General features: G+C 34.6%; 1 protein-coding gene, 2 long non-coding RNA genes, 1 other non-coding gene and 1 pseudogene across 39 annotated transcripts; 2 read left to right on the top strand and 3 right to left on the bottom strand.

The window, feature by feature from the left end:
- The first annotated feature begins 58,386 nt into the window (after positions 1-58,386).
- Positions 58,387-59,306, top strand: LOC144321344 (developmental pluripotency-associated protein 4 pseudogene; annotated as a pseudogene).
- A 36,284-nt stretch (positions 59,307-95,590) lies between these two features.
- Positions 95,591-357,248, bottom strand: LOC144320379 (uncharacterized). Of its 32 annotated transcripts, none has more exons than XR_013385901.1 (6): positions 355,081-355,278; positions 353,499-353,542; positions 352,724-352,773; positions 151,447-151,504; positions 126,752-126,844; positions 95,591-98,060 (listed from the first exon to the last, which is right to left on the bottom strand). It is a non-coding gene; the product is annotated as an uncharacterized LOC144320379 (long non-coding RNA). The 32 variants fall into 32 exon arrangements; XR_013385893.1 differs by lacking the exons at positions 95,591-98,060; positions 126,752-126,844; positions 151,447-151,504 and adding exons at positions 288,646-289,380; positions 296,551-296,640; positions 309,734-309,768; XR_013385896.1 differs by lacking the exons at positions 95,591-98,060; positions 126,752-126,844; positions 151,447-151,504; positions 353,499-353,542 and adding exons at positions 288,646-289,380; positions 289,490-289,701; positions 296,551-296,640; positions 309,734-309,768.
- On the top strand, positions 355,473-504,297 carry NOVA1 (NOVA alternative splicing regulator 1). 5 transcript variants are annotated; one of them, XM_077908823.1, is made up of 6 exons: positions 363,566-363,660; positions 365,299-365,378; positions 403,327-403,428; positions 468,710-468,876; positions 478,861-478,932; positions 501,222-504,297. In XM_077908823.1, the coding sequence occupies exons 4-6, from the start codon at positions 468,796-468,798 to the stop codon at positions 502,224-502,226; spliced, it is 1,158 nt and encodes a 385-aa protein (XP_077764949.1). In that variant the 5' UTR covers positions 363,566-363,660; positions 365,299-365,378; positions 403,327-403,428; positions 468,710-468,795; the 3' UTR covers positions 502,227-504,297. The 5 variants fall into 5 exon arrangements, with proteins under 5 accessions (XP_077764945.1, XP_077764944.1, XP_077764947.1 ...); XM_077908818.1 differs by lacking the exons at positions 363,566-363,660; positions 365,299-365,378; positions 403,327-403,428 and adding exons at positions 355,475-356,410; positions 358,246-358,389; XM_077908820.1 differs by lacking the exons at positions 363,566-363,660; positions 365,299-365,378; positions 403,327-403,428 and adding exons at positions 356,886-357,187; positions 358,246-358,389.
- Positions 430,629-430,732, bottom strand: LOC144321515 (U6 spliceosomal RNA). Its single transcript, XR_013387157.1, has one exon. It is a non-coding gene; the product is annotated as a U6 spliceosomal RNA (small nuclear RNA).
- A 59,282-nt stretch (positions 504,298-563,579) lies between the features above and the next one.
- LOC144320028 (uncharacterized) lies at positions 563,580-569,227 on the bottom strand. The gene is made up of 5 exons (XR_013385622.1): positions 569,096-569,227; positions 568,888-568,987; positions 568,519-568,551; positions 566,328-566,477; positions 563,580-563,822 (listed from the first exon to the last, which is right to left on the bottom strand). It is a non-coding gene; the product is annotated as an uncharacterized LOC144320028 (long non-coding RNA).
- Between the last annotated feature and the right edge of the window lie 7,489 nt (positions 569,228-576,716).

Raw genomic sequence — 576,716 nt, 5'->3', positions numbered from 1 at the left:
TATCAAAACATATTAAAACATATGTAATGCATGGGGTACCTGGGTGGCTTAGTCAGTTGAGCGTCAACTCTTGATTTCAGCTCAGGTCATGATCCCAGGGTCCTGAGATTAAGCCCTGCATCTGGCTCCAGGCTCAAGAGGGAGTCTGCTTGAGTTCTCCCTTTCTCTCTCCCTTTGCCCCTCCCCCTGCTTGTACACACACTCACTCCCTCTAAAATAAATAAATAAATCCAAATATATACAAAAAAATGTATATCTGTATGTAAAATGTAAATTCCCTCCCACATCTGCCTCTGTGCTCTATCTACAAAGGTACTCTCCCCTACGAGGGTCATGTATTTCCCAATTCCATGTGAATTTCATCTCCAAATGTTATGTCCATATGTAAAAGCTCTGATCTACCTCCTCTCAAAAGCTAACCACTAGGATAATTTTTAAGGTTTTTTTATGCTTACACAACTTATATATAACATTACTTTTAATTTTCTTCATTTGTACACAAAAAACACTATATAGTACAAACTTAAAACTTTATTTCTCTTGACATAATAACACATATTGGCAATCTTTCCATTGGGCTATGAACAGATCATCCTAATTATTTTCATGTTATTATTTGCCTTAATGAAACATAATTCATTGAACCACATCCTATTAATGAACATTTTCTTCAATTATTTGCTATTACAGGCCAAACTATATGAAATTGCTAACATTCAAACGTTTTGATCCATATAAAATGTGGATTTCATATAGCCCAAACGAACATAAACACTACTGGAATAAATTGCCTTGCATATCTGCAGAGTTAAATAGAATTCTAGTACAAATTTCCAAAAGTGGAAGTATTAGGAAAAAGGTATATAATTCCAATATATTTTTTATAATTTAAATACGTTTTTCAACTTACCCACCATAATATTTATACAACCTGATACTTTCAACAGCTGTTTATAAGTGCCTATTCTTCTATAGTTGCTCCATCAGAGTATTACTAAACTTTGGGAAATGTGTCAGTGTAGAGATTGCAATTTACTTTCCTCTTATCCTACTTCAGTCTCCGTCTCTGTCTTTTGCTGTCTTGCTGTCTATCTCTTCTGTTTAACAGTCATTTTCTTCATGCCTTTCAGAATTGGAGTCAAAGTCCCAAAGTTCTTTGCACCTCAAATTTATAAGTGAATCACTTTGTTTTCTTCTAGCATTTTTAGCATTTATCCCTTATATTTAAATATTTTAACTATTTGAAATATATCCTATTGCACACTGAGATATTGGACAAAATTCTTGTTCTTCAGATGTCTTCCCAGTTGTCCTAATCCCACTTACTAAATAGTTTATCTTTCCTCCAGTTAGTTTAAGACACCACATTTAACATATATTTAATCCACACATATATTTTTGTTTATTTCTGAAATATCTAGTCTTTTTCTTTGATATGTTTCTCTTTTGTACTATTGTCATACCATTTAAATTTTCAATGAATTGTATGTTAGTATCTACTAATTTTTTCTCATGCTCCTCCTTTTCAGAATTTTCCAAGTTATCATTTTTTATCTGCATTTTTAATTAAAATAATCAACATACAGGTTTTGACTAAGAATACAAATACATGCTTCAAATATAAAAATCAAACAAGGGGTGCCTGTGTGACTCATTTCATTATGCATCCAATTCTTGATTTCAGCGAGGGTCAGGACCTCAGAGTTGTGAATGGCAATCTCTGGCTAGGCTTAGAGATTCTCTCTTTCTCTCTCTCTCCCTCTGACAATCTCTAAATAAACAAATAAATAAATAAATAGTTGACCATGTTGTTCAAATAAATAAATAAAAATAAAAGTCTAACAAAATGCATGCATTGCTGCCTCCACTCTGCCTAATTACTTCCCTTATCTTCCCTTATTGTGAAATAACTACTGCAAGCAGGTTTTTGGCATCCTTTTAGAAAATACTTATCCACATACAGTAAATTGAATATAATTTCTTCCCTCCATCTTATACATGGCAGTATGCTATACACCCTGCTCTATGCCTTTGGTAAGCACTCTGTATACAAATAGAATACCATGGAAGTCAAAAGTATATTTATCAATTTAACCCTCATTACAAACCTCTGAATTATATAATAATGAAGAAACTCAGGCAAGAAGAGGTTAAGTAGAATGACCCAAAGTCACACAATTTTAAGTGAGAAAACTGGGATTCGAATCCAGTCAGCCTGACAATTTTCATCATTGATCATTTTAAATGTTTCCAGCCATTGTTTCTTTTGTGCTTTCCTTATATCCTTGTGAAATCGTTCTCCCATTTAAGCCCTACTTAAAACAGTATAACTCTTTTGTACTGAAATTCTAGTCGATAACCTCTTGTTTCTGAGTATTAATTTAACTCTTTAAAGAAACACAGGGACTGTCATGCATTTGCAACTTGAATAATGTTTGTGTCATGTTGGTGGAGTTGGTTGGAGAATGGGGTAGGAGAGAGAAGTAGGGATGATGGCTAGCTGGGTAATCACTGTGCAATGTGGAGAAGTGCAAATGAGGTGGTAAAGAAAGACTCAATTTATTCGGTGTTAGCTACAGCACAGAAACTGGGACTGATGCATGACAACATCTTGTATACATAAACCTTCCAGATCCATCTCCAGGGGATACTTGAAGTAGACTTTTTTCCTTTTTCTTTTTGGCTGTTCCTATTCTAAATCTTTCTATATTTGGTTAATCTTCCATTTTAGGATTCCTGGTGGGAGGTATAACCCACCTCTTACCGAAAAATCTGAAAGTGGTAGATTATTATATTCCCAGTCTCTCTTATGCCTAAGGAGTGTGTCCTCCAATCAGATGAGTCTGCACCAGACTTTAGATGTGAGCTAGGGTATCTGCTCTGCCCCCATGCTCTTTGCACATGTCTCTGGGCAATAAGAACAGATGGTGGTAAAAGTGACATCCAATTCTTTTATCCTATGTGTTCAGGGGTAAGCTGCAATGAATAATGTTCACCACTGGTGGCATAATGTTCTCATAGGGCCGGGCCTACTTTGTTATTTTTGCCTTTGTTCCTGATCCTGTCATCTCAGAATTGGTTTTCTAGCCTTACAACAACACTTTGAGTAACACAAAGGGAATGTAATAAATTCCTTTTCTGCCTAAATCTGATAGAATGTAATTCTGGGGTGTGCAATAAGCATCTGACTGACACAACGTTCTCTACGTTGGAAAGAGAAGTAAACATCCCCACTCATTTATTTACTAAACTAAGTAAGTGCCTACCTTGACCCTGATGACAAGCTAGTTTCCAAGGCTACAAAGATATCAAACCATAATCGCTGCCCTATCACAGAAACTCATAGTACATCTACCATCAAGTATGAGATACCATAAACCCCACTTATCAGTTTTTCATGATATCCGATATTCTCACCACTCTAACAGATTTTTTTTCTAACAGAGATTTTTAAGGTGTTATACATCTAAGTGACTGTAGTTGCTAGTATTGCTCTGGAAATTATACCAATTATTTTTTGCATTTAAATCCTATTGATAGTGATTACTTTGGTGGATCCATCATTACCTTGGAAACTAAAATTGAGAAAATCTGAGTGTATTTTAATTGGAGATGAATTATCCACAACACTTACCTCCCCAAACTGTTCACATTTCTCCTCAGTGTTTGTCTTGTCTGTGTACATCTGAGGCAAGGGATCCTATTTGCTGCATATTTTCATAAATCCCATGGAACAGTGTGGGCAGCAGTGTATTTTCTGCTCTTCCTTTCCCCACTCTTGCAAATTTTACTTTGGTTGAGTAGTTCCACCTTTGCTGAGCAAGTTGGAGCCACTGTGATTTTATTGAGAACCTATTCCTCACCTTTTCTAAAAATGCTGACAGCATTCTTCTGTACAACCCCTTAGACTCCCATTCACCTTGAAAAGTGTTATAACTTAGAAGTAATAGTATTTTGGTGAAAGTATATCCAAATGACAAAAGTGTAGGGAAGAGCTTTAAAGAAGACATATCACATTATCGCAAAACATGTTGCTGTTGTCGTCCCTTCCAGCAGCCCAATCAGCAACTGCCAAAGAAACCTTGTGTTGTATCTGTGTTATATAGAACTCTTTCCCGTAGGAGTAATAGAAAATGTATTGAGCTATTTTGTATTCTAAGAATATTTAGTGTCATGTGGAACCCAAAGACAGGGATATAGCTAAGCCTTAAAAATGAACTGAAATCAGGCATGGGAGTGCTCTAGAGAAAACAAAAAGGACCCTCACCGCATTATCTCCAATCCTCTCCACAGATATGTTGATTCTTCCACTGGCTTGGGCAGGTTTTTCTAACTCCTAAGCTACCCGGAATAAAATGTTCATTGACAACAGCTTCCAAGTCTCCACTTCTTGCTCAAAAGAGAATCAGAAAGAGATGGAATATATTGTTTTGTATTCTATATTCTCAAAGAAAAAAATCTGGTAAGTGCAATATGAACATATTGACTACCATTGGAAAATCATTTAATTTTGTCTTGGTGCAGGTTCATGCTGACCACTGTCACCTCTATAGCTCTTCATTACATGGTGTTCTCCCACACTGACCATCACTGTTTGGATATTATGGTGTTGCTTCTGAGAAACTTTCTGAAGACTGACACCCTCTGGGCTGAATGAAGTACCCCTCCAACTGTTTCCCACAGTACCCTGTGCATCTTTGTTTTATTGTATGATATGGATGAAGAAGGTCAGAGGAAGTTCCCAGAGCAGAATTGTGGAAGGAACAGAGAAAGAGTGGCCAGATAGATGAATACATCTGGTGAACACCATACTGTACAATGACGTATTTAAACAATGTTTCTTGTTTTATTTTGTTTTGTCTTTTCTCTCTGCAAAGGAGACTAATGAATCAAATGAATCAAAATGCTTCCAACACTAGAATAAGAAAAAATATATTCTGAAGGTAAATTTTTTTAGTACACACACACACACACACACACACACACACACACGCACTCTTACCATAAACACACAGATCCCCGAAGTATAAATTTAGCAATTGCTCTTAGAATGTGACTTTAGAAAAAATAAGGATATCATTGGGTTGCGAGTTATGTAAGTGCTTTAACATAAATGCTGCTGCTGAAACAAAGAAATCTCAATGGCTAGATTTTTTACCAACTGCAAAAAGTCTTATCTGTTACCATACGGTTTTAGTGCTTTGAGACCAAAACAAAATTTAGATTACCTTAAATTCTCTCCTACTGATCCGCATTCACATTTGTAAAAACAGATCCAGTGAGGCTACTCAATTAGCAAATTTCATTATGTTTTACTATTAAAATCTCTTAGTTCTTTGTACCCTTGAAAAAATGTTGGTAATATTATGAGAGTACAGACAGTAAATATATAATAAATAAGTAATTACAATTGATTATGTTAAGTGTTACTTTAGAGCTAAGTGCAAAGTATCAGATATCTTGATGAATAATCTTCTCTCTATACCTTAACCCAACACTCAATAATTTAACATGTCTACCTAAGCCTTTCTACTTATCTTAAAAATTGTACCAGTTTTTTTCTTTTCAAAGATCTTATTTACTTACTTGAGAGAGAGAGAGTGAGGAAGAGACATGAGCAGAAGTATGTGGCAGAGGGAGAGGGAGATGCAGACTTCCTGCTGAGCAGGGAGCCAGATGTGGGTCTTGACCCTAGGACCCTAAGATCATGATCTAAGCTCAAGGCAGGCACTTAACCAACTGAGCCACCCAGGCGCCAGGCACCATCTTAATATTTCTTAAAAATGCTCCCTCCCCACCTTAATTTGTTCTTACCTAGACCTGCATAAACTTTTAAAGCTTCTTCTGCCCCCTAACCTCATCCCACAACCTGTTTCCCACATACATACCAAGAGATATCTGGGATGACCATGTTACTCCTTCCATTAAGTCTAGCAATGACTCTGCACCCCATTTGCAACAAAATATGAACTTCTTAACACAATGTATGACACTTTTGTGAACTGGCTCCTACTTGCCTCTCCAATTTCCTTCTTATCACATTCTGACACTGAATGTGATAAGTATACCAGTTCTTTTTCTGAACAGTCTGTATTCTTAGATGTCTTTGCATATCAAATCTTCCCTGGTATAATGCTATAAATGCTATAAATACCCTTCCCTCACAGACTGTCGTGACCACTGCAAATCTTCATTATCTGATGATCTTCTACATTGACAATTCAGGTATCATAGTTCGTCTTTGGGAATACTTCCCAAACTTTCCATCACCCTAAGATGAGTGAAGGTCTGTCATGGTATCCTAGGCTTCTTTGTTTCATTGTATTTATTGTATTTAATATGCTCCACTGTCATGGGTTCTTAAAAAAGCCTCTTTCACAAGAGGCTGTTGTTATCATATAACACAATGCTCTGCTTTACCATTTTTAGACAGTTTTAGAATTTAGAAATACATAAATATGTAAAGGGAACTGCCCTATCATTAGCCCATGTCCTTACTTAAGACTGTACAATAAGAGTTCCTAAGAAATATTGGGAGACAGCTTCTGCTCTTCTCTTCTACTCTCCAACCTTCCAAATCCATCACTTACTCAGTCCTCCCTGATCACTTCAAACGGAGGAGCGATGAGATAATCTAATGTGAAGCATTAGGAAGAGGGTCTGTAAGCATGCATAATTTATGCCTACCTGGAATTAATATGTCATTTCCTCTGCCCCCAGTTTATGAACAGTGAGAGAGGCCCTGCCCCTTGAAGAGATGGGGTTGAGTGGCTGGGTTCCTGTGCAATGAAGAGGTAAGTGAAGTCAGTTCAGAGCTAAACCTGATCTAGCTTTAAATCTAAGTGATAGGCCACATTCAGACTTTACTGGTCATAATGATAGCAGTTTAGTCTCTGACTCAATAGGTTTAGAATTGGGAGGGAATACAGATGTGAATAATTAGTCCTGTCAGAGACCTTCAAGTAATATGAAGGTTAACACTTAAAACTGCACTGAAACCAACCTTTAAGGGAAATTTTTCAGTAGGAAAATGTAACCAGAAAACCATGGATAATAATAAAGTTGTTTAAAAATTTGTCTTCAATAGCTATAGATTTGTAATTTGCTTTTAAAAATAACTGAACTCCCTCCTAACAGAAGCATGGATTTGAAAATTTACAACTCTTGAGATGCTGTTGGAAGAAATTAAAGAGATCTTATTATTCACTATGGTCAATTCTTAACTTCTAAAGCTTTGATTTAAAGAGTTAATTTATCTTTGCTGAGGAAAATTATCAATACAAAATCTAAAATTAATTGAATGTTGAGTTAGAGGAGACTTGAGTAAAGTATTTTAAAATAACCATTCCCTTGAACAGTGAACTCTGTGTGACCTTCACTAGAGCCATATGATGTTAAAAAAATTAAGTGAGTAGAAAATTAAAAGGAAAATGTTCTACCATTTTTCTTCGGTCTCACTGACACCATTGCCCTCTATTTATCTACAACCAAGAGGCACTTAGTACTTTCAATAAATATGAAGTAAAATCATTTTCGGGCTAACAGTAGAGTAGCATAATCAAAGGGATTCTAACTGCTAGATAAATATGAGGCAGCTCTCTGCTGTGGAAAGAGAAGTCAGTTGAGAGAGAGGGGATCTGAATTCTAGATAACCTAGGCTAAGTTACTTATGTACCTAAGCTTCTATTTCTTCACATATAAAATGGGGATGATGATAACACAACAATTTCATGGGGTTATATAAGAATTTGAATGAGAATTATATAAGGTTCATATATGTAAAATGCTTACAGCAGCATCTAGCATATAATTAGTAAATTAGTAATAATAGCAAACAAATACAAAGTACTTGATACTTCCAGGCACTGTCCAAGTGTTCTACATACATTAGTTCATTTAATCCTCATAACTCTATGGGGTATGCATTAAATATTAGTTGATATTATTGCTTACATTACTAGAATTTCTAAAATGTTTATATGTCTCTTGTGCCCCATTTACACATTAGTCTTTTGCACTGCCATCCCCATTTATTTTGAAGGCACCTCAAGGGCCAGAGTCATGTTTTTCATTACATTCCACAGTTCCCAGGATCTCACTGTTTAATAACACAGCAGTTGAAACAGCCAACGAAGGAAAGAATGTGGTAGGGCAAAGGCATACCTTAGAAATCTAAAGACAAACTATGGCTGTCGTTCTGCACAAGAAATGACAGTTCTTTGTGGCTCCAATACTCATCATTGTTCCTGGTATCTGATAGTTATGATATAGAAGGTGACCATATGAATGAATGAGGGGCACTAACAAGTGTTATATGTAGATTCTTTTAGCCACAGACTTGAAGCGAAAACAAAACAATTGAGAACTCCGTATATAACACAGAGCATACTTATTACCTAGGGCTAGATTGTGGCTAGCAGAAACAAAGCCACTGGGATCTGGAATACATATGCTCTCCAATATGGAGGGAGAAAGAATAGATTTGTACATGCACTATTTATTCTTGGACAGGTTCATAGAGAGCCCAAAGAGAACTATCTGTAGGGCTACCTACATAACAACATATCTGAAAATATTGTTTTCAGAGACCCAGTAAACTAATTTCTTTCCCTCATTCCTGTCCTCAAGGAGCTCACAGCTTGTGGGAACAAATGGAACATTACAACATAACGCTGCAGCTCATAGAGAAAAGGAACCTGATGAAGAATAGGGTCAAGAATGACTTAATAGGGAGAACAAGTCTGAGCTAAATCTGGAAGGTAGAGAAGACAACAGTCAAGTGAAAACAGAAGGAACTACATTCCCAAGCAGAAAGAGAAGCTTGTTACTTCAGCTGATTCATTATGAACGGAGAAGTTGGGGATTAGACAAGGTTGGAATGAGAAACAGGAAGGTGACACAGGGGTAGATGATGAAGGACCTATTATGTCACACTTAGGATTTTAGCTTCAGTTCCAAAAGTAATAGGACTGATTGAGGTATTTAAGCAGAGACATAACCTAATCAGGTTATATAAAATAAAATCTGTGTGGACTATTTGAGAGTTCAGGATACAATACATTAAATAAAATGATGAGAGCTTTTACAATTTAATCTTCACCATTCATGAATTTGAGGCTCACTAGTTTTTAAACAATACGTCTAAAAAATCCAAGTTTGTATTTGTGAACATGGGTAAATAATGCTCCAGGAATGGCCATTACATTAATGGTGTAAGTGCTATTCTTACAGTAATGAGATAAATGGAGATAAATCATACGAATGAATGAAGGACACCCAGTATGGAAGCCTCCAAACCTGCAAGTGGAGAGGATGAATACAAGGGAGTGACTGTGAACAGACAAAGAGCTGCTTTCAACACTTGTTTAAAAATAACATGAATTTATTTAATTGCTTTGTTCAGAATGATGCATGTTCCTTTAGAGATCGTCTCCAACTAAAGGTTAATACCTAAGAGAGGATCCAAGAAGTTGCTTTCAAAATTGATAATTAGAAATGATGCAGTGCATTGGATGGTAGAGAAAATGCTTAGATGACGTAGAAAAATATTAACAATATTATTTAGTGGAAAGAAATTGTACGTGATACTTTGTACAAATAAAGTATGATAGTGAAAGAAAAATCTGGATGGACTAGTAGCAGTACTTTAGATAACTAGGACTATAGGTGCTTTGGGTTCTTTTTTGCCTACCTTCATTTTTACAATATTTTACAATAGATGGGTAGGCAAAAATGAAATTAGACAAGAAAATTTGTAACAGAGAGCTAGTCTATGAAATCAAAGAGCTATAAAAAAAGAGAGGATATGTTTCTATCAACAAAAATTAAAAGCATGATGTCCATATGCTTTAATAAATTTTGTGAATTTTAAAATATTTCCCTTTTTAAAAATGCACCAGTATCTTATATTAAAAGACAATGTATTAAAAAAAATAAAAGACAATGTATTGTCAGCCCAATTTTGTTTTTTTATTATTTTTACTGCTTAATGACTTACTGTTTTGGAGTAAATGCTCTCATAATCCTTGTTATGATATCTTTCAATGATCTTCAACTCGGAGTGTTAACGAACTTAAAAAAACAAATGTAATAAATGCAAAGAGAAAAGAAGATAGCCACAAAAATACAAATTAGCTCAAAGAATGTACAATAAGCAAATCTAGAAGTATTTTTAATTCAAATTTTTGAAAAGCTTATTTTATCGATAATTTGGTTTAATTTGAGTACTTTAAACGCACAGAGTAAAGCTCCAAAATGTGTTCTAACTACATCTTTTGATATGAGAACTATATAAGCATGAGCTAAGTGTACTTTGCATATATTCAGGTAATGTTTCTGAGCATATTACACCTACATATGCTATGCAAAATGTTGCAGAAGATTAAATTATCCTAGCCACATTTGGGAAGCGGCAGTATGTCTGTCATTGCATGTAAACATATGCAGATTTATGCAAAAGATTCTCAAATATGTGTACCTAAAGTCCCAAACTCCCCACAGACATGCAAAGCCAGAAGTTTTTGTTTATTTTCAAATTATTGGAAAACCTATAAATGGGACTAAAGAAATAGATATGCTTATGTTGTATGTTCAAACTTGGTGCATGTGTGTGTGTGTGTGTGTGTGTGTTTTCCTTCATTTCTTTGTTAAGTCATTTGGCCAAGATTTTAAATTCATCTGCAGTAATCTTTACGGTAGACTTAATGCAAGCACAAAATTTCCATTTGCTTCAAAAAGTCCTCCCAGAGTTAGGGGAGAGAGTTCATGCACCATTTTACATAATGAATCCGATTTTTCCAGCACCTAAGATCCTTCCTGATAGTGCTTGTTTGTTAGCCTTTCAAGAGGGTGCATTAACTCTTTCAGATCATTGCAATCAAGTATGAAATATTGCTAAAGTGCTTTGCCAGGCTGAAGCTGGTTTTCAGAATGGGTCATTTATCATAGCACAATGAATCAACCCATTTTGGTAAGTCAGGAAGAAATCACAACAGTGGCTCTGACGTTGTTAGGAATAATGCAGTATCATAATGAGAAATAAAAAATAATATGAATATTTTCTAAAGGAGTCATACTAAATTTTAAATAGTAGTTTCTGTAAAGCTTCTATACATTGAATTCTCATTTATGTTAAGTAATAGATTCCACCAAGAGAGTTTTTTTTTTTAAATCTATGTAGTATTTGAAGATGGACTCCAAATGCTTAACCCCTTTTCCAATTAAGAGTTAGATTATATGTTTCTTCCTTTTGAACCTGGGCTCTGTGATTGCTTGACTAGTAAACTAAGAAGGAAGTAATACTGTTTCTGAGTCTGAACCCCTGCCTCAGTAAGCTGGCAACATCCATTTCCTGAGTCTGGTTGGGTTACTTACTTTTGGGACCCAGTCATCGTGATGCCCAGAGTGAGACAGGTGGCCTATAGAGAGAAGTGCTTGACCCTTAGTCCCAGCTTAGCTCTTTGCCAACAAACAAGTGCCCCTTTACCAGATATCTGGGTTAGCCCTATTGGAAGTGGATTGCTCAGCCTTGTGGAACATTACCTCACTAAACCTTGCCAAAAATTGCAAGTCCAGAAATCAAACAAATTATTACAGATTTAAATCATAAGGTTTTGAGGTTGTCATGCCACAGTAGAAAACCAGAACAGGAGATTTCTGTTGTACCTTCCCTTTGTGTATGTTTGTGTGTGTGTATGAGTGTGTGTGAACATGCACATGCAGGTGCATGTTAAATACTTTTATATTTGCTCAGATTGTGGCTTTTTGGGGTAATGCATGCCTCTCAAGAGTTGCTTCCTACTTAAGGAAACTGAGACTTACTGTTTTCATGTCTAGTAAGGGTTCTAAACTACACAGAAACATATAAGTAGATTTTAGTATAAAGATACAAGGGGCAAGAAAGAAAGTGTGTTCAAGAATGTATACTTTAGAGTTACTGTAATATTTACCTGACTTGAAGGCACTTCTCTTGATTAATAAAACCACATTAACTTTACCAAGAGTTTTCCTATTTTCTTTTTTTCCAATTAAATGATAGAATAAGAAACTGTGATTCGGGTCACAATATTAAACCAACTTTTGTTTGATTATATAGATAGGTTTGGTAAATATATTACAAGTACACATGGGAGGAGGAGCCCCTCAATGTTGTTTTTCACTTGTGTTGAACTTTCCTTTCCTTTAAGGACATGCAATCAAATTCAAATTAGATTTCTCCTCCTGTAAAGTATCTCCCTATCAGTCTTAATAGGATGTTGAGCATCAACAGCAACTCAAGTTTGCAACCACCTGACAAGATTCTAGGTGGATGTTTGTGCAGCGTGATTCAGGGCTACCTTCAAAAACACTTTCCTGGGAGCTTAGCCCAGATGCCTGCAATTTCCCACCTGGAAAGAAGGGACAAATTAAACCGTTATGTCATTAAATCCTTAATGTGAATTGGTTTCTTTTATCAGTTCCCATTATATGTAACAGCTAGCTCCAAGTTTGTTTGGATAACAAGGAAGAAAGCAACATAGAGCTACTGTCCTCAGAAAATCAGGTGTTCAACTGAGGATGAGGTAGAGTTATTGAAGTTGAATTTCATAGTTTTGCCTGTCTGACCTTGTTACTGTAAAGCTGAGTCAAAGAAAATACATACACATGTTCAACAGGATTATTATATTTTAGTCTTTGTGGGTAGTAATATTTTACACTCAGGGAAGTGCATGCAGATTTTTATCCCCTGGAGGACACTTAGCACCATACTGCTTCAGTGTCCTGGCCTCTAAGAGTGAATAAGCATCTCTATGCTGACTTACTATCAGACAGTGACTTAAGCAAGGGAAATCAGGTTATGACTCCTAAGGATCCTTAAAACTCTCATTACTATTTAAAAGTGAAGTTTGCATGGTTATATGATCAGACTCTTAAGACAAAGACTGTTTTTCTGCTCCAACAGTTGCTTTATCAGCCACTGGCCTGTGCTGCTTTAAAAACACACACTGTTGGTGGCCATTGTCCTGCTCCAATTTGAATCAGTGTCAGCATAATTTTGCAATCCCTTATGATCAATGTTCTACAGTTTTTATAGGCATCTCTCCTCTGCATAAATATTTCCTGATCTGCCTCCCTGCTCTGCCCTGGAGGTCTATAACCATTTCCTAAAATGGCTTTAAAAAAGAAAAGTATTTCTTTCACCTCTATTAAGATGTCTCTGTGGCAGTAGATAGAAGGCAGAAGCTGTTTCTGTCATCATTATTTCCTTCAATCTGTTATGCACATATACAAGTCCCTACTCCATAGAGTTTCTCCTGTTTACTAATAGCATCTTAATAATGCAGGGTGAAATGGACTTATATTTGCCAAAGTAAAGAGGTATAAAACCAGGTTTTCTAATTAAATGATGATGTGTCAAGTACTTGCCACTTTGTCCTTTCATTGGGGTTGTGTTCTCTACTTTCCAGTGTATGTACATATATTCATATATTTTTATTTATTTTTGACATAATAATCACCTAGCATTCATTTTCCTTGTAATTTCTTTCTTCTACCAGTTAATTCTACTGCTGTTCTGAGTAAATGTCCATTCAAGATTTTTGAAAGAACTTCAAAAAAGCTGCCTCCAATGAGCAAACCAATTGAAAGTAGAAGTATTCTTTTTAAGTAAAACTATTTTACAGAATTTTAAGTGTTTTAGAATATGTCACATATCATCAACAACAAAAAAATCAAGCTGCTTAGCCTTAATTCTGCCAGTAGTATCTTTAGTCCTTTATATACATTCTTTTACTTGCTAACTACAACAGTATTATACAATAGTTATTGATTTTCTATTTTATAGATGAGGAAACTGAAATTCAGCAAAATTGAGAAACCTGTCCAAGTTCAAACAGCTGATAAGTTTCAGATGTGCAATTTCAATCTTGATCTTTCATCACCACCTGATGTTTTTCAATAATGTCATACAAATGGCTAAAATGAAACATTAAAGAAGAAACAAACATTGAAGAATTTAAAGTTAGGAATTAAAAGTATTAAATGCATGAGTAAAACCTTCTAAGCTTTAGTACAATGGCAAATGATTGAGGTAAGATCCTAGGACTGGGAAAGTATGATGACTTTTACTAAAACAGATATGCTAGGAGAAGGAACAATCAAGTAAGGAAATGAGTAGCACAATGTCAGGCTGTGGACTGCTCCGTGATAATGCTAAAATTGTTGCAGACTAGACAGTGATCTTGTACTACTTTCTTCCAAATGTTTTCAAATCCGTGAATTTTGGCATCTTTTTCCCAGAAAGTATCATACCTTAAAAAAAAGTTGTAATTGAATGGAAAAATAGCTTTTTCTTGAAATTGGAAATGTAGAGCCCATTAAACAGAATCTCATATCTTTTCAAAAAGAGGAATTTTTATGATATATTTTAGGAGGTTTCAATCTTTCACATTTTAGTCTTAAAATAGGTATTTCAAACTCAATTATATTCCTACCAAGGCTGATAATTTCTTTTCTTTTTTTGATAATTTATGTAAGTTTTTTTTTTTGAAGTGTAGGGTAAAAGGTAAATAAGATCACATTAAAAACTAACCAAGAATAAAATGAAACACTGTGTACTTAAAAGTGAGAAAAGCATCACAACTGAATATGTAACATTCACCTGGTTTGCTAAGGAATATTGCATCTAATACTGGCCTTCAATCGGAAGTAGGCTTTGAAGAAGCTCAGATAGTTTTTAAGAGTTTTGGGAACTAGATGGGCCTTTAAATAGAAGCTAGAGGAAACAATTTTATTAGGTCATTTTTCTAAAGAATGAGTTAATAATGGTTGTCAAGAAGAAAGAACTCATGTCTTATGGTTTACAGTTGTTTCCCTATTCCAGTGAATAATAATAAAACAAAGAATGAGTTTGCAGAGGAGAAGAAAGAGTTCCTGGATATGAACATGAACATCCAAACCCTTAGAGTGTAAGATACTGTAGTTCCTTTAAAAACCTCGCAGTCTCTGGTATGCTGCATAATAAACATGGAGAAGCATTAAATATTTAAACAACGCCTCCAAGATGTAAATTGAACACCAATTAAAAATAAATTTATTATTAAAAAAATAAATATTAAATCAACTTTGTATTGTTAGTGTAAAAAAATAAAAATAAAATAAAATGAATGAATAAGAACAGAGTAATGCTGCATCAGTACAAATACTTTTTTCAGATCTGTATGCCAGTAGCCCTATGAAAAGATGAAACTTAGATCATTTCCTAAGTAAATAGTTCCATTTGAAACATCTTTAACCTCAAAAGGTCCCTACAAGTGATCATTCTTCTTTTCAAAGTGTCTAAGTAATTATTTGTTTGCTGCTTTAATTCTGATAAATGAGTTAGACCTATCCTGGATTGATTTTCTACTTATAACTTCCTTACAGTTCTTCATACCTTCAGAAGGTTGCAATGAAACTTTATATCCTCCCTTCATATAATTTCCCAATCCTACACATCACTCTGAACTCTCTTTGTAATAAAATTTCCTAGAATGGAATATCCTTGAACCTAGGCTGCCCCCATGTCAAAATGGCACCAACATTAGTATACATTGAACAATGAAATTGTTCATTATCAAAAATGGTCCTTGAGCCTCTTACTATGTTTCAGATCCTGATAATCAAAATAGAATGACGCTACCACCTCCTTTTGCCACCCCTTCAGTTTAATTTCTGGACTCCTTCAGGTATTTTGTCTGAGTAACAATCCATTTGACTTTATTGTCTTCATAACACTTGCTCTACAAAAGCCCTTCATCACAAATGTATACTTCTCAGGGAGCTAATCACCCAGAACTGAAATGACCTTCATAAGGTTGCACAACTTCTTGCTGGACAAATGCATAATGTGATACCTTTCTGTATTCATTCTACCTATCTTTCAGATAGTAGCTCTCTTCTACTGGTTTTACTTCCTTACACAGGGTTTACTATCCATGATGGAAGCAGGGAGTTACAAAAACAGCAAGCTGCTACAACTGCCTTTACATCAAGCTATTTCGCAAAATCATCAGAAGAATGAGTTCAATGAGTTGTACTGTCCTCTAGTCAAGGGGTTTTCTTATATGAGAAACAAAAAGGTGGAATCAAGAGGAGGTGAAGTACTATGGTTTCCTTATACTAATGACAAGAGCATTTATAAGAGTCAAGGCAAGTCTAAAGGTCCAGGAAGCACCCTGGATTGTAAGCTCAAGGCAATATATTTTACTTATAACCAAGGCCATTCCCTTATGCTGTGCAAAACCTCTCATCATTTTTTTCCCAAAAGGTTATTCCAAGGTGAAGCTATTATGATCTCTTGGCACTCGACATTTTACTACAATTTACTTCATTTGAAAGAAGGATTTTCATCCTAATATCATGGTCATAAGGTTGGGGTTTACAGACAGACAAACTCTGAATTAGACCTGCCCAGGTCACTTTAGTTTTGTCTCAACTGAGCCCTCAGCCTCACTTGATCAAACACCAGTTGTGTTCTTGCTTCACATTGTTCTTGAGTTGTAAGAATCTAATTACTCTGACCTTCTTCTTCTCCTCCTCCTCCTCCTCCTCCTCCTCCTCCTCCTCCTCCTCCTTCTTCTTCTTCTTCTTCTTCTTCTTCTTCTTCTTCTTCTTCTTCTTCTTCTTTCTTCTTCTTTTTACAATTTCAGATTCATTATAAGATCTTACCAGCATAGGTTTTCCTACATCCATTAATAGAATACATCTAATTTAGACTAATATAACATTTATTTTATATAGTTATGACTTGCCCAAATATGACCTCTTCTACTCTGCATCACATTAATTTCCTTCTCATCAATACTAACCAATACCTGATCATGTGCCAAGCATTATACATGACCAAGGATATTCAGAACTAAAAGAAGATAGTTTTACCATCAAAAATTCTAGAAAAGATGGATAATAAATACATTTAAAAAGGTATAAGTAATTATAAATTTCAAGTTTGAATTGTTATAAAGGGAATTGAGGAAGTGGCTTTTAAAATAAGATTTGAAGTATGAAAGAAATAAGCTATAAAATACGCTGATGCCAGCTTACATAGAATCTTGTTGGTCCATAGTAAGAGAAAATAAAAATAAATATTACATTTATAAAATAATAATACTAAAATTAAGTATAATTAGACAGCATGAAGTACACTGAAAATTAAAAATATAACACTGAGATTTTAAAAAAGTATAGCATGAAAGATAAAGTCATGGATAAGTCCCAAAAATCAGAACAAAAAGATAGGTATTAAAATCAAAGAGAATAGATTTTTTAAAAAAATTCAAAAGGCTATTCAAGATTTCCACTATATTAGTAAGAGAAATGAAATAAAACAAGACAAAAACAGGTGGAAGAAAATTATCAAATAAATAATAACAATAATTCCTATAAATGATAGATATGCACCTCTACATATAAAGAGCTGACAGAGGGTCTTGTGTAACAAAACAAAACAAAACAAATCTACATTAATGAATACCATCTTAAAATTTTTCATGTTAAGGATAAAGAAAAGTTTTAAAAACCCATCTGAGAATAAAAAAGGCTCCATACAAAGGGATAAGAATTACAGAAATTCTCTAGAGCAACAGCCAGAAAACCATGGACTTACACCATCACAATGAACCAAGAAACAGGGAATAAATTTCAGCAGAAGAGAGGAAGAAAAGGAAATCTTCAAAAGCCATGAAGTCCACAAAGACAAGTATCTCTAGAAAGCAAACAGCCCAGGCTGGCACAAGACAATGAAAGATGGCCTTCAGGAGAAAATGGAAATGATAAAATCTTTAGTGGAATAGAAGTTTTGGAAAATAATACTGTTGATAGATTGATAATGAATAAAATATGTACATATAAAACTAAGTAAGTGGAAAATGAGGCAAATACTAATCAAGGAAAATATATGAATGACAAAATATACATTTTATACAACTTTGCTTAGCAGTGCATAATATTTATATTGTCACATCATATAAAGACTCACAATTAATTTAACCAGAAAATTTGACTGAAATAAAAATATTAAGGGATGTGAGTGGGATTTTGAAATGGTGGTATGAAAGACAGTGAAATCCTGATCTTCCATAAGAGGAAATCAATAAATAATAATTAAAATAGATGCATCAAGAAGTAGCATTATATGCATATGATTTTGTACGGTAGAGAAAAATTAACCAAAAACAAGGCTAAAAGGGTAAAGTCAGAACCCCTGGGGAACTTAAGGGTGGGACAAAGAATAATACATAAGTGCTATTTATTTTAACATAAACTTTTAGTACAATTTAACTTTCTAAGAAAAGTAAAATTGACCATTGATAAGGTGTTAATGTGACAAAAATAAACAAAGTATGTATATTATAACATAACCCTTTAAAACAAAAAATGTAAGGAGAAAAATTCCTATAAATCCTATAATGTAAAAATAATGACTATTTCTTCCCACAAAATATTTTCACACGTGTTTGAATATATTTAGTAGTATACTTAATATGGAAAAGATTTATACATGCCAATTACCTCTCACCCAATTTACTGTTTATAAAGAGGACAATAAATAGTGCTATGATATTTAATATAGGTATATAATGTCACTAATTTAAAAACTATGAACTCAAGCTACTTAAATTTTGTTGAGAGTGCAAATATTTATGTATATATACATGTATATTCAAAGTATATAGGTATGGTAAGTGAAGGAGAGATGTCCCTGTTCTAAGATTTATTTATTTATTTATTTATTTATTTATTTATTTATTTATGAGAGAATGGGAGTGGGGGAAGGGGCAGAGGGAGAGAATCTTCAAGCAGATTCCTCACTGAGCTCGGCGTCTGATCCCTTTATCCTTGAAATCATGACTTGAATTGAAACCAAGAGTGGACTGGTTACCTATTGAGCCACCCTTACCCTGAGATGGCACTGTTCTAGGTTGAGTAAGTGTCCATTCTACTGCAGTTGCAGTGTTTCTGACAGAGGGACAAGCAAGTTTAAAAATCAATGAGGTGGGAGAACACCAAAACATCTGAGAAACAATCATGAGGCTGATTAAGTGGAGCAAAGACTGAGAGGAGGAAGAGTTGATAGTGAAGCTAGATGAGTAAGTTTTATTGTGTCATACCGGAAAGTGGCACTTTTTCTGATTGACTTGGGACACTATCACAATTTCGAGGAGGGGAATGACAGGGTCAGATTTACACTTCACCAGGTTCAATCTGATGGTTTGATTGGGTCAGTATTCCAAATCAGAGGTAATAAGAGTTCCATCCTAGAGTATTAAAGGTAGAAAGGTAAGAAGTGGTCAGATTCTGGATATATTAATGAATAGGAGAGTTGTCAGGATTTTCTGTCATTGAAGGTCAGTATCTTTTACCTTTCTCTTATCTTGAGATCATCAGATTTTTTTAAATGATCAAAAATACAGTTTAAAACCAAAATTCAATGTTCCAGATATTTTCACACCTTTCCCTGCAGTCATTAAGGTTTTACGTGATCAGTCTTATGTCCTAGTTGTTGGTTCTACCCTTTGCTCCCAAAGACGTACAGAGCACAACAATGAAAAAAAAAAACAAAAAACTGTTTGACAGCATAAAACCGTGAAGGCATTAACTCACACCTAATAGCCATGGAAGCTGAATGACACAGAAGATTTGGCAGGGATCCTCAGAGGATTGCAAATTGATATGAACACAAGTTTCTGATTAGGAACATCATGCTACCTAGTTTTATGCACAATTATCTGCACTTCCCAGGGTTAAAGACTTTGAAAACAAATTATGGTTAAAACCTGGAGGCCTGCATTGATATAAAACTTCGATTTAAAAAACGGGAAGGTATTTCCCTATATCTATGCCTGCCCACCGTCCACCCACTGAATTACAGTAAGCAATTGGATCTCCCAGGGATAAGTAATAAAAGCATCTGTTTTTGAAGGATCCTGGGTAGGTTGTGTCAAGTCACACGAGACAAACAAGGCATGAGCAGATTTTCAGTTATGCTTTTCTGTGGCTTCCCATAGCAATTAGCAAGCACAGTGAACAACTAAGATGGGAAACAGTGTTCTTGGATTAGAATAAAGACAAAGCTCTTCAGATTTCAAAACCATTCCATGTGCATGTTCTATGTATCTTAATTTTTAGATGAAGAGAGGTGGAGACTGAATAACTATCCCACAGTACATGAATCTATGTCACTACATGAATCATATTGGTCTAGTTATTGCAACTCTATATGTTTTCTTTTTTTTTTCTTCTATAAAATAGAGAAATTAATGGTATCTACCTCAGAGTTGAGCTGTGAGGAAGAAATGAGTAAAAATGTGTAAAAAACTCAATAGAGTTCCTGGGAGTACAGTCACTGAGTAACTGTTAATATTCTGATTAAGAAGTTCACTACACTGAACTGACAATAAGAAGCCTTCTTTATGTTCACTTCAGTTTGATTCTGCACACAGTCTCCTTCTGTTGAGGAAAAGCAATGTTTTAAAGTCAGAAAATTAGGCAATACATGGCAAAGGGCTTGGTAGCCGATGTGCACCCTGGAGGTGCTGAGGTTGGTTGTATTATCAACAATACTGTTCACATTATCCCTCCTGAGTTTCTGCAGCATAGTAAAGGTAATAATGTGTAACTGATGGAATTTCAAATAAAGCATTATTAAAATATTTGTTCAGTGACCTTTTTCCTCTTTACCTTTTTTCTTTTGTGGTTCTTAACATTCTGGCACAATCTCCATCCATTTTAGACATTTCTTTCAGTTCTACTCACAATGTCCCTTTAATTGGCTCAAGATGTCTATTCTATTATCTTTTCGGAATTGAGAAAAAATATGTGATGGTACTTGTTAAGAAGTTTATATCCTAAGTTAGGAGATCCAGGTCTGAAGAAAGACACAATTGTGAGTAGATCGCTTATTAAAAAGGGAATTAAACATCAGTCAGCGTCTCATGGTGTATGAATTATAATAAGTACTTTGGAAGACCTTTTGTGTTCCACAACCGAGCAGGGTGCCAGATGGTAAAATCCTTCCTTGGTACTAAAGGATGCTTTTGCCTATGTGGGGTGCTAAATCTGTCAGTGGTATTTTATTCCTGACAATGGAGAATGCTGAGATAGTCTATAAACCTATTTACATATTTACGATATTCTCAAGATATAATTCACAGATTGGAAATTTTTAGATGAAAACAGCAGAGGAGGGCAGAAACAAGAAAGCATAATTTTTCAGGAAAAAAATGCTTAAAAGAACAAGAAAAAATATCTTCTCATGATCCATGGATTAGGGATGACTCAGAACATCCTCACAAGAACAGTCTGTTTCCACAGGGCATAAAATTCAAGGTAGCTCAGAAAACTGAAATCTTGCTTTGTCAGGATCTATGTCATTGGTAGGGATAAGTGGGTACCTGTTAAGTTTACCAGGCATATGAATATTCCAGAGTCTAGGTTTGTGATGTAGAGAATCAGACTCATTAAAAGCCTTCTAGGCAAATACTTCCTTTTGATTACCATTAGATTTATAAAATTAAGAATAACAGTTCTAGAAGTTTCAATTTCCTATAGAGGACAGATACACAAAAATAATGAAATATACCTTAATTCCAAGTTGATATCGCCTGTGAATTTATCTTTTTCTGAACAAAGGGGTTAAATAGCACATAATGCTTAGTACTTCATGACCAAAGGAAGGCAGGCAATGAAAAGGAAAATATATTTCAAAACAAACAGACTAAAGGAAAGTAAGGGACTCATAAGTTGTACATTTTATTTTATTTTATTTTTTTTTAAGTTGTACATTTTAAAAAAATGTGTTAACTGGATGAAAATCCACAAAACCTAAGACTCAGTAAAGAATTTGTATGTTTTTTTTTAAAGATTGTATTTATTCATGAGAGACACACATACAGAGAGAGAGAGAGAGAGAGAGAGAGGCACAGGCACAGGCAGGGGGAGAAGCAGGCTCCATGCAGGGAGGCGGATGTGGGACTTGATCCCAAGTCTCCAGGATCAGGTCCTGGGCTGAAGGTGGCGCTAAACTGCTGAGCCACCCAAACTGCCCAAGAATTTGTATGTTTTATAAAAAGAGGAAAGGTCTTCTAGATCCAACAATACCTCACATTAAGTTGTTATTGCAACCCCTTCCACTACAAATACTTGGAAATTCAGCATAAAATAAAGCAACAATGACAAATGAGTACTGAATATTAAACCAAGCTTAAAAGGGAAAAAATCAAATCAGCAGGTGCTAGAATGAAAAGGGATCACAAATCCAAAAATAAAAGTACAAGTTGATATTAAGGCTTATATGAATGCCTATATTTACCTTTTATAAGAGTCAAAAAATTTTATTTGAATTGTGCAATTTTGAAAACTTGAAACAACAGTAAAAGTGACTCAGCTCCTTTCTGTGTTGATCAGCAAACAATTGTAGTCAGAAAACTGTAAAACAATGTAGATGACTGGGTCATCTGATTTCATTACTTGGTGAATGGATTACTAATAGATACAGAGTTGCCTGATATTTAACAAAACACTCAATAACATATGGCCTGATGATGGGTCTAAAAAATAATTTTTTTGTCTAATGATAGATGTAAACAAGATTTTGAAATACTTGTAAGAGTTGTAATGTGGTATGAAAAAATCTGTGATATCAAGGTGCCTGTGTGGCTCAGTCAATTAGCCACTTGACTCTTAATTTCACCACAGATCATGATTTCAAGGTCCTGAGATTGAGCCCCACATGACATGTCAGGCTCAGCTGGGAGTCTACTTCTCTTTCTCTGTCTCCCTCTCCCCACCCCCACTTGATGCACAAGAATGTTCTCTCTCTCTAAAATAAATATATCTTTAAAAAAAATTTTTTTTTAAATCTGTGATACCTAATGATGATGTCACAGCTCCTTCTAATACTATTGCAATTTATTGCCTAGATTCATGATCAGAGGAAACAGTACATTTTAGTTACAGATTGAACAAAATGAAAATTTAATTTTTCCAATTAAATTCCAGGCCCTTAAAATTTATCCATGGGCCTGATGGTTAAGAACATCTGCTTTATGTCTATTGCCTCATCTAATCTTTATAGGACCCCTACAAAGTAAGCATTATTATTATTTAACTGATGATGAAACTGAAGGATAGTTTGAATCTATTGATTCATATCACACAATGGGGAAATCATGAAGCTAGGTTTCTAACAGAGGCAAACTGACTTGGCATATTTGGTTGTTGTTTTTTTTTTTTTTCCTTTTTGAACTAAATTTCTCTGTGTTGTTATGTATTTATGCATTAGGTAGTTCTCTATCTAACCAATTGTTCTTTCTATTGATTTAGGGGCCACAGATATAATACTTCCATTGCAATTTTATAATATGCAATTTTATAATATTTTGTAGGGTAATTTCTTTCTAAATATCCTACACATATTTTTCCCTCTTTTTTAAAGATTTTATTTATTTATTTATTTATTTATTTATTTATTTATTTATTAATGAGAGACACAGAGAGAGAGAGAGAGCACGAGAGGCAGAAACACAGGCAGAGGGAGAAGCAGGCTCCGTGCAGGGAGCCCGACGTGGGCCTCGATTCTGGGTCTCCGGGATCACACCTGAGGCTGAAGGTGACGCTAAACCGCTGAGCCACCCGGGCTGCCCCTACACATATATTTCAATATTGAAATTTGATTTTTAATGACTATCCATGCTCTTATTATTTCAAGAGTAATATGATTAGCCATGATCTCTCCTGAGAACACTGAACATTTATATATACCTAACTTTTGGACCTCTCACTTTGGTATCTCAGGGGTCTTTTAAAGTCAATATTCCTTAAAATGGAACTCATATTCCTTCTAAATCTGCTTTCTCTCCAAAATTCCACATGTCAATTTATAGTTCTACCAACAATCCAGACACCTAGTCAGAAAACCCTGGGCTTTACTGTTATAATTATTTTTAGTAGTTCTCAGCCTTATTCCTAACCTATATCCCTGATCTATGTTCTGCTGGACAAGTTTACCTATTAATTACTTACTGAATCTGGAACACCACTTTTATTTCTGCTCACTCAGTCCTTCATCCTCTTTAGGCTAAAACAATCAAATCCATTTTGTATTCTAGGCCTCTCAAACCCATCCCCCACACTACCAATAGACTGATTTATCTACGGCATATAGCTGATGCCATCCATCTCTCTAAAAACCTCCGAAGTCTCCTGTTTATCTAAGAATCTAAATTTTTATACATATATACAACAATCTGCATAGCCTTGCCCCACATGATTCTCTCATTTCATTTCCTCTTGTGTGCTTTGCACTTAAGCAACAATTGCCTTAAAAGCACTGAACAGATTATGGTAATCCACGATTCCATCACTTGTACAAACTCTTCCCTCAAGTCATCCTTTCTTCTTGTAATCAACACCTTGTCTTTTAAGCCTAACTCACTTGTCACCTACTCCAGAAATTGCAACATTTCTCCCTTATTAGTTTAAGTAGAACTCATCTATTTTTCACAACATCCTACAACAAAGCATTGACATTTTGATTATTATAAAAAATTTGCTTTATATTCCTCTCTCTTTTTACTCCTTTCTTCACAACAATTAAGATTCCATAAAAGCAGTTTCATTCTTCTTTGTATCAACATAGCTTGATAATCACCTGATATGAAATAGAGCTCCATAAATGATGGTTGAAATGAAATGGAAAAAAAAAAAAGCAGCTGACATAGGTTGTCTTAAGTAGATAGAGATACGCCTTCAGGAAATATTAAAAGATATTTAGATATTCTGATGCATGTTCTATCTCTTCAACATCCTCCTCCTGGCTGTTATTGAAAGGATTCATATATTAGACAGAGGTTCCAGCTCAAGTAGTCTCCTTAACTCTAATAATCCATGCTTCCAATTACACTGTGACTCCCTTAGAACCTAATTTTCAGTTTCTAGGATTTAGGCATTAATAGAATCCCAATTAGTCAATAATAATCTGTGTGTGAAGATACGGAAAACAACATACTATTAATTTGTCTGTCACTTTATTTCTTGGAATCTGATATTTGATCTCCAAAACTATTGCCTATTTCCTGTTCCTCATACAACTTTTACTATCATTAAAGGTGGTGTGCAATTTACACCAAAGGGGACAGGATACAATACAGAATTAATTGATTTGCACTATTCATTATACATGACAGGGGATATAACTGATTTTTGAAATGCACAAACATATTTGAAAATACATTTATGAGACATATAGTTTGATTGTGGATTCTATATTATCTAGACTTCAAAACTCAGCTATCATCATTCATTGATCCTTTATTGGATTTTTTTACTGGAAAGTGCCATATATTTTCTCTTTAGTGCCCTTCTTCTCTGATTAGACTTTTTAAACACTTACCAAAGAAACTTGTGATTAATGACAGTTAGAACTTATTGGACTTGAAGGACAAATACTTGCTTCACCAGTTAAGAGAATGAGCTAATCAAAATGAAGAAGTGCAGGGCAAGGGAGAACAGGGAGAGAAACGAACGCAGTGAATCTATATGGATTCGCTTGAAGTGATGAGCTGAACTGTTAACTTTTCATTTACTGCATCACAAACTTGACTCAACCTTTGTCTGTATTAAGAATAATGGAGCAGTTCTTATAAAAGAAAAGTATAAAATTTCTCAAAATAAGCCTCCCCTCTTTCGTTTTTATAGCTATGGGTTGGTATTATTCCAGCTTCTTCACAGTAAATATTTCATAGTATCTTCCACAGAGTGGAAAAACTTAGCCACTTCCACAGTTACAAATCCTACTATAACAAACCAAACTGGCTTTCTCTTCAGAGACTGTACTTCATACTTCACTACAAAATTGAGACTGAACTTTTTATTTGCTGAGAAGATACCACAATTTTCTTTTATATGGTGTGATCTCATTCTTTGCCTTTCCAGTGACCTTAAGGAGTAGATGCCTCAAATATTTCAATGCCAGATTGTTTGTGAACTAGAGACGAATCAGTCTTGAAAAGGAGGCAGAAATCCTTTTTGGTGGAAGTGTGCCAGGTAACAATTCAGAGTTCGCTGTGTTGATATTTGCTATGTGTTTCATAAAAAAAATTGCACTATTGATAGACAGGCATCTAGCAATATAATGTATGTGTTCTTCCTTTAAAATTAATCTTTACAAAATAAAGGAGAAGAAGGTTAGAAAAACAAGGATGAAATTTCATGTTGTCTGAACATTTATATACACGTATAATGGTACTAATTTGGGGGGAATACTGTGTGTCTCCTACATGATATGGAAAAAAAATCAATAAAAAAAACTATACCTACACTAACTTTTATAATTTGCGTGAAGATGTGATATATTAGGACAGAAAACAAAATGGGTTTACTGTACTTGAAAATGTATAGAACCTAAGAGCTTACTTTCCTTTTGCTACTTTTGGTTCTCCAGAGAATATGCATTTGGTTCTCTTTCTTCAAAATATTCTGCTCTAGACGTGCTAGTCTATATAGCAAACCACCACATGGAGTGGAATGACAATTAAAAGGTGAAACAACATGGAAAATATGAAGTAATTTGGCCATTTTTATTTTTTATTGCCTCTTTTTACTTTTAATAAAGTTAAAGTTAGTTAACATACAATGTTATATTAGTTTCAGGTGTACAATTTAGTGATTAAACACTTATGTACATCACCCTGTCCTCATCATGATAAGTGCACTCCCTAATCCCAATGACCTGTTTAACCCATCCCCCGCCATTCACCTCTCCTCTGATGACCATTAGCTTATTCTCTGTAAGACTGTGTTTCTTGATTTACTTCTGTCTTATTTTTTTCCCTTTGCTTGTTTCTTTCTTAAATTGCACACATGAATTAAATCTATAGTATTTGTCTTTTGCCCTTGACTTATTTCACTTAGTATTATACTGTCTAGCTCCATCCATGTCATTGCAAATGGCAAGATTTCATTATTTTTTATGGCAGAGTAATATTCCACTGTATATCTATAGGGCTTCTTCTTTATCGATTCATCTATTGATGGCAACTTGGCCTGCTTCTTTATCTTGGTTATGGTAAATAATGCTGCAAAAAACATAGGTGTGCATGTCTCTCTCCTTGAATTAGTGCTCATGTATTCTTTGAGTAAATCCCAAGTAGTGTGATTACTGGATTATTGGATAGTTCTATTTTCAATTTTTTGAAGAACCTCCATGCTGTTTTCCATAGCTGCACTAGTTTGTATTCCCACCAAAAGTGAAAGAGGGTTCCTTTTTCTCCACATCCATGCCAACACCTGTTGTTTCTTGTGCTGTTGATTTTAGCCATTCTGACAGGTGTGAGATAATAGCTCATTGTAGTTTTGAATTGTATTTCCCTGATGATGAGTGATATTGAGCATCTTTTCATGTGTCTGTTGGCTACTCTCTGTCTTTTTTGGAGAAATATCTGTTCATGTATTCTGTTCATATTAATTGGATTATTCATTTTTTGGGTTAGTATCCAAAATATATAAAGTACTTATAAAGTGTTTATACTTAATGTTATATTTATATGTTTTATAGTTAATGTTATATAAATATGTTATATTTGTGTTTTCATTTTCATTTGTTTCCATGTACTTTATTTCTTTTATTTCCTGGTTGACCTAATCATTGTTTAATAGCATGTTATTTCACTTCCATACATTTGTGGTCCTATCATATTTTTTTCTTGTAATTCACTTCTAGTACCATAGCATGGCCCAAAAATCTACATTTCAATCTCTCTGAATTTGGTAAGGTTTGTTTTGTGGACAATATGTGATCTGTTTTGGGGAATGTTCCAAGTGCACTTGAAAAGAATGTGTATTCTCTTGTTTTAGAAGGGAATTTTCTGAATATACCCTTTACATCCATCTGGTCTAGTGTGTCACTCAAAGCCATTGTTTCCTTGTTTTTTAGATTATCTGTCCATTGATGTAAGTGGGGTATTAAAGTCCCCTATTATTATTGTATTATAATTGATTCGTTCCTTTATGCTTGTTATCGTTATATGTATTTGGGTGCTCTGATATTGGGTGCATAAATATTTATAATTGTTAAAACTTCTTGTTGTGTTGTGCACTGAATGATTATATAGTGTCCTTCTTTGTCTCTCATTACAGTTTTTGCTTTAAAATCTATTTTGTTTGGGACCCCTGGATGGTTCAGTGGTTGAGCATCTGCCTTCAGCTCAAGGCATTATCCCAGGGTCCAGTATTTGAGTCCTACATTGGGCTCCCTGCAGGGAGCCTGTTTCTCTCTCTGCCTATGTCTTTGCCTCTCTCTGTGTGTCTCTCATGAATAAATAAATAAAATCCTAAAAAACAAATCAAATAAAATCTATTTTGCACCATATAAGTATTGCTACTGTGGCTATCTTTTGACACCTTTGTGCATGATAGATGTTTCTCCACCCTCTTTCTTTTATGAGGTACAAACTCAGGACCCTGAGATCAAGATCTAAGCTGAGATCAAGAGTCAGATGCTTAAGTGACTGAGCCCCCAGGTGCCCTGCCTTCATCCTCTCTTTCAATCTGCAGGTCACGTTCGGTCTAATATGGGTCTCTGGTAGGCTGCATATAGATCGGTTTTGTTTGTTGTTGGTGGTGTGTTTTTTGTTTCTTGGGGTTTTTCTATTTTTTTATTCAGTCATCCTATGTCTTTTTATTGGAATATTTAGTACATTTATAGTCAACATAATTATGTTAGGTATGTATTTATTGCCATTTTATTAACTCATTTGTGATTATTTCTAAAGATTTTCCTTGATCGTTTCTTGTCTTTCTTTCACTTTTACTGATTTTCTTAAGTGACATAACTGGATTTTTTTTCTCTATTTTTTCCATATTTATTAGTGGTTTTTGATACATGTTTACCATTAGGTTTATATATAACCTCTTCTGCATAAAAAAGTATAAATTAAGTTGAAGGTCATTTAAGTTCGACCCTATTCTTCTGTCCTTTCTTCTCCACATTTTAGGTATATGTTATTACATTTTATATCCTTTCTTATGATTTTTACACAGAACTATTAATTTTTACTGCATTTGTGTTTCCTACCTCAACACTGTCACCTTTAGCCTCTCTTTTCCATTCAAAGAGTTTCCTTTAATATTTCTTGCAAGACTGGTTTAGTGATCGTGAATGCCCTTAGTTTTTGTGTGTCTAGTTGTGTGAAAGTAGTTGTGTCTTCTGTTCTTGAAAGTAGTGACTTTATTAAGAAGAGGTCCTGGAGTGCCCCATTGCAGTGTCCCCTGCTCATTAGAACTTGGCACTTCAGGGGAGTATCCTATGTGTGCTACTTATGTCCTGCTGTTGTGTCTGACACACATTTCCTTTCACTGCAGTCATATGCACTGACTCTGCCTATCGATGGCTGTGCTTGCTCTCTGTAGTGTTAGTGGGACCAAGACAGGCCAGCTTTGAGGGGTATGCCCACTGGGAAACTTGGAGCTGGACAGTGGTGTTAACAAAATTTGTACTGGACCACTTAGCTATCATATCACTCTCCTTCCCAGTTCCCTCAGTGCTGAGTCAGCTGACTTTTAAAGTTCCAGACTCCAAGTCTCACTTGTTATGCAAACTCACAAGCTTCAGCTCCTCTGTTTTTCAAAGCCAAAAAACGATGGGGATTGTTCCCCAATGTGAACCCCTTAGGGCTGATTTCTTGGCCATCTCCACATGCACAGCTCCCTCCTTCCTGCAGGCAGCCTCTCTCTGCTTTTCTGACTTCTAAACTTTCAGATACAGCCTCTTCTCTATATGTAGTTGTGTAATTTGTTCTGTCAGTCTTCAGATCACTATCTGGTTTACTGACTTGGATGCAGAGATCTAGTTGTAAAAGTGAGACAGGGTAAACTCAGGGTCGTCCTACTCTGTCATCTTCCTCTGCTCCTAACAGAGTATCTTTTTTATTGTCTTAAATACCCTTTTCTTCCTTTAATAATCTTTCTGAAAGAAAGTGCCTGTTGTTCCGTTTAAAAGTCTACAGGGGGCGATGGAGAGAGATATTATATCCTTCTGCTAGTTACTAAAGGGCTTCAGTGGAGTAATGGGAACAATGTTCCCCAAATTGATTCTTGGACATCAGATGTCTATTTGATTTGGCAAATTCAATGGCTAGTACTTTTCCTTCAGCCAATTTTCTGGAAGCCCTTCCCTTTCATACTCCCTCTTCTCTTCTCATACACATAAGCTCTCTATGGAATCATAGTACTTTCAAACATTTTTTAGAATGTACATTTTGTTCTGTTATTAACGGAGGTTTGTTTTTATTCTAATGTACAAACATTTCATAATTTTCCTTTTTTAAACAAATCTTTCATGTTTCTGGAAGCTATTCTGTAATGCATCTCAGAGGATAAGTGCAGTTTTTAAAAATCGCTTTGACATATTATCATTATTAGGTTTATTAATATGACTTAACTTTCTTATTAGTAAGAATTCAAGCTCCCTGTCTCTTCATTTAAATTGTGTAATGTGTTTTTAACCCATTTGTTCCTATAGTCAATTCATCTATTGTACAACCCTGAAATCTAGAAGTTTAAAAAAAGGTATATCAGAAACTCAGGGAAATTCCTCTGTAAAGCTAATTCTAAACCTTCTTTGAAAATACACTAGAAATAAAATAACAAAACATTGGGGTGCCTGGGTGGCTCAGTTGGTTGAGCGTCTGCCTTTGACTCAGTTTGTGATCCTAGGGCCTGGGATTGAATCCCACATTGGGCTCCCAGTTCAGTGGAGAGCCTGTTTCTCCTTCTCACTCCTCTCCATCCTGCTTGTGCTCTCTCTCTCCCTCTCAAATTAATCATAAAATCTTTAAAAAAAGAATAAAACATTTTTGGAAAAGAAGAATGAGGTGAGAAGAATGCCACTAACTAATTTTAGGACTTAAAATAATGCTACAGTAATCAAGACATTGACAAAAAATAGACACACAATTCAATGGAACAAAAAGAGTCAAGAACTAGAGCTAACAAATATGATCAGTTGATTTCTGACAAAGGTGCAAAAACAATTCAATGGAGAATTGAGAGTTTTGTCAATAAATGATGTTGGAAAACTGAACAACCATATGCAAAAAAAAAAAAATGAACCTCAATCTAACACTCTCTCCATTTACAAGAAGTAGTTTAAATTGGATTGTTAATCTAAAAATAAAATGAATGCTACAAGCCTTTTAGAAGACAACATAGGAGAAAAATCTTCATTATCTGCAGCTGAGTAAAAAGCTCTTAGACATGACACACAAACATATTCCATAAAAGAAAAAAACCCGATACTTTGGAATTCACCAAAATTAAAAACTTTTGTTTCATATAAGGCATTATTAAGAAAATTAAAAAGACAAACCTACTGACCAGGAGACTATATTTGCAATGCACATATAGGACCAAAAAAATATCTACAATGTATTATACAGACATTACATACATACATATATTAAGAATTGTCTATGACATAATCAAAACTCTCTACAACATAATAAAACAACCCAATTGTAAAATGGGCAAAGACTTGAACAAACGTCACTAAAGATGATGAGCTGGTGAAAAATGAGCACAGGAAAAGATGTTTTACATCAAAACATCCACTCAAAAGTATCGCATATTAAATCTATACATTGGCAAGAAGAGCTAAAATAAAAAATACCAACAATATCAAATGTTGATGAGGATGAGGAGAATGGGGAGGATTAGAACTTTCATAAAATGCTCATAGGAATGGTGTGAGTTCTTTGAGAAACAGTTCACAAGTTTCTCATAAAGTTCTACATACAGCATAGGACAAAGCAATCATAGTTATTCTAGATAAATGAAATCATATTCACACAAAAAGCCCCTTTACTGTATGTTAACCTAATAATAAAATTTTTAAATGAATCTGTTTAAAAATAAGAATGAATATCTATTTTTTTTTTGTTTTATTAATACAAAGAGGAGGGGAAGAGAAAGAAGTTAATTCCATAGAGTTCATTAAGTATATATTTTGAGGATAACAACTTTTTCTGCTTTTTCTTGGAATTAAAAGGAAGCATATGTGTGGTTAAATTTCAGGAAGTATTTTCAACACTTTTAGAGAAAGAAGAAGAGTTGATGAGAATATGATTGAAAGTCCTCTCTATATATCTAAAATATATGATAATTTTCACTAGCATCAGCATATTCAAATGGTCAAGAATTATGAAAATATTCATTATTTCACATGGTCATCAAAAAAAGAAACAATACTAGGGTTAAGATAAGGACAAATCAGGCAACAACAATGGTTCTTCAAAAAAAAAATAAAGTGTGCTTTCCTCCTGTGAGTTTTGTTTATGCTTTTTTGGAAATGTTAGTTTTTTAAAACTTCGACTTTTTTTATAAAGGTAATTAATTCATTCTTCAGTACTGAAGGATAAAGGTGCAGATATAATTATACTTAGGGTAAAGATGTCATAAATAAAACTTCCATAAAATAGGTATTGTATTTGATGGCTATGTTATGTTAAAACCTACTTTAAAGCATGTCTGGATGATCTTTCAAACCCTGATATTATAAAACCACCAGTGAAACATGGCCAGCACTCAAACTGAGCAAACCTAGTCTGCAAATTTGTTTATTCATTTTTATCAAAATTACAGAAAAATATTAAAATTGACAGCCAAAACAGTGCAAATTCATTTTTCTTCCCATTTTTACACTGGCATATCATATTCAGTTAATGTGGAATAGACAAGATGTCCTCGTTAACAAAAAATATGATAAATTGAACAATAAACTACTCAATAAATCAGTGTAAAGAGCAATAGATGTTCATGAATGACTTCTGAAAACATACTGGTTTTGCATATGTTACTAGTTTTCAAAAACTCAAGTATTAAAAACTGGATTAAAAATATATTTTACTTGATTTTATCTACCTCTGACAATTTTCTTAGTATCATTTATGAGGTAATTGATCAGCATAATCTTATGCTTTGTTTGTTTTTCCTAGCTTGAACTAACACTTAGATGTTTTTTTGTTATGAGAGCACCAACTGTTGCCTTGACCTTCACATGTCCTTTAGGACCTAGTATAGAGTATAATTCTTTAACTCACTTAATGGTTTTTTTTTAAGATTTTATTTATTTATTCATGAGAGACACACAGAGAGAGGCAGAAACAGGCAGAAGGAGAGACAGGCTTCCTACCAGGAGCTTGATGCGGGACTCCATCCCTGGACCCTGGGATCATGACCTGAGCCAAGGGCTGAGCCACCAAGGCTCCCCCTTACTTATTGTTTATTTTATTTTATTTTATTTTATTTTATTTTATTTTATTTTATTTTATTATTTTATTTTATTTTTATTTCATGTGATTGGCAATAATTTTAATGTGTAAGAGCTATTACTGTGAACATGGTTTTCCATTGCATAAAAATACAAAACTTTTCTATGTACTACTTTACTACTTTGTTTATGGTTATTGGATCTGAAAAGAGGAGTTTGGCTTTTTTACTGATTTTGTAGTTCACTATAACAAGAGCATTACAAGACAAAGTTAATTGACTTATAACATTGAAGAATGAGCTTTAAATTAACAATTGTGGGATATACATAAATTCAACTTTATGGATAACTCTGTAGACCATACCTTTCCCAAAAGTCTGAAAACAAAAAACACAGTTTCCATAGGCCATATTGCTGCAACCATCAACTATGGAAAAATTGGTATATCCTTTCATCTCCCTCTAATAATATTTCTTGTTCATGCTGTAAAAGAGAGAATGGCATCGACCTTATGAGGGTTAATATGAAAGTTATTGCCTAGAGGTATTCTCTCTTAAATGTCACCCAGCACAGTATTGCCCCTTTAATTCATCAGACTCCAAGCTCAGGGTCATAAAATAAGCACAACAAAGTGCCTTTTTGGCCTCCAATTGTCAACAGTCTCCCGCACAACCATCTATCCCCATAGGTAATAGATTTCTTGTCTTTTTCCTGTTTCTTTTGGCTCTTGACTCTATAAATTATTTCCTGTTAACAGCTTTGTCCCACACTTTGGAAATGATGTTTCCTATGTCTTCTGTGGCCTTGACTTTTGGCTTCCCTCCTTGACCACAGGAATGATATATACCCCATTAATTACATTGCCCCTAGTTTCTCTGAATAGTCATCTCAAATGCTGTAGCCTGAACCATGAAGTCTATACTGTCTTAGCCAAGCTGTGCCATCAGCTTCATCATTTGGCTTACTCTGAATATATTGTACTACTTTTAGAATATAAAAAATGTTTTCATTTATATTATCCTTATTCATAGTAACAACTTTAGAAACTCAGAGTAGATATAGTTGTTCCCCAAATAAAAGGGAAGAAAACTGAGGCTTAGAAAAGTAAAGTACATTGACTAAAGACTTAGCTGTAATTTGCTGAAGGGTTTAGAGCTTCTAGCTAGGCCTGCTGATTCCTGTTTCAATCCTCTTTTCACAAATCCATATTACATCTAATTTATCTCCTGGGAGAATGAAACCATAAACAATAACTGTTACTTCTTAAAGTTTCTAGTTGTTTTTTTTAAACTTCCAAATTCCAAAATTTCTAACAGTGGTCATATGAACTTTCTCTTTTTTGAGCATAAATATTTAATAGCTATAAACATGCCCTTTTATGCCCTGCTCTCTACCAAAGAGATATATGACTAGGCCTACACAAAATATCAGGTAGTATTTTCTAACGGGAAAATTTAATACACTCAGCCTGTTTTTTCTCTTCCATTCTTATTAATTTTGCATGAAATATGCCAATAAATTAACTCTTAGGATCCACTGGTTACAGGATATGCTGATGCATATGTTTTCTTAGCTTTACAGCAAAAAAAAAATAGTTTAGTGCAGAAAAAGGCAAGGAAAGGAGAAAATGAAATGGGAAGCAAAATTAAGATCAATGCCTAGCTTTCAAGGGCATTTATATATAAACCCCTTTTCATATAAATGTACTTGACAAATATTTTGATACTATTCATTTTTATTTAATCTGTATATGTGCTTATTAACCATCTATGAGGATATGAGATACAATTTATCATTCATTAATGTTCCAAAGCCTATGATCTTTAGTTAAGAAATATAAACTTAACCACATATTGCCAAAGTGGCTTTGCTATTTGAATATTAGTCATGCTGTTCATAGAAAGAGCAAATACATTTTAAATACTGCATAAATGCTTGCTATTGTAATGATTGCTAATATTATGGAATGAGGTCAATAACATTGAGAGAAGAATACCTTAGCTTACATTATGCATAGTGGTTATAACAATGTGTACATGCTGCTCATGCTATTTAAAGCCTAAAGTTTTCTAATTTCTCTATGTAATTTCAACAATTAAAATCCTATTAAAAGTATTCTTGAATGTTATTTCTTTCTTGAATATTATTTTTGTTTTGAGTTCTTGTCTACCAATTAATTTTTATTTTAATTTTTTTAAATAAGAGAAATAATGATCTCATAAAATGTGAGTCATTCTTTTGGTTCCTTCACTGAGTGGATGCCATGAATATCATTCCCTTTGTTTTTTGTTTTTTGTTTTTCCTTTTTCTTTGATTATTTTATTAAAATTTTAATAGATTTTCTTAAGAGATCAAATCTTTTTTTAAATTTAGCCTTTTTAGGGTACAGTCAACAAAACTCAAAGACAACCTACAGAATGGGAGAAGATATTTGCAAATGACATATCAGATAAAGGGCTAGTTTCCAAGATCTATAAAGAACTTATTAAACTCAACAGCAAAGAAACAAACAATCCAATCATGAAATGGGCAAAAGACATGAAGAGAAATCTCACAGAGGAAGACATAGACATGGCCAACATGCATATGAGAAAATGCTCTGCATCACTTGCCATCAGGGAAATACAAATCAAAACCACAATGAGATACCACCTCACACCAGTGAGAATGGGGAAAATTAACAAGGCAGGAAACAACAAATGTTGGAGAGGATGCGGAGAAAAGGGAACCCTCTTACACTGTTGGTGGGACTGTGAACTGGTGCAGCCACTCTGGAAAACTGTGTGGAGGTTCCTCAAAGACTTAAAAATAGACCTGCCCTACGACCCAGCAATTGCACTGTTGGGGATCTACCCCAAAGATACAGATGCAGTGAAATGCCGGGACACCTGCACCCCGATGTTTATAGCAGCAATGGCCACGATAGCCAAACTGTGGAAGGAGCCTCGGTGTCCATCGAAAGATGAATGGATCAAGAAGATGTGGTTTATGTATACAATGCAATATTACTCAGCTATTAGAAATGACAAATACCCACCATTTGCTTCAACGTGGATGGAACTGGAGGGTATTATGCTGAGTGAAGTAAGTCAGTCGGTGAAGGACAAACATTATATGTTCTCATTCATTTGGGGAATATAAATAATAGTGAAAGGGAATATAAGGGAAGGGAGAAGAAATGTGTGGGAAATATCAGAAAGGGAGACAGAACGTAAAGACTCCTAACTCTGGGAAACGAACTAGGGGTGGTGGAAGGGGAGAAGGGTGGGGGGTGGGAGTGAATGAGTGACAGGCACTGGGGGTTATTCTGTATGTTAGTAAATTGAACACCAATAAAAAATAAATTAAAATAAATAAATAAATAAATTTAACCTTTTTACTCCAAATTTACATTCAATGCCATAAGAAATTTTGTCTGTGTTCTAGTAAACTCTCTCATGTCTTTTTAGTTCTTATATAGAGATATAAAGAATTATACTTGAGCCATTGTTCATTGACTTTTTCTTGTCTTTTATTTAATAAAGGTATCATGGGACCTTTGGATGTTAGTCTTAGAATATCGCCAAAATAAGAGACAACTCCCTATTCTTGGACAAGCCTACTTTCGATTTTTTTTCTATTAAGCTTGAAGTTTTGAGACACCGTAAGACAGGGACAAATTATTTTTAAAGAACTGTCTCCTTTACTCTCTACACTAAATAAATACCAATCCATATTCAGATAATATCCCTACACTTTCCATATCTCTGATGGTAAGAGTTCTTCTTTCAAACATCTTACTTAGTTCAGCATCTTTTTTTTTTTTTTCCTTGGAGGAACCTCTTCGGTCCCATCCCTTAAGTTACCATTTTACTTTTTTTATATAGAAAAAGACTGACCGGCGCAACGGTTTAGCGCCGCCTACAGCCCAGGGCGTGATCCTGGAGATCCTGGATCTAGACCCACGTTGTCGGGCTCCCTGCATGGAGCCTGCTTCTCCCTCTGCCTGTGTCTCTGCCTCTCTCTCTCTCTCTGCATCTCTATAAATAAATAAATAAATAAATAAATAAATAAATAAATGAATGAATGAAAGAAAGAAAGAAAGAAAGAAAGAAAGAAAGAAAGAAAGAAAGAGAAAAAGACTGACCTAAGTATTCTGCAAAATAGTTCATGCTATTTCTCTCTGTTACAAAATTATTTTTTGGGCAGCCCTGGGTGGCTCAGCGGTTTAGCGCCGCCTTCAGCCCAGGGTGTGATCCTGGAGACAGAGGATCGAGTCCCGCATGGGGCTCCCTGCATGGAGCCTGCTTCTCCCTCTGCCTGTGTCTCTGCCTCTCTCTCTCTCTCTCTCTCTCTCTCTCTCTGTGTCTCTCATGAATAAATAAATAAAATCTTTAAAAAATTATTATTTTTTAAGAACAGATAGAGCCTTGTCAAAAGTGCCGCATCAATAGTATAAGTAGATGGCAGGAGTGTTGGCATGTATTTCCAAAGACCCCAGTTGCAAGTAAAAGTCTCAGACAAGGAACAAGAGTCAGAACAGGGCCAGTTACACCAAAGACATCACATAAATACTTCTGAATAAAGAAAGGATAAAAAGATGAGGAAATGAATAACTAAGATGGACTTGCAAGCCATATTCTAATATTAGTGCACGATGTTCTTGATTGCCGATTGGTTCGTTAGATCTTAGAAGATATAAAAAAATCCTAAAATGCATCAGTTTCCATATTCAGCTAAGCGATAATAATTGTGTTAACAACCCCTTGCTCTAACTCCTATACCTGGGAAACCTTATCCTTGGCAAAAAGTAATATTGAAAGTTAGAACAATTTTTTCGAGATCACTACAATCCTTATTTATTAACCAGGACTTCCAGAGAATAACTGTCCGGTCTCCCACCTTGGAATGATATTGATAAACTAAGGAGTCAAAACATCAGTCTGCTCCTACAATTTTTTTCAGAATTAAACTGATAGAGATAGGTCATGAAAAAACAACGTTCACATGACACCATATGTTCACAAACAAGCAAACTTAGATTTGCAGACTTACACAAAACTCAAACTCAACATTTCTTAGTCCACCTTTTTAATTTCATAAGTAAATAAAGAAATGGGAAAAAACCTGATTAGGTGATCCCATACTGCCACCTATTCTTATGTCTAAACCAGTGATATACAACCAACTCCTTACAATATTTCATTTAAATGTGGGGATTGACTGGTATCCTAAACTAATTTCTCAAATATGTGCAGGCCTTTCTTGGACAATCCTGAGGCTAATTGCTTAGCTTCTTAGGATGTGCAAACTATATAATATTGCTCTTGCCCAAATTATGCAAAAACTATATCTTTTTATTCTTTCATCTTATAGATGTTTTATTTTTTTTAAGATTTATTTATTTATTTGAGAGAGAGACAGAAAGCACCCATACAAGTGGGGAGAGGTGCAGAGGGAGAGGAGGAGAGAGAATCTCCAGCAGACTTCCCACTGAGCCTGGAGCCAGATGCAGAGCTCAATTTCAGGACTCTGAGATCATGACATCAGCCAAAATTAAGAGTCGTTCATTCAACGAACTGAACCACTCAGGCATCTCAAGTTACTTCCTTTCTTTGGGTTACTCAGTTTTTTGCATAATTTCTCATTTAGACTTTTATTGTTGTTTTGTCACTATTACTATTTTAGTCACTTTTTAAATTTATATGAAATAAATTTTGCTTTTTTTGATGTACAGTCCTATAAATTTTGTAAATGCTTACAGTCATAAAACCATGACCATAATTAAGATGCAAAACAATGTCTTCACCCTAAAAAAATTCCTCTTGCTGCTCTTTATAGTCAACCCTTCCTACAACCTTAGCTCATGGCAAACTTTTCCAGAATGCCATATAGATAAAATCATACTGTATATTACTTTTTCTATTTAGTTTCTGCCATTTAGTATATGCATTTGAGATTCATCCATGTTGTTGTATCATTAGTTTGTTTCTTTTTATTGCTAGTAATATTCCATTGTGCAGATATATCACAATCTATTCACCAGTTGAGAACACCTAGGTTTTCCCTATATTTAACAGTAATAAATTAGACCATTATAAATACTTGCACACAGGTTTTTATGTGTGATCAGAAGTTTTCATTTCTCTGATAAATATCTGGGAGTAAAATTACGGAGTCATATGATAAGCCTATGTTTAACTTTATAAGAATCTTCCAAACTGTTTCTCTAAAATGGCTACATCATTTTTATTCCCATCAGCAATGTATGAGAGTTCTAGTTGCTCTGTATCTTTGCAAGCCCTTGGTATCATTTTAGCAGTCCTAACGAGTGTATAAAGGTATCTCCTGGTTTCAATTTGCATCTCCCCAATGACTATTGACTTTGAGTATTGTATTAATGTGCTTATTTGTCATTCATGTAGTGTCATGAAAAAGCCCAAGTGCCTACCTGAGAGAAAAATTTTCATCTTTTTAGATAACTGCCAGAAAAATGTTCTATGTAATTTTTATGTCTCAAGTTAAGCCAACAGAGCCAGTCACTTGTCAGAAATAAGATTTAACGTAGAAGAAAAAGAATTATAAACTGGGTCTATTTTTTGAAAAGTAAAGTATACTAATCTCCTCATTCAAATGCAATAAATGTATCTAAGTAGCCATTATTTAATGCTTTTCAATACATAAATATATGTATCAGTACATATATAAATGCTATTTTAATGGGTTAACCCTCCAAAATTTAAACTTAAAGCACTACAATTATTATCCTTCTGGATGTATTTTCTGCAAAAATAGTATTTCTGTCATTCATTCAAATATAATAATACATGGTAGGTGTAAAGAGAATGTTGATTCAGGTGTTCCAAGAAATTTGAAATTTTAGAGCTGCTAGAGAATTGAGTCATCTAATCAATTGCATTTATTTTAAAGACAAGCTCTCAGGTAACTAAAAATGTAAGTGATTTATTGAAGTTTGAAAAATCAAATACTTAGGGACAAATCCAAAAGGAGAACAAGATCCCTTCCCTCCTTTCCCATCAGTCCTCAATATTCCTACCCCAATGCAATAGAGTAAAAAGGAGTGAGGGTACTGCATGATAAAAAGACTCTAGCTTAGAGTAAATAATGTTTTCTTAGCACCAGATATTTTAAAAGGGTATTGTGGAACTAAAGGGCTCCAGGCTGGGAGAGAAAACAAGAGTAAGTATCACTATAATTAGGAAAATGTGTGTAAGAAGGGAAAGAGAGACAGAATTAACTTCCTTGCAGTTTGCTTAGGAACTATTTTCCCTGAAATGTATTCATTTATTTGTATATTCACACCCATTCTAGTTTTAACTCACTAAAGTCATGATACTCATGTGAAGAAAAATTCTTTTTTTTTTTAAATTTTTTATTTATTTATGATAGGCACACAGTGAGAGAGAGAGAGGCAGAGACACAGGCAGAGGGAGAAGCAGGCTCCATGCACCGGGAGCCCGAGGTAGGATTCGATCCCGGGTATCCAGGATCGAGCCCTGGGCCAAAGGCAGGCGCTAAACCGCTGCGCCACCCAGGGATCCCCGTGAAGAAAAATTCTAAACAGTAAAAACTTAACATACAAGGAAATGTACTCCTCTCTCATCTGTCCTCTTTGCAGAAGCAAAATGGGAAATTTTATATTTTAATAATTTTCTTTATTATCAATTTGAATGATATAACTCTATTTCTTAATTTTTCATAATTGGGCAGTTATATAAGGATGTTGTGCTACAATGAATGACACAATGCAGTTACAATACATTCTGCCTCTCATCCCTCCCTTTTGGGGTATATATTGGTATATATATTTATATCATAAAACGCAGCGGTTCTGAACAAGGCAATTTTGTTCCCCAGGGAACATTTGGCATGTCCAGAAATATTTTTGGTTGCAACAATTGGGAGTTCCTACTGGCGTCTAATAGGTAGAGATGGGATACTGTTAAACATCCTACATAGAACAGCCCTTCACCACAAAGAACCATCCTTTCTCAAAGAATCAATAGTGCTGCTATTGACAATACTTGCTTTAGAATTTGCATATATGATTTAGATAATGTCCTTAAAATAATCTTGAAAGCAATCTTTGATTTAAATGACTCCTTGCTATGAAAAATGAAATAATTAGAACTTATTGTTTATTTGTATTATTAGTTTTACATTGTTATGATTTATAAAATTTTCATTCTTCATTGTTATGATTATAATTATGTTATGTGCTTTATTTGTCAAATAATTTTATTATTTTTTTAAGATTTTATTTATTTATTCATGAGAGACACAGAAAGAGAGAGAGGCAGAGACACAGGCAGAGGGAGAAGCAGGTTCCATGCAGGGAGCCTGATGTGGGACTCGATCCTGGGTCTCTAGGATCAGGCCCTGGGCTGAAAGTGGCGCTAAACCACTGAGTCTCCCGGGCTGCCCAATAATTTTAAGAATTCTGAACCATTAAATAAGATTTGATATTATTTGTATCGGTATTCACAATAATGATACTGATTTAGATAAAGACCAATAATAGATGTTAAAACTACTGGGTTAAAAGTCAGGGGAAACAACAGATTTATATAACCTCAAAATATTCCTCCACATATTATTTATTCATTTAGGGGAAAATTCACCTTTACAAAGGACAGCATTGTGTTTAGCACCTTAACTAAGCAATTAAACTTAACATGTGGTAGGACAAACTCATATGCCTCCTAATACAATGCAATGTAAAATAGATCATATTGACTAATCATGAGAAAACAACCAAACAATTCAGATTGGGGAATTCAACATGACAACCAGACTAGGCTCTTTAAAAAGATTAATATTATAAAAAACCAAATACAGAAACATAAGAAAGTAGGGATTCTGATCTAGATTAAAGGAGACCAAAGAGACATAATTCCCAGATGTAGTAGGTGGCCTTTGAATGGTTCTATATCAAAGCTACAAAAGACATTTTGGACATCATTTCAGTAGGTAGAATATGGTTATTACACCAAGGTTATTATTTCTTGGCTATGAAACAGGCTAAATTTCTTGATTTGGGTGGTTATGTAAAGAGATTGTCCATCATATGTCAGTAACTTATTTGTATATGGTTCAGCAGGGATTGGGAGAGGGAGGATTTGTGAAATGCCTATGTAGAAAGAGCAAATTAGAGCAACTGGGACAAAGTATTAACAATTGGTGAACTGAGATAAAGAGGGCATATGGCTTATTTATCAGTCTCTCTATTGTAAGTACAAAACTTGTCAAAATAAATTTTTTTAAAATAGCAATTGTGTTTATCCTCTGATCAAAGGTTGAGAAACAAATCTCAAATTTTTTTTAAATAGTGGATTTTGCACAGTTATATAATAGTAAATACTTAAAAATTAGGTATCCCAGGGAGGATAAAAGCCCTTATTTGAAACATTTGTTCCATTCTGTGGTGTTAATGTTCTTACCATAGTCAATTTCTAGCACTGAACACAGAATTGGGAAGAAGTGCCTGGTGCTACACCATTATATAGTTTTTCTACCAAGTAGATAGATGTAAATAATTTCAAAAGCATAAATAATAGTAAAATGTAGCAAAATAATTAGGAAGTCATGAATTTTGAGTATTTATTGCCTCTTTTTAATATAACTTACTTAAGTGTAGTTTATATTACAAAATTAGTTACTGGCTTCATATAAAAATTTTCTTACAAAATTTCTAGAAAATTAACAATTGGTTCTCAAGAGGCTATAGAAGCCAACTCCAGCACACCACTGGTCCTTTATCTTGGGAAGATTCCCAGAGGGATAAATGGAGCCTGAGAATGCAAACAGTTGAAGTAATACTACTCTGCATCTTGATTAGCTACTATGAAAATAAAAGAGCCATAAAAGAAATATGGTTCTCTTTACCCTTTCAGAAGTAAAATTCTGCAAGAAGTATTAAATGATTTATGTGTCAAACACAATTCTAAATGTTGGAGTTACAGCAATGAACAAGATAAATGACTCCTTTTTTTCTCATGGACTCCATTTTTGTGGTCTTATGACTCACTCCTTTCAATTTGTTGACTTAGAATTTAGAGCCTCTCCTTGGTTCCCTTGGACAAAATCATGTTTATTCTTGGGACATAGCTTATCTATTCTGATTTCTAAAAAAAAAAAAAAAAAAAAAAAAACTATTCAGTATCCCTTTTTTTTTTCTGGGAACTCTCAAATTTTCCAGTCTTCTCACTATTCCTTTCCTTGTTTCTCCTTACTAATTTGCTTTTGTAATTATGTTTTTCATCATTCAAAAAAGGTTCTAAGAGAAAAGAGCAGCAAGTGGATTTTTAATCCATCATCTCAAACCAGAAGATATTATCTGATAATTTCTAAAGAAACTGTCTAAGTAGATTATCCAAGTAGAATGATTCAGAAAAGTTCATTTCTTTCAGAAAGTACGGAGGCAGCCTATAAAATCGCTTCAGTGGCCTTACAACTCAACCTATGTATTTCTTAAATGACTGAAGATAAAAGAAATAGTAGCATCAGATTGAAAGGAAAATTGGGATCTGATGGAGTATAATTATCCCGTAAGTTCTAATTGTCCAAAATACTTATATATTTTTGTTGCTATCCCAGAAGTTCTAATTGTCCAAAATACTTACATATTTTTGTTGCATACTGGGTTCTGATGTATTAAAATTTCTAATTATGGGGATGCCTAAGTAGCTCAGTGGTTGAGTGCCTGCTTTTAGCTCAGGTCATGCTCCCAGAGTCCTGGGATTGAGTCCCACATCAGGCTTCCTGCATGGAGCCTGCTTCTCTCTCTGCCTATGTCTCTGCCTCTCTCTCTGTGTGTCTCTCATGAATAAATAAATAAATAAAATCTTTAAAAATAAAATAAAATTTCTAACTATGTACTGAAAATGCCAATAAATAGTAAGTTATAGTACAGTATAAAAATATAGCACATAAATGTTGTCCCCGATATAAGCCAGTCAAGAATTTTAGCCAGCTTAACCTTTATATAAAATTAATACTCTTTTATATTCATGTTTTTAACATTACATGTTGTATATTTATAGCTTTCAAACATTTTTAAACTAGGTAAATTTTTATTTCCTGGGAAAAAGAAACTCTACATGCTAAAATTTAATTTTAACTTAAAAACTATTTCATTAACACTAAAAGTTTAAGGATTTATTGATTTCACTATTCATTTCAGAATTTTGATGCATTAAATCTGCTATTACAATAAAAAGGCAGGATAGTGCTTAATTCTTTTTAGTAAAGTTAAAATTCTTGATTATACCTAAATTGGGGTAGAAATTCAACTGAGATCCATCAAAGCACAAATTTTGTTTAGTTAAAAAGCTTACATATTGACAATAAAACACTAAAAATGTTCTTTTACATCTCATTCTAAATAGAACAAAATGACTTTTGTAATCCACTGATCAAGAAAAACTGGATAAATTACTTCTTTGTATAATATTATTTTACATTTTCTTTCCACCTTTTAATCTTTTTACTGCTCACTACTAATTTTAAATCACTGTTTAGAATCATAGCAAGGATTTTAGCCTTATTTCTTATATGTTTTATCCACAATGATGAAGAAGTTATCAGATCAAGATCTCAAAATGTAAATTAATATCCTAGTAGAAAAGGTTTGTGTTTACATTTAGGCTATAAATAGTATAAATGGCTTCAAAGGCTCTTTCTAGGCTTTTTTTTTTTTTTTTTTTTTTTTTTTTTTTTTTTTTGAGAAAGCCACTTACACAAATAAAATCAGGAAACAAACAAAAATATTCTAACTACTTATAGATAACACATATCTTTAAAGTACTTTGACTCTATACTGTCAACATAGATATACTCCATAACCAGTTCACTTCTCTAGTTGCTTCATTTTTATTATTATTTTTATACAATTAGTTCTTGTCATCTTGTTCTTTCTGAGTAAAGCTGCTATATAGAGACACCTGCTGGGAAATAAATGAACAGAAGAAAATTCAAACCTGAGCTCTAGAAACAAAAAAAGCTTCCCTCTTATATAACTTAAGTATGATTTCTTCAAATAATGTATTTCGTTTCAAAGTACATTTGCCTCTAAAATATATTCAAAGTCCACCAACACCTGGAGTTTTGCTATGCATATAAAAATCTATACCTTACCATAAAGCTTCCAGAGCCCAGAGTAGATATCTGCTATGTACACTAGGTATATGATACAGGAAAATTCTAATATATATTTCAATCAAGTTATTTATTAGGTATTCATATGTATTATTAAAGAAATTTTAATTGGAATTATTTTTCAAAGTGACAAGGACTTGTTTAATTTGTAATACTTTTACATCTCAATTTTTGTTTTTAACATTTGCTAAATCAAGGCAAAATTTTATCCTTTAAAAGTTTAATATAAATACTCTGAATTAATGAAATTGGTCCCCAGAAATCTGTTTATATAAACTTTTGTTGTCAATTTCAATTCCCAATTGTAATCCAGCAAATTAAAAATATCAGAAATTATATGCAAAAAGTACAATGTTTACTAACAAACCATGAAATAGGTGTTTCAAATGTGTTCCAATCTCAAGGTCAAGCTTAACTCCTTCAAACTACACTGATACAGCTACCATAAGATGATAAGACATAATGATGATACAAGCATATCTGAGTGGTTTTAACAATTTCACCTATGTGCTCTGCTGAATATCAAACTATAGGCAAGATTATAGCCAGGTCTTGGAGTGCAGCCACTATGGCAGTTCTCAAGTGATATTCACCATAATTCAGCTGAACATGGACCAGTCATGTGTGGAGAATGGATGACAGCAAGATTTCCAAGCACCTGCTCTATGCTCCCAACAAGATAGGGGGAATACATTATATGGTGACAAACTGGAATCTGGCCTCCAACCATGTGGCAAAGATGCTGACAACTGCTCAGGAACCAATCAAAGATGTCATGACTCAAGATGGGATGAGCATTTTATAATTTCAGAGAAGAGAACACACCTTGAGAAATAACAGTTCAACTTGCTATTAAATGACCTTAAAATCCCACATTGTTCTATTCAGATCAAATATTCAAAACCATTCCAGGATGTTCAGCAGCCTCTTGAAAGACAAAATAGTATACAGTATAAGAACATAAATTCTGAAATCAGTCAAATTCAGTCTCCAGCACTAAGTAGCCAATGCAATATTTAAATAGTATTTTCCTTATTAGTACAAAGAACATATTAATGGTATTATTGTGATGATTCATATTAAGTGAGATAATACATATAAAGAGTTTCCTAGGATATTTGGCATATAGCAAGCATGCAACTAACATTAACATTTTAATGTTGATCATCAGCTATAGGGGAGATTTCATTAAATCATTGTGCACATCATTTCTTCTAATTTTGCAGGATTATAATGACACTATTATTGATATTCTTTTGAGAATTTTGCAGCCAGAATCATCAACGTTGGTTTTGAGAACATTAGCAAATCAATTGGCAAATCAAATTGAAGGATGTATCTCAAAAGATGCAGGTTTTAGGCAAATCGAATTGTAAAGACCATAGATTTTATGTGTTGTTTCCAATCATCTTAGATGAAATTCAAAATTGTTGAACCAAAACTTATAAACATACTAGCAAAAAGAAAAGCCTATGTTAACAATATTTACTTAGATATGGCTTTTGCAATGCCGTCAATATTTGTATGGTTTCTCTCAGACCCACTCCGTGGCTAACCCACAAGATACTTAGAATAATATTACATAAATAGTTATGGAAACCCAAGACAATATATTGAAAGAACTTTTAGTTGGTGTTGTAAAATTAGTTGGAGACATTTCACAGTGTGAATCACAACATTGTTGTGGGATCTGAGACTGGAAAATTAAGCTAATAATCTAAAATGGCTGAGTCAAAGAGACAGTTGACAACTGCAAACTAGAGACACGGTATAACACTGACAGTATTTATGGTCTATATTTTTATAAGGAAACAAACCCAGTTTTGCAGGGCTTTGGTTTTTGGTTTTTGTTTTTGTTTTGCATGTGAATGGAATATATGCTACTGAGTATAGAGAGAACAAGAGCTTGGAAAATTTAGGCTGTTTTACTTTGTATAATATTGACCTTCTTGTTTCCCTTGATGTTCTTCCCAGAAATAAATGAAAAAATACATAACATACATATCATCCAACCACCAAGAAACTAATTTAAACCCTTCACTATATAATATCAATTAACATGTTTGATATGATCTTTTCTTGAAGCATAATATTAATAGGTGCAACCTTAAGGTAGATGGATGATTGATAGATGATAGATAGATAGATAGATAGATAGATAGGTAGATAAAGATACAGAAAAAAATGAATTGATACAAGTTTGCCATTAGGTTTTCTTTTGGTTATGTGGGAAAATGAAAAATGGGGAAAAAATAATTGTAATGAAAAACTAGAAGAAACATGAACCAGAATTGAAGATTAAGAAAAATGAATAGGAAGACACCAGCTTGGGAAAAACTTCATAAAAATATTACATTTGGCTATTTTTCATTAGAAGTAGAGAACAAATTATAAAATAATAATGTAGTGTTCTGCTTATATTACTTTAACTAAGCAACTTTTCCTGCATGCACCATGCAACCTAGACCCAGATACAAGCAAGACTGAACTCATTATTGTCCCCTGAAGACAGTATGAATGTAAATCAGCTAAAATATAAGGCTCGGGATAACTTTTGGGTTGGTAATAAAATTCTTGGTGCTTAAATTACTCTCTTCTAATGCATATTTTACAAGTCTCAGAGGAAATCTCTGAAACTCTTAGATTTTCCCCCTTTCCTCATTACTGTATTTGATATACTTTCTAACTCTGTAAGATGAATTTAATACTTTGTAAAGCACTGAAAGTACCTATCTGAGAGAATCTGAAGGTCCTACAGACCGTTTTCTACTTACAACAGTCTATTTTGGATTGCTGAATGCGAAAATTGAGGATAAGTGTATCCAAAGTCATATGGGCTTAACATCAGAAAGAGTTCAGTCTTCTAAAGTATAATGTGGTGATGGTTTTTCTACATAGTCCCTTGGTCTAATGAATTATAAGTGATTCTTTACTGTCAGCAGGATAAATACTTTAAAAGAGATTTTTTTTAATGGCAAGTATGTGTTCATTCTGATTTATTTACACTCTGATCCTTGCTCTCAAACATGTTATGAGTTACTGATGATGATCTATGATCACGAAAAAGCACTTAGTTTACTGGCCTATACTAGGGATGAGTATACAACTTTATTCCATTGTCATAATTCTTAAAAAAACAAATAGCTTATCAAACCAACCAGAAGTACCAGAAACATTCCATGGGGATACAGAGATGTCAGGAAAATTATCAAATCTTCTGGATTCTGCTCTAGAATCCTATTTTCCTTTAGGAGAATATTAATGAATTCTGCTTATAATGGCTATGATTATATCCCATTAATTTCTATAATGAAAGAGAAATGTCCATATCTTTGAGTGATAACAGAATCTAAATAAGGTACACTTTAAATCCTTTCATGCTAAAAAATATGCAGCTATCAAAAATATAGATAAAATAAATTAGAGAAGAAAACAGCTGATTTTTGCTTTTGGAATGGGAGGAGATGATTATTTCCCCTTCTTTCTTTTAAGATACTTTTGCTGGATATAGAAAACTACATTTATAATTATTTTTTGTCAGAACATTGAAGAAACTATTTCACTGCCTTCTAGATTTCATTATTGTTGAGACATTAGCTGCTGCTCCTTTAAAGCTAATTACCTTTGTGATTCCCCTCCTCCCCACCCAGTTGTTTTGTTCTTGTAGTTTCACAACAATGTATCTAGGTGTGAACTTCTTTTTATTTCCCTTGCTTGAGATCCTATGGACTAGATCTATTCTTCAGTGACTTTCATCAGTCCTGGGACAGTTCCAGGCAATATGTAATCAAATATTGTTTACTGCCACATTTTCACTGCCCTCTCTTTCTGTATAACTAACTTTCACTCTATCTTCCATGTTTCTTATGCTTTCTCATATTTTTTTCAGAACTTTGCATTTATGTACTTTTTAATTACTTCTGATTTGTCTTCCAATTCACTAATTCTCTCTTCATCTGTGTCTAATCTGCCCTTAAATGTGTACATTCAGTTTTAAATTCCTACTGTTGTATTTTCGGGTCATGTTTTACAGTTTTATTTTTCTATAAATATTTTCAACCCTGTTTTTTTAAATATCTTTAAATATACCAACTATTGTTAGCTTATAATCTGTGTCTGATTGTTTCAGAATTTGAAGATTTATTAGCCTGATTCTGCTCTTTTTGTTTCTGTTTATTTCACTTATTTCAAACTCATTGTACCTTGTTCACATGTATGTTTGTTTTTCTCCTATGATTTTATCATCTTCCCCAAGAATTTATTCATGCAAATTATTTAAGACTGAAGACAAACTATATTCCTCTAGAGATGATTCATGTTTTTGCCACAGAATTGGGAGTACCATGAGTCTTGGAACATTTTAAACCGAATTTTTGGTTTGAGAATTCTTAGTACATTCAGAGAACATTGTGTATCTGAGTACATTCAGATAATACTAATTTTGACTGCATATTTGTAAATTACTAGGCTTGTGGTTACAATTTCTATGGCATATTATTTTACTTCTCTGTAAGGAAGAGGCAGGTTTCTTTTGTTTTATTCTTGCCCTGAGAGTATAGCCTTTTAGAGCTCTGGGTTCATAGATAAAGTCTTGCCTAATAGACTTTTCCTGGCCCTAAGCTTTGATCCCTTTCATTTTTGTCTTAAAAGGCAATCACATGCCAACCTCAGCTTCATTAGATTTACCAAATCTCCATTGGTCCTCTTCCCTTAGTTGTAGCTTTCTTTTAGATTACTGTCTTATAATTTCTGACATTCTTTCAGTACCTCAGTGATTTCAAAAAAATATCTAATTATTTTACCCAATATTTTGCACTTGATAGGAAAGGTGTTCTAAATCACCTAGCCTATTAAGTATGGATATGGAGCCCTGTTTTTCTTTCTGTTCTACTGCTGTTTAGGATCAAAACATTTCAATTAAGTAATCTGCAAACAAATTAAAATTGCACCGTCAAGTTTCATGAGATATTCAGAGGTAGAATAGTAAAACAACATTAGGAATAGTGATAACTTTTATAGAGAAAGATGAGAAAATAAGCAGATATAATTTTTATGTTTTAATTTTGACATAGGAAAAATATTGACCTACATTGTGTGGAAATAATTTAGACTAAACAACACAAATGATTTAAGCTTGAGGTAACAAAGAGTGGTGTTAGGGAATCTATTTTACTAAGGCATTTACACAAGAGATATAACCCCAACAAAAGCAATAGCTATTATTTACTGAGTGGACTTTGGAAGCCAAATTAAATGGATTATTTTACAATTTCTGTACAATCATGTCCCATTCATAGATGGCAAGATAGATATAAAAACATTAAATAATTATTCAGGCCCACAACTAATGAATAACAGAACTAAGATTCAAATCCAAGATATTTCATTCTAAAGCCCACTGAATTCTTATCCAAGACACAATGTGATAATTAAGATGTGACCACATTCTCCATAACAATATATCAGATAACCTTTCAAAGTCTTTCCTAGCCCCATGAAAATACATACAGATGCAGAAGTACACTTCAAAATGTTTTAATAAGTTGTATTTGAAAAAAACATAAATACTTATACTCTACCTTGCTTTTATTATCTTCACAGTATCAGATTCACCTATTCTTATTAGTGAGATAGCAATATGGAAGTTTCACTTATTATAACTCATCTATTCTTAACTTGGTTGCCATTAGACCAGAGTCTTACTCTTTTAGTTATTGGATGTTAGTTTGCCAGGAAAACAAACAAACAAACAAACAAACAAAAAACCAGAAAAAGAAAAAGAAAAAAAGAATCAAAGTCAAGACCTATATATGAAATTATTTAATCTGTCCGCACAAATACTAAATGAATTATCTCTAATTAATGTTATAACAAAGGAGATAAAGTATTAATCATTACCCTATTTTGTTAAAAGCCCATTCCAGATATATCTATAATCTCCCAAACAGAACAAAATTCAATCCACTTATTTTCTACTATAAGCTGTTTTTGTCTCTCTCTCTTTTTTGAGCTCAACTCAATCCAATGAGATTATGGGCTAAGCAATATCTCAGCATTCCTGGTGACAGCAGTTAACCTGGAAACTAATAACAATCTCATGCAGCTAGACTTTTAGCTGCAGTCTGAATATAAGGACCAGCCTGAATATTTTCAAATAGAATTAGTTTGATTATTTGAATGCAGAATATGTTAATAATACTGAATATAGCCTATGAAATGATTGACGTATGACATTACCATTGCAAGAGGCTTGATTGATATACTTAAGATATCTCAGTTAGGTAACTTATATCATGAATAATATTATTTCAAAAATGTGTAAAGAAATATGAAGAAAATGAAAGGCAGGCAGAGATAGGGAGGGAGGAGATAGTTTATCTATTATAGAGCAACCTAAACTCATTGGAAGATAAGTTAAGTAAATATAATTTTCAATTTCCAATCTGGGAGCAGTTTAGCAGAAATAATTCCTCAAATTCGTCAAACATGTAAAACAAACAAAAAATCCAAGGATTTGAAAAGAAAATTCTATTGGACCATGCTTTATAGATTGATAATTAAATCTTATATTCTAAACACTATACTGTTCAATCATTTGTGACCCAAACAAAATTTACCAGTCTTTGCCCTAGAGCTCAATGGGGGTTATGATCTGTTTTATTTAGAAATGGCTTGTTTTTTCTATTATTAACATGGAAAACATAAGTGTTTTTTCTCCATAAAACCATATATCGGTTTGTTATAGGCCACAGAAAAGAGAAAACAGTAGTGTATATTAATCTTCCATATCAGCTATAAATGAAACAACAATAGGCATGGGAATTTTATCCCTACTGTACCCACAAGCTTAAATGAACCAAATAAGCTGCTTTAAGACACCGTGGCCTATACAAATTTAAGATTAAATTTAATCGGCCTATACGATTTAAGATTCAAATTATTGAAAGAGTTTACCAAACTTATATTCCTTGTTTTCAGAATACTTGACACATAGTTCTTCAAACCTATCCAAGCCATTATTAAATGACATAAAAGGTGTTTATTGCTTCAAAAGGCAGCCTACCGGAATATTGCTTTTTTTCCCCTCTGAGCTACAGTCCTTTAAATGGCACTTTCTATAAATGCTAGATCTTTTCTAATAAGAAGCAATACTGTGATCTCAGAGAAGCCTCGCATATTGTGACAAATCTTTGAGCCTCTGGGCTGTTTACCTAACGCTCAACGTAGACTTTGCTTCACTGTATCTGTGTTTTCCTCTGTATAGCTCATCTTTGTTCACAAAATAAGTGAAAAATATATATTCTCTTTATTTATATAAAAACAGCTAAAAAAGAGATATAACCAACCCTATCAACACTATTAGAAAGCTACAGTCAAGGTTACTTTGACTAAATTTAGCCCATGAGGTTTTACTGAACACCCACAGAGATAAATTTGTCCTGGGCCACCATAACCAATAGCTTTTCTTTCTTTTTTCCTTTTTCTTTTCTTTTTTTTTTTACAACCAATAGCTTTTCTACAGAAGAACTTCTTTCCTTTTTTCCCCTAAGAGCTCACAAAGTTTAAATGAAAATATAAGAAAAATACAATAATTTAACAGGTATGACAGCATATTAATGCAATAAGCATTTATGACACCTCAATTAAGAGAAAGCATTGTGTTATGTACCATGAAGGAAAACAAGGAAGTAAAATACTCCCACTACATCTGTTGTAAGGAAATTTCTAGTTTCTTCACCACTATTTATTTCCTTGGTCCACTGGGCAGTTCTTGGTCTCCTTCTTAACCCAGGCATAGATACTTTGGCATTCCACTTTAAATATATACTCACACTAGCTAGCTCCCTCTGTCCCTCTCCATTCCATTTCTTCTCTTTCCAAATCTCCACAGCTGCTGTTCTCAATCTTTATCTTAATTTCCAAGTCCACAATCTTATGGCAACTTTCTCTTAGAAACATAGTATATCTCCAAATTTACCAAAAAACCTCAGAGGCTAGCCAAAGCAGTCTTTCTTCTTCCTTACAATTCATTCAAAATCTCTTTTACAGGGACCATTTTCAACTCTTTCAGTTTTATGTGTTGCCACATTGGTCAATGTGTTAGATCCATGTCCTTCAGTCTGTCCATATCAATTACTCCCATTTAATCTATTTCTCCTCGCTTCTTCAGATATTTCCTTTCTATGAAAAAACCCCACAAAAGTATACAAATGGTAAGCGCTTGTTCTTTTGTTCCATGTTTACATGCATTTTCAGTTCTTTCTTTTCTAATGAAGAGCAGCATTTATTTCTCCAACTCTCTTCATCACAAAATTAACACTTGCATCCAGCTGGATATCCACAGCTCTCTCAAGATGCAGAGCTGTTTTTCACCTTTCTCATACAGTTTCCTCTATATTACCTCCTACATAAATGCATATTGATCTTTTGAGGTCAGCCCAAATATCATCTGCTTGGAGAAATCATTTGGGGCTTCCTTCCCATTCCATCCTCAAAAGAATTAGTCACTTTTTCATTTGTAATTCTACAATGTGTTTTTCAGTATGTTGTGTTCATTTCTTAGTATTACTTGTAAAAATATCTTCCTTTCACTAAATTATGAAAATTTTGTGGGCAGAAACACAATATCTATCCTCCTCCTACCTCAATCATCTCTATCCTAATGCCTGACATATAACGGGTGCTCACTGTATATTTATGGCAAGTAGCCTATTACCTAATATATTTATGGAAAATTCCATTGAATATTATAGGAATTTAGAGAAAGATCACTCCACTGTGATATAAGAAAGCTGAAATGTACTTGAGAGAGAACTCCAAACAGATAGAGCAGGGAATATCTTGTATCATGCAGAAAGAGTAGACTGAACAAAAGGTCAAACCTGAAAAGGCATAATGCTTACTAAAGGAACAATGAACATCTAATCTGGCTGGACTTTAGTAATAGAAAATAAGATAAGATTTGAAAAATAGAATGAAAGGTGAAAAACTTTGCATCAGACAGAAATAGTTTTGAATGTAACCAACAACAACAACAAAAAGCCTAAAAAAGAGAGAGAGATAGAAACTTATTTCTATCACATATAAGTGAAGTCCAAACATAAGAATTCAAGAGTTATCAGTCATTCACACTCTGTGCTTCACCACCATTAATACATGCCTTCTACCTTCTGGTCCAGGTGGCATTTTTAACTCCAACCATTATACATTTCAGTAAGCACAAAGGAATAAGGAATGAAAAGGGTACACTTTTTGTCTCTGAAGACACATCCTGGAAATTTCAAATAACTGGTCAGAATTTACTGCCAGGGCTATACCCAACTGCAAATGAGACCAAAAAAAAAAAAAAATCTTATTTCTTATTAGTAAACATGTTTCTCCCCTATTCCCAAATAGGACTCTTTCTCTCCTTACCCAATATTTTATTATACATATATATTTAAATATTTATTTATTTATTTGAGAGAGAGAGACAGAGAGAGAGAGAGAGCACAATGAGGAGGGGCAGAGGGAGACAGAATCTTAAGCAAACTCCATGCTTAGTGCAGAGCCCAAAATGGGGCTTGATCTCACAACCCTGAGATCATAACCTGAGCCGAAACTAGAAGTCAGATGCCCAAAGGGACTGTGCTACCCAAGTGCATCTCTTTACTGAAGATTTTAAACGATAAGTTGAAGCATTCGCATTTTTAATAATGAGAACAATGGTGAGAGCAAACTCAGAAAATACAGATACTTTCATAAACTGACATTTTTGGGAACTGAATAAACCTGTCAGTTTGTGTCCTTAATGTTTCAGAGAGAACTTAAGCACAGTTTCTATTTACTTAGCAATTGTTTATCATTTATTTTTTCCTGTAAATATTAAAGTGCTCATTATATTCAGCTAAAAGAAACAAAAGAAATTTGACAAATATTGTTCTTATCTCTGCAATTATTTAACATTCTACAAAACTTTTTGCCCAGTTCCATGTGAATGGTCATTTCAGTAAATGACAGTGGAATACAGACATTTAAACACAAAGAAAGGCTGACTCCCGGGATTCCTGGGTGGCTCAGTGATTTAGCGCTTGCCTTCGGCCGAAGGCGTGATCCTAGAGTCCGGGGATCGAGTCCCACATTGGGCTCCCTGCATAGAGCTTGCTTCTCCCTCTGCCTGTGTTCTGCCTCTGTCTGTGTGTGTGTATGTGTGTGTGTGTGTGTGTGATGAATAAATAAATAAAATCTTAAAAAAAAATAAAGGCTGACTCCCTACTTCTGTTTGTGGATTGATTTGGCTTTGTTGAATGTAAATAAGCAAAATAATTTCTTTCAAAATAGCTTCCAGGGATCATCCTTCATTAATCTCTCCAAGGCTTTTCTTGACTACATCATAAACCCAGCAGCAGGAGGTACTAACACAAAGCTCACATACCTCCCAAGTTCACCAGGGAGTACATCATCCCATTCCTCCTCATGTACAGATCCCAAGCTAGGAAATATTCTGGTTATGATACTGTTTCTTTAATTTTTAAGTACTAACTTTTAGTACTAAATGAGAGAATAAGAAACAGCTCTTTAAATATTATGCATTTATAGATTTTAGAGAATTGAAGATAATAAAATAATTACAGGAAAATGATAATAAGAATTAGTTACTATAGGATATAGAATTGCATTTTTGATAGTCATATTATCTTCATATATAATTCTAATCATCAGTAAATGCAGTTATATCATGACCAAAATGAAATAAGAAATCATATTGACAACAACATTTTTTTATTAAAAAGGGGGGAGTGCTTAATTAATTTCAGATATATTTTTCTAAGTATAGTGGATGAAGACACGTTAATTCTCATAGACATTATCCCTAGATGTAAAGTACTTTAGGTAGAAGAAAGGAATAACAAGATTTCTAGAAGTGCATTTTGGAGCTTATGCTTTTTCATGGACTCCAGTCCAGAGAATTAATGAACTATTTGGTGTATGAGATTTCCAGAATAGGAGAAAAGTTGTCAAGTAGAGCCTCTTGGGTACTAGAAACTGGGCAAGAAAGAGTACCTATCACTGTGCCCTCCAACTCTAGAGCAGAGGAGAGAATTCTAGCATCTCTCAAGTGTTAGTGAACAGAGCCAAGGAAATGGTCACATACCCTGCCTATGGACACACACACTGAATTAAAAAGGTCTCTTCCCATTCAAAGATGAGTAAGGAGAAAAAACAATGACTAGAAATGTACAGAAAAAACTATTGCAGAACAGAAGAAAGAAAAGACTGTAAGAAGCTAAGGAAGAGCATAGTACAGTACTCCTTTAACTGTAATAACCAAAAGAAAAAGATGTGCATGTTATAATATATATATATATATATAACAATTCAATTCAGTAGTCTACACAGACAAAGCCAACTATTTCAATATCTTCAGGGACCAGTATAGTTTCATCAAAATTTCAAAGGGTCAATAGAGGGTAGGAAGACCTGGAAAATGGCCAATACAGACTATGTCTAAAGAGACGACACTCACCAGCACCATCTAAATGTTGTATAGGCTTATTGATATTAGATTTCTCATTTTGGAAATCTAGGGATTTTTTTAAAAGATTTACTTAATTATTTGAGAGAAGAATGATACAGAGAAAGAGAATGTGGGTGGGAGAAGTCAAAGGGAGAGAGAATCCTCAAGCAAACTCTCTGCTGAGCATAGAGCATAGAACTCCATCCCAGGACTCTGATATCATGACCTGAGCAGATATCAAGAGTTGGATGCTTAACCAATTGAGCCACCCAGGTACACCTGGAAATCTGGGGATTTAAAAAAAAATGTCTTTCTTTCTTTCCTCCTTCCCTGCCTCCCTTCCTTCCTTCTTTTTCATTCCTATCATGTGGATTACCAACAAAACAAATGAATGACAACAGAGAAAGAAAATGTTATGTAGCCAAACAAAACACAAGTATAGTCTGCATACAGAAGACAGATTGTTTTTTTCTGAGCTCTTCTTAACAGTATATAATAAAAAAAGAAACAAGAGCAGACAGTCCAGAAGATAACAAGAAATGAAGGAAATACACTATAAGTGAGCTGAGAAAACAATTTTCAATAATAAAATTAAAATTTGCAATGGGAGAATTAAAAGTCATAGCTAACATTTTAGGAAGATAAGTCGCAATTGTCAGTAATGATTTGAGAAACTCTTAGATACTAAAAGAAAGAGTGGAAATAAACACAAATGGTAAGAGAAAAAAAATAGGGAAAATAGAGGGAGCAGCACATACACAGCTGGCCCAAGAATATCAGTGTACTGTAATAGTCAATAATACAATAAAATAAAAAAATTCCCTGATCTTAAAATACTGAGAGGGGTACTGAGATATATATATATATATATATATATATATATATATATATATATATATATCTGCAGATCAGTCTAGGAAATCTAATACAGAAATCAATGAACTTCCAAAAGATAAAATAATTTTAAAAGGAGAAAAAATAATCAAGGAAGCTATCATTTAAATGCTTCAAAATAAAAAAACATAAATTTGTAGACAGAAAAGATTCATTGAATGAATACCTCAAACCATGGGTAAAAATAAACTCATGATAAAGATATCTCCATGATATTTCAAAACTTAAAAGCAAAGAGTTAATCCAAAAAGCTTTAAAGAGAAACAGGAAATAGGAAATAAAAATAGGCTTCTGCAAAAGATTAAGAGAATGATGCTATCAGCCTTTCAACAGTATCTCTGCCTTCTAGCTTTGTAGAGCAATTGATTTCCAACCTAGAATTCTTGACCTAAACAAATTATCAGTGAGTAGTGAAATACAGTATGAGAAATGCAAGAGCTTAAATATATTACCTCCAATGCATGGTTACTTAGGAAACCACTGGAGAATGTTCTCCACAAAAATAAAGGAATAGATTTCAGGAGTAAGACTTTTTGTCAACCTTGACTTCTCTTTGGATATGGAGAAAGCAAAAGGCCAAAAGGGCTCCACGAAGTGGGGGGAAGACTATCTGGCTGGCCAATCCCAACCTGTATCAGAAGAAGCCAAAGAGAAACAGCAGGGGTATGGTGAACCAAAGTTACCAGGAACCTCAGCAAGTGGGACCAAATGGAAGTGATCTATGAAAGAAGGCAAAGCTTCCTGTTCAGAAAAGATGGCACAAAAGAGTACAAGAGTAAGAATTTGGAAGAAAATCCCAGTTCCTCCATTACCTTCGAAACTGCCACCAGCCAACTTGCTTCACCGAGACATCCTGCGGGCTTGGTGCCAAGAACTCAAGCTGAGCACCAAAGGCCAGAAATTAGATGTATATAAGCGAATCTGCTAATATGCTTACCCAGATCAAAAGAAGAACATTCCTGTCACCGCAGAAGAGGCCAAGATTCTCACCCAGACACAAAGAAGGTTAATGATGGACAAGGGGGAAATGTCTCTGGAAAGTCTTGGAACAAAGATACCTTCTGATGGAACCTACCCTCCTGAAGTGGCTGCCCCCCCTCCCCACCCCAAGGGGTCTGATGCTCTCCTGGAGGGGGGGTCAATACTGTTGTTGTGACTACTTCGGCCCCAGATTCCATGTTTGCCTCCTGGTCCAGAATTGCAGCCAGGGCTGGGAAGATGGAGACAGTGGCATCGCCACAGGAGGCCCACGGTGCCAAGTGGTGTGTGGTCCATGGGAGAAGTATGCATGCAGACACAGAAGGTTGGGTTCACCTGCAATTTCATGCAGGACAAGCCTGGGTGCCTGAAAAGTGGGGGAGAGTATGCACCCTCTTCTTGCTCCCCGCTTGTAACTTTCCACCCCCACAGCTGGAGGACAATATGCTGTGCCCCAAATGTGTTCGCAAGAATAACGTGTTAATGAAAAGCCTCCAATGAGCTTTCGATAGCAGGATAAGGGACACAGCTGTCATTATAATCAATGGTACAAAGAGAACTACAATCAACTCCGTGGTGACACTGATGGCCGGACTGTGGGCTGCTCACACCATCCATGCTTCCTGCTTATAGGGGCACAGGCCAGTGCATTGCAGATGTTACCCTCCAACCTCCATGGGGCCTGTGGCTTCGTGGGTTGAGAGGCAGGAGCTCTTAGATTTTAAATTGGAAGAGCATTTCAGAAATTACCATTCATTCTACTTAATAAGAAGAAAAAGTCATTCATACTACCAAAAGTTTGCCCTTCTGAAATAGAAGTGACCTTAACTTCTTTTAAAGTGGGAACCTGAGCCTCGCCTGGCAGAGGGTTTGGGGATGGGGGGTGGAGTGGAAAGTACAGGTGTGCTTCCACGCTGGATTTCTCTGCAATTCCAACTTCTCCAGAGACGGCTACACCTTCTTAGGTTCGTGACTTCAGGCTGTTGAGTATTTTAAACCAAAGGGAAAGCTGTTATTCTTTCCCACTCCCGAAAACATACTCTTAATATAGAAAACATTTTTTGATGTTTTCTTAATAACCTGAGACCTCTATGGTATGTCTCTGGGATAATAATATGGAACACTTTGCGGGTATTATTTCTACTTGTAACTATCTTGTGTGTTTTACTGCTTAAAAATATTTAAGGGTACTTCTGAATCATAAATTCATAATGTATTAGATTTTAAATTGTATATAAAATCATCTATTGTACTTAGGAGGCCATATGCATTGTGGGCAAATTCTTAATATTCTTAACTCAGGATTAAGCTAAAAATCATGATTTTCTTTGGCATGATTCTTTTTTAAACCACTCAAATGTAGTATGAGTAACATTTTTTAAAAAGCTATACATTTAATGTATATAATTTGATGAGTTTGATTCATTTAGAATTTTTTGTGTCCTTCCTAAATTTATAGTCCTGCGGTTCTTAGAAAATATTTTTTTTTTCACTTGTGTTCTTATGGCAGATTCTAACATTGTTTTATTGTTGTGGATTTGGAGATTATGAAAACTTTTTCCCCCTCTAATGTACTGGAAGGAGTAGTAGAGTTAGAAAGTTTATAACCATTAGGATATGGACAGATTTGGGCAAGAATCCTCAATAAATGTTAAAAATGTTAAATGTTAAAAAAATAATAATAAAATAAAGGAATAAATCAAAAAAGAGAAAGAAATATTACACAGGAAACAGCAACCTGTTAGCTTTATCAAATGAAACCTTCAAGATCATGCTTGCGCAGTGCATCTTAAAGTAGATCAACCAGATTAGAGCACATCAAAATTTACAGCAATATTTCCATATAGTCAAAATTGACAGAATTCCTTATATTTTTTAATGCATTAAGAAAATATTTACACAACTTGAGGAGAGATTAGAGACAAATCCATGATAAGTCCATTGAAAAAAAACTAAATAAGTAAGCATATAAGCAAAAAAGACAATTTGTACTCCAGGAAGATGAAAAAAGTCCTGAATTAAAGGAAAACTAATTATAGCACTTTACATAGCTCTAAACAGAGTTTATGAAATCATAATAAACAATATTGAAGTAACTAGAAGATGGGAGTTGTATGTGTTTTGGTTATAATGAGGGATGAAAAAAGTACATCAACATCTTCCATAGTAAATAGATAATCTCTAAACCTAAGATATCCAGGCTATCAGCACATTATTTAGGGATGTAAGTGGTTTCTGTCAAAGAAAGAGATAAAAAAACTAAAATTAAAACTGGCCTATTGGGGTGCCTGGCTGACTCAGTTGGTGGAGCACATAACTCTTGACCTTAGGGTTGTGAATTAGAGCCCCATGTGTGGCACAGAGTTTACTTAAAATAAAATAAAAATTTTTAATCGGCCTATTAAAATGGGCACATACAGGTAATGTACTGTTTCACAATAAAAATATAGAGAATATATCTAAAAACTGAAGGATAATTAGACTCAAGATTTTCTTTGAAACATTCTGACAGAATGCAATATAATTCTACTCCAAGAAATGTTTAGTGCAAAAGGATAGGATCCAAGCATTTTTATGCCCAATCCAGTAATCCTTTTTTTTTATGAGTTAAGGAAACTTTTAGAGACATGCTCATGTAGGCAAGGACTCATAAAATAAATCACATATTTTTCCCTTGCAAAAACTAAGAGTATTTTTGTCAGCCAACTAAGAGATAAATCAAAAGAAAAAATTCCTCTTCTGGGTAAGATGGACTAACATAGACAAGATTTACCCTCTACAAAAAACCACCAAAGAATTGGACAAAATAAATGAAACAGTGGTTTGCAAGACACTGTATATTAGGCAACAAAAGGCACTAATAACGAAAGACAGAAAACAAATGTGATGTGCCCTTTGATTTGCAAAGCTTGCTGCCTTGAAAGACTTTTAAGAGAGTACTCAGGAAGGGGAAACCAGGTAGAGCCTAGCATGCTTCCTGAGTTGAAGAAACATAACTAAAGAGTCCAGGGAAACCAAGGCAGATATAATTCACAGAGAAGATTGCTAGAAAAGATTCTTCTGCATACAGAATGATGGAGATCTGCACTGGCTAGGTACTCTTCAAATGTTTAGCAGATCAGTGGATGTCTGGGAGGAAACAGTATGAGGCTAGAGAAAGAACCACCCAAAAGAATTAGAAATAACAGTACCCAGTGCCCACTCAGTCACAGCAATGATGTTTGTCTCCACTACCCAATTTTGAAAACGTTATAAATCAGAGGTCATTGGATAGACTATCCAGAAGAGTCCTGACACCGTAGAGGGGAATAATTAACATTAGAATAAACACTGGTTTGGTCTTGCCCACCAAAATTTTTTTTTTTTTTTTTACGATAGTCACACAGAGAGAGAGAGAGGCAGAGACACAGGCAGAGGGAGAAGCAGGCTCCATGCACCGGGAGCCCGACGTAGGACTCGATCCCGGGTCTCCAGGATCGCACCCTGGGCCAAAGGCAGGCGCCAAACCGCTGCGCCACCCAGGGATCCCTTGCCCAACAAATCTTAAAACCAAAACTCAAAAGTATAATATTATTTACAAGTACCTTAACTGTACTCAAGAATCTTAATTACAAAACAAAAATATCCAGCATTCTAAAGTTAAACATCAGAATATCTGGCATCCAGTCAAGAATAACCAGGCATGCTAAATGACAAGAAACTACATCACAAGGAGATAAAATAGCCAATAAAAACAGACCCAAAACTAAAAAAAAAAAAAAAAAAAAAAAAAAAAACAGACCCAAAACTAATACAAAAGTTAGAGGTAGCAGATGAAGACATTAAAATAGCCTATTGTAACTGCATTCTATGATCTAATAGTTAAGGTGAAGTATGGGAAATGGAATAAAATATAAAAATAAAACATCTAGAGATGAACAATTGGTATTAAAAATAAAGTGCCATAGATAAACATTACACAAAAAGGGATTGTGAACTTGAAGACATAGTAATAGACACTATTATCAATAATTATATATGATAATAAATATACTATTAATTATTTATAAATGTATTATTTATTAATATAAATATATTTTAAAAATATAACAATATATGGCAAATTTAATATATGTGATAAATAATACATATTTGAACAAAAAATAACCAAAATCTTTCCAAATTAAAATGAAACAAAAATGCAAACACAACATATCAAAATTAATTAAGAAGAGAGAAATACTAACACATGGATGAACCTTGAAAACATAATTCTAAGTAGAATAAACCAATCACTAAAGTGCATATTGTATGAGGTTTCTAGGATAGCCAAAGACATGGAGACAAAAAATAGAATGGTGACTGCCAGGTGTTGGAAGAAAGGGGGAAGGAAATTTACTGTTTATTGGTAACAGAATTTCAGTTGAAGAAGGTAAAAATATTCTAGAAAAAAATTCTGATGATGGTTGCACAACAATGTGAATGTACTTCTTGTTAAAAAACTATACACCTAAAAATGGTTAAAAATGTTAATTTTATATCATGTATGTTTTACCAGAATAAAAAAGAAGGAAATCTTAAAAGCAGAGAAATGAACAGAAGAACCAAGATATAGATGGCAGCAGATTTCTCACTAAAACAATCTAATCAAGAATACAGAGTGACACCTCAAAATACTGAAACAATTCTATACTCAACAATAAAAAATTCAAAATAAATTGAAAAAATATTTTTCAGCCATATGAAAGGCAAACTAATTTGTCTCAAAGAGACTCACATGACAAGAAAGACCTTCAAGTGAAGGAAAATAACAGATTAAAAAGAAGGATCTACATAGAAGAATGAAGAGCTCTGAAAATGGCAACTGCAAGGTAAATATAGAAGAATTTTATTACTTAAATATCTTTAAAACATCGCTGATTCCTAAAACATTATCATGTGGCATGGATCTCATAAAATAGGTCAAGCACAATGTATGACAGTATCATAGTGACCAGAAGGGGCAGAAATAGAAGTTTATTCTTGTAGGACTCTTATACGACCTAGGAAGTGATACAGTATTGGAAGCTATTCTGTGATAAGCTTAAAGATATGTTCTCTAAACCCTAAAGCAATCACTAAAGTAACAAAAAGTCATATTTAATAAGCCAACAAAGAAGACAAAATAAAATCATAAAAAGTTCTCAACCAAAAAGAAGGGAAAGAAGAAACAAAGTAAATAAGTGATACAAGTATAAAATTAGCAAGATCATAGACTTAAGCCCAACTGTATGAATTATCAAATAAATAAATACAAATGAGCTAAATATCCAATAGAAGGCAAAGAGTGTCAGAATGGCTAAAAAAGTGTAAACTCAACTCTATATTGACTACCAAAAACCCATAAAACATACGAAGAGACAAATAGGTTAAAAAGTTAAAGGTTATACATGACATACTTTGTATATTAGCTTTCTAGGGCTGTCATAATAAAGTGCTACAGACTGAATGGCTTACACAAGACAAATGTATTTTCTCACAGTTCTGTAGGTTAGCAGTCCAAGATTCAGGTGTTGTTAGAGTTGGTTTCTTTTGAGATTTTTCTCCTTACCTTATAGATGGCCATCTTCTCCCTTGTATCTTTACATGGTCTTACTTCTGTACCCGTTTGTGTCCAAATTTCCTCTTCTTACATGAACACCAGTCATACTGAATTGGAGTCCACCTTAATTACCTCATTTTAATTTAATTACTTCTTGAAACACCCTGTCTCCAAATTAAGTCATGTTCTGAGTTATTGGGATTTGGAATTTTAGCATATGAATTTGAGAGAAGGTGTTGAATGTAAAATATTAATTTATAATTCAGCCCATAACACCTAGCTATTACTAATGAAAAAAGCCAGAGTAGCTATATTAATAGCAAACTCAGTAAGTTTCAGAGCTAAGAATGTTATCAGATATAAAAAGGAGCATTTCATAATAAAAAGGAGATAACTGCTAAGATGACAAAAGAATTATAAACTTATGTATCTAATAACAAAATCTCAAAAGCATGAAGCAAAACCTGATAAACTATAAGGAGGAATAGACACACCCAAAATTATAACTGGACATTTCTACACCTCTCTCTCAAGAGTTGATAAAACAAAGAGACTTAAAATCAGTAAGAATACAGAAGACTTGAATAGCACTATGAACCAAAGTGAACTAATTGACAATTATAAAACACAACACAACAGTAGCAAAACACAGTATCTATTCAAGTGTGTATCAAACAAATGTAAAACTAGATCATATCTGGGGCAAAAACAAGTCTCAGCTTAAAGAGATTGAAGTAACAAAAGTCTCTGGCAAATCCATAGCTAAATAGCCCACTTTTATATAACCTATGTGTCAAAGAGGAACTCTAAAGTAAATAAATGTACTCAAATGAATAAAAATAAAAATTGAGCATATAAAATCTCTGCAATGGCATAAATCAGTACTTGAGAAGAAATTTTATAGCAATTAATGTCTATATTTAAATAGAAGAAATAGCTCAAATAGATGACCTCAACTAGAAAAATAAAGGCAAATAAAACCAAAGAATTTAAAAGTATTTGGCATGTTTTAAAATATGTGGTTTATAATAGTGAACTGGATCATTGTTAAAAACTAATATACTACTCAGTGGAAGAAATTATTTCTTCCTAGGATACTTTTTCCGTGTTATTATCTATCTAGGACCTGGAGGTATTGTGCCAATTATGCCTAAATTACTTTATACAGAATTACCATTTTCATATTAAAATATATAGATAAAATGACTAAAGAAATATACCAACGTATATATGCATGCTATCACTGGGAATTGGAATTCTAAGTGATCAGTGTTTTACTTTGCACCTTTCTTTATTTTACATATATTCCTAAGTGAACATGCATTGCTTTATAATAAGAAATCTATTTTTAATAGGGTCATATAATTTTGTAAATTCCATATAATCATCATTATATAACACTTTTAGGAAAATTGCCAAGACATTAACTAATATCTCTAAGAGTTGAAAATATGGAAGATAATTTTCTTCTTTAAACTTTTCTAAATTTTCCACACTTTTTATAATGAGTTATATAAATGTTTAAATAAATAATTTTCTTTAGAAAACTCTAAAAGATATGTATTAAAATCAAACAAGAATAAAATTTTGCTAAAGAAATTAATCTATAGAATCAATTTTAGAATCATAATACATTTAAAATTTTCTCTTAGGAGGACTAAATATTAGTTTAGCAAGAACTTATGCCTTTACTTTAAACATCCAATTATTGATAGTACCTAACTCCTTGATTCCAAAAACAAAAAGTAGTAGATAATAACTCACATAAAATTCTCTAATGGTATTGAATGGCTAGACTAAAAACCAAAAGCTTAGTTAAATATTTTAACTAATATTTAAATATTAATATTTAATATTAATATAAAATTTAATATATATATTTTTGATAGAAAGAAGTAGCATGATTTTATTGAAATGTTTTAGTACAGGGGTGGATGATCTTAAAATCGTATATTCTAAACCAATACAAGCACTACAAATGATACATTCCTGAATCTAAGGGACATCTAGACAAAGGCAAGTTCTAGTATGAATTATCTGCAGGTTGATTAACATCATTTAAGTTGGAGGACGAGCAGCTTTGGTATGCGTGTGCTTCTCTGGCTCCCCTTTTCGGCTAGATATCCGTGAGTCCAGCCCCATTCGGCAGAGATGGACAGAACCCATACACTGGGTGGTTTCCCTGAATGCTTGCATACCAGGGGCAAGGGATACGCAAGTTCTGCGATCGGGCCGCTCCTGAGGCCACCCCCACATCATCTTTCTGGAGCTGAAACCATCAAATCGTTGAGGTCTACATCGCCCCCGTGTATGGCCTAGTCGAATTAGTGAATATAGCAGAACTATATGAAAACTGGGTGTTATTCTGTATGTTAGTAAATTGAACACCAATAAAAAATAAATTAAAAAAAAAAAAAAAAAAGAAAACAAAAAGTGAGGCCAAAAGAGAGAAAAAGTCAGTTAATTCGATAATGACAATGCAGATTTTTATCTGAGGATTATTTTAAAACTAGCTCTGTATCTTAGACTCAATCTGAAGACGAAATGATCACGTTTAAATCACCTCTGGTCAGTCATGTCAACATGTCTACGCTTATATGCCAAGGCCGTCTACCTGCGTGTGTCTGGAACTACATTTTCATCTGTCTTTGCATAGAAATTCCAAGAAATAGATATCACTCATTTATCAGAACTAAAAATTACATACATCTAAGGAGGCTCTTTACATTATCAAGTCAACTCTTCCTAGGTAGAGCCAATCGGTATCACATGGCTGACTCTACCAGGCTAGAGTGCCATTGTTTTTCTCAAAAACCGTTTTAAGGTACAGCAAAATGCCGGTCTCTGCAATGACCAACACGATGCTTGCTAAACTTCAACCTCTGCTGGACTGAAGTTTGAAATCTTAAAAATTGCTGTTCCAGTGACTTAAAGATTTGGTTTTGCCACCTGCAAAACTTAGATCAGGCAATTTCCTCTCTTCAAATTTTAAGATTCAGCAGAAGGGAGGGAGTATTAGTCCCAGCCTTCGTCTACGCAGGCAAATTCTCTTCTTTCCGGGCTGAAGAATTTAGTTGGTTGTGCACTAGTGCGCATCTACCAAGATTAATAATTTAATAATATTTAAGATTTTATTTCATTATTTTAGAGGAAGAGATAAAGAGAGAGTGAACATGCACTTGCATGGGGGGAGGGGCAGAGAGAGGGGGAGAAAATCTCACCCCGACTCTGGGTTGAACATTGAGCAAGTCATGGAACTCAATCTTAGGACCCCAATATGAGGCCCTGAGCCAAAACCAAGAGTCGGAGGCTTAACAGTTGAGCCACACAGGTGCCCAAAAAAGCTTAGTTTAATCTAACACATTATCATAGCTTCAGAATAAGGGGGTAAATGCAGGGATTTTTTTTCTATAAAAACAAAACCTCTTCTATTGCTATGCAGTATTGAATTTTTTTTTTAAAAATTGCCTTTTCTTTCACCTTTACTTTGATTTAAATATTCTGTTAATAAAAATACAGAACAGTATCAATTTATAAATTAATATTATTAATATAATCAATACTTTATACAGAAGATTAAAAAACACAACTTAAAATTATTAAAGAGACAAAAAGAATTTATTTGGAAAGATGCTAGAAGCCAGAATTATTCAACATGGCAACAGAATTGCAGAATATTGACTAAAAATTCCCAAATACATATATATGTTGCTATACATATGCATACACATAAACATGTATACACACACATATAAAATATGTAACTATAATGACTAGTTCTTCCTTATACCTATGGAAAAATTGAACCATAGACATCTGGCATAAGCCCAAGTAGTTTTAGTTCTTGACAGTGAAAAGTGTTTTCAACGCTGGCCTCACCTTTTCATGTCTGTTGGCCATCTATATGTATTCTTTGGAGAAATGTCTGTTTATGCTTTCTGCCCATTTTTAGTTGGATTATTTGTATTTGGGGTATTGAGTTTTATAAGTTCTCCTTTGGATACTACCCTCTATTGGATATGTCATTTACAAATATCTTCTCTCATTCTATAGGTTGTCTTTTAGATTTGTTGGTTTCCAGCACTGTGCATAAGCTTTCTGTTTTGATGTAGTCCAATAGTTTATTTTTGCTTTTGTTTGCTTGACCTGTTCTACTGGGGTTTTTTTGTTTGTTTGTTTTACTTTGCTCTTTTAGTTTCTCTTTCACTTATTTCTTCTCTAATCTATATTCTTTTTTCTTCTACTGGATTTAGGGTTTTGCTTGTTCTCTTTCTAGCACCTTTAGGACTAAGGTTAAATTGTTTATTTGGAATTTTTATTGTGTCTTGAGGTAGGTCGTATTGCTATAAATTCCCCTCTCTGAACTGCTTTTCCTGCATCTCAGAGGTTTTAACTACAATGTTTTCATTTCATTTGTTTCCATGTATTTTTTTATTTCTTCTTTTATTTATTACTTGGCCCATTTATTGTTTAGTAGCATGTTATTTAACTTCTATGTATTTGTAGTCTTCCCAGACTTTTTCTGGTGGTTGATTTCTAATTTCTTAGCACTGGGGACAGAAAAGATACATGGGATAGTTTGGATCTTTTTTTAATTTGTTGATACTTGTTTTGTAGCCTAATATGTGATCTATTCTGAAGAATGTGCCATGAAAAGAATGTGTATTCTCCTGATTCTGTTTTAGAATGAAATGTTCTGAATATACCTGTTAAATTCATCTGGTACAGTGTGCCACTCGAAGCCATGTCTCCTTGTTGATTTTTTGTTTAAATGATCTGTCCATTGATTTAAATGGGTTGTTAATGCCCCTTACTATTAATGTATCACTATAAATTACTTCCTTTATGCTTGTTTTTAACTGCTTTAAATATCTGGGTGCTCCCAAATGGGTGCATAAATATTTACAACTGTTCAATCATCTTGTTATACTGCCCCTTAATGATTAAATATGACCTTCTTCGTCTCTTGTTATAGTTTTTTCTTTTAAAGTCTATTTTGTCCAATACAAGTATTGCTACCCTGACTTTCTTTCTATATCTATTTGCATGATAAATGCTTTTCCATCCCCTCACTTTCTTTTTTTTTTTTTTTCCTCACTTTCAATCTGCATGTGTCTTTAGGTCTGAAATGAGTCTCCTGTAGGCAGCCTACAGATGGCTCTTGGTTTTTTTATCCATTCCATCGCCCAAGGTCTTTAGATTGGAGCATTTTGCCCATTATATTCAAAGTAATTATTGACATTAATTAATTAATTAATTACTGCCATTTTGTTATTTGTTTCATGGTTGTTTTTGAAGTTTTTCTACATTCCTTTCTTCTCTTGCTCTATCCGCTCACGATTAATTGGTTTTCTTTAGTAATATGCTTGTATTCCTTTCTCTTTATTTTTGTATGTGTATTACTGGTTTTTCATTTGTGGCTACTATTGTTTATATATAATATCTTCTATTTATAGCAGACTCTATTAAGTTGATGATCGCTTAAGTTTGAGACCATTCTTTACTCTTCTCTTTGCCATGTTTTAGGTATATGGTATTATACTTTACATCCTTTTATTCTGTGAATCCTTTGACTGATTTTTATAGACATACTTAATGTTATTGCTTTTGTGCTTCCTACTTTTCTTACTCCTGTTTATGATCTTTCCTTTCCACTCAGAGTCCTTTTTAACATTTCCTGCTTAGTGTTGATGAATTCTTTTCACATTTTTTCATCTGGGAAACTATCTCTCCTTCTATTCTGATTGATAGCCTTGCTTAATAGAGTATTCTTGGTTGCAGGTTTTGTTGTTGTTTTCTTTCAGTACTATGAATATATCACACCACTCTCTTCTGGCCTATAAAGTACTGAAAAATCAGCTAATAAACTTATGGGGTTTCTCTTGTATGTAATAATTGATTTTTTTCTCTCTTGCTGCTTTTAAAATTCTCCCTATATCACCACTTTTGGCCATCTTAATTATTATGTGTTTTTGGTTCACCTTTCTGGGGTGATTTTGTTTGGGGTTCTCTGTGCCTCCTGGATTAGGATTTCTGTTTCCTCCCCAAGATTCAGGAAGTTTTCACCTATTATTTCTTCAAATACATTTTCTGCCCCCTTTTCTTTATCTCCTTCTGAGATCCCTGTAATGCAAATGTGTAAACTTGATTGTGTCACTGAGTTCCCTAAGTCTATTCTCATTCTATTCTCATTTTTCATGTTTTTGTTTCTCTCCCTTGCTAAGCTTGATTACTTTCCATTACTCTGTCCCCAAGGTCACGGATTCATTCTTCTGCTTCTTATAGTCTATTATTTATTATATCTAGTGTATTTTTAATTTCATGTGTTGTATTCTTTTTTTTTTTAATTTATTTATTTATTTATTATAGTCACACACAGAGAGAAAGAGAGGCAGAGACACAGGCAGAGGGAGAAGCAGGCTCCATGCACCGGGAGCCCGACGTGGGATTCGATCCCGGGTCTCCAGGATTGCACCCTGGGCCAAAGGCAGGCGCTAAACCACTGCGCCACCCAGGGATCCCCATGTGTTGTATTCTTAATGTCGGATTGACTGCATCTTATCTCATTGTTAAGGGTCTCACTGACATCCTCCATTCTTTTCTTAAATCCAGTGAATATCTTTATGATCATTACTTTAAACTCTCTATCAGGCATATTACTTATTTTCATTTTGCTACGATTTTGTTGTGTTCTTTCATTTGGGACATTTTCCTCTGTCTCCTCATTTTGTCTAGCCCTCTGTGTCTGTTTCTTTGTATTAGGAAAGACAGCTTTGTCTCTTGCACTTGAAACTAATGACCTTATGAAGAGATCCTGTAGTGCACTGCCACGTGGTGTCACCTACTCATCAGATCCTGGAATTTCAAGAATGTCTCCCGTGTGTGATGTGTTTGCCCTACTAGCATGTCTCACCAGCTTTTTCCCTCAGTCTGGTTGATTACAATGCCTATCATATGCAGTATTTGGACCCTGTGTTAGTGGGCCTGTCTTTGAATGCGTTGAGTTGAATCAGACCAGGTGTTTGCCAGAGATGCCGTACTACCAAACTGCAGAGTGCTTTCTCTATGTTGTCCCCTAAGAAACTAGAAACTAAGAAACTCTAAGAAACTCTAGTTCATGGGCAGGGCCTGCAGTCAGACCAGTTGTCTGCTTCTAGCCCACTGCTGGGACATCCCTCTGACTGGTGCATATGACATCTTTCCTTCTCTCTAGGACAGAAGTCAGTTTGGAATAGTGCTGGCCAATGTAGGGGCTGCTTGCACACTGCTAGGCCTAAGGCACTGCTCTATATGGCCTCTGGCCAAAAGTGTATTGGAGAGGGTGGATTTGCCAAAGCACAGCTCAAGGGGACAGTGCAGTCCTCTGGTGATGCTAGCAAGCTTTTTGTGCTGCTATTCCTCCATGGGAGGGGACTCTCAGCACAGGAACTGAGTCAGGCTGTCTAGAGGGGTGGATTGGAGGAAGTACCTGTGAGGTGGGGTTGGGAGAAGGTTGGTAGTGCTAGCAAGTTAGGTAGTCCTGCAGGTGGCCCTGTGTTTATACTGGGGTAGGGGAGGTAAATGGTGCCTGCTGGTTCATTTGTTCCTGAAGAAGTTCTCCAGCAATTTGTGCTCCTCAGGCATGCACTCTGAGATTAGTAAATAACTCTCCCTCTTATATGCCCCAGGTGCCTGTCAAACTGCTGCTCCAATGCTGTATCTCCATGGGCTGTTTATTGTACTGTTTCTGTAAGAGGGGACTCGGGTCCTCTCCTTCATCATTTCTCCTAGAACCAAGCCCACTGATTTTTTGAAATTTAAAGTTTTAAGTTTTAAGTCCTGCTGGTTGTAGGAACCCATAAAATTTGGTTCCCCTGGTGTAAAAAAACAAATGTTATAAAGATTTGTTTTTCCCCTGTGGGCTCCTGGTGTGGGGGTCTGTTTCTCTCCTGGTTCCATACATGTGGCATCCCTTCTTCCCAAGGACAGTCCAACAAGTCTGTTTAGTTCCCAACCATGTCTCCCAACCACGTCTCTGCTAATCCTGACTCTTCAATGAGGTCTCTTCTCTAACTTTAGTTGCAGAGTTTACTCTGCCAGTCTTTGGGTTGTTTTCTGGGTTGTTTATACTGATGTGTTATCTAGTTGTATCTATAGGACCAGGGGAACGTAGGGTCTTCCTACTCCACCATCTTCCCCAGAAGTCTGAGCTTTTCATTTCGCTTATTTCATTTTTCATTTCTAAAATTTCCATTTGGTACTTCTTTTCTGTATCTTTTTTTTTCTCTTTTTTTTAATGATTTATTTATTTATTTATGATAGAGAGAGAGAGAAAGGCAGAGACACAGGAGGAGGGAGAAACAGGCTCCACGCCAGAAGCCCGACCCGGGACTCGATCCCGGGACCCCAGGATCATGCCCCGGGCCAAAGGCAGGCGCCAAACTGCTGAGCCACCCAGGGATCCCCTGTACCTTTTCTTTCAATGTTGAAACTTCTTATTTCTTTGTTTAGGCTTTCTATTTTTTCATTTATGTCTAGAGTTTTCAATTGCTCCTTAATGCATTTTTTTAAATTTTTATTTATTTATGATAGTCACACAGAGAGAGAGAGAGGCAGAGACACAGGCAGAGGGAGAAGCAGGCTCCATGCACCGGGAGCCCGACGTGGGACTCGATTCCGGGCCTCCAGGATCGCGCCCCGGGCCAAAGGCAGGCGCCAAACCGCTGCGCCACCCAGGGATCCCTCCTTAATGCATTTTTATCATTGGCTTCTTTAAAATCTTTGTCAGGTAATTCTAACATCTCTAACTTCTCAGCATTGGTGTCTATTGATTACCTTTTTTTCATCCAGTCTGAGATGTTCCTGATTCTTGCTACAATTCTAATTTTTTTTTTTTAATAAAGCCTAAACATTTTAGTGTTCTGAGACTCTCTTAGTTAAACCTTACAAACTGATTTTCTTGTATACCACTTTCATTGGCAAAGTCAGGGAGGCATCTGACTAGGGCCAGGTAGAGTTTGAAGTCCAATTTTTCCACTCCACTTCATTGACACCTGAAGGAACAGTGTTCCTCTTTACTGGTAGAAAAGATTGTATTTCCAGCCCCCCGAGTCATCTCCATTGACTCCATGGTGGAGATGGCCCTGTTAGTGCTGGGTGATGGTATAAGTTTAACTCACTATTAGACCTCCTCTGATCCTACCTGAGTGAGGTCACCTTTATAGTGTAGGATGTTGTGTATATCCAGGTTCATCATCTCAACTCTCTATTGATACTATGGGGGAGTCTCATTACTTGCCATCAGGAATGAATAACCCATATCCCTCTTGACCTTTACTGACACGACCTAGGTGGGCTGTTTCTTTAAAAGCTCATGAAAAAAGAGGTCTAGGCTCCCACCTGGCCTTTGTTAGCATGGGGTTGGGGAGGATGAGACCATAGTTTTTCCATGGGTTTAACTGGAGTAGAGCAGATATTATCTAAAACTTTGTCTTTCTAGGCTGTCTGTTTCATGGGCCTTTGGCTAGATGAACAAGCTTTTGTTGGGGCTTTTTTTTTTTTTTTTTTTTTTTGTCAGCTCTTTCTGTTCCAGGTCTGGGAATATATGAGGCAAAAGAAAACAGAGAACTCATGCTGGATCTCAAGTTCCCTAGCCAGTCTTCCTTCTTCTCACCACCCTCAGTATCTTACAGTTCTGTTTGTTTGTTTGGTTTTTAACATATAATGTTCAACATTTTCAGTTTTACTTATGGGAGTAATAGTAAGAACTATTGAAGAATTCCATCTTCTTTTTTTTAAAAGATTTTATGTATTTATTCATGAGAGACACAGAGAGAGAGAGAGAGAGAGGGGCAGAGACACAGGCAGAGGGAGAAGCAGGCTCCATGCAAGGAGCCCGATACAGGACTCAATTCTGGGACTCCAGGATCACACCCTGGGCTGAGGCAGCGCTAAGCCGTTGAGCCCCTGGGCTGGCCATATTCCATCTTCCAAAGCAGATTTTTTTTTTTTATATTTCACTATATTTCACTATATACCTTTTCATCATCTAATTTCTATTTAAGAACTTTTCGGTTGTGTCTTTTACTTATTCTCTTTTGTTGACTAATAAGAAGATGGCTGATGACAATGTTAAAATTAATAGTAAATATTAATACTCAATACATTCCAGTGCAACCCATGTCTTACACCCTGAGAATATGCTATAATAAAAATATTTACTAAAGCTTATAGAGGTCTGGTGCCACTAGTTGATTTTATTCAGGTAAACTGTAAAAGCTGGATCCACACTGAGTTTCTGGAGTGAAGAGTTAATATGATACTGAAATTCCTTAGTATTTTTACAAATCAATATTCGATTACATATACAAATATGTGAAGGTTCATTATGTATTCTCTCTGTATTTGTGTGATAGAGAATTTCCATAATAAAAAGAAAAAATTCTGTCAACAGAAAATGAACATAGATGTTTCTTTGACTAATAACCCTGTAAATCCAATACCAGAGAAGCTTAATGTCTAGAAAAAATTTCAGTGAACTCTGTCACAACATCAGGCAACAATCCAACTTTTTGTTATTATAATTTCTCTTCATTGCCTCTCATATTTTATGTATTTAAAATGTATTCTACTCATGGTTTACTCTTAATGTGTTTGCTATTGGAAAATAGAATAAAAAACAGAAAATATCCTACTTAAATGATATAAAACTCTCTACAACATAAATTTAACTGAGGGTGCATGAGAATAGTTTTTCCCTCCTGTTTTTCTATCAACTTCTTTTTTATTCATTACAATATAGTGTTGAAACTTTTTTCCAGAACTGAGAACATTGACTTAAAAGTATATATAGCTGCCCTTGTCTCAAAGTTTATAAATAATAGATTATTTGTTTTTTCCTGTAATATTGTTAGGTTTTAAGGTCTTTAGTTATCAAGAGATAGCATTGTGGAATTGTGTTCTAGCATTTGTGGAATGCTCACTATCTTCTAGGTTCAAAGCTTTATAAACATATCAACTCATTTAATCAGAATATTATCTTTATTTCAAAAATGATGGAAGAGATTTAAAGAAGTTATATAACTTGTCTGACATAAGAAAGCTAATCTGTGAACAAGCTGGGAAATTGTCAGGCAATTTCCATCTAGGCACTCAATAAAAATAATGAAAAAATGAATCAAGCCTGCTAACTCAAAAGTTACATGCTGTCCTTCAATCTCTGTGAGAGCTGAATCACAAGATATGTTGATAGTATCAATGGAACCATAATACAATGAATAGAAATTATAAATACACAATGAAATACACAAACTCCTAGACTGGATATCTTACCTAGTATTCTCCATCCACTCCAATTCTACACCAAGGTATATCTGCACCAATGTATGGCTCTTCCTCTTTTCCAACTTCTTCAAGGAAAAAGATTTTTCTTAATGCAGTGCCAGAAATGAACAGCAGGAAGACATTTTAGAACCACATTTTCCATCTCCGCAGATCAGTTCAGTGTCACTTAACACATGTTCTCTGATAGAATTTTAAAAGTGACTTTTAAAAATTATCTTTAACACAATCCTTTTTAAGTTATAAATGTGAGGCCTAAAGAGACTTTGATTATGAGCTTAAGGTTAGTATGTAGCCAAAACTATAGCAATAGATTTTTTAATCTCAAGGAGGTAATCTTTGCACAATGCTGTAACACCTTTACAAATAAAAAATCTGGGAAAGTGAACTTTTAGAGGTCAAAAATTCTGTACATTCAGAGCTTCCTTGTCTTTGAGTAAGATAAACAACATTTGCAATTATGTAATCATCTTTTTTCTTTTTAATATAGATACCACGTAGCTTGGAGCTAGATAACTTTAATAATAATAGCTAACATAAATTGAGACCCTTACTCTGATATAGAGAGCGAGTTATGTGATGATTCAGAAAACAGTTGTTTTCAAAAATAAATTGAATATTCTTATTATTTACTACTTATCCAAAAGTTTGAGCAGTTGGGATAATAAATGTGTAATGCCTTTCATTTTGCACTAGCATGCATATAGAACACTATGTGACTACAAGGAAATTGTTAATTGTTAATGTTAGAGGTAACTTTCAGAGTTTGAGTGAAGTTAAGAAAAGCTATCTAACTTAGGACCTTTTTGGTGACACTTAATCTGGCATAGTATGACACTAAAACTTCCCAGAAACCATGACCCTGCTCCAACTAATGAAGTTTAAACTATGTGATTTTTTGCCTGAAGAGGCAGCAGAACAAATAACAATTATGTATTTTATCAGTCATAATAAGATTTCAACATTCTCCATCAAATTCTTGAATACAGATCAAAAAGACTCTCAAGATTTACTATAATATGAGCATGTTTAACTTACAGTTGACATATGATAAGCTTTCATTTGACTTATATAAATGACTCATCAAGCAACAACTACTTCTTAAATAACAAGTGATTTAGATATATGAGCATTGAAATAAAATATAAAATTTCAATATATAACTTAAGAGTAAATATGTATTTTATAGTTTATATCAGAAAAAAGTAAGGAATTTTATTTCTCTATGGCCCAATTATTCCTACCTTATAAACCTGAAGGAATTATATTCCAAATAATCTTCAAAATACAAATAACAAAAACTTCTATTTGGCAATTTTATGTACTCTTCTGAGCTTTATGTGTTTTTTTTTTTGTTGTTTTTTTTTTTTTGATTTTATTTAACTATTCACGAGAGACACAGACAGAAGTGGAGACAAGCAGGCTCCATCCATGCAGGGAGCCAAATGTGGGACTCAATCCCAGAACTCCAGGATCATGCCCTGGGCTGAAGGGAGGCACTCAACCACTGAGCCACCCAGGCATCCCTCTTCTGAGCTTTAAAAAATAGTACACTCTAATCAATATGTGTGATTAAATTCCACCGTATTTGCTTCTCTGATAAAAGAAGCATAGTAAGAAATGCGGTCCTTCAGAATCATACTATCTACTTGAAGAATTACACTAATAATACAAAATAACTAAAATCTGTGCCTCAGAGTTCTAGTGAAAAAGGTATTCAAAGGAGGAAGAGACACTAAGAGAACCAAAATAGGAAAGGGATGCCTTCCCAGAGGAGGAAAACTTGAAAAGTGCTTCTGGGCAATGAGATAATTTATTTTTTATTTATGATAGGCACACAGTGAGAGAGAGGCAGAGACATAGGCAGAGGGAGAAGCAGGCTCCATGCACCGGGAGCCCGACGTGGGATTCAATCCCGGGTCCCCAGGATCGCGCCCTGGGCCAAAGGCAGGCGCCAAACTGCTGCGCCACCCAGGGATCCCTGGGCAATGAGATAATATGGCCACATGAGAGACTGGGCTTCTGCTCTGGGTTTAGATACAGCTGTGGATTTTTTTTTAAGGTTTATTTATTTGTTTATTAGAGACAGAGAGAGAGAGAGAGAGAGACAGGCAGAGGGAGAACTCCAGGATCACTGCCTGGGCTTAAGGTGGCGCTAAACTGCTAAACCACCGGGGTTGCCCAACAGCTGTGGATTTGAGAAGTTTTGAGAGAGGCAATCTGATTACAGAACAATGTTTACTGTTGTAGAGTAGGTATATATGAACACAGATAAGTAGAGTTCTGGCTATTAGGGTATTTAATTTTATAAAAACAAAATAAAACCAAAAGCCATCTTTTACATGTGTAAAATAATATGTGAAAAAGCACAAATGCAGATACTACAAGAGGTAAAATAGAATGAAGCATATTCACATGTACATGTTCAAGTTTGCCAACAGAAAATGAGAAATATGCAATCTCAGAAAACAAAATTTAGAACTTCAGTTTTCACAGATGTATTTGAAAACTTGAATGAAAATGGAGCAGTCTTTGATTATGAAGTCATTTTATGTTTAAATTAAATACATGTTTATTTTTATTTAATTGGGGAGGGACAGTTAATAATTATAGAACTGTTATTTTAATTATAATCTTGAGATTTTGATGTTTTAAAATTGAAGCAAATATTGACCTATAAAGTCTCCCTCAAAATAAAATAATTTTGTTAGTTAAGTATTTGACCTTTTAAGGAGCTCAAAATTTGGAGGTAGGGATGGATGAATAGATACACAGAGAATGAGAAAGGAGAAAGGGGGATTAAGGGAGGAGTGCGAAAGGAGGTGAGAAGGCAGGGAGGGAAGGAGAGAGAAAGGAAAAGGAAAGGAGAAGGAAAATTGTCTTCTTATAAGTTACTATTCAGAAATCTTTCAGTTCCTACAGAATAAAATAAATGCTAAAGAACCACAATTTTATTTCTAAAGGTATGCCATTTATACCACCCCTCAAACATGGGTGACAGTAAATCAGCAAGAATAAAATTGTTCAATATTATGCCTGGTATTCTATATTGCGAACAAAAACTGTTACATGAAGTATCAAGCAGTCTTGTCACAGCCAGGCACATCTTAATAAGATAGTGTTGCCAACTAATTAATAGGAAAAATGAAGGACAAATGTCTTCCTGAGGACATTGTGATGCTCTTGATTGGTTAAGAAGAAATATTTAACTATATGCACTAAATGTTCCAATAAAATCTACCCAGATTGTGAGTTCTGCCTGATTTGAACCAATGATTACTCAAATAAACTCTTAAAATTTTAATGTACTTTAGTTTATCTTTTAACAACACTGAGCCTTTTGTTTGGAACTTGACTAGAATTACAACCCCAGAGGTACCTTTACTTTGCAAGGAGCAGAGCTCATTTAAAAATTTTCAGCACTGGGGCACCTGGGTGGCTTAGTCAATTAAGCATCGAACTCTAGATTTCAGCTCAGGTCATGATCTCAGGGTTGTGAGATCAAGCCCTGCCTCTGGCTCTGTGCTCAGTGGGGATTCTGATTGAGATTCTCTCTCTCTCTCTCTCTCTCTCACCGCCTTTGTTCACCCACTCAAAATACATAAAAAGTAAATCTTAAAAAAAATTTTTGTCAACACCTTCCACATCTTGGAAAGCAACCTCTTGTCACTCTATGGCCACATGAGGTTATTCCACCAAATGTAGATATGCATTAGGGTCATGTTAATTTCCTAAAGCAGGATATAGATTAGCATTTTCAATCTGGTATCTGATGACATATATATATATGTCATCAGATATCTATATATATATATAGACCAGACAGTTGGATTATACTCCAAGAAGCTCTCAGAAAAAGAGAATGTTGCATTGCATGCTGAGAAAGGGAAAAAGCAGGGTTGCCAGCCTTAACCAACATATGACTAGTGAGATTTCTGCAGAAACTTGTCAGGAGTATAAAGTGTACTTGAACTAGCAGATAGGACAGGCTTTTAATATTTTTCTCTCTCCAGTAAACAGAAAGCTTAGGTTAGTGAAGGTGCAGACTTCTTAGATAAAATCTCTTTTGTACTTAGTCCTATAGTATTCGTAATCCTGAATTTGACCTGTTCTCTAGAGTTATTCAAAGAACATGGACTTTAGGGTAAACTAATGTCATTCATTTTATAAATCAGCATAACACTAACCAATCTTATTTTTACCATGTTTAGTCTGGCTGATTTCAGTAAACTGAAAGCAAATTGAAACTAGTATGCTCTGCTACAGTTTGTTTTCTTCTAAAATATTTAACAGCAGCAACATCATCACCACTAGCAGCAGCACTATTTTAATTTCTCAAGCCAGTTTTATCTTGGAAAAGCCAGGAAAAGAGAACCACTTTCCTAAATTGATGGTATACATATGGTATTTAGATATATATACATTCAGTATGCTTCTCCCTAAAGCATTTAATAAAAATGAAATTGAAATTGACTACAGATACTAATTTATGAAATACCAAATATGTAGTATTTGATTCATTTATAAGATGCATATACTCTTCTCAAGTTTGTAAAAGCAAAATGAAATCTGTGAGACCCTAGTTTAAATTTAGACTCTGCTACCTACTTACTCACACAAGTAGTTGGGCAAATTCCTTTAATCTCTCTAAACTTCAGTTTGTTCCTGTATGAAAAGTCAGAATGTCACTCTACATCATGAGGTTGTTTGGAAAAGCAAATAAAATAAGGTTTATGAAATGAGCTCAAACAATACTTGGCGCATAGTGCTCAATAAATTTTCCTTACTTTGTTTTATATCACAATAACTAATGAACATACTTCATAGACTACTTGAATGTGTGTGTCTCTTTCCATTTCTGAACATTTATTTTACTGAATCACTCTCTGAGTCTCAGGTTCTAAAGAGACACAAAGTCTAGGTCTTAAGATAAAATTGTTATAGCTGTCCTTTCATCATTTAACAATGCCTAGTTAGTTTAACAACTCTCAACTTTAAGAATCCTAAAATAACATTGATGGAGGAGAAGCTTAAAGAATGCCTACAAGAGTAACAAAACACTTGTGAAACATATTATTGGCTTGACAGGTGACCACAGAAGAATACTGAAGATGAAGAAAAAAAAAGAAGAATACTGAAGATTATACGAATGGAGATAGATAATATAGTTAGCATCTTCAAAAATGGAAAAGATGAAGATTCTGCTTGAAATATTTCCTAGAAAATACTACAAGGAACTTAGTAAAATAAATACTTAGATTAAAAAAAAAAAGAAAAGAAAAGGAAGAGGTGAGTCCTAATAATCCAGTTTCAAGGAGAGCAAATATTAACAAGCTACCTTTATTTTTAAGTCTTTATTGCAGATTGAAAAACTCTCTCAAGATAATCGTATGAGAAAGATCGATAAAAATTAGTTGGCTGCTGGTACAACTAGCTATGTTCTTAACTATTGAAAAAAAAATCCAGATATTTTACTAAATTGATCCATACCAATCTGAGAAATACCTATACATATATTAAAAGAAACTGCCTTGGGGCACCTGGGTGGCTCAGTGGTTGAGCATCTGCCTTTGGCTCAGGTTGTGATCTTGGGATCCTGGGATCGAGTCCTGCATCAGGCTTCCCACATTGACCCTGCATCTCCCTCTGCCTCTGTCTCTGCCTCTCTCTCCGTGTCTCTCATGAATAAAAAAACAAAATCTTTAAAAAACTTTAAAATTAAAAAAAAAAAAAAAAAGAGAGAGAGAGACTGGCCTTGCTTCTCTCCTTACGAATATTTTGGCCCTCAGGGCACCTGAGTGGCTCAGTTGGTTAAGTGTCTGACTCTTGGTTTCTGCTCAGGTCTTGATCTCAGTGTCCTGAGATGGAGCCCTCTGTCGGGCTCACGCTGAGTACTAAGTCCACTTGAGAGTCTCTTCCTTTCACTCTCCCTTCCCCTCTGCCTCTTTCCCACCCCATGATTCCTCACCCCTCTCCCTACTCACACATGTGCTCTCTCTCTCTCTCAAATAAATAAATAAAATCTTTAAAAAAACCAGTTTGACCCTCAGTTTGAACATAAGATAGGAAGTAATAATAGTAATAATGATGGCATTTATTAAACCCCATGTATGTGCAAAACATTTTGCAAAACATCCTTTCTATATCATCCCCTGTACTCCTGGAAACCACCCTATGAAGTAGTACTATCTACATCTTCCTTTCTTATAGATAAAAATCTTAGGCTTTTAAAACAAAAATAAAATCCCAGTAACAATAATAATAAACAGAATGGAAGAAAACTTTGGAAGATGATGGATATGTCTATGACCTTGATAGTAATGATGGTTTGACATATATTTATCACCAAACTCATCAAGTTGTATACATTAAACATGTACAGCTTTTCATATGTTAACCATACCTTAATAAAGTGATTTTTAAGAGAATGACTACTTGATTCTGATGCTATAACAATTATATCTGGAAAATAGTTCAAAATTTATCCTGTGCTTGTTGTTGTTGTTGTTGTTGTTAAACATTTTAATGGTTATATTAAGTTTGGAGGTAATAAACAGAACTTTTACCATAAAAAAGAAAACAGACTCATAGAGGTCCAGTAACTAACTCTAAGTATGGACAATGGGTTATGCAGTGGTGCCAGGCTTAGAACCAAGGCTCATCTTACCCACAAGCCACTTAAGTCTATAGACTTAAGGCCACTTCTCAGTAATGTATACCAATCACACTTACAGATGTCAAATCAGGAGGAGAGAAAAATACCTTGCATATCAGATCATGATAAAAAAATATCTTGATAGGCTCTTATGGGAAGCTGGAGCCGGACTTTGTAAAGAAACAGTAAGTGTTCCATCTTTCATCTATCCTCCAAACCCCAATGGTAAACTGAAGGAGAGAAGAGAGGTGAATTAGTGGCAAGGGCTCAGTGTGTCTGTGTGTGTGTGTGTGTGGGGGGGGGGGTTGTCACACCCTATTTAACAGAATTATCCAAAACCAAGTATCTGCTTTTGAAGAGTAAGAGTCCCCTGGTTCTGAAAGCATTCAAACCTAGGCTAGATGACACTTAGAAAGGTTCTATGACTAGGACTGAAGCACCAAACAGATATATAGATTGAACATTTAAGAATCTTTTCAACCCTGATATTCTGTTCTTATGATATGCTCAGATGTTCAAATAAAAAGAATCTAATGTGGCTGGGAGAGACAGAGGAGCATATATATTTCTAGTCTCTTTAGCTTGTAGTAAATATTTGGAAAATCCATCAAAAGAGCAAAATTATATCTCGACTGACAAGCCTTACCCAGTGCACACCCCAGGCAATGCTCTTATGTCACTGAGAAACAAACTGGTCCACCCAGAAGACAGCCTCACTAATCTTGATGCCTAAAAGCTGGAAGCCTCACTGGAGAAGTGAACAGTCAAACGGGGCTTGTCACTGCTGATTATTTGAATATTGAGAGACACTGCTCTTTATACGAAAAGAAAAAGAGGAAAGAAAAGAAAGGAGAAGGATATTTGCCTGTCGAGATGAGTAAGATCCACAGCTGAGCACTATAGCTGGAGGGTTAAGGGAAGGTGCCATCACTGGCCATGGTCACTTTTAGCTGGAGTTTGAACAAGTCTATAGCATAAAAGCAGGCATAGGAAGCACCTTTATTTTCCCTGAAGGGATTGCTGGCTAAAGGAATACTGTCAGTGGCCTTCCGGGGTCCCTCCCCTCAACATATGTGGACTCTGGTCACAAGCAGCCAGCCTGGGCTTCTGTCCAGTCAGGGGCATATGGTGAGAGGTCACAGTGGCTGAAAGGGCTGAGACAGAAGATTTGATTTCAGAGCCAGGGGGAGAAAGGCCATCAAATGCAGGTGCACAGAAATTAGGAGATCAGAAGAGCTCCTGGCATTTGGGCTGCTTTTACTGTGTTTTCACACTCCCTTGTTCAGTGACTTGTCAACACACCTAAAATTGGGGGTTTGATAAGACAAGAGCAGCACAGACTGAAATATGTCTAAATGAGAATTAGGAATTTTGCCGAGTGTAAGAACCGTTTTACACAGAATAGTTTATGAAGAGTGAGACACCAAGGAAAAACGCTGCCAAGAACTGACTGTGCAGTGGGGCTTCTCCATCAGGACCTGCTCTCCCAGCAGCCTGACGTCACTCTGCGGTGGTTAGGGTGGGCCTGGGTGGACCGTGGCTGGGGGGGTGGTGCGGAGCAGCGGGGGGACAGGAATGAGATGATGCAGGTATGTGAAAACAGGAGTACATCGTTTACACACAGTTTCCCATCCAGTCAGGAATTGTAGTTCAGATGAACACTGCAGCTTTCTTGCAGTACAGAATTCAGGCTATGAAATACGTTTTATATCAGAAAGTAATATGCTGCAACTTTGACCCAATTCATCACCCACCGAAGTCCATTAAGAAACAAATGAAATTGTCTAAATAAAGAGAATTGACTAATTGAGGTTAGGATTTCCAGAACAGAGAGTGCTGAGACTCCAATTAAAGGAGCCTCCCAACCCCACACATGGAGCAAAGGAACTGAAATAGAGAGGACATGAATTCCTTCTGTTCTGTACCACCTTCTGACAAGTCAAACAGCTGTCCAAATGAACAAACATATGCACATCCCAAAACACAAACATTAAACTTAAAGGTATCTGAAGTATTATATGAGCTTGAGAGACAGAGAGACTAGGGAAACTGGGGTCCAGGCTTTGGGACTGACCTTGAATGCCAAACAAAAAAGTCTCGGCTTTTTGGATTTGAAAACCTACAGACATGAAAAGGTTCTGTGAAACACTTGTCAGGAGACATGGCCTCAATATTTTGTTGCCCACAATCTGGTGTTCAAAAAGCAGTACTGGTTGCTTTTTTATTTGTCTACCTTGCAACCCAATATATTCAATTCAACCCTAGGATAATCTACCTTTTCCCTTTTGTTTCAATGGTTAAACAGCTAAATAAAACAATTGTTCTCTGCTACTAACTTAAAAATTATAGTAAGGAACAGAAGCCAAAATAACACTGTTAATGAAAACCCACCCATCTTTTAAGTCATCAGATGGCACAGAAGAACCTCTGGTTTATTAGGAAATGTCACCTGCCAGCAGCTAACATTTGGACCAAGTCTTCTATCACTGTCCTGGCCAAACTATGACAAAGCGGAGAAATTGCTAAAGCAAAAACAAGGACAATAAAAACAAAGGTTTTCTAAATTACTGTTGCCCGTGTCATTAAATTTCATATTGTGCATGGAATATAAATACATCACTTTGTTCTGCATGACAAGCAGAAGTGAGCATTCATACATTACTCAGCCACTTAATTAAGTGCCTGGGATATTTGCAGTTAGCAGAAACTAATAAGGGAATCACATTTAAATTCAAATCACTCCTCAGGGTAGCTGTCTGCAACATAAGCAAAGCTTACTGGGTAGATGTTCCACTAAATGCTCAGCTAAAAGCTTAGATTCACTGTATTTGTGAATAAAGAATAATTCTACTTGTGATTACAGGTGAGAGTAAAATAAACAATTCTGTTAGGGATTTTTGAGTGATGTTTTATTCCCCCTGTTTTAAATACTCATTTTGTCTATTACTTTGTCTACTAGAACAAAGGTATGATTTAGGGCTTTGCCAGTGTAGAGTGGAGGTTCCATAAAAACAAATGACTATGCTGACCCTTTCCATGGCAGCCTTTCAACAGACCTGACAATAACAGTCCCTGCACCACAGACAGTAAACAACAAAATTATAAAGTCCCCATTCAGAGAAAGCAAGCAGGAAGCAAAGTGATGGAGGGTCACAGAAGGCCAAGAAAGGGGAGCAGAGGGAGGAGAAAATTCACATTTTTATGACAGGGAGCCAAGAACCCAGTATTCCAAACTCTGAGAGATTGCTTCTCCCCTAGCCACTGCCCAAGAGTAGGTTTATTTTTAGTCATTCCTCTTTATAAATTTTAACTTTTCTAGACTAAAACAGTCCCATATGGTTTCAAATCTGCCCTTGATTCCAAACAGCCTCCACACTGAGCTTCTTCAAAATTTCAAAGCCATCTGGACGCCAGTGGTACAAATGACCTCTCACAATTCTTCCTCACACAAAGTGTGTTTTGCAGTTTTGGAAACTGGACCCTCAGGCCCTAACTAAGCACTTCCTAAGGGCAGAGGTAGAGGTATACAGAAGACCCTATCACTTGGACAGAAATAATCTCTCACCTAAGGTACTTAAGGAAAAGTGAGTGGAACAGCTTTGATTCAGATTGTACACCCTTGTTCTTCTACTCACAGAAATTACATAATTTCACCTGCAATCATGCATCATTTTGCTACAGAAAGCATACATTCCCTAAATTCCAGATTGCATTCCCAAGTAGAAATAAATCAAAGTAAATTTGAATATTTTAACATTGCATCGGGAATGAACATAATATTTTTGGTTAGATGGAAATTTGGCATCTTCTGCAAGTCATAAAATCTTTGAAGCATGAATTCTGATCATCACAATAGGTACTGTCACACAGCATCACCTCAGATATTGTCAAGGTACCATCTGGCATTAGTTACACAGCAGTGAATAAAAAGGTGTAGGTCTAACACTCAATTCTTAAAAGTATAGAGATCAGTATTTACACCAGCATTAAGAATCACCACAAGACATATGCAGGGTATACATGAAAAAAAATTTTTGAGGATTTATATGGGAAATCATTAATGCAGTTATATCTAGAAAGAAGACATGGAGACTTAGCTTTTTTTTTTTTTTTTGAGACTTAGCTTTTAATTATATATCCTTTTCACAGTTTGAACTATTTGCCATGTATATGTAATAATCCTGGTAGGGGAAGAGGAATTCGATTAAAGAACAAAATTTATGCCCCTAGCTTCTCAAATTTTTCCCCAACCACACTTGTCAAATAACTCAGCTTGAAAGCACCTTAAATATGTATATGCATCTACTGAAATCCACCCTACTATTATGAGTAATGGGCTTAAAGTCTATAACCATTTTCTCCCCTCAATCTGCCAAATGAAGTGCCTCAGGAATCATGTCCTATTAGATGCCCCACTTTCTTGATGGAATTTGAGAATGATCTTTTATCTCTTCTTTGAGTCATGAATCAAATTATTGAAGACTCTTAAATATTTAGAACAGATTTTAAGAAGTTGCAGAGTCAAATACAGTAGGCTGACTGTTATTACAAATAATGCCAAAAGTATGAATAGATACACACAAGTTTATTTATCCCCAATGCCACAGACCAGTGTGAGGCTTTTTAGGGACTCTTATTATATAAAGTGAAGGTCCAGGTTCATTCCGTTGTCTAACTCAGGCATATTATTTTCGGGCCTTGGTGCCCTCCACATTTAGCCAGCAGACAAGTAAAAAGAATACATGAGAATAGCATGAGAATATTTTATATGAGCCAAGCATGGAACTGGTATTCATCACTTCTAACCACATTGCATTGGCATTATTCAGACACTTGAGACCAATAACCTACAAGTGAAATATGATTTAAGTGTTTAGGGAAAAAAATGGTGAACATCGTAGTAGATTGGATCATTCTTCTCACATTTTCACTCTCTCCATGTATCTATACCTTTCATCATATGACTTTGTGGTGGAGTCACATAGAGAGTGAGCACTATATATTTCCCCATCTTATTAATAGTGGCTTTGGCTGGGGGCGCCTGAGTAGCTCAGTTGGTTAAGCATCTGCCTTTGGCTCAGGTCATGATCCAGGGGTCCTGGGATCAATCTCCACGTCGGGCTCCCTGCTCAGTGGGGGAGTTTGCTTCTCCCTCTCCCTCTGCCATGCCGCCCCACCGGACTCATGCTTTCTACCTCATGTGCTATCTCAAAAAAATAAGTAAAATCTTAAAAAAGATATTGGCTTCAGTCATATGACTCGCTTTGGTCAAAGGAAAAATTAACAGATGTGACGAATGCAAAAATTTTAATGTAGTTAGAGATTTTTGGCTTGCCTTTGTACTCCTTCCTTAACCTTGAAAAGAGCATGCCCTGAAGAGGATAAGAGAGATGTGAAATAGACCAAAACCGAGCAGTTATGAGTCTGGAAGCAAGCCCAGCCAACCCATAGCCTGAATCAGAGCAACTCATTTTAGCCCAACCAAGATCAACTTGCAAACCTGTGAGTGTAAGGGTAAGCTTGTTGTTATATGCTACTGAGTTGGGACAGGTGGGGCTGTGGTGCTGTTTGTTATATATCATTATTAAAGTAGCAGCTAACTGATACAGATACATAGCAGTCTCTGCAACAGTTGATGTAATTATAATTTAAAAATATCTCACTGAACATAATTCTCAGGAGTATTTGCCTGTATTGTTACATTACACATTGCTTTACTTTGATAACTATTAACAGAATTGTGAAATCTAGTACAATTAGGTATAAGAAAATGAGTTAACACTAAAAATGATAATCTGGATAACACATTATTATTTCACCATATTTTCCAAGGAATATCTTGAATAATTATTTATGGGGTTTTTTGTTTGTTTTATTGAGGTATAATTTATATATAAAATCTGCACATATTTAATGCACACAATTTGATGAGTTTGGATACATAGATAAATCCTAAATGTCACAGAATGCTCATTTGTTTTCTTTTTTTTAAAGATTTTATTTTATTTATTTACTCATGAGAGACACAGAGAAAGAGAGAGAGGCAGAGACACAGGCAGAGAGTGAAGCAGGCCCCATGCAGGGAGCCCAACGTGGGACTCGATCCTGGGACTCCAGAACCACGCCCTGGGCCAAAGGCAGGCACTTAACCGCTGAGCCACCCAGGGATCCCAGAATGCTCATTTGTAAGAGATTAATTCTCTCAAAGTCATTTGCAAAAGAGTGAGAAAGACAATATCTATCTCAACCACAATAACTACAGATGACCATCCAGAGACAGATTTTTTTTTTTTTTTTTTTGTCTGTGAATTATCTAGGTTTCTTCTCTGTGTGCCTGCTTTGGAACACTTATTTCACAGCTTGTTAGAACTTTCAACAAAAGATGATCAGAAGCAGAAAAGACTTTGTTATACCAATCATGAACTAAATAATATCAGGTATTTAAAGTATATTGCCTCATTAAACCCTCAAAATGTTCCTATGCAGTATTTATCTTTTTTCCCCATTTATAGATGAAGAATATGAACCTTTTAGTTTTTATTAATTTTTCCAGTGTTATATACTACTAATATATGAAAGAGGTGGAGGGCCAAGCTTAAAACTGAGGAAGTCTTTCCCCAGTGTCCATGTTTCCTCCACTACACCAGACTTTCTTTACAATTCATGTAAGTTCAGTAACTTAAGTGAGCTCAAATTAAGTTTAGGGATGAGCAGGAAAAATGAATTACCTACACATACAGATAGTTGTGATTTAGCTTTATTCTTTTAATTATACAATAAAATTTCATAACAATGCTTAACCTACATAAGAGAAAATAATTTGCTAGCCTATGAGTCTAACTAAACAAAGAGGAGATTAATTTATGGAATAAGAACCAATGGAGGGATCCCTGGGTGGTGCAGCAGTTTAGCGCCTGCCTTTGGCCCAGGGCGCGATCCTGGAGACCCGGGATCGAATCCCACGTCGGGCTCCCGGTGCATGGAGCCTGCTTCTCCCTCTGCCTATGTCTCTGCCTCTCTCTCTCTCTCTCTCTCTCTGTGTGACTATCATAAATAAATAAAAAATTAAAAAAAAAAAGAACCAATGGATTTCAAACCCTGAATTCTTTTTTTTTTTTTTTTTTTAAGATTTTTATTTGTTTATTTACGAGAGACACAGAGAGAGAGGCAGAGACACAGGCAGAGGGAGAAGCAGGCTCCTCGTGGAGAGCCCGATTGAGACTCAATCCCAGGACGCCTGGATCACGACCTGAGCCAAAGGCAGATGCTCAACCACTGAGCCACCCAGGTGTTCCTCAAACCCTGAATTCACTACACTTTGTTATAACTGAGTGTAAGAAGATACTGAAAGACTTTCCTCAGTTCTTCTCCTAAAACTTTACATACGAGAGACTAACTTCATATATGGTATTATGATGAAGAAAATGGCTTCAAATTTTAGAAGCTTTTAAGCTTCCTAAGTGAAAGTTGTATGCTTAGCCAATATAACATAGAAGTCAATTTCAAGAGACTTTCAGTACCTGAAATATCTGATCAAAAAAGCATTATCATTTCTCTTAAACTTTGATTCATTCACTTTAATATAATCAGACCAGAACAAAATAATGCAACTCACAATGAGTATTGTCTAAATTCTTGTACAAATCAACTAAATTTTTAAGTCAACACAGAATGGTGAGTTCCCACAAGGATTGAAGAGTAAGAGTGCAGTAACGACTGCAATGGGAACAACGTTCAACACTTCATGAGCTCACTGGAATTCATGACACCTGCTCCACCTATTGAGTCAGCCTGTGGTGGGTGGGTATTGGAAAGGGAAAAGTGGGTGACAAATGCAATTTCCAAGGACCAAAATAGGCTCTAGCACATTTAGCTCATAAGATTCTTCTACTTAACTCTTCTGAGGAAAATTTGGAATAAAAAATGTTTACATACAAGATTTTTATAAAAGAGTACTTGTATGAGTTAGGATGTAATCCTTGTTTCTATTGCAACATAACTTCGAAATCTAGAGATATTTTGATTTCTCAATCCAATTTCAATTGTAAACAGATTAACTTTTCTCCTAAGATGAGCTTCCAACTGTTTAGTAAAGAATCATCAAAAAAAAAAAAAAAAAGAATTATCAACCCGGTGACAAATCAACTTTATTTTTTAGATATTTTCTTTATTTATTCATGAGCGACACAGAGAGAGCAAGGGGGGCAGAGACACAGGTAGAGGGAGAAGCAGGCTCCACTAGGGAGCCTGACATGGGACTCAATCCCTGGTCTCCAGGATCACACGCTGGGTTGCAGGCAGTGCTAAATCGCTGTGCCACCAGGGCTGCCCAGGCAAATCAACTTTAAATGTCCCTTAAATCAGCCCATAATTGGAGGTAAGCTCTTTCTTGCCCAAAGTGCAAACATGTGTCATCTCTTACTAATTTTCTTGTTGAAATTCTAACAGTAGGCAAGTTCTTAACATCCTTTCTCATTCAATTATAAATCTGCGGATAAGAATTATTGTAAGAATAAAATCTTGCCATTTGTAACAACACAGATGGACCTAGAGGGTATGATGCTAAATGAAGTAAGTCAGAGAAAGACAAATATCTTACAATTTCACTTTTACGTGGAATTAAAGAAACAAAACAAATAAACAAATAAAAGAAGAGACAGACAAAAAACAAAAAACAAACAAACAAAAAACCAGACTCTTAAATATAGAGAACAAATCAGTGGTTGCCAGAGGGGAGGAGAGTGAAGGAGGTGAAGAGTACACTTGCCTTGATAAGCACTGAGAAATGTATAGAACTGTGGGATCATTATATTGTACACCTGAAACTAATATAATGCTGTATGTTACAGTTGATTTTTAAAAATTATTAAAATCAATATCAGATATGTTCATTCTCAAAATGTTAATTCCTGCATTTGTGTACTTTTCTTAAGGACGACTCAAAACAGAATGAAACCCAATTTTGCCCTTGCTTTGAACATTTTTTTCAATGACTTCTTTGAGATCTTGAGATCTTTGCCTCTTTATGATAATGTTGAATGTGGGCAGCTCAGGTGGCTCAGCGGTTTAGCGCTGCCTTCAGCCCAGGGCATGATCCTAGAGACCTGGGATTGAGTCCCGCATTGGGCTCCCTGCATGGAGCCTGCTTCTGGCTCTGTCTCTCTCTCTCCCTCTCCCTCTCTCCCTCCCCGTGTCTCTCATGAATAAATAAAATCTTTAAAAAAATGATAATGTTGAAGGCATGCGTTTACATTACAGTACAATTTTAAGGCTAACCTTGACTATTTTCCCTCAATTCCCATGTTCTATTGACTATATTCAATTTCCATTGTGTACTAAGTTGAATACATCATAAATACACAACTAAACCTCCGTTTCTTTAATAAATGTTGTTTTCATTATATATATTATAAAGGCAATTGACTTAAATTAAGTAATTCACAAATAATCAAGTTTAATTTCTCTCAAGTTTGTCACTGAGAACACTCTAGTAGCTAAAATTCTCTAGAAGTATTAATTCATGTCATTGTATGTTTATAAAATTAGTTTACATTTCATGACTAGTAAAAATTTATTATTTTGTATAATTATACAATTGATAATTGTTGTAAAAATGTGTAAAATAAAAACAAATGAAAAATCTATAAGAATCTGCCAACCAACACCTAAAAGTAATTATCTTTAAATCAAATAAGTTAATAAATGTATATGAATAATTTATATTTACATATGTATAAAATGTATCTGTGAAACTGGGATTATCCATTACATTCTTTTTTAAAAACTTTCCAATGTGTGTTCTCATTACTTTTTACCCCTAGTGATTTGAAAGATATATTTTTATTGTAATCTATTATGCTTATATTTAGTTCACATTATTTTGTCTAGTTATCAGTGATATTAAAAAATAATTTATTAACCTGCCAAGCATAGCACCCAATATTTACTATGCCAATCCTCATAAACCTCTCCCATTGACTATCACTCTTTTCCCATGTTTAAAAAAAAATGTGAAATGTTAGTACTTTGTAATTACTTTTATGGAATCATCTTTTCTCAAGCTTGGAAATTTTCTTGAAAACTACATAAATTTATAAGACAGATCTTTATTTAATTGGCTTTAATCCCTTGTAGGAGCAACTTATTCCTTCATCAAGTCACGATTTTTATTCCTTTAATGTGAATGTATTATTTAGGATGAGGATGTAAGAAATCTGAGAATATTTTTCTGTTGTCTTCACACAGAGATAATTTTTAGATTTGAGGAAAATCTCTGGATACTAATCCAAATCTTTTATATGAGAAATGTGAGACCAATGTGATTATCTTTTCCTTTTAGTCCCATTCACCTATTTTGCCTGCCCTGAAACCCACTCGCCTCTCTGGCAACCAACAGTTTGTTTCTTGTATTTATGAGTGTTTCTGTTTTGTTTGTTCTATTTTGTTTCTGTTTTATTTATTTGTTCATTTGTTTTGGTTTGTAGATACCACATATAAGTGAAATCATATGATATTCATCTTTCTCTGACTTATGTCACTTAGCATAATTAAGAACACAACTTTTTAAAAAATTTCTAAATGTTATTCTATTTCTTGAGTAAGTATTTTGTGGGAAAAAAATTGTTATGATTTTTCAGAGGGGTTCTCATTCCAGTGGGAAACTGAGATGCAGAAAGTTAAAATGGGTGTTCCCATGGCCACAGACCTCAAAGCCTTAGAAGGAATTTTATTATTAAGGCTGACCACAGTTCCAATCAATGTACTATTAACCCATCTTTCCTTGGGATGATCTTTTCCATCACTTGTCTCTCTCATTTAAGATTATATAAACTCTGGTTTCAGATAGATAGATATAGATATAGAAATAGATAGATAATAGTATTTAAATATGAATGATTATGATGATGACATGTAGCAGAAATGATGACTTTAGAACACTATTAAGTAACATTCAATCCAGAAAAGAAACTTCCAAACAGTAAATGATACTGACATTGCTACTGTTGCATATGTTTACTTCACTTGAAAGGATAACTAAGTTTTTTTTTCAAATATCCAGTAAAAGAAAATAATTGAGTTAATTTGATAGCTGCTATAAAATAAATAATGAAAAAATACAATCTAGAATAGTGAATCTGAACTTTCAGGAGATAAGAAGTATCTGAGCCATTCACAGAATGGAAGATACAGTGTATATTTATAAAATTAATATATAAAAGTGATTTCAAAATGTGTTCCTAGATCATAAGTGTCCCTTCAATTATTCAGAATAAATATAATAAAAAGTCTTTGGCAGCCAAACTTGTAACAATTCTTTCTGAATGGAGATTTAATTTGTAAAAGCAAAGATTAGTTAACCATTGCCTAAGTGAATAAATGCCACTAACTCAAGCCTTCCATGTAATTTGCATTGCATTAACAGTCCTCATTTTTTTAATCAACAACTCTTTAGTAAAAACTCATTGTGAACACAACATTAGCATTACTCTCCTTATTACAGATGTTATAAATTGTATTTTCTCAGGAGTAGGTGGGAGTTGGTAGCTGGACCAAGGGCAAGAGTGAACAAGAAATGAATCCTACAGCATCTCTGGGTTTCATTTAAATCAGCTGGTGATATTGGAATTCCATCTGCATTGTTATTTGTTTGAAACTACTGGTTTGTCCAACCTCCTGGTTAGAGGAAATCACATATTTTTTCCCAGAATTATGAAGATCTATGAGAGTCCTAGTATAGAAACAGACATTTTCCTGTCAAGATATGTCTACTATCTGTCTCTGGTATTACTGCCTAAATATTAGGAAATAAAAGTCTAAATTTGGAAATCCTAACTTTATGTATTTATTTTACTTACAGTGTTATGCTCAAAATCTATCTTAATGGCTTATGTCTCATGCTTTACAAAGTATTCATTGTCACTTCATTGTGAAACTGGCATTGGGTTGATACATAGAAATCTTGTGAAGTTCAAACACATACTTCTATAATGAGACTACAACCAATTCTGACCTGCTCCTACTATTCACTTTTTGCAATGTCTCTCTATAGTGGTCATTTTTTTAACTCGAGTACTATACTTAATGTTAATGTTAAGCCCCTTTAACTTACTTTTGGCCATCAAACAGCACACAGGTAAGGAGTTAAAAAATATTTTTGAAATTAAGCTTAAATAAAATAGTTCAATGTAAAAGCTGAATAAGACACTATTATACTGCGAGTGAAATAGTTTTTAACCCTACGCTTGAATGACAGCTTAAGCTGAGAAACAAGAACTATAATGTTTAAGTGAATTCGCATGCTTATGTGAATAGACATAATGTTTATGTAAATAAATAGGAGGAACCTTTAGAGCTACTGAATACCTAGAAAATCTCTCAGAACTCTCCTCCTTCCAGTGGTAGCTCCAGCACTGAGTTATTTCTTTCAGGGGGTTCTTTTAGTAAGCATTAGTCTATCTGCCGATAAAGAGAGACAATCCTCCAGACTTCAAGATTTTCTTGCATTGTGTACATTTGTGGAATAGTAAATAGCATTAGGTAAACCTAGAACTATATTAGTCGCATTGATAAAATCTGTGTTGGCGAGGCAGAAAGCTCATACGAGATGGAACTTAAAGGTGTGTGGCTTCTCCAAGGAACAATGGGGGAGAGACAATTCATATTGGAGGGTAACAGAAGAGGGAACTGAATCCCAAAACACTACTGTCCCATCCATACTTTTTCCAGGGATGTCAGCAATATCTCAGTGATGAAAGCTCAGAACATAACACTATAATAATTGATATAGATGATTTCATAGGAGGCGCTCAAGATTTCCACCTCTTTCTTTTTGTTTTATTTATAAATTTCATGCTTAATACAACCTTTTTAAGTATCCTTGGTTTAAATTGGATTCTGCTACCCAGATGCTAAAACTCACCTCTTTGGGGGAATTCTTATTCTAAATGAAATTAGTGATGACTAGAGATCTGTATCACCAATCCAACACAGATTTTTGGCATAAATCTTTGTCCGAGGGCTTATTGGCACAAAGCTATTCCTATTGAATGATGAAGAGTTTAAGAGTGTATGTAGAATATCCACTGGGAATTGTTCCAAGACCTAGATCTAGAATACTATAGACCAAAATAAATGGAGTATTATTAGATTACTAAATGACCTAATTTTTTCTATCTTCATTCCTCAATGGAATTTAATGAAATCATTGTAAGCAACCATAACAAAGTAGGAAAGAGGCCAGGAAACCACATATTATCTGTCCATTGCTTTTTATTATTTTCTTTTATTTTTTCTGAACCCCTTTGCTTTATATTATTCAATCTTTATATAATTCAAGCTTTATATAATTCTGTCAGTATCAAATATAATTCTGTCAGCAACAAATTTACTTTTGTTCGCATCCATTGACAACTCTGACAGTAAAATAGCCTCCGCTTGTCCCTTCTGCCACCACAAAATCATTCTACAAATCATTCTTGACTTTCTCCCTCTTCATCACCTTCACTCTTCATACCTCCATTACTGAGTTTACCACTTGTACATATGTGAAAGCTACAGAGACCCTGAAGACATAGGGATGCAGTTTTGGTAAAAAACAGTTTACAATGGTCAATGTTCTTTGTTTTGTTCAATAGGTAAAAACTATAAATAATCTGAAAACCATGCAGTAGAATAAATTAATGCTTATATAAAATATGCTTGCAGATTCTAGTACCTGTCTTTCAAAAATTTACGGTGCAACATTTAGCTAACCTAAAAGCCTCTGTGTATTTTTTATGCACCATTAACAAAATAAGATCAGTAATCATAATAAGTGTGTCTACAGAACAACTAGTGAAAATTTCTCCAAAGGAATACTTGCATTTTGTAAGCAAAAAGATCAATCTAAAAAAATAGATTGGCTATTTAGACAATAGTCCAATTATCTGAGTTATCTTTGGTCAGAGTATAACTCTTTTAAAGTAAAAAGGATTTTGCTTGGAAATATACACCTGCTTTTATTTAAGTCTTATATTTTTATGCCATATATTTTAACTAAGTTAGTAAAAATAATTAATGCATTCAACCAAAATGGATGTTCTCAATTCATTTGTGAAAAAAGGTAAGAAACATATTCTTATACCCATTCTCCATAATGGATTCTACATTATAGAATCTTTTTAAAATTGGTCATCAACAAATGAGTAGGTATATCATGGTTATATAACATTAATCCATAGTGACACAACTGCTATATTTTCTAGGGAAGTCTGGATAGAAAACATTAATTCTATACCAAAGTTCACTTAACAAGAAAACTTTTTTTTTTAATTTTTATTTATTTATGATAGTCACACAGAGAGAGAGAGAGAGAGAGGCAGGGACATAGGCAGAGGGAGAAGCAGGCTCCATGCACCCGGAGCCCGACGTGGGATTCGATCCCGGGTCTCCAGGATCGCGCCTTGGGCCAAAGGCAGGCGCTAAACCGCTGCGCCACCCAGGGATCCCAACAAGAAAACTTTTGATAAGAATCTAACATTATGAGAAAAAAAGTAAATAAATACAGAAATTCAAAATAGTTTAAATCCCGCCAATGTTATATATAATGTGTAAAATGTATTCTCAAGCATTGAAGTGAAAATTTGCTTCTCTTTAGCTCTTCTCATGGACTGAGAATACAACAGCCTGAAGAAATAAATAAATAAATAAAAGTATGATTTGAACAATAAACATTATAGATTATTTGATATTTCCATCCTTACATTGTATGCTTCTAGGCTCCTTTCTAACCTTGTATTTCCAACGAGAATCGAATTTTCCCAAAGCAATAGTAACAGTTGAGGGCAATATTAAACAAATAAAGAAATTCATTTGAATTAGGAAGGAGCTATTTCCAGTTGGCAGTTCACTCAGCTCTATAGCTGTATTTGCACCCAGTACAGCCATCAACTATCACAGCCATTCTGTTCCCTAAAGATATAACAGAGAGCTCTCTGTTTCTGAGCAGAGACTTCCAAGAAAGCTTACAGGTTTCTCAGAGCTCTTTCAAAGAGGTTGAGTAAGGAAATACAGGTAAGTACAGAGCAGGACAAGGAACAGCAAGAGAGACTATGTGCTCCTAGCACAGAGCTGTGCTTTTAGTAGATATTTGAAAAAATGCTAAATTAGGTAATAAAAACCATTCATATTTCTTATATATTCTATAATCAGTCACTAGTTTAAGAGTTTTTCATGTGTCTTTCTCCTTAACAATCCTCAAGACTTTCAGAATGAATTTAACATAGACATACGTACAAGTATATCATACAAATCTGCACTTGAATTGAGTTCATTAGCATTTGGAGAATGGTAATAGTATTACTTATAACTACCAGTTTCAATTTATAGTATAACTAATATTGCAAAGTGCATTCATACCAGTAATACGCACAATCACAAATACTCTTTTTTGAATTTTGAACTTTTTTTGGAAAATCATGTTGGTCAAGTTCCTTTTCCCGCATATTCCACAAACTACTCCAAATTTTTCAAGGAAGTCCATGGAACACAACAAAGGCACCAAACACCACCCTCCTAGATCAGAGTCCAACGACTAGGGGAATAAACCTTTTAGTGAAAAAAGTGAATATAAAACTCCTTGCAATTTCTCTAGTTACCCCTATCAGCTGTGACAAAAGAAGGGAAAAGAAGGTCTGCAACATTCATAGTCTTCTGCTTGAAATTTCTCTTGGGTTTGAAGAACCTAAAGAAATAAAAAGGATGTAATGTTTATTGAGTATCTACTATAGACAGAGCATACTTCATAGCTTATAAATTACATAGTCATTGCATTAGTCCTGTGAGGAAGGTGGTATTAACCTCATTTTACTGGTGATGAGACTATTCCTCAAATAGGGTAGGTTAACCTGTTCAGGATGACACCATCAGTAAAGAGGAGGGCTGACTCAGTGGCAGCTCTTGCCAATGAAGTACCCTGGCTCAGAAGCAAGCAGCAGCTGCTTGAGCTTATTCTGGCTTCTAGGAGTTATGGAAAGAGAAGCCTAGGTTCCTCTTCAGAACTCTAAGTAAAACTTTGAAGAATTTTTTCTTCTTACCTAATGCAAGACTATCAACCAAGAAGAGAGAACAAGATGAGGACCTTTCTTGAAAGAGAAAAGCCAGAGCGGTGCCTGGGTGGCTCAGTCTGTTGGGCAACCAGTTCTTGATTTTGGCTCGTCATGATCTCAGGATTATGGGATCCAGCCTGCATCTAGCTCTGTGTTTCAGTGGGGAGTCTGCTTCTTTCCCTCTCTCTCTGACCCCCCTTCACATATGTGTGCTCTCACTCTCAAAAAAATAAATATTTAAAAAGAAAGGAAAAGGAAAGAAAAAGAAAGAAAGAAAGAAAGAAAGAAAGAAAGAAAGAAAGAAAGAAAGAAAGAAAGAAAGAAAGAAAGAGAGAAGAGCCAGAGAAGGAGGAAAAGCTGGGAGTACCTAACCCTCAGGACATCTGCCTTGGGAAATATTAACAAACAAACAAACAAAAAGGATAGCATTGATGTAGAAAGATGTTAGGGTTCAGACCCGACAGCCAAGAAAGAATTATTGAGATGTCTTTGGTGCCAAAAGGCGGTTTTATTAATGCACAGGGACAGGATCTGTGGGCAGAAAGAGCTGCCCTGGGATCATGAGGAGTGGCCCATTACATACTTTCAAGTTAGGGATAGGGTAAGACTCCAAGCAATTTTGGAAGCAAGGTTTCCAGGACCTTCAGGGGGCTAGTTATTGTTAGGAAAAGGCCATTTATTACTGTCTAATAAAACCTTAGTCATGAGACCCTTCCAATGTATTTCAATGGGTGCTTTGCTTAAGGGATGATGGCCAACATGTATCTTGGCGGGGGGTGAGGGGATGAGTAGACATAAATGAAGCTTCTAAAGGAATTTTTATATGTTAAAGTCGACTTACAGGATCCTGGGGGTCGGGCTAAGATTGTTCTTTGCCCTTAGCAAAGTATTAACATCAAGGCAGCTGAGTTCCTGGAGGAATGTCACTCTGCCTGTTTTAAGGACTTGTCAGTGGGGCTGCAGGTAGCAAGGAAATTTAATTTTTCCTTTGCCTTTGTTTCCCACATCAGCATGAAGACTCCTTTCTTTTCTAAAGGACTATATCAATCAAAGCAAAAATGTGCCCCAAAGCTCTAAGGCCTCAAAAGGAGAATCAAGATAAGCCAGTTTCCCCACTGTTCATATTTATCAACTGAGTGATAATTTAGTGATTAAAATATCTAGAACACTAAAATAAGAATTATTTAAGTGGCTTTAGAAATCAAAGCATTTAGGTTGAAGTATGCTGAAAATGCCATTTTTGTAGATCAAAAATGGTTGAACAATGTCAATTCCATATGGTTAAATTTAATTTATTATTCAGTTGTTAATGCTAATCCAAACATAAAAGACCCAAATAATAAGTATTCAAATTTACTAATACCCTGGATCATTTGAAAATACAGTTTTGAACCCCTCAAATCTCTCTGATAAGCCAATTTGCAGGTGGATCATTCCGTAAGGGCAGTAGCCCAGAGCTCTGAAATAGTATTCAGGAAACAGTCCTTTGCCATGACAGCAATTTGACACACTGCAAAGCAAAACACATGTGACCAAAGTTCTACTTCTCCCATGCCATGGGCGGTTTTTCAGGCTAAGCTAGCTGATTTGTGCTTAACTATTCTCACAGCTGTGGCAAAGCTTTAGTTAGGGCCTCAGTATAATTTATATTCAGCCAATAATTGTGTGAAAGAACAGATTTAATTTTTAAAGGGCAGGCCTTCGAGGTTTTAGCATAACTAAGCCTGAATTAACATGTTTGCAACGAGGGCTGAGGCAAGCTGCTCACTACACTGGCCAAGTCCAGTATACAAGCAACCCCCTTAGGTTTTCTACCGCGTGCTTGATAGGCCTGTTCTCCATGGCAAGGACAGAATATATCCTGTAGGCTCCCTATGCAGCAAGAGGCTGAAAGAGCATTTAAACTTGATCCTCACAGCCAACGGGGAAATTCAAAGCTTTCCAATTTCAGGAGAAGAGTTGGAATGAAATTCAGCTGATATCACTATCATGCTTAGAAGAACGAAGAGGCACACAAGCCCAAGAGGAGATAGTCACAACAAACAAGAACTCCGAATCTCTAAAGTGGAAATCTACTGCCAAGTCCTCATCATCTAACAGTATAGTGTTGTGTACTCCTGGGAAAACCCAGGTTCTCCACAGATGGGCACTTATAGAATGTTTTCCCTTCAGAATACACTGGCAACTGAAACTAACTTTCTTTCTTTCTTTCTTTCTTTCTTTCTTTCTTTCTTTCTTTCTTTCTTTCTTTCTTTCTTCTTTCTTCTTTCTTTCTTTCTTTCTTTCTTTCTTTCTTTCTTTCTTTCTTTCTTTCTTTCTTTCTTTCTTCTTTCCTTTCTTTCTTTCTTTCTTTCTTTCTTTCTTTCTTCTATCTTTCTTTTTTTTTTTTTTTGGTTTCCTTCATTCTCTAAAATTTAAAGAGCACACATACCGTGCTAGACAGTATCCTGGATATTAGGTCCAGATTCAGATATTAGAAAACTAAACAGAGAAGAAACCTAAGAAATATTTAAGAAGAACCACATCACCATGGGAATGCAAGCAGATGCTGGGTGGACACTATGCCCAATATAGAAAAATTCCAGTAAGGGTAACAAACCTCAAGTGTACAGAGTCCAGGCAATTAAGACACCATCTAAGTAATTTTTAAAATGGTGCTTTTAAGAGTTTTGCTTTCTTCTTACAGAGATACACATTTTGAAGTTTTCCTACATCTTACTTCCTCTACCTAAACTCTTATATTCTTTCCCTCAATCTTACTTAAGGACAGAACCCGTGAAAACACTTCTTTTAAGGGATAGGTACTCATATACAACCTTAAATGCAATCTGTCATCTTTTTACCTGTAGTTTCTTTATAATGGCCCTATGTTTTTTTACATATACCATTATGAATTAGGAAACTAAAGCATAAATTGGTGAATTGGTGAATAAAGTTAATGTGAAGAGACTTCAGTATTGTACCTCAGAAATCCCCAAAATACATTTCTTTTCTCCAATATGACTGAAACCATGTACATATTAATCTACTAGAGATAAATGGTTTCAAAGAAAGGGAGGGTGTACAGCAAAACACAGGGGAAGGGGGATCCCTGGGTGGCTCAGCGGTTTAGCACCTGCCTTTGGCCCAGGGCGTGATCCTGGAGTCCCAGGATCGAGTCCCACATCAGGCTCTCTGCATGGAGCCTGCTTCTCCCTCTGCCTGTGTCTCTGCCTCTCCGTGTGTGTGTGTGTCTTTCATGAATAAATAAATTAATAAAATCTTTTTTAAAAAACACACACATGGGAAATAACCTGATGCCCCCTAGTTTCAGCCCTGTGACCTTTGAAAATTATATTATCAGATTTCCCACAGAGAGACTAAACTGAAACCTGACCATGTTACAAAATTAAACTATATACAATTTAAAAAAATAAACTTTTTCTTCCCTAAAATATAGTTAATACCAAGTTTCCCTACATTCACTTCTTCATGCAGTGCACTTTTTGAGTATCTTAGACATTGTGGTGTACATATGAAATTTTTCCAGTCTAGTATCTTTTTGTCAATCTTTTGCTAAATCACTCAAATCATCCTTTAGGAAGCAGGAGAAGACCGTATTTTTTTTTATTCTCAATATTTCCTCCTACTTATATTCTTAACTGTGGCAGTTTTTCCAATAGTGAGCAGAGTATAGTTTCCCACCTCACTGATGCAGCATAGGCTGTTATTTCCTTTGGTCAGAAGAATGATAGCAGATAAGACACAGAGGCTTCAAAGACACTTGTATCAGTGTCTTTGATGTTCTTCAGCCATTGCCATGGAAAACAGATGTCCCTTTGCCGTGCACAAGTCCCAAAAAATAAGAAGTGGGTGGAGCAGAGCTAGAACAACATCTGTCCTGGAGCCAAGTCCAGATAAGCCCAGCCAAGATCAGCCAAACATCAGCCAACACACTGAGACATGAACAAAAATAATTCTTTGTCATTATATGACAAGGAGAGTCTGTGGTTGTTTGTTATGTAGTATCACTGCTACTGTATCTAATACATACAAAAACCAAGCTTTCCCTTTGTGAGTCCTTGTGAGACGTTTCATAAAGATGCTTTTCTTATGCTGGGTAAGAGATGTGGACGCATGACCAAAGCTAGGTCAATCTGATTTCTTCTCCAGAGAATTTCAATCAGCCTGAGTGACAACATTGAAAAGAGTTGGAGCTGTTTCATTCTGTGAGTTCTGAAGAAACTATACAATAATTCTTAAAACCTACATGCCTAAAACTGCTGTAGTTCTTGGTTTTTCAAAACCTACTTCTTCAGGTTTTTCCTTTATTCTAGTTAAGTTAGTACCTATTCATTAAATTCATACGTTTATACTTAAGTTAGCAGTTAATTCACTGTTGCTGATAATTGAAAAACCTTAACTTTTACAAAGACTCTGTTTTTTTAATACTTAAATAAATTCATTAGATAGTAACAAAGCTAGCACTTTTTGTATTTTCCAAGACTGACAAGAATTCATGAGGAGGGAGCTGCCTATTATAATGAGAACTTCTCCAGAAGAACTAAAAAAGAAAGAAAGAAAAGAGAAGGAAGGAAGGAAGGAAGGAAGGAAGGAAGGAAGGAAGGAAGGAAGGAAGGAAAAGAAAGAAAGAAAGAAAGAAAGAAAGAAAGAAAGAAAGAAAGAAAGAAAGAAAGAAAGAAAGAAAGAAAGAAAGAAAGAAAGAAAGAAGAAAGAAAGAAAGAAAGAAAGAAAGAAAGAAAGAAAGAAGAAAGAAAGAAAGAAAGAAAGAAAGAAAGAAAGAAAGAAAGAAAGAAAAAGAAAGGGAAAGAAAGAAAGAGAAAGAAAGAAAGAAAGAAAGAAAGAAAGAAAGAAAGAAAGAAAGAAGAAAGAAAGAAAGACAAAGAAAGACAGAAAGAAGGAAAGAAAGAAAGAAAAGAAATGCCTCAACATCAGATAACTGACATATATTTTTGATTTGACATAAGAGAATGAAAAAGGCCTGGCATTGACTTTTTTGTCCTAGGACATCAACAAAACTGTTTTTATCGAAGAAACATTTCAGAGATGTTATTCTATTTCATTATTATAGCTTTATCCTATGAAATCAAGGTATTCTCTTGAAATCACAAGTGGCATGCCAAAAATAAATTCAGTCAAAATGATGAGAAATTTACTTCAAATAACTTACAAAAAATGCTATTTATTTTAAATAGCAGAACGACTTCTGTTTCCAGCAATATGATGATCTAAGTAATTTGCAAACCCACCTGATCCCAAGTAGCTAGAAATGTTGGATTAAATTTTAAAGCATACTTTTAACTACCTGGCCAATATTTAAATGATCCTTATGAGAAATTTGGAGGAACTGAAATTGAAAAAGGAACTAAAAACAGGAGATACATGAATGATCACTTGGCTGGAGTGTGGTGGGAAGCAGTTCACTCCTTTCCTTAACAAATAAAGGATTGTGGATTTCAATGCTCAGGTGGGGATAACACTCTATGTTTGAAAAAGAGAAGGAATTATCACCAATATTCCCTCATAAAGCTGAGAGTGTGCTTTCAGTAAAAGATGGGAGATATATGTATACTAACATATACGACTTTGGATGGACTATCCAAACTATGGACTTTGGATGAATAAAGAGCCCTCTCTAAGAATTTAAAATAGGCCAGAGCCTAACATGGATCTGAGATTGTAAATCAAACTATCAAACTGTATGGTCCCACAAATCTTAAGCTACAAAATTAATATAAAAGCATCAGTTTGATTAGCATACCTTTGGCACAAGGCATAAGCCAATGCAAACACCCACAAACTGTTAATATTAACAATAAATAGCAAACAGAGCTTTAATTATAAAGAGATTAAAAATAGCTAAGGAAACTAAGAACAAAATAGCCAATGATTATGAACATTTAATAAAAGGGTTACACATCTAGAAAAATATGTTTCTCTTTAAAAAAAAAAAAAAGATTTTATTTATTTGAGAAGAGAGATAGTGAGAAAGAGAGGACAAACAGTGGGAGGGTCTCAGGGAGAGGAAGAAGCAGATTTCCCACTGAGCAGGAGCATGATGCCAGCCTCAGTCCCAGGACCACAGGATCATGACCTGAGCCGAAAGCAGATGCTTAGCTGACTGAGCCACCCAGGTGCCCCAAAAATATGTTTCTTGCAAACATGGCTCAGTAAAAGATTTACAACCATTAAAATAATCCAGTCAGTCTACAAGTGTTTCTAATCCTTAGTACTACTGATTTAATTATTTGCTGCCAGAAGCTGCCCTGTGCATTGCAGAATATTTAGCAACATAGTTGGCCTCTATAAACTAGATGCCTGTAGCACCCTCAGAGTTATGACAATTATGTCTCCAGACATCACCTTAATGTCCCCTTGGGGGAAAATGGCTTCCCAATTAAGAATCACTGAAACTACTAGTCTACACTGATACACACACGCACATGCACACACACACACACACACACACAAAATGTTATTGCCTAAGACAATTTATATATGCTTTCTATAACCACATATTAACAAATAAGCTCTCTCTTAAAAAGTTTGTCCCTGAGGCTCAAATAAGAAAGAATTCACTTGATACAATGGTCATTACATGAATACAATAATCACATGAGGGCAAAATGAGAAAGAGTATAGACAGATATTTCTTAAGAAAAATGAAATGATTCTTAAGATTCAGAAAACTTATTTCAATGTACAAAAAAAGTACATCACAACTGAATTAAAAGTACCTAGGAATTAAAAGATAGGTGTTATATAGAATAGTATTTTAATTTACTGTACAGATACAACTACTGGTATATAAAACAACATGGATATATCTCATAGACATAATATTGAGTATAAGAAGTCATAAATCAATAAATATGGTATCATATCATTTATAAGCATTCCAGAAACAGCCAAAACTAGCATACAATGTTAGAAGTGAGAATATCCCCCCCCCCAAAAAAAAGAAGTGAGAATATCAGTTATTCTAGGCAGATACGAGTAGTGAGAAGCAAAAGAGAAAGGGCATGAGGGGGACTACTGGAGTGTTATACTTCTTGATTTGGGGGCTAATTACACAGATGTTTTAACTCTGTGAAAGTTATAGGCTGTATACCTATGATTTATTTGCTTTTCTGTATGTAACTTATGGTACAATAAACTTGATTTTAAAATATAACATATAACCTGAATTTTTAAAATTGGGAATATGGGACACCTGGGTAGCTCAGAGGTTGAATCCCTACCTTTGGCCCAGGGCCATGATCATGGAGGCCCCGGGACTGAGTCCCACATCGGGCTCCCTCCATGGAGTCTGCTTTTCTCTCTGCTTATGTCTCTGCCTCTCTCTGTGTATCTCTCATGAAAAAATAAATAACATCTTTAAAAATTAATAAAAAAATAAAATTGGTAATAAGTTGGAATCACTCAATCTGATAAGAGGCATCTATAACTAACCTGCAAGCGACATCCAAGTTTATCTGAAACACTTATAAGGTGACCAAATTGATCAAAGTGTTGTGTATAGTTGCAGTATTTTCATTATCATTGCTATACAGTGTTCTACTGTGTAATTATAGTTCCATATACTTATCAATCCTGCTGTTAAATGAATACTTGTGTACTTTATAGATTTTTTATCATTATTAATGATGGCACAAACTACATAGCATATTTTAAGGGAATTATATATATGCATTTTTTTTCAGGGTGTATTCATAGGAGGAATAGCTGAACCATAATATGCGGACATATTAAACTTTAGTAGATATAGCCAGTTTTTTAAATTAATACACTACATTTTCATTAGCAGAGTATGAGACTTCCAGTTGCTTCAGTTCTTCTCCAGTACTTGATAGTTTTTAACAATTTTCCCCATTGTGATAGGTGGGAGTTTTAATTTGCATTCCCCAGGTAAACACTGCAGTTGAAAATTTAATCTTCATTTGGACATTCTCTTTTATATAATATTTCTTCAACCTTTTCCCCCTTTCTTCAAGTGCAGCTTTTGTCTTTTTTCCTATTGTAGTTTTTAAAAACTACTCTGAATAGATATGTCATATACCCTATTACTAATAATTCCTCCCATTATTTGGGTGCTTTTTAACTCTCCTCGTGGGTTTTTAGTCAATAGCAGTTCTTAATTATAACATTTTATAATGTATCAATTTTTTAATAGCTAATGCTTTTTGTGTCTTTCTGAAGAAACCCTTGTGTACAGTGGGACCACAAAAGAGTTCTATATTTTCCTCTAAATGCTTTATTGTTTTGCTGATTGCATTTATATCAGCAGTATATCAGTAATTAATTTTTGTATCTGGTGTGAGGTAAAGATATACTGAGCTGTATTTTTTCCGATATAGGTACCAACTGGCACAGCATCACTTACTGAAAGGACTAAAAAGACTATTACATAATCAATAAACCTGAAAATTAATCTTGTCATAAATCAGGTGATTGTACAAGTACAGGTCTGATTCTAGGCACTCTACCATCTCATCATATATTTTTTCCTATCATTTGCCTATAATATACTTTTAAAACTAAGCTTTATTTTTTTTAAAGATTTTATTTATTTATTCATGAGAGACGCAGATAGAGAGGCAGAGACACAGGCAAAGGGAGAAGCATGCTCCATTCAGGGAGACCGATGTGGGACTCGATCCCCAGACCCCAGGATCACATCCTGGGAGGAAGGCAGGTGCTCAACCACTGAACCACCCAGGCTTCCCAAAATTATAGCTTTAAAATGTCTTTATATATGTCTTTATATCTCCTTGTGTAAGTCCTACTATTTTATTATTCTTTTTCAAGTTTTCAATGATTACTTTTTCTACTTGCATTTGTGTGTAAATTTTAGTATCAATTTCTTCAAATACAGGAATTATATTGAATCTATATGAATTTATGGTATAATTAAAAATCTTTACAATAATGAATCTTCCAATTACATGAACATGGTATACATCCTTTATTTACCTAGGCCTTAAAATTTTCAACATATCATTCTTGCATATTTTTGTTATATTACTTCTTAGGTATCTAATGGTTTTGTTACAGTCATTACTACTTATTTCCTATTTGTTGTTATAATATAGAAAGAAATACAATCCATTTTTGTTACATTGACTTCTATTGAGCAAACCTGATAAATTCATTTGTCATTTATAACAGTTCGATTATAGAGTATTTAGGAATTTCTCTATACACAATCACATCATCTTTAAATAAGTTTATTTATCAATATTTAGAAGAGGTGAATATCCTAAAATTTCCATCTATCAATCTCTTTGTCACACTTTTGAATCAAGTTATTAATGGTCTCAATTTGGTTCTACTCTCTGAGTTTGTACAGAATGGATGTTATTTCTTTCCTTAAATATATAAAGGAAAGTCATTTAGTCCTAAAAATGTGAGATTTTTAAATAACATATACTATTTCTTCATAGGTATCAGACTATACAAATGTGTTTTTATTTCTTCTAGAAATCTATAAGTAATGGTCAAATTTGTACAGTTATTCATAATATTTTCTTATTTTCTTTCTGATGTCAACAAGAATTGGGGTTATGTCCTCTTTAATTCTTGATATTGGTAATTTTTGTTTTACTCTTTTTTCATAATTAGTCTTTATAGGCTGGTATTCCTTTATTTTTTTTTAATTTTTATTTATTTATGATAGTCACAGAGAGAGTGAGAGAGGCAGAGACACAGGCAGAGGGAGAAGCAGGCTCCATGCACCGGGAGCCCGACGTGGGATTCGATCCCGGGTCTCCATGATCGTGCCCAGGGCCAAAGGCAGGCGCTAAACCGCTGCGCCACCCAGGGATCCTTGGTATTCCTTTAAAAGCAGTGCATCCTTTGTTTTATGCTTCTCTTTTTTTAACTTTGTTTCTTCACAGTTTCACTCTGATATTTACTTATAGTATATTTATAGTATCATCTATTCAACATTGAAGGAGAAGTCCTGGTAAACTTGTAACAAAGAAAAACAAATGTTAAGTAAAAGGACTATAAATGAACCAGAGCATTGCCATTATATACAGAAGAAAAAAAAAAAAAAAAAGAATTTCCTACATAAAAAAAATGAAAAAGGATATAAAGGCAAAATGTTAGAACTAATGAGAAAGCTGTTCATTTTTCTTATAATTCATTAGCTCATAAAAATTTCTTATATAGAATTCTCATAAACTAGTAACAAGTAATAGGAAAATAAAATTTTAAAAGAGAAGCTATTTGACATTGAATTTTGGTAATGACTAAATATTATTGGAATAGATCTTCTACCAAAATTATAAGAGCTATATAATATGCAAGACATAACTTTTCAAAAGCACTAAAGAGTCCCTAAAAGAAGGAACTGAAGGAGCGATTATCACTGACAGAAGATAGGCATGACAGGAGGTCAACATTTATCCTGGATTTTTTCCTGAGGATATATTCCAATTCACTCAGATGGTAGAAAACATCACCTTTACAGAAAGCAGTGATCTCTCTGGGATAAGTAACAGGTTGGAGTCTGAGACAATCAAGCCGACTACAGTTTGAGGAGCAACTTCCCAGAGAAGATCGAACCACAGAAAAGTGAACTCCAAAACCTGACATCAAATTCTTCCAGGTTCAGTGGCTGCCTATCAAACTGTGCACTCATATGCTAAGGGACATCACAAGAAACCCAGCAAAAAACAGCAGGTCATTAAGAGAGAAAAAGAGAGGGAAAAAGTCTACCATCTCCACACTTAATATTTATTTATTTATTAAAGAAAAAAACAACGACAAATACCCACCATTTGCTTCGATGTGGATGGAACTGGAGGGTATTATGCTGAGTGAAATAAGTCAATCAGAGAAGGTCAAACATTATATGGTCTCATGCATTTGGGGAATATAAAAAATAGTGAAAGGGAATAAAGGGGAAAGGAGAGAAAATGAATGGGAAATATCAGTGAGGGTGACAGAACAAGAGAGACTCCTAACTCTGGGAAACAAGGGGTAGTGGAAAGGGAGGTGGGCGGGGGTTGGGGTGACTGGGTGACAGGCACTGAGCGGGGCACTTGACGGGATGAGCACTGGGTGTTATACTATATGTTGGCAAATTGAACTCCAATTAAAAATAATAATAATAATAATAAAGAAAGAAAAAAACACATTTATTTCAGATGCCAGCCAATGCAAATGTTGTTAAGATCTGACAAAGCTTCATGATGAATATAACATTTTTTATTACATTATTCTTTATACTTTTGTAATTGTTGGAAAATATTTATAACATTTGGATTCAGGAGTCCTGTTAAAGTTGTAAAGTCAACAATGCTTTTACCTCAACAAGGATTCAAATGCCAGGCTTACTCAGGTTGGTTAATAGTGTATGTTCCTGTATAAGTGAAAGTAAATTCTTGTGTATAAAGATTCTCCAGTTTAAGTACTGTTGGGTCTTCCTGTGTATTGTAAAACCTATCCACAATTCATCACATTGAAGGGTGTAGCTTTCACGTAGTTCAAGGAAGGCACATCTGACGAAGATGAACAAAAACTCATTCAATAAAACTTAAGGACAATGATTGTGACTCAGAGCTTTGACAAAAATGATATATGTTTTAAGAGGACAGAGCCGCCCCGTGCACAGATAGATTTTTTTTTTTTTAGCATTTTCATTGGTATTTCCTCAAGTATTCACTTGATTACTTAAAAAAAAATAATAGTAGATTCAAATTTACACAAAAAAACTCTCTAGAATACAGGTTGACACCAATTAAATTTGAAGAAAGTCTAACATCTACATAATCTGTCCATGCAGAATAATGTCTAAGTATCTGGTTCTAGGTAAAATATAGCTAAAGATCATATACTTTGTGTGCAACACTGTCTGTAAGAGGATCCTGGTGCATAGCAATTAAAAATCACATGGTACTTTGAAATGGATGGAAAAATTATAGCATGTAGTCAAAAATGGCAACTGGAAAAGGAAGTAATATCAGCACACTAATCAAATGCCTTTATGTATTCAAACTTGAATAAAGCAAATATTGATCACATTAGTTTCAATAATAACTCTTGAAATTGAGAGCTGATACAAAACGTGCACATACAGATACATGGAATAGAAACAGAGTTGATGTTCAGTTCTGTGCTAATGGAGCAGTAATAAATAAACCCTCAAGTCTCAGATAATCCAATTTCATTAATACACTAATGATGATGTGTTTTTTGCAGTCAATACACATTTTAATGATATTTTAGCAGTCATATTCCATGACAACAAACACATCAATTAATCATGTCATTTTCCTACTGAAAAGCCTTCAATAATTCCATTTCAACTTTCTAGTAAATGAGTTTCAAGGTTTGTAGCACATCATTCAAGGTTTCTAGTGGTCCTGCCTAATGTGACTTTTAAATAAGCTCTCCCATTCTCCTCTGGATGTTCTTTTTGCTACAGGAATCAAACGATTCGAATCAAAATTGTTCACAGGCCCCCTATACTCTCCTAACACTTCTAACATTCATGAATGCACTGAAAGCTGAGGGTGCTCTTTTCTCTCATCACCATCTTTTAATTATCTTCCACGTCTCAGTCTCTCCCATTCCAAACTATAGTACAACACTACTGTCAGATTAGGCTGACATTTAATCATGTCATTCTTATTCAAAAATCTGAAAATGGCCATCTCAAAAAAAAAGTTTTCTTTTTTTTTTTTTTTTTTTTAGATTTCACATAAAAGTGAGATCATCTGATATTTATCCTCATCTTTTATAACAAATCCATGATATCTGGTCCACGAAGACTTTATGTTCTGCAAATGGATTTGTTTTTCTACCTCAGAAATTCACAAAATCCAAGTACTGAAAAATGATAAATATTTATTGTAGGTTTATTAAATGGATTAATTTTAAGTAAGCCCTACAGAAATGAATTTATCAAGTTTATCTTAAAATTAGAATTAAATATAATTTCATTATCTCTTTCCACTCAATGGATGACAGAAAAGCAAAATCTCTATACTTATGTTACCTTGAAAAATTAAAAGTTAATTTTAATCCAATTATTAATTTTCTAACTTCTTTAAACACTTTGAAAATTAATTTTTAATACATCATTAATCAATAATATATTAGTAAAAGAGCATGTGTTTTGTAATCCTTGGAACATAAGTATAGAATATTAATTCTGCCTTTTGAGAAGATCTTGTTGAATTTTAGGACTGTCTTATGTTTTTGGTTGACCTTGACTTTTTAAAAATGCTTTGAAAAAGCATATCTATCTGAATTGCTCCTATTGGAATCCATAGAAAGTAATAGACCAAACTATTTCAGTTTGATTTTAGAAAATGGGTAAGTTTTAAAGGTCTCATCATGTACATCTGGCAGCATTGTTGCTACATACACTGTACCTTTTTTGTGTAAATTTGCTTTTTGTTTAAGGAATGGAAAAGAGAGAAACTCCATGCATCTTGTTGCTCTGTGAATTCTCCACCTTGCAAGTGTCTAAGAAGCTGCCAGAACCTTTTATTTGTTTTGCAATCTTTAAGCTCTTTAAAAGGACCTTGACATTCTGCTTACCTTCTTCATTTCAGTTACCTATTAGACATCAGACTTTAATGATTTTCTAACTATAACTGCAAAATTACTTTGCTCATTTTTTCTGATGTCACAGCCTTTATCACACAATTCTTCCCTTTCCTTATTTGCTCTAGGGTGACATTGAGGGCACAGACATGAAAATCCTTTTTTGTTTTCTATCCAATTCCCTGGACACACAGGGCTCCTTCCAGCATCCTTCTGTTCCTTCAAATTTACAAAGCTGCCCCCTGACTATAATTCATCTCCCCACTCCCCAAGAAAAAGGCATTTGGTGAACTGATTTTCTCTCTTACACACAGTGAATACAAAGCACCTCATTATATCTCATTGTGGCCTAGTAAACTGCAGAGATGTGATGGCCACTGAGGAGCCTCTGCACTTTGCAGTCCTGATTTCTTCACCCCTTTACTCGCACTACTCTAAGGAAAATAATCTCTAGGCTGAAGGAATCTTAAAGGCATCTCAAATTGAACTCCCTCTCCCCCACCATTCCTCACCACTATAACCTACCTTGTCAGTGTCATCCTACTCTCATCCAACAACCCCTCCCTGAAATCACTTTCATACAAATCTCTTACTCATCCATCGGACCTTTAAAAGAAACCGTTTGAATTTAGTAAGCTCTTTTCATATATTTCTCATCCTCTCTGGGAAAGGATTTTATTGATCCATGAATGTCATGACATTTCCAAGATGATGGCAGTTATAGAATTTTTAACATGGGCAAGACTTGGTTTGGGACAAGATATATGACAAATAGGGAACTGGTGATGATACACATTATACACTACAAAATATTAGGGTAAAGAGAACACACATGTATATGCCAAGAAGGCTCAATAATAGATCAAGCCCTTAAAATAAAACTGAGTTAAGAATGAAGCAGTAAGGAAAATAAGAGTATATATTCTTAAGAGGAAAATAAAACAGCCATTAAAATTGCAAGTGAAATTTCTGATTTGGGCCAGATATTTTATGTCAATAAGCAATAATTACGGTAGAATGTATTACCACATTCTATGTAATTAATTTGTATATAGATAATTATTTTGTATTATATTATTTTTCCATATAGTAAGAAAACAGGGGATTTGTAAGTAAGGCCGGTGAAATAGTGCATTAAGTTATGGGAAAGAGATACTCATTTGGGGAGATTTTGATGCCTAAGATAAATAGAGGAAGAGAGGAAAAAGAAGTGAGATGGGAGTCTGGAAGTTTACTCAAGATACTAGAAAGGGGCTGAAAAACTGGGGCTGTAAAAAAGGAAAGCTTACGTTTACAAAGAGTATTTTTTTATTTCCCTGGGAAATAAATGAAAATAAAAGTATTCCTGACTGTAGCTAACCCAAAAGTTTATTTACTTCAACTTTACAGCATTTGGATATAGAACTTATAAACTGTCTACTATCCATGAGCCTAAGGAGCAAAAACACCTCTTCCTAGGATAAGAACTCAGGTGTCCACTATTGACAGATTGGCCTCTTGATTTCCTTGCAATTGAGTTTAGTTAGGTCATTCTGCAAATTATCCATCTTTCCCATGTCTATCAGTAAGTCATTCTCAAACAAGAGGTCAAAGTGTTATTAATTTTCAGTGAATAAGCAGTCCTGGCAACCAAGTGGAAAAGAAAAATCAGGGAGTGGAAAGCAAAAGGAAAGAATGGCACCTTAATAAATGCTGGCCCATAGCTGTGTGAAACTCCTACCTAAATGAGATTTAATCAGCATTTTTTAAGTGGCACAAATTTCTTATCAATTTTTCATTGCAGTACAAATAACAAAGCAGTGTCTCAGTTACTGACTGTTTTAGAAAGTGAGTATGTCCCATCACAATCTAGTGATCATAGTTATTTCATTTAGCTATTACTCTATTTTCAACTTTGAAATAAAAGAACATATGCTATATGCTATCAAGGCCCAGGGTTAAAATTTTACTTTATTGATGCAGGCAAATTTTCCAGCCTGCTTAAAAAAAAAAACAAAAAGTAGATTTTTTAATAGGCTTATCAATTTTTTTGAGAACCTTATTATAACTAAAGAGAACTTTATGAAACGACCAAGAGATAGTTTGGGAGAGAAAACACTCTTGAGTTAGGTTTTGGGAGAAAGTTTCAAAATTTCATTCTAATAGTGGCTAGCTGTGAGAGAACTGTTAATGTAATCTGACAAAAATACAGAGTATATACTATGTTTGAGGAATGTACTAGTGTTTTATCAAATACAGATATGACTAAAGCTGGTTCCTAGACTTCAATTTGATAACATAGTAGGCTTTTCTCATAGTATCTCTCAAATTGCCCTGCCGTTTTTCTTATGTTTATAGAGCATTTATCTAACAAATTATAAGACATGAGGGAAGATATGTTCCATTGCATCTTATAAGTACTATGAAAAAAAAAATTGTTTATTATAAGTATCAAAGTATTAATACAAGCTTGAAAACAGTCATACTGCAAAATCACAAGTATATTATTTCTAGGGAATCAGCACCTAAAAAAAGAATACTTACTAAGTAGTGGTCCTTTAGTAAACTACACATTTAAATTCTTAGAGTTACTAATCCAAATCTAGTTTTCTTGTCAATTCCCAAACTGAACATATGACCTGGAAAAAAAATATGGCCAACTTGCTAGGGCAGATTTCCATCCAGCAATGTGTTTTGCAAGCATTTACTTTGCAAACTAGAATCTTAGTACCATGTCTGATGAAAAGTGCCAGAGCAAGTCCTACTCATCCATGATGGGCAAGATAAAATTTTAGCTCTCACCTACTAGAATGGAAAAGGCAGGATGCTCAACTTAATCAGGCAAATCTAGCAATTTCTAAAGCAAGACATCTACCACTGAATTTTTCTGTTTCGACATCCAGAAGACCCTCACTGTTCAGACTGCCTTTGTATGTGGTTGTGGGGCTTGAAGGACAGTTGTTTTCCACCTCATAGCTCACTTAATATGTGTTGACCCGTCATCCATACAAACAGGATCATTGTTACATCCAAAACCCAAACTTTAGCATTTCCAATCAATGTGATTGAGCAGAATCAGGGATGTAGCTTATCCTCCCCTAATTTTTCTCTATTTTTAGACTCACTCAGTGACAGGTCTGATGCACAAGAGTGGGCTCTTACTCAACACATCTGCTCCCCATGTGTTGCTGAGTCACACATACTTTTTCGTTACCAAAAGTAACAAATATTTATTTTCTCCTTGACAGTCCCACAGAGTCTTGCAACAGAGGGAAAAACAAGTGAGATTCCATTCAGCTTTGTTCATAAAAAGATCACTATAGTTCTGTGTGTCTCCATTACTAAGAGAGTTGTGGAAACCTTGGAATGTGTTCAGAATAGAATAATGGAAATGATTCGTCAAGATCCGTGAGAAAAGGTCAAAATAATTGATAAGGGCCTAGAAATAAAATCGTGTGCAATTACAGATTAGATCTTGCAAGTAAATATATACATATATTTATATAAATATATATATTATTAGCCTACATCTAAGTTTTGTCTAATCCAAATATTTACAAACCTGAGAGAGGCTTCAAGGAATATTTGAAATCCTCCCTCAAACATAATATCCATGTTAATCATTAATTTTCATATGAGCCTGAGAGGGAATCATGGAATATAACCTAAAGGTAATGATATAAATTACATTTTTCTTGTGACAATGTCAGAGGGAAGAAGTACAAAGCTAGGAATTTCTTTTCTCTCTTGCAATTTTCTATGTAATTCTTTAAACGGCAAATTGCAACTCTGGACTTATACATAAAACCATGTCTGACCTAGAAGACAAGGAGTAAAAAGAGTAGACAAACCCATATAATTTCTCTAAATCGGGTTTATAATTGAGCTACAATTTCAGCTGTATCTTTAGTTTTCTCAAAAGTCTTATAAATGAATGTCATCCTGATTTGATTGACTGATCTTTGTTTCACACCCTTCATAAAGTAGCCTGAAATAGCTGCTGGAAAACACTGCAAACTTACTGAGTTTTAGCAGTCATCAACTTCATATTGTCATAATTTACTGTGGGAGAGTTATAATTAGGTTTACTTATTAACTATAAAAGCTCCAGACAGAAAATTACAAATCATGTTGTTGCCATCTTATCTTGCCAATTCCCTGGTCTTAAAAAAAGACAACACATCTAATTCACCATCATTAAGGATTACCACTCAGAAAGAAATTTTATAAACAAAGAAGACTGACTTCATGCTGCAACAGTGAATTTGCCTTTTCTTTAAAGTGGCTTATTTGCTACCTTAATTGCATATGTGTAAGATCACAAACATTCACAGGATTAGCTCTACAAAGGCATATTTTTAGTATAATGATCACTTTCCTTATATAATCTTATAATGGGTTTAGCATGGTTACATATATTTAGGGGGGAAAAAATCCTTCTATCAAGGTGGCCGAAATAAAAAAAAAATGTTAGCTGACTTGAACATCAGTTGCTGCTTCGTGACCTTGATTGCGTTTAGATCACCTATATTCCCCTGGCTTCAGAAGAACCCACATTATGCTAATAACCCTACTTCCCAAAATATCTAACCCTCTCACATCTTGTTAAGCTAGTGCTGTACCAAAAGCATAGATCACCCAAGTGCTCAGGTGCTTACAGGAAATGCACCCTTTTCAATAAGTCATTTTGGCTTGCCACTGCAAGTGTTCATGCATAAAACATACATACTAGTTCAAGAATTTCCATGAAAATATGTGCCTCAGAAAATTTTCGATGATTTTAAAACCATGTATTTTAAATTGTACATCCAATGTAATTAGAGTACACAGTCTGTTTTCAAATATATTTAAAACTTTAAAGAATTATTCTCCTATCTATGGCTTAACTAATGCAAACTCTGTGTTATTTATCCCGCAAAAAATTAGGTAGAAATTTCAAATTCCTTTCATTTTTTATACGTAAAACCTGGCTTTCTGCTTAAATTCCCTTTGGGATAAGAAATTCAGTCTCAAAATCTAATCTGTTTTCTAGTCTTAAAAATCATCTGACAGCTCTCCAAATGCAAAGTACACATACATTTTGAAAGTTAACCTTCAGGGAATATAAATAGAATAGACAGAAGCACCTTGCTGTCTCATTGTGTGTGAGGGAATGGCATAAATTGATTCAAAATCTATTAAGATTAATCTTTCAAAACTAATACTCTCTGGTTCGAAGGTTACTGAGATAGGTTCCCCTGACATGTTTTATCATATCTCAAAAGTGTCTTAAGAACTCACGTATTATCTGATGTTTATCTAGGTTATTGGCTCATTCCATTCACAGCCAATCCAAGCTATTTCTTGTCAGACAGAAACTGATAAAACTTCAATAGCATTCAAGAATCTTTCCTCAGCAACATGAATATCCCAGGGGTCATGCAGTAGTAAATTTTTGCAAACAAGTAGCCCATTGTATTTAAAAGTGCTTATTTTCAAAGAACAGCTTTCCAGTGAATGACTAAGCTCATAATAATATATCTATGTAAGCTTGCTACTAAGAAACAATTAACACTACATAAAATACAGTGTCTTTAAATATATATCAACTCAAGAAAAATAATGTGGACAGAAAAGTAATTGTGGAATGTATGTGAAAATAAACACAGCCAATATGGACAACCCAGATTCCAAATATTTTTCTCAAGAGGAGAATTTTGGCAGAATTCCAAGATCATAATTTCAGCTTTCTATTTAATTTTGCCTTCATAAAGAAACCCAAAAATGATAACAGATTGCCTTTTTTTCCCTGATAAAACATCCATATAATTATTTATGTCTCAAATAAAATGAGATTCTGATAAATGGTGAAGACCTGAAAAAGCAGGTGGAAGGAAAATTTGATTCTTTAATGTTATCATTGTCATATAACATGAAATTAAGTTAAATTGATAATAAACCCTTAGTAATCCATGCTTTCATAATGCGGGGAAGGACATTTATTGGGAGGGCAACTGTCACTCGAAAGTGGCTGTGATTCTAGTATTTCCCGAATGTCATAGAAACTTAGAAACAAACAGAAAAATATTAAGATCTCTCTTCCAGAGATTTTGCTTCGTTTTGTTTTCATTCATTAAAGTAATCCAGATCCCATCATGATTTCATTATTTTTATTCTTAAACATTATCCATTCCTTCTTCCAAGGAAAGATGAATGCTGCTCAGAGATGAGTTTTTGAAACGTTGTGTCAACATAGATAGAAGAGTGTGTCCAGCTGACCCAGTGTATAAGGACACTGCAGTCAGCCACACATAGACTGCCGAGATCAATTTCTTATCTTAAACAAAACAAAAGAAAACAAAACAAAACGTATTCTTGATTTTCACTGCAGGTACCAGAAGCAAACTTCAGGGAGAGTGAGATTTAAGTCATCTTCTAAGGAATAATGAGGTTTTGGTTAGTAGCCATCTGAGACTAGGAAGTGGTATTTGTAGGAAAAACACCATCTGCTGAAAATAATGAAACAATTTTAGAAATAAAGGATGTTAAGGAAGATCTTTTATCTGGCCATTGTAAGTATTCTAAAAATTATTTATGTCTAGATTATTAAGCAATGACATATACATCTAGAAGTATTACATACTATTATACTAGCTCAGGTCTGCAGGTAATGCTTTTATACATTTCAAGCCTACCCAATTAATCTCTTCCAATTTCTCTTGCGTGGTATTCTTTTGAAATGTATCCAGGAATTAAAATAAAATATTTTCAAAAGAAAGACCCAATAAGCAAAAGCATAAACTCCAACAGAAGGAACTCCCTTTGGATTTGTTTCCCATCAGTCAGGGAAAACTTGTAAAAATGTGTAATAGAACATGTAGCCAACAAAGTAAAAATTACTGACCTACTGGTAATCCCTAATTTAGGAGTATAAGAGTTTTAAAAAGGAAGAAGACAGGAAGAAGAAGTAGAAGATGGAGGAGAAAGAAGTTTTTATAGCAATAAACAGAGCCATTTAATTACGTGCCAAACTTCTACTCTATGGGAAAGTGAACCTCACAATATTTTTATTAATTCTATATTCAAACATCTGATCAAAATTAAACCTTGGAGTGGGTAGATGAAACAAGAACATAAAAAGAAAACGCAAAAAGAAGAAAATGCAAAGACAAGAAGGTTGATATAAATGTTGATGTAATTCATTTAAAACCTCGGTCATGTTAAGACCAATATTCAGTAATGTGGAGGCCTAGAAAATTAAGGCCATTCCACCTCAAGTTTAGCATTAGCACAAGTACAGCCATCTCAGGCCCCTGTGAATAAGAGCTAAACTTTACAGGAAGAAACCACTCCCCCACTCCAGTCAAGCCACCGGCTCATATAGGAATGCGGAACCCCCAACCACTGAAGAATGTAAACCCCGCCCTTTGCTCGCCAAACCCGCGCCCCAGTGCTGACCAGAATAACAGGCTAGTTCAAACGGACCCTATAGGATGAATTGTAATTCAATTGGCCATCTGCGAGTGGACCGATGTGACCATGTAAATTTCTGTATGTGTTACAATCCCCATTGGCCACCGGCCCCTATAAAACTGCTACACCTCTTAACCTCGGGGTCCAAGCCCTTGCTCTGTTGTGTCAGGTGCACTTGGACCCAAGCTCCAGCTTGTAAATAAACCCTCGTGCATTTGCATCGGTGTCGGCTCCTTGGTGGTTTCTCGGATTCACAATCTTGGGCACAAGTAAGAAATGTTACCTCTGTTTTGTTAAGAGCAGATTGGTCCCATCTAGTATCACAGATGAGGAAATCAGGGCACATTGAACAACTGAGATTTTGTTTTACAGTATTAGGATTAGCAATCAATAGGGCTCGCTGATAGAAATCAAGTCTTCCTATGAGTCTTGTAGTTTAGTACAGACTTGATGGGATGAACACTGGGTGTTATACTATATCTTGGCAAATTGAATTTAAATTAAAAAAAACACGAAAGAAAGAAAGAAAGAAAGAAAGAAAGAAAGAAAGAAGAAAGAGCGAGCAAGAAAACTGTGAATCATTAAATGTTGATTGACAAAAATACCTAGAATTTCCAGAGACACCATTTGAACTTCAAGGAAATTAAATGATTTATCCCACAATATTTAACTAGACTTCCTCTTTAAGTCCTATAACCTATGATTTCTTTTTTTCTTTTTTTTTTTCCCCCTTTCCATGGGGCATTCCTTTCAAGGAAGTTCAAAAAAAAAATTACTGTAACAAAAAAATCTTTCAGATTCCTGGCCCTAAGTATGTGTTAATATGCCCTCATAAAACCTACCTTTGATAGCTGTAATTCTCTCTGCTTCCCCCACTGCATTACACCTAGAACCTTATCTAGAAATACTCATAGTGTGTCTAATAAGGAACTCTTTTTTTAAAGCAAGTAAGAGGCACATCTGTTCCACATTAGCTTGATGATTAGTTGCCCTGAAAAAGGAATTTCTTTTTTTTAAGTTCTACCACTTTAAAAAGCAAAAATATATATCTTCTATTATTTGAGCTAACAGTCGGGTGGGGAAGAAAAAATGTAGGAAAATACAGTGGCATTGCCTATTTTTATTTGTTAAATGTGGCAACCCAATTCATGAGAGGAAAATGTAAACTCTTCAGGAAATGTAGCAGAGAGTGTTCAAGGTAATTTGGATTTTATATTAGCTATCACAGATGTTAAGTGCATGCACAATAGGTAATAATCTATTTAGGGAATAAACACCTTCAGTCTGTTTTTAAAATATTTATATGTTTTATTTTATGACTAAATACTATCATTGAGCTAAAAAATTTATACAGCTACAAACATGAAAACATTACTCGTGGATGTAATTCAAGCAAGTGTAAGTATCACCTGTCAGTTGGTTGTTATGAAAACAAATTGTAATTAAAACAAACTCAGATTAATTCAATTTCTTTAAAATTCTTTGCAACTACAGTACAGCTATTTGAGAAATGGAAACTAATTTGACTTCCATTACTCATAATTAGCATTTGTTAATAAGGCAAGAACTTTTATAAAAGCGGTAGCATCTCTGCTTCCAACAGTAGAGGAATTGGCTATTATTAAATTTAAAATATTATTGGTTAGCTTAGATAACTTGCCTAAAATGACCCAGAATTATGAAATTTTGAGAATAACTTTGCCACTCTGGGTTGTAATCTAAAACTTGCTTTATGTTCTCGAATATCCTACCCCAAAGACTCCTGAAATCTATCAGTGGATATTTCATAATAGTCTGAACACCTTTTTTCTCTTTTTATGTAAAAATCAACGTGTAATAGACAGAGAAAGTATAGTCTGCTCCTTCAATTTTACAGGTGCATAAAAAGGTTTTCTACACTTTCACAAAATAACTGAATAGAAAAAGAGAGTCATTTTATGCCTAATTCCTAGCTAGAATTTAAATTCCATTTCACATTTATTTTAGGCAAAGAAAACTTTACTTAAACACACTGTGTGACTGCACTGAAATATCATGACTTCCTCGGTCTCTCCAATTGTTCACTCTGGAACATTCAGGAAACCCTGCTCAACTTCTCTTGCTCAGTCCTGTCGTTCTTCCTCTCTTTACTTGTCCGAAGGCTTTTAAAATTCTCTTCCTTAACAAAGATCCTATGACTAAGAAATCCAAAAGAAAGCAAGCTAATCTTTCCACTTCTAAATCTTTTTCCTCTCCCTAGCACATTTCTACCATACAGTAAAAGCACTCCTGGATTAATGCTTGTAGCACTTTGCTATTGGTGCTTGCATAAAGTGAGCTACAAATGCTTCATGCAAAATAGATGGTGAATTCTAGACCTTAAATTACTGTGTTTTTTGTATGCTAATCCAGGAAGGTTCTCTTCATTTGAGAAACTTTGAAATCAGGGACATTATCATTTCGAAATAATTTTGTGGATCCTGTAGATACTCACATGACATAAAACCAACATGATATAAAATTCAGTTTAAATCTGCTCAGCCCTGGCCTAAACTAAGTGAATGCCCCATATTATTAATGCATAGATTTATTTATTTATTTATTTATTTATTTATTTATTTATTTATTTATTTTAAGATTTTATTTATTTATTCATGAGAGCCACAGAGAGAAGCAGAGACATAGGCAGAGAAGAAGCAGACTCCTCACAGGGATCCTGATGTGGGACTCTATCCCTAAACTGGGATCATGCCCTGAGCCAAAGGTAGACGCTCAACTGTTGAGCCACGCAGGCGTCTGTGCATAGTTTTTTTTTTTTTTTTTTTTTTAAAGCTGTAAAAATACACCTATGAAGGTCTATGTCAGTAAATTACAAAATCTAGGGGTTGAAAAGAAAGTAAAATATATTGATTTTCACACTGACCAGAAAACAAATTTAAGTTGTTTTATTGTGTGTGTGGGGGTGGGGTGGGGTGGAGGGGAGGGAGGGAGATGACAAGAATTTTAGGTCTTGCAGGTGACATCCCACAATTTCCTGTTGTATGGATGTAATTAATTACCCCTGACATTCATTTACAAAAGTGTATTTTATCAAATGTCTTCCTAGAACTTAAAGCTGATTGTCGTCCCCAAATACCATGATATTAAAAGATATATTTGTTCAACAAAGCAGTGAAGTATACAAAGTATGAGTTTTTAGTCACTAAGCTTAATCCAAATCTCAAAACAAACAAAAAAAACAAACTTTGATAGAAATCTTATCTAAAATAACAGGTACTAGATAAAAGTTGACCAGTTAATCAAAAAGGTCACTTAGAGGACAAAAATACCTTAAGCAATTTATTAGATAAACAGAAACAGAAAAAGAGATTGAGATATTCACAGATGTGACAATATTTTCATATATGACCAAACTTTTTCTTTCGGTAGGTATATTAGTTTGTGTTCAGCAGGACTGAGCAAGATGTTAAGTGCAGGTGGCTTATTTGGAAGGTGATCCCAGAAAGAATGCAGTAAAAGCAATTCAGAGATGGTGGAAAAAACAAAAATGTGTAGTGTTAGCCATGGTTCTTGAAACCCAATCATACTGAAGACCCTCTGAAAAACTGTGTGGTACATCTAAAAAGAGATAGACCCAGGCTGTATTTTTATTCACTGATCCCTATGCCTCATTGAATCAGAGTTGCATTCAGGAGTATTAAATCCTTAGCACTTTGGGATTTAGGACCCCCAAGTATTAAATGGCGCTGGACTGAGCAAGATTTTGTAGCCCCAGGGAGACTCCTTAGACAGAAAGTCAGAGAAATGCATACTTCGGAATGGATTCTGTAAAGGTGCTGAGTACTCTGCACTGAAACTGTAGGGAAACAGAGAGGATGTAAATGGGGCATCAAGCAACCCCAGTGTCTGCTATTATTGTGAGTGGCAGGGCAGGGTCCCTGGGTGGAATTTCTCATTGTTTTTCTTGATTAAACCAAAGCTATTATCTTTTTTCTATAATGTTCCATTCCTTTAAAGTAGTGGGAAATTAAAGATACTTGGAAAGCAAAGTGCAAATTCCTTTAGATGATTTAGTTTTCATAATTTTGTTTTCTCCAAGCCTTTACAGTCATTTTACCCTCAACTAATTCTGTGTCATGTTTTTTAACAGTATTTAATAGAACTATTTTAACAGTGATTTAATGTATACAAAAATAATATCTTATAATCCATAATTAGCATAAACATGTTTAGGAACACACATGCTGAATCTTGGTAAATGTACAACTTAACTGGTGGAGTAGCTAAGGCAGTTGAGTCAGATTTCGGCTTGCCTCAGACACAGGTGAAAAAGTTTAGCAATGAAGTTCCAACTATGGGTTGGTTGATCTTGTGGTTTTGATAAGTGGAAACTGCTTTTAAAAGTTCCTGGTGTTTACTGCTGCCGTGGATCTTGCTCTCTCAGTCCTAAAAAAGACTCATCATGGTTATTTACATTTAAAAAATTGCAAATTAAAAAATGATTCATTGTGTGGTCTAGAAAGGTCACACTCTAGCCTTGTGCACTCACATCCAGATATTCAAAAGATAAAGTCACACCCACAGCTAATTGAGAAGGTAAGACACTCACTCACCCAAACAATGAGGCAGAGATAAAAACACTGGTAAATTAAACAAATCCTTTAAGATAATAATGTGTCATAAATTCCGGCAATCACAGACTTAAAAATCAATCACATAAGACAAAATCTAGCCAAATATATGAGTGAGTAAGCCCTTTAGCCTCACTTTGCTTTTCTGTCTTGAAGCTTCTCTTATTTATAGGCACGTTGGCCCTTTACAACAGTATGTCTTTCAAATTTTCTTTCTTTCATTTCTAGCATCATCACCAGGAAACAGGCTGTTATGCTAGAATTTCACTTCTAGGCCCCTCTTGTATCTAAATGGGGCCAGTTCTAAACAATAGAAAATGGATGGAAGCAATGTGCTACTTCTTGGCCCAGATATTTGAAAAATGGGTATTCCTTCTTCCCATTTCCTTTACTATCTATTGGCTAGATATCAAAGCTCAGAGTGACCTGGAAGATGATAAAGCTCCTGCAGCCTGGACCCTGAAGAGCTGGATGAATGGATCATGACCCTTTCCTAGTCACTATCCTCTGACTTGGAACTACCTTTGACTATTTAGCTAGAGAGAAAAAAGAAAAGATTATATTGAAGCCTACATTTGAAAAACGCCATGTGTTTCCCAAACCATTTCATTTTCCTATGAATACAGGAAGACCTAATACTGAGACTACCTTGTTCTTAGGTTGGGCTTTTATCTCTTAGTTCCAGCTAGTAGATTTTGGGTAGGATTGAAGTATATCACTTTTAAACACAACTATAAACCACGTGTACAATCCTGCATTCTCACTATTCTCCTCTGCAGACTTTTGGAATTTTATGTTGAAGATAGGAGCCTGGGTCCCTAACTGACCAAGTAAAGCAATTTGCATTGAATAATACAGAAACTAGAAACTTGAAGTGGGGTACTGCCAACCCGGAAGCGTTAAATGTATAGAATTGGTTTAGTGGTCAGATGGTAGATGATGAGGAAACAGATATCACAGGTTTAATGCTAGGAACATGTTTTATAAACTGCCACCTGCAGTCTGTGCCTGCTGAACTTATTCTAGGCAAGAGATTAGAGAACAAAACCAATAATAGTATGTGCCAGTTGTTTCTGCTGTTTGGTAATAGTTCTAATAAAGAGATGGACTAAGAAAAAGTGGCTAGGTTTGCAAGCAAAAATTAAAAAGAATAAAAATCTAGAAGTGCTGGGCCTTGCTCTATGTCTCTAGACCACAACTAGTAAGAGAAGGAATTCATAAAAATCTTTATGAATGAGTCACTCTGTGACTCAGTCTTGTGCCCAAATTCAAATTTGTAATCCAACCTTCCTAAAAAGACTGACAGCTTTAAGAATTGAGCTGGTATTAACAGAGAGTCAGAAGATTGATGATAAAGAAGAAAGGAGATAAACAGATTTGTGAGCAAGAGCTCTTAGGTAGAAGCAAGATATGAGCAGTAGAAGAACACCACAAGGCAAATCCCAAGTCCCTCAGAGGGAAATGACAGAGACATGAGCTTGAGGAAAGGGTGGTGATAAATATGGTACATCTTTGAAGCCCAGGGGCATGGGATACCTGGATGGCTCAGTGGTTGGGCATCCGCCTTTGGCTCAGGATGATCCCCAGGGTCCTGGGATGGAGTTCCACATGTCTCTGTCTCTCCCTTTGCCTATGTCTCTGCCTCTCTCTGTGTCTCTCTCATGAATAAATAAATAAAATCTTTAGAAGACAAAAAAAGAAGTCCAGGGGTACAGCATCCTGATCTTGTGGCTTCCAAGGCCTTAGAGTCACAGGTGTAGAGTATGTGCTCTCCTCTTCTACCTCTGCCCCTGGGTAATCCCTAGACTCATTATAATGCATTTGCATTGTGATTAACCACCCCCACCATGGAGAAAGGGTGCCATGAGTTTCCAGTACAAACCCTATAGGATCAAAAACTTCCCTTCCCAACCTGTGAGCGGAGTTTCCCAAAGGACTGGAAGCAACTCCATTAGAGATCACCTCACTGTATATCACATCTCTTCCCAGCCCAGAAAGACCCAACAAATACCAGTCCCAAAACATCCTAGAGGTCTGTTCCACCTCATGGAATCTGTCCCCTCTCTCACCTTAAGTACACTAAAGAGTGTATTTTCCCTTTAATAAACTGCTTTCTGCTTGCTACTTTCCTTCTGGCTATCTTTATTCAAGTGCAGATCCTCACATAAATCTATTCATGCGGAATCCAAGAATGGAGACCACCATTCACACATCCCAGACTCTCCCATCAGTAACATATCTAAGGAAGATCTTTAGATGTGACTACTGGCACATAGAATTGACAAGAAATAAATAGGTCAAAAGAAACAAAATCTGTAGCAGAATTCTATCGACAAAAAGAGAAAACATGAGGCTGGTCTAAAACAATGGAGGATTGTTGGCCTTTACAATGTTCACTAAGCAGGTTTCAGTATTTCTCTATTCCAGAGTCTATTATGTGGAGGCCATTCTTCACCTTTTCATATGAGAATGTATCATGTCACTGTTGGGTTTTGAGAGAAGGGGGTCAGATAAATGCTCTTCAATTTATAGGATGCTGGTCCAGTAGAACAGACAGTGCATCACCTAGAGATTCTAGACTTTGAACTGGAGGCAGTGACTGGATTAACTTTGGGTTGTCTGCATCACTGGAGAGATCATTAATGTTCTCTATGTTTAAAAGAAACAGTGAAACATACTTCATACTGTAAGGACTGACTCTGGCAGAGAAAACACTTTGTACTCACCAAATATATCTTCTTCTTTAACACATGGGAAGACTACATTTTCCAACCATCCTTTTGTTTGGTGGTTAGGGGTGTGGGTCATATGATTGAAACCTGGCAAAGAAATGAGAATAGAAGTGATGTGTGCCACTTCCACACATGGAAAAACAAAAGCAGAAATCTATGTGATTGTTTATGCTCCTTCTTCTCTTTTTTAGAGATATTAGGAGCCATTTCTTGAGAATAGCAGAGTCACACAATGGGGGGTCTGTGAATGACTGCATGAAGCAGAGTCACACCTGCCAACACAATAGACTGTGAAATGTAAATAAGCAATAAACATGCATTTTGCTAAGTTATTAGGTTTTGAAATTTGGTATAGTATATTTGTTTCTTAAAATCAACTTGACAAATTACCACAGATTTGGTAGCTTAAAACAACAGAAATTTATTCTCTCACAGTTCTGGAGGCCAGAAATCCAAAATAAAGGTATCTGCAGGGTTATTTTCCCTTCTGAGATTCTAGAGGCGTGTTCTTCCTTGCCCCTTCCAGTTTCTGGAGGCTGGTAGCTATCCTTGGTATTTTCTGGCTTTTATATATCATTCTAACCCCTATGTCCATTCTCACATTGATTTCTCCTTTGTATCACTGTGTGTCTCAAATATTCCCCTGCCTTTCTAATGACATCTGTCACTAGCTTTAGGTCCCACCATTCAACCTCCTACTACATTTAGCCTATTCAATTAATTAAGCTCTCAAGTTATGCTACACACTTCGTTATTAGAAAAAATACTACCCAGACCAAAGGTCAATGTTTCAAAATTCATAGTAATCAAAATATTTTAAGTGGACACACAGATGAATATTAAGAATTATATTTGTCATTTTTAAAGTTCATTCTAAATGATATAGAATGTGTCAATTTTTAAAATAGATAAATAACTCTACCTCTGAAACTAATGAGGTACTATATGTTGGTTAATTCAATTTAAATTTTAAGAATTAATTAATTAATTAAAAAGTGAAAGAAAAATAAAATGAAATAGATAAATGTCATGTAATTGAAAGAAAAAATCTATTAGTCAGCAGTAGAAAACAAAGGGGCTTTCCTTAAAAAAAAAAAAAAACCACAGCATCAGGAAGCACTAAATTGATAGCACTCAGGAAGAATAAAGGTATCCTCTGATGAGGAAATAGATATTTTTGAACAAGACTTATAGGCAGTCTCCAAGTTTGGACAAACGGCATCCAGTAGTGACTGACTTCTTTTTTTTTTTTTTTTTTTTTTTTTTTTAGTGACTGACTTTTGAAAAGGTGCTAAACTTCCACCTATATCCTCATTTTGAAAAGATAAGCAGGTCACATTCTGTTCTTGCCCAGTGTGCCCCTCCATATAAGATTAGATTCTTTAGTTTGACCATCAATGGTCATATAAACTAAAACACAGAAACAAGGAGATATCACAAGAAGCAATGCTAAAGAACCCCACTGAGACTGGATGTTCAGTCAAAACAGAGCTTCCTTTACACTGACCCACCAAAACAAGAGAAAAAAAAGACAACAGCATAAATTAGGAAGTAAAATGGCAGTCAATCTTTTGACTCAATTATAATAAATTAGAAAATAAATTAAAACCCATTTCAGTAGGGACATGTCAATTGCTCTTATGAAAATCCTCACCAAAAGAAAATATATCAATGACCTCATTGTAATCTCTACAATCTTAAATAATTTTACCTGAATATTTATTACAGATATTTCAACAAACATGAGTTCTAGTATAATTTATGCAAATCCACATCAATCTTAAATTGAAGATTATTGGAACAAATATGTTTTTGGCTTATTACAAAGATATGGAAATATGGCATCAAATAGCAGAACTAAATCACATTCTTATAAATATATTATGGCCCAAATTTTCCTAAAGTCAACAGAAAGGAAAGACAATTAACACATTATTGATATGTTAATTTTGTTCTAATTTCCGAAGCTATTCATTTTATGTATTTTAATGCTCTGGGCACGGTTTTAGTCAAATGAAGTAAGTATAATACTGCCCTTATTTATTTACTTAAAGAAAATATGTATGCTAACTTGATAGGATTTTAAACTAAAGAAAGATATGGAATTGTTACATTTTCTTCCCTATTGACCATTAAAAATAACAACACCAATTATAACAACAACAACCTCTCTTCACACTGCTCTGGACATTAACTGGTAGTCAAGTATCAGATCATGAGAGCTAATATTTTTGCATTTCTTCTCATCTTATTTTCCATTTGATGTTAGTAAATAATTCCTTTCCTGACTACTGTGTAAAGAAAATATTAGCCTGGTTAATAACAGAATTGCAATTTGGTGACTTCTGGACAACAAATTTTAATTTCTCTGTCATTGTTTTTCATCAAACCTTGAAACCTTGTTAAAATAACTATTTTGATTCAGTTGGTTTTGGGGAGGGACAGTTATCATACATTTCAAAAAATTTCCTTGGAAATGCCAAATGCTGCTGGTTCATGGACCACACTTCAAATAACAAGGTTGTATCACATTAGGGGAATATTCAATTTGCATTTCATTAAATTCATACTGGCTACAATGATTACAGAGCCATATAATATTAACTTACAACAACACCACGTAGTTGAAAAGAAAAAAATACACAAAAGGACATGTAATAACTTTAGAGTTCTTAAATTCCCCCCTTTATATTCTTTGAACATGCTTTGCATATCCTAACTATGCAACAATCTAGTTCAGTAGCCAACACTCTCAACTACACTAACACTTTACAACTATACTAAGACTTTCTCAACCACAAGATTTCCTTGCATCTTGCTCATTTATTTATTTTTCATATTTTTAGTGTCCACAAGTGCTCTTGGCAGCTTAGCAAGAGCTCATCTCTCATTTCATAGCCATATGCTGCTTAAGTAATAACAAAGCCTCTTTGCACAAATGGAAAAATGAGCATTCTTAAAAGCATCTCTTTTGAGCTCTTGCCAAAAGGTGCTTACCTCTTTGAGATCATTGTTCAAACCCAACTTGATTTCCTGCACTGTATGCATTCAAGTTTGCCACAATGTGATGACCCATTAGGATCACCTCTCTAAGAGATAGCCATTTTTCAAAAAGAGAAACTTGTTGGAAATCAAACAATTCACCTGAGGAATTATGTTCTTTAGAAAATATCAAAATTTTGTTCATTGTTAGTTATCATGCATGTATATGTACAAATATACACATAAATTAAGTCTACAAATATGGAGAGCTTAAAGAGTGGAGTGAGAAAATTAATAACAAATATTTAAGAGAAGTATAAGAAGCCATATTTTCTAAATAAGGTTTCCTTGTACCTGAAAATAATATGCTTACTTAGAGGTAGCATGGAATAATGATTAAAGTATATATATTGGAATCAGAGGGATTTAGCATGAATCTCAGTTCTACTGTTCATTAGCCATGTGATGTAGGACTTAACCAGTCTAGATTTCAATTTCTTTATAATAGCTTCTTCAAAAATTTATGCTAGTTTTCACTACATAGCAAAATCCACAAAATCATGTAGGCATAGAGTAATAATTATTTTCTAGCTCAAAGGTTTGCAAGATGTCTTGGTGAATGGGTTAAGTCCAGGTCAGCTCCATGTACTCCATTCTGGGGCTTGAGTTGGATGGGCAGTCGCTACCTGGAGGCATGGTTTCTTCATGGTGGATTTCTGAAGCTTCTAGGTATTTAAATATAAAATGTGCTGCTTCTTAAGACCCAGGTTCTACACAATGACAATGCCACTTCAGCTCACATTTGATTGATCAAAGCAAATGATATGGCAGGCCCAACATCAAGGAGGTGTGAAAGAAAACAACCCCCTCTCCCCCCCAGAAGTGGTAAGGGGAAAGGCAAAGACAATTATCTGAACATAATCTAATCTTCCCGCAATTTCCTGTGAGGGTTTTAAAATGTATTTCAGATGCTTAGAGACTGCTATTCAATAAGTGTTCAGCTAATGTTTAGAATAGAGAGAGATTTAGAGCAACACCAAGACAGAATCCGGCCAATTGTTCACTAGCCATTTCCCTTTTGCTCTTAGATACACAGGTCAACCACATTTTACAATTTCCCTTACGTTTAGGTGCAGTCATTTGTCTGAATTCTGTCCAGTGGAAAGTAGAATCAAGTAATATACTAGACCTCAGTCTAGCTCAAAAAATCTCCCTGAAAAACTAGAGTAAGGCTTAAAACTGAAGTCCCAGAGGAAGAACCAGAGGTTCTAGACAAGGATGTCCAGTAAAATTATTGTGATGATGGAAATGCTCTATATCTGCACTCTTCAATACTAATGAGTCAGATGTGGCTACTGAGCACTTGAAATATGGCTACGGTAACCTAGGAATTGAATTTTTCATTTTAATCCATTGAAATTTAATAGCCACATGAACAATGAACACCATTACTATGGTTTTAGGGAAGTACAAAGATTCTAGATAGAAAGAACCTACAAGGTTGGATACTAATTATCCAATTGAACTATGATATGAGAAAAAAATAAATTTTTACCTTCTTAAACTGCTGAGATTTGGAGATTATATGATAGAGCTGTTAGTCTACTCCAATAGCAACTATATAAAACAGAGTTAAGCATGAAGAATTTGGCATTAGACAGAGCTAAGATTTAATCCTGACTCCATAATTTACTAGCTGCATAACACAGGACAAGTTATTTAGCCTATTCCTTCATTTGTTGAATAAGAATATTACCAAAACCCACCTCATAGGGTGGCTGTATGAGGATTAAATATGTTAAGTAATGTTTTTATAGTGATACCTGAAACAGTAAGAACTTAAAAATGACAGTTATAAAAATTGTTGTTGTTAACTAATGAAATAACTGAAAATACAGAATTCATGAGGTCACCCAAAAATCCCTCCTTAACTTAATGAAACATGATAAAATTTTTATATGAGAACAAAGGATTGAGGCAAATCCTACCACCAGTCAAATAAATTTAGATAGAATGGATTATAGTAGTATAAAACCACAATTCAGTATTATTTCTAGGACTTTAATAACTGCATAAAAACAAGCAAGTAAAAGGAACTCCATATTTGTTATAAAAATGATTAAGGAAAGGGATTGCCTTAAAGAAATATACTAGCTAATAATAATAAAATCTAAAACCGTAGTTGAAAAACCACTCAAAGGAAAATAATGGAACATGAAAACTGAAAAGAGATGCATTAGTTTAAGAATAATTTTCTACTAACCCTACCACCCCAACATTGACTATAATTTGTTTGGGACCCTGTTTTAGGGAAAATACAAGTCTGTGTAGATGCCCATGAAATTGCTAAGCAGAGTGGATATGGAGATGGAGTGGGTAGTTTATAACGGGACACTTACCTAAATCAAAAGCAAATGAAACATTTTATTGTGGAAATGTGAAATTTCCATAATAATTTAACAAATTACCACCAGCATAATTTCATATGCACTTTAAAGAGACATTTATCATCAATTTAGAAATGCCTATTTCATCTAATTAAAACAAAGCCTAATACCTGTTGTGATAGAAATTTACACCAAGAAACAATATAATCTAAAATCATATTTGTTGTTTTAAAGCTAAGTGACCTAACCTTAGGCAGAGAGCAATCAACTCATTTCAAGTGAACTTATTCCAATTTCAACTATATGGTGAAACTTGAAAAACTATCAGAAATTTTGTCTTATGGTGATGTATAATTTAGGTAAGGCATTTCACATTCCGTTTGACTCAGTATATATCACGAAAAAATCCTTTTCAAATTTTGATTTAAAATATCTACTTGCCAATTTTTGAAATCCTACTAACCTAAACATTACAGAAACAAAAAATAAATTCCCTCTTAGTCATAAATCTCCAAGAACTTCTTGGTTTTGTGGGGTTGTCTTGTTTTGTCAAGCCCATTTTCCATTGTAAAAAACAATATAAGATCACCATTTCCCTTCGATCATCTCACCTAGTACCATGGCATTAAATACAATCAATATGCCAATGACTCCCAAATTCGTATCTCTATCCCTGACTATATCAGGTGACCTTACTGAGATAACACATATCTGTAATTATCTCAGTGGCTTTCAACAACACTTATTTCTTGTGCCCACTTCTCTAGTGCTAACAACTCTGATAGGCTTGACTAGGAGCAGCTCAGTGTCATTTCATCTCATCAGATCCCAAGTGAGAAGATCAAAGAATGCTATTCTCACAGTAGAGAGCAGAAAAGGGGATGGAACTAAAACATGCTAGCACATTTAGAGATTTTGCTCAGATACATCAGCTTTCAAGTCTCTTCATATCCTATTGACCAAAGCTATTTATCTGGCTAAATCCAAAGTATCAGGGTAAAAAATATGTTACCTTATTAGAAGAAATAGTAAGGGAGAAGAAGGGACAAATTCCTGTGAAAGAATAATGCCATTTATGGCACTACCCTCTCTCTGAACTCCTCATTCATATACACACTAAAGCTACTCAATAACTCCAATTGGATGTCTAATAAACATCTCACCCTTACCATGTCCAAAACGAAGTTTAAATTTCCAGTGCCCTCTCCAAGCTGCACTCTTGTCTTTCCTGTCTTAATAAATATATCACCATCCAGTCTATATTTCTGCCCAACACTCTCTCACAACCTATACTATTAACTGTCTCCTTTTGTGAGGGGTAGTATTTACAGATCTACATCTGGGCACTAGATTGCTTATTACACTGAGGGGAAAGTTGAGGTTATTATATATTTTTAAACCTTTATATTATGAACATTTTCAAGTACATATAAAGTAGTGGTAATGGTATAATGAATTTCATGTACTTCGATAAGTCTCAAAATCATGACTAATCTTATTTTATCTGAACCTCATTTGCTCCCACCCAACACTTCTCCTTATGTTTTTATTTTATTTTTTAAAGATTTTATTTATTTATTCATGAGAGACACAGAGAAAGAGGCAGAGACATAGGAAGAGGGAGGAGAAGCAGGCTTCATGCAGGAGCCCGATGTGGACCTCGATTCCAGGACTCCAGGATCAAGCCCTGAGCCAAAGGCAGACACTCAAATCTCTGAGCCACCCAGGCATCTCTACAAATGGTTTTAAAGCAAATTTCAGATATATTATTTTATCTTTGAGATTATAATACAGACAGTAGTATTTTTAAATTATCAAACAAATCACTTTATGCTCTTGTATTAAAACCTACCCTACGTTCTTATCACTGTGGGAATAAAATCCAATTTCCCTGATACCTACAGCATCAGCCCACATGTACCCTTCTAAATTCATTTCCCCTCATGCTTCCATCACTCTCATCTAGCAGACTTTTGACACTCCAGAATTTCTATTCATATAATTGTCCTTTGCCTCCCAAACTGTCCCAATCTTCACAGTTATCTTCTTCTTATATTTAGGACTCAGCTTAAATACTAACTTCTCAGAAGAACATTCCCTGAAAATTATTGTAAAATAATCATCCAGGCACTCATTAGAAAACTCTGTTGTTTGTTGTTGCTATCATAGTACTAAACATAATTTGGCTATTTATTTTATTAGTGTATTACTTGTTGTCTACTCACTCTACTAGGATTTTGAGAGAAAAGAATTGGCATTTTAATGACTACATCCTTATGTTTAGAACAAGTGCCTTTTTCATTGTATGTGTTAAATAGATATTTGTTAAATGAATAGGCTGGTAAACTTTCTACTACTTGGACCAAAATCCTCAGTATTTTTATTGAAGAGTGAAATCAACGTTATGAAGTCATATACTTTCTAGGTCCTATAATATATTTCTCCCCAAGTTTCAGAATTATATAAAACAATCACCCCAGAAATAGGAGAATGCTATCTTGCCATTTTAAGATTAAATACATTGATACATTCATGTCTTATTTAAGTGAAGAATTAAGTCTGAAAGTTGGATTAGGGAATGTATAATACACTGAAGAGCAATGAAAGGTAGTTCTAGAATGCTCTCTATTACATAATTTAAGACACCTTAAAAATAAAAATTAAAGATCAAAGGTATCAGTTTTACGTTTATTTTTGAGGCTTCCAGACATAAACTCAGTTCTAACTTATCCAAGAACTTTCTATGGACATTTTTCCTTGGCTAGGCTAAAACCATTGAGAATCATCTTCTCTACCTAATCCTTGACCAAATTTGAGGCAGAATATATTAGCAATTAAATAAAAAATATACAAGCAATTGCAGACGGCAGCACACAGAACTAATAATGAAATGTTTTGTCATCTGCAGATTCCATTAGGTGAAGGATGATGAGTAAGCCTTGTTAATTTTTCCTTTACCTCTATCCAGATAATATATATATATATATATATGTTTTTATAAATGCAGCCACTTCCCCATCTTCCAAGCAAATTGCCTCCCTAAGCTCGTTGAGGGAAATTTAGTAGCCACCATTGGCTAAAAATATTTTATAATAAAAAATCATTACTTAGAACTGAAACCATTACCTTGAAAGGATTTTAATAAAGAACAAAGTTTCTACCCATCTTAGACAAAGTGAGAACTTTCTTCAAATCATCTTCAAGTGGATAAAAAAGCAGAGAGGAAAATAAACTGTTATTTCTGGCATCCAAACATGACACTAGAAAGAACTGAGACCCCTCCCTTGTAGATAAATTTAGCATATGTCAAAGGAAAAGGAGAAAACTTGTTAAGGTGATGCCAGGGTCCTTATCTTTCTCTTTTGTGTTTTACATACATAAAAATAAGTTACTGTGGTGAATTCTATATCAGGAAGAGAGCTCAATCAATAGAATAGTAAGACAAGAGTAGTAAGTACAATATTGTCAAACTCAACTGTAAAAAACAGCAATTTTCTTTATTTTCTAGAACTCAACCTAGTTTCAATCTTAATCCCATTCTGCCCCAGACCAAAAAGAGGTATCATTTTGTCAATTCAAGGTAGACTCAAGGATTCCTCCTACCTTTCCTTTTCTTCCTGGTGTTGTATATAAATACTCAGGTCATTTTGGTGAGATGTGGAATGTGAGATAGTGGCATTTTGGTCCTCCATCACCATTGCTATAGTGATATCCACTGAAGTATATTCTACAATCTAGCTTCTGGCATTAAAATCCTCATAATGGTATCATCTGAGGTGTTCAATTCTCATGTGGTCTCATCATATGATTCATGCCACAAAAGATGCTGCTAGTATCCTCCAATATTTCTGACTCAAAAAAGCTATGCCAGTATTATTTAGAAAAGTCATTCGCCTATACTCTAAGTCTTGGTGCATGGAGGACCTAGTTAGCCAGTTTTATTCTCTTCTGCCAAGAAGACGCATAGGACCATAGCAGCACAGATTTTTACCTAATTGCAAATCCCTAAAGTTATCAGGGGATTCTACTTTCTCTCCATCAGTTTAGAATCACCTCAAGTGGAACAAGAAGAGATGAGAAAGTTACATAGTATCTTTTTGCTAAACTTCTTTCAGCTCAAAGGATCTTTCTCTAGTCTGGTGAAGGTTCTGGTGGGGTGGGGGAGAGGTTGCAAGGAAACTTGCTTCTGAGTGGTATGTATCCTTTCCCTAATTTTGTAGTCTCATACCTGGATGGTATCTTTTAAAATATAAAAGGCAAGAACATTAGGGTTTGCCTTTGTTCTGCTATTCTCTTGAGAAAGTCTTCCCCTAAACGAGGGGTGCATCTTGTGAGTGGCTATCTAGAAAAAGAAAAGTTCCTCAGTATACAAGAAGACTTAATATTAAATATCTTAATTTTTTCCATATTTAGTCTTCAATAATAAGTTATAATTTTCTGAACTTAATCACTTAATGACAGCTTAATAAGCAAGTATTAACCTTTATGTTATTTGTCTACAGAATTTCTTGTAAGGATATATTTTGAGTTTGCTTTACATTGAGTTTTCTTTTTGTTTTCATGGAAAAACAGCATTCACTAATTTATTTATTTATTTTATTTGAGAGAGACAGCATAAGCAGAAGTGGCAAAGGGAGAGGGAGAAAGAATCTCAAGCTGACTCCATGTCAAGCATGGAGTCCAACATGGGCTTGATATCACAACACTGAGATCATGACCTGAACAAAATCAAGAGTTGGACACTCAACCAACTGCACCACCCAGGTACCCAGCACCACTATTTAAAAACCTGTCACATGTAAAATCTGTGCTGTAATAGTTTTGGAGTAAATTTGGGCTTATAAGAATATACTTTTAAATACAAGTGATGAGTTTAATTTACAGAATGGAAAGGGTTTGAGAGCTTAAATGAGGAATCTTACTATTTTTCCAAGATATCAGTGGTATTTATTCACTTATTCAAATATTTTAAATGAAACTGAGAATTACTCAAGAATATTGTAGCCAAGGCAATTATCAAAGCTGTTTCATACAAATTACAATTTAGACAAGCTAGCACAAGCCATTGTGCTCCTTCCTATAAAGAATTCAAAAACTGAGGACAAAATCATCTTATGAATTTATAATAAAAGTAATCTAATACATAATAATGAATAGTTAGGATTTTGTTGATTTATGATTTTTAAGATGGCTTTCAAACTCAAGCTCATTTAACTCTCAAAGTAACTCTGTGAGGTAGGCACAGTGGTGGTGTTTGTTTGTTTTCATTTAAGTGATAAGCAAGTAGACTCAGAAGAGATAAATTATTTACTTGAGGTCATAAGTCACAGATATTCAAAAGTAGAACTAGAACTATATGTTCTGAATGATAATACAATGGCTTTTCTATCTCAGAATTATAGTAGCAAAATCTGAATGAGAGTTTTACTGTACTCAGGGATGGATTACACATATTAGCAACACAACTTAATTAAACATGATTATAAAAGAGCTATGATGGGGCTCATAGATGTAATTTGCTCCCTAGCAAATTCAATAATTCAATAGATTACCTTATTTTCTGAGTAATGTGTTATGCTATAATATTTTAAAAGAAGTACAGTCTGTTCCAAATAATTCTACCACAGTCTTATTTATTACATCACTAAAATGCTTACTAATCTATTTCTCTGATATTTTGCAAAAAATAAACATATACCTAGTTCTTTTATGAAATACCATAAATCTCAAGTTGGTCAAATCATGATTAACGAGGTTTACTGGATATCAGCGTATGAGTCTTCAATAAATAATGCTTATTCTTTTCAACTGGACTGCATAATTCAGTAACGACGATTGGAAAGTATGATAAATAGCATGCTAACATGATAGAGATTTGAATAACTGTTTTGTCCTCGCAGATCTTCAAAGATTTGAACAAATACAGAATTCATTACAGCAGGTCTTCAAATAAAACTAAAAAGGAAAAAAAAAAAAGATCAGTTCAATTTCTATAAGTAAGAGATTGGAATTACTTGAAACAGGCTTGTGGTAGCTATTCTCTGGGGAGAATAGTTGTTAACTCAATAGAATCAAGTCCTGAGATGGAGGGGGAGAAAAACAAACCAATCAAGGCTAATGGTTCCTGATGAACCCAGATTAAACACAGAGATCGGTCTGGTTTAAATATACTCAAGGGAACAGTCCTTCAGACAAGAGTATCAATTTTCACTCTGGGTCAATAGGATGAAGAGTATGTGGTTAAAAATCAGATATTGCAAATGTATACAGCTTGAGTCAGGACGTGTGTTGAAAAAACAACTTGGCAATGAGAAGACACTCTGAGAGTACATGAAAAATTATAATTAATATAGTCAACTAAAAATTATTTAAATTAGGGAACCGAGGAAGATAGTTAAAAATTAATATGCAAAACTCAATATATATCTTATCAAATAAAAAAAATAATAACAATGAAAATACTTATAAAAACTTTGTCCAAAAAAATCTAGAATTAAAATGAAGAAAGCTGCAAAAGTACTGAAAAATATAAACACTTGGAAAAGGTAAGAGATATCACTGTACATAGATGATAAGTTTAAATATTGTAAATATGGTAAAGATTTAAATATACTCTGGTTTCTCTCAAATCATATAAATCATGGGGCACCTGATTGGGTCAGCTGGTTAAGTGTCCAACTTCTGATTTCAGCTCAGGGTGGTGAGATGGAGTCCCACCCTCAGGTTCCCCACTGGAGGTGGAGCCTGCTTACGATTCTCTCTCCCTGTCATCCCTCCAACACATAACACCAACCCTGCTGGTGCTCTCTCTCCTAAAAACTAAAATTTTAAGGATACCTGGGTGGCTCAGTGGTTGAGCCTTTGGCTTACAGGATCCAGAATCAAGTCCCGCATCGGGCTCCCTGTGGGAGGCCTGCTTCTCCCTCTACCTATGACTCTGCCTCTCTCTCTATCTGAGTCTCACATGAATAAATAAATAAATAAATCTTAAAAAAATAAATAAAAATTTAAAAATCATATAAACCTTTCACCTTTTAAATACTGTAGATTTAATATTTAACATTAAAATATTAAAATCTCAATATTATTTTTGTTTAATCTTTTTCTTTAAAGATTTTATTTATTTATTCATAGAGACAGAGAGAGAGAGGCAGAGACAGAGAGAGAGAGGCAGAGACACAGGCAGAGGGAGAAGCAGGCATCATACAGAGAGCTTGACGTGGGACTCAACCCAGGGTCTCCAGGATCATGCCCTGGGCTGAAGGCAGCACTAAACCGCTGCGCCACCGGGGTTGCCCTATTTTTGTTTAATCTTATAAAATGATGCTAAAATTTATTAAAGGCTATACTGATAAAAGACAAAATAAATTGAAAGTTTTCCTATAAAGATTGTCAATCCAGCCTTGTTTAAAAAAGTGAAAAAAAAATACAAGTATTTAAATATTTAAATTAATTACACTGCAACTGATGACTATGATCTATCAGGCAATATTTCTTTTTTACAATAAATACATTGCCAGATTAGTTACAAAATGGTATGTATATTATAATGATGATTTTTAATTTGAAAATATTTTAGATATCTATAATAGTTATGCATATTTTAATTAGGAAACACACTGGGTCAAATCCTCACTGCTTCCTGGTGCAGATTGATAAATCTCTTAGGGTGGGAGTGGAGAGGACAATTCACTATCTTGTCTGAGGAACAGTCTTTGAGTAATCCCAACCATTTTTTAAAATTTATTAATTTATGTGAGAGAGAGAGAGAGTGCAAGGGGAGAGGCAGAAGAAGAGAGAGAATCTCCAGCAGACTCCCTGCTGAGTGCGGAGCCCAACAGCAGGCTCGATCCCACTACCCTGAGATCATAACCTGAGCTGAAATCAAGAGTTGGGTGCTTAACTAACTGAGCCATCCAGGTCTCCAAACAATATCAACATTTTTAACTGGCCCCTCCCATGTCAGTTTATGTTTCCTTCTTTAATCTGATCCCATTTAATTTTTTCAAGGAAATAATCATAATTTTTGTCTACCACTTACCAATATGCTTATATATATACATATATGTATAATACATATACATATTTATATATTACATATACACGCATTTATTTACTTTTATACCTGTCATTGCTAACTAAGGCTTGAGCCAGAAAAGGATGGCTTATTACTCAGCCATTAGAAAGGATGAATACCCACCATTTGCTTCAATGTGGATGGATGGAATTGGAGGGTATTATGCTGAGCAGAGTAAGTCAATCAGAGAAGGACAATCATCATGGTTTCATTCATATGTGGAATATAAAAAATAGTGAAAGGGATTATAAGAAAGGAGGGAAACTGAGTAGGGAAAAATTAGAGAGGAAGACAAACCATGAGAGATTCCTAACTCTGGGAAATAAATAAAGGGTTGCTGAAGGGGAGGTGGTGGGGGGGATGGGGTAATTGGGTGACAGGCATTAAGGAGGGCACTTGATGGTTACATATCTATATATATCTATCTATATCTATATGACCATATATATGAACATATACTATATGTTGGCAAACTGAATTTATAAAAAAATTTTTAAAAAGAAACTGGAGAAAATATTGGAAAAATTTGCAATAGCAGTCGACAGGGCTTACCTCTATGTTGCAGTGTTCATTATTAAGTAGGAGAATCATAAATCCTTTTTATTTTCTTTTTCAAGATAATTCATGCTATCTGAATTTTCTACTCTGGGCATGTATTACTTTTGTAATTATAAAATATACAACATGTTATTATTTTTAATATCCCTAGTCATATCTTCTAGTTTAAAGAAAAACTAAAAACATTTAAAAATATTTTTACTTTTATTGTTCTACATTAGCTATAGAAGGAAAATGGGCATTGTCTAGTAAGAAATTCACTCAGATCTGTGCCACTACTTATTTATGAGGCTATATTATGTTAATTAAATAAACACACTACTAGAGTATAATCTCTTTAGAAATAAAAACTGCATCAAAGGCATTTTGATACTCTGATGCAGCTAACATAGGACTTTGCACATAGTACTTAATGAAAGGTAAGTTGAATTTAACTTAGGTATTTTAAAACTGGCTTATTATTCACATGTCAGTCTCATTTTATTAACCACCTAATATATCCTAACTTGATATATTTGGGGGATATGTTTCAATTCCCTAAAAATACTTTTTAAAAAGGTTTCTGGAAAGAATGTATGTCATTCTGTTGAAGATAAGAAATTTGTGGCATATTGTGCACTTGTTAATTATAAACTGTTTTATTGGGGGATCCCTGGGTGGCTCAGCGGTTTAGCGCCTGCCTTTGGCCCAGGGCGTCATCCTGGAGTCCCAGGGTTGAGTCCTGCATCAGGCTCCCTGCATGGAGCCTGCTTCTCCCTCTGCCTGTGTCTCTGCCTCTCTTTCTCTCTCTCTATGTCTATCATGAATAAATAGATAAATCTTTAAAAAAATAAATAAACTGTTTTATTATCTTAAAAAAACAAAGAGTATTTAGTATCAAAATGAGCAAACGTATATGCTCAGATGAATCATTTGTACTTGAGATCTAACAGTATTTTTTGAATTTTATCTTTAAAAATATTTTCCTATCAGATTTAAGGAAAAAAAAACTTTAAATCTTATAGCATAGAGTTCCATGTTGAATGGACTAGGATGTAATGCTACTGTATTGAAAAAATTACTGATTTTTTTCTCATTCCCCAAACTGTTCAAATAAATGTGGCAACTGGTTATTGGCCTCAGATTAGAGTCATATTTTCCCAAAGGGCACCCAAACTGCTAAGAAAAATGGGTCATTGAGACAAAATTTATTATAGAAGAATGCACATTTACATAGGATCTCAGGGAACTTCTATGTTTTTTTTTAGGGTTCTGAAAATATGCAATGTGAATGAGTTAGAACCTGTAACCTGTCCCTCCATTCATTTTATTAACCTGGGTTTACTATAAAAGCAAAAAGTTTATATCTGTTGAAAATATGTACATCCCACATAGGGTTCCAGCAACTACGTATGAGAAAAAAAAGTCTAATTTGACTGGACTGCTTGCTGATTGATTTCCTAAAGTCCCATTGCTTTCGATTTCTCAGTGATGACATACTTCCCTGCAGTCAATATGCATCTCTTAATTTGTTTGCCGGAAAATTGGCCTCTTTTGCCTTCTCAAATCACACTTTGTAATCAATGGCTATGTTCTAAATGCAACTCAGAAATGTCTTTAGAAATCGAGGGCAGTTTCAATAAATTATTTTTAGCCTGATGTTCCTCTAGGAACTTATTATTACCACAGCATAGCAGCAAATTATATTTTTCCTCTCCCTTGCATCTACAAATGAACACATATTCTACTACTGTAAGCCAAAATTTACAGAGCACTCACAATACTATGAATATATTTTGTCCAATAAAATCTATTCCCAAATCATGTCTTGGAAACATGCCATAGTTACGTTATTCTTGTGATACTTCCTATATTTTAAAATATACAAATTGATTCTTCAGTCATTTGGCCTACCAAGTAAAGTAAGTCTTCAACACCTGGACGTGGAAAGAGTCTGGACTTTAAGGAAAGCCAAGGGCCATCTAATACTATCAAAAGATCCAGGGTAAGACACTTAGGCTTGGAATTTAAAGTCAAAATTAGATTACAGTAATGAGTAACAATTACTGTTTAGAATAAGCTATTGCATTTATATTTGTTCCTTCTGTTCCACAAAACAGTTCTCTTTCTCTGAGACTAGCTAGGCATTATACCATTATTTTATTTGATGTATGGTATATAGGTATCATTTCAGTTACCAGTTGCTGAGGTAAACCTCACCAGTAGATGGCCTACGCAAGTGAGCCACCTGAGCATAGATCTTTGAATGTGATCACAGCACCTTAGCAAGTTAACATCCTTGACTGGTCTGCCCTACAAAAACCATTCCTTATAAGCAACAACAATTGCCACAATCTTAAAATCTTACAGTAACAGTGGAAGGAGCCCCTACATTTATGTCTAGCCACAATAAAATATCAGTTAATTCAGCTGGACAAAAGACAAAAATGAAGAAACAACCTAAGCCAAAGCCAAGATCAAAACAAAGATACTGCCAGAAAGTATAGCCATCACTTCAGGTAGTTCAGAGCTCACCAAGATTGAGGATCAGCTGTAGAGCCACTGCTGATCACCCACAAGTATGATTCATTCATTCAGTGATTTACCCAATGTTAACTGGGCACCAGTACTGCTCCAGGCATGGTTCTAAGAGCAGGGGGGTAGGGAGGTGGTTGTGTTTCAGAAGTGAATAACCTAAACAAAGTTCCACAGAGCTTCCACTTGGAATGAAAAAACTTACATAAAATATATAAATGTAAAATAATGCTAAGTGCTCTGGAGAAAAAGCAAAGTATGGAATTCTCAAATGACCATGTTGTACCAAATATCTTCAAAATATAATTTAAAATAACCTCACTATAATGTTTTTAGAGTTATTAAACAAGAAAACAATTTCTGCAAAGATCATTTATATTCATACTTATATAAGAAACTTTTCCAAACTTATTAGTAGCAGGATTAGTGCAGGATCCAACATTTTTGAATTCTAGGCTATGCTCAGATATATGTCTTAGCATTCAGCTTTCATTAGCCATAGGCTACATTTAGGTTTAAGGATTATGGTATTACCTTAAGAAGAGCATTAGAATAAAACTCAGTAAATGAGGATTCTAGTGATTCAAGAGATCATGAGATCATGAGAAAATCTTAATCTCTTTTTGTTGGTTTCCTCCAACTAGCAAATGCGGATAAGCTCTTTCAAATAAATGTAAAGGAGTATCTGAGAAATTCTGTTCAATTTAATTCAACACATCTTGTACCAGGTATTATGATAAGCATAGAGGTACATTGAGGAAGACAACAAACACTAAATAATTCATCTTTCTAGAAGAAAGATATGCCACTCTAAAACTTAAGTATAGACTTAAAGAATGAGTATATGACAGTGCATTTACTAAGTGAAGTATCTAAACTCTTCAAGGTTCCATAGAAAAAAGGCAATGAGTATTTATTTGTATGATAACAGTAGTAGGATGTCATATTATTATAACTTTATATCAAAGAAATTACAATAAGCCTACAGCCCTATATAAATTATATAGGAAAATAAATAGTTATATATGTCAATATCTTCCCCCACTATATTCTTGAGTGAAATGTGAACTAACCAAGTAAGATTAAATCATGTCTAAATCTTTCAGGGGTTATCACAGAATCAGTTGCTAGCATTCTGTCTCCTCCTTTGTCTTTCATTTTTTACTTTGCTCTATCAAACAATCACACTAGTTACTAGACAGCATAGTCAAAATAAAGTGGCACCCGAAATTGTTCATTTTGTACTGAAATCATCAAAAATAGAGTGAACGGCTGTAAGCAGTTTTCTTTTAGAAAGCCTGCTAGTTGTAAGTGAAAAGATAAAACATTAATTTCTCTATGAACTTTAATTTTTAAAATAAATTTTATAAGGCTGATCATACCCTTTAATTTGATTTAAATATCAAATTTTGATGATGAATCTCTCCATATATTACAGTGATAGAACAAAGAAATAAGATTTCTAGGGCTCACAAAAGCTACATCAATTTTCCATTAAAAGCTTCAGAATTTAGCTGATCTCATTTAATAATAACCTAATTAGTGAAAGTAAGGAAATAATAACATTCATTAATCTATTATCTATTTTATATAAATTGTATAATGAAATTCATCCACAGCCATAAGAATACAGGTTATATAATAAATAACTCTGATAATGTGTGAACACATTTAAAAGCCCAATTTAACCTTTAAGTATACATTTCTTCACTGAAATTGTACAAAATCCAGTCACCAAAGTGTTCCATCTACATTCATTTCTTACCACTAGGAAAAAGGGTGAGGAGCAGGGAGGAAGGAAAATGAGAGGAGGAGAGGAGAGAGGAAGGAAAGAATGATTATCTGACATCATACTCCTGCACCAAATTTTTGGCTTTTCAAATACCTAACACAAAATGGAAACCATGTAGTATGTTATCATACTAAACATAGCCAACACTGGCTCTTATCCCCAGTTTTGGTTAAATGCTAAGAAATATAATTCTTGCTTTTACCTTTTGTTTTTCTACCAAGATCTCCAAAGAGCCATTTCAAAATTATTGTTCTATGAAAAAGCAGGCTTAGTTCCCTTTATCTGCCTTATTTGCATTTACGTTTGGGCTAAGAATTTCATAATACAAAATTCTCAATATGCCTCTGACGGTCTTTTGAATTTTCCCCAATAATAACTCACCTTATCTTCAAAATATTTTTTTTTAAAAAAAGGCTGGTTCATCAGCCTAAATGCCACAATTATTCTATCTCCTCAAAACTAATCCTTTTTTGCAGTAAGGACACAGTACTACTATTCCAATATAGGATAAAATAGCCCACACTGCATACTTCCTTAAAGCTTTTACTTACTACAGAAATACAAACAGAAGAAGGGGAATAATATAAGCACTGTGAAATTCTAAGTAGAATACAGGTGTTTCTTTGTTTTGCGATGTTTTGCTATTTTGACATTTAACAAGCTCAGGAAAATGAAAGATTTCTCCTGCAGCAGAACATATTAGATGAGTAGCCATAGTGAATCTTTTCCCTGCTGATCCCAAGAAGGAGAACAATCACCAAGTGTTTGCATATAGGCCAAAAAAGTGTATCTCAACATTCAAATTGTTTGAAAGATGAATCATCTTAAAAATTATGCAAAATTTGCATTCTATTCCTTTAAATCCAGTTGCTTTCCCTTATTAAAACAAAAACAAAACCAAAAAAACCCTCCCAAACCTTCTAATAATATTGAAGCTCCAGGATGCCACAACTCTCCAGTGGAGGAGAGTTTAGAGAATTGCTGGCACACAATCATATAATCCGAGAAGGATTTATAGTCAAGTCTGAGATGCATTAAATGAAGGTGATATTTTTGAAGAGCTGTACTAACTTACAAAAAATTATTAAATGCATGGCAAATTAATTCACTTAAAGAGGTTTATATAGTCAATCCACAATTTCTAGGTAAGATTTCACTTGGCATAAACACAGTAATCTACCATTCTATTTGAAAATCTCCAATAGGGGAAATTACATATCCTATCATGTTAGCAAGTATAGTAGTCAAAAAATTATTCAAATTCAAAATGCCTTTCTCAGTCACAAGTCATCTATTCCTATCCGCCTAAGATGGAATGAAGAACAGCTATTAAATACTATTACATCATCATTGATATATCTTTTATGTTACAACTTTTGTAAAGAAGCAGTTTTTACTCTGGACTGCAAGGACTGTGTGATGATAACAGCAGTAAAGATAGCAACAGATCTGAAACAACAGTCTCAATACCTCTGAAACCTCAGAGGAACTGAGAAACCAAGGAATTGTAAATCCAAGGTCATGTAGAATTTAAAAAAAAAAAGGAAAAAAGAAAGAAAGAGTCAATACAATAGGAAGCCAACCTAGGACTTTCAGTCTTCTGTTCTTACTGCTTAAATCGTCTCACTATCTTTAAAGTTCTTTTCCATTCAGGTAAGACGAAGCCCTATGGGATTCATTCCCCCTTGTGCAGGTTGCTTAGCTGAGCCATACATTTCTATTGGCCCTATTGATTAGGCATCTGCTTCCTTTCTGTGGATGGTTTGCTCTTGTGGAACCGTGTTTAGCAGCTGTTACAGTTCAGATGAGTGTTGACAGGATGAAAATTAAATTAACACCCAATAACATTTTAACACCTGGTCCAACAACTGCAATATCATTGAATTTCACCTTTTCGAAATTGCTTCGGGAGTTAATTCATCCTTACTTTGACTTTGACCTAAGGAGACACTCCTATAATTTTGCTACAAAAGACTCTCCCTTGACTGTTCATTTATAATTTCCATAAACCTTCCCTCTGATTCATGTTCAATGACTGCATGGGCAGTCTCTGGAAAATACTCTGTAGAAATATTCCATTGAAAGAAGTGCTACTCTCTAGATTATAGTTAAAGAATGAGCATGAACAGAAAATGTTAACCAAAGGGGAACCATGTTTTACTGTAGCACAAGCCAGGCTGATAGGCAAATAACTAATGACTCCAGAAAAATAAAGTTGGAAAGAATGCAGGTTTCACACACATGTGACTTCCTAAGTCTTGACTGGCTTGTGGATAATGTTAGGGATGTACAACATGGCCCTAAAGCTGATGGACTCTGGAGTCAGATGGCCTCATTTAAACATTCAACACTGCTGTTCCTAAACATGTGCATTGCTCAAGATACTTGAATCCCTAAGCTTTAGTATCATCATAAAAGCCAACTAATAGGGGCATCTTGATGGCTCAGTGGTTGAACATCTGCCTTTGGCTCAGGGTGTGATCCTGCAGTCCCCGGATCCAGTCCCACATCTGGCTCCCTGCAGGGAGCCTGCTTCTTCCTCTGCCTGTGTCTCTGCCTCTCTCTCTCTGTCTCTCATGAATAAATAAAATCTTTAAAAAAAATAAAAAAGTTTTTAAAAAACGCCAACTAATAATAGTATCTACTTCACTGGGTTGTTTGACAATTATTCAATCCATGTAAAACTCTAAGTGTGATAGCATCCCATGGGTCTGACACATACTAAGTCCTAAGTAAATCTTATATACCATTATTCTGTCATAAACTATCTGAACTAAAAAGGAGTTTTGAGATCATTTAATCGTATCATCTCATTTTACTGTTAAGTAAACACGAAGAAGTTTGGTAACTTCCTCAAGAGTGTATCAGTGCTGAGAAACAAATCCCGGTTTCCTCATCATAATTCATTTTCTTTTTTAGAAGACTGCCAACTCCCTAATAGGCTACTACTTAGAAAAGATTATGTGACCATATTACATAACTCATTCACTTAACCTTCTTCTAGCTGTTTTTTTCTTCTCTTTGAAAGTAAGAAATACTGTTATCTGCGATTTCCAGGGCTATTAAGACCCAGAGATAAAAAACTATCATCTTATCATTTGATGTTTAGAATTCTTATCAGATGTTAGATGTTCTGCCTAAGATAAGTATAACACAGTACCTAACATATAGGAAGGCAAGGAAAAACTGTTCCTGCATAACCACATAAGAAATACAGCCTAATAAACAATTGTTAGAAAATGATAATCCATTTATTGGATTTTCCAAGATCTTCATCACTCCTTGTTTCCTTGCCTTCAATTTTATTGCTAATTATTTTTGTAAGGAAGAGGAACCAGCAGAAGGGAGAACTGCATATTTTAATATGGTTAGTGTTAGCACTTGTTAACAATTTTTGGCAACTATTTTGTATTCCTACATAATGATATGTTAAACTATACTGAGATTTTTGGGTCAACCACAGATTGTATTTACTTATCTACTTTTTCCACTTGCTTTTTCTCTGCTCTCTTTGAGAGCTTTTGTTCTTGTTTTATTTTTTTATTTTAATTTTTTAAAAAATATTTTATTTATTTATTCATGAGAGACACAGAGAGAGAGAGAGAGAGAGGCAGAGACACAGGCAGAGGGAGAAACAGGCTCCATGCATGGAGCCCGATGTGGGACTCGATCCCAGGACTCTGGGATCACGCCCTGGGCTGAGGGCAGATGCTCAACCATTGAGTCACCCGGGCTGCCCTTGTTCTTCTTTTATGATAAGAGTATTCTCCCCTATTATTTTCTTCCTTTTGTTTTGTTTTGTTTCATCCACTTTTTAAAAAAGTTTTTATTTATTTATTCACAAGTGACAGACAGAGAGGCAGAGACACAGGCAGAGGGAGAAGCAGGCTCCATGCAGGGAGCCAGATGTGGGACTGGATCCGGGGACTTCAGGATCATGCCCTGGTGGAAGGTAGGCACTCAACCGCTGAGCCACCCAGGCATCCCTCATTCATTTGCTTTACATCTTATCCTGAATATATGGGAGTGATAATACAGACATGATTTGCAAGACACAATTTGGAGGTGATAATACTTTCAAAAAATTGTATCTTAAAAAAATTATTTTATGTTAATTCTTTGTAGTAAAACATCTTAAATCATTTTTGCTAAGTTTGAAAAATTCAATGTAAGCATTAATTTTTCAGAAAATGTTTTTATGAAAGAACATATAATTTCATGGTGAAAAAAAGAATGAAAAAAATGACAGGGGTGGGGGCATGGGGATCTAACTACTCTAATCTGCTAGTGTAAGAAAAGCAGCTTCCAGAAGTAAAAATCAAATGGTAGGAAATACTAAATGTTTTCAAAATGTTATATAATTGATTAATTGCCTCATTCTCCTAAATGGTTCCCTTTGTCCCTTTAGGCAAATAAAGCCTTTGTTACTGTAACTCCAGAAAGGATCTAATCACTCTGGGGAGGATATACATTAATTTGAAATATTTAAGCATTAAAGATATACAATGTGCTTGGTACCACATGTATCACTGATTCCTTCTATTATGTCCCAGGTAAATGTATAAATATCCTGAGATCGGTGTCTTTTCACTAAAAATAATAAGACTGATAAAAGTTAAAAAAAATATTTCCAGCTATCTGAATATGTAATTACAACAAAAGGAAAGGTCACAAGATGCTTAAATTCTTACAGATATGACAGTGGTTTTTATCAGTTATTTATAAGACTAATTACTTAGCAACTGAAAGTACTCCTACTAAAACTAACAAATTCACACCATGGTCAATATTAATATTTTAGTATTGTATGAGGAGTGATTTGAAAAGGAAATTTTCATAAACCCATAAGTTCAACTAAAATATGATTGAACATTCTTAAAAGGTGATGGTGGTAAGTGACACTTTGCTTTTGAATATTTTAATTATTCTGTACTACAAAGAGATGTGGTCATCTAGAAAAGATATGTTGTTTTCCTAGGAGGAAAATAAAAGAAGAGAAAAGAGGAACAGAAATCAGGAAAAGTTCTCATCTCTTTCAATAACAATATATGGTGTTCTCAAATAATATTTCATAAAATCATAAAATTGGAAGGGTTCTTAATATTTCATTCACTCAACACCCATGCCATCTGGAAAGAGAATTAGAAAAAGGAGAAAAACAACTATAGCATCTTGAATAAACAAAGCAGTTCACTAGCTTCTGGCTTTATTTAGAAATACTCCAGACATGAGAAAATCACATTACTTTAAATACTTATCATGTTAATAATCGATCTGTCCAATTGCATACAATGTGATCATTCTGGCAACCAGAGCACTACTATCATTCATCAGACATAAAAAGTTCATTCATTAAAAATCTATAGAATCACTAACCTAGAATTAAACGTAGAATCACCTTATAGGAGTATTTCATTTTACGGATAAAGAGACTATGACTGTAAAAAGTGACATGTTTCGCACACAGTCAGAAAAAATAACAAGATTCATATGAAGAGATGTTACCTGATTACCTGACTGGCGAACATTCACTTTACTACACCAGACTAACTGTATGACTCCCTTTATTACTTATTATCAACACCTAAATGGCAGCAGAAACTAACAGGAATATGAAAAGTCTGGGACATTTTCCTCTATTGGTCAAAGAGAATCAAGATCTTACCCACTGGGTAATGAAGGAGACAGGAGAAGCCATTTGTTCAGATGTTCACCTGCCTGTTCTTGTAGCACCTTAACCAGCCATAGTATAAGATTGCTCACCTATTTACATTTGGTGTCAATACAATAAGAAAAACATCAATCAGCAAGAGTGACTACATTCAAATCAAGAAAATTTTGGAAAAAAAAAAAAAGAAAAGAAAATTTTGGAAGTGAACATTCACAATTATGTATTTGGTGCCAATATATGTTAGCAGAAAAATTACATATGTACAATTGGGTAAAGATATTAATTAAGATATTATTTCTTGCATATATAAATAATGAACTGTTTCAACATAAGACATGTCCACTATTAGAGCTCTCTAAATCTCTACTATGGCTGTTCTATAAAAAGGATGATATATATAACTTCTGTTTTGATATTTCTTTTCCCTTACCTCAATAGGCTTTTTAGATATTTCCCTGATTGCACTTTTAATGTAAGTCCCATAAAAATAAATAAATAAACCAACCAACAAATAGTGTCTCCATGGAAACTGGAACTCAATTTTCTCTACCAAAGATCACCAGAAAAGAAAAAAGATCCCATTTTCGTCACCATTTAGGCTAGGAATACCAACAATACAATGTCATGACCTGGGAACTCTGCAGTGAGGATGTTCTTTTTTTTTTTTTTTTTTTTTTTTTGTGAGGATGTTCTTTAAAGCAGACTTACCTAATCAAGACATCATGTTGCTGTGGCATATCATACCCACATCCACATGAAATACAACCTGTAGAAAGAAAAAGCAGAGAAAGACACAGTCACTCTTTGGCTAATGTTTTATTTATTGCATCACCATCAAATGTTAAGTAAACAGTGAAACAGATTTTCTTTTTACTTAGAACCATGAAAGGAAAGTCCTTTATCTGGAGATTATGATTTACAGTTTTATTTTCAAACTGGGAATAATAAATGTAGTCATATTTGCTTTCAGTGAAAAATCAAGCTTAATATATTTATACAAATACAACCTTCCAAAGAAAATAGTTATGAAGCTGAGGCTCCTAGAAGTCATAAAACTCAGACTGAAGGAAAACTGCCTCAATTATACACCTAGGATAAGATAAACTAAGAGAGTACAGAAATATATATATATATAATCTTATATTTGTATTTTATGTATATAAAATAGGTACATAAAAATGTATCTCTGAAATCATACTAAGTATAAAAACATATAGTCATCTAATAGAAAACTTTATACATTAAAATCTGTTTGAGTTATTTCAGTGATTGGCATTCAAAATATGTAATTACTTAAAATATTTCCCATCTAAGTTTTGATATTTTTGTGCAAAGAATGAGTTACCAAAGATTTTGAAAAATAATCACACATTCTGAACAGGCTCGCAAATTATGATTATTGCAAAAAGATAACAGTTTAATATGAAATATCAAATGTGAATAGTTAAAATTTTTTCTTTGCTCTTGTTACATGTTACAGACATCATGTTCATCTCTTTACAGAACTCTGCCCACATCCTAAAATGGAGATCTTTGGGAAAAAGGGAAATGTTTTTTTTAAGCAAGCTACAATACAGGAGCAGATCCTAAGGAGGGGGCAAAACTGCCAGGGTTCTATACTAAAGAAACATGTTGATTAATGATGGGCAATACTGGGGAGTGACTAGGGAAAACAAGAAAGTTTTCTAAACTAGAGCTACCACAACCCTGATAGGAGCACTTGCTATAATAAAGGTAACTTTTTCTTATTTAAATCACTAACAACAGAAAACTCAAATAGTTTCTATATTGCAACCAGCTTCTGTTCCATATTCGAAACCCAAAATTCATTCACTCTAGTATGCAGACACATTTATGGTATGCAGACACATTATGGTATGCAGACACATACCATAAATGATAATTGGCAACCTTGAGTGTACTGAACCTACAGTGTGGCTCAACTTGTCCAAAACTAGTATTAGGAATAGTATCAACAGTTCAACAGCACGATTTCATGGCTGAAAACAAATGGGTCTACTACTCTGGGAGAATGTTCATAGATTTCGGCAATATTTATATGTTATGAATATAATAAGTCAATCTCTCCTCCCAAAGCTCTATAAAAAGTGTATTTCTAAAAAAAAAATAAAAATAAAAAAAATAAAAATAAAAAGTGTATTTCTAACTTGTCTTCCAATATTATCCCATCTCAGAACCTATAAGATCTTGTATCTGACAATGCTACTTGAAGTAACTTCATTTGTTAAAATTTAATCAATTTTCCCACTCCTATTCTCCATGACTATGGAAATTCTATGTCTACCATCTTCAAAACTAAAATTCTAATTTGTAATCTTCAAAGTCACTGTATTGTTCAGGTCATCTGAGAAGTAGATACTGAGATGACATCAGTCTTTTAAGAAACTTAGAGTAACACCTTAAAAGAATAAAGATGAGGAAGCAGGAATATGCAAAGAAAACCTTCAGATTGCGACTCAGTTCTGTCATCTATGAAAGAAGAAGAGCAAGAAGGAAGATTTGGTTGCAGAGCAACTCTAAGAAAATCTCAGCCAAAAAGTTGGAGGATTCCCAACCCAGACTTGCCCACTAGAAGAATCCAATCTGCTATCAGAATAGGCCAACATTAGTATTCCTGCTGTGCTTAATCAGTGACTCAGTATATTTTAGGGAAGTACAACCATATTGTAGACATGCTGGTGGATCCAGAGAGGTGACAGCTGGATATGTCTTCAACTATGCTCCCCACAACAGGAGGTATGAGGTCCCTTTCCATGAGCGTCACAGTAGCTTTTGGACTCCTCCTGCATCTTTGAAAGAAGGTCTGAATTTTGTCCTAGAATGTTAAGACACTTTTTTTTTTTAATTTTTAAGACACTTTTAAATGTCCAAAAGTGTGTAAGAATATGTATATCAATTACCCTCCAATTGGAGATAAGAATTCTATCATTCTCACAGTGATAAGGGAATGAAATCGATACCATGCATACTGCCTGATGACAAACACTGTATTTGAATAAATATATCTCTTCACTCACATGGGAAATTAAAAGAGAACCCAATGACCCTACTTACCCATTTATAAGTGTATACTCATTTTCTCTTGATTGATGAAACAAATCTTTGAATGAGTTTTTCAGTTTCTCAGTAAGAGTTACATGCTTCTTCAGAATATGTATATCTAAGAATTCCTTTCTGTTACTTTTGCAAATACATACCAACTTAACTGAGAGGAGTTAAAGGAATGATATCTTAATTAATGATCGTGCTCCATAGGTGAGGCCCCTTTGTCTTCCCTCACATAATTTCTAAAGGACCAAGGTGGAGCTGCAGTATCTCATGAGTATATTGGGACACAGGGTTTGAGGGTGAAAAGTTCCAAGCTCACTGAAGAACTAAAGAAGTGAAATTAACTACACAGAAACTGTGGTGGTTTCTTAGACTTGGTTTCCTATACTTCACTTTACCCTCCTCTTGGAGAGATTAGAAGGCAAAAATCATACTACTTCAACTCCCTTATAAACTAGGTTTCTAGAAGTAATTAGTCACATTCACATCTTACTTGGGAGGTAGTGGTGGTTAGAAAGCAAGCTCTGACAGGCTGTGTGTTCTTGCTCCCTTGTCACTAACCATCTGGGTATAAGGTGGCAGTGGTAGTTTAGTAGTAGGAGCAATAGCAGAGTTTTGTTATGTCTTTATCGTAGCTATTGTGTTGTGATCTTATAACAAAAAGGTCAATAGCAACCTCCTTGAAATACTTCTGTAAATACCCAATTCCCCATAAACACCTAATTCCCTTTTTGCTTGTTTTCATTTTTTTTAAAATTTCTATTTATTTATGATAGTCACACAGAGAGAGAGAGAGAGGCAGAGACACAGGCAGAGGGAGAAGCAGGCTCCATGCACCGGGGCCCGACGTGGGACTCGATCCCGGGTCTCCAGGATCGCGCCCTGGGCCAAAGGCAGGCGCCAAACCGCTGCGCCACTCAGGGATCCCTTGTTTTCATTTTTCTGAACAAAACTTTACGTTTTGTATCTAATCATTGTATCAATGATTAGAATAGGGAACATCATGTTTGATAGGAAAGTAAATGGATTGGAACCATAAGGCAGAGGACTATGGAATGGCCATATCTACATCAACATGGAAAGTTAATATGGAAGAGTCATAATTTTATTAAGGATCTTCCAAAGAAAGACAACTTAGGTAGTAAATACTGGGGAAGGAGATTCCTGGTAGGGAATACCGTAATGCTTAAAAAGTTACTAGTATATTTTGATGGGGATAGGAAGCCAAACGGTACCAAGGATCAGTTTCTAGTATTTAATGATAATACATATTTATAGAGCACTTTGAAGATTGCAAAGTGGAACCATCTGAGCATTTCTTATCTTAGCTATGCTCTAGACAAATTGAGCTAAAAATTGAGCTAAACATAAGTAATACTATTATCTGTTTTGTAGACAAGGAGACTGAGACTCAAAGAGATTTTAATGACTTGCAAGCAGTAGAATCTGTATAAAAATAGTTTTTTGGTTTTCAGTATATTGTATCCAGTACAGTGCAGCCTCTCTACATAATATCTCTCCCACACAACAGTAAAATTTTTTTAAAAATATGATTTGAACTCACAGATAAAATATTTAGATATCATATAGAAATTAAAAGAAATCTGTAAAAATCTTTATATCCATTCAAATAAACAGTTAAAGAATGCACTTATCACTGATCTTTCAGTGTGACAATTAGAATTTGCAACAGCAGGACTAACAGCAGCCTCGTCTTGTATGCCTCATAGCATCCTGAGACTGCATATATACTTTAATTACTGCCTTCTAAAGACTCTACATGTCTTACTCTCTTGGAGTATTGTCATTATTCATTTGTTCCTACTCTAGGTGATTGTACCTCTCCATTCCACACTTGTTTATTTATTTTTTTTTCTTTTTTTATTTTTATTTTTATTTTTATTTATTTATTTTTTCACACTTGTTTAAATAGAGATTCAGAGCTATTGAAATTTTACATCACTGAGTATCATACAGTATTACGATGTGGAATTTAAGCACCAGACAGTAACATGCACATCACAAAGTAAAGGGTGTTTTATGAAACATATTAACATGAATGGAGTGTACTTTAAGGTGAGCAAGAAAATACATGCAAAAGACAACAGATGTGCAATATTGTCTTATAGCAGGCTGTAGATGGGACAACCAGACCCAATGTGTTTGATTCTACAATTTTAAGTGACCTGTAATCCACACTTATTTAATCCAAAAATTACTGAAATTTGATAAAATGTAACTAGAATTAAATCTATATATCATAATTCTATTAAGGGAAATGTGCTATGAGAGGGATTACTACTTTTATATATAGCATTATTTATAAAATATTTTGCTACCATGTAATGAGCATCAAGTATGTGTCAGGAATAACACTAAATGTTCCACATAAATTATCATATTTATGTTTCATGATAACCTTATACAATATTAAAATTCACATTTGTGGATAGAGAAACATCCTAGAAAGTTTAGAAATCTCCTTAAGAGTACATAATTAATAAGTGGTAGCACAAAATTTGAAATTGAATAACTCTGTGTATGTATGATTAAGCCAGACAAGCTCTCTAGGCTCACACTGGTGGAAACTGTCATATATTACAGTGAATTAGCTCATCTGGTTCATTTTTAATCTAAAACCCTCAGTAAATACTTTCTGAACTTATTTTCAAGCCACCTAGAACAGCTGTGCTTTGAAGGGTGAAATTAGGAAATTAGACACAAATTCTAAAATAAAGATGATGAAGTTGGTAGGCAGGTAAGACCTGTACTAACAATGATACAATGACGAGTGTGAAGTGAGCCCCAAGAAACAAACAAACATAATCCTTTGGAAGTCCACAGGAGAAATTATTATGTTTTGCTAATGAATCAGGAATGACTTTGCAGAAATGACAGCATATGAGTCAGGCCTAGAAGGATGGGTGATATTTAAAGTCAGATAATAAGTGTTGGTGAGGATATGGAGAAACTACAAGCCTTATACACTGCCAGTGGACACACAGAATGGTGCAACTGCTTTGGAAGATAATCACATAGTTCCTCCATGGATTAAAAACATAGTTTGCATATGACCTAGAAATTCTACTTCTACATATATACCCAAGAGAAATGAAAACATATGTCCAAATGCGTGTACACAGCATTTATAGAAATATTCATAAAAGCCAAAAGATGAAAATAACCCAAAAGCCAATCAACAAAGGGATAAACAAATATTGTATATCCATACAATGGCATATTACTCTGCTATAAAAATAAAGTGCTAATACACACAACATAAAGGAATCTTGAAAACATTATGCTATGTAAAAGAATCCAGTCATGAAAATTTACATATTACACAATTCCATCCATATGAAACTCCATCATAAGGAAATTTATAGTGATAGTGATTGCTAAGGGCTGGGGAGACAGATGAGTGAATTAGGGTATGAGAGCTAAAGGGTATGGTTTCTTTCTCAGGTGATAAAATAAAGGAAAAAGCTTTCCAGACATGAAAAATAGCATAAGCTCACGAAAAAGATTTAGGAATTTCATTTGTTTTTGCCTTCTCATTTTGATGCTTTTTCAAGATGTTGTTTTAACAAGATATATGGAGGGCAGCCTGGGTGGCTCAGCGGTTTAGTGCCTCCTTCAGCCCAGGGTGTGATTCTGGAGTCTTGGGATCGAGTGCCACTCGGGTTCCCTGCAGGGAGCCTGCTTCTCCCTCTGCCTGTGTCTCTGCCTCTCTCTCTCTGTGTCTCTCATGAATAAGTAAATAAAATCTTAAAAAAAAAAAAAAAAAAACAAGATATATGGAACAACCTTAACCATCCACAAACTAACATTTTTTTCTTGCTTGTACTAATAAGACATAACCACACTTAAAATCAATGTAAAATCTTCCTTTATACCTTTTTTCTGTGTTTAAACTATAGTTATTTTCTTATCATTAGTTTATTTTGATTTATAGTTGTGTATTCTAGTATATTAGTTTTATATTACTGTGTAACAAATTACCATAAATTTAGCAGCTGAAAATAGCATATATTCATTATCTCACAGTTCTGTTTGTCAGAAGTCCAAACAGGCAGGGCAGCATTGTCTGCTCAGGGTCTCACAAAGCCATGACCAAAGTATCAAACAGGCTGGAGGCTCTGGGGAAGAATCCACTTATAAGCTGCTTCACGTTATTGGCAGAATTCAGTTCTTTGCTATTGTATGATTGAGGTTCCCATTTCCTTGCTGACTGCTAGCCAGGCATTATTTTCAGCAACTAGAGGCATACTTGAGTCCTTGAACCTGCTGTTTCCATTTCCAAAGCCAGTAATACAAAAGTGTATCACATCCTTATTGCACCTTTAGTACCTCTGACTTTCCTTCTGACACCACTGAGAGAAAACTCTGCTCTTAAATAGGTTCATGTGATTAGGTTAGGACCATCCACATATCCTCTCTTTTAATTAATTCAAAGTCAGCTGATTAGTAACTTTAATTACATCTGAAAACTCTTCTTTGGTGTAAGAAAAAAAAAGCAGGGATAGAGTATCTCATCATATTCACTATCCCGGGGATCAAGGTAGGAAATCTTGGAAGTCCATTTTAGAATCCAAACTACTATACTTGGCTTAAATGAAGAGATGTCTATGGAAAAGTAAACAAGTAGTACTGTCTAAGAAATGATTAATATGTTTCTTTTCTCTGTACATCTCCACATGCTTAAGCAGTTTCTGTACATTATGATCTACCAAAAAATAAAGGTTCTGTTTTTCAAACTATATATAATTGATCATAATATAAATTTAGTTCATCAGGACCAGCTACTGATCATAGGAAAATAAAACTAAATAAGAATTTTAGAATTGATCCTCTCAATAGATGCATAGAAAGCATTTGACAAAATACAGCATCCATTCCTGATCAAAACTCTTCAGAGTATAGGGATAAAGGGAACATTCCTCAGCATCTTAAAAGCCATCTATGAAAATCCCACAGAAAATATCAATCTCAATGGGGGAAACACTGGGAGGCTTTCCCTTAAGATCAGGAGCATGACAGGGATGTCCACTCTCACCACTACTATTCAGCATAGTACTAGAAGCCCTAGCCTCAGCAATCAGGCAACAAAAAGAAATAAAAGGCATTCAAATTGGCAAAGAAGGAGTCAAACTCTCTCTCTTTTGCAGATGACATGATACTGTACATAGAAAACCCAAAAGACTCCACCCCAAGATTGTTAGAACTCATACAACAATTCAGCAGTGTGGCAGGATACAAAATCAATGCTCAGAAATCAGTGGCATTTCTATATGCTAACAATGAAACAGAAGAAAGAGAAATTAAGGAGTCAATCCCATTTACAATTGCACCCAAAAGCATAAGACTTCTAGGAATAGGGGATCCCTGAGTGGCTCAGCACTTTAGCACCTGCCTTTGGCCCACGGCCCGACCCTGAAGTCCCGGGATCGAGTCCCACGTTGAGCTCCCGGCATGGAGCCTGCTTCTCTCTCCTCCTGTGCCTCTGCCTCTCTCTCTCTCTCTCTCTGTGTCTATCATGAATAAATAAATTTTTAAAAAATCTTAAAAAAAAAGATACCTAGGAATAAACCTAACCAAAGAGGTAAAGGATATACCCTAAAAACTACAGAGCACTTCTGAAAGAAATTGAGAAAGACACAAAGAGATGGAGAAATATCCCATGCTCATGGATTGGAAGAATTAATGTTGTGAAAATGTCAATGCTACCCAGGCAATTTACACATTCAATGCAATCCATATCAAAATACCATGGACTTTCTTCAGAGAGTTGGAACAAATCATCTTATGATTTGTGTAGAATCAAAAAAGACCCCAAATAGCCAGGGGAATATTGAAAAAGAAAACCAAAACCAGGGGCATCACAATGTTGGATTTCAGGTTGTACTTTTGTAGTACAAAAGTTGTGCTGTGATCATCAAGACAGTGTGGTACTGGCACAAAAACACACATAGATCAATGGAACAGAATAGAGAACCCAGCAATGGGCCCTCAACTGTATGGTCGACTAATATTCGACAAAGCAGGACAGATTATCCACTGGAAAAAAAAAGACAGCCTGTTCAATAAATGGTGCTGGGAAAATTTGACAGCCCTGTACAGAAGAATGAAACTAGACCATTCTCTTACACCACACACAAAGATAAACTCAAAATGGCTGAAAGATGTAAATAAATATGAGACAAGAATCCATCAAAATCCTAGAGAAGAACACAGGCAACACCCTTTTTGAACTTGGCCACAGCAACTTCTTGCAATATATGAAGGCAAGGGAAACAAAAACAAAAATGAACTATTGGGACTTCATCAAGATAAAAAGCTTCTGCACAGCAAAAGAAACAGTCAACAAAACTAAAAGACAACCTACAGAAAGGGAGAAGATATTTGCAAAGGACGTATCAGATAAAGGGCTGGTATCCAAAATCTATAAAGAACTTATTAAACTTAACAGCAAAGAAACAAACAATCCAATCATGAAAGGGGCAAAAGACATGAATAGAAATTTCACCGAGGAAGACATAGACATGGCCAACAAGCACATGGGATGAGCACTGGGTGTTATGCTGTATGTTGGCAAATCAAACTCCAATAAAAAAATATACAAGAAAAAGGAAAAACCCAGAGATCCTAAAACTTGGGAGAGAACTGTGGTTTGGGTTTTGCACCCTCACAGAGATAGATTGACTAGAGGTCATGCTGAGTGCCAGATTCTGGGAAGAGAGAGAGAGAGATTATTAGAAGAAAGTCTGCCTAACAGAGCAGACCAAAAAAAAAGTTACCCAAACTTGATTCTGGATATAGATGAAAATAAATGGGTCCTTCACACACACACACACACACACACACACACACACACATACACACAAAATTAGAATCAATCACAAGAGGTTAAAGGTATTTTTGTAAATGATTCTTTATTCAGCATATATTTATATATTGCTTAGCATATGTCAGACAATTTTAATAAATATAACACACTTCTTTTTTTTTTTTTTTCTAATTTATGATAGTCACAGAGAGAGAGGCAGAGACACAGGCAGAGGGAGAAGCAGGCTCCATGCACCGGGAGCCCGACGTGGGACTCGATCCCGGGTCTCCAGGATGACGCCCTGGGCCAAAGGCAGGCGCCAAACCGCTGCACCACCCAGGGATCCCTATAACACACTTCTTAAATTATTACTGATAAGGAAAACAGAGAGACATAGGGAGCCCAACCACAGGTGGGACTGTTAGTGAATGGTAGAGCCAGGATATGAACCCAAGCTCTACTTGGGTTTCTAGAATCTAAGTAATCAAGGTGTTCTTTTTTTTTTTTTTTTTTTTAAGATTTATCCATTTATGATATACATAGGGAGACAGAGAGAGGCAGAGACACAGAAGGAGGGAGAAGCAGGCTCTATGCCAGGAGCCCGAGGGTGGGACTCGATCCCCGGACTCCAGGATTGCGCCCTAGGCCAAAGGCAGGCACCAAACCGCCGAGCCACCCAGGGATCACCAATCAAGGTGTTATTAGGCTCTACACCAGCACTCTAATTTTTGCTTATATTTCACTGATTTATATCAAATATATTTGAAAAATAACCTTCTATGTACTGTTTTCCAAACATAGATTACATTAAAATCTTTTGTTGTCTATCTATCATGTTCATCATCAATCTTGATAAACATGACTTTAGACATGCTTATTTTTTTTTAAGATTTATTTATCATTTTAGAGAGACAGAGAGAGAGAGATCGAGAGCAGGAGAACAAGCATGAGGGGTGGGTCAGAGGGAGAGAATCTCAAGTACACTTCCACTAAATGTGGAGCCTGAGGCAGAACTGGATTCCACAACCCTGAAATCATGACCTGAGCTGAAATTGAGTCAGTCATCCAACAGACTGAGCCACCCAGGTGCCCCTAGAAATGCTTCTATCTATAGTATAACAAAATCACAAATCTTGTACAAATGTTTGACTTGTAAATATATTTCCTTAAATTAAAAATCAAGTCTGTAACATCAGGGGTTGTAAAATATTTTTAAAATTCATTTAAATAGCCCCTATTATTTCAATATTTCATGAAAAGAACTCAGATTCAAATAACGTTCAATAAATATTTAGGCTTCTGGAACAGACCAGCAATTCACTGAGGTAAAAAAATTCTCACTTCTCAGGTTCAGTTATACTCATGAAAACAAGAGTAAAAAATAGAAAATATATACCATAATATATTAAGCACCACATAGAAGCAATAGACTTACTTAGAGCAATATAGAATAATTTTAAAATATATTTAAACTAGAAGTTAAAAAAGCAGAAATGGAAAAACTCTCAAGCATTTAAGTGAGGATAAAAGGCAAGCAGGCATACAGACAAATAAAAATGTCATGTGTTTTTTTCTCCCAAAAATGCATAAACAGCTACAATTTAATGGGTACAGATAAGGCTCAAAACATTTAAAATATTAAGGATACAATCAACAGTATTTTAAAAATTATATCATAATCACATGCTTGGCCATAGAGCCTTGCCAAGTCCTGGTTCTCTTATGGAAACTATCTATTGGCTTTCACTCCTGGGGGAACTCTGGCTGTTTCCTGCTGCTCCACCTTCTCTCCTTTACCTACATATCCACTGCCATTAATTATTTAATTCATTAAGTAAGTGTATGATCAGCAATTGCACCACCCTACTTAAATGATGTTTGTGCTGTTTAAAAGGGTTTCTGTCTAAAGCATAGGTCATATTATTTTTTATTTGTTTTATTTGTGATCATTTCTTCTAGAAGTTAAGCATTAATTCTTCAAACAAGAAAGTCATTTCCTATGGAAACCCAGTTTCTTTAAGAATACTGAGTTAAATTACATCTTTTGAGGTATCTTTTCATCAACATAAATTCTCATATATGAATGAGATTTCTGAAGGCTAAAAAATAAGGTTGATATATTCTTTAACATTTCTCTGATTATTTTATTAGGATAAAACTAAAGTTATTCTTGAAGGTTCACATAAATGTCTATATCTTTCCAAAGCATTTTTCATTAATAATGACTCAAGTTTGTATTTCCAGAAGTCACTTGTATGAATGATTATACATAAATAGTTTAGCTAAAATAACCTAATGATAAAAGAGAATTTCCTAATCTCAAAAGCAAAGAAAGAGCATCATGACAACATCTACTATTTTTTGTTATTCATTTACTATGCTAACAATGAAAAAAAATAACACTTCAAATTCTTGCTATGCCAAAATTTGATGAGATCACCATTTTTTTTTTGGATGGAAGTCATATGAAAAAGTTTAATTAAACTTATAGCAAAGAAGAAAGCTAAAAAAGTCGAATATGTCAGCCATACGGTGACATTGCCCTTGAAATTGGCTCAATTTTAGTAGTGAAAGCTCAGTTCACAATATTACTCACTACAATAGGAAGAATGTAAGAATGTAAAACTTCCTTAGCTTTCACTTCAGGTCATAAATATGCAAGTTTCTTTCTGACATTTTTATTTAACATTAAGGAATATCTTCCATGGGACACCGGGGTGGCTCATTGGTTGAGCATCTGCCTTCGGCCCAGGGCATGATCCTGGAGTCCCAGGATTGAGTCCCACATCAGGCTTCCTGCAAGGAGCCTGCTTCTCCCTCTGCCTGTGTCTCCGCCTCTCTCTCTCACTATGTCTCTCATGAATAAACAAATAAAATCTTAAAAAAAAAAAAAGGAATATCTTCCAGATGTTGCTTAAAAGTGTTAATAGTCCTTAAAAATTAAAGTTTAAACAATAAACACTTGCTCACACATATCCTGGAGATATTAATGAAAAAAAAATCTTAGAATAGTTAAAATCTAAAAGAAGATTCCCCTCTCCATGCAAGTAAGATGTATGACAGATTATCTTGCAAAAATTATTACCCATTTGTGGTTCTGGCCTCTATTTTACTTTGGTAACTCACTACAATGCTATATTCTTGAGAATATGAGTATATTCTCTCATGTAACAAAAAAAGTTTATGGATAATATCATTAAGACAGTTGCACTGATTGGAGGGAAATCCTTTCACAAAAATATGTATATCAAATCACCATAATGTACACTTTTATTTTTTTAAGATTTATTTTTTTGTTTGAGAGAGAGAGAGAGAGAGAGAGCATGCATACATGCAGGGTGAGGTCCAGAGGGAGAAGGTGAGAAGCAGACTCCCCACTGAACAGGGAGGCAGACACAGGACCCAATGTCACAGCCCAAGATCATGATCTGAGCCAAAGTCAAGAGCCAGATACTCAATCAACTGTGCTACCCAAGTGCCCTAACATTTTAATATATTACAATTTTGTAAGTCAATTATACCTCAATAAACCTGAATTTAAAAAAAAAAAGACAGTTGCACTGAATCCAAAGAATTCTTATGAACAATGTATCAAAAATAAATATGATTTGATACACCAAGAGATAAATGTGTCAGTCTGCTATTGTGCAAGATCTTGGATTAATATTCATTTTGCCCGATGGGCTCCAAAAACAAATCACATTTTTATCAATATTTTCTTTAATTAACTCTTCTACATTTTGTCTGTCTATTCGGGTGAATTCTGCACTGCTATCCTGTAAATTAACTGAGAAGAATAACTGTTTGAAAACCAGAGAAACAAGCTTCCTCAAGACAGGAAAATAGACCAACAAGTCAAAAAGTCATAAACTATTCCGAATATTTTAGCACAGACTCAAATGGAGCTTCAGCTAAGCGAGATAAGTTCTAGAGATCTGTTTTAGGACATTATAACTGTATTCGACATCTAAAAATTGATTAAAAGCATCAATCAACCTCATGTAAAATATTCTTACCACAATGAAATAAAATTTAAAATAAAAAATCATTACTGAGATTCAGTGAGTGTTTTTTTTGTGCATACCTCCAGCATTATATACAGCCAACTTTTCTCTAAACACTAATTTATTCCATTTTTTTCTCTTTCTTGCCATTTGCTCTTTTAATTCTTGCCCCAGAATTTAAACTGTTCTGAAGCTTAACAATAACTTACTCATCAATTCAAATATATTTATTCTTCATCCTCTTCTATGACCTGTAAACTCCACTGGAGACTCTCAGATTATCACTGCCTGACCATGTCCTTTTCTGATTCCCCTCTGACCTTCTACAACTATTTCTTCTCCTATCTACCTTACTGGCTCTTTTTCCCCAATCCAGTTTCCAAAAAGGTGTCCTTATCCCTTCTCCCCTATCCCTTTCTCTTTTGTTACTTTTTTCTTTTCTCTTAGCTATTCCTCACCATACTTCATGATTTTCAGGATTACTTATGTGGCCCAGTAGTAAGTCTACATCTACTACATTATTTTTTTCTTTTTTTTAAATTAAATAAGCTCTATGCCCAACATGGGGTTTGCAGCCCTGAAATCAAGAGTCACATGCTCTACTAACTGAGCTAGCCAGGTGCCCCTACTACCTTATTTCTTCATCCTCAATTCTAGCTCCCTATTTGTTTAATCTACTTTCAAACCATAACAAAATCTCAAAGCTCAGATTCACAAAGCTGAACTTCTCAGATTGCTAGTTAAAATGACTTCTCCTATTACATTTTCCCTTTCAGCTAATGGCTAAAGGCCAATCTCTCATACCTGAAACTTAATAGTTTCAATTTTTAGTTCAGACATCTTGCTTTCTACCTGGAGTCAGTTGGGAGGCCATGCTGATTCTCCCACTACAATATTTCACATCTATCCCATATAGTCCTTTTCATAGTTACTGCCATCTCTATCTCCTGCCTATTATGCCATGTCCTTAGGTTTTGTCAACATTAGCATAAATACCTCATGTTCATTCAAATATTTTTGTAACACCTTTCAAATCTCTTCTTGATCCTTTTTTGTTTTTACTTGGGAACATATAACTTAAACACACTAATCTTCTCTTAATTTTCAAGATCTCAAAGTATATATAAAACTTTTAAATGGAAACATGGTTGTTACCTCCAGGGAAAATATATAATCATGCAAAAAATGGAAATAGTCTAGGGTTAAATAGTTTAGGGTTAAAACTATGAACACTTTTGTCAGTCTGCATCTAGTTTTGTTTTTGTTTTAAATTTTATTTAAAACTCTGTGTCTCTCATGAATAAATAAAATTTTAAAAATATATGAATTAAAGCTGTATTTTGAGCTATAAAAACAGAACCTGTAACTTTAAGTGCAAGCTTTGTGCAATTAAAGAATGAAAGACTGGTGCTCTCAGCTGTTAGTATAAGCCTTGATATGAAAAATTTACTAATCTAGAGAGCAGATATTAAAAATTTTGGTACAAAATTATGGCCTGGTACGAGGCCACATTCAACTAGAATAACTTTCCCTTTTTGCCATTAGTCACATCTGATTAATAATTGTCCCAATTTCTTAGTAAGTGTATTAGTTAGAGTTCTCTAGACAAAAAGGGTGTGTGTGTGTATGTGTGTGTGTTTATGGGGAAGGAGAGAGAGAGAGACTAACTTATTATAGGGGATTGGTTCATACAGTTATAGAGGTTGAGAGGTCCCAAGATCTGTAGTTGGGAAGCTGGAGACCAACGAGAGCTGAGGGCATTAGTTCCAGTTCAAAGCCCTGAGAAACAGGAGAACTAATGAGGTAGTTCCAGTCTGAAGAATGGGAACAAAATAATGTCATAGCTCAAAGACAGAGCGAGTTCCCCCTTGTAGGAGAGTCAGCCTTTTGGTTCTACTCATGTCTTCAACTCACTGGATGAAGCTCACCCACATTAGGGAGAGCTAACCGCTTTACTCAACCTACCAATTCAAATGTTAATCTTATCCAGAAACATCACCACAGAATCAAGCAGAATAATGTTTGATCAAATGTCTGGGTACCTCATGATCCAGTCAAGTTGACACGTAAAATTAACCATCATAGTGACAAAGTATGAGTGAACCCCACCCACACACACATACACTTTCTGATATATCATCTCATTTAATCTCTAGCTCATTTCTCTGAAACCAAACCCAACCTCTTTCAGTCTAACCACACTATGCTGCTAGTTTACTCTTCCTAAAACACCATTTCATCATGTCACTCTGTGTCAAGGCCTTCCACAGTTCTTTCCTGGCTGCAGTATACTACGGTATGTATTAACATAGTATATTATCCTGCAGTTTACTATGTTAACTATGTAACCTACTGCTAAACCTTGATATATGATATTACAGTCCAAGTGAAATACTTGATGTTTCTCATTCATACATTGCTTATCCTATTCCTTTTACTATAATGTAACACTCTCCCCCAATTTTACATACTCCAAATGCCTCCTATTCTCAGGACTCAATTGAAATATTATTTCATTCATGTGTTTTCCCTACTCAAACTAATCTCTTTATTTTACATAAACCAATCTCTCTGTATTTTGCACATGAACCACTCTCTCCTTAAATTGACCTCCTAATTTTGGATATTTGAAGGTTCGATCTATGATCACCTCCTCTTCATTAGCTGCACTCACTTCTTGGTGAGTCATCCAATCTCATAGCTTAAAATACCACTTCTTTGCCAAGGACTCATAAATTGACTTATCCTACCCAGTCTTGTTTTCAGTGTCCCAGACCTATGTAATCAACTTGATATTTCCACCAGAAAGTTTAATAAACTTTTCAAACATGACATGTTCCAAACTGAACTCCTGATCTTCCATCCAAAATTGCTCTTCCCTACCTTAGAGGGTAAACATACCATCCTTGCAGTTGCTCACACCAAAAATTTCATATAGTCTTTTATACATCTCTAGCTCTCTCTCTCTCTTTTGCAAATCCTATACAATGCATCAGAAAATCCTTTGGCTCTACCTTCAGACTTCATCCAAAATCAAATTAATTCCCAATAATTCAATTGCTATCACTCTGTCTTATGCACCATTATTTCCTTGTGTGCATTTTTGTAACATTCTCCTAACTGATTAACAAGCTTTTTTCTTACTATTCATGATACAATAGGCAACAGTCTGCAAAGATCTACATGAATCATTATTTCCATTACCTCTCTAACCCCATCAGTTACTCCTTTTTCCATTGTCCATTCTACTCAAGTCTCACTTGCTTCTTTGCTATTCCTCACATACACCAGACATACTCCATTCTGGGGCATTTTCAGTGACTGGTTTATCTTGTCTAGAGTGTTCTTTATCAAGAACATTATGACCAAATTCCTCACCTCTGACAAGTCATTAGATAAATACAACCTTCTCCATAAAGCCTACTCTGATCATCCTATTTAAAATTACAACTCTCCGGCATCCCAGGTGGCTCAGAGGTTTAGCGCTGCCTTCAGCCAAGACCTAATCCTGGAGATCCAGGATCGAGTCCTGCGTCGGGCTCCCTGCATGGAGCCTGCTTCTCCCTCTGCCTCTCTCTCTCTCTGTGTGTGTATGTGTGTCTCATGAATAAATAAATAAAATCTTTTTTAAAAAATTACAACTTTCCCACCACACACTCTTGATTACCTCTATCTCTTTGATTTCTTTACCCATGGTATTTATCACCTTCTAATATGTTATTTAGTTTACTTATACAATGCTTATTTTTCCATCTCTTCCTACTAGGATGCAAGATCTATAATAGCATTATTTAAATATGTTTGATCACAAATATATCTCAAGCGTCTAGATCAAAGTTGAAAGAATGACTCTTCCCTCTTTTAAGCTATTTTACATATTACACACTATAGTGCAGTTATTTGTGTATATCTGATTTCCTTTTTTGGTTTGTGGTCTCCATTAGGAGAAGATTAATGTCTAATTTATCTCTGTTAACCACATCGCCATTCACAATGTTCAGCATTTTGGTTTGCATGTAAGTCTTAGTACTATTTTGGTATAAAGAGTACAAATTCAAACAAGCAATTTTTTTTAAAATAAGGCAAATTAAGTTTTAGTGTATGAATGTTTCACTAAAATGAGAGTTATCAGATACTTTCCTCTCCACATTTAATAAATACCTAAAACTGGAGACTGGAAAGCCATTGGGAAACACAGAGGCTCCTGTCTATCTCTCTGTGCACCCAAGTAGTTGTTCATCTCTGGTTCTCTGCACATTAACTACATTTCTGGCAGCCTCTGCCTCTCTCTCTCTTCCTCTCTCTCTCTCTCCACCTATTATCCTCGATCTCTAATTTTATTTCTACCTCTCACTGCTTCTTCATATTCCTAACAAAAGATGGCTATCTACAGATCCCTAGTTCATTCTGCCTCAACTTAAGATGAACCATAAAAATTTAACCTCACAAATTTTACTCACCTTCTCCTGATAATTTAAATGGCCCTAGCTATAGGCCCAGATCTCTTACCAGAAAACCTGCCTAGCTCAGCAGATACTGCCAATGGAGCAACCATTGAGCAACTCACTCAAGCAATTAATAAAAGAAATCTTGACTGGGTTGAAGAATTCATTTTGACTAATTAAATCAATTCATTTGTCCCATTCATCACTCATTTTCTTTAAAAGTTATGCCAATCTACTTTGTCCTACTCTAAGTTTTATAACCTTGCATGTTGATAATAGAAATAAATGGAAAGACAAGGATAAAAAGAAGTTTTAAACCCAATTGGCAAAAAGTATATCTGCCGAATTTTCACTTATATTACTATAAAACCTTTAGGCAAGATATCTTGAGTTACAGTTTGTGGTTTTTTTTTTCCCAACAGAGCAAAGTAATTTATTTAAAATGTTTCCAAGCCATATTTGTGACAAATCTTAATAGGTGCAAGTAAGTAGAAATGTATCTCTTTTGTTTTGATGGTGGCATGAAATGAATTTTTTTTCGTTTTGTTTTGTTTTCATTTGTTTTATTGAAGTTTGATTTGCCGACATATCATATATAACACCCAGTGTTCATTACAGTTTTAAAGAAATCACTATGGACTAAATCTTCACCATTCTTACCTCCTAAATGATTATTTTCTTACTGTTACCTCTGGTTGTCATAAAGATACCAAACCACAACTTTTTACATAAGCCACAGGAGAGAACATTATTTAAGAAAAACTACAAAAAACTTTAAAGATAGAGATCTCATTTCTTTGATATCTCTTTTTCTTTTACTTCTATTTCTTCTAAATTTAAAATGATATGTAACAATTAGAGACAGCAATAGAGAAAGCTTATGATTAATGTCACTGCTCATCTGAAGTTTAAACTATGCCATTGCCTTGTTCTCCCATCCATTCCACTGATGCAGTTTTAAAACACAAATTCTTTGACATTTGTCTCATTGACAGGTGATTCCACTTGAATCTGGGCAAGGCCTACAATATAATATGCTCAGGTAACTTCCACAGCTAGGTCGTAAAAGATCTATGCAATTTCCATTTTCTTTACTGGAACACATGCTCTAGGAGTCCTAAACAACTATGTAGCAAGTTTAACAATTATATTACTATCATGTGGAGTAAAGTCATGTAGATCTACCAATGAACACTCCTTGAGGAGCCCATTCTTCTGCATCCTGTTAGGTGCCAAACATGTGAGTGAAGAATCTTGAAAGGGTACCCTCTGGCCCAAACTGTTACAGTCTTCAGCCCTTGAACTACTACCCCCTGTCACTGAATCATCCCATGAGCATAATAAATATAGCTTTATTTTCCTAAATTTTGTGGTGGTTTATTATACAAGAGTAGATAACTGGAATACACCCCAAGGCAGTAGTTCTTTCTTTTGAATTCTGAACAGTCTCTACACTATATATACAATATATTTATAGCTGATTATCATTTGTAAAGGATCTGATAAATATCATTCACAGTGAAGTAGTAATAGGTGATAACTCATGATAAGCCTGTGAGCCTCCAGCTCCCTTGTTTTAAAATAAAACCAAGGGAATGTGTTTTGTAATTATAGATCTCTTTCACTTTTGGCCTTTTTAGCCCTCATAAGCAATGTCTTTGAATAATGAAGCAACAATGGTGGTAGATGTAGAGATATAATTTGATTTCCAAATATTTAACTTAGAATCTCTCAACTGTATCATTAGGTTGTCATCTTCATCAGTTTTCTCCAAGATTAATCCTAGTCTAGAGACAATGTCGATTAAACTTTCTTAAGAGGAAGGTAGATGTTTATGTGACTTCCTCAATTACTTTTAAATACAATGTGTAATTTCTTTGGATGAAAATCCACTTTCTGTTTTCACAATAGTGCGTGGAAGTAGCTCTCTTTAACAGCATTAAATGGGTAGAATATTAGGCAGAGATATATTTCTGGTTGTTTGCTCTGGAATGCAAATAAAAATGCATGCAGCTTCCTAGGGATCAGATTTGCTCAAGCAAAATTGTGCCCCAACACATTCTCTTGTTCATCTTTAGAAATCACAGTATATTGCTAAATTTTTTTCTTCCTTAAATAAATATTATCCCTAGTTATTTTTTCATTTAATCAAGTGTTAGATAGCTGAAAATGTTCCATGTAGATTTTTTTTAATCCCTTCTTCCTAGTGGTGGACCACTAGCCATTAGTAAAACAAAACAAAACGAAACAAACAAACAGAAGTGAATTCAGGTCAATAGGACCTAAAAGGAAAGACTGGCAGTCAACCAAGCTATATTACCCAGTAAAGCTTAAATTTGTGCTTTTCTGAAATACCTGAGGTAACCCTCACATCATGGATTGCATGTGTTGTCCTTTTGGAAGTGGAGAATAACAATAGAAAAACTATGAAATTATTTTTGACTGAGAACATATTGAAACTTATCATTATCCAACTCTGTGCTTTGACTAAAATGTAAAACACTTTTTACTGAAGCATTGAAGCTCTCATTAAGTAGCCTTAGATTAGTCAAAGAATGATTGTTGACCTTCTGTGCTTAAGGCACATGCTGTTCCATGCAGATAGAGGCTTTTCTACTACACTCCTCTTGATGGTGCATAATGGGAGCTACATGTGCATATCAGGAGGAGAATAGACCTTAATTTGGAATATTAAGTAGCATAAGCACATAAAAAGCCTTCATTAAAATATTAAAAGTGTGCTAAACCCATAAGAGCTAAACGATGTGTTCCTATGGGAGGAAAGTTCCAACCTCAACTCCCTCCTTATCTCAATTTCTGACATTTGTTAATAAGAAAGAACATTAACTTAGAAAGTCCCTTTTATGCGGTGGCTGCTAAAGTGCTACTAGACTACCAAAGGATTAGCTCATATTTGCCTGTTGCAGAACACAACAATAAATAATCATTGTATCCCTGAAACTATCAAACCAGACAGATGTAGGGCTTATTTTGTCTTCTTGAGCTAAATAGGAGGAAAAAATTGTCATACCATAATTATTTTCATCAAGGCAATGATAGCTGCATCAAGGTTCTGGTAGCAGAGGTATGCCAATGGAAGCTGAATGCTCACATTTTCAAAGGACATTTAAGAAGAACCTACTGTAAGAAAATTCCTGGAACAGGGGACTTTGAGGCTCCAATTTTGACTTTTTAAAATACAAAACAATAAACTACCTAAGGACTAATTCTTATACATAAGTCATTAGATGAATTTAGTAATTTCTGTACTTAAAATCTAATTTTAAATTAAATATTGCTTTATAATACGTGGAGTTTTTTTCCTCTTGAAATTTAGTGCCATAAAGAAATTACTCTCATTTGCTAAATGGGTGTCCAAAAAAAGTTCTAATATTTATACCTGACCTTTAGATTTTGTTATTTTTAATAATTTAAAAGTCTTACTGGTGGATCTCAGAACCCACCATTGTACTTGAAAAGTACCTAGTCAATAATAAGCATAGAAAAACTGTTCATTTAATATATGAACACATAAATTTGTTGAATGCTTTACTCTTGCTGGGAATACTTTAATCACGTTGCAAGGATAAGCAGGATGGAGCAGCAAGAATTGTTCCAGTAACAACTTGACTAGGAAGGAGTTTGTGGATGAGTACACAAATTGGTAAAAGAAAGAAAAGAAAAGAAAAGAAAAAGAAAGAAAAAAAGAAAAGAAAAGAAAAGAAAGAAAAAAGAAAGAAAAGAAGAAAAGAAAAGAAAAAAAAGAAAAGAAAAGAAAAGAAAAGAAAGAAAAAAAAAGCAAGAGAAAAAAAGAAAGAAAGAAAGACAGAAAGATGTTGGGCTCCCTGCATAGAGCCTACTTCTCCCTCTGCCTATGTCTCTGCCTCACTCTCTGTGTCTCTCATGAATAAATAAATAAAATCTTAAAAAATATGTACATGATTGAGGGAACTTATAACATTAAAAATACAAATAACTCAATTGAAAATTGAACAGAGAAACTGAATAAACATTTTTCATATAAGACATATAGATGGCCAACTGACACATGAAATGATGTTCAATATCACTAATCAACAGGGAAAGGCAAATCAAAACCACTGTGAGATATAACCTAAATCTAGCCAGGAAGGCAGGAAGCAGCAAAAAGACAAGAAATAATAAGTGTTGGCAAGGAAGTAGAGAAAAGGGAACCCTCACATACTGTTAGTGGGAATATAAACTGGTGCAACTACTGTAGAAAAATATATGAAGGTTCCTCAAGAAAATTAAAAATAGAAGTACCAAATAGTCCAGTAATGCTACTAGTGGGCATTTACCCCAAACAAACAAACAAAAACCCACTAATTTAAAAAGACATATACAATCCTATGTTTATTGCAGCATTACTATAGCCAAGATATAGAAGCAACCAAAGTTTCCTTAATTAAATGGATAAAGAAGATATAGTATATGTGTGTGTTTATAATTGAATATTATCCATAAAAAAGAATGAGATTTTTCCATTTGTGTCAACATGAACGGACCTAGATAATGTTATGCTAAGTAAAACAAATCAGAGAAAGGCAAATACCATATGACTTCATTCATATGTGGAATCTAAAAAACAAAACAAATGAACAAACAAACAAAAACAGACTCATAAATATAGGGAACTGGTAATTGCCAAAAGGGAGTGAGTGGAGGGATAGGCAAAATAGGTGAAGGAGATTAAGAAGTGCAAACTTGCAGTTACAAAATAAGTCACAGAGAGGAAAAATACAGCACAGGGAATATAGTCAATAATATTGTGATAACTTTGCATAGTGACAGACAGTAACCACACTTACAGTGATGAAAACAAAATAATACATAAAGCTGCGGAATCATTATGTTGTACAACTGAAACTAACATAACATTGTATATCAACTATACATCAATAAAAATATTTTAAAATATTTTTAAAACTTTAAAAATAAGAAAGAAAAGAAAAAAAGGTATGACTGAGGAACTTAGAAGTTCAGAGCGGAGGGAAAGGTGTCGCGACATAAAAAAACATACTTCATAAACTAGCCAGTTAGATTTCAATAAGCCTTTCACCATTTGAACTGTAGTATGTTGGCTACTCCATGCTTTTTGTATTTTGACTATGGGGGAACAGAGAGGTAAAGAATAAGCCTAGGGAGGGAGAATAAGAGAGAAGAGAAACTAAAATAGCAATGAGTAAGCATTTAGCTTTTGTTTTGCCCAATTTCTTTTTGTTAAAAGAGGACATAAGGGATCCCTGGGTGGCGCAGCGGTTTAGCGCCTGCCTTTGGCCCAGGGCGCGATCCTGGAGACCCGGGATCGAATCCCACATCAGGCTCCCGGTGCATGGAGCCTGCTTCTCCCTCTGCCTGTGTCTCTGCCTCTCTCTCTCTCTCTCTCTCTCTCTCTATCTCTCTGTGACTATCATAAAAAAAAAAAAAAAAAAAAAAAAAGGACATAAAAGAGAATACAGGAAAATAGAAATTAATAAGATGATACTGTATCTCCCAACACAGACCAGGATGTTTAATTGTATATTGTAAGTCAAGGTAATTAATGTCTCACTTTTATTTTTTTTTTTTAAGAGTTTATTTATCTATTCATGAGAGACAGACAGAAAGAGAGAGGAACAGACACTGGCAGAGGGAGACGCAGCCTCCATGCAGGGAGCCCAACGTGGGATTCCATCCCCGGTCTCCAGGATCACACTCTGGGCTGAAAGCAGCGCCAAACTGCTGAGCCACCCGGGCTGCCCTCCTACAATTACTTTTAGTATGTGTATGCATTAAAGGACTTTTTGAGGGGAAAAAACAAAAATTTGTGGGTCTATATCAGGAATACTTACATATGCCTAGTCCCCAATCAAGTAAAAAAAAAGTCACATAAAAAATACACAGTCAATATGGGGAGAAAGTGCTTACCAACCTACATCTAAGCATAACACTCCCCACTTTGCACTACCTACCATATTGTCATCTTTTTTATCTGTCCTGAAATTCCCACCATTTCCATATACTATAAATTGTATATTAACTTGGGAATATATCTAGCTATATGTTCAACATACGTGCTTTGGTTTCCAAAAAGTAATGTCTATGCTTAGAGAGAACAAAGTCAGAATGAGAAGACACATGGTGTCAAACCCTGCAATCATTGCAATCACCTGAAAGCAAGCCTTCAACTAGTACCCAAGTCATAATTAGCCTTGAATTCGAATGTGGTACTATGACTTTTAGGCTCCTTTGACAGAAACTTGTGGGTTTCTTTAAACAAAAGTATCTCATGGTCTATATTGAATCTGTTGTGCTTTTTGATATATTTAAAAGCATTAAAATTTGGCAACGGCTCTTCTTGTAATGATGACTCTTGCTATAACAAACTGAGGAATGCAGAAAATTAAGATTATTTTCAGGACACTGTGACCCCTATGAATCTAATAACAAAGCAACTTCATCTTTCCTACCCATATCAGTTACCTGTTCCCACCATAATGCTGTGAAACAGAGGACTACAGCAGTAAACAGGTATTTAGCTTACAACTCCATAAGTAGATGGTTTAGGCTGGGCTCAATCAGATAATTCTTCTAGTCTCAGATGAGCTCTCACCTGCACATCTGAGGCTCTGCTGGCTGCCAGTTTGGGGCTTATACATATGGATTAGCTGGGTGTTGGCTAGAGCAACTCAGCTGTGCTTTGTGCATCTCTCACCATCATCCAGCTGGCTATGCTGGTTGTGTTTTTACAGCAAAGGCAGAGGAGTGAAAGCAGAAATGTCACTGCACTTGTGTATTTTCAAGCTTCCTCATTCATTACACCTGCTGACCCATTGGCTGAATCAAATTATGATGGCTGAAGTTAGAATCAATGAGCAGAGAAATAAACTCCCTGTTTTAATAAGAGCAACTTTAAAGTCACAAGGCAAGGATGTTTCTTTTTTTTTTTTCTTTTTTTTTTTTTAGAGATCTTATTTATTTCTTCATGAGAGACACACAGAGAGAGAGACAGAGACATAGGCAGAGGGAGAAGCAGGCTCCCCATGGAGAGCCCAATGAGGGACCCGATCCCAGGACCCCAGGATCACGACCTGAGCCAAAGGCAGACTGTCAACCACTGAGCCACCCAGGTGCCCCCACTACTCTGAACTTTATTTCAACTGCCTAAATTTTTTCAGGTTTCTCAAACTTACTATTTTCATTACTGATTTCCTCATTTTTCTCCACCACACCAATACTGACATACTTCTTTCCTGATTCCTTATTTTCTATGCTCTATAACTGATCCCACTATGCACCATGTCAACTAAGCCAGAACAGTCAATTCTATTCTTGCATATCCTATCTCTACATTTTCAAATGCTTAGCATGCCCTAAAACTACTTCTTCAAATTCCTCTTATCTGCTATCTTCTCTTTTCTATTCCTACTGCCTCAGTCTTAAGTTTATGCTTCACCTCTTATACTGAACTGCTAAAATTATTTACTTCTCTTCCTATCGTCATGCCCCAAAATTATCTTCCTTAAACAAATATTCTCATAGGGATATCCTAGCTTAAACATCTTCAATGATACTTCACAGGGAATGGGACATGAAATGTGAGTCCCTTCATGATATAGACTCTGATTTCTTCCAATAATTCAGTTACCCTTAATTTATAATGACATTAATGTTGAATGACTTAGTCTTGTTTTGACAGGCCTGGATTTTACTCATATACCTCATTTGATCTCCATGTTTTATCTATGTCCACAAATACACACATTCATAAGCACAGACACACACACACACTCTACCACCACTACCCCTGGTACAGTGTAATTATTAAGAACACAGACTTTGGAATGAGAAAAAGCTGGGTCTGAATACTGGCTACATTACTTACTAGTAATGTAGATTTGAGCATGTGAACTAAATTCTTTAACATAGTTTCTTTATCTCAATAACTATTTTTATAAAAAAATAATACCAGCTCCTGGACATGATAAGGGTAATACATTAAACACCCAGCATAATACATAGCATTTAATAAATGCTTAATGAATGAAGGCTAAATATGTTAGGTCTCAGTTCAAAAACCATCTACTGTCTGAAATCCCTCCTAAATGACTTTGAGTCCTTTTTTCACTCCACCCTTTATGTTTCCACCACTTTCTGTGTTATCTTTATCATAACAGGCATAGCACGTCAATGTACTTATCTGCTTATCTCTACTTTTTTCAGATTATTGTCAACTTTCTTTTGATGACTTTTTACTCATTTATATAACCCCAGATTCTAGTATGTGATAGACATGATATCTGAATAAGCTCAGAGACAGGTAGTAGGAAAAGTCTCCAGTTGAAAAAGAAATCTTATTACATGTGTACCCAGGATGCACATAATATATCTCTTGGTATTGAATAAGACAGATTAAAGAAAATAGACTAAGCTTGAATCCTTCTCAACCCTATTAGGAATTATTCCAGGAAATATGCCATTCACTCTTTTTCAATCAGTAATTTCTTCTTAGAACTCTCTCCAGATGTATAAAAGGGCTTTGGTTAACAAGTCTTACAGAGTAACTGCCGGAGCCAGCTCTCCAGATGGTATTGAATTCGTCAATAATGACAGCATGGAAGTGTTAATGCTGTCCTTCTTCCTATACCTGATGAAAAAAAGAAGAAAAGAAAAGAAAAGAAAAGAAAAGAAAAGAAAAGAAAAGAAAAGAAAAGAAAAGAAAAGAAAAGAAAAGAAAAGAAAAGAAAAGAAAGAAAAGAAAAGAAAAGAAAGAAAAGAAAAGAAAAGAAAAGAAAGAAAAGAAAAGAAAAGAAAAGAAAAGAAAAAAAAGAAAGAAAGAAAGAGAAAGAAAGAAAGAAAGAAAGAAAGAAAGAAAGAAAGAAAGAAAGAAAGTCAACTCTCCCTTGCTGTGGCCTGATTCTTTCAAATGCACAATTTACAATAGAGGGGCCAAGTGCTAAAATAAGAATATTTTTGCCTTGAAAAGTACTAATAATCAATCATTAGAAATTTTATTCTACCCTCAGAGATAACCCCTTTGATCTCTCAATAATATTGTTAACAATGAAGAAACGCACACAAAAGAAGATGAGAGATTTAAAATTTAATAAATACAGTACACCATAGTAAATATTTACTGACTCCACAAAATGTACATATTCATTTAAATGGTATCAATTCAGATACCACTCAGGGCCTCTGTGTAAGAATGGCCAGACTCATAAGCAAAGCAGAAAATAGTGACATGGTAACTTCAGAATTTTGCCTCTTTGAAGAGTCTTTTTCCTTCCAACTTTCCTACCTTTCTCACTCCACCCTTTATGTTTCCACTTTCTATGTTATCTTTATCATAACAGGCATAGCACATCATTAGAAACAGATAGTATATGATATGGGGGGAAAAGGCAAAAAAGTAATGCAGAATAAATTAAATTTCCTTATAACCTACAGTCCATTGACAAATACTTGAAGCAGGCAGAGTATAACTTTCCTCCAGGCACTTCCAACTATCTTAATGTTAACACTTTGCTAGAGGGAAAAACAATCTTAGCCTGGCAATAGCGAGGCCTCCAGGATTCTGTGAGATTCTTTAGAATAAGAAAATCCTTTTGGAAACTTTCCTTATCTTCACCTCACTTAACTCCATAGTGCATAATCACTTGTTCCTCACAATCCCAGGACAGCCCTTTCTGCCCACAGGTCCTGTCCCTGTGCTTTAAAAAACTACTTTTTTGCACCTTAAACATCTCAAGAATTCTTGGCTAGTGGCACTGAACCCCAACTTTCCACATCAGTACTCAGTTTTACCATATTTTAAAATCAGAATATACCACCTGAGAATAATTAACAATGAACTACATAGTGGAGTTCTGGAGAACTGACCATGACATGAGCCTGAATTTCATCCATACCCATTGTCTCCTGCTGAATGAAGCTGCCAGAAGCTGTCCAGCTTAAGTATTCTGAATTTATAAGGTCTTACTAAAATTGGTAGTGACTATCCATCCCAGTTAGAGAAGGAGTAGAGAGTAAAGGAATTTAAGAGATTCAAATAAATAAATAAATAAATAAATAAATAAATAAATAAACAAACAAACAAACAAGCAAGAGCCATGAGTAAGCAAAAGCCAGGAGGTAAAAACAGAAAAGCAATATGTGGACACAAATAAAACCAGATAAGTGACTAAAAATGGGGGCAATGGACCTTTGCCTCTAATGGGGCAATTAAAAGTTCTAGGCACACTCAAAGAACTTCTGAAGGCCTGGATATTTGGTTGCTGAAGCAGTTTCTTGGGCTTCCTTTCTTTTTCTGTTAACATACAATGAACTCCTATCAGGAGTGGAGATCCAAACACGTTTGTTTCTTACCATCCAGAAGTATCTTTATAATGCAGTGGGAAAGTAGATACATGTGTTTGTAATGAAAAGAATTTACAAGTCTATTTTTCTCTGGAATATAACCAGGATCATTGCTCTAAATCCTCAAAATCATTTTCATCTGTTCCACTTCCTTATCTTAACTGTTAATACTATTAACTCAGATTTTTCTCCATCATGGGTCAATATCCCCAAGTAGTACTTAGCCTACCAGAGAAATGTGACATTAAAATAATATCATCTCTGTCTTAGATATGCTAAAGTGTCCTCTTTGTTCATTAAGATTAAATAAATATGTTAAGCCACATACATAAATCAATGATCACACAAAAATTCAAATGATATTAAGATGGTCTCTCTAACATATTTGCTAACCAGTATTTGTTTTTCTTTAACTCTCAGACTTCAACCAACTGATATATCCTGACTTCAAAACCTTGCATTACAGAATTAAAAATATTCAAAGAAGTGACTTTTTCACTTCTCCCAGAATCACCCTTCTACAGAATTGAGCAGATATTCATTGACCCCCAACCATGCACTGTCTCTTCTACTGGAAACTATTAGGCAAAGTAGATATGGTGCCTGCTCAGATACAGGTAGTAGAGAAAAATACTCCACGACTGATGAGAGAGTGGTAAAATCACATTACAGAAGAACACATAGAATGGGAAATATGGTTGTGACCATCTTTGGATGATACAATCTCCCAGTCTCCAAAATTAGAAGGTAAGCACAGATACACTTTATAAAATATCTTCCATATCTTCTCTATCCCTAGAGTGTTGTTTAGCACAATACTTGGCGCACAATGGATGTTCTTACATATTTTATTTTCCAAGCAAGCTTTGAGATATTTCTAGTAACAACATGCACTACACAAAAGGTAAAAGGTTTATTTCTCCTTTTGGGTTAAATATAGATGAGAGGATGCTACCCATAAAAAGAGGATTTAAATTTTTTTTTATCAACAGTAAGATTATTGTCTGCCTCATGTTTTCCCTTGACAGAAGAGGCAACTTCCATTTTGGGTACTTCAGCTTTTAAGAGCCCCATTTGGTAAATATACTCTCATTGTAAAAAAGAAAAAAAAATGCTTTCATTGTTACATGACTAAATGTGATTTCTGGTGTGGATACATGCATATCCTTAACCTGAGACTGATTCACCCTTCCCCAAAAGATGCATAAAATTTATTTTTAAAAGGTCCATTTAACAACTTTCATCACACAAGTTTGTGTGCAGGGGGGAAAAGGAACAAACAAACAAAAACTGCCTTCAATACTCTAGATAAAGGACCTCCCTTCGATTGTTGCCAGGGAGACTTTGTCTGAAGCTTCCCTCTGTTCTCAACATGCATTGGCTTATATTCATCACTATTGACAGTCTCATATGTGTCACTGTCCAGCAAAAATCCTATCTGTTACTATTAATAAGCTACCCTTTGCCATATTGATTAGTTGCTTATCTGAGCTTTACAGACAACAACCTCCCTGCTTGTCTCAGAAGCCTCATATTAGTCAGAATGGTTCTTCTGACTTTGCTTCCTATCTTCATGACTTTAAGACACACAGCCTTGACCTCAGATATTTTCTCTGTACCTCTTTCTTAGCATTTGGACATCTTCCTGCACCTTGCTGCAGTATTAATTCTCAGATGACTAAACTCTCAAAGTTTAGTCTATACACTATACACTCCCTGGAAGTTGGGTACGGATCATACACCTAACCTAAAAATGGCAGAAATGTCCTGAGCTAAAGTGAACTATCTCTGAACAACATGCACAAAAGAAATTTTACAGAAACATATTCAAATACCCCATTTTCTACAAGACCTAGCCTCATTTCCTGATAATAATAACATTAGTTAAATGGAACTGGCTTAAAACTATAAGAACTGGTATGGTACATCAGCTTTATGGCACATGAACTACATATTAGGAGAGAAATAAGATGTTATTAAAACTGCCCAATCTTTAAAAAAGAAAAAAGAAAAAAAAGGATGCCTGGGTGGTTCTGTGGTTGAGTATCTGCCTTCGGCCCAGGGCATGATCCTGGGGGCCCGGGATCAAGTCCCACATCAGGCTCCCCGCATGGAGCCTGCTTCTCCCTCTGCCTGTGTCTCTGCCTCTTTCTGTGTCTCTCATGAATAAATAAATGGAATTTAAAAAAAAAAAAAATTGCCCAGAGAACTAGTTAGTTGAGCCAACCAGGGATCTGTTTCACTGTCTTCTCCATTATAAAATCCTTTTTCCTAAAAAAATGAGGCATGCCAGCTCAATTTGAGAATGATGTCTCAAGTTAGAAAGAAGAGAAAGTTATGAACAGGTCTCTGATCTGTTTTCTAGGGAAACTGGCTTCAGGAGGAAATGAAAGCTATTTTCACCAAAATTTCCAAAGATATTAAGAGCATGAAGCAGTTACACCCTGGAACACACATATTCAAGCACACTACAGAAGTGAGAGAAAGAACTTCACTGCCCTAAACATAAAGCTGAATGGAGCTTCCTCAGCATCAACAGTGACTTTAGTTTTGCCACAGTAGAGCAGCTTCAGTTCAGCAGAGCATCAACATAACTTAGTTTGCATGATTATCATCAAGAGACCATCACAATATCAGTAGCATTAAAGTTCCTTGGAAAGACTATGTCGGCACTATTTTAGCAGCACTATTTTAACAGTGTATATTACCTTGAAATATGAAGCAAGAACAAAATCAGGAAGGAAAAGGAAAAAAGTTATGCCCGATGGGGCATCTGGGTGGCTCAGTCCATTAAGAGTCTGACCCTTGATTTTGGCTCAGGGCATGATCTCAGGGTTGTGAGATAAGAGCCCTACCTCGGGTTCCAGGCTGAGTGTAGAGCCTGCTTGCTCTCTCCCTCTCTCTCCCCTGCTTCTCTCTCTTTCTCAAAAAAAAAAAAAAAAAAAAAAAAATTTAAATAAATTTAAAAAGTTATGCCAGTGATCCTAAAGTAATTGGGGAAACTTCAAGAGGAGCTGTAGGTCCCACAAGAATTAGTTAAAGGAAATACAAAAAACATAATATTTTTTGCCTTTAAGGTTTTCTCTTTTTTCTGTATAATCTAAAAATAAGAAATAAATTAAGCAGTATAATCCAGAAAGGTTCCAACAATACAAAAGTAAATAAATATCTGGAACAGGATAGAGTACAAGCCACACTTGGGTTAGTCTGCTATTTACAATCAGCAAATGGCAATAGGGTCAAAATACAATCCTCCAATGCAATGAGGTAAAAATGGGCTAGGCACACAGCACAGTGCAAGAACAGGGGAGTGAACGTTGAAGGCTGGTTTCCTCACTCCTACTCCTTTGTAATCTCTTTCCTGTCCACTTCTCTAGCTTTCTTACTTTGTTTATAAATATTAAGGATACTGGATAGGGCTGTTGACCTGTGCCTTTACATACATTAGCCCTAATACATACATATGGAATAGAGAAAACATTTTAAGAAACATATACCATGCATAAAATTAGAAGAAAAAGTTCCCATAGTGCATTCAGCTCAAGTTGCTGTTTCTTATTTAGGATGCTATTATAGCTTCTTTGCTAGAATGTTGATTTCTAGAATTGTTCACTGTTAGCAATTCACCATAAAATTCCAGAAGCATGTCATGTGAGATTTCATCAAATATAAGAGTTAATCAGATTCTTTTAATTCTCTGCATACATTTTCTCAAAATAACATGTACTATCCTTAAGAAAATGAGATCTAAAATATGATCAAAGCAAAAATAACCTATTCCCTATGGAAACACAAAGGCTCTAGCAAGTACCTTTCCAATTTATATAAACAGAGACAAATAGGTTAATTTTGTTTATTGTTTTTTTAATGGCTCTCGGTCAGGATCTCATTTGTACAAATGTTATTGTTATTATTATTATTATTACTATTAAAATCTTCTTTTAAAAGGGTGCTTCCTCAAGACAAAGGTATCTCATGGTATAAGTGGCATGAGTATGTTTTGTGAAATTGAATTATGGCTAGCATTTCTCTAATTACCATTTTTTCATGAGAATTCATTTTTCAACAATAATATTAGAAAATAATTAATACCTTCAGGACAAGGACCTGAACTTTATGCAAATATAGATTAGAGAAGTCCAAATTATTTTTTAATGAGCTATATGTATTATGTCTCCCTATCTAGAGTTCATCTGGACCATAGCATTAAATAAGCTTAGAGTTAATTAAGCGTATTATAACTATTCCTGGCTTCTGCCTTTATTAGTATGAATCCGCCAGCTCAGAGGCACTCGGCAAACATGGAAATACTTTATCACCACTCTACTCCAAAACACCTTGAAATATTTCAATCCTGTCTATACTCTTGGGATAATTCTAGAAGCTCAAACCTATTGGATTCTTTTCGAAATCCATTACTTTTCTATTTATATAAATATGAATCGCAGGAATAGAGGAGGCTTTCTTTGTAGATGTTGATTTATATTAATAAGAGCTATAGTCAAACAATTGCTCTTGAGCACATGCACACAAGAAGGAACGATATCTCCTGCTGCAGAGATACTGGCTCAGGCATCAGCAGATTAAATGAACAGATTTGCTTCGTATTTTAGTGTGTTAAAATGAATACAAGTCATAATAGAAAATCTCAACATGCAAATGAAATCAGAAGAGCTTTTCTAATTTTCAGGAAGGGAACGAGAGAATCAATCTTTCGGTTAAAAAAAGAAAATCTGCAGACCACCTATTAATAGCTGATCGCATTTTGGGAGCAGCCAAACTAATTTAACTTATACCTACTCAGTTTGTGTTAGCTAGAAGAGAAAACTCTTTCAGAAATAACCCTATTAAATTTTACCCCCAATTTAAAGGAAACATCACTTACATGAGACAATCCTACGGGGGAAAAAACAACACTGTGAATATCAACACTGAAAAATATCAATATCTACAGAAAAGAAACAGACATTCATTTCCTAGTAGGGATTCAGCAGGGAAGGAAAAGAGCAGAGTCAAGATGTATTTTCCATGGATCTGGTTCATACACCCTCAGGGCATATTTCCACAGCTGTGGCAAAATCCTTTACAGGAGAAAGATTTGACATTTTAAGTTATTTTCCCAGTCTCTTCCATGTAGTTTTGTGATAAAATAAAGTCAGGCACCCTGAAAAGGTGGGGTATCAAAAGGACAATGGATTTTGGATTCAGAGAAACTAGACTTTAAATACAAGCATTGCCATTCACTAAGTGAATTACCTCAGAAAATCAGTTAACTTTTCTCAGACTCAGTTCTTTCTACAGTAAAGAGAATTCACTACCCAAATAGAACCATTGAAGGAAAAAAATCCAGCAGATTTTCTGGAAGACAATGGGTACTCAATAATTATCAGCTCACTTATCTTTGGCATTATCTCCACTCTAATTTTCCATGCTATCAGCTGCTACTCAAAAACTTTGAGTTCCTTCATGTGATCTGGACTTTCATTTCTTTATATTCTACTTTACTCCCAGGCTATTACAAGTTTTGAGTACATACTACATTATTTAAAAGTCCTAAAAACTTTCTCTCTCTAGCATCTCATTCCATTTCTTCCCTAGGATTAGGGGGAAAAAAACAGAACTATGGCCAATGGAATCAGCATGAGTAGGCTTTTGTACTAAAAGGTAAAGCTTCTGTTGGAAAGAATAAAAAAATTTTAAAGATAGCTGGACCCAGGTAAACATACTGTTGGTCCTCTTGAATGACTTTTCTCTTGAAATACTCTCCTTAGAATTCCAGGTGCCTGAAAGGATCTTTTTCCTATTAGAAGAGGCATTGTTTTCCACACTCACAACCCTAAAGGAAGAACACAGAGGAGAGGAACTAAGATGCAGGCTGCTTAAGCCTGCCCGTTGTTTGGGACACAGTAGTCCTAGTGGTTCATATGAAGTACAGCTTTGTTCTCTAGAGAGGGACACATAAGCATTTCAAAGCATTTGGCTTTGAGTAATTAATTACTTTTCTTTTCAATCACATGGGACTCAGATTAGGATGGACAAGGAGGGCTGCAACTGTTTTTATCAGACAAGTAGGACATTCAGAGGTTCAAATCCTGTCTATATACTTTCACTATACCTCCAGTAGTTAAACAAAAGTAGGCCAACTTTCTTGAATTACATACAAAACGCCTTACAATACTATGAAATATAATTTCATTACTTTACTAAAAGCATAAAGATTTAGTACTTCATAAAGAACAGTCTTCTCCAAAAATAAGTCATAAAATATCTGATCACAGAATTTACAAGAACTCTCTTAGATTACACATTCAATTACTTATAAATACTAATTTTTGATGGACCAGTGCAGTAGGCTAAATATGAGCCCCCCAGAATATCTAGGTCTTAATCCCTGAAATCTGTGAATGTTGTTATATATGTTTATATTTTATATAGCAAAAGGAACTTCACAGAGATGATAAGTTAAGAATCTTAAATTAGGGAGATTATACTGCATTATCCAGATAGATCTTTTTTTTTTTTAAGATTTTATTTATTTATTCATGAGACATACACACAGAGAAAGAGGCAGAGGGAGAAGCAGACTCCATTCAGGAAGCCTGATGTGGGACTTGATCATAGGACCCTGGGATCATGATCTGAGCCTAAGGCAAATACTTAACCACTGAGCCATCAAGGTGTCCCTATCCAGACAGATCTTAAGTGTAATCACTAGCATCTTTATATGAAGAAGGCAGAGGAAATTTGCTAACAAAAGAGGAAAGGTAATGTGGCCATGCTTCTGGCCTTGAAGACGGAAGAAGAGCCATGGGCCAAGGAATACAAGGGATGCAGCTCTAGAAGCTAGAAAAGGCAAGAAAGCAGATTCTCCCATAAAGCTTCTCTAGGGAGTATGACTTTGCTGACACCTTAGTTTTGGCCCAGTTTTTTGGACCCATTTTTAACTTCTGGCTTCCAGAACTACAAGAAAATAAAGTTCTGTTGTTTTAAGTCAGTAAATTAGGAATAACTTACTATAGCAGCCATAGGAAACCAATACAATCAGAATGTCTAATTACATAGAAACTTGTGCGGATCCCTGGGTGGCGCAGTGGTTTGGCGCCTGCCTTTGGCCCAGGGCGCGATCCTGGAGACCCGGGATCGAATCCCACATCGGGCTCTCGGTGCATGGAGCCTGCTTCTCCCTCTGCCTGTGTCTCTGCCTCTCTCTCTCTCTCTCTCTCTGTGACTATCATAAATAAATAAAAATTAAAAAAAATAAATAGAAACTTGTTAAGGATCAAATAATGGAGATGTGAACAAGAAATAAAGCTTTCCCAAATTCTTTAACCTTAGTTAGGTATCTCTCATGTTATGTGCTCGCACAGCATAGCACAATTCCCTTTTATGGCATCTCTTACATACTCTGGAGTTAAATTATTTAGTTGTCTCACTTCCACAAAACAGAAAGTCTATGACATCAAGATCTATATCTGCCTTGTTCATCTTTGTATCCTATGGCTGACACGTTGCCTCATAGATAAATATTTGCTGAAAAGATGAATTTTGTTGAAAAGAAGAGAGAATGAAAGAATGAATTACTTAAGAAGAGTGCCAAGCAGAGAAAAACAATTTGAGGAGACACAGGAAGAAAACGGATTACCCCAAATGCTTAATAAATTGTTGGTCAGTGTAAGGAGGAAAAATTAACTTATTCAGGAGATTATTTTATGTTTTTCTTGGCCAACTTTGCTCACATTTAAGAGGCAAGGCACAAAAAGGCAGCCAGAATAAAATCAAAATTTTGGGGATCCCTGGGTGGCGCAGCGGTTTGGCGCCTGCCTTTGGCCCAGGGTGCGATCCTGGAGACCCGGGATCGATTCCCACGTCGGGCTCCCGGTGCATGGAGCCTGCTACTCCCTCTGCCTGTGTCTCTGCCTCTCTCTCTCTCTCTGTGACTATCATAAACAAATTAAAAAAAAATTTTTTTTAAAAATCAAAATTTTGTGGAATTCATAACTTTTAAACAGACCTTAATCACAAAAGGTAAACATTTTGTGTTACCTAAATCTATAACATTTATAGATAAGCATAGGATTAAGTTAAGTCTTAAAGCAATCTATTTAACACATTTTATAAATTATATTTAAATGTATTTTGGGCACGTAGGTTGCTCAGTTGGTTAAGCATTGGACTCTTGATTGCAGTTCCAGTCATGATCTCAGGGTCATGAGGCTAAGCATCAACTCCACACTGGGTGTGGAACATATTTAAATTCTTTCTCTCCCTCTCTCTATGCTTCTCCCCTCATCATTCTCTCTCTCTCAAAGAAAAAGTAAATAAAATAAAACAAAATGTATTTTACTGTATTATACATAATAAAGATATCACTTTTATACTTCTGCTGTCTTATTACATACTCTAAACGGTGATCCTTTGAAGCAAATTACACATACACTACTATAACTGTTTTTACAGAACCAAAAATCAATAGTCAAATTCAAGAAGGAATCCTCATCTTTAGAACCAAATCCTTTATACTCTCGAAATGATTCTATCTCCCTTTTCTACACAGAAAAGACAACATTCACTGAAGCTTTAGTCTCGTCAACAATCAACTTTTCTTTAAAACACAATCATACACATAAAAATGATAGCACCTGAATCAGCTATCTCATAGGCTAACTTGTCCAGTAACTTCTTTGTTAAAAGTATTTATATTGCCCAGTCATAAGGGCTAGCTTTTTTCCCTCTCAATCATTTAGTCTAACAGATGTGAAAACTTACACCTGTAAAAGTGTTTCCTATTACTGATGCACTGATATGCATATCAGTGACAGCAAATCTAATAGATATGTATCCCAAACAAAATGCTTCCTTCTGACAAAACTGTATGTCCTGGGATCTTTTGCACCTGTTAATCTGAAAGCAAAATTTGGATCTGAAACTTTGTAATTTTTATTTGAGTTTTGTGCAGCTGTTCAAACTACTATGCTAATAGGAAAATCAAATATCATTTATTCAGAAGAGGAATTAACTTTTATAATAATACACATTTCAGAAATTCTCATGTAGATAAATACTGTTTTGTTCTGTGTCACTGAATTCGTGTCTCCAGTTTGGGAGCTATGTATGACTATGTAAATCAACTAGGACAGCAGAATGATCCACTGCAAACCAATACAAATACTTAACAACACTAGTGTTATTACAAAGAATTTCTCGAAGTAAATATATACTATAGTGAAAGGCTAAGGAAAGAATATTGATTAATGTGTATTTTTACCACCGTAAAAGATATAAATTCAAATAAACTAAATTCTCACTTGTATATAATATATATATAAATATGTCTGCTTCAGTATAACCCAAGCTAAATTTGGAAATGTTTCCAGTACAGAACTCAATTTCAAATATTTCTAGTACTTCACCAATGGCAATTAAGAAAACATAAGAAATGGGCTGCCTGGGTGGCTCAGTGGTTGAGCATCTGCCTTCGGCTCCGGGTGTGAGCCCAGGGTCCTGGAATTGAGTTCCGCATCAGGCTCCCCTCTGCCTAGGCCTCCGCCTCTCTCTGAATCACTCATGAACAAATAAATAAAATCTTAAAAAGAAAACGTAAGAAATGTTTCAAGTTCACAGCAGACTGAAGGATTTTTTTCTCTTTCTATTTCACAAGTTTACTTAATTTTCCCAGTATGTAAAAGGAAACAAGTTTTATCTCAAGGATTACTATAATGATTTTGTGAAAACAAATGAGATCATATGTTTAAATATATTTTGAATATTTTTAGACAAAAGTTTAATAACTGTTTAGAATAGTTATATTCTAATTATATATATTCTAATATTACCACAATTCCTTAACTGCAAGATGCACACATTTTTGTTTTAATATTTCTACACGTGTATGAAACTTATATTCAGTGACATTTCACACCTGGACAAAATTGTTCTCTGTTTTTATTAGTGACATATAATAATGGTGCATCCAACAACTGAAGTCATCTTGCATTGAAGTAAATTACTTGGCATATAAGATAAAGCAAATATACATTTTAATTTCTTTTGTGATATCATGCAGTATGTAGAAAAATTAACACAAAATGAGAATTAAATATTAAGTTATCATAATTTCACACTACATATTAAGAAATGTACTAAATATTAGATGCTTTTTTGTGAAATGTAAAATTCACTTACAAAAATAAAGTAATGACATATAAATGCAAAAGATCTATACTGCAATATCTACCTATGTCCTGTGCTTAATCTGAAAGCTGTTCATAACTTAGGGATGGAAAAAACTGTTTGATACTTTCCATTTGCTACCAAATAATTTTGCAAGTTAATCCTGCCTCCCAGGTCTAAAAATCATGCTGTAGGTTAGTGTGCATCTAAGAGAAATGTATGGTGCTTATTTACAAAAGAAATATAATTTTAAGACAGCAAGCTGTGTCAAAAGATTGCAAAAGATCATGAAAAGCTAAAACTTACCACAAATCTGCCTAAGTCTCTCTGCTACAGTACCTCAGATTCTCAATCCATCTGGTTAAGGCACTGCTTGTTAAAATGCTATAATTATCAGAGATGACTTTTCCTAAACTGCCACTAGCCATTTCCTAAACAACTAAGATAGAATAGCCTAAAAGACTGGTTGGCCATTAACAAATGAATTCCTGAAGAACTACACATGTTTTGATTAGGAGCAAGGAAATGTGCTCAAAATTGCAAAGAAGATTTATATCAGAATCTAACTTCAATCAATTAGTCAGGCTAAGAAATATCAGAATGACAACAATGAAACATGGGTGATAAGAAAGCTCCAAGTATTCTGGGCTAAATTATTGAACTATCATGATCAAGATCTGGCACTAAAAAGAGTTTTAGAAATCACAAAATGGTAACCTTGATCTAGTGAATATCTGCTTGCATACTTTTTTATTAAGACCTTGCTTTTTGAGAGTTAAAAAGATCATCAAATTCTTTCTTCATTCTAGGGCATCATGGAATAATGACCTGGATTATATTTCCATTAAGGTCACATCTTTACAGGAAGATAGATGAGTGAAAAAAACTTACTTTGAAAACTATAGTAGTTATAAAAAAATTATTAAGAAACAGTCGACTTGGGTTTAAAAAGGTACAAACTTACAGTCATAAAATAAACAAGTCATGGAGATAAAAAGTGTAATATAGAGAATATAACCAATTATATTATAATAACTTTGTATGGTAACTACACTTCTGGTGAGCACTGAAAAATATAAAATTGTTGAATCACTATGTTGTACACCTAAAATATTGTATGTATGTCAGTTATACTTTTAATAATATGAATGAATGAGTGAATGAATGAATGAATGAACAAGCTTCTTTCCTTTAAGGATTAAGAAACGAGTTTCTTTCCTTTAAGGATTAAGAAATGCAACAAGTCAATTTGAAGGTTTTAAAATTATTAAAAAACAATCACTCTAATTTTGAACAAGGACTCTATAAACTTTTTTGAGCTGAAGAATAGTTATGCATGTGTACCTCAGATTTTTGTGGTCTTTAGTCTCAGTCTGGCACCTCCAATGTTCACACAGATTGTCTCAAAATGAAATTTGCAAAACAAAGAAAGATCAAAGTACATTTAAATATGTGGTTGAGGCTGAAGAATCTGTCAGTGGAAAAGATCTCCAAGATAGAGACTGTGATCTTTCAAAGACAGCATCTGTTCAGCAACAGAACCCAAACACAAAGACCCATTTTGGTCGAGGGGATGAAGCCAAAGCATTTTTGCATTAAGCTTGGATTATGGACTTCCTAATTAATTTATGACTTACAGCTCTTAATGGTAACTGTTTCTAATCCATTTCAAGAAGAAGGATACCTAGAATACCTGTCCTAGGACAGGACAGGAAGTTAAATATATTAAGATGCTAAATATTAGAAATGGGTCCTTAGAACTCATTTAATAAAACCACCTTACATTACAGACCTGGAAACTAAGGCCTAGAGAAGGAAAAGTGACTCACCAAATATTACACAATCTTTAATGCAAAAGGAGGAAACAGATCCCACGTCTCCTTACTCATTGCCAAGTGCTCTTTCCCCCATTATCACAATGCTCCTCCCTTAGAGCACAACAAAAAGCAACTGAATGTGAGGCAATGATTTATCATACGTCATACTTAAGTTTTGGCAGCATGTCACTACTTTTCTAAAGCCACAGTTATCTGAGTTACTAAAGATTGACAGTACTATTTCAGTGAAGTTTATTGTTCACATGAAACCATTACAAAGTATAGTAAGAGATAGAACAAATTTGATTTTGAAGTTGACTTTTTGTGCTTAGAGCATGTGATGAGGGAAAATGTTCTGACAGTTCAAGCTTACTCAAGCTTAATGACAGATCTAAATTGGAGCTTGGAGATAAAAGAAATTCTTTAGTGATGCCTCAGTTGTCATTGATTGCTATGAGCAATTTTAAAGCTATTCAAGATGAGAATTGCCAGCTTGGTTCTGAAAGGGGAGAAAGTGGTACATAAGATTAGAGGCTGGTACAAATGCTATCTTGGTTTAAAAAGAGAGGACAGTTTTGTATCACATACATAGGTGACAATCGTGACTACATATAGACATTTATCAGCAGGAAATGACTCAATGGGTGTTCAGAGTAGTGTAAGCACCAGCTGTGCTAAGGAAGAGGAAAATGAAAGGCAGCTTGCCTTATAAGGATCACCAGCAGCAAGATGGCTGAAAAAATAAATAAGCAGTTTCTAAAGCTGAGAGCTAATAAAAAATAATAAAAAGACGATCTTCATAAATTACAGGATATCTTCCTCCTACTTGCTGAAAATCTTTGAACTAAAAAGATATAGAGTCCATTTTGAGAAATTCAATTTCATCAAATGGAAAGTGAAAGCATCTCCAATTCTACATATACACTGAAGCCTTCATGCCCCATTTGCACTATTCATATTGAATCTCATAATAAGTTTCTACCTATTGAGTCCAAATAAATGGAAGTTATCAAAATGTTCTGTTTTTAACTGATCTTTTAAGTCACTCTGTCTCTAGTATTTTATCCTTATAAAATATCCTTAGTCCTTAAGACTACTAATTAATAGATGTGCTTTCCCCTAAATGAGTTAATAGTATCATTAATTTAAAAGTAGGAGCCAGAAATAGAGAAATTCAGAAATCACCAAAATATTTTTTTACTAAAAAACCTCTCTCCACTAATAGAATAGATGACCCCAGGACAAAAAACAAACAAACATATAGCCCCAATTGACATTTTCTCTGAAACATTCCTCTTAACTGTGTCATTCCCTAAAAACACCAAGCATATTCATATTTGGTGCTTTTTTTAAAAATGAAATTGTCCATCTATATGAAATAATATTCTCCACCTAATGTACATATTGCATTCTCCAACTCCTAACTGCAGTATCACTTTAGTGATCAGAACTCTTGTCACAGAGAAACAGTCCTGCCTCCATATTCCTCCATCATAGGATAGTGACTCTTGTATAGTATGTTATTTGTCTCTGTATTTTCCCCAAAATTCATAAAATTAATCAGGACATAACAAGTACTATAAAATATTATATAAACAAATGAAAAGGGACCCTTTTATAAATAGGGCCGAATATTTCCTTGCTTCCAAAGAAAATTACAATAGATTATGAAATTTACCTAAAGACAACCTTGCCAGAGATTTTTATTTTGACATATTTCCCCCAAATTTACATTTTTTTCTATAGAGAAGCATCTCATTGTATCATTTTCCCAATTAAGTGTTGATTGTTAGTAAAGGAAATTACATAGCAATTGTATGAGTGTCTTTGTATAATGCAATAGGTAATAGTTTTCCCATTCTTTTCCAGCAATAGAGAGAAATTCATCAGGAAGGGTATTTTCTGTTGGCCTAGACCAAGATTAAGATTGATAAATATAGAAATGGAAAGATAGTGTTATAGAAATTTCAGAATCCACTTCTTTTCAGAATCATGATGCTTAGGGAGAGGAAGAAGCTCATCACACAAATACCTGTGTATACACACACACACATATACCTTCTCTGTCATTGACACCCTCACACACAATATCAGAGTTATCAGGAGACAGAGTCACAGTACCTCATAGCATGCTACCTGCCAACATATTCTTTGCACAATTCTTTTATAGGAAATAAAAAATCTTCTATACATTTATTTTTGTTATTTGAGTGAACCTGGGCAGAAAAGTCCAGATGATCTTAATAAAGTGAACTGGCAAAATCCAATAGAAATCTCCTAACAGGGGATCCCTGGGTGGTTCAGAGGTTTAGGACCTGCCTTCAGCCCAGGGCGTGATCCTGGGGTCCTGGGATCGAGTCCCACATCGGGCTCCCTGCATGGAGTCTGCTTCTCCTCTGTCTGTGTCTCTGCCTCTCTCTCTGTGTCTCTCATTAATAAATATATAAAATCTTAAAAAAAAAAAAAAAGAAATGCCCTAACAAAGAAAAGAAAATACTTTAAATGGTAAATTATGCCATATCAGGGGAACTCTCATAGTCCACAGATGTTACAAATTTACTAATAAAATATGTCCAATCCCAACATCTGGGTATCTTCACTTGTTTGTTTTACTAGAAATAATCCTACTGGCAAAATGCCATTGTTTTCTATGACGAATTGAGGTCTGCAGTCTTGTGTTACTTTTCAAGAAAGATTCTACATTCCTGTTCATTTTCTCAAATTTTCTGTAATTAGAGTGGGGGGAAGTCCATATAAAAACCTCCCGTGTGCGTTTGTTCTCTGCAAAGGTATAGATAATATTATCTTGAACCAGAGCAAAAATAGTGTTGACCTTCTCAAGAATGTACACGATCAGTCTTAAAATGAGATAGTTACACTTAATATGCCCTATTTTTATTCAAATAGACATGAAAAGGATCTAACATGACATGTGGAATTCTAACACAGACTATTTTATCAGAAAAAACATCTTTTGTAATGTTTGCTTACACTGCAAAATTACCAAGAGGTAAAACATTTCTAAGGTGACATCAGAAGAACCCTATAATTCACATTTGTGAAAGATCAAATGTTTCTCTAAAAATATTTCAAGAGTGTTACTGATGCTATAGCAAAGAGTTACCAAATTGTCAAAGTGTGGTTGCAATTTGGATCTTGTAATAATAAGACTGCCCTGTGGCTTTCTGACTTAATGAAGTAGAATCTTCAGCGCACAAACCACTCCAGAAGAGCTTTGGAAAGAGGCAATGATTCCTACAACACACAAGTAATACGGTAAATTAAAAGAAAAGTGCTGAATATGATTAAGAAGTCTGAAAGACACAGTTCAACATATTAATTTATTCCCAGGAGCAAACTGAAACACAAGCTTTATACCTCACTAAGCATTAACTTAAAAAAAAAAAAAAAACTGATTTGCTGACAAATTTCTGATCACTACTTATCATTCCAGTTTATGCTCTTGCTTAGATTGCCATACAATGGGCACTTGTGTTGTAGAAATGCTTGAATGATTGATTTGGGCTATGTTCCCTCCAACAATCTAAATATTCTGGGATTGACTGTATTTTTACTTAACGTGAAATTGATTCATAATCCAGAAAGTCAAAAAATCTGGATAATAAATTTAATGCATCAAAATAGTTCTTTTAATAAACATCCCTTTAATTTAGAAGACATAGCAATTGTATTCTCAAAGTCTTTGTTTTACTAACTGCTGAAAATGAGGCTTTATTTTTTTTAATTTTTTAATTGTTTTATTTTTAAAACAGTAAAGCATTACTGATTTATAGGGGATTCATTTTTTTGGCCTTTCTTAAGTAAAAAGATATAAATCATTTTATCTTCTGTATATTAAAAGTTTATTTGCTCTTGTAATATGTATATCCCTTTTTTTAAACCTAATTATTCATACAGGTATATAGTTATATCTCATGTTTCCTTCTAAAATAGAACACATGTATTCTCACGTGGAAATAAAAAAGCACATTCTATCATGTCAAAATATACCCACATCTTTAAGGTTCTTAAAACTTAGCAAAACCCAAAAGTCATCTGATTCTTATACTTTCAAAGACTAGACCCTCAACCTCCAATCTCCTAAGTAGCAATGATTTCTAATGAAATCTAAAATAAATTAAATGACTAAAGTTTATAAATAGAACAAGCCTATATCCAACCTAGAAAAACTGGATTGATAATTATAACCAAATGATAATCTTATATATAATGTGATTTTAATTTCAATGACATTTAATCTTTGGTTCACATAAGAGGTAGTATGCAAAATTCAAGAATATATGAAGGTATGATTAAAGAGATTGTTCTGAAGCCACTGCAAAAATACATATATATATATCAAGACACTTCTGTGAGTGCCTTTCTATATAGAAAACTACGGTAAAATTTTCACTTTATTATGGGGAGAATTCTCTAAAAAGTACACTGAAAGATGTTCTCTTCCAAGAGATCCTGAAAAGGATGCTGGAGTTTGTGAACTTATACTGGGTCATAATTTTAGTACCTTTTGCTAATGTTTCTGCCCCATTTTTTGTAATAATATAAAATAGAGATAAAACTCTGGCCACAAGAAACCTACCTTAAATTTTCTATAACCTAACATTTTCTATCTAGACATATTCCACGTGGGGTTACCCAGAGTTACCCAGTCTATCTGGAGTTTTCCAGTTATTTCATGGTTTTCTGTCATTTTATTTATTTTTTAAAACAATTTTATTTATTTTTTTATTGGAGTTCAATTTGCCAACATATAGAATAACTCCCAGTGCTCATCCCATCAAGTGCCCCCCTCAGTGCCCGTCACCCAGTCACTCCCACCCCACGCCCACCTCCCTTTCTTCCACCCCTTATTCGTTTCCCAGAGTTAGGAGTCTCTCATGTTCTGTCTCCCTTTCTGATATTTCCCACTCATTTTTTCTCCTTTCCCCTTTATTCCCTTTTACTATTTTTTATATTCCCCAAATGAATGAGACCATATAATGTTTGTCCTTCTCCGATTGACTTACTTCACTCAGCATAATACCCGCCAGTGTCATTTTAGGGCCTCAATACCATACACTAGCTTGAGTCTATGCTCTCTGGAGTCAGTCTGAGGGTCTGCGGGGAAACCATCTAATCCTAGATCATTGTCATCTGCATACCAACATGAATAAGTAGTAGATGTGTGGTTAAGAGTGCAGCTAAGTGGCTTAATCTCTCTGTACTTTACTTTTATTTTAAATAAAATAGAAATAATAATAAATTGTAGTCTATCTAATAGCATTTTCATGAAGAATTTGTGAGATAGTACATAGGAAATGCTTGGGTTACTTGGCATCTGCCAAGTTAACAATAAATGTTAGCTACTGGTAGCTATTATCCCATCCTAGATTAAATTTAAATCTTCAATCCATGCAAGTTGCTGACAGGTCCCCACTCCTGATTCACCTTGTCCTCATTCATTTTCTGGTCCAAGCCATTTATGTATATCCCACATTCCTGAACACAAGACTTCTTGGATTATGCTTTCTCTTAGTAATGTCTATATCTTTCTTGAACACACAGAAAACATTTGAAATTCTAAGGGTGCCTCACATTGACAGACCTCCTTAGACACACCAATCATGAATAAAGATATTGTCACACCATGCATGCTAAGGAAAAAGCCTGAGACCAGATCCGTTTTGATAATTTGGCTAGTGCACAGAAGAGAATCAAGGCAAAGTCCACCTTTTCAAATAATTATTTATTTATTTATTTATTTATTTATTTATTTATTTATGATAGTCACAGAGAGAGAGAGAGAGAGAGAGAGAGGCAGAGACACAGGCAGAGGGAGAAGCAGGCTCCATGCACCGGGAGCCGATGTGGGATTTGATCCCGGGTCTCCAGGATCGCACCCTGGGCCAAAGGCATGCGCCAAACCGCTGCACCACCCAGGGATCCCAAGGCCACCTTTTCAAACAAACATACATACATCCCTAAGTGTCCCTTCCTTCATCTACTCCCACTCTGCTCTCTAAAAGGCAGTGGAAATTTTATTTGGTCTGGGAGGGAGGCAGGGACAGAATTTTCTCTGAATTGATATTGTCGTTTTTTTCATGTTTATTGTTTATGAAATAAATTGTATGTCCAAAACTTCTTCAGGATTAAGTTTTTGTTAGCCAAAAGTAGCATGGCCTTATATCTACTGAGGCTTCAGATGCTCAAAATCTGTAATGTATCTCCTTGAGGCAATGTATATCCCATAAGGAGGACAAGGGATAGTGGTTTGGGGCAGCAAAAATTCCTGGGGGAAACAAAATAGTTAATATATTAAAATATGATCCTGCCAAATACAAATTGAAATCAACATCAATGCTCTTTTTACTCATGTCAAAGAAGATACATAAGAATTAAGACATACTTTAACGCAATTCCAATATCCACTTTAGAACATCTCTATCAGGTATATGATATTTAGAACTTAGATAAACTGAATGATGTCATATATTGCTATGTAAAAAGCTTTTAAAACTTTCAAAGTTTCAAACATATAAAAATGTGATTCAATGAAAATGAAGTTTCATTTTCAAACACAAAATTCTGTTTTTTACAAAGAAAATATATATCCATAAGTTGCAGATTTTTTGTTGTATTTACTAGGATATCTATGAAAAAAAGAACAAAAGGAAATCACTTACTTGGTCTTCTTTTTCAGTAAGAATCATTCCAATATATTAAGTAAAAAAAATTGGGTCAACTTTGGCAATATTAGGCCTCCAGATCCATAAGACTTTCATAATCAGTGCTGCCCTACAGCTCTTTGAATTATGATATATTCTAAGCATGTTAGCATATCTTCTGAATGGAATATGAGGAAGATGTGCTATTTTTACTAATTAGTGTCAGTTAAGCACTGAATATGACTACCAAACAAAGCAAAATAATCTCTCTAGGATATAAATAAAAGTTTAACATGAATCACTTTTCTCCATGTAGAAAAAAAAGCTTTACATGATTTTTTAAAAATTTGGAGGAAACTCTAGTTTAAAACTAGGGATATTTTTAAAATGAGTATCAGAAAGAAATGACAAATCAATACAAAAGAAAAAATTTAGGGATTCAAAAACTATTTTAAAGTACTTTGTATTGCAAGGCCCATAAAACTGATGTGAAGTCTTATTATAAAAAATAAGCTATATAAGGATATATAGCCTTTATCTAACTTTTTCCCCACTGAATCTTCAGTTCTCATAACATTAAATAAAATATGAAAATCATTCCACAAATACCAGTTGGTATGGAGAAAATACATCATTTTATCCTCACTACATATTTGTTATACAATAAAAAGAGATCATTTTCATCAATTTCAAAAGCAGAAATGGTGATTTTTTTTTTAATCAAATAACACATAGTATAGTCAAAGACACAAAACATTACCAAGTCCTAATTTAATTAAGTGTTCTTTCTTCAGGAGTTGACCCAGATTTCTGAAGTTTCTAAAGATGTATGTATGTTGTTTAATGACGTGAAACTGCTGTTTTAATTCTATTCGGAACTTGGAACTTTGCCAGTTTCAGAAATAAAGATTTTGAGGGGTCCCCTTTAAATCTATATGTACTGAAAGATAACCTTGTTTTGTTTTGTTTTGTTTTAAGATTTTATTTACTTATTTGAAAGGGACAGAGTACTCGTGCAGGGGGAGTGACAGGCGGTGGGGGAGGGAGGGAGACAGACTCTCCGCTAAGCTGGTAGCCCAAAGACCCAGAGCTCAATTTCAGGACCCTGAGATCCTTAAGCCAAAACCAACAGTTAGAAACCAACTGAGTCATCCAGGCACTCCCTGAAGGACAATCTCCCTAAGAAGCTGCCCATCCATCTTTGTATGTATCCATCTTGCTTATCCTTAATGAGATCACTCAGCACGAAAATAAGGGACCTATACAAATAAAATAAAGCATATAGAGTCTAAACTATCACAATAAATAACCCAACTTACTCTACTTTGTGCTAAAAGAGCTCTATGACTTTGTCATGCCTTTGAGCTTTTCATAGTACAAAATTAATATGTCACATTGGTTTAGCTGTAGGAGGGCCACCAAAGCCTCAACAATTTGATCACTTTCTAACCTCTCAACAGTCTCCATAATTTTCAAGCGACTCCCTTCTTAGTTTATACCAAGATAGTTTCATTAGGCAATTCCCCCAATTTACAGCTGCAGGATTTCATTCATTCTGGGATTAGAAGGAAACACTAAAGTATCTAGCCAAATCAAAACTAATTTAGCAGTGAACTCAGCATTGTGAAAGAAATTAAAGCCATGTTAAATAAGAAAAAGTTAAAGGAATCAGTAATTATTAGCAGTGAGAAAATTCTAAGAATGAGGCAAGGTCATGGTCCTCAAACATTTGAAAGGCTGAAAACTTCCAAAAGGGACTATATTATACTAGGGATAGTACATAGAGGAGTGGGGAAGAACAAGTACTAGTAGCAAGAAGGTTAAAGAGCATAGGTTTCATTTCAATATAGGAAGTCAGAGCTATTCAAATATAGAATGGGTTACACAATTCAGCCCATGTGAAAATCTTCACTATTTTTTGTCACTGAACTTGTCCAAGTGTAGATTAGAAAACCACTTGGTGGGGTTGATGTAATCCAATTCAATCATTACGTTAAGGTTTGGATTTCATGACCTTTCAAGTCCATTCCAACCCTGAGATTCATTGAGGCCCTGAAACCCACTCCACTGGGAGTGCTGCCTGCCAAATTAGTCTTTGCATGAAAGGCACAAAATGATGTCAATTGTTGCAGCTGCAGTGAGTCAGCTGGAAACTGCTTGACAAAGGCAAAGTTCAACCTAGTTACTAAACCCCAACTAATTTTAAATGATTTTAGCTTTCTTAGATGGTTCCAGAATTACACACACTCGATTAATGCTGTTGATTTCAGCCAAGTCTCCACAAAAATAAGTGGAAAGCAAGGCAAGTATTTGGATAAATCAAACCCAAGAAACTAGGACTTTCTGTTTCAATAATATCTTCAATGATCCTAAAAAACTTAGACTAAAAGAATATCATCATTCAGGGCACAGAGGATTGAACCAGAAAATAGAAGATCTTGGTTTTAGTCTCTGTCATATTTCACTATATTTGTTTGAACAGAGATCTCAGAGTCAGATAGATCTAGATTACTGGCTTCACTATTACTAACTGTGGGGTTTTGGAGTAGCTACAATATCTCTAAATCTCAATAATCTCATCTATAATAACAATAAAAATAGGAACTACTATTAATTGAGACTCTGCTATGTGACTGTTGCTAAACTAGAGCTTCAAGTGCATACTTCTAATTTCAGGAGAATTTCTATCAGATGAGCATTGTTAGTCACATTTTAGAAATGAAAAAAAAAAGGATTTTAAAGAGAGAGTAACTGCAGTTACTCTGCAGTAACTCCATTCTGCAGTCCAAAAGATACTGGTGATAGCTATAGATCTAGTAACCATGTAGAGCCATGCCTAGAGATAAAAAAACCATGAATTGAAAAAAGTCAGGGTTCCTGATCACTTTGTAGAACCACCATATTTATCTTTAGTAGCACATTAATGAGATTCTTAGACATGAGAGAAAAAAACACATTTCTCTCATCTTAAAAATTTTAGGACACTATTAATTTGAGTTTTAGTTAAATGTTACTGAATTTGATCCTAAATGATATACCATATACCCAAACAAATTCCATCTCTGCCCAGAGACTCATACTGGGGCATAATATGAGAGAGGTTTGATTAAACAATTGTGCATACAGTAACTCAAAAGCTGAAAGTCATTTAACAGAATTTCTGTAGGTTATTAAGTAGTAGAGCATGGTAAATTGGGGGGCAGTTTCACTGAGAAGTAGTATATATACAAAATAGGTTGGAGTTGAGGATAAAAGTTTATCTAAGCTAGAACACTGACAAATCAATTCTTACTATGATCATCCTCTGAAAACATAATAATGAATATAAAACCAGTCATAATTTCATGCTAGAGGACAATAAGCTCATCCTTTAATTCATTCATTTAAATAATTTTGTTGTATCCCTTTATGTGTCATGCCTGCTCTATACGAACAAGTCCCAAGGACTGACTGGAGACACAGAAACCGAAAAGCATGATTCTTGTCCTCTAAAAGAAAGACTTAAGCTAATAAATGAACATACAGAAATTAATGCTGTAATGGAAGTATACACAAAATACATCAGAAGCCCAGAAAAGCACTTCCTACATGGATTATAGGGAGGGATAAAGACTTCTCAAAAGAGAAGAAAGTTGACCTGAGTCCACAGCAATATACAGAAGTTAACCAGATATAGAAAGAGCAGAGGGACGCTCTAGACAGAGTGAACAGGATATACAAATGTGCAGAATTGACAGCCTGGCACATTTAAGCACATGTGTATAAAGTGGTTTAAAAGAAGATGAGATGGGAAATGAGGAAAGGGCGAGATACTGAAAAGACTAATTTTATTGGCCAGATGAGCTTAAATTTGATCCTTAAAATATCAGATGTTTTTAATGAATACTGCAATGATCAAACATGTTTTCAGAGATGACTCTGGCAAGAGTCTGTAGGATAGATTGGAGATCACAAGACTAGTAGCAAGAAAGCAAGTTTGAAGCTATTGATATAATTGGATAAAAACAATTCTTGGGAATAGAAAAAAAGCAGTTGTATGGTAGATGTAATTGAACCACACTTTCAAAGTCTATAAAAGCACTGAGAAGGGTCTACCAAATTAACAACCTGGATGCCATTTGGATCCATAGTGAGAATTTCAAGGGTGTATGAAAATGAATTCCAGGCTGACATGAGTAGAGGACTGAATAAGCAATGAAGAAGTACTGAAGAATAAAGGCTATATTGCTGTTCCTTTTCCATAAAAGCTAAACTTCTTGAATTGGGGTGATATTTAAAAAGGTGTTCCAGGAAGGAAAATGAGACAGATGTGTTTTTTCCTAAAGTGGAAAGACCTGAGACTGTTTATATTCTGTTGGAAATGGAGGAGTCCTAGAGCGATGAAAATAATAATTGAAATGAAGACCATGAGGATTAAAAGGGGAAAGGATCCCACAAAATATCCAATACATAAACATGGTCAGGAAACTGAACTATTTGAGAGAAAGAACCCTGAATGTTAGAAGTGTTCAAGTTCAAGGGATTAAGAATTTAAACCGGTTGCCTCCCCATCCATTAAAGACAGAAAAGAACAAATACCATATGATCTCACTTGTATGTAAAATTTAAGAAACAAACCAAATGAACAAAGAAAAAAGAGACAAAAAACATTTTTAACATTTTTTACATTGAATATAGTTGACACACAATGTTAGTTTCCCATTTACAATTTAGTGATTTGGCAAGTTTATACATTATGCTACATTCACCACAAGTGCAGCTACCATCTATCCTGTTACATTGTTATTACATACAGAAAACAAACTGGTGGTTGCCAAAGAGGAGGTGGGTAGGCAGATGGGTGAAACAGATAAAGGAGATAAGAAATATACTAACCAGACAGGGTGGCTCAGCGGTTTGGCGGGTGGCCCAGGGCTTGAACCTGGAGACCTGGAATCGAGTCCCACGTCGGGCTCCCTGTATGGAGCCTGCTTCTCCCTCTGCCTGTGTCTCTGCCTCTCTCTCTCTCTCTCCCTCTCTCTCAGTGTCTCTCATGGATAAATAAATAAAATCTTAAAAAAAAAAAAGAAAGAAATACGCTAACCATGATGAGCACTGAGTGATGTATACAATTGTTTGATGACTATATTATACACCTAAAACTAACACTGTATGTTAATTACATCTTGATAAAAATAGAGGTGCCTGGATGGTTCAGTCAGGTAAGTGTCTGCCTTCAGTCCAGGTCATGATCTCAAGGTCCAGGATCCAGCCCCAAGGATCAAGCCCAGTCTCAAGCTCCTCATTCAGCAAGGAGTCTGCTTCTGCCCCTCCCCCTACTCATGCCTTCTCCCTCTTTTTCTCTCTGAAATAAATAAATAAAATCTTTACCAAAAAAAAAAGTCAAGCACCACTATGTCCCAGGAACTATTCTGTATACAAGGGATACAAAAGAGAGTCTCCATCTATGCAGAGTTTATTCTTCAACACAGTTCCTTCTATCAGATATGTATATAAATTAAAACATGTTTCAACTTTATTTCGATTGTATTTTATTCTTTATTTTGAAAAGTTCAGGAAAAAATCATTTTAAACCAGTCATTTGGTAGAAGTCTTATTAAAATTTTCTGATACTCAGTCATAGATTGCTATAAAATGTATGGGTTTAAAATTCTTACACGTGTAACTATCTACTCGGCTTATATATGAAAATAGTCTATGATTATTACCCTAGAATCTTGAACTGGAGTAGTTGTTTTGTTTTTTAATATTAGAAAATACCTAAGTCAACACCCTGCCCAAGTAAAGAATACATTGTATTGTGTCTGTGTACATTATCTAGCTTTTACTCAATGTTCAAGAACTGTAAGTTTTTTTTTATTATAAAAGGCAAATTCACATTGTTGGTTCTCTAATTGGTACCTTACTTACTCTCCAAATCAGCAAAGGAAAATACTGTCACAGGACAACCTCCAAATATTTGAATACAACTATGCTGTCTCCCCTTAATTTCCTCTCTCTAAGTTGAAGAACTTTCAATTTATGGCAGGGTTTATACATCCTTCACCATCTTAATCTCTATCCTCTGGCTGTACATCACTTGCAACGTTTCTCTAAAAAGTATAGTACATTTAACAGAACAAAATAATCCAGATGTTCCAAAATAGAGCACCACAACAACTCCTGAAACCTAGATAATCTAAAATTGAAAGGGTATCACATCTTCAGTTCATATAGAGCCCATGGAAACTAAATCTTTTTCCATGTGAAGTACAGGCCAGGTATCCCCATATCTTGAAATAATTTATCAATTATTTATGTCTAAAAGGAGTAAATAATATTTATCCTTGTTAAATTGTTAGTTTTAATTCAATATTCCAGCTCAATGGAAGTTGAAACCTGACTCAATCAGCTACCTTAATTATCCTTCCCAATTTTTTTTCCATTCGAAAAAATGATAAGCTTCTCATATATGACTTTACTCAACTAATTGGTAACAGTATAAAGGCATAAGACAGAGCCCTGTGGCACTCCCAGATGGCAACAAGCCATTCACCTCTTTCTTTTCAATTCATCCTTTTCATATTTTCTTATGAAACTAACCTGTGTGGGCTATAAAAATTTAAGTAATACAGAAATAGAAAAACTATAAAAACAGAAGTACTCCTATTGCAACCCTACTCTCCAGAAGTAAAAACTTTTGATATTTTGGTACATATTTATCTATCTATCTAGATTCATCTACTTTTTTTTTAAATTTTAGATACCTGCAATATCTTCAAAAGTGAGCACACACTCTAAATATTCCTGCACCTTTTTTTTTTCATTTAAATTATTACTGGCCTGTTTTTTTTACATGTTCAAACATTTCAAGCCACCTTATTATTTTTAATAGTTGCATTGTATGCTCTTAGTAGTTTTACCACAATTTGTTTAACTAGCCTCCTTCTGATTAATTTAATTTACTTATAATTTTAGCTGTTATAAAATATGCAGCAATATATATTTATTGTAATGTACCAATTTTGGATGGCAGTAATGAGAGAATTTCTGTAAGATCCATTCCTTGAAGTAGAATTGCTGGTAAAAACTTGTGAACATTTTCAGGTTAAAATTATTGCCAAATTGTCCTCCAAAAATAATAATGAATTATACCTCAACCAATATGAAATTATTACAACCATTTGCCCATATCTTTACCCCAAAATGAATGTCAATTATTTAATATGTATCATCATGATAAGTAAAAGCTTATCTCAATTGAAGGTTTTTTTTTTTAATTAGTGAATTTGTGTTTTAATACTTGACATTTAAGTTACTTCTATAAATTGTCAGATTCTGTCTTCTCCATATTTTCCTATTGAGTTGCCTTTTTAAACTGATTTTTTAAGAGGTCTTTGAATTATTACAGTGGTTTTAGATTTGTGACACATTTCTCCAATTTTGAAATTTGTCTTGCTTTAGTACGCCCGTGTGGCTCAGCGGTTGAGAGTCTGCCTTTGGCTCAGGGCATGATCCTAGGATGCGGGATGGAGTCCCACATCAGGCTCCCTATGGGGAGCCTGCTTCTCCCTCTGCCCGTGTCTCTGCCTCTCTCTCTCTGTGTTTCTCATGAATAAATATGTAAATCTTTTTTTTTAAAGGAAATTGTCTTGCTTTATTTCTTTGTTGTTGCTGTGATATAGAATTTTTAATTGTTATTTAGTTACGTTTTTAACTTTTTAAATCACTTATGTGTTTCATATTATGATTTGGTAAGCCTTTCACACTACGTAAGTATTGAAGAAAAAACATTTTCTTCAAATACTTTGTGATTTCACTGTATACAAGTAAATGTTTAACTTACCTAAAACTTGTTTTGGTATAGAGAACTTAAAAAACCGCATTCATTTGTCCTCAAATGCTAGTTATTCCACTGTCATTTAAAGAATAAATTATTCTACACTAATTAAGAGATGAAACTTGTATCCTTTAAATCCTCACATATACCTGGATCTATATAAGGATTTTACTATTTCATTTACTTGCCAGTAATATGCTATTTTAAATACAGTAAGGAGACGCCTGGGTGGCTCAGCGGTTGGGCATCTGCCTTCAGCTCAAGTCGTGATCCGGGGATCTGGGATGGAGTCCCACATTGGGCTCCTTGCTGGGAGCCTGCTTCTCCCTCTGCCTATGTCTCTGCCTCTGTCTCTCTCTCTGTGTCTCAAATAAATAAATAAATAAATAAATAAATAAATAAATAAATAAATAAAATATTAGAAAAAACAATTAAATATAGTAGGAAGCAATCTATATTTATACCCTGTTTCTGTTTATAGGATTTCCTACAAATCAGTGATAGTAAACAATTATAATTTATCAGTTCCATCATTTGTGAAATATTAGGCATTAATATTAAGAATTTTAAGGTAATCTACTCCTGTTGAAAGAATAATCAAGAAAAACAAAATAATATTGGAAAGAAATTAACAGTTGGTTTGTAACCATTTCTCTAGCTTCAAAGATACCTGAGGACTTGATCCAATTCTTCTTTCAACAGTAACTCAGCAACTTAAAAAAAATATATCTGACCAAGGCTACTATCTATCTAATCAAGCAACTATAACTCATGATAAAGAGTCTTTACTAAACAATGTATAATCAATACTAATGAGATGTTTGCCACAAAATTTCGAAGATAAAACCATAAATGTGAAGACCACTGAGACTAGCTAGGCCTAAAACTTAAGAGTCCCCACAGCTGATTAATCATTGAAACTGAAATAGCTAACACCAATGCAGTCTCATCACTTATCCCTACATGAATACCAAGTGTAAACTGACAAGATTCTAATACAAGGGCACTAATACACAAAGTTTCTCAATTCTTCTTTTCAGTAATTTGACCTCTGTACTGGATATATACAATGGGTGAAGTGAAAGTATGTATTTTTCCAAAATGGAAAACAAAATCTTTTCCTCTGCCTATGATTTGGCTTTATTATACTGAATAGATATGAGATATTGTCTATTATAGAACAATAAACCATGTATATCTTTTACTTCTACAAAATAATCAAGATTTCCTAATAAATAAATAAATTATGCATAAATTCTTCCTCTTAAATATAAAAAATATCTGGAACATTAGCAATACAAGGACCAAACCCCACTCAGAACAGGCAAAGAGCCAAAGCAGACTTAACTGAAAACAAATCCAGCTCAGCCACAATAGTAGGGTTCATGGAATACACATAGGAGATACCTCTATAGTGCTGGGTTGTGGTGAACAGAAAACATTGCAATGCAAGGAACTACAGGACCTCTTTTTCATAAGAATAGGAAACATAGCTGATTTCCTAACACAGAGAAACAGACACAGAGTCAGAGAAAATGAGGACACACAGGAATATGTCCCAAATGAAAGGAAAGGATAAAATCACAGCAAGAGAGCTAAATGAAACAGAAATAAGTAATATGACTGATAGAGAATTTAAAGTAATGATCATAAAGATACTCACTAGACTTGAGCAAAGAGTAGAGTACCTCAGTGAGATCTCAGCAAAGAGATAGAAAACATAAAAAAGAATCAATCAGAGATAAAATGATAAAAAATTAAAATAGATTAATAGAACTCAGCAACACTATCAAGAATAATAATATTCACATTATAGGGATCCCAAAATAAGAAGACAAAGAAAGGAGGATAGACAATTTATTTGAAGAAATAATAGCTGAAAATGTCCTGAATCTGGGGAAGGAAACAGAAATCGAGATCCAGAAGCACAAAGAGGCTCCAACACATCAATCCAAGGAGGTCCACATCAAGACACATAGTAATTGAAATGGCAAAAAGTAGAGATAAAGAGAATTTTAAAAGCTGCAAAACAGGGCACCTGAGGGGCTCAATCATTTGAGTGACCAAATCTTGATTTTTGGTTCAGATCGTTGTCTCATGGATCATGGGATTAAGCCCCACATCTGACTTGAGCTCAGTGGGGAGTCTGCTTGAAGATTCTCTCTCTCTGCCCCTCCCCTGCTGGCATGCATTCTCTCTCTCTCTCTCTCTCTCTCTCTCTTTCTCTCTCTCTCTCTCTCTTTCTCCTCTCTCTCATTAAAATAAATAAATAAATATTTTAAAAATAAGTAAAAGCTTCATGAAAAAAAGAAACCAATTACATACAAGGGAAACCCCACACAGCTATCAGTGGATTTTTCAGCAGAAACTTGGCAGACCAGAAGAGCTGGCATGATATATTCAAAGTGATGAGAGAATAAAAAACCTACAACCAGGAAGAATACTCTATCCAACAAGGCTCTCCATCAGAATGGAAAGAGAGATTAAAGAGTTTCCCAGACAAAAAAAGTTAAAAGAATTCACCACCACTAATATAAATAATAGTGAAAGGGAATATAAGGGAAGGGAGAAGAAATGCGTGGGAAATATCAGAAAGGGAGACAGAATGTAAAGACTGGTAACTCTGGGAAATGAACTAGGGGTGGTAGAAGGGGAGGAGGGCAGGGGGTGGGAGTGAATGGGTGACGGGCACTGGGGGTTATTCTGTATGTTGCTAAATTGAACACCAATAAAAAATAAATTTATTAAAAAAAAGAAAGAATTCACCACCACTAAACCAAAAATGTTAAAAGGGACTCTGAGTGGAAAGGAATGATCATAAGCAGAAGTAAGAAAGGTAGAAAGCACAAAAGCAGTAAAATTAAGTATATCTATAAAAATCAGTCAAAGAATTCACCAAAAAAAGGATGTATAGCATAACACCATATACCTAAAACATGGTAGAGAGAGGAGTAAAGAATGGTTTCAAACTTATTATAAATTACTATATGGATAAGATGTTATATATAAATCTAATGGTAACTACAAATCAAATACTAGTAACAGAAATGCAAAAAAATAAAGAGAAAGGGAAACAAGTATATCACTAATGAAAGCCAGCAAACCACAAGAGAAAAGAGTAAGAGAAGAAAGAAACAGAGAAGACACACAAAAACAACCACAAAACAAGTAATGGAAAGACAATAAGTATATATCTGTCAATAATTACTCTGAATGAAAATGGACTAAACACTGCAATCAAAAGATATACAGTGACAGAATGGATAAAAAAGCAGGTCATCTATATTCTGCCTATAAGACACTCATATCAGAACTAAAGATACATGCAATTAAAAGTGAAGAGATGCACAAGCATTTATCAGGCAAATGGATGTGCAAAGAAAGCCAGGGTAGCAATAATTACATTGGACAAAATGTACTTTATTTTTTTTTAAGATTTTATTTATTTACTCATGACAGACACACACACACACACACACACACAGAGAGAGAGAGAGAGAGAGAGAGATAGGCAGAGGGAGAAGCAGGCTCCATGCAGGGAGCCCGAGGTGGGACTTGATCCTCCAGGATCACACCCCGGGCTGAAGGCGGTGCCAAACCGCTGGGCCACCAGGGCTGCCCGACAAAATGGACTTTAAAGTCCATTTAAAGACTGTACTAAGAGACAGCGAAGGAAACTATGTAATAATTAAGGGGATAATACAAGATGATTTAACAATTATAAATATTTATACAGCAATCTGGGAGCACACAAACATTTAAAACAATTAAAAATAAGCATAAAGAGAGTAAATGATAGTGATACAAAAATAGTAGGGAACTTCAATACCCCCACTAACAACAATGGGCAGATGATCCAAACAAAAAATCAACAAGAATATAGTGGCTTTGAAAGACACATTGAACCAGGTGAATTTAACAGATATATTCAGAACATTCCATCCTAAAACAGTAGACTACACATTCTCTAGAATACATAACATAGTAGGCCACAAAATAAGTCTCAACAAATTTAAAAAGATTGAAGTTATTCCATGCATCCTTTCCAATCACAAAACTATGAAACCAAAAATTAGTTACAAAAACAATCTGGAAAGAATATAAATACACATGGAGGTTAAATAGCATGCTACTAAACTACAAATGGATCAACCAAGAAATCAAAGAAGAAATAAAAATAAAAAATACATGGAGACAAATGGAAATGAAAACACAATGATCCCAAATCTTTGGCAAAAGATTTTCTGTTCTAAGAGAGAAGTTTATAGCGATGGAGACCTACCTCAAGAAGTAAGAAAAATCTCAAATAAACAACCTAACCTTACACCTAAAGGAACCAGAAAAATTACAAACAAAACCCACAATCAGTAGAAAGAGGGAATAATAAAAATTATACTAGAAATAAACAAAATAGTAACTAAAAATAAACAAAAACAATAGAATAGATCATTGAAACCAGGAATGGGTTCTTTGAAAAGATCAAAAATTGAACCTTTAATTAGACTCATCAAAAACAGAGAGAGAGAGAGAGAGAGAATTCAAATGAAATCAGAAATGAGAGCAAAATTACAACTGATACCACAGAAATATAAAGGATTATAAGAGAATGTTATGAAAAATTATATGCCAACAAATGAGACAACCTAGAACAAATGGATAAATCCTTAGAAACATATAACCTCCCAAATCTGAGTCACAAGTAGAAAATTTGAACAGAGTGATTACCAGCAACAACATTGACTCCATAATAAAAAAATAAGTAAATAAATAAAGTCTACGACCAGACTGCCTTACAGGGGAAATTTACCAAACATTTAAAGAAAAGTTAAAACCCATTCTCATAATATTTCAAAAAATAAAAGAGGAGGAATTCTTTCAAATTCATTCTGTGAAGCCAGCATGACCCTGATACCAAAACCAGATAAAGACACTGCAAAAAAAAAAAAAAAAAAAAAAAAAAAAAATTCTACAGGCCAATATCTCTGATGAATATAGAAGCAAAGTCCTCAACAAAAATATTAATTAGCAAACTAATTCCAACAATATATTAAAACAAATCATTCACTACAATTAAGTGGGATTTAGAGATCCCTGGGTGGCGCAGCGGTTTGGCGCCTGCCTTTGGCCCAGGGCGCGATCCTGGAGACCCGGGATCGAATCCCATGTCAGGCTCCCGGTGCATGGAGCCTGCTTCTCCCTCTGCCTGTGTCTCTGCCTCTCTCTCTCTCTCTCTCTCTCTCTCTCTGTGACTATCATAAATTAAAAAAAAAAATAAGTGGGATTTATTCCTGGGATGAAAGGGTAGTTCAATACTCACAGATCAATCAATGTAGATACATCACATCAGCAAGAGAAAGGATTAAAAATGTATAATTTTAATAGACAAATTTGACCAAGTACAACATCCATTCCTGATAAAAACCTTCAACAAAGTAAATTTAGGGAAAACATACCTCAACATAACATATAGGAAAAACCCACATTTAACATCATACTCAATAGTGAAAAGCTAAGAGCTTTTCCCCTAAGGTCAGGAATAAGACAAGGATGTCCACTTCTACTACTTTGATTCATCAACATAGTACTGGAAGTCCTAGCCACAGAAATCAGACAACAAAAAGAAATGAAAGGCATTCAAATTGGAAAGGAAGTAAAGCTTTCACTATATCCTATTGGCATGATACTATATATAGAAAAACCCTAAAGACTCCACCAAAAACTTACTAGAACTGATCAATGAATTCAGTAATGTCACAGGATACAAAATCAATACACAGAAATCCATTGCATTTCGTTTTTTTTTATTGATTTTCTATTTGCCAACATATAACACCCAGTGCTCATCCGTCAAGTGCCCTCCTCAGTGCCCATCACCCAGCTACCCCATCTGCACCCACACCTCCTCTTCCACTACCCTTTGTTCATTTCCCAGAGTTAGGAGTCACTCATATTTTGTCATCCTGTCTAATTTCTATACACTAATAATGAAGTAGCGTAAATAGAAATTAAAAAACCAATTCCATTTACAACTGCATCAAAAATAACAAAATACTACCACTACTACTAATAATAGTAAAAATAACAATAAAATACCTAGGAATAAACTTAACCAAAGAGGTAAGAGACCTGTCCTCCAAAAACTATAAAACACTGATGAAAGAAATTGAAGACTACACATAAAAAATGGAAAGATATTCTATGCTCATGGATTGGAAGAATAAATATTGCTAAAATGTCCATATTACCCAAAGTAATCTACAGATTTAATATAATATCTATCAATATATCAACAGCATTTTTCACATAACTAAAAAAAATTATCCTAAACTTTGTATGGGACCATAACAGAGCCTAAGTAGCCAATGTAATCTTAAAAAGAACAAAACTGGAGGTATCACAATCCCAGATTTCAAGATATACTACAAAGCTGTAGTAATCAAAATCCATATAATACTGGCTCAAAAACAGACATATAGATCAATGGAACAGAGTACAGAGCCAGAAATAAACCCACGATTATATGGTTATTTCATCTTCAACAAATAGTTTGGGAAAGCTGGACAGTGATATGCAAAAATGAGACTGGATCACTTTCTTTCTTTTTTTTAAAGATTTTATTTATTTATTCATGAGAGACACACAGAGAAAGGCAGAGACATAGGCAGAGGGGGAATCAGGCTCCCCACAGGGAGCACAATGGGGTACTCAATCACAGGACCCCAGGACCACAATCTGAGCAGAAGGCAGACACTCAACCACTGAGCCCTCCAGGTGCCCCACTGGACCAATTTATTATATTATACACCACAAACTCAAAATGGATTAAAGACCTAAATGTGAGACTTCAAACCATGAAAACCCTAGAGGACAGGCAGTTATTACTCTGACATCAGCCATAGCAACAGTTTTCTAGATATGTCTCTGGAAGCAAGGGAAACAAAAGCAAAAATAAATACTGGGACTACATCAAAATAAAATGCTTCCACACAGCAAAGGAAATAGTCAACAAAACTAAAAGATGACCTACTGAATAAGAGAAGATATCTGCAAATGATGTATCTGATAAAGAGTTATTATCCAAAATATATAAAGAGCTGATAAAACTCAACACCAAAAAAACAAATAATCAAATTAAAAATGAGAAGACATGAACAGACATTTCCCCAAAGAAGACATACAGATGGCCAACAGACACATGAAAAGATGTTCAATAACAGTCATCCTAGGGAAATGCAAATCAAAACCATTGCCAGAATGACTAAAATCAAAAACACAAGAAACAAATGCTGGTGAGGATGTAGAGAAAAAGGAACCTTTGCACACTGTTGGTGGGAATGCAAATTGGTGCAGTCACTGTAGAAAACAGTATGGAGTTTCCTCAAAAATTAAAAAATAGAACCATATGATCCAATAATTCTACTATTAAGTATTTACCCTAAGAATACAAAAACAAGAATTGAAAAAGATATATGCAGCCCTATGTTTATCACATTATTTACAATAGGCAAATTATGGAAGCAACCCAAGTATGCATCAATAGATGAACAGATAAAGAAGTGGTATGTATATAAAATGGAATATTACTCAGCCATAAAGAAGAATGAAATTTTGCCATTTGCAATAACATGGACCAAGCTAGAGAGTATAATGCTAAGTGAAATAAATCAGAGAAAGACAAATAGCATATTATTCTACTCATGTGGAATTTAAGAAGCATATAAACAAAGAGAAAAAGGAACAAGCCAAAAAAGACTTGTAAAAAGAGAGGTTTAGGTGAAGGAGATTATGAGTACACTTATCGGGATGAGCATTGAATAATGTACAGAAGAGTTGAATCACTCTATATTGTATAGCTGAAACTAATATAACACTGTACAATAAGTACACTGGAATTTTAAAAAATGAAAAGATTCTGAAGGAAGTGGGCCTTATTCTGTTTGGTAAAGTTGTGGTTCCAAGTGAGTGGGGTTAACCTTCACTACTTGTATTTTCTTTCTGTCCTCACATCACTTGGAACTGAATACAGGCTCAGAACTTGAAGTGTGCAATGAGTAGAGTAACTGCAATACCAAATTTCTGGTCTGAAAAAAAAAGAACTCAAAAAACAACTCAAAATGTTGTCTATGAACATCAAGGTTCATTCCCAGCTGTACAGGTGTGACTCTTATCCTCATTAGAAAAACAAAAATTGAGAACTGAGTAATGGGCAGACCACTATCCAAGTTCCAAAATGAACACTGGATGGTACAGAGAAGATATTCAAAAAGAATTACAAACCTTCAAAAACGGAGCTGCTATTAGAAACACGGCTTACAGAAGGCAATGCAGAACATGTAGCCTGAACATAATTTTCTGCTAAAACATACATTTTGAGACTCTCAATAGGATTAAATAAGATCAAGAATCTTATGATATTCCAAATGTCTAGAATGCAATCCAAAATTAATTTGCATATGAAGAATCAGGAAAAGCTCATCTCTTAAGGGAAGAGACAAACTACAGATGCCAACGCCAAAATGACACAGATGTTGAAATAATCTCACAGAGATTTTAAAGGAACCTTTATAAAATGCTTGAATTAGCAATCTTGAACACTCTTAAAATGATTTTTAAAATAGAAAGTCTTGTGAAAGCAATGGAAGATATAAAGCAGAATTAAATGGAAACTTTAGAATTGAAAATACGATAGCTGTAGAAAAAAAATCAGTGAATGGACTCAATAGCAAGAATGGAGATGACAAAAGAGTCAGTAGACTTGAAGACTTATCAACATAAATTATTCAATCAAGTTTTTAAAAACGAGCAGAGTCATAGAAACTACAGGACAACAACAAAAAAAGAGACACATTAGCATCATAAGAGTTACAGAGAGGAGAATATGTAGACCTGAAAAAATATTTGAAGAAGTTTGTCAAAAACATCTCAAATTAAGCAAAGGGTCTTTTAGATTCAAAGAGCTGAGTGAGCCTAAAACATAATGAACCCAAAGAAATCCATATCCAAACATGTCATAATCAAATCACTGTAACTACAGACAAAAAAATTCTGAAGGCAGCCAGAAAAAAACAACACATTGATGGAACAATGACACAGAGGGGATTTCTCATCAGAAACCACACAAACCAAAAAAAAAAAAAAAAAAGCCACAGCATTCTAAAGTTCTGGAAGAAAAGAACTGTCAGCCCAGAATTCTATATCCAGTGAATATACCCTGCAGGAGTGAAAGGTGAACTAAAGATATTCTGAATTTATGTAGATACATAAGCAATCTATAGCATACATGGGAGACATAGGATAGTAAGAACCTATATTACAATGGAAATTGTAAAATATGGATTCTAAGTAAAATGAAAAGTAAATATTTTATAATCACTAGAGCAACGGGAAAAAAACAAAAGATATATAGTCAAAATCACAAAATATAAGTGAATGCTAAAAATTTCAAATAACCCAAAGAAGGCAAGAAAGGTAAAGCAGAGGGAAAAAACAAAAAGAATAAACGTAAAACAAATAAAAAAGTGATAGACCTAAACAAACATATAAAAAAATTACATTACATTTAAATGATCTAAGCATGCAATTAAAAGACAGATTGTCAGAATAGATAAATAAACATGACCCATCTATATATTGTCTATAAACAACTCACTTCAGATAAAATAATATAGGTGGGGTAAAAGTAAAATAACGTACAAAGATAACTATCAACTACTAATCAAAGTGGCTATATTAAAATCGGATGAAGTAACCTTTATAGGAGTTACCAGGGATAAAGAACATTATATAGCAATAAAAGTTTTAGTTTACTGAGAAGATATACCAATCCTGAATTTGCATGTTCCTCATAACAGAACTATAAAAGACATGAAGCAAAAATTGACAAAATTAAAAGAGCATATAACTCCACAATTATAGCCGGAGATTTCAAGACTTCTCTGTCAATGATATATAGACAGAAAAACAAAGGATATAGGAGAACTAAAAAATATCATTAACATATTGGATCAAATTGACATTTATAGAACACTCCACCAAACAACTCAGAATATATAGCCTTAATATCTTTTTTTATTTTATCTGGTATAGGTATTATAATTTCGGTCTGCTGTTTGCCTCTCACATGTGTTCTCTCATGTTAGAGACTGAGAATTTTAGTTACCCATTTCTCAACTGAGTTGAGGGACTGTCTGGGAGTATCTCAGCTGTACATTCTCCTCCAACTAAAACCACTTACCTTTTCTCCAACACACAACCCTTCTACACCTACTAGGAACCATCAGTACCAGATAAGGAAAAAGTGAGAGGAGCTTACAGATATAATTATTGCATTTTCCTCCAAAGTTTTATTCTAAATGTTTTTAATTTTAAAATATATTTTAATAATGTATACAGAGCATGTGAGGAAATCACAAAATAATTATAACCAGCTCCGGTTTTAGAAATAGAATACTGTCAGTGTCTTAGAAACCTGTGTCCCTCCGTAATTACATTTCTCTTCCTTCCCACTAGCAATAACTATTATTTTGATTTCTATGAATAATTTATTTTTTTCTGTCTTGCTATTTATGAATCCCTAAATAATGATTTTATTTTTTACAGATTTTCAATTGTATAAACTTTAAATCATGATGCACTCATCCTTTTGACTTACTTCCCTCACTTCATTTTACATATGTGTTCATCAATATTAGGGGATGTATTCTATAGTATTCTATTTCATGAATATTCCAAAATATTATTCTACTATTGATGAACATTTGAGTTGATGGACATTTGAGTTGTTTCCACTTTTGGGTCCCTAAGGCTACTAAGAAAACATGACACACATATACAAAATTCTAGAGTATACAAACAAAAGTGGAATTGTTAAAACTCATAGGATGTATACCTCTTTAATTTTCCTAGATTGTGTCAAATTCTTTTCCACAGTGGTTATAACTAGCTTAAAACCACCAACAGAGTACACATGGTCCCACTCCTTCATATTCTTACCAACACTTCGTATTTCTGGCAACTTAACTTATGACAATTTGACGCATATGTTATGATAGCTCACTGTGATTGAAAATCACATTTTTCTGGGGTGCCTGGCTGGCTTAGTCAGTGAAGTGTGCAACTCTTGATTTTGGGGTTGTGAGTTTAAGCCCCACAATGGGTGTAGAGATTACTTAAAAAATAAATAAAAATTAAAAAAATAAAATCACATTTTTTCTGATTTCTGTGTTAAAATAGACATATATTTTAGTGATTTAATCCTATTAACAAACTTTCTCTTAGGAAGTATCAGTTTAGGGCAGCCCGGGTGGCTCAGCGGTTTAGCGCCGCCTTCAGTCCAGGGCCTGATCCTGGAGACCCGGGATTGAGTCCCACCTCATGCTCCCTGCATGGAGCCTGTTTCTCCCTCTCCCTGTGTCTCTACCTCTCTCTCTCTCTCTCTCTCTCTCTCTCTCTGTGTCTCTCATGAATAAATAAATAAAATCTTAAAAAAAAAAGGAAGTATCAGTTTACTATAAGAATGCCAGTTTCTTCATGTCCTTATCTGCACTGAATATTATTAATCTTTTAATATTTGCTTGTGTCATCTACCACATCATTGTTTTGCATGTATATCCTTCAATATCATAATAAGTTATGTTGACATATTTTCACATGTTTAATAGCTACTTTAATTACCTTTATGAATTGCTTGTTCAGATCCTTTGTTAATTTTTAACTGAATGTTTGACATTGATTTTACAATTTCTTTACATATTGATATTATTAACACTGGCCTGTCATATATGATGTAGATAGCTCCATTTCTTTCTTTGATTTGTTTTACCAAGCTGAGTTTTTTTACGAAAACTTGTTTCATTTGGTGTGCTGATTATAATAAAAATGACTGGAATAAAACAAAAATGCTAATGATCCTATTTTTGTGTGATAAAATTACAAATGACAGTGGTAGACAAGTATGTTGTCTTGTCTGCCCAATGTGCAAATATACAGTATGTCAAGCAATTGCCTCCCACAACTACAATATGTGAAAATGTGTCTCTTTTATATCAGCTAGAATTAAGCATGTGACACAATGCAACCAATTAGTAGCTGCTATCCAGAAAAATGAACTTTGGAGAAGTTACATAAAGATAATGGGTCAGTTAGAGGTTCTATGGCATAAAGCAAACATTCAAAGATGTGGAGTTCAGTAGCATATCAGCTAGTGGGTCCAATGGCAACAGGGCCAGCAGTGTCACATGCCCAGTGGCAATTATGACAGTAGCGATACCGTAAGCAAACGATTCCTGTAGCAAGATCTTGGCTAGGTAGACTTCCTTAGATCTTACTCAGTTCTGGTTCTTATCCTTCACGTTGTTTATGTGAACCACCTGATACCTTTATCATCATAAATTAAGCAGAATCAACTTCTGTTTATCCCTCTACTTCCTGGTTAGTTCCATGACTTTTTTCCTTTTACCTAATTCCAAACCTCCCACCATCTGATTATATAACTGTTAATTTTTTAAAAAACTAATATACAAAGCAATAAAATCATCTTCTCCACAGCTTCTGTCATTAATTCGTGTAACAAAATTTCAGGCACAATTTTCAGACAGATATTTGGCGAGTTTGCTTTAGGAAATTATATTTAAACAAGCAAGAGATTAAGTCTGGACTTGCATATGCTTTAAGAATTTTAAATTTGCATTTCAATTTTTCTTTTCATTTTAAAAAGAAAAATATGACTTAAGTGAAATTTTAATTCATATAAACTATTGATAAAAAAACAAAAAGCATTCTTTAAAATAGGTGCCATTCACCACCACATCTATATGTTAGAAGCTGCAAGACCATTGCTATACTAGAAAGACAAGTACATTACTTTATTGAAAGTAAGTTTTCCTCTACAGGATTATCAGCTGCCAAACATCAGGAATTTTGAGGGAAGAAGAAAATGAGTGATTCTTCAATTAAAAAACCTACATGAGGCAAAATAATTTGCAAGTTTAATTTGACACTTATATACATCTGGAGAAACATTTGGTAAATTTAGAGAAGTTTCACTGGATGTTTCAGAACCCCTTACTGCATATTTCTCTCATTAAAAGCAAAGACAAATCATTATTTAAAATGACATCATTTTTCTTCCAGTAATTAAAACTAAAATCTAACTTTTAATAACATTTAACTGTACTTTACTTTTTTAATAACCATTACCTCCTGGTAGGTTCAAAATTCCAGAAAGTTATATACTAGCTAGACATAAAGGAAAATTGACTTTACTCATTAATATCCTAATTACCCTGTCCAATTAATCTTAGGCTTAGCTGTGTGATTTGCTCTGGCTAATGGAAGATGAGTGGATGTGAAGTATGCCATGACCGAGAATAAGTTCTGAGCACTAGAGTGGTTGGGCTCACTTACAAGCTCTTATTTATACCATGAGAACTGCATACCCAAATTGGAACTGCAACTTCTGTCTAAATCCTCAAATGAAAAAGACATATGGAAAAAGAGCAGAGTTGTCAACTGATCAGCAGTGAATGGAAGCTGACATGTAACGAGAGCAATCATTATAAGTTTGTTGGTATAGCAACTATATTTGAGAGATACATCATAAATTAATGCAGCCTAATACGTGTGGTATTGATCTTCATTGTGATCTATCCTACCTCTTCAGATCAGATACCTCTATATATTATATATTACTTGTTAAAAACTAATAATAATGAGAGATTAAGCTTCTTAATCCCAGTATCCCTAGCAAAACGCCTGTTATTTACTGAAATTGGAACAGCTTAAGTCACACACTAACCCTGAATTAAGTTAGGAGTATGGGATGAGGTATTTATTTTAGTCTACATACTCCATTCCTGGAATCAGAATGAAAGCAGTTTCTCTAAAACTGTAAGGACCACTGAACCAAAATTTAGAACTACTGAAACTGAGAAGGGGGAAATAAATTACCAGAAGACAGTTAACAAATATTTACATGTTATGAAAGAAGGTACTTTTTAATGTACCCTTATAAACAATATTGAAATTTTTAAAGACAACGTGTGCATAATTTATATTTGAAAATATTTAAAACATGGATAGAAATATAAAATATACTATTGTCATTAAATGGCACATTAGTCATCTCTAATATGACTGCACTTATTTCAGTAAGAGTAAAGCAGTAAAATTTCATAATGGCAGGATCATATATAGTATTCAAACAATAAATCTGAATTTGAGGGTTTTTTTAAAAAGGAAAAAGCTAATAAGTGAGAAAGATATTACAATTTTATTTCCACTACACACTTAACCACTAAAGGGTAGTCTGAGACAAAAATGACTAAAAAAATATGCTTTAAATAGTGTGAATGTTATGAAGGAAATCTAGATATTTGTACACATATTTGAGTTTGTACTGCATTTCAAATAAACTAAATAATGGACACAGCTAACAGAAAACACTTCTGTTTAAATTTCTTGCATATTCAAACATACATTGTCTTAGCAAAAAATAAGGAAACAGACATCATGAAGTATGTCTATTTCAATTTATTTAGCCAGAACAAGAGTGCATATTTTTTTATTTTAAAATGCGACAGCAATTCAGTCAGATTTTTAACTGTTTAACTATTCAAATGAAAATGGATCAGTATAGAATTAGAAGAAATGGATAGAAAACTCATTACATAAATGTAAGGACCTGAAGGTGTCTCCAGAATGGATAAATGATAAATCAAATGAGGTACCATTACAAAAAAAAAAAAAAAAGAATAGAAATGTAGGTGGCAACAGTCAAAGCTAATAGAAAAGTAGGTGCCCTACTCCCCTATAAAGATTAAGAGCTAGGAATAGTAACTTTGATTGGGAAAGTTACTTTTCCCTTATAATATATCACATCAAATTCTTTCACCTTTTTCTAAAGGAGATTATGAAAAATCTTCAGAAAAAAATGGAATAAAATCAATGACATAATTGCCATATATTTCCAAAAGCCCACAACTGTGAAGAAATCCACAGATAGAAAATTAGGAATAAGTGTATCACTAGCATAGCCTTTCAGTATACCTGGTCTTCTAACTACAGCATAGGAGGAAAAAAACACAATTTGATTGTAAAAATTCCATCCTTCAAAAAAAATGACCTTCAGTGAAATTACTAGTAAAAAATTGACTCAGTTGCATCATCCACTGTGAGGACACAGCTGCATCAACAATGCTTTTTTCCTGTCTTGACAAAACAACAACAACAACAAAAAATTCTCAGGCAGGAGGTGGAAGAGGGGGGGAGAAATTTTGTTGTATTTTTCCCCCTTTGGGGATTAGGTAAACTCACAAAAATGAAAACACAGATGTGACAAGTACTATATGCCTATTGTTATGGGATGCTGCCATAATGATTTTAGGAGATTACCATGCCATATAATTAAGCTTGTATCTCATGCTTGCCTGAAGTTAGCTCTCAACAACCAGAACTATAAACGGTAATCAAAATCTCTTGGTTTCTCACTCCTAATAAACATTACTCTTTCTTTGTCATCTTTCTCCTCTAGAGGCTTTCTTTTTTAGTATCATTAAGAAAAAAAAAATTGTGCAAGGCTTTACCTTGGGCAGGTGAATTCTCACTTGAGACTTGTGCCATATTATACAACTCCAAAGACTATAAATTCAAAATGTATCAAAAGCCAAGATATAAATTTTTTGAAGTTCCTGGAATTCCAGAGGGCACCATGCACATAGAAAACAATGTGAATGCTGCCCCTTAGGATTGAGAGACATGTTAGTATTGCTTGGTGATACTATGAGAGCCCCTCAAACCTTTGGGACAGAGTGAAATACAGACCCTAGTTTTACCACCCTCCTTCTAACATTACAAATAATGAAGTATGAAATAAAGACATAAATCACTGGCAAAATGTTACATCCCAAATCTGGTAATTTACTCCCTTCTCTTTTTTACCCTCTGGATATTGCTTTGAGGAGATAGTGGGTAAAGAAATTATATATGAATCAAAAAAATAGATCATTATGCTTATGGATAGTGATGAATTGATAAATTATATTTACAGACTAAAGAGATCTTAAATAATGGAGAACTGCTGACTAGAAAAGGATCTTTTTTTTTTTTTTTCCTGTAGCTTCAATTTACAGATGAGAAAACTGAGGCCAAAACAGGATCAGAGTTCACAGGCTAAGTAAATCCAAGGTGTCTAACCACATACAACCAGAAAAGCTCTTCTATTTTACTTAAAAATGCTTCAATGTAAGATTCTTTCTGCATACAAGAGTCTCAAGTCCAGCATGACTCTGTCTCTCACCCCAGTCAAAACACAACTGCATCATCAAAAACCTCTAAAGGAAGTACCATAGGCAGAAGGATAGTGATCCCAGAAATGAAGAGCAAAGCAAGTGACAAATGAGCAATGGCTATATAAAACAAGCATGTTTCTGTGGTTAAAAATTAAAATACACAAATCAACAACCTGTAAGTCTGAAGATGGAGCAGTAAATGAAAATAAAATGTTCTATAGTTCTCATAGTGTCTGAGAAAACAAAGGTATTAAGTATATCTGGACATTAATGAATTAAGTATGCAAATTCCAACTTCTAGGGTAATCACTAAAAGAATAGAAAAAGTGTATTTCCAACTGAGCAGAGAGGAAATGAATTCTTTAGATGTTTCTTCTGCTATTTTCTTTCATATTTCTAAATAATTTGTTACATGTTTATTTGGCTACTTCATCAATTTTAGATACTATCTATTAACCGACTTAAGCTACCTTGCCACTTTTATGTCATCCCCACACAATACCCTTTCTTGAATTCTCTCTATATAGTTATACACTAGGTCTGAGATAAATCAATATTCAGAGTTAACATTATTATAGCTATATAAATGATGTTAGTTTGCTAACTCTATCGTAATTGTATTTTCCTTCTTGTGTAACTTTTTGATTTTTTTCTGGAATAAATAATGGCCTCATTTTTCCTTTGTGTGGTTTGTTATTACTTATCTCTATTCTTCACAAAAGAATTGAAAGTAATTGGTTCTAGGGACTGAGAATTGGGGATAGATAGGAACATGATTGAATTGAAAATATTTAACAACCAATAACATATAGACACCAATTAATCCAATACTCTCTGTCCATAAACAACTGGTAAGGCCATGCCAAGGTATATGCACTGAACATCAGTCCTGGGGAGGGGGAATTTAGAAGGAAACAGTGGGTTAGAAGACTCGTCACTGTCTTCTTACAAGCTTTGAAGTACTATCTGACCTTTTAAATGATCTGTACGGATATGTCAACTAAAATATAAATAATTTTTAGAATAAATAAATTTGATTTTATTTAGTCCTTTAACCCTAACAGATGTATTTGGGGTTGAAGAATTCATTCTGTGACATATAAACTCAACATAAAATGCAAACAAGTATTTGAAACAAAAGTCCATAGGGGAAAAATAAGTTTCTGCTGTGTAACATGATTGCTAAACAACCAATGTGTTTACTTTCTAATGAACAAGTATTTTTGCCTCTGTTAAGAGATTGAATAATATACATCAAATTCTTTTAGGCAAAGTGAATCGAATTAAAGAGGTAAGGCAGTTTTCCTCTGGAGGAAACTGTTAAGTAATTGTACCCTATTAAGTGTTAATTTTCAACAGGTGCTACTTAAATGTAACATAGTATCATCCTTGTATAATCAGGTCTCTGAGTTGAGAGTCCCTGTTTCAAATTTTACACCAATTCATTTAAATTGGATGGAGTTACCATGTCTCCTACAAAACAAATAAGGATAGACATGCTATTTAGTTACTGTAAGGGGCATCACATTAATTATTATTCTTAATTTCCCTCCAGAAATCATTTCTGTCAATAATTCTGTTTCAACTAAGATGAATGGGAGGCAAGGGCATTAGGTTTAAGCAGCATGCTGCTGAAAAACTGGTTTGGGGACTATAGCTGACATTAGATCATGAAGCTATGAAACAAGGAAAAAGTGTCTTCCTAGTTTGTGGTGCACAAACATACAAAAAGGGAGGCCAATAATCTTTCTTAAGATTGAATTCTTATTGGAAATATAGAGTATCTATGAATACAAGGACTTTTACAGGTTCTCAGTAAGAAAGAGTTTGAGGGATTTTGTTTGTTTATTTTTAAATTTTCTTTTAATTTTTTTAAAGATTTATTTTTAAAGAAAGAGAGACAGAGCAAGCACAGTAGGGAGCAGATGGAGAGGAGGAAAGAGAGAGAAACTCAAGCAGACTGCACTTAGTACAGATCTGCATGTGGGGCTCAATCTCACCCCCCATGAGATCATGACCTGAGCCAAAATCATGAGTTGGACGATTAACCAACTGAGCCACCCAGGTGCTCCTATTTGTTTTTATAATGGAACAGCAAAGGAAAATTTTCCACTTTTGAAATTCAAGGGCAAAGGTCTAAGACAAGACTTAGGAAGAAAAATTGAGAAATAAAAAGGTACAATTTTCTATAGAAAAATACTAAAACTGAATAGCAAGCAATGAATAGAAATAAATTAGAACTATACGTGTGAGTTGCAAGTAATACAAAATTATTAGACATTAAATTATTTTATTCAATAAATATGTAAAAGAGGGACTGGAGACAGAAAATGGTATAAGTATTTTAAAAAGAGATTGGGGCAGCCCAGGTGGCGCAGCGGTTTAGCGCCGCCTGCAGCCCAGGGTGTAATCCTGGAGTCCCGGGATCGAGTCCTACATCAGGCTCCCTGCATGGTGCCTGCTTCTCCCTCTGCCTGTCTCTGCCTCTCTCTCTCTGTGTGTCTCTATGAATAAATAAATAAATAATCTTTAAAAAAATAAAAATAAAAAGAGATTGGATATAGAAAATGACCTTATAATAATCTAGAAGTAAACAAATAATTTTTTAAATAATTAAATAAATTTTAGTTAATTTTGCCTGCAGCTGGATCAGGGATGACTTCATCTAAGAAAAATCAATTTGGAATATGTATAACTGACTATTAGAGATAAGAAGAAACTTGGATGGAACAGCAGAAAAGAATCAAAGTGCACAGCATATTGAAGGAAGTACAAATAATGTGACATGATTCGAATTTATCACAACCTTTGTCTAAAGAGAGAGCATACTGATAGAGGATAATAGCAGCCCAGCACATTTACTGCTATTTGCAAATAGTTCTCAAGCAATTAGATAAACAATCTGCTCTATCAGAATCATGTCTCCAAGTTCATATTTACCTGTGCTCTGCATTGTGTAAGGAGTCACCTGTACCCCAAAGAGAAATTGAATTACCTAACTTCCCTACCTGATGGTAAACATGCACACACTAACAGAATCTAATGCACTAAATGCACTATCTCAAAACTGAGGCACACACTATCAGAAGTACAAATTTGGACACATATTTTCTTCCTTTTTTTAAATCTTGTGACAATATATATATACCATATTATCAAAATATAAGATGAACAAAGCAAAACTAAATTTGAAACTTAGTACTTTTTCCACATTAACCAAAAAATAATTATTGTTTCTCATGCATTAAAACGCTATTTCAGAGATTTTTAAGAAAACTACAAAATTCAATCCACCAGAATAAGTTGTGGGAAGGCCTGGGTGCTAATAAGCATAGGTAAAAGAAGAAAAAACTATGTTTATATATTTATTTGAATATATAGGATTTACTGAAATATATTTAAAGATTGTGTTTATATTATAAAAGTAGATCTTTTTTTCAAGTGTATAAAAATATACTTAAAGGGTGCCTCGGCAGATGAGTAGGTTAAGCCTCTGCCTTCAGCTCAGGTCATGATCTCGGGGTTCTGGAGTTGAGTCCTGCATCAGGCTCCCTGCTCAGCAGGGAGTTTGCTTCTCCTTCTCCTGCTCTCCCTGCTCCTCACCACCCACACCTCCTTGTGCTTGCTTGCTCAAGCTCTCTCTCTCAAATAAATAAAATCATAAAAACAATATATATATATATATATATATACTCAAAAATTTTGCATAGTAACTGTTATTATAACTCTATATCCTCCCTCCCTTGACATAGTGCAGGTACTATTTACAATTTCACATGCTAGAGGCACTTAGGTGTCTAAGGCAGTTAAGCATCTCCCTTTGGCTCAGGTCATGATCTTGGGGTCCTACATCCAGCCTGGAGTTGAGTTGACTGCTCAGGAGGGAGCTTGCTTCTTCCTCTCTCTCTCTGCTCCCCTCCTCGTGCTCTCTCTCTCATTCTCTATCATAAATAAATAAATAAATAAATAAATAAATAAATAAATAAATAAATTTGAATTTCACATGGTACATCTCTGAATGTTTACATACATTGCCAATAAATCTGAAATGTCAATAAAAATTTAACTGAGTCTTTGGAGATGAGTATTTTGGTTATTGCTTAGGTAAAGGGAAATCAGATGGTTCCCAACTTCCCAACTTTTGATAGTTGAATTTTCAATCCTTGCTATTGTGAACGTTGTTCTCATAAATAAAATCTGCAAAAATTTCTTATTTATAATTATACTGGCTGTGATAATGTTAGCACTCTTTATTCTGAATTATGGAAACTCCTGTCTCCTTCAGCATTTGCAATTCTAAGTCTTTTGGTAATTCATGTTCTTAAAATGTTTTCAATACTAGAGACCCTAAATTTGAATGCCAAGTATTTGATAGTTTTGGTGTCTGAAGGGACTTTTAAAATAACAATATGTATTATTTTCTCTGGCTCTAAGGGGAAAATATCCCAATTATTACTTTCCTTTACTAGGAATTTCGAGCTAAAGAAATAACAAATGGTCATAATTCCACAACCTTTAAATCTATACCTTCTGAATAAACTTTGAATATAAACATCTTAAATTTGAGAAGGTGACAATGTTTTTTTTTTTAATTTTTATTTATTTATGATAGTCACAGAGAGAGAGAGAGAGAGAGACAGAGACACAGGCAGAGGGAGAAGCAGGTTCCATGCAGGGAGCCCGACATGGGACTCGATTCCGGGTCTCCAGGATCGCGCCCTGGGCCAAAGGCAGGCTCCAAACCGCTGCGCCATCCAGGGATCCCTGTTTTTAAAAAGGTAAAAATGTTTCTGATATTTTAAATGGGTAATTAGATATTCAAACTTACACACAGATTGTCAAGCACAATCCAAACTTCTAGATTACTAGAAAACTGATCTCATATAAGGAAAGTGATGAATACGTCAACTACATTAATTTGTGAGCTGATTTTTAATCTAAATCATTCCCTTTTATACTTTCATTTTAAGAGCATAAGGAAAATGAGTACATTTTTATAATTTGTACTGACTCATTGCTTAGATAGATGTTTGTTCCAGCAAAGCAAAGAACAGATCAAAACAGGCTTTAGAAAGTAAATCATCTATTCATTATCGTATTTTAATATTTAACATTTTAGTGATGTATTCTTACAAGCAATTTGATTCTTCAAATAGGAAGAAACTATAATGCACTTAAAATTGAACTTTAACATTGAAAAAAAAAAAGGGAAACCTAAAGACCACTTCAAAATTTTGAAATTTGTTTCCAGATGCCAAGGTCCAGGAAATTCCAAGGTTATATTTTTAAAAAGAAATGAAATCTTAATTTAAAAAAAAATACTAGAAATAACTGATATAACTAAAATGACCAAGGAAAAGACTCTGAAAGTAACTTGTAAAGGAATCAAGGAATCTAAATTCCTAAACTTTATTATAAGCATACATTAGCAATCAAAAGTGAGATTCAGGATCATTTTTACATGGTTATTTTACTGGAGTTTATAATGAAGGTGCTCATTATGTTGTATATTAGCACAGGGCATGTAATACATAAAACAGACAGGCCCCATGCCCTCAAGGAAAATGCCATCCATGCTTCTAATTGTTTCCACATGACAATATAAAATCATAGCTCTCTGAGACACCTCTATATTATAACATTGTGACTGGCATTCTTATCTCCCAATAGCAGTGGAGATTTTCAATTAATGAAAAGAGGAGGGAAGGAAGAAGGGAGAAGACAGGGGCATAAAGAGAAAGGAAAGAAGAGAGAACAACTTTACCTCTAAACAAGCAACTAGGCCACCAAGTTTTATGTGAAATTTGTAAACAATGTGTGCTTTTGTTGAGTTTTTCCTACCAAATACAATAAATACAAAAGGATTAGCAAAAGAAATCTTCAAATTCATTTTTTTAGAGAGCTATACTTATGAGTATAAAATATCATCAAGCTGTTCAAATAAATATTCATGCACAATTTAAAGTTTAAATACCTTGAAAGATCTTTTATCACATGTTAACATTAGATAAAGTAAGAACAATCAACTTACCATCATTCAACAACTTAAAGAATTTTAAGATTATATCTCTAATAAAGATATTTTAGCAAAAAATATCTAAATCTTCTAAAGAAGCAGAATCTGAAAGGAGAATGTTATCTGAAATAGCTTTTGGCTAATATATTAAATATTTTTATGCTAATTAAAAAGTAAAATTCTTATACTAGCAATAAAAGGACTTCTATTTGGAAATATATTTTAATTTTCTATTGTGAATAAATTATTTAAAAGTCACTTTACTATGATTACACATAATATTTAATCCATTTTTCTGTAACATGGACCTAGAGATAAATGATCAAAATTTAATCATAGAATGATTATAATTACTAAAACTGAAAATGATCCCTGAAATTGGAGCTAAATATTCTTTAGCTAATGAAGCACGTGGATAGCTGTAAATTAACAAGTGATTCAAAATTTGTCAAAAGTAATTGTTGATGTTAAATCTCAGATATCGCCACATGTCAAACTGCTGTCTTCTTGTCATAGCAAGCCCACCCAACTCTTCAGTCACCCCTCTGATTCAGCACAGTACTTGACTAAAAAACATACAGGACACACTTAACACACACACACGCACACACACACACACAAGCCTGAATTCATCTGACATATAGAAATACAAATGGGCACCGAAATGGTGTTGGATATTCTATTTATCTCCTAAAATTACTTCTATAATGTAAAGGAATTATGAACACGGCTGGCATAAGGAAACGTTGTTTTGTTTTTTTATCGTTGTTTTGTTTTTTTGATCAAGCTCCGCTTCTAGGCAAAGTAAAGGCCATGTAAAAGGGGGTGTTTAAGAATAATGGCAGTGTCCTTGAAATGGAAGACTTTATGGCACTTCCAGATCTAGATTGAAATATGTGGGCAACCAATGAAAAAGATAACTGAAAACATACAGCCCATTCTCTCATTTCTTTTTCTTCTCTAGATTCAACTCTTTGTTTTCAATTATTGTTAGCTTAATACCACACACAAGACATATTATAGTCAACTCTAAATCCTACAGATTCTTAAAGAGGAATTTAAAATTCAAGAATCTGATATATTTCTCATTCACTCTTCCACTCATCCTCCTGATCTTTAGTTTATTTTGCCCTCTGATCAATTCTATACATGGTTAATAGTATTGTACAATGTTCCTCCATTACTGTTATTATGTCATTATTAGGTTCCTTATATTAGCAAAATGTTCTGGCCCCACCAGCCTTTGGGTACACTATAAATTCACATTCTTATTTAATAATCCCTATCAGAGTTTCCCCTGCTACTTATGAGAGTCCCCTTGCTTCTACTCAGTGATACTCCTGCAATACCTTATTGTACTCAGGGATATTTCATTTCCTTGGTCTCCCCACCAGGTCATCTCACCACTGTCGTTGCTACTACTGATCCTTCTGAGATAATGGCTCCATTTTTCATATCTCTCTACAATGGGGAACCACCACTATAACATTGCTCTGGCATCAAGGGCAAAGTCAGAAGAATCCCTTGGCTTACTCTGTTCCAGGCCTAACATAAGTCCATTCCAATTCACTATAGTTCAGCAAAAATCAAACTATACATTTAAAATACATATATTTTACTAAAGGTTTGGGTAAAATGGAAGGCAAATATAGTGAATTACTTATAAGGACTACTAGATGTCACTACTCTCAGAGGAAATAGGCTAAACGTTTTCCTCAGTAGTCTTCATCAGACTCTCCTTCATCTCCAATGCTGTCACGATGAGTTAAAGAACCAGCTTACTCCCAATACTGGGATTACGTCAAATATATCTACAGGAACACCTGGGTGGCTCAGCGGTTGAGAGTCTTCCTTCACCTCAGGGCGTGATCCCGGGTCCAGGTTTTGAGTCCTGCATTGGGACCCTGTGAGAAGCCTGCTTCTCCCTCTGCCTATGTCTGCCTCTCTCTCTGTGTCTCTCATGAATGAATGAATGAATGAATGAATCAATCAATCAATCTACAGTTCCTAGTCTAAAGTGGAAGCATCACAGTGATACAAGAAGACTTTTTTTTTTTCCTTCAACAAAGTCCAAGTTCTGTCTCATTAGATCTTACTCTCTGTATTATGAGACCCTCTTAGATGGTAGACAGGGAAAACATACATTCTTTTCCATCAAAGCCCTTCTACCTTTCACAGGGAGTATACTCTTTGGTTTTAAGATGATGCTCAGCAAATTCTCTATTACTCAACTTTAAAATACCATCAATTGTGAGACATCAACAACCCAAACTGTACACAGCTTATGCCAAGGTGAGATCAGAGATCAGTTCTATGGCATTTTTGTTAGTGGGAGTTGAGGAATTTGCACATACAACTATCAGTACTGTTCAAATTCATACTGCAAAAAGCTATACTTAATCTCTTTGTCCATGACATCTGCACTCAGGTAATTTCTGCCTTCCCTAAAACTATTGTTTTTCTCATAACTAAAAGGTTTATGTGGGGTGGGCCGGGGCGGGCGGTTTGAACGAGACGAAGACGGAATCGAAGCCGGGCTCTAGCAGTGCAGGTCCACAGAGGCCCATTGCAACACACAGAACTACTGCAACCCCTAAGGCTGGCCCGGGTGTGGTGCGAAAGAATCCTGGTGTGGGCAACGTGGATGATGAAGCAGCTGAATTGATGCAACAGGTCAATGTGTTGAAACTTACCGTCGAAGACTTGGAGAAAGAGAGAGATTTCTACTTTGGAAAGCTAAGAAACATTGAATTGGTTTGCCAGGAGAACGAAGGGGAAAACAACCCTGTATTGCAGAGGATCGTGGACATTCTCTATGCCACAGATGAAGGCTTTGTGATACCTGTTGAAGGGGGCCCACAGGAGGAACAAGAAGAGTATTAACAGCCTGGACCAGCAAAGCAACATTCAAATTCTTCACTCTAAATCATGTGTTTAACTGTAAAATATCCCCTTTTATTATTCTTAGAGGACTCACTGCTTTCTTTTCATGAGCAAACAGTACCTCTCTTAAAGTGCACTTTGCAGAAGTTTCACCCCTTTTCCAATGAGCTTGAGTTAGGAGCTTTTACCCCGTAGCAGAGCAGTATTAACATCTAGTTGGGTCACCTGGGGAACAGAGAGGTTGACCATGGGGCTCACTGTGTGGATGCTGGTAACACTCACTGCTGGAGAAGGTGCTTTTATGTCATACACTGAGGTGGAGTCCTCAGTAGAGAAATGTAAAGACTGATTTGAATTTTAAGGTAATGTGAAATCTTGGCAGAGAACGTTTTAATAAATAAATGCCTTAAGAGTATTAAATAAATAAATAAATAAATAGTTTATGCTAGTAATTTTACTTGGATTTCTGACGTAGCTTTTTTTCGGGCTGCCATATGCATGGAGGGTAGTTAGAGAGAAAGATTAATTAGCTTCACCTGAGGAAACTTAGACACCAAGGGACCCATCATATGATATACTTCTAAAATTAACATCCTTAAGCTAATCTTCAAGAACATCCCAAACTTCCAATCATTTAATTCAACAATATCTCACTATTTGTTTACATTCGAGTTAAGGTAATCTTCATGATCCAACATAACTTGCGGATTGCCACATTACCCCTTCTGTTTGGAATCAATCCTACTCTATCTTCTTTATAAGTCTATGTTCTTCACTTCTTTAAAATTCAAGTCTAGCCAATGTTCATTGTTGCCTTCTCACCACTTATTCCCCATTTTCCCTTCCTAATAGCCTCTTGTTTCCATTTAAGATACAGGTACTTCTGAGGAATTTAATTTCTTTCTCAATGGCAGTGATGTGGCATATGCATTCCATCCTCCCCAGTCACAGTAATTGGTTCAGATTCAAAGGTGCTCTGAGAATTTCAGACTGCATTCCAGGATAACTCATTCTCTGGAAAGAGGGATGAGTGTATAAGGTTTAGAATTCTGAAATCATTATTTTAGGCACCAAATGAAGGGTGCCAGAATAGGATGCCAACATGTTGAGGAGGGCAGAGCCAAAAGATTGCAAAGGAATGGAGCCAGATCCTGATGACATTATGTACTGCAGGATCAATCCTTTTCGAAAACCAAATCTACCTCTGGATTTTTTTGATACAGGAACCAATAAATCCTCTTTATTTTTTAAGCAGGTTAGACTTGAGTTTTCTATTACTTGCAATGGAAAGTATATTATCTACTACACATACTGTAAACCTCATCTTCTTTAGGAAGCCATTCATTCTTGATCCCACCTGACTGTTTCTGTTCTATTTATCCCTTCTTCAGCTGTTAAGTGGAATAATACTAGAGTAATCTGGAATGATCCATACTAATGGCAATTTAAATTACAGAAAATCGGTTTCAATATTTTAAATGTTCCTAATTACATTACAAGCTTCTAAAAAAATAATGAAAATCTTCTGTTGCATTTTTTTATTTCAAGAACCACACACCACATTTCTATCTAAAACACATATTCAGTAAATCTCAAAAACCAATAAAAGTGGTGAACAATGAAAATGATAGGATTATTTTTTACAGATAATCATTTAGTAATATATCTCTCATGTTTAATATATTACTAATGCACTTACAATTGCACCTGAGAGATGCTGAACTTTCCTGGTCACTTAGTCATTTCCTTCTTTAATTGATGTTACAATCATAAATATTTAGTATTTGATAGATTTCTTTCAGCTCCATATTCATCAATTTCATCATTTTGCCTCAATATTTTAGTGACAACTTGCTTCAGTATAGAATAAAATGAAGAGCATGGGTGCTGGCTAAGTATAAAAAAAGATCAACGTGTAAGTTTACCATTTATCTTCACAAACTCCAATCACCCAGAAGGACAACTGCAGTTGGACAAATACAATGTTTACAGGAATTTTTATATACAAGTGTCTAAAACTGGTATGTCAATTCTAATGGCAAAAAAGACTTTAAAAATTAGCTCAATATTTCAATAATTGTGTTCCTTACATACTAAAAGACAAAGTGACTAAGAATGCTAATCCATGGACCTAAAGCTAAGTGGTAATACAGTCTAATTCCCCTTAATATTCCTACTTGAATTGTTGCAATCATTGAATTGCTAAAATGTGTTTGAATACAGTGGTATTTGTTTCCTAGATCAGAAATCAAATACACTGATGTTTTGGAAAGCTAAAAATCATTTGCTCTGCAAACAATCAAATCTCCCTTAAAGACAAGGTTTTGCTCAGCAAAGATCTGAAAAACTGCAATTAGCCTTTCAACACTACTGTTTCCAGCACATGGCTTCTTGACAGATTATACTCCACCTCTGTTCATTACTGGTTTGTTTTGTTTCAGTCTACTATGCTAATTTCTATTGCTAAAAGCATGAAAACTGAGATACTTCTGGAGTCTCTTGGTGTTTATAAGTGATGGTAAGCTAGTTTAGTATTTGATTCCAAATATCACAAGTTGGTAAGTTTGCTGGTAATACAATTGTCCATTAAATATTTACATACTGGCAAATTTTTCACAAGGTATTACTTAGATTTCTTTTAAACGTCAAATCCTCACTACAGAGAATGAATTTAATATGTTAAAATAGTTTAAAAGTCCAAGTAGTCTCTGAATGGCTGAAATGAGTCTATAATTTAGATTTACATATTTTTCTTTCCAGATTTGACATTGGATTAAAACCCATATGGATCCCTGGGTGGCGCAGCGGTTTGGCGCCTGCCTTTGGCCCAGGGCGCGATCCTGGAGACCCGGGATCGAATCCCACATCAGGCTCCCAGTGCATGGAGCCTGCTTCTCCCTCTGCCTGTGTCTCTGCCTCTCTCTCTCTCTCCTTGTGACTATCATAAATAAATAAAAATTAAAAAAAAAAAAACCATATGAATCCTTTTTCTTTTCCTAATGACCCTCAATTTAAAAAATATTAATTGAATACCTACACTGTGCCATGAAACATGCATAGCAGTAAGGAGACAATGGTATACAATATCGCAGGTCCCTGCTCTCAAGGAGTTTATGTCTAGTATGCAGTTCAGATACATGAGGAAAGTAGTTTCATTACAACTTGAGAAATGTCTTGGAGGAGGAAGGTCAAGGTGCTCTGGAACTACATGAAAGGATAAGTATATTACCTAGGTTTGGTAGAATCACAAAAGACTTCCTGGGAAATAATGTCTAAATTAAGAAATTAAGATAGAGTAGGATTTAGGGAGATAAATGGAGAGGAGTGACAGTCCTAGAAGAATACTGCAGAAGAAGACAGCACTTGCAAAGAACTGAAACAATAGCTTTAGTGACTGGGTATTTTTCACAGTTCTGGGTTAATAAAACTAAACTGAGTATAAAGAAATATAATTGCAAATTTTCTGACTCTTGTACTTTCAGTATGGTGCATACCATATTCATCTCAGTAAAGCTAAAGCATTCAGGTCAGGGCCACAGGCACAGATAAATAAATCAGAGTGTTAGATTTGTGGGTCTTTCTTGCTGTATTGCATAATATTGCTATTTATGTGAATTCTTTGGGTTATTCTAATAGGTTAAGAGAAAAAGATTACAAATTAATTAGTGTCCATTTGTCCTGTATCAAAAATTAAAATCCATTATTTGCATGGAACGGTCTCAGATAAAGTAATCTGTTACTTTTTACTAGGCATCCAGAGGGAGAGAGCAGACCACTCAGGGAAGAGAAAACCAGAAGGAAATTCATATTTTTAAATGCCTACTCCATGCCAGAGTATTTTACACATGCAGACATATATAATCCCAATGAGAAAGGTTTTATTTGCAGTGTTTATAAGGGGGTACTGAAGCTTGTGAAGTTTAAATTACTTGTTTAATTAAATAAAAAAGTTTGTTACACATGCTAAAATTTTAAATCACTGAAACACCGGTGATCAGATTTGTGTAGCTAAGTTAACCCATCTGTTGTATAACCTTCACAGTGAAGTGTGTAAATGAATGTCTTATGATGAGATCATTGATTAGGAAGGTTATGGTTCACATATGTATATTTTAGATGCAGGCTTGCATGTTACTTCAGTATAAAATTGTACCAGTGTGTATGCTACCACAACCAACATGTACCAACCCCTGTGCATACATGTGACTTTATTTGACACATGCTCTCTACAAAGAAAACTGTCAGATACACATAGCCTATGAGCTAATGACAATATTATATTATGGACTACACTCTTATTTAAAGCCATTTGTACTTGTTTAATTCTAATGTTTATTATGAAGAGAAGAGGTGTTAAAAGGTGCTTTTTTTTCCAAATGGCTATCAGGTTGATCTACCATTTATTGAACATTTTATCCTTTAATCTATGTTGCTTGAGAAGTCAATATTAATATATAATAAGTTCTTTATATACATGGTTCTATGAAACCATGCACTATTGTTTTCACTGACATGCTTGTTCTGTTTACATAGTTTTAATTATTAATTTAAATACCTTTATTTTTCTGTGTTTCTTTTGTTATTCTACTGTGAATATTCTTCAAAGTATAAAATATAATCATTTTGAAAAGCTCTACTCAGAAAAATTTATATTTGAATTGATTATCAGTAATTTTTGAGTTGTTTTACTTTGGTGAAATAAATAACGATAAGGCAATAATGACTATTATGGAGTTCCATTGCAATATACTACTATGACTTATCTCTTTTTAAAAACAAGAAACAAAAAAATCATATTGCTTGTGGATGTTTCAAGAAATATAATGTATGAACTCAAAATAAATTATAAAACAACGACCAATTTTACCAAGCAGTACAAGTTAGCCAAAAAAAAAAAAAAAAAGGTTTGAATTATTGAACTTGTGTCCCTAAGTGGGGTAAAGTAATTCAGAATATAATTAGACCCTTACTCCTCTGACTGATTGCAATGAATGATGAATCATCCTCCTCTGGTGGGAAAAACTTGAGGGATGTTAGCTTTACTCTGCTATCTTTTCCTTAAATGCCTCACGTTAAAAAGAGGACTTTTGATTGAACTAAGAAAGTGAGCTAGGAAGAATGAGAATAAAATTCTAGAAATTCATTCCCACTCACGTCACTACATTTAGTGAGGTTATGTTTATAATTTCTTTAAGTACAGTTTTGCAACATTTTTCTTTATTTTAATATAGAGTCCAACAAAATTTTTTTCATCAACTTCAATTCATTCCAGTAATATCATAAATAGGATGTTTATCAAATTTTCTAATTGTTTCTTACCGGTATATAGAAATGATATTGATTTTCTAAGAGGCCATGAATGGAACTTATTTATTAGGTGCAATAGGTTTTCTCAGGTAGGTGACTTTCTTATCAAAACAATAATGATTTTGGCAATATTCATTTCAAAATCTAGACATTTTGTGTCTCATCAGTTACCTCCTCCTGGAAAAAAAAAAATTAGTGACAATAGTTATCAACATTTTCTACAGCACAGCACTTGCTCAGGTTATTACCAGTACAGTTTTAGTTACATGGGAAATTAATACAACATTATTATGTGGGAAAATATTCCATGATCAAATAAGTCTGAAAAAAAATGTTGTTATATTAGGTGAGCCTCACTAGTGAAAAAAAGCTTAGAATTTTAAAGTAATGCTTATTTTGGACCTCCTAGAATATAATATTGTAGGCTATTTTTCACCTAATTATTTGACCTATGTAGATCACTAATTCATCCTAAATTTAATTTATACCGTGAGAACATTAAAAACAGATATAGATTAATATTATTTTCAGATAGTTAACTCTTCCAAAGTCAGGTTTTTTTCCACAGATTTGAGAAATCACTTGCAAAATAATATTTACATTTCCTGTTTAGTTTATTATATATATATTATTGTATAAGATTTTTGTGCTAGTCTTTATCAAAGACATTCTTTATGTGTAGTATAGATTTTCTGGTTTGAATTTTTTTTAGTTAGCTTTTACATATTAATGCTTTATCAGACCACTTTGTAAGAATGTTCATTCATAGTTCAATTACTCCTCTGATTTAAACTTTAGCCAAATCACCAGATTTATTTGATATTATATTACTAATACAATTTCATGTTTTTTTTAACATTTGCTTGTTTAATGTAATTATATTTTTAATCACTTTTTTCAAGCATCACCTGTAAACAACATGTAGTTTTTAAAAAAATACTTTACCTAACCTCCAACTGCTTAGTAAGTAAATTTATCTCATTCATATTTATTATTGTGTAATATTTAGCTTTGAAAAACATTTAGCTTTGTTTTTCTTAAACAAAACCAAGGCAGATATGAAGTGTACTGTTATGCTTTAGATTATATATGCCATGTAATGATTCAACTCTTTCTCCACTTTTTTTCTTCAAACTCAATGACATCATTATTCCCACAGAACGGTTTGGCTCTCATTTGATGAAGGATGCATTATTTTTATATTCTTTTCTTATTAGCCAGTAACAACTTAAGTATTCTGTCTTTTGCATTAAGTCAACTCAATGTTTTAATCTAAAAAACTAAATTTTTATTCAATAAAAATGTCTTTTACTACTAGAGGACTTCTGGAGAAGCTGGCAAAGTAAGAGGATCCTAAACTCACCTCTTTCCATGGATGCAACTAGAAAACACTGACATCAGTGTAAATAAACCAGAAAATGAACTGAAGACCCTTCACAGCTAAATCTAGAGAAGAGGTGCATCAAAGAGTGTCTAAAGGCCAGAGATGCACTGGGGAGCCAAATGGATCCAAGGAACTGTCCATGGGATGGAGGGATACTGCAGGCTCAGAAAGGGAAAAGGAGCAGATCCCCAAACATATTTTATTTCAGTCAACTTCTTCTATATGGACTACTTTTTTTCTACTTTTATATTCTCCAGTACTTTAGATGAAATATATTTTATTTTAATTTTATTCATAATTATTGTAAGATTCAACAACATCTTTGAAGTTATATTAGTCTAGTATTAAAATAAAATATAAATTGATATATTTTGGAACCTACTTTTCTGATGATACATTTCACATGTTCAGCTTTAAAGTTTTTCCCTATTTAACTTTATTACCTGCTACATGCCTCTTTTGAAATTTTAACTAGTAACTGTTCATACCATGAAATATAATGATTATCTCATAATCTAAATATTTCTGACTTTAAAATAAATTACTATACTATATTATACTCAGTTATAGAAAAAATATTGAAAGAAAATACTAGAAAATAATCAAATACATATACATACTATGTTGGTTAAATTAACAATGTTGTAGTTTTAGAATTAGATTATATTATTAATCTCAACTTCACTGGGATTTGCATTCTATTTTTCACTTATTTTTTCTCTTTCTCCTCTCATTTTTCTTTTTTCTTTCTTTTCTTTCTTTCTTCTCTTCTTTCTCTTCGTGAATTTTTTATTTACCCACCTTGGCCTCACCTTCTTTCCCCATGTTCTCACACACAATCTGAGACCACCCACACAGATAGTCAGGATGCTTTTAAGACTTTTTCTTAAGGAGACATATACCCAGAGGTAGCTATATTTCTATTTTAACTCTTTGACTAGTAACCTGAAAGCTTGATGTTCATCTACGTAATTCAGAGAGCTGTATAAGTGTCAGGAGGGGAATGGAAAGATGTCGTTTCATTCACCTGGTACTATTGTATCTCATCGGCTTAAAATCACCATGGCAATAGTCAGTCATTAGGCTTCAACAACGTCCCTGACTTTGCTCTGAAAGCTCCACTAGAGGACGAACAAGAATTCCTCTGTCTCACTGTTGAAGCTCCAACATTTATCCCAACTCTAGCACAAAATTAAAATGTATACTGTCTAAATTAGAATAATGGCCAACACCACCAACAGCATTCAACATTACTTAATAATAATTAACAACATTACTTAATAGAATATTGGTTTTTCTTAAACAAAACCAAGGCAGATATGAAGTGTACTGTTATGCTTTAGATTATATATGCCATGTAATGATTCAACTCTTTCTCCACTTTTTTTCTTCAAACTCAATGACATCATTATTCCCACAGAACGGTTTGGCTCTCATTTGATGAAGGATGCATTATTTTTATATTCTTTTCTTATTAGCCAGTAACAACTTAAGTATTCTGTCTTTTGCATTAAGTCAACTCAATGTTTTAATCTAAAAAACTAAATTTTTATTCAATAAAAATGTCTTTTACTACTAGAGGACTTCTGGAGAAGCTGGCAAAGTAAGAGGATCCTAAACTCACCTCTTTCCATGGATGCAACTAGAAAACACTGACATCAGTGTAAATAAACCAGAAAATGAACTGAAGACCCTTCACAGCTAAATCTAGAGAAGAGGTGCATCAAAGAGTGTCTAAAGGCCAGAGATGCACTGGGGAGCCAAATGGATCCAAGGAACTGTCCATGGGATGGAGGGATGCTGCAGGCTCAGAAAGGGAAAAGGAGCAGATCCCCAAACATTTAGCTTTGAAAAGCAAAGGGGCCCAACAATCAGTGGGGCCTAACACCTGGAACTTTAAAAATTGTCAGGTTCAACTCTGGGAGACTTTTCCAAATCAAAAAGCTGGCAGGACACATTTCCCTCCCTGGCCCCCAGCCTAGATACCTAACCACCTGCAGGAACTAGGTCAGCACAACACTCTCCACCTAGCTTGCTAACAGTGTACCCACCCCCCATTCTGTGTGCATCTGTGAATCCACCCCCTCCAACTTAGCCTCTGCAAGAGTTTTCTAGGTGGCTGCAGGTCCCCTCAGAGAGCAAACACAGACCTTGCTGGCACTACAAGCCCCACCCCCAAGATCTTCTGCAGACCTGCCCTCTCCAAGAGGCCTTGGTAAAAACTCATCCAAAGCAGAACCACAAGCCTGACAGTGTGCAAGCAGCCCTAACAGGGGCCAGCACCACTCCAAGGTGGCCCCTGCCTCAGGGAGAGGGGATGATAATCCTCTTGAACACTTGCCAGTTCAATTGTGACCCCAGTGAATAAACTGGGGGCAAACAGTAGTCTAACTGTGGGCCTCTCGCACCAAGGAAAACTTTTTAGAGAGACAATATGGGGCAAGTGCCCTGCAGTTCAGTGTTACTGCATCTGGCAAATAAATACCTGGTCTGACTCAACTCAAGCCCAAGGTGGCCCCAGACTGGCTCACTAACACCACAGGGACCGATTCCTCTCCAAAACAGGCAAACTAGACTGAAGGCAAAAGTAGCTCAGCCATAATAGTAATAATAGGTCCTCAGATTGAGGCTAGAGTCTGCACTGGGTGCTTAAGATTCTCTGTCCCCTTCTGCCCCAGCATCCTCCTCTCTCTTTCTTTCTCTCTCTCTCTCTAAAAAAAAAAAAAAAAAAAAAAAAGGAAAGGAAAAAAATAGGTGATGAAGGAATGCTCCAAATTTACTCTATGAGGCCAGCATGACCCTAATTACCAAAACCAAATGTAGACACTATTTAAAAAAAGAGAGAGAGAGAGAGAACCACAGCCCAACATCTCTAATAAACATAGATGCAAGGGATCCCTGGGTGGCTCAGCAGTTTAGCACCCGCCTTCAGCCCAGGGCATGATCCTGGAGTCCTGGGATCAAGTCCCACGTTGGGCTCCCTGCATGGAGCCTGCTTCTCCCTCTGCCTGTGTTCTGCCTGTGTGCATTCTCCCTCTGCCTCTCTCTCAGTCTGTGTGTGTGTGTGTGTGTGTGTGTGTGTGTGTGTGTGTCTCATGAATAAATAAAATCTTTCAAAAAAAGAAGTTTAAAAAAAACAGATACAAAAGTTCTCAATAAAATAATAATAAACCTAATCCAACAATACATTAAAAAAAAGTATTCACCACCATTAAGTAGGATTTATTCCTGGAATGCAAGGTGGTTCAATATTTGCAAAAAATCAATGAGATACATCACATCAAGAGAAATAATCTTAAAAATATCATTTAGGTGGATGCAGAAAAAGCATTTTACAAAGAACAATATCCATTCCTGATTAAAAAATCCTCAATAAAGTAGGTTTAGAGGGAACATACCTCAACACAACACAACGAAGAGAAAACCTCACAGCTAACATCATACTCAGTGTTAAAAACCCAAGAGCTTTTCCCTTAAGGACAAGAACAAGACAAGGATGTCTATTTTCACCACTTTTATTCAATAGTACTGGTAGTCCTAGTCACAGCAATCAGACAGCAAAAAGAAATAAAAAGAAGGTAAAACTTTCACTGTTTACTAATGACATGATACTAAATATAGAAAACCCTAACTCCACCAAAAAATTACTAGACCTGATCAATGAATTCAGTAAGGTCGCAGGATACAAAATCAATATGCAGAAATCTGTTTCATTTCTATACACTAATAATGAAGTAGCATAAAGAGAAATTAAGAAAACATTCCTATTTATGATTGCATCAAACTAATAAAATACCTTGGAATAAACTTAACCAAGGAGGTGAAAACTTCAAAACACTGATGAAAGAAATGGATGAGTGAAATTGGGGAAGGGGATGAATAGCATACTTATCATGAGCACAGAGTAATGTACAGAATTGTTGAATCACTATATGGTACATCTGAAATCAAAATAACACCATATGTTAACTATACCAGAATTTTTTTAAAGTTATTATTTCAAAAAATAAAATATCTTTAATTGCAAATTTAATTGGCAAAATAAAGGTTGGGAGTTTATACCAGATAAAATAATTCAGCAACAATTTTTAGAGATTATTGTTCTCATTTTGACATTAAGATATGCTAGCTTAATGGCAGCCCTACTTATTTTACCAGCACAATAATATTTAATAGTGTCACATTAGGTGATCGTTTGACATCTATGAAGTCATAAATATGTATGAAAATACAGTAATTGAAATAATAACCTAGAATGTGATTACATTAAGATATTAGATTATTATTAAAATAAAATGCACAAAATTTTAAATTTCTACAGAATACTCATGGTTCATGAAATTTCATCCTCTTACCACAGTTTGAGAAACAGTGCACTATTATCACAGCAATGATTAAAGAAGTGAAAGCATAAATGATTTTGATGTGAGAATGAAGTAGAGATAGGCAGGTTCTATCTAGCTGAGATGTCAATGAACCAGGCATCTGCTAGAAGTCTCATTTTGCCGAAAATTTTCTCTCTCAGCTAGGTGATGAAGCAATGAGGACTATTTCTCTAGCTTTAACTTTGACCAAAAAGAAAGAACTGGTTCATGAAATTCAAGTGACAGGAACCTTGGGAGAAAGTCAACTTGTCATCTTAGTGCTTGAAATAGCCAAGAAAGGAAACACTCAGCACAGTCTGACAGGTAGCTTGGACTTCAGAAAGCGGATTTCAAAAATTTCAGAAAGTAGATCTGAGTGATTCTATGACTTCAAGTCTTTTAAAAGGATTGGAAGCCTTGAAAAACAACTTCTGATAAGAAAATTATAAACATTAACAAGGTAGAAACAAAAGGGCACAGTATATAAAGGAAACTAACATAGCTACATACATTTTCCTGCATGCACTGTGAGGACAAAGGGAAAGGATTGTAATTTTGAACATCTTTATGCATATAAAAGATGCTAAATTGTTCACATAAATATGTTCCTATATCCATTTTACTGATGAGGAAACTGAGGCTCAAGGAGATTATATAGACTCTAGAAATACAAAGTCTAGTATAGAGTTATTAAAATAACTAAAGATAATAAAAAGCTCTGGCAGCCATTGGCAGCCATGTGAAAACATTTTTTTAAATTTTTTTTAAATTTATTTATGATAGTCACACACAGAGAGAGAGAGAGAGGCAGAGACACAGGCAGAGGGAGAAGCAGGCTCCATGCACCGGGAGCCCGACGTGGGATTCGATCTCGGGTCTCCAGGATCGCGCCCTGGGACAAAGGCAGGTGCTAAACTGCTGCGCCACCCAGGGATCCCTGAAAACATTTTTTAAAAAAGAAAAATGGTTAATTCCAGTACTTGATGCTGATTATTTCATATTAACCAAAAATAGTAAATAAGCATAAGTAATTAATGCTTATATTCTCTATGATGGAAATGCATTTTTTTACTAGTAAGGATAAAACAAATGCAAATAAAAGACACTTATGGATATACCTATAATAAGAAGCAAATTTAAGGGTCTGTTGATACATTATGTTCTGTATAAGCAAAAGTATCTGTCAATATGCTTGCCCTGCCTTTGTCCCCTTCTCAGCAGATAAGAAACACACTCACACACACACACACCAGCCAATCCACTGCCAACTAGTAACTAAGTAGATTCTCTTTTTCTAAGAGTCTAAACTAAGAGCCTCAGAAATAGTAACTAGTCAGAAAAAAGTAAGTAGTAGAATTGAAGAGTCATTTTAAGGCACACCAGCATTAGCATCATGGCAAGTCTGAACCATTTTGCACATTGACATTATGGAGAAGCAAAAGTCACAAGTATACAAAGTGTACAAGTATTCTGAAAGCAACAAGACCATCAGGCATGCATACAGAGAAAAGTGTAGATGAGGGACCTGATATCCCAGGAAAGACAGGAATTATACTGCCTCAGCTAATGGCTTTCCAATTCTAGGCCTCCTGGGTCCAGGCTGCCCAGTTCTGATCCTTAAATACCTAAATGACACATGAAGTGTAATGTGGATACCTACAGGGTTATCTGTACATCATCTCTAGTTCTAGAAACTTCTCTACCTCCTGCCATCCACATATTAATAGAGTAGTCATATTCATACACTATAACTCCATCTCCTGACAACATTGATTAATCCAGACATGGAAATCTTAAACAAGAGAAACAAAAATATTTTATGCATGGAATATGGAATAAAGGATTTCAACCTAAAATATACTACTTATTGATAGAGGACATAAATTTGAGTGTTATTGGTAGTCACCATGATCTACTTCTGAACTAGAAAACTATAAATATTCTCTTAAGGTGATATGAAGAGAGAAGCAGAGATAACAGAGAGAACTTACTGGGTTCCCTTCAAATAGACTAATATGGGATTCATTTCTGAAATATAATTGCATTCCTCCCTTGGGACCACAAGATATTCCCCATGTAATGGTGACTGGGAAAACTGTTTTAAAAAAGATATACAGAAAGATGCTAAAAATGATATATTTTATTGAATTCCATGTAAAATTAAAATGTACATACAAAAATCTCACATCTTAAAGCATTCTATCAATTACCAGCAAAATTCCAAGACATATAATTAGACAGATGGCTCATGAACACCTAGAAAAGGAAGTGGTAATCACCAAGAGCCACTTTAAATTCACTAAGAATAAATTATACCAAATTAATTAAATTATATAGACATAGTGAATCTGCATTTCAATGAGGCATATAATGCAGTGTTCTGTTGATGTCTTTTTGGACAAGATATATGCGGAGAGGATGTTTGTAAATTATGTGGATATGTGTTAGTTGAACAATTATCCTCAAACCATGACAATTACATGGCTCATTTTTGAACCTGTTGTGAGCCTTAATCACAATTTTGAGTTAAAAAATTGATATAGACATAGAAAAGATGTGTATTAATTTGGAGAAATAGTCAAGTATTGAATGACAGAATCATGATTGAAAAATTGGTATTTTCTTTTCATTACTAGAGTTGGAACAATGCATCAAATTCAGAAGAAGGAATTGTAGAAGATAAATATGAAGTCTAATACTTCTGGTTAAAAAGTCAACCTCACAAACACAGGATAGCAAAGATTATAAACAGAAAAGAAATAATCATGTCTTTTGAGTAATGGACTATACCTTGTAGATCCATATTCACAGCTCCCAACACAACTGGAACAAAACAGATGCTAGAGTTAGACGATTTTTAATCACTGAGAGATTTAATATGAGCCAACAAAAGTCATGCACACTTATGTTGCATTTACATAAAGACAGTATTTAACAAGGAAGTCGATAATATCCCTGTCCCTTACACTGATAAGATCATATTTGGAGCACTGTGTCTGCTTGGGAGCCATATATTAAGCGAAACACTGATAAATTGTAATGGTTCCAGAACACAGTAAATAAAACAGTGAAAAGACAGCATTCTTGCTCAATGTACTCCAGAAAACAAAACCAATAGGATATTCTTATATTTAGATCTATATTTATCTATGTATTAGGAGGAGAGAGAGATTTTAAGAAATCGGCTCATGTGATCATGCAATTATGGAGACTGGAAAAATCTACAGAGTGTGCTGGCTAGGTGGAGACTCAGAGATGAGTATGTTAAAGTTCAAGTCTGAAGATAGTCTGCTGGTACAATTCCCTCTTTCTGGATGCGGTCAGTCTTTTTCTTAAGGCCTTCACATGTCTGGACGAAGCCCACCCACATTATAGAGAGCAATCTGCTGTATTTGGTCTACTGCTTTAAATGTTAATATCATCTAAAAAATATCTTCAAGGAACATCTAGATTAGTGTTTGACCATATATTTGAGTGCCATGCCCTAGCCAAGTTGACACATAAAATTAACCATCTCAACTCCACTGTCATACAATAAACAGTTAAGGGAAATAGAAATATTTAACTTGGAAGAGAGAAAAGCTGGAGAGATAGATATATAGAATCTGTTTTTTAAAATTTCAAATTTTAAAATAAAGACTCAGCCATTATAACTCTAAAGTGTTATCCTAAAATGAAGGTCAAAAATTACAAACAAATCTAGAGAAGAATATTTTTAGCAGCTAAACTATCTAATTTAAATGAAAAGTAGGATATACTTAAGGGAAAAAAGTATGTGGCAAAGTCTCAATCCTCAAAGCAATTTACAGTTTAATTGTGAAGGCAAAAATGCAGATATGAAAAAAACTCATTCATTCATTGAACAAATATTAGTTACTTATGATTTTCTACACATTAGCAATACACTAATAAAATTTGCCTGCCCTCATGAAGCTCATATTCTCATGGAAAGATACAGAAAACAAATAAAATATATAGTAGTAACATAGAGCATGTTAAAGTGGTAACTTCTAAGAAGACGGAGTCGTCTGGCTCCTGCTTAAAAACCTAGGTGTGATTTTTCAGGCCTGATCATTGGCAATTACAAAGGCTTTATCTGGCAGGTCTCATGGGGAAAAGGTGTCCTCTCCACATCAGACCTGGTGTACATACAGTCAGTGCTTACAATCTGAAGGAGTTACATCAGTCTCAGGTCCTCATGGTCAGCCGTGCTCTTATGCTCATCCACATACTTAGCCCAAGTACTTTCATTTTAAGGTTTGCTTATCAGGGGTCTTTATCTTAGGCTTTCTCCAGGTTACTCTGCCTACAACTTCTTATGGGATGTAACTATATATGAAGACATTTTTCTTCACTCTGAATCAGCACTCAGTACTTTACCACTCCCAGTCTTTTTCTCTCTCCCATTATCTTTCAGGTCCACAAGACTGCAGGAACCTTTTGATCAGTGCTCCCTCAGTGAAACAATCCCTACATCTGTGTGGAGCTGCCTGACCCTCAACCAATGTGCCTTTCCATGGGGAAAATGGAAGAGGAGAAAGTCCATATCTCCACCAGTTTAACTTCTTGCTTACACTATAGCAGTTAGTGTAAATGTTTAGCTATTCCTTTTGGCTTATTGTCATAGTGGACTACTTTGACCCCTGACAGTTCAGCTATCCCCATAGTGAGCTCCAGAAAGAAACTATCTGGGCCAGTTCCAACTGCTATAACAGAAATATTGAAGACTGGATGGCAAAAACAACAAGTATTTATTTTTCATAGTTCTGGAGTCTGGAAGTCTGAGAATAGGGTGCCAGCATGGTCGGGTTCTTGGCCATATTCTCAATGTACCTTTGCAAGACAGAGAGAGACAGCATGATCTCTCCTGTGTCTCTTCTAATAAGGGCACTAATCTCATTCATGAGGACTCCACCATTATGATCTACTTACCTCCCAAAGGCTCCATCTAATACCATCACACTGAGGACTAGGATTTCAGCATGTAAATTCTGGAGGGACACAATGTTAAGTCCAAAAGACAGGCAAAAATAAATAAATAAATAAATAAATAAATAAATAAATAAATAAAGAAGGAAGATAAGCTGGGACAGGGGGAGGAGTACCATAATGTAGTCAGAAACCAAAGAAGGTAATACTTGAATAAACTTGAAGGAGGTGAAGGAGAGAGCTTGGAGGACACCTGGGAAAGAGTACTGTAGGCAGGGTAAATAGCAAAGACAAAGACCCCAAGGAAGATACAGGCCCTGCTAGACAGCGGCCAGATGGTGAATACTGAACTATAATGGAATACAAGAGGTCTTGCTTCCATAGTTCTTTCAGCCTAATTAAGAAAAAAGCAAAGAGGACGCCTGGGTGGCTCAGCAGTTGAGTGTCTGCCTTCGGCTCAGAGTGTGATCTCGGAGTCCCGGGATCGAGTCCCACATCAGGCTTCCTGCATGGACCCTGCTTATCCCTCTGTCTGTGTCTCTGCCTCTCTCTCTCTGTCTCTCATGAATAAATAAATCTTTAAAAAAAAAAAGGAAGGAAGGAAGGAAGGAAGGAAGGAAGGAAGGAAGGAAGGAAGGAAAGAAGGAAGGAAGGAAAAAAGAAAGGAAGGAAACAGGATAAAAGACTGTGAGAAGTGCTGTGGCAGAAGAAAAATAGGGAGGCTCTGGAGATACAAAGCAAAGGAGCCCAACAATCATCAAGTGGTCATGATAGATACGCCAGAAGTCAGGATGGCTAGTCAGAACATAAGAAGAATAAGAAACAAACAAACAAGAAGGGTCAGAAAGAGTTCCATGATCTATATATATAAAGGTTAGTGATTAGGTAGGGAAGCCATGCTGCACAACTCTAGGGAGCTCCACTCACAACACACAGTCTTGGCATCATGCAGTGCACAGATGTGAGGCCTTCTATGATGAAATCAGAAGCTAAAAAATCATGCTGGTTTGGGGGAAACAAACATTCAATTCAACTAGAGTGTAGAGTAACTCAGGAAATAAGATGTCAAAATCAAGAGGTAAGCAGCAGAGATTTACACAAATTTTTTAAAGTCATGAAAATATTTTAAGTAAGATGTGAATAAGACAAAAACTCTGGCTGTTATGATGCAATAAGGGATTATGGGGTAATAGGGAAAACCAGTGATGAGACTATATAGTCAGAGATCAATTTTCTTGGCTTAGACCAGGGTCTTAAAAATAAGGTTAAAAAAAGAAAGTAGAAGCAGAAAGGGCTAGGAGCTGAGGGAATGTGAATGAGAGTAAAAAAAACAAAAATCAAGGATCATCCCTCGGTTTTGATGTGGACTCTTGCACCAACAGTGGCAACATTTCTGACTTACAGAACAAAAGAGGAAAACTAGATACTGAATATAAGAAGATTTCCTTAATATGGACTTTATGCACTTGAAGGGCCTTTATGGGATTCAATGGATAATCCATAAAAGAAGGGTTTCTTGGTCAGATATATCTAGAAAAATACTATATATTGTATCCTGCTCTTAAAGATCTATTCAATTATTTACTCATTCAACCTACTTTGTAGGTTTTATAGTTCCTACTTTGTGCCATCAACTATGTTTCACTCTGGAATACAGAACTGAATAAGATGAACATGGTCTCTGACTTCAAGAAGACAGAATCAAACAAATACCTATTTAAATTATATTTGGGATAATTCTACAAATGAGTAGTATGAAATCCAGGAATGTGTAAAACGGGGGCCAAATCAAGCCTGAGGAGCCCCCTTGTCACTCACACATGAATGTATTCAAATCCTATCACTGTGAAATTCATCAAAATTATTTAAATAAAGAGCAAACCTCAGAATGTAACTTGAAAAATTTCTCAAGAAAGAAAACAATGAAAATATAACAAGTAGTGGAGTCTTCATTGACAGTGTGTTGTTTCCCTTTTCTTCAAAGAAAGAACAAGACCAAAAATGTGGAGGCAAGACACACAAGGCAGTTTGGAGCATAGGAAGTAGAACAGTCTGATTAGATAAACAGCAGGTCCAGATAAAGCAATTCGGACCAATTGGGGACTCAAAGAGAAACTGTAAGAGTACTTGCACTGAGTCACTTGACCACCCAAATTGCTTCTATTTCCTACTTCACACACTAAAACTTAGGACATTCATTTCTCTTTTCCTCCTATTCTAGAGACACAGCAAGTCTGTCATAGCTGTGTTTAATGAATGAAAGAATGAATGAACTCTGATCTCTTTGGTATGTGTAATGAATAAAATATTATTGATATTAATAATGAAATACAGTTATTCAGCTTTTAACTGGCACAGATTAAGATTTCATTTCTGATGTCTGCAACTGTTCTTTGAGTCATCAAAGGACTTTAAATCAGTTGAATGTTCAGGCTGAATATATTTATACTTTTTTTTTTTTTCTTTTTGGGTAGAAGTGTGAGTCAAGGATATTGGAGCTAGAAATATGCTCTGGGAGGACCAGGACTTAGGGTGCTTTCTCAGCTCCTCCCTCTCTCCCTGTTGATCTTGTCCTCCCAAATACACTCTACTAAATTCTCAGCCAAAATGTTTACAAGACAATCTACATGAGAGCAATATTAGATACTGATCACCATGGATCCACTAAATACTAGAGTAAATCACTGTACTTAGATTAATATGCAATGATTAAAAATAATATTGCATTTAATGGTGCAGGAAGATGTTAAAAACATGTTAACTAAAAATGCAAATTCAGTGTACACTCCCATTTTTGCTTAAAAATGCATGTGTGCAGATAGATAGTTTTACTTTTCAGTTGCACTACTGGGTATTTACCCAAAGAATACAAAAATGCTAATTCAAAGGGATACATGCACCCCAATATTTATAGCAGCATTATCTACAATAGTCAAATTATAGAAAAAGCCAAAATGCCTACTGACTGATGAATGGATAAGAAGTGGTGTGCACGCGCGCGCACACACACACAAACACACACAATGGAACATTACTCAGTCATAAAAAATAATGAAATATTGCCATTCGCAACAACATAGATAGAACTAGAGTATGTTATGCTAAGTGAAATAAGTCAGAGGAAGACAGATACCATATGATTTCACTCATTTGTGAAAGTTAAGAAACAAAACAAACAAGCAAAGGGGAAAAAAAAAAAACAGAGGGAGGCAAACCAAGAAGCAGACTCCTAACTATAGAAAACAAACTGATGGTTACCAGAGGGGAGGTAGGTGAGAGGATGGGTGAAACAGGTGATTGGGGTTAAGGAGGGCACTCGTCCTATTGAGCACCAAGTGTTTCATGGAAGGATTAAATCACTATATTGTACATCTAAAACTCATATGACTCTGTATGTTAACTAACTGAAATTAAAAAAAAAAGACTTTAAAAAAAGAGTTTTATTTCTGATGAATAAAAAACAGATTTTTTAGTTTTTTATTCATCTATAATTTAATTTTTTTCTATTTACTGTTTTAAGAAAATATGTAAGGAACTAAATAAATTAAAAGTTTCAAAGGCTTTTTGAATAAACATTCTGAGGTGATACAAATGAAGTTGTATTAGGAATAGCTTGTGTTAGGTTTATAAGTAGGTTTGAATTTTATTTACTTTTAACTTTACATTTGCAAAACCTTTTCTGACATTGGGTAAATATTCTGTTCAATAATCTTTCCATTGTTGCCTTTACAAATACCCTATGCTCACTGCTTTCACCACTCACTAGCAAAAAATAAGCAGCAATGGCAACCACTTGTTACATTTCAGAGATCTGGTGGCTAAATTCTTCAAAAAAAAAAAAAAATCAGCTGCAGCCTGTATATTCTGAAAGAAATGCTCTTGGTGAAGCATCTAGGTAAAGAGCCCTGAACAGTGAGGGCAGTTTACATGTGAACACCAAGCATTTTATACAGGCTCTTGAAAAGAGAGCTGATGAATAAAGGCTTTTTAATGACTAACTCTGTCCTTCTTGCCAAACTATACTTCTATGTAAAACAATCCCTGCATGAAAAAGTGAAACACTAAAGTGCCAAACTGATTTTCATGAGTCTAAATCTTGTAACTTCATAGTGACACTCCAGAAACTTTTCATGAACACTGTCTATGTATCAGCACAAAAGAGAAAGAGTTTGTGTATTGCACAGGTGGTATTGGATGAAGTGAAGGATACAAATGGGAATAAATTATTTGTTTTAGAAATATTTACAAAGTAGAAATGTAGATAATCATAATGCACAGTGGAATAAACTAACATAACTCTTTGAAGATTAAATAGTTTTCAGTGACAGGAAGTAGGGAAAAGGTATTCCAAGTTCATCAGGACCAAGAGCATGAGGGCATGAAAGTACACCGTGTACCCAGAAAAATGGCTAAAAGCTAAGCTTAATGGAAGAATGCATTGGGGGGGTGGTCTGTATAAGCAGACTGCAGTCAGTCCTAGCAGCCTGTGAACACCACTTTCAGAAATGTGACTGGGGGTGCCTGGGTGGCTCAAATGGTTAAGTGTCTGCCTTTAGTTTAGGTCATGATCTCCAGGTCCTGGGATCAAGCCCCTTGTTGGGCCCGCTGCTCAGTGGGGAGTCTGCTGCTTCTTCCTCTGTCTCAGCCCCTGCTTGTGCTCTTTCTGTCTCTCTCAAATAAATTTTTTAAAAAATCTTTTTTAAAAAAAAGGAAATTTGACTGTATTTTATAGGCCACAGGCAATCATCTAAGTTCTTTGAACATAAAAGCTGGAGTAGTATATTGAAAGGCTAAAGACAGATACAAGTTGGAAAGTTACTGGAATATTCTGGTTGTGAGATGATGTCTCCACCTGCAATATGAAAGGAACAAGTGAAAATAAATGATAAACTGATGAAGCACCAGTGTGCTCAAGAACAAACAGAACTCAATAATTTACCAGTAGTGTGGGTAAGGGCAACAAAAGATTCAAGGATAAACAGCTTCCTTGTTATAAGCAAGTGGGAAGATGAAGTACCAGCTCTACTGGATTAAATTTAATATGGCTTCAAGACATCATGCAAATTCTTGGGAATTAAGAGAATTTCAGGAAAAATATGTAAAGTTGATAGTTACTACCCAGAAGCCACAGAAGGATATTAAACAATATGTGTTAAACAATAAAAAAAGTCCTAGACCAGAAATATAGGGAAAGATTACATTTTTTGAAGGTTAATCAAAGGTGCAGAAACAGTGGTAGAGACAATTAAGGAGAAAGATAATATGTGGAAAACTATAAATCTGTAAAATTAAGAAGAAAATATCATCTTTCTTACTTCTTTGATCAGAATATAAGTACTATGATAAAACTAAGTAAGGAACAATGTCAGGAAATCAAATGGAGCAGAAAGGTTAAAGAATGGAGTAGTCAACAGTGGTCAAATATAGCAGAAAAGTTGGGGAAAAGGAAGTCTACAAAGAATGACTAGGAATGGCAAATAATACACTACTGATGACTTCTGAAAAAGCAGTTTCAGTAAAATGTGGAAGATAAAAGCCATAAAGAAACATTTTAATGGATGGTTAATAAATGGAGACAGCAATTTAAAACAGTCTTTCAAAAATTTTAATAAAGTTAAGAAGAGATATGAGGTGTCAATTTGGCAGAGAAACAAGGCCTGAGAAAGAGTTTTTCTTATTTATTTACACTTAAAATATGGGAGACTTTGATCAATCTGTTGACCAAAGAAAATCTAGTGAAGATAAAGAAATTAGTTATAAATTGAGTGATAAATTATGGACAATTATGGAACTGAGGATAGTAATGAATTCAATCAATAACAAGAATGAATTCAATCAAGGACAAAGGAACCAGCCTTGGAAACTAGGAATACTTTTTCTGTAAAGCAAGGACAAATGATGTGGAAGTCCAGAACAAATCAGTTTATTGGAAGGGAAGGAAGTTGAGAGCAGTATGTTGGCCTGTTGCTTTACTACTAAATCATAGAGCAACCCTATGGCTTAAGATAATATATGGGTTTAATAATTTTACATCGCAATGGTGATTCACAGGACAATTGTGAAATTTCAGAAACCTTTGGGTGGACAAAGTTACCTGACATAACTAGGCAGGTAAGGGTATAGCTCACAGACCCAGAAGATAAATGGACCCCAAGAAAAACAATTACTACCGCTGAAATTAGGTTTCCTTTGGAAGTACCTTTTTTTAAAGATTTTATTTATTTATTCATGAGAAACGCAGAGAGAGAGAGGCAGAGGCAGAGGGAGAAGCAGGCTCCATGCAGGGAGCCTGATGTGGGACTCTATCCCGGGTCTCCAGGATCACATCCTGAGCCGAAGGTAGGCACTCAACCTCTCAGCCACCCAGGCATCCTAGGAAATACCTTTTATTTAAGATAAACTGAATTGAATCTATTTAGTGCCTGAAAAATCCAGTTCCTATAACATGGCTCAGTGAACTACACATCATAACACTACTTTCATGTAAGTCAACTTTCACAAACGCCAACAGTCTTGGAAAAAGATGGTGTCAGTAAGATGAGCAGCTAGGGAAAATGCCATAGTCGTCCGATTCAGTATTGGGTGTGACCATAAGCACAAGCATGTTACTTAACCTTCTATGCCTCCTTTTCTTCATTGACACTGATCTGACAGTTTTGCTATGAAGGTGAAATTGCTGGTGCACAATAAGACCCATTAAAATTAATCACCATTTTCTTCCTCCAGCTCTCTTTGTCCTTCTTCTCTATCTTCTTTCTTCTACTTCACTATAATTCTTAGTTAACTCCATCAAAAAACATTTATTTAAAACTGACTATATGCCAGATACTATTCTATGCCCTAGATGTATTCTAATGAACAAAACATACACGGTTCCTGGGCTCTTTGAGCTTGCAAACTTAGTACAGAAGGTAAATGATGAACAAATAAAATATATTTGTATATAAATATAAATAAATATGATCATAAATTGTGTTAAGTTCATTGAAAGGAAATAGTGAAAAGCAAGAAAATAGACTGATACAAATAATTATTCTAATGTGGAAGCAGGGGAAGGACTTTCTGAAAAACTGACAGTTAAATGGAGATATAAAAATGCCCAAATTGGGATCCCTGGGTGGCGCAGCGGTTTGGCGCCTGCCTTTGGCCCAGGGCGCGATCCTGGAGACCCGGGATCGAATCCCACGTCGGGCTCCCGGTGCTTGGAGCCTGCTTCTCCCTCTGCCTATGTCTCTGCCTCTCTCTCTCTCTCTCTGTGACTATCATAAATAAATTTAAAAAAAAAATTAAAAAAAAAAAGCCCAAATTTTGGGATCCCTGGGTGGCGCAGCAGTTTGGCACCTGCCTTTGTCCCAGGGCGCGATCCTGGAGACCCGGGATCGAATCCCACGTCGGGCTCCTGGTGCATGGAGCCTGCTTCTCCCTCTGCCTGTGTCTCTCTCTCTCTCTCTCTCTCTCTCTGTGTGACTATCATAAATAATAAATAAAAATAAAAATAAACGTTTAAAAAATGCCCAAATTTTTAAAGCATGAGTATTACTTAATTTTCTAAAAATAGTCATCCAAAATTTATTTATTCCCAGTCAATTCAATTAGTTAAGATTTTAAGTGCTTTATTACACATTATACACTTCGAATTTCTGTGCGAAAAAAAAAAAAAAAAAGAAACACCAGAAAAATCTTAGCTTGAAGTCTAAGATTATTTCTATAAAAAACAGGTTAATCAACTAAAAAGTAATAAATTCCATTTAAAGAAGTCAACAAATTTTTTTAGGTGGAGAGGCAGAGGGAGAGAGAGACTCTTCAGCAGGCTCCACACCCAGCACAGAGCCCAATATGGGACTTGATCTCGCAACCCTGAGAGCATGATGTGAGCCAAAATTAAGAGTTGGATGCTTAACCGACTGAGCAACACAGGTGCTCCAGTCAACAAAAAAATTTAAAAGGCCTTAAAACATGTAATGAGTGTTACATGTTTTAACTAATTTTCATTCAACTAGTTTATGTAGAAGATATAATCTAAAGCTAAATTACCAAATTTACAACCTTAAGGAAACAAAATTTTATATTGAAAGGACAACTAATTATAGTTAATTTGTATAATATCTGTCATGTAGATATCACTTTTATTTTGTCTGAAGTGTCAGGAAAAGGTTCTTAGCTCTTCTTGCTGATATAATATGGGAAGATTAATTATAATTAGCCTCTAAGACTGATAAAAAAAAATCTATGCTAAAACATTCAAAGAGAAGAGTTGGGAAACTATGGTGAGATTATAGATTTCAGATTTTGAGGTGAAGTGGAAACAGTAAAAAAGAGCAAGTTTGACTAAACTAGTGATCAAAATCAATAATATAAAAAGAGAAATGTAAGTCTCATAGTTAAGTCAAGAGGGTTGGTTTCCTTTTTCTAAATGAGATTGCCAAAAAGCAGGAGGTGGGAGAAGTAAGACAATAGCCATGGTTTAGCTTTGATGCTTAAAGAAGGAAGAGAAACTTTAGGATCTGACTCTAGTTGGGGGATGTCTTTACTGCCAAAGGACTTGAAATATTCAAGTGAATGCCAAATTCACTGGCCTCACCTGAGGGCCCTGACATTCATGATTACTGGTATACCAGATAAATAAGACCTCTTGAAAGTGGGTAAACCTTATATTCTGATTTTCTAACAGCTAACATCATTCCATAGAAAAGAGTAGAAATGGTAAAATTTTGGTGGGTATGTTACAGCTAACAATTGAACTGAGGCCACTGTCCACAGCAAAGAAAAATATAAATAGGTAATTAATAAATCAGATATGATTATGTCAATTATGTATTATTATCATGTGGAGTTTAGGCAAGACATAAATTGATTACAATATAAAAATATTCAATATACTTGGTTCCCTACTATAAAAATAAGTGCAGTTTAAGTATACTTGGAGAAATAAATAAAATATATTTAAAGACAGGCACCAGTTTCTGTAATGAAGTAGTTATTAGCTTCAAAGAAAAAGTGACTAGCTCAAACAACAAATGTATGAAGTAGTTGTACTGCAAATTTGCTCCTTTTCATTAGCTTGTAACATTAGCCTGAATTCTATATTCATGTGTGATGTGTATTTTCTACATTATAACAATTACCAGTTGATGATTGCCACACAAAAGAAGTATTTTAGGAGCTTTTAACCTTTACTTACCATACTTCTTTGCACTTACTGATTTTAAAATCATGACATCATTTCTCCAGAAAATCTTTAATTGTAATTCATAGCTTTAAATAATTTCTATGCACTCTATGAAAATTTCACTGAGAAATTAAGTTGGTGAGAGTTTACTTTGGAAGTTATCATTTTAAATAATTTATAGGCAACACTTTTCATTTTTGCTAAATGGTATGACAGACAAAAAGCCTAAAATATTTAATAGATTTAAACTCTTTACTTTTGGACCTTATACAAACCATATAAAATCGGGGGCGAGGGGCAAGGATTCTCAGGGAAGCAAAACTAAATTCAAGATTTAAACAATTCTATGTTGAAATGTAGTCCACAGTGATATACATACATACTGAGTTCTCATTGAGATGAATATCAATAAATTGACTGACCTGAGAGATAAATATTGATTTTAGCAAGCCCAAAGTCTGCATTTATATCAGACAATTCTTCTTGATATTTATTAGGATACAAAGTCAATAGATGAATTGTTATATTTATATTCTGAATAATTTCCCGAGTCTTCAGGAACGTTAGGTTTTTCACTCCATTTTGGAGAAGTAGTAACCAATTTACATTTATATTTTGTGAAATAAACCCAAATGGAATATTGCTCATATTTGTAGCGCTAATATTTGACTCACTTTTACAACACTGAGTATCATTCCAATTCAGTGCTATTACTTATAGTCAATATTTTTCTATCCAATAGATTTTTTATATGTTACCATCATATTCAGACTACTTTGATATGAGGCCAGCACATATGGTCACTGAAATTAGCCCAGAAAAAAATAAAATTTAGCAATTGAGTGAAATGTTTTGTTCTGATTGTCTGGCAGTAATTATAGTAAGCATACAGATGTTTTCATGGATTGTTTATAAATTAAGTGAATAAAACTTCTGATATTCTATACATAAGGATAACATTCTTTTCTGATTAGGAATATTGCATTGTCTTCACTATCACTTCAGTTTTATGGCTTTGGTCTAATCTAAAGGGGCTGATAGCAGCACTAACTATATATTCAAGTTTTAAATAGGCATCAAGGGATGTGCTTTAAAATAAATTCATAGTCCTGGTGCTGATAGCCTGAATTTCTGAACCAGGAAATCATTACTACCAATGATAAGTTAATACAGATAATTAACCTAATAAATATTTTGAATCGTGCCCCAAAGGATTATAATCTTTTTGTTTCTACACTGAGTCTTCATTCCAAGGAAAGCAACAGGTATAATTCCTTCTCAGACTCATAGGAGAATGTGATGAAATAACTAAAGATACATGAAGTTACTATAAATAAAGTATATCTTTCATGAGTATTATTCTTACTAGATGGTAGATATACATATTAATTTGCCAGGGCTGCCCCAAAAATATATCATAGACTAGGTGGCTTAAATAACAAAAATCTACTCCTCACAATTTTGGAGGGTAGAAGTTTGAGATCAAGGTATCAGAATCGGCAGGATTGGTTTCTTCTGAATGCCTCTCTCCCTTGAGATGATCGATTATCTTTTTCCAATATCTTCACATGGTGTTCTCTCTGTCTGTATCCTAATCTTTTCTTTTTTTTTTTAAGATATTATTTATTTATTCATGAGAGACACAGAGAGAGAGAGGCAGAGACACAGGCAGAGGGAGAAGCAGGCTCCATGCAGGGAGCCCAATGTGGGACTTGATCCCGGGTCTCCAGGATCACACCCTGGGCTGAAGGCGGCGCTAAACTGCTGAGCCACTGGGGCTGCCCCCAATCTTCTTTTCTTTTAAGAATTATGCATATTATATTAGAGTACACCTCAATAACTTCATTTAACCTTAATTACTTCTTTAAAGACCCTATCTCCAAAATACAGTCACATTCTGAGGTACTAGAGATTAGGACAATGTATGAATTTTGAAGGGACAAGTTCAGCCTATAACAGTAGCTAAGGGAAATAATTGTTTTTATTTATGACAAGGAAATATTATGGTTAGAAAACAAAATTTGCTTAATTTGAAGATATACAAGTGACTCCAGAAAACATTTGTTTGTATTGCATTTCTTCAGACCATGCTCTTGGAAACTTGAAGGTATAGTGTTCTCAGCTCTGAGGATGTTTCAGTGGAAATATTGAAGAAGCATTGGCAGTAATAAAATAACAATATATAAAATAAAACATACCTGGGGGACCTGAGTGGCTCAGTCAGTTGTGCATCTGACTCTTGATTTCGGCTCAGGTCGTGATCTCAGGGTCCTGAAATCCAGTCCCGCTTTGGGCTCCATGCTCAGTGTGGACTCTGTTTGATATTCTCTCTCTCTCCATCTCCCTTTGCCCTGTCCCATGCACTGTCTCTCTCTGACATTAACTAACGTGTTAGTACATGGAAAGCCTTTATAAGAGTCACTGGCATCTAGAGATCAATGAATGTTTGTTATTAGCAGTACTACTATGTATTCGTCACTATGCTAAACAATTTACTATTAGCAATTTACTAATAGCACAAAATGTATTACTTCATTTATTCTGTCAATATCCCTATGAGATCAGTACTATTATTATCTGCATTATACAGATGAGGATGTTGGAGTTCAGACAGGCAAACTCAACTAGTAAATTAAAGAGTCGTGTGTAAAACAAGGGGTTTTCAACTTTAGAGGCCAAACTCTTAAAAGCCATGCTATAATTCCTCTCCCACATTTTATCACTGGTGGGGACAGTCTTAGTAAATGTTCTCCCATGGGGTATTTCAACTTTCAATCATGCTTCTTTCCTCTTCATTTAGTTGGGTCACCATTTTTATTCCAAAAGACCCAAGGTTTCCAGAATATATTAAATAGTGTCAGCATAAACAAAGGAGACCGTGCACCTGCTTCTCCTTTTCTTTCTATTCTCTTTTGGTTTAAATTTAATAAGAATTGTGTATTTCTGGAAGGTATATGATTATATTTTCAAATGAGACCAATGTATGTAATTGCCTTCTCTTACCAAAATGGTATAACCTTGATTCGAAAGAAAGAAAAGGACCAAACAGTGAAAAAGATGACTATCACAGAACTGCACCTCTGTAGAAACAATACAGATGAATAACGACTTACACTATTTTCTACTTTCACTATTTTACACTAGCTCCCCATCCAATATACTTTCTACAGTAACAAGGTGCTTAGTGAATCTGAATAACTAATTGTACAGATCCAATAAATTTTTTAATCAGCCTCATATTTCTGAAAATTTATTTGCAAAATGTTTAATTATTATTTGCAAAACCAGTATGTTATCCTGAATTCTGAATTCTACCATTTCTCAATCTTTGTTCCTCTCTTTTTTCCCATTTATTGATACTGTCTGCTTTAGTTCACTATGCATGAATCTTTCTAATCTCAAATTTAGAGAGCACAAAACAGATTCCCTGAACCTTAATGTTTTGAGAAGACATTAATGAAAAATAGGTGTCCATTTAATTTAATTTGTCACTACTCCCCCCAAATCCTCCCTGGTCAAGTCCCATAAGGGTGCTGTCATGCCACATTTATACATTTTTTTTGTTTAAGCTGCTCACCTAAACTTTAGAGAACTTAATTAAGTATTTCTAAATATAATAGCATATACCTCATAGAAACTGAATTTTCCATTAAAAGTTACCAAAATAAATGCATATATAAAAGCTTGCATAGTTGTAAAGACAAAGTAAAGATGTCAGCTGAAGGGAGATAAAAGATGGAAAGAAAATTACTGTGTCATCAAAAAGATAATGAAGTTTAAAAGAAATAAAAAAGATGAGACATTTTGTAGGACATAAAAAACAGTTTGTCTAGAGCCAATAAAAAGAAAGAAACTTTGGTGAAGGAAATGTCACTAATTAGATATTGTTAAAGCTGAAATGAACATTTTATATTATGCTTTTATAGGCTAACAAATAAAAAAAGGCAGTTAAATGAGCAATATCTAGTTTTTCCACAGATCAGAGTACAGATTGTATGACATTATCTCTACAGGAATACAACCTAATCATGTGGTGCTATGACACCAAGAAACAAAGTGAAAATGCATTTTGGAAAAGACCTTGAACTTGTATGCTACATACAGAAGGAAGCAAATGCATTTTTTTAATCCCTGGAAAGGATGGAAAGGAAACACCTTTGAAAGTAATCTACAAAGAACAACAACAACAACAAAAAAAAACCCCCACAATTCTGTCCCAACCATTCTAGCCTAAGATTAGTCTCATTATTAGCAGAAGTTAAAAATTATACTTATCACCCAGAAATAAACCCACAACTATATTGGTCAGTCTTTGACAAAGCAGGAAGGAGTATGAAATGGGAAAAAAAACAATCTCTTCAACAAATGGTGTTGGGAAAACTGGACAGTAACATAGAAAAGAATGAAATGACCACTTTCTTACATCATACACAAAAATAAACTCAAAATGGATTAAAGACCTAAATGTGAGTCCTGAAGCCATAAAAGTCCTGGAAGAGAGCACAGGCAGTAATCTCTTTGACATAAGCAATAGCAACTTCTTTCTAGATATGTCTCCTGAAGTAAGAGTAACAAAAGCCAAAATAAGCTTTGGGACTACTTCAAAATAAAAAGCTGCTGCACAGCAAGGAAACAACAAAATTAAAAGACAACCTACTGAATGGAATAAGATATTTGCAGATAACGTATTTGTTGGGGTTAGTATCCAATATCTATTAAAGAACTTATCAAACTCAACACCCAAAAAACAAATAATCCAATTTAAAAATGGGCAGAAGACATAAACAGACATTTCTCCAAAAAGGACGTAGAGAAGACCAACAGACACATGAAAAGATGTTCAACATCACTACCATTAGGGAGCTTCAAATTAACTCTATAATGTGATGTCACCTCTTACCTGTCAGAATGGCTAAAATCAACACCACATGAAAAAACAGGTATTGGAGAGGATGTGGAGAAAGGGAGATCTCTCTAGTACTGTTGGTGGAATGCAAACTTGTGCAGCCACTCTGGAAAACAATATGGAGATTCCTCAGAAAGTTAAAAATAAAACTTCCCTATGATCCAGCAATTGCACCAAAAGGTATTTACCCAAAGGGTACAAAAATACTAATTCAAAGGGATACAGGCACCCTGATATCTATAGCAACATTATCTATAAGAGCCAAATTATGGAAAGAGCCCAAGTGCCCACTGACTGACGAGATAAAGAAGTGGTGTGTGTGTGTGTGTGTGTGTGTGTGTGTGTGTGATGGAATATTACTCAGCCATCAAAAAGAATGAAATATTACAATTTGCAATGACATAGATGGAGCTAAAGGGTATAATGTTAAATGAAATAAGACAGTCAGAGAAAGACAAATACCATATGATTTCACTCTATGTGGAACTTAAGCAACAAAACAAACAAGTGAAAGGGAAAAAAGAGACAAACCAAGAAATAGGCTATAGAAAACAAACTGATGGTTACCAGAGGGGAGGTGGGTGAAGGGATAAGGGAAGTAGGGGGTGGGAATTAAAGTGTACAACTTATCATGATGAAAAAATAAAATTATAAAAATTATAATTGTCATAATTATAACACCTTGTATTTTCAAAATAAAATCTTATACGGCAAAACAGTGTAATAACAAGTAATGGTCAGATGTCATTTGTCATAATAAGACTGACAAAGGTGGAGATATTACCAATAAATAGTGTGAGGAAACAGAATTGCTGATGGTGCAAAACAAAACATCTTTGTAAGGGACAACATAATGGCAGGAGTGAAATGTTAAATCTAAATATTCTTTGATCCAACAAGCCTATTTCTAGGAGTTGATTATAAATAGATATTACAATAAGGATGTAAGGATATATTCATAGTAGTTTGCAATAGCAAAAAACAAAAATTAACCTAAATGTTTCATCAGTGAAATAGAGCTCATTAAATGAGATAGTCAATGTCCTTTAACAGCGGCGATGCCTTATTCATTGATATGTCTCTAGGAGATCTTTTGAAAAAAAATAGAATTTATATATATATATCATATGTTTATATACACATGTATTTGCAAATGTGTGTGTGAATTTTTATTTTTTCTTTCCCCTTTATTACACCTTTTCACATTTGCATTTTATACAATAAGCATATATTTAACTTTCTAAGCAGATAAAGTAAAAAATAAAAAGAAACAAGATACTGTACTGTAAACATGGAATCAAGAAGCAGAGATGGAATGATGTGCTCCAAGTGTTAGAGTTAACAACAGAACCAGTACTAAAGCTCAGGTTACAATGCTACTTCAACCTGTATCCAAGGAATGATAGAAAGGTTTGGGTTTGTCCCACATTAACACGCATTAATATACAAGATTACACTGAGCTACAACACTCTTACATTTGAAAACAGCTAAGAAAAAAAAGTCAAAAAAGAGGGTAAAACAACCATAACATAAATCCATTATTAATCCAACTCCGCATTTTTATATGATGAATACAGAGTTCACTCTTTGTGTCTATTATATTAGCAAAACCTCACATTGCCGATAGCCAGCATAGGAATCTAAATAATGTAATATATAACTTTTCAATTAAAAGAAAAACATTATAAACCACAACAAGTTATCATTTGTTTCTGGAAAAGATCTTAGTTTTATCGTGTCCAAACTTCTCAATTTAAAAATTAAGAAACTAAGGCTCAAGTCTGATTTGTTCAAGCTCACAATAATATAGAGTACCTTGTAATTTGGAATTATAATTGAAATGGCATTCAAAAGAGCATAGAACACATTACATCTACGAATTGTGCATGTCATTCAAAGACAAATATTAAGGACCTGAGCTGCAATTTCAACCTGTTGATGGTTATTGGTGTCACTCTTTTGCTTTTGTAGACAGTCCTTTTTATCTTTATACCTTCTCCACCTCCATATCAGCATCACAGAACACAAATGATCTCTTTGCAGGAAAACCAAGCTAAGTTCCAAATGCAGATGTTCAATTAAAAAAAAAAAAAAAAAAGTAGGGGCACCTGGGTGACTCAGTTGGTTAAGCAGCTGACTTCAGCTCAGGTCATGATCACAGGGTCCTGGGATGGAGCCCCCCACCTCGCCACACACACACCCAGTAGGGACTCTGCTTCTCCCTCTACTCCTCCCCACTGCTTGTGCTCTCTCTGTCTCAAATAACTAGATAAAATATATTTTAAAAATATTTTCCTCCATAAAGGGAGCCTAATGTGGGACTCAATCCCAGGACCATGGGATCACACCCTGAGCTGAAGGCGGATGCTCAACTGCTGAGCCATCCAGGCGTCCCAATAAAATATTTTTTAAAAGCATGTTAATGTTGGGACACCTGGGTGGCTCAGCAGTTTAGCGCCTGCCTTCGGCCCAGGGCGTGATCCTGGAGTCCTGGGATAAAGTCCCACATCAGGCTTCCTGCATGGAGCCTACTTCTCCTTCTGCCTGTGTCTCTGCTTCTCTCGCTCTCTCTCTCCCTGTGTTTCTCATGAGTAAATAAATAAAATCTTTTTTTAAGTATATTAATGTTATATTCCAAGATTTTCACCCATGAGAATTTAGATGATCATGGCATACAAACAAAACAATAAGTCAATACACGTATTCACAAAGTTGAAATTTATAATTAAACAAAACAAAATTGGATTAAACAACACTAAAATAATGTACTGGGAAAACTATCAAATGTCTAGGCATAATTGGGGCAAGAGGGGTGCTAAAGGTAAATTTTAGTTTTGCTTTGCTCATGGCTCAGTTGCCCTAATCTTGCCCAGATGTCACAGGATTTAACTCTGTGATCTAATGGACTCAATAAGAGGTGGCTGCCAATACAAGAGTTTTTCTCTGCCAGGGTTTTGCCTCACTTGGACACATACCCAGGGAATCAGAAAGTCAGACCAATGTTTACCTAATTATTCACAGGATGATCTATGGCGGATATTGAGAAATGAATCATTTGTGGCTCACCCAGTAGAGCACAGGAGACTTAAAAGTACTCTACAACTTACCTAGATCCAAACACCAGGACAGTTTCCTGATTTGTCTAGAAGGCTACACCAGATACTCCTTAAGGTGACTAAACGTCTTGGATCATGTCTCAGCTCAGAATGCTATAAACAAAATGCCATAGAGTGAGTGGCTTAAATACCATATTTATTTCTCACATTTCTGGAAGCTGGTAAATCCAAGATCAAGTTATAAGCAGATGCATTTTCTGCTGTGAGACCTCTTTCAGGTTTGCAGACAGTTGTCTTTTCACTGTGTTCCCATGTGGCAGAGATAGGACAAGAGCTCTTGTCTCTTCCTCTTCTTATCAGAGGAAGACAGTCCTACACTCATGACCTCATCGGGATTTAATAAACTCCCACAGGCACCACCTCTAAATATCACCAATTTGGGGAATGGGCTTCAACATATAAATTTGGGGGCCCAGGGAAGGATAAACATTTAGTCTGTAATAGATCACAAGTGCACTCTAAGTTGGATAGTGCACTGATCCAACTGATCAGAATGGTTTCCTGGGACACAAAACATTTTTGGCTTGCGGAGAGATTGGAAAGGAAAGCAGAGGTGTTTATGCCCTCAGACCTGGGAGCACTAACAAGGCTATCAATGCTTACTTCCAATGCAAATGTTATCTATGAATGCATAATCACAGTATAATTCAAGGGACAACAAGAAAGCTTCCCAACTACAATGTTTTCCCCACCCTAAGTCAAATAATCATTACGTTGAAAGTAAACATTCCAGGAAAGGATAAGGGATGGTGTGTGGGTGACTGCCAAACATTTCAACTTAGGTTAATTATGTTTACTCAGATTTATTCCCAAAAGTTAAAGTTCATGGAGAGAGTTTTGATGAAAGGGACTGAAGAAAGAAAAGGTAATTTTGGATTGGGAGCACTACAGAGAAAAGAGGGCATACACCCAAGGCACTGGACAGCCAATGACAATAGGAAAGCATGTATGTGAGGAATTCCAGGTGACCAAAAGGAAACAGAAAAGAAAGGTGAGGAAAAATGCAAACTTTCAGATTCTACTGATGACTAAGCCAGCCCTCCCCCAACATGAAGTGAACTACAACACTCACTGAACACTTGTGAAGAACCCTGTACCCAGAAACCCTGAGACACACCATGGTGCGACATAACTAATGATAGAAAAACAAAGGCGGAACTGGTTTGGGCCTCAGAAGACTGTAAATTAATCTGGTGATTCTGGAAGGTCACATTCCTTCTCTGCGGCCTCATTTCCAGGTTGTACTCTCTCAGGAAGGGTTTCTCAATCTTGGAACTATTTACATTTTTAACTAGAAAATAACTAGTTATGAGGTGCTGTCTTGTGCATTACAGAATATTTAGAAACATTTCTGGCCTTTACCACTAGATATAGTAGCATTCCTCCAGTTATAACAACCAAAAATACCTCCAAATGCCACCAAATGTCCTATAAAAAACAAAGCCTCTCCCAGTTGAGAACCAATGCCCTGCTACTTGTAATTTTTCATTCTCTAATTATATGTGTTTAATATGCCAAAGTAATATATAGTAAAGTAGTAAAGAGCATAGCATCTGGAGTCAGAGTACCTGGGGTAAAATCTCTCTTTACCACTTGGAAATTACTTTTGGCAGCTAATTTAACTCATTTGTAAAACGAGAATGGTAATAGCCACTTCATAGTGTTCATTAGGGGATCAATGTATAGAATGTACTAAGAACATCATCTTCCTCTTTGCATGCAATTTTGTAAGTGTAGCTATTTTGATTATTATAGCCCTAATCTTTCACCTAGAACATTGGGCTGGTTCTTTGATGACACATGGAGGATTCCTGTGACTTGCTTCCCCAGGTAAACTCCATATATCAAATCTGAGCACAAACATATAATATGCAAAGCTATCCTTTGGAGGAAATGGTGGCTAGATTGAAAGCACCATGGGAAGAAGAACAGCTTTATGCATTTGGCTTTGCATCTTCAAGCTCTCATCATTAAGACCTATAGAATAGGCATTCAGGAAATAGTTGCTTATGGATAGATCAACTGATAAAAGAATGATGTAGAATACTGATAATTTCAAATGTATTGCTTGATATTCCAAAAAGCCTAAAAGTGAGTAAAGACTTATTTATATTTGATAGTACCTTTATGCCAAAAGACAAAGAAATCATATATCAAAAAATCATCCATGTTCTTGAGAATTTTACAGAATTGCATTACTCTGATATCAGAAATAGTTATGAAAACAAAATTACTCTTCAGCCATACTTCTTGCATCACTAAGGAATCAATAAAAAGAATAAAAAATCAATCTGTCTGCATCTGCAGCTTGTGTCCCACTCTCCACTAAAGACATTGGATGCTTAAATTCTAATGTAGCTGTTCAAATCACCCTTTCTCTCTCTCTCTCTCTTTCTCTCTCTCTCTCTCTCTCTCCTCAGCCTCGCCAAACAACTCTACAAGGGAAAATAGAAAAACTGAGAGAAGAAACTTGTGAAATACAATTCTCCCAGCAATAAGGATTTTTATTGTCAATCTAAAAACAGCTGACACTGCCTGAAAGTAGGACCATAAAAATAAAATAGAGCATACATCCTCCATTTGCCTACACTTGAAGGAAATGAGAAGTTCTCACAATTGTTATGGCAGCTAATGTTACCATGTTTGATAGTTTGCAACAATGGATAAAGGTGGGGGGGGGGTGATCTTCTGAGCCTTAGGACACCTCCTTGCTTTTCAAACTGAAACAGCTTAATTTAAGAAGCTCTACAGTAAAAACGCATCTTCATGATGAAAACGTAGTTCAACAAAGAATGGGATGTTAACAAAAGCCACCACACACTCAGCATGGACCTTGCAAATACCTAGTTATTCTAGCTCAGTAAAAAGGTAGAGAAAATAAAGTTAACTTTCTTGCCTTTAAAAAAAAAAAAAAAAAAAAAAAACGTAGTTCAGCTTCTTCACAGTTCTTACCAACAATCATTATCTGCTAGTTATAGGACCAGAGAAGTAACTGTTGCACTAAGATTGTTGAAGTCATTTCCTTTTCTACTTTCAAAATTAAAATTCTTCAGAGCCAAAACTTTTTCATTCCGTCTCCTATTGGTCTCCCCAAATATTCCAAACCTTCACAACTCTTACCTCTGGAGAAATCTTTCTTCCTACTTCCCTGAAAAATATAGTCAATTATGCATTAAGTACCTCAATATCCTGCTTAAAAATGTATCTGTATTTCAGATTTTCCCTAATTAGCTATTTCTTATCTCCTTCTCATGGACTTCTCATGGATCCTACTCAAATGTGTATCCTCTCCTTCTCAATGGACTCTTTTCTTCAGAATCCAAACCTGCTCAAATCTGCTTAAATTTTTCCAATCATAAACCTTTTTCCCTGAATGTTCCTCTAGCTTATCTCTGGCTATTGCTCTACTTATGCATCTCTTCAGAGTTAACATCTTAAAGGAGCATTTTTTTCACAGCTTCAATTCCAACATGGTTCTACCCATTCTAACAGCCTCTGATCCCATTGACTATAACCATCGTTGGGAAGGTCAGTAACAAATCCTACATTTCCAAAAATCTATATTCTTCATGTGACAAATCCAAAACAATTAACTAATGAGTATTATTAGGTATTTCCCCTCCCAGGTTTCTGATTTTGCCCTCTCTGTTTCTCTTACTTTCCCTCTAAAGAAGGTTTCTTCTTGCCCGATGTTTTTTTGGGGGGATTTTATGATGAAGGATCAGAAAGAAATAGATAAGAGCACAGGATAAAAGACAAAGAGCTAAAGACAATGGAGGAAATTTGGGAGAACATTTTTTTAAAGGGTGCCAAAAGAGCAGTTATAGTGAGACAAATAAATAAAACAGAGAGTGAGGAGGTTAGGAATGTGGTTATAAATTTCCTCAATAATATTAGACAAATAAAGGGAAAACTAAGCTGTTTTGAAATTATTTTCCACACTGATGACGACATTTCTCAGAGAGTGGACAATTGTTACACTTAGCTTATCTGATGTCTCATCATTTGACATGGCTAATTAAAGGCTAATTGAAGACGTCCTTGGGGCAGCCCCAGTGGCTCAGGGGTTTAGCGCCACCTTCAGCCCAGGGTGTGATCCGGAAGACCCGGGATCAAGTCCCACACTGAGCTCCCTACGTGGAGCCTGCTTCTCCCTTTGCCTGTGTCTCTGCCTCTCTCTCTCTCTCTCTCTCTCTCTGTGTGCGTGTGTGTGTGTGTCTCATGAATAAATAAATAAAATTTAAAAAATAAATAAATAAAGATCTCTTTGAAGGTCTCGATTTTCTCCACTCATCACTTTTCTTTGACCTAGTTTTGTATCTCTAGCATACTTATAAATATCACACATAAACTTCTCTTCCTTCCTAGCCAAAGAAATCCATGATTGGAGACTGATCTAAATTCTTTTCCCCCTTCCTTGGAAGCCATCCCCACCTTACAATGAGAAGATACTCGCTATGAACTGAACTGCGTCCTCACAAAATTCATATGTTAAGGTCCTAATCCCCCAGTACCTGGCAATGTGGATGTATTTGGAGATAAGGTCTTTAAAGAAATGATTAAGTTAAAATGAGGTCTTCAGGATGGGCCTTAATCCAATCTTACTGTTGTCAAAAGAAGAAGAGATTTAGACACCCAGAAAGACACCAAGAGAAGGACCATGTTGGGACACAGCAAGAAGCAAACACAGAAAAAAGACCATGTCAGGACACAACAAGTGGCCATCTGCAAGTCAAGGAGAGATGTCTTAGAATGAAACCCACCCTTGAACTTAAGCTTCTGGACTCCAAACTATGAGAAAATAAATGAGAAAATAAATTTCTGATATTTAAGCTGCCTCCTCTGTGACATTTTGTTATAGCAACCCTAATGTGACAATATTTAAATATTTGTTTTGGTATGAAACCAAATGAATATTATGAAGTCTAATTCTGATTCTGTATTCTGAAACAGAGTCACACAGTATTAAAGCTGAAAACTTCTTAGTAGTTGAGTAGTTTTTTTTAGGGGTGTAGTAGTTTTTAAAATGACTAAATTCTTTGTAAGATTTACGTAAGCCACAGTCCCTTCCCCAGCATAGTGAACATGAGAACACATACATAACTTTTGCACAAATTTCATTTTATTGTATTAGGAAGTAATTTTATTATATAAGCAGATTTTTTTAAAAATATGAATAAATAATTCTTTCTGCCTCTAATTTTTCAAGAAAAATTTAGAAATCACTTTCTGAAATAAAAGACAAGTGAACTGTATTGTGAAAGTAAAAAGAACACTAATCTAACATGGCTCAACAGCAAATTTCAATAAGAAACCTGATTTAGGGTACTTTAACATGGTAATATCTTGGACATTCAACAGATTTATGACTTTGTTCAGTTTGGGAGCAGGAAGCAGTGAAAAATCCTAGCTTGTTATATAAGATGTCACTGCCATATTATTCAGAATTAGAATAACCATTAATTACTCTCTTTCAAGTCAAGGATAGGATTGCGTTAAGAAACAAAACATTCTCCAAGACCCTTTGAAGAAATTCTAGTCACATAATTTCCTCCAGTCAATAAGGTCACCTTTGCCAAGTACTGCATCACTGATCCTGTCTATTTCAGCGAGAAAATAAAATAAATCCATATTTTGATGTTAAGGTCATAGAAGCAGGGGTAACTTTCAAAGAAGTTTTTCAGTACTTTGATATATCCAAAGATTTCTGCCAATGGATAAAACGACAAGACTGTCAGTCTCAACTCCAGGCTCTAGAAGCATTTTGCTTGGAATTAGAAAGTTTGTATATTTGTCAAATCTGCTCACCTCTCGCAGAATGAAAATGTGGCCAAAAGAGCTTCTTTTTTTCAACATCATTCACAGGTAATGTAAGGGCATAAAACCAGAAGATCTGCCTTTTTATTGGTCCAAATTATCTGCCCCTGAATCAGTTCACAAATACAATTTTCCTATGATTTGGGCTTTTTTTTCTCACAAAATAAGTAAAACTTGTTTAAAGTTTAGTCAAACACTTAAAAAGGCAGCAAACTTTTTGGTGTTCAAAAACTTTCCATTATGCTTGAATTTGTGACAGATTTCTTGAAAAGACATGATTTAAAAATCTGGCCTTGAAAACAATAAATAAACAATCTGATTTTGAAGAAACTGGTATTGTTCATAACAATAAATAAGATTCTTTTCAAGACTGCTGGCTGGGTCTTTGACAGCAGTGCATCCTCGTGTCAAAAGCAATGAAAAGTCAAAATGATGGGACTTCTCCAAAGTAGGAAATCCAGGTGGTAGCCAAGCCTGTTGATGCTTCACCGGAGTACAATAAGCTGTTTTCTGCCCCAAGCCAAAGGCTTTCTCATTGAAGAAAATTCTCACCATTTAGAAAGTATCTATGGCCATTGACATTTCTAAAAGTGATACAAATATTAGAACATTCTTTTTGATAGTTTTAGTGTGTACATAAATCAGAAAACCAGGGTTTGGTAGCACAGAAAAATAATAGAAGTGTTACCCAGTTTTATACTAAAAGGAAAATGACGCAGTTGTGAATTCTTCCTACTTCAGGGTATTAGAAAAAATATCAGCAGGTCTGATGTGCATGATGTCATTTGCTAAAGACTTTGTTTCTATTTTCCTCTGTGATTTCAATCACAAACAAACTCAAAAATTTCAAGAAGACCATGCCAAGTGTCTCTAATTTTATGTGGCATCTTGTTCTTAGCAATGTCATCAGTGACATCTTACCTATAGAGAACTAAATAAAGCCAAAAACATCATCCCAGTGTCAAAGAATCATCAGGAAAGAGACACCATTGTGCTCATTGAGAATCTCTTCTCAACCACCAGGTAGTATTGGCCATTTTTCTCTCTCTGGCTCAGACTCCTGAAGTGATCAGTGGTAATGGTGTGACAGTGTTGTTTATGCCTATCCACGTCATTTTGCCATTGCCCACACTATATATGATGTCTGTCAAAGTATCTCAAGAAAATGATATCTGCACCAACTGTGGTTTTTTTTTCCACTGCAGAAGCTATTGGCATGGTCAGCAAGCCCCAAAAGCAATCCAAGACAGGCCTATGTTCTCTACTGGGGAGAATAAATCCTTACAGCCTTGCTCTAAGTTACACATGTGCTCTCAATTCTGGTCAGAAGCTTACTGTATCCATTATGTACTTTACTCTCATAATTCATATAGAGGTATAATTATGCACAGAGATACAGGAACCCTATGTCTACTGGATGCATTGTCAGAGTATTATATTTTCCCTTAAAATGAGAAATTAAGAGTTCTTTTATCTTGTTCTATATATTACATTTTGCTTTAGGTTGTGAACTGTGAAATCAGAATTTGAAAAAAAAGTTTATAGTATTTTTTAGCTAGTTGAGCTGAAACCGAGTAGTTGAATAGCTAGAAGTAGAAGCTACACTAATAGCTAAAAGCTACTAGTGTAAAGACTCCCTATACTCTTAGGTACTGGTATCCATTTGCATCAACAAGCATAGAATGTTTTTTGGTTTGTAACTGAGAAAGTATGGAAAACTTTGACTGGAGTCAGGGCATTAGAACAGAGGAGGACAGAAAAGGGATGACACAGCATTTACCCCCAATCTACTGTATGGGATTACTTTGGAACTTCTATGGACAGAGAGATTGAGGCAGAATCTGATAATATTTTCAGGTGCTGGGCACAAGTAAAATTGCTTTGGACCCAGGTATCAGGGTGGAGCACACAGTAGGAAAAAAACAAGTTCCCATATGTATTAGTGAAGGTTCTGAAAAACAGAAACAATAGAGAGTGTTAGGGGGAAATAGGTACATGTTAAATACATGTAAATAAATATGTTTATATATTTAATTCTATATAAAATAAAATTTTACACACACATATATATGAAATGAAATTATTATAAGGAATTGATTCACAGGGTTACAGAGGCAAAGAAGTCCCATTCTGCCTTCTGCCATCTGGCTAGAGAGCAGGAAACCTAGTGGTAGTTCAAAGTCCTGAGAGCCAGGGAGCCAATAGTGTAGATTCCAGTCTGAGTTCGAAGGCCTGAGGCTCAGAAGCACCAAGCACAGGAGAAGAGCAATGTCTTGGCTCAAGCGGAACATTGAGTAGTAAATTTAACCATCCTCTGCCTTTCTCTTTCTATCTAGACCTTCATTGAATTTGATGATGTCCACTCACATTAGGGAAGGCAATCTGCTTTATCCTAAATCCACCAATTCAAATGTTAATCTCTCCTAGAAACACCCTCACAGTTAAACACAGAAATAATGTTTAACAAGATATCTGAGCACCTCATGGCCCAGTCAAGTTGACACAAAGAATTAATCATCACATCATACTTCGCATGGAATTATGAATTGCTCAGATGTCTTGAGGATTAGAAATGTGGAATCAACTGAAACAGGAACTTTGGCTTTATACCTGTGCTTTGGTGCTCTTGTGCTGGGTATTGATAGCAGTGAAATATCTGTAAGTAGTTCTGTAGAAAACAGAGCTGAAAAGTGCAAACTGAAGTAGAAGCAGCAGAGAATAAGGGCACTGTGTCATAATAAATTCTTCTGATAGCTAATTTAGGGCCCATGCGATACTGCTCCTAAAGGAAACTCAAAAAAATTGGGAGACATTTTGAGGATGCTATTAGCAAGCAGTCAATACAATGGGGATGCATCCCATTACACTTTGGGTATAACAAGAAAGTGCTGTCTTTCCTTATAGCCACAAGCTGCTTGGTCTAGAATATTAGGATTCTGTATACAGTACCATATAAGCTCTTGATTTAGCATAAAGAAAGACAGGAATCAGAGAATCCTGGGCATAAACATAACTGAGGTGACTTGGAGAACAAGTAGGATAATGGAGCCACACTCTGTATTCAAAAACAATTTAAATTTGAACTTTTTTAGATAGGCACAAATAAGAACATAAGGCACAAATAAGGCACAAATAAGAACATAAACGTATCACGAACCAGTGATACTGAGTAACATAGTTTATTGTCCCTGAAGGTGAAATAAAGAAAAATAATCAAAAGATGATTTGACTGGAGCAATTGGGGTATCATTGTTTATTTACACATTATAGAGTTATCCCTTCACAAATATAAGTATTGCTCCATGATAGGCATAAAGTACATACACCGTATCAAATAAAATTTATCATTAAGAATTCATGATATAAATGTTGGACTTAAAATGAAAATAATATACATGTTCTGAAGCATTGAAACAAAAAATGTTAGTTCCATTTATTGTTTGATCCTGTTTTCTTCTTTTTCTTATCTTCTATCTTTTCTTCTACCTTCTATCTTCTACATATTATCATCAAAATGTGTTCTCTTTCCCAAAAAATTATTCAGTTGCTTTGCCCCTTAAAAAATATTAGTGGTAGTCTTCATATGATCTTTTTTAAACAGTGTATAGGTTTCAGCACATAAAGTCAACAAGAGGAAACTTCATACCCAACTTCTATCTGCTAGGTTCCAGTAAAGGCAAATCATTTCTCAGTGATTCTAATCAAATTACATTGTTCCCCACACCCACATCCCACAAAATCCTTGCCCACACACACACACCACCATAGCCATCATCACTGCCTTCATATTGTCAAGTGGCACAAGATTTTTTGTAAAGGAGAAAGCTGCACAAATGCTCGAAATAGGCACGATAGGGCTCCATGTATCTCATAGGTCACTTCAGGAGATTATTCTGGATAAGCCCCAACAACCTAAAATGGCCCTTGGAGCAGCAGCAAGTAGTTTTCAAGAGCCTGTACTTCCTGCCAGTGACTTGAGTCAAGTTTTGGAACACCTCCCAAGGGCTTAGAAACCTCTAAGAAAAACCTCCCTGGTATTTGCCAGCTTTGCTTACAGTGTATGGATAAGTGACTGAGTATCAATCTGCTATGAATTTGAAGACATGGTCATTTCCCATATTGTTGGTCATTAAATATGCCTTCATTCTGGTTACAAGTTTATTGGCTCCCAGTTCTAGACATGAATAAATTACTGGAGTTAGTAACCTATTATTTAGAACAAATATTTATATCTATATGTATTTATCATGTTCTCATACCTGTATAACATTGATATATCTCTAGGACCTAAATATTAAAATTCATGCTCACCCAGAACATGCACACAGCTATTTTATAACATGATGGCATGGGGAGGGGTGGGAAGAAAACTTGAGAGTTGGAATAATTTATCCCATGGTATTGCATCAGATTTAATATTATCAAAAAAGTGTGGTTTCTTATTATTTTAATATCAGTTTTTTTCATTTGAAAAAAATTAAATGTACGAAAAGCTGCAAGAACAGCCATATGTCCTTTACCTAGAAGCCCCATTCAAGTTTCTTCAATGTGTGACAGGATCTTAAATTTCCATCAGTCCAGGATGGCTGAAGTGGGTCACTTCCAAATCAGTCACCTTCCTCATGAGGGTTCCAACTCCTATTGTGTCGTGACCTTCAATCACCTTCTTCCTCTGGACCAATATTTCACTCAAGGCCACTTCTTTGTTCAAGTCCATCATCCCCTGCCCCCCGCCCCACAGCTACTTTCCTCACTCAAGAGTTTGGATTGAACCATTTGCTTTATACTACCTTCCTTTAAGGGTGTCCATCCAGTCCTGATCTGGCCAGCAGTTAAACTCCTGGCAGATCTTCTTGATCATAAAGGATTTGTTTTATACTTTATTAAAGAGGGTCTATTTTGGCTTTATCCTTTTTCCTGTCATATGGTCCTTACTTTATTTTCTAGTTATTCCTAAAACATGGCCTTTCTAGAGTACCAGCTAAATGTCTGAGGTGTTTCCCAAGGCCCCTCTCCACTCACCTGGTCATGAACCCAACCATCTCCTGCACTGCATAACCTCTGGTACTTCCCTTCAGCTATCAGCCCTGCAGCAGATGTTCTCATTCAGGCAACATAGTTTTGCCCTGCACAGGGGCACCAGTGTTCTCATAAAGACCCCCATGCTGACTTCTGGAGCTCCCCTCCATAAAGCTCTTGGCTCAGCCAGTTAAGCATCCAACGTTTTATTATTTTTTTAAGAGAGAAAGAGAGAGAGATAGTGCAAGAGGGGGGAAGGCAAAGAGGGAGAGGGAGAGAGAGAATCTCAAGTTGGCTCCTCCATACTCAGTCCAGAGTCTCACCACCCTGAGATCATGACCTGAGCTGAAATCAAGAGACAGACATGTAATGGAATGAACCTCCCAGGAGCCCCAAGCACCATTTCATCTAAGGTCATGATCTCAGGGTCATGAGATTGAGCCCTATGTTGGGCTCTGAACTGAGCGTGGAGCCTGATTGAGATTCTGTCTCCCTCACCCTCTGTCCCTACCCCTCCACACGCTCATAAATAAATAATAAACAAATAAATAAATATAAAATGCCAGTTTGACTATAAATCACTCAAGTACTCCCATTAAGGTACATAATACACCAGCCCTAGCAAAACCCATTGATAGCACAATTCTAAAAAACATAGAGATATTTTTTGTTTGTTGTTTGTTTTTGTTTTTGTTTTCTTAAGATTTTATTTATTAATTCACGAGAACACAGGGGGGAGGGGCAGAGACACAGGCAGAGGGAGAAGCAGGCTCCATGGAGGGGGCCCGATGTGGGACTCTATCCCAGGACTCCAGGATCATGCCCTGGGCCAAAGGCAGGTGCCAAATCGCTGAGCCATCCAGGGATCCCAAAACATAGAGACATAAAGTCATCAACCAATATGCCCATAATTGCATCTTAATTGATTTGAGTAAATGATGTTGTGGATGCAATTCCATACGGATTATCCCAAGTTGACTGTGACAGCACAGATTCATTTAGTGCTGTCATTTCCTGGAATGCATTCACACTTCTAAGTTTGGTATAACTAGCTTATTATCAATGTATCTTACCCTGAAATATATTAAAGTCTGTCAGACTTTTCAAGTGTACCTAAGAAAGGTAGTACAACTCATGGAAATTGATCACAATATTAAATTGTTATATACCTTATATGCATAATTAGCTGTTTTTTAAACATCAATTTAATCATATGCCATGGTTGAAATGGATGTACTTGAGGTCTACCACTGGAAGAAAATGTCAAGGACTGGAAGAGTGATGACTGGTGAGTGGTGAGACATGCATGTCCCCTTGCATACATATTCACTGGTGAGTGGTGAGACATGCATGTCCCCTTGCATACATATTCCCTATGATTTTCCTCAATGCAAGAAAAAATCTACACCGAGAGCTCTGATTTTCTACATACTACAGAGAACAGAATGCATTATGGCAGGAAGCTCACTTTTCTCTTATAGCCACATAGTATTCTCAACTAATTCTAAATTTTTATAAGATAAAAGGAATCAAAACCACTGTTTTTTTTTTTCAAAAGAGACAGATATTAGTGAAAACTAAACAGTGTTCACTGAGAGACCTAGTTTGGCACAGAAGTCTCCCACTCAGCAGTATAGAATGTAAGCAACATGCCAAGGAGTCTCCTCAGAGAGTATGGAGGATATCTTAGGAATTATAGTCAGCAGGAATCAATGAAAATCTGAGTAGGGTAACTTACCAAAATATGGAATGATTTTTCTCATGTTATTAAGGTGCATAAAAAAGGCAATATAGGATTGATTTAGCTGCTCAAGAAAGTGTTCATGATTTATAATAATGGTGTTTATAAAAGAATTCCCACCTTCTATCATGAAAAAAGGTGTTTTTTTTTAAGTTAAGGGATGTGTTTGCCATTCTGTAATGAATTTAGAGTAGTATTTAAAAACACATGTAATAATGGTGTTTATTAGTTGTACATGAGGAATACTTTAAGAAGTGTGTTATTTCAGGGAATGGATATGACACTTCTTCCCTAATACATTTAGAGAAGTGCTTAAAAACATACATAATAAAAATGTTCTAAAAAGTGGTAACTACAAAGAAAAAAGTGCTTTTTTAAGTTAAGGGGTGTCTCTACCATTCTATAATGCATTTTGAGAGATGTTTAAAAGCACATTGCAGATTTCTTTTTTTTTTTTTTATCTGTACATGGTTCTAGGGTCTTTTCTCAAATCAAAGGGTAGTTACTCTACCACCAAGGGTATGTGTGTTCTAGGCAGAAAGAAAGTGGAAGGATAAAGGTCAAAAGACAAGAAGAGTCAAAGAAGCAAGTAGTCCTGTCCTTTTTAAAATAAAGTACTTCCTCAGAAGCCTCTTCTCCCATACACAGCAACTTCTAAATGTATCTCTTTGGTCAGAATTGTGTCATATCATTACAACTGACAGATGAATATTTAATTATATTAGATTCTATCACTAAACAATGGGAGAATAGTTATTGGATAGGCAACTAGCAATGTCTTCCTTAAGGTCTTTTAAACATTGTTTGCATTATTTTGGCTGCGTCTGATTTAACCTTCTTTATCTCTGCAAGAGCAGTTGAAATCTTGAATTTTATTGACTCCCTAACTATTTCTAGATCCAAGCTGGCTATATTGTGTCTTTACTTGGATATTAGGTCACAAAGATAAAGTAAAAGTTATATATGATATAAAACTTTATATTTAAATAGGTCTGGCAATTTTTAATAATAGTAAAAACAGAAGAGTACTGATTATTGATTTAATGATTATTAAAAGAATATTATAAGTTTTTTGAACTATAGATTTTGTATATTAGCCATAAAATCATCTAAGCAAGATATGCCTTAAGAAAGGGGTTCAAAATATATATATACCCATACTGAACAAAGTAAAATCTTAGACACGAGAGTTAAAGGAACAATGAAATGAATACAATGTATTCACAGCTCAGTGTCATTATCATAGGATTTAAAGATTAATGAGATGTTTTGAAGAGAGCATGCCCAAGACTAACTGGACCCGAAGCAACCAACCTTGGCTAGATCCTCCAAGGAAACACCTCTGTGCTATAGAAAATTATTTTTGGAAAGGACTACTGCAGGTGAAATAGATGAGAAATGCTGTTTCTTGAGCTTATGGAAGCTTATAACTATCAATTCAAGTTGATCAGTATTTGTAGACCCTATACTATATGTTACAGATACTAGATTATTTAGTTAATCCTTTCTTTTACTCCACTGAGTGAAAAACAGTTAATTATCTAAGATCTTTTCTTCTGGGGAAACTTAAATATTAAGTAACTGGGCAGTTCATTTTAAGCAATTAAAATGAAAAATAAAATAAGAGTTTGCAACATGATGGCACATTATGGCAAAAGTCTATTCTCAAAGAAAATTTAGTACCATAAATCTAAGAGTTGTTTAAGAATTCCTAAGAAAAAATCTAGAAATTAAATAAAAAATTAGTTTTGGCTAATAAAAATGTTAAGGGCAGCTCTGGGTGGCTCAGTGGTTTAGTGCCACCTGCAGCCCAGGGCATGATCCTGGAGACTCTGGATCGAGTCCCATGTCAGGCTCTCTGTATGATGCCTGCTTCTCCCTCTGCCTGTGTCTCTGCCTCTCTCTCTCCCTCTGTCTCTATGAATAAATAAATAAAATCTTTAAAAAAAATAAAAATGTTAAATCTGGAAAGTCATCAGTACTCACTTGTCTAAACCCTAAAATGAATCCAAGCATATCCTGAGGAATTCAGATAGGACAGGTGGCTGAAATATAATCAACCCTGCCTTATTTTTTAATTTAATTTAAGGCAGTCTGAAGTGAGGTGTAGGGACCCTTGATTCATTAACCAATAGTAAAAGCTATGACACACTTAGAGATGGGAAAAAAAAGGTGAAAATTGTCTGCAGAAGGAAAATATCAATGAGAATCAACTTGATTCTAATCTTGATGGAAAAATCTCACTTTGGTAGTAAAATCTCAGAGAAGCTATTATTGTGAAGCACCAGATTATCTCTGAAAGCCAGAATGAAGGATGAGGCCGAAAACAAAAGGTATACTAAATAATTTGCTTCAAAAGTTCAAAACTAGCTCCTCTCCTTCCTTCTGAAATTGCTTCTCCTTTACCTAGGAGGAATAATCGATCAAGTTAATTTATAGAGAGTTTGAACAACAGATCTATAGACCTAGGGATATCAGGGAAATTATAGGCCAACATATGGCCATACTCAAAGCAATTAATGACATTCTGTATTCTGAACAAAGAGACCCCTATTGTCCTAATGTGCTGACAGCCAGACAAATCCCCAGAAAGGAAAAGGGATGCTTTATCTCTAAAAAATAATCAACTCAAGAGAAAAGACATATAGATACTAACATTTAGATTCCCAATGACAGAGTCTACTTCTCACCCAATAACCCTATACTGTAAGGACAAACCTAAGCCATACACACAATTTTCAAACAACTATTTGGCATCTCACTCTTAAAACTATCAGCTTAGGATCATTAGAAAGCCTAAAAATGAGAAAAAAAAAAAAAAAACTAAAACAAGCAAAAGGCAAAAAGAAGTTTAAGGAAGAAATAAACTTCAAAAATATAAGCAATGAATGACATCAGAGAGATCATTAAAACACTGAATCAAAAAAATTATATTATAAAGATATGAGAAAAAAGTGACAAAGCTTAACAAAGTAAGAGATGCTAGAAATTACCACTCTTGAAGCAGAATTTTTAAAAAATTAATAGAAGAGCTGGAAAAAAAGTCAAGCTAATCTCCTGGATAATTAAATGAAAAGACAAAGAAATGGGAATTAAGAAAAAATTATAAGAAAATCAGAAGATTAATTCAGGAGATCAACCTCCCTCTCAAGGGAGTTCCACAAAGAGAAAATAGATAAAATGAAAAGAATTTTTAAAGAAACAATACAAGAAAATGATTTAGAATTTAAAAAAAAAACTTTCTGAGTTAAAAAACATAATGAAAATGCATAAAGCACAATTTTGTAAAATATTAAAAAAAATAGAAAGTAGTAAAAGTTTATAGAGATAACAAGGTCACATACAAAGATGCAGAATAAGATCATGCTCAGTAGTGGTAATATGGATAATTGAAAACAATGGACCAATGCCTTCAAAATTCTACAGCAAAATTGTTTCCAACCTATAATTTGTTACATAGCCAAAAAACCACATCAAATGGAGAGTCAAAATAGTTATGTTTAGTCATGCAAGATGTTAAAATAGCTGTTTATGCACCTACCCATTCTTTTTGTTTTTGCCTTTTCTATGCAGTTCAGTACATTTTGCTGTATAAAATTTGTATTTCCACTATCTCAGAAGCAAAAAATTCTCCAAAACTCATCAAGCTTTAGGGAATACCAAGAGAGAAGTGTTTAGAAATAGGTAGAGATTAGAGATGGAATTAATGTCAAAATTCCTAGCATAATCTCCCCAAACAAGATTTCTATGATGTAGTAGAAAAACAGGAACAAAAAGACAGGAAAAAGGCAATCCAAAACAGGTATTACAAAAAGGGAATCCCATGTATGATGGTGAATGAAAATCCTAGGAAAACTGTTGTGCAGCGGGCCCAGAAAGCAACAGTCCAAACTGAGGCAAGAGGTCAGAGGCTCATAAAGGGGTAGAAAGAGGACTGATGTACTTAATAGGGTAATAGTGTTCTTTACTCTGTTGGCTAGTATGGGGCTGAATGTGTGCTAGAAAAAGAATAAAACAAAGAGATCATTATGTGGCAGACACAATAATTAAATGATTAAATGATTAAATTAGAATGGCCTCCATCCCTGTCTTCTGGTATTCATACCTTTCTGTGTATGTAATTTCCTCCCCTTAGGTTTGGGTAGCACCAGTAACCTGCCTCTCATCAAAAGAATATGGCAAAGATGTTGGGATGTCACTCTTGTCATTACATTATACTTTATAAGACTCTGTCTTCTAGCCAACCTGCTTTGCCTCTTGTTTGCCTTGAAGAAGAACAACCATAGATAGAAATAAGAAACTGCAACAGAGGGACGCCTGAGTGGCTCAGTGGTTGAGCTTCAGCTCAGGTCGTGATTCTAGGGTCCTGGGATCAAGTCCCGCATCGGTTCCCCTGCAGGGAGCCTGCTTCTCCCTCTGTCTCTGTATCTCTCATGAAAAAATAAATAAAATCAAAAGAAAGGAAAAGAAAAGAAAAGAGAAAGAAAGAAGAAAGAAAGAAAGAAAGAAAGAAAGAAAGAAAGAAAGAAAGAAGAAAGAAAAAAAGAAAGAAAGAAAGAAGAAAGAAAGAAAGAAAGAAAGAAAGAAAGAAAGAAAGAAAGAAAGAAGAGAGAGAAGAGAAGAGAGGAGAAGAGAAGAGAAGAGAAGAGGAGAGGAGAGGAGAGGAGAAGAGAGGAGAGGAGAAGAGAAGAGAAGAGAAGAGAAGAGAAGAGAAGAGAAGAGAAGAGAAGAGAAGAGAAGAGAAAAAAAAGGAAAAGAGCAACAGAAAACATTAACCCTAAGGGACAAAAAGTTGTTCAAAAAAATAAACGTATAGAACATGGCTTAGCCATGACTAATATTTATGATCATAATCATGTAAATTCTGAATGTTGACTCTATAAGATTTCTGAATTGAGAATGAGGGGGAAAGTACATATTTGGCAGAAGAAAAATTTATAAGAAAACTAATTCCTCCCCTTCAGAGTGATAATAACAAAATCTATTTTCTGCAATTTTCAAGCACCAAGATGCATTACTTCATACATTGATCAGTGGCTTTATTCATCCTCCTCAGCTTTCCGAGCAGTCTTTCCTCATGCCCGCTTCCCTGACTTTCCATCCACCATCCCGGACACTGTCTTAGCCACTCAGTCCTTTCTGACTACTCGGCTCCTGCAACTCCCCTGACGCCTTCCTTTACTAAAAAGGCTATATATGAACATGCTGGAGGAAGCCCTCTGAAGAGAACGAATTTCATCTCCCCAATGAGAATGAAAATCTTTAGACCAAGAAGACCAACCCTCCCGGGCTATTTGAAAGGGAAATCAAAACTGTTGCCATTTAGAGCCACGGGCTAAAGCTGTGGGTTTTCCTTGAGGTGGAGACCTGCACAGAGTTCCACTCAGGACAACTCAACATTGCTGGAGCTCCTGAGATTCTCCCCCAATTTCCAGCCACATCCAAATTTACTCAGAGCACAACACTGGAGGGGGAGGAAAAGAGAGAGCTAAGATCAAAGAAAGTCATAAAAACACAGTGAAAAGAGATGCATTCTATAATACGTATAAATTTTCTCTATTTCAAGTGTTTCATTTTCACTGATAAATTTTATTTTATAAAACCTGAACACTTTCAGCAGTTTGATTTTTTTGAAAACTATGTTCAGAATTCATGGAATAAGGGATGCCTGGGTAGCTCAGTGGTTGAGTGTCTGCCTTTGGCTCAGGGCATGATCCCGGGTCTGGGGATCAAGTCCCACATCAGGTTCCCTGTAAGGAGCCAGCTTCTCCCTCTGTCTCTGCCTCTCTCTGTGTATCTCTCATGAATAAATAAATAAAATCTTTAAGAAAAAGAATTCATGGAATAAGATATTAAGCAAAATAAATACTGAAATGCCAGAATTCCCGTTTTTGCTTAAGTAGTGCAATCATTCATAGCAGGAAGCCGATAGATACTACCTAAAATTTTGTAAAAAAATAAATAGTCACAGGGACACCTGGGTGACTCAGTCTGTTAAGCTGCTGCCTTTAGGTCAGGTCATGATCTCAGGGTCCTAGGATCAAGCCCCACATCAGGCTCCCTGCTCAATGGGCAGCTGGCTTCTCCCTCTCCACCACTTGTGCTCTCTTGTAAGCAGCCTCTCAAATAAATAAAATATTTTTAAAAAACATACAAATAAATAGCCATAGAAACACACTATTTTGTATGGAGGCAAATATCAGAAGATTTGAAATTACCTCTTTATTCTACAGGATATTGATGTCATATTTCTAAATGATATCGACACATCATTTTCAATATGCATTTTGAAGTTATAATAATTAGAATGATGTGATATTGGCCCAGAAGTCAATAAACAGATTAATGTGCCACTACAGAATTTAAAGATTGTTATAAATGAAGTTTGTGAAAAGAGCAGACTTTTCAGATGAACTAAGGTCTGGTTAAATGACTAGCATACTCAAGTAGACAAATGTTGTGCACAACCACAGGCCTCCACATGCAAAACTAAGACAAAATATTCTCCAGGTGGAAAATAAAATTACATGTTTTTGGTAAACAGTGAGTAGTGTTTTGCTCTTCTTCAAATTTGCTATTGCATACTCCGTGAACAAAGCCTACTCACAGCACTAACATAGACTCACATATCCCTCACAAACTAGTCTCTCCCTCCTTGAAGAAGGAAAAACAAACAAACAAACTTCTCTAAACCTCTTCTAGCAGTGAGACTTTGAGTCAGAGGTCTGAGTTGAAGTCCATCTCTACAAACCAACTTTGGAACTCTGGGTAAACAAAATAACCTTGAGTCTCTGCTCCTTTATTTTAAAAACTGTGATGAGTAACCACTGATAAAAGCAAGCTATCTCATTTAATTTCATGGTACCTGATGTAGACCTGCCTTGAAAACAGCAAAGCACCTAAATGAGTAATTGGTATTAGAGTGACCATTGCTTAAAAGGACAAATTCACATAAAATCCTTAGGAGAAAAAGAATATTTCCAAGATTTGGGATGTGTGTGTGTGAGTACACACATATATATGTTCCTATGTATATGTGTTGCTACTAACAATTCATATTCTTGAATAGAATATATTGCATTTGTATAGTTCTATTTTAGAAATAACACATTGCAAGAATAAATTATTTTACTTCTAAACATATTTGAATTCAACAATAAGAAAATGAGCAACCCAATTAAAAAATAGGCAAAGATGTGAATAGACACTTCACCAAAAAAGATACACAGATGGTAAATAAGCAAATGAAAAGAAGCTTAACATCATGTCATTAGGAAACTGCAAATTAAAACAACAAGACATTACAATTTAAAAATAGGCAATTAAAAAAAAACAAGCAAAAGATCTGAACAGACACTTTACCAAAAAAGATACACAGATGGAAAATAAGAGTATGAAAAGATGCTCAACATCATATGTCATTAGGAAATTGCAAATTAAAACAAGATATTACATGTCTGTTAGAATGGGCAAAATCTAAAACACAACACCAAATGCTAGCAAGGTATGGAATAATAGGAACTCCCATTTACTGCTGGTAGAAGTACAGAATGGTATTGCCACTTTGAAAGACAAATTAGCAGTTTCTTACAAAACTAAACATACTCTTACCATATGATCAGCAATTAGGCTCTTTGGTGTGTTCTGAAAAGAGTTGAAAATTTGTGTCCATGAAAAAATGTGCACACATATGTTTTATAACAGCTTTATTCTTAATTGTCAAAACCTGGAAACAATCAAGACGTCCTTCAGGAGGTGAATGGATAAATAAACTCTGGTATATCCAAGCAATGGAGTATTATTCAGCACTAAAAAGAAGTGGTGGGGGGAGGTTAAATAGATGAAGCGCAAAGGATTTTTTGAGCAATAAAACTACTTGACTCATACTATAGTGGAGAATATATGTCATTGCACATTTGTCCAAACCCACAGAATGTGCAACACCAGGAGAGAATCCTAACGTAAACTATGGACTATGGGCAATAGCGATATGTCAATTTGGTTTTTCAATTGTAACAAATGTACCAGGCCATAGTAGGATTCTGATATTAGGGGAAGCTGGGTATATGTGGGAGCAGAGAATAAATGGGAAATCTCTGTAACTTCTGCTTAATTTTGCTGTGAAGTTAACACTGCTCTAAATCCATTTTTTAAAAAGTACTTGAATTTCAAGTATATATGATTTAATTTGCTAGAAGCATAGAAGCACATTTAAATAATTAAAATTAAAATCAAGCTGCAACATAGGGTAGACAGTTTAGGGTTTTTTAAGGGTAGTTTTTTAAATAACATGATATTTAGAATCTTAAACATATTTGACTTTTAATTTATTCCTCATAAAATTCAACAAATTCAAACAAATTTTTAAATGAATTGAAACCACAGAAAGTATTTGAATGAAAATCATGATTTAATGTATTTAAATTAGCACTGGGGTTATACTGTATGTAGGCAAATTGAATTTAAATAAAATATTTTAAAAATTAAAAAAATAAATTAGTTCAATTCCAAAAGTTTCATAATGGTGACCTTTCAAGGAGATAAACTGGGATATTAACAACATTATCTGCTTAAATTAATTACTGAAAAGCACAAATCTTAGCCAACAAGTTAACTCCAAAAAATTGGAAAGTTAGTGAAATTTAGGCTTACATTTTATGAGGGAAAAAAATCTACCTGAGCAGCATATTTGTTGGGACACTTTTACTTTCAAATAACAGAATCCCAACCCAAACTAGTCTGGATTCAGAGTCCAGAGTGCTCACCATTACATCATGGAACCACCATAATTCAAACTAGTCTAAGGAAAATAAAAGGAGTTGGGGAATTTATACTATTTCCTGGGAAGAATGGGGTAAACCAGATTAAGTTAGGAATAGGTGTCTGCTTCCTTCTTCCTCTTTCCCCAATCTTACTGCCATCTTCCTCCTGTCTCTACTTCTTTTGCTCTCTCCATCTTTATATGTTTGGTTTTTCCCCTCATTTTTTCCTGTTGAGGATTTGATTCTTCCAAGTACTGGGAGATGGACATTGCCTGTAGTTGACTCCATGCTCACAAATCCTATACTAGCCACATCAGAGGAAGGAAAGAACATTTATTTCCCAGAGCCACCACATAAAATTCCAATGAAGCAATCTGATTGACCCTGTTTGCATCACATGTCCATCTCTAAGTCAAAGTCATTAATTTCACTTGGCATAGAAAGGAAAATGCCCCCAAATGAGGAGGGCAGAAATGGAAAAAAGGGGTAGAGAGGGAAATTAAGAAGCCAACAGTTTGATTAATATATTTAATTTGGTTAATTTTTATTAATACATTTAATTTTTTAAAAAGCTTTCAAATATAAAAGTCCTAGGACAAAAATTAAATTTTTATTGGGAAATGGTAAATCCAGAAATGTGATTTCTTAAGATAATCTAAAATCTGATAATGAAGACACCCAGTATATTAGTTAATCAGATAACACCAAGTACTGAAAAAAGCATTTTCTTGAAAAAAAAAGAATGTGGCTGACATTGTCCTTTATTATTAAATATACCCTCCTGTCAAGATGAAGTCCTTTTTCCACTAGTCCGTTTAGATTTTTGAAAAAAAAATTTTTTTCACTTTGAGGCTATAATCAATCTGTAGAGCTCTGAATGATTGGTTTACATGATAAGTGACTATGGATTAGATTTCAGTGTTAACAGTGTATTTCCATTAAAAATGTTCACCACATAAGCAAAATAAACAAAATGGTTTCACCTTACTTCTGAGATGAAACCAAAGTGAAATATTAAATAATTAAGCTTAAATTCAATGATTTCCCAAAGATCTGAAGAACACTGCTCCTCATTAATGTCTCCGAAATCCTAATTCATAACTTAGGAAAACAGATTTATAGACCTTGTTCCAGTTCCACTTCCATATCTAACCTCAGTAAGCTCAAATGGTTCAGTGGCATCTCAAGTTCCAACTCTGTCCACCACTAACATAGCTCATAAATCCCCTCCACCAATCTCTTTCCATCCTGCTTTTCCTGCAGTGTATTAACTATCCATATATTTATACTATAATAAGGTTTGGACGCACGTGAGAAAATGCTATCACTTGCCATCAGGGAAATACAAATCCAAACCACAATGAGATACCACCTCACACCAGTGAGAATGGGGAAAATTAACAAGGCAGGAAACCACAAATGTTGGAGAGGATGCGGAGAAAAGGGAACCCTCTTGCACTGTTGGTGGGAATGTGAACTGGTGCAGCCACTCTGGAAAACTGTGTGGAGGTTCCTCAAAGAGTTAAAAATAGACCTGCCCTACGACCCAGCAATTGCACTGTTGGGGATTTACCCCAAAGATACAGATGCAGTGAAATGCCAGGACACCTGTACCCTGATGTTTCTAGCAGCAATGGCCACAATAGCCAAACTGTGGAAGGAGCCTCGGTGTCCATCGAAAGATGAATGGATCAAGAAGATGTGGTTTATGTATACAATGGACTATTCCTCAGCCATTAGAAACGACAAATACCCACCATTTGCTTCAACGTGCATGGAACTGGAGGGTATAATGCTGAGTGAAGTAAGTCAATCGGAGAAAGACAGATATTATATGGTCTCATTCATTTGGGGAATATAAAAATTAGTGAAAGGGAATAGAGGGGAAAGGAGAAGAAATGGGTAGGAAATATCAGAAAGGGAGACAGAACATGAAGACTCCTAACTCTGGGAAACGAACTGGGTGGTGGAAGGGGAGGAGGGCAGGGGGTGGGGGTGAATGGGTGACAGGCACTGAGGGGGGCACTTGAAGGGATGAGCACTGGGTGTTATTCTGTATGTTGGCAAATTGAACAAAATTGAATAAAAAATTTATTATTAAAAATATATATAATAAGGTTTGGTAAACATTTTGGTAGCAGGGAAGATAGACTTTATAAGATTAATGCCTCTCATCACGTACAATCTCTTACAGTACTTTCAGTCGCAATGAAATGAGAGAATATGAACTGCAATCAACTAGGAGCACACAAAGACTGACTTTACACATCCCAGTTATTCATATACTGAATTGAATTCAACATCTCTTGGGTCTGGAGTCATAAATACCATCTGAAGTAGGATTTTTCCCATATGGAAAAATATTTTTTCTGTAAGTCCTTGACCTTGACCTTGCTATCCTAGGCCCTCAGAAATTTGATTCATTTCTGGACACCTGATTGCCACTGCTAAATGCATTGTTTTTAATCTGTTCCCTGCTCAATTTTGGTTACCTGAATGTAACTCCTACATTCTAGCCTGTGTCTGCATTTCTATATTTACTCTCCTTTTAACCTGATTTGAAACTAAAGATTTTCCTTGTATCTACGTTCACCTACTTTCTTTCAGCATATTTAGGCTTCTGGCTTCTACTCCCAGACATATCCCTGCTCTGGTGGCATCTTGATTGAAATATGACTAATATTAAAATGAGCTTGCCTTGAATATACAACAAATAATGGCAGTAGGAAGAATATAGCGAGAAAGGCATCCTTCAATCAAACATTATTTGTGGAGAGCCTACAAATGATACTAATACTGCTAGACAATCAAAAGTTGTATATTGGGACGCCTGGGTGGCTTGGAAGTTTAGCCCCTGCCTTCAGTCCAGGGCATGATCCTGGAGTCCAGGGAGAGTCTTACATCAGGCTCCCTGCTTGGAGCCTGCTTCTCCCTCTGCCTGTGTCTCTGCCTCTCTCTCTCTCTCTCTCTCTGTGTCTCTCATGAATAAATAAAAATAAAATCTTAAAAAAAAAAGTTGCATTGAGGGGCTGATTAACCACACCTAATTATTCAATTCTTTTATCATCTGAAACATGTCCATTTTTTTGTTTTTTTTTCCTAGTATCTACCTTTTCACCATTTCTTTAAATTGAAACATTAACATTTCTTAAACCAATATCTATAATGATATTTAGAATTCATGAATTTCGGTGATTTGTGCAACACAGTCAAATCAAGAGTCAATACTCTCTGAGGAACTATCTAAAATCTAGATAGTTCCAAAAGATTTAAATATTTCATCATTCTAAAACTGAGCTTTTTAGGGGTGTAGTAGTGAGAAAAATGTATGCCAACTTTTTCTGAGAAGTAGTGGGGAATCAATTTATTGATACCAGTGGCTAAAACATTTCTTAAAACTAGTATGATTTCCTTTTGGTAATTTGTACATTACATTTTCCATTCACTAACTTTATCCTTATTTGTGTTATTACTTCTGGATGTTATTATATAAAATATTTCAGTGACTATTTAAAATTCAGGGTATTAATAATGAAAAACAATTCAATCCTTTACTATTTTAGCATTTTACTACACAACAAGAATACACAGCATTGAAAAAATGAAGATATCACTTTTTATCATGTTTAAATCTCATATCTTATCCATTCTTGTATCTTAAATCAGTTCTTTCTTATAGTTCAAGCTATTTGAGTATGGCTGCTTTGTTAGGCAGGATTTTTTCCAAGCTTCCTTTTTCAGTTGCTTTCCAAATGTGCAAAAATAATCCTGTCACAACAGAGAAGAAGAGCTTATAAAGATGCTTTAAAAACCTTATCACCAGGAAACAGTGCACAGGGTATTGTATAATATAGTGTCTTAAAATACTTCTGCTTACCTCCTCATTGATGCTGCTACAATATTTACATAACACTGCTAACTAATTCTTCATTATGTAGATTATTTATCCTCTCTCTTGGAGACTGTCTTCCTAACACATTTAGTATTATCGAAGTGAGGCATTGTTTTTATTTCTACCTGTTTAGAGGTAGTCTATCTCTTCTCAGTTCTGGGGCTCCATTGGTGGGTCAGGATTCATGTTTATTGCTCCTTGGAGAAAGAAATGAAAAAGTAGGAGGAGGTTTGTGGCAGGACAGAGTCTTGGCTAGCCATCAAGGCAAGTTGTTTATGGCTGCAGGATGGGTTATTTCAGAACCAAAAAAATAAAAAATAAAATAAAGGAGTAGTTGTGGTTCAGAGGAAAAGTTGTCCTGGGAGCAGAAAAGTAAAAGTGGAAATATTTTAGAAAATATTTCAACAAAAAGACACTTTTAGTGCAAGATATCTCAGAGGTTAGGGGAAATTATTTGAAGCATTGAATATTTTCAGGACTTTTTGTGTTGAATACATTTTTAAACCCTAGGCTAGATGTTTTTGTTAACATTTCATGTTGACGAGTTGATTCACATCAGAAACAAACAAAAAATCATATATCCATGTGACCAACTCAGAGCTCTCCAAGGTAAATAGCATGTAGGCACTTAGGTCTACATAGTTTCAACCTGAAGGTCAATCCAGATGGACAAGGTCTTTGAGTTTCCTCTTTAACACTTCAACACTCTGTTAAGCCCGGTTTCCCATTAATCTTGCCACACCATGTGTCTACCATTGCAGCACAGTGCCTCGGGCCGAGATCACCTAGCTTCAAACACAGTTGTCAGTCCCACTCCACAAATAAGTCACCTCATCAAGCAGCAGCCAACAATGTCTTGGCTCATACCCACACTCTAATCTCCTGGAGCTAAACTACACTGCTTCTCAAATACACTCCTCCTCCAGTAGCTAGGGAAATGAAACCTAGAGGTCACTTCCAAGCTAGGTTTTTCTATATGATTTCTACCAATTCTCCAAGCAACGCCAATGGCAGATATTTACAGCAATAGAGTAGCTGAACTGCTTTAGATTTGTAGAAAGGAAAAAAAAAATCCAGGTTTACATTTTTTTTTCTTTAGCTGAAACGATAAACATCTAAATTTTAGAGGTTCTATAAACCTGTATAGTTTTATGTACTAAACCTAGCTGTGTATATATAAAGTGGCCATGCACCCTTTTTCTCACCAAGTCAAACAATAAAATCAGAATCATTCTGCCAAATAAATGCAGTAGTCCTTCCAAAACTGAATTCATATGGTCATTTAATGAGCAAAGCAGACCTCTTAATATGTTTAGCTAAACATTAAAGTAATGTGATAATTAGAGCATTGAATATATATTACTAGAATATGACATTTTCCTGTTTCTTATAAATAAGAAATCAAACAAATATTAACTGACTAGTAAAAAAGTGACACTTAACCATGGGCTTTCACAAAGTCACCTCTCAGTGAAGCTATGAGTTAGGTTTTATCATCCTTTTAAGACTAAGGAGAAAAACAGCCTCACAGAGAACAAGTGACTTCCCAAGTTTACTCAACACATTAAATGAGCTCTGATTCAGTTCTTTAACTCCAGCCCCAGTGTTATTTCCACTACTTGATGCTGCAATTCTTCATCTGAAAATTTAATCATAAAGAATACTACATCATTAATACACAGACATGTTTTCTTTTCCTTTTTTTTTAAGATTTTATTTATGTATTCATGTGAGACAGAGAGAGAGAGAGAGAAAGAGAGAGGCAGAGACACAGGCAGAGGGAGAAGCAGGCTCCATGCAGTCAGCCCGACGTGGAACTCAATCCCAGGTCCCTAGGATCAGGCCCTGGGCTGAAGGCGGCTCTAAACTGCTGAGCTACCCAGGCTGCCCACAGACATGTTTTCATTCCACCCTGTAAAATTTGCTGAGTACATTGTGCTGTCCTCTATTAAACTGCATAACCTTGGACAGGGCTAGGGTAGTTTTGATCTATTAAAACAGATCTGATTAAAAACCTACATTAGAATACATGGCTAAGAATTTGAAAAGCAAACATACATTTTCAAGCTCATGGTAAGTTCTGTTTTCAGGAAGAATGTTTTTAGATGATTTATAATGGGAATTTTTCAAATTACTTATTATAATAAAATACTTGATTGTACTTAGTAACTGTACATAAGCATATTTTAAACCATTTTAAGAGGATGAACATGATTTAAAACTCCTTATACTAATTTCTGCCTGATGTAGAGGACTTATAACAGATGCATTAAGGAGATTTAATGAACTTCACAAGGATAAAACTTACAACAGAGCACTTTCTTTAATGCTGAATTTAAACTCTTATACAACACTAGTTTTAGAGTAGATTAATGAGTTTTAAAAAATCTAAGTAGATTTAATGTGCTTGGGATTTTATTTTTTTTGTCTATCCATAATGCAGAAAGGTGCGTTGTCTCACATGAAACTTTGTTGAACTGTAGATAAGTCATTTTTATGATACTGTAAATAGCACTACATATTATATTAAGTGTGTTCAGTAGGTGTTAAATAATAATTTTGACTTAGTTCCACAATTTACATGCAATACATTACTTTAACTTTTGGACCAAAGAATGGTATGCCAAAATGCTATTTGAAAATGGAACATAACTGAATGACTAGTCTGTTAAAAATGAAATTAATGAGAGATGCAGCCATTTCATATCCAGTGTATTCATCTCTACTGTTTTAGGTTCTTACGTGATTTCAGTTGTAAGAGAAATAAAATACCTTTTATCCTTTCTCTATAATCCCCAGTGTGTATTTGTTGGCCATTTCCCTATATTAAGAAACCTACCATTGTTTATAAGATCAAAGTACGATGAATACAGAAAAAGGGGAAGAAAGCAAACTACCTTTTACGGCTTTTTTTAAATTATAGGGTTAATCATTTTCCATAGCTATTAATTACTCTAATCAGCAGGTCAATTATTTAATCATCCTCCACTTTTTATTCTTTAAATTTTCATACAATATTCTTGACTACCTGAGAAAATGGAAGTTTCAGGACTTACAAATACTCTGGTTTTCCACTTCTTTTTAAAAGTTTAAAAATCCTCCTCAACATTTTTGTATGCTAGCAACTTGGTTCAGATAGAGCTTATACTCCCTGCATAATCCAATAAAAATAGCTTATGTGTGTTTAAAGTGCTTTATACATATTAATATTCTCACCAATACATTTGATCCTCCAAGTCCAGAAAAATATTTGGAAAGTTTATGTAACTTATACAACTATCATCCACCTAACCACAGTCCCGACTCTAGAACTCTATACCTTCCAATGGGAAGAGCCCTAGTAGAAACATAGGTAGTAGAAAAACCTTGGGAACTGTAGAAAAACAAAAAGAACAAATGTACAAACAGCTTAGAATTAAGAAATTTCCCAAGTCTGGCTGCTGACTTCCAGGAAACAAATTCCCAAAGAGGTTAGAGGTTCCCCTATTCTCATGGACAAATTAGTCTCTAAATTTTCTAAGCCTTGACTTGATTTCTTACCTGTATAAGGGAAATAACTGATATATCTAAATCCTCTACAGTGTGCCTCATTTTATTAAATCCAGATCTTCCTAAGCAATATGGAATTCTATGTAGTTTTCCATTTAACTACTATCATAAAAATGTCTTTATGCCATTTGTAATTTCATAATTTCATTTCATTGGATAATGAACAAAATCCAGTTTAATTTTAGAACTATAATTGAAACCTGCATTATTAGAAAAAACTAAACAAAGTATAAAAAACACAAAAATTTTGTTTTTAAGATGGCAAAAGAAATCTGAGGCTATTTCCATAAAGAATATGATTTTTTAAGTGAAGAAAAATTAGGATAAAGAGAGATATTCAGAAATAGAATGACATAACAAATTTTGATGACAAAGATCTCTCTCTCTCTCTCTCTCTCTGGATCCTCCTAATTTTCCATAAGAACTCAGGAGCACAGAATTGATGATCATAATTCACATCTCATGGCCACACTAATCGCTAGATTGTGAAAAGGACAAAAGGTAGTTGAATTCATCTATAAAAGAGAACATGTACAAAAGAAAGAAGAAAGAGGTATGACCAACAACAAATATGCAAGTGATTAAGAAGTACAAGAGTGATTTTCAAAAGGCCAATAACCAGAATGCAATGAGGCTTGCCAAAATTCTAAAGACACGCAAAATAGGGTTTTAAAGTTATGCTCAGAGAAAATGAACATGTTGCTTCAAAGTAACATTTTTATAACACATGACAAAGAAAAAGCTATACCATTCAACTTTTATTTCCATCTTCTCTGTCAAGGATAGCAAAAATAATGTTGGTGAGAGGAAATTGAAACCCAAGAAATATAAGACTGTAAGAAAGCAATTCTTTCCCTAAATGACTTTACATCTTTTGTCCCAGATGAATTATATCCCAGGTTAAAAAAGGAACTTTCAAATAAAATGTCTGTACCATTGAACTATTTCTTGAGGCACTGTGAATAATCAGAAAGAGATAACCAAAATACTAGAGAGGGAAAAAATGGTTAATTTCTTTTTAAATTAAAAATTAAGGACTCAGCCGTAAAGAAGAATGAAATCTTGGCCATTTGCAACATGTATGTATCTTGAGGGTATAATGCTAAATGAAATAAGTCAGATTAAGACAAATATGTTATTTCACTCATATGTGGAATCTAAAAAACAAAACAAACAAAAAAAACAGACACTTAAATATAGTGAACTGGTGGTTGCCTAGGGCAGGTGGGTGGCAGGATGGGTGAAAGAATAAAGGAGATTAAGAATACACTTACCATGGTCAGCACTGAGTAATGCATAGAATTGTTAAATAGTTACATTGTACACCTGAAACTAATGTAACACTGTGTATTAATTATACTTGAATAAAAAATAAGCTAAAAAATTAAAAATGGGAAAAAAATTAAGAATTCTATACTATACTGAAGAGTTTGAAATTAATTCCATAGAAAGTTCTAGAAATTATTATTATAATATGGTTTATGAACAATTGGAAACAAATGATCATTAGGAATCAACATGGGTTCACTAAACACAAATCATGCATGTCTCATTTCATTTTGTTGTTGTTGTTGTTGACAGATTTAGCCCATTTATGTACTGAGTGATTTCTAGACACATATTGCAATTCAGGCAAATTATCAATTAGGTATGATCTTGGATGATATATTCATGAACAAGCAAAAGAAATTATTCAATTCCATTATAATTTGCTAATGGTTTGAATGGTTGCACTAAAAATATATCATACATAACAATCTGGAATGACATTTTTAGTGGAACAGGATTTTGTTTCAGGCTCCATTCTCATCAAATGTATCTGAAAAAAAAAAAAATACTGCATAAGATTGGATTAGGCAGAGAAAAGCGGTGGTGGCTAGGGCCCATAAGAATGTACCTCAAAGACCAACTACAGAAAGCCTAATTGACCAAGCGCTCCTGCTGCTGTACTGAAATCCAACTGTGTGTTTATGCTAAAGGTACGTCTCGGAAGGGCTGTTCCTAATCAACAACTGAGCCTGGCAGGGATACTGAAGCAAGTCTGTCCCTGGAAATTGTGGGACTCCCTGAGAGGTGATTTTGACTCAAGGGCTCCCTGATGGCCTTGCTGGACCTTCTTGTAATCCAGGATTAGATCTCAAATCATATGAGAGAAAACTTAATCAGTTTGGCACCTAGGGCATACACACGGATCACTGGATTTCAGGTCTTGGCTAAAAAGAAACTCACAGTTGGAGCTCCAGATTCTAAGTATGAGAGTTTGATGTAATTCCAAGCTCTACTCAATGGGAAATGATAATAAGACTATAAATGATAATAAGACTAACTTCCTCAGAATTGAAGGGCATCAGTAGATACAATGGGCAAGACAAAAGCTAACAAATGAGGGAGACTTCAACATCTTTGTATTAATCTAAAAGTAGTTCATGTTTCTTCAAAAGACACCGATTTATGAGTAAAATAGGGTCACAGGAAATACACAAAAATGGTTTGATACTGCTTTTGAGAAAACAGTTGCCCACATACTCCAGTGGTTCAAGAAACTAGCCTTCCTTCTATCAGGAAATCTCATTTCCTTTCCCCTTCCTCTTCTGTGCTGCATGTAATGGATGGCTCCTTCCACCAGAGGCAATCTTTCCTGATGTATGCTAGTGTGGCTCATAACCTGGCCTGTAGAGGTCTTTCTCTTACTTTGTTAACCAACCTGGAAGAATGTGACTTTCCATTATTTATGTTTTTAGGAAAGATCAAAAGATGCTTTATTTTCTCATTCACAGATATTCCTAGTGGGATTTACCTGCCAGCTTTCCAGATATATATGGATAGCACTGAATGTACTTTAAGCTCTCAGGCTAGAAGCCAGAAAACATAATAAAAGACATATTCAAAGAATGGCTCAGCAAGAATTTGAAGATACTACATTGGAATTCAGGAGAAACTATGCCAATGGATATAGATTTAAGAATCATCTTCATTAAAATAGTAACTGAAGAATCAAAAGAGATATATTTAATAAGGCAGGCAGTGTAGAGAGAACACAGGGCTAAGATTCAATCTTAAAAACTGCCAATGTGACCTGGTCTTGGGGACCCATTTGAGCCTCTCCACAGCTCAGCCCTTAGACCTTTCCATGGTCTCTACTAGCTCCCTGTGTTCTTCATTTCCTTCCATCTTTGCAGAAGCTCCCATAGACTCAGCTTTCTCCATTTGGTAGTTTCCACCACCATTTCAATTCTTGGGATTCTATTCATGTCAGCTAAACAGTAGCATAGTCTCCCCAACTTTCTAACTTCCTTTGAAAATTATGTAAACTCTTATCTTTCTCCTCAGAGTCTCTGTGGCCACTATAATAAATCACAAACATACACAGAAATATACACAACTGTACATGTGCACATATGCACACATGAGGGACATCAAAAATAAAAAGGACTAGAAAAACAAGCCATTAAATGTAGTTTTTAGTCTTAATTGAACAAATAGGGGTAAATGGATACCTGATTATCTTCAGTTAGCCGTATGTTTTCATTTTCCTCAGAGACAAGAGCCCATTACACCTTCCTTATTGCTTCATCCATTGTCTTTTTCTATTTTTGAGAGAGGGAGAGAGAGTGTACATGAGCAGAGGGGAGAGGCAGCAGCAGGCTCCTTGCTGAGCAAGGCACCCCATGGGGCTTGATTCTAGGACCCTGGGATCACAACCTGAGCTGTAGGGAGACATTTAACCAACTGGGCCACTCAAGCACCCCACCTCGTTCATTCTCTTAACCCTTCTTTAGAAACTACCACTTCAGAAGTTCTCTTGTACTTAGCACAGTATTTTTCAAACTCTTTTATCCATGACCCATGGTAAGAAATATGTTTTATATCACTGCCCAGCAAACACATAGTTATGTGTGCATGCATATGTTTGAAATAATTCCTATCCCTACTGCAACAAATGATATTATTTATTTTTCTATGTTTTTTTCTCTTGCTATTGGTTATTACCTATTAACTCACCTCATAGCCATCTATTAAAACTAGAATAGGGCAGCCCCGGTAGCTCAGCGGTTTAGCACCACCTTCAGCCCAGGGCCTGATCCTGGAGACCCAGGATCGAGTCCCATGTCAGGCTCCCTGTATGGAGCCTGCTTCTCCCTCTGCCTGTGTCTCTGCCTCTCTCTCTCTCTCTCATGAATAAATAAATAAAATCTTTTAAAAAATTTAAAAATTAAAAAAAATCTTTAAAAAATAAATAAAACTAGAATAGAGCCATATTTTGAAAAATCCTGAATCAAAGACCAAATTAATGCTTGAAGATGAAATACATGGAGAAGTAAAACTGTTCCCTTTGTCTCAAAGGGCTCATGTGCCCTTTCCCAGACCTTCTGGCAGGCCTCATCCACACATCTTCTGCCCTGTTTAACATTTTCCTGTATTTATTCATACTGAATCTATGGGGGAAAGGGTTGAAACTCCTGGTAAGAAGTATTCCTAATTACAAGGGCACAGGATGAGGCCACAGAATAATAGCACTTCACTTCCTTCATATCTTTTCTCAAATGTCACTTTCTCTATGAAGTCTTCTGTGGCCATTCCATCTAAAATCCAAACCTCTACCAATGTATATATCCCCATTCTCCTTAAATATTTGTTTTTCCTTAGCAGTTGACCCTATTTAATATTCCATATATTTAAGATACCTATCTTTCTTATTCATTATCTGTTTCTCCGCTATAATATTAATTCCAGAGAGACAGATGCAAAGAACAGGAGTGTTTAAAACACACACACACACACACACACACACACACACAACTTAGAAGCCGAGAAAGAAGAAAACAAACATTTTTCCTGAGCTCTCCTTATCCAGGAGAGATGTGGCAAGGCCAAGTGTTGCTAGACTGCATACCCTATAGCAAACATGCACTGGAGAGGAACCCTTACCCAACAGTGCTCTACATACTTACAGGGACAGGGACAGAAAACAGATTTGAATGTAACAATGGAAAGTTCTTAAGAAAGTAGTCTTCAACTTTCCCTTAAAACCTATTCAAGATTTTAGAGGAAAATTTTAAGAGAAAAGACATGATCAGACTTGTCTTTTAGAAAGTATACTTTATTATAGTGTGAAGTTGGTCAGACTAGCTATTAGCAGTTCCTCTTGTCACTCTCTACCTTCTGAGAAATTGGCTAAGGCTTCTCTAGGTTAAGAAATTTGGCTGGTTGAGACCTCAATAAATCGTAGGTAGTTCAGAGAGATGCTTGGCTCCATTAGCTATAAGGAATATGTGCTTAAGTGTTGCCGATGAAGTCATTATGTGCAAAGCACAGAGAAGAGGGATTGCAACATAACTTTGTGTACTTTATTCCAATTTTTAAAATTATAGTAGACCATAAGAAAAAACTTCTTTCACCTTTTAACTCTAAGGAGACTAATCAAAAATGTTTGCTATCTGGCATAATTTGCTTTTTACAAGATTTTAATACAATGTGATTCCTTTCTCCAAGGACTCTAAAGTATTAAAAGATAACAAAATCTTTCCTTCTCCGATACTGATTAGAATTTTATTAGAACCTTGGATTTTTTTATATCTTCTCATTTCTAGATCAGCACTATTCAATACAGAATGTGAGGAACAAATACATATGTAGTTTAAAACTTTTATATACTACATTAAAAAAAAGAAACAGGTGAAATTAATAATATTTTTATGCACACTAATATATCTAAAATATATCAATTTCAACATGTAATATAAATAATTAAATGAGATATTTTGCCTTTTTTTTTTAATAGTCTTCAAAATCTGGTGTGTACTTAATACTTATAGCATATCTCAATTCAGAAAAGCCACATTTTAAATGCTCAATTTGCCTTATGTGGTTCATGGTTACCATATTGGACAGGCACTTTTATATATCTTTTTTGAGGGAAAATATCGATAAATGAGAGTAGAAAGGAATATTTACTGAGTACCTACTGCCAGCCAGACTTTACCAGCAATTTCACATAGATTTAAAATTTAATACTCACAAAAACATGTCTAATAGTTAATATATTCATATTTCAGATGAAAAAAACTATCACTCAGAGGTTTAACAAACTTGTCAAAAGTCATCCAGCTAAAAAGTCTATCTGGACCCAAGATATCCTCTGTCCACCCCTCTTTCCTTCCTCAAAGCAAATATCCTTACTATTATCAATAAATATTTAAGCTATAGTAAAGATTACCAAATCCCTAAATTGTTAACTATTAAGGCAAGGAAAGAGGAAATTGCATTCATTTTCTTTATATTTGAAAGGAGATGTGTATATTACCATTATATCACCCAAGAAATGTAATTCTGGATTCACTGATTTGTATATTTCAAGACATGTTTTTCACAGAGATCATAAATTTGGAATCTCTAAAATGATATCTAAAGCTGATACTTAAAAAAAAAATAAAATAAAAAAAAATAAAGCTGATACTTGTCAGTTTCTGTCATTATCAAATCAGTCTTTTTACAAACTGAATTTCTTGGTCTTGGTTTTGAAGGGCATGTGAATATGACAGTGTCAAGGTCTGACTGATATAGGCTGAAGAAAATATGTTTGTTCTGATTTGCTGTGCATGAAAATATTAATCCCACAACATGTAGGCCTATATTTACAAGGCATTGCAAATTGATGCTCTGCATATTTTGGTCACAGATAATTCTAACACAGTTGAATGTGAAATTGGCCGTGCAGTATTAAGAAGATAAAAAAATAATTATTGTACTTATTTTGTTGTTTGAATTTGATACATACTAATAGTTTAGAATTGCTTTATTTTAATAACCTATCACCATTTTTTTTAAAAGCGTTTTTAAGAGTTTATAAAGTGTTCTATGGTGTGTCTGATTGAAAAGCAAGAAAATAATTTCTTTCAAAAGTATAAAATTCCAGATATTATTATTGTGAAATAACAGATTACAGAAAATAATTTTTTGAAATAGAGTGTGATTTAGTCCTACAAAAAAAGATACATGCATAATATATATATAATTAAAATCATTAAAATATTCTATTTGATTTTTTAAAATTTTATCTATGATTACAGCAAAACTGAAATACAGTATACATATATTTTAGATAATCAAAATAAATAAAAACCAAAAAGAAATATCTTTACTTTTGGTAACTTAGTAAATCACTAACTAATGAATAATTCATATATTTTATCGGTGGACAGGAGTTTGTTTTTATGTAAACACTACTAATTGTCTTTGATTTCTTTTTAAAACTTTGATTGTTTAAATATTTTTGATGTTTTGAGATAATGTTATCTGTAAACAACATGGTTTATTGATAAGAATCTAGGATTCAATCTGAAAACCTGAACTTGAAATGATTTTTGATTGAATATCACTTTTTGTCATGAATATTAGATAATACAGAATTCGACATAACTATAAATGTTTGTTTTACATAAAATGTGATTTTGTCAAATAAAATAATAATTCAGATGAAAGTGTTTAAATTTTATTTATTTGGTCTATATTTATGAGAAAATCCTGATTCACATAGAAAGTTTCTAATTTGGATAACATGCTAATTTTTGTTAAATTTTCCCTCAAAATTTCAAAACAATTTCTTCTTTCTATGGCAAGTGATTTAGAGAGTAACAAGTGTCTTTACATTCACACAGTATAAAGAAAAACAAGTAATGGAGAGCTCTGGAATATTTTTTCTCTTGTCCAGTTGAATTGTAAAGATTTTCATGTATGTCAGCCTATGAATTAATTAGTCAAGTAACTTGTATGCATAGTCTTGTAGTCTCTTAGCTTTATTTTCAGACAATGCACTAATTGTGTTTTCCTAGCTGCCTGCTAATCTAATACAATTGTTACAATATAATAGAATGTCATTTAATAAGTGCATTTTCAGCATCAGATTCAAATTGTGTTTGCATACATTTTTCATAACATTAAGCTGTTTCATTTATTCTGAAAGAACTTGAAAGCTTTATTTTTATGCTTACTTTGTTTTGTTTCAAATAATGTTGTAACTTGGCAGAGATTGTAGAACTCTTTTCAAAATTTCACTGCATACCACACTGGGGATTTGAGTAATTTTTATTGCCATAAAATGATCCCCAACAAAAATAACTTTAACTTTCTTTTCTGTTTTTTCTTTAAATTTCTAATGACTTTGTAGAAGAATTTCCGGCATAATGTGTTACATCATGGCATAATGTTTAATATAGTACATGTTATTTCATCCTAAACCAGAGCAAATTCATAATTAAATTCTTCCCTTTTTTTCATTTTTTACCAATAATTTTAGTTTTAAAAGTAATTATATTTTATTTGAGGGTTGCTTGTTGGGTCAGTGGTTAAGTGTCTGCCTTCGGTTCAGGGCGTGATCCTGGAGACCCGGGATCAATTCCCACATGGGGATCCCTGCATGGAGCCTGCTCTTCCTTCTGCCTATGTCTCTGCCTCTCTCTGTGTGTCTCTTGTGAATAAATGAATAAAATCTTTAAAAGTTATATTTTATTTGAAAAAAGTAATAAAAAAGTTAAGAATACAAAGCTTACCATAAACAGTCATAGAAGAATCTAAAATTTAAAATAAGTGCTAAAACTATTTTAACACTATGTGTATTAGTCAGAGTTCTCCAAAAAATGCATCAAAGGGATGATTATAGACATGTGTGTGTGTGAGAGAGAGAGAGTACAAGGAGTTGGCTCAATGATTATGGACACTGAAGTTCCAATATCTACAGGGTAAGCTGGCAAGCTCAAGACCCAGGAGAGCAAATAGTGTAGTTCCAGTGTGAAGGCAGGCAGGCTAGAGACCCAGGAAGAGCCTGTTTCCATTTTAGTCAGGCTTTCAATGAATTGAATGAGATCCACTCATTTCACAGAGGGTGATATGTTTTCCGCAGTATGCCCATTTAAATGTAATCACATCCCAAAATACCCTCAGAGAAATACTCAGGATGTCTGACCAAAGATCTGGGCAGCCTATGGCCCAGGCAAGTAGACACATAAGATTAATCATCACACCATATTATATACACAGAGTTTGTTATATTCGCCAATCCACAACAAAATATTACCCTATGATTTGATCCTGCACTCACAGATATGCCTGATCCTCACCTGGCATTAAATTGAATGCAAAGACATACACTTATGCTATAATAATTTCCTTCCTTTCACAGTTTACAATTCTTAGCATGCAAGGGTCTGAACCTTTTTGGTATCGGTGTAGCATTAAATTATATTGCAATGATTCAATGAAAAGTTTCAAATATATGCACAGAAATGACAAACAAGCTTTTTTCTGATACATATAAAAAATGAGCTAACCTGGCAAAGTAAGTTAACTAATAGTTTCTGATGTTTTAAATACAGCATACAACATCTTTGAGAGACTGTGCTGCTTTATTTTATAGTTGAAGTTATTTTCTATTAAATTTTTACTAACTTTCACAGACTCTGAGTCCTCTTTGTACTAATCCCTAGCAGCCACTTTTTGTTCTTATTTATGGGTCACAGATCATTACTTCAGAAAGTAGCACATTGAACATCAACTCTCTAAAATTTTGTAAAATATCCATGAGACCATCTGGAAAGGAAGAATTTTCCACTTAATAATAAGGAATAAGCATATTCTAAACTCTGGTAGGAATTAAATAACCTCTCATTGATAGTTGGGAATTAAAAATAAGTAGCTGCTAGAATTCAACCTATTTCAACCTATTTCCTGTTTTCCCTCCAGGTAGTTGGGTTTCTGGGTAAATTTGGCAAAATCTTTGTGATTCGGTAAAAATCAACTGTCATACAGGAACCCTCTCTGCCCATTAACTTTCCGGCTTCGTACTCTACACTGGCAAAGTGTTTCTGGACATATATGCATTCTGCCACTTTATTGTCCTTCAAAAGTACATTGATAGAAGCATTTCTTTTCCCCCTTAAGAACACAAATCATATCCTTATTTGCCCACCATATTTTTGGCCTTTGATTCTTACCTGTGACCTGAGTGAAATTCAATGAAACCTCTGACCTAGAAGGTCTCATTGCATTTTACTTAGAAGCAAATCAGTTTGACATCAAAACCCAGAACAAGGGCTCTTATCCCTGGGCACCGTGTATATGTATGCAAAATTTTACAGTTATGTACATGTATACACATTTTCCTGGGTAAATTCTGTACTGTTCACTGCGTCTTAACTATGTTTTTCATCCCAAATAGGTAAAGCCCTGAACCATTAGGAAGAACCAAGATTCACCAATTTCCTTTTGTATTATGGTTCTCTAGGAAAACAAGAAACTTTGTAGAGATGATAGATGATAGATTAGATAGATAGATAGATAGATAGATAGATAGATAAAAGAGTGAGTGAAAGAGGGATTTTAAGCAATTGGTTCATGTAATACACAAGGTTAGCAAGTCTGAAATTCACAGAGCAGGCCGTCAGGCTGGTAATTCTGGCAAAAGCTGATGTTGCAATCTTGAGTTCAAATGCAGTCTGGAAGCAGAATTCCTTTTTCTTTGGAACCTCAGTCTTTTCTCTCAAGGCCTTCAACTGATTGGTTAAGGCCCACTCACGTTATAGGAATGACTTGCTTTACTCAAAGTCTCATGTAAATGTTAATCACATCTAAAAAACGTTTTAATAGCAACTCTAAAACAAACATTTGATTTTTTAAAAATTGAGTACCAAGGCCTATGCAAATTGACATACAAAATTAATCATCATACATACTCTTTATGCCCAAGGGCACCTTTCTGGGAGTACTGCCTTTTGATAGTAGTATTGTGACTCACAATAAACATTCAATAAATGTTAGCTTTGTATCTGTACATTTTAGCCTGCTCTTTGACTTCAGATCTGAGAGAGATCACCTACCATACTTTGGCTAAGAATGGACTACAATTCTTTATCCTAACTGTCCTCCAAAAGCTCGTCTGAACTTCTTTACCACTGTGCAAAAGGATATATCATGCATACTATAAAACCTATTTCATATTGGGTAATGTCAACAAGATGAACTAGTCAAGTCAAAGATAAGTAGACAGGAAACAGACAAATAAAAACAGTGCCCTTAATGAAAAAACAGGAGTATAAGGAGGAAACAAAGAAACAAATTTAGAGACAAACTTTCGCCTTGGCCCTCCAAGTTATTAATTGATTTGCTTCTTGAAATAGGACAAAGTCCTAGACTCATCAAGACCCAGTTTTCTAAAAATTTATATTGCCTAAATTTAAACTGGCAAATCACTGCTCTTTAGCAATTCTGTCTTTAATTTACTGTTTAGTCTCTATGAAAATAATTCTTAAGTTCAGGAGGGAGGTTATGAGGAAAAAGATACAGTTGAAACCACTTTTTTAAGATAAATATATACATTCTTTGGAGGATTTGCCCTCCCTGGGGAAAATACTTGTAATAATTACTGTTACAGATAAGGGTACATAATATTCCTGAGATGATATGCTGACAAATGTTTGAGGCTACTTCTGTAGAAGAATTATGGAAGTGTTGGGGCACCTCCATGGGTTAGTCAGTTGAGAGTCCTAGTCAGTTTCAGCTCAGTTCATGACCTCAGGGTCCCCAAGTCACACTCTGTGCTCAGTGTAGAGTCTGCTTGTCCCTCCCATCCCCCCCCACCAATCTGAAATACATAAAATATTTTCTTAATGCTCTCCTCTCCCTGTCCTTGTCAACTTACAGTCTTTAAAAGATCAACTTACAGTCTTTAAATTAAAACATCATCTTCATTCTACCATAGCTCAGCTCTTTCTTGATATTCATTATCTTCCCTTACTCCTCAGGCAGAACTCCCTTCCTTGTCATAGCTAACCCCAATGAATGGTCTTGGTCTTCTTCTCTCCTTTCCACCCCCAAGACCTGAGAACATCAACAGGTGATCTGAGGATACCAGCACCTAACACATCCTTTACTCACTTAAAGCTCTCTTTTCTGGTCTCTACTTTGATATTACCGAACCAGAATTTCTGAAATAAGGCCCAGATTTTTCACCCTTACCTAAATTCTCTGGAAACTTCTTATGTATATTGATGATTTAAGAAACACTGCTCTCAATGATTACCTCTTACTCTAACACATCCAGAAGTTTCCTCTCATTGTCTTTGAAATCTGACTCCCATTCCCCAATTTAGCTACATATTCATTGAGATTACTTATAACTCCCTAAATGGGCACTAAAATGACATATTCCCAGTCTCTATTCTTCCTGACCTCTTTATTGATTTATTTTTTCTTCCTGACCTCTTTACAGCATAAAAGAATATTCATATCATAAAGCACTGAACTTCTGAAATTTCAAAAGTTGACCAAAGGAAAGAAAATATAACATAAGCAGGTGATTGATGTGTTATTCCATACAATGAGCCCTGGTCCAAATGGCACCAGATGGGATACATCAACCTATTGTCATCTCAGTAGCTCATACAGTGTGAGCTACTTGATCAGTGTGTAAATCCAGTGTTGAAATTATCTTTTACATGCAACATGGTCCCTACATGAAATTCAACTATGACTTATGATGCTGGGAAGAAGTAAGGGAAGGAGAGAGGGAAAGAGGAAGGAAGAGAAGGTTGGAAGGGAAGAAAGAAAAGAAGGGAGCATCTATTTCAACTTGTGGGGAAAAAATTACTTGTGTTGAATTTCTATAGAAAAACTATGTGTCTATATCTACTGTGGCACTTTTGTAAAATAATTTTGACTTTACATCATTTTCAACTTACGTCTTGAAGTAAGAATTATAGAAACCATAGATAAGATGAAAATTCACTGTATAACTAACTATATTCTTTATTAAACTACTTCCTTCTTTAGCCTCAACAAGTTATTCTCCTCTGGGTTTTTCTCTTTTATCTTATTGTTTTCTATCTTGATCTTCCTGATTCTTTTCCCTAAAAATGAAGGCATTTTTAACCCTTTCTTTCTTCCTTCTCTTTCTCTAGCTTCTTCCACTAATCGGTACCAGTTGTAGAACAAGGCCATCACCTAGTGTCTAACTTAACTTCAGCCAAGGGTAGAGGTCTTCTGGTAGCACCAACTCCACCAATTTAAGTATACTTGAAATAAAGTCCTAGGTCCTAGGTAATGGATTCTAGTGACCCAGTCACAAAGGTCAAGATGCTGTTTTGCTACCCCAAGTTTCCTTGTTATCTTTCAGGTCCATTACTTTTTTACTGAAGGATAAATTGCCAGTGTCTATGTCATCCAGAAGTTAACAGGAAGTCTCTTTTCTCTCCTCTGCTGATCTTGTTCACAGGTTGAGGTTCTGCCTTGAAATTCACTCAGTGAGCTGATTTGTTGGCCTATGCTCTCTGTGAAGCACTATCAGCTTCTCTAATTTTAAGTTCTATCAAATAGTGAAGCTGAGAAACTGACCAAGTGGCTGGTGAGATAGACCAGAGACAGAGCTCCAGTGGATCCAGGTATGGAGAATGTGGTAGCTGAAAGCAAAATAAATAGAGGGATAGAGAAAGTTCTTGTTGTATGAGAGGTTAGTTAGCCTTTAAGGCACTTTTCATTTTATAACTATTCTTCAATATTAGACTGAACTTAAACAGGAACTTTTAAAATTTATGATATGTTCTCACTTTTATTCAAAAAAGCACACATTTCTATGTTTGAAAATGTCAAAGAATCACTATGAAATTAGTTCTAATCGGATACTTGCCATTAGTGAAGTGTGAATTCAGCAGCATTCAGAGGAAATGGCTTTCTGAACATAAAAGTTAATCTATCATGCTAAAAGATCATTGAAAACACTATTTTATAAGCCAAATTGATGGCAGCTATATTAACCAAAATATATTTGCAAAGGAAATTTTTAAGAAGTATATCTTTATTTCTACTAGATGAAAGTATATGTATATCTCCACTCATACATAAGCAGATAAAATTATAGAATATTTTATAGTTGGGAAGGATTTAATTAATTAGGTCTAGCATTCTCATTTTGCAGATAAAAGTACCAAGGCCCAGCAAAGGCAGAATAAATAACACATCTAACACCTAGTTACTGGCATTACTAACTGTAGACCTCTTCTCCAATGCTATTTCATTTATGCAACAGCTATCCACTGAATGCCTTCTCCATGTACTGGAGCAAAGATAAATAGAAGCATCCTGTTCACCAAAAGCCCACAGTACAAAAGGAAAATCACAACTGCAAATAATATAACCCAACTAACAAGTCCTTCAGCTGTGGGTTACCATACTCCCCTTTATATTTAAATGAACTCATTTAAGCTCCTATCATGTGTATACTGGAAATCATTGTCTTCTTTCCCATCTATTGGTTTCTCTGAAAGTTCATGTTTTTCTCCTCAAGTTTTGCTGCAATTTCCTGCTTTTGATGAATTGTGTTTCATCTTTTATGCGTTTCATCTTTCCCAAAGCATCCGTAAATGGAAGACCTTAATATTTATCTTACTTTCTAAAAAGTTGGGAATGGTGAATGGGTATTAAGTGAGAACTACAGTTCCTTGGATCTCTTGGTTGTAATCAATAAGAAAAAAAATGAAGTCAAATAGTGCTAAACTGTTCATTAATTCAATAGTGCATTATTGATCCAGGCATTGGGGAATTAGTAATGAAAAAATAGTAAAAAAAAAAAAAAAATCTTGGGAAGATGAATTTTTCTTGGGGGACAAAAATAACCAATATGATCATTAATATAAGCAGTGATCATATCAGAGACAACATTAGGGGAGAGGAGGGCACAAGGCATGGTTCGTCTATTTATTTATTTATTTATTTATTTATTTATTTATTTATTTATTTATTAATTATTTTAGTTAATCTGTTAAATATGTGGCATTTAAGAGAAACTTGAAGGAACTGAAGAAGTGAGCCATGGGAACATTTTAAAGACAAGAGTTCTAAGCAGATGAAACAGCAACATAGAGACAATGAACTTGGCAGATTTGAAGAAAAGCAAGGAAGCCAGTGTGACACACCAGGAAAGTAGTATATAAGATCTGGACTATAACTGAGGTCCATATCAGACAGAGGCTAGTGAATGGACTTGGGCTTTTACAGATGTATAACTTTATGACTGAAGACTGTCTTGCTTTAATTATAACTTTAGAGAATCACTACAGTTACTCATTAGAGAAAAGGATGGCAAGAGTAGAAGCTGAGAGGCATTTGGGAGCCTATGGTTATAAACCAAGAGAGAGATAATGTGGGTTTAGATTAGGGTAGTAGTGACAGAAATAATTAAATGGTGAGAGTCTGGATATATTTTGATGGAAAAACTCTCAAAATTTGCTAATAGATTACATGTGGGTTATAAGAAAAAAAGGGTAAAAAGTGGGAGGACAAAGACATCACTTGACAAAATTAGAAAAAAAAGGAATAAAATCAATAGAAAAATTAGCAACAAAATATATAGAAATCTGTTGTGTCTCTATAGACTGATAATAAACTATCACAAAAACAACTATCACAAAGAACATTTTTTAAAAATCCCATTTACAAACTGTTCAAAAAGAAAATATCTAGGAATAAATCTAACCAAGGAGGTGAAAAACCTGCACTCTAACAACTATAAGACATTGGTGGAAAAAAACTAAAAACAATACAAATTAATGAAAAGAAATACCATTCTCTTGGATTGGGAGAATATTGTTAAAGTGTTCATACTACTGAAAATCTACAGATTCAATACAATCCCTAGAAGTAGAACAAATAATTCCCAAATTTGTATGAAACCACAAAAGACCCTAATAGCCAAAGTAATCTTGAGAAAGACTAAAGCTAGAGGCACCATGCTCCCAGATTTCAAACTATACCATAATTATAGTAATCAAATCGGTATAGTACTGCCACAAAAACAGACATGTAAATCAATGGAACAGAATATGGAGCCAAAGATTATATGGTCAATTAATCTACAACAAAGATTATATGGTCAATTAATCTACAACAAAGGAGCAAGAATATACAATGAGGAAAAGATAGTCTCTTCAATAAATGGTGTTAGGAACACTAGACAGCTATATGCAAAAGAATGAAAGTGAATCACTTTCTTACATCATATACAAAAATAAACTCAAACTGAATTAGACTTAAATCTAATACCTGAAGTCATAAAACTCCTAAAAGAAAATACACTAAGCCTTTTGACACTGGTCTTATTGATGTTTTTTGTATTTTTCTCCTCAGGCAAAAACAACAAAAACAAAAATAAAGAAATGGGACCACATTAAACCAAAAAACTTTCACACAGCAAAGTAAACTATGATCAAAAAGAAAAGGCAACCAACTAAACAGAAGAAGATATTCACAAATGACAGAGCCAAAAAGGGGTTAACATCCAAATTATGTAAAGAACTCCTAAAAGTAGGTATCAAAACAAACAAACAAACAATCCAAGTAAAAAAATGGGCAGAGAACCTGAATAAACATTTTTCTAAAGAAGACATACAGATGGCCAACACACACATGAAGAGATGCTCAACATCACTAGCAATCAGGTAGACGCAAATAAAAGTCACAATGAGGTATCACCTTACACCTGTCAAAAAGGCTGTTATCAAAAAGACAAGAAATAACAAGAGTTGGCAAAGCTGTAGAGAAAAGAGGACCCTCGTGTACTGTGGGTAGGGATGTAAATTGGTGCAGCCCTATGGAAAACAATATGGAGGTTCCTAAAAAATGTAAAAATAGACCTACCATATGATCCACCAATTCCACTGCCTGGTATTTACCTGAGGAAAATAAAAACACTAATTTGAAAAGGCATATACACCCTATGTTCATTGCAACATTATTTACAATAGTCAAGACATGGAAACTACATAGATGGCTATTGACAGATGAATGGATAAAGGAAATGTGAGATATATATATATAAATAAATATATATATATGGATATTATTCTGTCATAAAAAAGAATGAAATCTTGCCATTTGTGACAACATGAATGGGCCTAGAAGACATTACGCCAAATAAGGTAAGTCAGACATGGAAAGACTGATATACGATATTTTTTCATTTATAGAATCTAAAAAACCAAAACACATAAACATACAAAACAAAACAGAAACAGACTGATGGTTGCCAGAAGGGAGGCAAGGTAGGGGGATGGCTGAAATAAGTGAAGGGTATTAAGAGGTACAATCTTCCAGTTTTACATAAGTAAGACATACAGATATAATACATGGCAGGTAATATTGTCAATAATATTGTAACAACTTTGCATGGTGACAGTTGGTAAACACACTTACTATGGTGACCATTTCATAGTGCATGGAAATACTGAGTCACTATGTTGTACATCTGAAACTAATACAATATGGTAAATCAATTATTCAATTAAATGAATCAATAGATCCATAAATAAAATTGGTAATGCTATAGGAGAAGTTTATTTCGAAGGGGGAGAATTGAGTTTGGTTTTATTCAATAAATGAGATTCACTGGGTCATCTAACTAGAAATCTACACCAGAAGTGTAGAAGGCTTCAAGATTAGTTTATATAGGTCGTTTGATCTTAGTGATTAAATTAAGTCATCAAATACTAATTTTTTTCTTTCCATTCTTCCATCTCTGTTATTCACAGTCAGTCTTCCAAAGGATGACTTCCCATATGATCAATGGATAACTGCCATCAGAAATTGGAACTCTGTCTCCACATGCAGTAGGACAGGAAGAGCAATTCTCACAACCATAAGACAAAAAAGTCTTGAGTGTCTGCTAAATAGATCTTTCCTAAACCAACCCCTGTGCCTCAGAAAATGTCAGGAAACTTGTTAAACCTGAATTAAGTCTACACTACTTTCAAACTAATCACCATCTAAATGGTATTATGGGATTACCTGATTGTTTAGACCAATATGCTGAGAAGAAAGCTTAATCCTATCTAAACCAACCGGTTGCTACATAATCAGGGAAGAGTGAAAGAGACATAAAGACAGGCACAACACACCCAAGGAAAGGCACAGAAGAGGGATCCTTGGGGTGGCTCAGTGGTTTAGCAACTGCCTTTGGCCCAGGGCGTGATCCTGGAGTCCCAGGATTGAGTCCCACATCAGGCTCCCTTCATAGAGCCTGCTTCTCCCTCTGCCTGTGTCTCTGCCTCTCTCTCTCTCAGTCTCTCATGAATAAATAAATAAAATCTCTAATAAATAAATGTGCAGAAGAGCAAGTGACTTAATATTAAGTACTGGATGCAACCATTCTTATAAGCCCTTTGGCAATTCCTATCCTAGGGAAATCTCACTGGCTGGTTTTTGTTTTTATGGTTTTTTTTTAACTGAGGTTCCCCAACACAATGAGTTCCATGTTTGTATAACTTTCTTTCCTTCAAAAATTTTCTCATATCTCCTCTTCATATTACTTCTCAGGCTCCCTAAACCCCTCTCCCTCATGTTACCACCAGGATATTCAAAATCCCCATAACCTGTCACTTCATTATGCAGAAAATTAGTTTCATGCCAGTTTTGCATATATACAAATTCATTAAGGTGGTCTGTTAAATGAAAGACTGTTCACTCCAAATATAAACTCTTTAGCAGAAGCATTTACAGACGTTTTGAAATTGGGTCTTTTTCCTTTAAATATACGCAAGTTTTTATTCTTCTCCTATCAAGCTCTGTGGGTGAGAAGTAGCTATATGGACAGATACAAATTGCTTTAGAAAACAGAAATAACAAGACAAGTAGGATTATGTGAGTTTATCTGAGAATTTATTGTATTTACTGTTTTAAATAGTTTACCCCTTTTTCACAAAAATTACTCAGTGAATCAGAAATGCTAAATAAGGTATGTACAAAATGCTATAATAGTTAAGTGAAATAGCATCTAATTCTGCCCAGCATGGTGATAAGAATGGGTATTAAGGATCTTTTAGACAGTATTGAAGCTACTACAGTTTCCATGAGACAAAACTGTATTCTAGAAATATATCTCTAACAGTTAAAGAGGAGCAACTAGGAAGTTGATGAGTAAAACTAGATCCCACACAGTCAGTTAGGAAGCTACGGCAGTAGCCTAGCAAAGATAGAATGAGGAATTGGCCCACAACACTGACAGCTGGAAAGAGGCCCCAGCTCAAAGATAGTCACGAAACTGAAAATTATTATGCCATCTCCCCAGTATTTCATATAAAACGTACTATAGCAATATGAGGTGATATCTTTGGAAGCCTAAAGATTGAATAAACAATTTTTTATTTTGTCACTTTCTTTTGGAACTTGTTATTTTGTCAATATCTTTTTTCTTCCTCCATTAACAACACCTGAGTTTTACTTCCAGGGAAATGCTCTTTTCCCATTAGATACTAGTTAGAGCAATCAATAGGATCCGTTTTCTTCCATATTGTTCAGTTTAGACCAGTAAGATAGATCTCTGAAATCTGAGAGTGGGAGTGGGAAGGAAGGAATGAAGATGATCATCAGCAACACCTGATGAGACTGTCTATTCGTTGTTACTACCAGAATTCAAAAAGCTGCCCTGATGTTTAGATTTTAGATTTTTCAGACTTTAAGTAACAGATTCTTATTTCTCCCTCCCAAGAAATTACTTTCTGTCTATGTAAGCTAGGATAGGTTTCTATTTCTAACAACAAAAGCAGCCTAATTAGCACATAAGTATGGTAAAAATCAAATGAGCCGAAACAAAACAGGGCTAAGAATCCCAATCCCCTAATACTTCGTTCAGTAGCTTTTCTACAATGTCATGTAAATATTTAAATATTCATTATGAAAATGTTCTTCAGACATAAAAAATATAGTATCTAATGGAAGTGTTTTAACACTAGAATAAATTATAAAGAAGGATACAATAACAGGTTTAGATCCTATGAGACAATGGCAAAGAACAAACTGGGTATTACACATGCTAGGACTTTATGACAGCATATCTGACCTTAGCCATTTCTGAGAATTATATTAAAAAAACTGAGTAAATAGAACACAGTCTTGGGGGTCTGGAAGGAATGGACCACAGGCCAAGTGCTTGGACCTTATCATCAGAACAATCTGGGAATTTCTGAGCTTTCACTGTAGCTACTGCAAAATTCTATTTTGTGGTTTGTGGGTAAATTAGAGAACCTTCAATCAAGGCTTTAAATTGGAGGTTTTGCAAATAATAGAAAGCATAGCTGAATAGATTTAAAACCATCTTCCTGGTTCACTGAGTGTGCAAGAATAAAATTTAATGGAACGGGGAAGCTCCTTTCTGCTCAGTTTGCCCCCAAGTTTAGGTGGTGATCAAACTCCTGTGACCGTACCTTGATCTTTCTGGCTTCTCAGAGATGAAGGAATTCTGTAATTTATCTGCTAAGTAGGGAATATGGCTCCTTCCACAGTAAAGATCAAACTGAAACTTACAATACAGGAGCTATTAGAAGGGGGAGGAAAGATGAATTCAAAGAGAAACAGACCAACAGACTGAACAATCCTGAAAGCTGACACATATCAGTGCGAAAAACATTGGCAGATTGCCAGACAGTATTTCGGAAGAAGATATTCAAGTATAGAAGAGCTAACTTTGGAATGAGAAAAGGCAGTTGAGTGGAGGAAAATCAAAACAAAATGGGTCAAGGGGGGGAAATGTAAAATAATCAGAGTTAAATTCAAGAAGAGACAGTGACAGTCCCTTTGCTTTCATAAAAATACCAACGACAAAACAAGTTAAGTTTTCCTTTTCTACTTACTGAAAAATTACTAAGGATGAAAATCCATCACAACTAAGCAACAACACTGATGATTTCTTTGATTTAGTAGATGGTGGCCTAATCAACAAGACGAATTAAAGAACACTGGTAAATAACGTGCAGTTTCCTTCACCCTGACCACACAGGCTTGGGACTAGAGGCCACGACCTCCCATTGATGTAGTCTCCAAAGCCCCGTTGGTAGAGGTGACCTTTTTGTTTTTCCTCATAAAGTCATGTCACTTAGATCCTAAACAAACCGCAGAAGGGCTGAGCACGAACCAATGGGTCCCCTCACGAGCTGGGAACCCAGTCTCGGGCTCCTGCCAGGTGCGCGTCCCTCCGCCGCCGCCAGGTTCTCCCTCCCACGGACCCACCCGCCTCGGGGACCCGACCCGGGGGCCCAGCGAGGAGGGGCCCCGAGGGACGAGGGCCGTGGTCCCCTCCCTCCCCAGCAGAGGAAAGCTCAACGCCAATACGGAAAAGGAAAGCGAGGCCTAAAGCAAACCCAAGGAGAGGGGCGGCACCGCGGCCGGACGGCGGTGCCCGCAAGGGTACAGGGCGGGGCCCGCAGCGTCAACTTCTGCGTCTGGAGCCGGCCCTGGCTTGGCCTCGCCGTCCTCACTCGGCGCTCCACGGCCCAGGCGGCCTGCGCGGAGCGGGGTGCGCGGTGCGGGGTGCGGCGTGCGGGGTGCGGCGTGCGCGGTGCGGGGTGCGCGGAGCGGCGTGTGAGGTGCGCGGTGCGGGGTGCGCGGTGCGGGGTGCGCGGTGCAGCGTGTGAGGTGCGCGGTGCGGGATGCGGGGTGCGCGGTGCGGGGTGCGCGGAGCGGCATGTGAGGTGCGGCGTGCGCGGTGCGGGGTGCGCAGTGCGGGGTGCGGCGTGCGCGGTGCGGGGTGCGCGGTGCGGCGTGTGAGGTGCGGGGTGCGGCGTGCGCGGTGCGGCGTGTGAGGTGCGCAGTGCGGGATGCGGGGTGCGGGGTGCGCGGTGCGGCGTGCGGGGTGCGCAGAGCGGGGTGCAGGGTGCGGCGTGCGCGGTGCGGGGTGCGCGATGCAGGGTGTGCGGTGCAGCGTACGCGGTGCGGGGTGCGCGGAGCGGGGTACGCGGGGTGCGCGGAGCGGCCTGCGCGGAGCGGGGTGCGGGTGTGGGGTGCGCGGAGCGGGGTGCGGCGTGCGCGGTGCGGGGTGCGCGGTGTTGGGTCCTGGCGCTCACGCGGGACGTAGCACCCTTGCTCGGCTCTCCTTCCACTCTTGCACGCCGGACGTGGGACTCGACCCCGGGTCTCCAGGATGATGCCCGAGGGTAAACCGCTAAGCCACCCGGGCTGCCCCAGTCCTCGCGTTCTGAGTGGGGTTCTGCCACCCTGAAGGTGGCTCCCTGTTCCAGGGGCCGCCCGTGGAGAATGGAGGTGCAAACATCCCCCATCCCCCATCAAAGCATTCTTCTATTCCCAAGTAATCTCTAACATTGTTCTATCGTATATATGAATCTGAATGCAACAAGTAGAGGGGCCACATCTTGGTCAGGAACCAAAAGGTCAGAGGGGAGAAGAGGCAGTCCACGGGGATTTTGGGGCACGTCTTGAAGAGCCACCCTCGTAGTAGATGTTGAAGTGCCCAAAGGTGGCCACTCCTCAGCTGTACACCTTCATCCAAAAGGCCACGCAGAAATCCTCGACCTCCTGCGGCCCCTTGAACTCCAGCAGCTGCCCTTCTGCGAGCTGGGCGCCAGCAGGCTTAGCAGAAAACTGCTTATCTTCACAATGCAGGGTGGTGGGACAGCAGATCTGTATTTCTAGATTTTTTTAAAAATTATATTGTCAATGTATTTGAAAAAATTTTATTCTTACAGAATAAATAATTTGACAAGAACATTTGAACTAGTTGTGAAAAGTGTGTAACAAAAGATACCATTTATATACAGTGGAGTAACCTAATTGTATAAAAAGCAGAAGATGAAGGAAACTTCCTTGATCACCAACTGGAAAACATCTGATTTCCTATATATTGATAATTTTCTTTGTATGTGCTTATCTGGATGACCATCTGTGTAAGAGAGGTGTAATGGTATGTCATATATATGGCTTCACAGTCTTTTGGCTTTCATTCCTTAAAAACATTATTTTCTGAGCTATGTAAAATTAATAATTAAGCTGTGTAAACTATAATCCATGTTTAGCTTATAGGTACATTCAGAGTACAAGTAACAGTTTGAATGATCAAAATTGGAGAATAAAAAGTAACTTCTGCACGAAAGAACTTTAAAAAAATTCCTAGTTTGAAAACCTGAATTGGCATATGTTTATTTTGTTAGACATTTAGACTTCTTATGACCTAGCTCTATATTTGTTGAACCTTTGCTTCAACAGCATGTTTCGAATTGTTCATCTTTTTTTAAAGCATTCTTCTATTCCCAAGTAATCTCTAACATTGTTCTATCATATATATGAATCTGAATGCAATATTTAATAACTGCCATCATCATGTAAGCATATGTCAGCTATCAGAATGTGGGGTAACTAGAATTTACCATCCCTGCCAATTATATTTCTATAAGATATTGATGACCCATGTATCAAATCTATTCATGTTGCATAAAAGGGTTAGACAAGCATCATGAAAATTGGTTAGGTCCTTTGTGATTTTTGTTTTTATCATTGTTTGATGTGACATCTACTTAGGAAAATATTGTTTTAACATTTAGACCTATTTCAAACCTGCATGGAAAAGGCGTGATGAGATGGAGCAAAGTTGCTAAACTTAATTGAGCTTTTTCTAGTATAAACGATTAAAAAGTCTCCATTATTTTAATGACCAAAACTTAAAAAGATATGTAATATATAAAAAAGGTTTCAATAAATATCAATACCTTAATACCACAGATAGCTTCATCTGTAAGCAATCAGAGCTTAGCTCAACACATGAGGAGATTCATTCATGTGTTATGAATTTCTCCTGGTCCATAATCATTCTGAACTTTGGATTTATGGAGGTAAAACCTTTCACTAACTATAGGCACTTATCAGAGAAAAGTTTTTGTTGTTTTTTCTTCAGTTCTTCAAATGATCCCTATAGTAACTCCACCAAATGACTGTTTTCCAAGGTCTAAATAGAACATTACAACATGCATAATGTGTTTTTCCAATGCTGTTTTTTTTTTTCCTTCATTCAGGGAATTATCTGAAATCATACTTCCATATATTTTTAATTCTATCCCAAAAGCTCCTTCAATTTTCAATTATTTAACAGTTAGTTTACACTGAGAGGGTTTTCTTTTCTAAAATCTGCTGTTGTACAACCAGATTGTTAAAAGTCTCTAATTAAATTGTGGGTGGGTCCCAACTTTTCCCTCTCAATATGTTAAAATTATTCAAATTAGAAAGGATAGTTTGTTACACAGGTACACAGACAAATATTCCAATAATTTGGGGTCTTATTTGCTGAGCAATACTGTTTGTGGAATGCACCTACTTTTCCACTACTCCATGACACTGTGCAAGTCCCTTAACATCTCTTGTTCTCATCTTCCTTCCTTTTTTTTTTTAAGATTTTTTATTTTATTCATTAATGACACAGAGCGAGAGAGAGGCAGAGACATAGGCAGGGGGAGAAGCAGGCTCCATGCAGGGAGCCCGATGTAGGACTCGACTCAGGGACTCCAGGATCACGCCCTGAGCCAAAGGCAGACGCCCAAGCACCGAGCCACCCAGGAGTCCCTCACCTTCCTTCTTTATACAGAAGTTGAACAAGATGGTCCTTTGGGTTGTTTTAAGCTGCAACGTTTTATTCTATTCTCAAGAGCGCAGTTCTTAAATGCAGGAAGGTATTCCTTTCCTAACCTTGCATTGACAATCAAACTACTATGTGTTACACTGAAACTACTTTTTTCAAAATAGAGCTTGTTTTTTAGAACAGTCTTAGATTTACAGTATAAAAGAGAAAAAGCTGAGATGATATACAGAGTTTATTTATACCCTACAAGTAATTTCCTCATTCATACCTGTATGGTACATTTATTACAAGTGATGAACCAATGTTGAGCCATTATAATTAACTAAAGTTCATACTTTATTCCAGTTTCCTTAGTTATTGCCTTATACTCTCTTTTTGTTCCAAGATTCCATCCAGGATACTATATATTTAAGTATCGCGTCTCATTAGGCAGTTCTTGGGTGTGACAATTTTTTATTTTCTCTGTTTTGTATGACCCTAACAGTTTTGAAGGATATATATATATTAGGTAATTTGCAGGTTTTTTTTTTTTTCCTCATAGCTAGACTGGGGTTATGAGTTTTAGCAAGGAAAATCAGAGAGGTAAACTGCCATTTTATCACATCCTATCAAAGGCATATACTACCAACTTGCTTTATAACCTAAAACTGATGTTGATGCTGATGTTGATCACCTCGCTGAGGTAGTATTTGTCAGGTTTTCTCATTGTTCATTATCCTCCCCTTCCCATTTTGCCTTCCTTAGGAAAAAAGTCACTATACATATCCCACACTTAAGGAGTGGGGGGTTTATACGCCCTCTCCATGAAGGCAAAGAATCTACATAAATTATTTATAATTCTTCTAAAAAGGAGATTTGTCTCTTCTACCCTATTTATTTATTTATTCAATCATATTTATACCATCATGGACTCATGGGAATTTATCTTATACTCTGGATTACAATCTAATCCTTTATTTATTTTGTTGCTCAAATTTTTCTAGCTTTAGCCATTTGCAATACTTTCAGTTGGCTTTCTTATCCCTTGAACAAACCTCATCAATGTAGGTTTCTGTTTTGTTAGTTTTGTTTTGGGCATTTCCTTAGTTCAGGCTGCTACGATAAAGGCTACCACGGGCTAGGTAGCTTATAAACCACAGAAATTTATAACTCACAATTCTCGAGGCTGGAAGTCTAAGGTCAGGGTATGAGCACAGTTGGGTTCTGGTAAGGAACCTCTTCTGGGTTGTAGACTGCCAACTTATTGTATTCTCACATGGCAGAGAGAGAGCTACTACCTCTCCTGCCTCTTTTCATAAGTGCAGTAATCCATTTAAGGGCTTCACTTTCATGTCCTAATAGCCTCCCAAAGGCCCACCCTCTAAATAACATCACATTGAGGATTATATTTCAACATATAAATTTGGGGGAGACACAAACTTTCAGTCCATTACACTTCTCTATGTTCTAGCACTGTGTGATGCTCCAGACTCATATAATTCCTGATCCAATCTTAGAATCAACCATTTATCCAAGAAGCTCTGGTTCCTCTTATTGGTGATAGTATTAGAAACCAAAATCTGGGTACTAGATATCCTTGCTGTTACTGGATGTCATTGTTTTGAGGATCTCTCAATTGCCAGGTTAAAAAATATATAATTGTGTATACTAATCTGTGTATATACACATATCTATAAATATTTCTGTATGCAACCATATATACCTATATTAAGCTAAACATGAGTTCATACTGAAACATGAGTTCATACTGATGTTTCCAGCTCTGACCTTTTACTACATGGATCATTCTCTTTCCCTTGCTTATCTCTAACCTCCACTTAATGGTGAGAAACCTGGCTTCCACTATCTTCTATTCATTTATTTAATTGTTCAATTGAAGTATATATATATACATATATATATATATATATATATAGTAGTTTTATCAACATTAACTCATACTCCCATTGGAAACAGCTAAAAGTACAACGTTTTGCATTAAGAATTAGAGGCTCCACTCATTTCCAGCTATTTACATTAGCGCCTTTCCTCCCTACCTCCTTTTTTGTGAAATATATATATATATATATATATATATATATATATACACACACACACACACACACACACACACACTTGGCATATGGGCAGATTCTTTCATTGTAGTCTGTATTCCAATTTGGGATTCTCCAACCTTCTAGATAATTTTTTAAATGTTTATATACATGAGCTTTACTCTTCGTGTGAAAAATTATAAAGGTTTTTGTCAGATGCATACTATTATATATTCATATGTATAATAGTATATTATTATACTTTCAGAGTACAAGTATACTTGTATCACACAGGGTAATTTCAGTCCCTCAAATAAAAAAATATTTACACCTTCTCTCCTTCCTCCCAAATCTAGTCATCACTAGATTTCTTTATCGTCTATATAGTTTTAATCTTATATACCATTTTAATAATTTCATATAATTAATCTTAATGTATGTAACCTTTCAGACTATCTTCTTTCACTTAACAATATGCATTTAAGGATGCTTCATGTCTTTAACTGGGTTGATAGTTCATTTCTCTTACTATCAAGTAATATTCCATTGTATGGATGCACCACAATTAATTTATCATTCATGTATTGAAGGACATCTTTGTTGCCTTCAGTTATTTATAATTATGAGCAAACCTACTAAAAACACTTGAAGATTTTTTTTTTGTGGACATAAGTTTTCAAATATGTCGGGTAAATACCTAGTCATGGAAATGTTATAGGTAGCAAGACTATATTTAGCTTTGTTTAAAAAAAAAAAAGGAAAAAAAAGAAAGAAAGAAAAAAACCTGTCAAAATGTCTTCCAAAATGGCTCCACCACTTTACATTCCCACTAGTGATAAATGAGAGTTCCTGTTGCTCCATCTTGACAGTATATAGTGCTGTCAGTGCTCTGGATTTTGGCCATTCTAATAGGTGGGTACTGGTATTTCATTGTTTTAATTTGCATTACTTTGATAGCATATGAAGTGGCACATCTTTTCAAATGCTTATTTGCCATCATATATTCTTTAGTGAGGTGTCCAGATCTTTTGACTATTTTTTAACTAGGTTATTAGTTTTCTTTTGTTTGAGCTTTAAGAAGTTTTTGAATATTTTAGTCCCATATCTCATATTCAGGCTAAGGAAGACTGACTGGTATAGTTCATATGGGTAAGACTCACAAAGCAAAGATCAAAGATAGATTTGAGTAGGAGTAGACTGGCAAACATGAACCCCAAAGAGAGAACAACCATCATAGAGATTTTTGTCCACATCAGTACATATGATCTTTTTCATTTTAAATTACTAAAGAATGAAGCTTATGGAATAAAAAAGGTTAAAATTTAATTTTGAAAAACTTCATAATCACTAATTTTGCTACTTTGCTATTTTTCCCCAAATTCAAACTTATTTAGGTACTATCATATACCATCAAAATTTATACAGCACATGTAAACTTAGAAACTGGAAAAATGTAAACATCACCTAAATCTATAAACTTTATTTCAAATTAATTTACATAATATATGTAAACAAACAGGCTTTCAATCAAAGTTTAATCAACTTATTATTAAATATTAATATAAAACTGACATTCTCTCTAATTTATGTAACTACCAATCAAGAAAAGCTTTAATTTACTTTGTGGTTTCAAACCTCATTTGTCTTCTTCAAATATAGGAAAATATTCCATAGACAAAAGTTATAAAAGTCAGTTTCTCGAACATAATTTTACTATTAAGCTTATCTCAACTTGAGAAAGTGCATTTTCAACCAATTAAGTCTAAAACTATATAGATTCTTTTTTAAAATTCATGTTAACCTTTTTAAAGATTTCAAGTTCATTTAAAGATATTCTGACCCTGTTATTTGGCAAAAATAACAAAAAAATAGCCTTTATGGTGTTTAAACATTACTAATATTATTTTCTGGTATAAGTATGCTTAGTTATGTCTTAGATATAACTGACACTTGAGATAAGATAACCAGACAATTTATCATCCAAAATACAGTTTTGTGAAAAAGAAAAAGCAATAATAATGATAATAGTAATGATGAGACAGTGGGCATAAACTGAGTCTGTTCTGGGCAAACTTCAGTAAAGGGTTTAGCCTAACCTTAATTTTAAAAATCTGAGTCAAACATCCGAAAAATACTCAAAACTTACAAAATAACTAGCATTAAATGGCACAAATATAATAATCCGTCATTGATTGTAGATACTTAAGATGCAATTTATTTGCCAAACTGCTGATACTGTTTTGTGTAACAATTAGAAGACCAGCTTGATTTTAGCTTATTAATGAAGTCTGGGAGACTAAATATAAGATAGCAAAATATTTGTTTATCTTATGGAACAATTTAAAAATATGTTGAGGGGTGCCTGGCTGGCTCAGTCACTGTAGCATGTGGCTTTTGATCTCAGGGTTGTGAGTTTGAGTCCCACATCAAGGGTAGAGTTTACTTTAAAAAAATAATAAATAGGGATGCCGGGATGGTTCAGTGGTTGAGCATCTGCCTTTGGCTCAGGGTATGATCCAGGAGTCCCACACTGGGCTCCTTGTGTGGAGCCTGCTTCTCCCTCTGCCTGTGTCTCTGCCTCTCTCTCTCTCTCTCTCTCCCTCTCTCTGTCTCTCATGAATAAATAGTTAAATCTAAAAAAATAAATAATAAATAAATAAAAATATATTGAAGATCTTTAAAAGCTTTTCCTTTTCCAAACTTATCCACCTAACTAAAAAGTCATCATTAAACATTATTTGCTTCTGTTTAAGGCCACATTTTTCAAAGTCTATTAAAAGAATATCAGACTGTCAAACACTACTGGCAGAACCCTTAACAACATGTCCTACTTGAAAGCTAAGACCTTTTGATACAGACATTTAACATTTGTTTTTCCTTTTAGGGAAATAAAATGAGATTAATATACTTTACCTTTTGCCTATTGTTTGTAAGCAGGGGTAAGCCAAAGTACTTCTTTTCAGAGATAAGACAAATTTGCAAAAAAGAAGAGAAAGACTGTTGGAAGATTTCAACTTAAACCTCATATTTATTTTTTAATATTTTTAAATATTTATTTATTTTAGAGAGAGAGAGCACATGCATGCAATGAGCAGAGAGAGAAGCAGAAGGAGAGGGCGAGAAGCTCGAGTAGACTCCGCTTTGAGCATGGAACCTGACTCTGGCTCGATTCCTTGACCCTGAGACCATGACTTGAGCGAAAACCACGAGCTGGACACTTAACATACTAAGCTACCACATGCCCTTATTTTTTAATTTTTTAAAGTAATCTTTACACCCAATGTGGGGCTCAAACTCACAACCCCAAGATCAAGAGTCACATACTTTACTGATTGAGCCAGCCAGGTGCCCCTAAACCTCCTATATTTAGAAATCATTTCTACTTGATTTGGTAAAATTTGGGATGTATTTTCCCTTTTTTATAGGAAATAAGACAAAGGAATACTGACTTTCACAATAGGTGCACAATAATCTAGGGATAGCAAGATGGAGATGTTACCAGTTAACAGAATCCAAAGGATGTAGCTACAGGGGAAATTTGCCAGAGAAATGTAGCCCTCACTAGAGAAGCACAACTTGCATGCAGCAAGGAGAGAGCTGGGAAATGATTCAATTAACTATTGCTGGATAGCACACTGCCCCAAAACTTAATGCTTTATTTTTTTTTAAAGATTGTATTTATTTATTCATGAGAGACACAGAGAGGAAAGAGGCAGAGACACAGGCAGAGGGAGAAGCAGGCTCCATGCCGGGAGCCTGAGATGGGACTTGATCCCAGGTCTCCAGGATCAGGCCCGGGGCTGAAGGCGGCGCTAAACTGCTGAGCCACCCAGGCCGTCCCAAACTTAGTGCTTTAAAACAACTATTTTATATTGTTCATATTTCCATGGTCTTACTGGGTAATTCTTCTAATCCACAAGATGTCAAGAAGGGCTACAGTCATTTGGAAGTTCAACCAGGCTAGAGGGTCCAAGATGGCTCAGATCACATAGTTTCCAGTTGGTAATAGCATTTGTAACAAAACACTTAGCTGGATTCATCCACCAGAGTATTCCCCATCTGGCCTTTCCATAGAGATATGGCTTCTGACAACATGGTTACTAAATTTTAAGGGCAGATAGTAGAAACTATATGTCATAGATGGACTCTCCAGAAAAAGATTCTGGGAATTTTGGGGTACAGGATGTTTATTATTGATCAACACCTGAGGAGAAACAGTGGAAGCAACAGGATTAAGCAAAACAAGAAATCCAACTGTGATACAGGTGGTTAACCTACAAATCTGTTGCACATTAGAACAAAATGTTCAGAGGACGGGGCAAGATGGCGGAAGAGTAGGGTCCCCAAGTCACCTGTCCCCACCAAATTACCTAGATAACCTTCAAATAATCCTGAAAATCTGCGAATTAGGCCTGAGATTTAAAGAGAGACCAGCTGGAATGCTACAGTGAGAAGAGTTCACGCTTCTATCAAGGTAGGAAGACGGGAAGAAAAAGTAAAGACACAAAAGGCATCCAAGGGGGAGGGGCCCCGCAGGGACCCAGGACAGGAAAGCCCCCTTCAGGAGAAGCAGGAGCTTCACCAATCTTCCCGGGCGGAAAGGTGCTCGCAGGGAGTTAGAGCAGGATCCCAGGAGGGGCGGGGATGCCCTCAGGCTCCCAGGGACACTAACAGACACCTGCGCCCCAGGGGAGAGCGCCCACACACCGTGGGCAGAGCTCCCTAAAGGTCTGCAGCATGCACTGGGCTGGACCTGGGAGCAGCTCTAGGAGGGGATCGGTGGGCGGCTCCGCGCGGAGGGGGCTGCGGGGCGGGATCGCGAATCCACCAGCGCAGGCCCGGGAGCACTGGGCGCCGGGACACAGCCCAGGATCCGGCCTCCCTCCGGGACAGGCAAAGGCCAGGAGGGCCCAGGATAGCAAGGACACTCCTGCCCCAGCTGAGCAGATCAGCGGCCCTGCCCTACCAGCATCCAGGCCCTGCAGACAGAGAGCTCTGTAGTTCCTGCGGGAGCTGACTCCAGGGCTCTAGAGCTGGCCACAGCCACTGTGCTTGTCCCTCCTGGGGCCTCACAGGGTAAACAACCCCCACTGAACCCTGCACCAGGCAGGGGGCAGAGCAGCTCCCCCAAGTGCTAACCCCTGAAAATCAGCACAGCCCAGAAGAGCAGCTAGACAGGGGAAAAACAAATTATTAACCAAGCAGCCCTGGAAAGTTCCAGGGGAAGTCGAGGGATTTACAGTACACAGAATCAGAGGATACTCCCCCTTGTTTTTTTTGTTTTTTGATTTCTGTTTGCTCCCCCCTTTTTTTTTCTTTTTTCTTTTCTTCCCTTTTTTTCTTTTTCTTTCCTTCTTTCTCTTCTCTTTCTCCTTTTCCCAATACAACTTGTTTTTGGCCACTCTGCACTGAGCAAAATGACTAGAAGGAAAACCTCACCTCAAAGGAAAGAATCAGAAACAGTCCTCTCTCCCACAGTTACAAAATTTGGATTACAATTCAATGTCAGAAAGCCAATTCAGAAGCACTATTATAAAGCTACTGGTGGCTCTAGAAAAAAGCATAAAGGACTCAAGAGACTTCATGACTGCAGAATTTAGATCTAATCAGGCAGAAATTAAAAATCAATTAAATGAGATGCAATCCAAACTAGAGGTCCTAACGACGAGGGTTAACGAGGTGGAAGAATGAGTGAGTGACATAGAAGACAAGTTGATGGCAAAGAGGGAAACTGAGGAAAAAAGAGACAAACAATTAAAAGATCATGAGGATAGATTAAGGGAAATAAGTGACAGCCTGAGGAAGAAAAATCTATGTTTAATTGGGTTCCCGAGGGCGCCGAAAGGGACAGAGGTCCAGAATATGTATTTGAACAAATCATAGCTGAAAACTTACCTAATCTGGGAAGAGAAACAGGCATTCAGATCCAGGAAGTAGAGATCCCCCCCAAAAATCAATAAAAACCGTTCAACACCTCGACATTTAATAGTGAAGCTTGCAAATTCCAAAGATAAGGAGAAGATCCTTAAAGCAGCAAGAGACAAGAGATCCCTAACTTATATGGGGAGAAATATCAGATTAACAGCAGACCTCTCCACAGAGACCTGGCAGGCCATAAAAGGCTGGCAGGATATATTCATGGTCCTAAATGAGAAAAACATGCAGCCAGGAATACTTTATCCAGCAAGGCTCTCATTCAGAATAGAAGGAGAGATAAAGAGCTTCCAAGACAGGCAGGAACTGAAAGAATATGTGACCTCCAAACCAGCTCTGCAAGAAATTTTAAGGGGGACTCTTAAAATTCCCCTTTAAGAAGAAGTTCAGTGGAACAATCCACAAAAACAAGGACTGAATATATAACATGATGACACTAAACTCATATCTGTCAATAGTAACTCTGAACGTGAACGGGCTTAATGACCCCATCAAAAGGCGCAGGGTTTCAGACTGGATAAAAAAGCAGGACCCATCTATTTGCTGTCTACAAGAGACTCATTTTAGACAGAAGGACACCTACAGCCTGAAAATAAAAGGTTGGAGAACCATTTACCATTCAAATGGTCCTCAAAAGAAAGCAGGGGTAGCCATCCTTATATCAGATAAACTAAAATTTATCCCGAAGACTGTAGTAAGAGATGAAGAGGGACACTATATCATACTTAAAGGATCTATCCAAGAAGAGGACTTAACAATCATCAATATATATGCCCCGAATGTGGGAGCTGCCAAATATATCAATCAATTAATAACCAAAGTTAAGACATACTTAGATAATAATACACTTACACTTGGTGACTTCAATCTAGTGCTTTCTACACTCGATAGGTCTTCTAAGCACAACATCTCCAAAGAAACAAAAGCTTTAAATGATACACTGGACCAGATGGAATTCACAGATATCTACAAAACTTTACATCCAAACTCAACTGAATACACATTCTTCTCAAGTGCACATGGAACTTTCTCCAGAATAGACCACATACTGGGTCACAAATCAGGTCTGAACTGATACCAAAAGATTGGGATCGTCCCCTGCGTATTCTCAGACCATAATGCCTTGAAATTAGAACTAAATCAAAAGAAGAAGTTTGGAAGAACTTCAAACACGTGGAGGTTAAGGACCATCCTGCTAAAAGATGAAATGGTCAACCAGGAAATTAAGGAAGAATTAAAAAGATTCATGGAAACTAATGAGAATGAAGATACAACCATTCAAAATCTTTGGGATAGGGATCCCTGGGTGGCGCAGCGGTTTAGCGCCTGCCTTTGGCCCAGGGCGCGATCCTGGAGACCCAGGATCAAATCCCACGTCGGGCTCCCGGTGCATGGAGCCTGCTTCTCCCTCTGCCTATGTCTCTGCCTCTCTCTCTCTCTCTCTGTGTGTAACTATCATAAATAAATAAAAATTTTAAAAAAATGTTTAAAAAAAAAAACAAAATCTTTGGGATAGAGCAAAAGCAGTCCTGAGGGGGAAATACATCACAATACAAGCATCCATCCAAAAACTGGAATGAACTCAAATACAAAAGCTAAACTTACACCTAAAGGAGCTAGAGAAAAAACAGCAAATAGATCCTACACCCAGCAGAAGAAGAGAGTTAATAAAGATTCGAGCAGAACTCAATGAAATCGAGACCAGAAGAACTGTGGAACAGATCAACAAAACCAGGAGTTAGTTCTTTGAAAGAATTAATAAGATAGATAAACCATTAGCCAGCCTTATTAAAAAGAAGAGAAAGAAGACTCAAATTAGTAAAATCATGAATGAGAAAGGAGAGATCACTACCAACACCAAGGAAATACAAACAATTTTAAAACATATTATGAACAGCTATACGCCCATAAATTAGGCAATCTAGAAGAAATGGACACATTTCTGGAAAACCACAAACTACCAAAACTGGAACTGGAAGAAACAGAAAACCTGAATAGGCCAATAACCAGGGAGGAAATTGAAGCAGTCATCAAAAACCTCCCAAGACACAAAAGTCCAGGGCCAGATGGCTTCCCTGGGGAATTCTATCAAACGTTTAAAGAAGAAACCATACCTATTCTCCTAAAACTGTTTGGAAAGATAGAAAGAGATGGAGTACTTCCAAATTCATTCTATGAGGCCAGCATCACCTTCATTCCAAAACCAAAGACCCCACCAAAAAGGAGAATTACAGACCAATATCCCTGATGAACATGGATGCAAAAATTCTCAACAAGATACTAGCCAAAAGGATCCAACAATACATTAAGAAAATTATTCACCATGACCAAGTAGGATTTATTCCCAGGACACAAGGCTGGTTCAACACTCGTAAAACAATCAATGTGATTCATCATATCAGCAAGAGAAAAACCAAGAACCATATGATCCTCTCATTAGACGCAGAGAAAGCATTTGACAAAATTCAGCATCCATTCTAGCATCTATACCCTAAAAACTATAGAACACTTCTGAAAGAAATTGAGGAAGACACAAAGAGATGGAAAAATATTCCATGCTCGTGGATTGGCAGAATTAATATTGTGAAAATGTCAATGTTACCCAGGGCAATTTACACGTTTAATGCAATCCCTATCAAAATACCATGGACTTTCTTCAGAGAGTTAGAACAAATTATTTTAAGATTTCTGTGGAATCAGTAAAGACCCCGAATAGCCAGGGGAATTTTAAAAAAGAAAACCAGAGCTGGGGGCATCACAATGCCAGATTTCAGGTTGTACTACAAAGCTGTGATCATCAAGACAGTGTGGTACTGGCACAAAAACAGACACATAGATCAATGGAACAGAATAGAGAATCCAGAAGTTGACCCTCAACTTTATGGTGAACTAATATTCGATAAAGGAGGAAAGACTATCCATTGGAAGAAAGACAGTCTCTTCAATAAATGGTGCTGGGAAAATTAGACATACACATGCAGAAGAATGAAACTAGACCACTCTCTTTCACCATACACAAAGATAAACTCAAAATGGATGAAAGATCTAAATGTGAGACAAGATTCCATTAAAATCCTAGAGGAGAACACAGGCCACAGTAACTTCTTGACCTTGGCCACAGTAACTTTTTGACCTGGGCCACAGTAACTTCTTGCAAGATACATCTCTGAAGGCAAAAGAAACAAAAGCAAAAATGAACTATTGGGACTTCATCAAGATAAGAAGCTTTTGCACAGCAAAGGATACAGTCAACAAAACTAAAAGACAACCTATACAATGGGAGAAGATATTTGCAAATGATGTATCAGATAAAGGGCTAGTTTCCAAGATCAATAAAGAACTTATTAAACTCAACAGCAAAGAAACAAACAATCCAATCATGAAATGGGCAAAAGACATGAAGAGAAATCTCACAGAGGATGACACAGACATGGCCAACAAGCACATGAAAAAATGCTCTGCATCACTTGCCATCAGGGAAATACAAATCAAAACCACAATGAGATACCACCTCACACCAGTGAGAATGGAGAAAATTAACAAGGCAGGAAACCACAAATGTTGGAGAGGATGCGGAGAAAAGGGAACCCTCTTGCATTGTTGGTGGGAATGTGAACTGGTGAAGCCACTCTGGAAAACTGCGTGGAGGTTCCTCAAAGAGTTAAAAATAGATCTGCCCTATGTCCCAGCAATTGCACTGTTGGGGATTTACCCCAAAGATGCAGATGCAATGAAACGCCAGGACACCTGCACCCTGATGTGTCTAGCAGCTACGTCCACAATAGCCAAACTGTGGAAGGAGCCTCGGTGTCCATCGAAAGATGAATGGATAAAGAAGATGTGGTTTATGTATACAATGGAATATTCCTCAGCCATTAGAAACGACAAAACCCACCATTTGCTTTGACGTGGATGGAACCGGGGGGTATAATGCTGAGTGAAATAAGTCAATCGGAGAAGGACAAACATTATATGGTCTCATTCATTTGGGGAATATAAATAATAGTGAAAGGGAATAGAAGGGAAGGGAGAAGAAATGGGTAGGAAATATCAGAAATGGAGACAACATGAAGACTCCTAACTCTGGGAAACGAACTAGGGGTGGTGAAAGGGGAGGTGGGCGGGGGGTGGGGGTGACTGGATGGCAGGCACTGAAGTGGGCACTTGATGGGATGAGCACTGGGTGTTATTCTGTATGTTGACAAATTGAACACCAATAAAAAATAACTTTAATTAAAAACATTTTAAAAATAGAACAAAATGTTCAGATTTTGTACCATCTTTGTTTAGTCTTCAGGAAAGGCATGACCTCAGGTGAGGCAGGTCTCTGTAGCTGAGGCAAATGCTGAAGGAACTGACACTTGATGGCTGTCTTTATTCATCATTGCTGAACAGCAAGTTCTTCTTTAAAGTATGATCTGAGTGGCTCATTTTATATATGCCATACTATCAATCCTCTTAAAGCTTGGTTTTCTAGGTCCCAAAACAATAATTGTACCAATTTCATGGACATTTGATTGCTCAAAGTTGGTTACAAGGGCAACCCACATTCAAGGAAAGGGGAAATAAACTCCACCACTTGAATTAGGAATAACATGTATACAAAAAGAGAGGAGTTTGGAAAGGCACTCCAGATTCTGCTTTCTGGTTGTAGCAATTCATGTAAAGTATACTTAACACTTCCCAATACCTGCACAAATTCCCATTCCCTTGTGGCATCAGCTCATATCCAAATCTTGTCACGTGTATCAGAATCAAATGTAGATGAGGTAGATTCCTCAAGCTCCTTAGGAGCATCTGTGAACTAAAAACTGAAACACCAACACAATCGTAATATGCCCCATACACACCTAATATACAACTATGAGGTAAGCACATGGTAGCCTCAACAGAAACGTTCACTCTACAAGTGTAAAACTGAAAGCACATAGCAATTACTGGCCCATAGCAATTCTGAAATCTGGCAGGACATGTCACCATTTCTTCCTTCTCCAGGGATAGAGACTGTTTCTCATTTAGGGTCCACCTGTGCTCCCTGAGAATCATTCTTCATGGCTCTGCCTCCTGTCACCTTTACTTTTCCATAAGAAGTAGAATGTGTTGCTGTTATTTTCTCAGCTGTGTCCTATTCATATGAGATTAGTAACACCAAGATCGTTTTCCATTTTGAACTACTTCTGTCCCTTTTAGTCCAAGCTCTTAAAATTTCTGTTAAAATTTTTGGACTTCCAGTGTACCTATAACACATTTCATGACAGATTTTAAAGACACACCCCTCTCTACTTTGGACTTAGAATCAGGATTCTACAGGGACAAACCTTTAAGATACTTGAAATTCCTTTTTTCTAGCTGAATGGACCTATGAAGCATTATCTAAAGACTCTTGAAAATTCTGTCTAGCTGAGAAGGTCAATAAGGCAAGCCCTTAGGATTCTTAAAAGCCCTATTGTCTAGCTGAGAGGGTATAAGGGACAAATCCTTAATCTCTCTGAAGGTTAAACCGAGTCTTTCAACTGCACTATTGATCTGATCTTCATGCTGTGGCTGTTTTCCTGGCAGCACTGTGGATTTGATCTTTGCCCCCAGGTTTTAATTTGCTCTGAAAATCTCATATGGGCTGGAAAAGATGAATATGAGAATAACTTATGTTCCAACCCAACAAATCCTTATTTGAAAGTGTTTCTTCTAGATCAGAGGTTAGTCAACTATAGCCCATAGGTCAAATACAGGCTATCACCTGCTTTTGTCAATCAATTTTTTTTTTTATTGAGCATAACCACACTCATTCACTTACAAATTGTCTGTGTCCAGTTTCATGCTACCACTATAGAGTTGAGTAGCTGTTACAGACAGCATACAGCCTGAAAAGCATAAAATATTTACTATCTGGCCCATTAAAGAAAATATTTGCTGACTTGAACTTTAGATACTACTTGAAAATTAAATGGTTTCTTCTCTAGTTCATTTCACCCTATTAATGGTCATATACATCTAAAAAAACCAGTTGACTCTTACAACTTTCTGTCTGGAAACCTCCTGAGCCAAATACACAAGGTCATAAGTATATTTTCTATCTTCATTGTACCACATCACAGCATTGTTAAACATTCTCCCTCTACATAATAGGGCAGAAGCTCACCTTTGCTCCAGGCTCAAATAACAATTTCTTCAGTTTTACAGCCTCCATTGACTATCTCTGTAAGACCTTTCTGATCTAAAAGCCAATGCCACATGTTTTAGGTTTTTGTTATAGCAGCACCTCACTTCTTGCTGCCAATTTCTGTTTTTGTTATCTACTACCACAAAATAAAACATTCCAAAATTTAATGGTTTAAATTAATAACCATTTTATTATCTTTAACGATTGTACATGTTAAACTAGGTCAGATGGTCTCTCTTGCTCCTTATGTAAAACTGGGAATCATAGAAGTCTGGCAGGCTATTCAAATTTCCATTCCTTGCTAAGAAGGATTTAGAATGAAAATATAATGTTTTTAGTGTGAACTCCCTAGAATAGTCACATTATATATCTTTTCTTTATGATTATTAGCCTAATTTGTGTTCAGATTTACATTCTACCTCCCTGATAGCAAGCCCTACTCAGCCTTTAAGTCTCCCCAGTTCTTATCTGCAACTTTTTTGTAGAGACAGGGCCCTATTACTGTATGGCTATTTTCTAGATACTAGTAGAGCACTTCCATCCATCACATCACAAGGATGTATTGTTGCCACCTCAGATCCTACCTGATATTGTCATACTTCCTTAGACATTATGTCTGGGTCACTCATATTGGAGTCAGTCCTCTAACACCTGTTTCATTCATGCCTGACTTAATCTTCTCTCTGTAATGGCCTGCCTTTGAAGAAAGCACTGTATTAGACCTCACCCACTTTTAAAAAAGGACAGCTGGTCATTTATCTGTGGTTTTGGCAGTGACAGTACTTTTTGTCATGACCATTTGAAAAACTAATGCTGTATGGATGGTTACCTGTCGTCTTCAAGAGTTAAAACCAAATGCCAGCAGCATGGCATTTTGACATTCACTGCTAACATCCTAAGTAGGATGATTGTATTTTTGTACTCTGTTGAAAACTCTCTTCCTATGGACTTGTATGACCCTGAAAGATTTTTTCATCATACAAAAAGCACTATTAAAGTGTTTTCATAGTTTGTTATGTGTTTAAACTTTCAGCCTTCAAAAATCTAATTGCTATCATTTTTATCTCACATTAAGCTAAATGTTTATCATCACTTATAACCAAGCCAGTGATGATCTAGATTGCCAATATATCCAGTATCCACTAAAAAACAGACAAACAAAACTCCATTACTCAGAAGCTAAGGTGTATTTTTATTATATTAATACACTATATGGTGCTATTGGAGGTACAAGGTGTTTTATTGACATTAATCTACAAATAAGCTGGCACATCACTGCTATTCTATAAACATAAAGATGCAAATAGAGCTAATAAGTGAATTTCCTAACATCTTGCAAAAGTCAAAGCAGAATTAGGATATAATCAATTTCATCTCCATCTGTATCCTTGGACAATAAAATCAGACTTTCCTTAAAGGAGTTATATAAGCCACTTTTTTTTTTTTTAAGATTTTATTTATTTATTCATGATAGTCACAGAGAGAGAGAGAGAGGCAGAGACACAGGCAGAGGGAGAAGCAGGCTCCATGCACCGGGAGCCCGATGTGGGATTCGATCCTGGGTCTCCAGGATCGCGCCCTGGGCCAAAGGCAGGCGCCAAACCGCTGCGCCACCCAGGGATCCCTATAAGCCACTTTTACCAAAATATGATTCAACCTATTTTGGGGTCATTGTGTGTCAGAATCATTATTGATAACTTTAAAAATTGTTTTGTGTATGAAATATGGAATATATGGAGAGGAGTTTATAAAATAATAAGGGCAGGTGACAATGTAATACTAACATGAACACCCATATTTACATCACCCAGGTTAAGAAATAGAATATTACCAGTTAAAATCCCACTATTGCCCCTCATTAATTACATTTTACTTTCTCCTCCACTTCCCAGAGAAAAACCAGTATCTCAAATTTTGTATTAATCATTTGCTAAGTTATCTTTACATCTTTACAACCTATGCATGAGTTCTAATACAATACATAACTTTCATGGACTCTTCACACTGCATTTAACATAAATGGAATCTTACTGTATCTATTCTCACTTGTTTCTTATATTGATCAATATACTTTGAGGTTTATGTTGACATATTTGGCTATGTGTATTTCATTAATTTTCTCTATAGGATTCCATTGCATGAATATACTACAGTTTATTATTTTATAGTTGATAGATATTCCATTTTTCCAGGTTTTTTTTTTTTGGTACAACTGCAATGTTCTTTAAAGCATTCTTCTAAATGGCTTCTTTGTGCACAGAGTCAATAGGGTAAATGCCAACTACTAGAATTGCTGACTAATAAATTCAAACATGTTCAATATTACTCATTGATACTATAGAAATCATAATGGGCTAGAACCACCTTCAAAATCTTATAGTATACACATCAAAGGCTTATTTGTTGCTGGTGTTATGTTTTCATCTTAAATGGGGGTTGCATAGGGAGAGTTTCTTCTACATCACCTTCCTTCAAGAAAGGAAGTAGCCATGGAAAATGGGGAGAAGCCTGATCACTCACTCACAGGTCTTAAAGCCTCCCACTTGGAAATGATAGCCACATAGCCACACTTAACTTCAAGGTGGTAGTACAATATTACCATATATTCAGGAAAAGAATAAGAAATACTTATGAACAGTCTGAATGTCTATTAATGATGATTACAAACTTTTTAGAAAGTGATTGCTCAAATTAACACACCTATAAGACGAGTATACTGTTGCTTCATATGCTGCCAAATGTGATATTAAGACTTTATAAATCTGCTTGATATGAACTCTCCCACTGCAGATTTAATTTGCATCTTCCTGATTAGTAATAAGATCAAGCAACTAGATACATGCTTTGTACTTACACAAAATTCTTCTTTTGTAAAATTACTCTTAATATTTTTTTCCTTTTTTCTATTAAGCAATTCTAATTTTTCCTTATTTTTTATTCAAGTATAATTTCATGTTATATTAGATTCAAGTGTACAATATGATTCAACAATTCTATTCATTTGTCAGTGCTCATTATGATAAATGTACTCCTAATCCCCTTTATTTATTTCACCCTGCTCTATCTCCCCTCTGACAATGACCAATGTTTTCTATATTTGAATGTTTTTTCATTTGTCCCTTTGTTTCTTAAATTCCACATATTAATAAAATCATTTGGTATTTGTTTTTCTCTGACTTATTTCACTTAGCATTCTATTCTCTAGATCATCTACGTTGCTGCAAATGGCAAGATTTCATTCTTTTTGTGGCTGAGCAATATTCATTGTGTGTGTGTGTGTATGTGTACACACACACATATATATCTCACATATTCTTTATCCATTCATTTATCAATGGACACTTAGGTTTCCTAGTATCTTGGCTATTATAAATATTTCTTCAGTAAACATATATAAATAAACATTTATCTTTTCAAATTAATGTTTTCATATTCTTTGGGTAAATATTCAGCATGGAATTGGTGGATCATATGGTAATTCCATTTTTAATTTTTTGAGGAAACTTCATACTGTTTTCCACAATGGCTGCACCAGTTTGCACTCCCATCAATCAATAATGTATGAGAGTTCCTTTTTCTCTATATCCTCGCCAACACTTGTTATCTCTTGTGGCTTTGATTTTAGCCATTTTGATGGGTGTGAAGTGACTGCTCATTGCTTTGATTTCAAAACAGTTTGAGCTCAGTGTTTGCATGGCTCTAATGATTAGTGATGTTGAGGATCTTTTCCTGTGTCTGTTGGCCATCTGAATGTCTTCTTTGGAGAAATGTCTATCATGTCCTTTGCTCACTTTTTTAAATTGGATTACCTGGGATTTTTTGGTGTTGAGGTGTATAAATTCTTTATATATTTTTGAATACTAACACTTTATTGGATATGTTATTTGCAGATATCTTCTCCCATGCAGTTAGTTTTCTTTTTGTTTTATTGATGGTTTCCTTCACTGTAGAAAAGTGATGTAGTTTTTTTTTTTTTTGATGTAGTTCCAGTAGCTTAATTTTGCTTTTGTTTCCCTTGCCTTAGGAGACATATCTAGAAAAGTTAACATACAGAAATCTGTCGTATTTCTATACATTAATAATGAAGTAATGGAAAGAGAAATTAAGAAAACAATCCCATTTACAATTTCAGCAAAAAGAATAAAATACCTAGGAGTAAACTTATCCAAGGAGGTGAAAAACCTAGAATCTAATAACCATAAAACACTGATGAAAGAAATTGAAAATGACATGAGTAAATACAAAGACATTCCATGCTCATGGATTGGAAGAACAAGTATTGCTAAAATGCCCATACTATCCAAAGCAGTCTACAGATTTAGTGCAATTCCTCCAAAAAGCAACAGTATTTTTCATAGAACTAAAACAAATAATCCTAAAACTTGCCACAAAAGACTCTAAATAGCCAAAGCAATTTTGAAAAGAAGATCAAACTGGAAGTATCACAATTCCAGATTTTAAGATATACTACAAAGCTTTAGTAATTAAAACAGTATGCTACTGGCAGAAAATAGACACATAAATCAATAAAACAGAGTCCAGAGTCCAGAAATAAACCCAAATGTGTGTGGTTAATCATTCTATGACAAAGGAGGTAGGAATATACAATGGGAAAAATACAGTCTCTTAAACAAATGGTGTTGGGAAAACTGGACTGTTATATGCAAAAGAATGAAACTGGACCACTTCCTTATACCATGTATAAAAATAAACTCAGAATGGATTAAAGGTCTAAATATGAAACCTGAAATCATAAAATTCCTTTTTTTTTCTTTTTTTCATAAAATTCCTAAAAAAAAACATAGGCCATAATCTTTTTGACATCAACAGCAGAAACATTTTTCCAAAAATTTAAAATAGTGCTTTGGAGGAATATTTACATATTCTGGATATTAATTATTTATTGGTTTTATGTGTTGCAAATATTTCCTGAAACTCTGTGGCTTATGTTTTCCATCTCTTGAAGGTGTGTTTTCATGAACAGATATCTTTTTAAATTAGGCAAATTTATTAATCCTTCATTTTATTATGTTTTTCATGTCTCACTTAGGAGATCTCCTACCTGAAGAAATTAAGATATTCTAATATATTATCTCCTAAATGTTTCATAGCTTTGTCTCTATCTATATGCCTTTAATCCATCTAGAATTGATTTTAGTGTATAATGATATAGTGCTTCATTTTTACTTTGTTATTTCCATGTGAGTATGTATATGAGTCAGCCAGATGGCTCTCAGCCAGAGAAGGGAGGGATGGATTTTGCTTTCTAGAAGACATCTGACCATGTCTGGACACAATTATGCTTATCATAATGGGAAAGAGGGTGCTTCCGGCATCAAGTGAGTAAAGATTTAAAAATCCTGCAATTCACTGGACAGTCCCTCAACATCAAAGAATTATCCTATCCCATTGTTAACAGTGTTGACATTAAGAAACTCTGGATTAGATTATCCCAGGGGTTACAGACAACCCTAAATCTTTTGACAATAAAGGTTATTTTTCCATCACATTCATGTCAATTGAGGATTGGCTAATGCTCTATTCCCCTGAAAGGATAATTCTCCGGTTTCATAGGAGAGGGGAAAAGGGAATGCAATCATAGCATATATGCAGTAGTTCTATCAGAGATGTCACACATCTCTTCCTCTTCAACTTTTTTGGGCAAAATCGGTGGCCTAAGTTTCCACTATAAGGAGCTAGGAAATAGGACCAATTAAACCGAAACTAAATATAAAAAAGGATATAATAAAAATAAAAATGAGACTCAGTGAAACAGAAAATAGTCAAATAATATAAAAAATAAGTGAAAAGCTATATTTTGTAAAAATCAATGAGGTTGATAAATCTATAGATACAAAAGAAAAAAATAAAGAATATACAAACTATTAATATCAACAATGAAAGAGGGAACACCCACACCACCATAGACCCTAAAGATATTAATAGGATAGTAAACAAATATTATGAACAATTTCATGCCAAATCAACAACAAACAAAATGGGCAAAATCCTTGAAATTCCAAATGTGATAAAACAATAAATTTCAAAAGTCTGAACAGCTCTAGACTTTGCAAAAATTAACAATGTTTTACAAAGAAACCTCCAGTCTTGGATAGCTTTAGAGACAAATTATATTAAATATTTAAGGATGAATGTACACCAACTATATACAAACTCTTTTAGAACATAGAAAAAGTAGGTATACTTTCCAACATATTTTATGAGGCCAGCATTACCCTGATACTAAAACTAAAAATACTATAGATATCTATTATAGATATAACTGAAAATTGTAAGCCAATCTAATTTATGACTATAAACACAAATATTCTTAGTATTAGCAAACAATGCCCACATACTTTATATATGTACATATATATATACATATACATTAACATTTATTTATGTTCAATCCAGTAATAATTTCCTTCTTTTCTACTTAATACTTAGGTCACCTATAGTTGTAACTAAGATAAAGGTAGTAGTAGAAGATTTGCGGTACTCAATTGTTATTTGTGTCTCTGTGGATGTGTGGAAAAAATGAGTCAAAAGAGGGAGGAGGTCGTCTAGAGCATAGAAGAAGCAAGAAAAATGGGTCAATGAGGTGAGTATAATAAATCGGGATAAGGATGGCCCAAACAGCACAAAGAAGGCGGCAATGGACATTTTGTTGACTGTTTCATACGCCAAAAAAATCAATTCGCAGATGAAGTGTTAGCTTTGGGGATATTACTGGGGACAAGGCACGACTCTAAAGTCCTGGGAGTCGTATACTTATGTTTAGGCAACTTACTATTTTGGGAATACTGGCAGGTAGAGCTCTGCAGTGATTTTATCGTCTTTTCAAGGATCCTACTATGTATGATATACTTAACTAATAGTGATATTTAAATACCAATACATGGTTACTGATTAGAAAATTCATAAAGTATATTAGCAATTTGTTTATATGATAATATCTTGATTTTTGAGATCTCACATACATATAATTTAGTGCTTCTCACTATTTTGACAGTGTTAAAACTGATTCAAGTCAATTTTGTTTGATTGTTGATTCAAACAATCAAACACTTGGTGAAGCACACTGTCTCATTTCAGAGAACTGCAAAATGAGGTGGAAGGCAGGAAGCTTTTATGGGATAAAGAATGAAAAGCAAGAGAAAAGTAGAAAATATCTGATTGTCTGGGGCCATCTCAGAGTAAGAAGATCCAGAGCTGGCTTGGCATTTGGGAATCAGCTGACTAGATATACTGGTCAAGAAGAGCATTTACAGGGACATAGAAGTTACTTCAGTCTGTTTGCTCACATGGCACTCCAGACAGAAGCAGAAGAGGAATCATCTTAGGCCTACAAATTTGTTTTCAACAACAGTACAGTAACTGCTATTTTTGACATTTAAATTGTGTACTAAGTATACTACCTAAAAAAATAAATAAATAAAACTTCATCTTTCATCCTTTTTAATTACAAAAGGCAGTAGCATCTGTGTGACTATAGTTTCTCATACAATATGGACTGTGGAACAACATGGAAAATAGTACTAAATCTATACATTCAGCAAATGTGGAGGCTTGTGTAGATTTAGCTTTAAGATAATGACAAGCACTGATCTAAAAATAGTAAAATAAGGGCTACCCATCAAAATGTAGCTGGCTTACGTGTAGGTGTAGCATAAACCTTGCAAATTTGACTCCTCCTGAGTAGTTTGCATCTGTCTTCATTACCCTGAAAGTATCCCCCAAACGCCTTGAGTTCTCACATACTATAGATGAAATCAATAGGTAATTAAATAGTAGCAGTGACTCATTTAAAAAAATATTTCTCACACACATATTTTTGCCATGCATTGTGCTAAGAAATAACAATGTAATTATGACCTAGCTAGACATCAGCTTTGGATTTCGTAACCTCATAGTACAAATAAATTTAAATATCTAACATAGACTTTGTGAAATACGCTAGAACAACCTGTATGGCAATCTACTGCCCAGGCCAATGTAACTTTTTGATGGTATTTTAATCAGAACTAGGAAAAAGGAAACAGCCTTATATCATAGTGAAGTGATTTTCATATTTGCACATCTGTTTAGGAACATTTCAGGATCTCATTATCTCCAGCATCACCACCAAATTCTCAAGACAAAATAAAACAGAACAAACAAACAAGCAATATAACCCAGAAAAACTAATTATCTATGCCAAGTGGCCTGTTCTGAAGGCTGGAAAGTATATGTTATAATATTAAAGAAAAGTACTTTTGTAATTTTTGGACAATGCTATTCAAAAAAGCTTGGAGTATCTACCCTGAAGTCTCTATTTCCTTCTACGTAAACTTCTATAGACACAACATATTATTTCTTATTCTACCACTCATTTTAGAATTTCTAGTGGAAAGAGCACAAATATGGCTGAAACATCAAGATAATTTCCTACTTTAATTGATTCTAGATTTCTCTTTCAGAATTAAATATATTTTAAGAAAGGAGAAAGATAAAAGAAAAATGATCCCAGTTTTAAGTAAAATGTTTTCTATTCCTCCAAATATTTTTATCTGGTGCTAATTGGTTATTGAACAATATTTTGCAAACTGTATGCCTCCTATTATTTTCCATAAGAGCTGAGGTTCTGCATATACTTAATTTGAATTTTTGAGCTTCTAAGTATTTTTAACACCTCTAAGTCATGTTAATAAAATGTGTCACTCATCAAATTTTAGTACAGTGGTGACCAGCAATACTTGCATTTGTGTTGTCATCCTAACTTTTTTTTTGGCATTTGCTTTAGTAAAAAACTTTTTCTGGGATATCTGAGTTATAAATTTATAAAGCTATAAATTAATTATAATTAATATAATATAATAATAATATAATACTTAATATAATAATACTAAAATTATAAATGTATAAAGCTATAAATATATAAATTTCATAGTATAAAAAGAATTATAAAATTACCAGAAAAGATGTATTTTTTAAAAATCTATTAATACTAGTTGCAACTTGTCTTTATAAATCAGGATTTTCTTGCTACTCTGCCACCAAATAAAGAAATAAATCAGATGCCAAACCTGTTATTTACAGTCTCTAATTTCAAATCTTTACATTACTAAATGGTTTGGTTTTTCTCCATAATTAGTTTCAAAGTAAATATTGTAAATTTTAATTCATATTGTAAATTTATATTAATAAAAGGCTCTTTCTTCCCATTTTATAAAAAGATTTTATATTTATTAGAAAAAAGATTCTACTTAAAACTACAACCTATATTATATATGATATATAGCTTAGCTTTTATTTTCAGTGTTTGGATACCTGAACAAGTTTCTATGTGTCAAAGTGGGAATTTGAAGGACCATAATTATGACTTAATGTTACTTACAAGGTTATAATGAAGATATTATGTCCATTTAATTGGCATTCAAATTCAAATTGAAAAATTATAATACTGATATTTTTCTGTATTGTATCTGTGAAGAATATATAACTCAATGCCTGCCTACTTAGACATTATGCCAATCAAAGTTTGACATTTGTTCACTTCAGAAGGCTTGAAGAAATCATGCTAAATTTGGATGACAAGACAAGAAATCCAAATTGTTGGTTATAAATCCAGAGGAAAAGTATTTGAATTCAATATTATGAGTCTTAACAAATGGGGGTAAACATATTGGCTGAAATTCCAGGCAGGTAATAATGAGTGAAGTGGCCCAGTTTAGGTATGAGTGATGGGAACCAGGGCAAGGCCCCAAACTCATGTCCTACCTAGAGGGACAACTGCTATTTAGCATTGGCCAATCATTGCTACGTGGAAATGTGGGAAATGTAGGACCAGAGTTACCACAATATGTGATTTTTCAAAATGACACTGCAAAACATATTTTTTTTACAACATGATATCTATTTATTTTAAATGTTGGCTCCCAAATAGAAATATAATGCTGGCAAAATAAAACAAAGTAGTCAGTATGTAACCTCTCAACTGTATAAATCAAGCTCAATTATTTCAAATTTCAAGATTCATTTTGTATGAATCACAGGAACACATATAAGTCTGTATTACCAAAGAATACATTCACTATTTAAAATCATGTAAAGAATTCAGGCTCACACATAATATGTAAAGCCACTTAAACATTTATACATTTTTTGAAAATATCTATTTCTATATGTTTTATTCTTCTACTTTTGGCTACCAGTAATATATTACAAACTATAAGTGAATATTCTCTCCAAAAGTAATAGATTAAACTTAATTTAACCACATAACTCCTTAGAAAATAAAGGTGCATTTTCCTTGACTTCTTAATCATAATGCATAGTGTTTTCAAATTATCCTTACAGAAAGTCAGAACTATAAGGATTCTTAAAAAATAATTTAATAAAACTCTTCATGTTATGGATGAATAAGATCCAGAGAGGGGAAGTGCTTGTCCAATATTACAGATCATTAACAGCAGAACTGAAAATCTTTTCAAATAGCATAAAGAAGTAACATTTAATATTCCAAACTAAGATTGTGAAAAGACTGACATGCAAACAGAGCATGTGAGGAAATGTAGCATATGTAGTAAGTTAAAATATACAACTGGTGTAGATACACACATACCTGGATAAATTTTACTAGGAGGCCTAACTAAAAAAAGCTTAGCCTTATTTTTAGTGGACATTCATTAATATTTTTATGGTTGGTGAAAAACAGTTTCCAAGTAACAACATGGGAAAGAATTCTGGATGGGTACCATTTGTGAGCTTCTGGGGGAATTTCAAAATGACTTGTGGCAGTGGACAGAACTGGTCCTGACCCTCAGTAGTACTTAAACTTAGTATCTGTCATTTATTTCTGTTTTGCAAATAAACTAGGAACTCAGAGATTTCTCATTGACAGAAAGATAGGAATTTAGTGGGCAGTTCAATATATAAAAGGCTTAAGAAACTGTGAGAGATGAGAACTCCGCTTATGTCAGAAAAGCTGACAGGATTCAGACAGATTCCAGCAAAGAATGATGGCATTTTCTATCAGAACCACAGAGCCGCTTGAGAGACCAGGATAGGATGTTAATATAGCCAGTACGAATTTGCTCCACATAGTAAGTAATATGCTTTATTTATTCTAAAACAAACCAAATTATAGTCCAAATTCCCACCCTTTAGAGTTGTACAAGATTATATTTGTTGAAATTAATGGAAGGAGCTATTTTCTTTCCTAGGAATATTCAAGCATCTGGAGGATGCATAGTTGGTACCCATCTAGAAATTGGGGTTGTGGGGATGTGGGCTAGTCTTTATGTCATGGCAGTTATTATTTCTTTATGCTCCATGATGCTGTTATTGCAATTCATCTTCTGCTGTATGCTGATCCACTGGCAGTCTCAACAAGCTTACCATGGTGACACCACTCATTGAGGGCAGAGCTGCAAAGACCTATAGTACTGCCCTGTAGGCTGCAATACTAAGTGGTTAGTCTTTCATAGCATCACTTAGTCATTCTCCATTAAGAGAGATGCATGCAAGAGTACTGACATTTTATACCTCTCCCTGCCTCTCAGATAGGAGTCACTTTCTCCTTCTCAACTCTCAGTACCAACATCTCTCTTCTTTTGAATGAGCCTCTCTTCCCTCAAAAACTCTTGGGTGTTCTTCTTCCAGTTACCTAACAGTGTTGTATTTTGAAACACAGAAACCTCTATGTCCCCCGACTTAAGGCAGAGATTTTGGATTCAGAATACTAAGCCTTGGCTATCTTCTTTTTTAAGATTTTTATCTATTTATTTATTCATGAGAGATGATGATAGATAGATAGATAGATAGATAGATAGATAGATAGATAGATAGAGAGGCAGAGACACAGGCAGAGGGAGAAGCAGGCTCCATGCAGGGAGCCCAATGCGGGACTCGATCCCGGGTCTCCAGGACCAAGCCCTGAGCCAAAGGCAGATGATCAACCACTGAGCCACCCGGGCTGCCCACCTTGGCTATCTTCTGGTAAGAAAAATCTCTCTCATCCTTAGAGTATCCTATGTACTAGATGATACAAAGCAGGTAATAGTGCAATAAATTCTTAACACAAAAATTCAGGATAAAGGAACACAGTTTCATTTTAGATAGAACTAACTTTATAGCTGATCAATAAAAATGATTCAGACAAATTCAGATGCTGATTGGGCCAGGGGTGGGGTGGAAGGTTGTGTTAATAAAATAAACAATTGCAATCTTTGAAATTAGTTAGGGAAATATGGGACCACATCTTGGCTCAAACGGTTGAAGCATAAAAATTAGGGCTTGGGACTGACTGCAGGGTACAAGTGGGGGACCGAGAGATGGAAATAAACCTGAATATCAAATTGAAAAATGTACTACCTAGCTGTGGGGATATCTATCTCCAGCTAACAGCACCTGGCTAAACATGCCTCCATGGCATATTTGAAGTAAGAAAAAGGGGTGCTAGCCCTGGTGTTATATAAACATATACCAACTAAGCTAATTTATGGATAAAATTCAGTTATCAGTACACAGGGGACACAGTAAACTTATTTTTCTACACTTTCTGTTTCTTCTTTTCTTAGTTTCCAAAAATTCTATTAGGAAAGAAGTCCAAAAAAAAAAAAAAAAAAAAGGAAAGAGGTCCAATTTTTCCTCAGTTTAAGGCGCAAAATGTTTTGTGAGACCAAACCCTAAGCATAAAGGAAATCTGAGTGTGAAGTTTAGTATGATGGTAGTACCATTCATTTTGGCTTGGCACTCTAAGAGCTAGTCGAACAAAGAGGTGGAAACATAGAATGGGAAAAGTCTGGAACACTTGAAATATTTATCTCTCAGCACCACAGGCTTTTCTTTCCTGTGGGATAGTGGGGCTTCTGGAAAATGGAGGATATAGAGAGTCATTTTGGAGGCTCTGAAATATACCATTGATAACTCTGTTCAATCTAAAAGAGAATCTTACCATCTACTTCTTAGGTTTATTTTCCTTTATCTTTCTCCTCCAGGTACCAATACATAAACTTTCCTAAATTTTAATTAAGAAAGAAAGTATTGTTAATACTTAGGTAATTAGGAAGTTATAGCTATGATCCTCTGGCTTCTAATGTTTTCTATGATACATGACAGGAATAGTCAACACTATGCTGAAACAACTAGATTTCCACATGTAAAAGAATGAAGTTGGAACTCTAATTCACTATAAAAAATTAACTCAAAATGAATCAATGGCCTACATATGAGACATAAAATAATAAAACTCTTAGAAGAAAACATAGGAGTAAATCTTCATGACTTCAAATTTTGCAATTGATTCTTAGATATGACACCATAAACAGAAGCAAGAAAAGAAAAAAATAGGCAAGTTGGACTTCATCAAAATTGAACACTTTTGCAAATCGAAGGACAGTTTCAACAAACTGAAAAGACAGACTACAAAATCAGAGAAAATATTTGTAAATCATATGTTTGGCAAGGGACTAGTATCCAGAATATACAAAGAAAATCTACAGCTCAACAAAAATTTAAAATGAGCAAAAGACTTGAATAAACATTTTTTCAAAGAAAACAGACAAGGAAACAGACACATATTATGTGTGTGTGTGTGTAGTATTCTTTGTTCTATCATTTAGAATATCCACACAAATATGATAAATATGTTCTCATTTAGCATATAGGATATATACTTTATGATCAATAAACATATACTTTATGTTCAATAAATAACATGCATATTATATTGTTGGTATAATGTGTTTGAGGTTCATCCATATTGTACTTATATAATATTCCATTGTGGAATGGTAAATAGTATATGTTACATGTGACTATACCGCATTTTGTTATCCCTTCTTTAGCTGGAGATTTGGGTTGCTCCCATTTCCTGGCTATTGTGAATAATGCTTTCACTAGAACTCATGTAAAAGTATTTGTTTGATCCTGTTTTCTTTTGGATAACTTTATATCTAGGAGTGGAATATCTGGGTCATATGAGATTTGTTTAGCTTTTTGAGGAACAACTCAATAGAGTGGCTAAAATTCATAAGGTAGCAGAATACTGTGAGAAAAGAGGTCCACAGAAATAGACTTTTGGATATATGAAAGGGTCTCTTTGGGTCTTCAGCTGAGTACTAAACAGCAGATGCATTGGAGGGAACTATCTAAGGAAATGAGGAAACAGGGATTGGTGCTCACACAGAGCTGGGAATAGTTCCTGCTCCCTCTACCTAGAATGGAAAAACCTCATAATTCACTGTGCATCAGCTACAGTATTAAGATGGTTTTGCCTCAGTTCTGAGGTAAGGTTAGCACTAGATTAGATGGTGATCTGGTTCTACCTCATAAAGCAAGACCCCAAAATAACCACATTCAAGGACAAAGCTCAAGAATATTTATAGTAACACAAAAATATCCAACATACAAGGTAAAATTAATAATACCTGATATCCTATAAAAATTACCAGACATGCATAAAAACAGGACAATATGATTCATATTGAAGAGAATAAAAACAATCAAAACCATATCAGAAATGACATATAATACAACCAATAAACAAAGATATTAAAATAACAATTTTAACTGTCTTCCATATGTTCCAGAATATATAGGATTTATTCAATATATTAAGTGGATACTTGGAGGATATAAAAAAGAAGACCTAAGCTTAATTTCTAGAGATCTGAGAGAGAAGCCTACTAACTTCTTACCTGATCTGAGATGAGAAGCCTACTATCTGAAATGGGAAGCCTACCTGAGATGGGAAATCTACTAATTCTTACCTGATCCATATAGGTGGAAATTTTAGACTAGTGACCAGAAGTCTGACTTGAACCACCAAAATAGAGTCATGGCCCCCAAATTCTGGACCTGAGGCAATTTACAAATCCAAGAAGGATACCTTGAGAAAGGATCCTGCTATATTACAAAATTTTTATACTGTGTAACAATGAGCTCATACTCATGGGATTCACTGTCTTATAGCCTCCATCATTCTGAAACAGCTGGTTTGATAGGGCTATGGATTACCCTTTTGAAAACTCAGTCATGGCGTCAATTAGGTGGCAATACCTTTTGAGATGGGGCAATATCCCAGTGATCCATGCTCTAAATCAGACTTAGCATATAGTACTATTTCTCCCATAACCAGAATTTATAGATCCTTACATTGTAAATCCAAAGCCTGGAAATGCGAATGGCTCCTCTCACTATTGTCCTTGGTCTAAAGATCTTAGTTTCAAAGCAAGGAATGCATCCACCAGATGATACAATAAAGATTCCACTGAACTAGAAGTTGAGACTGCCATCTGGCCACTTTGGGCAGCTCAACCCTGTGAATCAACAGAATGAGAAAGGAGTTACTGTGCTGGATGCAGTGACTGATCCTGGCTATCAAGGAAAATTGGGTGCTATTATACAATGAGAGTAAAGAGGATTTTGTCTGAAGTACAGGAGATTCCCTAGAGCATCTCTTTCATTCTCATGTCCTTTGATTAAAGTCAGTGGAAAACTATAACAATTCAATTCAGATAGGATTTCTACTAGCCCAGCTCCTTCAGGAATTAAGATTTGGATCATCCCACTTGGCAAAGACCCACAACCAGGTGAGGAGTTTGCTGAGAGCAAAGGGGATATTGAAAAGGTAGTGGGAAAAGGAAATGAAGAAAGTTGTGGAAGACTAGAAATACCAGCTCTGAAGATGTGACCATATGAGGAAATGAAGACTATAATCATTAATAATATTTTTGATGTGAATGTTTATAGTACTTATATATTACTTTATTATCTCTTATTGTGTAACATAAAATGTGTTAATAACAGTTACTATTATATTTCCATATTTAATCGACAGGAGATCACAAGAGAAGTGGAAACATCACCCAAAGATTTTGTATCCTCTGCTGGGGAAATGACTAGCATGTTTTTAGTTTTACATGGGATAGTTCATTCTGTATATCATTATTTTTTATTACAAGTATGATTTGGTTTTGTATTTCCCTGGTAACTTCAAATGGTTTAAGAAGCTGTGCACAGGTGCCAGGGTATAAAGGGGTGGGCTGTGATAGCTTTGTGATATGTCAACTTAGTTAGGTTGAACTACATTTCAAAGAATGTCTTGTCTAGTATGTTTGTAGTTAGGGTAGTCTGCAAGAGATATTCTTTTGTGAGAGTTGGAAGACAGAGAGGAAGCAGCAGCCATTTGCAGGATATATACAACTTCTTATAGTTATTCAATTAAGCAGTAGTCTAGGGCCTGATGTGAAGGGATTTTGGAGATATAATTAAATTTCCAATTTTTATTTGACTAAAAGGGAGATTACCGTAGGTGGGACTGACTTAATCAGGTGGTAGCCATCAAAGCAAGTAGGTCTCTGAAAATCAGAGACTTAAAGCATAGTTGGGCCTGCAACTGCTCTCCCTTCCTCCTGTAGCTTTGCTTCTTGAGTGTCCATCTGTGGATTTCAGGGCTGGTTAGCCAAAGCCCACAACTGTGTGAGCCAATTCCCTTAATATCATTATCACTATGTATCTTTGTGTGTGTATAAAGTTTTAAAAAATATATATCCTACTAGTCTGCTTCTCTGGTTGAAGCTTGACTGACATAGATTAAAAGAGATTTAAGTAATATATGAACCTGTTGTAATGTATTTATTTGGGTAGAGGTTTAAACAAAATGTAAAAAATATTATTCATATAACATTCAGAAAATTTAAACACAGACTGGATATCTGATAATAATGAGTTTTTGTCAATTATTTTCAATATAATAATGGTATTTTGGATTATTTTAAGGCTATAATTTTTTCAGAATAAAAATCTAATGATAGAATTTGCTTCAAAATTAGCCTGAGAGGGGCACCTGGGTGGTTCAGTGGTTGAGTGGCTCAGTGGTCTGTCTATGGCTCAGGTCATGATCCCGGGGTCCTGGGATTGAGTCCCACATCAGGCTCCCCATGGGAAGCCTGCTTCTCCCTCTGCCTATGTCTCTGCCTCTCTTTCTGTGTCTCTCATGAATAAATACTTTTAAAAATTAGCCTGAGAAAGAGGTTAAATGAAACTAGATTGATCAGAAGTTTATAGTATTGAAGGTAGGTATACAGTACATGGGATCCATTATACTATATTATCTCCTTTTGAATAAGAATTTCCATTATAAAAATGAAAAAATAATTTTTCTTAAAGCCTACAAGTATTTGACTCTGAGAGGAAAAAGTTAAGTAAAGCAAATTATGCATTTACTAAATTTTCTAGCCTCCCTTCAGACATTAGGTAGATCTGCTATACCCAGTCCCTTTACAACACACACGCACACACACACACACACACACACACACACACACACCCTGCACCTCTTCTTTCTGCACAACAGACATTTAACATCCATATGTAAAATGCAGGTTTTAATAAGCAAGCCCTACACATTCTCAATTATATGAAATGAAACATGGATAAAATAATTTAGAATTACATGAAGTCAATTAGACACTTCTGACCTACCACGGAAATGCTTACACAGTGAAACCAAAGGATTAAATAGCGAGGCAGAATCCAGCAAGGTAGAGTATGGTAATGTAGTTTTTTTTTTAATATACAAGGATACCAATTTCTTCTTGTACTTATAAACACATGTAACATTATTATAAGAAAAATGGAACTTCCTATTATCTGACGTGTAATAAGCAGTGGAAATAGCAGACTACATTAGAAAGTAGTCTTGACTAGAGTTGTAAAAACCTTGTCTAGAATTCAAGAAGGACTAAGGCTTATTTGAACAGCAGGAAGTAAACACTCAGAAAATCTGAATAATCCATAATGTATGCAATTCCCTGATGCTGTTTGTGGGTCTAATGGTTTATCATTTGAAGATATATTTCATTATATTTATAATGTCTATTTCTTCAATTCACATCATCTTGCTATAGTACTTCCTGATAAAGAATCTATCAAAATGATTGTTTCCACATTCAAATGTGAAAAAATAAATTTTGAAGTTCTATCCTCCTACTCTCTACCTCTGTTCTTGATCTCTAGCTTAGTTGAAACTAAAAAAAGTATAGATAGGGAATAAAACATCATGAAGCCTAGAGGATGTGGAAACATACTAATTTATTACACCACAATGTAATATAAGAGTAAACAATAATAAACATTTCTACTATTACTCATGGAGAAATTGCCATATAAAAGAATCTGATGAATAAAAAATATTTTAGGTTTATAATTAGCAGACAAAAAGTCAAAACTCTTGAGTGTATAAGGGTCACTATATAATTTACTATCAAATTAGGACAATTTTGAAGGTATTGATGGCCTAAGCCAGGACCAGAACAAACGGAAACTCAGGATCACTCTAGGCATCAGAATAACGTATGTGTAGAGGAAGGTATTTTATGGATGCAAGAAATAAGTGATTTCAACTTAGTAGACATTACATATGAATACTAGTTAATTACAACTTCTTTAATCTACTTTTGAAGTTCTTTTTTCTTAACTTTTCTCCCTCTTCATTTTATCATCTTTATCATTTGTTTTTACTCCAGCAATTTTTCATATCCAAATAGTTTAAAAGATGGAACTGTCACGTTTTGGATTGTCGTCCCAATAAAATATTTTTAACTATAGATTTCAATGAGTGATTGCTTTAAAAATGTAACAGAGAATAAATATATCAAATATATTATTTACAGTATCAAAATTGTTTTCCTTGGTATATCATTTTCCATTGTGCCTAAAGTACATATACCTTCAAAATGTGTATCATTAACAGATTTACAAATACATGTTAATGCATTTTGATATTGACAATTTTCTTTGTAAGATTCTATGGTCATAAACAAGATCGCAAAGCTGAGTAGGTAAGAGTCCGAACCAGATTATCAGTTTAAGGTTCTTTTTATTTTCAACTTTTTTTTTTTTTTGAAATAATTTAGACTTACAGAAGAGTTTCAAAGATAAAAATTCCCCAATACCCCTCATGCAACTTCTCCTAATGTTTACTATTTACATAATCATGTACCAATTATCACAAGGTTCTTTTTGTTGCACTGTATAAAGTATTAGTTCAGATTTATTGTCTTTAAGGTAAGTGTGAAAAGATGTATTTCATAATATTTAGAAAAATGCCACATTATTGATCTGTTACAAATCAAGGAAATATACTCCGTGCCAACAAACTTAGGATTCTTTCTAATATTAACATATCTCTTTATGTATTGGGATGAATATTAAGGCTTGGGGATGTTTTGGAATAATGCTAATAACACACTTATGTTTCCATATAAATTAGGGTGAGCTTTCATAGACTGTTTCATAAACATATTCGCCAACAATGAATTAATGTGATTAAATACATCAACATAAAAATTTGAATTTTTGAGAAGATAAAGTTTAATAAATAATTTTTCTAAGAAGTGCAATCTTAGAAAAGTATTTCTAATCAATATGTCTATTTGTAGAACTTGTTATACAAACTCAAGAGGTGGGATTGGGTGATAAACTCTTCTGGTATATATTTGCTCCTATTTTCTTTGTGCTGCATTAGATGAAAAAATAGAGTATGTACATTGATTCTTCCTGTCTATATCTTAAAAAATTAAAAATGTGGTTTTTTTAAAACCAAAAAAATATTCAGTCTTCTTACAACCAATGGTTACAATATTTGGATCGTGAAACTTATAAAATCTTAATTTTTTAGTATTTCCAGCTTTCCAAATTCTTCATATTTATTTGGCCTTCCAACAATAGTTTGCAGTAACAGATTGTCTTCTGTTTTTCTTTTTCATACACTTATGTTGATATTTGTAACAAACTGTTAGTGCCCCACCCATATTTCCTTACCCTCCCAGGGCACAAGTGGCCTGATTTTCCACAATGGTGGGGGATGTGTCCATAGCACAGTATTGATTCCCTAGCCATTTCCAGCCTGTATAAGGGCAGAATAGACTCCAGCGGCCAGGGAAAGTTGACAGAAAAGGATGCAGCTCTGGCAATTGGAAGACTAGCCAGCATGCATTAAATTAATGCACCCTAGGAAAAGACTTCCATCAATGACTGAAGAGAGTTGGTGCATATATACATACCTCAGTTTTCTCACACCTTGAGTGGGCTAGTTCTGAAGCTACTGTTTTAAATGGTTTCCCAGGAATCCCAGTAAGATTAAGCTCTGTTTGCTCACAGTGTAACGTGCTTGGTAATTCACCCTTCCTTGCCTTCCTTCCATTCCCTGTCTCATTTACCCAAATCCTTACTGTTTCCTGAAATCACTTTCTAAAATACACTATTGGTGCTTGAATACTTAACTCAGGATCTGATTTTGGTAGAACACAAACTCCGAAAAGTTTCCCAAAGCATAGGCTGAAGAGACACTCAAGTAGAGACAGCATTAAGTTCTATAGTTAATAGGACTCGCTGTAAGAAAGACGGGGGGAAGCAGGCAAATGGGCTTAGGAATATTTGTGGACATTGACCATCTGTGTTTTCTCTAAAAATCCAAGCATTATTATTGAAAATAGATTATCTTATGTCCATTTTACTCTAAAACTTAGAAAAGAACCCCTTCTGAAAGCCAATAAAGACCAAGGATTTTGTTCTTCAGATTAATATCATTTTCTATCAGAGTTGCTTATGTTTTCATCAATTAAGCAAGGAAAAGCACACATTCTCTTGTATGGTGTTAGAAAATATTATTAAATTTGCAGTGCCAATTGCTTGGTTAATTAAAAAATAAAATATTTCTTTTCAGAGAATTAAAAGGTCAAACATTTCTATTATATTTTTTAAAAAAATCATTCAAACAGTTTATTTGCAGCATAAGAGGTATAGCATACTATATAAACTGGGAGCTGCTTTTAAAATTTTTTTTTCCAGTTTTATTAGCTGATAAAAATGCATAATAAGAGAGAAAATGTTTGTGTCTATTTAATCAGAATGGCAGAGGTATACACTGTGTGAAATGGAGAAGTATGTTTTTTTTTTTTTTTAAAAAACAAACAATAAAACATAATAGAGAATGGAGAATAGAATGTATTCTCTGATAACCTTCATTGACCAAATCAGATCATAAGCTAACTGACCCTTAGATGTCCAACCAGGTCTTAGGATAGTCTCTGCAATCCCTGGCATATCAGAGTTAAATAAACTATTGGTAAGCATGCTATCCACATTTAAAATCATACCTTCTGCTTCTAGGCCCCATGGAATGGTGGGTAGACTTAAAATATTAAGTCTAAAGAAGGAAATAAGAGAAGGGTCAAATCAATATCATAAGAATACAGTGTCATGACTCTCAGGAAGCTAATTTAACTTAGAAAGTTCATTTTCAATTTAACTTATACACGGCAATGACAGATATTTTCTAAAATAAAATATTTTATTTTATTATTATTTTTATTTTCAGAAATTTGAATATTTTATTTATTATTTTTATTTTCAGAAATTTGTTAACATCAGTTTCCAGGTCTCAGTCTTTCCCCAGTTCAAAACTACATTATGCTGAATACTTTGTCCAAGCTTTAATACAATATAGCTTTGAACTATCTTCATTTTTGAATTATCTTTGTCCCCTGTCTTTCACTGTTTTAAAACAATCTCGTAGCAAATCCCAGCCTTTTTCTAATTTTTCATTTGAAAACATCCTCGCATATTTTTGGTACACTTCACAGAACACTTTGATTACACAATGTCTGGCATCAGCTTTTTCTATCTTGACTACCACATACTTATTCCAAACCCTGATTTTCTTTCATCACAGCTCCCTTGTGGCTTGTTTTTTTTTTTTTTTTTTTTTTTTGTTGTTGTTGTTGTTTTTTTTTTTTATCCAATTCTGTGTATAAATCCTCTTCATTTTGGTCATGAAGGCCATATCATGGTTTCCTATTACATCATATATCAGATAAAAATCCTGGACTTTTTAAAGGCTCACAGGACCTTTCCCAATATGTACTAACTTACCTGCTTTCCCTTTCTTTGAAGTCTCTGCACATCTTCTTCTCTGACTGGAGGCAAAGTGTTTTTCATAATTCCAGATGAACTTTTATTCCCAAACTGTTATCTCTTCCCTTATTCAGTGGGCTATAATCTATCTTTCATCACTTAAAAAGCACCAGAAATCCCAATGCCGCCTACATGTTCCTTGCAATAAAGGGATGCTGTAAGGAGGGTTAGTATTCTTTTCCATTCCCTTCTCTGTCAGGAATTAAATTTTATTCTATGCTCTTTGGTTATTGCCTCAGATACGCAGGTATTCTTGGATAGAATATAGGATTGCAGTGAGGTTCTTTATTATGCTAGCTTTTACTAAAGCCATCATTCAGGTTGAAGGGCTGTAGTGAAAAGTACGAGGAAGGAGCATCTTTGTTCTAGGAACCCAGCGAGTATGTTTATACCTTTTCACATGTTACAACACATTTCACATCTTACATTATCTCATTTGACTCGTTTAAGACCTGTGGAAAGCAGGGTTGCAGCCCCCGTTTTTAAGCGCGAAGGAGCCGAAGCTCTGGAGTACTGCAATATTCCAGAGGACGGACTCCGGACTCAGGAAGACCTGAGTTTGAATTATTGCGACAACATTTATACCTATGTGGCTTTGAATTATTAATACTTCTAAACCTAAACTGCCTCGTAAAATAGGGACAGAAATAACTCTATGATGTACTGCACATAAAGAGCATTGCATGTAAAATGGATGGCCTGGCACATGGTAAGCACTCAATAAACAGCCAACGCGTTAGAGGATTTGCCCAAGACACTTTTAGAACATGACTGCAAGGACTTGAAACCTAGATTTTGGGCTCCAAAGCCCATGTTTTCCCGATTACCCCTACGTGATTCCTAGCACACTGATTAATCAGGCGAGCAATCTGACAGATGACCTTGAGCAAAATACTCGCGTGCATCAGTTTACTGATCCGTAAACTGAGTCTCTCCTGACTTGCAGAGTCCGCTGTAGCTGTGTAATTTTGGTCTTTTCCTGTAGCTTTGTACACTTGAGGCTCAGATTCCCTGTCTACCCAAGATCTGTATCGTCGTCAGCTGTGCACATTGCAAGGAGTTTGTATTCAGACTTCAATGATTAAGTTTTGTGCCCACTCAGCGGCTGCGGGTCTTTAGCTGCCTGCCCATGGGCGCCTGGTGAAGGGAAGACCCCCGCACCCAGCTTTGTTTAGTTACGACCTGGCTTGCCCCCGAAAGGATTAAAGGCGGCGAGGGGCACTCTAAGTTCCCCGACGAGGTCACCCAGTGCCACTAACAAGCACTCCTGGGACGAGATCCACCCGCACAAAACCGCCGGTGCGCTGACACGCTCGCTGTCCTCTACCTCACTCTTAGGGACTCGCGTACCCAGTGCCTAGGAGTCCCGGGAGCCTAAAGTTAAGCGTCTTCTTCCAGCCTGGACGCCGTCTCACTCGAGCGCCCTTCTCGGACTGACCCAGAGCGTCGCGGCCGCGGCCCCGGCCCCGGCCCCGGCCCCGGCCCCGACCCCGGCCCCCGCCGCCGGAGCGCCCACCCCGCCCCTTCATCCCTCTCCTACCCGAGGGTCCTGATTGGGAAGGGGCCTGAAGAGCGTTCCTTACATTCCCATCTTATTGGCTAGCACGGCTGTCAGTAATCTCCGCTTCCCGCCTTCTAGCCTAGCGTGTTTCTCGGACCCCTCGGTGTCTGCGACAAGCCGCTTACGTTTGCCTGAGCCGTGCTGCCGCGGCCCGGCGACCTTTCACCCCCCCCTTTCCCACAGGAGCGCCCCGGGCCCCGGCCCCGCCCCCGTCGCCGGCGCGCGCCCCCGGGGCCCGCGCTCGGCCCGCGCGCACACGCACACGCACGCGCACGCGCGCGCACGCACGCGCACGCGCGCACTCGCTCGCACCCCCTCCCCCGCCTCCGGCGCGGCCCCCTCCGCCCCCGCAGGCTGAGGCACCGGCGCTGGGAGGAGGCGGCGGCGGCGGCGGCGGCGGCGGCGGCGCTGCTGAGAGGCAGGGACCCGAGCGCGAAGTGTGTGGGAGTCTACGAACTCAACCCCTCCGTACCCTCCCCTCGCAGCCATCCCCCTCCCTCCCCGCCAGCCCCCCCTACAAGCGGGAGAAATAATGAGCGAGACCGGGCGGCAGCAGCAGCATCGCCGAGCAGCCCAGGCAACGGCAGAACCGCTCCGGCAGCGGCGGCGGCGGCAGCACCAGCAGCGGGAGCGAGCGCAGCGCTAGCGCGGCGCGGGGATCGCCGCGCTCCTTCCCGGCTCCTGCCCTCCTCCGCCGCCCGCTCCTCTCCGCAGCCGCCTCCTTCCCCTCCTCCTGCTCATTCACTCTTTCCCTCACTCTCCCCTCCTCCTCGGCTTCTCCCCGCGCCCCGCCAGCCCTCGCGCTCTCCCACTCCCTCTGCCCGTCCTCCCCGCTCCCCTCCTCCCGCTCATTCACGCGCCCCTCTCCCTTCACTCTCTCCCCCTCGCTCCTTTCTTCTCCTTCTTTCACCCTCCGTCTCTCACACCCCCTCCATTCCCCTGTCTCCTTTCTGACACTGCACTGCAGCTGCTCCTCAGCCCTGCCCCCTCCCCAGTGAGAACAAACCAGCAACATCGCTTTTTTTTTTTCCTAAAGAGATTTCTATTGATCCGATTAAAAAAAAGAAAAACAAAAAAAACCTTAAGAAACCCCAAACGCAAAAAAAGAGAAAAAAAAAAAGCCAAAACAAAAGGGAGAACCTTCTCCCCGTAGCAGCGGCAGGAACTGCAAACATGATGGCGGCAGCTCCCATCCAGCAGAACGGGACCCACACTGGGGTTCCCATAGACCTGGACCCGCCGGACTCGCGGAAAAGGCCGCTGGAAGCCCCCCCTGAAGCCGGCAGCACCAAGAGGACCAATACGGGCGGTGGGTATCGCTTCCACCTCCCCGCTGGCCCCATCCCCCGCCGCCCGCCCCTGCCTCCCTCCCTCCCTCCCTCCCTCCCTCCCTCCCTCCTTCCCTCCCTCCCGCCGGCCCGCCCGCCCGCCCGCCCGCCCGCCGGCCTCCCTCCCTCCCGCGGCCCGGACACCTCCAGCCCGAACCCGGCGGCTCTCGCGCCCCTGCCCCGCGCCCCCTCCCCTGCACCTGCCCCGCACCTCGCCGTCCCGGACACATTTCCATTTCTCTGTTTATCATTCATCAAAATGGCGACCGGGTTTTCGGAATAGACCTATCTTTCCTTTTAATCGGTCCAAAGACTGACCACTTAAATATCCTAGACCTGGGCCGGGGGGTCCGTTAAGGAGGAGGAGGATGACCCCCGAGCGAGGTGATGGCCGCCCGGAGATGCGCGCTGCATTTAACAGTCTGATAAAATAAATAAATAAATGGCACTTGGGTAGCGGATAGCAAATGACTGGGGCACCGGAGAGTTTTTCCTCTCTCCAGCCCCCTTGCTTTGGGCCACAAGTAGTAGGCAAAATCCTGACGAGTGCATGCTCTTACCGCACTTAGATTGTCGTTGCAAATGTCTCATTGATTTGTCTTCAGAGGTGTGCAGACGAGGGTGGGGGTGTCTGGTACTGTGGCTTGTTAGTTTAACATCCTGCGCTTCCTGGGAAGATGAGTTATAACGGGACCGGTATCGCTTCTTCATTTGCACTGGAGTCATCCTAACAATGCACCCAATGCATCGAGGCAGAGGTGAATTTATCCACAGCATGCACACTAGAGACGGATGGGGGTCTTGCGGACGGCACACCCGCAAAAACCGGGGACGTTTATTCACAGGAGGAAGCTGGATTTACCGGGCTGTTTCCTATTTTAAGACTCCATCAGTTTGTCGGAAATTAAAGTTTATGGAGTTGGCTTTATTCTCGAAAACATTTCATTTCACTCTTTCTTGGGTCATCCACTCCCTCCGCTTTAAAAATCGTGGTGGCTATTTTGGAGAACTAACATAATCTGTCGGGTCACTTCTAAGTGTGTTTGATATAAATGACTCCTAAGCTTTTTAGTATTGGCAGAATTCTTCTTAAGGTCCTTTAATTAATGAGCTTAAACGAGATCATGCTAGACTAAGAAGTGCTAAAGAAATACCCCAGGATTAGTTAGATCTGCCAGTTCACATCACTTTGAGTTATTTCCTGGCAGTTATTGCAGGCTTGGAATACACCCTACAGTTTGGGTGGATTATTTGGTGGGAGAAATGTTTGTTTTGCATACTTTAAGTAGAATATAGGCGATGGCTAATTGTAGTCCTTAGGTGTTTGCTAGGGTCAAACCAATATATATATATATATATATATAGCTCATCACTGTTTACAGCCCTCTTACTTATTTATTATATCGCAATGTGTTAAGTGGAGATTTGTCATCATATAAATCTCCGAAGTTTTGTTAAAGGGTCAGTTCATTTCATTTTACCATAGTAACCACAGATAGAATTGGAGGACTTCCATGTTTGGAATAACAACTGGAATTTAGTCATCAGTTTCTACAATGCTGCAAAATGATGGAACATGTTTAGTTTTTAATTCTAAGTTTGAAAGTAGAAATCCTACAAAATGGGAATCATTTAGTACTTACTTATTTTTCATTGCAATTGGCTTACTTTTGTTCTTTGAAAAAATTTAACCCCCTGTTTCCTGCAGCTGTATGCCCTAGGTTTTAATTGCTGTTTTTCCCTCTTGAGGGTGGAGAAGGGGATACAAAGTTTAAAATTATCATGTTAACCAAGTATATTTCTTTGCATTTTTCAGAAGACGGCCAGTATTTTCTAAAGGTTCTCATACCTAGTTATGCTGCTGGATCTATAATTGGGAAGGGAGGACAGACAATTGTTCAGTTGCAAAAAGAAACTGGAGCCACCATCAAGCTGTCTAAGTCCAAAGATTTTTACCCAGGTAGGTGCAATGATGAAGAGATTGTTTGATAAATCCCCACGGAAAGAAAGAGAACATCTACCTGTGTTGTGTGCCGTATTCAGATAAATTCTTAAGAGTATAGACTTTATTTATATGTTGTATTTGTGGAAAATCCTAAAGTACATTTCTACTGTTGGTGTTAATGTTTTGTTTCAGTCGATATATTGTGTCTGATTTAAGAACAATTACGAGGTGCATCTTTTGGGTATTTCTAAATACTACTTCTAATACTTTTTTCTAATTAGGGAAAAAAACTCTAAAATTTAAAGATAGAAACGTGGACAGCTGGCATCAGGAAATAGGGTTCTTTTGAAGTTTTCAGACATCATTGTAATGACAATTAGTCTAGAGTGAATTCAGAAGTGGGGGTAGGAAGGCTTCTTAAAGAATGGACCATTTACTTCTAAATCCATTATGTACCTCTTTCTGCTTCACTGCTTTGTTTGTTGGCCCTGGAGTGAAGTAAAGAGTGCTGCCTCTTCAGATTTTTAAAATACTGCGTTTTTAATGTAATTGTGACAAGGAAATATATTATTATGTAAGAAGTAAAATAATACTTAAGAATTTGTGTTATGAAGAGCTGTATTGGGTTAAATTATGTTAACAGTTGTGTGGTACTGTAACCTACTGGAATATGGCAAGTTTCCTAGGTGGTATAATATATATATATATATTTTTTGTACTTTTCAGTGTGTGCTTTTTATTTCAAAGTGTTACATAGTTTTGCGTGTTTGTTCTTTTTCTTTTTTTATCGTTTTGGTACTCAGTATATGGACTTTAAGTTTAACTGGAAAATCTGCATAATTGAATAGTATTCTCTTAGGTAAAAAACATGAACTGATTTGCTTTTACCCAGGTGTAGCTTCTGCCTTTTTTTTTTTTTTTTTGGGTTATTTTGTCTTTATTGGCCATAAAAAATATTTATTCAATGCTGAGGGAACTGATACTGCCTTTTTTTTTTTTTTTTTTTTTTCCTGTTGGGGAAAAAAAAAAGCTTATTTCCTTTCAATGATCTAATTTCAGTAAGGGTTCTTTAACAGAGGGTTTCTTTTTCATAGCCAATTGATTGGTGGTATAAAATGGACCATTATGCTAGATAAGGTTTAGGATGGTTGAAAATATCATTTAGTTATATAAATTAATGTAGTATATTTGGTAAACACTACAAATATTACACTGAAATGTAATTTATTAGATATGCTGTCCTTTGAAAGTTTGCTCCTGTGAGTGTAGTTTTGTAGATGGCTTTCCTTGTCTCTGAAACTTTCCTTATGCGTTAAGAAAGTTTACTAACGTATTCACGATTGTATGTTTAAAAGATATATTATGATGAAAAAAAATCAATGTGGAATTGTGAAAACCGTAGTACAAATAAAAGCACTCAAAAGAGCTTGATTGCAGAATTAATAACGTGATAGTTCTAGGAAAAGAGCTGCAATGGTAAATTAAATTCACTGTCAATAGATGAAAATGAAATAGCTTTTCTGCATTAAACATGAGGTGGTATCAGATGTGCAGGGATGTTACAGAAAATTGGTGTTTATCAAGGATATTCCAAATAGTAAATTAAATGCCTTTTCATTTGAATATAGTTTATTTTCAGTGGGTTGGAAAGGGTGCACCGAGAATTAGATCTTTTGTTTTTAGTCCACTTAGTTATGCATATTTTTTTATTACATTGAAATTGCTTATTTATAGTTCTGAGGCATGTTATTCATATAGAGCAAGAATATCCGTTGGAAAAAATGGAAAGCTGGAACGCGTTGAACAAAATTTTGTGTGTGTAGTGACGTAACCTGATCAAATGTGATTTGAAATGTCTGGATAAAAGAAGGCTTATCCTCTGCCTGTAACAGGTGGAAACCAAGTACACACTGGAATCAATTTTAAGGATAAAATAAAGCCTGTAATTAATAAGAAGCTGTATTAATTCTGAACAATTTTTATTTAAATATGATATTAACTAGGTTATTACCTGTTCAGACAGATACATCTCTCTTCTTCTGATAGACTCCAATTTTAATGGTCTTTCTGTTTACACTTGACCACAAGGCTATGGAATTATCCAAGGTCCTGGTATTCCTCAACATAACAGCCTCTGAGCTACTTTCAAGTTCTCGTACTCAGATATATTTAAGGGATAACTACCTGCTCATCTCAGACGAAGTAAATTAGAAAAACGTGATTTATGTCACCGAGTTATAAGGACTTTCTTGTAGGATTATGCAGTAATTTATTGGGAAGCCCATTTTTGTGTTTCATGTATGCATTTATGACTCCTGTTGGATTAGAATGAATATGCTTAATGTTTTATTTCATGAAGAGTTTTTCTGTTTCTCATTTGGTAAGACAGTGTATTTGTGGAAAAGTGTACTTTAGTTGTATAACCTAATGGATTTTCCCAAATTACCTAAGTTTTGAAACAGTGTAATTGTGTTCAGAAGGTTTAGTTAAAATACTGGTGTACGTAAGACAGATTTTCTGTAGAATATATAATGCAGACTACAGCCACACTTTGAGGATATTTTAACAAATTTCAACTCAAATGTATGTCCATTGTTTTTATTAGAGCAAATATAGTCTATTCATATTTATCATATTTGTAGATTTTTTATGGGTTTTTTTTTTTTTTTTTGCTCAACCTGTGTCTTTAAAATATCTTAAGCAACCTTGCTTTTTTGAGTAATTTTTAATATTTATGGTTGAAATCAAGAAAACATTTTGTGCACATTAGTTGGTATGATTTAGAATTTGTAGAACTGTATATTGCATTGTATATTTCACATTTCATAGTAAAATAATTTGGGGAAATTGTATGATCAGGATTGTAAGGTGCATTTTTAAATTACTGTAATCAGAAAGAAAAGATCTGCAAGTAGACATGCTTTATTTTTTGCTGTGCTTCGTAATTCATTTATCTTTTTAAAAATCTAAATCTTACAGAACACTTACCACCTGAGATTTGTGAATATGTCTTTTTTTCTTACTTGATTAAAATAGCTTATTTATTTATATATCTTTTTTTATAAATGGGTTCCCTAAAGTTGTTGCTTTGTAGTAAAAAACAGCTTTCTCATTTGGAGGAATATATTACTGAATGCATTTTCAGAATGGCGATAGTGTTCTCTTTTATTCTTTTATTTGGCATCTGAAGATGTGTTTAGTTTTTGTTAATAAATAGACTGATTTTATATGTTAAAAGTATTGCATGGTTAACATAGATAATCCAAAAACTTATTGAATATGTTATTGGTTGGGAATACTAAAGGGTTTATAAAATATGTATTTTCATGTGTGCCTTAGATTTTAGAACATTTCGTAATGTACCTATTGTTATTCCATTGTATGATAGTAGAGATATTCATTATATCAATCAAACAGAAATACTTCACTATAATCTCAGCATATATTAGTGTGTTTCTTATATTGTTTTCATATTTATGCTAATGAAACTGGATCACATTTGATGTATTTACTTTTGTTTATGGTCCTTAAGTTAAAATTTGAACTTATATTCCTAGATTTATTATATCATAATCTTAGCATTGTCCAACTTGGGTGATTTTTTTTTTTTTTTAAATCACAAACCATTTATATGTTAAAATTTTAAAACTCATGAAAAAGCAGACCGTAAGTGAATTTTTCTTTTAGTGAAGGAAATACCCAACACTGCCTTAATTTTAACATGGGGAGAATTCAGTGGCCAATTTAACTTTTAGGATCGGGACTGTATAGCAGAAAAATGATCATTTTTTGCGAAATCAGATGAGTTGATGAAGTTTTAAAATAGGTCACTTCTTTTGTTTATATTGTTGAAGGAAGAGTATTATGATATTGGTAGTACAAAAGGAATACTTTAGTTACAGCTTTTAAAAGTTGCAGTCTAAACACTTTAGATGGAAAGCATCTTAGAAATTTGTTGATAAATATGTTAAGGCAAAATTAGTAGATAAATAGTTGTAAAAAGGAAAAATTAGGCAGTTTAATTTCTAGTATTGTTGAGTTTAATATGACAGTTATCATTACATCATGCTATACCTTTGATTTTAGTGTGATCAAAGATTTGCTAATACATAATATGGTTTTCTTTATATCTTAAACTTGTGGTATTATATTTGTCATATTACCTGTTGTGGATTACTTTATATTTTGTCTCTCTATACTCTCAGTTGGGGGAGGAACCATAATCTTTCACTTGGACATTAATGTCTCCGAAAATCTGCTGTATTTTTAATATTTTATTTCTCATTTTAAGTAACAGGAAATCTTAACATGTGAAGGAATTTAACTGGCTTAGCACAATCTATGTTAAAATGTAGAGCCCAAAAGATACAATTTTGATGCTTAACTCATGTAAGCAAATATTTAGTTAGTAGCATAGAATTTTTAGAAAAATGGAATTAGCATTAAAAATCTTAGGTATTCCATTTATTTGATTCTTTTTAATTTTGTTCTGATGTTATATCTTCTATCCTTGATTTAGTAAGTTGTGGAACATCATTTACAGTGTTGGTGTTTTCATGAATTACAATGTACAGTGTCACTTTGGTATTTGCTATTTGAAACCTTCTGCATTTTGGAAAAATAACTCATTTAAATATGTGACGTTGTAAGGAAATCCAGTATACCTAACAACACCGCCTTGCAAATATCATTCCCCAAAAGGTTTCAGGAATAGTTTAAAAGTAGTGAATGCAATTGGTGCAATAGTTCAATATTTATGTATGGAAGATGTTTTGTATAATATACAAGAGGAAAAACAGTCTGTGTCTTGGGAACTCTTAGGAATATGTGGTATCACTGAAAACACGAGCAATAAACCACCCATTGAAAACTTGTCTATTTTATAGCTGTGTTATTTTGTTTTGCTTTGCTTTGGCTTAAGAGAATTAATTTTTAAGCTTTTCAATAACATGAATAACACTTATTGAAACACAATTACGCCACTTGTTACCTAAAATTCAGTACCTAATAAACTATTTTTTACCATAGTGTTTAGTCTTAGTTGTTTTCAGTTTAGTAGAGTTGTTTTAAAGCACTTTTATGAACAAGTGCAGCTTTTCAAAATAAAATTGGGGGGACAAGGGTGGGAGATTTGTGCTTGATTGCCATCTCATTTCCATCTTTGGATACAGCTCTAGCATAAAGTTAAACAACATCTGCAGAGATCTGACTGACAAACATCTCTCTGGGACTCATCATTGCAGCCTGCAGCAGGTGCATTCAGCTTGCAGTCTTTTCCAAAAAGAGGTTAGTTTGTTCTAACATTTATCAGTAGACCAGTGGGAGCAAGTGACTAGAGAGAAGAGGTTGGTTGTCACTTGTCCAGTGTTGGAATACTACAGGTAATTGGACTGGACTGGTGGGAACCGCAGCAGTGTGTGTCTCACATTGCACTGCAGCTGCTATGGAGCTTAATTAACCTGACCCTCAGAGACTGAAGTGTCATGGTATAAAACACAACATGCAAGAAATGAAGCAGTACTTTTCAGTACTTCCTGATGCTTGAGTTGATGAAATTTCCATTTTCCTCATCTTGTCCTTAAAAGATATGGTATCGGCTTTTCAACTTCTTTGTATGGAAACATTTGAAACTAAAATGATTTCTATGAATCTGATAGAATCCACCAAAAAAAGAGATGTTGTATAGAAATAGAAAATAATCTTACGTCAGAAGTATTTAAATTTCCCTATCCCACAAGTACATTTTCAAATCATGAGTGAACAAAAATAAGCGGAGGTACATTGTAATTTATTATTATTATTATTATTATTATTATTATTATTATCTTAGCTTCACATTTATTCATCCTTATAGGAGAAAGAACCCATTGTAAGATTATGTTGCATCTTTTTAGCATGTTAGGAACTTTGGCAAGCAAACTCTGCTGAATGCTTTGAAAAAAAGTGTTTCAATAAACAAGACAGGCATAGCATAAAAACTCTGAGAAGATTAATCTATCATTTATTTCTGTTGTTTTGAATTTCATCTACTTGAAAGACTGAGTTCAGTATACTTCCATGACAAACATAGAAGTTTCTTATGTCCTCTAATAGTGTTTCCACTTATTGTAGGGGTCTTATTACAGTGCTGTTTTCTTAATTGCCCTTGAATAGAAACTAATTCCTAAGGTAAATATGTCTTTAAATTAAATCTGGCAAGGTGCTATACTATTTTAAAATGATTCTGAAATTTAAAATATCATTTGGAATCTTGTGAAGGAGTTTTGTAGTATTGACTCTTCTATTAGTTTTACTAATTTTAAAATTTTGGTCTTTATTGAATATAATCTATCAACTACCAAAGAGTAATTAAGTCCTGGAGTTTGTACAGATTTTTTTTTTTTTTGTAACCTATATGCTTTTCTTGAAGGAATTTTTACCAGTATTGCCAGTAACTATTTGATTCTGAAGTTACTGTTTATAAGAAGTCTGTTAAAGTTTATTTTTTATTTTAATTAAATTATGAATAGTTAATAATTTATTGGTAATTATAGTAATCACAGGAAATAAGATTAAAATAATTATCTCTAGAAGTTGAGAGAATCATTCCACACTTTTAAACATTTTTCATTTTTGACACTCTGGATAATTGTTTTCTTATCAATTCTTATCAATATAGATATGATTCTTTAAAATTTCACGTATATACTGCACCATCATTTGTAAATTTTTGACAAAAAAGGTAATTGTATAAAAATAAGCATTTAAGACCGCAGAGTACAAAAGAAAAAAAGAACATTATGTACACTGACAAACTTTTTGAGGTATTTTCGATATTCCCTGAGTTTCAAACTACTATACGGATATCCTTTTCCATAACAAAACTTGATCATGAAAACACGTAATAGCTACACTCCATCATTGATCTTTTGCTGCTTCCTGCAGGGCCTGTCATAGCATCGTTGACAGGACCAGATGAAAAATGAAATCAGTATCTTGAGTTTTTTAACAGCAAAATGATTCAGGTAAGATTATTTGGTGTGGAAAATAAACCTTTTTTTTTTTTTTTTTTACTATTCTTAAAACTAATTTTATTTAATAATTGATATCTAAAATTAACATATTTGTTCTCATTTTAAGATCTATGTCATACTGATGTTCAGTGTATTTGTAATTTATGATGAATTTCATTCTGAACTCAGTAATTTTTAAATTTCAGACTGTGGTGGTTTTTACTTTCCTTGTGAAATTGAACCACTTTTTGAAGTTTTGAGGAGTAATTTTTCTGTTTTAAAGGTTTTTGAGAACAGTTTTACATTGGATACTCCATAATTCTTTTGCAGGAGAAATTTTCACATAATGTGCTTATTTATAAATTAAATAAGACTTCAAATCCTGCATTCCCTCTAGGATATAATAAATGCTGACTCTCCGTTGATTCAGTTTTAAAAAATCATTCTTATAAAGAAGAAAGTTTTCATTTAAATCGTTAATAATTTAAGATCTAGTAATTTGGGGGAAGGGTAGAAAGAAAGGAATTAGGGTAGTACATTTTGTTAACACTGAATATAGTAAGGAATGTGGTACACATTTTTGTTTTATATTACTAAATATTTTGAGGAATTGTAACTTTTCAATTTTGGTTATATTCATTCTTGAAATAATTTGTTTTTGGAGGAGTTAGTATTGGAAGTAATGGAGTTTATTTGGAGACTGTTCATTCACATATTTAGTCTTAATTACTCTTTGTATAACTTTTTATTTTTCTAAGACTAATTTAAAAAAAAAAGGCCTTTTTTTTTTTTTTTTAAATTCAGAGAGAGAGAGAGAGAGGCAGAGACACAGACAGAGGGAGAAGCAGGCTCCATGCTGGAAGCCTGACGTGGGACTCGATCCTGGGTCTCCAGGATCACACCCCGGGCTGCAGGCGGCGGTAAACTGCTGCGCCACTGGTACTGCCCTTCTAAGACTGATTTATGTTTTTTGTTTTTTTTTGTTTTTTTTTGTTTTTTTTTTAAGTCATGGAAGTACTTTTTTGAGAAACCTAGTGTGAAATCTGTCAGGAAGCTTTCCCCTTGTTAATTATTATGTGTATTTATCAGATGCTTCCTATGAGCTCAGCTGTAGATCATCAAGACTTAGAGGTACTGCAGAGCATCTTTTTCTTTGTCAAAGGAATATGGGCAGGTTTTATTTTTCCCTAAAAAGTTGTGCTTTAATTGTTTCTGTCTTAAGTTTTTTTTCTGTTCTATGGCATCTCTGTGGAAGACTTAATGGGGACACTTAGAAGTAGCAAATAGGCTTATTACCATGTGAAGAGGCTGGCAAGATCATGGAATAGTAGAACTAGATGAAAGGAATGGATCTTAGATCTGATCTCTTCCAGGATTTCTATTTAACCATTGAGAAAACCAAGATACCAGAAGATTAAGTGATGTATGCCAGTACTTGTCCTGTAACTTTTAAATATGTTTTCTAAATTTGTGGTACTTTGTGGAATTTTAGTAGGTACTTTGTTCTCTTCTTGTGCTCTACTCTGTTTTCCCCCTCCCTTCCTGGATATGACTCTCTGAGGAAATGCATTTTTACTTTTTCTCTTCCCTAGTTTTAAAATGAATGTACTCCCGGGATCCCTGGGTGGCGCAGTGGTTTGGCGCCTGCCTTTGGCCCAGGGCGCGATCCTGGAGACCCGGGATCGAGTCCCACATCGGGCTGCCGGTGCATGGAGCCTGCTTCTCCCACTGCCTATGTCTCTGCCTCTCTCTCTCTCTCTGTGACTATCATAAATAAATAAAAATTAAAAAAAAAATTTAAAATGAATGTACTCCCTTCCCCATTTTGAACATTAAGTTGAAAGCACTTTACCTATTTTAGGACAATTTTTGTTGTTGATTCACTGAATCAACTGAAGGGCCATAGACAGGTTCTCTTTATCATTACCACATATGAGAAAAAAAAAAAGATATGACAGATTATATTTGCTTAGAAGATGGCCTGGTCATTTTTTGTTTTTCCATAGTTGTAGTTTGAAAATGTCAGTATTTTCAGGGTGATTTGATTTCTACACTTTTGTTATTTTTCTTCATTTGCGAAGTTTCTTTTTCTTTTTTTTTCTTCCATGTTCCTTAGCTCATTTATTTTTTTTTTAATTTCTTTATTTGGGTTTAAATGGATTATTGACCTTGATTTTTAAAAAATCTATAGACTTTCTAATTCAAATCTGTTTTCAAGGGTATATGTATTTTCCATATTTTTGTGACTTATATAAAAATTTCCTTAAGTATTACATATTTGGCTGGGTATTCATAACAATTGATTTTAAAAGGACAAGATACTAAGGTTAAAAAATAAGCAACAGGCTAGTGGTAAGGCAATCTAAGTAAAAATGAAGGTATATTACACAGTAATTATTTTTTTTAAGAATTTTTATTAATTTATTCATGAAAGACACAGAGAGAGAGAGAGAGAGAAAGAGAGAGAGAGGGGCAGAGACACAGGCAGAGGGAGAATCAGGCTCCATGCAGGAGCCCGATGTGGGGCTTGATCCCGGGACTCCAGGATCATGCCCTGGGCCAAAGGCAGGTGCTAAACCGTTGAGCCACCCAGGGATCCCCAGTAATTACTAATTTTAAAACATCACTATATTCTCTTTTTAGTCTATCCATTTCGTTAAATTGGTCTGCTTCTCAGTTAATTAGAGTTGTGATGATGTTTGCATTGTGTTGTAAGCTTAAGGATTACTTTCTAACATAATTATAAAAATACTTAATGTGATTTCTGAGGTTTTTTTTTCTTTACAGCTTTAAACTAAAACAAAAAATCTTTTGTGATAGTTCTTTATTTACATTAGTTAATTAAATTAGGCTCCATTGGTGTGAAGGAATTTCTATCATCCTTCATGCCTTTGCTGTATGTTCAGTGTAGAGCCAAGTGCTGTAAACGTAGGTGGTAGTTACATTTAAATCCATGCATGTATGAATGAATAAATAACTGATTGAGGCTTATTCTGTGAAGTGATCACGTAATATCAATACAGTGGATGGAGAAAGCATTTTATCTTTAGTACCTTGAATAGAGGGTAGTGTGTGTATATAAAGTCTATATTTCAGATAAGTGAACTAATGGGTTCAGATATTGGAACAAACCAGAAATGGTCATAGAAGTGTTAGGACAACTTCCTTAATACCTGACATGGGCCAGGTATTAAGGAAGAAGAGTGGAATTTGAGAAGGGAGTTTTGCTTTGTATTTATTAGCATGTTGTCCTGTGTGAAGGAAACCCAGAAGCCGGTATTATGGAGAGTACTTAAAAGCCATCTCCAAAACTGAAAATAACTTTTAAAATATTCTGACTTAAGCAATATGAGTTTAATTAATATCTATTAATAAAAGTAATGTAAAATACCTATATTACAACATTTTATAGTTATGTCACTTTATAGTTTATTTACTGCCACATGGCTATTTGTGGCAAGTAAGGAAGTCTGCTGGCTGATGACTTTTCTTGAGATACCCTGAAAATCAAAGATTATTAATCACTAAGTTAGAGTTACATTATTAAAAATATGATTAATAAATGTTTTATTTTTAATGTATTTTAATGTCTTTTTTACCATCGTAGTGCTACATAGTAGAGCAGAATTTTGTTTGCTTAGAGTTTGACTAAACTGAATATTAAGGTGTAACATACTAATGTGTTACTTTATTTGAAATTAAAATTTTAGGAAAGTACCAAATTTGTGCTGCTTTAGTCTTTTAAATACTTTTTAAACAGTTAAAATTTAGAGAAATGCATGAAATACTCACGTTTTTCTTGTATTAGTATATTGAGTTCTGCTACAATAAACCAATGAAAACGTCCAAGATTTGGTAGATAAATCTATTTAGTCTTATACTTAGCCCCCACCCCCTACATTTTTATAAGTGCTATTATTTTTAAGCTAGTGGAGAAGAGTGGGTTCAAATAACTTTGTTGTAGGGTTTCTTTACCTGGCTGCTTCCCCTGCTACTACCATGACCAGATTTTAACATTTTGATGAATGTTTATATGCATCAACTAGTTATGAACTAGGTATGCAGTGGGTTTAGAACTAGGTATGCAATGCTCCGAAGATCTTATTCTCAAGCAAGGAAGCAATAAGAAATGAAATGTAAATACCTGGTCATAATAAATTTTAATAAATGTATAATGACAGAATTTTGTCTAGAAGTAAAACTACATTTGTGACCAGATCTTGAGAGGAGAGGGTGGACTTCAAAGAAGACTTCAAAGAAGAGGGGGGGCTTTGGCGGTTGAGTTTTAATTGGCTGGCTGGACAAGAGTGGAAGGTCATTTGAGCCTGAAAGACAAAATATATATCCATGTAGATATGAAAAATTCCTGTTATATTCAGGGGTCCAAAAGTTAGTTTGGTAATACTGGGATAAAGAGTGGATATTGCTGGGAAGGGGTGAGGAAAGCGGGTAGGAAGATACTATAGATATTTGTACAGATAAGAGAAAATGTATTACATGTGAAAATGGTAAAAGCTTGTCTGAAAAATACTCATCTTGGATATATTTATTAGCAAAAATTATTTTAAAGAAAAAATATGGGTTGCATCTATGAAATGACTGGCAGGGTACTGGAATTAAAATTTATGTACCTATTTGTTTAAATATAGAAGGATACTTGTACTTTGGAGAAAGATTACCTTAAGTAGAGCTGAGGTTGAGGAGTATGGCTTTCTGCTTAGGCAATATAAGTAAGATTAGAGAAGACTAATTTGTTTTGGAAGGAAAAGATGAAGAGAAAGGTGAGGCAACTAGAATACAGAAAAAAAGAGATGTTAAGAAATATGATGGTTGTCTTTTATTAAGCAATTATGTGCCAAGTGTAGAAGAAAAAAGTATAGGTACCTAGTGAAGGACAACTGCCAGTGAAGAATGTTGTGCTGTATTCAGGACAGTGTGGATAAGAAATCTGTTTTTGACATTTGTTCATTTTTATAAATCTTGTCTATGCAGGTACATTTAAAGTTAGTGACTTGAATGGTTTCTTTTACTGGTTTGCTTTTGAATCATGGCTGTTTAGAATCATATATCTGATTAAACTTTTCTCATTTCTTAAATTACATGAATATGTAGGCCTTTTTAGCTTTCTTGGCATGTGAACAGGTATGTTCACTTTTAATTTGATGAAAATTTGTGGTTTACACAATGTATACATTTTTTAATATGAATTTGATGTCGTCTGATTTGAACACTAAAGTTTGGTAGATGAGAGACACATTGGTATGCGTTAGGTCAATGAAAGTGAAAATTAAAACTTGTTACTCATTGTTGGTGGATTCTCTGCTATGTAATTTTTTAATTTGGAATTTCAGTTGATTATTGAGATTCAGAAGGACTCTCCATCAATTGATAAATACTTATTTCATATAGGAATCAGTCTTAATCAATACTGTATCAAAATCAGATTAATTTTTAAAAGACCAAAATATGGTACTGTTTTTCCATTTAGAAAATGAGATTAAAAAATCTATCTAGCATTTTATACTGATTTGTGAAATTATTGGCTAGTTGTGTAGAGAAACATTAAAAAATTGAACAGCTGAAGTGACATTAAGCACCAGATGGGGATTCGAAATAAAAATATTCACTGTGTAATCTTTATTTAAGTGCTATTCATAATTCAATAATACCAGTTGTATAACTCAAAGTTGAATTCAATATAAAAAGGAAGAACAAAGTCTCATTGCCTTCAAATTGATACTCATATCATTGTATGATGTGACTTGTTCTTAAAAAAGATAATAATATAGGTAAGACAACTGCATACATTTTTTTGCAGAGGCAGTACAGTTCTCTTTGAGAAAAATTTTGAAGAAATTCTGAGTTTGTGAATCGTTTCAAAGTAGCATTTATTTGAATTTAACATCTTTACTGAATCCTGCCTTTAAATGATATTCTCCTTTGTATTTACTCCTTATCCTCTAAACTAGAAATTTTCAGCCAGATTTTCTTTACAGTAATATTTTAAATTTCTTCTGAAGAATATACCTATTTTGTTTAAGGAAAGGTATGTTCCTCTGAAAGCTTTATCACATTTTTAGCTACACTGGTGTATTTGACATCTTGTTTAAGAACTAGAATGACTCTGGATATGAAAACACAAACTGTGATAATAAGCTAGATATGCCATATGTGGCAGTTTAGGTTGGCATATATCTCAAATGGCATGTTTAATGTACTGTATTACTAAGATCAGTAATTTTACAGTGGAAGGCTGCTACTTTTATTATATAGTTTCATGCTGGTGGGCTTAGAATACCGAGAGATTTTGTACTTTGTAAATCCCTGTTTTCAGCCCTTGTAAAAATTTTTTCACTGTTGAAATGATCTACATGGGATCTGTGTTAGTAAGTTATTCTCTGAAGTTTGTGAAAGTTAATGAAAATATTGCAAATAGTATGTAGTTTGACAGATGATTATGTGAATAGCAATCCTTACGTTATATTTTTGTTAAGGAGTAATAATGCTGACATATTTGTATGACAAAAAAATGGTTTAGCAAAATAAATAGTTAAGAATTGAAAACAGTATTTTTATTTTTAGAAAATGTACATATGTTGATAGGAAAAGCTTTGAGGTTCTCTAAGAGTCTTGGCAGTGAAGCCATTTGAAGCAAACTGCAATAAATATTGCCCCTTTATGACAAAATACTCAACTTTAAAATCGTATTCCAGCTTTCCTGAACATAATGTTTTTGTTTGATTTTTTTAAATATTGATTTTAACAAAGATTTTTCTGAAGGCCCTTCAAATAATTCAGTAGACTGCATTAAAAATAAGTGGAAACCGTAATGTGATGGGGAAAATTAAGTAATTTAAAGGGATAAATAATATAAAGACTATGTACATTTTTTGGCCACTTAAAATATGCAGGACAAATGCAATTCTGCTGGAGAAAAATTTTGAAGAAATTTTGAGTTGGGGAAATGTTTCAGTAACAGTTTTCTATGTGCAGTATCTTTTAAAGAGCCTGAGTCTGAATTTAAACTATTTCTGTTATTGTTAATGAGAAAAGTGATGGTCTTGTTTTTAAAAGTCTGAAACCATATAACGAAAAGTTATTTAATAAAGTAAATAATACATAAAAGTAATCTATTAATCATGGCTTAGTTAGATCTTACATTTTATCTCATTTCAACTCTTTAAAATTCGGGGTAGTTAAGAATTTTGTTTTTGGCAAGAATTTTTACCTCTGCTTTACAGTTCAGGAAAAATCAGACAGTGAAAGTTAGAATGATTTGAGATATAGCAAGTTAATGATGAACCTGTTTACTGTTATTCTGTAAATCTTTCCATCATATTACTTACAAACTTGAGTTCAGAAATACAGTATTCAAAATTTAGGTAAGATCCACCCAACTGCCACGTTAGTCCCTCATTGGGAAATAACAGATATTTTTGATGGCTTCATAATTTTTCCCTATTCATAAAATAGAGAAATCTTACAAATTTGAATTTTGCCATCAAAATAAAAACTGTAATAATCAAGCAAAATGGAGGCATAAAAACAAGTTTTCTCTCCTGACCAGACCTCTGTAAACATTGAATTTGATATCTTTTATATAATTTTCCATCTTTGTATTGATACAAAATTTCTAAGATAGTTTGAAATTTCACCTTACCTATGAGATTATTTATGTGAAGTTATTTAATTTTTCTTAGTTTAGCATTATACAATTCGGCTTTCACTTTTTAAATCACATAACCGATAGAGATTTGTTAAATTATACCTGAGGTTAGAAAGGTCTAGTCAAATAACTATGACAATACTTACTATGATCAAAATTTTTGTGAGGAAAATATGTTTTGGACATTACATAGTGAAGTTTATTAAGAAATTATCAAATCAGTTCAGTGCATTTTAGTGCCTTTTGGGTATGTAGGATGGAATGTAACACCTTAAGGGAACATGTGGTAGCAGAGCAGAGTTTGAATCTGGTCTCTGACAATTGCTATAGGATTTTTGTCAAGTCATTTAATCTTCTGGGACCTATAAATTTTCTCTAGCACATTCTCATCTGTGTAATGGAGCTATTAGTACCTCTCATATAGTTATAAGTTGTTGGTTCAGGTACCACAAAAGGCAGGATGTAAAAGTATGTCACATGATACCTGACCCAATAAGCATTTTATGATTCTATCTTTTTAAAATCTCTTCCTTCCTATATTTGTTACATTTAATAACACGAAATATACAACAGACATTTTAATGTAAAATCAATTACAGAAATATGACCCTAAAAAGGAAAACAACTACTGTGAGGATTTTTCTTTCAAATATTTTTTTTCATAATAACTGATTGTTATTAAAATGCAGACAATATAAAGTTAAAGCTAATTTCTCATCCCACCCCCTTTAAGATAATTAATATAAATAACGTAGTATTTTTCATTTAGACTTTATAAATACATTTTTATATTTTTATACGTATGTTTATAAAAATTCACTTTTCAATTCGCTTTTTATACGTATTCAATTTTCATATACTTCATATTTTAGTAGATGATTACAAATGATATTCACTGTTACATTTAGGAATGAGTTTTTAGCACATCACCTCTGTTGGTTAATGGAATGTAGAACTTCTGAATACTCAAAGATGTCCTTCCATTCGCAGCTATGCAGGTATTTTATGTGAATATTTCTGTGTGCAGACTTAAAAATCTGTTCTATGATACCCTTGAAGATAGAGTTTTATTGCCCATATCATTGACCTGAAAAAATAGGGATATGAATTTATAATACCAAAGGATATTACAATCTCATATGAAGCATATGGGCTTCTTTGTATGTATAAGGCTCTTGAAAATTAACATAATTTATTAATCTCTGCTTCATCTTTGTACAGTCAAATATAAAACATTAAAAATATTGACTGGAGCTTTATGAGGAAGAAATCAAGTGGCATATAGAATGTTAAATACTTCTTTCATCATGTTTTTCTAGATACCAAGACTTCTGAAAATCTTTTCCATTAGTCAAAAAGGAAGTCATACTATATAAATGAGGATGCTAGATGTTTAATAATATAGGTGATAATTCACAAGACTTAGTGTTCCTTTTTTTTAACCTTAAAAAATTGTTTTAATTGTTTATATAAAACACTTTTAGTTCATGTTCCTGTAACTTCCATGAAAGATCCAATAAAATTTAGTGGTATAGTTTTACTAAGAATATGTTTCGAGGTCATGGTTTATTACTTTCCATTCCTTAAAAAAAAATTCATATTCTCCATGACTCATCACAAAAATTCTTGATTGCCATTATGGTGAAAAATTTTTTTATGATATGTCCATTTTGTTATAATCAGTGTATAAACAAATGCCTTACATATTAAATATTATTTATGTATTAAATATTGAAGATCTATTTAATTCCATAGTAAGAATAAGTGTAGATATGATCTTGTTTTGTATGAATGTGCCTTTAAGGACAATAAATGTAATTCAAATCATACTAATTCTTATTATTTTGTCGAAAATATAAAATCTTAGTGAATGTCTGCCATAGTATAAATTCAATTACTTATTTAGAATTTTATACCTTTGAATTTGTAAGAATACTAAATATTTTCAAAAAAAAATAAAGTGAGAAACTTTGCTAGAGGTCATTTAATTACAGAATAATTAATCTTTAGAGTGATGGATTTATTCTTAGATACTTAGAACATGTAGAGATATTCAGAGTGTTTGAAGTCTGATTAGATTGAGAGTAATATTGAATGTTGGCAGTTTATAGAAGAGGAAGCTGAATTAGTCTAGGGTAGAGATGACTGAGGCTTATCTCTGATTATATTAGGGTATGGTCTTGGTAATAGAGAAATTTGAGATAATCTGTGAAAACTGAAAATAGCTCCAACTTCCTTGTCACTTAGAACATTTGCACTCTTCTTTGGAACTAAGGTAGCAGGCTACACAATATATGATGGATTTAAGTATTAATTCCTAAACTTCCTGTGTCATCTTGATTCATGATCTGTTGTCCTGTGTCACTGAGAAAATAAAAGTAATTTTTAAAAAACGTCATAAGCTCCTACCACCAGATCTATCTACCTAACTACATCAGTACCTATGTAGTCTACATTTTCTCTCATTCTGATAAACTGTCCCTGCCCCTAACAAAGGCTAATCCTCCACTTTTATTCTGGATTTCATTCCCTCTTAGGTACTCAGACATGTTTTAGCAATTCTTTTTTTTTTTTCTTAACGTTTTCAATATACCAGTCAATAGCAGTTGACAGTGATCATTCTCTCCTCTTTGAAGCATTTCATTTTGCTTCCAGCAGACCTCTGCCTCACTAACGCAGCCTCAAGTTTCCCTTGCTGATTTCTTCTTATTTTCCTGAGCTCAGTCCTTGGATTGCTCTCTACTTTTTTCTATACATATTTATCCCTTGGTGATCCTATTCAGTGTCATGGCTTTAAATAACCATCTGCTCTTCCATGATTACCAAATGTTTATATCCATTCTGGACCTTCACCTGATCTGCAGACGAATGTTGCAGTTACCTACTTGATATCACTTGTATGTCTAATAAATATGTTAGAATTAAATATTCTGGTCTTTCAGATAACCAAATCTACTTCTCCATCTTAACTGCAGCTTCATCCTTACAGTTTCTAAGGCCAAAAATCTTCCTTCCTTTCTTTCTGTCAGACTTTACATTTAATCCATCACGATTCTAATTTTGTTCAAGATTATTTACCTTTTATAAAAGTCAAAAGCACATATTAAAAACAAAAATAAATGTTGCAAAAATGCATTCTGTTCTGATTAGCCAGGAAGAAAGTCAACTAAAGATGTGGTTGGAATGGATTCATTGTTAAAACTCTGGAGAATGCCAGAGAGTAGCTTCTCCTAGTTACTGGATTGACCAGACTGAGCCCTCAAATTGTTTATAATTTCAAAAGATAAAACAATTGGAAATCTAGATTCATGTTTAATTTTATGTTATAGGGAAGTCTATAGGAAAGAATCTTTATTCTAAGGAATATCAGTATCAGTATATCCATTATAGTAGCATAAATATTTTATACCTGCAGGAATTGATTTTCAAAGAATAAATATGAAGCAGTAGAATTAAGAAAGCTCTAAATAATTCCAGTTCATTGGATTGTAGCAAAATGAAATGTATCAATCCTTGAGGACACAACTTAAAATGCAAACTGTTAGGTGGTATATATATATATATACACATATTGGGAATGTATATTGAACTATTTGGAATGTTGTGCTAAGTCAAAACTTCATCTTTTTTTTTGAGGGTTTACCTTAAAGAAATTACATACCTAAAAAATATATTACTCATGTTGTAATTATTTTCCTATAAAATATTTTGAGATACATTTGTTGCTTGTCGACTGGGAATTTCATCTTACTACCCATGAAAAATTATTCTAGTTAATGGACTTCATTTCACTTTATAATTTAAATCCGTTAGGTTAAAAAAAAAAAAATAAATCAGTTAGGTTTTACTCTACTATTTTATGTCTTTCATTCTGAACTAAGTTATTAAAGGAAACCACATTATTTCATACACAAGGAGAAAAAATAATTGAATTTTTATAGCACCATTTTATTTTTAACAAATTATATAATATCAATTTTGACTTCTTTTCTAATTATACATTTCATTGGTATGTCTTGCTGGCAAAAGATATTTGATCTCTGGAAATAATCTGCCAGAATAGGACAAAATCAATCTGTTGTATACCTGTCAATATGTAGATGATTCAGTAGAAGTTTGTTTAGTCACTGTCGTAAAAAAGGAAAAACTGGTGGACGTGGCCTCCTGTTTTACAAGGGGTAAGAACGTGTGTATGTGTGAAGTTATTCAGTTCTCTTAAAGTTTTGTTGTCTCTTAGTTCTTCAACTCACTAGATTAACTTTTTCAGCCATCTAGTGATCACCCTCTTAATTTTCTGGAGCATCCCATGTTGATAAGCACTCTTGATACTACCTCGAGATTTAATTTTGTGATTCAAGATTATAGCTTAAGATTTGTAACTTAAAACATTTTATTTTGGCATGCTTATTAATTACGTGTTTCTTTCTTAAATCATCCGTTAGTATTAGTGTTCATTTATGTGAGATACGAGTTTGCACATCATTCTTATATACTACTTTGGAAATACCAATTTTCACACAGCTGATAGAGACAGATTTTATACAGATTTTTCTGATCCAAAAGCCCATTTTCTTTTTTAACATATCCTATTATGATGTCAAAAAATCCTTTCAATGAAAGCAATTTTCCCATAGTTGACTTGTTTTTAATTTTTTTTTTATTGAAGTTTTGTTTTTAAAGCGTTATTACATGGTTGGTTTCAACATACTCATATCATGCTTTTACTTTTCATCCTTGCAAAATAGTTTTAAGATTTGTCTACGTAAGCAAATAAAACAGATTATGGTTATGATCATATTTAGTTAGAGTTATATATAAGTAGGAAATAATGTTTGAATTTTAACATAATTCCTGATTTGTAATTTATTTATTTATCCATGTAGCAAATATTTATTAAGTATGGATTATGTAGTGGTCATTTTGGTATATACAGAGGCATTTAAGACCAAATTTCTTATCAAGAGAAAGGCTACAGAATGAAGCTGGAGTGTCAGGCAAGGGCTAGAGGGCCTTTTAGTCTATGTCAAATTAATTTGGACTCTTATTTATTTTAAATCAGATTGCACATAATATGTTAATACAGTGCATAATATGTTTTTTTTAGTGCATAATATGTTAAAACAACTTTCTAAATCACTAGTTATTACATATTCAAACCTATATTGATGATCAAAACTCCTAAATGGTAGGGGGTATTTGCAATTTTTAGAGAATTATTTAGTTAAAATTTACCTAGAAGATATGTGACTATACAGTTAGGATTTTTAAATATAAAAAGCCACTATGTTTGGAGTAACTGGTTAACTTTAAAAGTTTGAAGTTATTAAGTAATTATTTTCTGATAACTTCTTCAGTTTTAAGCAACCGCTAATTTGTGTGGCTCTGTTTAAAACTGGAACCCAAAGTTGTTTGTACAAAATATAGTTTTATATTAAGACTCTGGTAAAGAGGATATGTGTGCAAACTAACAGAATGAAATGATTTGAAATTAAAACTGAGTGACATTTCCAAGGTAGTAATGAATGTACTACACTCTACACTAAACATATCATTGCTGTTTTACTTTTTTCAATTTTGTGATATCCATTTCTGTTCTTGAAAATCTTTAAAAATGTGCAGTCCTTTTTTTCTTGAACTGTCAGTATTTAAAATGTTAAGTGTAAGATCTGATGTTGTTCAGCCTCATACTTTTATTGTCATCCACTTTGTGTACTTCTGCTCCGGAGTTGTTGAGCATCCCTAGATAAAAGACTAAAATTGGACCAGTTTGATTTTTTTGTTTTTTTTTTGCTTTTAGTCTAACACGTATTTATCCAGTTGAGCTAGCTCTTGTTTTTATCCTTTCAGCTATCTCTGTTTAGCTTTCTATCCTGTGCCTACTTTTCAAACTTTTCATCTTTGTCACCCTAGAAATTCATTGCAGTACCTTCAGACCCTCTAACTGAATTTGCTTCAGTTTCCTTAGATCATCTTTAAGGACCTCCATCAACTTCTTTTGTACTTCATATTACTCTATAACTTTACCTTTACTCTTTGCCTACATTTATCTCTTGAGAGGGAATTCTCTCATCTTTTGAGGCTACATTTTATCCTGTTTTTTACCTTTTTTAGACTCTTGTTATATTATCTCATTCTTTTTGGATCTTTTTATTTTTTCATTAGATCATTTCTTTTGCTTAGAAATATGTTCAGTTTTTATTGATCTTAAATTACAAAAGACTAAATCCTTTCTTTGATTCTGATAATTCTCTTACGTTTACTGCTTCCCTCCCCTCTGCAGATTTCTTGAAAGCATAATTGGTATGTTGAATTTCAATTTTCTCAGCAATCTGCTACTCCTGAAGTTATTCAGTTCTCTTAAAGTTTTGTTGTCTCTTAGTTCTTCAACTCACTGGATTAACTTTTTCAGCCATCTAGTGATCACCCTCTTAATTTTCTGGAGCATTCCATGTTGATAAGCACTCTCTTGATACTATTAGATTCCTTTGACTTTCTTGACAAAGATCCCATTTCTCTTTTTATCTTTCTAACTGTACCTTCTTAAGCATTTTAGATGAGTTTTAAATCATCCCATTGATGTAGTAGTTACATTAGATTTTGTCCCTGCCCCTAAAGATTCCTCTGACTTTAATTATTACTTTTGTTTAGGTCGTCCTTAAGTCCATATATTTAGATCAAAACTGTTTTGAACGTTTACTTGTGTAATTCTCATCATAGATTTCATGTATTTCAAAACAAATCTGACTATTTAAACCTTATTTAAAATCTTTTTGCCAAAAAAAAAAAAATCTTTTTGCAAATAACCTTATCCTAAAAGTACAAATTCTTTAAATGATTCACGTGATTGGGGCTTTTACTTTTCCTTCCAGAGATAGTTGGTTTTATTTCTATACCTACCCCTAATTGAATGAAACACACAACACACACACACATACACACGACAAGCACATCAGTATTCCTGTGTACCATTAAGGTTCCAACTTACATATTTCATCATCTAGGAATTCTTCCCTGACCATGTAAATCTAGTTAAGGACCCATCTTTTTGTTCATGAAGCATGCTGTACTTCTCGTGTTCATAGAAATTGTAAATCTTGTCTAGCACAGTAGACTGCTAGCTCAATGACAATGAAGACCAAAGCATCTTTATTTATAGTGTATCCCTCATATTTTAATATGGGTTCTTAAGTGAAAAGGTAATCTCTTCTTTTGAGTACCCTCAGTATGTAGAGATCATTCCCTTATTTTGCAACACCCCAGGGGCAGGATACTCACAAAAGAGAGACTGACCTCAGTTGTTTTGTTCTCTTCAGAATGTAAGGATGCTTATTTCCTTCTTGTTCCCTTCTTTGAGTCCTAGTTTCCAAATCTCAGGCAGTAGGAAAAGTATCCTTAATCATATATTATATATTATCAAAATATTTTAATCTATATTATTTAGTCTCTAAAACCAGAATGATAGATCCACCAGTCATTGCTTTCTACTTCACCAGTCTGGGAGAAGAAGCATTTCACAGAATTTAGGAGGATTCAACAAAGGAGAACATAAAAGATATATTGAACTTAGTAAAGCCTGGTTTGGAATTCCTTCCAAAGGTGAAGTGTCTATGTAGTATAAATTATGAAAGATTCTGTTTCTTCATGTTACAGTATCCTAACATTGCTTCCTGAACAATTGAAAGAGGTGATTCAGGAGATAGAGTAATTTAGTTTTATGTGTTGTTTTATGAACAAAAGGCGTCTGGAACTTTTATCTATTGGTTTTAAACATATGGACATATGTGTATGTGTGTCTGTGTATATGCATATATATGTGTCTGTACACATATATGTATTATATAGGTAAAAGCCTCCCCTTTTTTTTTCCCTAATCTGTTTCTATGACAACTGTAATTTTGTCATTGATGGGATTTTTAGTGCTATCAGCACAGTGATAGAGGATGGATTACTTTAGTTCAGTTTTTAGAAACTAATAATTTGTATCTTTTACAGTTAGTGAAAAATTTTAGTGAGGTAGAGAAGTATTTCCTCCTGTTATCTTTTCTGGCATTTACTTCTGTAGATCCTTTAAGGTGAAGAATCAAGAGTGGAAGGTTTAAAGTCATTAAGTAATGAAAACACTGGACTCTTGTTTAAGTATGTACTGAATCAGAACTTCAAAATTATTTTTTTGCTTGTTTCATTAGATGCTGAAAGGGAAGTTCCACACAAAGAAATAGTATACTATTAAAGAAGTAAAGATTTGAAACAATCTAGGACTAATTTAACTAGAAAATTGCTTTAGGCTATCCTCTCAACTGTTACAGTAATTGCAATTGGGTTTGGTAATTATTTGTTATTAAGAATGGGCAAGTTTTACATCTTCATTTTTGTCACTTTGAACTTTCTGATAGTTTGTATATCTAGATCTGAGGCTTATCCAGTTACTTTCCACGACAAACAGAATTTTCTAAATAAAGAAAGAAAGATGGCAGGGCGCATGGAATTTTTAGAAATTACGTTGGAAACTCAACGTACGTGAACACTCAAATATATTTTATCCACTTCTCAGTGCTTATTAATATTTTCATCATCTGGTTTGTTGTCAAGAAGTATGATTAATAAACTGCATGCAAGTGTAAACTATAATTCAGCCTTTTAAATTATTCAGATTTCTTGCTCATTTAATCAAAATGTGTTTTGGAGAGGAAAATGGAAAAGAAGTGAATTAAAATATAGTATGGTATTCTATATGCAAGATACTTTCCTTGGTTCTTTAATTTTGGTTATTTTTCATTTCTGGAAGTGTTGTTTGATTCTTTTTCAGATCTCTTTGCTCATGTGTTTCCAAGACTAAATAAATTCTCTGTGATAATTCTGCTATCTCTTGTTTCTGCTGGTTCTCACTCATGTAGCCATGCTTCCTTGTACACTTCATAAATTTTTATTACTTTTTCTTAACAGTTTATTTTTTTTTAAGTTTATTTTCTAACAGTTTTTGAAACCTCAGATAAAGGTAGTTCCCTTCAGAGTGGCTTTGCATTTACTTTTGTAAGATGCCTGCGGTCACTCCTAGTTGGAACAACTTGAAACTGAGTTCTTGGCTTGAGGTCACTTAAATTACTGAAGTATAAATTCAGGCTGAAACCTGCTTGAAGGTGGACTTGCATTTATGAATTACTAGAAATTTTTATTTCCTTCTTTCCAAGAGTGTATGTTGGGGGAATAGTCATAGTGAAAGATGTTTCTGTTTAATTCTTACAATGATGACATGGCAAATTGGTATCAGGGTTACTGGGGACTCTTTAGTAGGCTGCCCACCTTGAACATACTCTGTGCTTTTTATCCTAATCCTTATATTCAGGAAGATAAAAAGATAGAAGCTCAAATTACATTGGTTCATAAAATGTATTCAAGGTAAATATTCTCTCAAATGCTCTGCTATTCCTCAGGGTTCCTGCATTCATTTAGGTCTTGACTTCAATATTTATTACTTTCTTGCCAGCTAGCAAATGCCATTGAGTAATGTGTTAATATTTTTGCCCAACATATTTAGATGTTTCAGGCAGAAAGACTGGTCTGATTATCTAACGTATTGTATTGCCAAACATAAAAGTATACTAGATTTTTTTTTTCAAAATTATGTTAACCTGTTTCCCCCAGGTACTCTGGTAGTCTATACATGTATTATAACCATTTCAGAAATGAGGTTACCTGACCCGTCATGCACCTGGTAATTGAAGAAGATTGCTCTGTACGCAAAATGATCTATCTGACTTCAGAGTCCTTGCTCTACATTGTACAGCACTGCCTACGTGTAGGGTTAGATTTTTTCATCTATAAATATTTGTTCTAAATAGTGTTTATGTTGTTGATCATTGGTGGTGTATGTAAGGAAATGGAATCCTGAATTATTATCTCAAGGAGTTTTGAAAAAGAACATGTAATAACAGTTACAGTACTGTAGAGTTAGAAATACATGTCAAAAACTGGTAATTATTGCATTGTGATTCCCTTATGAAAAAAAAAGAATCTTTTCTATTTTCCCTAAATCTCTCCTGTTACCTCAATATTGTCTACTTAGCTTTTCCCAGCATCCCAGCAGATCCTTTCCTTATTGCCACCTTTTCCTTGACTTTAGCAGTCCTATCAGTATTTATGTTAAGATGTGTCACATAGTAAATATCAAGAAACTTCTTTGGGTGTTGTAACTACAAGTGGAAATAAACGTAATATAGTATTTGTTAAGCTTTTCTCATCTGACAGTAGTGAAGAAAGCTTTTATTGATTACCAAGTAGGAAAATTAAAAAAAAAAAAAAAAAGCATTACTAGTTCATATTGAACAAGAGAAACATCGCCTAAAATGTTATCAGATGTTTTGCATTTTGATATAGCTACTTCAGATTTAATAGATTTGAGAAAATGGAAAGTTAATGAAGCAGAAGAGTAGAGATGAAACATGTATAAAAACCATGTACGAAATGGAAGTTATCTTATTAACAGTTGTCCAGATTAGGTTACTCTAACCACTACCAAACTATTCAAATCAGGCAAGACCTGTGAGTGTCACAGGATAATGTGTATAAGAACTATAAATAAATTTTTCTGAAGGCATTCTTAAAAATTATATTTAAAGTTGATTATACTGTGTGTTATTTTAAGTTGGATTTTAAAATTTAAATAAAAGTATATAGACTTTAATATATTGGTTTTTAAATCATAACTTAGCATCTTCTTGTGAAGTTTATTAAAAGTGAGCTGAATTGAAGGCAAGGCAAGTGTTTTTTTATAGGAAATTAAATGGATCTTTTTCTCATTTTCTAGTTATTTATTATGAGCTCATCCTATGTAAGAGATATTTCTAGGTAGTGTTGAAGATAATATACTAGGTTCTACTTTTAGGAGAGGGGGGAAAAAGCAGAATGTTTGTCTAAGAACTGGTCTCCTAGGGAAGATTTTTGAAAGTAGCTTTTAGCCCTTTAAAAAAGTTTGTAAATGGATTACTTCTTTTTGCTTTTCTCATCTTTTATTATGATGACTTCTATTTTCTTATAATTTTTATTGATAGTAAAAATTACTAGCATCAATAAGAAATACTGAATAAGAAAGAAGAAATATGGTGGGTCCTTTTTCTCAGTATCTGTTTTTTACTTTCAGAATTACAGTTTTTGCTTCCACAGTCTTGATCATAGTATGGGATTAACTTTCTTATTAGTTAAGAAGTGAATTAATTGATGATAAGGGAAAGAGTATAGTAAAATAATAACAATAGTAATGACACAGCTGACATTTATTGAGCATTTACTATTTACAAGGCCATATTCAACACACTGCATACATATGATTTGTTCTTCCCAATAACTTTATAAAGTAGAGGTGTATTCTTATAAATTGAAAACTGAAGTACAAAAGTCAAATCACTTTCTCTGGGTAGTCGAACCATTGGAGTTAGACTAGGTAGCATATGTGTATGGGACTCTGCATGTAGTTGATTTTTAGGGATAGTTCTTGTTCTGATGGCAATGAGTTAGACCTGGAATTTGAAGCTGATCATATAGAATAATTCTGTTAATAGTCTTCAAAATAGGTATATTTTCTTAGAAATTACAGATCTGTAATATAGCTTAAGCTCTTCTAAATTCTTTAATCGTGGCATTTTAAAGAATTTGCTAACCTGTTTTATGTACTTCCTATAACGTTTTTGGTTTTTTATTCTACTCTGAAACAATGCTTTGTCATTCATGTAATTCATATAGTTTTTTTTTTCAAATTATAATGTTATCTCTATATTTCTCTGCCACGCAACATTTTCTTTTTTACCATTTTTTCTGTTGTATCATGGTTTCTTTCTGCTCACTCAGATGCCCTGTAACAATCATAGATGGCTTTCTGAGTTATATTTTTTTCTATATGGATGCCCATTTTGTGTTGTCTTAAGAACTTTACCTTCAGTTTGTATTCTTATGCTCCTTTTTTCTTCTGTCAAATTTTCGGCACCAGAGATTAAATAGGAGTTAGGAAAAAAAAAAAAAAAAAGCAGTAAGAGAGACAATGTGGTGGTCCCGGTTTTAAGTTAATTATTTTCATCTGTCAGAGATTTGTTTTTATTAAGTGTTAGTTCATTTTCACACAATATCATTTGGTCCTTAAAATAGGAGAGTGCTCAATGCTAGGTTACAAAAATGAATGAGCATGGTGTGCGTTTTTTCTTTCCTGTCTTATCCAGGCTCTTATCATGTCTTGGCCTCATATCACACTGAATATTTGGTCTTTTATATGTGGAAATGAAGAAGTAATAAGATAGATACAGAATAGGTAGACAAGAAAGAAAAAAGGTGGGAGAAAGAAAGAAGGCAGAGAGGGTGGACTGTGGGAGCAGGTGTGCAAGCAAGCGCTGTGGTGCTAGGACTACAGCAGATCTAGCAGCACAAAAGAAAGCCACTGGAGGAAAGAAAATAAAATATCTTTGTAATCTTGGAAAGGGAAAGAGTGCTTTAACAGACCTCAAGGGCAGCACTGTAAAATAGTAAAACTCCCAGTCGGTAAAAATAGAGAACAAAGTCAAACTGTTGTGTTCTTTTCAAAACAGAAGGACCAATGACAGAAGAGATTTCTCTCAGTATGGACTTCTTAACAAAGTTGCAGAACTCCTATTGATTTCAGTAGCTGTTAAGTTTTATCTTTCACTATTTACACTAACTACTTTGCTGCACAGTGTAATTACTGAGGCTCACAGTGATGAGCCTCATGCATCAGGAAATGTTTCCTTTTTTTTTTTAAGACTTATTTATTCATTTATTCATTCATTCATTCATTTATGTATTTATTTATGAATGATAGACCTAGAGAGAGGCTGAGACACAGGAGGAGGGAGAAGCAGGCTCCATGCGAGGAACCTGACATGGGACTCGATCCCAGGACTCCAGGATCGTGCCCCAGGCCAAAGGCAGGCGCTAAACCACTGAGCCACCCAGGGATCCCCAGGAAATGTTTCATTTAAGAAATTAGGGATATGTGTGATAATGTTTTAGAAAATTTCCCATAAGTGAATTTAATATTCAGGTATAGTACTTAAAGGTTTAACTTTTTAAAAAATACTGTGATGAAGAAAACACAGTCCCTTCCTGAAATCAACCTTGCATGTGTCATGTGTAATGCAGAGACCCTCAAGTGAATTTTATTGTGAGGATTTTTATTTAGTTATTTATTTTTAAAGATTTTATTTATTTATTTGACAGAGCACAAAGAGAGAGCAGTAGGCCAGAGAGAGCAGCCGGCAGAGGGAAAGAGAGGGTGGGTGAGGCTCTGCGTGTGGGGCTCTGCTCCATCCCAGTACCCTGGGATGATGACCTGAGCCAAAGGCAGGCACTTAACCGACTGAGCCACCCAGGTGCTCCTCATTGTGTGGATTTTTAAATAACTATGTCAAAAAGGACGTAAGGCATTTTACTTAAATACAAATTGTGCATTAATGTAATTTTTTTGTTGAGGCATAAAGGACATATAACATTATGTGTATGAAAGGTTTAACATTCTTATCTGACAGAAACGCTAAACCAGACATGCGTGGACATATTTTAATACCAAAAATAATTCTTTACCATATTGTTTATATATTACATACTAATAGGATTAATGCCAATTTTTTGTTACAATTTTCACCTGTTTAACTACCTTACCTTATTCAGTATATGAAAGAACAGAAGCTTTGGAATAAGGCGGAACTGAGTGTGAATTCCTGCCTTATCATTTGATATCATTTGATCTTTGAGTAAGTTTCTTTTTTTTTTTTTAATTTATTTTTTATTGGTGTTCAATTTACTAACATACAGAATAACCCCCAGTGCCCGTCACCCATTCACTCCCACCCCCCGCCCTCCTCCCCTTCTACCACCCCTAGTTCGTTTCCCAGAGTTAGGAGTCTTTACGTTCTGTCTCCCTTTCTGATATTTCCCACACATTTCTTCTCCCTTCCCTTATATTCCCTTTCACTATTATTTATATTCCCCAAATTAATGAGAACATATAATGTTTGTCCTTCTCCGACTGACTGACTTCATTTGAGTAAGTTTCTTTATCTCTCTGTTTTACAGTTTCCCAGTGTATGCATGGTTATGGTAGTACTGGTTGCAAGAGGCTATAACGAATGATGGTGTAAAAACTATCAGAATGCAGGCTAAGCCCTTAGGAACTGTTATTGTCTTAGTATAGAGCAGCATGCAGTTACGAAATTATGAAATTATGTAAGAATGGCTTCTTGATTTTTACCTTCATTAGCAGTGCTTGAGGTTCTCTATTTACCAAAGAAAAATTATTTGTATCTACGTAACAATTATTAGTAAAGTTAATTGTAATTAAAATTGTGTGACATTTCCTCCTTCAGTACTCCTTATTAATTAAAGTAGCCATTGTACTTTAGGCATGAATTTGAAATCGTGTAGTGGAAAACTTTGGGACTTTTGTTTTTAGAAAAGAATTATTCTATATCACATGTATGCCAGTTCACTGCTTTTAAACATCTTCCATCAGAACTGAAAGTATATTGAGGGTTTATATCCCTAGGGATTACAACAGAAAGGGTGAGAAGCAGCTGAGCAGGGAATTGAAGAATGAATGCTGACTAATTGTCCCATTTATGCTCCTTATTCACTGGCAACCAAGTAGTTCTACTTTTAATTTTAGTCTTTATTCTTATACAACCAAAGAAACAGGAGGTTCTGTTTACAGAAAGTGCTCTATTTAAAAGCAGTTGCAGTTTCAGAGAAGAAAAAAGCATTAGAAGTTAGGAGGTCTTAGAGAAAGGGACAAATTATGTATAGTGATGTGACAGTACTATTAAATATTTAAAAACTTAGTCTCTGGAACTAGATTTCCTACTGAATTTGGAATTTTCTGTCTTCTATTCATTAGCCCGTGTAAACTCCAGCGATTTACTTAACCTGGGTTTGAGTTTTGTCATATGTAAAATAGGAATAGCAATAATACCTACCTCACAGAATTGTGAGGATTACATTAATAAATACATATAAAGCAAATGGAACAGTGCTTGACATATTGTAATGTTAGTTACCATATTTAATTAAGTCTAAAGTACCATAGGTTGTAAGATAAACCATTACTTTATGTAACAAGAAAGAAAAAAAATGTAGAAGAAAATGTGTCTTAGAATCAATGATTATAGTATTGTTATTAGATAGGCATATTTAATAAGCTTTTCAGATTGTGATTCTTTTAAAGATAATGTTTTTCTTTTTGTTATACTGCTTGTATTTAATTGACTTTACCAGATAAAATACTGGTACTACTATTTACAAGGGCAAAATAGAAAACGACAAACAATGTATGTAAATACTTAGATAATACATATATTGTTTGTCAATTTATAATTTTTGTGGGAGAAATTTTTATTTTAAATTTATAAGGTGAATAAATTTGGTATCTGGCATTAAATTTTTAAAATTTCATTTATTTATTTTTTATTCATCTCTACACCCATTGTGGGGCTTGAACTCATGACCTTGAGATCAAGAGCTTTGTGCTCTTTCAGCTGATGCAGCCAGGCACCCCAGGCATTATATTAATTTTGAACACACTTTCAAATATCTCTAATATGTTCATAATAATAGTTTGTTCTATATCACAAGTATATAATATTATACATGTACATAATAGTATGTTCTTTAGAGCCTACAAAATTCTAAAGTGTTTTCCAGATAATCAAAGACAGTATATTGTGCTCCGTAGATTTGTAATGCTAAGTTAGAACATAGCAGTAATGATAATCTTTTACTCTTTTATTTTTATTTTTTACTCTTACTTTAAAATTATAAAAAAAGACAGACCTGGGTCTGTTTAATGCAGGACGGAGTATTTATACCCCAGAGGTTCTGGTACAAGTATGATAATTGGTATGTACAATAACACCTAATCATCAAAAGGTAAGGAATAATACTTGATCACTCAAGAATATATGTGGCATTTTTTTTTTTTAGATTTCATTATTTATTCAGAGAGAGAGAGAGAGAGAGAGGGAGGGAGAGAGGCACAGACACAGGCCGAGGGTGAAGCAGGCTCCATGCAGGGAGCCTGATGTGGGACTCGATCCTGGGTCTCCAGGATTATACCCTGGGTTGAAGGCGGCACTAAACTGCTGAGCCACCCGGGCTGCCCTATATGTGGTAATTTAAAAAAAAAAAAATCTCTTTAATAAATTGTGAAAAAAGGAAAATTTTATCATTTGAAGACATAAGTTTCAATTCACGTCTGGATTTTTTTATGTGCCACTCTGCTGGTGCTGTTCTTTTTTGATTTATCGATTTTTTTCCTCTATTAATTTCCCTTTTGATAAGTTGGAAGTTGATTATTCTTACATTTGTGTCACTTCATTCTCTCATATACTTACACAGTAATCACTCCATTTTCTCAACATACTTCTCCAATAATTTTGTATTAAAGTATCATATTATAAACATTGCTCTTTCCGAGTGAAGTGATGCTACTATTTTCCCCCTAAATGTTTCAGCATCTTATATGCATATCAGTAATTTTTTTGAATGCTCAAATATGATTTGAAACACTATCAAATTTGTCTTTTTTTTATAGAGTTCTTTCTTTCCAAAATGGTTTGTTCTCAATCTGGATTGGTTGCTTTCTACTTCTAGTACTTGGTGAACATCTTGGGACTTTGCCTAGCTATTCTTCTGAGCTAGATCGTTAATTTCCTGAATCCTTTGCTCTCCCCCCCCCCTCCTTTTTTCTCTTTCATTTTTTCAGAAGTATATTTTATTTTTCAGGTGCTTCTTGATAAGGGAGCCATTCAAATTTGCTTACTTGAAAATATCTTCATCCCATCATCCCTTTTGATTAGATATTGGCTTATGGGGATCACTGGGTGGCGCAGCGGTTTAGCGCCTGCCTTTGGCCCAGGGCACGATCTTGGAGACCCAGGATCGAATCCCACGTTAGGCTCCCGGTGCATGGAGCCTGCTTCTCCCTCTGCCTGTGTCTCTGCCTCTCTCTCTCTCTCTGTGTGACTGTCATAAATAAATAAAAATTAAAAAAAAAGATACTGGCTTATGTATATAGTTATAGTCTATAAAATAATTTTTCCTCAGAATTATAAAGACATTAATCCCATTCTCTTTTCTGTCCTTTTTTTTTTTTTTCTCATTCCTTTATATTCTACTTACTAGGACATTTTCTAGAATTTTTGTTTAATTAAATATTTTATTTCAGCCATCTTTATTTTCTAAATGTTCTTACTGTTTCTCTGATTATTCTTTTTCTTTTTTTTCACATAGCACATTGTTTTTATCTTGAGTCTATAATTGGTATATTTTATATCTATGAGGCTAATATTTTTTAAGAATTCTTCTGCTCTTTGTGTTTTGTTTCTTTTGAGTACTTTTTTTTGTTTATTCAATACAATTTTAGTCCTTAATGTTGGAGACTTTTCTGAAAGCCTTGACTTAATGAGATACTGCAGATTTGGTTGGAAGCTGTGTGTCTGAGAACAAGAATTGTTGCCTTGCTGGCTTCATGAGTATGATTAAGCAAAGAGCCTGAATTTTTCTGGGAGATGCCAGATTGTGTGTATCTATAGGTCTATTCTCTGAGGTCTTAAATATTCTCCAGTGAATCTGCAAATATTCTTTCTGGATAGTTTACTTCTACCTACCAACATTTAGGAACCAGTTGAGATCCAGTTGACCCTTGTTCCTTATCTATGTTGTACTTGTTACTTCTAAGGAATATCTCTGTTCAAAACGTTCAGCCCTCTGATCCGGAAGTGGAAGACATGTGGAATGCAGTAGTTAACCCATGTGTGAAAGTGTTCTCTGTATAGACTTTTAGAGAATTCCTCAGTATCCACTGCTAAAATTACCTCTTGTCTTTTTGGAATTCCATTAGGCAAATTCTATTATCCTTTTTTTTTTTTCTGCCACTTAGTTTTCAGCTTCCTCTGCTGTGCTGAGTCTCTAGTCTTCTGCCTGTTTTTTATTTTTCACAACCATGTTTAATTTCTTGTTTACTCTTGTCTTCTCTGCCATTTTCTTTGTCCTTTGGTTTTGTACTTTTTTGTCATTTTAGTGAAGTTTCAGAAGGGAGTATGCTGAATCTGCCACACTCAGCCATGTTAGTAATATTATTGACCACTAGCATTTATCTTTACCATGTGCTAGATTTGTTCTAAGTATTGTAATGTAGATTTTCATTTAATCTTCAAACAGATCTCATTAGAAAGACATTATTATTATCCTCATTTTATAGATGAGGGAACAAAATGATAAGTAATTTGCCTAATACCACATGACTGATAAATGGCAGAAAAAATTGAATCTGGGAACTTACTTCTAGAACCTGAGATTGATACTTTATCATTATAGGCAAGAAGTCTACAATACCTTCATGACATTTAGAGTTACTGAAACTAATGTACATCTTAAAAATCACTTTAAATAAAGCAAGTCACTAGAGTATTTAGAGGAAAACCTAGTAGTTTATAAATATACTGCATATCGGCACACTCACAAATGTACATTTAGAAGTTACTTATTGAATGAAGAGTAATTTTTTGGTAACACAAAATTAACATAAAAAATTATAGTTTACCACCATTTTTCAGAGTTGTTTTTTTTTTTTTTTAATGACATTTACTGTCTGAACAAGGACTAAGTGTTCTACACACTAGGTATAACTAAAAAAATCAGGACCAATAAATTTTAGTTGATCTTATTAGAATTTTTCCTTTGTTTAAAAATTTCAGAAGTAGAAATATGATGTTTGTTTCCAAGATTTAAAGATTATGAAAACATAAATCTTTTATTTTTAAAATATATTATGGCCAAACACTTGAAATTTAAAATAAACTTGATTCTACTTAGAGTCACCAGCTAAAAATAAAATCTATTCAATATAGTTTGGTTTTTCTTTTATAATAATAATAAATCATTTCTATTTGTGTAATTTTTCTATCCTCCTGTTTCTTCAGTATAGACAGAAACCTATTGCCTTCCTGCTGAGGATATAATTTCTGAATCTAGGCGATGTACTGTCAGCACAGTGAAGCAGGAAATTATTCTCCTGTGTCAGCTGCTGCTGTTAAAGAATAAAGAAGGTTTGGGATAGGATGCAATTCTGTTATCTCTACTCACAAATCTCATATGACATGCAAATAGATTTTAAATTCAAGAGAGTTCAAAATATTTTGTGACAAGAGATACTTCCTGCGCACAGCTATTCCTCTACTCCCTCTAAAAATTCCAAGTAAATTTCAAAATTCCATGCTTTTTTTCTGTTTCAGTGGCAGTAGTCCCCAAACTTATCTCCTTATTCAAGTGATAGAATATGTGTAAATCATATTCTGCAGAACATTGGGAACATCAGTATATTAAACTTAACATTAGTAGAGCAGCAGCAATGGTAATAATAATAATAGCTAATAATTATATGGAACTCTCTGTGAGCCAGGGACAGTTATAACTATATGCTTTCTGTATATTAACTGAATAAGTTCACACAATAATCGTGTGAGATAAAGTGATTTGCTCAAAGCATATATATATATATATATATATGCGCTACATATATATGTGTATGTGTTTGTGTGTGCATGCATATATACATATCCATAAATGTATATACACATTAATTGCATTATTTAACATATACATATGTACATGAAATGTGTATATGCATAAATCTATGTAAATATATACATATATATATATATATACATTTTTTTGTCTGTAAAATTAGAGGCAGAGGTAGGATTTGCTCACAGTCTGCCCCCCAAGGTCTCTCCTCATAACTACCATGTTATACTAATAGAATATTCTAGTATAGGCAATAGGAGGGAGTTGCCAAATATTAAGAATTAGGTGTAATATTAAAATTAGGCAGTTTTATTCCTTAATCTAATTTTTCTATGAATTAGGTAAAGACTGCCATTATTTGATTTTTATCTATAAAAACCTTGGGAAGTTATAGATTATCTCTTTGTTGATAGTCTCTGTGCTGTGTCTTTACCTGGCATAGATAATAAATTTAAATTTTTTTATTCAATAAAGTTTTACTAAATTATCACAATGAATGATCTCATTATATTCCTATAACTTTGTGTAGAGGAAATTTGAGGAAATTATTATTTAAGGACATGTATTATTAAATATGATAAGATACTTTATAGATATTATAAGGAGTTCTGAGAGATTCATGTACATTTTTGGCATTCTTAAATTAGGGAGTGGTCTTAGAGTCATGATAAAGCATATATTTATTTTTAGTATCACATAAAGTACAAATTTGGTGTATGATATCTTGAATATCATTCATGGATATTTAGATTTGGTAATGTCAATAGCAACTGATAATAAGACAATCTCAAATATAAACCTGTTTACATCAGATGAAAATGATATTAAAATTTATAGTTATCTTATATTTTTATAAATGGGTATTCAGTATCCTTCCCAGAATTATGGGAGCCAGTAGAGTATTTAATAAATGATCAGAGTAAGATTAATTCCACATTGTTGGATCCAAACCAGACTTTATCTAATCATTATCTTTAATACAGCTACCAGGGTATTTTATATTTTCATAAAATATAAATGGTTATTGGTTTTAATATTTCATAAAATATTAATGGTTATTTCTCATTTTATGAAAGACGCATTAGAGTCCTATATGTACTGAAGAATATTTAAAAATAAATAGAAGGGGCAGCCCAGGTGGCTCAGCGGTTTAGCACCTGCCTTCAGCCTAGGGGCCTGATCCTAAAGACCTGGGATCGAGTCCCACATCGAGCTCCCTGCATGGGGCCTGCTTCTCCCTCTGCCTGTGTCTCTGCCTCTCTCTCTCTCTCTCTCTATTTCTCTCTCCTCTCTCTCTGTGTGTCTCTCATGAATAAATTAATAAAATCTTTAAAAAAATAGAATAATGATTGCACAGAGGTATAGATAGATCTGTAAATCTACACACCAGAACAATAACTTATTTTTTAAAATTTTAAAAGGGTAGAGAACTATTAACCTCTCTGAAAATTCATGTCATAGTTAATTATAAATTCCCTTGTCTATATAAATGTTCAGTTGTGTCCAAGTAAGACATATAATATGTAGGCAGGGAGGAAAAACTTATCCTTGCATTCTTTTAGTGAGAAGTTTTCTGTTTCATTTTGCTGAAACGATATCACCTTGTTCCATCCTAATATCATCAGGTAAGCTAGGGAATTTTATAATGATTAAAGTAAGTATAGCATGGATATTTTTTAAAAAATAACATCAAACTCTTGATACTGTTATATCCATGGCATTATCTGGGTTTCTGAAATTAAAATAGTACATTAAACCTAACAAAATGTCTTGGCCTATTTAAACCTTGTTTCCCAGACACAGCTTTCCTATATTTAGATTATAATTTTATTGTGTTTTGTGGCTTAAATTACCTTTATAAACATATAGCTTAATATGTACCGAGATCCCACAAACTTATGTATGATGAAAGTAAGTTTGTTTAGATGTATGTTTAAATTTCTTACTTTGAATACATGAAATGCTTATTCTCCTTCACTGTGTTCCATTTCAAGTGCAATAACTTGAAAAAGAAGCTTCAGAATGAAAATGTTTTTTGGTAAGACTATAAAAAAATAGCTTTACAAAAGAATGTCAGGGGAAAATGAGGAACAAAAAAGTTTTACCTTGATAAGCTCATTTGCATATCAGCCATCATAACAATGTTACCATTGTTTCTTACCTGCCTTATACTCAAGTCACATATTTTAAAATTAGATATAATGTATTTCTTGCATAATTTACTTTCATAACAATTACTGCAAAAATAATATTGTCATCATTTGCATGATAGATTTTTAGGTCTATTTCTATTTCCATGTAATTATCCTAAACCTTTCACTTCTCAATCGTCTTAATATAACAGCCACTTTTCTTTTTTTAATTAACAGACTTCAATTTTTAGAGCAGTTTTAGGCTTGCAGAAAAAATGAGTAGTAAGTCCAAGGAGTTGCCATATATTTTTTGTCCTGTACCCCCAGAACACTGTTTCTCCTATTATTAACATCTTGCATTAATGTGGTACAATTGTTACAATTTATGTACTGATATTGATAAGTTAGTAATTGAAGTCCATAGTTTACATTAGAATTCACTTTGTGTTTTTACAAATATATAGTGATATGTATCCACCATTACAGTATAACACAGAACAATTTCACTTTCCTAAATATCCTCTATGTTCCCTCCCTCTCTCCTTCCCTCCCCATACATTTCTGGCAATCACTGATTGTTTTACTGGCTTTGTAGTTTTGCTTTTTCCAGAATGTTGTATATTTGGATTCATACAGATTAGGTTTTTTTTTTTCATTTTGCAATATGCATTTAAAATTTTTACATGTCCTTTGTTTGATGCCATGATAGCTCATTTCTTTGTATCACTGATTAATATTCTGTAATATGGATATACCACAGTTTCTTAATTCATTCACCTGTTGAACATCTTGGTTGGCTCTAAGTTTTGGCAGTTATGAAGAAAGCTGCTATAAACATTTCTGTGTAGATTTTTTAGTGGACCTGAATTTTCAGCCCATTCATGTAAATACCAAAGAGTGTGGTTGCTGGATCATGTGATAAGAGTATGTTTAGTTTGAAAAAACTGCCGGATGTTTTCCAAAATGGTTGTACCACTTTTCATTCCATTAGCAGTACATAAGAGTTTCTGTTCTACATCTTCCTTAGCATTTGCTGGTATCAATGTTTTGGATTTTAGCCATTATAATAGGTGTGTAGTAGTATCTCATTGATTTTTAAATTTGTAATTCCCTATGATATACCATTCTGAGCTAAATTATCTCCTCCCTACCCAAGTTCATATTTTGAAGTCCTGACCACCAGTACCTCAAACTGTGATCTTATTTGGAGATAGGGTCTTCACAGAATTAGTAAAATGAAGTTATTACAGTGGGTCCTAGGCCAATATGACTGATGTCCTTATAAAAAGGGAAAATTTGGACACAGAGATATGCATACAGGAAGAATTCCATGGAAACATGAAGATGCCAACTATAAACCAAGGATTGAGGCCTGGGATCTGATCCTTCCCTGACAGCCCTCAGAAGGAACCAACCCTGCTAACACCTTGATTTTGGACTTCTAGCCTCCAAAATTATGAGACAATTAATTTCTATTGCTTAAGCCATCTGGTTTGTGGTACTTTGTTGTTGCAGCCCTAACAGGCTGATACACTTAGGATGTTTAGCATCTTTTCATATGCTTACATGCTATATGTAAGATATCTTTGATGAAATATCTGTTAAGATATTTTGCCCATTTTTAAAAATTGTCTTCTCATTGGTGGAGTTTGAGTTTTTGTATATTCTTTGTTTTTTTAATATATATTTGGATGTGCGTTTTGCACACTCTCCTCATCTGTGGCTTGTTTTTAAAATTTTTTACCTTTTTTTTTTTTACAGAAGTTTTTAATTTTAATGAATTCTGATTTAGTTTTATTCTTATATGGATTATGATTTTGGTATTGTTTCTAAAAAGTCATTGTTAATCCCATATCGCCAAGATTTTCTCCTATGTGATATTTCAGGAGTTTTATTATCTTTGTCTTGATTCATTTTTATGAAAGGTTTATTATCTGTATCCAGATTCTTTTTTTTTTTTGCATGTGTATGCCAGTTGTGCCAGCATCCTTTGTTGAAAATGTTATGCTTTCTTCATTGAATTTTGTTAGTTCCTTTGTCAAAGATCAACTGATTATATTTGCTTGCATTTATTTCTGTTCTCTTCCATTGACCATTTGTTCTTTAACCAATACCACATATTTTGACTACTGTGGCTGTTTAGTAAGTCTCAAAGTTGTTTAGCGTCCGTCTTCCAACTATGTTATTCCCCTTAATATTGTGTTGACATTCTGGCTAATATTATTTACTAACAGTGAATTAACGTGTAGGTTTGGATGACTTGAGTTTGCACGATTTTCCTTACTTTTCAATTTGACTTACAACAAAATATTTATTTTTATATCCTATTAAAATATAGCCTAGGAAAAAGGTATAAACATAGAACTTAGTTTTGTAATTTTGACTCACATTATTTTCTTTTCATTATGTTGTATCTTTGAGAAGGACCAATTGATTAAATATATCTTGAATATACATGGCATAATTTAGGATGATGAATGATTATAAAATACATGGAAACTTTACATAAAGTATTATAAAATAACCAATATAATAGGATCCTGAATTCTCTAAAAATGTGACATTTAAACAGATACGGTTATGTATAATTTAGTCATGTGAAATACTGATACTTCTTAACTTATGTTAAAGGATTTATCTGAATTTTTAGGGAATTCCCATTAAACATTAAATACTAAATGACTGGAAAGAATATGATTCAGTTTGAGGGAAAGTCCTAGTTATTAAGCTATGAGTCAGCACAGAATATTCTCTAAACTTGTGTTTTAAATTACTCCATTGTGAATGTCTAGTCTGTTTTTTTTTTTTTTTTCTTTCCTTTTTGCCCTTTTGCCTTTTATCCTGCATGGGAGCCTTTTTGTTCTGCAAGCTTTTAAGTCTTATTTAAGGACATTTTACTTTTTAGCTTCTATACAACCTAGTATTTGTTAGTTTTTGTAATAAGATCTAAAATTATAAATGTTGAAAATAAATATTTAACTTGTATTTAAGGGGAAAATCTAAGGAATTCCTTATAAAATGCCTATAGTTATGTCATTACTAGTCATTCTTAAGAATAAGAAGTAAAATTGTTAATGCAGGCATTTAGTGTGATATTGGTAGAATATTTTAGAGCGATAAAAAGTCAGAATCACTCAATAGCCTAACGGCGCTAACGATGTTTCATAACACAGTATGAATTGAGGTGGAGAATTAAGTGGGAATGGAAACATGGAATGGTTATATTTTTCTCCAGTAGCACCTTTGTTAATGATTGGTCAAGCCACTTTGTTTCTTAACTCATCTCGAGAAAATGTTATAGCTTTTTGGACACTTCAGAAAATCACTTTAATCTGACTTTAATCTAGTGGAGTCTGTTTAATCTGCCTAATTTGAATTTTAACCTCATAGCCCAATTTAAAACTCATATTTTCCCCTTCTACTCAGTGCCACTTGGGCTCTAGATTATAGAAAGAGTTGTATCTAGTCATTCAGTCTGTTCACTCCAGTGAGTGGCAGGTGATCTGCTTTTTCATTTAAATTCCTATTTCTCCTCTTGGGTTCTGATATCTAGAGGAAAGAGATGGAAAAGGGGAAAAGTTCTCCTATGAGGAGACTTATATATAGAAGAACTTTTTCAGGAGAACTTGTGTTGTTCTATTTTTCTACTTCTGCTTCTCTGCTAAACACTGACTAGACTTTATGCCTTCTGTGGGCAAAGAGAGACAAACACTGGTATTCTGATGCAGCATGTGTGTAAAACCTGTTTTATGGGTAAGATACTTTTGGAGTGTCACACCATCCAGTTCTGGCTTGTCTTCTATTCATTCTCAGTTTTTACATCTCTGGATGTAAAAGGCTGCTAGGATCCCTGCTGTCTGGAGGCTCAAGTTCAGCTGCCTTCACAGCCAAAGCACTCTTGCTATTACAGGTAGTGACTTCGGTTCTCTCTACCCTGATTTCCAAATTTGAGGGTTTTTTTTCCCTCTCAAATAAGCTTGGGGAAGGGGAGTGGGCATGGGATGACAAGCAGTATAAATGGAAGCAGAAGTCCGCTGAGAGAGATGAGATAACCGTCCTCCCTCTTGCCAGTCTTTTGGATCACCTCTTTCTGGATTTGAATTCTTTGACAACACACAGCCCAACTACATTTTAAGAAAATGAAACAAATTCTCAAGTTGGTAGACTCACTCAAAATGAGACAAAAGTAGAGAGTTCTGGGTTTAAAAGAAACTGAGAAAAGTGAACATGTTTCAGTTATGGAGGAGCAGTTGGTTCTCACATGTTCTGACTTCGGAATGTTAAATACATGATTGATGATTTTTTGTTCTTAGTCTTGAGTTCTGGTTATTAATCTCACCTCATATTATTATGTAAATTTTACCACAGTCCTGCTAGTACCAATACAGTATATCTTCCAAGACAGGCCCTAGTGGATGCCTGAAACCACAGATAGTACTGAATCCTATGTATACTGTTTTTTCCTGTACATATATAGCTATGACAAAGTTTAATCTACAAATTAGACACAGTAAGAGATTAACAACATAATTAATAATAGAATTGCAATTATAATGATATACCATAATAAAAGTTATGTGAATGTGATCCGTCTCAAAATATTTTATTGCACTGAGCTCAACCATCTTGTGATGTGAGATGATAAAATGCCTATGTGATGAAAAGTAAAGTTAGGGATCCCTGGGTGGCGCAGCGGTTTAGCGCCTGCCTTTGGCCCAGGGCGTGATCCTGGAGACCCGGGATCAAGTCCCACATCGGGCTCCCGGTGCATGGAGCCTGCTTCTCCCTCTGCCTGTGTCTCTGCCCCTCTCTCTCTCTCTCTGTGACTATCATAAATAAATAAAAATTAAAAAAAAAAAAAGTAAAGTTAATGACAGGCATTGTGATGTGTGTAGTGTTAGGCTACTGTTGACCTTCCGATGATATGCTAGAGGGAGGATCACATGCTCCCAGAGAGCAGTTGATCATGAGTAACTGAAACTGCAGAAGGTTATAACAACTGTGGATAAAGGGGGGCTACTGTATTTCCATTCTTGTTGGCTACTATCAATTCCACCACAGTAGCTCCTATGATCCTTATAAAAGATAAAACAGATTATATCACTCCCCAGTCCAAATACTGCAGTGGTTTTCTGTAAGGGCCTTTTTTTTTTTTTTTTTTTAATAGTTCAAAGGCCTTATTTATGGCCTATAAGGAAGGTTCTATGTGATCTGACACTAGGTTAAAATTTTGATCACTTGTTCCTGTCTCAGAACTCTGCTCTTATTGTTATATGTAGTGTTTTTACCCCAGATAGTCTGTGGACTCATGTCATTTCATTCTTTGTTCACTTAATGCTGCTTCTTTAGGTTTTCTCTGACTACTCTGTTAAAATAGTATATTTGTCAGTCTGTTCCTATAACATTTTTTTTTGGTTTATATCTGAATCATTTCTATATATTTTATTATAATTTATTATATTATATGATTTCTATATATTTTATTATAAGAAGTTTATCTTCTTTTTCATTAGCATGTAATCTTTGAAAGGGCAAATTGTTGGCTCCTTTGTTCAGTGTTTTACCTAGTGTTTTAAAGGACTCATAGGAGACAGTTTTTTTATTGAGTGAATAAATGAATGTAGGAATGCTAGTTTCTATACTCAAACTTTAGAAATAGCTTTGAAAAAAAAAAAAAGAAATAGCTTTGATTTATCTGACAATTTTTACTCTTCTAGTTTTTACATAATAGTATACTTTTGGTTTTTTTTAATAGATTTTTTTATTATTCCTAATTATATATTCCCATTGTTTTCATCCCAGTTGAACCATCCACACCTTAGCTCATTTTCCATGATGCTGCTAGAGTGATTTTTGTAAAATGCTTCTCAACATGTCACCCTTTGGAGTAAAATATTCTAAAACTCTTTAGCCTAATTGAGCCTGTGTTTACTGTCCTCCTCCTCACTGACCCCTACATGTACTGTATGTTCTATTCCTGCCTGTCCTTTGTGTTGCAATACTCTGAATGCTTTAATAGGTTTCTCTCTTTACTTTACTTGAAGGCTTTTCCCTTTTTATCTTATTGCTATGTATTTTATTAGTGTGTGAATACATAAAATGTAACTCATTGTGAGAAGACTCTAGAAAAACGTTTTTCCCAATTGAAATTATTGGGAACCAACTATATAGTTGCATCATATCCTACTATTTTGTACATACATAAGCAAACCTTTCAATTTCTTCACCGAGAATCTTTAATATGTGGTAAAAGTTCATTTGACATTTTTGATAAGTATTTAAAAGTTGCCACAATCTTGAAGAACACCATAAACACTATTTTGTAATGCTCTTTATAATATTGTGAACTTATTTTAAGGGTATGGTAATCTACAGATGTCATAATTCACAGATTCTTTTTAAAGGATGTACCGGTATGATTGTATATTGAATCATTTACCTTCAGAAAGACAAAAATGAAAGGAATAAAGAAAATGATTATGAAAGTAAGAATGTTTCTTGTACAACCTTTTCAGAAAATGTGATCCCTTTTGATAGGTTCTTCAAATTTAGATTTTTTTTGTTTGAATGTTATTGTATGCATGAAAAGAAAGACCCATAAAGGAAATTAAATTATCTTATATAGACAATTGGAGCTGAATATTTTCCATTATCTGAGCCTGTTCAAAGTAAGTACAATGTCATAGAAGGGACCAGTGTGACTCTCTTGGAAATATAGACTCTAGGAATACATAGCAGTGTTCTGAAACTTGTATTTAGCATTAACATCTAAAATAATATAGAAATGTAGAGCTCGTGATATTGGTCTCTTTTAGAAGATAGAGCTAAATAAAAGTAGAAGACGCAGCTATGAAGTTACCTAGAAGTAAACAAGATGAGACCCTATAAGGAAGTTTACGTTGAGATGAGCTTTTTTTTGAGCAGTTATTACTATTACTGATAATAATAGATCAGATACTGTACCATGTATTTATGTGAATAATTTCATTTAGTTGTTGGAACATCCCTGTATCTGTTATTCATAGTACAAAAAGAAAACGGCTGCTCAGAGTTAGACATTTAATTTAAATGAATAAGGATGCCTACTCAATTGGGTATCTTCATATCACTAATCAGTAGTTCTTAAATTTTGGAGGGGAAGTCACAGAACCTTTTGAGAACTTCACAAAAACGACCCACTTGCCTTAGAAAAATATGCTTGTGGACCCATATAATATGTCTTTATTTTAGCATGCAATTTTGTAGAATTTCTAGATTACCTAAATCATCCCATACCTGGACTTCAGATTGAGAATCTCTGATCTATGTCTTCTTTTAATAAAGAGACTGATAAACTCTATACTTTTGTCTTCCTCTACAACCTCTTGTAACTTAAGGGATGTAATATTTATTTACACTATGCTTATCCTAGAAAGAATTTAAGGAAGCTGAAAGGAAATTGTGAACTATCTCTAACTCTGTTGAGTATATGCCAAAACAAATACATAAATTCTGGTATGGCAAGTGAGATTCAGAAGTTTGATGGATGCTTTTTAATAGTCAGATTTGTTGGGCTCTGCTTCTCAGCATCCTCAATCTGTTTCAGGAATCTAAATGTGAATATTTTGAAGTAACGTAAACTGTTACTTCTTTATAGTAGTATAAACATAATAGCTGAGCCTAGAGATAAAAAATTAGAAAGATAGTGCCTTCCAGCCTTGTGATTGAGTCAATGATATTCTCAGAGAATAATTTTTAAATTTGATCTAATGATTCCATCAATATAAAATATGTAGAAAAGGTATAGTTGTAGTAAAAGTTGGAGGTAATAATTTTCTGTACGAATGAATTCAAGTTATTGTGTACTTAGGTAACATTGATTTGGGCTAAGGATGAAGACTGTATTTAGATTATAACTCTAACTCTGAAGAAGAAAAGTTGTCATTTTATCTGAGTTCACTTTTAAAGCTCCATTATATGAAAAATAACCATTGCTAGTTTTGAGGACTTACTATTTTATAAAATTGTGTTTTTTTTTAATATAAAGTAATTTAGAATTTTAGGATGAGTTTCCTTACATTTTTAAGATATTGTCATGTCACTTATACTTCAGTTCTGTTATCTCACCTACTTTGTTTTTACCCTCTTGAATTGTCATCTAAAACAAAAGCATTAAAATAGCTGAACATAGTAAGAATCTAATTGTATATATTTGCTTGGTTTTATTAGGTAAATTACTATAGAAATAATGTTATAAATCAGTATACTATGTTTGGGTTTAATTTTTCAACATTATGCGTTTTAACATTGATTTATAGTTACGTTGTGAATTGAATAATTGTATTTCTACTTTTTTCCTCAATCATTCTTAACATCGAATTTTTAAATGAACAATAGCCCATCTGTAAGGGCTCTTGGTACTTAATGATGTATTCTGTTTTTCTGTGGCACAGTTTTTGGGACAGCCACTTTTGTTGTTAAATATTTTCATTTTCTATAGTACTTTTCATCCCTGTATATATGTACAGGAGTCACTTCACCCACCACCGAATTGCAGCCACTTCTGAGGTGGAACGCAGCAACTGTTTAACAGCGCACTTTCCCCTAGGTGCTGACAGCTGCGGAAGAAATTGTACATGGTCCTGTACAGAAGGTATTTCTCCACTGTGCCATCTGCAGAGTGAAACTGACTAGGAGTACTACATAGACTGTAAGTTTCTTGTGTACCCGTCCTAGACTGGAAAACCCAATAAGAGAATAATAACTGGGAAGCATCATTTAAAAATGTATTGAGGTCACTTAAACTTAGTGCTGCTCTCCCTGGCTCTAAATTTTATTTTTAAGGTCATCTAATTTGTGATTGGTATAACAAACAAATGGATGCACTCCTTGGCGATTGTTTTATTCTAAAAGCATATGAAACTAAAGTGCTTTTATAAACACTTCACTTTTAATGAAACTTAAAAGAATCAATTTGTTTTTAAATATTTTCAAATAACCAAACCAATATTATCTAAGATTTTAGAGCTGTGTTCTTAAGTAACAAATCAACTTAAAATTCAACAGGAACATCCTAATTAGTTTTGCTTACACTGTTTTATGTCTTAGTCTTAATACTTTCATTCTTGGGTGAAAGCTTTGCAACAAAGCCAGTTTATAATGAACCTAATTTTGATTCTTTGTTTAAGAAGCAATGAGTTTGAATTTTTTTTTAACACATTGAAACAGCTTGGGAGAGAAGACATGGTAAATATTTGAACTTTCACTTAATGTAGTTTAGTCTTTCTCTCCCATTTCATTTTTTAATGATTTACTTGTTCCTTTTGTAAAAGCATTTTACCAGAGTGCTATCTTTAGTAACAGTTTGGCATGTTTATGTCTTATAGGATAGGAAAATAACATTAGGAAATGCTGTGTCTGTTGTTAAACAATATGATATGGATTGTTATATTTCATTGTTTTTGCTTTTCTAGTCAGCAGTATGACTTACTATCTATTTTTTTGTGCATCTGTAGAATTTCTATGGCAAGAAACTAGTATCTCATAGTCTTCACAGAACCTTAATTATATGAAATACAGTGTCTTTGTTTAGGTAACTTTATATCATAATTTAAATGATATTTGTGTACATCTCTATGCCTATAGATTCTCAGTCAAAGCAGATAAAAGCCTCTCTGGGCCACAGTTAACTTACTTGTAAAACGAGGTGGGTGGAAGAAATTATTTCTATAGACCCTTTCTTTATATGTTTTCTGTTTAACTCAGGGGCAGAATTCTTTGTATTCAGATTTGTAACTTATGTTATGTAATCCAGATTTTTTGGTGCAAGTAACTTTGTTTTAGTTAGATAAATGTTCTAACTACTTACCTAGTTAGAACATTATTTGTATTAATTAAAAGCCCAGTGATAGTATTTTAGAGTAAAAAAAAAAAAAAAAAAGAGGTCTGATTTCCTATCAAGATTTTTAACTATCTCTAATTTTATAGTGGAGTTACCCTAGTGTTTTGAAATGAACTTTTTTTGAGAATAAATAAAATTCTCAATATCCTATTCATCATAGAAGTATCTTATAAATTTTTTTAAAACTAGGCTCTCTTTATATTCAAAGTAGAGTGCAGTTAAATATTACCAAAATCTAACTTTTTAATGAGACTTCCCCCTTAATTAGTCTTAATACTTCATTCAACGGTTAAATCACCAAAGAAGTAAACATTAATATTTTAAAGAATATAGTTTAGACATAGCATACTGTACTTATGTATATCTAGCAAGAAGGTATTTTATCAGTATATGTAAAACTTGATTTGCTATAATTGGTTCTTTTGCATTTTCTACAAACAGTGTAATTGTAAGTATTGCTTAATCCCATTTATTTTATTAACTGAAATAATTATATTTGACAGAATAGACCACATGCTTTCTATTCTTTTTTGATGAAAAAGTACAAACTATACCTGTTGTGCATATCTGAGTATATATTTTTCATTTATACTGAATTGTTATATATTAGACCTTCTGTGGATGATGTAAGTTTAACAACTTAATAGATTCAATCTTTAACCATATGAATCTTATAATTTAATATACTTCTAATATATGTTATTTGGAAAAGGGAATTAGATGGAAACTTCATTTTTATTGAATATACTTCTGTATTATATGAATTAAATGAACATGTACTACTTGTATAATCAAAAATAAAGGAAAATGTTGGTATTTAAACTGTATATTTGGAGCATTTGTTTAGTTTATTTAGAAATTATCTTCATTGCATAAAGTATCTTATAGATACTTAATTTTTCTATTTGATTGTTTTCCAAGAGAGGGGCTCTTCATCTTATTCTGAAGAACCAGAATTGTGGTTGGGCTTATTATATAATTTATATTCATTTAATAATTTTGGAATTCAGAAATACTACATCAAGAATAATTAAATCTTAAATTTGCATTTTTCATCTTCTCCCAGTATAATCTCTTGTTTGAAATAGGAAAAAATGAAACAAGTACATAGATGAAATGAATTTTTAATACTTAATACTATGTACTTAGATGTCTCTCAGTAATGTTCTAGTAACATCTAGCTTTCAGTTGGAGGCTTTAAAACAAAATGTAGCACCAACTGAAGAAATAGTGAAATTGGTGAGAAAATAAAATATAAGGAAATGTATTTTAGGTGTTGAATTTACTTAAACTCATTTTACAGAGCATACATTTTCATAGAGACTTTCAATCTATATTTTAAAATTCTTAGATACTCTCTTAGTTTTATAAAATACATACTTTCATCATTGCGTTAGGGACATATTTTTATATTCATCCCAAACGAATTTCTAAAATACTATTTATCTTCTCAAATTTGTCTGAATAGATTCTTGTCATGTGATAGGGAAATGAATACTTTCAGATGTTTTATTGTGAATACTGAGGAGATGCTTTTGCAACTTAACATTGGGTAGACAATTCTTTTTACACTAAATGGTTAGTATTTGAGTTACTTTATTTAATAAACTTTAGTATTCAGAATATTTTCTATCATCCAAAACTTAATTGATATCCATAGAACAATACTTGCAGTTTGAATTTATATATTTTAGAAATAAATGTGAATGTTTTTTTTTTTCCCAAAAACCCCAGGCTAGTTATATGAAGATAAGATAATCATATAATTACCTGAATGTTTGTTATTCTTGTTTTATATATCAACTAATTCCTATCATTTTTTATGAATTCTTCAGTTATTTCCCAAGTAATTTAATTAGTTGAAAAATGTAAAGTGTGGATAAAATCTAAGTGTGGGTGAAGGACTACTTATGCCACAAATCTCTTTATCTTTAATACTAAGTTAACAAACATTTATTACGTAAAATTTGCCTTCAATTCTGAAATTTTTATGTGTCATAGATAAAGTGTGTGTGTGTGTGTATGTGTGTGTGTTTGTGTGCCTGTGTGTGAGTAATGTTCCTAATATATTTTCTGAAGCATGGCCTGGAATCCTGACTGCCACTTTGTAGCTATTTAATAAAGCATAAATTGCTTAACAACTGTAAGGTTTTTTTTTTTTTTCAATCTGTTATTAAGAAATCACTACACCTACCTCACAGGGTTGTTGTGAGGAAAAACAATAAAACATGTGAAAAAGTGCTTTGTGTATGCCAGATACACAGTATATAGAAAAATGAGTATTACTAAAACTTTAGTGGACCTCATTTTTATCTTACAACAAAATCTAAATTCTGTGCATGTGATCTGGCTCCCCCCTTATGTCTTCAACCTCATTTCTTTCCTTGCAAACTGCAGTATTGATTAATTGATATTCATCACTTTGCAGTTCCCAGAATATGTCATGCTTTCTTTGGGCAGCAGCATTCTTTCCAACCACTCACAACACCCCTTTATCCCTAGGCTGCTATCATCTGTATAATTCAGCCTCATCCTTCAGGTCTCACTTTTTAGATTTCTCCTTTTTTTTTTTAAATTTTTTTTTTAAATTTTTATTTATTTATGATAGTCACACACAGAGAGAGAGAGAGGCAGAGACATAGGCAGAGGGAGAAGCAGGCTCCATGCACCGGGAGCCCGACGTGGGATTCGATCCCGGGTCTCCAGGATCGCGCCCTGGGCCAAAGGCAGGCGCTAAACCGCTGCGCCACCCAGGGATCCCTAGATTTCTCCTTAACTAAAAGATGTTTCTTATTTCTCCTTCATCCCTTACACTTTGGTTAGATGACCCTTCTATATGGTCCTATAGGCTTTGCTTATACCTGTTCTAGCAAATATCTCATGTATTACAATGGCCTTTGTGCCTATTTTCTTTGTGAACTTGTTGAGAGTGGAGTCTGCCTTTAACTTATTTTACCTAGTACTTAACAGAGTTTCTGCAACTCAGGAAGCAGAGTGAAATAGATGTTAAGTTCCCCTAAACAAATCCACAACATATAATTTATACTCTTTAAAAAACTTTAATTCTTCTATATTTATATAAAAGATTTTAAACTCCACAATAATCATATCAAAATTGCCCCTTTTGGGGCATTTGGATGGCTCATTCTTTTAACCATCCAACTCCTGATTTCGGCTCCAGTCATGATCTCAGGGCAGTGAGATCGAGCCCTTTATCTGCATCCAGGCTCCCACTCATTGGGGAATCTGAGATTCTTTCTCTCCCTCTCTCCTCCCCCCACCTCAGACCCGACCCCCAAAGTAAATAAATCTTTAAGAAATTATTGGTATTTTAAAATCGACTACTTTGTTCACCATTTATCACTCTTAATGGATTTATTAAGAGGTGAACTCACTAGGGTACAAGTAGAAAGTTACTTTATTCTTTCCTGTCACTGTACCTGAAATCTCCCCCTGAATATTTTCTTTTCTGCCCCCTTAATGCATGCTGCTCAAATGTTTTTTACCTCTTCTCTGCTCTTGCTCTTCTTTCTCTTTCTCTTCTCTCTTTCTTGTTCTTTTCATTCTCTCTTTAATTCTTTCTTTACTTTTCAGGTATATATGTATAAAAAAAAAAAACAAGGCTAAGAAATTAAAATTCCAAACTCTCATCCAATGTGAAATTTTTTTTTTGTAAGTTTTGTTCAAAGAAGGCTTAAAAACTTGAGTGGGGACATGTGAAATAGTAGACATTTGTATTAGTTTTTGCCTTCGTTTTTCTCCTTCTCCTTGTAGTACTCCTTGGTCTCCCAGAGTCTGAGGTTAGAAATAGAGAAGAGCTAATTGATAGTAAAGGTATGTTGGAAATGTAACTTTGTTTTGCTTTTCTGGGTTTATCAAAGATTCCCACTGTTTGAGGACAACTCAGCTATAATTCCTGGATGCAGTTGATACTTACTTTGTCTTCTTTTGACAACTATCCTTGGTTTCTGACTTTTTAATCTGTTTCAGACCTCTTTCTTCTGGGATTATCTTGTTTCCTTTGCAATCCTCTGTGCAGAATTCCTTTAAAAATGTCTCAATGCAAGTTCGCTTCCCAGGAATCCTTACCTGTCCCATTGGAAAAGATAATTCTTTACTTCACAAATTCTGAAGTGTTGTTGGCCATTTCTAAGTTAGTAGCCCCACACGAAAGGCACCTTAATCTCTTGCCTTGTTAAACAATCTCTTAGATTGTTTTTAGGCCAAAGTCCAGTTCCTGTGTCATCTCTTAAATGTTCTATATTCTAAAAGACATAGGCCAAAATTTGAGAAAATTGGTGTTCCGTTTCTTCCTCAAACAGTATAAGCTCCTCTCCTCCAATATGTATTTATATTTTTTATGTGAATAGTGGAGCAAACAATGCCTGAACAATTTTTGGCCACATTTTTCCAAATGTGGCATAGATAATGGTCTATTTGTTACCTTAGTTCTAGTATTTGGAACCTGTTGTTCTCAGCTTTGGGTCCTAACCAAAACAGAGAAAACCAGAAAACTCCCATTTTAATATCCTGTTACACTACTTACACTGAGGCCATTAACAGGCAGCTTGCATTTCTATACATTTCTGTGAAGGTTCATCCATTTCTATATATCCATGCCTTGTGTTAGGCTATTCTGTGAGTTTGGAATGCCCTTTCTACTTTTTCCTCATGGTGGAATCCTTTCCAGTTATCAATGCCCAATTCAGGTGAAGTCTTTGTTGGTCTTTGCGGTTAGAATAAATACTTCTCTACTATGTTCTCACAGATACTTTGTGTAAGCTATTATTGTAGTACCTATAAATTTGTCTGTCATTCTGATTAGATTGTGAGCATTTCTGAGACAGCCACTGACTTCATGGTGAACCCCTTACCATCTAGTCTCTATTACATGTTCCATACATTACTTGCTAAATTAACGAATCCTTCTGAACACCTGAGATTGAAGTTTGTAAAATTATTACTGAGTGATTAATACTTCTATTCTTAATTATTTCTGTCCATATTTCAAAAACTATTTGAAGGGGCAAGAATTATATATTATGCCTCTGATGTTTTTTATCCCAGTGGCATTTCACTTTATTTATTCTTAGACGTGTTCATTCTAGGTTTCAGTTCTGTTTTGCTCAATTTTCTCCACTTAGCTCCCTGCATTCTTTATTTTTCTTCCTTGTTTTATTACAGTTGATTGATATAACTATGGTAAGTAAGGATAACCACGTATTCCAAGCAGGTTCAGGTTGAAAGTTATACAAATAAATAAATGTGGAAGATCTCAGGGTTAGTTGAATTTTAAGCAGTATAGATGCCAGGAATTGTAATTATTATTTATCTAAAGTCATATTGCTTATACCAGTAAATTTTTGTGTATATATTTACATAAGAAGGAACAAACTATAAAAAATGGCCAAGTGATTAATGCTGCTCAGCTTTAGATACCAAGAAACACTGTTTGTTCCTGTTAGTTACCCCACTCTGTAATCACTATAGTTATTCAGATACTCTATTTAAAAAATTAGTAAAATTAATTATCATTGTTTTTCACTTAGTTTAAGGTAAATATTACCATATGACAGAAGTTTGATACTAGGAAGAACAAAGTTCTATTTTTCTAAGTTTTTGTGAGCATACTTGGGAAAACTAAAATCCAGGAGAATTTTTAGGAAGCATCTGGTAGGGACAAATAGGAAAATTAATGCTAAAAAATAGTTTTTCAAAATATGCCATTTGAAATATAATTCTCTTTTAAGTATTTGTTATTCCATTTTCTTTTCCTTTTGAATGGCTTTATGTTTTTCTTTTTTCTTTTTTAAAGATTTTATTTATTTATTTATTTATTTATTTATTTATTTATTTATTTATTTATTTATGAGAGACACAGAGAGAGCGAGAGAGAGGCAGAGACACAGGCAGAGGGAGAAGCAGGCCCCATGCAGGGAGCCCGATGTGGGACTCAATCCCAGGTCTCCAGGATCAGGCCCTGGGCTGAAGGCGGCACTAAACTGCTGAACCATCCGGGCTGCCCTCCTTTTGTTTTTCAATTGTGGTTTTGAGTAGGATTTTAATTAAAAACCCTCTTTTACTGGGTCAAGAAAAATGTAAAAAAAAAATCTTATAAACCGTAAAATTCATTGAAACCTACTTAAACCTAGGTAATGTTCCTACGCAAAATGCCTTATTCATATTACAGATATAAGTGCACATAATAAGAAAATTGGCCAGGGGCATCTGGGTGGCTCAGTTAAGTAGCCAGCTTGTGATTTTGGCTCAGGTCATGATCTCAGGACCTTGGGGTCCAGCCCGGTTTCGGTACTGGGCTCTGTGCTCAGTAGGGAGTCTGCTTGAGGATTCACTCTCCCTCTTTCTTTGCCCTTCCTGCTTTCTCATGCATGTATTCTCTCTCTCTCTCTTAAATAAATAAGTAAACAAACAAATCTTTTTTTTAAAAGGGAATTGACCATTAATTGATATTTTTTACACTTCTCTCTGAAATCCTAGCTCCATGTTTTTCCTCTTGTGCTGCAGGTTATGACAGATTCAGCACGTCTGAAAAACAAAATAAATCTCAGTTCTCAATTCTCATTCTGACTCCCAACTCAGTCATTGTTGCTTATACTTCACCATATACCTTGTGACCCAGAATCAAAATAATACCACTTTCTCCTCTCCTTTAACTTCAGTGTCATCTTTTTTATTTCTAGATCTTAATTATTTTGCTTTTAAGATATATCTTGAATCAGTATGCTTCATTCTATATACATTGATAAACTCTAGTTCATTGTCACTTGCCAAGAATCATGTTTTAGATTTGTCTTTGTTGGGCAGCCCCAGTGGCGCAGTGGTTTAGCACTGCCTGCAGCCCGGGGCCTGATCCTGGAGACCCGGGATCGAGTCCCACGTCGGGCTCCCTGTATGGAGCCTGTTCTCCCTCTTCCTGTGTCTCTGCCTCTCTCTCTCTCTCTCTCATGAATAAATAAATAAAATCTTTAAAAAAAAAAAAGATTGGTCTTTGTTTATATTACCTTTTTCTTGAAGATAAGAACCAAATTTTATTCACCTTTGTGCTTTCCCATGAATTATAGTCTCAGAAATCCCTTCTAGGTTCACTCAACTAATTGTGAGGTAGTTGATTCCTTGTATTTAAGCCTTAAAAGTTTTGGATGGATTGCTAAAATACAGAGCAGTGCCACAGTTAAAATTAATCGCGCATTATTCCAACTTGATATTAGTGTTAATGCTACCAGGAAAGGTGCTTTAAGTGAATTCTAAGTAATCTTGGACACTTGGCTTGGTCCTAATTATGTGAAAATGGAATTTCCTGGCAATATGCTGGTATATATGATGGTTTGTGGCTCTTGCTATAACTTTTCAAAGTTGAGTCTTTTTTCTCATTGATACCATTTAAAAAATAGTTATATGCCATTTTGACAATGTAATTTAACAAGTTATGATTACTTCACTTTTTACATTAGTCCCTTTCTAGCTCTTTCAGAGCTGGTATTATTCCCATAATACAAATGGGAAGGAAGCTTCTTTTGCAGTCTTGCGAAAGTCTTCAACCCAACTACCAGTCCCACAGGTGGATCTAATTTATCCTAGTAAGAGGATACAGTGGCTTCCTAAGAGGAATAACTGCGGTATGGCTATTTTAGTGCTTCCTGTGGTAGAACTTTACAGAGAACTTATTTTTCCCTTTTGCCTCTTCTCCTTGTAGTCTTTGAAGATAATCACTGGTTTCTGGAAATTTACATTATTAAGGAGCTCTCATTTCAGATTTGATTGAATATGTGCTTATTCTGATTTTTTAGTGTTTTATAAAATTATTTGAGTGAATGTGTTATACAGAAATAAGATGACCTTTTAAATGTGTTCTCGAAAATATTTTCAGTTTATGATTTTGATTATTTTGATCAGTATGTTCCTATTTTTTTCTCATTCCTCTCCTGTTTCTTTTAGTATATATGTACCTTTATCCAGATCTATCATCTATTTATACACATACACATGTATACATGAGCTTTTAATTTTGTAAATTCACCTTTTTATATTCTCATATCTCAATTATTTCTTTGATAAATTTTCAAATCCATTTAATTTTATTTTTGCTATATAAAAATAAAATATAAAAAATAAAATAAAAATAAAAATAAAATATAAAGCCTACATAGGTTTTTTTATCTATTTTCCAGATTTATATAAAATATAGCATATGTTGCTTTTGTAGCCTATAAATTATATGATATTCGTGGTTTGCATGTCACTTAGTAAGTTAAATATAATTAACATTTGGTTATTTTTGTACAATCAATTATTTTTACTCTTCATTCAATGTGTTTAGTGATACTGTGTGCTAGGCACTGTCTGACATGCTGGAAATGCAGAAAGTCTTTGCTCTTATGGAGCTTTTATTCTTGTTGCTGAAGAGGCAGAGAAACATATGACACTAAATACATAATTTTAGATAGGCATAAGTACTGGGAAGGAAACAAATGCATATAATAAAAAATGTTGAGGTGGAGTATACTGTAGCTAGGATAGCGAGAGGAAATATCAAAGATGGGACATTTGAATTGAGATCTAAATGATTAGGAGGAAGAAAATCACATCCAGGCATCAGGAAGAGCAAGGACAGAGGTCTTTGGATCTGAGTGAGTTTGGCATATTGAAAAAAATTGAAAGAAATGGAAGTGTGTGTGTTGAACATTGTTGGGAGGGGAGATAGGAGAGAGTGTGGCAAGAGGTGAGGTCTTTGAAATAATGCAAGAACCGGATTAAATGGGCCATAGTAAGAAGTTGGAATTGTATTATAGTTACAATGTGAAGACATTGGGTGATAATTTGGTGAGTTTGGTGATAATTAACACTGAGGACATCACTCTTCTTGCTGTGTGGAAGATCAACAGGGAAAAGGAGTTAGGGTCTAGGAGAGGTAATTATTAGGCAGTTTACTGCAGTAGTCCCAGAAATTATGGTATCTAGGATTAGGGCTTTTGGCAGTAGAAATAATGAGACGGAGGATGTTTTTAGAGGAGTACTGATAGAATTTGTGAATGGATTAGAAATGGTGTAGTCAGCAATATCAGACATAATTGAACATGAAATATTTTTTGAAGATACAATTTAATGGACTTACACTTTATCATGGCAAAAATGTACCATAATTTATTTAAATTACACTCTGGTTTTGATTATTTTTTCCTTACTCTTTGCTAGCATAAACAGCATTAATGTTTCATCATTTTTTCACCTCACTGTCATTGTACATAAATAATGATTTGTGATGGCTTGTCAATTTCAAAGGTAGAAAATTATATTTTTTTACTAGCTAGATTGAAATTTCAATATGTTTATTAACAGGTTTTGGTTTTCTAATTGTGGCTTGTTTCTAGCTTTGTTTATTTTGAGATGTTATTTTCCATATTGATTTGAAAGGTCACATTAACTATAGAGATATAAACATCCCAACATTATTCGGCCTTGCGATTTTTAAACTTGTCTTATGTTAGTCTCCCCCATGTCCTTTATGCTCTAAACACTTCAGCTGTTTCTCAAACAAGCTAATAACCTCTTTCTTGCCTCATAGAATATGCACTAGTGACTCTCCATTTTCTGAATCCCTCTTCAGCCAGTCTTTACATGCTTGACTGTCTTGTCATGTTTCAGCTTAAATATTACCTCCTTAGAGGAGCTGTCCCCAGCTTTCTGACATAACATTCCTTCTCACACCCTTCACATTCTGCTACATTACTGCCTCTATTGTGTTTGTTTTCCCCCCAGGCTTTTTAGTCTTCATAGCACTTACCACTGTCTGAAGTTATTCATTACTTACTTATTACCTCTTCTTTCCAATAAGAATGAAAGATCCATGAGGGCAAGCATCTGCTCTTATTTGTTTACTGCTATGCCCTCTGAGGCTAGAATATTGTTGGGTATTAGTACATAATTAATATATATTGTAGAGTGGATAATATAAGGATAGGATATTACCTGTTTGTCCCATATGCTTATGTTTTTCCCTTTTTGTCAAGTGCCTTCATTTTTGTTCATGGCACTTTTTATATGAAGAATTATCTACTTTCATGGAGTCAAATCAGTGAAGTTTTTTTTTGTTTTTGTTTTTGTTTTTTGGTAAATGACCTTTTCCTTACTTTTAGAAGGAAAAGAAAAACTTTCCAATCTGGAGATACTCCATTTTCCTGTATTCTAATTAAAGTGTTTCTGAATATAAAGTTATAATTTATTTTCATGAATTAGGGAAAGTATTGAAGATAAAAATAGCCCTTATAAATGTGTTTCTGTGCTTTCTTCTAACCTGTGCATTTATTTATAAAAATAGATTTCATACTATATAGAGAGCTTTTCATCTTTTTTCACTTAATATTGGACCCACTGCATTATTTAGAAGATATATATTCTTCAGAAGTGTAATTTTTTGAGGTCTACAGAATATTCCAACTTAGGCATTTGTTATAATATACTTAATCAGTCTCTTACTTTATACTTGTTTCAATCCTTTTTGACTTAAATAACAGTACAAGTATTGCATTTTTGTGTTCATTTATAATTGTTCTCATAAATTATTAAACAGAATAATTAATTTACTGGGTCATACGCATGCATGCAGTATTTAAGATATTTAAGGATTCAGTGCCAAATTATATTTAAGAAAACTTAAATAAGTTTACACTCCTAGTAGAAGTGTATGGGTGTTTTTCTCATCCAATTTTCTGATTCCTGATAATTATGTGCATTTAAAATATTGGCCAATTCCTCCCCATCTGTGCCACCCCCCAATAATTTTGTGTTTTTCAAATACAAAATTAAGTATTTTTAGGGTCAAATCTATCATTTTTCCATATTTCCATATATTCATGTCTGTACTTAAAATAGCTTTTTTCATTCTGAGGTTATATATTTGATTACTTATGGTTTTGTCTAATTTTTTACTTTGTAGGTCTCTAGTTTATGTGGAATTTATTTTAAGATATTTGAGAGGAAAAGTTCTAACTGTATTTTCTAAGTAGTAATCCAGTTATGCCAGCCATATAATTTATAAGTAATCACCTATACTGTTTTCACACTAAATTTTTATGTATTCCTGGGATTTAGGAGGAAGGGCTATTTATTCTGGTCCATTGTTATTTTAATTCTTATGGTACTCATTATTGCTTTGTAGTATCTTTTTATTTTGAGTTATCTACTAGCGTTATAATCCCCTGATTTTATTATCTTTATTCTAACAACTATTCTGGTATATTATTCCATTTGTTTTACTTATGAATTTAAAATCATTTTGCCAAATATCCTTTCCAAATATGGTATTCTTGTTTTCTCTTAGTGAAATTGTGTTAAAACTATTCACTTATTTGCACAAGATATTCTTATAATATCTAGGATTTTGGGGATCCCTGGGTGGCTCAGCGGTTTGGCGCCTGCCTTTGGCCCAGGGCGTGATCCTGGAGTCCTTAAATAATAAATTTTATTATTTAAAATAATCTTTTAAAAAAATATCTAGGATTTCATATATGAACTGAGATTATTTTTTCTTTTCTGCCTCAGGAAAGCTTTTTCTATATAGATGTTCAACACATTTCATTTAAGATCATTCTTTAATGATTTAAATTCTTTAAGGTCATTCCTACTTACTGTTTTAAATATTTTTTTATTTATATGTAACTATTTTTTTAAAGATTTTATTTATACATGACAGACACAGAGAGAGAGTGAGAGAGAGAGGCAGAGACACAGGCAGAGGGAGAAGCAGGCTCCATGCAGGGAGCCTGACGTGGGACTCGATCCCTGGTCTCCAGGATCATACCCTGGGCTGAAGGCGGCACCAAACCACTGGGCCATTGGGGCTGCCCTATATATAACTATTATTATAGTTCTTGATTGTATTAGTTTTCTATGGTCACATGACAATTGCCACAAATTTTGTGTCTTAGAACAATACAAATTTGTTCTCTTACAGTTTTAGATGCCAAAAGTCAAAACCAGTTTTACTGGGCTGAAGTTAAAGTGTTGACAGGGCTGGTTCCTTTTGGAGGCTGTAGGGGAGAATCCCTTTCTTTGCCTGTTCTAGTTTCTGGCGATTGCCCGTTTTCCTTGGCTTGTGATTCCTTCCTTGAATCACTACAAAGTCTTAGTTCTGTCATCACATCTACGTTCACCTTTGATTTTCTTGTCTCCCTCTTATAAGGACCCTTTTGGTTATATTTATGGTCCACTTGGATAATCTAGGATAATCTCCCCATCTCAAGATCTTTAATGGAATTACATCTGCAAGTTTCCTTTGCCATATAAGAGAACATTCACAGATTCTATGAATTAGCATATGTGTATTATTTGAAAGGCTATTATTCAGCTGCTACATGTAGGATAATCCCACTAAATTTCTATACTATTTTGCTTTTTTCTATTTTATTGAACTATTACATTAAGTATGGTTGCATTTCTGAACAGTCATAAAATCATAAGTAATCATAACTTTTTCTCTATTTTATAGTAGTAACTTTATGCCTCTTGTTTCTATTTCTGTCTTATTTCTGCTTTCAATTTTTAATACAAATGCCCAAGATATTTTCCCTTTAAGTATCATATTTGCTGTTGGTTTAGGATAGACATTTTTCTAATCATAGGAAAGTATTTTGGTCACTGTTCAGTATCTCCTCACTCTCCATTCTTTTGACATATTTGTGTTACTTTCATGTACAGCCAAATATTAACCCACACTTACTTTTCTGGATTAAGATGTATTCATTCTAGTATATCGATTTTTCAGTAGTGCTGGATCTAATTTACCAGTACCTTATGATTTTTTAAAATATTTATATTAATAAACGTGATTCATCTATGTGTATTTGTTTTTGTGTCTGACTTGCTATTCCATTTGGAATATCAGAGTTATGCTACTTAATAAAATGAATTTAAAGGTGTTTTATTTTTCTCTATCGACCAGAATAGTTTTTATAGCATGAAAATTGTTGAAGTTTAAAATTTGAAAGATCACATAAAGCAGTCTGAGTTCAGAGCTTATTTGAACATAATTCTTTGACAGACTTTTAAATTTCTTCGGTTATTTCATTTTTGTTGAAGTCAATTTTGAAAATTTACATTGTTCCCAGTGAGTTGTCTGTTCTATCAAGATTTCAAAGGGACGTTTGTCATTCTTAATATGTGTTAAGCATTGTGCTATGTTCTATATGTGCAAAAAATAATATATGATTCTTAATCTCAGGAAGTATATTGAAGTGAGAAGAAAAGTTAACTTTGCTAGGAGGAAGCAAAAGAAATAGAACTTCTGATAAAGATTTCATTATGAATGCAGGTAGCAGGCACCAAGGCCACAAAAAGTTGAATACAGGAAGGACTGAGAGTGTAATGATGTGAATACATCATTACAGCTAGAATTTAGGTCTACCAGGAAGGAATAATGGATAGAACTTAAAAGCTATATTGTAGATTATTCTTGAATTTGTACTTTCCTATATATAGCCTGTTAATAACATTAATTCTGAGTTTTTCATCAACAGATTCATATTTTTAAAAGATTAGTCCACTGGCAACATGAAGGACTCTACTGAAGCCAGTGGGATGTCTAGAAATAGACATCCTAATAAGATTTATGAACCGATATAGCATCTTAAAAAATCATATTTTATTTAGTAATATTTTTATAAATCTTTATCTGGAAAAATGAAATGAAAAAGTCTATAGTGAGGGAGGGAATTTAGATATAATATTGAAATTTGTTAGAAGTAATTTCTCAGCAAATGTATATGGACACATGAGATATAGGCATCAAAATGAAGTATCTTTGTCCTTAAAAGATATGAAAAGCTTGTAAGACATGTTTAATAAGGATGATTTCAAAGTCTTTATGTGCTTTATATAAGTAATATAAGTCCATGTAACTACCACCTCAGTCAAGATGTAGTATATTTCCATCATGCTAAAAATTTCATGGTGTCCATTGCCAGACCATCCTACACCTTCCCTGTTGCCTTAACCCCTTCTTTCCTACATGCACTCCTGCCACTGACAATCACTGATCTGTTTTCTGCCACTGTGGATTTATTTGACTTTTCTAGGGTTTTAATTTAAATGGAATCTTATATTATGTACCCTTGTGTCTGCTTTTGTTTTGCATAATGTTTTTGAAATTCATCCCTGTTGTTGCATACGTAAATAATTTGTTCCTTCTTATTGTTGAGGAGTAGTTATTATCTGAATATGTAGTGCTTTTTTTTCCCATTCACCTGTTGATGGACACTTAAGTTGCTTTAAGCTTTTGACTATTAGAATAAAATTGCTGTGAACATTTTTAGTTCAATTCTTTGTGCAGACAGGTGTTTTCATTTCTTAAGTAAATACTTAGGAACGGCATAGCTGGATCCTATGAAATGTTAAAGTTCGTAAGAAACTGTCATTATTCTAAAGAGGTTGTGCCATTTTATGACCAATATATGGGCATTTTGGTTGGTCCATATTCTTACCAGTAGGTGGTAGTTCATAATGTAGCCTTTATAAATTGTATGAAGTTGTATCACATTGTAGTTTTAATTTGTGTTTCCCTAGTAGGCTTTCTTGTGCTCATTGGCCATTGATATATTTTCTTTTGTCAACTGTCTCTTCAATTCTTTTGCCCATGTTTTTTGGATTATTTTCTTCTTACTAAGTTACGAGAGTTCTTTACTTATTTTGGAGACAAGTTCTTTGACGGATATATGTGTCATGAATATTTTCTTCCACATTATTGGCTTATCTTTTCATTTATCTGTGCCTTTTCATGAAGTTCAGTTTATAAATGCCTTTTTATGTTTCTTGCTTTTTGTGTCTTAAGAAACTTTTGCAAATGTTTTCATCTGTTTTCTCCTAGAAATCTTATTATTTAACTTTTGAAAGATCTGTTTTAACTTAATAGTTGACCACGGTATGAAAACAAATTTGATCAATAAGTATATTTAATAGAAGGCTGAAAGAGTTATCTTCACAAATTTGATGGGCTTTGAATATAGAAAAATGAGTAGACAATTTCTTTTGAATTTAAAGATAGATTTGATATAGGTTTGTGTAAGAAATACTATTCTAGCTGCTTTACCCATCCAACAAATGAAAGGGTGCTTCTGTCTTGAATGAATTTATATATATAAATATATTATCATTGTTCTTGTCAGATATGAAATAATTAGAAAATGTTGTTGGGTGCTGTTATTGCCAATATCGTTATTGTTATTACATTCAGACGTGAGGAAGTTTAGAGAGGATGATATTTAGATGAGATAGGTATGGATTCTAACATTTATTTACTTAACACATAGTTGTCATACTTTTTTATATTTCATGTTTTTTCCACCTCTGCCCCCCAACAGAGAGCTTAATTGTTAAGGGGTACCAATAATTATATATTCAGAATCAAATTAATCATCTCTTTTAATTTTGTGGGTAGTTTATGAATACTTTGTTTTGAAAAGTTCAAATAATATTGATGTAGAATAAATAGTGAAAATGCCTTCCTACCTACTCCTTTGGTCTTCTCCCAGACATAATGGTTAAAGTTTTGATGTATTTCTTTTCTGATTATTTTTAATATATTTTTACTAACAAATACTTTATATATATATAAACACAACCAGGTGGCTGTGATTTTTTTTTTACCTGGGCAGTGCAGATCTGATCAGCTTGTTGATTTTACTAATGTTCATCCTCAAAGGGTTCTTTCCTAGAGGCATCCTCATAGATCATGGACAGGAATTGTGGGTCTTGTACAATCTGATATATGTACATATATATATATATATACACACACACACACACACACACACACACACACACACCTATTTGTAGGGTTTTTTAAAAAATATAAACCTGAAATAAGCATGTTATACTTGCTTTTTTTTTATCTTAACAGTATGTCTGATAAGTCTTTACATGTTGATATCTTCATTCATTTTTACTTCTGCATAGTATTTAACAGAATGAATATACTATTGTTTATATTTCTTCCAAGCATGCATGCAAGGCCAATACCTGACTGACAAAATGACCTGGTAAACATAAAATGAGCTACTTTTAGATTCAGTTTATTACTAACATAGACAACAAAGGGAGGAGAAGTCAAAGGTACTACATTCCCAGGTTCTTGTCCCACACAATAAAAGGACAACATGAAAACAAAAGATGCTAGATGACTGGAGTATGAGTAATGGGGTATCTCATTACTGAGGAGCCAATTCTAGGCTGCAGCTAAATACTTATTAGTCTGCAGCTATACCCTAAGGGGTTGAGAGTCGGTCAGGTTGAGGTAGGAAACTTTATAGCTAGCTCATCAGAACCTGTGAAGCTACGAGAAACTGTTTCCTGATAGCCTCCCTGATTGATAGGGAGGGGAGTTGGGGTGGCCTCATAGCAGCTCCTCATAAGCCTCCCATTTTCTCTGTTCCAAAAAGATCGCAACACATTCTGGGAAGATGCACATTAGTTACGTTTTAAGACATTGCCAATGTGGCCTATAAGTATACATTCACAGATTCCAGGGCATTATGTCGGAGCCATTCTCCTACAACTCCTGCCCTCAGCCTTTCCATATTGAGATAACAAATCTCATGAGCATTAACCACTTCATCAGACACTTCACTTAATTGTCCTTATAGGGCTTAGATCAAATATAACTCCCGATTGGGTAATCAGTACTTTTTGGAGGCAAGACCTCAGCCAGGCTCCTCATCCATCGTCAAGCCAGTTACATATGTCATTAATCCAAGTGTAGCAAGAGATGTTGGCAATCACACATACCCCACTTTGGCCAGCAGGGAGCAAAAAATTGCAACAGGGGCACTGCAGTTTTTTATCACCACTTGGGCTAGAGAATTTAGAATAATCAGCTATAATCTGAGAAACATGCAAAAGCGTTTGTCTTAGGTAGCAGAGAGAGGACCACAATTACCAAGAATAATAGGAATAGGCTGAATAAAGTCATAATAGTGTCCAGAAAGTTAATCTTATTCTGTTCACTCTTGATGTCAGTATCTTCTGGGAAGTTTCTGAGAGTTCATGAATTAATGTTTGTAAGTGGTCAAGTTGAGAATGATGGCTGGGTTCTGGGCCAGATGCTCTGTGGATAAGAGCTGGGAGAAATTATTTCCTTTCTCTACCCTGGCCCTCAGCTAAGTTGTTCACTTTTCCACAGCCAAGGTTGTTGCTCTTCTTCCCAGCCATGTGATTCAGTCTCTACATCATAATTAGTCCCTTCAGCAGTCATTTCACTCTTTTTTCTGATTCTCCCTTATGTCTTACCCACACTGTAAGGTTTCAACTCCGTTGTAGGTAGCTCACCAGAAAGGTGTCTAATTCAGTCAGCACTCCGCAGTATCCTCAATAGGAGAAAAGAGAGATAGCCTATTGGTAGGACTAGTATCTGGTGCCCCAGGCTGTATTCATTAAAGTTCCCTTTTCTACTTGCTGTGCACTTGTCTGTCTGGATATATTTGCCAGGCTTCCCTGGTCTCATGTGCTATAGAATCACTTGACTTTGTCTTTTAGACCTATTCTAAATGGTAGATGAATGACTGTGCCCTGGACAATGGTATAACCAGGTGGCTGTGATTTCTTACCTGGGCATTGCAGATCTGATCAGCTTGTTGATTTTACTAATGTTCATCCTCAAAAGGTTCTTTCCTAGAGGCACCCTCATAGATCATGAACAGGAAATGTGGGTCTTGTACAATCTGCACCCATAGTATTGAACTCCACACAAACTGGGATTTGATTATCTAATTGTCCCACTGCCAGGCCCCAGAGCCATTTAAAATGTTACAAACATTGTTGGCTATTTTCCAGGGTAAACATCACCACTCATGTCTTTACCCAGTGAACAGAATTCCCTTTTCCATGCTGAGTTTTAAACAATTTTCTTTAGAACTGCAGAGCTGCAACACTCAGTATGCTCCATTGGATTTTAACCTACCTCATTCATTCCTTTGTGAACCAGATCTAGGCATCCTTAGGAACTTCAAAGGACTGAAGCCCTCCCAAGATCTCTCGGGTTCTAGTACAGACGCTGTGTCTAGGATAGCCACATTCTAGACTTGACTAGCCACTTTTTTATGTAGCTGGTATGTCTCTGATTTTCTTTATTTTTTTAAGGCAAACAATGAATTCTTAAATTTTATTTTAATTCCAGTATAGTTAACATACAGTGTTATGTTTCAGGTATTACAATACAGTATTTCAGCAATTCCATACATCACCTACTGCTCATCACAAATGCACTCCTTAATCCCCATCACCTATTTAACCCATCTACCCACCCCATCTTCCCTCTGGTAACGATCAGTTCATTCTCTATGAATCTCGTTTTGGGTCCCCCAACTTTTATTTTTTCCCTTTGCTCACTTGTTTTGTTTCTTAAATTCACATAAGAGTGAAATCATATGGTATTTCTCTGTTTTGCTTTAGTATCATAAAATCTATATGTGCATTTTCAAGAGCACTGTCTTGAAATTAGATTTGCCCATTAATTATTTTAGATAATTTGAAGGGAGTAGGTATTATTAAAAAATAAAGACAAGTTTCTTTTAGTTCTGTTTCTCTAGATTCTAAATTCAGGGCAAACCTTAATCATATAATTTTCACCATCCATACAAGTGTTAGTTTCTAGTACAGTGTAGCTAATTACAGAGGAATATGAGTAACTATATACAGTTCATATACTAATAAAGTGAGTAAGCATATATATTTTTCTAATATTAGAAATGTAACAGATTTTTTCCTTTGTCACTAAATGAGGGACATATATAAATTAACTTTGTAGGATTATCCCAAGGGTTAAAGAAATCCATGACTATAAAGTACTTAATATGGTGTGGGCAGTAAATGTTCAGTAAGTGTTGACTAAAAAATATAACACATTTTTAAATAATGAAAATATTTTTCATTTATTTAAGAATTTTGTAAATAATACTAGAACTTCTAATAAATATAGGTGTTTCTGATCTAGTTCTGTAGTTATTTCAGCTTAAAAATTATGCCAAGAATTTATTTCCTCCTTTGAAAAGACATGAAGTGTTTATATAGGTTTCTAAGCAACACCAGCATTGCAATTGTAAGAAGAATGACTGAATACAAAAGTAACTGATCCAAATTTGTTACACTTTTGGTATTTAGTAATTGATGAAAAACAGAACCATGTTAGTCATCAATAAACCCCACCCAGTTTACTAGGTTAAAAATATATCCTCATATCTAACATTTCTCAAATTTGAGTTGTTTGCTGAGCAATATTAGGATTGATTTCTTAATATTGTCAGTTAACTCTCATTTATTAGCATATTAAGAAGATTTCCACTGAGTACATCACAAATTAGCGTGCAGTTTTTTGTTTTTTTTTAACTGAACTTTAACTTAAAAAACAAGCAATAGTGGGCAGCCCGGGTGGCTCAACGGTTTAGCGCCGCCTTCAGCCCAGGGCGTGATCCTGGAGACCCGGGATTGAGTCCCATGTCGGGCTCCGTGCGTGGAGCCTGCTTCTCCCTTTGCCTGTGTCTCTGCTTCTCTCTCTCTTTCTGTGTCTCTCATGAATAAATAAAATCTTTAAAAAAAAAAAAAAACAAGCAATAGAAAAAGTAAGAATTGTATAATCTCCAGTATAACAATGTAAACTCAAACTACCAGGTGGAAAGAATGTAGTCTTAGAACTTACACTTTTTTAGTAACACTTCGAATTTTAGAATCTTAAAGGACATGTATTATTGTCCATTATACAGTCATATTCAAATGAATCCCAAGTCTTCCCAAAACAAATATATTGACATTTTTCTTTATGGGTTACAAAGCAGACGAAGAATGGAGACAAAAATGCTGCAGAAACAAAGAGGGAGGCAGATTTAAGAGATGAAAAGGCTGAGGGACTCTAGGAAAAATATGCCATAAAGAATGTTAGAGAGCTTTGAATATAAGAGGTTGCTTACTACATGTTAATCTAGTAAAAAAAAAAAAATAGGAAATTTCTAAAAGTGGAAGCCCACAAAACTGTGTTTTTAACAAAAACCTTTTGATTGTTTTATATATTATGTATTAATGATTTGATGTTTATGAAAAATGCAATTTTATGAATTGGGTATACTTTTATCTCAGGGATTGGGATACTCAAGAAGTTACACATTTACTGATAGATGCAAATCATTAAGATAGTAAGAGAAGGAAAGAGAAAATGAGGACTTATAATAAGCAGAAATGATACTGTGATGGGAGAATGTGATTTCATTTTCTAATAACTTCACAAATAACTTTCAGACATGTAACTGTAATCTGAAGTGTGTCATAGTCATTTAATAAAAGTGTGATAAGAAAGAAGTTTTTTTTACAAAGATTGTCACAGGACCTTTCCTGAATCTAGTTTGTACTTTTTCTTCATTATAAATATAGTAGTAGGCATTTGAGTCTTAAGAAACTTGCTTTTTATTTGAGAAATGGAAGAGAAGTTAGCAAAGTTCTTTGTTGACTACAGGAGAAAGCTCTTATAGGAATTGGCCACATCTGTTTTAATGTTTGCAGCTGAGACATCCAATACAAAATAAGTTGGCTGATAATAAAAGTACAATGACTGCTAATGTAAAACAGACAGATGTTTTTCTCATTACATAGCACTGGACAGATGCATTTTGGTAAAAGAGTGAAATTTTTTTAACAAAACTAAGATGCTTATGAGTAGTGTTACTTTGAAACCAAGTATATATCAACTCAAGTAAATATTTTACCTTCCAAAAATGTGTATGTGAAATGATTTTGTTGTTGTTGTTTTATTTTTGCATTATACTTTCAAGTGCAGATGGGACTAATTGCAGTTTATTACATTTTCAGTAGTAATATTTCTGAGAAAATAATTATTCATGTACTACTAAGGTAGTGAAATATCTACACTTAAAATATTGGTAATTTCTCTGTTTTTTGGTTTTTTTTTAAAAAATACTTCCTCTAACTTCAAATTTTCACTTTTTATTTAATGGTTACTTGAATTACTCCCTTGGATGTCTTCTTGCGGCTCCCATAAATATGCAAAACCACATTTAAAAGACATTTCACGTCATTGATTCCATCACATGTTGCATGGGAAAAAAGTGTCCTAAATACACTTTGAAGAACTTATTGGATATTCTGAGATTTACCTTATTATTATTCCAGAAGATGACTACTAGGTCATGTTGGCTACTTTAGTAAGTTGATCTAAGAAGGTCTTCTGCATCTTCCTGTGATTTGACAGATGTAAAATATGTGATGTCATTTTACTATTGGGTGATTAATATTAATATTAACGTTGAATAAAATCTTAGTGGTACATGTCCTTTGAGTGATTTTTATGATGGACTCATGTTAGTTCATCTGAACTCATAAACCCCTTTAACGACACCAAAAAATACAGGTAAAAGTCTTTCTGCAGTGTGACTTACAGTCTGTTCTATTCTCCAGAAATATTTAATCCACAAGCACCAGATCCACAGACTGCTTTCTATCTTGTTTAAACTAATTAACCTGTGATCACTAGCTTTCAGAAAGCCTTTTTTGGGAGACTTTGTTTTATTTGTACCACAGGTTGGTAGACTTTGATCTGTGAGTCAAACCTAGCTCATGTGTTATTTTCCCCAGCCTACAAGCTAAGAATGTTTTTAAAATCTTAAGTAGTTGGAGTGTCTACTTGGGTGGTACAGTTGGTTGAGCTTCTAATTCTTTGGACTCAGGTCATGATGCCAGGGTTGAGAGGTAGAGCCATGAGTCAGGCCCTGCACTGAGCACGGAGCCTGCTTGGGACCCTCCCTCTTCCTCTTCCTCTCCACCTCCCTAAAATAAATAAATAAATCTTAAAAAAAAAAATCTTAAGTGGTTGAAAAAATCTTAACGAATAGTATTTTAAAAAACTTGAAAATTATATGAAATTCAAATTTCAGTGTTTTAAATATAAATTTATTAGAACATAACCACACTGCATTGTCTGTGGCGTTTTTCACACTACACTGGCAATTGAGTAGTTGCAACAGAGATCACATATGGCACTTTCATCACTTCTCACTGCTTCTCCATGCACTACAAATCATAGTGACACAGTAATAACTCAGCAGTGTTTGCTGTACCACAGTATTTTACTTACTTGTTTTTACCAGTGCATATCCATAATGTCAAAACAAGGAAAGAAGAGAAATATGAACTTCAAGTGTTGTACTTTTAAGGCACAATGGGGTGTGGATTATTTTGTTACAAATCAGGTCACAAAGCATTGTGTTACATAATCACACAGGTAGCTGTGTTAAAGAATAAATGTCAACATTAACAGATAATGCAGTCATGACAACATCCCCAACACACTAAAAAGCAACAGTTAGAAAAATTTTAAATGGAAGATTTTATTTACGAAAATTAAAAATGAAATGAGGTTGCAACCAAAATAAGTTTATGAGTTGCTAATTTGTTAGTCAAGCAAAGAAGGCATTTTTCAATGGTAAGTAATTTAAAACGTGTCCAGAGACTATAAACTTTATTCAAGGAGTTAATGCCAACTTTCATTCAAGGAATTAATGTGGTTGGTAAGTAAACTTCTGGTAATCGTCTCTGAGACTATTTTCAAAGAAGTTGAGAAAACATCAATTCATAACAACTTTAAGCAGAATGTGTTAAGATGTATTACTACTGATGGTAGTAAAAATATGTATTTACAAATGTACGTGGCTTGTGGAGATGTGTTGAAAACCTGTGCCTTATTCATTGTATTATTAAACTGGCAAATATCTTGTAACATATATTGAATTCATCATGTGTTATCAAGCTAATAATTTGGTTGACTTCCTTCACTCACATGGACTTCATCATTGTCCATTCTTTGAATTTTTATCAGAAATAAAAGCCCAGGGAGGGGCACCTGGGTGGCTCAGTGGTTGAGCATCTGCCTTTGGCTCACATTGTGATCCTGGGGTCCTGGGATCAAGTCCCACATCAAGCTCCTTGCAGGAAACTTGCCTCTCCCTCTGCCTGTGTCTCTGCCTCTGTGTCTCTCATGAATAAATAAATAAAATCCTTTTAAAAAAAAAGAAAATTTTTTAAAAAATGAAAAATGACTATCCTGATTTGTCCTACCACATAGCAGTTCAGTAAATTAGCAGTGATAAAGTTGATTGACCAATGTGGAAATTTTTCTGACTGGGAAAAATGACTCTGACCCTCAACCACTGTTACTGACATTAAGTAGCTGTGAAAATTAGCTTTTGATGTGGACTTGATAATGTCCAGCTTTTGATGTGGACTTGATAAACAACACTTCTGTGCAAAACATAAAACTGCAGTAAAGTCTTTCCTACAGTAACTGTTTTTGCATCACAAGTATGTCTTTTCTGTGCAATCAACAATTAAAATAAGAAGTGATATCTCCATTCTCACACAGATTTACAGCAGATATATTTTCTGAGTTCAACCCATACTTCTTGCAGCATCTTTCAGACCTCAATGCAAGGTAGATTTCCATATTTGAAAATCTATTTAACTGTGCAATTGAGCTTCCACTTAATCTTCAATTGACAGTGATTAATTTGTAATGTAATGACGTGCTAAAAGCAAATTTTAAGGGAAAAATCTATTAGAATTCTATAAATGCCTCCTAAGAAATGGCTATGCCATCAAAATATCATATGCTCCTGGATTGATCAGTATTTGGCAGTACCTGTCTGTGTGAAAAGGCATTTCATTTTCCAAAACAAAGTATGTAAAATCTCATTCTAGATTGATGTTAACAGATGAACATTTGCAAGTGATTTGATAGGAACCTTGACTGAACCCTAATTAAGAAAAATGTTATTCCCCTCCCTCCCAAAAAAAGAATTTTATTAGACCTGTATGTTCTCCACTGCTGTTGCTGTTGTTAGTAGTAGCAATATTGTTATAATTTGAATTTTGTCAATACAAAATTGTGGAAATCTGTTTTCTCTCTTGTTATGTAGACCTACATAATATTCTTGATTTTATCTTTGGGCCTGCAAAGCCTAAAATATTTACTCTCTAAATCATTACAGAAAAAAATTTGCCAATCCCTGCTCTCTCATGCCAACTTTCACTTACAAGGTTTTTAAATAAATATTTCCATACTATATCTTTGATTGCATACCTTTTAAGAGGAAGATAAAGAGTAAAATTTTAAAAATCATGGTTTATAAAGAAAGAAATATTTTTGCAAACATTGATTACTTAAAAACAAGATAGTCAAGTCTGATACACAGAGAAAAGCAATAATCTGCTAGTACTCTCATACCATTTAATGCCAGCAAAAAAAAAAAACAAATGTGTCCAGCCCAAACCAAAGAAAAACATTTTTTGAGAGGTAAATCATGAGTCAGTTTTGTTTCTTTTTGTTGCATAAAAGCAATTGGTTGAATAATTATTAAATCCTTATATCATTTTTTACTTTTTATTGATACTAATTTTGCTAACAACATTACCTTAAGTTTATGGATAACTCATGGGTTTTCTGTGTTAGAATAATAAGTCCAGTAAACTGATTACAAGGGAAGCAATATACAATCTTGGCAGTTTTGAAGCTAATTCTAATGCTAGGAAATTTAGAAGGTGGGTCATTTTTTCTTTACACATTTTTCAGCTTGTGAGCTGAAATACTGAACTATCTCAAGGGGACATTGAATTTCAAATCCTACTCTTTGGAAAATTAGTATTTCTGACTACTTTTCTCAGAAGTACTTTGGGATCAAACTTTATTCAGTTTGTTTATTTTTGGATATGCATAAATTTTACCAAATCTAGTGTTAGACTTTACCATTGTCAGAGCCTGTTTGAAAATTTCATCAAGGGGGATGCCTGGGTGGCTCAGTGGTTGAATGTCTACCTTTGGATCAGGTCGTGATCGCCGGGTCCTGGGATCGAGTCCCACATCGGGTGACCTGCAGGGAGTCTGCTTCTCCCTCTGCCTATGTCTCTGCCTCTCTCAGTGTGTCTCTCATGAATAAATAAATAAAACTTTAAAAAAAAAAATTTCATTAAGGAGACTATGAGTTCTACATCAAAGAGCTCTACGGTGCTTGAGCTGGAAGAATCTAGAAATAAATGTGGAGGGCTTTTCAGTTATTTGGATAGGAAAATTTGTTTCTTGTTCCTGGTTATGTATCCAGTTATTTAAAGAATAGGAATTAAGTTCAAGTCATACAAGGTTCATTCCATTAAGTACAGTCAATTTGTATTATTTATTCATGGATTCCGTATTTGCAAATTTGCTCACCTGTTAAATTTATTTGTAAACCCAATATTAATACTCACGGAGCTTTCAGTATCATTTGCAGACTTCCATGGAGTGCTGAAAAATTTAGGTCACCTGGCGCACACATTCACAGCTTATGTCAAACAAGGCAACGCTTTGCCTTCTTGTTTCAGCTCTCATACTCCAAACAAGTATACTTTTCACAGTTTAGTGCCACGTCTTTCACAATTTTGTGCTTTTTGCTGGTGATTACGCTGTTAAAATGGCCTCAAGCATGGTGCTGAGTGCTGTCTGAGCTGTCTACTGTTTCTCAGTGCAGGAAGGCTGTGATGTACTTTACAGAGAAAATACGTATGATGGGTAATCTTTATTCAGGCATGACTTACAGGGCTATTGGCTCCAAGTTCAATGTTTATGAATCGACAATATATACTAAAGGTTTCCTAAGCAGAAACACCGATAAAAAACAGTTATATATTGAAGGTTGATGAAAATGTGTGACTCTGGTCACAGAAACCTAAGCCTGTATTTGCTTGAAGAGTTCTAGTTCGTTGTTAGTGTTTGCAGTGACCTTGTGGATCATAACTACGGCAAGTAGTAAGAACTGACCATATATGCATATCAAGAGAAATTTATCCCATTCATTAATTCATGCAATTTACCATATTTTTTTTTCCAAGATCATGCTGATGGGGATGTAAATTAAGAAAAACATTTTCCCTTCTGTTACTTGTTTTAGAAAATATGTTTTCCTGTGTCGTTTTCCAGATAGTTATTTGTTCCTTTTGCGTGTCATCCTTGCGCAGGGGCCATGCTAATCTTCTCTGTATCGTTCCAATTTTTTAGTATATGTGCTGCCGAAGCGAGCACTATTTGTTCCTTTTAAGGTCATATAACTTTTGTTTTTCTTAGCCATAGAATGATTCTCTAATACTGGCTGTTGTTTTACTAGTATTTCTCATTATTCTCTTGGAATCCAAGGGGAGAGAAACTGAGTCCTGCAAATCTGTTACCATCTCTAGAAAAACAATTCAAAGTACTATAAAGAAGACATATTTTATTTTAGTGCATCATTTTATAGTTTATTATGACTTCTCATCCTCTGTTAGTTATTTGGCTTTGTGTTTCCTAAATTTTTTTGCATAGAGGTTAACAGTCTAATTTTTTAAAAAGAAATCTGAATGGCTTCATTTTTCTCAGAACTTATACATTAAATCCAAAATCCTTTATCTGAACTTCAAAGCCCCTTATAAACTGGTCCTCTTCTACCTATATTTAATCTGTTTTATTTATTCTCTAATGCACATCATTTGCTACTACCTCGATCTCACTGTTTATCTTCACTTGGCTCTCTACACTCACATCCACTTTCACTCATGCTGTCTCTTCTGATCCTTCAGAAGGTTCACAGATTGTAATATGATTGGTTCATGTGTAAATGTAACTTAAAAATTCTTCCCTGATTGCTTGGGCATTGACAATATCTTTTACTTTTGAAATTCTACATTATATAGTTATGTTGGACGAACTGTATGTTCTAAATACATTATTAGAACATTTTACATGAAAAAACGAGTAAATCATTTAGGTTAAAAATAAAGTAATAAAGGGAGAAAATGTTTTCTGATGTGTTAATTTCCCTATTATAAAATTTTGATAGTAATTATTTCAGTATTGAACATAGGCTTTTCTTTCCATAGACAAACCCTGTAGATATACAGAATGTTGGATTTCAAAAAAATATGAAAACATGTAATCTAGTACTCACATTTTATGCATGAGAAATCTTAGCAGTAGTTCCTTATTTCCAAATATAATTAAAAAGATGATATTTAATTTGGTTAAGCCAATGTTTACTCCAAAGCAAGAAATATAGTGAAATTTCAAATATTTATTATGTCATAAAAGTGGTAAAAAGAAATGGTTATTAATAAAAGAGGGCTGTGTAAAATAAGCTGACATCTTCAACCTAACTTATAAGAATAAAGGCACTCCTTTATTTTAAAATGCTTTTACATAATTATTATAGTTGTTTGAAAGTGGACTTATTTATAGACAATTTGGACAACAAAAAACTGTAGAAAGGAAAACAAAAATCTCCCATAATCCCAACACAAATACTGGTAAAGTTTTAACTGTTTTCTTCTGTGTCAGAAACTATCTTTTTGTCCCTTTCTTTATAAATAATTGTTATTCTCAAAGGAAATTACTGGGTTTTTTATTTATATATCATAAGCTGCATAATATCCTACGTAACATAATTTTTCAACTATTGATCTATTGTTGAAAATTAAATTTGTTTGGAATATTTTTACATTGTTTATGAACTCCTTCCCCCCATAAATTTTTGCATTTCTGAGTATTCCTTTGTAGAGCCAAATTATGAAAACTTAAAGTTCCTAATTTTTATTGTCAAATAGCTTTCTAAAAATTAGTTAAACCTTTAATTATTTAATATACCTATAATGTAACGTGTTCTGTAATATGTTGCAAATCCACTTTTTTTCTTTCTCAAATAGCTTTTCCAATTTCCTTTTTACAGGAATAATCTGAGTTCCATTTGTTTATAATACCTTATCATATACATAATTTATTTTTCAGAATATGTTTCAGGCCTTTTTTCTTCTCCTGACCCATTTTTTGTTGGTGCTGACAGTGGTGGATGAATATCAAAATATTCTAATTATTATGGATTTAGACTTAATTGGATAATGTATACTCTCATCTGTGTCCTTTAAAAAAAATAGGAAATTATGCCTTATTTTTTAATGAGCAGTAAAATCACCTTTTCAATTTCCAAGATCAACTCCAGTAGGAATTTCTTTTTTATCAGTTCCTTGGTTTAATATAATTGGGAATGAATTTAGTCTTTTCATCAAGGATAGCAATGCAGATTTTAGGGTTTTTTTTTTCTGTAACTTATACATTATATCTCTTGTCTAATTATTATTTATTGAAAGTTATTTTTGGAGAGGTATGGTTACTATCTGACTCGGTCATTTTTAAATTTTATTTGCAGTTAATACTTGTGGATTTGGATTTAGGCATCCAGGTTTTGGAACTTTTAGACTATATTTTGCAGTTAGAATTTGAAATTGCAAAGAAAAACTCAGTTCTCAATTTTTATCATAAAAATACTTAAATCACCAATTATTTTATTTTGTAAAACATCATTAATGATTCTTAATGTTTATTATCACTTATGATATCTGTTATTTGGGAAAATTATTATTTTATTTATCATAAAACTATTAAGATTTTTTAATGTCCACATTTAGCTAAATAAGTAGTATGGAGTTTTTAAAATTCTTTTCCTATTAACTACAACTAAAGTGATCCACTAATGAAAATTTTTATCAGAAGTAAAATATCTTTACATAAAATGTTTCTTCACTTTGGAATAAGCATGTTTAAGAAACTTTTATTACAAAATAATATGATTTATTATTACTTTGAAATAAGCTATTTAACATAAATACAGTATTAGATTTATTCCATGTTTATGATAGAGATTAAAACTTGGGAGTGCATTTAACTGTATAGTCTCAATTAAAAGTGGCATTTCATAAGAATAGTTGGTGTGTTTCCAATCCTGTTTATAGCCCAGATTTCACATACTTATTTCAGCAGACATTTTCTGAGAAGTTTAAAATAAATGCATAGTATCTTTATTCTGAAATTGAGGAAGAGGAAACATAATAGTTTGTAAAGTTCTTTGAGTTCAAAGGATATACCTGTTGAAATGGGCTAGTGATTTACATATAATTATGCCATCTCATGGAATATATAACCTATTTATGAGTACATTTTTCAGACATGTATTATTAATGGTAAGAATAGCGTTTCAGTTTTAGCTGGAAAGTGACAAGCAGTAAATTGGTATTTATAATAAAATTAATTACAATTGTTAAATTATCTTAATTAGCATTCTGAGGTACATATTCCATTTAGTCTTCTAGACTTATAATTTTGTTTTCTTTCAACCATAGTGTACAGTCTTTATTAATTGATACTTAGAGTAAACAAATATTTAATGAGCACTTACATACCCAGGCACTTGAAATAGAATAAGGAAACAGGACCTGTAAAAAGCCCTGCTCCTATTAAAACTTACAAATGTGACCAAGGATACCAGTAAATAACTAAAGTACTAGCATTTGAGAAGGAGAATTTGTAGGTAAACTGAATAGCAACGATCTGTCTCAGGACTGGTATTTATGAAGAAATAAGCTGTACAAAGATGATAGTGTTTGGGGAAAGAGCATTCTAGCAAAAAGAGCTAGAGTGTTGCAAGAAGGCCAGTGTAGCTACAGCATACAGGGCAAATGGTGGGGAATGGGGAGAAGAGGTTAAGATATAAAATAAGATAATAAAATCAGAGAAGCAGGCAGTGGCCAGAACTTGAATGCATTGTAAGCCCTAGTAAGGAGTTTGGATTTTATTCTAAATACGGAAGGACACTGATCAAGAAAGTGATGTGGGCTTCATTTTTTCAAACCTAATAAAGACATACACAGTTAAATGACTTACACTGCCAGATAACCAGACCCAGTGAGACAGTGGTATTGCTGCAGGGATAGATGTAGCCCAGTAGAATAGAAAAATCTGTCCAATAAAGAGACCAGGTACAAACTCAGACTATATACTGTTAGTTCATTTGTGACAAAGGCGATCCTGTAGTGCAGTTGTGGAAATACAGTTTAGGTCAATTGAGTAACCAAATGGGAAAAAAATACATTTGTTGTCTCCCACCTCACATTATTGTTAAAAATCAATTACGAACAGACTGCTAATATAAATGTCAGTGATCAGAAAATAAAGATGTTGGGAAAAAACACAGAACATCTTTATGACCTTAAAGTAGGCATATGTTACTGAAGTAGAACATAAGCTCTAACCATAAAGAGAAAAATAATACATTTGGACCATTACTAAAATTAAGAATTTCTGTTCATCAATAGATTATCATTAACAGATAGACAAGCCAAAAAATGACATATATTTGATGTCCATATATGTGTGTGTATATATATATATATGTATATATATATGATGATGACTTATACTTAGAGTATGCATAGATTACTTTCAAACCAAAAAACTATATCCTAGAAAAAATGGACCAAACAATTGAATAGGAATTTCACAAAAGGGAAGATCCTAATGGTCAATAAACTCCTTAAAAGAGGACAGATCCATTAGTTATGATACCACTGTATATCCACCAGAGTGACTAAAGTGAAAAAGACTGACAATACTATGTGTTGGCAAACATATGAATTAACTATAAGTCTTGTAAACTGCTAGCAGTTTCAATTGGTACAACACAGTAAAAAATCATTTTAGAGTATCTCATAAAGCTAAGCATACACTTACCATGTGGCCTAGCAGTTCCATTCCTACAACATACCAACAGAAATGTGTACCTACATTCACCAAAAAATATACAGAAATATTCACAATAACTCTATTAGCAATAGCTCTGAACTAGAAAGTAAGTACTTAAACATCAACAATAGAGTGTAAAAATATATTCTGTTAAACTCACACAGTGGGATACTATACAGCAATAAGAATGGGTTTACTACAAATACAGTCTGACTGAATCTTACAAATGCAATATTGAGATGAAGAAACCAGACATAACAGAGTTAATACTGTATGATACCATTTTTATATAGTTCAAAATCAAACAGAACTTATCTCTATAGCAGTCAGGATAGTGGTTAGTTTTGGTAAGAGCAGGTAGTGCTGGAACAGGGTGCAGTGGTACAACTTTTAATGCTCTATTTCTTGATCTAGATGCTGGTTACATGGATATGTTTTTGAAAAATTTAAGGTGCACTCTGATGGCTGTTCACTTTATGTACATATTTATATGTATCTCAATAAAATAAAATAGCAAATAATATTTGTAGACATAAATATGAGAAGAGAAATTTACAAACTTCGTAAAGTGTTCCAAGGAGCAGCCATGATTTGGTTTTCTTTACAGATAAAGCATTGCAATAATCATCATGGGAAAGTAAATGATAATTTAACCAATACTTTTTTCTTTTATCATTCATTCTTTATCATGCTTTTAATAGAAGATGCATGTTCAAAAAAAATAAATTAAAAAATTAAAAAAATAAGATGCATGTTCATTATCTCCTATTATAAAAATGTAAAATAACTATGATCAAAGTATAAATACATACTGATAACTATATAGATTAGTAACATAAAATTTTGCATGTTACTGATCTTTGAGCCCAATCATTTGTTAGATAACAACTTGGAGTTTCTCTTTACAGATTTGATGAGTAAATTATAAATAACTGAGTTTGCCTTGCAATTAACTTCATCTAGTGAACATAGGAGAGAAAGTAGATAATGTGTAATTATGATCAACTGAGTAATGCACATATAATAAAGAAATATTCTCTATAGTCAGTGTTTCAGGAAATTTACTGAGGAGCACCACCTGATTTTAACAACTTTTAGACTTGTATAATTTTTGCATTAAATAAATATAAGCTCAGACCTTACAATATACAGCCCAAGTTAACACATCATAAATAGGCTGTATGAACTGGAACCCTAAGGAGAGCACTGTGAACCAGCCAGTTTTTAAAAGTAATACCTAATGACAACATGGAGAATAAAATGAGAATTTCTCTTGAGATTGATTTCATAGCTTGAAAGTAACAAATATTGTCCATTTCTACTCTTCATTGACCATTTGGGGAGTATTATTTAAAAGTTTGTAAATCTTTTAAAAAAGGAGGGGACCACCTGAATGGCACAGTAGGTAAGGCACCCAGCTCCTGTTTTCCGTTCAAATCGTGATTTTGGGGTGGTGAGATCAAACCCCACATCTGGCTTTGTGCTCAGCGTGGTCAGCTGGACTTTCTCTCAGTCTCCCTCAGCTCCTTCCCCCTCCATGTACACACACACACACACTCTCTCTCTCTCTCTCAAATAAATCTTTTAAATATAAATAAATAAATATGAAAGTTTATAGAGACATTGGAAAGAAGAGGAAGTAGATGGTAAAGAAAAAGGAGGAAAATAATTAGATATAAGTAGAATGATTAGTAACATGAAAATAATAATGAAATAGTATACTAAAACAATGAAATAGTGTATTAAAACAAATAGGGTAAAATGATACATGAAGAAAATGAAAGAAATATTGCTGGGTTGTGGGTTTGCTTTTGAAGATAAGGGCAGATATAATAAAGGATTGATAAATAAGGCAAATATGTATAGTTTATACTGTTCTTTCCCAATTCATATTTATTTTTAATTAATAGAGTTAAATTTTCTTTAGCAAAACTCATTTGAAATACTTGAGTTAAACTTGTAAAAGAATGAGAAAATAAATTAAGGCAACTTTTATGTAGTAAGGCCATACTAGTATAAAACCTGTTTATTTCTATGGAAACTTTGATTTTGATTTGATATTCTTTTTTTAAAGTTTTAAGTCCAGTTCATTAACATACAGTGTTATATTAGTTTCAAGTGTATGATATAGTGATCTCAGCAATTCCATTCATCACCCAGAGTCATGATTTAAATACTCTTTTGAGAGAAAAAGGCAAAGTACTACTTCTGTCAACTGTCAAACAATGCACACATTCCTTTACTCAGAATGAAATAATGAATCTTAAGCAAACATTATCTATTTATAAATATATAATGTCATAATTTTAAGATTTTAACTCCTTAGTATTATATTAACAAGTCAGTGCCCAACTGTTGGAGAATTACATTCTTTTATTTAACCTGAATATTTTATTGTAATTATTTAAAATATCAATCTGTGAGAGTACATGTATACCATAACTATGAACATGTATATCAGTTTTCCCTCATGGATATCATGCATGAAAAACTGTTTAATAGAGTTATTATCTGAAATTTGTATTTATTTTAATATTGACAAAATTCAGATAATGTGAGATTAGATCTATATATTGTCACCTATGTTTAAACTGATGATGTAAACTTTTAGCTATATGATTTTGGTATATAATATAATTTGTATAGGTAATGTTTAACTGAATTTTTAAATTTAAAGCTATTTTGCTTATAATTTTAAAAATAAATGAGGGACATTAATACTAATTAGCATCTTAATTTTATCTTTTAAGCATTTTAATTCTCTTGAATATTACATTAAGAAATTGTTAGAATATTTTGGCTGAAAGAATTGCAGTAGTATATTATACTATTGTAAGAATTAGCACTTTCAAAGGATTTACTATTGTTAAACGCTATCTAGTGTGTCTATATTAAGTATAACTTAAGTGTAATTTATATATTGATGTTTATAAACAGTCTAATAGTTTTGATTTGAACTTATCAAGTACAAGAACTGGTGAATTTGTAGTTTCTTTTAACAATAGTGTCATTTCCGGTTCCCAATTAATGTTTGAGAATACTTTTCATTTGTTTCATTACACGTATTTATCAAAATTTGTATCTGACTTCTTACTATAACAAGTAACATTTATAGAGGGAAATTAATATTTTGAAATGTCTTAACACCATACTTTTTTTCATTGTTGGTGCTTTATTTCACAAGAGCATTATTTTGCGTTCATTCATTGTTCAGAAGCACTGACATTTTCTTTGAATTTATTGCCATTTACACTGGCTGTTTCCATGACAACAGGTTTTCTCATGCATGCTTCCAGATGATTTTTAAAAATCAGATTCCTTATTTTAATACGTTAATAATTTTTTAAAAGTTTTTGCCAAGTGGTTAATCAAGTGTTTTCCTGCTTTGTTTCAAAAAAATTAAATGTAATAGTGGTAGCATTTTGAGACCTTTTTTTTTTAAGATTTTTTTAATTTATTCATTCATGAGAGACACAGAGAGACAGAGAGAGAGAGGCAGAGACACAGGCAGAGGGAGAAGCAGGCTCCACGCAAGGAGCCTGATGTGGGACTCGATCCCGGGTCTCCAGGATCACACCCTGGGCCAAAGGTAGGCGCCAAACCGCCGAGCCACCCAGGGATCCCCTTGAGACCTTTTTATACTATCTTATTTCTAGAAAATTACTCACTTTGTCTCAGTTTTCTAACAAATTTTTTAAATAAACATCTTTCATTAGACTTCACCAGAAGCAATTTGAATTTATTATGTTTTAAAACATAAAAGTAAAATGTCCTTCTTACTGCTTAAATCACTCTTGTAAGAACATATAGGATCAGTTTCTGTTAATTGTTAAAATACAGAAGATAAAGTGCAACAGAAAATTAAATAAAGTTCCCAATGTCCTTTTCTGGTTTTACAGATGGAAAGTTTAAACCAGTCTGTAATGTATAAACTTTTGTATATACTTTTCTGGATGTTGAAAGCAGTAGGAATTATTGACCAGTAGATAGATATAATATTAAATATTAGACATTTTAAAAGTATTTTATATGCACTTGAAAATTAGTTGTAGATAAAATCATCCTGGAAGGAGAAAGTATAAATCATTTTTATTTATTTATTTATTTTTTAAATTTATTTTTTATTGGTGTTCAATTTTCCAACATACAGAATAACCCCCAGTGCCCGTCACCCATTCACTCCCACCCCCCACCCTCCTCCCCTTCTACCACCCCTCGTTCGTTTCCCAGAGTTAGCAGTCTTTACGTCTGTCTCCCTTTCTGATATTTCCCACTCATTTCTTCTCCCTTCCCTTATTTTCCCTTTCACTATTATTTATATTCCCCAAATGAATGAGAACATATAATGTTTGTCCTTCTCCGACTGACTTACTTCACTCAGCATAATACCCTCCAGTTCCATCCACGTTGAAGCAAATGGTGGGTATTTGTCATTTCTAATAGCTGAGTAATATTCCATTGTATACATAAACCACATCTTCTTTATCCATCATCTTTCAATGGACACCGAGGCTCCTTCCACAGTTTGGCTATTGTGGACATTGCTGCTATAAACATCGGGGTGCAGGTGTCCCTGCGTTTCATTGCATCTGTATCTTTGGGGTAAATCCCCAGCAGTGCAATTGCTGGGTCGTAGGGCAGGTCTATTTTTAACTCTTTGAGGAACCTCCACACAGTTTTCCAGAGTGGCTGCACCAGTTCACATTCCCACCAACAGTGTAACAGGGTCCCTTTTCTCCGCATCCTCTCCAACATTTGTGGTTTCATTTTGTATTTAAAATTTCAATTATCATCTTATACTATGTTAATTGGACATAGTGTGTTTATGTCTCTTCAAATAAAATTTACTGGTGATAACTACACACATATTCTGCTTCATAAATCATGATATATCTAGAGAAAATAAAACCTAAGTTTTATAAACTTTGCTGTAGGATAAATACATTTATTATATCATACTGTGTGCATTGTATAACTTTATATAATCTTTAAAGCTTTTTTTTTTTAATTTTATTTATTTATGATAGTCACAGAGAGAGAGAGAGAGAGGCAGAGACATAGGCAGAGGGAGAAGCAGGCTCCATGCACCGGGAGCCTGACGTGGGATTCGATCCCGGGTCTCCAGGATCACGCCCTGGGCCAAAGGCAGGCGCCAAACCGCTGCGCCACCCAGGGATCCCAATCTTTAAAGCTTTTAATAGGATATTTAGTTGCAGTATGATGAAGTTTGTAGTATCATTTATGTAATTAATATTGCATAATTTAAAACACTGGGAATTTAATAATTTAATTTGATACATGCTATTTCTCTTTATGTTCAAAAAAAGTCATCTGTGTAGTTTATCCTCTACATAAACGTTCATAATGTCAAGGTATACTAATTGTCTATATTTATTTTGCTTGTCTGATAGCAGTTATGGTGAATAAGATATGGTGGGAAGCAAAATTTTCATTGCCTCATGCAAATTTTTCATAAGTTCTGATCACAAACTTATTTATTGGAATAATCAATTGCTGTAAACAACATATTAGCTTTATGTAAATTTAAGAAAATATTGCCAAGTAAGAAATCTTAGAACTTGCACTAATGGCCATGCATCATCTCATAAATTATGTGCAAAATACCATTTGATTTTAAATCTGTGTTTTTACTTTTTATTTTAGTTTTTAATTTAAAAAGTTGGGCATATTTTACTTTATAGCTTTACATTTTATGCTCATTTTATGCTCATAAACTTGTCTTTAATTGTTAACTAAATATTTAGTGTAATTCTGGAATAAGTAGTTTCCCAGTGATATGAATTAAAGTATATATTCAAATTTAAAGTTCAGTGTATTTTTTTTTTTTTGAGAGAGAGAGAAAGATTGATTGAATCTTAAGCAGACTCCCTGATACCAGGCTCTTATCTCACGACCCTGAGATCATGACCTGAGCTGAAATTTAGAGTTGGATGCTTAACTGAGCCACCTAGGCACCCCGAGTATATTCTTTTTTAAAGTGACTTTACATTATATAGCCAAAAATATAGTTTGTGGAACAGTAGTTGGAAGAGAATGAGAAATTTCACAAAAAGAGGTGTTCTTTAGTCAAGCAAGTTTGAAACATGCTAGTGCTGTATTTCTCCCAAGAATTCATGATATGCGCTATTGAGTGAAATGTACAGAGAGCCAATAAACAGTTCTGTAATGACGTTTACATCTGTCCCATATTTACTACACTGCTAGACTATGAAAGCTGACTATGTCAGTCAAAATTGCAATCTTTATTTTCCTGCTTTCCCACTCTCCCTCTCCCACATATGCTGTAAAAACCTGCTGGTGTAATTTGGGAGACTCTTCTTTAATAAATTAATACCCTATCTATAAATTCATTATGATGAATGAGTTAAAAATATAACATGTACTTGAAGATGTAATCAGAATAGAGGTATTATGTTTTAGTTATTGATTAATTTTTGTGTGGCCAAGAAAGTACACAAATAGATGTGTATTTTTTTCCTAAGTATATTTTCTACAACTACATCAAATAATGTAAAATACCTCATTTTTTTAGCATTAGGGATATTCGTTTGCCATACTTTCTGTACATCTGGGCAATTTAACTATGCATGTTGCTCAGAATTATAGATATTAGAAAATATTCTATTAGATAAAAATAAATCCAAGTGAGAAATTTTCTTTACTCCTTGATTTACTTAACAGTATTTATTGAACCTTTTTTATTGTGCTAGATACCATGCTGGATGCTAGCTTTTTGAGACTTTTTTCTTAAAAGGGACATTATCAAGTTAATTAAAAGTACATGTACAATATAGTAGGATATTTTCTTATAGACTTTCTAATCTGAAAATGTTATTTCCTGGGACACCTGGGTGGCTCAGCGGTTGAACATCTGCCTTCAGCTCAGGGTGTGATCCCCGGATCAGGGATCGATTCCCACATCAGGCTTCCTTGTGGAGCCTGCTTCTCCCTCTGCCTGTGTGTCTGCCTCTCTCTCTCTCTCTCTGTGTCTCTCATGAATAAATAAATAAAATCTTTTTAAAAAAAGAAAATATTATTTCCTTATATAATCTGTTTATTGAATCACTGAATCAGTGGTAAGCAATGTGATTTGTCCTATTTGTAATTATATATCAATATGAAATGCTATTTGAAAATTATATTTATTTTAAAAATACTACACTTATTGTGATGAGCATTGAGTCATGTATGGATTGTTGTGTGCCTGAAACTAATATAACATTATATGTTGACTATACTTCAATAATTAGTAAAAAAAAAAAAAAGTTTTAACTAATTTTGTAAAAATTATTTACAATCTTATTAATGAAAATGTAAAATAAATCTGTAGCTGACATGTAGTCTTTTATTATTAGTTGAGCAGCAAGAAATGAAAGACTTTTAATGAAATGTATTTGAAACCTTTATGTCCACAAATTCATTTTGCCATTAGTTTGTTCATGTTTGAGATAAAGCAGTAGAAGACTTTTCTTCATGCTGACTCTTGATTTAGATATTTTCACTTTATCCTTAATTCATTTTTTCTTTTAAATACTATTCACCTTTTCATCCAATATTTTGTATTTTCTTTCTGCCAACTATATGTGAGCTTTTTAAAAGAAAATATGTGTCTTTGGTCTCCATAATTTTAAACTTTCCTTTTATTATTATTTCACTTTACTCTTCATCTTTATTTGCATACACAGATAATTTTATATCATTAACTGAGATCTTTCAGAAGTTTCCTTGTATCCAGGAAATAAGTATTCATAGTGATGTGAAGATTTGTATTTAGAAAGGCTGTAATTGCTGTTTTGATGTAAGAATATAACAATCCTATATCCTACTTGTGTTTGATGAGCACCAAGATTCAACAACAGAAATTTTTGAAACATACACACTATTTGTAAATACTTAGGAAACTTCTATATTAAATCCTTAAGAATATTTCACTTTATTATCAATAAAAAAGCAAGATATTATTTTAAGAAAGAGGGTAAGCATGCTATATTCATCTTTGTAAAAGAAACCAAATAATAACCTTTTTTTCTTACCAGTCAGTACCCTACTAGTTATTAATTAACTTATTTTTTTTTAATTTTTTTTTTTTTTTAATGATAGTCACACAGAGAGAGAGAGAGAGGCAGAGAGATAGGCAGAGAGAGAAGCAGGCTCCATGCACCGGGGGCCTGACGTGGGATTCGATCCCGGGTCTCCAGGATCGTGCCCTGGGCCAAAGGCAGGCGCCAAACCGCTGCGCCACCCAGGGATCCTAATTAACATTATTAAATTAATATAAACAAATACCTATTTGATCTTTTTTCACATAGAATTTTATTCCTTTCACTAGCTCATTTCTTCATCAAAGGAAGGGATTTTCATCACAAATGTTTCCTGTGGTATTGTTAGCATAGTACATTTATGGTAGTACACATTTTGTGTTGGTTTTGTTTCTGGGTCTCCTCTGTAGATGTTAGTATGATGTACCTGTGGCTATGATAAAATGGAAAAACAGCAGAAAACATTCTTGCTGAATATGTTGCCTGATTATTTAGAATATTAACTTGACCTGACAAAACAAAGAATATAGTATGATTTTACTATGAGATGAACCAAAGCTATTTAAAAATGTATGTTTCCAAATGATAGACTTCATGAAGTTCAATAAAAATAATGAAATATGATTAATCACATTCTGTAGCATGTGTTATTTTACTATTACTTTAAAAATTTATTTTGGACACATTAAAAAAAACACTCTTTAAAAATTTAAATCAAGCTTTTATTTAAATCAGGTATTTACCCACAATACTATAAGAAGTAGCAGCCTAACATGAACAAAGGGCTGCATAGCAGGAAACGCTTCAGTTAGCAATTCAGATCTGTTAACCACTCTGACAAGATTTGCAGAAATCATCAGACATGCCTTTTAGAACCTAGTTTTGCCATTAATCTATTTCTTCAAGTTGATAAAATACATATTTTACTGAGGTATTCTATTGCAATCATCCTAATTAGCTAGGGGTGCCCTTTATTTGAGCACTAAATACGTTTCTTAAAGTTTGGAAATAGTGCTAAGTTCTTGCTTATTATAACATTAAAACAGATATAACTTATGATAAATCAGTACTTAAGGGATTTCACATCTCTTTTTTTTTTTTTTTTTTTTGGGATTTCACATCTCTTAACGCTAGTCACCTTAGCACATAGCAACCAGGATGCTCTTGAGTTAAGACTTCGGGTACTGCTAGTTCGTGGATATTCATCACAACACTAACTTGGAACTCTAAGGCATCTCAAAATCACTGATACACAGAAATAATCTCTTGCAATATGTCAGGTAATCTATTTTTTGCATATAGAATTTTTGGGGTTTTATTGTTTTTTATTTAAATTTTGTTAGTTAACATACAGTGCAGTATTGGTTTCTGGAGTAGAATTCAGTGATTTATCACTTACAACACCCAGTGCTTATCACAACAAGTGCTTCCCTTAATACTCATTACCCATCTAGCCCATCCTCCACCCACCTCCCTCCATCGACCTTCAGTTTGTTCTTTATCATTAAGAGTCTCTTATGGCTTTCTTCCCTCTCTTCTTTTTTTCTTTTCCCCCTTCCCATGTTCATCTGTTTTCTTTCTTAAATTCCACATATGAGTGAGATCATGTGATACTTGTCTTTGACTGACTTATTTCACATACTCTAGCTCTATCCACATCGTTAGAATGGCAAGGTTTCATTCTTTTTGATGACAGAATAGTATTCCTGTGTGTGTGTGTATCACATCTTCTTTATCCATTCATCAGCTGATGGATATTTGTTGTCTGTGTTGTTGTCTCTCCATTGTTTAACCATTGCTGATAATGCTGCTATAAACATTGGGGTTCATGTACCCCTTCTGTATTTTTGCATCCTTTTGGGTAAATACCTAGTAGTACAGTTGCTGGATTGATTGTAAGACAGTTCTGTTTTTAATTTTTTGAGGAACCTCCAGACTGTTCAGAGTGGCTGTACCAGTTTGCATTCCCACAAATATTCCAAGAGGATTCCTCTTTCTCCACATGCTTACTAGCACCTGTTCTTTCTTGTGTTGTTAATTTGGGAGGGGAAGGGGCAAAGGACAGGGAGTGAGAGAATCTCAAGCAGGCTCCATGCCCAGCACTGAGTTGAAAATGGGCTCGGTCTCAAAACCCTGAGATCATGACCTGAGTAGAAATCAAGAGTTGGGTGCTTAACCAACAGAGCCACCCAGCCACTCGCTCTTGTGTTGTTAATTTAGCCATTCTGACAGTTGTGAGGTAGTATCTGATCATGGTTTTGATTTGTATTTCCCTGATGATGAGTGATGTTCAAGTAATCTTTTTATGTGAATAATCTTTGGATTAGTACAAAAATGAAATACAAGAAATTTCAGGTAACTGCTGACTGCTTAAACTATTCCAGATTTTTATTTTATTTGGTATCTAATACCTATCTAATATCATATATGATATGTTAACAGTCTTTAAGGGACAGTTGTTTATCTTTCTATCTGCAGAGATCAGGTTCAAAGTCAGCAATGGGTCAAGATTTTCTTTATCGGTGAGGACTAGAGTACTCATGAGAGATGAAGAGGACTATGATTTAAATCCAGCAATGTAGCAAGGCTTAACTAGGTTAAGCATGAAAAGTTCTTGGATTTCTTAAAGTAAATTTCATCCCCAATTTGAACTCCAGATCCAAATTATTCTTCTAAGGCCTACTGAAGTTGTTTTATGCTGTCAAAGATTAGCCTAATTAAAAAATACCTTAAATTCCTAACCTGGAAAAAACTTTAGCTAAAGAAGTAGTAGTTTATTCAGGTACTAGTAACACAGCATTGGCCTAAGAATAAGATTTCTAAGAATTGAGATTTGTTTTCTGAGAAATGATAAATAACTTGGCATTTTTTAGAAGGCTGTAATTACTGTAATGTAAACATTATATTCCCTTTAATGTATTTTAATCTGATAGTGTTATTTATTGATTTTATTAACTTTTGTTAATATTTTTGATTACTTGGACTAGTATGTTTTAGATGGGCATCAATGTTTATGTACAACTGACTTAACATTTTTTTTAATTTCACCAAATGTCTAATTTTTAAGATTTTAAAATAGTTTAATACAAATAAAACAAGGAAAAGGATTTTTTAAAAGATTGTTTAAACTTGACTCCTATTTTTCTGAATGAATTACAAAGTTGAGTAAGATATTTCTAACGGTATGTTTCAATTATTTACAATGGGGTCATTTTATTAATATGTATTATTGATTTCAAGAACACATGAAATTATAGGAAAATTTTAAAGTGTAGTTGAGTAAAATAAGCAAAAATTAAACCAAATCATACTGTTCAAAGATAATTACTTTTAAATTTTGATATACTGTATATTATTTCATACTTTTTCTCATGCATATGTGTATATTTTATTTTTTTGATAAAATGAGCATTGTGCTTAGTAGAAGTGAATGTAAAGCTGTGTTCAATTTACTGTCAGCTCATTCATAAATTTTGTATAAACATTGTTCAGCTGTTATTTTTCTCAAATATGTAGTGATGTCTAAGTTCTATATACTTTACATATGAGCTTTCCTGTTAGCCTCTCTGAATAGGATTTACTAAGGCCTTGCTTCAGTATGTCTGTAGTCATCTGTTTTACTTGAGTATGTCTAGTCAAGCACTTGCTGCCTCTCCAGCCAAAGTTTCTGTAGTCACTGCTACAGAAACCTGGGATCAGAAGCCCATTTTTCTACTATTTGGAATGAAGAGAGGAAGGAAGGACGCAAAGATTAATTCCCTCCTACACATGTTTCAAAGAACTATACTATCTCTTGCTCTACTAACCCTCTCTTACTTCTATTTGAATAGCTTCTGTTTTCTGTAAGTTTGGGGCTGTGTTATACTTTTTCTGTTTCATTCATGGTCATTTTTGTTCATTTGGCAGTAATTTGTTGGATATTGACTGCATGTATAGGGCATACTTCAAGCAATAGCGAGTCATACAAGACCATTGTCCTCAAGGATAAAGAATTGAACAAATAATGAATAGCATAAGTAATTTTACAAAGACATAATGTAGTACTAGAGGGAAAAGGAGTGTATACCTATGATGAAGAGGACCTGCTTAATAAGAATAAACAGCTTCCTTACTCAGGAATTTTTCATAAACTCTGGCCCAATAAGACAGCTTTCTGTAATTTTGAGACAAGGAAGAACAGGGTGTTGAAGTGTCTCTCCTTAAGTTACATCTATGTTTGTTTAATATGCAAAACATCACTGGAAAAAAATGGAAGTATGTTTTTTGTTAACTTGGGTTTTCATATGTGCATATAAATAATGTGTATAAAAACTGTAAGTAGTACCACTACCACTGAAATAAATACCTATTTAATGAAAATAAAATCTGTTGAATATTTTTGTAATATCCACATGTAAGCTGCATGGTATAGTTATACGCTGTGTTGTGGACCATGAGGTAGGTAGTTGACATTGACCTGACATTCTATGAGTGAGCTATGCATAGTATGTAAGTAATGAGTTGTTTATAGTAATGATTAACTTACACTTTTACCTGATTTTGAATGGCTAGTATGCCTTCCAGAAAGTTCTGGTATAGAAAATTTCATATTTTATAATCCCTTAATTCCAGTATCAAGATTGCCCTCACTAAAACCTTGAACAACGATTTAAAATGTGTTATTAAAGAAGTACCAAACATACCCAGGGCACTTCATGTTTTGGGTTGTCCCTGCTTTTGTGTTAACTGATATTTTTCATTTAGTTCATCTTGAATTTATTTCCATACTGGTAAATAGAAGTCCTCATCATACCTTTAACTTATCGTGATTAATCACAATTTATTGGGGGATCCCTGGTTGGCTTAGCGGTTTGGCGCCTGCCTTTGGCCCAGGGCGCGATCCTGGAGTCCCGGGATTGAGTCCCGCGTCAGGCTCCCGGCATGGAGCCTGCTTCTCCCTCCTCCTGTGTCTCTGCCTCTATCTCTCTCTCTCTATGTCTATCATAAATAAATAAATAAATCTTATTTAAAAAATCACAATTTATTTAACCAAACTTCTGTTGTTAAACTTTAATTTTTTTGCCATTAGAAGAATGTTGTCATGAACAAGTCTGTGTTTGCATCCATGTATTCCATTGGTTTCATGTAAATTTAAAGATGTATAAATGAAATTACTAGGTCATGATATTTTTGATACTTGTTGCTAAACTGCCTTCCAGAAAGAGTGTGCCAACCTGTAATTCCAGCAGGATTATTTATACTAGAGTACCCACTCCTACATTATCCATACCAAACCTTTATAATTACTTGCCAATTAGAACTATAGTCAGATGTGATTGATTTGCTTTTTTAAATACAGTGAACTGAATATTTTTTTCATTTGATTAGCAAATCAGTCTTTCTTCACTCCTTCCTTTGGCTTCCCTTTTAGTGGCATGATCATGATATAAGGATATGTTGGCATATGTCTGAGTGTTTGTGTGTTTATGTGTGTGTATGTGTTATAAGAGAGTAAATGAAATGGCCATTTGTATACCTAGTTCATTTTATTCTGCTTGATATTTATCTTTTCCTTAAGGTTTTTCAAAGTACTTCACATGTTAAGGTATAAGTACTAGATATCAATCCAGTATTTATCACATACTTTGTAGATTCCCCTACTTTGATCTTAGTCTTCTAACTTTGGTGTCTACAGAAGTAGTAAATTATATGTTGAACTGTTTTGGAGAATCTGTATGGAAACAGGGACTTTTATACATTGCTGATGAGAGACTAAGGGAGACTAAGCAGAGGTGGCAAGAAATATGTGTTATAATCTCTGATTGATCTTCAGTTAAGGAGAAAAACAGCTAGGAAGTACATTATTTAACATAGTACTTTATTTATATAGAGCTAAATGATGTACCTGATTCTAAAATGGCATTTTAAGAAAAATAGCATAAAACTTGAAGACAGTATTATTGTATATGTCCTCTTTCAAGCAAGGTGAAAAATGTGACTTTTTAGAAATACCTAGGAGAGTTATAATTGTCAGAACCATTTAATTAACAAAATATAATTATTTATACTTGAACTTTGCCACACAGTAAATTTTTAAAATTTTAACTATCCAGTTTTTGCAATATAGTTAACTGTACATAGTATCTTTTTTAAGTTCTAGAAAAACATTACCTTCAAAGTCAATTATATGCATAACTTGTAGTAAAATTTACACTTTGGGGTAAATGATATTCTATATACTCTCTTCTTCTGAAAATACGGTCTTAGCAAGTTAAAATATTCTAATACTATGTAATGCTGACTGTTGTGCACTTAAATACAATAAAAAGTGGTATAAAATGAATTTTTTTTCTTTGGCTATACTATGGCTTTAACAGCAGAGATTACTTGCAAATGAACAGCTGCATCTTTAGCACCACAGGCTTAAATTAAGGTCCCAAAGTCCCATAGGTTTTATATTCCATGACATGTTAGCAAGAAACTTACAAATATAGAAAGGCTCATGTTCTAAGATGGAACACAATTCATATAATATCCATGATTAGCGAAGCAAATAAAATGCAGATAAACAGCAGGCTGTATAAGAGACATAGGAAATGATGAAAGAGAAAAAAGGAAGAAAAAGTAGTTGGTTTCTGTTAAAGCTGAATAACAGTAGAAACAAACCATTTTCATCATACTAGCAATATTGAAGAAACCAATTTAGTTGATACTATTACTCTGAGCAGCTAATGTTGTAATTATTTTAAATTTCTCATTTTGTTCTAATTTGAAATGTTTTCACATAGCTCTTGTAACACTTAATGATATAAACTTCTAGGCCATGTTAGTTTTTCCCTTATTTTCATTTTTGTAAATGAGAGACATAAGAATGACTGAATACTTTGAATTAATAATAAAGAAACACTTCAAGTTAAGATTTGATAGCTGAAAAATTTTATAACAGCATAGTAAATATTTTGTTCTGCTCAAATTTAGTAATTACTAAAGTTTAAAATTTGCCGGATCAAATATAATGTCAATTTTGCTTAAAGTTTACTGAAATTGAGAATGAAAAACTCTCAATACAAAAAAGGATAGGACCTGATTCTTTACCAATAATACCTGCCTTTTTCTTAATAAGATAATAATTTAAAAAATGAACTTCCTAGCTGTATTAACAAGAAACTGGCTAATCTGACCAATCTTTCCCTATACTTAAAAATTGTGTCAAAATTCAAAACAAATCTGTTGTTTGCTTCAGTTAAGCGTACTTCCAGGAAATTTTTCATTAAAATAATCTTAACAGCTAGCATTCTTCATCCCTTAATATTTGTACACGTATATACATTCATATATGGGATTTGTATACCTGTTCCTATGCAATTAAATTAACATGTAGCCCCTCTTTCCTGGCACTTGTACAACTAGATGTCGTTCTGTGGCCTCTTTATTTTCTCTGGCCCTAGATATGCCAGTAAAATAAGAATATTATCTTAACAATATCTAGATGATGGTAATGGAAATTTTTTCCGACTTGAAGATGATATATCTTTTTTTTAAATATCTGGCCTTATATTTTACAAATAATAGTGGATTGCTGCCTTTTTTAAATTATAAGGTGAACCCTTCAAATATGAATTTGATTTGTGGCATTTTAGTTTTGGAGAGTACATTCTGCAAAATATTGCTTGCTTGGGCAGGATGTTAACAGATGTTACATCCAAAAAACTGTCATGGATAAATAAATGTATTCATTAAAAGTTAAATGAGTTTCTTTATTGTAGGACTTAATGTTTTTAATATGCTAGTATGTATTATGAATCATTCAGAGAGGAGGTTATTATATGTAGTTTTTCCCCTCAACAGTATTGGACGAGAAACTCCTTTTTCTTCATGGAGCATATTGTAGGGCAAGTGTTATGTAAAATTTACTTAGAGAAGTGCTAGACTAGCATTTGGGGGTTTTAATGCTTTAAAAAATCTTGTATCTTCTTCTTCAACTTATCTTTAAAAAAGGTGATTGTATAACACAATTATGCTTTTCGTTCTTTTAAAAAATACTTCTCATAATTATTGAATTTTCTTGAGGTGACAACTTCAAAACTTTTACCAATGTAGTCATATCATTCAGCTCATAATATCTATTTTTCTTACAAGTATTTTGTCTGATCTGGGTTCTTCCTTTCTTTCCATCTTCATCTCTTTTCATATTTCACTTGAACTGTTTTCCCAACTCTGTCGAGCTGCTTACATGGACATCGTGGTTCTGACAAACCTTTTGATCTCAGACTTCCTTACCTTAACACATGTACTTCTCTCATCCTGGAATGGCCCTTTCTTACTTCACATCTGCTGGTGAACTCTTCCTTCATAGGACTTAGAACTCAGATTAAGTGAGACCACTCAGTAAAGCTTTACTGAGCTAATACCTGCTATCTATTTATATACTTCCATTTAGCCACTTACTAGATCATGAATATTTATTGAGTATTTGACACACATACATATATTCCAGGATGCTGTGAGTGTAAGGATGAACAATATAAATGTATCAACAAAGAGCTCACATTCTCATGGGCTGGACAGACTAGGGAATAGGCAACTATAATAATCTGTGATAATTGCTATTTTGGCGAAGTACAGAGGGCTGTGGATGCACTTAACCTAGAGTATGGAAACGTGGTAACACTTGGGAAACTGATAACTGGCCAGAGATTTTAAGAGAGAAATAGAAGTTCCTTTGGTAAAAGGATAACTGCAAGCAGAACATCTAAGAAAAGAGTTAAAAACAGAGATGTACTTGCTTGAAAATACACGGATTTACTAGGGAAATAGTCAAGCAGACATTGATAATTATGTGGTGTAGTTGTTATTTAGTATTACCATAGTACTGTAATATTACCAAATGCTGTGGCTTTGAGAACCCTAGCCTAAACTTTGAAACCATGTTGGAATTGATTGTAACTACTAAGCTGGTATTCTACTATATTTGCAACATTTTATATATATTGAATTTGTTTCTCTATATCATAGCCATACAACTATGCAATAGAAAGGAAGCCCTAATTGGATTTTCATAAAAGAACAGATTTTCAGCAAGCTTGGAATAGATTAGTTGTGTATGAGAAACATAGGAGTACATAAAGTCATGTATATTTTCTCTAGACTAAATGTAATCAAAGTCCTTGTAAATTTTTTTTCAGGCTACATATTATTGTACCCATGAAGTTCTATATCACTTTGTTATTTTCCTTTTTTGTGTTACAGGTAAAGAATAGTAGCCTATAGGGCACTGCCTTTGGCTCAGCCTATTGAGCAGCTGCCTTTGGCTCAGGTCATGATCCCAGAGTTCTCATGATCCTATGAGCCCCACATCAGGCTCCCTGCTCGAAGGGCAGCCTGCTTCTCCTTCTCCACCACTTGTCTCTCTCATGCTCTCTTTTTCTCTCTCTTTCAAATAAATAAATAAAATCTTAAAAGAAAATAGTAGCGTATAGCTTAAAAGTTTCCTGTCAGTAGGGACTTTCTCCTCAGTGTTATTAGAAATTAGAAGAAAAACCAATCTGTTATACTTTCCACGTTCACAGTGTGTTATGTATATTTCTAGATTATTGGTCTCTAATTTTAAATATGCTGGAACAATTTATAAGAAGATTATAGGTAAATTTCTAAAATGTTTATTCCTTTTAAATCAATTCACAGAAAATTTCTTAACAATATTTCCAGGTTTAACCCATCAGGGCTCTTTTATAAGTCTTATTCAGAAATAAGACTCTTTATAAAAAAGTATTCTGACAAATTTGCTCCTAATGTTAAGTTTGTGTTGTATTCATTTGTGTTTCTGTGATATTTCAGCTTGGTGTAATACACTATTTGCTTGCAATATATGCAGATGCCTATAATTTTGATTCAACAAAAGAAAAAGACTAGGGGTAGTTTTACTCTAAATAAAATTATTTTACTATTAATACGTGAGCATTTTTTTTCAGAATATCTGAGTTGATTATAGGTGTTTATCAAATAATGATTCCATTGGATCTGTTCGAGACTCATTTAATAATTTAATGTTTTAATGGCCCTTTAGAAATATCCCATAATATCACTTTATTTTTCATCTATTAAATAGAGATGAACTCTTATTTAAAGTCAGATGTTCTCAAATTTTTACATAGAAATGGTCATGATCAATACATTAAAACTCTGATTTAGCTCTAATATAATCTAGCAGAATTTGGTCAAATAATTTAGTTGAAAAAGATATTTTTTTTCTTAGAAGTGAATAGTTTTGGTATTCTGGTAGGTGCTAAACTTAAAATGTCACACTTTGATATGCAGCAATATTATAAGAAAGCCTTAATTTATGGTCAGGATTTGATATTTTATCATTATAATTATTAAGTTTAATTGGAAAATTTCAACTATATTCCTTATTTGGCTAGTGCTGGGAATTGACTTACTTAGATCTTTTTCCCTGGGAAAACCCTTTATAAAATTATGTGTGGAAATGGGTGTACTTTAGAAAAAATAGTCATTAGACATTGAGCTGAGTTCCCATCCATGGATGTTTCTAAAACAATGGGTAGAAAGAACATATCTTTTGAAATAGAAATGTATGGTGGATATATTCATTTGTAGACTTTGATAGGAAACCATGTATGATAATGACCTTTAGTAAATAGAAAATAGTCTAATAATGGCCCTTTATTGTACATGGTTCTGTTGGTAGTTCGTTTGTTTAATACTTTTCTCTGTATGTATATTCCCTCTTCCTTTGGCATTTATAATAGAGTTTAATGGAATCAAGATGGATCAATAAAATCTTAACTAGAATGTGGTTTATGCAAAGCCATAGTTTTTATTCATTAAATAAATAATTCTTTATTAACAGTCTGGTAAGTTTTGGGCTGAGGATATAGCTAAAAACAACACAGTCAGGGTTCCTGCCCTCTTTGACCTTTGTTCTAATTGGGGGAGGCAAACAATGAAGTAAGCAAATTACAACAAACAAGAATTTCAGAAAGTTATAAGAATCATGGAGAAACTAAAGAACTTAAAGTGATAGTGAATGAGAGTGGGCTACTTTATGGTTATTGAGTGAGACCTCTGATGAAGTGTCTCTGAACCGTGGCCTTAATGTGAGAAAGGGGCTGCTATAGGAAAAGATAGAAGGAAAGTGCTCCTAAGGTAGAAGTCAGTAGGAAAAAAAGCCGAAGTGAGAACAAGCCTTGGCATGTTCTAGTGACTAAAAAAGACCCAACTCCCTGGAGTGAAGAAAAAGAGAAAGTAATATGAGCTGAGGAGTGAGAACTAAGCCAAGGCCAAATCATGAAGGGTTTGAAAGCCAGAGTAAAATTTGGATTTAACTCTAAGATGAGAATACACTGATTTTAAACTGGTAAATTACATATGATTTGCATATTCAAGAAATTACTTTGAGCAAGGAGTGGATTTATAGAGATGAAAGAAGTGAAGCAGCCTGTCCTATTTAGAGACAGTGATGGCTTGGACTAGGGAAGTATCAGCAGGGAGTGAGTTCATAATACATTTTTATGATATTTACAACCAGGGAACTAAATTACTTAACGTAGCAAGAGTATAGCAACCAGAAAGCCAAAGGAAGTGTTTCCATAAGGCAGAAATGGCTAACCGAGGCTACTGTATGGAGAGGAAAAGTAAAATACCACAATAGTATACCATTTACTATTTGTCTTCATTGCATAATTTACCAGCATCCCTATCATTCTTTCTTGTTGACTGAAAACTTTAGCATCTGATTTACTATCTAACTCTATACCTGTACTCCTGTTCAGACTTTGTTTCCAAAAACTTTAAGAGAAAATATAATGGCAAGGACAGCAATGGAGTGGCAAAGTGGAGTAAGGAAAATATCTATATAGTTTGTGGCTTTGAGTAACCTGGGATTTGACAGAATAAAAACTGCCCCAGTTGAGAATGTTCTGTGGGACATAAAGAACTAAAGGAACAGCCAGGTATAATCAAGGGGTGAAACTAAAAGGAAATTCATAAAAGAGGTTTTGGATATGAAGCATGTGTTGGAAGTAACAGAGGGTACAATGAAGAGGTTTAGAGGGATATAGAAAGGGAGGGAATTGGGTCAAATTTAGAGACATAGAGAAGACAGTATAAGAATCTGATGTGATGACTAGAGACTTCTGCTGGTAACTGATATATATGGGAATATGTGGAATAGAAATCTTTCTATATAAGAAGATGAACAGTTAAAGTTTAGTCCAGTTTATTATTTTTTTTTTTTTTAGGTTTTATTTATTCATGAGAGGCAGAGACATAGGCAGAGGGAAATAGCAGGCCCCCTGCGGGACGTCCTATGGGAGGGAGGGGTGGATGGGATGGGACTCCATCCCAGGACCCTGGGATCACACCCTGAGCTGAAGGCAGACACTCAACTGCTGAGCTACTCAGGCATCCCCAGTTTATTTTTTTTCTTCTCCTTAAATGCTATGGTGGTCTTTGATTGGAGAAGAGCAGGGGTAGTGAGGTACTGTGGTGTGGTAATCACTAGACAGGAAAACAGTTGGCTCAAATGAACTAACTGAAGGAAATTCAAGGACTTCTTTACAGGGGCAGGTTAATGAGTAAAGGCAGGAAGCCAGAAACTACATAGAGAGTAGAGTGGACAGGAAACTGAACATCTAAATCCCTTCTAAAAGAAAGGAGGCCAGGAGAAAGCAAGCCAGTCATCTGTCCTCACATGGATCCGAAGCCAGTGGGTTATCAGGAGTCCAAGGATCTGTCTTCAAGTGGATTAGAAGTCAAAAGGACTAATCAAAGGGTCAGGAGGTTTAAGTCTATGGAGACTTATGTATTCCTATGTTAGTGCATGAATATATCTTGACCAGGAATCACTCTATTACACAACAGGTAGCATCTAGCCTGAGATCTCTCCAGTTGACAGACTTTATTCATAACTTTTTAGTAATTCAGAGTATCAGAGACAAATAGGAGACAGGCTTATATGAAACAGGAATTGAAATTATAGAAAATTATTCTTACAGACACAGTTTTGCCATTTTCTAGGACATATTTTTGAAACTAAAAATATAATGGGTAAGTCAATTAATTTTAGTTCATGATATCACAGAAACTCATCTGAACATAGCTACCTGTTTTGAGCTACAAACTGGTGTTAGATATATTATCTATTTTCATACCTCACCTTTAGCCCTTTTAACTCTAATATATTCTGATTTTCCTTAGTTTATAAGTCTTTAGTTCTCTGTGTTGAAAAAATGAATTGTCAACCTACTCCATTGCCTTTTCAGAACAGAGAATAAAAAAAATAACTTAGCAATTGAGTTGAAGAACTTTGAAAAACTTCTGAACTTCACCTTCAGCCTCAAAGCCACATTTTTCTCCAAATCTGTTGTGGCATGCTGTAGCCATTTATTTAAATAAGATATTTTGCTAGTTATTCTCAGCATTATGGTCACAGCAAAACTATCATGTATGGTTAGAGAGTATAGATTAGTAGGATGTCTTAGTGCTGGTTTACATTTTATTTCATAATAAAATATTGCCATTTTTTTTCAACATGATAAGAGGCACTTATAGAATCCACAGCTAATGTTACACTCAATAGTGAATTTCTGAAAGCTTTAGCGCTAAGATCAAGAACAAGACAAGGATACCTACTTTCAGCACTCAACACTGTACTGGTAGTTCTAGCCAGAATGATTGAACAGGGAAAGTTTTTAAAAGGCATCCAAATTGGAAGGAAAGAAGTAAAACTCTGTTTTAACAGATAACGTGATCCCAAATGTATATAAGAAACCCCAAAGAATCTATTAAAAACTGCTAGAGTTAGTAAATTCAGCAAAGTTATAACGATCAACACACACAAAAAAAAATCGTGTATTTGTGTACACTAGCAATGAACAATACCAAAAGGAAATTAAGAAAACAATTTCATGTACATGGCGTCTAAAAGAATAAAATACCTTGGAATAAGTTTAACCAAGGAGATGAAAGACCAAAGACCTAAAAAAGTGGAAAAGCATCCAGTGTTCATTAGTAGGAAGACTTACTATTCTTAAGATGTTGATACTACCCAAAACAATCTACAGTTGTATTCAGTTAACTCTCTATTAAAATTCCAGCAGCCTTTTTTACCCAAATGGAAAACCCAATCTTCAAATTCGTATGGAATTTCAAGAGACCTTGAATATCTAAAACAACCTTGAAAAAGTCCAGAGTTAGGGATTCACTCTTCCCAATTTCTAACATTATTACAGAGGTACAGTAATCAGAACATTGTGATGCTTACATAGTGATAGACCTAAAGACCAATGGAATGTAATTGACAGTTCATAAAAAATTTAATATATGTATGCATATATTATATGCAGGTATTATATATTATATGCAGGTATTTGTAGATCATATGTATGATAAAGCTTCTTGTAAAATAAAGAAGTAAAACTCTACAACAAAAAGAAAAGCAAATTATGGGGAAAGGGGGTGAATAGACATATCTCCACAAAGAATATACAGATGGTGAATAAGCAGTGAAAACATATTCAAAATTATTAGTCATTAGGGGATTGCAAATCAATTGTACAAGTGATGGCTAGTTATTAAAAAAAAAGAACAGGTATTAGTAAGGAAATGGAAAAATCGGAGTCCTCATACATTGATAGCAGGAACGTAAAATGGTGCAGCATCTGTGGAAAACAGTTTAGCTCTTCCTCAAAAAACTACATACAGAATTACCATATTGCCATGCAATTCCACTTCTAGATATATACCCAAAAGAATTGAAAACAGACTTAAGCAGATACTTGTACATTAATGTTAATCGTAGCATTATTCAAGATAGTCAGAAGGTGGAAACAACCCAAGTGTCCATCAAGAGATGAGTGGATGAACAGATGTAATATATAGACACAATGGAAAATTATTTAGCTATAGAAAGGAATGAAGTCCTGATATTTGCTATAACATAACTGAAAAAATAATTTGTCAAGTGAAATAAGCCAGATAGAAAAGGGCAAATACTGTAGGATTCTACTTGTATGAAATATTTAGAATAGGCAAATTCATAAAAACAGAAAATAGATTAGAGATTACTAAGGAATGTGGAGAGGAAGAGATGAGGATTTATTTCTTAATAGTTACATGTTTTCTGTTTGAAATGATTAAAAAAATTGGAAATAGTGGTGATATTTGTACAACCTTATGACTATAATGCCACTGAATTGCATAATTAAAATAGTTTAAATGGCAAATTTTATGTTATATGTAATTTACAATTATAAAATATTTTACTGTTTTATATCATCTCAACACAAGTTAAAACTGTGCTCAAAATTAATACCTTTTTAATAAAACAATCCTCTTGAATGAAGGATTGCATATATACTTTTGAAATTTTTATCATTTTTCCAAACTTTACAAATTTGCCTTCCCATATTCCTTCCCCCAGCAAGTTAATGGGTCACAATTCTTCATGTTTCCTCTACATTCATTTGATATAGTACATGTGAGCAAGAGTATGACATTTGTTATCATTCACTAACTTGAATAATTCACTCCCTCTTAAAACCTATGCAAATGTGGACCTTGTCTTCATATTTGATTTATAGATTCCTGATAAAGATGGGAGTCTTTTTCAAAATAACTCTTTTTAAAGAAAATACAGAATAAAAAACAAAAAAATAAAAATTCACTGCTTAAACTGCAGTAATTCATTAATCTGTATTGGATCTCAAAGTGATAACTTATGTGTTAGGAACAGAACTGTCACCAGAGATGTTCATCATCTTGCAGCTTACATCAGCAGCACTTGTCAGATTTTCTACCATGCTGCATGTCCAGTGGTATGTTTCTTTACTTACCTTCAGATGACTTTGATTAGCTACCATTGGTCATGCTTCTGAGTTTCTAAGCTTAATTTGATATTACATGTTTGTTGCGAGCTGTTTTCCCAGCTTCTGTGCATGGTCCACAAACTTCTGCAAGTGAATTCCTGTTAATGCCTAAGGAATAGCTAGAAGAATTCTAAGTGCAGTTTTTCTTATAGCAAAAATTTAAGCGTACAAAATCAATGTTAAAAATGGTGAGCAGCCCAGATGGCTGTGGCTCAGCGGTTTAGCGCCGCCTTTGGCCCAGGGCCTGATCCTGGAGACCCAGGTTCGAGTCCCACGTCGGGTTCCCTGCATGGAGCCTGCTTCTCCCTCTGCCTGTGTCTCTGCCTCTCTCTCTGTGTCTGTCATGAATAAATAGATTAAAAAATCTTTTTTAAAAAAGGGGGTGACAGTGATTGATAGTGGCAGGAAAGTCAAGAAGTCTATTTTATTAAACTTTTAATAAAATTTAGTCAAGGCAGTTTTATATTCCTATAATCCATGATGGAAGTTCAAAGGTAATAATACTGACCAAACTAGGATTGCAATGCCTGAATTTCAACACAAACTTGTGCTAAGGATGAATGAACAACTAGTTGTCATTATAACTGTTGCTAGCTAGGTCCTTTTGCATGGCCTCAGAATTTAAAAAGTAGAAATGAGTTATAATATATAGGAGAACAATTGCAATTGTTAAAATTTTCAGATATGTCTGCTTTCAAACCTCAGTGTTCTTCAGAAGTTAGTATCTCCTCTGCTCCTGATACTACTTTATGGGAATGGCTGTTTAAAAGTAAATGACCATGCCATTTGCATGCATGGAACAGAGAATGAGTTTATAAGAAGCTGGACATCTACTCTGATTCCCATTCATCCTCTCATCTTAAATTATTTGAAGAACGAGTACTTTTGATTTTTCTGAAAAGTATACTTTCATTCTTTGGTTTGACTGAGTATATATCAACGTTAAACCATGCTCTGGAAACAGAATCAGGCCTTTGCTATATTGGGACTAAAGGATGTTACAACGGCCCTTTTTCATAGTTTTACAGTTTAGAAGTAGACACAGGATTGTGTGGATAGTTAATTACCTGGAGAAGAAAAGCAGTTATTACTTTGTATCATAAAATGTCAATTCCTATGATTTCCTTTTTTAAAAAAGCCTTTTCTTGAAATAGTATATTTTTTCCTTAGAAATTGAAGAGTAGGAGGAAACATTATCAAATGTGCATAACTGCACAATGGTATAAAAGCTGCAATTACAAATTGAACTTACTTTTTATGGCAATTTTCCTAAGTACTTTTGTTGATTTGAAAACTTAATTTTAAAAAATTTGCTAATAGTCCACACAGTTATTAACCATCTCCTGTAATAGTTGTCTATTCTCCGCAAGAAAGGTCAATCATTTCTTTCATTTTATGCCAGATTTGGAATAAATCAGTGAAGTGATACCAATGGTATGATTCAGTGTATGTAAAAAAAATTATCAGACTTAAGTGAAAGCTATTGTCCCATCATCAAGCTGAAACATATGTGACTTTCTTAAATGGAGGTAATTTGGTAGCTGCCCTAATGTTACATTTTCAGAAAGTATGTGTTGTAATGGAAAGTCTATGGTATTTGACAAAAGCTTACATCTCTCTACATTTGTTAGTTATATGTCCTTGGCCCAACTACTTCAAGATAATATTATCTGCTCTGGCTATTGTGAATATTAAGTTAGATAGTATATAATATACACTTATATTAATAATATATTAAGTACATATATTACAACATTTTTATATAAATCATAAGATGGCTTGCAAATTTAACTAAGTATAATAAATATTTAAAACACTTATCTTACAATAATATTCTAAGATACATATTATAAAATTACTTAAAATTTTAAGTTAGCTCTTCCCTGTGAGTATAGGGACATGACATGGAAAAGAAAGCAAGCCAAAGGAAAAGATTTATGGTGATTAACTTCAAAGGAGACCTTTGAATGGCTTCACTTCTTGGAATTGGTAAAGTATATATTTTCCCCTGAAAAAAAAACCAATACTATATTTCTACACCTACCAGACCCTTAAATATCCTTAAGTGGAGCTTTTGCTGGTATAATTTCCTTAAATACCCTTAAATGGGACTTTTGCTGATGTAATGACAGCTATAAATATGGAATACATATAAATCAACTATTTATAAAGGCATTAATAGGAATAGGTATCTCTTAGATATAGATCATTGTAGAGGGTGATATTAAAGATAAAGTACCATTATCTGTTGAAAGGGGTATGTTAAGGGCATGTGTTTTCAAGTATTAAAATCTTTTAACAGTTTTAATCTGTTAAATTTACCATTATTACTGTTATTTCCATCTTTTAAAATAAGTTACATTTTGTTCTACCTAACCTGAAATTTGTAATGCCTGTTATTACAAATGATGGATAATGTGTAGTATATTTTTAATAAATTGAAGGAAAGCAAAGCTAATGTTTCTGCTTTTTTAAACCACAAAAACATGCAAGTAATTAAATTACCATGATTATATATTGAAATTAGTGAAATACTCCTTGAAAATGGCTTTATTCATTTAAAAAAGTGATACTCTCTGTTTTTTTATTATTGAAATATAGTTGATATATTGTATTAGTTTCAGGTGTACAACATACTGATTCAATTCTGTATAATACTAGGTGCTCAATCACAATACGTGTGAGTCATCCTCTGTCACCATACAGTTACTATATTAGTATTATTATAATAGTATTTACCATATTCCCTATGCTGTACATTCCATCTCTGTGACTTAATTAATTTATAACTGGATGTATGTAGCTTTTAATCTCCTTCACCTATTTCACCCATACCCCACCCCCTCTCCTTGCAGCCATCAGTATGTTTTGTGTATTTATGAGTCTGTTTCTGCTTTTTAAAAAAATTTTTAATGTTCATTTGTTTTAAGATAAATTGATGCACATAAGTCTTGAGATTACCATTTTATTACTGCCCAGAACTACATAGTTAAGTGCAAGTTATTGTGGAAATGTTAAATATATAATAAATTGGGAGATCTTTCTTAAAATGACAGAAACTAAATATTATGTTGAAAAAAATGAACCTTTATTCAGAATACATGCTGTCTAGAATAAGTAATTTCTCAGTACTATTAGAAGCTATTATCTTATTATAAAAATTATCTGTATGTCATGTTTTATTTTAAATCTCAATTTTTGCCTATTGCAAAATTGACACTTCCACTTTCCCAGTCCTTTTCAAGGCCAAAATCATTGTCAATAAGTTATCCTAGAATTACTAATATTGGACTAGATTTTTATATTGATTTTTTGTTTTGATATGTTTTACTGTCATTCATCCAACCAGATCTTTTACTTTAGATTTATACTGGTATTTCTTCAAGAATTATATATTTGCATTCTTAACTAGGTTATATTCTCAATAAGAGTATAAACCAATACATTTTTTAAAAAAAAATTTCTTAAAATAAACCAATACATTTTCTTATACCCAAACAAAATGTTCACTAATTTTCATTATACCTAACAATTTGAAATATGTGAATCATATGATTAGTATATACCCATTATTCTAGATTAGACTCATTCTAATAGACATGATAATTTATGACTTACTAAACTTTTTAAAATCATTTCCTCAAATATATTTGTTTTACACACATTGGCTGATCTTATAAACCCAAAGAAGGTAATTGGTTTGATAGACATTTTATGAATAAATAGTTCTTAAAATCAATTACATGTTTTCAATATACAGATAAGAACATTTAGACTTTTTCATTTATTCAAAAAACACTTCTTAAGCATCTGCAGTATACTGGACACTATTCTAGGCAGTTGATACAGTAGTGAACATACAGACAAGGCCCCTTTCCTATTTTACTTTAATTTTTATCTTTGCTCATGCTGTTACTCTTCCCAAATGTTCTCCATAGCATGAATTTATTTTGTATTCTCTCTATATATTTTCTTTGTTTTGTGTATAATGTCTACATGAACTAGAATATGAACTCCATGAAAGCAAGAGGATTCGTCTGGTCACTCAGCTTCTATTATAGTACCCCAAATTTAGTAGGGACTTAATAGATTTTGTCAAATGAATGAGTGAGTTGAATGTATGATATCCTGAAAGCTAAGTGAAATGTTTTTAGAACCAAATAGTCAGCTGTGTCAAATGCTGCTGATGGGTCAAACAACATAAAGACATGAATATTGGACTTACCCAGGTACAGCAGTGATGAATGGTTTGCATGGAGTGAGAGAGAAAAGCCATATTAGAGTAGATTCAAGAAAAAAGGACATGGTGAAGAATATATACGTGTGTGTGTGTGTGTGTGTGTATTTATATATGTATATATCTAAAACCCATTCAAGGAATTTTGAAGGATAAGGAAATTGAGCTATAACTGGAGAGAGGGGTACGAGGTCAAGGAAGCCTTTAAAATGTTCTTCTTTTATTTTAAAAATTCCAAACATACAGTGAAAGAATCATACAGTGAATCCCCTTATACCTTTCCCATATATCAGCAATATCTAGATTGTTGTATACTTATTTTATTTAAGCTATAACTGGAGAGAGGGGTACAAGGTCAAGGAAGCCTTTAAAATGTTCTTCTTTTATTTTAAAAATTCCAAACATACAGTGAAAGAATCATACAGTGAATCCCCTTATACCTTTCACATATATCAGCAATATCTAGATTGTTGTATACTTATTTTATTTACTCATTTTTGTTGTTGCTGCAGAAATATTTTGAAGTGAAGCCCAGTCATTTTGGTGTTTATACCTCAGTGTGCATCTAAAAAAAAAAAAAAAAAGAAAAAATAGCAGTTTTTACACAACTTGATGCCATAATCACACCTGTTAAAATTAACAGTAATTCCTTGATACTGTCTAATACCTAGTTCTTATCATATTGCTATAATTGTTTTAAAGTAAAAGTTTGATTCTAGATCCAGCCAAATTCTAATTTACATTTGATCATTATATCTCTGAAGGCTCTTCTAGGTTAGTCCCTCTTTTATTGATGAAGCTAGATCAATAGGCCTGTAGACTATCTATATTCTTTTTTTTTTTTTTTTTTTTTTTTTACTATCTACATTCTTGATTTGTATCTTTGCTTCCTCATGGTGTCATTTCATTTATTTTTGTTTTCAGTATTTTTGGCAAACTGTAATGGAGTGTAAATGTTTTAATTAGATTTAGTTTCATCTACTTTGGGAAACATACTTCGTAATCAATGCCGTGTGTGTCCTATTTCATCATATCAAGAGGCACATGGCTCACCTTCATCTTCTTACTTATGCTAATGATTATCAGTGAAGTCAATTGGTGACTGCCTTATGTTTCCATTGAAAGTTACCTATTAACCTTTAATCTGTGATTTTGATGATCTTTGCCTAAATCAGTTATTTCATTTACTTTACCAAAGGGTAATTTTTAATTGTCATAAGGGAGGAGTCTTTAAAAATTGAAGAAATTATAATGTTTTTCTGCTGATGGAATTGATCTAGTAGAAAAGGAAAAATTACGATGTATAAGAAAGAACTCTGACACATGGGGAAAAGGCAAACTTGATAGATAAGGAATAGAGTTCACTGTGTAAGTGATAGAATACTTCAGATAGGAGCAGGAACAGTTTAAGTGACTTATTCAAAGTTACAGTAATACAGAGTGAATATATTTTATTAAGTTTCTATCAGAATTTTGCTATGGAATCTGTTTGATAAATTGTACCTAATTTTAGAATCATGCATTTTCAATGTGTGATATTGTATGTGAAATTAGAATGGAAACTATTTTAAATTTCACTGCCTATATTGACATTGACCCTACTTGTTAGAGTTTTTCTAATTTCTTCCTCAAAAGTGCCTTTTTATTTTTTTTATTTTTTTTAATTTAAAAAAGTGCCTTTTTAAATTAATGTGTCTTATACATCTGTATCTTTACATTTTAAAAAATGTGGGCATGTACTTCTATGTAATTGTTTTTCAGCTTTTGTTGCTAGTCTATTGCAAAGGGAAATAAATGCTACTACTAAACAAATGGTAAAAAACTGGCAGTTTAGTTTAGACACTAATGGAGCCTAAAAGCCTTTAAAGTGACAAAAACAGCAACTTTTATGATTTATATCTGCATTTTTGTTACACAGTTTGGTCATATACCTGACAGTTTTCTCTCTTTGTGACTTGTTCCTAAAAATTATACTTCTGTATTATCTGAATGAAAAGGCCATTAGAGTTCAGTAGAAGAATTTGTTCACAGCAATCCCATTGGTGAATGTACAGTCTCCTTTTTTCTTTTTTTTTTTTTTTTGGTAGTACTAATGACAATGATATAATTTAATTCTCGAAGAATACAATTTGCAAGTTTGAACCTATAAATGATCTCCAAATTGTCTCCTATATGCTATATGAAACTCAGTTTTAGATAATCATTTCTTTATGGCTCAGTGATTTCCATTTACTTCCTGTTAGTCTATATACTCTGAAGAGTATTGTTACTCTGTTGGGGTTACTGTATTGTCTAACATGATATACACTGTCCTAAATTAGAATTTTAAAAGCAACATGGATTATATAATCTCTTTAGTTACTTAGTGCCATGTTGTTGCTGTTTTTCCAGAATCCCTATTGAGGTTGAACTGATTTCCTTTCCTGCTTTGCCATCTGCAAAAGAGCACTCTGTATTTGTCCCCAAAAGCAGAAATGTAATCTGTTTTGTTTTGCCTCCAGACTTAGATGAGAACATATTGCATGAACTACATTGATCAGTTATTATTAATTATTATTGCATCTAGTCATTTATTGGACAGTTAATACAACCTTGTAAAGACTTCCCTAGATCATTTTACCCAAGAACCACATAGATACATCTAGGTAGACAAGGATGAAAAAAGCAGATTAGGAGAAACAGGAAATATTAAATCTTCAAACTCACATTATATTTTTCAGATTCTTTTAAACATTCCAAATGAAAGACATACTTGCTCTCTACTGAAATATTTGTACAATTTAAGAAACCTAGTTTTTTCATTCACTTAAATCCTCATTGTTTAAAATATGAAGATTTAATTTAGGTTTATCCATATATTACTCTTTAAATTCTTGTGATATAAATCTTTTTTGTAGAAGAATGATAATCCTTTACTGTTCTTTTTATTTTATTTTTTTTTCTTTACTGTTCTTTTTAAAAATTCAAAAATACTAGAAAAATGGCTTATCAAGGCAACTAATTCTTAAAGCAATGTAAACTCCTTATGATTTTTTAAATATTTATAGATTTGCAACTTTGTTGTCCAAATGCACTTTAATTATGTTTTATATAGTAGCTTAGAATTTTTAAACTATAGTACCAAAATGTGTTAGTACTTGGAAGTTTTTTTTTTTTTTTAAGATTTTATTTATTTATTCATGAGAAAGAGAGAGAGGCAGAGGCAAAGACAGACTCCATGCAGGGAGCCTGACATGGGACTCAATCCCGGGTCCCCAGGATCATGCCCTGGACCTAAGACAGACGCTTAACTGCTGAGCGACCTGGGCTGCCCTGGAAGTTTTCATATTAATTCAAAAACAAATATTTTATAAATTTAAAAATAATCATTCTTTTTGGTAACTGTTTAGTAAAGAAATACTCCTGAGATGTAAGTTTATGTGTTGTGTTGGGATGCTGAATTTATTTATTTATTTATTTATTTATTTATTTATTTATTTATGATTTATTTATTTATTTATTTATTAATATTTTATTTATTTATTCCTGAGAGACACAGAGAGAGGCAGAGACATAGGCAGAGGGAGAAGCAGGCTCCATGCAGGGAGCCCAATGTGGTACTCAATCCTGGGACTCCCAAGATCACACCCTTAGCTGAAAACAGACGCTTAACCACTGAGCCACCCAGGCATCCCAGGATGCTGAATTTAATACCAAGCTGCTATAATGAGACTCGGAATTATCTGAAAACTAAGTTTTGGGTTTTTTTTTTTTTTCTGTCTGAAGGCTTATCTGTATCATATAAAATGAGTTATAGGATCTGTGTATTAGACCCAACCAGTTTCATCTTAGTCATGCTCACATATATTTACATTTTATTCACTTGATGAAAGATGAACAGTATTAATCTTCATCATTTATCCATAAATTTCAAATTTCATAAATTGTTTTTTAAGATTGTATTTATTTGAGAGGAGAGAGACAAGTAGACTCCATGCTGAGCACGAAGACTCACAACCCTGAGATCATGACCTGAGCCAAAATCAAAAGTTGGACGCTTACCACCCACCTGCCCCAAAAACTATTTTAAAATTTTGTTCTTAACTCTGATATTCTGTCTTATTATTAAAATTACATGATAAAGACCACATTGACTCATTTATGCAATAAATATTTATTGTGCACCTGTTATGTACCAGGGACTTTTTTTTTAAAGATTTTATTTATTCATGAGAGACATAGAAAGAGAAGCAAAGACACAGGCAGAGGGAGAAGCAGGGGAGAAGCAGGCTCCATGCAGGGAGCCTGACGTGGGACTCGATCCCAGGACTCCAGGATCAGGCCTTGGGCTGAAGGCAGCGCTAAACCGCTGAGCCAACTGGGCTGCCCTGTACCAGGGATTGTTGACAGCTTGGGGAAGCTATAACACAAAACAAGCTAATCTCTTGTCCTCTGAGAGCTTACATTCTAGTGAGAAAGTTAAAAATAAAGATTAAAATATCAAATAGTGTTGCTATGATAGTATGTTGTTGCTATGATTAGAAAAAGAGCAGGGTAAGTGAATAAAATGAAGAAATTAACCTGGACTTTCCAAGACCTCCTCTACCCACAAATTTATTTATTTATTTTTTAAAGATTTATTTGTTTATTCATGAGAGATAGAGAGAGAGGCAGAGGCATAGGCAGAAGGAGAAGCAGGATCCCCACAGGGAGCCTGATGCAGGACTCCATTCCAGATCCTGGGATCACACCCCAAGCCGAAGACAGATGCTCAACCGCTGAGCCACCCAGGCATCCCTACACACAAATTTAAATGCTCTTTTCACTCTAGATCATCCAAGTGTGCCATTCATGTAGGTACATCCATTATTTTTCATATCATACGATCATATAATTGTCTTGCCTGATGTTAATTTAGTTTTTCACTCTTAAGATATCCTCTTTGAAAGCTGGGTCCATCAATCTTTATCTATGTGTTACCAGTTTTTAACCCTAAGTCCTTTTATAAGTGCTCAGCAAGTATTTTTTTTTTATGTTGATGAATGAATGATATGCTCAGAACTTCTTAAGATCTCTGGCTCTACTGGAATCCAAAGACCCTTTTTGAGAAAGAAAAGAATGAGTTAAAAATGAAGAAAGGAATATTTATGTATGTCTTCACTCTGTTTGGTTTTTGGTTCAAATGAACATTTCTAGTGAATTAAGAGTTCTGCATTTTTATTTTATTGGCCTTACTATATCATCCTTTCTCATAGCTTTTTGAAAATAAAGTAATAAAATAAGGAAGGTTTTCTGAAAAGTAATCTTTCATCCACAGGTACTACTGAACGAGTATGCTTGATCCAGGGAACAGTTGAAGCACTGAATGCAGTTCATGGATTCATTGCAGAAAAAATTCGAGAAATGCCCCAAAATGTGGCCAAGACAGAACCAGTCAGCATTCTACAACCCCAGACCACCGTTAATCCAGATCGCATCAAACAAGTGAGTGTTTAGTTGGGAAATCAAAGAGAAATATCCACAGGATAGTATGAATTCCTTATAAAAGAAGCATTAACATCTTAGCATATAAAGTTTTTCTTTTCCTAAGCATACGTAATACATAACAAAGTTGTCATTTTATGTACTTAAAGACTACCAGTCTCTTCCTTAGATTGATCAGTTGATTTATTGATTGATTTAACAACTCGTTTTTTAGTATTACACTGAGGAACAATTATGTGCCTCGGTTCTTTTGTGATTGCCTTTTAAAAAATTTATAGACACAAAATTGATAAATTTATAGAAATTTAATCTATTTTAAACTACATTCAATTATTAAAGTATAAAAATTGAAACAATATCCTCAACATTTCAATTACCATATTTTTAATAATACTTGTAGTCTTCAGTATAGTTACTATGCATATAAACTACTGTTTTGTTAATTTGTTATATTCAACATTTTTTATAAACAAATATGTATAAGTAAATTTTTGTACCTAACAAATAGTACTTTGTTTTAAATCAGCTATTACATTATGTATAAGATGTAGTATTTATATATATGTCATAAAGGGCCAATGTTAATCTTTAATGTGTGAGATTTTTCTGTAACAGAAATTTTACTTGATAAAAGACAATGTGAGCTTTTAAGGTTGAATAATGGCTGACATGATGTAGGAGAAAAATGACATTCTTTAGTGTTAAGTTAGGAATTCTTCCCCATAAACTCTTTTAAATTCTGAAATTTTTTTGATACCTTATGATTATAATTATTGTTTCTGCATTTGCCCTTTTTAATTAGCTACTTAATTTGTGATTATGCTATCAATAGACTATGCCTTCAAAAAATGTATTACTCTTCATTAATTCATGGAGTATTTAATTTACAGAATTTTATGTTTATTGTAATAAATTTGAAATGTAGCTCAAAATCTTATTAATTTCATGTTTCTGAATTGAGAAGAAATTTTATACTAAACAATGTTATGAATATATTATAATTTTACCAACATATATATAATAATAAGCCTGACTAATCATATACAGACATAGGAATTAATAATTAGGTAATATATTTTCAAATTATAGGCTAACACTCCATTTTATATTAATTACTATTAAAAAATATTTTTCCATGTTTACATCAGGTAGCTGTTATTCCATATAAAATCATCACTTTATACTCTTTGTCACAGTCAAAATGGTTCAATTTGTATACCCTTCATAAGTTTTCAAGGAGTTGTCTTTTAATTTATGCATGGCAGAATGTAAATATTTTAGAGCTCTAAATATCAGTAGATTTGTTATTCTTCACAGCCATTTATAGTTTTGAAATATTTAGTTTCTCTCAACTCTAAGTGAATACGAGGAATATTTCTAAAACTGACCCCAAGACTCTATCCAGATTCTAAAACTATGAGTTTAGTTAAAGACCTCTGGGTTAAAATCACCTGGGGCTAAGAATTTACAGAGTTGGCACTACAGTGTAAGTTTATTGACTTTCTGCCTTTTCCAGCCTATTCTCTTTTGCTTTATAACTTCTGTGAGAAAAGTTCAAATATTTAGAGACAAGAGTGAACATTTTTATTTTTTAAAAAGTAAAGTTGAGTAGTATAATATTACTGGTGATATATTTAGGACAATGATATGAATTATTTATTATTTTTATAATAATGGGTAGTACCATCAAATAATAGAATATGAATCATTGCTAAAATTCCAATTGTCTCTATGCAATATGAAATTTGAAGGCTACCGTATATCCAGTACCAGTATAGATTGATGAAAACTAGATTTTGAAATTGTTTGGTTTATTTTTACTTGCCTTGTTCAGATAATGTTATTGAAATTCAAGTTAAGTGTTAAAAAAAATAGTGATTGGTTGACTTTTGTGTATTTGCATTCATTTGTAAGCCATGTAGATATTGATGGAATTAAAATTATTGTTGATTTTAATATATTCATGTAATCAATAATGTATGTAAATAGAGTATCATTTTAAAAAATTATCAGACAAGTACACTAAATCTAGTAGAACAACATATTTAATCTTTAATCCCTTTCTTTGTAAATCTAAAAATTGAAATATTTACTTGAAAAATCTGGCAAAAAGATCGAAAATGTTTCCAAGATATTATAGATTAGTAGTTTTTTATGTTCTAAGTTTTTCTATTTTAACAAAAAGATTTTTTGTTGAATTAGTCCCTAAATAGTAAGTCAAGTATATAAATTTAAATACTATAGTTTTATTTCTAGAAATACTGGTTATCCATTATCAAATACTATGTCCAAAATAAATTGCTCTAGAATATATAAATATATTTCATGGGATATTTATATATATTGTAGATTATAAACATAGCATCACAGTAAGATTTTCTTAAAATGGTGGCCTTTCATTTAACTGATAACATTTATCTCTGCTTTAGGCTTTATTTAGTCCTGAAGTTAATTTTAAAAACAATTTAAAAAAATTTTTTTTAGAATTTTATTTAAATTTTGCAAAGAATAAAATTAGAATATATAAAAATGAGAGATAGAAAATATAATTTCTGCATAGAAATGAATCCATGTTGAATATGAAATTATATATTTTCTTAATGTTTATTACTAATGTGTATTGTTTTTTATGATTGATAACTTTAAGGTGTTGCTTCCTAAAAATGTATAATGTATACGTAACGTACTTAAAACAGGAAGTCAAAGTTAGTTCTAAATAAATAAAAGTTACTTTAAAAGTTATTATTTCAAACCATATATTTTGGACTTTTAACAGAATGTTATATTCTGAATCTAGATACACTTGTTAATTGAATAAATTGCATGAACCAGAACATTCTGCCCAAATTCTACCCAAATACCCTTATTAACTGAATGAGTGCTCAAATATAGTGTCTTAGGAATATACTGCAAGCTGGTCTTGCAGATCTTTCAGGTAGTGGAATGATGAAATCTAGCATGACAGCCTTACATCCAACTTTGAATATTAGATGTTGTTTCCTCTCAAGTGTTTCTTGTTGCCATTTTATTTTAAAAATATTTATTCACTAATAGGGTCTCCAATTTTTATATATTCAAATGATAATAGTAATAACAGCTATTGAATAATCAAAATATTGTAGATTCTGTTCTATAACCTTAATTAGAATTATTAAGGTTATTATTATTATGAAGTACCTAATACCATTGTGTTCATTTTACAAGTCAGTATACTAAGAAACTGATATGCATCAAGAGCCAGTAAACCAAAATAAAACATAATTAATTACAACATAGAACATACTATTTCTTATTTTCATGACACACAAATAGAAACATTCAGTGATCTTCAAATAATTTAAACCTTATTTGTAGAAGTTCTGGACTCATTCCTGGAACATGTCTTTAGTTCAGACTCTGTAGTACACATTTTTCCATTTCCAACTTTTTATATTTTGAGTTTGATACCTTTTACCCCTCCTAGAATTATTGAAAATCTTCTAAGTCCCTCAAATCCTTCTCTAAATATGGTTGTTTACATAATGAATCAGTACAATAAACCCTAAAACATGGTAGAAACCACAAATTAGTAATATAGTTAATATTTGTTAATTTCTTGTGTCTGTTACAGATTTTCAGCAGTATTTTTCTCTCTTGCCTCAAATGTAGTTTTAAGGAAAGCCACATTAAGAATGAAGTGGTTATAGGCATTTAGAGAATTCACTTGTATTTTAAAAAACAAATCAAATGAAGATATCAGAAATCTTAGTCAAGAATTTTAGTTCTGTCATGAAAAATTGGCAAAAATAGCACATAATGTGTTCATTATTCACCTATTGTCATGAATTTATTAAATTCCTTTTTATTGAATTGCAAGATTTATTAAGTTGTAGCTCTTGTTCTCTAAAACTAGTTTGTGAGAGATCATAAATTGTTAAAATAATTAATAAAATGTCAGACTGTATTATATACCAAAACTACAACGTAAATAATGTAGCATAAAAGTTCAGACGCATGTGAAAGAAATGTAGGCTTGAGTGACACTTGATCTTATAAAATAGGTGAAGATTTGAACCGGACCTTGAAGATTATATAAGAATTTCCTAATTAGTGGAGAAGAAAGTAAAAAGCTTATTTTAGGCATGTGAAACAATATGGATTTGAGAAGAAAGATATAATGGTTGAATAGTAAGGAGACCCTCGTGACAGAAGAGGAACATTTGCGGTAGAGTTTAGAGGAAATTAATATTAGATAGATAGGATGGGACCAGATCATGGTGAACTTTGGATGTCTGGCTGAGGGGCATTCTATAGATCATGGATACTTCCTAATATTTCCCAAAAGAGCTCTTTCACTTTCTCTGGAAAGTTAGGACAAAAGGAGGCACCTCTGCATTTTGTTCTCTTCTGGCTAAAAATCCAGACGGACTCTTAGGGTGCCTGTAGGTGCAATTATGGATATGAGAAAAGAATAATGACAATTAGCCTAGTGATCTACTATGTGGATCTGTAGGTTTGAAGGTTTGTAAGATAATATTTTCTTCTTTTATGCGACACAAATTTAAGGAGTGTTAAACTTTGTCAGGCTAAATAAATAAATAAAGATTTGGTGGTCAAGAATGAAGGATCAGTAATATAATAGTGATATCTGTGGTGTTTATTCTGTGCCAGCCATTGTGCTATGCACTTTACATGTATTATCATATTTTATCCATCTTCACAAAAACCTATGAGTCATGTAGAGTACAGAATCCATGTTAAAGTTATAGAAACTAAAAATAAATAAATAAATAAATAACGTTATAGAAGCTGATGTTTAAAGGAATTGAGTAACTTACCCAAGAAAATGTAATTGGTAATTGATCTTAACATTGGACTATATGGTCTCCACTTTTTAGCAATGTTGATAAAATGAAACCAAATAGACTTCTGTCTTTGGGGCCTTTTACAGTATCTGGAATAAGTTTATCCAAGAAGAGAACCTCATTTAAAATAGAATATCTTGGGTCAAGGTTAAGTTAAGAGACTAGGCAGTATTTTAAGAAGATGATGAACACCTAATCTTTTTTGGTAGTGAACTTGAAACAAATACTTGAAGTTAAAAGATAAATAAATAAATAAATAAATAAATAAATAAATAAATAAATAAATAAAATCTGTAAGGCTTTGAGACAGGTTAGTTCCCGTTTCAAAATGGTGAGAAAAGAATAAATACTGATTACGTATGGTTTTGAGCTTAGCAGAATGGTGAAGCCTAGAAAGCAATAACTGAATTTTAGTTAGGTGCCTGTTTGAGATAATATTTTTGTGTGTTGCAGGCAAATTGAGTAAGTTGTACGTAGTGTACTTTTCTCTTGAAGTAGTCTTTTATAGAAGTACAGGTGAGAGTGTAAAACTCAAAAATATAGGTCCTAAATTATATTTGAAGCATTAATTTCACTTTACCATCTTCATTGTAGGAGAGGGAGAAAAAAGAAGCACAAAATGAAATAAAGAAGCAATTATCAGGAAAGGTAGTCAGAGGCATTATTAGTATAGGGGTTTAGTGCATAAGATCTGGAGCAGGACTGCCCAGGTTCAATTCCTGGCTCTTTAATTTATCAGCTACATATCTTTGGGTGAGTTGTTTTGCTTCTCTGAACCTCAACTTCTTTACCTATAACATGGGACTAGTAATAATAATCTATTTCATAAGGATGTTGCATTAACTGAGTAGAAGTATACCCAGTTCCTAGTAATTGCTCTTTATTAGAGATAAAGATAAAAGGGAAATCAGTAATATTCCCTGTGATAAAATAAGGAGGGAAGGTTTAAGGAAAGATGCTAAGAAGGATCAATTGCCTGAGAAAAATACAAGAATTCTCTTTTAATAGGAAATATTTGGAGATTTTAAAGTTAGTGTTAACCACATGGTGAGAGCAAAGTCATTATATCCTACTAATATTATTTCCTAAAAGTAAAGAGGCCAGTTGGGTAAAGAGAAAAAAAATGGTGTGAAGGGTAGAAATGCTGATTTGGAATTTTGGATATGCAAAAGAGTGAAACACAAGTTAGCTGAGGAAGGCTCATGTAACCCCTGCAGGAGGAAATGGCTTATGTTAAAGAATAAAAAGGAGCTTGAAAAGGCAGAGAAATTAGAGATGAGATTACTGTGATTGCTCAAGATGCCTCAGGAGTGGTGGAAAGTTCATATTTAGGGTGTTAAGATCCTAACCTATGAAGAGTGGAAGTCTGAGTAGGCAGTTTTGTCTATAATGAAAAGAATAGGAAGATTGGTTGAGGGAGGAAGTGGTTTAGAAAAGGAAAAAGTATAAGGATGTTCATTCTGAAAAATCATGATTTCTTTTAGGTAATGAAGACAATCAGTTGAAAGGTAGATAAAAGCCGTGGGATTGAGTGGCTGAGAAGAAGGATAAAGGTGCAAAATAGTAATTATGAGGAAAATAAGCTATAGAATAAGTTCTGAAAGACCTGTGTGAGTTGGACACCAGCACCATATTAGTGCTGATGGGTTCCAGATAGTCCAGATGTTGGAAGAAGGGAAAGATGTTATCACCACGAAAAACCAAAGATGACAATTACATATTCACGTATTTTTTCCTTTTTTTTAAATAGAGGACTATACAGAACTCAAAACACAGGTTTGGGAAAGTGATTGTTTGAGTAATATTACTCAGTTAGTAATAGATTTTGAATTACAATTGTGATTTGTTGTTCATTGCTGTTCTCACTATACCTATAAATATCAGAGGTTCTTAACAGTCTGTTACTGTAGATTTGCCTGGAGGTAAGCTGCATATATTACAGAGTTTATTTATAGTAATATTTTCTGGTCCAGCAACACTTGTTACTTGTTAACAAGAACGCATTTTACAATTTGTGATCAGTTTTTAGTTCTTATTCCCAGAAGCCAAGTTATAGACCCACTTAATGTCTATTGTTAAATCATGAATATTTTAAAACCATTTGAAAGGATTCACTATTTTGAAATTGTAAAATACTTTGAATTTTTCTGCAGTAAGTAATTCAGCCTTCAATCTTTAAAGTAGAATTCTTAAATAGCTAGTCAATTTGTCTAAACAAAACTATGTTATACTTTTCCATTTGAAAAGTAAATTGTGCTACAAAATGACTGCCCTTCACAATCACTATTTGATAAATGTAAAAAAAAAATTTAGAGGAGAGTGTCCTTTGTACATGTTATTTATAATAACTATTTTAATATACTGTTGCTTAAATGGATATTTAGTCAGAAATTTTATTAAATGATCTTTAACTTGAAACCACTAAATTTAAATCTGTGTAGTAAGAAGGAGTAAATGTTTTGTTTATAAAATATAGGGGAACAAACATATCATTTATATTATACATTGAAATATTTCTTATGGATTCTTTGATTCTAATTTTGTTGTTAAGAAAACTATTTTTGTTGTTAAGCTGTTTAAACTACTTAATAAACATTTTAAAGTAAAGGCATTATTTTAATATATTTACATTTATCTGTTAGTACAATTTTTTTGTAGCTAGTACTTTAAAATATCAACCCAAATGGAAACTCTCTGGTATCTTTTTATAGTTATAAGAAAATTGGTAAAGGGAGGAGACATTTTGTGTTTAAAGTATCAAAATGAATAATAGCTACAAAACTCATTATGTGTTCATTAATTTAGGAATTTAAATGAAGAAAATATATTTAAAGACAGTTTATTGTGATATTTTGATAATCTTATCCCTTGAAGCTCAAATTTATATAATTTTCACTAGTTTATTTAAAATATTAAACTTTATTATCAGATTATGTTTAATAAGCAAATTTTTAATGGTTTAAAAACAATATTTTCCCTGAAGTTCAAAGCTACTATTTTTTGTTTCTGTGAGAAAGAAATAGCATCAGAATTATTAAGGACAGTGTTGATGACTACGAGTTGTATCAGTTACTAATAATACATGTCCAGTATTTCATATATATGCCAAGCAAAAAGAAAGGGATTGAACAAATTGACAGAAGATAATATTAATCTAAGTGTCTACAAATTCTGAGCCACTTGATATTACTACTTTTACAGCATCATTCTTTGCAGTGTTTCAGTACCTTATTAAGAATTCATATCTAGGACGAGGTGGGTGTCGTAGTGAATATTTCAGGTTGATTTTACCCTGATGGATGTACAAGAACCCAACACATACTTAGTGCTTCTGTAGGTTAATATACTTAAATTCTAACCTATTTGGGGAGAAATGACCTCTAGATTCATTTCACATCGTTTCATGAGCAACCTCATAATCTGAGATAAGTACAGAACAGATTTTTAAATGTATGTTAACTACTCCAAGGAATTCTCTAATAACGTCGTAACCAGAGATGGGAAAATAAAATCTTTACTATTCAACATATAGTAGTGTGAAGTCAATGATATATATTCCAGCATAAAATTGCATGAATAGGAAATATTAGAGCAATCTTTAATAAGTGAAAATGAAAGTCTCTCTGGAGAAATGATGGGAATCTTTTTGCAAAGAGCAAAAATAGAAAAAGGATTTGAAGATTTTGTTTCTTCTTTTATGAGGTTTTACTTCTGAAAGTAGCTCTGTGCCCTTTTTAAATATGATTTAACAAAAGCCTTGGTTTAACTCAACATTTAGTTTTCCTCAAAGTATTTTAGGTTTTAACTTAGAAGAACCAGGAATCACTTGAGGAGCGGACTGTTTATAACATGATTTGATGTTAGAACCAATCTTACTTTTGTTACTGGAGAACAGTAAGTTAAGTAGAAGCCTGTGAATTTCTTATTCTTTCTTTTATGCACACGTGCTTTGTTCTACCCAAATCAGAACTTTTGAAATGTCAAATGAAGAAACGTGATTTTATTAAGTAATTTTATTTGCTTTTCCTGATGCTGCTGAACCTTTAAAGTTATGCTTTTGCTCATATCTGAGTAATTTTGATGCATATTTATTAACATAAAATGTCCACATAGAATTGTGTTTATACTATAAAACTACCCCATTTCACCTATAAGGTAATATTATCTACTGAGGCTGCTACATAAGCAATATTATTTGCTAAGTGAAAAATAGTTTTTAAAAGAAAGAAGTTTAACATGGTACACTTCAACATTATTCTATCAAACTTGAGAAGTTTTTAAAATGTATTAATGAATTGTTCAACAAGTACATTAATGACCTCATACAGCATATTATATATAGTATGTAGAAATGTTTCGAAATGAAGTGAACAATAAATATGATTCCTAATATTTTGTGTTTATTTTCAACACAGGCTGATGGTGCTACAACACATCTATATTAAATTTTTAGTTTTAAACATAAATGATAAAAATATGGCAATTTGTTAAAATGCTATTAATTACTTGTTTATTAATATGAGGTTAATGTTTACATTTTCAGATGGGCTCTAAATTTATTAAAAATTATTATTTTAAAAGATAATGTGCTTTAAGAATTCAGAACTACAAATGTAGTTGCTTTTAAGTATGGATCCCTAAATTTATGTGGAATCAACTTGTTGGTGATGTTCAACATATTAAGTAGGTGGATGCTTTTATGCCAAAGTAAACTTCATTTCACCACTTCTTCCAATCCCGGACTGTATTCATTGATAGGAAGATGACTCTTTCAGTTTTACTCATTGAATTTCTTGAATTTTTGTTTGACATCTCTTTTCCCCCAAGCAAACAAGAGGGAAAGAAAAGAGATTACTATTCATGAATATGGTCAGGATACCTTTAATACTCATGTGAATTTTTATCAGTCACCACCATGATTTCAAGTCATGAATTTATTTTTACATGCTTATGCATGCATATTTACATGCATTAGTTACTTAATTAATCTTAAATTCCATTAAATTTGAATGAGTAGGAGAAAAATTTGTTCATAGGATTTTGTTCTCGTTATATTACATTTTATTTTATTTTGTTTTATTTAAATAATCAGTTTAAGGCTTTTAAAGGTTGATTTGCTCCTGAACTGCTTTGTTCCCAGACATTGCCATCTTCCCCAACTACCACCAAGTCCTCTCCATCTGATCCCATGACCACCTCCAGAGCTAATCAGGTACAGTATCATCCTGTCATCTACACCATACTTTTCACGGGTGATTGCCTGCACACTGGAGAAAAAGATAATGGTGGGTTAAGGATGTATTCGTTCATTCACATATGTGCACCATGATCAGATTCCAAATAACCTGAGAAAGAAATATCAATTATTCCTGAAAATTTATATGCATTTTTTAACTTACATAACAAAAATATATTCAGATTGTAGACTCCTTGAATTTTGGATTTTCCCTTAAAATTATGACTTTATGGAGCTCTGTGGGTTATTTATTGAGTCACTGTTTATAATCTCCATTATTGTTTCTTCCTAGGATTACTGATATATAAGTTAAGAATATCATATATGTAAAAAAATGTATAAATATGACTTATTGAGCAAAGGTATATCTTTAAAAGTGAATGCATTTTCATTTGTTTTTTATTTCAGACATGCCTCACTATATAAACAATTCTCACTTTCAATGAAAAACATTTCTAGCGATCTAAAAATAACAGAAAATTGGTGTTTGTTATAGTTTTAATTCTGTTTTACAACTTAGGAAATAGTATTATTTTCTCTCATTTAATACAAGCATTTTCTTTGGTGGAGTGGCAAACTTTGCAATTAGAAATATATTAGTTTGATTTGATGATTGTTTTGGTACTAAATATTTGTAGGTCATTTTTCAAAACTGTAGTTATTTTTGGCACATTTAAGTATATTATCTAAACTATTTTATGTAATTCAGAGCCATACTGTACTTGACAAATGTTGAAAAATATATTCATTAAAATGATTAAACACATTTTCATTTTGTCTGAGTTGAGCTTCATTTAGGTGACAGATGTTATTTTCTTTAATATTTCTACTTTTTCTCTAATACAAAGCCTTATGGTATTATTTGATTATCAAACAAAAGCTTATCTTGTAAATATATTTTTCTTATAATTGATCAATAAATTATTAACTTTGAACTATATTTGCTAACTATATTAAATGTGCCTTTTGCATGTAATCTAAGACTATCAGAATTATTTTGCTTATTTATTGAGTCTAATACTTTTGCAGCCTCAGGAAAAATATTAAAATAATAGCTGGAAGCAAAACTAACATAGGGTATTATGTTATTCTATAGTAGGAGCTTGATTTTCATGTTATGCAGTAGCATTCCCTTTAGACAAAACTACTTTATAATACTCACATTTTAGCCCCAATAAATTAGTTAAAATACTACACATCTCTAGTGATGAATCCCAGCACTTCTAGTTGAAAGAAATGATACAACGTAAGGTGAGAATGAAGCTTGTAATATTAATGCATGAGATTAAAAAGTATTTATATATTTTCTCTATATTTACCTTATCTCTTAAATGAACTTTAATTACATGATATAGAAAACTGTTGGAACAAGTAACTTTATTGTTTTAATATTTCTCTTGTACCTTATTCTTTATTTTCCAAACAAAAATAAGACAAATGAGTGCAGCAGCAATAAAAAAAAAAAAAAAAAAAAAAACTAAGGCGTTTTCTCAACGTACAACATAAACAATCTTGGATCTGAAAAGGAAAACTATCTCAATAATTTTGTCTTTGAAGTTAGATTTGTATTTTATTTATTTTATTTGAACACATGAATTTTTATTAAATGATTTCTTTAAAAGGCTAATTTATACATTGGAGCTTACTAATATTTTTACCGTCTAGATATCATACTGTATCCACCTCTGCCAATTCTAATAGTTTTCTGTTTGAAATAATAATTCATTGTGATTTCATACTCTGTCCACTATACTCAGTTATATTTGTTAAATATATTTTATTTATATTCTGAATTCTTCTTTTTTTATGCAAACAAGCATAATATCTCCTGGATAACATGAGGCAAAATATAAAAGAAGAACCAAACAAGATTCTTAAGTTTATTAAAGGAATTGTAGTCATCACCCATCCTTATGTAGTTTGTAATCATTTTATTCCCTTAGTATTTCCCAGTAGATTCAAATTCACACTCTGTTAGCATAGATCTGTAAGGCTAACCAAGATAGAAAAATGGGTTCCAATATGATAATCTTAAAATCTCCATAATTAAAATGAACATTTAAAACTATAAGAAAATTACTTTTATGTATTACAACTAATATGGTACTCTGTATATAAACTACCAAACTATAAACTTTTTTCCTTGTGAACTTTTATAAAACAATATAAATATATATAAATATATACAAAATATATATATATAAAATATGTCCAATTGATTGTGTTATTTTCATCAATAACAACTAAATGAGTTATGATTGAGTTCTATTTTCAGAATAGTTTGTCTATGTTACAATGATGTCCCATTGTCACCGTAATATGATAAAAAGGTCTGAGGAACTACTAATACGCAAAAAAAAAAAAAAAAAAAAGTAAAAAAGCAAAGAAAATACACTGAGGAGTAAGTTTTATTGCAGTTTCAAAATTCAAAAACTTTTTCTATTCTTTTAAAAATGATTATGTGTTTCAGTACATACTAAATTTTAGTTTTTCTGCCCTCTGTTTATACAGGTCAGACTATTTCCACAGATCAGACTGGCAGATTATAACTACAGTGTTGTGGGTCTATAATAATTTCCCCCTGAAAACTGAAGGACTATCATATGAGAAGTCCTGCAGAATGATAGTTATAAGTCAAAACTGGTGCCAAATTGCTTATGATCCAAATCCTTGTTCTGTTTATTTGCTGAGTAAATTGGGTTTTCACTTTCCCCTTTTGTGAAATTCAAATAACAATAGCATCTCATAGGGTTTGAAGAAAAAAAGAAATTCATTGTGTTACAGTGTCTAGAATGTGATGTTAACCTTAAATGATAGTTTATGTTTAATTTATTTTTTCTAAAGTATCTTATAAGTGATATGAAAAAGAAAGTATTCTGTAAGGTGGTAAATAACATAACATGTAGCTTATGAAAACTGAGTTTTATCTTTAAAGAAGGATTCTCAGATACTAGTTGCTGAGAATCCAACTGCTTTTTTAACTCCAAAATATTTCTGTAATAGAAGTCTCTGTATGCTTTTTAAGATAGTTTAAACTATTCTACAGTTATTTTCTTCTCTAGTGAGAGTACTAAGGTTTATGTTGTCTAATGATAAAGCAAATTGCTATTATTCCCCTAATGAGAAAGAAAAGTTAGGACTTTTTTTTGCATGTATTGCCTATTATAAGGTGCAACATTGAAATTTCTTATATATGGAATTGTAAATATGAAGCAAATAAAAAGATACAATAAATATAATTAGATGCTTTAAGCAATGTGTTTTCAAAAAACTTATAAAGAAATTAAAAAGCAATGAGTTGGGTTTGATCATCAGTTCTAAGTTATTATTACATTTTTCAGTCACTTCAAAATTCAACAAAATGGTTTTGTTAATCAGTTAGTGGTGCCAAAAATTAAATTCCACCCTTAATTTTAGGTTCCTGATTGTCAGCTCTCCTGGGATTCTTCATGACAAGTAAAAAGAAAAATAATGATTGCAGAAATATGTGCTTTATTGACATTTGTTTGTTTACTGATAAATTTGATAACTATATACCAAAATATAATAAAACATAAAAATAGGCAACTCATATGTTGCACCCCTTTGTTTTCTTATAGTTTCCAAAGGTCAAGAGTCTAGGCACTGCTTCACTGAGTTCTATGTTCGTGGTCTCACAAAACTGCAATCAAAGTGTCAGTTGGAGTACATTCTCATCTAGAAGCTTGACTAGAGCCTAATGTGCTTTAAAGTGGATCCAGGTTGATGATAGCATTTAGTTCCTTGCAGTTGTCTGACTGGGATCCTGACTTCTTACTGTTTATTGGCAAGAGGCAACCGTCATATTCTAGAGGTCTCCCAAGTTCCCTGCAGATTGACCCTCTCTACAGTAGGTACTTTGCACCATGGCTATTTTCATCCTGCAAAGCCAGCAGAAGAATCTTTCTCCAGTGTGTGCTAGCAAGATGGAGTTTAATCACAGGAGTGACTTCTTACCACCTTTGCCATACAATATAACCTAACCACAGTACTGACATTCCATCTTTTTGCCACATTCTGTTGATTAGAATCAAGTCACAATTTTCACCCTCATTCACATGGAGGGAATTGCACAAAATGTAGCACCAAGGAGGCAGAGATCATGGGGCCAATCTAAAAATTCCTCTATCAAACCTTCTAATATCTCTTACTCCATCCTCACTCCCAACCGACAACCTTACTTCCTACTTTACTGAGAAAATTGAAACAATCAAAAGAAAACGTCCACAAACTCACACCAACACATCTACTTACTGAGCCAGTATTTATACCCACATATTCTACATTCTCTTCTATTATCTTACCTTCTACGTAAAGCCAGTAATTTTAGCTATACATTAAATCTCATCCTTTTTCCTTTACTCAAGGAATTCCCTTCAGCAGTTCTACCTTCTTTCTCCTTTAACTTTCACGATTTTTGTCTCTGTGGACACATTCCCATAGCATACATATATGTCTTTTTTCTCCCATCTTAAAAGACAAAACTTCTTTTTATCCCACTTCTCCCACCAGCTAATGCCCTACGCCTTATACTCCTTTGTAGCAAAATTCACAAATTATTTTCTGTACTGTTTTCCAATATCCCTCTTCCCATTCTTTCTTAAATCCACTCCAGGAAGATTTTTGCCTTCATTCCACTATAACTGTGTTTGCCAAGGACACCAGAGATGACCACACTGCTAATTCCAGTTGTCTGTTCTTAATCCACATGTTACTTGACCTATCCATGGTATTTGTCATGATTTATCATTTCCATTTCCTTGATATACTTTCTTTACTTGATTTCCAGGATATTTCACACTCATGATTTGTCTCCTACATCATACAATATACTGTCTCAGAATCCTTTGCTAGTTCCTCTTCTCATCCCACTTAATGTTGGGAATGCCCCATATCTTAATAGTTGAGATGACCTCTGGGTTCATACTTTTCTTTCTCCTCATCTAATATCATGGCTTTCATATGCTGACAACCTGCAAAATTTATGTTTTCAGTGTGAGGCAGGTTTCCTATGAACCAATGAAGCTTAATTAAACCTTAAGATTTCTCACCTCCACAAACTTATTACAAGATGCTATACCTAATTTTATGTTCAAAATTTTGAATATATTTCCCAGAGATGTCCCTTAAAATTCAGATTCCACATAACTTGGGTTCATACTTATCTCTAATCCAGATATCACAATGAAATGATAGACTGTATTCAGTTTTCCATGCAGCAGTTTCCACTTTCATATCTAATGGACATTTTAAATTCAACAATCCAAAAACTATCCCAAGCCTGCTCCATCTATATCCCCTTTTTCTATCTCAGTAGAAGACAATGCTATACATCCACTTGCTTAGACCAGAAATCTTGGTTTCACCTCATTTATTTCTTTTGTACCCCAAATCCAGTTCCTATAAGAAATAATAGTGCCTCTACTTTTAAAAAAGCATATACAATCTTAATCACTTCTCATTACATCTGCTGCTACCTTAGTCCAAGCATGAATTATTGCAACAGCTTCCTTGTAGAGTTTTCTGCCTTTCTCCTCTTGGTCTCCAAAAGTCTTTTCTCCACAAACTCTGTATTCCTTTTAAAATGTATCAGTCTTTTTTTTTTCCTTTGCCTATACCTGTAATAGTTGCCCATTTCACTCAGTAAAACACAAAATCACCAAAATAATACCCATTAACTTACAAGATCTGGCCCTTGTCACATTACGTCTTTCACTTCATTTCCTACCTCACGTCCTCACTCACTCTGCCACAGCCAAATTGACCTGCTTGCTTTTCCTTGAAGGCATTAGGCATGGTCTAGCCTCAGTATTTTGCTCTTGCTTTTCTCTCTCTCTCTCTGCATGAAATTCTTTATCTCAGATCTTCTTGGCTAATACCTTTATAGCTCTCCAATCTTAGTTCAGAATTCACCTTCTCAATAAGACCTACTTGACCACCCTATATAAAACTAAAACAGGAGTGTTTTAAAGTGTTTTTTCCATCACCTCAAAGAATACCATATACTTTGTGTATTGTCGTATTTGCTGTGTATTGTCTCTCTCCTTTTCTAGAAAGTAAGTTGCATGAGAACAGGGATCTTTGTTTTATTATCTCATGTATCAAAAGCACCAATCTGGAACATAATAGGTTCTCAGTAAATACTTGTTGAATGACTAGTATTAGGAGGAAGAATAGGCTTATAGCCTATATGTTTAAAACTGTTTATTTTTGAAAATCCCTCAAATGACATTTTCAGCATAAGTTCTTTAAAAATATAAACCAACTGGATAAAGTGTGCTTTTAAAATTTTTATTACTTAAGTATAGTTGATATACAATGTTTCAGGTGCTCAACATGGTGATTGGAAATTCTATGAAAAATGGAGTTACAGTTGTTACCATAGACCATAGAATGTTATTACAATACTATTGGCCCTATTCCCTATGCTGTACTTTTCATCTCTGTGACTCATTTATTCTATAACTGGAAGTCTGTAATTCTAAATCCTCTTCACCTATTTCACCTATTCTTCCACCTCCCTCTTTCTGGAAACACCAGTTTGTTCTCTGGATTTATGTGTTTCTGTATTGAATAAAGAGGTTACGTGAAAGGGACATAGCCTTCTTCAGACTTCTGTTTTACTCAGAATACAGTTTGAAAGCCAGTCAAGCTTTTATCTCTTATCTCAATCGTTATAATTCTCCAACCATCAAAATTAATTTTCATATCCTTCAGTGTTTGTGTGTGTGTGTGTGTGTGCGCACGCGCACGCACATGAAATGTCAGGAAGTGTTCTTTAGAAGTGTATTTAAGAAAGTTCTAGGAAAACAATGAAATCAAAATGTTCTTTTTAAGTGACCTTACTGATTTTACTATATATGTTGGAGTTTATATACTTTGCTTACTACTAAGTAGAGCCTTATGAAATTGCCAATATTAAAGAAATCACTAATATTTGAGCGTAGTTTCTTAATGTATATTATATACATATCAAAATCTTCAAACTCCCAAGAATAAATTGAACCAAAAAAGCATAAGAACCCCGATTAAGAGAATGTACAGTTTTCAGAAAAGTACATAAAATACTTCCTTAATGAATTGACTTAAAATAATTTTGGAAGAGAAAATTTAATGTAGAAATATCAATACTTTTAAAGTAAGATGTAAATGTACTGTAATTTTCATTTTCTTCCAATTTTTTTTGGTTTTGTGGGAGAGAGAAACAAAGGCAAGTGATTTTAATATTCATATGAAAAATAAGTGCCTAAGAATTACCATAAGGCTATTAATAAAAAGAATTATGAAGGAAAATAATAAAAAGAATTATCAAGAAAAATAATATTTTGTGAGATGACATACTTCACTCAGTATTAAAATTTACTATAAAGCTATCATAATAAAAAGAATGTGGAATTAACACAAAGTTAGCCAGTGAAACATAATAGAGATTTCAGAAATCCAAGTACATATGAAAATTTACTGTATTTTATTATATATTAAGAAAGGTAGTATCACTTAGGGGTTAAGAGAACTGTGATCTGGAGTCCTAATTCCCTGGCTTCAAATCAAATCTTTGCCACTTCCTAATTTTCTTATTTGAGGGCCAAGATTATGAAAAGGCACTTTACAGAAGAGGAAATGAAAATATCCAATGAACATATGAAAGCATGTTTAACCTCATGAGGCATCAAGGAAATATTAATCAACATCACAAGATTATTTTTTTTTACCAATTAGATAGACTTCTATGTGTGTTAATAATACCCATATATTGGGAACACAAAAGTCTGTGTGTATGTGCATGCATTTGTTTATAAATTAAAAGTGGCTGGCACAGATGTAGGAAATAATCATTCTTATACGATGTTGATGTAAGAAATGTTACAAAATTGCAGCTTTTGAGATTCTATCCAGTAAAACTTAAAGCACCAATACATAGGAATATAGAGACAAGGATGTATATATCACAGTATTATTTGCACTGGCAAAAGTTAGGAAACAGCCTGACCTCTTAACAGGAGAGTAACTGAATAAATTATGGTATTGCAGAATATTATGTGGTGAAGCTATTAAAAGTAATGAGTTAGAGCCTCATAAATTGGCCTAGAATAGTGTTTGTAATATATTATCTAAAGAATATTAAGCTGGTAAGAAACATATGGCCCTATGTTTAATAGTCAAAAAACATCTTGAGTTCATGTATCATCAGGGTGATGACAAGAAATATGAACATTTTTAACTTACTCTGTTTATATCTCTACTTTGTTTTTAAAATCTTAACTATGAGAATGTAAAACAAGATGGAGAAAATAATGACTTCAGTTGTGGTATATACTCCGCTTTTAAGAATATAAAGTGGGAATTTCCCAAGAGGAAAATTGGACTGTCTTTGACATTATATATCTGTTTGAGCTACTTGGTTCCTTCTTTTTCTAGTTGCGGATTGCTTTATTGAGGATTTTCAAGAAGGGTCATGAGAAAGGGTTCAGGCCTGGAGGAGGCACTTAATGACTATAAAGAAATGAAAACTTTCATATTTTAAAGTTATGTCAAATTAAATGATTGATATTTGTGATAGTTTTCTTCATTCTTTCTTAATTCATCTCTCAAAGGTTCTCAGTCCTAGCTTCAGTCAAAATTACCTATGGAGATACTTATTTAACAGGGCTAGCACAAGATTGGACGTCTATATTTAAAGAGCTAGAGAAATGCTTTCTGAAGCTGTTTACTGTATGAAAACTGCATCGTAGTTGACTCAAATCATGATGATTGTGTACTATACAATGCTGCTTCTCTCAAACTTTATCAAGACTTTTTTCATGAGATAACACACTTTATCTGAAAATTATTAAAGAAAAAATACTTGATTTGTGCAAAAGCTGAAGGGTAGGTATTAGGTTCAGCATTGAGAATGGTAGAATTTACTAACTAGAATTTACTAACTAGTATTTACTAACAGTATAATTTAAATCTGAAGGGTTATTATACAAAGGATGATTATCTTTTCAGATACCAGTAGTAGCCTTTGACGATTATCAGGTATGTTTAGGAGTTCTCTTACCTTGGGGATCTTTATATGCAGATTACAGTAATATTTTTTTAAGATGATTTAGCAATACTCTTGCCCAAAATTATGGAAAAGGATTAAATGAGTACTTCCTGACCATATTCATTCCATTGCAAACTTCTAAGTTTGTTAGTTTGCTATGCTGTAGATAGTGTTCTTCACACCCAGTGTTGGGATAAATCAGAGGGCAAGTTAAGAATTGCTGCTGAAAGCACATAATTTATATTTTCATAACATGCTATATGGTAAATACCAGATTATATGACCTTCCAAAGTCTCTTTTGAGGTATGATTTCATCTGAGGATATATTCATGTTTATGGAAAGTCTAGGGTTTTTCAGTTATTTTGATTGAAGAAAGTGACAGATTTGTAATACTCTGTCTTTCTGGACTACCTCCTAGGTAAAAGTGGTTTATGTATCTTATCAACGTTTTCCTTGCAGTCATGGCTATAGTAGTTCTTATACCACAGCATGTTCTCTAGACAGAACGTTATACACGCATTTAGATAGAAGCTCTTAATGCTCTTTATTCCAGAATGTGTATCAGTCTTCTTCTTTTTTTTTTTTTTTAAGATTTTATTTATTCATAGAGACACACACAGAGAGAGAGAGAGGCAGAGACACAGGCAGAGGGAGAAGCAGGATCCATACAGGAAGCCTCACATGGGACTGGATCCTGGGTCTCCAGGATCACACCCCAGGCTGCAGGAGGCACTAAACCGCTGTGCCACGGGGGCTGCCCTGTATCAGTCTTCTTGCTGTGTGTGTGTGTGTATGTGTACAGCTCAATAGAATTTTTTTCTAATCTTTCAAATAAAGCCACATAAAAGGGATAGTTATCAAGCTTATTTTCGACATTTTAATTTTCTTTTTACAATCTTTAGAAATAGGAATGAATGTCTTTACATGTTCTTTCAAACAAGAGTAGTTTTGCCAGATTAGAGAATTTTATTCCTGCTCTCTATAGAATAAAAAGTTACTTCTCCTTGTTGGCTTTTCTAATTTTTTATCTTTGATTAAGGAATATTCTAGGAGATCCTAAGTTGATGTTTTACATCTTTTCTTCTGAACCTAATGGCTTTATAATTCATTTTATTAAGCATTTGATTTAACTATTGTTTTTTCTTCAATTAGATGATAGTTTTTTCACTTAATCTTTGAAAATATTTTTTGGAAAAGGAAATATTCTATTTCATTAACTAACTGCAAATTGTTTTTAGCCAAATAATAGAAGTTATAAAATTAATTTATTTTTATTTATGATTAATTAAATATTAGAAGTGAACCTCTTCAGTCCATATATGGGGGAAAAGCTTATTTTTGTGACTAATAATAAAGTTTGTTAAGCTACAGACATTATTTTGTAGCCTTATGTTTAGTTAATATTTGTTTATCCCAAGTGTTAATCAAATAATAATTCGTGAAATTTTCATTTTCTTAACAACAGTCATTTGTGACAGTAAATTATCAAACTTTACGAGTAAGATTCTGAACTGCAAACATATATTATGGCTTCAGAAAAATAGTTGATAAAACTAAATATAAGAAATGTGGTATTAGCATGATTAGTAAATTTAAAATACCTACAAGCACTGACATTTGATTTCAGTAATATCTTAAATCATGTAAGAAATATGGCACATCAGTCTTTTCAAACATAGTTGAGACATTTATTTCTAAAAATATCTAATTAGTTTGGTTATATCTTAGTGTGTCAAATCAATCCATGAATAAACTCAGAATTTTAAAAGGCTTTAAATTCCAAAATTACCTTTGTGGTTTTTGTAAACAGGCATTTATTTTAATTACATGAGTCTTATTTAAAACTGTTATTTTAAAGTTCCTTATCTTAAAATTTAAAAGAATATTCTAAATCTCCTTTCTCTCATTTCTCAGCTAATTTTATAATATAAATTTCAATATTAAGTAGTCTTTATATCATCTAACTGTAACCTTCGTAAGGGTGAGATCTTATCCTTTTTATTTACTTCTATAAAATCTTCAACATCTGGAACAGTGCATAGTATATAATAGGCACTGAATAAATAATTGTGTAGTGAATAGCAGAAATGTACTAAAACTATTTTAAATAAATTGTTTATTTTGCTTTTTTTTGTATTTTTTTATTGGAATTCAATTTGCCAACATATAGCATAACAACCAGTGCTCATCCGTTTATTTTGCTTTTGCAGGATTTATTTATTCAGCATCCTAATTTGGGAGTAATTTTGTTATTTCCTTTTGTTACATTGCTTTTAAAATATTAAAATAAGGGAAAAGTTTATATGGTAAAGGAAAAAAAACACACCTGAAATTCAGCCTCTATTATTCCTGTCATTTGTTTTACCTGCATATAATTTTACACTATTTAATCCAAACCAAACATATTTTAGGATTTTGTGTTATTTTCCACATTATTTTACAACTGCATATAGTGCCTGTGCACTGTTCTGTGCGTATGATGTTTTCTGTGTTTTGGATTATTTCCCAGAAGGATCACAAGAAGAGAGAAACTAAGGTAAAGATTATGCTCATTTTATAATTTAATGTATACTATAGTGTGATCTCCAAAAGGCAATATACTGCCCTACATTTTTTTTTTTAAGAAAGACCAGTCCTGGTTCACTTTTTTTTATTGATTAATTTTGCTGATCTACTTTGAAAATTTTTTACTGATTTTAGCAGGGTATTTTCTTGTCAAACACAATTCTTTACTGTTCACTGTTTAATGAATTATTTACTTTCACCATCTCCTAGACTACCCTATCCATTCCTGTTGCTTTACGTAATTATCTCGGTGTTAACTCTCAAATTTCCTCCGATCTCTGGACCTACTTGGTATCACCACTTAGATGTCTGATGGGGATTTCAAACTTAAAATATCCAAAACAATTCTTGATTCCCTCTCTCCTATCTCTTGTCCCTTTTTATCATTCACTTCCATGAACACAGTCCCTACTTTAATGTTCATAGCTATTTTTCACTTTTTTAAAAAAAGATTTTATTTATTTATTCATAAGAGACACAGAGAGAGAAGCAGAGACACAGGCAGAGGGAGAAGCAGACTTCCTGCAGGGAGCCCGATGTGGCACTGGATCACTGGACTCCAGGATCACGCCCTGGGCCAAAAGCAGGCACTAAACCGCTGAACCACCCAGGCATCCCTGTTTTTCACTTTTTAAATTGATATTACAACCTTTAAAATACAAAATTAAAATCTTTAGTTTTCATATTAAAAACCCAAATGTTTCAAATACATTTTTTCACTAATCAGAATTACGAATACTAAACATCATATTATATATACTCTGAAAGAGCTGATCTAAGAAGAGATGGCTTAAAATAGTAATAGTAATAATAATTTCTAAGAGACTTTGGATGATTTGAAACATGGACAATGAGACAAATAGGACTTCCAGAAATTAAACCTCATTTTAGTAAAGTATATTTTAGTAAGCATTAAGATGACAGTGCTCCACATTATTTTCATCTGTAAATAATAAGCTGTCCTAAAGTGTTTTATCATTTACAACCCTTGTGGTTTATTTATAATTATTTGATTTCTAGTATTTTTCTCTTTTGACATAATTATGTCTAGAGTGCTTAGCGTCTCGACAGAAATAGTTAAAAGTGCTTTTCTTTTCCTTGTTCTTACCTATAAAAAGATTATTTTTCTGATTTTTCTTATACTTAAGTGTATTCCTCTCTGGAATGTGATGTGATGTATCTTTAAATTACGTAGCAGTCATCAGAAGAAATAAAAACTTCTAATAATGCTTCAAGGGGCAACATGAAATAATGTATTAAGTAAAAAATAGTTAAGTTAAACTTTATTTGCCTTTAGAAATTTCATGGGGATTATCATTCATTTTCTGTCTTCCAGAGAGACACAAAAAAGCAGTGTACAGTCTGTCATTCTCTCTCATATCTAACAGCCAGAGGGACAAGTAAAGTAAGGCCCTTTGAAAGAATATGTAAAATGAAGTACTATCTCCAAAAACCTTTTAGAGTTAATTATTCTGAGGTAAAAATGTAATTGCTTGAAGCAAGACAAGGGAGAGGAGTTAATTGCACCAGTTATGAATTGTGATTATGACTCAGTAGAACCTATCATTTTAGTCATGTTATTAATTGTTCCAGCTCATCACTTAATTAAGTAAACACAGATATATTTGTATTCTGGACTTTTAGAACCAACTTGACGACATTTCTTATGACTAAAAAAGCCTAGCCACAAAACCTTAGTGAATAAGAAACTACAAATTATCATAGAAAAACATAATCAGTGAAAATTTAAGAAAAAGGCAAATAGTACATATTTAAAAATTTTATTATTATAATCTTAGTGATTTTTTTCTCTTTTTTTTTTACATTTTCAGGGTATATCTTTTTTCTTCTATTTATGTTTTTAATGTTTCAAGATTTATTTAAATCCCAGTTAACATAGAGTGTAATATTAGTTTCAGGTGTACAATATAGTAATTCAACACATCCATACAATTTACTTATCATAGCAAGTGTGTTTCTTAATCCCCATCACCTATTTTATTCATTCCCCCCACACACGCCCAGCCACCTCCCCTCTGGTAACCATCAGTTCTCTATAGTTCACTTCTTGGTTTTGCCTGCCTCCTCTTTCTTTTCCCTTTTTTTTTTTTTTTTTTTTTGTTTGTTTCTTCAATCCCACTATGAGCGAGATCATATGATATTTGTATTTCTCTGATTTTATTTCGCTTCAGTCTAGCTCCATCCACGTCATTGCAAATGGCAAAATTTAATTCTTTTTATGGCTGGGTAATATCCCATTGTATATCTATACCACATCTTCTTTATGCATTCATCAGTCACTGGATACATGGCTGGTTCCATAATTTGACTATTGTAGATAACACTTTACTATAAACATTGGAATGCAAGAATCCTTTTGAATTAGTATTTTTGTATTCTTTGGGTAAATACCTAGTGTTGCGATTGATGGATCGTATGGTAGTTCTATTTTTAACTTTGTGAGGAACCTCCATGCTGTTTTCCAGAGTGGTTGCACCAGTTTACATTCCCACCAACAGGGCAAGAGAGTTTCCCTTTTTCCACATCCTTGCCAACATCTGTTGTTTCTTGTGTTGTTGATTTTAGCCATTCTGACTGGTGTGAGGTGATATTGTAGTTTTGATTTGTATTTCCCTGATGATCAGTGATGTTGAGCAACTTTTCATGCATCTGTTCATCTTCTTTGGAAAATTGTCTATTAATATCTTCTGCCTGTTTTTAATTGAATAATTTGTTTTTTTAGGTTTTGAGTATGATAAGTTCTTTATAGATTTTTGGATATTATCCCTTTATCAAATATTTCATTTGCAAATATCTTCTCCCATTTTGTAGATTGTCTTTTAGTTCTGCTGATTGTTTCCTTTGCTATGCAGAAGCTTTTACTTTGATGAGATCCCAGTAGTTTATTTTTGCTTTTGTTCCCCTTGCCTAGAGAGATATATCTAGAAAGAAGTTGCTGTGGCCCATATCAAAGAGATTACTGCCTGTGTTCTCCTCTAGGATTTTTATGGTTTCATGTCTCACGTGTAGGTCATTAATCCATTTTTTTATTTATTTTTGTGCATGGTATAAGAAAGTGTGAGAAAGTTTCATTCTTTTCATGTTGCTGTCCGGTTTTCCCAACACCATTTGTATGAACTACCAAAACTGAAACCGGAAAAAATAGAAAACTTGAACAGAACAATAACCAGTGAAGAAATTGAACCAGTAATCAAAAACTCACAAGAAATAAAAGTCCAGAGCCAGATGGCTTCACAGGTGAATTCTACCAAGCATTTAAAAGAAGAGTTAATACCTGTTCTTCTCAAACTATTCCAAAAAAAAGAAAAGGAAGGAGAACTTCCAAATTCATTCTATGAGGCCAGTATCACCCTGAGAAAGGTGATAAAGCAGATAAAGACTCCACTAAAAAAAGAGAACTATGGGCCAATATGTGATGAATGTAGACACAAAAACCCTCAATAAAATACTAGAAACCAAATCCAACAATACATTAAAAAAAATAGTTCACCATGATCAAGTGGGATTTGTTTGTGGGTTGCAAGACTGATTCAGTTTTCACAAATCAATGTGATACACCACACTAATTAAAAAAAAGGATAAGAACCATATCATTTTCAATAGATGCAGAAAAAGCATCTGACAAAGTGTAACATCCATTCATAATGTTAGTGTTTTTTAAATGACCATAAATCTGAGTGTGACTAATGTCAGTGATTTGATGACTAAAACATCTATACATTTATCTTTTGTGTATTTCAGCATAGTTGTAATATATTCTTTGAATTATTTTTTTATAGTCTTGAGGTTTTTTTTGTTTTTGTTTTTGTTTTTTACACTTATCATGCTATGAATTCACAGGGAATGGGTTCCCGCAGCTCAGGTTCCTTTCCACTCATTCTCACAAAATATGCTTCTCTGGATGGGGCAGACTGACATTTCAGTTGAACTCAAGTACCTTTCTCTTTGGCTTCCTTTTTCTGATCATTTTCCTTCACTTCAGGAAGTGCTTAATATGCTCAATACGTACATTAATTCTCTTGGCAAGAATCTTGCCCTTAACTTGTTTGTTTACAACAATGTCAACAGCATGCTGAGGAACATTGTAGACTTCCAATTTTGCCATGGTAACATTTGTGGGGCATTACTTTTTGAACAATACCCATTCCTTTGATGTCCACAATGTCACCTTTCTTGGAGATTCACATATATGAGACCAAAGGATCAACTCCCCACGTTTTCTTAAAGGCCTAGAGAACATATAGCATGGAAAGAACAGTGTGGGAATATAGGTAGATGACATTTCAGTCAGTTGGACCAAATGAATCAATAATAAGCAAAGACATGGAAAAATGACTAATAAAGAGTATATCCAAGAACTAGAAGGTAAAGTTTGGATTCAGCGTGGTATACCAGTCTTAAAAGATGAGGTTGGAAAGGCAAGTCAAGGACAGGATATAGAGAATTTGGAATGTCTACATAAGAATTCTAGATAATTCGGTGGATAACTGAATGGGGGAGTGGTCACTGACAGCTATTGAGTAGGGTTTTTTATAACGATAAAATAAAAGCTCTTCATCCATAATCTTACCAAGTTGCCTGATTTTACAGATGATGAAACTGAAGTGATTTGACAAAGGTCACATACAGAGCCAGAGTGAGGGCCTGTATCTTTGAATGCCTATTCTAGATCCTTTTTATTATACCACACATTTCTTCAGATAGGATAAAGTAGTTGGTCTGGGCAAGAAGCATTTCAGGGAGAGAAAAATAAACAGTACAATAACAGAATGTGGATCTAGAGAGCAAGAAAAGGCACAGATGGCTCCCAGGTTTGAAACCTGGTATTGGCTGTGGTGGGGGAAGAACAGGTGAAGATATATAAGACAGCATGGTATTTTACAATAATATTATGCATGCTTATGAAAGCTGTATTGCCTTTGATTTGGTTATCAAAAAATGAGTAGATTAAATAGACTAGTAGAGAGAAGAGTTGCTATTTTTATTCTATTTGGATACTTGTGTTCATGTAACAGTCTTGTAAATATTTTGTTTAATCAGTACTTTCCAGGAAGGCAGTTATTTATGTGTATAAAAATCTATAATCAAAAGATACAAGGTTTTCAATTTACTTTGGTCATCAATTCAATATGGATCCCCAAAATGACACATACATCTTCTTCATTGGACACTACAAAATGGTCCTTGGTAGCTTAAAGTGTAATACATCGGGGAAATGATAGAGACTTATTCTGTTAGATCATGTAGGGTATATCTTGGTAAAAGGTAAATTAAGGAATACATTTGTGTTTCTTTACCAGAGCTGTAATGTTTTGACTTTTAGAGCATCAAGAGGTACAACAGATGTCAGTATTTCATTTGGATAGGCAAATAATATATGATATAACAAGAATGTAAAAACATTTTCTAATATACTACTTGGCTGTTTATAAACTACAGAAACCCAACACAAATTATATTGATCTGTGCTAGCTTTAGACATGGTTAGATTCAGATGCCAAAATGCTGTCAGAAATTTTTCTCCTTCATTTCTGTAGTCTCTTTTATCTAGGTTAACTTTATTTTAGTCAGGTTCTTCTTTCCATAGGGTGACAAGATAGTCACTAGTAATGTCAGGCTTGTGCTCTGATAGATTAGAAACACAATTATCTCTGTCCTAACAGTTTTACCAAATTCTCAGTTTCACTCATTGGACCATTCTGGGCTATGTGCATAGTCCCAAATAGTAACTGCCAGGGGTATGGAAATTGTGATGTGTGAGGCTCTGTTATGTTTCCACTAGTAGAGTCTTAGAAAGTTGTCAGCCTTACCTGAAGCACATGTACTAAGAGTGAGAGGGTGTTCCCCAAAGGAAAATTAGGTTCTGTTGCCAGAGGGAAGATCAGCACTGTTAAATGAATGAAATAATAAATGAAAGGTATCCACTGTTGATAGGCATTGCTTTATAAATATATGTCCATGCATATGTGGTACATAATATGGCAGCCCTAAATAATCCATACTATTAATTGAGATCGTTTAAATTATAATGGAGCTTGTTTTGAATTTATATGAAAGTATGGCTTTGCGAAATAAATAATTTTCCTGTCATGATGATGAAGAATTATGATGACTACAGACACTTACATTGCTTTATAAGACAATAATGAATTTTAATTCTTATTTGGCTAAGACTGAATTTGTTTTGCTTAATATTTATTTTTAATCAGAAACATATCAACATTAAAACCTACCTAATTGTAATTTTTAATACTTTTCATAGGATTCCCATAGAGGTTCTTCTTTGGCTGTACATAGAAAAATAGCCATTTTATTACCTTTTTTCTCAAAAATCACTTGATACTAATAAAATTAGCATAATTATATTGTTAATCTTAGCTCATAGTTATCTCATAGTCCATAATTTTAAATCTAGGAATAGAGAAAACTTAAGTAAACATTTTTTTTTCTTAAAAAAAATACTTAAGGGGCACCTGGGTAGCTCAGTAGGTTTAAGCATCTGCGTTTGGCTCAGGTCATGATCCCAGGACCCTCGGAGGTTTAGTATATAATAGTATAGATTATTTAGGGCTGCCATATTATGTACCACATATGCATGGACATATATTTATAAAGCAATGCCTATCAACAGCGGATACCTTTCATTTATTATTTCATTCATTCAACAGTGCTGATCTTCCCTCTGGCAACAGAACCCTACATCAGGGCTCCCTCATGAGGGAGTCTGCTTCTCCCTCTCCTGCTCCTGCCTCCGCACATTCTCTCTCTCTTTCTGTCTCTCTCTCTCGTACTCTCTAATAAATGAATAAAATCTTAAAAAAAAAAAACAATACTTAGGCACATGATCACTATTGAAATGGGTTTAGGTGTGAATGGGAATCCACCAACATAGAACAGAGACCTATCTTTTCAAGAATGTCTGATAGTAAAGAGCAGGATTCTTACAGAACAAAAATGTGAAAGACGTTTAGATAAATATAATCATTGTGTCTCAAAGATTTTCTTACTCCTTCTCCTTCCAGTTAGGTTTTGTGTCTACTGTGTAGTCTTCATGTACATGTACCAGCACTTTTAAGACTTCACTGCCCTGTTACATTTACATATCTTTTTCTACACCTAATCTAAAAGTTCCATAAAGGCAGGAGCAGCATCATATATATCCTTTACCTCTAACTCCCAACAGAGGACCCGGACCACTCAGTAAACATTCCATAAAAGATTGAATTGATGGTAGCAACTTTAGAGCATAGTTCTGAGAACTGACTTGTAGCTGTCAACAGTATATCTATTTTGTTGGTGTATGTGACACCGTATAATTTATACGCTAATTAGAATCCAGGCTTTTTTTTTAATTCCTCTCAATTTTCCACCCTTTTTTGCTCTCCCGTACCCCACCCAGTATTCAGTAGCCCACCATTTCCAAGTTTCCACACTGGTGCCTCACCTCTTGGCTCTGACCTGACATATAAAATGGAACTAGAACTCTACTTTTTCTGAGATGTTATGCAAATTGATTAATTTTTCTTTTTGTCTCACTTTATTCTTTTCAGAGAGTTTGTTTCCTATTTGTGTCCATGTTAGATTAAGTGTGAAAATAGATACATTTTTTTTTAATTCTTCAAGGAAAAAAGTATAAATCAAAGAGGTTTTTCATTTCCTTGGGTCAAAAGTAAAAATTAAGTGACATATTCCCTTTGCTAGGCTATTAAGTATTTATATTTTTAAATTTGGAATTTAATTAACTTTTATATTTATATTTTCTTTAATTCGTTAATTTAATTTCTGAGATCAGTAACCTTATACAGAATTATTACTATCTAAAGTTAGGAAGTGTTACTATAAATATTAATATGCAATAATTAATATCTTCCCTTAAATCATAACACACCTTTACTTAGTTATATGTGAATAAATGTAAGTTCTACCAACAAAATTTTGGAACCACAACACTATTTATAAAATAGCAGTTATGGTGACAGTACTTTATATAAAATCATTTCAAATAGTTAAAACTAAAATCCAGGGACTAGTACTTACTATATGAAGATATCTTTTTTTGTGTGGGCTAACAGTAATTCTAATTAGAAGGACATCTTTAATATAAAGATAGATGGCATGATGTCATTTTTCAATTTCCAAAGAGATTTTTTTGGAAGGTGTTTACTGATATGAGAGGTTCACACACCATTTCTGAACTATATGTTATTTCAGAATTTTTGAATATGGAAAAGAAAGAAAAATGAAAAAGGGTAAAAGCAAGAAAAGAGAAGACAAATGTGTAATAATAGAAATGCTGTGCACACGTTTGCAAGTTCTTTTGAAAGGATAGAACTAATACTAGACTTTAAAAAAAAAGCTGTGGAGATGCAGTAAATATAGTAGGAGACTGATGTGGAGTATAGTAGAAATTAGTATCATTTTCACGCATCTCATAAAAGCTTAAGGTGATTTTAGGATGGATGTTGTGTATTTATATATTTCATTTATTTTTATTATCAGTCTATAGGAGCATTCCCATAGTTAACCCTTCATGTGTTCTTTTTTTCTTGATTTATAATCATGCAGGTAATCATAATATTGGGCAAAAACAATAGTGATGTTAAAATTTTAAATAATTTAAAAACAACTCTTTTAAAAATTATGGTTAATATATTTCTCTTCATAAAAATTATGTTAAAACATAAGAATTAAATTTAAAACTACAGTTTGCCATATATGTGTTTTCAACTATATAAAAATGTTCTGATTTTGAAAAGAAGTACTTATTTATAAAATATAATCATATTTAACAGATATTTAAAATCTTTTAAGATTTACTTTTAAGTAAATTTTCTCAGTACTTCATGTGTGCAGGATAAAATGTAAGGATTTCTAATTTATCTTTATAATTAGTGTAAGAAGTAATCATGGTTAAACTTTCTAATTCTAATACTTTAACATACTGCAGCATTTTAGACAAATGATTTTCTACAAAAAAGTCTATGAACAAAATTAACAACATGTTTTAAAAAATTATTTCTCAGCCTGCTTCTTGGAACTGAATGCACCTAATCAGGAGGAATATGAAGGATATATTTGACATTCCTAAGAAATGTTTCTAGAAAACTCAGCTTGTTTTCAATAAAATGAAATTATTTTATAGACAAATTAGAATGAAACAAAATCTCATTCCTATAAACTGTATGTGTGAAAAGAAAAGTTGGGTGTGTGTGTGTACATGAGTGTTAATACATGTAAACATATTTATGAGGTGACCCAGTATAGAATTTGAATTTATACTCTGACTGCTTGCTCCTTTCAAGAGCACAATTGCTAGAAATGCATGGTGGCATTTCTTTAATATATTTTTACCCAGATCTGTGTTTTCAAGATAACATGACAATACTTGCTAAAAACTAGCTAATGCATTATTTCAGAGAATATCTCTACCAAATCCCTGCTCACATTTCAACAAGTTGCTTCAACCTGCCCATTTTAATATCTAGAACAAGGAAAGCAATCCCTTCAGTGTTTTGCCAGTGACATAACACTCACAGTTTTTTATCTACCTGGAGAGTCATAAAACAGTGCCTGTGTATCTTTGTGCTGCCAAAATAAAATTTTTAATATTTATATTTTAATTTTAGGGTTTATAGAAAATATCATACTGATTTTATACTTTTTACAATAGTATTTGATTGTAATTAAATAAAATAGGCTAGGTTTTGGGGATGTATGTTTCAATACAAATTAGCTAAAATGCCTTTATATTCATATGGTCACATTGCATCATTGTAATTATTCCTGTGACTTCAGTAATTTTTTAGTAACCTTTGATAATATAATGGTGATCCCTATTTTTTTAAAATGTAACTGTGACTGCCAAAAAAGAGAATTACCTATCTAAGATAGTCTTTTTACAAATTTAAATACAACATCCAGGTAATATCATTCTCAAATCATTCTTCACCTACCTAAAGTGATTGAAATTTTTTGTATTAATTATTTAGAAATAGCTGTTATTTTTATGAAGTTCCATATTCTGTGCCAGTTTAGTTGAAAAATCAAAAATACTACTAGCAACAATTTTGTTGATCTCTGAAAATATTAGTCACGAAACAAGTAAGGCTTGAATAATACAAAAATTGCTAGGTGGTAAGGAACATGAAATTAATTTTCTGAAGGGACTCAAGCTAGAATTTTACTACTTTTATCTTTACAAACTTTGTATTATAATCCAGCACTCTTTGTTTTTATAGGTTTTAGATCGAAGGTATTCTTAAAGCTACAATAGGTTAAGAATATCAACAGTGTTTTTATTTTGGAGCTATATAAAAATGTTACCATTGATGTATAGTTATGATACCTTTTAAAAAAAATAGTTATTTCTTATAACTTCTACTGCAATGCACAAAGACTCCAGGAAATTTTTTAATAATTTTAAGCTGAAAATTGCTTTTCAGAAATTCTGATTTACAAGATAATTGTATTAAAATGCGATAAAAGTCACTTTAGAAGTTGTGATATTTCTCTTTCATAACTTATGTTTAAACTAATTTTCAATTTATTATTTTTTTAGGATAGCAAAGTAATATAATGTATATGTGCAAAACAGAAGTATTATTTATACGTATTTTTTTTAATTACAGGTAAAGATTATAGTTCCCAACAGCACAGCAGGTCTGATAATAGGGAAGGGAGGTGCTACTGTGAAGGCTATAATGGAGCAGTCAGGGGCTTGGGTGCAGCTTTCCCAGAAACCTGATGGGATCAACTTGCAAGAGAGGGTTGTCACTGTGAGTGGAGAACCTGAACAAAACCGAAAAGCTGTTGAACTTATCATCCAGAAGATACAAGAGGATCCACAGAGTGGCAGCTGTCTCAATATCAGTTATGCCAATGTTACAGGTCCAGTGGCAAATTCCAATCCAACCGGATCTCCTTATGCAAACACTGCTGAAGTGTTACCAACTGCTGCCGCAGCCGCAGGGCTATTAGGACATGCTAACCTTGCTGGCGTTGCAGCCTTTCCAGCAGTCTTATCTGGCTTCACAGGCAATGACCTGGTGGCCATCACCTCTGCACTTAATACTTTAGCCAGCTACGGATATAATCTCAACACTTTAGGTTTAGGTCTCAGTCAAGCAGCAGCAACAGGGGCCTTGGCTGCAGCAGCTGCCAGCGCCAACCCAGCAGCAGCAGCAGCCAATTTGTTGGCCACCTATGCCAGTGAAGCCTCAGCCAGTGGCAGCACAGCTGGTGGTACGGCGGGGACATTTGCATTAGGTAGCCTGGCTGCTGCTACTGCTGCAACCAATGGATATTTTGGAGCTGCTTCTCCCCTAGCTGCCAGTGCCATTCTAGGAACAGAAAAATCCACAGATGGATCAAAGGATGTAGTTGAAATAGCAGTGCCAGAAAACTTAGTTGGTGCAATACTTGGCAAAGGAGGGAAAACATTAGTGGAATACCAGGAGTTGACTGGTGCAAGGATACAGATCTCCAAAAAAGGAGAATTCGTACCTGGCACAAGGAATCGGAAGGTAACCATTACTGGAACACCAGCTGCAACACAGGCTGCTCAGTATTTAATTACACAAAGGATCACATATGAGCAAGGAGTGCGGGCTGCCAATCCTCAGAAAGTGGGTTGAGTGCCCCAATTATACATCAGATTGTTTTAACCCCTCCTTTACCCCATTTTCAAGAAGGATGTACTGTACTTTGCAGAAGTGAAGTTTTTCTGTTATTAATATATAATTATGCAAATGAATGCGACTATGTTGACAATGTGTATATGTAAATAATATGTGTTTTACCAGATGTTTCATAGAAAGAATTTTTTCTTGATCTGTTTTGTTCTCTATACTTTGCTTGTGTATATTTGTCAGAGGTGTTTCTAGTGTAAGATTTAAGCCTGCCATTTTACCAGCATTATTGTAGTTTAATGATTGAATGTAGACAGGGATATGCGTATAGTTTTCAGTATTAGTTCTAGATAACACTAAATTAACTACTGTTAGGTTGAGTATGGTGGGGTCAGTGACCTAAAATGGAGTGAGGCCAAAGCACTGTCATGTAAGTCTTACTTCCTGCTTAGGGCACAGTGAAGTAGGAAACAATATTTTGAAAATAAGTTTTAAATTTAAAATGATCAAAAAGCAATATAGTTGCATAAAAGCACTGTAAAATATTTAAAAGGTTAAAACTGTGGAAAATTATATTGGTAAGTTTACAGATCAATAAAAGCACCTGTTCTCCATCTGAACTAGACAATGGAAATAATGCTGCATGCTGGCCATGGCCCATTCTTCATCATTTGTAAGTTCAACAAAAGTTCTCACATGGAGTCCCACCTCTTCAGAGGTTTGTACATTTGTTTTTAAGCACTGAATTCACTACTGATCCCATCGCCTGGCCAGTAGAACAGTCATTACTCCATTAACATCCTCACTGTTTAGACACATAACTGTGGTACAGTGTATTGGAAATTTTATAAACAAAAGTGAAAGTGCCAACAAATTATTGATAGCTGATAATGTTTCATTATCTGCAACTGCTTGATAAGTATGTTGCATTTTAAGAGCTTATAATTGTGTATAATTTGTTAACACTAGAAACCTATTAGTATTGTGAATGTAGATTTTACTGTGAAGCTATCTGTGATTTAGCTGTTTGCTCCCATGATGGAGTCTTTGCAGCATGGCGCTAGCAGCCAATGCAGTTTCTAATACTCGGTAATTTGCATGTTTTGTGGAGCATTTTTATGTCACCAACCAGACAGTATTTCCTGCATGCTTATTTAGAAGAGGCAGTTTATCTTGAGAGGTAGTGTGATCTACCTTTGTCAGGCTTTTTGACAGGTCATTTCAAAGTAAGCCTTTGTTCCCAAGACCCAACAACTGTCACCCTCTTCTGTACCTCTCCTGAGTGCCAACTGTCCAGGCCATTTGACACACCATCTGTTAACCTCTGAGTTTGCCCACTCAAGGCCACTCATAGGGGCATCCATCCCCAAGCACCTCCTCATGCTGTGCATGCAGTCTTAAATTCAATGGACAAAAATAAAATGCTGGCTACCTCTGGATCATCTGGCTGAGCAACTGAATTACAAAAGAGAATTACTTCCATCTCAACTTCAACCCATTGATTACGTCCATCCTAGCAAGCTAAATGGCATCCCAGCTGCTCCTTTCTGTGCAACCAATTAAAGAACAATGAGTGTGATGCTCCATGTCTGAATTTCGTCCAGCCTCTCTCTGAACTGTGATCTTTGTCCTCATGAACTTTCCCTTTTGTTCATTGAACTATATGGACTCTTCATTTCATATTGATTTACTGTGCAATTTACTTTTGGACATTGAGAACTTGAAATTATTTCCTGATCCCTTCCCCTTCCACTATTAATAATTCATTTCTGTCAAACTGTAAGAGTAGATTCATATTTTTTTTTAGTTTTTAACATTGGACTGTTATTTCATTTAGAGTTCTCTATCTCTAAATATTTATTTAGAGAATGATTTTAAAAGGGAATGATATGCTTGTTTAAATGAAAGAGAAAAGCTGTAGTAAACTGTGTTAATTGGTAATGACTATTTATCGTCGATACTCTGTAGCTGTGTAAGTTTTGACAAATAGTGTATCTCGTGGAATCAGTGGTTAGCATTGCCGCTATTATATTTACTCATTTTATCATTATAAATGTGCTTAGTTCATCATGTAGCATCACTTGTCTCCCGTCTCATTTTTTCCTTGCATGTCACAAGTCTCAGATCATTTATAATACATTAACAGTAAATAATATCTATGTAAATTTCTTTCACCATGCTGTCTCAGAGTCAGCAGTGAACAAAGGCAAAGATTGGGGCCCCACTTAGTTGAAAAAGAGAAAGGAAGTGATCTAGGATGTGTATTAGAAGCATTTCAAATGTTGGGTCTTTAAAATGTTTTGTTCAGTCTTAGCAAATCTTCAACCTTTTATTTCAAAATTCCAGTAGTCCACTGTGGAGCCCATGCATTTCATCTGGAATTTAATGTTACTTTGAAGCCAAACCATTTAAACAATTATGTGTATTTTATTAGCTAGTATTGCTAAAAATGCACTCAGTTCGATTTTAATTGTAAATGGGAATTTTAAACTTTTGCTAGTTGGCATGGTTATATGTTAGTTAAATCTGAAAGCTAAATTGAAGATATTTACATTTTAATTTATGGTAACAGATAAGGGTTTGTGTGCATTATGTGTAAATCAGCTTCATGCTGTCTAAAAACTTATTCTCTGAAATTTATAGACCATGTAGAATTGATTTGTGATGTGATGCTTTAATTTACTGGAAGAAAATTAGTATGGCTTCAAACTGCCACAGGTAGGCATGTAACAATGGCTGTTCAGCTATACTGATCCAAAATGGAGAAAACTGATGATACAAGGGCCAAACATCTTATGAAATGCAACTATTTATAGACTTGTTTTGCTATAGGGAGGCTGGTGAACATGCTGAATACGAATTACCTCAGTTCTGCAGCTTTCTATGTCTTTTTAATGCATTCTGTTTCAGGGTCACTTTCAATCAATATTTCATTTACTTACTGAGATTGAATGGGCGCTCTGAGACACAGTGTGCTGTTTATCATACAGATTGGACACCTCATTCTAGATCCAAGATCTTTTCCTCAACACTGGGAGCTGTCCTTTCAGCACCACAAAATTACTGCTTGAAGTTGCATTGCAGTTTTTTTTTTTCCTTTATCACTGGGAGCTTTTCTTTCAGCACCACAACATTGCACCTAGACTTTTTAAAACGGCTGCCTTCCTCTTTGCACTGAAGACCAATTTCGTCTGCACTTCCAGTTATTGCTATTACCTGTAGGACTTTCAATCCTACTTCACCTCACCCACCCCACTCCTGAAACAGTTAAATGTATCTATTTCTGTGGAAGTCATTTTCTCATTGAATGATCAGAAACAAAGATAAATTCTAACCTGTAACGGCTCATTTCGACTCATTGCTTACAATAGATCTAAGCTCTTTTTTCTGCTTATTCGACTCCTTCCAGCTTCCCATCACATCTGTAACAAACTTTTAAAATTATATTGCCACACCACCATGCACAGCCTACCTGCACAGTAGAGATAGATTATTCCATCGTATTCAGATGGTTAACAGAGGTTAGCAAGTCCTGTATTATATATTTATATCGCTTTCTAAGAAAGTGCATATTAATGTTTACTTTAAGAATGTGTAAATGGTGCTATCAAGAATCTGATAAATTTTATCCCAGTTTTTTGTGTACCACTTCTAATGTATGAGATTTATTTTTCTATTGGAAAAAAATAAACAGTATGAAAGCATTAAATTGGTAGATTTTAGTAATTTAACAATGAATGGAATCACTATGTTACAGGCCCTATCTTTCCTTGGAAATTTTAATGGTGGTAATAGATTTCAACAAAGGTACTGATAATCACATTTTTTTAAGCCATTCTTATATTGCATTCTTGATTCATGTGCTGATTCCTCACTGAGTCCTTAAGTAAATTTTACTTACTGTAAGTCTTCTCCAAGAAGGGAATTCTTGCTTTCCAAGGCAGCAATTGAAAAGAATGAAAATATAATTTAATACTCTTTACATCACAGACACGATTTGAGAGCAGTTACTCTGTTAGTAGGAGAAATTCATCACTCATTAAATACAGGGCAAGCATGGCTATCCATAATAATTTTGGGTGCAATGCAGTCTTAGAAATTTAATGTACACACTTTATTTAAATGATGCAAACAGCCATATGAAATTGCACATGATTAGAAAGCAGAATGAATTCATTTTGCCTCCTGCTTGGTTTCTCATAAACATGAATACATAATACTGTTATGCACTGTTGTTCATAGATGTCTTATTACATAAAGGGTAAGTATCATTACTTTAACAGATTATTTTTGGAATTCTGCATGTTATTTTTTGTTTCATCAGATATGTGCCCCAATAAAATAACATTTTTTCCAAAAAAATGAAAGTATTAGAAAACTTGTCATGTTAATTTTGAAAAAAATGAAGTGTAGTGCATATTACTAGGTAGGATGTCATTCCACTGGTCTATATATTAAAAAAAAAAACTGTTCTTGAAAATTGAAGCATTACCTTGTGTAATTAATAAAGTAATCAAATCAGATTTGTAAATAAAATATTGTTTAAATCTAAAGTATTCAATATTTTGATTAGATTATTTTTTTAAGGAAAAATATTTAACGTGTATGTGCCGAATTTTTTTTTAAATAGTTTTTTATAATTGCAATGGAAGGGCAATTGTCTCATTACAAGTGGTACAGAAGCCAATACTTGGGTTACCATAGATATATAAACAAGTAAAAACTGTGGAACAAGTTTTAAGCTCATTTTGGAAAAAAAAAAAACAGTTCTGTAGAAATGCATATTTGTATTTGTTTCTCTAATAAATCTGCAAATAGCTTTAAACACAAATTAGTTTTAATTATTTAAATTATGAGTTCTCTTAAGTAATTTAACATCTGTTTTGCCTTACATTTGTGAAAACATTGTCTCATGGAAATTAATAGAGCTTATTGTGAAAAATCAAGGTAGGTCTGCATTTATTTGAAAAGGTCAGGTATTTAGCATTCAAGTATGTTTACCTCTATGAAATGATTAAAGAATTTTTACAAGAAGACACACTTCTCCACCCCTCCCCAGTCACATCAGTTTGGCCACTGCCCAAAACTAAAAGGCCAATTTGTATCAGCTTTAGTTCAGTATCAAAGAAAAGAACAAAAAATAAGTGAAATCACATGTTGAAATGGTTGATAATAAAAAGATTATTTGATATAGATAATTGACTTCTTTTTATATAGTAAGGAAGAAATTTGAACTCTTCTGAACTGCAGTGCCTCCATCTTCTTTAATGTGATTTACACATTATGATTGAAATTGTTATATAAATTACATATATTTCCCTTGCATTGTGACCTTATAATAATTTATGTTGAAAATGTTTTAGGATAAAATACAGTTTCTATTTCTGTTATTAAATAATGTAGAGTCCCCATTTTTTAAAACAGTTTTGTCGATAAGTATACTAAATATATATATATACACACGCAAATGTATGTTTATATATATTTTTTTAAAGATTTCATTTATTCATGAGAAACACAGAGATGAGAGAGAGAGGCAGAGACACAGGCAGAGGGAGAAGCAGGCTCCATGCAGGGAGCCCAATGTGGGACTCAATCCCGGGACTCCAGGATCATGCCCTGGGCTGAAGGCGACACTAAACCGCTGAGCCACCCAGGCTGCCCTATATATATATTTTTAAATTGTCATTCTGGTTGGGCAGAAATACTAAGCTTTTGTTTAAGGACTCAATTGAGTATTCCAATACTGTTGAACTACAAAGAGCCTTCAATTATAATGAAGTCATTTACTTTACAAATTTAATTTTATTCATGAAATGTTTTGGGAGATCTGGCTTATGAAAGCTTAAGCTTATCCATTTTTATAGCTTTTGATCAATAGCAAAAATAGTGTTTCTGTCAATATTTGAGATGGTGGGTAATTATATCTTTTTTTTTCTTGAAAGAAATTATTGTAACCTAAATTTCAAAATTACTTCTCAAAATTTCCACACTTTTAATGTTATATAACTTTTTAAATAATATATATCAAGTCTTTAATACATAAAGTAATGTATTAACAATATTTTATTATATATATTTACCAAAACATCTTGGATAGATTTTATTATTTTCTGTTATTTACATATTTTAATTGCCTATTTTACAATATAAATGCTTAAAAAGGTTCTGATTGAATATACTTGTAGTGAGACCAATCCACATGCTGAGATTGTTTATTGTAAAATAAACCACTGCTTTTAGAGTTTAAAGCAGAGACAAGAAACAAATTGTAATGTTTTAAAAATAATAGTTGGGTACAAATTAACATACCTCATTGTGAAAAAGAAAACCAAACAAACTATTTTGAATCTAATAAATCAAAGCCTAACCACCATATTGTCCAAAATATCTCAGAATAAAAAGTAAAAACTCCCCAGTCAGTTCAATACAGGATGCATTTCGTGGGGTTCAAGTCCTTAGTAAAAAGTATTTGCTAATAAATTCACCACTTAGGTGACACTACTCTTAGAAGTTTTTAACATTTCTAATGTACATCAAGATTCTACGTGGGATTCCTTTTTGGAGTGGGGGATATTTATACATAGGCAAATAGAGGATAGAAGCAATTATCAGAACTATTTGCATTCAAACTACTTGTTTTATAGAAAATTATTTGGAAAGCCAAATTCTCAATTAGCTAGTTTCAATGAAATTTCCCCTTTGCTTTGTCAGTAGATAAAAAACCTTTGAGGTTGAGCTTCCTCTTAAGTTTGATTTTATGAATTCTAGAAAATGTTACTTGTGTATACACTACAAAGGCTTAATCTAAATTAGAGAACTTTATAAAAAATTTTTTTATATTCAAAATCATGAAACATTTTACACCTAGCAGATAGCTAAATATAACTATTGTTCATTATCTTAAGAACATGCTTATAATTTCAAAGCTTTAAATTATCACCAATGTTGTTATTTTTTAACAAAAATTCAGTGAAATTTTAAAACCTTTTCTTAGGATTTTTTTAAAAATTTATTGTTATCTGTCCTATTTAGGAACTACTTCATTTAAGATAATTTAATTGAATAGCTTTTTAAAAAGCATACTTACATTTCATTTCATTGGCTTCTCAATTTGTTTTTAGTTCATGTATTAACTTTTATTATTTAGAATAGTTTTCTCTAGCTATTAGAGATATTTGAAGGTTGGGTAAATGATTATAATGATGCTTTTTTAAGACTTTCTGGAAAGAATAATAGGTACTGATGGATACAGCCATCATCAGTATGCTGATAAATATTGAATCTGTTAGGCATTAGTCTTCATGTGGATTTTTTCATTGTGAACGAAGTCAAGTATTCTAGATACTTAACTCAGACAAAAATGGGGGAAGGGGTGTAAGAAGACAAAGCACTGGAGAACCACGCTTTTGATGAGTGGCAGAACAATCAAATCAGAGATCCCTGAGCCAACCAAGGATACCTCATCCTGAGACCTTAGGCATACAGAGGTTGATGACGATGTAAGGTTATCTCTGTTACGCATCTTCATATTTTGTGGGTTTGCTATCTCTTGAGTATTACTTTCAAATCATTACTATATTGATAGATCTATAGGGAAAAGCAAAGATAAACAATAATTAAATTACCAGTGAAGTGGCATGTGGAATGTAATGGTACAGAAAAAAACATGTTATTACATTATATTGGTAGTACTGCCCAGGTGTCTTCATTATATCAAATATTTACAGATTTACACGCACTTTTTATTATTTTCTTTCTTCATCACTTTTTCTCATGCACCACTTTTTATCCTAACATGATGAAATCCTGGAGAAGAGAAACCTACACCAATTTTTAAATTTTAAGCACAGTATTATATTTAAGAGCACAAAATTGACAAAAAAGTACAGATACAAAACCCCCGTTTTTCTGAATAGTATGTTATAACAATTGTGAATATATATTCTGTATATACTGATTCTGATTTGGAACTGAAAATACATTATTTTCACTAACAATAAAAATGCCATCATTGGTCTGGTAAAATAGGAAGAGTGGTATAACTAAGTGTATCATGCCTCTTTTATATCATTTCAAATGTTTAAGACAAAGTTACATCTAAAACCTTATATTATAATATTTTCCTTATTAGTACAAGCTCTATAGCCATTAATTTTTAAGTATACTTAAAAGGGTGAACTTCTAAAATTAAATAAAAGGAGACCATTTTTCTCCCAAGTATTATTAGGACAAGTATTTTCAGAAATTATTTCCCAATATGTGATGAGATTGTAATAACTAATGTTTATGTTATTTTCCGTCATATACATAACACCCTTTTATTCTTTATTTAATTCTCACAATATTATAAGGTATCGATATTAATTTTATCCCTGTATCTTAGAAAATGGAATAATATAAATCACTGAGCCTCAAGCCACTAAGATCAAATTAATAAATTGAGGATATATCCCATTTTACTGAGAACATAAAGGTTTTGAATTTATAAATTAAAATCATAAAATGTTCTAGAATATTTTAAAATATAACTTTAACACGAGTCGTGTTTTTGTTTCCAAAAAAATTTCAATAGTCTGAAATTTCAGAACCATAGCTTTCAGAGAAAGAAAAAAAAAACAACTAGTAAGCATGTTTCCATTTAGACTCATTTAAATTGTACTTTTAAGGCTGTTACAGTATATGCTGCCTCTTTGGTATACCTTAAGTGGAGAAGTAAAGCCATAAGCCTTATGAGAACTAAAGCATTTTATGGAAGTAACACATTTAAATAATTGGAATAACATCATAGGAACATATGGAATTATTTGGGATAAATGTGTATCTCTTCTTCTGTCCAATGCATGATTAATTTTGTGACCCTAGAGAAAATTCAGATTTCATTTTGAGTGCTTACAAAATGCAATTTACTACAGAGTTTCAAAACTATTTCTAAGTGCTATTGTTGGTCAACTGTGCTCTTAGACGTTTTTTTTAAAAGTTTTTCACTTAGTGTATTTTTTCAATTAAAAACAAATTATTTCAAGTTATCAAAGAATGCATATGATATAGAAGAATCAAATGATGGAAAATTTAATAACATTTACATGGATAGTTTATCTTCCAAACCCATGGGGAGGAAAGTGAGTTATTAATATATTCAGAAGGTGCTTTATTTCGGAAGGACACATTTTCAAGCCAAAAGAATTAATGTTTATTAGTTAATATTAACCCATATTAATATTAAATTGAATAAATAGCACATATCGAAAAACAAATGAAAGTGGAGGTTATATCTCAATTTCTTTCGATACATGAAGATACCAGTTTCCTGACAATTCTGTTGGGAATTTATATTTTCAAGTATTCATCTATAAGAAGCATTTTGTCGTATTTTAAAAATTTATTAAATTCTTGTGTACTAAATTATAAACATTATTGTATAAAATACATTACTAATGTGTTTTTATAATTTAAAAAGTTACATGTTATAAAAAGTTCAGGAATGACATGAGAGACTAGTTTTAAAATATGAGTAAGATCTAAAGGAAATTTTTTTAAATTCTGCAATAATAATTCTTGGTTTATCATTTGTTGTCCTTTCTCTTTCTGAGAGTCAGGAAAGTTAAAAATATGTGGCAATTTCCATAGGTGGTATAAACTGATCATTAATATTTCGCAATTTTTTCTAGTATCCTTACTCATCAAATGCATTCTTTATATATTTCATCTTTCCTTACGTACTGGATTATCAAAACACTTCTGAGAACTGAATTAACTCTGTCATAGACAATTTGATCATCACATTCAGCATATCCACAGATACTTATTTCTTTGTAGAATAAGTACAACACTTAAATTTTCAAATCCTAGAAGTAGCTGAATTGTTTTAAAAGGATTACTTTGCTCACACATTCCTTATACCAAGTTTTTTTTTAATTTCTAAAAATTAAAGTATAAACATTAGTATTAAAGGAATTAAAAATATTTCTAACTTTTTCATCAAATGATGATGATGTTTTCCAGTTAGGAAGCAACCTTTGTATATTCACTATTAAAAATATGTTTATATTCATTTTCAAAGGTCTTCAGGAAAAGCAAATTACATTATCACTGAAAATGCTCCTTATAAAACATTCTATTTGCCTTACACTCAAGAATAATAGCAAAAATTTCAGGATTATTGTAGCCATTCTATAATATGATAATTATTTTCTCTAAAATAGCAATTATCAATCAATAGCATGTCCTACTAAGAAAATTACAATTACTTAAATCTCAAAACAATTACTTCCTGCACCTTGTTGTCCAAATGAAAAGACATATAAATCATTTTATTAGATCTTCCAATTTTTAATCTACCCTGAAACAAAATCTGTGCTGTCCTAGGCAAGAAGTATAGTTTGAAATTAATTTTCTAGAATAAATGATATCCAAATTGAAACATGGTTAAGAATTTAAAAGTTATAGATGTGGTATTCTATAATCTCAAAATAAAAACATAAATGTCAGTGTGCTTATTTTCATAACTAAGAAAAAGTTTTGTGACTCTTCTTAAGAAGTTTTCATTATCAGAAGTTTTAACTAAACATAATCTAGAGAATACAACCCAACAGAGCTTGATATAGGGGAAAAAGGTCTTAGACAAATAGGGATTTGGGGTTTTTTGGGGTTTTTTTAAGATTTTATTATTCATGAGAGATACAGAAGGCGAGAGAGAGAGAGACATACGCAGAAGCAGGCTCCATGCAGGAAACCCGATGTGGGACTCAATCCTGGGACTCCGGGATCATGCCCTGGACCAAAGGCAGACGCTCAACCACTGAGCCACCCAGGCGTCCCCAAATAGGGATTTGAATCTTAGTTTCACTCCTACTGCTGCTAAACATTTTGTAGCTGTCAATACTATGTATAGAACATGGATATCACAATTACCTCAGGATATAAAAAATAAATGAGATACTTGTTCTAAAAACCTAATTCTTAGTACCTAAATTCAACCTCAAGGAGACAAGAGATTTTCAATAAATATCAATTGCCTTTAAAACTAAAGGGGAACAAATTTATAAGTTAGTAAAACTTGAATCAGAGCCTGGTAAAGTTTGTAAATACACTTTATAAAATATATGAGCATGAAGGAACCGAAAGAGAAGACCTAAAATCAAAACCTTAGATCTCATAGCAAAATGCCTAAGTACAATATAAACACAAAAGAAGAATTATATATTTGCTGATATCCACTTATTTATTATACTTCCATTTCAGTGATCCTATAAGCCTATTACAACAGGTTTTTATTAAAGCCTTAATAGAAATGCTCATATTGACTAAAAACATCTGCAACATCCTAAATTAAAGAGTAGGAAAAAATGACTATATAAAGAAGTAGATTTTTAATTCTGGCTTATTAACTCAATAGAATTAGAACCGTAATTATAGGTATAAGGAAGTGTTTAAGAACACTCAAGGAAAACACATTTTAACTCATTTTTTAATTTAATTATATATATAAGTTATTTAACTTATTTAATTTCTTTGCCCATAGACTTCAATGAGTAAATGAAAGAAAGTGAACTCTTGTAAAACTCTAAAAGTTTATTATAGAAAAAACTTACACTTAAAAAAAAGACCTGCTGAAATGAAATGAACACTGGCAATCAGTGACTTTATCTGAGACAGTAAGTTTAGTGAACTGACAAGTCTGATTGTTTATTAATAGTCTTATTTTAATTTAAATCTTTAATAAACCTCTCCAAAAAAAAAACCACAGTTCTACTTTATCATGTCATGTAAATAAAAGAATAATGAAGAGCTTGAAATTCATCAATAATTGCACTATATTGAAAACTAATAAAATCTGACTAGTAGTATCTCAGCAAAAGTTTTTGTGGGTTTAGTGCTTAATGTTTTCCATTTCAAATAAATAATTTCCCTGTAAATTATTTATTATTTATTTATTTATTTATTTTATCTTTAGTGAACTTAATATGTCATAAAATAAAAAACACAACGGACCTTTACATTTAAAAGGTCTAGTGCACATGTCTTTTAAGCAAAAGGAAATTTGATTCAGAAAAATTTTAAGATAATAAGTATCTACTTCTAAAAAAGAACTCTTGAAAGCTAATAAAAAGATTCTGAGGTATCTCTCTTTTCCTTAATGGGAGAATTGTAAGAAAGCAGATAAAAATCAGGTCATTAATAGATTGCACATGGTCAAAGGTAAGTTACACAACAAGGAAAATGAGAGGAATTTTGGGAGTCTTTGTGGGGTATATTTTGTAGAACAATTTTATCCATACTGCATTCCACAGAGTGTATTTACTGCTCACATAGATAATTTAAGGTTTTAATAAGTTAGAAGAATCCCACGCTTTTCCAAAAATCTACAAAGTGCTTTGACACTACATCAATTTTGATTTTTTCTTTACAATGACTCCTTGAAAATGGTAGAACCAGCATCAAATTTAATGTTCTTTCCTTAAGCTATGATAATAATCTACCCAATTTCAATAATGAGGAGAAAGGCAGAGCAGACTGCACTGTGTACTCACTGAGGGAATTTTAACACACGCCACATGGCATGTTGAGGTATTCAGAGGTGGCTCTTGGGCAGGTAGAAACCCCCATATTTAAATTTAAAAGTTGCAGTCAGGTTCTTCCCAGCATAAGAACAGAAAGTGCAAAGTAATTTGGACAATCCCACAGGAAAAATTGGCACTTCGATTAGTATTAAGCAGACTTATAAATCCTCAAAATATCCGTAGTTTTAGCGAGAGCTACTGGTTATGGAATATTTAAGACTCTAATGAAAATATATTTTTAAAATACTCATTGCCCCATCTAATTTGAACAATCAATACCTTTGCTGAAATTGGCTCTTAAGTTGTGTTCCCATATTTGGGTAAGAAGCAATCATCATTACGCATATGATTTGGTATACAAGCAAAGATTTAAAACATGGTTCAGTGCTTTTTTTTCTGCTAAAATGTGTTCAGTTTTACTATGGATATAATATGTTACTAGTTTTGTAGAAATCTGATTACAAAATTTACATGATGTAAAGATGTTTTTGAAAAGCATACAAAATGGAAATTCAAGAATACAGGATTGCTTTTCCACTCTGGGCAGGAATTATTCACTGTGAAGGATGTATCAACACTATATAGAGGTTAACGAAAATGATATTCAGTATAACTTATTACATAAGAGCCTAGTTCTAGATATCCTGGGTAAAGGAAAAGTATATTTGCTGCCATTAAAATGTTTTCTAAGACCAATGGTATGAGAAAGAAGCAAACATTAGGAACATGAGAAAAGGACAAGATTTATATCCAAACATAAGCAAGACATTGTTAATAATTATTGATATTTGAAAACAAGATTTTAATAATTAAGTAGATTTTCATTTTCATTAAATTTAAATATGGGAAATAGTAATCTCAGAGAGTTTTGCTTGCTCTGGTCTTAAAAGCATTAAATTGAATATTGTGATAAATGTTCAAAATGCACTGTTTTTTGAATGGTAAGAAAGGGTGTCTGAATAAAAACAAATCTATGAATATAAAGTTAATGGGGAAAAAAGGAAATGAATTATTCCCAAATTAAACTATAAGGCCTAGCTTATTTAAGCTTATTACTATTTCTGGTGTGTAATAAGCAATGGTAATCATCTTAATCATTTTGGGTAGGTGATTATATTCATTAAGAAGATAGAAAAAGAAAATGAATATTCTACAACCTAGATATATAAAAATCAACACTTCAACATTATTTCTTAATGGCATGAATGCAATAGTGACCAACTCTTATTATCATTGCCAATAAAGATAGTTCTAAAACATAACATAGTTTCAAAAGTGATTTATATAATAGAATATGGAATTCTAAACAGTCTATAATAAGTGCAGTAAAAATTAATTACAGATAGTGACTCAATTTAAAGGATGCTCATACCAAATATTTTTAAGAGCTGATTTTGAAGAGAAGGCATATTTTTTTAACTCTGTGAAATTTTACCCATGATTCTAAAAGGGGGAGTTGATTTTGAAGGAATTTCCTTATTTGTGACTCAGAACCCTTTGCTATCTCTGTCTTTGGGCATTTCAAATGGAAATTCTCAATGTAAAGCTTAAGACACTTTCTTTGATTCACGAGAAATATTTTTTTTACTTCAAAAGCAAAAGAGGAAAAGAGCATTTCAATTAAAAGACCTATGTTTACTGATCTAATTAAAAGATATTTTAAAATTTTCATTTCCCAAATATATTAAAATTATATGTCAAGTTGGTTACTACACAATATAAGAAAACACCTTTTATTATGTTAACAGAGGAGCAATAGTACAGAAATGTACTTGAAAAGAATGATCCAACTGTATTTTTCTTGCTGTTTTCTGACTTCTCTGTCTAAAAATGGTGTGAACATTCACTAGGGAAAATTGCATATACATGAAAAAGATGAAATATGGGCCCAGCATATTGAGAGAAACAGCAGTTCTACACTGTGGTCAGTGAGAAGACTGAAGATGATCTTCAGGATGCATACAACAAAGATGAAGATGACCATATCACCTTACATTTGTATTTTACTACACGAAGGGCAGTTATCTCATTTGATCTCTCACAACACTCCATTAAAGTAGCAAAACTCACTTAATAAGAAAATTAAAAGTTTACATCACACATCATAGATTTTATAAAGCATCAAATAAAAAAATTACAGTTTCAAAATCTAGCCCATAAATTGGGTTCTCTCAAATTTGTGCACTGTTATTAGTTTTACACAGTTTATAGAGAAGCCTTTCCAGGAAAACCTTCAGTAAGAAAAGAATGAAATTTTCTTTTGTTTATAATATGCCTTGACTTTAGTACTATTGAACTTAAAATATCAGAGGAACAAAATTAACAGATAGGAATGCTTTATGCAGGCTAGCCTCTTCCCTTAGAATAAAGATCAAAGAAAGTACCCAAAAAATAAACACAAATAATCCCATATAGCACACCCTTCTCCCCAACATTTAAGCCTAGAATGGGTTGTGTACTGATGACATTGAAGGAGTAATAGGTAAGCTTGTTTTACTTTTATAATTCCAAATTTTTGAGCAAAGAATATTTCTCTTGACCTATTCACAAATTTCATTTCTAAATCGGTAAAGTTATTTCAGGTTCTACATATTTGGAATTTTTGTGTCCTGGCTTTCAGCATAACCAAGAAAGATAATAAAAACTAAGTAAAATTTGCTTTTACCATTTTTATCTTTCATAAAATGTCATAAATTTTGTTTTGATTGACTTTGAAATAAAAAGCAAAAACAAAAATTACTTTGTGTAAATTCTTAAGGTGAATATCAACTAATTTAAAATATACTTATTTCTATATATAACTTTACATTGTAGTATATAATATCATTCAAGAATAATTTTCCTTGTATTTCTCTTAAAAGCAAAAAATATAATTTTAAATATGAATCTTTATGTATATATACTTATCTAAAGTTCTGACAACATATATGCTGAATACCTGACAAGTAAGGCCAAATCTTTAGGGTCCGTTAGCTTTTAGTGTGCATGAAGAATATGACACATTATTCAGAAACAATGGCAATAATAATATTTAAATGTGTAATGTATTAAAATTTTAACCTGCTTCATGCCTACTTAGATCAGCAGCTCTCAAAAATAATCCAGAATTTGAGAAGGTAAGTTAAAGTGTGCTTGGATTACACTCTTTATGTCCTATTGTTCATTATAGAGGCCTGACTTTCAAGAAATAAGTAAATATCAACCACTGACATAATAAAATTTTAAATGGCCTTTTTATGTTGTATATTTCATATAGCACAATTAAGTAAAGTAGGACATAGAAAGTGGGAAATGGGCTATACAATCTTTTATATCTCTTTAAGATTTTTTTCCTTTTTACATTAAACAAGCCCAGATTTGGGGGTATGGCAGCTGAATCTGAGAAGCATGACTGGTTGAGGCCCAGCTCCACCCTTTTTTCCCCACTATGGTCTTAAATGTTTTTTCCTGCTGAATGATATGGTGAAGCACAGTAGGATGAAGTATCCTGGCTGAATTTAAAGCTAATCAAATTTATGCTTAAAAGCTTCCTAAGAGCTCTTCTTTTCAGGGGAGGAGACACTGGAGGTTGCTTATTGCTTATAGACTATAACATGGCTATAACAAATTAAATAATGCCACAAAATACAAAACTGTCCCCCTGTAGACATAGTTCAAAGTCCACATTATATACAAATAGATATGGTGGTTCTCTTCCTAAGCATGAAGATGATCAACTTCTTAAAACTTCTTATAATATATAATTGTGATGTTCAAATATTTCTCAACAACATCATCATTGATTAGATGTGAAAATAAATGTGAGGAATGAGTGGGTCAAACACTACTTGACTGCAGCATCAAATCAACGCACATCTATGATGGTAAGTTTTTACACTGATGTTATTAAAACACTGAGGACACAAAGCTCAATACTAAAAATCTGTGACTACATGATTTTGATTCTACAAATTACGTAAGCATCTATGTTCAGATTCAAATTCAGAAAACTAACCCTAAAGAAACATGAAATCACCTTCACCTATGTGTTATTCCTGGAGCTACCTTCAAACCATAATCCAACATAACAATTAAGTATCCAGTTGAATTCTCATACCAAACAAAACTGAGCATATGTTTAGTTCCTGAAACAAGGACTTACATTTTTCTTATATTAAATACTATCTTCCAACTTTGAAAAAAGACTTAAGGATTCAAGAAATATCCCTTAGTTTCCTGAAAAGGAATCTGAGAAATTTCAAGAAAATCAGAAGTTGCATTTTAAAAGGTTCATATATTGACGATCTTTTCAACAACAACAAAAATAGCTACAGAACTAAGTAAGATAAAAATTAGTACCAAATAAGATTCTTTTTTCCTTTAGCATATATTTTCTTGCTATAAACAAGGGAAAGTCTCAGAGTAGGTTAATGACAATAAAATAATAAAAGCAGCTTGCATTTTCGTAGCAATTTTGTCACATAAAAATATAAGGCATTTACATTTGTTGAGTGAGTCCCCCCAGTGCCACATAAAGAAGTCCATTATTCACTCAAGTATTTATTGAGCACCTACTGTGTGTCTCTCTATAACGCATAACAGATTCTAGATGGAACAAGACAGATAAGTGCCCATCTGATAGAGCTAACATTTCAGTGGGGAAGTAAAAAACTAAATCATGAAGACAATAAAACAGGGTAAAGGGAGAGAAAATCGCATGGGAGAGAAGTGGAGAAGGACAACTTTAGACAGGAGAATTGGAGACGGCCAGTTGAAGAAGGCAAGACCTCCTTTATGAAGTCATTCAATCTGTCTTGTGGGTTAGAAAGAACCAGAGGATGTTAAATTAATTATTCCCTATCTTTAGATGAGCACAGAAATACATAGCAGAGACTAGTTATCTTATCTGTGATTTTCATTCTTGAATTCAATAAACATTATGTGTCCGCAATATGCCTAGAATTGGGATAAGTCTTGGGTTTATTAAGATAAAAAAGAAATAGATCTTGACCTAACTTTAGAGGAAACATAATAGGAGACCAAAAATTATGCCACACTATAACACTTGATATAATAAAAGTTTCTGATAGGATCATTACAAAATACATAGGAAGAAACAAAAGGAGGGGACACTAGTAAATGGAGAAGTGACCAAGTTAAATGGACTTATTTTATTTTATTTTATTTTATTTATTTTATTTTATTTTTTTACCTATGCATATATTTATTGCAGATTCGTTAGTGATCACATAGGCAAACCCATGACAGAGCTGTGACTGGAAATTCGGTTTTCTGTTCCTCAGCCAAGTTTCCTTCTTAGTAATCCATTCCAAATCCATAAATCTAATTGGGGAAAATGTTTATATAATGCCTCAATAAAAGAGAGCCTGTTTTTAACATTCATTAGGACATATTATAATCCAGAAATGACTGAAAAAGAATCTGAAAAGAAAAATGTAATGTTCTTATGTTCAGAGAATAGAATTCAAAGAAAAATTTCCTGTACATTAATATATAAACTACAACAGAGTGAAGACCTGAGAATAAAAAACAGACCATTGAGGTCAAGTAAAAGAACTGAGAGAAAATGCTTGCCTTCTCTTTATTGTGTTAACAACAATTTGCCTTTCTGAAACAGTATTTCATAATAGCTAAAGATTTGAACAAGTAAATCTTAAAAACACTGATATGAAATATATCTACTTCATAAGAACATCTCCAAATATAAAAACTGTCAGGTTTTGCGTTTTTTAGATGATGTTTATTGTTTTGATAAATAAGTCCTAAATGAAGGGACCCCCTTCTAGCCTCCATTTGGCTTAAGTTACAGTGAACATTCATATTTGGGACAAGAAGGAATGTAGGTCAGAATTATACCATGTTCTATTTTACTGCATTCCTATTGACTTTGGAAGAATTGATGAGAAAACTCCATGCAAAAATATATTCCCACCCCACTGAGTTACTATTGTGAGTATGGTGGTGATTCCTTAAATGCTTAAGGAATTTACTCATAGTGAGGAGCCTGCACACAGCCTCTAGAATCTAGACTGAATTTCCAGCACATATGAGCTCAATGGTAGCTCCAGCTACCTCCTTGAACTACCTCAGGTCCAACCATTTACAGTGGAACACTCAGTCTCTTCTAACACCTCTAGAACATCTTGTGAGTGAATGGCCTTCTTTTTTTTTTTTTTTTTTAATCCTACTGCCCTCACCTACCCTTATTTGTTTATTTTCTCTTCAAATAACATGTGTTTTGGGGGTGCCTGGGTGGCACAGTCAGTTAAGCATCAGATTCTTGGTTTCTGCTCAGGTGGTGATCTCAGTCACAAGATGGAGCTTCAGGTTGGGCTCAGTGCTCAGCAGGGAGTCTGCTTGAGATTCTCTCTCCCTCTCCCTCTGCCCCTCCCACTCATGCTCACTCTCTCTCCCAAATAAATAAATAAATAAATAAATAAATAAATAAATAAATCTTTAAAAATAAATAATACATTAAAAAAAAAAAACCCTCTAGCACTGAAATGTGATGTAGGAAATTTCCAAAGAGATTCTTCATCAGAATTAGCTAGTAATCCAGAATTAAAGTCCTAGTTAGGAAAAGTGAAAAGACATATGTTGGAGGAGAGATGGCTGGCAATATCTTGGTAACTAGTTCCAACTTTAGATGCCCATGGCTGGTGAGTAATCAATTATATTCTATTTCTCTTAGAATGGAACAAATTGGGATAGTCTTAAATTTTAAAAAGATGTTACCTGGTCAAAGAAACTGATTCACTGTCAGAAATATATAGTACTACAATATTTTATCATAAATGACTTCTTGTGCAATATTTTAAGAATATAGCAGTCATATTTTCTTTTGAGTTATTATAAGGACAGATTTTCCATGGCAGCAAAATAGTGTGTGGCTTTCTAAATTTTATTCCTTTTTTAAAAAAGATTTTATTTATTTATTCATGAGAGACAGAGAGAGGCAGAGACACTGGCAGAGGGAGAAGCAGGCTCCATGCAGGGAGCCTAATGTGGGACTCAATCCTGGGTCTCCAGGATCACACGCTAGGCAGAAGGCAGGTGCTAAACCGCTGAGCCACCCAGGGATCCCCCTAAATTTTATTCTTAAGCAGATCTTCTGGTGCCCCAATAATTATTCAAAGTCTCCTCATACTGAATTCAATACAAAATTATGGAATTAAAGTATCTATAAAAAGTCACTTCCAAACAAGTTTTCTTCTAGAGGATTATTCCCAACCATTAGTCTATCATTCAAAAAAATCTAGTGCGCATGTAAATGTAGCAATATTTCTCCTTAAAGACAGCATCCATGTCTCTGCTGAGTCTTGCACATTAGTATTCTATTAATACTTAATGAATAAAGTGTTGAGAAGTGTGAAGATATATCTAGAAAGGAGAAAACAGGGATATTCATTCCAGGAGAGATTACAATCCATTGTGTGTTTTATAATCTTGGACTAAGATTATCCATATGAGGATATTTTACAGTTGACAATTCTTGTTGGCTTACACCTCTTATAATAAGTCATTTATGTTCACAACAAATCCTCTACTTAAAGCACAAATAATCCTGGAATCAGGTATGATTGTGTTTTTTCAGTGTTCTAATTATATAATCTTAAAATTCTTGGAATTTTATTCTACTTCATGGAAGAGTTCAGGCTCACTATTCTAGTGTTGTTAATATTACAACAGTACATTCTTCCTCTGACCCATCAAGGTTTTCCTGGTCCTTAAATTAACATTCTTCTATTAAAGAATTTTTTTTTTAGTTATGAAAATGATGTAATGACGTAAAGTCATAAAATTTTAGAGTTAAGAGAACATCTTAAAACATATTGTTGAAAGAACATATGTCAAAGGAGTGAATGACTTTGCATATGAGGAACCTGATAACAGTTTGAGATAAAATAAATTGCCCAAGGTGACACAGCTTATTCTAGAAGTAGAAAAACGGCAGATTACCTTTAGAATAGAGTTTGATACATATTCTGGTGGTTCTTCCTACCATACTACTTTGTCCAAACTTGATTTCCAATTTCTATTATGTGGCTTGGCTCACAGAACTGAGAAATGACTTCAGGACAGCCCTTTCTTATATGTTACTGGAAGAAGTCACCTAAATTTTGATTTATCTTAAAATAAAAGATAAGAATACAATTAGCTGCCTTTCAGAGATAATACCAAAATAAATGAGGTAGAATAAGAAATACTTAATCTGTGCTAGCTGTGAAGAGGCCAGGGAAACAAAACAGCCAATCCAATGTTGTATAATGTTGCATTTGCCTTTGACATGTTGTATTTCTCTTTATGCTGTGTTTAGGAGGATAACATTTTCTTCCAAATGATAGTAATAGAACCCAAGAAGCTAGGCAGCATTTAGCTGCTGCTGCTATAAACAATTCAAAGAATGGCCAAGATGTGCACACAGATTTTCAAAAAAGTAATAGACTTCTTCTGAATGTTCTTTCCATGAACTCAAGGCACTGACATTGTGAGTAGTAACTTCAGGTACCTGTCGGACCTATACACAACAGTGGATCAGAGTTGGGTACTCATAGGGAACTCCCTTTCATTTAAATCTAACTACCTGGTTCATCAAATGTGATTGATTTCTTGTCAACCTAATGAAGTATAAGCTTTCATTTTCCTTATTCATTAGCTTATGTAAACTCCTGCCAAAGACCACTTATAGGCTCTACTTTGCTAATGCATGAAACTAAGCGATCTCCTGATGCATTTTTTGCTTCCCAAGAGAGATTCCACTTCTTGGTATTATAGTTCATTACCTTTTCAATCATACTGTCTTGTCTTGAATGCATGGTACACAGTGCAAGATCCAATCTTTGGTGTAGACTTCATATATATACATACATACATATATACTTATTTGCTGGGGAACTCTACACAAAAATTGTATGTTCAAACTCCTTTTATAATCAGTAAATTTCAAGCCAAAGAACATTTTACATAATGAAATACATGTCTCTCACTTTACTTCCTGCCTCCTTAAAATTATAAGTCCCTTGAAAACAAGTTTCTTCCCTCAAAACCTTAATTCTTGAATCTCCTCAATCTTATTTAGAATATGAATTATTAAATCTTACTAGATTGCTCTTAATGATTTGTTTTCTTTTTCTTCATCAGTTTATCCCATTAAATTCTGAATTTAATTATTAGGAAATATTGTAAGAATAACATTGTAAGAACAAACATAAGTCACTGACCGTGTGTTGTAGGAATTATTCCTTTTTCTGTCCTCTCATGAATACAGAAAATAAATGCAAACCTCATTGGGAATAACAACTAATTTATCTGGTTGGTTGTCTGCTTAGCAATCTTTAGTTGCCATAGTATTTCAATCAATGGAAAACTCCTTCTTCTCACTATACACACATTGTCAGGATTGTACATCTCAGACAAGAATTAGAACCTCCCAGATCAGCAGCACTTGTTATGAATTAGTTTGTACCTCTCCCTATGCTTGAGCCCCTCAGTTTATCTAGGTGAGATCTATTATAATGAGTGAACTATGAAGGCCTCGGTGGCTCAATTGGTTAAGCATCAGCCTTCAGCTCTGGGTTCTGGGATTGAGCCCCCACATCGGGCTCTCTGCTCAGCAAGGAACCTGCTTCCCCCTCTTCCTCTATCTACCACTCACCCTGCTTGTGCTCTCTCACTCCTGTCAATTAAATAAAATATTTTTTTAAAAAATGAACTATATAAAAAAACTTACTTTTAATGTCCTTTCTCAGCAAAATGGATTTCTTAACCAGACTACATCATGAATATATTAACACATACCAGAAGAAGTTAAGGGAAACTTCACCAAATAAGACCTTCATAGTGCATAGTGTAATCAAATTAATACCATATATTTTCTTCTCATGCATGAAAAACCTGGGACCAATGGTCTGTGGACCTTGAGATCTTTTTATGAGAAAATATAGATATATTTTTCTTGGGCTAAATAATAAACTCATGGAAAGCCTCTATTCTGAGGATTACAGTTTAGAAATCAAAATAGGCTAAGCGGTCTGAGCAAAAAACATAACTGATAAATCCTAATGATAAAAGGATGCTAAGTGTGCTTACAGTATATGTCAGATCTTAGGAGGTAAATCATATAAAATGCAATTACACACTCCCTTGAAATGACCTTTTGGCCACCAACTCTTGAACCCTCTCAGGTAGGATTCCCTATCTCATTCATCTTCACAGCCCCAGAAATAGCAGTGGTTCTAACATAGAGCCAATGCTTAAATAAGTAAATTAAACAATCAAATGAATGAATAAATGAGTGAATGAATGAATGAATGAACAAATAAAACTTATTTACTGAGATTTTAAAAAAGAATAAAAGAATTTTATAGAATCTAGCCAGATGGCTAATTGGTCTGAAAGCAGTAGCAGTTATTTTGTTCTAGGGCCAAGAGCGTGGAAGATAAAATGAAAAGAATGAGTATGTTTAGAAATAAAAGAGACAAAACCCTAGAAACAAAAACACAAGTTTAAAGGCATTTAAGCCAATTATGTCATTTCAAAAGAGAAATTAAAATATTCAGATTCACACTAACTACATTAGAATCTTCTAGTGTGGGGGAGGAAGCAGATCCAGGTTTCAGAATTCATGCTGGAGTAACAGAACCCAAACAAAAACCACAATGGGACAACCGATTTTTTTTCCACCCCTATATGTGGCTTATAAAAAGCAAATCACCCAAAAAGAGAAAGTAATTTACTTTGAAAATAAAGTTTAACTGTAGTTTGAAACTCCAGTTTGTGGTTTTACTTGATTATATATCCTTTCAGGAAAATAAATTCTATTGTTTACAAAATGTTTAGCATTCTCCAAGCAACACGATAAACAATGAGTAAAAAACAAATAGATGTCGACAAATAAATGTTAAATCTTATACCATGTAACATCTCAATAATTGTACATGTTGATGGGAGCAGCAATAAACACAGTCCATCTGTCACATTCCACTTAATATGTTCACAGAGTGGAAGCCCCTGTGAAAACCTACTTTTCTCTCAAAGCTGTCAGAAGGAAATTAGACATATATTGCTGCCCCAACTCAGTCAGTGACCACATGACAGTCATCAAGTTATTTAACTTCTCTGAGCTTTAAAAGCCTGGTCTCTATATAATGAGAGAATCTAAATGATTTCTAAGATGCCTTACAGCTCTAGACAGTATTTCAAATTTAGTTATAGAAATTAACTTAGAGGGGGCAGCCCGGGTGGCTCAGCGGTTTAGTGCTGCCTTCGGCCCAGGGTGTGATCCTGGAGTCCCATGTCAGGCTCCCTGCATGAAGCCTGCTTCTCCCTTTGCCTGTGTCTCTGCCTCTCTCTCTGGGTGTCTCTCATGAATAAATAAATAAAATTTAAAAAAAAGAAATTAACTTAAAGGCCATAATACTTACCTACAGATTTACATAGAGTTACCATTTTTCATTTTAGATTTCATCATATAAATTTGTTCTTAATTCATGTATAGTCCAAATTTATCGTTGAGTCATTCACATTTCTCTGGCTTTCCAGTCCTAGATGAAGTGGCCTATCATTTACCTACTTTACCCTTAAATTTTCCCTCCTTCCTTGATTCCAACATAGTTTCCCAAGGGGAAGTCAAAAAAAGAGCTGGCATATATTGAATTCCTACTAGCAAATTTTTTATTACTTTTGTCCTAATATTTATCAGGCTTCTGCCTGTAGGGCCATTGCTGCTTTTAGTAATAGCATGTCTCAGAGATATAACCAATTTAGAATTCATATTTCAGAGGCTATACTGTTATAAATCTGTTTCATTGATATTAACTTCAAAGTAGTAAACATTATCATCATCACCATCATCACTGTGGTCATTACTGTGCAAATCCCACTTTATTTTCAGTGCTAAGAATATATTCTGCAATTTAGGCAAAAGCTAGGACTCTTGTAACATCATTCCCTTCTTGGGAACCAACTGCCCTCTGAAAAATGAGTGGGAAATCAAATGATCATTTGCCTTTGGTTTTGGCATGTGACTGTCCTTAAGCTACTATATGATACAAATGTAAAAAAAATGACCTTGTCTCAAGCAAGTCAGGTCACATTATTCCACTTGTAAGACTTAACCCAGATGTTTTCTTAAGTATCTGAATATGACAGTATATAATTGTTCTCTTTCCACTAAGGAAAGCAAAAAGAAATGGGATTAATCTGTAATAAGTTTCATGTAAGTGCTTCCTGATTTTAAACTATTAGGCAAATTAAGAAAAAGATGAAAAGAAGGTTATTGACACATCATTCTCCTCTTTTCCCTTCTAATGGTACTGTTTTGTTTTGTTTTGTTTTTGTTTTGTTTTTTTTAGAACAGGAATACCTTTGGGAACACCAAATTTAGACTTCATCTGATTCAGAAATTCACCAAGACCAGTCTTGGTCTTTTCAAAACCATCTCAAAAGCCATCTTTAGAATTCACACCTCAAGCTGTTGATCTGACTTTCAGTCTCGATAATTTTACCAAGGCCTCCATTATCAGAGATGTGACTTCCTGAGCCACGTGATCTCAGGAGCTCCATGGAAACTAGCTGTTCAAATGATCTCTTCTCCTCTGCTGATGTATGGGTGATATTGTACAGAGACTTACTTCTTTAATAAGAATTTTACCCCTATGAAAATACAGTGAAATAAGAAGAAAATATGATATATAAAAGGCATAAAGAATTGAAAGGGAACAATAATGAAGTCTCCTTTCTTCACTTTCGTTGGTCTCCTAATGGTTAACAATTCCACAAGTTGTCAGTTATTTAATCCTTTAGTATATATATGTTGCTCAACTAGATAACAATATTCTTAAGTATAGAGAACATGTTTCATTAATTATACCAACCCCATACCTTTCTTTTTTCTAATTCTGTTTTCCTCCACTAACCAAGAATGGTGCCCAACATATACCTGGTGCTTTATAAATGTATACAGTTGAGTCAAATTAAATCACATTCAGTTTTTTCTTTTCAGCCCCGATTTTCATCCAGTACTTTAATAACAAAGAATGTGAAATAGTCTAAAACTTGCTTTGGAGATTAATAGTTAAAGAAGTAATCTGATACACCTTGTTATTGCTAGCCAACCCTTGGTACTAACTCCAAAATTTCTTCTATGGCTAGTGAGAATTTTCTTCTTTATTCAACTATTAGTTTTCCCTGAGGCACAATCAATTCTGAGAAATTCTGAGTAAAATTCACCAAGTTTTCTGGGACACTGCTTTTAGGATTTCACTGATAGAAGAGTATCAGGCTCTATATTTTCTAAGTGTGCCCACAGATGCACTGTAGAGATAAAATAGCATACTCTCAATTTTATGTTACTGGCTGGTATATATGAATTTCCTTTAATACAGGTTTAGATGTTATTTCTCTCAAGAAAAAAGCACTAGTAAATATTAAACAGTATAATTTTTAAATATAAATATAGCCGTAAATTTGTCACTCCCTTTAGCATAAACAGGGGCATATATTCTTTCTTTTTTTTTAGATTTTATTTATTTATTCATGAGAGAAACAGAGAGAAAGGCAGAGACATAGGCAGATCGATATGGGACTCGATCCCAGGATCCCGGGATCACAACCTGAGCCAAAGGCAGATGCTCAACCACTGAGCCACGCAGGTGCCCCAATAGGGGCATATTTTCAAACTAATATTATCACAATCTGGAAAGACTCATTTCAAAAAGAGAGCTCACTTCTTTGACTTTCCTGGTCATACCTTTTTAATTTATGTCTTTTATTTTTAGCATCTATTTCCATAATCCTCACTTAACATTGATATGAGATGTCTGATCCTTTCTTTTTATATAATAAAGAAGACTTAAAATAGCCAACTTCACTCTTGCTGGTAGAGTGAGGTTCTCACTAATTGGGCTCGCCTAAACTTTTAACAATCTACTTGGAGAAAATTTAATTGATAATTAAGAGCAATTCAGATCATCACCCCAAAGGTCTTTTAAAAAATACATGAAAAGCATATGGCTCTTTGCTTGGATTAAAAGAAAGACAAAAAGAATTTTTTTAAAAAAATTAGGTACACAATTAAGTAGAAAGACAATCTTGATTACTTAAATCAAAGCTTACTGTGTTACTGAGATGAATGAAATCTATTACATGAAGGCCTCTTTCATGGTTAAATTAGCTTTTACACACTAATACTGATCATGCCACCTGCAAGAACAACATTACACGTGATTATTATTGTTTATCCGAACACTTAATACAAATACCACAGACTGCCCCCTTAGAAGGCCAATTAGATCCTCCTTGCTTTCCAACAGTAAAATAGAACACACAACCAGGCACTTCAGACAGATAAATGATCCTTATCCTCCATATACTCTACTTTCTAAAAGGACTCATAACAGTATCAGTTGTACCCTAAAGAGTCTCTTTATAAGCTTAATGTATTCCTACGCTCACAAATTACATGTAAAATATTATGTGTGTGTATTTATATTCACTTTCTTGAAAGAGAGTCTGAAGCTTTCACCAGAAACTCTAAGGAGATGATGACTACAAATGTTGAATCACTTCCCTCTATGAACATGTACCAGTAGTGGGCCAGAAGAGCTATGCAGCTGCATCATGTTGTCCAGAACACAGTGGGAAGTCCTTCCCCCTAAACTGTTGCTCCTCAAACTTTACAAATCACTGAATTTTTAATATCAGCATGTCCAAAGTGGCATCTAAGATTTTGAATTTCTAATAAGCTCCCAAAGGATGCTATTGGTCTGTGGACTACGCTTGGAATAGCAACATCTGTGCTTCATATCACATAACCCCATATTCAGTCATAGGCTAATCAAAAGCAAATGCTTACTGGGCATCTATTTCTGCTTTATAGTGCTGGATGTTGTAGTAATAGAGAAGACATATAATCTCTGCCTGAAAATTTTCACAATCTAAGTGCAAATTTTAGCTAGATGAACATAAAACAGCAATTTATATCGGACTGGATATAATTAATTAAGCATGGAATTTTGTGGTATAGTTGTATGTTCTTAAGGGTTTAAAGGAAAGAAAAGCATAACTTCTAGAGAAGAATTAATGGGAGAGAGATAGAATTTGATCTTGAACTTGAAAATACATACAAATTAGGAAAAGAAAGACAGTTCAAAGAAGACCACATAACCTTGATCTTAGCACCAAAAATGAATTTGGGACAGTGAAAAGAGTAATCCAATTAGATTAGTTTGGGGATAGGATAGAACAGAAAGATGGCTAATAAGAATATTTAAAGTATTTAGGGCTACTGTAATTATGTATGTTATTTCTCACATAAAACTTGAGCCACAGGGCTACCCGGGTGGCTCAGTGGTTGAGCGTCTGCCTTTGGCTCAGGTCGTGATCCCAGCATCCTGGGATCGAGTTCTGCAATGGCAGATTTAAAAATCTTTAATAAAAAAAAAAATTGAGCCACATTGCATAGTATCTAGTTAGTTTTTAACATATCAGTTCATTTTGAAAAGAATAAGGCAGTTTTTTAAAAAATTTATGCATGTGATAGCCATGGCACATTTGGAAGACTAAGGATAAAGCATTAACAATGAAATCACGAAGGACATGATTACATTTCTGTTGTCAGCTGCAGTAACTGGCTCCATTGCTTTGCTTTATTTTACTCACACTATTTTCTAAAATGTTTCACAAACACTTCAGAGAAATAAATTAATGAGTTATACAACATTTTTTCAAAAGATTTTATTTATTTATTCATGAGAGACACAGAAAGAGAGGCAGAGACACAGGCAGAAGGAGAAGCAGGCTCCCTGTGGGGAGCTGATGCGGGACTCGATCCCAGGACCCCGGGATCACGCCTTGGGGTAAACGCAGATGCTCAACTGCTGAGCCACCCAGGCATCTGGAGTTACACAACATTAAATTGCACAAAACTTTCTTTTCAAAGGGTTAAAAATAACTTAGGGGGCTTAGGAAAATTTTCATGAGAATAGCTTGCATTTATAATTTTCCTAAAGTAAGTGAGTGTGGTACAGGGAGTAAAGAGATCTTGGTTCGGGCTTGCTTTTCACTAACTGGCTCATATTACTCTAAGCTGTAAAATAAATGGGCTGAATAGGTGGTCCCTGAGATACCATAAAAATCTAAAACCATGAGATGATAACACTTAATGGTGTTTTCTAATATTTTAAAGCATTATTGATAGGCAGTTCATACCAAAAACAGACACCAGAGGGTCTGCTGAGTAAACAAGGTAAAATTTCTATTTTTTTTTTTCATCCCTACAACATAGCCAAGGAGAATATCCATGATGGAAAAATTCTTTTTTTTTTTTAAATTTTTATTTATTTATGATAGTTACAGAGAGAGAGAGAGGGAGGCAGAGACACAGGTAGAGGGAGAAGCAGGCTCCATGCACCGGGAGCCCGATGTGGGATTCAATCCTGGGTCTCCAGGATCGCGCCCTGGGCCAAAGGCAGGCGCCAAACCGCTGCGCCACCCAGGGATCCCTGATGGAAAAATTCTAAACAGAGTTTCCAGGGGTGGTAAGCTTCCTGCTTCCACTTGAAAGGAGAAAATACATCAGGTCATGAGTAGACTTCAGATAAATGCCTGATTGTTCTCATAGGAAATCCAAATCCTGCAGGGTTCTAAATCATTTTGCCCACTGTGTATGATTGTATATATATATATATATATATATATATATATGTTACATTAGGCCCAAAGGTGACCTTCCTGTCTATGTTTGTTTGAATGTGTCCCCTGCTTAAAAATAGGAACCAGAACTATCTCTCCAGTGTCTCACACAGAAGATGTTTTCCCTAGTAGCTCTCCTTAAACACAAACTCATTGTCACCAGTGAGGATCCATGAATTGGGAAGGACTTGTGGGGATGAGAAGTCATACAGATTTTGGAGATTTTTGAAAGATACGTTTAGCAGCACAAGGCTTTGTTGTTTCTCACTCCTGAGCCTAGAAAATCAGGGAACAGCAATGTGTCATTGAGCTCCTGAGCAAAATAGGGGAGAAATCCAAAATGCATAGGAATATATCCACGTGGGGAAATCTTGGATACAGAAATTAAGGTCACTTGCTTCAGTTTAGCCAGCCTCAGATTTGCAACTATCCCTGAATGGAAGGTATGAAAGTAATCAAGAGTCTTTGCACAAATGTGAAGAATAAGTGCAAAGAAATCTGAGGCTAAGGAACAGAGGACTGGCAGACGCCTAGCTCTGCAGCCTGTGGGAAGAATTTTTTTTTTTTTAATCAGAATCTCTGTTGTGCTATTAATTAACCTTTGTTAGGGTTGGTGTCTTATTCATTTGGGTTCAGGAGAAAGGAATATACGCATGGGTGGCTTGCGCTTTGTAATCTGTTTACTGTTTTATTGCTATTTCAAAGAACATCATGCAAAACGGAACTATAAAAATTAAGATCCAAGGGCGTGGATCTGTCGCCCTGAGATTTTGCCCAGCATAGGCCAGTACCTGGCCACAAGCCGATTGACGTCAGCTGTAATATTTGACCTCACTAGGAGCCTGGCCAGTGAAAAAACGATCAGATAAGCTCCAGAATTTACTAAGAATTTGGTCAGAGAAGTGTTCTCTGGGCAAGAGCTATTTCTCCTCTTCCTCTGCATCCCACAGAGATGATCTGAGCCCAGGGCCTGCTTTGATGTCAGTAAGAACTTGGCAACCTGATCAGTTTCATGGGGAGCAGAATAAGACAAGCAAGAAGCATAGCGAGGCGCCTCTGCCAACTATGAAAATCTCTAAAACGTAACTGAAACACACACAGAGATGCAATACACAGCACTCACACACTTTGCAGATGAGAAATGAGATCAATATAATATCGGTATCTTTGCCTCTCCCAATGCACAAGACTCCATCAGAAACTATAGCAGGATCCAGGTTGGAAATGAATCCATTCTGCTTCACTGAAAAAAAAAAAAAAAGAAAATAATTTTGATTTCAGGTAGGCAGAGTGAAGAGGAGTAAGAAAAAGAGATGTTGTAAACCCATTAGGAATGCAGTGCTTGACTTCATTCCCATTTAATATTTCTTAAAGCTATAAAATTGTATTACATTAATGAAATGTACAGGCCAAGTTATAACTGCAGCTAATGTGGTTACCTCTCACTGTGCAAGAAAGCATTCAGAAAAGCTGCTGACCCATCACATGCCATTCAGCTCAGCTTTTCATGACCCAGGGTGGTTTAGGAGCACTGTACATGTCACAAGGTGACTGGGGCCCCACTGTCCACAGAGGTTTCTTCAGTTGCACAAGAACGACCCAGCCTTAGTCCTTAATATTAATGGAGCCAGGCCTTGTTTAGAACCAGCCTCACAAGCACTGATTTACTAAATAGAAATTAGGAATATCCATTTTGTGCCTCTTCCTCTCAACTGGACCCCCCCTGTCCCTACTTCCCCCATGAAAGACACAGCCACTTCTGTAGAGCAATAAAAGGATAAGATCATTGCAAATACAAGTTGACAACGAGGCAAGGGGAAAACTGTAGAGAGTCTTAAGTATTAGGCAAAGACAAACTCTACCCTGGAGAAAAGTGATTTTTCATTGAAAAGAGTGGAAAGTGGTATTTTAGAAAGATTAACAAGAAATCAGCATGGCAGATTGATTCAAAAGGAAGAGGGAAAGAGAGACCAGTTTTGCAGCAATTATCCTAGACAGATAGGTGAGGTGATGAGGATCCACAGGAGGTAAAAGCAATGAAAATGGAAATGAGGTCAGCCTTCAGAGGATGTTTGTGTGAAGTCTTACTGATGATAGTAACAGCTAACACAAATGTGGCACTTACTACACTTCTAAGTATTTTATGCACACTACACAGATTTACGTCTTTTATCTGTGAGGTGAACGCTGTTAGGAAGAAAGAGAGGTACAAAGGGCACAAGCAAGGTTCTTAAGAAACCTGCCAAGATCACACAAGTCATTTACAATGGAACTAAGAGCTGAACCCAGGCAGTCGGAGCCCACAGTCCCTGCTGTTAACCCCTGTCCAATACTGCCCTTCATGGTAAATAGTCATCCCCATGTGACTTATAAGCTTTATGTGGTAGCGTGAGTAGGCATTATCAATTATTTCACAGACAACCAAGTGCTAAGGGACAATCTTCTTTACCCTTACAGTTGTAAAGCACATGGCTCCCAGTTAGTATATCCATCCCCTCGGAGAAATGCAGCCTAGGTGCTGGTGAAACACGAATTTCTTGACTTCCTCATCTAATGAAGAAGCCAATGCTTGCAGAGAATTGCTGATTTTCCAGAAGAGCCAGCTCCTTTTCCAGGGTTGAGAAATACTGAGCACTTCCAAGACACTTTCCTTGACTGCACCCCTACAGATGACAAATAGGAAATAACCACCAAAGGCAAATTAAACATTTTATTTACTTGGGATGTGGTAGATTTCCACAGAACCAGGATCAAACCATAATAGTTTACCCCTAAGGAATTCATTTCTATTCTAGCCCATTTTATTTTTTATACAAAAAAGTAAGCAAACAAAGAAACCTAAAGCAAAACCTCCTCTCTTTTGACAAGTGACTCTGGTCCATTGTGGTTTGCTGAGTATCTGGTTAAATTTATAAGAAAGACAAAAAAAACCTGGGAACGAAATCACCAAAAGCCTGAATTCATTCACTTTGGATGTTCCATGTTATTGGTGGGTTTATACTATATTCCATTTTTGTCTTAACCTAGTTGGTATTTACTTGCAACCAAAAGTTAACTAATTAATTAACTAATTAACTCAGACTTGACTTACTGACATCACTGTCTTGACCTGGCCCAGATTTGCAAGAAGAGAATCCAACACACATCATTCAGGTCAACGAGAACCAGGTGCCCTAGTGCATTCTCAGACCAAAAGCTACAATCTGTAGGTAAAAGTTCAGAACCTGAAGACAGAGCTATTCAGAGGCAGCTGTCACACAGTGAAAATGCTGGTGGGTGTGGTCTAAGAGCAGAGCAGAGTTCATTACAAAGGAAATGAAGTCATTCTTGGTTAATGAAGAGTCACATCAGGAACATGAACGTTGTCCAGCTTTGGGACCCATGAAAAGCCAAGGGGCACGAACAAGTAGGGAAAGAATAGTTTAGGCTTAATATTGCTCAAAGCACATTTGCATAGTCTCTGCCCTCAAGGAGCATTTAACCCAGCTGAATTGGGGCAGAAAGGAATTTTTAAGAGTTATCTAGCTCTTCCTCCAGACTGCAGGCAGAGCTACTTCTTCCATTAAAAGGAGAAATCCTTTTTACCTCAGCCCTGAATAAGATCGCTTCCACAGAGGAAAGATGAAAATGGCATAAATGCAAATACACAGGTACTTCAACAAGGATATCCCTCACCTCTTCCAGAATGAATTTAGGTGGTTCACAAGGATATATAAAATATAAGCATGATGATGTCCCAGTTATCATGTTAGAGTCTGGAGTTGAACTACCTGGGTTCATAGCCCAGCTCTACCCTGACCTTGGACCTTGGAAAGTGACTTAACTCTCTCTGCATCAGTTTCCTCATCAGGAAAATGAAGATAATAATAGTCCTTAATAAGTAGTACTGGTACTAGTTCTTATTATAGCAGCTATGGCATAGTGTTTTCCTGAGTTTAATTAAGATAACCTGTATAAGGCACTTATTACAGTGATTGGTACCTAGACTCTATCCTCCACATGTTTGTTTTTACTATCGAGAGCCTATCTTTAAATAAATATCAATTCCTCCCCATCCTTTAGTATTAGGAAATACTAAAATGCACTGACCTTGGAACACCTGGGTGGCTCAGTGTTTGAGCATCTGCTTTTGGCTCAGGTCATGGTTCCGGGGTCCTGGGATCGAGTCCTGCATCAGGCTCACCACAGGGATCCTGCTTCTCCCTCTGCTTATGTCTCTGCTTCTCTGTCTGTGTATTTCAAGAATAAATAAAATCTCAAAAAAATTAAACATCCTGACCTTTTGTTCCCTTATACATAAAAAAAGGTGACAATTATTCCTAGTATTTTGTAAGAATTAAGTTAGTGGTATATATTGAACTCTTAGCATATATCCTTGCAGATAGTAAGCAAACTATAAATGGAAATTATTATTATAAATATTGTTATCATTGTTATTACAAAATGATGTAATTTAAAAGCAGGGGAAAAAATAAAGAATAATAAGGATGGAGATACAAAACTAAGCTTGAAAATTTGCTGAAATGTATTTGTAGTGTCTGCACATGGGTATACCACAAAATTGGTCTAGATTTTCTAGTTGTCACCATAAAATGGGATTTACACAATCATGGTGTTTATTCAACAAACAGTATTCATTACAGAAGGTGGAACCATCCTGGTTACTAAGACTTGGGAGTCATTTCTTTGAGGGACCCTTATAAAGAGTAGACTATGTAGAGCAGAAAACAATTATCTTGACAACATCCTCACCATAGACATTACTGTGAGACCAATTTCTTATGCAGTATGATAGCACCACACCAAAGTATAATTTAGTAAAATAATTCTATAGGGACAGAGAGTGGTGGCAACTGCCTATGCTTTAAGTACCTAGCTCCTTTCAAATCTTATTTGATCCCAAGGAAACTGGATAATCTAGAAGAATTTCTTCATAATGAGCTTCACATTCTACTGGCAATCCTTCCTAAGTAGTATCTTTCTCAACTGAACTTTTGATTACCATTGAGCAATAAGATTAAATAGGCAGACAGAGAGAGAGAGTGAAAGAGAGAGGGAGTAGTAGTTTACATCCTATTGTGAAGGAGACCATATAGTTAGTTTCCCTCATCAATTAATTCTAATATTCAACAAGTCTTCAGGAGGAAAGTCTAAGTTGAATTTCGTTAAAGGAGTGTAAGCCCATTGCATACTACTCTATCCTCAGAGAGGATGGAGAGTATCTGGTCCGGATTACCTATAGAATGACATGTTGTATATTTGAAGATAACTCAAAGTTTCCTTCCAGTCCTTTTGAGACATATGGGGACCATAAGTTACTGTTGCTTGGATGGATCCAATGAGCTATGGCTTATCATAAATACTTATACTTTGAAAAATGAACTCATCCTATTAAAAAGATTCACACAGATTGAGACAAATTATTTGCCCAGTTATCCTGATAGTAAAATCAAAAGCACTCACACTCCCTCCCAGATAAAGTAATGAACATTTTATTCAAGCATAGGGACTGCATCTGAAAAGCAAAGCTCTAAAGAGTTGTAGCAAATACATATCTGTAAGAAGAGCTAGAAATAATTCTTCTTAAGCAAACATTATAACTGAGCATGTTAAACTCTGTTAAGCTTAGTTCAAGCTTGCTTAACAGTATTTACCTTGGCGCTGGATGTATTAAATTCTGAGATGCAATTCAAGTCAACAATTCAAATTCTAGAAGATCATGCTTAAAATTGGTGTTCTCTTTTATAACTTTTCAAATTATTTTTTATTGTCTTGCAGGTTTCTAATAACCACTAGCTGAAAATGTGATGAACTTTAGGTAGTCACAGCTGAAAAAGAAAAAGTGTGATCTCAATATGCCTATCAATTTGCTATGTAATAAGGCAAGATTGGGTGGATCTTTTCAATTTTAGAAAATTGAGCCTAATTTCCATGAGACAATTTGAGGCACTGTTTAATAGGCTTTTACCTGTCAGACGTAAGTGCAGGGGGGATTTTGCTATTTTTGGCTTGCCCCATGTAATGACAGTACAGAATACACTTCACATGTACCACACTGACTAAAAGAGCTTGGGTTTGTGTAGATGTCCTACTCTTCTTTCCAAGACAGAGCAGAAAGCAACAATGATTCAGCTTCAAAATGAAAAAAAGAACAGGAAAGAAGTCTCCAATGTTTTACCTACAGGAAACAAAATAGTTTTTGCTTCAGCATGGAAAGGGATAGTTCTGATGCTTTCTCATGCTCACACTCACTCTGCCAAGTGCTCCAAGACATACGATTCATTTCTGACACAAACTCGGGTCGAAAGGGTTAGAGATAGTATTCCAGAAGCAAATTTTCTGTGCCTGCTTTGGAGACAGGGACACAGTTATTGGAAATTCCTGGGCCTAAGGATACATATGTATGTTTTGAAAGACATATGCAGAAAAAAGTATTTTTTTTTTGTTTTTGTGAAGATTGTTTTTTGTATTTTTAATTTTTTTCTTTTGTATTTGGTGTGGTTTTCATGCAAATCATTTAACAGGTCATAACAACCCTTCTATGTTAAACAAACCTTTTAGCTTTTATTAAAATCCCATTTATTTATGGGCTTTTCTGACTTGTGTTGGGTAAAGTGCAAACACGGATATACACGCAGCCTTCACATTGTTAGAAACAGGACCTGACATAGAGACTCACAAGTATTCTTTCCAAGTAACTTTTGAAATTATAATAATGTCATTCTTAAGATTTTGTCCAATTCCATCTCTGTATTCTTTCTTCCCTTAAATTATAATTGTAGATAATTAGGAAAAATGAACATATAATTTTTTCTCTAAATATCTATGAGACTATGTAAAAGTCTACAATTAGTTTCCAAGAAAAAGGGGTAAATACAGAAAGAGAAAACAAAATTCCCAGTATCATTTTAATCAGAAATTGTTAATTTTATCAGGTAAGTGAATTCTACCCAATTTTAGAAATGGCTCATAGATGAATGTGAAGAAATCAGATCTGGGGTGCCTGGGTGGCTCAGCTGGTTAAGCACTTGCTTTCCACTCAAGTCATGATCTCAGACTCCTGTGATTGGATTGAGCCCCACTTTGGGCTCCCTGCTCAGTGGGGAGTGTGCTCCTCCCTTTCTCTCTGTTCCTCCTCCCTGCTTATAAATACTTGCTCACACACATTCTCTCTCTCAAATAAATAAATACTATATTGAAAAAAACACACACAGAGAAATCAGATCTTGTCAGAGAATTTGAATCAATCTAAGAATGGCAAATTTAGTGCTAATGGACACTTAACAAATACCTCCCCTTCCAGTAATCTATTACTGCTTAACAAATCTATATACTTAGCAACTTAAGACAAAAATATTTTATTATTTCTCACAATTCTAAAGGATGATTTGGTAGTTTTTCTGCTGCTCTCACATGGCTGCAGCTCTTTGGCAGCTTGACTGAGACTGGATGATCCAAGATGGCATCTCTCGCAAGTCTGGCATTTGGTGCTGGCTGTTGGCTGGAATATGTCATTTGGCTGCCAAGTGGGCTAAACTGGTCTTCTTCATGGCCAGGTATAGTCTTTGGGTTCTAAGATAGTGAAAGAAGAAGCAGTAGGGCCTACCACAAACTGAACTCCAGAATTTGCACTTCATCATTTCTGTTGCTTTCTGGTCAATGAAAATAACAAGTTTGGCTCAGATTTAAGGGGTTGGCAAACAGATCCTACTTCTTTTTTAGTCCCTTAACCCCTTTCACCTATTTCCTCTTTCCTCCTACCTCCCTCCTTTCTTGATGGAAGAAGCAACAACAAACATAAGGAGTACGATTCATTAGAGGTCATTATTCTAACCATCTACCAAATTTCTGAATCATACATACATTTGATCAAAATACAATGCATGCTATGAAACAGGTTTTTTCCAAAGTGTTGTTTTCTGATTCCATAATATGGCCACTAGTAGGTGCTCTGACTGCACATTACTTTGGCACTTACCAGAAGCTCAATGAATTTTTGTGGAATAAATGAAAAAGGAAATAGATATATAGTCCAATTATAAATACAAAAAGTCAAGTCAGAGATACACTTGAAAAGCAGTTTTTAAATTCTTCACTAAGAGTTTGAACTAGACTTCTAGTGAATCTATGAATATATATCTGTAAGACCCTCTAGATCTTTAAATCTTGAGAGAATAACATAAGAACACATGGATAATTGAGAAAATATTTACGACAAATGGCAGTAATATTCCTATGAGTCAATTCAGGCAATGAGACGTGGCAGGGAATAGTAGAACCTGAAATGGTGTTCCTACCCAGAGAGCTATGAGATTGTAAAATTAGTCTGTCCCTGATGCTTAGACTCCTACTCATTACTGTAGCCTGATTTTTCGGGAGTCAAGTCTATAAACCACCTACTATCCTCTTAGGAATTTTCTTTCCTACTTAATTTTGTTACTCCCTGATGCTTAACTAGCTGATATAGGTTATCATATATCTTTATGTTTTCTTCATTTAATTCAATCCTTCAAACTGATTTTAAAGTGAATCAAATGGATAAGTTGAATGAACATCTGAAATTTTACCTATCTAACTTTGAAATTTCACATCAGGAATTAACAGAATAGAACGCATTTCTTGAAGGATTAAATATTTTCTGGAGGATTTCTTTTGACCAGAATTGGCCAGCTTATGAAAAGAAGCTACTACATCCATATGAACTTTTGGAGATTTAGGGGTACCAAGCACCTTCAATAGGATCCTTTCAAATGAGAAGAGAAAAAAGGAAACTAGATGATATCAAAGCATTTGCATCATTACTCAAAGAAGAGGGCCCAATTATTAAAAAGTAATGCATCTTTTTACACAAAATGCAATGCAGCTTTGCATAGTGGAGAAAAGCCAGATTCTGAAGCTACACCACGAGGGTCCAAATTCTGGTTCTGCCACTTAATACTTGTGTGATTCACTACACATTTCCTATCTCTGTATTTCACTTTTCTTATCTGAAACTCTGTAGCCAATGGTTGCATGGAGATTAAATGACTTAATATTTGCAAAGCAGATGCTCAGCACATGGTTGTCACTACATATGTTTGTAAAATAACTAATGCAGAAGTGAATGCTGCAGAACAGTACAGCATCTTATATAATTGTATCTAATCTCAAAACATGCTATACATTATAACAATAACAACAAAAACCTCTCCCTTTTTCCATAGGTATGAAAGTCAGGTGTTAAGGTCTTTGCTCAAGATCTATAGGGTGAAGCATTCATTCATTCATTCATTCATTCACTGAAACACAACAGAGTGAGGGCCTGTGATGTGCCAAGCACTATGCTACCAATTTGGCATGGAAGGCAAATTCAGAGTCACTATATTCAAGGAAGTTTCAATTAGAATCACTTAAATGTCCTTAACCTCAAATAGTTGAGATAATCAGCAAAACCATGAGTGAGAAATCTATTCCTTCATGCCCATCTAAGGCAGAGGTTGGCAAGTTGTTGATTTTTTTTCCATAAAGAAGCATATGGTATATTGTGGACCATATGGTGTATCTTTGTTACAACCATTCTACTCTGCCCTGGTAGCACCTAAGCAGCCATAGGCAATGCATAAATGACAAAGATAGGCAGAGGATCAGATTTGGCTCACAGGCCATCATGTGCCAATTCCTAGTCTAAAGGCTTATGATTGCCATTTTTATAAAAGAGTTAGTTACTCCTGAATCCCAGGAGCAAAAAACTCACTATCCACTTTTATTTATTGACACACTGTTTGTTTCTCAAGCCCTAGTCAATGATTTAAAACAGCTACAATAATAGAAGAAAGGACAAAGAAGCAGAAACCTATGAATGCCCTTTCAAGGCTTCTACAGTACATACTAAGCAGGGGAAACTTCATATTCTGAGTTGCATGCACATTTCAATATGTTGCTAATCATGATTAATTCCTTTTGTATTCATTGTAGGAACATTAATCATGATTAATTAATTTGGTATGAATGTGGATATAACATTTAATTTCTCCCAAATTTCTAGGGAGACTATTTCAATGAATAATTGAACAAAAATGAGTTGCAGAAGAAAGGGACCAGAAAGTTTGTAATGCTGGCCACAAAATGCAAGATGAAACCGTATAATTGGCACTGTTTTAATGTTATATTAATAAGTGATGGGTTCAGTAGGATATAAACACAGTATATGTGTCTCTTAGTAAAACCTTATAGTGAAAGGATTTTTGTAAGAATAAAAGAAACTCCAGAGCTAGAGAATGACACATCTCAGGTTCAGGCAATATTGTTGCTGGTCCTCTACTCCTCACCTCTGATCCACTTTCCAGAATTTCTGACAGAGTGACATTCCTCAATCATAACAGAGAAAAATTCTCAGTTGAAACTATTGATATCTGAAATTATTTCTTTATAATGTTTTCTTTACAAGGTCAAAACACCAGTTTGCTATCCTCCTTTTCTCTGTCTAATATGCATACATTAGTGTCTTGGCAGAGTATCAATTAGTGGAAAAATAATATCATTGATTGATCTGTGTCTTCCCTCCCTAGTGCCAAACCAATGTTTCTGTTTTTAAAAAGTGTCCCTTTTTTCTAGGTGACATCACATATTATATCAAGAATTACCATATGGCAAAAATAAAATAGGGTAAAAACAGACAGAGAGACAAACCATAAGAGACTCTTAAATATAGGAGGCAAACTGAGAATTGCTGAAAGGGAGGGGGCGGGGGTGAAGGCATTAAGAAGGGCACATGATGTGATGAGCAATGGGTGTTATATGCAACTGATGAAACACTAAACTCTACCCCTGAAACTATATGTTAACTAAATTGAATTTAAATAAAAATGTTTAATTACTATATGGCACACATTGAAGGTTGAAAAATATGAAATGGGTACAAACTAAATTTTGTTACAGTACCCTAAATCAACCACATTCTCTTGCTTACTTTAACTGTAAATGTTATTTTATTCTTTACCATTTTCTGCTCCCACTGGTGATATTTTAAGGCCGAGCCTACTGAAAAGTTTAAAAACAGAAAAAGGAAAGTTTTGGACTGTTAAACCACAAGACCAATGAGTGCAATCAGAAAAAAACAAAAAAATTCTATTTTCTTCTCTTCCTCCTCCTCCTCTTTCTTCTTCTTCCTCTTCTAAAAATCAACTTGCCTTCCCTGCATCATAACTTCACTGGGACGCACTGCTCACTTTCTGAGGCCACCATGCTATTGTTGCCTCTGTAAGAATCAGCCCAAGTACGGACTTCTCAAATTTCTCTAGGCTGTTGACACAGCAACTGATGTTGCTCTTGCACACTCATGGTATTTTTCTCTTATCTCCATATCCTATCTACCCAGCTGGATTGCAATTGATATCTACATATTAAACTACACTTTAAGACTGTAAGCTCCTTGAAGACAGATTCTACACCTAATTCATTATTGTGCCCTCTCTCCTAGTTTTGTGCCTCGTATACAGCCTGACACATGGTCTAGTATGCGCTTAACATTTGCTTTTTGAGATAATGTCCTCACATCCTGGGCACTGGGTTTACTTCCTTTGACTTGTCTTCTCCTTATATTGATCATCTTTCCTCTCTAACCCATGGTAGAATGGAAAAGTCCTCAAAAACATTTTCCCTGTTACTTTCCACTCTAAAAGTCTGTAACAAGTTGATATTTTATGTTCTCAAAAAGCCTATGTTGCTCAGCTTTTCGTTATAACTTAATCTCACCTAATGATTCCTTAACTGCTATACCCAAAAGTGTGTGCACATGGTTTCTTCCCCCTTGTTCCATCCTCAGATGTTAGATTTCTCTGCTTTTACGCTTTAGCTTTTCTCTTCCAATTCTGAGCCATTTCCTACTAAAAAAGCAAATCAACAGCAAGAATCAGAAAACCTCTCAAACTTTCTGTTCTGGGACTCTAGTATTGTTTATTTCTTATCTAACAATTTTTGCTTACTATCTCTGTTTGAATGCTGCCTGTATGTGCTCTTTAAAATATATATATTCATTTGAGAGAGAGAGAGAGCATGAGTGGTGGGGAGGGAGAGAGGGAGAGGATGAAAGACAAGCAAAGTCAGGGCTGAGTGTGGGGCTGGAGGGGTGGGGCTGGACACATTCCAGATTCCATTCCAGGACCCTGAGATCATGACCTGAGCAGAAGTCAGAGGCTTAACCATAGGAGCCACCCAGGCTACCCTGCCTTGTATGTGCTCTTAAATCTGTTGCATAGGTGTATCTTTTGCTTCCTTATGTAGCTCTATTACATGTCCCTTAATTGACATAAAATGAGAAATTTGCTGTTGCTATTGTTCTTCTGAACTACTTTTGGGGGTAAAACTTCTCTCTTGTTCATTCTCATCCTGGTGGTTTGGGTGAGATTGACCTAACCCCAACTCCAGATGTGTGCTCTGATTAGTCCACTTCCCTTGGCCAAGGGATTGGTTCAAGGATTAAAATGTAATCTTATCATATTTAACGAGTTAATAGAAGATGATATTTGTCGGGATTCAGGAAAAAGGAGCTTCTCTCTTTTCTGAGAATTAAGAATCAGTCTTTCTTTCCTGGTTGACATGTTGAAGACATGCCATCTAGAGCCACTGGGGAAACATTTTGGTAACCTGTGAAAGAGGTAGAGCTGCTATGCCCAGTGGAACCCCCTTTTATGAAAGATAAGGGTGGATAGACTGCAAGAAATTATGCTCTTGGTGATATCATTTAAACTGCAGAAGCAAGCTTCCACTGAAGCCAACCTCTGGCTTTTTCAGTATATGAGACAATAAATTCTCTTTATTGTTTGAGCCAGTTTGCACTGGGTTTGCTGCTATTGAAAACAAGGCTCCTTATTGATGTGTACAGCATGGACTGTGAGTCAGCACAGACCTGTATTTGAATCCTGACTACATTCCATTATAACCTGAATAGTCAGATAAACTCAGAGTCTCTGTCCAGTTTTTGTATCTAAAAAATGGAGATAATATCAATTTTGCAGAGTTTATATAACAATAATATTTCTATAAATCACCTGGCTCATGAGGGGGTTCAACCAGTATTAGCTGCTATTATCATCAGCTATCAATTTAAACTAAGTCCTGGTGCTTTACACATTTATGGGCAATGCAATTGTCAGCAGTGATTGTTAAAACACACACACACATATATATGCCCATGTACATCTATGACTAGTGTGTGCACGTACACACATACATCAGTATTCTGTGCCATGAATCTGGCATGAGTCATGATTCACCAGACGTAGGTGGCGAGTAGCTATTTGCAAAGCTGGATTATAAATCTCTGATTTAATAAACCTTTCTAGAGCCACATAGTTTTATTCCCACTCGACGAAGATCTGTGGAGCTCTTACCAACTTGTGACAAGAGGCTATTTTTCCCCACTTTGATGAGCTCATACTATTGCTGGACTGTATCTTGTAAATCAGGGGAAATCATCATACAAATTCTTCTGGAGGAATTGGATATGTCAGCTGATCTCTGCCCCATTAATTTCCAGTTGCTCATTTTACACAGATTATATTAGTTCCTCCCCGGGGTGGGAGCTGAAGGCAGAATGAGGGAGAGTGTGGGAGGGAGGAGAGGTTAATGGAAAGCTACACTATGTTTTCATGGTTTTCGCAGCTATAGTAAGAATGAGGAAAACATCTTACCATGGATATATGGTTCAGATATATGTCCACTGGGGAGGCTAGACTTTCATCTAAAAATCAAGAGACCCGACCTTGATTTTTAGATCTTATTGGTAATATACCAAAACAAACATAGTCCTCTGTTTCCAAAAGGAGGGAAATGTAGTCACTGTTTTCCTGGTGATGGACCAGCACCTATGAGTGGAAAGCAGTATCAGAAGTGCTTAGGGGCAGATGGTTGATTGCACAATCATCTAGGACCAGGACCTGCTAAGTGTTTACCATCCTGAGATGTGAATGAGGACAAGGTGCTGGGGACGTAACTCCAGGTTTATCTGATGGCTTGTCAGCAAATGCTGTAACATTTTCATCACCCAGGCTGACAAGTTTTGCCGAATCAGGAAATAACTTGTTTTGAGGCGTGCAGATGTCTGTGTGTGTCTTGTAAACAATCTAGGGGGTGGGGGAATCAAACAACAAAGGGCAGCTTTGCAGATCACAGCCCAGGATGATTGCTTGACAGGTCTGTGCCAACTCTGCTGGCGAACAAATAAAAATGAGCCATTCCCCTTCTCTGAGGACTCTGTATTTTTAAAGGGGGATAATAAATGCAAAGCTGTGTGAAGCCTGGCTGGGAGAAATGTGAAATCCATCTCCCATCATTTGCATAACATAATCAGCAGTGCTCTGATAATCAGGCTGGGGGAGGCAGTTGGAACATGTGTTCCATGGAGAGGTCTTGGAGCAGTCCCCAAAGTGCTGCTGCACGTTCCTGAGCTTGACCCCAGTGACTGGCACACCCCTCAAGACACTTTTCCTCTCTAGGATTGGAGACCCTGGAGCTGGCACCCTGTCCTCACACGTTCCTCCACAATAAGCAATGACCACAGCACAGAACATTCTGCCTACATCACCTGTTTCTGTCCTTTGGAAGAAAGTGACATTTGTCCAACTCATAACTATGTACATGGTAACATGACTGAATAGGAGCATTTCACACTCTTTCTTGCTTTGTGCATGAATGACTCATTTTTCAGGGATGCAGCTCTGGCCATTTCAGAAGGTGTCTTGAGACTAAGGTAATTCATATCATTGTAATTCTACAGCACAAGTGCTACAGGGTCCACTTTGCATTAATGTTTCCATGGCAATCAGATACTTGACATTTTATTTAAACTATTAATCTAGAATGGCTCACCAGCCTATGAGAGGAAAATCAAAGCCCACGATTTCAATTCTGGAACCAATACCAAACCAATAGGTAAGGTGCATAATTAACTTCCAGAGTTTCAAAAATCTGTAGTTGCGACAGGTGCTAAATACATCCCGAAATATAAGCTCACCCCAATTGCTCCCTTTGAGGCTCTCCTTTTGTTACTTACATTCAAAAGAAATCACCAAGGCTGGGCTTCTGAAGGTCTGCCCCCCTCCCTTACCAAGGCCCTCCTACCAACCCCTGCACACTGCAACTCCAGAGTCAATTCAAACTGCATATGATTAAAAGATGGAAATATTCCCCATGGACATTGGGCAATTTATTTGTGAAAAAGATTTAATGAAGAATTTCAAAGCAGCCAGTGCCCTACAAAGAAAGCTCATTTGTGAATCTCTGTGTTCTCTCTGCTGCCCTGAGAGCATCTGAGGGGAGGAGGAGGAACCAGTGCCCTGCAGCTATTGCCAAGTGTATCACATGTGAGTTTCTCAAGATATAAATATTCCCAGGCAGCTAAAGGCATTAGAACAGGCTGTTTTTAGACGATCACCTCTAGTCTGGGCCTCCCTTGGCCAATCTGGGAGAGAGGCTGTCTCCCCTCAGTCTCCTCAAGGTTCTGCTCACTCCTGGATCCCAGGCTCTAATGGTATCCTCTGACCCTGGATATCCTGAAACAAAAGCCACACAGGCTCTGTCCTGGAAGATCTCTGCTTTTTTTCACTCTCACCAAATGACCTTGTCTCACCTTACTATTGTTCAGTATTTGGATCCCAGCTGATACAAAACGTCCACACTCATATGATGATGGGTAAGAAAGGAGAGCAAAATTCAGTGTCCTGGAACATTTCAGCTTCAGAGTAAGAGGCATCTGAATTCAAAGCCTCCCTTATTAGCTGCCTGATCTTGGACATATTATTTAAACTCCTTGAGCCTCAGGCATCTCACATGGAATTAGGAGAAAATAATTTCTCACTTAAGGGGCTTTTTGGTATGTGTGGATTTAATAAGATTATGAATATAATACTCTTAAGTGCACTTTAAAATACTGGTTATTACTTGTAGCAAAGGAAATCCAATGACACAACATCTTAATCCAAACAAATAAATTCTAATGGAGAATTGACTGGACCCACCTTCCCATGCGCAAGAGAGGACTGGCCAAGGGGATCGCCTTTCAGGCATGTTACAATTGCAGCAAAGAAGTGTTATCCCCAATTCAATAACATTCCAATCAAAATTCCTGCAGAACTTTTGTAGAAATTGACAAACGGACTCTAAAATTGATACGGAAATACAAATGACCTGGAATAATCAAAGCGGTTTTAAGGGGGAAAAGAAAGCAAAGTAAAACTTAAATTGTCTGATTTCAAGATTTACCATAAAGCTACAGTAATCAAGAATAGTACTGGTGTCAACATGTAGATCAATAGAACATAATAAAGCACCCATGAATTAACCCATACTTACATAGTCATCTGATTTTTGACAAAGATGCAAAGCAAGGCAATTGGAAAAGGAAAGTCTTAAATAAAGGTTACTGGAATAAATGGATATCCATAGCATGTAAAAAACAAGCAAAAAACCATGAACCCCTATCCCTACCTTACACCATACACAGAGATTAATTCAAAATGAGACATATCTAAAGGTAAGAGTTTTTGAGGAAAACACAGGAGATAACTTCATGAGTTGGAGATAGAAAAAGGTTTCTTAGGTGACAGAAAATAACCACAAAAAAATGGGCAAATTTGAAGACATCAAAATTAACAATTTCTCAATTGCTTATTAAAAAATTTACTTAAGAAAAAAATAGGTAAGCCACAGACAGGGAGAAAATGTTTGCAAAACATATCTGACAAAGGACTCCATACCCAGGGTATATAGAGAAATCTCACACCTCAATAACAACAACAACAACAACAACAACAACAACTCAATAGGAAATAAACAGAATATTTGAAAACTTGCCAAAAGAAGATATACAAGTGACTCATAGCACATTAAAAAGTGCTCAACATGATTAGTTATCAGGGAAATGCAATTAAAGCCACAATGAGATACTACTAAACATCCATGAGAATGGCTGAAATTGAAAACACCAATGGCAGCAAGTGTTGGCAAAGCTATAAAGAAACTCATGCATTACTTGATGGGATGAGCACTGGGTGTTATGCTATATGTTGGCAAATTGAACTCCAATAAAAAAAAAGAAAGAAAGAAAGAAAGAAACTCATGCATTGTTGGTAGGAAAATTGTGCAATCGCTTTGGTAGAAGTTCTATAAATTTCATGTACAACTGAACATATGTCCAGCATTACACATAACCCATGATTCCATGCCTGGGTATTTACCTAATAGAAATGAAAACAATGTTCACAAAAATACTTGTACAAGAATGTTCATGGAAGCTTTATTCATAATAGTCCCAAAGCGGGACTAACCTAGGTGTCTAATAACAGGAGAATGGGTAAACAAACTGTGGTGTATTCACACAATGGAATACTACTCAGCAGGAAAAAGAAATAATAAATGGTATACGCAACAACATATAGAGCAATGGATAAAACCATACCTATATGCTAAAGTAAACATAATGAAGTGTGAATGGTAGAATCTGGAGTGTGTTGACAATAAAATTCTTTCATGTGTATTTTTCGAAATAAAATAAAATATGGTGGGGGGGAGTGTTACTGCTTCAGTTCACTGGTAGTTATTCAAAAAACTCTCAACAGGCAGTTTCTACATTACACGCTTTGGTCTTTATCTTGATTAAGCTAAGTTCTATGTATCATTTATTTGACAAAGAATTTGGTGGGGGGCATCTGCTCTATAGTGCGCACTAGGTTAGGCACTGAAGATCCAGTAGTGAATGGGATAGTTTTAGACTCTGCCCATGGAGATTACATTGTAGTAGGTGCCAGTATTTAATAAGCAGATAAATAGACTATCTACAAATGGTGATTTGTCATGAAAAAAGTCAACAGGACTGAGACTGAAGAGGCCAAGGGGACAACCCATCCTAAAGAGGATGGTCACTAAGTGCCATCCCTGTAAGATGAGGTTCTTTAGAGAGTTAGGAAAAGAGCAATCCATGGAAGGTACAAGGTATGCATGACACTTGCCGTCATCAAACAGCTAAAGGACTAGTGAAGCTGACAAGGGAGTGGACTACAAAATGAATTTGAAGAATCAGACAGGAACAGGATCAGTGGAGCCTCATAACTCATTGCAAAGAGTATTATTCTAATGCAATGGGAAGGCCCTGGAGAATTTTAAATCAGAGTATGATGTGATCAGATTTATGCTTTAAAATCACTGCCCCTGTTAATGGTGAGCAAGCATTAGACACAGTGCTAGAATCCAAACGGAGAGATCAGTTGGAGAGACTGTCTGAGAGATGACAGAGACTTAGGCCAAGATAGTGGCTATGGGAGTGAAAGAAAGTACATTGACTAGCAATGTGTTCTGGTTGGGGGCTGAACAGGACTATTTTGCTTCGACTTCTCTGCTGAGTTATACATAAAAGCAGAAAGCAGTTTCTTAACTAAATGCCCTAATTGTGTCCTGAAGTCAGGATGGAAAGGAGTTTGTAAAAAGTTTTTTAGTCCTTCCAAGTAGCAATACAGAGTGGTACAGATAAGGCATCTTGCACTCTTTTTCCAAATCCACAGTGCTGGTGTTCTTTGTCTTACTATTACTATATTTGTGGACTATATATTAAGATCTTTTAAACTTTAGTTGAAAATAGCAATAAGAGTCTCGTTTGTGTCTATGTGGGATAAATTAAGTGGAGCTCCTAAAATCCTCAATACTATTTTCAGCAAAGATCTGTTAAAGATCACTGCCATTGGAGAAAATAGGAGTCTTCTTGTCTTGTTTTTAAACTAATCCTCCAGATTGCTTGCCAGTCTGGATTAATCAAAATCATCAGATAACTACTCAGTAGCATTCCACTTTGCTCACATAGAAGCAGTCATAGTATTTCATCTTTAAAAAATTATGAAATAAAAACATCATGGCAATCTGGCTCACACATCTGTCACCACACTGTTTGCCAGGGCTAATTTGGCTCATTTGGTTAAGTTAGCTGGCCAGGCAGCCCCCCTCCATTGTTCACACTACATCTTCCACTCTAGGGAGCCCTTTTGAGGACAATCTTCTCTGATAGAGAGGCTTACAGAGGTGTTCTTCCTTTTGAGACCTCTAAATACTATTTTTGTAGCTGGCTTTGTTACAGTTAGAACCCAAGGCTGACTAGCGTGTAGGTACAAAGAACTGAACTGCAATTCTGTTTACCCTTTTACTGTGAAAAGTATTCATGTTTGGTTGAAGTGAAAAACCTCTGTCCTAATTGGGTATGTCAGGAAAGGAAGATGTCCCCAGGCTAGATATGCAAACTTGTTTTCATTAGGTAATTGGCGCTGGAGTCTTAATGAAGGTAAAATAACCTTTCCTCAAACAAGCAAATGATCACTCTTAATATAACATGCAAACAAAAGTCTAATTCATGGATGTACATACTTTATGCCTCACTGTTCCTTTCTATGGGTCCAATATACTTTTATGAAAAGCACTACTTATTATCTCAAAGCATACCTCATATCTCAATTTCTTACAGAGAAAGAAGCTGGCTACTGTGTCCTGTTTTCTACCTAGCAGGGTACTATCAGCCCTCCTTGGGAAGGGTCTGTGCTACCGAGTTGCTCCTCTGACAAAATATAAGGGATTTGCTCTGAAACATCTGGTCTCCCTTGTAACCAGGGTACTTGTATGCTAGATGGTTTAGTGGGGGTTTGGAGAAAAGTGATACACACTGGAACTGGTCAAAAGTCTTTGGTTTCCTCTTCCTTGTGGTCCAGGCGATGCAGCAAAGGTCATCCCTCCTCCATTGTGCTTGTGTTCAAGGAAACTGCAAAGTTAAGAAAGAACAGGGACCATCAAGCAGGACTTCCGGGACTTTCATCTTTAACTGGAGTTGAAAACACAGGGACTTGCAGACCTTATTGGTAACCCTTTAAACTGAAGTCAAAGGGTTCAAAAAGAAACGGAGAGTCTATGAAATATATACTAAAGCCAGAAACCACAGTGAGAAAGGGAAGTAATATGTGATTTGGGATAGATGCCTTTGACATATTCATTGATCTTGGTGACTTGCAGAGTGCTGATAGCACTGGCCTCAGGGTGAGGCGCCTTGCCAGCTTCCAGATCAAAGGAGCGCCTAGGTGCTGAATCCCTGGCGTACTCCCAAGCAAAAGTGCCTGGAGCCACATTTGCTAATTACAGGTTGTGTTCTGCTGTTTCCAAACAGGGTGAAAGTGACAGAAGTTTAACTGTGAATAATTACACACTTGAATAAGTATGTGATTAGCACTATTTGTTGTGGTTGGGACTGGAGTGACGGGACAAGAATGGAGTGATTGCATTATTTACAGCTTAATTGTAGACAAGTAATTACTTATGTAAGCTGATGGTGTGGGGTCAAAGAGGACCTGCAGAAGAATGTAGATGATCTGAAATTCAGCTTCTCAAACCAGTCACCCTGCCCCCATCCCTTCTGAGTGCGATAAAGAGAATGAACTATGCATTTCTTGAATGAAATGCTTTGGAACGTTAAATGTCTTGTTCAGTCTAAGCAAAGGATCAGCAGAGACATTTTAAAATCTCAGCTTCGAAAGTAATAAATCACAAATGCCACCTAGTGGTTCCTAGTATCCAGGGGCTGCATTATCTATATAGTGTAGCCATACTGCAGTTCCGGGGAGGATTTTTCTAGTGGAGGAGGGGGGTGTTCCAGGTGTGGGGATTGAGGTGAATATGCCAGGACTCAAAGTCCATCACTCCATCCCCTGCGGCTCTGCTTACCACTGCCTGCCTCCCCGCATTCCACCTTAAAACCTGCCTTCCCAGATCGTTGCAGTCTCAAATGTTGCCCTACCTTATGCCACTGTAACTTCTAGAGGTACAGTGAAAATCTGATTGCAAATCATTTTGTAGTTTGTACTTTCCCCAAGCCACTCAAATAATAAATGAAATGTCGATAGTTTTCCTGATTTGGGAGTAGACTCATGGCTGTGTTTCCTTGGCTGCCACTTCTCATTCACCAGGTGGTTGAAAGCCACTTTCTCAACTACTACACTCAAGTGTTCACATCTAGATTTGAATCCGGAGGGATTCTGTTGCCACAACTCTCCTAGGGAGAGTGCTGTTTAAAACATGCGTTGGAGGGGTGGAGCAGAGAGAATTTTGTTGTTGTTGTTGTTGTTGTTAAGCCTTATTTATTTTCACAAACTCCCTCCCCCTGAGCTTCTTCTCATGATTTTCGCAAATAATAAATAGAAAAGTCAATTTTCCTTAATGGCTCAACACAGCACAAGTAAAATTCCTTGATCAGGGCCCAGAGAACATCGCTGTGAACCCCAAAGTACAAGCTGACCCTGTTGTACGGCTCCAGTAGATGCCACCTTCCCCAACTAGCAAGGCTGCCTTTGGAGACTCTGCTTCTCTGACTGCAACACCAGGGAAAAGGGAGTGGTGGTGATCCTAACTGTTCCAAGCCAGCACTCAAGGGTGCTGAGTGTAGCGGGTGGCCACTTACTGTTTGGCCTACAATTTGATATATAGTTTTTCATTTCCTATTGTGGGCGCATTTCCCTCGGTGCTCACCAAGCTCAGCAGACGGTCCATCCACTTCTTTTGGGGGACGTTCTCCTGCAGATGACCACTCCCACCACAGCTGGGGCAACGTCTTTCATTCGCAGGATTGCCTTCACACTCCCTGATATTATCACCTCTCATAATATGTCCAGTCAGATTAAGCACTTTCTTTCCACAGGACACCACTTACTGGTATGTCATCAGAAAACTCTTTCCTTATTTAAATTAGGGACATCACCCTTAGGTAACTATTTATTTTCTATATTTCTGATGCTTTGACATCTGGGGCTTAGCTAACCCTATAGCCAATTCCTAGAGATAGTAAGCAGCTCACTTGCTAGAGGGCCTTTCTGCGCTACCTCTTAACCAGACTTACACTCCAGGTCACCATTCCCCACTCCAGGCATCCCAGGGCCATGGATCAGACAACTAAAGATAAACCCTATACCCCCTCCACTAAAATTAATCAAACCACCCACCCCTCAACCTGTTTACCCTGCCTTGCCCATTTCTTGCCTCGAAAACTACAATAAAGGCTCCTGCCCATGCTTTCCCCTTTCTCACTCTGTCTGCTGACCGATCCTGATGCATCCTGGTGTGATCCTCCACCATGTGGCCTGCCTTCCTCCTGGGAACTGTGAGTAACAAATGGTTTTTTCAAAGGCACCCATCTCTTGATTTGTAGGGCTTAACCATATCTAAATAATAACAAAACCTACATTTGAAAAGAGATACCCATTTTCTAAACCTAGCCAGCCTTCTCCAGAATGCTCATTCCAATAAATCATCACTTTCTCCTTCTCCTTTCAAGTTCTCATCCCAAATGCCCACTGAACAACACACCCTTCTTAGAGTAGGAAAACCTCATTTGCCATGTCGGGCTGTCACATGCCAACTTATTCTTTCCTGTTCTGCTCTCTCACAGACCCCACTCTGCCCACCAAAGGACATATTTCTTTCTTAGAAATGGTTGACCCTCCCTGCCCCATACTCTTAAATACCCTGCTAATTTAGGAACAATCCTTTTGGCACTCTTCTTTATCTCCTTCACTTCACTGTTCTGATTTTGTGCTTATGTTTACCTCTAAATACCTAAAATGGGTTGCATATCTTGAAAAATAGAGATTGGCCTTCAGCCAAACAGCATGAAGCTGACATGGAAATGTCAGTATGAAAGCAGAGGTTCACTGAATGGTCAGTTTGGGGCTTGGCCCCAGCTCTGCAAAGGAACCATGAGTGAGTTTCGCTAAATCACAACGGATCAAAACCTTGTGTTTTGATCAAACCTTGTGTTTCTCAACGTAAACTGAGAAGCTGAGTTAGATGATCTCTCAAGAATCGTCCTTGGAAGGAACACGGTATTCCTACTACTTTGGAATAGTTCCCAATGAGTCAAAAAGATACACACACCTGCCCTGGATAAAATGCCTTTTTCCAACATCCTCTTTGTCTTCTATGTGGTGATGACTTCCTGATTTTCAACTTTTATAACCTCTGTGCTATTGATTCTATTTCTTTCTCCATTACTGTGCTTTCTAGCAAATCTGATAGATGCTGGTGGCCAAAGAGCAACTGGCATGAAAAATTACATAGCTGGTCTCAAGGACCCATCTTAAGCAAGCAGTCTTCAACCATTTCCAAGGGGGAGCTACCCCTTATGGATTTTGTATCTTTCAAAGGACAGGTGACAGTGCCATTCATGTAAGGGCTGGTTCAGACAGTTCTTTCCAAATAAGTCAGTGAGCAGTGCTTCTGATCTCTCTGCCTTCCCGGATCTTCTCCAGGCAGCATTTTTCTGTGATACTAACACTGGCTGCATTTTATATGTTACTGCCAGTAAGGAAATCATATTCTTACCTCAATGCCTTCCCACAGAGCCATGTTTTCTAAAACCATAAAGTGTGCTTTAGTGAGAGCACATTGAAGATTGCTGAACATCAGCATAACCCTAGTCATTGCCACAGAAGTTCATCAAGTAAATAAAGGATGTTTTCACTTTCTCCTCTTTGCTTTCTCAGCTATACCTATAGTGGTGAAATAACTCTATCGTGAAGGAATTAAGCCTATGGTATCTCTAAAATTAATGTAAGTTTGCTTTTTGTGTAAAGGTGTGGGGTGGGAACAGCGAGAGACTCTGGGGTGTCTGTTACTTTGATTTCATCGCCATGAGTGTAAGGTGTTCTATCCCTCATTGCTTGAGCAGCTAGCCATTAAACATACCAATCAGAAGAGAATGCTAAATTGCTGGTGACTGCAATGCATAAACTATGTTTAATCATTTACTTTGAATCTCTTTAAGATGATAATACCCTAGCCCATAAGAGAATCAATACGTGTTGCAAAAGAGGATTTGACATCGTCGCATAATACACTATGTAAAAGCACAATGGAAAAGATTCTTGCAAGAACAGTTTCAGCCCTGAGTAGAAACGGACAATGACTGATGTGATTTCCACTCTTCTGTTTTTAAAGAAGTGATGTTTCTCCTTCTCCACCTCCTCCTCCTCCTTCTTCTTTTTTTTTAAAGATTTTATTTATTTATTCCTGAGAGACACAGAGAGAGAGAGTCAGAGACACAGGTAGAGGGAGAAGCAGGCTCCATGCAGGGAGCCTGATGTGGGACTCAATCCCCAGGACTCCAGGATCATGCCCTGGGCCAAAGGCAGGTGCTAAACCGCTGAGCCGCCCAGGGATCCCCTTCTTCTTCTTCTTTTGAAAGGTATATTTTGAGAAAGTTCTATCAAAAGTTGTAAACTCTGAGACAACTGAGCTTAAATGCTTTTAGATTAGTCTTTAAGTAACCACAGAATATGCCTTGGAGGCAGGATAGTGTGATCAGAATCCCCACTGCAGTAAAGTGGAAGCTCAGAATGTCATGAGGTGCCAGGCCAAAGCAACAAGTGAACATCCCATGGTACTTGTTGATGGAAATTGTCACTCTTCTTGCTCATTTTCTGCCTCCAGTAAAAACAGCAGGATCTCTGGCTTGGAACCAGGCTAAAAGGAACAGCAGTAGTTCAAGAGAGGATTGAAGAAAGGGGAGTGTAGTGCCGACAAGGTCACCTCTCTGAGCCATTTTAGAGAATGAGTCAAATGGTTTCACACCAAGCAAACTGGGGATGTGACTGAGCTCATGGGGGGAGTTTCTAAAACATGCACCTTCCAAGATCCCTCTAGGTACTTCTCTGATAGTGCCAGGTATTTGGGTTTAGGAAAAGAAGACTTTACTGGGATTTAGGCTTGGCCACTAACTTGCTGACTTTAAGGCTTCAGATCTTTTAAAATTGTATACAAAACCATTTCCTATCCCACAAGGACTTCCTGGTGTTAGTGAATCAATGACTCAGATGTGCTTTGAGCTCCTTGGCACAGTTCAAATATCCCAAGGTGTTACTCTGTGCAAGATTTCCTGACTCCAGTTGGTTCAACAGCAGTTACATCTAATGCCAATGTCTTTGAGCCGGGACAGGTAGAAACCTGGGATTTCCTTTGTTCAACCACCCTATGACCTAAGGCAGTCTGGCACAGAATGATTTTGTGGATGGATGAGCATCTGTTCTTATTTACAAGAATGCTACAGAGTACTGCCACGCTCTTTTCCTACCTCCTGGGACTTTTGTGAGGTTTATCATGATTATTCCAGCAGCACACCAGAGAAGACAAGAGCTTTGGAAGTATAAAATATGTTCAGTGTTTGCCAGTGACTAACAGTGCTTTCAATTTGCTACTTACTTTAACTTTCTGATTTTCTTCATCATGGAGTTCATGCCCAGCATGCTTAGGAGGTGAAAGTTGGCCAGGCAAAATATCTCAAAAGTATTTTGGTGATTCTTTTTCAAAAATTTTATATTGTTTAACTCGTAAGTGCACTAGGAGCTTGTTTATACTATTGGTAGGCACAGTTTTACTGTGGTTTTCCTCAGTTAGGGTGCTGTTGTATGCCTGATCTCCATTTTCTCTTCTCTCTTCATCTGCCTGGACCGGGGTGGTACCAGCATTCACAGCCTCAGCTGAGCTCCACACAAGACTATATGCCATGGTGTTTCATAGCCACCAATCAAAGAGCCAACTTATGTTTTCAAATTAGAATTTGTATTCTTCTACTTTGGAGATTTGGAGTTACACTTAAGTCTTCTCTCTTTCACATCTCCAATCTCCATTTAACTCCCATGCTCTGATAGTGTATCTATTTAACATTGTAGATATCCACTTTGTCCTCTCTATCCACATTGCCACTAATGTCTGGGATATTGTAAAATCTTCCTATCACTTCTACTGACTCAGTCTCACTTACTTCTAATCCCTCAGTTTACTGTCGGAGTGGTCATAGGGATCATTCTAATACAAAACGCCCATCATGCTGAAAATCCTTCAATAGTTCCCCATTGTTTTCATGCAGAATCTGTTCTGCTTCTTCTGTCCATTTGCATCTCCTATAACTTCCTAATACTCACATAATATCACTTGCTTCCAGTCATACCAAACAAAGTACTTGCATTTTAAAAACAGTCACTTGAATGTTGAAGGACAAGGAATAGCCACTTATGCTTACGAGAGAAAGTCAAGGTGGCTGGAAAGCCAATCTAGTGGTAAAGAATAACTGGCCCAAGGGCAGAGTTGTGAGAGAATGCGACTGTTCCCTGGAGGATCAGGTCTTTTCAAAATTCCCTGACCTGGGCTACATACCTTCTGCTTTGAGCTCCCAAAGTCAGTTCCAGCAACTATCCCACCCACAATGTTGTTGTACAGCATTGGCTAATGTGTGTCTCTCTCATTGCCCTGTGGACTCTCAGAGCTCTGGTTTTCACTTTTGTTTTTTAATCTTTTTATTCCTGAAGCCAAGGTTAATATATGGCACACAGTAAGAGATCAAACCCAGTAGAAACTCATTCTGAGGGAGTAAGTTTCCTTTCCCTTTGACGGAAAGTATATTTTTGTAAAGGATTTGTAAAGAATGACAAACATAAAGCCCATTTAATAAAAATACATAGGGATAGGATTGTGATTTCGTGTTCTGAGGACTGAGCATATCAACAAAAAGATTCCTATAGAACCTAGACAAAGCACATCTGGTAATCTAAGCTAAGAAGTGGATTAGAGGGGCACCTGGGTGGCTCAGTGATCGAGCATCTGCCTTTGGCTCAGGGTGTGATCCCAGAGTCCTGGGATCGAGTCTAGCATCAGGCTTCCACAGGGAGCCTGCTTCTCCCTCTGCTGTGTCTCTGCCTCTATGTTTCTCTCACGAATAAATTAATAAAATCTTTTAAAAAAGAAGTATATTGGAATTGCTCATAAGACAGAAAGTAGGAAAATGTTTGGAGGGCCAAATAAAGCGTGGCTGAGAGAAGAGTGTTCACTCAGTAATTCATCAGTTTTCCTACATTTGCCGGCACCTTTGCTATTAGATATGACCACGTAAACAATCTGGACTAATAAAATGTGACATGTGTCACCTCCAGAATAAGGCAGTGAAAAGCCTATGCATGAGTCTTTCTCTCTTCTGATGTCAGGGCAATTGAAGAGATGATGCTGTACATGTTGCATCTAAAAGAAGGTAGTGTTCTATCAGCTTGGGTCATGGTATGGGACAGAGCCTTGTGCCGACTAATATGAAAATTAAAAAGTGTTATATTAAACTTCTGAGATTTGGGGAGGTGTTTGTTATTGCAGCATAATCTAGATCATCCTAATATAGAGAGAATTTAGAGAAAAAAAAAAACAATGACATAGAAATGTCCTTCTTAAAATTGGATGACAGTAATTTAATGCAGGTAAGTTGATGTCTTTCTCCAAGGACATTTAGACCTGAATACTCTTACAGAATACTACTGAGAGACAATCCTCCATGGATCTCCCATATGTCTGCATGTCTTATGATCAGAGGAACTAATTGGCTTTTTCTGTACTATCTTTTTAGGGATATTTGTAGAGTGAACATCCTTGGAAAATAGAAATAATGTCCCTCTCTGGAGCAAATTGTAGGATTACTTTCCGCCTTGGAAGATAATGGATAATAGTATACCATTCTGGAACAATGGACAGCCATGCTTATTATGTTATATATAAGAGATTCAGGTTCCCTAACTTGAGAGTTCCTCTTCTATAATGCAGCCCACTGCCTGTTCAGATGTTACCTACGCCTCTTCAAGTTGCCCTGTGGGAATTGGGACTTGGGTACCGGTTCAAGAAAATGCTGATAATACTCTGGCTACTGCTATTTTGTGACTAAGAAACATCTTTGTTTATGACCCAGGATTCTCATGTCTTCTGCCAGCATCCATGAAACTATAGTGGAGTATCTTACTATTTTGCAAGTCAGGTAAAATCTCAGACCCTTCACAGTTCTTGACAAATACTAGGGAGAGCAAGTTAAATTTAGGGACAGGGCTTGATTTAACGGCAGCTAGTTGTATGATACTTTTCCTGAGAATCAAACAGATCATGGATCAGGGAGGTACTTCTCAGGGGCCCAGAGCTGTTTGAGCAGACCTCTATCAGAATTACAAAAGAATCCATTTCAAAGAAAGTATTTCATTGCTCAGACAGGAAAATGCCTTCCATGTGCGACAGATTAAAGCATTAGGAAAAAACTTTCAGGGTCAGTGTAGCTTCAGAGTACAAGTGCAGTGCTGTGAATTCTAGACCATGATGGTATTTTCTGGGTGCATATGGGAATAGGAAAGCAAAAGGTACACAAAGGAAGATATTATTTTAGAATATATTTTTGTATTTATCATATGCAACGTCATGCAGACACCCTAAGATTTAACAATTCCACTTCTAGATATATCCTCTACAGAAACAATTATACCAGTACATCAGGAGATTACAAGAATATTCACAACAGCACTTTTTGTTGTGACGAAACATTGGCAACAACTCAAACGATGAGCGACAGAAGACTGTATAAATAAATTGCATTGTAGTCCCACAATAGAATATTATTTGGCAGTAAAAATCAATCAGCATAAATGAATCCTAGACCATAAAGAACAAATAACTGAAAAGTATATGCATACAACATTTTTCAATTTTTATAAAGGTCAAAACAAACAGAATTGATAATATAGTGTTGAGGGCAGTGTTTTTAAAACTATTTGACAATTGGCCAAAAGAAGAAATCCATTTTATACTGTGATTCATGGACCACTGTAAGAAATAATTTCACACACAAACACACACACACAAGCACATGTATTACTTACCCTTACCATATCCAATGTACTGTGGCAATTGCCATTCCATTGTTTTATATATCATGAAAACCAAATTCTGGCAGTGACTCGTTATTTTGATTTTATAGTCATAACTTGCAGTTGGAAAACTATTGATTTAGTGATATTTATGCGTGTGGTAAAACTATAAATAAAAGCAACAAAACAATAAACACAAAATATGTGATGGTGGTGAAAGGCAGAAAACAGGATAATGGGGGGAGAAGATCCCAGACAGTATAGTGAGATTGATAACATTCTACTTTTAATTATAGTGTTCGGTTCATGAATATTTATTTCATTATTTTGCTTAATTATATATTTACATTGCATATATTATGTGCATGTATCAATTATAACAAAATGTTTTTACAAAGAGAAAGGTTAAAGTGAATGGGGGAAAGGAAGAGTTTAGGAAGTGAAAGAAACAAGACAGGTTCTAGAAGTGACTAAGGATCCCAGCCCCTGAGGTGTCATGATCTGACCCAGGATTGTTTAAATCTAGAAATTTGTGTAGGCTTGCGAACTATTCCAATGTTAACCTGGGCTTCTGTCTTTGACTGCATGTTGAACTGAAGATGAATAGAGAGTATCTAGAGCTCAGTATTCCTTGTCAGAAATCACCTTTCTTTGAAGCCAGTTGGAATCCCTAAGGCCCCATCGGAACTCAAGGAAAAAGAGGACAAGAAGAGCAACAGACCAGACAATATAGGGAACTCTAAGAAGAAAACATTGGAGTCAACTATTCCTGTATTTTCTTCTAGCCTGAGCCATTTATTTCCTTATAGGGAAAAGGAATTTTTTCTTTAACCAGAATCGCACTTCTAAGATCATGCAAAATGAAAAAGAGAAGGAGCAATTAATCTACAGTTAATCAATGAAGAAAATTAGTCCAGCTAAATTGCTATTACAATATGGATTTTAAAAGTTTGAAATAGCATGAATCTCCATATTAATCATATTGATTAAATCAGTTTCATGGTTACCCTTCAACTTTTACTCTTTCAACACTAAATGACACAACAAATATCTGGGTCCTTGTGAGTTGTGGGTTTAATGCTAAAGACAAACAGTTCTCTGTGTTTTCTCATATTTGAGACCAGCTCGGAATGTGAGGTTTCACATCTTGCTTCTTTTCCATTCCAGAAAATATAAACTCTGTGTCATAGGATGTGTGAAATAACAAAATAATGATGTCTACCTAGGTAGTACCTTTTCTTTTTCTAATGAGTTTTTACATGAATTTATTCTAAAAGTAAAGCAATTCAAATATGCTGTTCACTGCATACAGAAATGCTAACTGGGTAATACATTTGCAGGGTGGGTAAAAAATTTGGATTTTATTTCTGTCATACTGGTTGAAGCCAATCCATCACCATCTAGCCTCACTCTGTTTTTTTTTCAGGGCTTCTTAGCCATGGACATGATAATATAATGATAATCACAAATGATTCTCAAAGAGTTAGAGCCTAAGATTTTAATCTATTAAAATTCATTTATTTGACATATAGGAACTCTCCTAAGCACCAGGGTAGGACTTCAAATCTTCAGATTCCTCTAGGAGATGTGAAAAAAAATATGTGAAAAAAAGAATATGTGAAAAAAAAATATCTCTAAGATTACATTCTAGAGTAGTCTTTGGTGCCACTCTGATTATTTCCAGCTTTCTGCCTCCTAAACACGTGGTAGGATTGCCCTTCCTGGGCCCTTGCGGATGTAAGGGGCTTGTGACAAGTTCTAGACAATGCATTATAAGGAAAATTCTGTGTGTCATTTTGGAGCTGAGCTTTTATTTGCTGCCGCAAACTCTGAGGGTCTTGGTCTGTTCCGGCACTCTGGCAGTAACCATTTGGTATGGGAGCTACTTTGTTGGCCTGGCTGTTCGTATGCAAATGATATGCAGAGTATATGTAGATTGAACAAGAAAGAAACCTTTGTTGTTGATTATGGGGTTTCGTAACTCAGCATGACCTAACTTGTCATTACTCCTTATAATAGTTCTGATCACCTATTTCAACGTGTGTGCACATGTGTGTATGTGTTTGTGTGTGTAAGGTTTTCCACACGCCCAACAATTCTCTAGACACCAGCTGGGTGTTCTACAATTCAACACAATTCTGACACTATCTACCAGGAGACAATATCAGATTCCGTGGGTTAAAGGCTCAATCCCAAAAGATTGTCCTCCAATTCAGATGCCAAATGCAAACCTGGGTTATCACTTATGCTTCTGACCATATGGCTACAGATTGGAGGTTCTCATGACACCCCTCTTCAAGTGCAACTGATTTGCTAGAGTGACTCTCAGAATTCAGATAAACATTTTATTTACCAGATTACTACAAAGGATGTTAAAGGATATGAATCGATAGCCAGATGAAAATGTAAATAGGGTGAAGTACACAGAAAGAGCTTGGAGCTTCTGTACCTTGTCCAGGGCACCACTCTGCCAAAATCTCCACGTATGCCAGTCTGGAAACTGTCCAAACACTGTCCTTTTGGGTTTTTATGGAGGCTTCATTACACAGGCATGATTAATTAAATCATTGGCCATTAGTTGTTGAACTCAATCTCTAGTCCTTCTCCCCTTCTTTCCCAGGGGTTAAGGGTGTGAAAGTGAAGGTGGGAGGTGGGATTGAAACTCCCAACCCTCTAATTACCTGGTGGTTCTCCTGGCAACAAGCCCCCCTACCCCATCCTCTGTCTGCCTGTCAAAAAGCACCCTTATCTCTTACTTCACTTAGGAAATGCCAAGGGTTTTAGGAGCTCTGTCAAACATATATTGCTTATTACAAATTACAATATCACACTATTATACTTTCAATGGCCCAAATCACTTTGGCAGTTATACAGTAAGAATGCTCTAACTGTACTATATTATGGTCATGGTAAACATTTCTCAATGATTGCTGTACTCTGTCTTGTCAACTCCAGTTTTTTTATCCTTTTCTTTGTCACAATCCAGGCAATGAGTGTCAAAAATTCCTGCTATTTGAATGAAGGCAATATTTTTGTTTTCATGGAACCCGGAAAATACTTGGCAGGGGAGGAACACCTAGAAAAATCCTAAATGGAAAATCAGAAGGAATGGCATTTCTAGAGCACGTACTCTTAGCTTCTGACTGTACCAGAAAAGGAGATATTGATGAGATTGGAACAATGGCCGTGGCAGCACAACTGACTGTTTACTGTGGAAAGTTTTGAGATGACCCTGATCTCAGGTCCCTTGAGTACACTGAGTAAACTCATACAATATTTGCTTTTACATATGTTAAACATAAAGAAAACAGAAATTCTGGGAGATAAAAAAAATGTTAAGAGAAGTAGATAAGCCAAAGAATATTTATTTTCGAAACCTTTAACCCCCAGTGAAAGAGAATTTAGGGGAGCAAATGGATCATAGAATTTTAGAGTTAGAAAGATTGTTAGACATCATCTGGGTCACTTTCCTGATTTCACAGATGAGGAAATTGAAGTCCCAAAAGGTTAACTGGGTGGCTCAGAGTCCAGACAGTTATTTGATGAGAGAACTTGATTTAAATCCATTGCTACTTCCCTTCTATCATACAATTTCAAGGTTTTCATAAAGATGAGATTGCTGTCTTCTGATATTGCACCTAGACCAAAAGCCACCCAAATAGAAGTTCAATTATAAATGACACAGAAAGCTTCAAGAAAGAATATGTCCTTGTACATGATGTATAGTACAGATATTACTCATTTTAGATGAACTTGAAAGATAGGAAATGACTGTAATTTATTTTTTATTTCCTGACTCCCCTATTAAAGACTTCGTAGACTGGGTATACTCTGTTTCAGAGTAGAACCCACCAGCCAGGGGTGACATTGTGGCCAAGCATTAACTAAATGCTCTAGGTGTACAAACATTAACTTGCTATATATATTTTTTGAGCTTTGAGTGGAATCAGAGAGTCCCTCAGAGTGAAAAAATGTTTCATAAACTTCAAAGCAATAGTAATTGATGATGTCTCAGTCCATTAGCAACTATATCTAACCAGTTCCAGAGTCTTGTTGGCTTTTTCTTTGAAGGCCTCTACTGTCTCTCCTTTAGCCTCCCTGGTTTGTTTGTTAAACTCCAAATTCTCAATTTGTTATTTGTGTTTCTCTATTATCCTGCTCCACTGTAACTACCTCACATAGTCACAAAACAAATCACTTATCCCAACATGAATCTCAATTTTGCTCAAACTTTCCTTGTCTTAGAATAGACTTTGCCTCTTTTATATCCAGAGGATCCTTTAAAGGTCTTTTCTAAAACCTTTTCTGGCAGTCTTCTCAGGCTCTTCTGGCACACAGGAATCCCCTCTGCTTCACTGGGTGCTGGTTGCATATGAGAATCCTAGAGAACTTTGATAAATGTTCCCATTTAATAAAAATACCAATGTCTGGAACTACCTCACATCAATTAAATCATATATTCCTGCCATCATCACGGTTTAAAAGCTTTTCAGGTGAGTCTAAGCTAGAGCTAGGACTGAAAATCACTGTCCTAGAGAATTCACAAACTATGTCGTTCATGTAGGTACTTATTCATAATATAATTATAAATTACAAATTCAGTGTGACAATACTCAGTATCTTCATGTGTGTAAATTTTTCGCTGAGTTGGACAAATCTCATGAGTTTTGCATATCTTGAAACCCTGTGAAACTTGGTTCAGAGATGAACACAAGTGAAACCTGGAAAGGTAACCTTATTAGTAATATGGGCACAACCTGCACCTGTTTGTTTGTCTGTTTGTTTTGGCTTTTCCTATACTTCAAAGTTTCGACTTGTTTAAGAGGCAGATTTTTTCTTTTGAAAAGAACCTTCTTCATAATAATATTTATTTGTACTTAGGAGTAATTTAGCTATTTTTGGCTTACTAACTTAGCTTATCTTGGTTTATACATTTTGTAAAATCCTATATAACTCATCTGCATCAAAGCCTTCCTGCTACTGCTATTAGGATTTTTTTTCTTCATTAGTTTTAGTGCCATGGCACCTGCTTCAGTTAGTTGTGGCCTTGGAGAAATAAACAAAATAGTGAGGAATTAGAAATAATTTATAGGCCAGTTATATTAGCCTTTTGGCCTATCACGATCAATAAGGCAAGATGTGGCACCTAATTTGAGTTCAAACTCTCAAAAATGCTGTGGGTCTCACACTAGAAAGATGTTTTATGACATTATGAATATCTGCCACACTCACATCTCCACCTTCTGAACAATTCAACAAGGGAGCCATTCTTTGCATATGACTTGCTGTGCTTTATACCACAAGACTCTTTTACTGAGCACAACCAATTAGACCAGGGACTACTGACTGAATTTAAGACTATGAACAAGGTAGAGGGGGAAATTATGGAGGCTTTGGATTGGAAATACTGTCCAAGGGATGCATTTACTCTTACAAAAGCAGAGCACACAAACAAAACGTAACTAAACTAATTGTATTTTGTGGGGATTTTCAATTAGTAGTGAAAATAAGTGGAAAAAGAAATTGGAGCTAGAGAAGCTGAGTCGAGAAAAGGAGACCTCTAGACTACTGTTCTGTTCTGAATGATGATTCAGTTCTTCATAAGCTCTGTTTTCTAAAACTAGACATCTTCCTGAGCTGTATTTCTTCCTTGTGTTCCTGTAAGATTAACTCCTGTAATCCTTGGTAACCTGAGTATGTTATTGCCTCCTGAAAAGAACCAGGCAAGCTCAAGTGTCTCTGTTGGGAATGTACTATAATTTCCCCAGTCTGGTTCCCATAAGCAAAACACCAACAATAGCTCCTAATATATGCTCATAGGATTCCTTTTCAAACTCCTTTGCAAATAATCTATAATACAACTGGGGATGGGGAATATGTGTCTAGAAGGACACGATATTAGACAGATATTTTGTAATTGTGACTTTTGCACATAATTCAGAACTATTTGAGTCTTGGAATTAAGATACAGGACGATTCTTATTGCTATTGTTAACTCCTCCCAAAGCCTCTTTATTCTGATAATTGCTCACACAGGGTAATTAACTATGTTCTAGGCACAGTTCCAAACATCTGCCTTCTAGCAGCTCATTTAATCACCACAATAAATTTATGGGAAAGGTGCTATTGTTAATATTACCAACCTTATATTTGAGGACACTGATACCTAGGCATGGAACCTATATCCAAACTAATGTGAGTTCTCTCCAACTTGTCTGGGTGGTCTGGGCCAGCTGAAGGTCTTGTCAGGGACGCCACTACAACTCAAGGGGTGGTTTTCACTTTCCATTTGCCTGAATTAAGAGAGAATATGGAAGAGGAGCTTAAGGAAAAATGTGGGACAAAGACAGGTGAGTACAGACATGTGGGAAGCACAGGTCAGGTCTTGAGGTCTAGCTGGTGACAGACCAGATTCAAACTCAGATAGTCTGATGTCAGGATTCATCACCCAATCTCTTCCCTATAGTTTTGCAGTGACGTCCATCTCCAGTATACCCTCTGTCTTTCTTCAATGAAGAAGAAAATATTAATGGTACTAAATCATCTTCAGCAGTTAGAATCATCACATAACTGAAAAATAGATGCATTTTTAATCAGGAATTGAAGTATTAAACCATTGGACATAGCCAACAGCCTTTCATTTACAGAGTTTGGGCTTAAATTTCATGTTTGCTGATTAGCTACTTGGGAGTAGAGAAGGGTAGAAAATCCTTCTCAAGTCAATCTATCCTCAAGTGACGATGAAGAACAAAGAACTGATTGCTTTTTTTTATTTCTATTAAAGCGTAATATGGCCCAAAAGACACCTCTTTGTTTTTTCTCAAGATCCCATAGATTTATATAAATGTTTCAGGATTTCTTTTCCTCTAGTGCCCACAGTTCTTGGTCACATCCCTTGGAAGAATGAAGAGGTAGACCAGACAAAGCAGTGGGCAGCCAAGCAAGGTTTATTGAGTAATAGTACAAAGCTCTGGAAGGCAGAGGGGACCTTAGAGGACTGCCTTTGGAGTTTCTAAGTCTAGGAGTTTTTATGAGATTGTGGGGAGCTATTTTAATATGATTAACCTTCTAAAAACCCAATCAGGTTTTGTTCCCTTGCTTATCTACCTATCAAGTAGTTGCTCATGTGGGAAAATGTGGAGGACTCCTTCCAGAGTGGTGTAGAATAATAGGATGAGGTCTTTTTCCTTTTAAAGGTAGTTTCCTCTTGGGATGGGGGGTGGGGGTGGAGGTTGCGGCTTGCCCCTCCCTGCCTTTGCTGACTATCCTCCATTATAAATAAGCATTATAAACACATTTCTCCCTTAGCCTCTGTGATTGATGTCTATGTGTTGCGTGAGGGCATTTCTTTCCCTCACCATGTCTTTGTAGTTAAATGAATTATATCTCTTAACAACCCTCACTGGAATCCTTGCTTGCTTGACCCATGATCCATGATCCATTCAGGTTGCAATAACATACGGTTCCCCTTTCCTTGTCCACTGATTAGCACCCAGCTAACTTTCCTACCCTGGGGGGATCAGGTGAATGAAACGTGGCAGAAGGGTAGAAAGGGAAGAGAATAAGTGAGCCCAAAACTTCAGCATAGCATTATCCACATTATCCACATGAGTTGTTTTATCTGTAAGCAGACTGCCTTTTTTGTAACCCCGGATAAGGGAAAACTGTAGCCAGACTAAGATGGAAACAGGGAAATCCAGCCATTGCAGGCATTTGTTCTTATCTTTTATTTTTGTAAAAAATAACAAGAAATCTCAGCAGAAAAAATCAATGCTTCATATGAAACCCAAATTTACAGTTTGTGTAAGTGCATTTTTTTTCCAGAGCCACTAATGTTGTTGTGTTGATGCCCTACATTTCCATTCCCTCCCATGCCCAGGAGGGGAATTTAGAACTTGAATAGACCTTTAAGATCACATAGTCTAACCCTCCCTCATGTCCCCTCCTTCTCCTAATAAGGAAAATAAAGCCTCAGGAGGTTAACCGACTTGCACAAGGTCACAGGAGCTCAATTGTCTCCTAAACTCCACGCGGAACTTTTTTCATTTCCAGCTTTAAATTATTTATTCAGTTTTTTGCCATTTTCACTTCATTGAAATGAACTCTCTCTTCTTGCTATTATATCCTGGAAGCTATTTATCCAACCTGATTTAATTGCATTTTCATGCAATTGTATTACATTTTGAAATTGCTATTACATTTTATATTCTCTGTGTTTTTATGCCCTAGTGCCAACTGTTAGCATCCTCTGTGTCCTGCTTTATTATTAAATTACCCCAGGTGTTTCTTAGGCTCAGTTTACTTATATTGCAACACAGAGTTAAACATACTCACATAGGCAGAATGTTTCATATCCTAACTTTGCGTCTGTGAAGGGAAGAAGTAGAAAGCCATGGGTTATTGTTGTGGCTTTTTCGGTGTTTACTACGTTACCATTACAATAAATTAGCATCCCTGGTCTCCATGTTTCCAAATTTCCCTCCAGTCCTCTCTCATTTTTATAGGGCCATTCAGAGAAGAAGCTCTCTCCTGGAACTGCCCCTGCCTTCTGAAATTAGCTTTAGGAAGTCAATGCAGACATCGAACATTAAGTAAATGAACCCCAATTTAAAAAGGATTTAAGCAAATTAGATGGAAAAGCTCAAGGGAGACCAAAGCGATCTTCATAGGTCAAAAAGCCTGAGAAATTATTTAAAATATTACCTGTTTTCTTCCAGTGGGCAAATCGGTAAACATAAACTGAGGCAAAGTTGGAGAGCTTGTTAGAGTGGAAGAAGATTTTGACTCAGAAAAAACAAAACACCTTCAAAAGTAAAGAGAAAATCATTATAGCAAAAGTCGATAAAATATGTAGCCAAGAAAATGTCTCTCTTGAAAAAAAAAAAAAGTTCAGTAGAATAATAGTGCTTGCCAATTATGGGGAAGATATTTTGATGCCTGCTCAGGCTTGGGCTTTATTTAGATGGACTCCAATCCAATCCACTGTCAGCTGAATTATATGCACCATGGACTTCAAAGGCTCTGTGCTCAATGAGAACGTCCAGGATGGAGTGCTGTGAGAAATAAATGATCGTGCGGCAGGATAGGCTGCCAAGCTGTGGCGATCACTTTCCAGTCACTGAAAAAATGTGGTTGTGCAAATGGACGTCACGCTGTGATAAGGGAAGTCCAAAAATACAGTTGCAACACAGTGAGCAAATTTAATGGAGGCAAATCTTTCACTTCCCTTGGACAGCTCTGCTCTGCAGGTGGTTTTACTGATGGACATAGTTACGTATGTGGGTGTGTAAATAGACATGCATTGAACTCCCCCTTCTTAAATAGGTATGTCAGAGTTAAAGCCACAGCAAAACTTTCAAGAGCTTGGGTGAAAGTCACATTCACTCCAGGTATTTGCTTTGGCAATTTACCCTGAGTCCTAGGGAGGGCAAGCTTATCCAAGGCACTATCATTACCTGGGCTGCTTTTGGGGGGCAGGGAGCTCTCTGTCTTCTGCAAGGCCACTTGCATTCAGAGAGTGCCATAGGAGGGATAACAGCTGAAGTACGGCAGCTTTTCTCTACACAGCCCACTTCTTAAACCTTAACCTGCATTAGAATCACCTGGAAGTCTCTTTAAAGTGGACTGTTCCGGTGCCTGGGTGGCTCAGTGGGCTAAGCATCTGCCTTTGGCTCAGGTCATGGTCCCCCGAGATCTGGGTTGGAGCTCCCTGTTCAGCGGGAGCCTGCTTCTCCCTCTCCCTCTGTTCCTTCCCCTGGGGTTTCCCCTTTCTCACTCCCTCAAATAAATAAATAAATAAATAAATAAATAAATAAATAAATAAATAAAATCTTTAAAAAAATAATAAAGTAGATTGTTGGGGTGCCTGGGTGGCCCAGTCAGTTGAGCATAGGATTCTTGGTTTTGGCTCAGGTCATGATCTCAGGGTCATGAGACTGAGCCCCAAGTCAGGCTCTGTGCTCAGAGGGGCATCTCCTTGAGATTCTCTCCCCATTCTTCCCCGTCTGCCACTTCCCTTGCTTGATCGTGCTTTAGCTCTCTCTCAAATAAATAAATCTTAAAAATGAATGAATGAATGAATAAATACAAGTGGATCTGGGGGACTTGCTAGGGTGGGCCTCAAGAATTTCCATTTTTAGGGCAGCCCGGGTGGCTTAGCGGTTTAGCGCCGCCTTCAGTCCAGGGCCTGATCCTGGAGACCCTGGATTGAGTCCCACCTCAGACTCCCTGCGTGGAGCCTGATTCTTCCTCTGCCTATATTCTGCAGCCCCCCCGCCCCCGTGTGTGTGTCTCCCATGAATAAATGTATAAAATCTTAAAAAAAAAGAATTTGCATTTTTATTAAGTTGCCAGGTAATGTTCATGCTGCTGGCCTGGGAACCCCACTTTGAGCACACTGATTTATGAGCACCCTACACCCAATCTGGATGCTTGCATGCATGTTGCAAACACAACTCCACCTTAAATGAAGGCATCTCTCTCTATTTGCCCAATTTTACATATTTTGTTGATGTCAAAGCACATGATGAGAAATGCTAAATTATAGGTATTGCTGTTGAGCTGGCGCAGTCTTATGTCTCCTCATTTTCCCACTTTAGAAGGTTGGAAGGAGATAAAATTATGATAATAATTGGAGAGCTTTTATAAGGGAGACACTTTTATGCAGAATTACTCCCATTGTAGGGCTAAATGTTAGATTCAACAATAGAAATCTCATTTTCCTGCCTTCCCCAGCTATTCTCCAGGAATCCAGCCTTTAAGGTATACAGCCAGTCCCTGACTTGAAAGCAATATGTTCCCAGTGACACCGCCTTAAAAATAATAATTTGGGGGAAAGATCTTCACCAGTAAGGGGCTGTGGCTTTTTGTGGTTTCTGGAAAGTTTCCCTTCACTGTGATGTGGGCACCCATCTTAGACTCTTCCATTCAGAACAAACAACCATAGACTCTCAAGTGGAAGCTTGTGTGGCCAAGAAGCAGGACTGAAGAGTCCATTCTGACAAGACAGGTGATAGAGGTGACGGCTCATTCTTCCTGCATGGGCAGCAGAGGCAATGTTTCTGGAGGAGGAATGGTGCCTGGGCAGCCTCAGAGATGTCACCTGAGGAAGTCCTGCTGGCCCCAAGCACCCTGCAGTGGGGCTTTGAGCAAAGTAGCCAGCTTCACAGGGAAGTTTCAGAATGCCCCTGTGGGGAGGGCCTTGTGCCTAGTACTCAGGCATTCTCAATTCTGAAAGTGTTCATTTTAATTTGTATAAATGTCATCTGTTTCAATCAGACAGATTTCTGTTGCTTATGACCGGCAACCTTGACTGGTGCAATTTTTATGCATTTATATAGCAAAATCTCAAAGATCGTGAAGTGAAAAGATGGAGAATAATGAGTATTATATGAAGAACATGTCTTTATACATGATTACAGAGTTTAAGATAGAAGGATATGCAAAAAAATAATTACCAATGTGCTTAGTTTTCATGTTGAACACATCTTCTGGATTGTGTTTTCTTTCTTATTGCCATGTATCAACGTGTTATATAGTAAAATTTTAAGTGAAATACCATATAAAGGTCTCCAGTGTCCCAACAGTGGAATTCTAAGGTATTTCATTCCTGTGCTTTTAACTCTCTGGGGCTCTTATTAACATCACCAACTGAGGTTTCCTTGGAAGCCGTGGTGGGTATTAACCAGAGCTGGGCCATGGTGATGCCCACGAGGTGTGCTGAACAGCCTTGCCCGGGGAACATTTGTTTTCCGATGTTGGTGGAGAAAGTCATCCTGTAGGGCTGTCTTCCCTACAATGTGGAGGCCTCACCTCAAAGAGTAAGACTCAGTGGTACTGGTTCTAATCTGGCTGGAAAATATTACCCAAATGACATGGAAGGATGCATCCACCCGCTGGGCTTCCCTGGATCCACCACAAATCCAACTGGGGTGGAAAGAAATACAATTGTCAGGACAACTTCTGGATAGATGGGTGAATTCTGTGCTTAGAGAATAAAAAACAATTACCAAGGAGACTAACAATTTCCCGTCATATGTTTTGTGGCAGATACTGTGAGGGGTGTATGCCCCTTGTCTGTGCTGTAAGGCGACTAGCATGGGGGAGAGAGTATAGGTTTTGCTGCCAGATTGCCCTGAGTTTGAATCTTGTTCTGCCCCATCAGGGTTACTTGATTTCAGAACTTCATCTTTTAAAAAAAGGAAAAATAATACCTCGTTCATAATATAGTTATGAAATTTGGACATAATATATGTAAAGTTTCTAACATAGGGCCTAGAACATAGTAGAAGCTCAATAAAGAGTAGCCCTTATTCCCAATACCATCTCAAAAACCATCTAAAGTTCTCACCAGAGTTAATAGGGAAATGAGCTCCAGATGGTAAAATTTTCTTCACAGAACACAGCTACTTTATAATATATAGGATTCCTGTTTGGAAACAGATGGATAACTTTTAGAGGGTTGAAAAACAGAGTAATTGTAGTCTAAATTTCCTATACCATTGCTATTAAAACCATCTACAGTCTCTTTTCCCAAATATACTAGATGAATTACTGAAATTTTGAAAGATTTAAGCTTGACAATATAAGTTATCTGCCCCATTTCCCCCAATCAAATATTTTTTTCCCATCAATCCTAATGTGAAATGGCACAGAAGACCATAAACACTTTTTTTTTCTCCAAACACTACCACTGAATATTTATCAAGCCTTAATAAAACTTTTAGCAATATTATTAATAAAGCATTTTTATCAATAATTTGACATCCATTCTTACAAGTATCATAGTCTTGCAAGCCGGTTTGAGGTGGTTGAGAAAGCCCATCTTACAGCTCCTGACGGTGTGCCCACCAGGGGAAACAGCATTGCTTCTTGTTACACAATCACCTCCTTGGAGTGGAAATGAACACAGGTCATCATGAAACCTGCCATCTTTAGGATTTGTGGATCAGAATGAAAGGTTATATGACCACATATTTAAAGTTATAAGCAGGAATCGATTCAGAAGATGTTAGCTTCAGATTCTGAATAGAGGCTCTGTTGACGTGGCTGTGTGTACCGTGAGTGGTGGCGGAATCCTGTTAGAAGGGTGTTAAATAGTTTTCTCAGCTTCTCAGGGAGTGTTGCTGCTTTGGGGCTCTAGCATGCAACGGCATTGAGTAATTGATGTCTTCTTATAGCTTACAAAAAGCTTTTCCGACTCTTAAATTGCCTTATTAAGAATATGTGTCACACGTTCCAGAGCAACCAGAACCCAGAAAATCCGTATTAGTTTCTTAAGACATTGACTCTTTTATCCTTTAAAAAGAAAAGGTATACATAATATTGTCACTTAGTTAAAAACAAAAAGTGTATAAAAATATAGAGAATCTCTCCCTCTCTTCTCCATTTTCCATCTGTTTTCCAGGCTCTACTCAACTCACCATCATAAATAACTACTCTATTTGCATTCAAAACCAAATACACATTCATAATATTCTTATTTCCTCGTCATTTTGACACAGGAGGTAGCACATTTTACATACTGTTCAGAATCTTGATTTTTTTCATTTAACAATATATCCTGGAGATTTTCTTAGAACAATATACGTTACATACTTTCTGTGTTAGTCTGGGTCCTGTGAGAAGCAGATGCCAAAACTGGATTCACCATGAAATGTCTGTAAGAGAATGTGGGAAAAGGGGTGTAGGAGAGTTGTCAGGTCACAATACAAGTCTGCTTCGAGTAGAAGAGAGAGAAGGAAAGTTGGTTGGGTGTGTTTTAGATTGTAATCCGGTTTGGCAAGAGTGTCAGGGAGCCCTTGGTCACAGTTACCTGTCAGGAGTCTCCAGTCTCCCAAGAATATCCCTGATGGATTGGGTTGTGATCTGGAAGCAGACAGGGATAGCATGGACTCCTGGGAAACACTGAGATAAATTTTACAGTGTAGCAGATGGGGCCTCAGTCAGCTCTGTCCCCTATAGTTGGAGGTTTGCAAGGCACTTTAGTATTAGGTAAGCCTTCTTTTCCCCAGATACCTTCCCTTTATGTCTTGTTGGGTCAGATGGTTTTCCATATGGGTCATATGGTTTTCCCTGCCTGGGAATGAGGCTGGGGAATTGTGCAATTGAGCATACTGTTTGGGGCAGAGAATACAATGTCACAAAATAACAGGGTATCATTAGCAAGGATCACAAGGCCAGTTGGTGTCGGTGACTGCCACACGTTTAATAAAACTTTGTTGGATGAATTAATGAAGATTTTAGGAGCCTGGCATTAGAGCTCCACGCAACCTTCAGGGGTCCTTCTTGGAATAACATGCCTTACCACCAGCCACCTCAGGCTGCGTATTTCCTCCAGTGAAAGAGAGAAGGGCAAGAACAAAACAAAACAAAGCATCTCCCCTCCCCCAAACACTGCTCACAGTAATAACTTAAACTGTTTAAAACTTGAGCTTTCCCCAAGCATTTTCACACTCCCCCTCAATCAATTTCTACATCTCTAGGTTTCTACATCAGACACTTTTCATTACTGTTTCCAAGAATCTTGTTAGTATTGATAAATTTAGGCAATAGATCAATATCTTTTGAATTAGTAGGATGGGATAGAGTTGCACCCAAAAACTCCCTAGAATAACCTCCAGAACCCTCCAGCCTCGTGCCTCTCACTTTCATACTTCTTCCTGTTTTGAGGGCTTTTGTATATAGCATCCCCACTGCTAGGAATGGTCTTCTGTGCTCTTCGGACCCAATTCCAGTGTATGTATGTAGTTAGGAGGCACTTCTCCACACCAATACGTGAGCAATTCTGTGGACTCTGGCTGGGTTTCCCATAGTGCAACTGAATTCTGACACAATCTACTCAGAAATAGCCTCGGATTCCACAGGTTGAGGTCTCAGGCTCACCTGAGTGCTCCACCACCACTTCAGATGCCAGTTGCAAGCCCAGGCATCTGTGCTTCTCACCGACCACTATAGATTGGAGGTTCTGATGACCCCCCACCTTGGATTTGATTAATTTGCCAGAGCAGCTCTCAGAGCTCAGATGATCATTTTACTTACTAGAACTTCGGTTTATGGTCTCTTACGAAAGGCTATGACTCAGGAACAACCCGATAGGGGAGATGCACAGGACAAGTATGGGGAAAGGGCTCAGAGTTTCCATGCTCTTTCCAGGTGGGCCATTCTCCCAGCACCTCCACGTGTTCATCCCCCGGAAGCTCTCTGAACCCTGTCTTTTTGGGACTTTATGGAAGCTTCATGATGTAGACAACATGGAGTAAGTCATTGGCTATTGGCAATTGATTTAACCTTCAGCCCCTCTCTCTTTCTTGGGGGTTAGGGGGATGGGAATGAAAGTTCCAACCCTCTAATCACTTGGTTCCTCTGATGACCAGCCTCTACTTAGGTGATCTAGAGCTTTTCAAAGCCCCTTCATTAACATAACAAAAGCCCTTTCTCACCCTCACACTCTTAGCTCTCATCTTTCTTTCTTAAGTCCTTTACCTTTCCCCCTCCTTCTTCCTTTGCTTATTAATGCCAGTAAGTAGCCGGGGTGTGTCACATAGACTTCTTAAAATTCACTTGAAAAAAAGAAGAGGTTTTTTTATGCATAAAAAGGTTGAGATTCAGAGAGACTTTGGCCTGACTTTCCACATCTAGCTGGTGGCAGTCTTATTAAATTTAGGCAGTAGAATATGGTATTAAGAGTATGAACTTCAGGGATCCCTGGGTGGCTCAGTGGTTTGGCGCCTGCCTTTAGCGCAGGGGGTGATCCTCGAGTCCCGGGATTGAGTCCCACGTCAGGCTTCCTGCATGGAGCCTGCTTCTCCCTCTGCCTGTGTCTCTGTCTCTCTGTCTCTCTGTCTCTCTCTGTCTCTCATGAATAAATAAATAAAATATTAAAAAAAAAAGAGTATGAATTTCAAGGTAAAAGTTCCAAGGTTAGGTTTCTAGCTCTTCTTATTCACTGCATATCCTTCAATAAATTCTCTTCTCTAAGTCCCAGTTTCCTTCTTCTTAAAATGAAAATAATAATAGGGGCACCTGGGTTGCTCAGTTGATCTTCAGACTGTTGATTTCACTCAGAGCATGATTTCAGGGTCATGGTCTCAAGCCCTGTATCAGGCTCTACACTTAGCTCAAAATCAGCTTGTCTCTTTACCTCTGCTCCTCCCCACACTCATGCTATCTCTTAAGTAAATAAAATCTTTTTAAAAAGGATAATGATAATACTCCCTTATTAGGATCTTATGAAATATTGACATGCAGCCCAGTGTCCAGTATGTAGGTATATAGTGGCTTCCCCGGAAATAGGAGCTGGTATTATTGAGTTTTCTGCCTCTGTAGGCCAGCTGTCTCCAGGATGCCCCAACTCACTCAGACTGGGAGCTCTGTGTCTTCACATTGCTGGTGGTAGTGCAGGTAGGAGTAAGGTGTTAGGAAGGAGACACAGGGGTTGTACTGGAGGCTGCCCTGAAGGAGAAAATGGGCAACGTGTATAAATTCATTAATTGCTGGGTTGAGAACTGAGTATCTTTATCTTACAAACCCTG

Source organism: Canis aureus, chromosome 9, assembly GCF_053574225.1.
Source record: "Canis aureus isolate CA01 chromosome 9, VMU_Caureus_v.1.0, whole genome shotgun sequence".
Taxonomy (NCBI): Eukaryota; Metazoa; Chordata; class Mammalia; order Carnivora; family Canidae; genus Canis; species Canis aureus.
The sequence above is the reverse complement of the archived record's forward strand: the minus strand, read 5'-3'. Positions and strand labels throughout refer to the sequence as shown.

Coding starts and splice junctions, on each gene's coding strand:
- NOVA1 (XM_077908818.1), top strand. CDS start 356,275: ATGATGGCGGCAGCTCCCATCCAGCAGAACGGGACCCACACTGGGGTT. Junction 358,390..468,709: donor GTCCAAAGATTTTTACCCAG/GTAGGTGCAATG, acceptor TTTCATCCACAG/GTACTACTGAACGAGTATGC. Junction 468,877..478,860: donor ATCCAGATCGCATCAAACAA/GTGAGTGTTTAG, acceptor CTTTGTTCCCAG/ACATTGCCATCTTCCCCAAC.